We start from the raw sequence: 487,703 nt of genomic DNA on the forward strand, positions 1-487,703 counted from the left end.
CTATGCATAAATAATAAACAGAGAGTAGCAGCAGCGTATGTGAAGAGTGTGAAGGAATGTGAATGTATGTGTGTGTGTGGCATCAATATGCATGTGTGTGTCCGTGTGTGTGTGTGTGTTGAAGTGTCAGTGTACTATGTGTGAGTGTGTGGTTATCGTCCAGTGAGTGTACATCGAGCCTGTGCATGAGAGTCAGTACAAAAAATACAAATAAATAAGACAAAAATAAGTTGGTCAATGCAAATAGTCCGGGTAGCCATTTGAAATGTTCAGCAGTCTTATGGCTTGGAGGTAGAAGTTTTTAAGGAGTCTTTTGGTCCCAGATTTGGCGCTCTGGTACCCATTGCCGTGCGGTAGCAGAGAGAACAGTCTATGACTTGGGTGGCTGGAGTCTTTGAAAATGTTTTGGGCCTTCCATTGACACCGCCTGGTATAGAGGTCCTGGTTGGCATGAAGCTTGGCCCCAGTGATGTACTGGGCCGTACGCACTACCCTCTGTAGTGCCTTGTAGTCGGATGCAGAGCAGTTGCCATACCAAATGGTGATGCAACAAGTCAGGATGCTCTCGATGGTGCAGCTGTATAACATTTTGAGGATCTGAGGTCCCATGCCAAATCTTTTCAGCCTCCTGAGGGGGAATAGGTGTTGTCATGCCCTCTTCACGACTGTGTTGGTGTGTTTGGACCATTTTAAGTCCTTACTGATTTGGACACCGAGGAATTTAAAGCTCTCGACCAGCTCCACTACAGCCCGTCGATGTGAATGGGGGCGTGCTCAGCCCTCCTTTTCCTGTAGTCCACGATCAGCTCCTTTGTCTTGCTCATGGTGTGGAAGACATTGTTGTCCTGGTACCACACTGCCAGTTCTCTGACCTCTTCCCTATAGACTATCTCATTGTCATCGGTGATCAGGCCTACTACCGTTGTGTCATCGGCAAACGTAATAATGGTGTTGGAGTTGTGTGAGGCCACGCAGTCTTAGGTGAAAAGGGAGTACAGAGGGACCCTAAGCACACACCCCTGTAGGGCCCCGGTGTTGAGGGTCAGGGTGGCGGATTTGATGTTGCCTACCCTCACCACCTGGGGTCGGCCCGTCAGGAAGTCCAGGATCTAGTTGCAGAGGGAGGTGTTCAGTCCCAGGGTCCTAAGCTTGGTGACGAGCTTGGAGGCGACAATGGTGTTGAACGCTGAGCTGTAGTCAATGAACAGCATTCTCAGATACAGTGAGGGAAAAAAGTATTTGATCCCCTGCTGATTTTGTACGTTTGCCCACTGACAAAGACATGATCAGTCTATAATTTTAATGGTAGGTTTATTTGAACAGTGAGAGACAGAATAACAACAAGAAAATCCAGAAAAATGCATGTCAAAAATGTTATAAATTTATTTGCATTTTAATGAGGGAAATAAGTATTTGTCCCTCTCTCAATCAGAAAGATTTATGGCTCCCAGGTGTCTTTTATACAGGTAACGAACTGAGATTAGAAGGGAGTGCTCCTACTCTTAAAGGGAGTGCTCCTAATCTCAGTTTGTTACCTGTATAAAAGACACCTGTCCACAGAAGCAATCAATCAATCAGATTCCAAACTCTCCACCATGGCCAAGACCAAAGAGCTCTCCAAGGATGTCAGGGACAAGATTGTAGACCTACACAAGATTGTAGACCATCGCCAAGCAGCTTGGTGAGAAGGTGACAACAGTTGGTGTGATTATTCGCAAATGAAAGAAACACAAAATAACTGTCAATCTCCCTCGGCCTGGGGCTCCATGCAAGATCTCACCTCGTGGAGTTGCAATGATCATGAGAACGGTGAGGAATCAGCTCAGAACTACACGGGAGGATCTTGTCAATGATCTCAAGGCAGCTGGGACCATAGTCACCAAGAAAACAATTGGTAACACACTATGCCGTGAAGGACTGAAATCCTGCAGCGCCCGCAAGGTCCCCCTGCTCAAGAAAGCACATATACTGTCACAAGCTGATGTGGATGCGGTGTTGGAGTCAGGCGCAGGACACAGAAGCTTAGTCGAAACGACTTTAATTGTCACAAAGACAATAACAAAAATAACGGGCCTCAAACACAGGAGGCGAGCGATTACGCAAACAGTGCGTAAAAACACTAACTACTAAAGCACAATAAAGATACACCAACGGACGGGCGGACAACAACACACAACTGCAAACAAAACCAAAGGAAACTTATAGGTGACATAATCAATACATAAGACGAAACAGGTGCACCAACAAGACAAAACCAAACAAACATAGAGAACATCTAGCGGTAGCAGCTAGTACTCCGGGGACGACGAACGCCGAAGCCTGCCCGAACAAGGAGGAGGAGCAGTCTCGGCGGAATTCGTGACAGTACCCCCCCTTGATGCGCGGCTCCAGCCGTGCGCCGACCCCGGCCTCGGGGACGGCCAGGAGGATGTGGAGCAGGGCGCGTAGGATGACTACGGTGGAACTCAGTCAGGAGGGATGGATCTAAAATGTCCCTCCTAGGCACCCAGCACCGTTCCTCCGGACCGTACCCCTCCCACTCCACGAGATATTGTAGACCCCCCATCCGACGTGTCGAATCCACGATGGACCGGACTGAGTACGCCGGAGCCCCCTCGATGTCCAGTGGGGGCGGAGTGGTCTCTCTTATCTCACTGTCCTGGAGTGGACCAGCTACCACCGGCCTGAGGAGAGACACATGGAACGAGGGGTTAATGTGATAGTCATTAGGCAGTTGCAACTTGTAACACACCTCGTTCAATCTCCTCAGGACTTTAAATGGCCCCACAAACCGCCGGCCAAGCTTCCGGCAGGGCAGGCGAAGGGGCAGGTTTCGAGTCGAGAGCCAGACTCGATCTCCAGGTCGAGGTGGGTGGACCCTCACTGCGGTGGAGATCGGCGCTCGCCTTCTGCCTGCGGATGGCCCGCTGCAGATGTACGTGTGCAGCGTTCCACATCTCCTCCGAGCGCCGAAACCACTCATCCACCGCAGGAGCCTCGATCTGGCTCTGATGCCATGGTGCCAGAACCAGCTGATACCCTAACACACACTGGAAAGGGGTCAGGTTAGTAGAGGAGTGGCGAAGAGAGTTCTGAGCCATCTCTGCCCAGGGGATATACCCCGACCACTCCTCCTGCCGGCCCTGGCAATATGATCTCAGAAACCTACCCACATCCTGGTTCACTCTCTCCACCTGCCCATTACTCTCAGGGTGGAAACCCGAGGTAAGGCTAACCGAGACCCCCAAGCGTTCCATGAACGCCCTCCAGACTCTAGAGGTGAATTGGGGACCCCGATCAGACACTATATCCTCGGGAACCCCATAGTGCCGGAAGACGTGGGTGAACAAAGCCTCAGTGGTCTGTAGGGCAGTAGGGAGACCCGGCATTGGGATGAGACGACAGGCCTTAGAGAACCGATCCACAACGACCAGAATAGTGGTATTCCCCTGAGAGGGGGGAAGGTCCGTGACAAAGTCCACCGAGAGGTGAGACCACGGCCGTTGTGGAACGGGCAGGGGTTGTAACTTCCCCCTGGGCAGGTGTCTAGGCACCTTACACTGAGCGCACACCGAGCAGGAGGAGACATAAACCCTCACGTCCCTAGCCAATGTTGGCCACCAGTACTTAACACTAAGGCAGTGCACTGTCCGGCCAATACATGGATGTCCAGAGGAGGGTGACGTATGAGCCCAATAAATGAGACGATCACGGACCTCGAGCGGCACGTACGTCCGACCCACTGGACACTCTGGGGGAGTAGGGTCGGTGCGTAACGCCCGCTCAATTTCCGCATCGACCTCCCATACCACCGGTGCCACCAGACAAGACTCTGGCAGTATGGGAGTGGGCTCAACGGACCTCTCCTCTGTGTCATACCGCCGGGACAGGGCGTCTGCCTTACCGTTCTGGAACCCTGGGATGTAAGTGATCTTAAAAACGAACCGGGTCAGAAACATGTTCCACCTAGCCTGACGAGGGTTCAATCTCCTAGCTGCCCGGATGTACTCCAGGTTACGATGGTCAGTCAGAAGGAGAAAAGGGTGTTGAGCCCCCTCAAGCCAATGCCTCCACACCTTTAGGGCTTGAACCACGGCTAACAGCTCCCTGTCCCCTACGTCATAATTACGTTCCGCCGGGCTGAGCTTTTTAGAATAAAAAGCGCAGGGACGGAGCTTAGGAGGCGTGCCGGAGCGTTGCGACAGTACTGCCCCAATACCGGCCTCTGACGCGTCCACCTCTACCTGGAACGCTAAAACGGGGTCCGGGTGCGCCAGCACTGGAGCCGAAGTGAACAGGTCCTTCAGTTTACTAAACGCCCTGTCCGCTTCAGCCGAACACTGCAAACGCACTGGGCCCCCCTTCAGCAGGGAAGTAATGGGAGCTGCTACCTGTCCAAAACCCCGGATAAACCTCTGGTAGTAATTGGCAAAACCCAAAAACTGCTGCACCTCTTTAACAGTGGTTGGGGTTTGCCAGTTACGCACGGCTGACACACGGTCAATCTCCATCTTCACCCCTGACGCGGACAACCGATGACCCAAGAAGGAGATGGACTCCTGGAAAAACAGACATTTCTCTGCCTTGACATACAAGTCATGCTCCAACAGCCTACACAACACTCGGCGCACCAGGGCTACATGCTCGGCTCGTGTAGAAGAGTACACTAGGATGTCGTCAATGTACACTACCACACCCTGCCCATGTAGATCCCGGAAGATCTCGTCCACAAATGATTGGAAGACTGAATGAGCATTCCTTAACCCGTATGGCATGACAAGATACTCATAATGACCTGAGGTGGTACTAAATGCCGTCTTCCATTCATCTCCCTCCCTAATGTGCACCAAGTTATAGGCGCTCCTGAGATCCAGTTTTGTGAAGAAACGCGCTCCGTGCAATGATTCAGTCATACTCGCAATCAGAGGAAGAGGGTAACTGTATTTAACAGTGATCTGATTGAGACTACGGTAATCAATACACGGGCGCAACCCTCCATCCTTCTTCTTCACAAAAAAGAAACTTGAGGACGCAGGGGAAGTGGAGGACCGTATGTATCCTTGTCTCAGGGACTCAGCAATGTATGTCTCCATAGCCGCCGTCTCCTCTTGAGACAGAGGATACACATGGCTCCGCGGGAGTGCCGCACCTGTCTGGAGGTTTATCGCACAATCTCCCTGTCTATAAGGTGGCAATCGCGTTGCCCTCGTCTTGCTGAACACAAGTGCCAAATCCTCATACTCAGGGGGAATGTGCATTGGGGGCACTTGGTTCGGACTCTCCACCGTGGTCGCCCCAACGGAAACACCTAAACATCGCCCAACACACTGGTCAGAAATTCCTTGAGAGCCCTCTGTTGCCACGAAATGGTGGGGTCATGGGTGATTAACCAAGGAAGGCCCAGCACCACGGGATACGCAGGAGAGTCAATCAGGTACAACTGAATGATCTCCTCATGACCCCCCTGCGTCTTCATCTTTAGTGGCGCTGTGACCTCCCTAATCAACCCAGATCCCAACGGGCGGCTATCTAGGGCATTGACAGGGAAGGGTGCATCAACGGGCAGGAGGGGAATCCCTAACTTAGTACAACATTTCCGATCAATAAAATTCCCAGCTGCGCCTGAATCGACTAGCGCCTTATGCTGGGAATGAGATGCAACCTGAGGAAATACCACAGGTATACACAAGTGAACAACAGAGAGCTCTGGGTGAGTGGGGCGCCTACTCACCTGAAATGACTCCCCAGTGCGCGACCTGTTGCCCCGATTCCCTGGAGACCCTCCCCAGCACCTAGCCGCAGTGTGTCCTCCACGGCCACAGTTGGTGAAGGGGACGGCCCCCCTCGGGTTCTCTTTCCTTCTCTCTCTAGCGCCAGCACCCCCGAGCTCCATAGGGCTCGGCTCGGAGGTGCTGGGGGATGGAATGGACGGCCCCAACTCGGGACATCCGCGGGTGGCAAGCAAGGTATCCAGACGGATGGACATGTCCACCAGCTGGTCGAAGGACAGATTGGTGTCCCTGCAGGCCAGCTCTCGACGAACGTCCTCACGCAGGCTACACCGATAGTGGTCGATGAGGGCCCTCTCATTCCACCCCGCATCCGCCGCTAGAGTCCGGAAATCCAGGGCGAACTCCTGTGCGCTCCTCTTCCCCTGTCGGAGGTGGAACAGACGCTCCCCCGCCGCTTTACCCTCAGGAGGGTGATCGAATACAGCCCTGAAGCGGCGGGAGAACTCCGCGTAGCTGATGGTGGCGGCGTCTATTCCCCTCCATTCGGCGTTGGCCCACTCCAACGCCTTGCCGGAGAGACAGGAGATGAGGGCGGAAACGCTCTCGTATCCCGAGGGCGCCGGGTGTATGGTGTCCATGTAGAGTTCTACCTGAAGGAGGAACCCCTGACACACGGCTGCGGTGCCATCATACGCCCTTGGGAGCGAGAGCCGAATCCCACTGGATTCCGGAGCTGGTCTGGTGGGGCTGGCCGATGGTGGTGGTAATGTAGGAGGAGGTGTGGGCACGCCTCCCCTTTCCCATCGGCGCAGGGTGTTCATCACCTCCTGCATGGCGGAGCCGAGTTGCTGGATCCTGGCGTCCTGGCAGCTGATCCGATCCTCCAGCGACTCGATCGCCGCCGCTGCTCCTGCTGACTCCATAGTATGGTGTGTTGTTCTGTCACAAGCTGATGTGGATGCGGTGTTGGAGTCAGGCGCGGGACACAGAAGCTTAGTCGAAACGACTTTAATTGTCACAAAGACAATAACAAAAATAACGGGCCTCAAACACAGGAGGCGAGCGATTACGCAAACAGTGCGTAAAAACACTAACTACTAAAGCACAATAAAGATACACCAACGGACGGGCGGACAACAACACACAACTGCAAACAAAACCAAAGGAAACCTATAGGTGACATAATCAATACATAAGACGAAACAGGTGCACCAACAAGACAAAACCAAACAAACATAGAGAACATCAAGCGGAAGCAGCTAGTACTCCGGGGATGACGAACGCCGAAGCCTGCCCGAACAAGGAGGAGGAGCAGTCTCGGCGGAATTCGTGACATATACAGGCCCGTCTGAAGTTTGCCAATGTACATCTGAATGATTCAGAGGAGAACTGGGTGAAAGTGTTGTGGTCAGATGAGACCAAAATCGAGCTCTTTGGCATCAACTCAACTGACTGTGTTTGGAGGAGGAGGAATGCTGCCTATGACCCCAAGAACACCATCCCCACCGTCAAACATGGAAGTAGAAACATTATACTTTAGGGGTGTTTTTCTGCTAAGGGGACAGGACAACTTCATCACATCAAAGGGATGATGGACAGGGCCACGTACTGTCAAATCTTGGGTGAGAACCTCCTTCCCTCAGCCAGGGCATTGTAAATGGGTCGTGGATGGGTATTCCAGCATGACAATGACCCAAAACACACGGCCAAGGCAACAAAGGAGTGGCCCAAGAAGAAGCACATTAAGGTCCTGGAGTGGCCTAGCCAGTCTCCAGACCTTAATCCTATAGAAAATCTGTGGAGGGAGCTGAAGGTTCGAGTTGCCAAACGTCGGGCTCGAAACCTTAATGACTTGGAGAAGATCTGCAAAGAGGAGTGGGACAAAATCCCTCCTGAGATGTGTGCAAACCTGGTGGCCAACTACAAGAAACGTCTGACCTCTGTGATTGCCAACAAGGCAATGTTGTTATTCTGTCTCTCACTGTTCAAATAAACCTACCATTAAAATTATAGACTGATCATGTCTTTGTCAGTGGGCAAACGTACAAAATCAGCAGGGGATCAAATACTTTTTTCCCTCACTGTAGGTATTTCTCTTATCTGAGAGCAGTGTGGAGTGCAATTGAGATTGCGTCGTCTATGGATCTGTTGGGGCGATATGCAAATTGGAGTGGGTCTAGGGTGTCTGGGATGATGGAGTTGATGTGAGCCATAACCAGCCTTTCAAAGCACTTCATGATTACAGATGTGAGTGCTACAGGGCGGTAGTCATTCTGGCATGTAGCCTTAGAGTTATTGGGAACAGGAATGATGGTAGTCATCTTAAAACGTGGGGATTACAGACTGGGACAAGGAGAGGTTGAAAATTACAGTGAATATGCCTGCCAGCTGTTCTGCGCATGCTGTGAGAACACGCCCTGGAATATCGTCTGGTCCTGCGGCATTGCGAGTGTTGACCTGATTAAAGACCTTACTCATGTGGGACTCAGAGAGCGAGATCACTCAGTCCTCTGGGTCGGAGGGGGGCCCTAACGCACAGCACGGTGTTGTTATTGAGTTCGTCTGGTAGAGAGGCATCGTTCGGTAAATCATTGCTGGGTCTTCCTTTGTAATCCGTAATGGACTGTAACCCCTGCCACGTGCGGCGGGCATCGGAGCCTGTGTAATATGATTCCACATCATTTTGCTCGTTTGATGACTCTGCGGAGGTCGTAGCGGGATTTCTTGTACTTGTTCCTGTCCTCAGCTGTAGCCTCAGGGTTGTCTGCGATAGCCCGGTGTGCGGCAGCCCTGTCCTTTAGCTTAGCGCCAACATCTCTGTTAATCCAGGGCTTTCTATTGGGGAAGCAGCCAACCTTTATTGTGAGGACAACATCGCAGATGCATTTCCTGATGAAGCCGGTGACGGAGGTGGTTAACTCATCGATGTTATCGCTGGAGTCTCGGAACATATTCCAATCAACACTAGCAAAGCAGTCCTGTAGCATAATCTCTGATTCTGATGACCATTTCTCAGCAGAGTTAGTCACGGATACTTCCTGTTTGAGCTTCTACTTATAAACAGGAAGCAGGAATAGGGAGTCATGATCTGATTTGCCGAATGGGGGATAAGGAGGGCCTTGTATGCTTGCTTGTGGGTAGAGTAACAGTGGTCTAGGACTTTATTGCCCCTAGTAGCGAAGGAGACGTGTTAATGGAAGTTGGGCATCACGTGTCAACAAGAAAAGCAGCCTCCGGGTGCAAGTTTTCCTGCTTGTTTATAGCCTCCTACAGTTTGCTAAATGCCAGCTTGTTATTTTTCTTGTCCTGAGATGGAATGTATACAACAGTCACAATAATAGTTGAAAACTCCCTCAGGAGGTAGATGGGTCGGCATTTGATCATCAGGTATTCCAAGACAGGTGAACAATGGGTCAAGACTTCCACTGTGCTCGAGTCAGCACACCATTTGTTGTTGATGAAGAGGCAAATCCCTCCCACTCTCAATTTCCCTGACTCCACTGTCCTGTCCACTCGGTGAATGGAGAATCCATCGAGTTGGATAGCCATGGGGGATATCTTGTCAGAAAGCCATGTTTCAGAAAAGCAGAGAATACTGCAGTTACGAGAGTCCCATTGGTAGCAAATCGGGGATCGGAGGTCATTCATCTTATTATCAAGTGATTCTATTGGCCAAGATTGTTCACTCGTTGTGGCCAATAGATGAAGGGAAGAGGTGGCCGGTTTTCCCTTCGCCTTAATCTCGCAAGGACTCCCCCTCTCTTGCCTCTGTAACACCAGTGTTTCCTCTTGAAGACCTTGACGATTGGGTTGGAATTGCAGAAAGAGCCCAGGGCAGATGAGTCGAAGTTGAAGTTGAAGCCAGAATTGAGGTAAGTAACTGCTAATCTGATGTTCAACATTTCTTGTCGGTTATAAGAAATGATAGCGGATACATTTCGTGAAAATAAAGTACAAATAAACACCAATAGAATCACAAAACAGCAAAGTTGGGTCAGAGCTCACAAAACAGCAGCCATACCGTACGAGCCATCTTTTCAACAGTCAACATCAGTGGAGGCTGGTGGGAGGAGCTATAGGAGGACGGGCTCATTGTAATGCCTAGAATGGAATAAATGGAACGGTATCAAACACATCAAACATATGAAAACCACATGACTCCGTTCCACCTACTCCATTCCAGCCATTACAATGATCCTGTCCTCCTATAGCTCCTCCCACCAGCCTCCACTAGTCAACAACAGAGCCCCAGAAATAGGCTGACCGCCGTCTAGTGGCGAATGTAAGAACTGCCAAAAATGCACAGTCAAAGAGGATAATAATTATTCTTTCAAGGAAAAGTTAATCTTTTCAGAAATAGAGGCATACTAAGACAAAATAAACGTGACACAGTGTGCAAATGATAACACATTAGTGCAGGAAATTATGAAATGTATTAAAATGGTGGAAGTGAATGCTGGAATTAAACAATGAACTATGCAAATTAGAAAAAGCTGTGTGCATTAAGGAAATAGGCACTTGGCTCAAATAGAATCCTATCTCTAATAAGAGATTGTTGTGTTCAGTGATTTAAGCAAAAAAAATGCCCGGACTATTAATTGAAGTTTTACAGTAGACAACTTCTGAAAAACTGGGCGGTGTGCATTATGACTGCAATAAAGACTGCCTGGAACGGCACTTACTAGGCAAGATGCATTGTTGGAGATGTAGTAGACTACTCATGAGCTAACTATAGAAACTATAGCTATAGTCACAATACATATGCTTTGGATTGATTACTCTCAGACACACTGTATCTGTTTCACCCTTCACCTTTCTCTATGATTAAAAACACCAACTGACATCACAGCTTCCAAACACCACTTGCTCTCTCACTTGCTGCTGTCCACTCCGTATTTCCCCTTGTGATGTTACACTGGAAGACAGATATAAAGCAGACAGGCAGGCAGGCAGAGCAAGCAGCATGTACTGAACCACTGTTTACATGCACTTACTTCAGAGAGGATGAACAGCTAGTTTACAAAATACTCTACCCACATCTGAGTCCTGAGTGACACACATTCTCCTCCCTTGCCCCTAATGTCAGACACCTGTGAACAACAATGAGAAATTAAGCTTTTATTAAGTAACCTATTCATTTACATTTAACCTTTTACTGCAGTGGGCTAAATCAGTGTTTCTTGATAGTCTTAAACAAATCTACTTTGAAACAAAAGTATACACCTCACACACATGGTTATGGGCTTAATAAGACACCTGTACCATGTCAGATATAGAGTTGAATCAAGTCAAATCCAATTGTATTTGTTACATGCGCCGAATACAACAGGTGTAGACCTTACAGTGAAATGTTTACTTACAAACCCTTAACCAACGATGCAGTTTTAAGAAAGAATACCCCCCAAAAATTCACAAAAAAATACAATATAAAATAATACAAAATAAAAGTTACAAATAATTAAAGAGCAGCAGTAAAAATAACAATAGCGAGGCTATATACAGGGGGTACCGGTACCGATTCAATGTGCGGGGGCACCGGTTAGTTGAGGTAATTGGGGTAATATGTACATGTAGGTAGAGTTATTAAAGTGACTATGCATATATAATAAACAGAGTGTAGCAGCAGCGTAAAAGAGGGGGGGGGGCAATGCAAATAGTCTGGGTAGCCATTTGATTAGATGTTCAGGAGTCTTATGGCTTGTGGGTAGAAGCTGTTTAGAAGCCTCTTGGACCTAGACTTGGCGCTCCGGTACCGCTTGCCGTACGGTAGCAGAGAGAACAATCTATAACTAGGGTGGCTGGAGTCTTTGACAATTTTTAGGGCCTTCCTCTGACACCGCCTGGTATAGAGGTCCTGGATGGCAGGAAGCTTGGCCCCAGTGATGTACTGGGCCGTACGCACTACCCTCTGTAGTGCCTTGCAGTCGGAGGCCGAGCAGTTGCCATACCAGGCGGTGATGCAACCAGTCAGGATGCTCTCGATGGTGCAGCTGTAGAACCTTTTGAGGATCTGAGGACCCATGCCAAATCTTTTCAGTCTCCTTAGAGGGAATAGGTTTTGTCGTGCCCTCTTCACGACTGTCTTGGTGTGCTTGGACCATGTTAGTTTGTTGGTGATGTGGACACCAAGGAACTTGAAGCTCTCATCCTGCTCCACTACAGCCCCGTCGATGAGAATGGGGGCGTGCTCGGTCCTCTTCTTTTTCCTGTAGTCCACAATCATCTCCTTTGTCTTGAACACGTTGAGGGAGAGGTTGTTGTCCTGGCACCACACGGCCAGGTCTCTGACCTCCTCCCTATAGGCTGTCTCGTCGTTGTCGGTGATCAGGCCTACCACTGTTGTGTCATCGGCAAACTTAATGATGGTGTTGGAGTCGTGCTTGGCCATGCAGTCATGAGTGAACAGGGAGTACAGGAGGGGACTGAGCACACACCCCTGAGGGGCCCCCGTGTTGAGGATCAGCGTGGCGGATGTGGTGTTACCTACACTTACCACCTGGGGGCGGCCCGTCAGGAAGTCAAGGATCCAGTTGCAGAGGGAGGTGTTTAGTCCTAGGGTCCTTAGCTTAATGATGAGCTTAGGGGGCACTATGGTGTTGAACGCTGAGCTGTAGTCAATGAATAGCATTCTCACATAGGTGTTCCTTTTGTCCAGGTGTGAAAGGGCAGTGTGGAGCGCAATAGAGATTGCATCATCTGTGGATCTGCTGGGGCGATATGCAAATTGGAGTGGGTCTAGGGTTTCTGGGATAATGGTGTTGATGTGAGCCATGACCAGCCTTTCAAAGCACTAATTTAGCTCATCTGGTAGGCTCATGTAACTGGGCAGCTCGCGGCTACGCTTCCCTTTGTAGTCTGTAATAGTTTGCAAGCCCTGCCACATCCGACGAGCGTCGGAGCTGGTGTAGTACGATTCGATCTTAGTCCTGTATTGACGCTTTGCCTGTTTGATGGCTCGTCGGAGGGCATAGCGGGATTTCTTATAAGCTCCTTGAAAGCGGCAGCTCTACCCTTTAGCTCAGTGCGGATGTTGCCTGTAATCCATGGCTTCTGGTTGGGGTATGTACGTACGGTCACTGTGGGGACGATGTCATCGATGCACTTATTGATGAAGCCAGTGACTGATGTGGTGATGTGCGCGGCAGGTAGCTTAGTGGTTAAGAGCGTTGTGCCAGTAACCGAAAGATCTCTGGTTCTAATCCCCGAGCCGACTAGGTGAAAAATCTGTCGATGTGCTCTTGAGCAAGGCACTTAACCCTAATTGCTCCTGTAAGTCGCTCTGGATAAGAGCGTCTGCTAAATATGTAAAATGTGTACTCCTCAATGCCATCAGAAGAATCCTGGAACATATTCCAGTCTGTGCTAGCAAAACAGTCCTGTAGTTTTTCATCTGACCACTTTTTTATTTACAGAGTCACTGGTGCTTCCTACTTTAGTTTTTGCTTGTAAGCAGGAATCAGGAGGATAGAATTGTGGTGAGATTTTCCAAATGGAGGGCGAGGGAGAACTTTGTACGCGTCTCTGTGTGTGGAGTAAAGGTGGTCAATAGTTTTTTCCCCTCTGGTTGCACATTTAACATGCTGGTAGAAATTAGGTAAAACGGATTTACGTTTCCCTGCATTAAAGTCCCCGGCCACTAGGTGCGCTGCCTCTGGATGACCGTTTTCCTATTAGCTTATGGCCGTATACAGTTCATTGAGTGCGGTCTTAGTGCCAGCATCGGTTTGTGGTGGTAAATAGACAGCTACGAAGAATATAGATGAAAACTCTCTTGGTAGATAGTGTGGTCCACAGCTTATCATGAGATACTCTACCTCGGGCTAGCAAAACCTCGAGACCTCCTTAGATATCGTGCACCAGCTGTTGTTTACAAATATACATAGACCGTCAACCATTGTCTTACCAGAGGCTGCTGTTCTATCCTGCCGATACAGTGTATAACCCGTCACTGTTCAGCCACGACTCGATGAAAGATAAGATATTACAGTTTTTAATGTCCCGTTGGTAGGATATTCGTGCCCGTAGTTCGTCCATTTTATTATCAAGCAATTGTACATTTGCCAATAGTATCGATGGCAAAGGCAGATTAGCCACTTGTCGCCGGCTTCTTACCAAGCACCCCGATCTCCTTCCGCGATATCTCCTTTTCTTTCTACTGCGAATGACGGGGATGAGGGCCCTGTCGGGTGTCTGGAGCAAATTCCTCTCGTCCGACTCATAAAATAAATATTATTAGTCCAGTTCAAGGTGAGTAATCGCTGTTCTGATGTCCAGAAGCTCTTTTCGGTCATAAGAGACAGTAGCAGCAACATTATGTACAAAAGAAGTTACAAACAATGCGAAAAAACACACAAAATAGCACGGTTGGTTAAGAGTCTATAAAATGGCAGCCATCCCCTCCGGCGCCATCGCAATAATCTATTACATTTTGAGTTTGCATCCCAATATTACACTACAAAACCGTTTGACATAGAAACACAGGATTTTCGGCGCTTAAAAGAAAAGGTGTATTAATTATGAAATTATGAAAAATATTAATAACATTTCATCCATGAGGCCACTAGAGGGCGCTTTTGGACATTCAACTGCAGGAAAGGCCTACGTCATTTAGCAGAAGTTCTTATCCAGAGTGACTTACACAGTGGTGGAAAAAGTACCCAATTCTCATACTTGAGTAACAGTAAAGATATCTTAACAGAAAATGACTCAATAAAAGTCACGCAGTATAATACTACTTCAGTAAAAGTCTAAAAGTATTTGGTTTTAAATATACTTTAGTATCAAAAGAATAAATACACAATGAGTAATGATAACTTGGCTATATACAATGGGTACCAGTACCGAGTGAATGTGCAGGGATGCAAGGTAATTGAGGTAGATATGTACATATAGGTAGGGATAAAGTGACTAGGCAACAGGATAGATAATAAACAGTACAGCAGTGTACAGTGGGGAATAAAAGTATTTAGTCAGCCACCAATTGTGCAAGTTCATCATAGGTACACGTCAACTATGACAGACAAAATGAGAAAAAAAAATCCAGAAAATCACATTGTAGGATTTTTTATGAATTTATTTGCAAATTATGGTGGAAAATAAGTATTTGGTCAATAACAAAAGTTTCTCAATAATTTGTTATATACCCTTTGTTGGCAATGACACAGGTCAAACGTTTTCTGTAAGTCTTCACAAGGTTTTCACATACTGTTGCTGGTATTTTGGCCCATTCCTCCATGCAGATCTCCTCTAGAGCAGTGATGTTTTGGGGCTGTCGCTGGGCAACACAGACTTTCAACTCCCTCCAAAGATTTTCTATGGGGTTGAGATCTGGAGACTGGCTAGGCCACTCCAGGACCTTGAAATGCTTCTTACGAAGCCACTCCTTCGTTGCCCGGGCGGTGTGTTTGGGATCATTGTCATGCTGAAAGACCCAGCCACGTTTCATCTTCAATGCCCTTGCTGATGGAAGGAGGTTTTCACTCAAAATCTCACGATACATGGCCCCATTCATTCTTTCCTTTACACGGATCAGTCGTCCTGGTCCCTTTGCAGAAAAACAGCCCCAAAGCATGATGTTTCCACCCCCATGATTCACAGTAGGTATGGTGTTCTTTGGATGCAACTCAGCATTCTTTGTCCTCCAAACACGACGAGTTGAGTTTTTACCAAAGAGTTCTATTTTGGTTTCATCTGACCATATGACATTCTCCCAATCCTCTTCTGGATCATCCAAATGCACTCTAGCAAACTTCAGACGGGCCTGGACATGTACTGGCTTAAGCAGGGGGACACGTCTGGCACTGCAGGATTTGAGTCCCTGGCGGCGTAGTGTGTTACTGATGTGATCATTTTGACCCCACGGGGTGAGATCTTGCGTGGAGCCCCAGATCGAGGGAGATTATCAGTGGTCTTATATGTCTTCCATTTCCTAATAATTGCTCCCACAGTTGATTTCTTCAAACCAAGCTGCTTACCTATTGCAGATTCAGTCTTCCCAGCCTGGTGCAGGTCTACAATTTTGTTTCTGGTGTCCTTTGACAGCTCTTTGGTCTTGGCCATAGTGGAGTTTGGAGTGTGACTGTTTGAGGTTGTGGACAGGTGTCTTTTATACTGATAACAAGTTAAAACAGGTGCCATTAATACAGGTAACGAGTGGAGGACAGAGGAGCCTCTTAAAGAAGAAGTTACAGGTCTGTGAGAACCAGAAATCTTGCTTGTTTGTAGGTGACCAAATACTTATTTTCCACCATAATTTGCAAATAAATTCATTAAAAATCCTACAATGTGATTTTCTGGATTTTTTTTCTCAATTTGTCTGTCATAGTTGACGTGTACCTATGATGAAAATTACAGGCCTCTCTCATCTTTTTAAGTGGGAGAACTTGCACAATTGGTGGCTGACTAAAAACTTTTTTTCCCCACTGTATGTGATGAGTCAAAACAGTTAGTGCAAAAAGGGTCAATGCAGATAGTTAACCAATAGCTACCCGGACTATTTAACTAACTATTTTGCAGTCTTATGGCTTGAGGGTAGAAGCTGTTCGGGATCCTGTTGGTTCCAGACTTGATGCATCGGCTCCGCTTGCCGTGTGGTAGCAGAGAGAACAGTCTATGACTTGGGTGGCTGGAGACAATTTTTAGGGCCTTCCTCTGACACCGCCTGGTATAGAGGTCCTGGATGGCAGGGAGCTCGGCCCCAGTGTGTGTACTGGGCCGTACATACTACCCTCTGTAGCAGTTGCCATATCAAGCGTTGATGCAGAAAGTCAAGATGCTCTCAATGGTACAGGGTTAAGGTTTAGGGTTAAGTGCCTTGCTCAAGGGCACATCGATGATCGCAATAACCCTGGCTTAACTATCACCAAATACAAAGATGTTCATTAAATGCACAGCACATGTTCATTAAATGTTCTCTATGTAGGTGATTTAGCAGTATACAGGTTGGGGGAGATAGAACGATTGAGAAAGAACTATGGTGGGAACCAGAGTAGTTGGCAGAGTGCAGAGAATAGCCAGGTTTTTGTTTCATTTGTGTGTTGAGATGAAGCTCTGACTGACATGCTGTGATCTGCCCTCCCTTTGTTTCCCATGGGAAAGCTCCCCGCTCCCAAACAGCTAGAAAAAAAGTTCCTTCATGACGCGGGCAGGAGAGGAGGAGCAGCCAAATCCTGGAGGACGGGTGGGCACACAGCCAGTTCCCTGAGTCCTGGAGAAGAGCCTTAATTCTGGGAAAACTTTAATGCTCTGTAAGGGAGGCAGATGCAGACAGAATTCAAAGACATTGGATTTCATCCACTCTCGAAGTCCAATAAAACTTATCTAGATGAATAAAGGATACATAAAAAGAGACACACTTAATTTTACAGTAATAGTATTAGCCCAGAGGGTTCTGGCCTCAGGCAACTTGCTGTGTCTAATGAAATTCTAATCACATTCACACCGATTGGCTCTGTAGAACAGCACTGACATAGTCCTCCTCAGAGCCCTCGAGGTCCAGTTGCCTAGATTTCAGGTGATTAGAGAGAAACTGGTCCATCATGGCACTCGCGCCTACTACACTCTTTGGATTAGTGGAGAGTGTTGGCATGACCTACGTGGTTAGAATTTGTAACTGGTGACTGCATAATTTTATTTGGAGCAGGTCTATAGAAATACAATCAAACAAAGTTGATCAAAACGTGTTGTTGTTTCATTATATTTAAATATCTCATCATGCAAAGAAGTATGAAAACATGATTTGTATTGCCATAGACAGTCTCTCCTGTCTCTTCCTGTCCTGTTTTGGAGACCCTGCTCCCCATATTTGGGGACGATTGTTGTAACATATTTTCGTATTACTGTTATTTTGTCCTCTTGTTCCAACTTTTTTTGTGAGAATGTACTGCCATCTACTGGTACAATAAGGTCAGTGAGTGACAGAAGAGCGAAAGAGAGAGAGAGAGCGAGCGAGAGAGAGAGCAAGAGCGAGTTCCATTTCCCTTCCGGTCAATTCAATGTATGAATTCTAAAGTGGCCTTTATTTTCTATGTTAAAAAATACATTTTTTTAGGAGGTCTGTTAAAAGATTGATGTAGTTGGCAATGAAGACACTCAACAAGGACAGGAAGTGACTCTGTTAGGAGATTGAGACACAGGAACTGGACACAATTGGAGGAAGGGAAAGAATGTTGGTAACATTAATTCATCCCCTGATATTTACAGTACTTTATAATGTATCCACATACTGGTAACGTCATTGTATCAATATTTATTCATGCATTTCTGCATATCCCCTCTGTTCTTATTATATTAATGTGTATCAATCCTCAAATGTCAAGCAACGTTTAAGAAACAAGATCTTTATCACATTAGTACACAGATAAAATGGTTGTATAAATGTGATAAATTGCAAGGGAAACAGCTATTGCACAAACAGCTGATCTGGCAACGAACCAATGCAAATTGACGTGCTATTTAAGTTGCACATTCTCCTGCCTGCTAAAAAACTTGTACTAGTCACAGTTCCAACATATTCTCCCTGTTCTCAGGGTATGGGTCACCCAGTACAGATCTTATGTAAAGGCCCGATTTGTGTCTTTGTTCACAGACACGTCACTATGAGAACAACGTTATATTTCACAGGCGACAAGGAGAGGGCCTCCTGTGCAGCCAGATTCTCTTCATCGGTCATTCCAAAACATAGTGTAAAAGTAGGGGTGTGCATCTGAAATGGCATCCTATTCCTTATATAGCGCACTACTTTTGGCCAGAGCCCATGAGGGATAGGTGCCATTTCGGACACAACCTGAGTCTATTTTAGGCTGCTGAGTTCCTCCACCGGCTGACCAAAGATCACCTGACAAAGTGAGGTTAGAAACACACCTCTGACCCACAGAGGCAGCTGTCCGGTCAGATATCAGGGGCTAGCTAGGCCAGTTACCTCTTCAGCCATATACTCTCAATAACACTTACCACTGATGCACAATAGTACTAAATCAACAGTAATCACTCAGAAAGTACTAAGTAGCACTCAGCAGCCTAAAGTCCATTGAGTGAGACTGAGAACAATAAAATCAACACACTACAGATGGCAAAATAAAGAAAAAGAGAGAAAGACTGAGAGACCAGGTTCCAAATGAAGTGATAGAGAAAAGGTGTTGTAGCAAGTTGTTTCTACCCGCCCACTCTCCCTACTCCCCTTCCTCTCTCTCCCATTCCCTCTCTGACTGTGACCTTTTCCCCCTCTTTCCCGCTTTTTTCCATGAGGCGTCAATGTTATTATGTTTCAGGAGGCGTGGCCGTTGAGCATGTGACTTGCACTGCCCAACACATAACTTACAATAGTTTTTCAAGGCTGCGGGAAAAAAGCCCTCTCCACTATGCCCTCAAATACACACAAGCACCAGTGGCGACCCGTCATTCAGGGCACACATTTTTAGCTAAAAATAATAATATATATAATATACATATATATCTTTTTTGGGATTGCCTGTTTTGCATGTTATTTTGGCATTAATACGTGTCACATATCAGTTCGCAAACAATGTACAAATATATCATTGAGTTAATAAAGCCACATGCAAACATGGTCTCTTTTTTGCTTTCTTGAGTAAGGAAGCTCCAAAATGCAGGTGTTTCAGCCTAGCTCAGTGGTTTCTGTGGTGGTGGGGCAGCCAGCGGAAAATACGGAGTGTAGGTGTTGGTAATGTTCTCTAGTTGCGCTGTGATTAGCTCAGTGTTCTGTCACTCGTGGGGACAGTTTGTCACCGCCAAGTCTAAGGGTAGAGCTCGAAAATTCAAGCCCCTTGGGTGCTGCCATAGAGTTACATTAGAAGTGCCCATCCAAGAAGGCTCAAGGTCATTGGCCACAGATAAAATGACATCAAATCACGTTATATCTACAGTAGCTTTGATTGGACTGATCATGTCAACATCATACTTTCAAAATCTTAGCTATGAATCAAGTCGTCAATCTACTGGCAAATCCTTTTTAATCCTTGTCATATGAAGAGAAATAATGAAGAGATATAGATAAAACATATCGGTGCTCATCCGCCATTGAACATAAACATTACACAACATGTTGGAAATCGCAAATTCAACAATGAGTGGTTTGGAAGGAATCAGTGGCTAACAACAAGCATTGCAAAGCAATCACTAGTCTGCTATTCAGTGGAGTGGCTGTGTGGTCCCAAATCTGGGATTAAGAGTCTCTTTTCCAAGTTTAAAATGATAAACATTCAACATTGGCTATGCTGTCAATCCAGCATGATTTCTGTCGCGCTCAAAACAACTGTTAACTCGGAACTGCGAAAACTTGACTTCAGTGAGTTCAAGACAACTTGAGAACTCGGGGAAAAAACGAGCTCCGACTGGGAAAATACGTTTTGAACGGTCATCCAACTTGGAATTGTAAATCCGGAACTTGAAGATCAATGACGTCATCATGATTCAACCTTGTTTTTTTCAGTTCCCAGTTGTCTTGAAAGCACCATAAATCCAGAGAATGACAGACTTTGTTGACAAAGTTTGTCCACGAGGGACCGCCACGCCACCTTCCTGTTCAACTGAGCACAGCACAACAAGGTTAGTCCAAAAATGTAATGTATGCTGCTGCATAAATGATGTAATATGCCAGGGAGATATGTATACTGTCGCTAAAAAAGTAATACTAAGTGTATGTTGTGTAGTAAGCTGTTAGTAGCCCATGTGCCTCACCCTAATAATATGGTCTATTTACCCCTCTTAATTTCGCCTACTGTTCTGACTTGGTGGTGTACATGTAGCCTATAACCTGTTTTAGAGAAATGTAATCATTGAATATTGTAAGAGCTTTCATTGTCTGCTTATATGCCCCCTTTATTTATCCTATGGTTCTGACTTGGTATACAGGGAGAACACTGTAAGAACGGCCCATGTTCTGAATTCTGTCGCTGTACATTTCAAAAGTGGTAAACAAATAGTTATATTGACTACGTCCGTCCTAGCTTGCTCATTAATGTCTTAATCGAAATTACGGATTGCCTCTTATCCGCTTGTCGTCCCCTTATGCCATAGTTTGTACATCTCAATTGTCATTAGAAACCACATTTGTTTAAGCAAGTCAGCCATATCAGCTATGTTTTTTTTTTAAAGGCAGTAAATGAGGCTGAATGAACTGTTTTGCTGCCAGACAAGGTTCCGCTGATAGCCAGGTGTAGCAGTGGTAAGGTGTTGGGACTGCTGTTGGGACTCTGCTGTTGGGACAGCTTTATGTAGGTCCTAACAGTTTGTGGGCACCGTTTGTCACCGTAATAGTGCAATTAATGTATTGTTTAGTGTTGTGTTGTGTAGTGGCTTTGCTGGCATGCATCCCACATTTCTTTGCCCCACCAAGATTTACATGCTAAAATCGCCACTGACAAGCACACTTAATCCTGTCCGTCAAGGACAGGAAATAATAACGGCTTTATGGAAGAGTTCCTGTCCCAAATAAATAATCCCGACCCATTTGGAAATAAAACTAGATTAGATTTAGATCTCCACAGTAGCCTTTTCTGTTTGTAAAATGTTCCATATTTTATGGATTAGAAAAAACAAGGACGTTCCTCCTTTACCCTTCTAAGATTGATCTACTCATGAGAGAGAATTTGTCAACATTTGTAATGTCATCATGACCTAATGGCATGAAAATACAGATGTTGAGTCACCTGTTAACAATTCAAATCCTTTAGATTGCAGGGCCTCTGACAAGAAACACTGTCTTTTTTTACTTGGTGAATCACAAGACACTTCAAAACACTTTAGGTGGGTCACGGTGCAAAAATGTGTGAGAAGTGAATCACTGAATGAGAACAAGGGTCATGTATGTATAGTTACAGCACAGTGCAACAAAGAAGAACTTGGAAGATTTACAGTCAGCTTTACAGTCAGATAGTCGGCACATCTGTTTTGATGGCTAGTGTGGGTCGGGGGACCTGCTCTTACCCTACATTGTAATCATAGGCTACCTACTACCTCAATCTCTCATCTCTGATCTCCATCTCTGTAAAGCCAACAGCCTCCTGCTATGCTCATGTCCTAATCAGTCCGGGCCCTTAATGTTTAACCTGAGTATTAAGGGTTCAAGTCAATGATAAACCAGCAAGTTCATGATTGCAGCTTTTTTTTTTTTACACCACACCAGACAACACCATGTATGCTGGCTGCTGGTATATTTCCACATGATGAGGGGGGGGGGGATTTCTAGACAGCTATAATGTATTTTTCTAGTACTGTGCTGTTATTTAGGACAGTTTTCCCATGTGAAATTTTAGCTGTATGTGTAGCATATGTGTACGATGATTGAGAATTGCCCATGACATGTTTTAAAGAGATTGAACAGGATCTTACGCACTTACAAATTCGTAACATAATTCTTGGGGTATTTTTGCACCTTTTTTTTTTTTTGCAGGACGTAACATATCCTACGAAATGGATGACGTTGTACACAATTTTCAGGGCTTGTGAGTGCTACTTTTCAAACTACTGGATGAAATTATACAAAACCTTTGTAGCATCACTTTAAGTATATGATCTACTATGTTTTATATTAGCTTGTATGACATTACTGCCTTCAGGCAGCTGACTGATCCAGACGTTATTTATGTCTTATTTATGAATGGTTCCTAAGAAATTAATAATTATCCAAAATGTCAGGTTAGTGCTTAAATCAGGTAGCTAAGTGTGCTTGTGTCAGTAACACACACTCCAACATGTTTCTAATACAATGTATTGTAAAGATAAATAAATTAAATTAATAATTCATGAACGTGTCAATGCAGTTTGGATCAACTAGAATTAGTCATGTGGCTTTGGGTTCAACACATTTTACAAACAATTCTACACCAAGTTTCAAAGTTCATCATAATATTATGCCACATTTATGATGGATCTGCAGTCACACTTAATCTATATAACATGTTTCTACCTGTGTTAAGAACGCTATCTAGGACTGATGATTGTGGTCTGTTTTAAACTGGATCTTCAGTACTGTGTGTCATGTGTCAGTGTGGCATGGATCTGGTGTAAAATAAACTGGGCTTCAGTACTTCACAACTGATATTGGTCTGTTGTTAACCAAACTGGAGCTTCAGGAGTGTGCTGGTCATTTGTGTGTCACAGCTGACATTGTTGACAAAGCAGGACATCTGGAGATCTACAGTAACTCCTCCCTCCCTCCTTCTCCCAGACTACTAGAATCTTCTGGAGGTCCTGGAGTCCCGTGGAGGCAGTTACCACAGCTGAGAAAGCTTAGACAGGGGGTTTGTGGTCTTACAGCTCTAAGGGATTGGGTCACTATCCCCATGACTGGGGTGTGCTACTGACATCACAAACAACCTCAAACTCCCCATGCAACAATCAATGTCATATTTCAAGAAAACTTAATTGGCACACTGTTTTGGGCTGTCTTCTCTAGATCGTACCACCCCATGCCAGTTTTCCTTTTATATGCCTATTGCTCCTGATTCTAAAGCCTTGTTCACATTGGAAGGTTGAAGTGACTCAAGTCCAAATTTTTTGCATATCCGATTCGATTTTTGCATATCATGCAGTCTGAACAGCCAAAAAGCTAATGGAATAGGATATTTCAAACCACCTTCGTAGGTGGTTTGAAGTCAGACACAAATCTGATTCCTGGCCATGCGACTTGTGTCTGAACGATGAAATCAGATTAAAATTTGCCCTCAAGTGGTTTTTAGACTGCTATTTGGCATGTCTTGTTGCTTGCGAGCTACTCTGTTGACAGTTTGACAAGAATAGGAAGTAGCTAACTACCAGCTTGTTAATTGTTACAAACAAATTAGTGAATGTTCTAGAAAGCTAAACAGCTACCTACCTAGCTAGTTGACTGCTGAAGAAAATAAAAAAAACTTAAATGTGAGAAGAAAAAAAACTTAAATTACTTACTTTTTTTTGTTTTTTAAAGCCTTTATTCAAACTATAAATGCACAAACAATACATACATGAAACAGACCATAAAAAAGATTAAAGACTGCATTAATTTAAATTAGATATATTCAACATTTAAATTATGTATACTGCATTGATTGGAGCTTCTCTTTTACATTGCAATGGTTGGAGGATACCAAAACCCTTTCAATCACTTTGGGAAGACACTTGTCGAATACTGTCAGAACCAGTTTTGGGGAAGCTATTCTGTAATGATAGTTTACCAAGCTAGCAATTTCTTAACACTGTTAAGTTAAGCTACACTAAAGGGTGACCCCTTGTTTACTTAACTGAAGTAACTTTGAAAACTACATTGTGAAAAATTAGACTATAAATTGCAAGAAATTATCACTTTGGGGTCATATGTTAACAGAATGTGTAATTTAGCCTATTAAACACAAAAACAATGTTTCAATTGAGAATTAGGCAGGTCTGATCCCGAAAAAGAAAGGACATGATTGCCTACTTCACCCATATAGGTTTAGTAGATAGCTACACCACTACATGGCAAAAAAAAATATTAACTAAAGAAAACACTACCTAGATTTGAATTAAGTTACCACCAAACTAATGCAAAATGTAGTTAAATTACTAGTTGAACTACATGTAGTTTACTATTCCCCAACACTGGTGAGAACCCAGCACTTGGATGCATTCACCTGCTCTAGATCTAATCAGGAAATGCTTTACTAAACCCACCAACCAACCCGGTTACTGAAGACAACAGCCTTACGGCTTTACTAACAGGATAAATAAAATAAAATAAAATTCACAGATGCACAAGAGTTTCAAGTTTTAGCCATGAGAGACAAAAGTCACTGACTGACAAGAACAGGCCATAGACCGAGAGAGAAAGAGAGACCTTTGGCATCAGCATTGACTTTAGACAGAAAACGTATTGCCAAGATTGATTAACAGCAGGCCTGTATCCATTACCAAGGTCAACAGACAAAATACAAAAAGTAGACCATTAATACTATTCCATTTGGCCCTTCAACATTCTGCTGACTTGAAAATAATTCCTTTGTTTCCCCAATTAAATATTTACTATCAAATGTCTGCATATAATAGTAAGCCTTCAAAGGCTTGCCAGTCATGTATTATGTCACAATCAATGAAGATCCCATGCTACAAATGGCAACTGTGAAGATTACTTATTTTCAGAAGATTTTGTATAGCTCTCCCCTATAGGTTATTTCTTACACTTAGAAACACCACTTTAGAGTTGAGCAGCACAACACAGGAGAGAAAAGTGGTGTGTGCTGAACATGGGTTTCAGACCGTCATTAATACGGATGGCAACCGCCTTTTAGGCATACGGATGGCAACCGCCTTTTAGGCATACGGATGACAACCGCCTTTTAGGCTTTTTCTGTGTTTTCAAATAAGTCCTAGGGCACACTATAATTCACACTTTCACCGTCTCACCACTTCTGAAGGAGCACAGACTACACCCTAGCCTCCTGTAGCTCAGTTGGTAGAGCATGCCGCTTGCAACGCCAGGGTTGTGGGTTCGATTTCCACGGGGGGCCAGTATGAAAAGTCGCTCTGGATAAGAGCGTCTGCTAAATGACTAAAATGTAAAATGTACAATAAGAGATTGTGTCATTCATTCATATATAGGTCTTCACATTAAACGAGAGAAAACAATGTACAGAGAAAAAAAATAATCAAAATGAAACAGCAGTAAAAAACATACTATGCCCCCTGATATGTTCATATACTGGTATATTAATAGGTATTTATAATATATTGTGTATATACACACACACACACACACACACACACACTAATAGTCTATACAGATTTTCTTTACAGGTAAAAAATATGCATATTATGAGAACCAAAACAGGTCAGGCCATGGGTCGCTATAGTTTGAGAGTGAGATGAGACAGTGGAGGCTACAGGCCGTCTATGCCCTCCTGGGCATGAGTGATGCAGGAAGTGTGGAAAGAAAAGCGCGTTGAAGAGCTGGGGCAGCGAGTGAGTGAGGGTTAAGATCTGGGGAGATCTTGGGTAGCAGAAAACATGGAGAGGGCACTACACTACCCTCCATCCCTGGGGGAGGGTTCCAGCAGGCCTTCTGCAGCAGGAGGTCCAATCTTATCAGCACAGTCATTCACTTACAACAGTGGTGTTAAACACCAGATCCAGCCCGCGAGCGCATTCAGTCTGACCCGCAGGTGGTTTTACTATTTTTTAAATAAAAAAGCTATAAAAAAATAAATAAATAAAAACTTAAAGGGAAAACAATCTCAATTGATATTGAAATGACCAAAACAAATCGAAACTGTGTAGAAAGGATAATGGAGCTACATTTATAGTCACCTCACTCTGTCCAGCTTTCTAACAGGCAATCGAAATGAAAGCTAGACAGTCAGGGAGCATCGAAAATTACAAAAGCGATGGAAAGAGGACAATTTGACAGGAAATATAATAATTGTAAGTGCAGCCATCCGGACCTCGGCGAAGACCGAATGTGGCCCGCGTGGCAACATGAGTTTGACTCCCCTGGCTCGCGTGCGCACACAGATCTACCTGTACATACAGTACACACACTGTACATACATATACACGTGGCCATACACACCTCTCAACCCTTCATGTCCCTCTCTGAACCACTGAATATAAAGCGCAGCGTTGGGACGAACCCTCCTTCATCCTCTCACTCAGTCCTTAGTAGGGTTGCAAAATTCCAGGAACTTTCAAAACATTTCCTGGTTTCACAAAAATCCTGGTAGGAGGATTCTGGATTTCCTACTTATTCCCTCCTGATTCCGGGAATCGTCCAACCTGGATTTCCGGAAAAACTGGGAATTTATTCAAAGTTCCTGGAATTTTGCAAGCTTAGTCCTTACAGTAAAGTCTGGAGTTGCATGGTTTCTCCGTAGTGTGGCGAAACAACCACTTCCAAGATAGATAGCACATCAACATTTCACCACCACTAGGCCAATTATCTACAGCGAACAAGTCTCTATTGCAGGAAGAATGTAGAACTATCCAGAGGTGACTGATTTGGTAAGGCCATCTTATGCAGAGACAGGCCACTGAAATAACTTAACCATTCAACAACGCTCCCTGAGGGGGACCGTGGAGTGCACTCACATGTAAGTAAACCTAAAAAAATAAACACATAGAGAAAGAAGTTGCCTTGCCACAGAATAGCATGGGGGTCTTCGCCTGTAAATCAACTTTTTTTATCTTCTGTTCTTTTTTTAAATCTTATTTTTCCTGTGTTTTTTTTTATTAGAAAGGTAATATTGAAAATATATGAAAATGTATGCACTCACTAACTGTAAGTCGCTCTGGATAAGAGTGTCTGCTAAATGACTAAAAATAAAAATATTCATTGATTTCCAGCGAGCGATGTGTTGGGTGGTGAGGGTGAAGGTGGAGGGCTAGAGATCTTGGTAAGACAGGTAGGAGCGTATGCGCGGCGGGATGGGCAGCGTCTGCACCTGCTGGGTGGGCATGACCCGTCGTAGTGCCATGCGACACAGGTGCTGCAGGCTGGCAATGCTCTTTGGGCACGCCCAGAAATGCACGCTGCCATCTCGAGACCTGAGCGAGAGAGAGAGAAAGGGGGCGAGAGAGAGAGAGTTATTTCCATGTCGATCTATCCCTCACAATAGCACTGAAAGGTAGGTACTAGGTAGCCATGGTCTGTCTAACAGAACAGGTTGAAGCATCGTTGTAAGATAACCCAGAGCCTGGGTGTAACCATCAACATACAGGGCCACCGCGCTTCCTATAGCATGCAAATAAAAAGCTGGAAAACCAGTTTTTGGCAGTACATAAAGTCTTGATTGATCACCTGCCACATGCCTATAGACTAGGGTGTGTGAGACTCAAACAGGATTAATCCCCCCCGAGTATCTAAATGGACTGGGGTATGGTTGTGTGTAGAGAGGTGTAGATGTGTGTATGGCAGGGAGGTGTAGGTAGGTGTGTAGGACTGTGTGTGTGTGTGCGCCTCACCCAGCTGCGAGGACACTCCCGTCAGTAGAGAAGGCACAGCAGAGGCCATTAGAGAGGGGAGCGATGGCCTGGGGAGACTTCTCATCAATGGTCCAGAAACGCACCATTCTGGGGAGAGAGGGAGGGACAGAATGAGTTAGTGGGTGTGTAGGAGTGAGAGAAGGAGAAAATAAAGAGGGAGAGGGAGACCGCAAGAGGGGCGCTGGTCAGACACAGCTGACACAGATCACATGGGAGCTGCACTAGGGCCAAAACAGGCTGGCTGAAATAGAGCATAAACACATGACAACCACATGAACACCGAACTGTAGGATTCCTTCATATTGTTCCGCTTCAACAGTGGTCTTGTATTTTCTAAGTGAAAAACGTTCGGTCAATTCTAAATCAAAGAAGCCTACTTTAGAAGAATTTACACATTTCCCCAAAAATAATATTTATTTTCCCTATTCAATCAAATGTAACTGTACAAAATCAAATGTTTTATCCTCATCCTATCTGAAAATCTAATCTTGAAAGATGTGGCAGATTTTTTGTTGTTGTTGTGTCCGCCATTTTGTGAAGCTCGTTCCTCCTCTCTGCCTTCTCACTGGTAAACACTTAGCAGCCTAACCAACGAAGGGAAGGGTGGGGCTAAGGAGAGAAGGAAGCAAGTCGGCGGTTGATTAATGGCTGTCATGTGAGGGTCATGTGACCAATTCCCAAAGGGGGCCCTGCCTGGCTGCAACAGCTCTGCTCTCACTCAGACCCCATTAAGACTCGTGACTCCCTCTCTCTCTCTCTCTCTGCTTCACAGCGCTCTGCTACTGCAGCAAACACTAACACTTTTTCATCAGCAGAGAGTGAGGGCACGCAGTTTACCGTGTGGGTGACAGCGCAAATGGGTGTGGTGAAGCAGCTATGGCCAACACAAATATTACAAATCTACACCAGCACATGCACTACACCTGAGGTAGAAGAGAACACCTTAGCGAGAGGAACAAGTGGGCATTAGCTAGAAGAACCTCAAACATTTATAAAGCTGAGCTTTTCCTTATTGGGCCCTTCTGATGCACCAGACACAGGTCTCAAGCTTTGTTCCTTACCTGTCGTCAGTGATGCTGGCGATGTGACGGCCATCGTGACAGAACGCTACGGAACGTACCCAGCGATCGTTGGCCCCTCCTGCAAAGATGGGCGAGGGGGGAGGGAAGAGGTGCCTGAAGGAGCGAAAAACACAGAGATAAGAAACCTTGAACAAGGTCTTAACAACATCATTGTGTGATTGCTTTGCACTAGTTCCTGGTGTGTGTGTGTGTGTGTGTCTGACTTACGCTAGCTCCATTAGCACAGTGCCCATGTGCGGGTCCCAGATGATGACGCGGGTGTCGTAGGAGGCGGTGGCGAGCAAGGCTCCATCGGGAGAGAACTCACAGGACACCACGTCGTTATGGTGACCCTCTAGCTTCCGGATCAGGGAATATTTATCCATATCCCAAAGGAACACCTAGAGAAGGAAGAGGTCCATGTTATAGCCCACAGAATAACGCTATGCAGGGACAAGCATTTTAAACTACTTAAAACACTTAACTTAAAAACGACTAACATAAAATGCAAAAACAGATGGAATGTAAATTACAAGTAGTTAAATTAAGCAACAAAAATAAAGCAAGAAATGAACAGAAAAATCATTGTATGCTCAGTGTCATTTTATGGCTTATGTGTTGAACTACAGACCAAACAATGCACAAAATAAAGCACATGCTACTCAAGCAGCAATGCTATGTTATGTAACAAAATGCATGTCACTGCATATCTGGTTTTTTAACATAGCTGCTAAAATTGTGCTCCATAAAATTGTCATTTCTATGACGTAGGCTAGCATTAAAACATATCAATATCTAATTACAATGTTTTCTCAATACTAACATTTTTAAGTCTACAGAAAAAGGAGAAAATAAAACAAGTAGTAACTTAAGGTAACATAATGTTACTCCACTGGTTTCCCCTTTCAGAGTTCTAGTTCACTGTGATTACAATAGGCTCGCACCTCCGGCGGAAGCCTACGAAGAGACATACTGCAAGAGAAAAAAACATTTGATGGCCAAAAGGTTGACGCCTTTGGACACACATATTTGCACACGGTTTTCAACAGTCAGCCATATGGGCTTGAACGTTCCTTTGCTCCAGTGCAATGTAATGCATTCTCAAGAGAAACATCCCTTGTCGTTTGTTAAAAGTTTAAATTGAGCAGAACAGAGCAAATCTAAATTAAACTCAAATTCTAGAGAGGCTTTAACAGTGATGTGGAATTTCGTTGTAACTTTTAGAACCAAAACAAGATTGTATAGGCCTATTCCAAATGTAACAAGGAGTTCTGCAAACATTGCACTTGAGCAAGTGCAACATTTCAGCTAAAGTAGATAAATGCCATTCCAAAATCAATGTCAATGGTTTCTGGGGGCTACTTCAGTTCATAATGTTCTCCTACTCCCTCCTCTACTCCCTCCTCTAGCGTTAGTGTGAAATGAAAGGAACCCAAGGTGAGGTTACTGCCTGCATTTTAGGCGAGCTACACAGCTCTACAGTTTATAAGACAGGCAACTGCCAGTGAATGTATGAGGAAAATCTGCTCCAAAATGGCAGACAGTTACCTCCTTTGTTTTCTGTGGCGTATTTAAATGAGGCTCAGTTCTCTATAACATTTCTGTTCATGCAATTCAGAGTTCAGTTTGAATGTTTTGGCAGTTTTGTTTTCCGTACTATGACGAGTATGTGTTCTGGTTTTCAGTCATAATGTATGAGAGACTGTTCTTCCTCTCCCACTATGGTCACAGAAAATAATTAACTGTTGTGTTTGTTTTCTGTCAAAGTGGGATATTTCCTTGGGGGAGTTGAATGAGGAAATAGGGAATTCACTAACTTACATCATGTTTTTTCAACTCCAACATTGTCCATGTTAATTTGGGACAAAGGCGGACATTTATGGGGAGGAAGACAGTCTGCGGAGCCACAAAGAGTCCTTTCAATTCTCATTTACGCCAACAATGACCTGGCCCCTGCACACTAACTCCATTACAAAAGGGGCTGAGCGGGGTGGCCACAACAGAGATGGGCGTGCTGACTGGCCCTTAAACTTGGGACCCGGGAGAGAAGTCAGGAGGATGAGGGAGAACTGCGGCTATCAAACTACAGTAACTGATGCTAACAGCCTCATTATGGAGAGACAAATAATCAATGTCATTCATACAAGTTAGAGACTGTGGGTGGGCGAGACTGACATTGAACTGACAAAAAAACTACAAACCTAACAAAATGTCAGTTAAGGTGTGCTATAATAGGCAGGGTTTCTAATTAAGTACAGTTGGGAGTGGGGGGGGGTAAGGGGAGAGGGGTAAGGGACCGTGTGGTTGGGAAGGGTTTACTTTCCTGCCATTTAAAATTACTGTTTTATAACGGATATAAAAGGAACTACGACAGCGGAGGTAGACAAACATGGAGACAGCAGCACCTACGTACGGGAGACCTTGCGGTCAGGTAGGTGCAAGGCTGCCCTGCCCCCTGGGCAGGGGCACAGTGCGTCCCAGCCCGGCAGTAGTAGTGGCACTGGTGCCACCAGCCAGCGGTCTGCACCGGCTGCTTTATGTCAGCGCGGCGCTCCCTCCCTTCAAAAACACTCACACACCTGCCACCTGTGACAGGGAAAGCAAGACACTTATGGACACACACAGCCTAACAACAATCTAGCTGCACCCTGCACAAGGAGGATGGAACTGGCTACAGTAACTAACTACTAGCATGTTTATAAGGTTCTTGCAAAGTGTGTATCTTTGACTCAAGTCATTGGGGTCCGATCCCTCACTGGCTGGGCAGCCATCTTGGGGACTACGCCACTTAGCTAACCATCTAATTTTCTCCTTGCATACCATTTACTAAATGCCAGGCAGAGTGTATCAAAAGGGGAATCCAAAAATCTTTAGAACATTTCTTTGAATGATTTGGGTCTGCATTGAGGTTCAAATGGCATCAAATAAAGCATAGCAATCTGCATCCCACATACTAAAGCATCAAATGAACAGTTTAGATTGTGAGTTGGATTGTAGATAGAGGATAAATACTGGAACTATTACAAAAGTGTGTGATAATTTGTTTAATACCAAAGTTGTATTTCAAACAATGCCAAACCGAACTACAGGCAGGGTTGTTGAACTAGTCATGACACCAAGCATAACGGTCAAGATTCAGTTGAGGGGATGGGGGAAGGTGGGAGTGTTTCATTGGTAGGTCATTGAGCATAACTAGGCACAAGCAATAGCACACAGAGTAGCAGTTCATCTCAAAAGGGAGCGAAGGGGGAACAGGTGTACGTACCGCTTTACCGGCTCCGACAGAGCAGAGGACTGAGGAGTCTGGTGAGAATGCGCTGCAATAGACCCAGTGCTGATGACCCCGCAACACTTTCACCATGTTACCTACAACACAGCATCACAGCTTGTTATGACATGTACATGTGACAGAAAAATTATTATTGTGATGAAGTAACAGTATAACGAATGTCTGCTGATTATGTTTCCAAGCTTTACAGGATTTTCTGCAGGATTTCAATTGGGATAATTGGGCTATTTTAATTAATGGGCTTAGATGGTAAAATTGAGGTTTTTCCAATTAGGCTCTGGAGACTAGCTTTGTGGTGTTTCATGTTTAAAGTTACAAAAACTATACAAAATCCTACTGCTTGTGTATGTTGCTTAAGTCATTTGAAAACACTGAATCACAGATAAAACAGATGTGTTAGTGGTGATCTGACCTTGATCAATCACTGGATACAGGACTGTTTTGGTCAAAAGAGGAGAAACTAGGTCAGTGCCCTAGGCAATACCCCCCCCAGGCTTTTATTCAGGAGACCTCGTTGGACCTGGGCCCAATTTTAACATTATTCTCTGCTCATGTGAGCTTAGAATACATGCAGGGGGTGATGGGCCTTTCAACGTGGAACCGCAGCAGTAGCAAATTCCACATTCCACTGGAACTTATCACATGCTACCTTCTTCTTCAGCTTCATGTGTGTGGATGTGTATTAGCCCAACACACAAAAATGACATCTGCATGGATCATAATCATCTTGACCTCAACAGATCAGTGTGGCTTGCTGGCACAGCTGAACAAATCTCTAACAAAAACATTAACTATGTGAAACTGTGAAAAACGGTTTCAGTTCCAAGATAATAACATGGAGTCAAGCTAAATCAAAAGGTGTTCCTCAGGGCTCAGTGTTCTTACCGTCATCTTTCAGGTCCCAGACCCTCAGGGTTTTGTCTCTGGATGCCGAGACCAGCATGAGGCTGCCGTCAGGGGCGAAAGTCAGGTCTCGCACTATATCTGTATGGTCCATGAGATTCAGCAACAGCTTTCCTGTAAAGGCAAACAACCCCAGAGTTAATAATAAAACTAATGAGGTACACAGCAGACAAGTTACTGTAGGTCAACTCCACCACCTCTGTTTACACAGCCTTGGGGAATTTGTCATGACTTGTGGATTAAAATGCCACACAGCTGCATTTTTTTTATTCCCTCTGTGGTAAAGGGTGTAGAATAGTGTGGGTTCCACACCCATGCGAAAAGTAACGAGAGCGCTGTCAGTTTGTACAGAGGCACAGAAAAAGAGTTGAGAGTGAGATGGAGCAGAGAAAAAAACAGAAGAATTTAAGAGGGGAAAAGAAAGAGGGTTGTCACTGTAATTAGCCCACCCAACTACCTCATCCCCATATTGTTATTTATTTTGCTCATTTGCACCCCAGTATCTCTATTTGCACATCAATCACTCCAGTGTTAATACTAAATTATAATTGTAATTATTTTGCACTATGGCCTATTTATTGCCTTACCTCCATAACTTACTACATTTGCACACACTGTATATATATTTTCTATTGTGTTATTGACTGTACGTTTTGTTTACCCCATATGTAACTGTGTGGTTGTTGTTTTTACCGCCCTGCTTTGCTTTATCTTGGCCAGGTCGCAGTTGTAAATGAGAACTTGTTCTCAACTAGCTTACCCGGTTAAATAAAGGTTAAATAAAATGAATTCTCCATCTAACAGAATGACGTCTGTAGCCATGAAGTGCTTTGAAAGGCTGGTCATGGCTCACATCAACAGCATTATCCCAGAAACCCTAGACCCACTCCAATTTGCATACCGCCCCAACAGATCCACAGATGATGCAATCTCTATTGCACTCCACACTGCCCTTTCCCACCTGGACAAGAGGAACACCTACGTGAGAATGCTATTCATTGACTACAGCTCAGCATTCAACACCATAGTGCCCTCTAAGCTCATCACTAAGCTAAGGATCCTGGGACTAAACACCTCCCTCTGCAACTGGATCCTGGACTTCCTGACGGGCCGCCCCCAGGTGGTAAGGGTAGGTAACAACACATCTGCCACACTGATCCTCAACACGGGGGCCCCTCAGGGGTGCGTGCTCAGTCCCCTCCTGTACTCCCTGTTCACCCATGACTGCATGGCCAGGCACGACTCCAACACCATCATTAAGTTTGCTGACGACACAACAGTGGTAAGCCTGATCACCGACAACGATGAGACAGCCTATAGGGAGGAGGTCAGAGATCTGGCCGTGTGGTGCCAGGACAACAACCTCTCCCTCAACGTGACCAAGACAAAGGAGATGATTGTGGACTACAGGAAAAAAAAGAGGACTGAGCACGCCCCCATTCTCATCGACGGGGCTGTAGTGGAACAGGTTGAGAGCTTCAAGTTCCTTGGTGTCCACATCACCAACGAACTATCATGGTCCAAACACACCAAGACAGTCGTGAAGAGGGCACGACAAAGCCTATTCCCCCTCAGGAGACTGAAAAGATTTGGCATGGGTCCTCAGATCCTCAAAAAATTCTACAGCTGCACCATCGAGAGCATCCTGACTGGTTGCATCACCGCCTGGTATGGCAACTGCTTGGCCTCCGACCGCAAGGCACTACAGAGGGTAGTGCGTACGGCCCAGTACATCACTGGGGCAAAGCTTCCTGCCATCCAGGACCTCTATACCAGGCGGTGTCAGAGGAAGGCCCTCAAAATTGTCAAAGACTCCAGCCACCCTAGTCATAGACTGTTCTCTCTGCTACCGCACGGCAAGTGGTACCGGAGTGCCAAGTCTAGGTCCAAAAGACTTCTCAACAGCTTCTACCCCCAAGCCATAAGACTCTTGAACAGCTAATCATGGCTACCCGGACTATTTGCACTGCCCCCCCCACCCCATCCTTTTTACGCTGCTGCTACTCTGTTAATTATTTATGCATAGTCACTTTAACTCTACCCACATGTACATATTACCTCAACTACCTCAACTAGCCGGTGCCCCCGCACATTGACTCTGCAACGGTACCCCCCTGTATATATAGCCTCCCTACTGTCACTTTATTTTACTTCTGCTCTTTTTTTTCCTCAACACTTTTTTTTTGTTGTTGTTTTATTTTTACTTTTTTTGTTAAAAATAAATGCACTGTTGGTTAAGGGCTGTAAGTAAGCATTTCACTGTAATGTCTGCACCTGTTGTATTCGGCGCATGTGACCAATAACATTTGATTTGATTTGATTTGAACAACTAGTCCCACTGACTGTGCTCTTTGTTGTTTATCTGATGAGTTGAAGCCCTGGACAGCTCTATTTCAAAGGCTGGGCCTGGTGTTGACAGTCAGAGTGACACAGAATACCCTCTGGGTAGACTGACATACAATAAGTGCAATCAGAGTAATCCAGACTTAATCCCTGCAATTTGTTGCTTCCTGATACTCAGTCTAAACACTGGTTCCATTGAGGGAAGGATGGGACTCAATTACAATAGCCATTCTCAAATAGTCGGCCAACAGTCGGCCAACTCCAAATTGGGGTATAATAATCTATTATAATAGTTAACACAATAACACCCTAATTGTGCCTGAAGCCAAATCCTACCAAAAGTCATGCCACCGGCCATATTCAGCCATGAAATAAAGAAATCAAAGCCACAGTAATCCGTTTTTTTGTAGCTTAACTATTGGTTTTGGTGAAATTCTCTATAAACCATTTGACTTTGAGGAATTAAGTATCACAAAGCAAAAACAGGTTTTTAGAAATGTTTGCTAATTTATAAAAAATAAAAAACAGAAATACCTTATTTACATAAGTATTCGGACCCTTTTCTATGAGACTTGGATTTGAGCTCAGGTGCATCCTGATTCCATTGATCATCCTTGAGATGTTTCTACAACTTGATTGGAGTCCACCTGTGGTCAATGCAATTGATTGGACATGATTTGGAAAGGCACACACCTGTCTATATAAGGTCCCACAGTTGACAGTGCATGTCAGAGCAAAAACCAAGCCATGAGGGTTGAAGGAATTGTCCGTAGCGCTCCGAGACAAGATTGGGTCGAGGCACAGATCTGGGGAAGGGTACCAAAAAATGTCTGCAGCATTGAAGGTCCCCAAGAACACAGTGGCCTCCATCATTTTAAAATGGAAGAAGTTTGGAACCACCAAGACTCTTCCTAGAACTGGCCGCCTGGCCAAACTGAGCAATCGGGGGAGAAGGGCCTTGGTCAGGGAGGTGACCAAGAACCTGATGGTCACTGACAGAGCTTCAGAGTTCCTCTGTGGAGATGGGAGAACCATCCAGAAGGACAACCATCTCTGCAGAACTCCACCAATCAGGCCTTTATGGTAGAGTGGCCAGACGGAAGCCACTCCTGAGTAAAAGGCACATGACAGCCTGTAGTCCCCTGTAGCTCAGTTGGTAGAGCATGGCGTTTGCAACGCCAGGGTTGTGGGTTCGTTTCCCACGGGGGGCCAGTATGAAAATGTATGCACTCACTAACTGTAAGTCGCTCTGGATAAGAGCGTCTGCTAAATGACTAAAATGTAAATGAAACCAAGATTGAACTATTTGTCCTGAATGCCAAGTGTCACATCTGGAGGAAACCTGGCACCATCTCTACGGTGAAGCATCATGGTGGCAGCATCATGCTGTGGGGATGTTTTTCAGTGGCAGGGACTGGGAGACTAGTCAGGATCGAGGGAAAGATGAACGGAGCAAAGTACAGAGAGATCATTAATGCCTGCTCCAGAGCGCTCAGGACCTCAGACTTGGGTGAAGGTTCACCTTCGGACGACGACCCTAAGCACATAGCAAAGACAACGCAGGAGTGGCTTCGGGACAAGTCTCTGAATGTCCTTGAGTGTCCCAGCCAGAGCCCGGACTTGAACATCTCTGGAGAGACCTGAAAATCGCTGCGCAGCAACACCCCATCCAACCTGACAGAGCTTGAGAGGATCTGCAGAGAAGAATGGGAGAAACTCCCCAAATACAGGTGTGCCAAGCTTGTAGAGTCATTCCCAAGAAGATTCAAGCCTGTAATCGCTGCCAAAGGTGCTTCAACAAAGCACTGAGTAAAAGGTCTGAATACTTACGTAAATGTACAAACCTGTTTTTGCTTTGTCATTATGGGTATTGTTTAGATTGATGAGGGGGAAAAAAACTATTTAATTCATTTTAGAATAAGGCTGTAACGTAAACAAAATGTGGAAAAAGTTAAGTGGTCTGAATACTTTCCGAATGCACTGTATGTATGCATGCATTCTATTTGTCCTTTGTACATACGTAGGCATTTACGTATACAGTGTTCCTGGTAGATACATTTTCAAGGGCAGGTTTAAAGGGCCCTGTATGGAGGTGTGTTAGAGAAAGAGAGCGGGAGAGAGAACCAATGAGTCTAGGAGAGCGGGGGTCCTGGCGGGGTTGTAACGTCAGCACTGTGTTGGCAGCAGGGAGAGAGGGGCCGTGGGCAAACATCATCAATCAGGAGTGTCAGTAAAAAACCTGGGCGCAGGAGAGGAGGCGCAAGCAGACAGCCAGCAGGGCTAAAATCAACTTCAACACGTTATATAACCGACTGACTGTGGCTTCAACACACAGACCATAAAACAGGATGCCAGCTAGAGGTGGGTGGGTAGATGAGATGGGCAGAATGGGATGGCGACCTTGTTTCACTTCTGGAACAGAACAATGAGCATTCTCTTGGCTCTTCTACTAGAAAAACTAATTATATAACCCTGTGTGCATCAGGAAGGCGTATGTAACCCTACTGGGATAAATCTCTCTTTAATGACTGGCTGCTAAAAAGATTACCAAAAAATCCTGCATCTGGGCAACAGTTGATGTCACAGCAATCAGGCATATGATCCAGAGCCAGTGTTTCCCCTATATTCATTTAAATCGTTGCTGCCACTACAAAATGTATGTAGAACAAGATCATCTTTGAGAACTAAGAATCATCCAAATAAAAATATATCTCATGGCATGGGGCCCCCATTGACTTTGTTATAATGTTTGAGTCACTCAGATAGCATAAGAACACGGCATAAACCATGGCAAAATGTGTAGAGTTGCAGGAAAGAAGCTTTAAAACTGCAATTTACTCTCTCTGCACCATGTGACACATTGTGTATAATTGCAGGAAATTCCCTTTAAAAACAGCAACAACAACAAAATCTGCGGCCAAGAGGAGGGCCTCTAAATACTAAGCCCAATTTTGATCCAGAAAAAACCCTGGAGTGCCAAGTTACAACGTAAATGTGATATGTGCCTGACCCCCCCCCCCCCAAACGCTAACATTGCCACCGCTGCTGAAAAAAATCCTAGGGGAAACACAGCACAGCCAGTGATGTTATAAAACCCTCCATTCCATTTAGAACACGACTGGCGAGCTACCACCATTTGAGCTCTAGGCAAGAGATATCATGTCCTCTCCCCTACACATAGGTGTAAACAGCCCCACCCAATTTCTACCGTGCTGCTTTCAACTATAAGATATGTGAGAGTGAGCAAAGGTAGAAGGGTGAGGTGGATTTTCTGGAATGAAAACACAGCCCAGGATTTGTGTGGAGAAAGTTGATCCTAGAAACCTCCCTGAGGCTTCAACTTACTCCCTACTGATTCAATAACTTGTATTGGTACATGGAACTAGGAATAACACACTGTGAAAACAAAGGAGTCCAGCTGGTCGTGATGTTCATGTTTAATCTGGTTCTCACCAGTATAGACGTCCCAGATCTTGATGCGTCCATTGTTGAGGCCGGTGGCAAGCAGCAGCTGGTCCTGACCGAACTTGAAACGGTGCCACTCTATGTTGACGCAGCGACTCTGCTTCTCTGGCACAGACGAGCCGAAGGCCAGGCCCCACACGATGTCACCGCAGTCGATGGTGTGCTCCTTGGGCTCGCCCACTGGCACCACTGTTCCCCCCTTGCTGTTCTGCAGTGACAAACGCAGAGGGCCCGCTTCGTTGGAGCCTTCCCCACCGCTGGAGAGTGGGATAGAAAGAGAGGAAGGAGAGGGGTAATGTGGAAAGATGCGGAGCGAGATGGAGAGAGGGCAGAGAAAGAGAGGAAGGAGAGGGGTAATGTGGAAAGATGCGGAGCGAGATGGAGAGAGGGCAGAGAAAGAGAGGAAGGAGAGGGGTAATGTGGAAAGATGCGGAGCGAGATGGAGAGAGGGCAGAGAAAGAGAGGAAGGAGAGGGGTAATGTGGAAAGATGCGGAGCGAGATGGAGAGAGGGCAGAGAAAGAGAGGAAGGAGAGGGGTAATGTGGAAAGATGCGGAGCGAGATGGAGAGAGGGCAGAGAAAGAGAGGAAGGAGAGGGGTAATGTGGAAAGATGCGGAGCGAGATGGAGAGAGGGCAGAGAAAGAGAGGAAGGAGAGGGGTAATGTGGAAAGATGCGGAGCGAGATGGAGAGAGGGCAGAGAAAGAAAGGAAGGAGAGGGGTAATGTGGAAAGATGCGGAGCGAGATGGAGAGAGGGCAGAGAAAGAGAGGAAGGAGAGGGGTAATGTGGAAAGATGCGGAGCGAGATGGAGAGAGGGCAGAGAAAGAGAGGAAGGAGAGGGGTAATGTGGAAAGATGCGGAGCGAGATGGAGAGAGGGCAGAGAAAGAGAGGAAGGAGAGGGGTAATGTGGAAAGATGCGGAGCGAGATGGAGAGAGGGCAGAGAAAGAAAGGAAGGAGAGGGGTAATGTGGAAAGATGCGGAGCGAGATGGAGAGAGGGCAGAGAAAGAGAGGAAGGAGAGGGGTAATGTGGAAAGATGCGGAGCGAGATGGAGAGAGGGCAGAGAAAGAAAGGAAGGAGAGGGGTAATGTGGAAAGATGCGGAGCGAGATGGAGAGAGGGCAGAGAAAGAGAGGAAGGAGAGGGGTAATGTGGAAAGATGCGGAGCGAGATGGAGAGAGGGCAGAGAAAGAGAGGAAGGAGAGGGGTAATGTGGAAAGATGCGGAGCGAGATGGAGAGAGGGCAGAGAAAGAGAGGAAGGAGAGGGGTAATGTGGAAAGATGCGGAGCGAGATGGAGAGAGGGCAGAGAAAGAGAGGAAGGAGAGGGGTAATGTGGAAAGATGCGGAGCGAGATGGAGAGAGGGCAGAGAAAGAAAAGGAACAGAAAGAGAGGACAGGGAAATGAGGGTGACGGAGGGAAAGGAGAGGGAGAAAGGAGTGTTACATGTAGTGCAATGATCACATGACTTTAATGCAATCCAATTAGATGAGTGACATTTCAAATGCCCGCTTCTTGTGTGTGTGTGCTACATATTTGAATAATTTATTTGTTTTAAAAAGAGCTGCCTCAGAATACAGCTGCAGGTGAAATATTCTGTGTTCTGAACGAGTAGGCCTACATAACGGGATATGGATTACGACGGGACCGTTATATCAAGTTCTGTACCAACAGGACTGCTGCTCAAGTTTGGCGTGAATGAAAGGGATGCGGGACACTCGTTTTAATGAGATGTGCCTTTCCACATTCTGGTTATTCAGCAGCGTAGAATACCCCCAACTCAGCGAGATGGCAGTGAAGACCCCCAACTCAGCGAGATGGCAGTGAAGACCCCCAACTCAGCGAGATGGCAGTGAAGACCCCCAACTCAGCGAGATGGCAGTGAAGACCCCCAACTCAGCGAGATGGCAGGGAAGACCCCCAACTCAGCGAGATGGCAGTGAAGACCCCCAACTCAGCGAGATGGCAGGGAAGACCCCCAACTAAGCGAGATGGCAGGGAAGACCCCCAACTCAGCGAGATGGCAGTGAAGACCCCCAACTCAGCGAGATGGCAGTGAAGACTTCATTCGTCTTGTCCTCTCTAGCTCCAACCAAATCTAAATATTGCAGCAGACTGGCTGTTAAAAGAACCTTGAGAAACCGCAAGATGTTTGACATGTTGGTGTCCAAGAGACAGGCACATCTTGTACTAATCTATTTATTTTTTTACATTGTATATACTGATAGAATTAAAGATTGTTATTTGTTTATAAAGATACAGTTGCTACATTGTTTTTATTGACAGCACAGGTAATGTGATTGTGTATAATGACCAAATCATATTTGTCATTTATAGACAGACAGCCCCTGCCTGAAGGCAGCCCCTGAAGGCAGCCCAGACAGAGAGACACTGCCCATGAGTACAACACAAACAGACAAACAAACCATGAAGGAAGCCAAGTAAATACATAATTCATTAATTTAGTGTAAAGTAAAAATAAATAAAATGTTTTTATAAAGAAAAGGCAATTATGAATTTTCTATTTTTTTAGCGGTCTCCAGAGGAAGAAGGCCATGCCTTGCTGGTCCCTGGCACAAAAACTTTTGAGAAAGGCCATCTTAGAGGAGCACGTCCGGCTTCCCATATGAATATCTCTGTCTATATCTGTCTATTTAACCTTTAAAATATAGAAGTTGTTTGCCTTATATTTTGCAGCTAGCACATCTCCACACCTTGACCGGTTTTCAATTTCTAGCAATATCTCTCCACTGGACAGGACTTGTCTCAACCATTCTGGCCTAGTTAACCACAACAACATCCAATAGGCAAGACAAAACAGTGTACTACAACATGTCTACTATACAAAAAGCTATTTTTGCTCAGACAAGTTGAAAAGGTTCTGGAGGCGTCACAAGGCTTTATTGTGTGGAAAAATAGCCAGCTCTGTAGAAAGGCAACTGATAATACACGCCACGTGTCATTGGCTGCTTGCTCCACAGCACACTGCGCTCTGTTTCCTCCTCACAGGGAAGGATAGCACAAGTAATGAACTACAACTACTAGAATATTCTAGAACGAGACCAAGAACTCAACTAGGACTGTAAACAACAATTTGCGGACACTTTTGATAATGGTGTTTTCCACTAATGGAACATTCGCGCATATAGCATACTACCATGTACGTAATTGAAGCGCTTATAATGTTAAGAAATAGCCTAATAGTTTCAACATTTTAAGCTAAACGTTCAGATCGGTTGCATAAATAAGTTTTTTTGATGCTAGTTGTATTAATTTGGGATCTATCGCATCCCACAACTGTCCCAGACTACGTTCTGAATATTTATTTCTCGCACAGAATAGAATAGGTTTACTTTTGTACTACAGGGGATAGTAGATTCACATAGGCTAGTGCTTTTGCTGTTCGTTAGGCCTACTCATCTTGTTGGCTGACGAAAAGTAAATGTGGACAAGTTCTTCAATATGCACCTCGGAATTGGTTAAGGACGCGCGCAGTTGCGTCCCCGATGTGTCGGTCTTAATTTGTAGCCTGTAAGAAAGACCCAATCACGTGACGGAGAGCCATGTGAGTGAGAGGGCTTCCGATTGCGCAGCACACTCAGACAGAAGGGAACAACGCAGCACTCCGGGGCGCAAAAGGCATGCATTTTTTTAGGGTGCATAACGGCCATAAAGGGGATGCTGCCGCGAAATTCGAGGCATTATCAAGTGCTTGTCAAATTGTGAATGAGAGACTATTGGAGTGTGTGCAGCCTGCGCAAAAAAACAAAGCAGAGCTCATGCCTTTCAAGCAACTTTTTTCAAATCATCATTAGAATCTCATCATGCAGCCTTACAATGTATTAAAAATCAAAACATATAGCCCAACGTTTGTAGAACAAGTAGTTAGATTAATAACTCTAAATTAAGCAAATAGGAGTACCTATTTATTTGTTAACTGCTCAACACTCCCTCAAATCGTTTGGATAAAATATTTATATTTTATTCAGCCTTGTTCAATTGTATTCTTCATACTATAAAATAATGCCACAGAATTATAAGCAAATCTTGTCTGCTAAATGAACTAGTGTAGCCCACAGCCATTTGGCATAGCCACATCAGGAACTAACATAAGGACAACTCAGAGTATGCTATTATTTTCTTCTGAAATAGACAACATTTTCTTCATATCATGCTTCTTTAGACCTGTCTAAAATAAATAATGGCTGAAGAAATTTCGTGACCACCACAGCCCTAGTCTCAACCCCCCACAAAAACAACCTGTCAGAGAACCAATCAAAGCTCAGCAAGAATTAAGCACAAATACTGCATTTACAACAGCCTCCTGTCCAGACCAGTATTGATTTGATATGTCGTTTTTACAGAAGAGTTTACAGCCTGACACGTAGAAGTTGACTTCATGGCAGTAAACCTAACATTATTTTACAACATAAGGATACAGTAATAAAACCCTAAGCTGTTATGTGTTGCTTTCTCTTGCCAAAGACAAGACCGTTGTTGTAAAAGTTTGACTGCACCTTACAGCAGCTTTTCTAACGTGCCAAAATTATAGGCCAAAATAACACAAGGCCCTTTACTATATTTCCACTCCTGAATAACAAGAAGCAGTGTTTTCTTTCCTCTAACTTGGTTTAGCAAGAACTCCTTATTAATGAAAGTCCACTCTACGTTATCAACCATCAGCTGTTGCTTTAAAAATAGAAGAATCTAGTACAGAACACCATCAAGATATTCAAGCAAAACAAAAGTGCATATTGTAAGAAACATTAGGGGACAGGAATTAAGCAACAGTAACTAAAAATATCTAATTCTGAAGAGAAATATCAATAAAGGATCAGTCTGTTGAGGGGCATGAACATGAAAACTAAATGTATGCGATTATTTGGGCTACAATGGGAGTTTTTCCCCCAACCCCGTTTTACCCTGCAGTGGCCTTCGTAAGTTTGCAGTACAACCTGTTCTAGTAAAAGCGTGGAGGAGCGCTCTAAGGTCCTTAAAACACCAGACAATGAAACAGGCACGGCAGCTGCCAAATGAATACCCAGTGGGCACCAGCAACACACCAGCACACGCCACAATCACTGTCTCTCTTGCTCCCCTGCGCTCTACTGCCGTCTCTGCCAAATAGGACTCCACACCAGTCAGTGCATTCGTTGCACAGACAAATGAGTTAGGCTATTCAGAAACTTGAAACGCCATAGTTGAATTTCAAAACTCAAAAGGAATAGTTGCTTCTATAGGCCTCCCTCAAAATGTAAACAGACCTTTGAAGTAGGGCCTAACCTGTTATTTTCTGATCACAATTGTACTAACTAAGAATGTGGTTAGGCCTAGTACAGGTACTTACAAATTCTTCAGGCATTTTGACCAGGGAACGAGCCTCACAATGCGATGCCCTTGAGACCAAGCGAAGTAGGAACCATCAGGTGCAAAGGCTACAGTCCAGGTCTCTCGCCCGGACTTCTGGTCGAAGGGAGCAACAGGCACTAAGAGTTCACCGATGAACTTAGCCTTACCTGGGAACAGAAACAAGAGACCAGTCAGGGATCGATAGCACAAATACCACAATGACATGGTGCTTGTGAGCAACATCTGAATGACAGTGTAGAAAAGATGCTTCGGGGCTAACTGACCTTAGCCTGGTGGAACTAGCCTGATCGCTGCGTTCATCATTCTATTTCACCAGCCTGGTCGCTGCATTCATCAATCTATTTTCACTTCCCAGTGAAATAGAAAGGGGAACACAGATCAGGCTGATTCCACCAGGCTATACTGACCTCCTGCTGTAGCTGGATATGAATGTTCAATGTCAGAATTGATGCTAAAATTATTTTTACTGAGAGCTTCTTAGAGTCAATTCTGTTTTGTTATTTGACATGTCATTAGAAATGTAAACGAATGAAAATGAAGTTAGCTATAATACACAACATATTATTAGCCCAACTAACTTATTTGAACTGGGTACCATAAACATATGGTTGGCCAAGTAAATGACCCGACGAAGATCAATAAAGCGGTGAATTGGGAGCTTTAACAGTGTGCGGGCCTTCTTGTTCTATACTAGTATTCTTTATTAGCCCAGCACCAATGTTTTTAAGGATGTGCGTATGACCAAACTTTTCTATGGCCAAGTAAATGAGACATCATACAGTCCCAGCCAAAACATTGTAGAATAATAGTGAAGACTTCAAGACTATGAAATAACAAATATGGAATCATGTACAAACCAAAAAAATACATTTTATATTTGGGATTCTTCAAAGTAGCCACCCTTTGATGACAGCTTTGCACACTCTTGGCATTCTCTCAAGCAGCTTCATGAGGTAGTCACCTGGAATGCATTTCAATTAACAGGTGTGCCTTCTTAAAAGTTAATTTGTGGAATTTCTTTCCTTCTTAATGCGTCTGAGCCAATCAGTTGTGTTGTGACAAGGTAGGGGTGGTATACAGAAGATAGCCCTATTTGGTAAAAGACCAAGTCCATATTATGGCAAGAACAGCTCAAATAAGCAAAGAGAAATGACAGTCCATCATTACTTGAAGACATGCAGGTCAGTAAATCCTGAACATTTCAAGAACTTTGAAAGTTTCTTCAAGTGCAGTCGCAAAAACCATCAAGCGCTATGATGAAACTGGCTCTCATGAGGCCTGCCACAGGAAAGGAAGACCCAGAGTTACCTCTGCTGCAGAGGATAAGTTCATTAGAATTACCAGCCTCAGATTGCAGCCCAAATAAATGCTTCACAGAGTTCAAGTAACAGACATCTCAACATCAACTGTTCTGAGGAGACTGCATGAATCAGGCCTTCATGGTCGAATTACTGCAAAGAAACCACTACTAAAGGACACCAATAAGAAGAGACTAGCTTAGGCCAAGAAACACGAACAATGGACATTAGACCGGTGGAAATATGTCCTTTGGTCTGATGAGTCCAAATTTGAGATTTTTGGTTCCAGCTGCAGTGTCTTTGTGAGACGCAGAGTAGGTGAACGGATGATCTCTGCATGTGTGGTTCCCACCGTGAAGCATGGAGGAGGAGGTGTTATGGCGTGGGGGTGCTTTGCTGGTGACACTGTCTGATTTATTTAGAATTCAAGGCACAGTTAACCAGCATGGCTACCACAGCATTCTGCAGCGAACGCCATCCCATCTGGTTTGGGCTTAGTGGAACTATCATTTGTTTTTCAACAGGACAATGACCCAACACATCTCCAGGCTGTGTAAGGGCTATTTTACCAAGAAGGAGAGTGATGGAGTGCTGCATCAGATGACCTGGCCTCCACAATCCCCCAACCTCAACCCAATTGAGATGGTTTGGGATGAGTCGGAGGCAGAGTGAAGGAAAAGCAGCCAACAAGTGCTCAGCATATGTCGGAACTCCTTCAAGACTGTCGGAAAAGCATTCCAGGTGAAGCTGGTTGAGATAATGCCAAGAGCCTGCAAAGCTGTCATCAAGGCAAAGGGTGGCTACTTTTGAAGAATCTAAAATATAACATATATTTTTATTTGTTTAACACTTTTTGGGTTACTACATGATTCCATGTGTTATTTCATAGTTTTGATGTCTTCACTATTATTCTACAATGTAGAAAATAGTAAAAATAAAGAAAAACCTTGAATGCCTAGGTGCATCCAAACTTTTGACTGGTACTGTATATCACTTTCATTTATTATGCAGTGTTGCAACAAAACACCAATTTTATTTTATATTATTAGCCCAACTTATTTTAACTGGGTACCATAAACATTCGGTTGGCCAAGTAAACGAGACTTGATATATCACTTTAAACTATTGCAACAAAACACCAATTTTATACAACAGCTTTGAGATATATCAGCGCGCATCCCCGACTAGTGAGGAATGAGTCATACTGCAGAAACGTAGTTACCGCCGCCACCACCAGAGAGAAGGACATGGAAAACATTGTGCGGACTGCTCGCGCTGTGTGTGGGCACAGAGTTTCTACCATATCGTCTTTGGTGTGTGGGGCCACTGGGTATAAACGGCGGGGGCAGGGTTAATGTGACAGGCGGTTACTGTAGTGTGTGAGTCTCTAGTCTAGTTAATATGATATACTATGGAAGAAACGACTTAACCTACAATAGAAAATAAATTAAGTAAGACTATCTATGGCGTCACCGACAGATGAAAGGTGCAACATAGTACCTAGCTAGCTAGGTTAATACATTTTAGCTAGCGAGCTGTATATTCACACGTTTGCAACCCCTCCTCCCAAAACACAAAAGCGCAAGATAGTGAAAAGGATCTCAACTTACCTATTTCATTTTCGTTTACAGAATCTGGGAAGCTTGCCATCTAAATAGAAACCTGATCCTTAGAGAAAAGCCTATTGGTTTAATAACAAAAGTTATTGGGAAAATAAACAAAAAAGTAGCTAGCTATATAATTAGCCAACGAGAAAGCTGGATTCTATTCCGACGTCTGGAATGTTGTGCTGCGCACGTAGCCTGCTGCTAATATTAATATCGCGTGAGCCCAAATAAAGCTATTATTTTTGGAATTATCTTCTTTACAATCCGTGTGCAGTCTAGGTATTGTTCAATTCAGCTGGATGGCTAAAATCTGCGTTCATTGAAATCCACGAAATTACTGTGTTACAGCACACCGTTGAATACAGACGACTACTTTCAAATACAATGGCTGAAGAGTAGACTGGATAGCATCTTTTCATTCCCTGGGGGAGGTCTCTCTGAGTGGGAGGGTTTTTCGTCATACGTCATCATAGCTACCAAGGTGATGAAATGGCACCTCCCCTTCATTTGTAAGCGTTGTCATGTTTTCCAGTCTCATTTATCACCATTGATATACAGGTAAAAGTCAGTAAATTAGAATATTTTGAAAAACTTGATTTATTTCAGTAATTGCATTCAAAAGGTGTAACTTGTACATTATATTTATTCATTGCACACAGACTGATGCATTCAAATGTTTATTTCATTTAATTTTGATGATTTGAAGTGGCAACAAATGAAAATCCAAAATTCCGTGTGTCACAAAATTAGAATATTGTGTAAGGGTTACATTTTGAAGACACCTGGTGCCACAAACTAATCAGCTGATTAACTCAAAACACCTGCAAAGGGCTTTAAATGGCCTCTCAGTCCAGTTCTGAAGCCTACACAAACATGGGGAAGACTTCAGATTTGACAGCTGTCCAAAAAGGCGACCATCGACACATTGCACAAGGAGGGAAAGACACAAAAGGTTATTGCAGAAGAGGCTGGCTGTTCTCAGAGCTCTGTGTCCAAACACATTAATAGAGAGGCAAAGGGAAGGAAAAACTGTGGTCAGAAAAAGTGTACAAGCGATAGGGATCACCGCGCCTAGTCAAGATTGTGAAAAAAACCCATTCAAAAATGTGGGGGAGATTCACAAGGAGTGGACAGCTGCTGGAGTCAGGGCTTCAAGATCCACCACCAAGAGACGCTTGAAAGACATGGGTTTCAACTGCCGCATACCTCGTGTCAAGCCACTGTTGACCAAGAAACAGCGCAGCGTCTCACCTGGGCTAAGGAAAAAAAGAGCTGGACTGCTGCTGAGTGGTCTAAAGTCATGTTTTCTGACGAAAGCAAATTTTGCATTTCCTTTGGAAATCGAGGTCCCAGAGTCTGGAGGAAGACAGGAGAGGCACAGGATCCACGTTGCCTGAAGTCTAGTGTAAAGTTTCCACCATCAGTGATGGTTTGGGGTGCCATGTCATCTGCTGGTGTCGGTCCACTCTGTTTCCTGAGATCCAGGGTCAACGCAGCCGTCTACCAGCAAGTTTTAGAGCACTTCATGCTTCCTGCTGCTGACCTGCTCTATGGAGATGGAGATTTCAGGTTCCAACAGGACTTGGCGCCTGCACACAGCGCAAAATCTACCCGTGCCTGGTTTACGGACCATGGTATTTCTGTTCTAAATTGGCCAGCCAACTCCCCTGACCTTAGCCCCATAGAAAATCTGTGGGGTATTGTGAAAAAGGAAGATGCAGAATGCCAGACCCAACAACGCAGAAGAGTTGAAGGCCACTATCAGAGCAACCTGGGCTCTCATAACACCTGAGCAGTGCCAGAAACTCATCGACTCCATGCCACGCCGCATTAATGCAGTAATTGAGGCAAAAGGAGCTCCAACCAAGTATTGAGTATTGTACATGCTCATATTTTTCATTTTCATACTTTTCAGTTGGCCAACATTTCTAAAAAATCCCTTTTTTGTATTAGCCTTAAGTAATATTCTAATTTTGTGACACACGGAATTTTGGATTTTCATTTGTTGCCACTTCAAATCATCAAAATTAAATGAAATAAACATTTGAATGCATCAGTCTGTGTGCAATGAATAAATATAATGTACAAGTTACACCTTTTGAATGCAATTACTGAAATAAATCAAGTTTTTCAAAATATTCTAATTTACTGACTTTTACCTGTATGTCTCTCTTACTGTGCACGTTCTATTGCAACGGCAAATGGTATATATCACAAATATGTTATATTTCAAACCAGAACTCATTTTCTGTTGAAGCTAAAAGCTGTGGGGAGGGGACAACAAAGTTACATTTCAGATAAAATGGTATTTGTCACATGCGCCAAATACAACAGGTGTAGACCAAACCGTGAAATGCTTACTTACAAGCCCTTAACCAACAATGCAGTATAAGAAATAGAGTTAAGAAAATATTTATAAAATAAACTAAAGTAAAAAAAATACAATAAAAAGTAACACAATAAAATTATAATAACGAGGTTAATGCAAGGGGTACCAGTACCGAGTCAATGTGCGGGGTACAGGTTAGTCGAGGTAATTTGTATATGTAGGTTGGGTTAAAGTGACTATGCATAGATAATAAAAAACGAGTAGCAGCAATATAAAAACAAAGGGGGAGGGGGGTCAATGTTTATAGTCCGGGTGGCCATTTTATTAATTGTTCAGCAGTCTTATGGCTTGAGGGTAGAAGCTGTTAAGGAGCCTTTTGGACCTCAACTTTGCACTCCAGTACCGCTTGCCGTGCGGTATCAGAGAGAACAGTCTATGACTTGGGTGACTGGAGTCTTTGACAATTTTTTGGGCCTTCCTCTGACACCGCCTAGTATATAGGTCCTGGATGGCAGGAAGCTTGGCCCCAGTGATGACCCTCTGTAGCGCCTTACAGTCGGATGCCGAGCAGTTGCAATACCTGGCGGTGATGCAACCGGTCAGGATGCTCTCGATGGTGCAGCTGTATAACTTTTTGAGGATCTGGGGACCCATGCCAAGTCTTTTCAGTCTCCTGAGGGCGAAAAGGCATTGTCGTGCCCTCTTCAAGACTTCCTTGGTGTATTTTGACCATGATAGTTTGTTGGTGATGTGGACACCAAACAACTTGAAACTCTCAACCCGCTCCACTATAGCCCGTCGATGTGAATGGGGGTGTTTCGGTCCTCCTTTTCCTGTAGTCCACAATCATCTCATTTATCTTGCTCACGTTGAGGGAGAGGTTGTTGTCCAGGCACCACACTGCCAGGTCTCTGACTTTCTCCCTATAGGCTGTATCATCGTTGTCAGTGATCAGGCCTACCACCGTTGTGTTGTCAGCAAACTTAATGATGGTGTTGGGAGTTGTGCTTGGCCACGTAGTCGTGGGTGAACAGGGAGTACAGGAGAGGACTAAGCACGCACCCCTGAGGGGCCCCCGTGTTGAGGATCAGCGTGGCAGATGTGTTGTTGCCTACCTTTACCACCCGGGGGCGGCCCGTCAGGAAGTCCAGGATCCAGTTGCAGAGGGAGGTGTTTAGTCCCAGGGTCCTTAGCTTAGTGATGAGCTTTGTGGGTACTATGGTGTTGAATGCTGAGCTGGAGTCAATGAACAGCATTCTCACATAGGTGTTCCTTTTGTCCAGGTGGGAAAGAGCAGTGTGGAGTGCGATTGAGATTGCGTAATCTGTGGATCTGATGGGGCGATATGCAAATTGAAGTGGGTCTAGGGTTTCCGGGATGATGGTGTTGATGTGAGCCATGACCAGCCTTTCAAAGCACTTCATGGCTACCGACATGAGTGATACAGGGCGGTAGTCATTTAGGCAGGTTACCTTTGCTTTCTTGGGCACAGGGACTATGGTGGTCTGCTTGAAACATGTAGGTATTACACTCAGTCAGGGAGAGGTTGAAAATGTCAATGAAGACACTGGCCAGTTGGTCAGCGCATGCTCGGAGTACCCGTCCTGGTAATCCATCTGGCCCCGCGGCCTTGTGAATGTTGACCTGTTTAAAAGGTCTTGAACACATTGGCTACGGAGAGCGTGATCACACAGTCGTCCGGAACAGCTGGTGCTCTCATGCATGCTTCAGTGTTGATTGCCTCGAAGCGAGCATGAAAGGCATTTAGCCCGTCTGGTAGGCTTGCGTCACTGGGCAGCTCGCAGCTGGGTTTCCCTTTGTAGTCCGTAATAGTTTGCAAGCCCTGAGTGTCAGAGCCGGTGTAGTACGATTCAATCTTAGTCCTGTATTGACGCTTTGCCTGTTTGATGGTTCGTCTGAGGGCATAGCGGGATTTCTTATAAGCGTCCGGATTAGTGTCCCGCTCCTTGAAAGTGGCAGCACTAGCCTTTAGCTTGGTGCGTATGTTGCCTGTAATCCATGGCTTCTGGTTGGGATATGTATGTACGGTCACTGTGGGGACGAAGTCATCGATGCACTTATTGATGAAGCCGGTGACTGAGGTGGTATACTCCTCAATGCCGTTGGATGAATCCCGGAACATATTCCAGTCTGTGCTAGCAAAACAGTCCTGTAGCATAGCATCCGAGTTATCTGACCACTTCCGTACTGAGCGAGTCACTGGTACAACCTGCTTTAGTTTTTGCAGGAATCAGGAGGATAGAATTATGGTCAGATTTGCAAAATGGAGGGCGATGGAGATATTTGTATGCGTGTCTGTGTGTGGAGTAAAGGTGATCTAGAGTTTTTTTTCCTCTGGTTGCACATGTGACATGCTGGTAGAAATGAGGTAAAACGGATTTAAGTTTGCCTGCATTAAAGTCCCCAGCCACTAGGAGCGGCACTTCTGGATTAGCATTTTCTTGTTTGCTTATGGCCTTATACAGCTCGTTGAGTGCAGTCTTAGCACCAGCATTTGTTTGTGGTGGTAAATAGACAGCTACGAAAAATATAGATGACAACTCTCTTGGTAGATAGTGTGGTCTACAGCTTATCATGAGGTACTCTACCTCAGGCGAGCAATACCTTGAGACTTTAATATTAGACAACGCGCACCAGCAGATATTGACAAATAGACACACACCACCACCCCTCGTCTTACCGGACGTAGCTTTTCTGTCCTGCCGATGCACAGAAAACCCAGCCAACTGTACAGTGGCTTACGAAAGTATTCACCCCCCTTGGCATTTTTCCTATTTTGTTGCCTTACAACCTGGAATTAAAATTGATATTTTGGGGGTTTGTATCATTTGATTTACACAACATGCCTACCACTTTGAAGACGCAAAATATTTTTTATTGTGAAACAAACAAGAAATAAGGCAAACAAACTTGAGCGTGCATAACTATTCACCCCCCCAAAGTCAATACTTTGTAGAGCCACCTTTTGCAGCAATTACAGCTGTAAGTCTCTTGGGGTATGTCTCTATAAGCTTGGCACATCTAGCCACTGGGATTTTTGCCCATTCTTCAAGGTGAAACTGCTCCAGCTCCTTCAAGTTGGATGGGTTCCACAGATTCTCAATTGGATTGAGGTCTGGGCTTTGACAAGGCCAGTCCAAGACATTTCAATGTTTCCCCTTAAACCACTTGAGTGTTGCTTTAGCAGTATGCTTAGGGTCATTGTCCTGCTGGAAGGTGAACCTCCGTCCCAGTCTCAAATCTCTGGAAGACTGAAACAGGATTCCGTCAAGAATTTCCCTGTATTTAGCGGCATCCATCATTCCTTAAATTCTGACCAGTTTCCCAGTCCATGCCGATGAAAAACATCCCCACAGCATGATGCTGCCACCACCATGCTTCACTGTGGGGATGGTGATCTCGGGGTGATGAGAGGTGTTGGGTTTGCGCCAGACATAGCGTTTTCCTTGATGGCCAAAAAGCTCAATTTTAGTCTCATCTGACCAGAGTACCTTCTTCCATATGTTTGGGGAGTCTCCCACATGCCTTTTGGTGAACACCAAACGTGTTTGCTTATTTTTTTCTTTAAGCAATGGCTTTTTTCTGGCCACTCTTCCGTAAAGCCCAGCTCTGTGGAGTGTACGGCTTAAAGTGGCCCTATGGACAGATACTCAAATTTCCGCTGTGGAACTTTGCAGCTCCTTCAGGGTTATCTTTGGTCTCTTTGTTGCCTTTCTGATTAAAGCCCTCCTTGCCTGGTCCGTGAGTTTTGGTGGGCGGCCCTCTCTTGGCAGGTTTGTTGTGGTGCCATATTCTTTCAATTTTTTATAATGGATTTAATGGTGCTCCGTGGGATGTTCAAAGTTTCAGAAATGTTTTTCATAACCCAACCCTGATCTGTACTTCTTCACAACTTTGTCCCTGACCTGTTTGGAGAGCTCCTTGGTCTTCATGGTGCCGCTTGCTTGGTGGTGCCCCTTGCTTAGTGGGGTTGCAGACTCTGGGGCCTTTCAGAACAGGTGTATATATACTAAGATCATGTGACAGATCATGTGACACAGGTGGACTTTATTTAACTAATTATGTGACTTCTGAAGGTAACTGGTTTCACCAGATCTTATTTGGGGCTTCATAGCAAAGGGGGTGAATACATATGCATGCACCACTTTTATTTATTTATTTTTATTTTATTTATTTTAATTTTTTGAATTTCTTGAAACAAGTTATTATTTTCATTCCACTTCACCAATTTGGATTATTTTGTGTATGTCCATTACATGAAATCCAAATAAAAATCTAATTAAATTACAGGTTGTAATGCAACAAAATAGGGAAAACGCCAAGGGGGATGAATACTTTTGCAAGGCACTGTAAATTATCCATGTCGTCGTTCAGCCACGACTTGGAGCAACATAAGATATTACAGTTTTTAATGTCCCGTTGGTAGGATAGTCTCGAACGGAGCTCATCCAGTTTATTCTCGAGTGATTGCACGTTGGCCAGTAGAACGGATGGTAGAGGCGGGTTACCCCCTCGCCGACAAATTCTCAAAAGGCACCCCGATCCCCGCCCCCTGTACCTTCGTTTATTTCTTCATGCGAATGATGGGGACTTGGGCCTGGTCTCGGAGAAACAGTATATCCTTCGCGTCGGACTCATTAAATAAAAAATCTTTGTCCACATTTTCATAATTTACATTGGGGGATGGGGCACATCATGACATGACACACATTTGTCAATGGTCACATGATGTGACCTTTAACATTCATAAAACAAGAATGTCACTATACCAAAGATTGTTTATACTGAACCTATATTCCTTTCTGAATATAACAAGAAAGGAGTGTGCAACCGGTGCACTATAGTATGATCGTGGACTACAGGAAAAGGAGGGCCGAACACACCCCCATTCACATCGATGGGGCTGTAGTGGAGCGGGTCGAGAGCTTCACGTTCCTTGGTGTCCACATCACCAACAAACTATCATGGTCCAAACACACCAAGACAGTCGTGAAAAGGGCACGACAATGCCTATTCCCCCTCAGGAGACTGAAAAGATTTGGCTTGGGTCCCCAGATCCTCAAAAAGTTCTACAGCTGCACCATCGAGAGCATCCTGACTGGTTGCATCCCCGCCTGGTATGGCAACTGCTCAGCATTCGACCGCAAGGCACTACAGAGAGTAGTGCGTACGGCCCAGTACATCACTGGGGCCAAGCTTCCTGCCATCCAGGACTTCTATACTAGGCGGTGTCAGAGGAAGGCCCAAAAAATTGTCAAACTCCAGCCACCCAAGTCATAGACTGTTTTCTCTGCTACCGCACAGCAAGCGGTACCGGAGAACCAAGTCTAGGTCCAAAAGGCTCCTTAACAGCTTCTACCCCCAAGCCATAAGAATGCTGAACAATTATTCAAATTGCTACCCGGACAATTTGCATTGACCACCCACACCCTTTTATTTTTTACACTGCTGCTATTCGCTGTTTATTATCTATGCATAGTCACTTTACCCCTACCTACATGTACATGTTACCTCAATTCCCTTTACTAACATGTACCCCCGCATATTGGCTTGGTACCGGTACCCCCTGTATACAGTGCATTCAGAAAGTATTCAGACCCCTTCCCTTTTCCCACATTTTGTTACGTTACAGCCTTATTCTAAAATTGATTAAATTAATGTTTTTCCTCATCAATCTACACACAATACCCCATAATGACAAAGCGAAAACTGGTTTTTATAATTTTTTGCAAATGTATTAAAAATAAAAAACAGAAATACATTATTTACATAAGTATTCAGACCCTTTGCTCTGAAACTCGAAACTGAGCTCAGGTGCATCCTGTTTCCATTGATCATCCTTAAGATGTTTCTACAACGATTGGAGTCCACTTGTGGTCAATTCAATTGATTGGACATGATTTGGAAAGGCACACATCTGTCTATAAAAGGTCCCACAGTTGACAGTGCATGTCAGAGCAAAAACCAAGCCATGAGGTCAAATAAATTGTCCGTAGAGCTCCGAGACAGGATTGTGTCGCAGCACAGATCTGGGGAAGGGTACCAAAAAATGTCTGCAGCATTGAAGGTCCCCAAGAACATAGTGGCCTCCATCATTCTTAAATGGAAGAAGTTTGTAACCACCAAGACTCTTCCTAGAGCTGTCCGCCCGGCCAAACTGAGCAATCAGGGGAGAGGGGCCTTGGTCAGGGAGGTGACCAAGAACCCGATGGTCACTCTGACAGAGCTCCAGAGTTCCTCTGTGGAGATGGGAGAACCTTCCAGAAGGACAACCATCTCTGCAGCACTCCACAATCAGGCCTTTATGGTAGAGTGGCCAGACGGAAGCCACCCCTCAGTAAAAGGCACATGACAACCCGCTTGGAATTTGCCAATAGGCACCTAAAGGACTCTCAGACCATGAGAAGCTCCCCATCCAACCTGACACAGAGTTTGAGAGGATCTGCAGAGAATAATGGGAGAAACTCCCCAAATACAGGTGTGCCAAGCTTGTGGCATCATACCCAAGAGGCTGTAATCGCTGCCAAAGGTGCTTGAACAACGTTCTAAGTAAAGGGTCTGAATACTTATGTAAATGTAATATTTCCGGTTTTTATTTTTAATACATTTGCATTCAAATAAAAAATAAACGGTTTTTGCTTTGTCATTATTGGGTATTGTGTGTAGATTGATGAGGGGAAAAAACAATTTAATCCATTTTAGAATCAGGCTGTAACGTATCTATTCCCAAAATGTTTTGTCTTCGCTAGAAACATTTCACTTCAAATCTAAAAAATCAAGTCTTTCTCTCTCTTCAAAGAGATAGGCCTCATCAGGAGCCTGATGTTGAGCGATAACATTTATTTTCAAGAGTCAGTTGTGACAATCCTGTCTAAGGGATTGATAGAAACAACTTTAATGAGCAGAATGTTAATAAATCTTTACAAATGTAACACAATCACAGCAGACAGGGTACAACACAATTTGATTATTTCAATAGCTATAAGAAACTTTCTTAATGTGTAAGGAAAATCTGATCTGGAAATCAATCTTGAGTACAACAATCACTTAAAGAACCTTAAACATATTTTGTGGGGAGAAACTGGCTTCTGACCTTGTCCTTACAAAATATGACACAAACACATTTTGAATCATACAAATTCTGAAGTTCTTTAAATGTATTTCAGTTTTGATCTTGAGCAATGCTTTTCGTATGTTTGACCTACATTGACTGGTAGGATTGGCTACAGTCCAGTCCTGAAACAGATCTACAAAAATGCCTGGAGGTTAGGGGCTATAGGGGTTGTTTATGGACAGGCCACACAGATCTCACTAAGATCCATACAAAATAGACTGAAAACCATCATGCCTGTGGTGGTAGTTCTTCAAAGTAACTATGGCATACATTCTTATGATAGGGTTATGAACCATAGAAGATTGCAGGCTCATGAGTGCATTGTAAACAAGCATGTTGTCTGCTATTACTGGCCTCATCTCTATTCATCTACATTCATCATGAAGCATATCACCCTGTCTGGCACACATACAGCACAATAAAAGAATCTGTACTAAGAAACATCTCAACAACAAAAAATCATTGACCAAGCATTTGTGGTGCAGTGTGTCTATTGGTCAGAAAAGGTTAAGTGAGAAATTACTTTGAGTATGCTCTTTTCCGTACAACATCTAGGCTTATATGCAGATTTTTGGTCTATCGCACAGACAGGTCCAATATGCATTTGAAATTATGTCTGGCCACCAACATGATATTTGAAGCTTCTGATGGAATAAACTACCGGCCTAGATGTACCATTTCCTATTCTTAACTGTGCTTTTATCAAGTCGGACAAATTGGAAATGGAAGAACAGTAGAAAGAAGATGGGAGCTTCCCTGAGAGGATAACGTATCTACAAGTTTCTATGAGCAGTCATTATTATTATTATTATTATCAAACATCAAGCCATTTTGAAATCATGTCACAAATCCATGCAGACAAATGTTGCCCTTGACAGTGCAATAACAAAACTGCACTCATGTTCAGATGTCAGTCAAAAGCCTGGAACTGAAGATAAAAAACAGAACATTTTCCCTTCTCTCTTTTCTGAAAAGAACAAAACTGATATCATGCAATGCTGGAATAGACAGACATAAACCTGCTGACTGGTCAGTGGGTGAACTGTCACAGGCTTTTGTAAACAAACGTAACCTGCGTCTTGTCAATGATGCTCCCTCAGCTACTGCAGATATGAGTTAGAATGTCTTCTATTGAAATAAATGAAAGCCCTCCAATATCATTGAGTGACATTTGAAACAGTCTGGAACAGTAAGATATATATATTTTTTAATAAAAGCCCAATTGAAATACCTATACGGATATGAATCACAGGAGGTTGCTGGCACCTTATTTGGGGAGGACGGGCTCGTGGTAATGGCTGGAGTGGAATCAGTTTAATGATATCCAACACATGGTTTCTATGTGTTTGATGCCATTCCATTCACGCCATTCCAGCCATTATTATGAGCTGTCCTCCCCTCAGCATCCTCCACTGATGTGAATAGCATGACAGTAACAATGAAGGTGAATGGATAGTCTGATGGCAGTTTGAGTAAGCTGGATAATGGCGCCCCCTTTCTGTCGCTCAATAACAGTATAAATGAGTGGGTGACATAATGGCAATGTGGAAAATCTTTCTCATTATGGCAAGGGAAATTAACTCATTTTATTGACAAAATTTTTAGAGAGTTTGTGAAGACCTGTATGAGAAAAATGCTGTGAGCAAAACTAACAAACAAGAAAATGACAACACACACAGAAATTGGCTAAGGGGCAAAATTCAGCCTCCCTTCACACAATCAATACTTGAACTTTCTCCGTATGTACAACAAACATACCTTTCTCCTCATGTACAACACATGACCTATCACCAATGAGGTCTTCTGTCAACATCCCTGACCGAGAAGAAGGGGTTCAAACGTGTCTCATTCCTACATCAAGGAAAAACTGTAAATGGCTGATTTGATTCGAACCATCTTAAACTTCAATAGTAAAAACATACGTTTCAATCATGGAACCATCTTAATTTGAGAGGTAGTAAATCAACCATTTACATGTAAATAAATTTTTTGAAGGAAGAGTAGATTACTTGGTGTTCCAATTCCCCAAAGTGTGCACTTGGCTTTGTCACTCTTACGAATCAATTTTAAAACATTGGAATCTTACAAGAATGGTGGAGGGAGTTGCCACCATACAGTGGGGAAAAAAAGTATTTAGTCAGCCACCAATTGTGCAAGTTCTCCCACTTAAAAAGATGAGAGAGGCCTGTAATTTTCATCATGGGTACACGTCAACTATGACAGACAAAATGAGGGAAAAAAATCCAGAAAATCACATTGTAGGATTTTTAATGAATTTATATGCAAATTATGGTGGAAAATAAGTATTTGGTCAATAACAAAAGTTTCTCAATACTTTGTTATATACCCTTTGTTGGCAATGACACAGGTCAAACGTTTTCTGTAAGTCTTCACAAGGTTTTCACACACTGTTGCTGGTATTTTGGCCCATTCCTCCATGCAGATCTCCTCTAGAGCAGTGATGTTTTGGGGCTGTCGCTGGGCAACACGGACTTTCAACTCCCTCCAAAGATTTTCTATGGGGTTGAGATCTGGAGACTGGCTAGGCCACTCCAGGACCTTGAAATGCTTCTTACGAAGCCACTCCTTCGTTGCCCGGGCGGTGTGTTTGGGATCATTGTCATGCTGAAAGACCCAGCCACGTTTCATCTTCAATGCCCTTGCTGATGGAAGGAGGTTTTCACTCAAAATCTCACGATACATGGCCCCATTCATTCTTTCCTTTACACGGATCAGTCGTCCTGGTCCCTTTGCAGAAAAACAGCCCCAAAGCATGATGTTTCCACCCCCATGCTTCACAGTAGGTATGGTGTTCTTTGGATGCAACTCAGCATTCTTTGTCCTCCAAACACGATGAGTTGAGTTTTTACCAAAAAGTTCTATTTTGGTTTCATCTGACCATATGACATTCTCCCAATCCTCTTCTGGATCATCCAAATGCACTCTAGCAAACTTCAGATGGGCCTGGACATGTACTGGCTTAAGCAGGGGGACACGTCTGGCACTGCAGGATTTGAGTCCCTGGCGGCGTAGTGTGTTACTGATGGTAGGCTTTGTTACTTTGGTCCCAGCTCTCTGCAGGTCATTCACTAGGTCCCCCGTGTGGTTCTGGGATTTTTTCTCACCGTTCTTGTGATCATTTTGACCCCACAGGGTGAGATCTTGTGTGGAGCCCCAGATCGAGGGAGATTATCAGTGGTCTTGTATGTCTTCCATTTCCTAATAATTGCTCCCACAGTTGATTTCTTCAAACCAAGCTGCTTACCTATTGCAGATTCAGTCTTCCCAACCTGGTGCAGGTCTACAATTTTGTTTCCGGTGTCCTTTGACAGCTCTTTGGTCTTGGCCATAGTGGAGTTTGGAGTGTGACTGTTTGAGGTTGTGGACAGGTGTCTTTTATACTGATAACAAGTTCAAACAGGTGCCATTAATACAGGTAACGAGTGGAGGACAGAGGAGCCTCTTAAAGAAGAAGTTACAGGTCTGTGAGAGCCAGAAATCTTGCTTGTTTGTAGGTGACCAAATACTTATTTTCCACCATAATTTGCAAATAAATTCATTAAAAATCCTACAATGTGATTTTCTGGAAAATTTTTTCTCAATTTGTCTGTCATAGTTGACGTGTACCTATGATGAAAATTACAGGCCTCTCTCATCTTTTTAAGTGGGAGATCTTGCACAATTGGTGGCTGACTAAATACTTTTTCCCCCCACTGTATTTCCTACACCAGTCTCTTCCTTTTTAACGATCGTGAGCAAAAAGCACACTTTGGGGAGAAGGCTTCAGAATCAGACTGCAACCGGTAATAATTTCCAATAGTTGGGAAAGTGACGGATCAACGTGAAACCTTGCGAATCAGCTAGTGGCTCAAAGGGTTGATTTTAAATCTAGCTCCTGTCTGTTGAAGCTCATATCACAGCTCTTTTCTACCGATACATCCAACAGCAAGATCAATGCCAGTCCTCACCTCACAGAGGCATCATCCATATCATGTTCTGCTCTGCTCTCTCCGTACCCAACACTTCCCATTACAAGCGGTTCATTTCCCATTACACCACATAACAAAACACTTTTATCAACAATGTGCACAGATCACTGGCATATTTGTTTATGAAATATTTATACTAGTTATATTGTGTACTCATTAATAACACTGGAATTCAGCAATATGCGCCCCTCCTTACTCTCAATGAGATAGGGTTAGTATATAAATGCTCTATTGAAAAAGACATGAGAATCGTGAGATATGGCAGTCATTTAGCTTGAGTGATATATCAGTTCACATGAAATCTTAAGTTTGTCAGAGTTCCTGAAATGGGATTAAAGGTAACGCTTGGCATTTAGTTACACATACACAACAATATGGGATGAAATATGACCCGCTAGAAACAATTGACAATTTTGGCAGGTTTGAATGCCTCTTTGATATAGGGGGGTGCAGCAGAAGGGTTTGTTGACGTTTGAGCATGGCAACTTGAATAACAACCCCTTGACTGACACACACAGGTCTCTGATGATATTATCTCCTGTCAAATTGCTCTGAGGCAACTCCAGATTTACAAGCGGGAGTCGACTGTAATATTAGAGTCTCTGTTCACAAGTTGTTTCTGAGTCCTGAACTTTCAGGAAAAATGGGATTGAACTTGGATTGAGCTGTGATTCTAGTTGAGGTGTTGTACACTGCTCAAAAAAATAAAGGGAACACTTAAACAACACAATGTAACTCCAAGTCAATCACACTTCTGTGAAATCAAACTGTCCACTTAGGAAGCAACACTGATTGACAATAAATGTCACATGCTGTTGTTCAAATGGAATAGACAACAGGTGGAAATTACAGGCAATTAGCAAGACACCCCCAATAAAGGACTGGTTTTGCAGGTGGTGACCACAGACCACTTCTCAGTTCCTGTGCTTCCTGGCTGATGTTGTGGTCACTTTTGAATGCTGGCGGTGCTTTCACTCTAGTGGTAGCATGAGACGGAGTCTACAACCCACACAAGTGGCTCAGGTAGTGCAGCTCATCCAGGATGGCACATCAATGCGAGCTGTGGCAAGAAGGTTTGCTGTGTCTGTCAGCGTAGTGTCCAGAGCATGGAGGCGCTACCAGGAGACAGGCCAGGACATCAGGAGACGTGGAGGAGGCCGTAAGAGGGCAACAACCCAGCAGCAGGACTGCTACCTCCGCCTTTGTGCAAGGAGGAGCAGGAGGAGCACTACCAGAGCCCTGCAAAATGACCTCCAGCAGGCCACAAATGTGCATGTGTCTGCTCAAACGGTCAGAAACAGACTCCATGAGGGTGGTATGAGGGCCCGACGTCCACAGGTGGGGGTTGTGCTTACAGCCCAACACCGTGCAGGACGTTTGGCATTTGCCAGAGAACACCAAGATTGGCAAATTCGCCACTGGCGTCCTGTGCTCTTCACAGATGAAAGCAGGTTCACACTGAGCACGTGACATACGTGACAGAATCTGGAGACGCCGTGGAGAACGTTCTGCTGACTGCAACATCCTCCAGCATGACCGGTTTGGCGGTGGGTCAGTCATGGTGTGGGGTGGCATTTCTTTGGGGGGCCGCACAGCCCTCCATGTGCTCGCCAGAGGTAGCCTGACTGTCATTAGGTACCGAGATGAGATCCTCAGACCCCTTGTGAGACCATATGCTGGTGCGGTTGGCCCTGGGTTCCTCCTAATGCAAGACAATGCTAGACCTCATGTGGCTGGAGTGTGTCAGCAGTTCCTGCAAGAGGAAGGCATTGATGCTATGGACTGGCCCGCCCGTTCCCCAGACCTGAATCCAATTGAGCACATCTGGGACATCATGTCTCGCTCCATCCACCAACGCCACGTTGCACCACAGACTGTCCAGGAGTTGGCGGATGCTTTAGTCCAGGTCTGGGAGGAGATCCCTCAGGAGACCATCTGCCACCTCATCAGGAGCATGCCCAGGCGTTGTAGGGAGGTCATACAGGCATGTGGAGGCCACACACACTACTGAGCCTCATTTTGACTTGTTTTAAGGACATTACATCAAAGTTGGATCAGCCTGTAGTGTGGTTTTCCACTTTAATTTTGAGGGTGACTCCAAATCCAGACCTCCATGGGTTGATAAATTTGATTTCCATTGATAATTTTTGTGTGATTTTGTTGTCAGCACATTCAACTATGTAAAGAAAAAAAGTATTTAATAAGATTATTTCATTCATTCAGATCTAGGATGTGTTATTTTAGTGTTCCCTTTATTTTTTTGAGCAGTGTATAAAAACTTGCCACATCATCACTGGTTACTGTCTGTTTAAAACTGTGACCAAATGGGCATAGCAACACATGGGTACTGGGAGTGGACATTTCAGAGGTGCTTGTGCACACTTTGGCTCTGGAGTGACCTACCCCAGCCATATAAAAGAGATTAAACTGGTAACACTAGATGAGTCCATATGTTAAGATCATCACCACCAAGGCTGCCATGCATTCTGCAATGGGGATTAAAGGGAGCTGATACAAAAAAATTAACTGTCAAAAGACTAATGCATATTCCCTTTACATATGAAATCATATATTAATGAAGAGTTATGATACACTTATGTCATCCAATGTGGTTATGAACAGTCAGAGTTAAGGAGAGGTGGTAGCAGTCTGCTTCCTCTCCTCATGGGCGAGGGGGTGGTCCCAGGTCACTTCTGGGCCTGGGATTGGCTGGTCTGTGTTAGGGGAGGGAGGAACCAAAGTATTGCGTGGTCACCAGCCATGGGTCATTCTGCTGTCACCATGGAAACCCTGATGTGGTGCAGCCTTGGAGGATCTGAAATGGAGGAGGTGACATGTTTGTCAGATTACAGCCAGCAGGCCCATCTATAAACAAAGGATTTAAGTCAACACCCCCCCTAATAATGTTTGATTTGAGCAGTTATAGTAGTTACACAGAGTAAAGTGATACAATTCACAACAGGGAAGAACACAGGTTTTCACCATGACAACGGCTCCTTGAGTGGCACATCGTCTTCCTGAGTGTCTGATCTTCTGGGCTGGCCATCTTCTGGGCTTCCCTCCACATCCTCCAGGAGGTTGGCTGTGGAGTTAGCTGTGCCCAGTCTTAGAGGGGATATGGTCAAGGGAAACACCTAAAGGCCTGCATATTGATACATATACATCTGTTTTATACAGTATGTGGTACTTGAACATTGAGTTCTATAAAAAGCCATCACTACAAAAACGGAACCCATCCAATGTTTCCGATTTGAAATTAGAATCGACTGGCAATGAAGGATACGACTGGTGCTTCAGGAGCGTTCTTTTTTTAAACTTTCTTCTCCTAGTCTTGTCAGAGAATGATCTGGCAATTTCAAACAGCTTCTTTCTTGTTGCTAGGTGGGAGAGAAGACAACAGTATCATCACAAAATAAATTACCGGAACAAAGGATTGTAAAAAGGGTTTGCATAAGTGTGCTGTCCTCGTGATTGAGTTAGTTAACTGGCCGTTGACAAAGAGACACAGGGGATGGTAATAATGTGTATTGAGTGGCCTGCCGGTAGAGGATGCCTTACATTTGCCCATGTGTTTGAGTTTGTCTCTGAACATGGCGTCATCTGACACAGCAGTACACGCCTCCATCGACCCTGATGCACAGTGCTCTCCTGGAAACAAAGAAAGGAGTTGTAAAAGACTAACATAAGTATATTATTCACACACAACCACACAAGAAAACACTAACGCAGCAACACACATGCACATATATTAATGAAACAACAATCTACTTCAACCATTTCTGATTTTACAGCTTTGCTCAAACGGTCAGAAACATTTTTATTTACTATGGAACAAAGATAAATTATATAAATATACAGTGCCTTCTGAAAGTATTCAGACCCCTTGACTTCTTCCACATTTTGTTAGGTTACAGCCTTATTCTAAAATTGATTAAATTGTTTTTTCCCCCTCAATCTACACACAATACCCCATAATGACAAAGCAAAAACAGGTTATACATTTTTGCTCATTTATAAAATGCTTTGTTGAAGCACCTTTGGCAGCGTTTACAGCCTCGAGTCTTCTTGGGTATGACGCTACAAGCTTGGCACACCTGTATTTCGGGAGTTTCTCCCATTCTTCTCTGCAGATCCACTCAAGCTCTGTCAGGTTGGATGGGGAGTGTTGCTGCACAGAGATTTTCAGGTATCTCCAGAGATGTTAGATCGGGTTCAAGTCCGGGCTCTGGCTGGGCCACTCAACGACATTCAGAGACTTGTCCCAAAACAACTCCTGCGTTGTCTTGGCTGTGTGCTTAGGGTTGTTGTCCTGTTGGAAAGTTAAACTTTGCCCCAGTCTGAGGTCCTGAGCGCTCTGGAGCAGGTTTTCATTAAGGATCTCTCTGTACTTTGTTCCGTTCATCTTTGCCTCGATCCTGACTAGTCTCCCAGCCCTGCCGCTGAAAAACATCCCCACAGCATGATGCTGCCACCACCATGCTTCACCGTAGGGATGGTGACAGGTTTCCTCCAGACATGATGCTTGGCATTCAGGCCAAAGAGTTCAATCTTGGCTTCATCAGACCAGATAATCTTGTTTCTCATGGTCTGAGAGTCTTTAGGTGACTTTTGGCAAACTCCAAGCGTGCCGTCATATGCCTTTTACTGAGGAGTGGCTTCCGACTGGCCACTCTACTATAAAGGCCTGATTGGTGGAGTGCTGCAGAGATGGTTGTCCTTCTGGAAGGTTCTCCCATCTCCACAGAGAAACTCTGGAGCTCTGTCAGAGTGACCATCGGGTTCTTGGTCACCTCCCTGACCAAGGACCTTCTCCCCCGATTGCTCAGTTTGGCCGGGCGGCCAGCTCTAGGAAGAGTCTTGGTGGTTCCAAACTTCTTTCATTTAAGAATGATGGAGGCCAGTGTTCTTGGGGACTTTCAATAATGCAGAAATGTTTTGGTACCCTTCCCCAGATCTGTGCCTCGACACAATCCTGTCTCGGAGCTCTACGGACAATTCCTTTGACCTCATGGCTTGGTGTTTGCTCTGACATGCACTGTCAACTGTGCGACCTTATATAGACAGGTGTGTGCCTTTCCAAATCATGTCCAATCATTTGAATTTTCCTCAGGTGGACTCCAATGAAGTAGAAACATCTCAAGGATGATCAATGGAAACAGGATGCACCTGAGCTCAATTTCGAGTCTCATAGCAAAGGATCTGAATACTTATGTAAATAAGGTATCTGTTTTTTATTTTTAATACATTTGCAAACATTTCTAAAAACCTGTTTTCGCTTTGTCATTATGGGGTATTGTGTGTAGATTGATGAGGATTTATTTATTTATTTAATCAATTTTAGAATAAGGCTGTAACTTAAAATGTGGAAAGAGTCAAGGGGTCTGAATACTTTCCAAATGCAGTGTATATATTTAAAAAAATATATATATGGGGGATTGGAAATGGTGCAGACAATTACATTGATGGAAGCTACAATCTATCTGCAATATTAAAGGTGATCTACCCCCCCAAAAAAAACAATATATATATGCACACTTTACCAGTCAAACGTTTGGACACACCTACTCATGCAAGGGTTTTTCTTTATTTGTACTATTATTTACATTGTAGATTAATAGTGAAGACATCAAAACGATGAAATAACACATATGGAATCATGTAGCAACCAAAAGTGTTGAACAAATAAAAATATATTTTATATTTGAGATTCTTCAAATAGCCACCCTTTGCCTTTATGACAGCTTTGTACACTCTTGGCATTCTCTCAACCAGCTTCAATGAGGTAGTCACCTGGAATGCATTTCAATTAACAGGTGTGCCTTCTTAAAAGTTAATTTGTGGAATTTCTTTCCTTTTTTAATGCGTTTGAGCCAATCAGTTGTGTTGTGACAAGGTAGGGGTGGGTATACAGAAGATAGCCCTATTTGGTAAAAGACCAAGTCCATATTATGGCAAGAACAGCTCAAATATGCAAAGAGAAAACAGTCCATCATTACTTTAAGACACGAAGGTTAGTCAATATGGAACATTTCAAGAACTTTGAATGTTTCTTCTAGTGCAGTCGCAAAAACCATCAAGCACTATGAGGAAACTGGCTCTCATGAGGACCACCACAGGAATGAAAGACCCAGAGTTACCTCTGCTGCCAAGGATAAGTTCATTAGAGTTACCAGCCTCAGAAATTGCAGCCCAAATAAATGCTTCACAGAGTTCAAGTAACAGACACATCTCAACATCAACTGTTCAGAGTGTGAATCAGGCCTTCATGGTCGAATTGCTGCAAAGAAACCACTACTAAAGGACACCAATAAGAAGAAGAGACCTGCTTGGGCCAAGAAACACGAGCAATGGACATTAGACCAGTGGAAATTTGTCCTTTGGTCTGGAGTCCAAATTGGAGATTTTTACTTCCAACCACCGTGTCTTTGTGAGACGCAGTGTGGGTGAACGGATGATCTCCGCATGTGTAGTTCCCACCGTAAAGCATGGAGGAGGAGGGGTTATGGTGTGGGGGTGCTTTGCTGGTGACACTGTCTATGATTTATTTAGAATTCAAGGCACACTTAACCAGCATGGCTACCACAGCATTCTGCAGCGATACGCCATCCCATCTGGCTTGGGCTTAATGGGACTATCATTTGTTTTTCAACAGGACAATGACCCAACACACCTCCAGGCTGTGTAAGGGCTATTTTACCAAGAAGGAGAGTGATGGAGTCCTGCATCAGATGACCTAGCCTCCACAACCCCCCTGACCTCAACCCAATTGAGATGGTTTGGGATGAGTCGGACCGCAGAGTGAAGGAAAAGCAGCCAACAAGTGCTCAGCATATGTGGGAACTCCTTCAAGAATGTTGGAAAAGCATTCCAGGTAAAGCTGGTTGAGAGAATGCCAAGAGTGTGCAAAGCTGTCATCAAAGAAAAAGGTGGCTATTTGAAGAATCTCAAATATAAAATATATTTTGATTTGTTTAACACTTTTTGGGTTACTTACATGATTCCATTTGTGTTATTTCATAGTTTTGATGTCTTCACTATTATTCTATAATGTAAAAAATTGTAAAAATAAAGAAAAACCCTTGAGTGAGTATGTGTGTCCAAACTTTTGACTGGTAGTGTATATATACAGTGGGGAGAACAAGTATTTGATACACTGCCGATTTTGCAGGTTTTCCTACTTACAAAGCATGTAGAGGTCTGTAATTTTTATCATAGGTACACTTCAACTGTGAGAGATGGAATCTAAAACAAAAATCCATAAAATCACATTGTATGATTTTTAAGTAATTAATTTGCATTTTATTGCATGACATAAGTATTTGATACATCAGAAAAGCAGAACTTAATATTTGGTACAGAAACCTTTGTTTGCAATTACAGAGATCATACGTTTCCTGTAGGTCTTGACCAGGTTTACACACACTGCAGCAGGGATTTTGGCCCACTCTTCCATACAGACCTTCTCCAGATCCTTCAGGTTTCGGGCTGTCGCTGGGCAATACGGACTTTCAGCTCCCTCCAAAGATTTTCTATTGGGTTCAGGTCTGGAGACTGGCTAGGCCACTCCAGGACCTTGAGATGCTTCTTACGGAGCCACTCCTTAGTTGCCCTGGCTGTGTGTTTCGGGTCGTTGTCATGCTGGAAGACCCAACCACGACCCATCTTCAATGCTCTTACTGAGGGAAGGAGGTTGTTGGCCAAGATCTCACGATACATGGCCCCATCCATCCTCCCCTCAATACGGTGCAGTCGTCCTGTCCCCTTTGCAGAAAAGCATCCCCAAAGAATGATGTTTCCACCTCCATGCTTCACGGTTGGGATGGTGTTCTTGGGGTTGTACTCATCCTCCTTCTTCCTCCAAACACGGCGAGTGGAGTTTAGAACAAAAATCTCTATTTTTGTCTCATCAGACCACATGACCTTCTCCCAAATACTTGTTCTCCCCACTGTATATATATATGTTTTTTTTTTTAAGGATAAATTATATAAAGAATGATAGTAAAAAGCTCTGGAGTACCTTAAATGAAATTCTAGGCAAAAAAGCAAACTCCGCTCCATCCTTAATTGAATCAGATGGCTTGTTCATATCAAAACCCTTTGATATTGCCAACCACTTTAAGAACTTTTTTGTTGACAAGATTTGCAAATTTAAGCATAACTAGGGCTGTAACGGTGATGTGACACTCTGGCTCCATGGACTTTGATTTGAGCCAGGGTTGTTCATTTTCTTTGTTTGGGTGCATTTCTATGTTGGATCTAGTTGTTCATTTCTATGTTTGGTTTTGTTGTTGATTAGTCATATGACTCCCAATCGGAGGTAACGAGTGTCAGCTGTCGGCTCGTTATCTCTGATTGGGAGCCATATTTAAACTGTGTGGTTTCACCTGGGTTTTGTGGGGTTTTGTTCCTGTACAGTATTTGTAACTGTGGACTTCACTAGTCGTCTTGGTTTATTGTTTTTGTCGTTCGTGTACTTTTCTCTATTAAAGTCATGTTCGTTCAACGCGCTGCGTTTTGGTCTCCTTCGCTCATTGACGACCGTGACAGAAAAACCCACCATAAAAGGACCAAGCGGCGTGTCAAGCGGCAACAGGATCCACCTACACAGGATTTATATCCACCCATAAAGGATTCATGGACATGGGAGGAGATTCTGGATGGTAAGGGGCCTTGGGCACAACCGGGAGAATATCGCCGTCCTCGTGAAGAGCTGGAGGCAGCTAAAGCCGAGAGGCGGCGATATGAGGAGGCAGCACGGAGGCAAGACTGGAAGCCTGTGGGTACTACCCAAGAATTTCTTGGGGGGGGGCTAAGAGGGAGTGTGGCGAAGTCAGGTAGGAGACCTGCGCCTACTCCCTGGACTGACCGTGGAGAGCGAGAGTACGGGCAGACACCGTGTTACGCAGTTGAGCGCATGGTGTCTCCTGTACGCAGGCATAGCCCGGTTCGGTACAGTCCAGCTCCACGTATCGGCCGGGCTAGATTGAGTGTTGAGCCGGATGTCATGAAGCCGGTCCCACGCAGCTGGTCACCAGTGCGTCTCCTCGGGCCGGCGTACATGGCACCAGCCTTGCGCATGGTGTTCCCGGTTCGCCCACATAGGCCGGTGCGGGTTATTACACCTCCCCGTACTGGTCGGGCGACGGGGAGCATCAACCCAGGGAAGGTTGGGCAGGCTCAGTGCTCAAGGGAGCCAGTACGCCTGCACGGTCCGGTATTTCCGGTACCACCTCCTCGCTCCAGCCCTTTACCACCAGTGCATACACCACGCACCAAGCCTCCTGTGTGTCCCCAGAGTCCTGTGCGTCCTGTTGTTGCTCTCCGCACTAGCCCTGAGATGCGTGTCCTCAGCCCGGTACCTCCAGTTCCGGCACCACGCATCAGGCCTACGGTGCGTCCCCAGGGTCCAGCATGCCCTGTTGCTTCTCCCCGCACTAGCCCTGGGATGCGTGTCCTCAGCCCGGTACCTCCTGTTCCGGCACCACGCACCAGGCCTACGATGCGCCTCAGACGGCCAGAGTCTGCCGTCTGCCCAACGGGGCCTGAACTGTCCGTCTGCCCAACGCCGTCTGAACTGCCCGTCTGCCCAACGCCGTCTGAACTGTCCGTCTGCCAAGCGCCGCAGGAACTGCCCGTCTGTACTGAGCCTGTAAAGCCGCCCGTCTGCCATGAGCCTTCAGAGCCGTCCGCCAGACCGGAGCCGCTAGAGCTCTCCGCCAGACAGGAGCAGCCAGAGCCTTCCGCCAGACAGGATCAGCCAGAGCCTTCCGCCAGACAGGATCAGCCAGAGCCTTCCGCCAGACAGGATCAGCCAGAGCCTTCCGCCAGACAGGATCAGCCAGAGCCTTCCGCCAGACAGGATCAGCCAGAGCCTTCCGCCAGACAGGATCAGCCAGAGCCTTCCGCCAGACAGGATCAGCCAGAGCCTTCTGCCAGACAGGATCAGCCAGAGCCTTCTGCCAGACAGGATCAGCCAGAGCCTTCCGCCAGCCAGGATCAGCCAGAGCCTTCCGCCAGCCAGGATCCGCCAGAGCCGTCCAGCCAGGATCCGCCAGAGCCAGTTAGTCAGGTACTGTCCCTTAGTCCGGTGCTGCCCCTTAGTCCGGTGCTGCCCCTTAGTCCGGTGCCGCCCCTTAGTCCGGTGCCGCCCCTTAATCCAGTGGGGTTTAGTTGGGGGGTGGTCATGTGGAGGGGGCTACGGAAGCGGATAGTGACTAAGGTGGGGTGGGGACCACGACCTGGGCCAGAGCCGCCACCATGGACGGACGCCCACCCAGACCCTCCCCTAGACTGTATGCTGGTGCGCCCGGAGTTCGCACCTTTAGGGGGGGGGTACTGTGACACTCTGGCTCCATGGACTTTGATTTGAGCCAGGGTTGTTCATTTTCTTTGTTTGGGTGCATTTCTATGTTGGATCTAGTTGTTCATTTCTATGTTTGGTTTTGTTGTTGATTAGTCATATGACTCCCAATCGGAGGTAACGAGTGTCAGCTGTCGGCTCGTTATCTCTGATTGGGAGCCATATTTAAACTGTGTGGTTTCACCTGGGTTTTGTGGGTTTTTGTTCCTGTACAGTATTTGTAACTGTGGACTTCACTAGTCGTCTTGGTTTATTGTTTTTGTCGTTCGTGTACTTTTCTCTATTAAAGTCATGTTCGTTCAACGCGCTGCGTTTTGGTCTCCTTCGCTCATTGACGACCGTGACAGGTGACCGTATTACCGCCACACCGGCGGTCACAAGTCATGACGTCAGTCAAATTCCACGTGACTGCTTAGTTACGGTAATTAGGCTTCTTCAAGCTCTGATGCTGCTGATGGTCATTAGTAGTCTACCAAACTTGCTAACTGCCTAGTACTCAGCCCTCTAATGTCCCTATAAATCACTCTGACATCAATGCAAATGTAATTGAAAATCTAATCAAACACTTCATGAGTGCCCATGAGCTCATACATTTTACATTTAAGTCATTTAGCAGACGCTCTTATCCAGAGCGACTTACAGTTAGCGCATACATTATTTTATCGAACCCACAACCCTGGCGTTGCAAACGCCATGCTCTACCAACTGAGCTACATCCCCTGCCGGCCATTCCCTCCCCTACCCTGGACGACGCTGGGCCAATTGTGCGCCGCACCATGGGTCTCCCGGTCGCGGCCGGCTACGACAGAGCCTGGATTCGAACCAGGATCTCTAGTGGCACAGCTAGCACTGCGATGCAGTGCCTTAGACCACTGCAACATTTCTATAGGCTATGCAATTGCGTGAGAAAACAGAGTGATGGCCTCTATTAAAAAGAGGAGGATCCCATCAGCTTTCTATAGGCTAGGCCTACTATATTTATTTATCAACTTTTCTAATATTAAGCACATCGCTTCGCTTTACAACAGGAGTATAGCCTACCTGGCTGGCATGAAAATTAACCACGGGACATGTATTTGTTTTCGCATGCACCACGGGACATGTATCAGGTGGATGATCATCGTCCATTCTAAATCAAAATATATATATACATATATTATTTAGTATCTGTAAAGACTACATAAAAAATTAAGAATAGTCTGATGGGTGACAATATTAGCCTATCACTTGTGAATTATGTATTATCACTTGTGAAATGATGCCCAGCTTGTGCATTAAGGCAAGAAACAGCCCATGTCTTTTTTGTGTGACTTTTCTAAATCATAGTCGCACACCTCATGTAGCCTAGCCCATAGGCCTATATGGTTTCATAAGGTTTGTATCACAACTAAAGCGGCCAAATAACTTCTTAAAATTAAGTACATTAAACCGCTTTATAACCGGTGTAGAGCCTAAATGGCATACATAGGCTGCGTGTGAGTTTCATGTTTGGGGAAGCTTTTTAATAAAGCATTACATGCATAATTGCATTTGCCGGTGACATTCGAGAACAGTGTTCTCCCGCTAATTGATTGCATTTTGGAACATTCGCACTTATAGCCTACTGCAGGCAGTGTGTGCATTTCTGCGCTTATAATGTGAAGAAATAGCCTAATAGTTTATCAACATTTTAAGCTAAACGTTCTGATCTGTTGCATCAGCCTCATTGCTTTTAAAAGTTTTTTTTTGATGCGAGTGGTTGTATTAATTTGGGATCTATCGCATCCCACAACTGTCCCAGTTTGTTTGGAATATTTATTTATTGCACAGAAGGACAAGTTGACCAATAGAATAGGTCAACTTTTGTACTATGGGGGATAGTAGATTGACACGCTAGTGGTTTTGCTGTTCGTTCCTCATCTTGTTGGCTGACGAAAAGTAAGCTAAATGTAGACAGTTCTAACATCTTCAAGATGCGCCTCGGAATTCGATAAGAGGGATGCGCGCAGTTGCGCCCCGATGTGTCTGTCACTTGTAGCCTACTTCTTAACTGAACTGCCTGTGAGAAGGACCCGATCACGTGACGGGCATTGGCAAATAAGAATTGAGATATCGGAGAGAGCCATGTGAGTGAGAGGTGCTTTGGAGCACGGCAGCTGGGAGAAGGGAATTATAATTATTATATTCAGCCCAAGGGCACAACGGCCACACAAGGGGGATGCCGCTGGGAAATACAAGGCTTGGTGAGAATATTATCAAGAGCTTGTCAAACTGTGAATGAGAGACTGATGAAGTGTGTGCAGCCTGCACAACAAACAAATCAGAGCTCATGCCTTTCATGCAACTTTTTTCAAATCATCAGTACCATCATGCAGCCTTAGAATGTATTAAAAATCTAAACATATAGCCCAACGCTTGTATCACAACTAAAGTTGCATAAATAACTCTAAATTAAGCATATAGGAAGGACCAGTTTCTTTGTTAACCGCTCAACACAGAATAGCCGCACTTTGAAATCGTTTGGAGAAAATATCCTCTTTTTCATTCAGCTTTGTTCAATTGAATTCTTCATACTAGAAAATAATGCCACATAATTCTTATCTGCTAAATTAACTGGTGTAGCCCACAGCCATTTGGCATAGCCAGATAAGGGCCTAACATAAGGACAACTCAGAGTATGCTATTCTGTTCTTCTGAAATAGGCTACATTTTCTTCATATCATGTTTCTTTAGACCTGTCTAAAATAAATACATGTGTTTATGTTAATTAATGGTCAATTACCGTGAGACTGGCAGTTATTTGCTTGACAATCACCGGCTGACAAAATGTCATGACCGCCACAGCCCTAGGCATGACATACAAACAACAAACGCTGAACCCTAATATTCATAACGGACCAAATAATGAAAGACAATCGCTGTAGTTTTGAGTTCCGCAAAATTGGTGTGAAAGAGTTTGGCACATCTTCAATTTAAGCCTAGAAGACGGTGTGTGCAGTCAGGCCTGAAGGGAGGCAAAGGTCATTGAGAATTGCTATTTTTGGGCAGCACAAACTAAAAGCATAGTCTTTGGGCCAAATCACCCACTCAACCCTAAACCTCATCTAGAGTTATTACTGAATAATGTGGCGATTGAGCAAGTTGAGGAGACTAAACTGCTCGGTGTAACCCTAGATAGCAAGTTGTCATGGTCAAAACATATAGACTCAATGGTTTCTAAAATGGGAAGAGGTCTGTCCATGATAAGGTGTTGCTCTGCTTTCATCTAAATCAACCTGGACTACTGCCCAGTTGTGTGGTCATGTGCGACAAAGAAGGATATAGGAAAATTGCAGTTGGTCCAGAACAGAGCAGTACGTATTGCATTTAGATGTACATGGAGGGCGAACTGGTTCAAAGTTGAGGAGAGATTGACTGCATCACTATTGGTCTTTGTGCGAGGTGTTAATGGGTTAAAGGTAACAAACTGTCTGTTCAAGCAGTTGGCACACAGTTCGGACACTCATCGGTACCACACAAAACATGCAGCAAGAGATCTCTTCACAGTCCCCAGGTCCCAGAACAGAGGCTGGTAAATGCACAGTATTAAATAGAGCCATGACTACATGGAACCCTCTGCCACCCCAGGTAATGCAAGTTAGCAATAAAAAATAAAAAATAAAAACAGATAAAAGAAAACCTTACGGGACGACGGGTCTGTGAAGAGACAGACATTTGTATTATCAAATCAAAATGTATTTGTCACATGCGCTGAATACAACAGGTGTAGACCTTACCGTGAAATGCTTACTTACAAGCCCTTAACCAACAATGCAGTTTTAAGAAAAATAAGAGTTAAGAAAATATTTACTAAATAAACAAAGTAAAAAATAAATAAAATAACAAAATTATGTAGTGTTATGTCCTGTATATTATGTATTTTATTTGTTGCGTTTTTTTTTCCTGGCAGCGGCTAATTGGGGATCTTAATAAAATACTAAATTAATCAGTCCAGAGAAAGCTACTTATGGTGTCAACAACTACTTGGAGAAGCTTTCACCATACCCAGTGGTAGCAAGCGATAAAGATCGGTGGCTAGATATTGGATGTGATAAAGTGATGTTATCAAAACAAACCCCAAGTCATTGATATTAGTGTTTGAAGAAGAATGAACACACACATACAGTACCAGTCAAAAGTTTGGACACACCTACTCATTCCAGGGTTTTTCTTTATTTTTACTATTTTCTACATTGTAGAATAATAGTGAAGACATCAAAACTATGAAATAACACATATGTAGTAACAAAAAAAGTGTTAAACAAATAAAAATATATTTTATATTTGAGATTCTTCAAAGTAGCCACCCTTTGCCTTGATGACAGCTTTGCACACTCTTGGCATTCTCTCAACCAGCTTCATGAGGAATGCTTTTCCAACAGTCTTGAAGGAGTTCCCACATATGCTGAGCACTTGTTGGCTGCTTTTCCTTCACTCTGCGGTCCAACTCATCCCAAACCATCTCAATTGGGTTGAGGTCGGGGGATTGTGGAGGCCAGGTCATCTGATGCTGCACCCCATCACTATCCTTCTTGGTCATATAGCCCTTACAAGCCTGGAAGTGTGTTGGGTCATTGTCCTGTTGAGAAACAAATGATAGCCCCACTAGGCACAAAACAGATTTTTTAAATATAATTTTTTATTTAACCTTTATTTAACTAGGCAAGTCAGTTAAGAACAAATCTTATTTACAATGATGGCCTACACCGGCCAAACTCGGACGACGCTGGACCAATTGTGCGCTGCCCTTTGGGACACCCAATCACGGCCGGTTGTGATACAGCCTGGAATCGAACCAGGGGGTCTGTAGTGACGCCTCAAGCACTGAGATGCAGTGCCTTAGACTGCTGCGCCACTCGGGATGGCGTATCTCTGCAGAATGCTGTGGTAGCCATGCTGGTTAAGTGTGCCTTGAATTCTAAATAAATCACAGACAGTGTCACCAGCAAAGCACCCCCACACCATCACACCACCTACTCCATGCTCCACGGTGGGAACTACACATGCAGAGATCATCTGTTCACCCACACAGCGTCTCACAAAGACACAGCGGTTGGAACCAAAAATCTCAAATTTGGACTCCAGACCAAAGGACACATTTCCACCGGTCTAATGTCCATTGTTCGTGTTTCTTGGCCCAAGCAAGTCTCTTCTTATTATTGGTGTCCTTTAGTAGTGGCTTCTTTTCAGAAATTCGACCATGAATTCCTGATTCACGCAGTCTCCTCTGAACAGTTGATGTTGAGATTATTTGGGCTGCAATTTCTGAGGCTGGTAACTCAAATGAACTTATCCTCTACAGCAGAGGTAACTCTGGGTCTTCCTTTCCTGTGGCGGTCCTCACGAGAGCCAGTTTCATCATAGCGCTTGATGGTTTTTGCGACTGCACCTGAAGAAACTTTCCAAGGTCTTGAAATTTTCCGGATTGACTGACCTTCATGTCTTAAAGTAATGATGGGGACTGTCGTTTCTCTTTGCTTATTTGAGCTGTTCTTGCCATAATATGGACTTGGTCTTTTACCAAATAGGGCTATCTTCTGTATACCACCCTACCTTGTCACAACACAACTGATTGGCTCAAATGCATTAAGAAGGAAAGAAATTCCACAAATTTCAAATGTATTAATTGAAATGCATTCCAGGTGACTACCTCATGAAGCTGGTTGAGAGAATGCCAAGAGTGTTCAAAGCTGTCATCAAAGCAAAGGCTGGCTTCTTTGAAGAATCTCAAATATATTTTGATTTGTTTAATGCTTTTTTGGTTACTACATGATTCCATATGTGTTATTTCATAGTTTTGATGTCTTCACTTTTATTCTACAATGTAAAAAATAGTTAAAATAAAGAAAAACCCTTGAATGAGTAGGTGTGTCCAAACTTTTGACTGGTAGGGTATATGCAAACACACGCACATCCACACACACCATTACTGGTGAAGCTTATGAATGACATCTACCTGCTGTGGAATTCTCCATGTAAGCGGATGAATGATTGGACTTGGATTTCTTTGATTCATACTTCAAGCGATCTAAAACAGAGAGAGCTGGATGTTATGACGCAATATGGGACACATAGCAGCATCTAATGTACACTATTATTAAGAAACCTTTATGAAAGTGGGACATGGTTCCCAAATTTCAACTAGGATAAAACATCATGAGATAGACAAGGGACTTTGCAACTAGCATAACATTTTAGTCATTTAGCAGACGCTCTTATCCAGAGCGACTTACAGGAGCAATTAGGGTTAAGTGCCTTGCTCAAGGGCATATCGACAGATTTTTCACCTAGTCGGCTCGGGGATTAGAACCAGCGACCTTTCAGTTACTGGCACAACGCTCTTAACCACTAAGCTACATGCCGCCCAAGAGCATTTTCAACAGTAGCGGACTTGCTCCGTAGAAAGCATAAACTTGACTACTGTACTAGCCTACTGTGTCCCGAACATGTATTCAGTGTGTTAAAAGTATATCATGCAGGTGACCATGTATGCCTATCTGTGCATGACACACACCTCTCTCCAGGGCGACGAGGAACTCGCGGTTGCGCTGCAGCTCCCTCATGAACTCCTCGTTCTGGAGGAACAGAGCGATGCGTTCATCATCCAGGTACTGTTTCAGTTTACGCTCCTGCTCCGTGCCTGCCCCCGCCACGCCCCCGGCACCGCCTGGCCCTCCAGGGGCCCCTAGGGCTCCACCAGCCGCTGGCCTGGAGACACCTCCCTGGGCTGTCCGCTGGGCGATGGAGGAAGGCTGGGACAGACTGCTCTGTGAGCCCTAGAGGAGGAGAGATGGAGAAAGAGAGGTTGAATTTAGTTGCTATTGATTTCTGTAAGCAGGATGTCACCCTGCTGTTAATGATGATGTCATACTGCTAATGTATTTTTTTGTGTGTGTGTGGTTTTCTTCACATCCACTGTGTACCTGTATATTGTCCAGTTGCTGTGGCAGGATCCGCAGGAAATCATCTGGCAGGTTGCCAAGCAACGGCGGATTCCAGTTCCTGTAGCTGCGGACCTGCCGGTGACCTGGAGGTGGCTGGGCCTCGAACCTAGGTCAGACAAGGGTCAAAGGTTAGGATCAGACTAGATAGAGATTCATATGCCATGTCATACTAGAATAAAACTAAATGTACACATCACACATTGTGTATTGATGCTGTGAAAAGTAAGCAATGCATGAAAACACAAATAATAATGTCTGTTTGTCTTTACAATAAAATCCCCTTTGAGCAGCAGTCACCACATTTAACACACCACTTTGTACAGTCCAAGAAGTAAATTACTGTGAATCTCTCAGCTGGTGGTGTGAAGCAGAACAAATGTGGACATTGTCATGAATCATAAATCATTGACACGGAGGCTTGATGCAAATTCATTTACATGGAGGATTGTTATTAACTGGTCCAGTGATACACAAGCACCAATTACACAAACATGCACGCACGCACACACACCAGCTGGAGACAGAATTGCACAGTTCTTAAAATGGCCACCAGGTGGAGCCTTGACTAACTATAACAGCATGTGGTCGGCTGTGATTTCCACAGGCCCCTGAGCATGTAAATTCCAGGGTCCCATAGGACCACTTCCTCTGTTCCTCTGGGCTTTAAAGAGTACAGGCTAGGGGATTGCATGTGAACAAAAGCTCCTGTTGGGATTTTTAAAACATGAATCCTTCCTTCCTCCCTTTCATAAAGTAATCAGTGTGCATGTTCGAGATGCCCATATTCTATACAGGATTAAAGTATTACCATAGACAGACGACTGATAGGTTAAACTCTTCTCTGGGCATTGTGTAGATCTGTTGAACTGTATAGTATAGGACAGAGGAGGCTGGTGGGAGGACATATAGGAGGAAGGGGTCATGGTAATGTCTGGAACGGAATAAATTGAATGGTAAAACAACGTGTTTGACTCCATTCCAGACATTACAATGAGCCTGTCCTCCTATAGCTCTTACCACTAGCCTCCTGTGACAGTATGACAATTTACCTGGGTGGAGGAGTGGGTGGGTCCTCTGGGTACTTTCTGTCGTAGATGTGCATGTCATAAGTGGGCGGTGAGTAGACGGGGGGAGGTTCCTCGTCGGAACTGTACGGTTCTAATGTCCGCTCAAGAATCTGGCCCAGGGAATGGAGGAGACCAAGAGAGAGTATGGCCCTGATCAATAACATTAATACACATTTACCCAATGAAATCAGTCATGTCAGTAAGATTAATAATTTCAGTTAAGAGAGAAGCTGGTTGGGTTACTGTCTGATAAGGTAACTGGAGCACACAAAACAGCACTACTTTTAGGCATTACTGCTGCCTTTACTATATACAATTGAAGTCGGAAGTTTACATACACTTAGGTTGGAGTCATTAAAACTTGTTTTTCAACCACTCCACAAATGTCTTGTTTACAAACTATAGTTTTGGCAAGTCGGTTAGGACATCTACTTTGTGCATGACACAAGTCATTTTTCCAAAAATTGTTTACAGACAGATTATTTCACTTATAATTCACTGTATCACAATTCCAGTGGGTCAGAAGTTTACATACACTAAGTTGACAGTGCCTTTAAACAGCTTGGAAAATTCCAGAAAATGATGTCATGGCTTTAGAAGCTTCTGATAGGCTAATTGACATCATTTGAGTCAATTGGAGGTGTACCTGTGGATGTATTTCAAGGCCTACCTTCAAACTCAGTGCCTCTTTGCTTGACATCATGGGAAAATCAAAAGAAATCAGCCAAAACCTCAGAAAATTTTTTGTAGACCTCCACAAGTCTGGTTCATCCTTGGGAGCAATTTCCAAACGCCTGAAGGTACCACGTTCATCTGTACAAACAATAGTACGCAAGTATAAACACCATGGGACCACGCAGCCGTCATACCGTTCAGGAAGGAGACCCGTTCTGTCTCCTAGAGATGAACGTACTTTGGTGCGAAAAGTGCAAATCAATCCCAGAACAACAGCAAAGGACCTTGTGAAGATGCTGGAGGAAACAGGTACAACAGTATCTATATCCACAGTAAAACGAGTCCTATATCGACATAACCTGAAAGGCCGCTCAGCAAGGAAGAAGCCACTGCTCCAAAACCACCATAAAAAAGCTAGACTACGGTTTACAACTGCACATGGGGACAAAGATAGTACTTTTTGGAGAAATGTCCTCTGGCCTGATGAAACAAAAATAGAACTGTTTGGCCATAATGACCATCGTTATGTTTGGAGGAAAAAGGGGAAGGCTTGCAAGCCGAAGAACACCATCCCAACCGTGAAGCACGGGGGTGGCAGCATCATGCTGTGGGGGTGCTTTGCTGCAGGAGGGACTGGTGCACTTCACAAAATAGATGGCATCATGAAGAAGGAAAATTATGTGGATATATTGAAGCAACATCTCAAGACGTCAGTCAGGAAGTTAAAGCTTGGTCGCAAATGGGTCTTCCAAATGGACAATGACCCCAAGAATACTTCCAAAGTTGTGGAAAAATGCTACCAAATACTAATTGAGTGTATGTAACGCTTCTGACCCACTGGGAATGTGATGAAAGAAATAAAAGCTGAAATAAATCACTCTCTACTATTATGCTGACATTTCACATTCTTCAAATAAAGTGTTGATCCTGACTGACCTAAGACAGGGAATTTTTACTAGGATTAAATGTCAGGAATTGCGAAAAACTGAGTTTAAATGTATTTGGCTAAGGTGTATGTAAACTTCCGACTTCAACTACATATTCTAGAGGGACAACATGGGTTGCAGTTACTTTCTTCTTTTTTGTGTGTGGTAGTGGTACACAATGCATTATTGATTAATACCTAGACTACAACAAGAACAGGAGGGGAGAGAGTGAGGCAGTAGGCCCCGTGTAGCTCAGGTGGTAGAGCATGGCGCTTGCAACGCCAGGGTTGTGGGTTCGTTTCCCACGGGGGGCCAGTATGAAAACATGTATGCACTCACTAACTGTAAGTCGCTCTGGATAAGAGCATCTGCTAAATGACGTAAATGTAAATGTAGGCCAGCAGAGGATGTGACGCGGGGGTCCCCAATTACAATCAGCCATGGGCCGATTTTTCCTTGAGTGGAGGGTCGGGGGGCCGGAACATAGTTCTAAATAATTTGTACACTGCAAACTGATTCCCAAACCGATATAGTATTTGACAAAAACAGAATCATTTCAAACCTTGAATACATTGGGATACGATCACATATGGCTCTCTATTTATGCGTGGGAATACTTGGGAACATATTTCGTAAATAAAATTAACTTTGAACTAAGCTTGGGCGATATACCGTATATACCGGGGTGTGTAGACATACAATCGGTGCATGCCATGCCACTGCTTATAACTAACTATTACTATCTTAGATGTGTCAAATAAATGATATCCAGATCAGGGCTTCAGCTATGCATTTGGTTTGCTAACTTGTTAGCTAAGTGGCAAGATCAAGCTTCTTGGTTACAGCAGAGACAATCAATCCCCTCCTGGATCGAGATCCATGTTGCCCGAATTTATTTTCTTTAAGAAATAGCGCCTTGTGTGCACTTCCGGTAATACCGTATACCTCGGTATGGTACAGAAAGGGTATGACAGTATGAAAATCTAGGTACCGCCCAACCCTACTTTGAGCAGATTTCCTGGTGATTTTACAGTATTTTATGTCCAACATGATGGCGCTGCAGTGGATAGCAGCAGTCTTACATGCTCCTGACCAATTCTGCAATTTTGTGTGTTTTTTACGATGATCCTAACTTTTGTATATAATGTCTTCACCATCATTTCCTATGAAGGAAGCAGCTTCTGGACGTCAGAACAACGATCACTAACCTCGATTTGGACAAACATTTCTACGTTCTGCTTACTCCGGACCAGACCCTAATTCCCAGGACTCGAAAGAGGAAGCTGCGGCGAAAGAGAGGTAGGCGAAGAAGTTGACGTGACTAAGTCGGCGCGCCAATAGACCGCCATTGCCCTCTGTTCTATTGGCGAACGTGAAATCACAGGAAAACAAACTGGATGAGCTCCATTCGAGACTATCCTATCAACCTGAAAAACTGTAATACCCTATGTTTCTCAGCGTCGTGGCTGAACGAGGACATGGATATACAGTGGGGAAAAAAAGTATTTAGTCAGCCACCAATTGTGCAAGTTCTCCCACTTAAAAAGATGAGAGAGGCCTGTAATTTTCATCATAGGTACATGTCAACTATGACAGACAAATTGAGGGAAAAAAAACCAGAAAATCACATTGTAGAATTTTTAATGAATTTATTTGCAAATGATGGTGGAAAATAAGTATTTGGTCACCTACAAACAAGCAAGATTTCTGGCTCTCACAGACCTGTAACTTCTTCTTTAAGAGGCTCCTCTGTCCTCCACTCGTTACCTGTATTAATGGCACCTGTTTGAACTTGTTATCAGTATAAAAGACACCTGTCCACAACCTCAAACAGTCACACTCCAAACTCCACTATGGCCAAGACCAAAGAGCTGTCAAAGGACAACAGAAACAAAATTGTAGACCTGCACCAGGCTGGGAAGACTGAATCTGCAATAGGTAAGCAGCTTGGTTTGAAGAAATCAACTGTGGGAGCAATTATTAGGAAATGGAAGACATACAAGACCACTGATAATCTCCCTCGATCTGGGGCTCCACGCAAGATCTCACCCCGTGGGGTCAAAATGATCACAAGAACGGTGAGCAAAAATCCCAGAACCACACGGGGACCTAGTGAAGGACCTGCAGAGAGCTGGGACCAAAGTAACAAAGCCTACCATCAGTAACACACTACGCCGCCAGGGACTCAAATCCTGCAGTGCCAGACGTGTCCCCCTGCTTAAGCCAGTACATGTCCAGGCCCGTCTGAAGTTTGCTAGAGTGCATTTGGATGATCCAGAAGAGGATTGGGAGAATGTCATATGGTCAGATGAAACCAAAATATAACTTTTTGGTAAAAATTCAACTCATCGTGTTTGGAGGACAAAGAATGCTGAGTTGCATCCAAAGAACACCATACCTACTGTGAAGCATGGGGGTGGAAACATCATGCTTTGGGGCTGTTTTTCTGCAAAGGGACCAGGACGACTGATCCGTGTAAAGGAAAGAATGAATGGGGCCATGTATCGTGAGATTTTGAGTTAAAACCTCCTTCCATCAGCAAGGGCATTGAAGATGAAACGTGGCTGGGTCTTTCAGCATGACAATGATCCCAAACACACCGCACGGGCAATGAAGGAGTGGCTTCGTAAGAAGCATTTCAAGGTCCTGGAGTGGCCTAGCCAGTCTCCAGATCTCAACCCCATAGAAAATCTTTGGAGGGAGTTGAAAGTCCGTGTTGCCCAGCGACAGCCCCAAAACATCATTGCTCTAGAGGAGATCTGCATGGAGAAATGGGCCAACATACCAGCAACAGTGTGTGAAAACCTTGTGAAGACTTACAGAAAACGTTTGACCTGTGTCATTGCCAAAAAAGGGTATATAACTAAGTATTGAGAAACTTTTGTTACTGACCAAATACTTATTTTCCACCATAATTTGCAATGAAATTCATAAAAAATCCTACAATGTGATTTTCTGGATTTTTTTTCCTCATTTTGTCTGTCATCGTTGACGTGTACCTATGATGAAAATGACAGGCCTCTCTCATCTTTTTAAGTGGGAGAACTTGCACAATTGGTGGCTGACTAAATAGTTTTTTTCCCCACTGTACATCTCGCTGGTTTTTCTATGTATCATCAAGACCAGACTGCAAACTTGGGTAAGACGAAGGGAGGATGGGGGTGTCTCTTCATTGACAACAGCTGGTGCGCGATCTCTAATGTTAAGGAAGTCTTGAGGTTTGCTTGCCTGAGTTAGAATACCTCATGATACGCTGCAGACCATACTATTTACCAAGAGAGCTCTCATCTATATTTTTTGTAGCTGTCTATTTACCACCACAAACCGAAACCGCACTCAACGAGCTGTATAGGGCCATAAGCAAACAAGAAAATGCACATTCAGAGGCGGCGTTTCTCATGGCCGGTGATTTTAATGCAGGGAAACTGAAATCTGTTTAACCAACTTTTTACCAGCATGTCACCTGTGCAACTAGAGGTGACAAAACTCTAGATCATCTTTATTGCACAAACAGAAACGCATACAAGCCCCTCCCTTGCCTTCCCTTTGGCAAATCAGACCATAACTCTATCCTTCTGCTTCCTGCTTACAAGCAAAAACTCAAACAGCAAGTACCAGTACCACTATGGAAGTGGTCTGATGAAGCGGATGTTATGCTCCAGGACTGTTTCGCTAGCACAGATTAGATGTGTTCCGTGATTCATCCGATAACATTGAGGAGTTTATCACATCAGTCACCGGCTTCATTAATAACAGCATCGACGACGTCGTCCCCACAGTGACCGTACGTACATACCCCAACTACAACCCATGGATTACAGTCAAAATCTGCACTGAGTAAAGGCTAGAGCTGCTGCTTTCAAGGAGCGGGACACTAATCCAGACACTTATAAGAAATCCCACTACGACCTACGACAAGCTATTAAACAGGCAAAGCGTCAATACAGGACTAAGATTGAATCTTACTATGCTGGCTCTGATGCTCGACGGATGTGGCAGGGCTTGCAAACTATCACAGATTATAATGGGAAACCCAGCCGCGAGCTGCCCAGCGACGCAAGCCTAACAGACAAGGTAAATGCCTTCTATGCTCACTTTGAGGCAAGCAACATTGATAAGCGCACCATGCATAAGAGCACCAGCTGTTCCAGACGACTGTGTGATCTCCCTCTCCATAGCCGATGTGAGTAAGACCTTTAAACAGGTTAACATTCGCAAGGCCGCGGGGCCAGACGGAATATCAGGAGGCGTACTCAGAGCATGAGCTGACCAGCTGGCGGTCTTCACTTGGCGTCTCAAGATGGACAAACTATTGCCGCTTTTTTCTACTTTTTCAAGCGAAGGTCTTTTAAGGGAGTATGCGAGCACACTCGTTCGGTTCGTCTAGCCGAACCAAAGCATGTAGAAGCCTTGACCCTGCACTGACTGACCTCTGGTGGGATGCTGTCATCGGAGTCAGAGCTGTCATCCGATCCGTCTCCGTCGATGCTCATCTGGAGGAGCTGGTCGATGGTGGCGTCCACCGCCCCGTTGTTGGAGCGCAGGACGCACTCGATGACCTCGTAATCCATGGTGGGGAACATGATCTTGAAGTCCTCCATTGCCTGGTTGAACTCCAGGCGCCGCACCTGTCGGTTAGGCCGGCTGTTGTTGAGCTCTCCTGGGGTAGAACCACCGCCACCTCCCCCTCCTCCTTCACCTCCCCTGGAGCCTCCATTACTGCTGCTTCGCCTGAACAGGCTGGTCATCTTGCTGCCCTGACTGGTGCTATCACCTAGGGGTCAGGAGGGCACCTTGACACTCACCTACCTTTCTTTCTTTCTTTCTTTCTCGCCCTCTATCACTCTGCTCCCGTCTGACTGTGTTTCTCCTGACTCACAGTCTCATCATACCACCACATGGATGGCAGTCCTCTGAATGGAGCAGGAGAGTCCAATGCTCTTTCTTTTTCTCAGCTTGTTATTCAGCTGCATCCAACACGGCTGGCTGTAGCGAGGGGGGTCCTTGGTTTGTGTCCACTCCTCCGTCCCGTCACCAGTTTCAGGTCCGTGGAGTGCCAAGTTGGGGGACCTGAATCTCTGGTCCAAAACAGTCAGCACCTGAGAGGGAGATAAGGAGGGGGGGGGTTAGCAAAAACTACCATATTTCTGTAATTCGCACAGTTAACTGCTCCTTTAACAAGCACCTAGGCTCTACACAGAAGCAAACACCTAGGCTCAATTCAACTACTGGCTAAAAGGCTACAGCCCCAGAGCCATTGAAATATAATTGGGAAAACTGACATGGTTCCACAAGATTTGACATGGCCTTGTCCGAGAGGGTGTCTCAGGGTGAAAGATGGACAGCGTCCCCACTCCGCCTTTCTTTATTATTTGTTGTTAGTTGTTATTGGTCCCATCCTTCAACTCTATTCAACACCTCCCATCTATCTCTTAACACCATCCATATAGGATTTCTATTTGCCATATATTTTTCAACCGTACTGTGATGTTTTACAAAAGTTCTGAACCTTTCTATTCTCATTGCTTCTACAGATTGTGAATTAAAAATAAACATTTTTGCTAAAAGTATTATTATATTATTGATTGATTGACTATGACTTTTCAGATCACCCAGTAATGCTATCTGCAAGGTTAGCTCCAGGTAAATATTGCAATCCTTTAGCCATTCCTGGACCTGTGTCCAAAAACAAGCTACAAATGGACAGAACCAAAACAAATGATCTAATGATTCTGTCTCTTCACAGTAAAATCTGCAGAGATGGGAAGATTGTATCCCCCATATAAATAACATTCTATTGGTAGCAAGAATTTTATATAATAATTTAAATTGAAAGATTCTAATTTTTGAATCCGGTATATAGTATATATACTTTTTTAATAAAAGCGGGCCGTATGTTTGACACCCCTGGGCTAGGCGTAATGTCAAACTCAGAACTTGAGTAGGCCTAGTTCCATGCAAGTTCATATGGGAGCTCACACCTAGGCTACACGTTAACATGGGCTCCCCATACCCTAACATCTGGTTGTCGCCTGGAGTTGAATTTGATACATATTTACATTGCTAGTTATCAAAGTTTATGCTACGTAGAGTAAACACCAGAATATGAAACAAGATCCTTTACCTTCAGGTTACCTCTCCACAGCTGAAACAGAAAGCAGAGTTGCAGTGAGGGTTTAGTTCACAGAATCCCTGACTAGGACTATAGCCAGGAGTCGTCTCTGAGTCCAAGGGCCTGGATTTTCCTCATCCTGGTTTCCATTACAAGAAAGAGGCCATGGAGGGAGAGAAAAAAACAGAATTCAAAAAATGTAAGGGTCCTCAGAGGAACTGGAGCGTACTTTCGATGCCCTAGCTAATAGCTATCACTACTCTCCCCCTCGATGCCCTAGCTAATAGCTATCACTACTCTCCCCCTCGATGCCCTAGCTAATAGCTATCACTACTCTCCCCCTCGATGCCCTAGCTAATAGCTATCACTACTCTCCCCCTCGATGCCCTAGCTAATAGCTATCACTACTCTCCCCCTCGATGCCCTAGCTAATAGCTATCACTACTCTCCCCCTCGATGCCCTAGCTAATAGCTATCACTACTCTCCCCCTCGATGCCCTAGCTAATAGCTATCACTACTCTCCCCCTCGATGCCCTAGCTAATAGCTATCACTACTCTCCCCCTCGCACTCCCTCCCTCTGCTTTGTCCCTGTAGTGCTGGGAAGAGAAATCCCTGGCTGCGATGGGGGAACAATGCATCCAGTGCCAGCCCAACCCACATGGCAGTGCCAGGCCCCGTCCAGCAGCACAGACAGTCTGCCACTTAGCCCTCCTCTATGCACTTTGCCTGCCACCCCCCCCACACACACATATGTTTTGCCCTCTTCTCTTTTACATGAAGACTGGCTCTGACATAAACAGGGCCATCTCGCCTTGTGTGTGTGTGTGAGACTGAGACAACGGGTCTTCTCACAGTTGTGGAAACTTTGCGGTAATGTGGATTATCTCTAGGATGGCACCAATCTCAAAAGGCATTGTTCAAGAGGCCTATAGAAATCAGGGCTGCACATAACTATGTTCACTCCTAGTGTTCTGTGCTTCCTCTCCGCAGCAGACAGTCTGAGGGAAGGCAGGTCATTTCCATGTAAAAGGACCCAATGAGCACCAACATGTGAAGTTCATAGGAGCCAGCGGTTGGAAACAGTTCAGGGAAAAGAACAGAAAACCGGAACATAACTAAACGATTTGATGAAAAGAAACAGAACTGGAAACAAAAGTGATCTATACTGTTACGGAACAAAACCGTTATTTTTAAAAGCAAGGCAACCGGTTAATAACGTTATTTTACGTTCTGGGCCATCGGGTTCTTGGTCACCTCCCTGACCAAGGCCCTTCTCCCCTGATTGCTCAGTTTGGCCGGGCGGCCAGCTCTAGGAAGAGTCTTGGTGGTTCCAAACTTCTTCCATTTAAGAATGATGGAGGCCACTGTGTTCTTGGGGACCTTCAATGCTGCAGACATTTTTTGGTACCCTTCCCCAGATCTGTGCCTCGACACAATCCTGTCTCGGAGCTCTACGGACAATTCCTTCAACCTCAAGGCTTGGTTTTTGCTCTGACATGCACTGTCAATTGTGGGACCTTATATAGACAGATGTGTGTCTTTCCAAATCATGTCCAATGAATAGAATTTACCACAGGTGGACTTCAATCAAGTTGTAGAAACATCAATGATGATCAATGGAAACAGGATGCACCTGAGCTCAATTTCGAGTCTCTTAGCAAAATGTCTGAATACTTATTAAATAAAGAATTTCTGTTTTTTATTTTTAATACATTTGCAAAAATTTCTACAAACCTTTTTCGCTTTGACATTATGAGGTACTGTGTATAGATTGATGAGGATTTTAAGGCTGTAACGTAACAAAATATGGAAAAAAAATCAAGGGGTCTGAATACTTTCTGAATGCACTGTATACTTTTTTCAACAATTTTCTATACTAAAAATTAAGAATAAGCAAAGGCTTTGATTTCTGGTCAGGAAATGGGTCTTAGAAAACATCTACCAGAAAAAGTCTTAAAAGGAACCAGAATACATCAAAACACAATAATGTTGAAGTTAAGACCCCTGCCAACTATAATCAACACATATTTCGTTTTGGAGAAATATTTACCTTCTGTAAGTTTAAGAAATATTGCCTTGTGCCTTGTAATTCTGTTACCAAAAACCAACATATCTTTAAGATATTTTCTAACTTCTCTCCCTCATGAGAATGGAGGATAATGAAAGGTCACAGAAGTAACAAGTAAAGGTAGACCTATCAATTAGTGTTTTTACTGATATCAATTTTGTTTATGAATTATTAAGTGATTAAAATAAAAAAATATCAGTTACCATATCGGCAACAGAATTTCCCCAAAATTGGTAACGGAATTTCTGCTATTTAATTGGCTACAATGGGAAATCATAGTAGTCACAAACCACACAAAAAAAAGTACTACAAAATGTTTGGTTGGCATGCATTTTAAGTGAAAGATCTGAGTCTTAGCGCAATTCCGTTAGCGTGGAATTGCCCGGTAGGCAAGTGTGTGTGAGAGAGAGTGAGTGAGCGAGAGAAAAGCGTGACCAGGGCGCAGTGGCAGCCATGGGAAATCACTTTCATGCTCCAGCTCTGGAACCAGGAGAGCGAGACAGACTCTACGGGTGCATCTAAACCGTCTTAAGTAGGCTGCTCATCCTATTGATTACACATCTGCTCAGATTAAGGAGAGGAGATGAGGAGAGGAAGTCATTTACACTATTGAGATACACCCCATCCTGGGCCTCTGAGGACATTGGCAGTGACTGTCTGAGCCGTGAGCCGGGGCCCAATGTTTATGGACAGCCTCTCTATACAGACCAGGAGATAACCTCTGCTAGGCCTTCATGTTGATTTGTGGAGCAATAAACTCTCTATACACTGCTGTGGGCTTCTTTGAACTTCATTTCATTTGGCCTGTAAAACACCTTTCCACAGTACCTCGCTCAGGGCATACAGCCAGTACACACTGCACCACACTCTCTCACTATGGACCGTCACAGCATAAACCTTGATCCACTGAACTGAGCCCAACTCTCGCAAGTGTGTGGGACTGTTAGGTGTGAATATGTATGTGCCAGAAACAAGCAACCGAGGAGTAGCGAGAAAAAAAGGGGGGCACTTTCACATCTAGGAGTGACATGCAAAATCTCTTCATACCTTCTAATTACTGAGATTATTTGCCCAATTAATTGGAATCCAAATGAATTGGAAAGTGTTTTACTTTGATCTACTTCATGCATCAACTCTTTTGACCTGTCGATGGGAGATGTCTGTCAAGAATTCAAGTGGGTTTCTACCATGTTACCCTCTGTGTAGCATGTGTGCTCTGGTCTTGTCTGTTGAGGTCACATTCGACCATACAGAGTTGACTTCCTGCTTCGTGCTCCTGAAAGAGCGGGTCACCGTCCGGCAGCTTGCAAACACTGGGTTCCCCAGGCAAGGACATCACTGCCCAGCCAGGAAACAGGATGTCAGACAATATGATAAAGCGCTTTATGATAGAACATGCCTTCACATCATCATGCCAGCAAACATCATTGTTCTTCCTTATGACTACTAAGCGCTAGAATACAATCGGGGATGACTACAGAGGATCAATCCCCCTCACTTTCCAATAAAGAATGCTGATTTAGCTGATAATATTATAAGTTCTGCATCTGATCCATCTCTGGACTATGAAAATACATGCAGAAAAACTGTTTCTGTCAGCATTACGGGACCAAAAACTTGTAAACACTTCCCTATCGGATAAACATATTATAGCTTCCTTCTTTCGGGCTCAACAACCCTGTTTTTGTACCAGCAGCACAAGATTATGAAAACCTGCATCTTTTTTTGGCAGAAAGTTGATTATGTATATAAAGGCCTGAAGCGTGCACGTCTCAGCACTGAACCCAGCCATGGACTCCCTCAAACACAGACCTCTTCACATCAACAAGACCATATTCATCTGCACCCAGGAACCTGCTATATTTAGCATGGAATCCATTGCTCTTTGTCCTCCTGGGTCTGTATGTGTGGTTGTGGCTGTCTCCCGACACACAGTGCACAAAACGAATCTGTCACGATCGTTGAGAGACGGGTCAGAACAAGGTTCGCATACCACGCAGCACATGTTTATTTACTCAATAAACATACAACAAAACAATAAACAACGTAACGTGAAGTCCTCCGGCTATACACATACAAGCCAACACGGAACAAGATCCCACAACTAAGGTAGGCAAACAGGCTACTTAAGTATGATCCCCAATCAGAGACAACGAGCGACAGCTGTCTCTGATTGGGAATCACACCCGGCCAAACATAGAAATACAATACCTAGAACATAAACATAGAATTTCTAGCATAGATTCTCACGCCCTGACCAAACCAACTAAAGACAACCGGCCTCTCAAGGCCAGGGCGTGACAGAATCAGCAGCGCTGTCCTGGTCAACAGACCTGGGCTTACCTTCCATCCATTACACTCACTGTGATAGAGCTGGTAAGAAGAAAAAAGACATTACCCTATGATAGAATACTAGGAAGTCACCATCTGATGGACTACACTCTTCTAAAGTAATTATGTGGAGCAACAGACTCTGAATGACTAAATGCAGCCAGTCATTCACTTTGATGCTGGAGCCCTTTAAGCTGGCCTACATTAACACAGCCAAGCAGAAAATGGAGAGGAGGGGATGATCATGAATTAATCTGGCTTCAATATGTAGGAACACGATGACAACAGAAAAAGAGATAAAAAATGACAAAATGCATCTCCTCTCTAAGTAGTGAGGGAAAATAGTATTTGAGCCCCTGCTGATTTTGTACGTTTGCCCAATGACAAAGAAATGATCAGTCTATACATTTTATGGTAGGTTTATTTGAACAGTGAGAGACAGAATAACAACAAAAAAATGCAGAAAACGCATGTCAAAAATGTTATAAATTGATTTGCATTTTAATGAGGGAAATAAGTATTTGTCCCCCTCTCAATCAGAAAGATTTATGGCTCCCAGGTGTCTTTTATACAGGTAACGAGCTGAGATTAGGAGCACTCTCAGCTCGTTACCTGTATAAAAGACACCTGTCCACAGAAGCAATCAATCAATCAGATTCCAAACTCTCCACCATGGCCAAGACCAAAGAGCTCTCCAAGGATGTCAGGGACAAGATTGTAGACCTACACAAGACTGGAATGGGCTACAAGACCATTGCCAAGCAGCTTGGTGAGAAGGTGACAACAGTTGGTGCGATTATTCGCAAATGGAAGAAACACAAAAGAACTGTCAATCTCCCTCGGCCTGGGGCTCCATGCAAGATCTCACCTTGTGGAGTTGCAATGATCATGAGAACGGTGAGGAATCAGCCCAGAACTACACGGGAGGATCTTGTCAATGATCTCAATGCAGCTGGGACCATAGTCACCAAGAAAACAATTGGTAACACACTACGCCGTGAAAGACTGAAATCCTGCAGCGCCCGCAAGGTCCCCCTGCTCAAGAAAGCACATATACAGGGCCGTCTGAAGTTTGCCAATGAACATCTGAATGATTCAGAGGAGAACTGGGTGAAAGTGTTGTGGTCAGATGAGACTAAACTCGAGCTATTTGGCATCAACTCAACTCACCGTGTTTGGAGGAGGAGGAATGCTGCCTATGACACCAAGAACACCATCCCCACCGTCAAACATGGAGGTGGAAACATTATGCTTTGGGGGTGTTTTTCTGCTAAGGGGACAGGACAACTTCACCGCATTTAAAGGGACGATGGACGGGGCCATGTACCGTCAAATCTTGGGTGAGAACCTCCTTCCCTCAGCCAGGGCATTGAAAATGGGTCGTGGATGGGTATTCAGCATGACAATGACCCAAAACACACGGCCAAGGCAACAAAGGAGTGGCTCAAGAAGAAGCACATTAAGGTCCTGGAGTGGCCTAGCCAGTCTCCAGACCTTAATCCCATAGAAAATCTGTGGAGGGAGCTGAAGGTTCGAGTTGCCAAACGTCAGCCTCGAAACCTTAATGACTTGGAGAAGATCTGCAAAGAGGAGTGGAACAAAATCCCTCCTGAGATGTGTGCAAACCTGGTGGCCAACTACAAGAAACGTCTGACCTCTATGATTGCCAACAAGGGTTTTGCCACCATGTACTAAATCATGTTTTGCAGAGGGGTCAAATACTTATTTCCCTCATTAAAATGCAAATAAATTTATAACATTTTGGACATGTGTTTTTCTTGATTTTTTTGTTGTTATTCTGTCTCTCACTGTTCAAATAAACCTACCATTAAAATTATAGACTGATCATGTCTTTGTCAGTGGGCAAACGTACAAAATCAGCAGGGAATCAAATACTTTTTTCCCCTCAATGTATGTAGTGGAGAACAGATCTCATTACTCAAGGGTTACAGTGTTTTCAGATGGTAGGCTCCAGCTCCCAACACGATTACGAGTCCCAGGCTCGTCTGTCCCCATGACAAACAGGCCCCAGCATTCCATCTGGGGCCATCATACTGTACGTGGGACATTCTAATCTCCTGCTGCAAGATTATTTAGGGTCAGAGAACTCCACTTACACTACCAGTCAAAAGTTTGGACACACCTACTCATTCAAAGGTTTTTCCTAAAAATTTACTATTTTCTACATTGTAGAATAATAGTGAAGACATCAAAACTATGAAATAACATATATGGAATTATGTAGTAACCAAAAAAGTATTAATCAAATCAAAATATATTTTATATTTGAGATTCTTCAAATAGCCACCTTTTGCCTTGATGACAGCTTTGCACACTCTTGGCATTCTCTCAACCAGCTTCATGAGGTAGTCACCTGGAATGCATTTCAACTAACAGGTGTGCCTTGTTAAAAGTTAATTCGTGGAATTTCTTTCCTTCTTAATGCGTTTGAGACAATCAGTTGTGTTGTGACAGTGGGGAAAAAAAGTATTTAGTCAGTCACCAATTGTGCAAGTTCTCCCACTTAAAAAGATGAGAGGCCTGTAATTTTCATCATAGGTACACGTCAACTATGACAGACAAATTGAGATTTTTTTTTTCCAGAAAATCACATTGTAGGATTTTTTATGAATTTATTTGCAAATTATGGTGGAAAATAAGTATTTGGTCACCTACAAACAAGCAAGATTTCTGGCTCTCACAGACCTGTAACTTCTTATTTAAGAGGCTCCTCTGTCCTCCACTCGTTACCTGTATTAATGGCACCTGTTTGAACTTGTTATCAGTATAAAAGACACCTGTCCACAACCTCAAACAGTCACACTCCAAACTCCACTATGGCCAAGACCAAAGAGCTGTCAAAGGACACCAGAAACAAAATTGTAGACCTGCACCAGGCTGGGAAGACTGAATCTGCAATAGGTAAGCAGCTTGGTTTGAAGAAATCAACTGTGGGAGCAATTATTAGGAAATGGAAGACATACAAGACCACTGATAATCTCCCTCGATCTGGGGCTCCACGCAAGATCTCACCCCGTGGGGTCAAAATTATCACAAAAACGGTGAGCAAAAATCCCAGAACCACACGGGGGGACCTAGTGAATGACCTGCAGAGAGCTGGGACCAAAGTAACAAAGCCTACCATCAGTAACACACTACGCCACCAGGGACTCAAATCCTGCAGTGCCAGACGTGTCCCCCTGCTTAAGCCAGTACATGTCCAGGCCCGTCTGAAGTTTGCTAGAGTGCATTTGGATGATCCAGAAGAGGATTGGGAGAATGTCATATGGTCAGATGAAACCAAAATATAACTTTTTGGTAAAAATTCAACTCATCGTGTTTGGAGGACAAAGAATGCTGAGTTGCATCCAAAGAACACCATACCTACTGTGAAGCATGGGGGTGGAAACATCATGCTTTGGGGCTGTTTTTTCTGCAAAGGGACCAGGACGACTGATCCGTGTAAAGGAAAGAATGAATGGGGCCATGTATTGTGAGATTTTGAGTGAAAACCTCCTTCCATCAGCAAGGGCATTGAAGATGAAACGTGGCTGGGTCTTTCAGCATGACAATGATCCCAAACACACCGCCCGGGCAACGAAGGAGTGGCTTCATAAGAAGCATTTCAAGGTCCTGGAGTGGCCTAGCCAGTCTCCAGATCTCAACCCCATAGAAAATCTTTGGAGGGAGTTGAAAGTCCGTGTTGCCCAGCGACAGCCCCAAAACATCACTGCTCTAGAGGAGATCTGCATGGAGGAATGGGCCAAAATACCAGCAACAGTGTGTGAAAACCTTGTGAAGACTTACAGAAAACGTTTGACCTGTGTCATTGCCAACAAAGAGTATATAACAAAGTATTGTTATTTTCCACCATAATTTGCAAATAAATTCATAAAAAATCCTACAATGTGATTTTCTGGATTTTCTTTCCTCATTTTGTCTGTCATAGTTGACGTGTACCTATGATGAAAATTACAGGCCTCTCTCATCTTTTTAAGTGGGAGAACATGCACAATTGGTGGCTGACTAAATACTTTTTTTCCCCACTGTACAGAAGATAGCCCTATTTGGTAAAAGACCAAGTCCATAGTATGGCAAGAACAGCTCAAATATGCAAAGACGACAGTCCATCATTACTTTAAGACATGAAGGTCAGTCAATATGGAAACTTTCAAGACATTTTCAAGTTTCTTCAAGTGCAGTCGCAAAAACCATCAAGCGCTATGATGAAACTGGCTCTCATGAGGACCGCCACAGGAATGGAAGACCCAGATTTACCTCTGCTGCAGAGGATAAGTTCATTAGAGTTACCAGCCTCAGAAATTGCAGGCCAAATAAATGCTTCAGAGTTCAAGTCACAGACACATCTCAACATCAACTGTTCAGAGGGGACTGTGTGAATCAGGCCATCATGGTTGAATTGCTGCAAGGAAACCACTACTAAAGGTCACCAATAAGAAGAAGAGACCTGCTTGGGCCAAGAAACACGAGCAATGGACATTAGATCGGTGGAAATGTGTCCTTTGGTCTGGAGTCCAAATTGGAGATTTTTGGTTCCAACCACTGTGTCTTTGTGAGACGCGGTGTGGGTGAACGGATGATCTCCGCATGTGTAGTTCCCACCGTGAAGCATGGAGTAGGTGGTGTTATGGTGTGGGGGTGCTTTGCTGGTGACACTGTCTGTGATTTATTTAGAATTCAAGGCACACTTAACCAGCATGGCTACCACAACATTCTGCAGCGATACGCCATCCCATCTGGTTTGGGCTTAGTGGGACTATCATTTGTTTTTCAACAGGACAATGACCCAACACACCTCCAGGCTGTGTAAGGGCTATTTTACCAAGAAGGAGTGCTGCATCAGATGACCTGGCCTCCACAATCCCCCGAACTCAACCCAATTGAGATGGTTTGGGATGAGTTGGACCGCAGAGTGAAGGAAAAGCAGCCAACAAGTGCTCAGCATATGTGGGAACTCCTTCAAGACGGTTAGAAAAGCATTCCTCATGGAGCTGGTTGAGAGAATGCCAAGAGACAGCTAAGCTGTCATCAAGGCAAAGGGTGGCTACTTTGAAGAATCTCAAATATAAAATATATTTTTATTTGTTTAACACTTTTTTTGTTACTACATATGTGTTATTTCATAGTTTTGATGTCTTCACTATTATTCTACAATGTAGAAAATAGTAAAAATAAAGAAAAACCCTGGAATGAGTAGGTGTGTCCAAACTTTTGACTGGTACTGTATGTGTGTGTTCATTCTTCTTCAACACTCATATCAATGACTTGGGGTTTGTTTTGATAACATCACTTTATCACATCCAATATCTAGCCACCGATCTTTATCGCTTGCTACCACTGGGTATGGTGAAAGCTTCTCCAAGTAGTTGTTGACACCATAAATAGTATTTCAAGACTGTTGGAAAAGCATTCCAGGTGAAGCTGGTTGAGAGAATGCCAAGAGTGTGCAAAGTTGTCATCAAGGCAAAGGGTGGCTATTTGAAGAATTTGTTTAACACTTTTTTGGTTACTACATGATTCCATATGTGTTATTTCATAGTTTTGATGTCTTCACTATTATTCTACAATGTAGAAAATAGTACAAATAAAGAAAAACCCTTGAATGAGTATGTGTGTCCAAACTTTTGACTGGTACTGTATATGTCTCCAATTACTGGTGAAAATATAATTTCAGCTATGATAAATTCACACTCTATAAGTGGCATAAGTGGTAGTAGAACACAAGAATGACATTAGATCTATTTTTGGATTAGGCCTCATAGCAAATCTCGGATCATCTCTGTAGACAAACTGTAGTCCCTTACCATTTCTGTGGGTGATTTAGTAAAACTGCCCATGTCAATACTCTATAGGCTTACATTTTCACAGACACGTGACTGAAAGGCCATTGAGTCTTGGCTAGGCTAACTATAGTATCTTCCCTCCATCGGTGCTGTGCCATTCATTCTCCCAACAGGACCAGCTAGTTCACAGTCCTGCCCTGTGCCTTTCACGTGTTCAACAGCCATTTGGAAAGAGTGGCGCCCAACTTTCTTCAGAGGGGCAGGCAGACTGAGGCAGAGATTGCAGTCCCCCTCCCCCACTCTCAAGGCCCAAAAATAACAACAACAACAACAACAAACTCACCCTGGTTACCTCTCAGGATTCAACGGCTGTTATAACAGCCATCTGCATGAAAGAGCCAGATAGATCCCGTACATCCACCTGGGCTACAGCTAGGGTGGGGGGGCACAACTAGTATTGCTTTAGAGCCCTAATAACACAAAAAAAGGTAGATTGGTTCTACTACTGCTCAAAAGTACCAAAATATACCTGAAATGTAAACAACCATCGCTTTATATAATAACACAAGAAAGATATGCGCCCCACTACTACATGTGTATACAAAATGCAGCCGTAACTGCAGTAGGCCTACACATCATTTACGCCTACCAACATGAACAGGATGAGCACCACTAGCTTATCAAAAGATTCTTACAGGCTTCATAGCTTAAACTTCAATCATTAGAACTACAGGCTACATTTGTCGAATTTGTCGACACTTCTCTAGGTGCGCAATATTTTCAGAAAAGCAAATTAAATCAATCTGAGTGCATATTCTATAGCCATACCTGATGTGAAATTTCCTACATGGCAGTAGTAAATGCCCATTCCGAAAGCAACACACAAAATAGCAAGAGAGCAGGGAGGGGACGAAAATGTAGGCTGTCTCGTTTTCATAGTATTGACATAACTTTTACAGTAGCCTATCACACAATGACTGTGTAATGCACATTAATAATGAGTGAAAGTCTGCCTACTTGTTTTAGTAGGAAACAAACGGTATTGGTCCTACATACAAAAATGGAGGCCTATCTGAAATGCAGCCATGTACACAACAACTGTCATTTTGCCACAAGAAAACACGCGATGTTGAAGAGAAACCCTACGAAGACTGGTAGCCCAAGATGTGCTCATTAAAACAGCACACACCGTAACCATCGATTCAGGACCATGGACAGAAGGCTACCACCAGTCTGTGCGATGAAAGGATAACGTTAAATGCACTGTCAATTTTAGCATCACCTCAGAGCACAACCAATAGGCTACATTGGTCATTGTCCCTATACCCGTCAAATAAAGCAAAACTCTATATATATTAATAGCAATTAGACCCGCAAAAGCAAGCAATGACCGTTAAAATCTAATAGATCCATTGAAGTAAAAAGCAAAAAGGCCTCAACTATACATTACATAAAATAAAATCCAAAACAACCAGTAGATTTACATGAGGGAAAACCAATGAATTACTAATTTTGGCATGGAGGCCACGGCCATAAAGGTTGTAGCTTTAAGCGATAAGGCACGAGGGGGTGTGGTATATGGCCAACATACCAAGGCTAAGGGCTGTTCTTAGGCACGACGCAACGCGTTACTGGTTTCCAACATAATTAGCAGTAAAAAGCAGTACAAATAAAATGTTTTGTCATACCCGTGATATACCACGGCTGTCAGCCAATCAGCATTCAGGGCTCGAACCACCCAGTTTATAATACCATTTAGACGAGTTGCAGCCTCCTCCATGCGGTGTTGAACCTCATGAGAAGTTTAATTCCATTCTCTTTCCAGGCGAAAATGTACTTGTCAGGTCCCTCTCAAATGCCAGCTGGACAAGCTGGGCTTTTCGTTGATGTAACATGCTGCATCTGTGTTCACTGCTATACGTTCTTCAGAGTGGAGAAAGACTTTTCGCACGTTGCTGTAGATGTCCCAAATGTTAATCCAAATCCATGTTTCAGTGCCAACAGCACAGACGGCATTGCTGACAAAGGCCCGCCGTATCTTTGAAGAACACTGAGTAAGGTCCATTTGTTGTTGCTAGCTGTGGTTGCGATTTCACTTTGCAAGAAACAATAAACTCTGCTTCCCCTGGTTCAGTTTTGGTTAGAGCCAACAGGTGGTCAGATGCTAGTGGCTGGGGTAACGGAGCTTGTTGTGATGTTACCCTCGTGCTGTTGGTGCTAGGCCCTGGCTCTTCTCCATCTTGTTGGTCAAGAGGCAGCGTGGGGGATGGGCGGTTATTACATTTGCTGCTAGGCTCCTCAACCTTGGTGATCAGGCCAGCATGCTGCTCGGTGAGCTCGGCATCGCACTCGACATGGTGGTCCTCCGTTGCTCTTGGCAGTGCCCAGCCATTTTCATCCATGCGGATTAACCAGCTATAATTATTCAGCTTGCCGCTAACAAAACTTAACGAAGCTAGTAGCTAGCCTATTATTAGCTGTATCTGTCTGAAAAAGTTAACAACTTTTTTCCCCTCTGAGAAAAAAACCCTTAATTTTTAAACTACTAAATATTACATTATTACCCACCCCCCCCCAGATCATGAGCGCACACCCAGCATAGGCTCTGTCCCCGTCTGCACTACTGTCAGGCCCAACAACGCTACATTGGCAAAACTGGGCATTGTAATTCCTATACCATTTGTTATGTTCATGGGGAAACAAAACAAAACTGTGGGGGGGGGGCACAAATTCTATCTGGGGAGTCTATGCCCGGCTTTGCCACCCCGTAGAGCCGGCTCTGGCTAGGGCTGTGATAGTCATGGAATTTTGGATGATGGTTATTGTTTAGCCAAATGACCGCGGTCACCGTAAAAAAAACACATTTTCTCCTCTCCTCCGCTCCTGACTGCATGTGCTGCTGCAGGGAGGGGGGTGTTGCCTAAGCTACCAGACTTGCTTGTTTCAGAAAGGAGCAACAAAGCTCCATCACTTTGTAGAGTCCATGTAACAGCAGAAACAAACTCATCCGCACGAATGCCTGGCGGTTCTGTCTTCAGTCAGCTGTTCGTTCCACTATTATTATTATTTTTTTAAATACGTTATGAGGGTTGTTTTAGTTTCATGTAGGTCTTCATCCATAACCGTCGGTTAGGCTACACGGTTATACGGTAATTGCGCCAGCCCTAGCTACAGCCATGTCACAGGGCAAAAGCTGCACACAGGCACACATACATAGCTCTTTTGAGAATGATAAAACGTACACACGGCATGCACACATTCGTTTTCTCTTTACTGTGTCTAATGTATAGCAAGCATTCTCAGATTGTGCACATGATGTGAATTAAAAAAGGGATCATATCCTGCCTGCATGTTGGCCAAGCAGGACAGCCAGATGTTGCAGCTCTTAAAAACACAATTTTGAAAAGCAGGCTTTGAATCCAGTGCTTGTGCCAGTAGCGTCATCACCGACTCACTCACTAGAACCTCTTTTAAAGAAGCAGAAAATCAATAGTACACAATAAATGTACTAATATGAGTGAAGTCCGATTCAAATAGTTCATTGATCGTTCAAAACGTCTGTTGATATTAAAGAAGCATGAGGACCACAGGGAAAACATCCAAGTAAAACAATATGGTGGCCCTCATTATCAAATCCATCCAAGTCTACGTTTAATTTGTGTATTAACTTAGCCCCACACAATGAACTCTTGCACTGCTACCAGGTTTTCACAGTGGCGCCAGGCCCAGGGGCCCCCAGACTTCCAATAGGGGTGATTCCATGGCACAGGGGGTGGACTCTACGCCCCTCTGCAAACAAGACCTCTTCCCATCTCATCTTGTTTTCATAGCTGACAAAGGAGCCCAAACGCAACCAGAAAGGGTCTATTTCAACAGAGCCTGACCCAGACATGATCCCTATCCCCATTAGAACAACAGAGCACCGTGTAGCATTACAATAGGAGCATCCAGCCATGGCCTGACTGTACTGAAGATTAATCCATAAACATAACATTTATTCAGTCATGTGGCTTTGATGTACAAGTTACAGGCCTTTCAGGGTAATCATATTTTCACTGTGATCTTTTATGCCCACCAGCCCTGCATGCATCTACTTAACTGGCTATTAAGTTTGTAGCATTATTCTTTTTCAATAATTATTTTACATGGCATAGTAGTCTAAATCAAATCTCATCCATCCATTAGAAGGGTAAAAAGCTACAACAAGTCATTGCATGTGATCAATAAAAAAACATTGTAACGGCCTAACCTTCTCCCAAATTCTGTGTGTCATATTTATCTATTGTGAAACCTAAACCTATTTTGGAAACAATTGGCCTTGGTGAGACTTTGGTGCCACAGATAGAGGGCCTCAATCACTGTGAAGAAATGGGAAACAGGTCAAATAACAGGAAGTTGTCAGATGAGATAACCCTTCCACAACAGAAGCAGAAGAGAGACGCCTTTAGCGAGGAGGGGGCGAGATGCTGTGAGTCGAGAGAAAGGTAATTGCTTAACACTCTGGGACTATCACCAGAGGTCTTGATATGGAATCAAATTACATTTTATTGGTCGCGTACACATATTTTGCAGATGTTATCGCAGGTGCAGCGAAATCCTTATGTTTCTAGCTCCAACGGTGCAGTAATACCTAACAATACATGCAAATTGAAAAAAATGAAATTAAGAAATATCAGAGCGAGCAATGTCAGAGAGCAGAATATAAATATATGCCACAAACAGTCAGTCAATACATTAGAGACATTCACAAGACACTTCTAGACACAGTCTGTTGGCCTAAGTATCAGACAGAAAGGCTCACAATATACACTACCAGTCAAAGGTTTGGACACACCTACTCATTCAAGGGTTTTTCTTTATTTTTACTATTTTCTACATTGTAGAATAATAGTGAAGACATCAAAACTATGAAATAACACATATGGAATCATGTAGTAACCAAAGAAGTGTTAAACAAATATATATTTTATATTTGAGATTCTTCAAAGTAGCCACCCTTTGCCTTGATGACAGCTTTGCACGCTCTTGGCATTCTCTCAACCAGCTTCATGAGGTAGACACCTAGAATGCATTTCAATTAACAGGTGTGCCTTCTTAAAAGTTAATTTGTGGAATTTCTTTCCTTTTTAATGCGTTTGAGCCAATCAGTTGTGTTGTGACAAGGTAGATAGCCCTATTTCGTAAAAAACCAAGTCCATATTATGGCAAGAACAGCTCAAATATGCAAAGAGAAACGACAGTGCAGTCACAAAAACCATCAAGCGCTATGATGAAACTGGCTCTCATGAGGCCCGCCACAGGAAAGGAAGACCCAGAGTTACCTCTGCTGCAGAGGATAAATTCATTAGAGTTACCAGCCTCAGAAATTGCAGCCCAAATAAATGCTTCAAAGAGTTCAAATAACAGACACACCTCAACATCAACTGTTCAGAGGAGACTGCGTGAATCAGGCCTTCATTGTCGAATTGCTGCAAGGAAACCACTACTAAAGGACACCAATAATAAGAAGAGACTTGCTTGGGCCAAGAAACACAAGCAATGGACATTAGACAGGTGGAAATCTGTCCTTTGGTCTGAGGAGTCCAAATTTGAGATTGTTGGTTCCAGCTGCCGTGTCTTTGTGAGACGCAGAGTAGGTGAACAGATGATCTCCGCATGTGTGGTTTCCACTGTAAAGCATGGAGGAGGAGGTGTTATGGTGTGGGGGTGCTTTGCTGGTGACACTGTCTGTGATTTATTTAGAATTCAAGGCACACTTAACCAGCCTGGCTACCACAGCATTCTGCAGCGATACGCCATCCTATCTGGTTTGCGCTTAGTGGGACTATCATTTGTTTTTCAACTGGACAATGACCCAACACACCTCCAGGCTGTGTAAGAGCTATTTGACCAATAAGGAAAGTGATGGGGTGCACAATCCCCCAACCTCAACCCAATTGAGATGGTTTGGGATGAGTCGGAGGCAGAGTGAAGGAAAAGCAGCCAACAAGTGCTCATCATATGTGGGAACTCCTTCAAGACCATTGGAAAAGCATTCCAGGTGAAGCTGGTTGAGAGAATGCCAAGAGTGTGCAAAGCTGTCATCAAGGCAAAGGGTTGCTCCTTTGAAGAATCTCAAATATAAAATATGTTTTGATTTGTTTAACACTTTTTTGGTTTCTACATGATTCCATGTGTTACTTCATAGTTTTGATGTCTTCACTATTATTCTACAATGTAGAACATAGTACAAAATTAAGAAAAACCCTTGAATGAGTAGGTGTGTCCAAACTTTTGACTGGTACTGTAGATCATTTAACATGATTCTAAAGAAGGTCGTTTTGTCATTATTCAGAGGACCTAAAAAGAGGTTTCCGGAATAAAAAAGGAAATGTTACATTCAACAACGCTGCATAATTTGCACATTGCTCATGCAGCCCCAGCCAACCACAACATCTTGGCGGCGGGATGACAGAAGTGATAGGGAAGAGGAGCCAAGACCAAATGATAGCGAGGTGGTGTGTAATAAATCACACAGTCTGACATGTCTGGCTCCAACTGCCTCCTCCACACCAGAAGCACAGAGGCTTTTAGCAACCAAAGTCAGCAGTGGGACCTGAGAAATATGGAGTTTTAATGTACAAGGAGAAACCAGAACAGCAATTGCCTTTGGTCACACATTCATTTTCAATGAAGTGCAGTTCCTGTGGAGTTGAACCCCTATCATTTACATTTACGTCATTTAGCAGACGCTCTTATCCAGAGCCACTTACAGACAGTTAGTGAGTGCATACATTTTTCATACTGGCCCCAGTTCTCTTTTCCTAGTCTTGTCTGTGGAATACACTGCTTCTCCACAACTTACATGCCACATACACACGTTACATTAACATTTCTTGTTATAGGCCCAATAATAACGTTCTAATATTTCTTAATTTTTACGTGTATTGTTTTGTATTGTCAGGTACACTGAGTGTATAAAACATTAGGAACACCTGCTCTTTCCATGACAGACCGACCAGGTGAATCCAGGTGAAAGCCATGATCCCGCATTGATGTCACTTCAATCAGTGTAGATGAAGGGGAGGAGACAGGTTAAATAAGTATGTTTAAGTCGAGACAATTGAGACATAGATTGTGTATGTGTGCCATTTAGAGGGTGAATGAGCAAGACAAATTATTTAAGTGCCATTGAACGGGGTATGGTAGTAGGTGCCAGGCACATCGATTTGAGTGTGCCAAGAACTGCAACGCTGCTGGGTTTTTCATGCTCAACAGTTTCCCCGTGTGTATCAAGAATGGGCCACCACCCAAAGGACATCCAGCCAACTTGATACAACTGTTGGAAGCAATGGAGTCAACATGGGCCAGCATCCCTGTGAAACGCTTTCGACACCTTGTTGAGTCCATGCCCCGACGAATTGAGGCTGTTCTGAGGGCAAATGGGGGTGCAACTCAATATTAGGAAGGTGTTCCTAAGGTTTTGTACATTCAGTGTTTACTGCACTGTTGGAGCTAGAAACATTAAGCATTTTGCTGCACCTGCGATAACATCTGCAAAATATGTGTACGCGACCAATAATTTATTTGAACAGCAGCGTAGGATTGAGGATTTGTTCCAACTTCCAGGTCATCGAGGTAAAAATCAAAACGTAAGAAAATAAGGAAGAAACACTGCCTGCCCCCTGAACCAATCACAGTAATCACTTGTGACCCATAAGCATGATGGGAGTGGGACAAAGCAGAGACAACAGAGCACTGAACCAAAGCCTAGTGACTACTGTCACAGTGACAACACATAATCCTTCTGTTCAATTACCTGGTTCTGGGGAAGGAGGAGGAAGAGTGTGTGTGAATGAGGGAGGAGAGCGAGAGAGAGGGAGAGATAGAATGTGAGTGAGTGCGTGACTGAGTGTGTGTGTGTGACTGAGTGAGTGGAGGGCACATCGATGTCAGTGAAAACGTTACTGGAAATTTCAACCCCCCATCTCCCATTTGTCTTCCTCCTCTTCCTGGAAGCCTTAAATGTGTGTGTCTGCTGCATCTGTCAGAACACACGCTATAAAACTAATAATGACAATAATGGTTATAGCAGGCCCTTTCTGGGCCATCTGTCACGCAGGGGAATAGGGAGTTTTGACCTCCTACTACCCCAGGGAGAGAGTTGAACGACTCACTGAGATGATTTATAGAGCTAATTTCACACAACACAACCCAGGGAAGAGTTCGCTTGAGATGCCCTTCAGTGAAATGGCAAATAAATGACGTGTTTATTTTTTACTGGCAAAGCAGAAAGCACCTTTATATTAAGTTGTTTTAAACACAGAAGAGAGTGATAGAACAAAACTTTCTACAGTCAGAACGTTGTACGTTAATACCATGGTTACTAAGACTAACTGAAAGATTTCCTGATAAAACAGAGAGATTAAATCAATGTAGGGCTACAGCAAGTAGTGAAAACAGCCCATAGACAGACCATACTAGTCAGTGGGGCCCCGCCCAACTCGTTCAACCCCTTTATCCACACAGAACTCTGGGATAGAGGAGAATGTTCCCATGTGGCATCACATGACCACTGATTACCATGGGGTGACAGAAGAGGAAGGGGACAACAGGGGTGAGATGGACGTTTTTTTCCCCAGATGGACCTCACTCTGGCACGTCTGCCTGCCTTTCCCAGCATCCCCTGGGAGGGCCAAACAGAGGGTCAGGACTCAGGAGCCATATGCAAACTGGGGACCCTGTGATGGGGGAAGGGAGTGGCAGCACCTAGCTGGGGCAAGCAGCCATAAAGGAGAAGATGGGGGTCAGGTTCTCTTAACATGCCTCCTCCTCCATCAGTCTTTATCTCTGATCTGTGGGTGGCTAGGCAACGCATTATCATCCCATTGATGGACAGACCATTGGCATTGTGGGAAGAGACAGAGATCCTGAGGTCATGGGGGATTCATTGCAGATAGAAATAAAAACGTACAGACCTAACACAAACCACTCAACTTCATTAGTATGCAATAACATTGCAATTACTAAAGTACTATGTAACAATGTAATAACAGTGTTACTACACAGCAGGGTTTCCGTTAGTAAAATGTGGCACCGAACAACATGACCAAGAAGATTTTTATTTACCATCCATTTGATAAATCTACCGGAGCCATATGCATTGGGTGCATAACCAATTAGGGCGTCCACCCACAGTGCTCAGAATGACAAATCACATTTAGATTATGGTAATGCATCTTAACAGAATATATCATTAATGTAACGAAGCAGCCAATAAAACGTCACTTTCAAACATTTGCCAAAACGCAATTCACGGGAAAACACCAATCTAAACAGCGCACCAAAGAAAACACCATTCTAAACAGCGCAACTGATAGCGTTTCCATAGGTGACCGATAAATTCTCTGTTAGAAACGTAGAAAGAGGGGGAATCTAAAGATGCAACAACTGGGATGGGTTGCTAATATGACTAGGGTTGTACCTTTGGCTTCTGGAAAACCAATAGAACAGGAGAGAAATTACATGGCGGTGGGTCCAATAGGGAAGTAAATGAAAAAACATTTGATAAATTAATTATAATTACTCCGGTCTATACAGAAATAAATAAAATACTTCAGCAGAAAGCATAGCTTATTTTAACAAATTGATGTGGAATGTTTCCAATCACAAGCTCGTAGGCCTATGCTGGGAAGCCCACAATTTGGGCAGCGCGCGTGGCAATAGGCCTAGCTGATTATTGAGTTGCAGCTGTCAGTGAAAAGCATCTAAAATACATGTGACAATAATGTGTCTCGAGTATAATTTAACAAAAATTTAGACAAGAAGAAGGGGTGTGCTGCAAAAGAAGTAGGTGAGTCTCTCTCCAGAATGGCTCAGCTGCTGTCTCAAATCAAATGTTATTTGTCTCATGTGCCGAATACAACAGGTGAAGACCTTACAGTGAAACGCATACTTACAAGCCCTTAACCAACAATGCAGTTTTAAGAAAGAATACCTAAAATGTTACCAACAATGCAAATAGTCTGGGTTGCCAATTGATTAGATGTTCAGCAGTCTTATGGCTTGGGGTTAGAAGCTGTTTAGAAGCCTCTTGGACCTAGACTTGACGCTCCGGTACCGCTTGCTGTGCGGTAGCAGAGAGAACAGTCTATGACTAGGGTGGCTGGAGTCTTTGATAATTTTTAGGGCCTTCCTCTGACACCGCCTGGTATAGAGGTCCTGGATGGCAGGAAGCTTGGCCCCAGTGATGTATTGGGCCGTACGTACTACCTTCTGTATCGCCATGCGGTCGGAGGCCGAGCAGTTGCCATACCTGGCAGTGGTGCAACCAGTCAGGATGCTCTCGATGGTGTAGCTGTAGAACCTTTTGAGGATCTGAGGACACATGCCAAATCTTTTCAGTCTCCTGAGGGGGAATAGGTTTTGTCGTGCCCTCTTCATGACTGTCTTGGTGTGCTTGGACCATGTTAGTTTGTTGGTGATGTGGTCACTGGTGCTTCTTGCTTTAGTTTTTGCTTATAAGCAGGAATCAGGAGGATAGGATTATGGTCAGATTTTCCAAATGGAGGGCGAGGGAGATCTTTGTACGCGTCTCTGTGTGTGGAGTAAAGGTGGTCTAGAGTTTTTTTCCCTCTGGTTGCACATGTAACATGCTGGTAGAAATTTGGTAAAATGGATTTAAGTATCCCTGCATTAAAGTCCCTGGCCACTAGGAGCGCCGCCTCTGGATGAGCGTTTTCTTCTATAAAGACAACTATAGTGTCTTTATAGAAGAATTGCCTCCACGTTTAGATGGTAGGATTTTGCCTATAGGCTACTTTGAAGCAAGGTAAGACATGCCTCATCATATAAAATAAAACATTCAGGTTTCAAATAATTAATTAATTGCCCTTTGATGATTTTTTAAATAAATTCCCCATTACATGTCATCAGTAGTAACTGTACCGTTAATCTTCGTAATTTGGTTACATACATTTCTGTTAATGCATGTATTAACTACAGTTATTTACCATTTTCATTCTCAGAGTGGAAATGTTGTTTGCAGAGTTCACAACCTGCTACACTTGTGAGAAAAAAAGTGTTGGTTTATTTCATAAACATAATTTATGAGATTTGTCAATTTTTTCTTTGTCTTTTGTTTGGAGTGCCCTATGTGAACATGTCTCTGGTTTCTCTGTCCTGATGATGTTGATGGAGCGATTTATCAGGAGGTGCTGCAGCACCCTCAGCACCCCTACGTCCCGCGGCTATGGTAGGAAAGTGTTTTTTTAACATCATTATGAATGATAATACAGTTAAAGTCGGAAGTTTACATACACCTTAGCCAAATACATTTCAACTCAGTTTTTCACAATTCCTGACATTTAATCCTAGTAATAATTCCCTGTCTTAGGTCAGTTAGGATCACCACTTTATTTTAAGAATGTGAAATGTCAGAATAATAGTAGAGAGAATGATTTATTTCATCACATTCCCAGTGGGTCAGAAGTTTACATACACTCAATTAGTATTTGGTAGCATTGCCTTTAAATTGTTTAACTTGGGTCAAATGTTTTTGGGTAGCCTTCCACAAGCTTCCCACAATAAGTTGGGTGAATTTTGGCCCATTCCTCCTGACAGAGCTGGTGTAACTGAGTCAGGTTTGTAGGCCTCCTTGCTCGCACACACTTTTTCTATAGGATTGAGGTCAGGGCTTTGTGATGGCCACTCCAATACCTTGACTTTGTTGTCGTTAAGCCATTTTGCCACAACTTTGGAAGTATGCTTGGGGTCATTGTCCATTTGGAAGACCCATTTGCGACCAAGATTGAACTTCCTGACTGATGTCTTGAGATGTTGCTTCAATATATCCACATAATTTTCCATCCTCTTGATGCCATCTATTTTGTGAAGTGCACCAGTACCTCCTGCAGCAAAGCACCCCCACAGCATGATGCTGCCACCCCCGTGCTTCACAGTGGGATGGTGTTCTTTGGCTTGCAAGCAACCCCCTTTTTCCTCCAAACATAATGATGGTCATTATGGCCAAACAGTTCTATTTTTGTTTCATCAGACCAGAGGACATTTCTCCAAAAAACACGATCTTTGTCCCCATGTGCAGTTGCAAACCGTAGTCCGGCTTTTTTATGGCGGTTTTGGAGCAGTGGCTTCTTCCTTGCTGAGTGGCCTTTCAGGTTATGTCGATATAGGACTCGTTTTACTGTGGATTTAGATACTTTTGTACTTGTTTCCTCCAGCATCTTCACAAGGTCCTTTGTTGTTGTTCTGGGATTGATTTGCACTTTTCGCACCAAAGTACGTTCATCTCTAGGAGACAGAACGCATCTCTTTCCTGAGCGTTATGACGGCTGCGTGGTCCCATGGTGTTTATACTTGCGTACTATTGTTTGTACAGATGAACGTGGTACCTTCAGGCGTTTGGAAATTGCTCCCAAGGATGAACCAGACTTGGAGGTCTACCATTTTTTTTCTGAGGTCTTGGCTGATTTCTTTTGATTTTCCCATGATGTCAAGCAGAGAGGCACTGAGTTTGAAGGTAGGCCTTGAAATAAATCCACAGGTACACCTCCAATTGACTCAAATTATGTCAATTAGCCTATCAGAAGCTTCTAAAGCCATGACATCATTTTCTGGAATTTTCCAAGCTGTTTAAAGGCACTGTTAACTTAGTGTATGTAAACTTCTGACCCACTGGAATTGTGATACAGTGAATTAAAAGTGAAATAATCTGTCTGTAAACAATTGTTGGAAAAATTACTTGTGTCATGCACAAAGTAGATGTCCTAACCGACTTGCCAAAACTATAGTTTGTTTGTTAACAAGACATTTGTGGAGTGGTTGAAAAACAAGCATTAATGACTCCAACCTAAGTGTATGTAAACTTCCGACTTCAACTGTATATTAAAACTATAAAGGGAAAGGTAGATGCCTAGTCAGTTGAAATGTGTCTTCCGCATTTAACCCAACCCCTCTGAATCAGAGAGGCGCGGGGGGGTTAGTTCCTCAGAGTAAGCTATTTGAAAAATATTTCCAACAATCTCCCCCTCGATAATCACCAATCTGCTGAATTGGCCTATAGGCTATGTGTTCCATGGGCTTATTTCTTTAGCCGCCAATGGATCACGGTGTATCAATGTGTCCATATGGCAGAGGCTGGTGATCTCACATTAGTTGAATTTTAACTTTTACATTTTTATAATTTTAATTCAGATTTTTATGATTAACCACTTGACAACAATTTTGAGAAACAAAAATGTTCTTATTTAAATAAAACTGTTCCATGAAAATGCGCATATGAAATTCATAACTGGCATGCAGAATGGTAGAAATGGTTGGATAAATTGTAATATTCCCCAACTATAGTGTCTTTATAGAAGAATTGCCTCCACGTTTAGATGGTAGGATTTTGCCTATAGGCTACTTTGAAGCAAGGTAAGACATGCCTCATCATATAAAATAAAACATTCAGGTTTCAAATAATTAAATATGTTTTGTCACGATCGTCATGGAGAGACCAAGGCGCAGCGTTGAATGCGAACATTATATATTTATTGAATGATGATCACACGATCAAAACAACAAAAACGAAACGAGACGTCCCTGGTTACATAAATCAACCAACACGGAACAAGAAACCACAAACACAACGTGAAAGACAGACAGTTAAATATGGCTCCCAATCAGAGACAACCAGCTGACACTCGTTGCCTCTGATTGGGAGTCACTCAGACCAACATAGAAAATCAAACATAGAATTACACACCCTGGCTCAACATAACATTGTCCCCAGAGCCAGGGCGTGACAGTACCCCCCCCTAAAGGCGCGGACTCCGACCACGCCAACTAAATCCCACAGGGGAGGGACCGGGTGGGCACTCCGCCTAGGCGGCGGATCCGGCTCCGGACATGACCCAGGCACGGGTTGTGCTGGACTGACGACGCGCACCCCTGGCTTGGTGCGTGGAGGAGGAGCGGGCCTTACCAGGCTGACGACGCACACCGTAGGCTTGGTGCGTGGAGCAGGGACAGGCCGGACTGGGCTGACGAAGCACACCACTGACTTGGTGCGGGGAGCAGGAACGGGCCGGACCGGGCTGACGACGCGCACCACTGACTTGGTGCGGGGAGCAGGAATGGGCCGGACCGGGCTGACGACGCGCACCACTGACTTGGTGCGGGGAGCAGGAATGGGCCGGACCGGGCTGACGACGCGCACCTCTGACTTGGTGCGGGGAGCAGGAACGGGCCGCGCCGGGCTGACGAAACGCACCACTGACTTGGTGGGAGTGGCAGGAACAGGCCGGACCGTACTGGGAACACACACCACTGGCCCTACTTGGGGATCAGGAACAGGCCGGACCGGACTGGCAACACACGCCAGTACCTCTCGCCGTGCCTCTACAACCTCCTTCCCCCTGGTGACCAGTGACTCCCGTAACCTGGCGGCCTCCTCTGCCAACCCGCTGGACCGCTCTATCGCGGCCTCCTGCTGCCCCGACGTCGTGAGCCCCCCCCTAAAAATGTTCTGGGGGTCTCTCCTCCCCGTGGGCCTCCATCGTTCTCGCCCAACTCTCGCTCCTCTGTCTCCAACTCTCGCCATTCAGCTCCTCAATGGGCTTGACCCAGTCGAAGCTCCTCCTCAACTGGTCCCAAGTCCACCCTCTCTGCTCCTCACTAGGCTTGACCCAGTCGAGGCTGCCACGGAGATCTGCCAGCGATGGCTCCTGGACACGCTGCTTGGTCTGGTTTAGGTGGTTTCTTCTGTCACGATCGTCATGGAGAGACCAAGGCGCAGCGTTGAATGCGAACATTATATATTTATTGAATGATGATCACACGATCAAAACAACAAAAATGAAACGAGACGTCCCTGGTTACATAAATCAACCAACACGGAACAAGAAACCACAAACACAACGTGAAAGACAGACAGTTAAATATGGCTCCCAATCAGAGACAACCAGCTGACACTCGTTGCCTCTGATTGGGAGTCACTCAGACCAACATAGAAAATCAAACATAGAATTACACACCCTGGCTCAACATAACATTGTCCCCAGAGCCAGGGCGTGACATGTTTTCAAGATGCATACTGCAATCCAGCTCACATTGTAAAGTGGTGGGTGACGCGCTGATAGCCTGTTGCGTGCAATAGAATGGTGAATGGGAGGCGCTCTTCAATTACCAGTTGAGAAAAAAAAATAGTAGCTATTTTTAATTGTGCAACAAAACTGTTTTTAACATGCGATTGCATTTAGAATTGTTGTTCAATGAATGGGCATATAAAAGCATGTTTTACTCCAGCAGCAACCAGCTGAGAAGTTGCAGGAGAAATCCCGCTCAGAATAGGCTCTGTATGCTGTGTGCGTGTGATAGTTGTTGGATAAATAAGATACATGATGACTACCGAAAATACACAGGCCAATTTAATTCCACTCAATTATGCAAATTAACCTTTGACTGTTAAGCATGACGGTCAAATGTTTATAAACCGACTGGTATTTCCATTAATGAATAAAAAGCATAATTTTGCGATGGATTTTTTTCTCCTGCTCATTTTGGCCGGCAACAGTTATATTTAACGGGGGGGGGGCAAAAGCCTGCAATTGCCGGCTAACAGAAACGCTGCTACACAGGCAACACTAAGTAAAGTAGACCTATTACTGAACATAGGCTAATTTGAAATTGTGGATCCATCCACCAACCACACGATTGGCTTCACAGTATTGCTAACTTGCACTTTTTCAAAAGATGTGGGAAAATTATAACCAAAACAAGCAGTTACTTTAGCACGCTCTGGGTCATCATTAGAGGAGGAGAGAGAGAGAGGCCAACCGCAGTGCAAACCTTCAGAATACCATCCCTGTGATCTCTCAAGCCATAGGCAGCGGTCCAAAACATTTCTAATGAATGATAAGCGCTTCTGACATTCATCTGGAAACATGGTGGTGAGTTCTGTTCAGCCTCACCGGGCAATTCATGGGCTGTCTTCTGAAGCGGTTTTATGGAAAGGAGTCAACCAAAGACGAGGAGCCCAAGGTGTGAACAAACTCTTGACCCGGAATATTTTGAAACCTAGAAATCCTTGGCAAGGTAAAGAATTTCTAGACCACGTAAATAGGAATATTTATGGATTCGAACATCAGTTCAGACTACAGAGTGGCATCAAAGCAGCCAAGTTGTTTTGGACACAACATCAGAGCAGTCTGTGTTACATGAGAATGTTATCATCCTTGACACAGACATGCTTGAACATCTTATGAATACCATCAATAATGTTGCACTGTTTAGAAGTAGCTGGCACAGTGTAAGAATGACAGACAGAACACATTTTGGACACATTCATGATAAATAGGACCTATTCTTCCATAATAATAGCCTAACTTGCCATTTTATTGTGAAAGCTTTGTTGGCACATGTTTACTTTCATAATATTCTGTGTGAGATTATGTAAGGCCCTGCATCTTATTGATGGTAAATAAATGTTTACAATGTGGCTTTATTAATGGTGAACCATCACATCATTGCTCTGGCAGCTATCTTGGTTTGTGTTGCTGACAAAAATCAGGCACATGCTGCTAGAATGCTTTATGAACAAATTCCTGTCAACTACAGGTAACTGCCAAAATAAAGGAAACATCAACATAAAGTGTCTTGATAGGGCGTTGGACCACCACTTGCCACCAGAACAGCTTCAATGCGCGTTGGCATAGATTCTTCAAGTGTCTGGAACTCTATTGGAGGGATGCGACGCCATTCTTCCACAAGAAATTCCATAATTTGGTATGTTGTTGATGGTGGTGGAAAACGCACTCAGATGAAGCTCCAGAATCTCCAATAATTGTTCAATTGGGTTAAGATCTGGTGACAGACACACACACTAAACCCCCTATGCTCATTTGAGACCCCTCTTTCAAAGTCACTGAGATCTACACCCACAAGAACATCTGCTAAATACCTGTATGTGACCAATACAATTTAATCTCTTCTTCTAGCCATGGTAGACAAAATAATGGGCAACTGGGCATTTATATACATGACCCTAAGCATGATGGGATGCTAATTGCTTAATTAACTCAGGAACCACACCTGTGTTGAGGCACTTGCTTTCATTATACTTTGTATCCCTCATTTACTCAAGTGTTTCCTTTATTTTGGCAGTTACCTTTATATGATGTTTGTTTAGGATTTGAGTTTACGATATTAAAACATTCTCTGACATTTACTGCTCGTGAAGACAGCAGGCGTTAACTTGCATTCACTGATTTAGCTAGCTAACTGACGTTAGTTAGCTTTGTGAAGTGGATTGCGTTAAGGGAATTAGCTAGCTAGCGGAAAAATACTATAGTTGATCTAAAGTGTGAAGCGAATGCGATAGCATTTAAGGCAAACAAGCACCTCTGTTCACTAGTTACCTAACTAACCGTAACGTTAGCTACTCGGGACATAACAACATATTTTTATAACTAACGTTAACCCTTGGCCAAGTTCTATTTTTTACAACTGTGCCATGGTGCAATCCTGGGACGCTGCTGTTCAGAAGGGCCTCGCTGACTCACAATTCCAACATTCCACCATAGAAAACATGGACAATCCATCAAGGTTCACCTTACCCAGTGTCCTTTAGCTATTCATAATCTTAGTAAATTGTGAACACCTAAAACGTTACTTCGTTGTCTGTTTTAAAACAGTTAGCTAGTTGTTTTTTTTATGGACATTAGCTGGCGTTACCTAGTGTGGTTATTCCTGATAGCATAACTTGCTAGCTAGCTGGAAAACAACAATCAAATGTAGTCAATGTTACTTACTCATTGAAAAGCAGACAAATGGTTTCCGAAGGGGAGCTACGACCGTGATTTCTTCTGTGAATGTTTTTTTTTAGTGACAAACAGATTGTGGATGATTGTTCAGTGACCGTGTTTTGATAGTCCGAATTATTGCAACGGAGGGCTCTCCACAAAACTGTCCCTGTGTTGGCTGATAGTAAACCAGAGCAATGGAAAAAATGTCTGTCGGTCGGAGACACAGAGCCTGCATCATGTTGTCCCAGAAACGAAGAACAACACAGCTTCCTAGCGGAGAAATACAGTAGTGAGCACACGAGAGAGAGAGTAGCTTATTTCTGTTATAGAGGCGCACGAGCAGAATGTACAATTGCAGGCCAGTCAAGTTCTTCCAAATCAATCTCGACAAACCATTCCTGTATGGACCTCGATCTGTACACTGGGGCATTGTCATGCTGAAACAGGAAAGGGCCTTCCCCAAACTGTTGCCACAAAGTTGGAAGCACAGAATAGTCTAGAATGTCATCGTATGCTCATGCTATTGCATTAAGATTTCCCTTCACTGGAACTAAGGCGCCTAGCCCGAACCATGAAAAACAACCCCAGACCATTATTCATCCTCCACCAAACTTTACAGTTGGCACTATGCATTCGGGCAGGTAGCGTTCTCCTGGCATCTGCCAAACCCAGATTCGTCCGTCGGACTGCCAGATGGTGAAGCGTGATTCATCACTCCAGAGAATGTGTTTTCACTGCTTTACACCACCCCAGCCAACACTTGGCATTGTGCATGGTGATTTTAGGCTTGTGTGCGGCTGCTCAACAATGGAAACCCATTTCATGAAGCTCCCGAAAAACAGTTATTGTGCTGAAGTTGGCTCCAGAGGCAGTTTGGAACTCAGTAGTGAGTGTTGCAACCGAGGACAGACGATTTTTATGCGCTACGCGCTTCAGCACTCGGTACGTTTCCACTTCACAATAACAGCACTTACAGCTGACCGGGGCAGCTCTAGCAGGGCAGAAATTTGAAGAACTGACTTGTTGGAAAGGTGGCATCCTATGACAGTACCACGTTGAAAGTAACTGAGCTCTTCAGTAAGGCCATTCTACTGCCAATGTTTGTCTATGGAGATTGCATGGGTGTGTGCTCGATGTTATACGGGTGTGGCTGAAATAGCCAAATCCACTAATTTGAAGGGGAGTCCACATACTTTTGTATATATAGTGTATTTATGAACTATAGCCATTTAATTATATCGTGCAAATATACCGTGCGTTATAGGGAAAGAAAGTGCGCGCTAGAATGCCCTTCAAGCCAATCAGAAACGAGTATTCAATAATGCCATAGTATAATTAAGCAATAAGGCCCGAGGGGGTGTGGTATATGGCCAATATACCACGGCTAAGGGCTGTTCATATGTACAACGCAATGCGGAGTGCCTGGACACAGCCCTTAGCCGTGGTATTTTGGCCATATATCACAAACCCCCGAGGTGCCTTATTGCTATTATAAACTGGTTACCAATTAAATTAGAGCAGTAAAAATAAATGTTTTGTCATACTCGTGTTATACGGTCTGATATACCATGGCTGTCAGCCAATCAGCATTTAGGGCTTGAACCACCCAGTTTATAATAAAGCAATAAGGCCTGAGGGGGGTGTGGTATATGGCCAATATACCGCGGCTAAGGGCTGTTCTTAGGCACGACGCAACACATTGTGCCTGGATACAGCCTTTGGCGATATACCACAAACCCACAAGGTGCCTTATTGCTACTAAAATAATTGAATCAAATCACATTTTATTTGTCACATGCGCCGAATACAACAGGTGTAGACCTTACCGTGAAATGCTTACTTACAAGCCCTTAACCAACAATGCAGTTCAAGAAATAGAGTTAAGAAAATATTTACTAAATAAACGAAAATCAAATCAAAAAGTAACACAAGAAAATGACATAACAATAACGAGGCTATATACAGGGGGTACCGGTACCGAGTCAATATGCGGGAGTACAGGTTAGTCGAGGTAATTTGTAAAGTGGCCTGGATACCACTACCCCGGCCACCAGCTCTGCACCCTCCGCTGCAACTTGTCCATGCCCCCCCCCCGCTTCTCCTTCACACAAATTCAGACAGCTGAAAGAGCTGCAAAATCTGGACCCTTACAAATCATCTGGGCTAGACAATCTGGACCCTTTCTTTCTAAAACTAGCCGCCGAAATTGTCGCAACCCCTATTACTAGCCTGTTCAACCTCTCTTTCGTAACGTCTGAGATCCCCAGAGATTGGAAAGCTGCCGCGGTCATCCCCCTCTTCAAAGGGGGTGACACTCTAGATCCAAACTGTTACAGACCTATATCCATCCTGCCCTGCCTTTCGAAAGTTTTTGAAAGCCAAGTTAACAAACAGATCACCGACCATTTAGAATCCCACCGTACCTTCTCCGCTATGCAATCCGGTTTCGAGCTGGTCATGGGTGCACCTCAGCCACGCTCAAGGTCCTAAACGATATTATAACCGCGATCGATAATAGACAGTACTGTGCAGCCGTCTTCATCGACCTGGCCAAGGCTTTCGACTCTGTCAACCACCGCATTCTTATTGGCAGACTAAATAGCCTTGGTTTCTCAAATGACTGCCTCGCCTGGTTCACCAACTACTTCTCAGATAGAGTTCAATGTGTCAAATCGGAGGGCCTGTTGTCTGGACCTATGGCAGTCTCTATGGGGGTGCCACAGGGTTCAATTCTTGGGCCGACTCTTTTCTCCGTGTATATCAATGATGTCGCTCTTGCTGCTGGTGACTCTCAGATCCACCTCTACGCAGACGACACCATTTTGTATACATCTGGCCCTTCATTGGACACTGTGTTAACAAACCTCCAAACGAGCTTCAATGCCATACAACACTCCTTCAGTAGCCTCCAACTGCTCTTAAACACTAGTAAAACTAAATGCATGCTCTTCAGTCGAACGCTGCTGGCACCCGCCCACCCGACTAGAATCACTACTCTCGACGGGTCTGACCTAGAGTATGTGGACAACTACAAATACCTAGGTGTCTGGTTAGACTGTAAACTCTCCTTCCAGACTCACATTAAGAATCTCCAATCCAAAGTTAAATCTAGAATCGGCTTCCTATTTCGCAACAAAGCCTCCTTCACTCATGCTGCCAAACATGCCCTCGTAAAACTGACTATCCTACCGATCCTTGACTTTGGCGATGTCATTTACAAAATAGCCTCCAACACTCTACTCAGCAAATTGGATGTAGTCTATCACAGTGCCATCCGTTTTGTCACCAAAGCCCCATATACTACCCACCACTGTGACCTGTACGCTCTTGTTGGCTGGTCCTCACTACATATTCGTCGCCAAACCCACTGGCTCCAGGCCATCTATAAATCACTGCTAGGCAAATCCCTGCCTTATCTTAGCTCATTGGTCACCATAGCAACACCCACCCGTAGTATGCGCTCCAGCAGGTATATCTCACTGGTCATCCCCAAAGCCAACACCTCCTTTGGCCGCCATTCCTTCCAGTTCTCTGCTGCCAATGACTGGAACGAATTGCAAAAATCTCTGAAGCTGGAGACTCTTATCTCCCTCACTAACTTTAAGCATCAGTTGTCAGAGCACCTTACCGATCACTGCACCTGTACACAGCCCATCTGAAATTAGCCCACCCAACTACCTCATCCCCATATTGTTATTTATTTTGCTCATTTGCACCCCAGTATCTCTATTTGCACATCATCTCTTGCACATCTATCATTCCAGTGTTAATACTAATTGTAATTATTTTGCACTATGGCCTATTTATTGCCTTACCTCCATAACTTGCTACATTTGAACACACTGTATATATATTTTCTGTTGTATTTTTGACTTTATGTTTTGTTTTACCTCATATGTAACTCTGTGTTGTTGTTTTAATCGCACTGCTTTGCTTTATCTTGGCCAGGTCGCAGTTGTAAATGAGAACTTGTTCTCAACTGGCTTACCTGGTTAAATAAAGGTGAAATAAATAAATACATAAAAGATAATAAACAGCGAGTAGCAGCAGTGTAAAAACAAAGGGGGGGGGTCAATGTAAATAGTCTGGGTGGCCATTTGATTAATTGTTCAGCAGTCTTATGGCTTGAGGGTAGAAGCTGTTAAGGAGCCTTTTGGACCTAGACTTGGCGCTCTGGTACCGCTTGCTGTGCGGTAGCAGAGAGAACAGTCTATGATTTGGGTGACTTGAGTCAATTTTTTGGGCCTTCCTCTGACACTGCCTAGTATATAGGTCCTGGATGTCAGGAAGCTTGGCCCCAGTGATGTACTGGGCCGTACGCACTACCCTCTGTTGCGCCTTACGGTCAGATCCCAAGCAGGTGTGATGCAACTGGTCAGGATGCTCTCGATGGTGCAGCTTTAGAACTTTTTGAGGATCTGGGGAGCCATGCCAAATATTTTCAGTCTCCTGAGGGGGAAAGGGTGTTGTTGTGCCCTCTTCACAACTGTCTTGGTGTGTTTGGACCATGATAGTTTGTTGGTGAACACCAAGGAACTTGAAACTCTCGACCCGCTCCACTTCAGCCCTGTCGATGTTAATGGGGGCCTGTTCGGCCCTCCTTTTCCTATAGTCCACGATCAGCTCCTATGTCTTGCTCACATTAAGGGAGAGGTTGTTTTCCTGGCACCACACTGCCAGGTCACTGACCTCCTCCTTATAGGCTGTCTCATTGTTGTCGGTGATCACTGTTGTGTCGTCAGCAAACTTAATGGTGTTGGAGTCGTGCTTGGCCACGCAGTCGTGGGTGAACAGGGAGTACAGGAGGGGACTGAGCACGCACCCCTGAGGGGCCCCCGTGTTGAGGATCAGCGTGGCAGATGTGGTGTTGCGGCTCGTCAGGAAGTCCAGGATCCAGTTGCAGAGGGAGGTGTTTAGTCCCAGGGTCCTTAGCTTACTATAAACTGGTTACCAATGTAATTAGAGCAGTTGCGTCGTGCATAAGAACAGTACTTAGCCGTGGTATATTGGCCATATACCACACCTCGTCAGGCCTTATTTATTGCTTAAATCACTATCAATATCCAAGTTCAACCAATATGTAATCATGATACACAATACAGAATGAGGAAAATATTTGGGGAAACTGTCAAGTGTAAATGTGTTTCTGAATGAGAAGTGACAAATGTGATGTGTTTCTTGGGACTTGAATGGATCCATTATGCTGCCACATGCCAGAGCCACAACACAAGCTGCAGAAGGACAGACACACAGCAGCTGCCAGGCTGCCACATGCCCAGGAGCAGAAGCCAAGGCATGGCACAGTTGACAGATGATGTATGTGTGGTGGTGCTGGTGGGAGAGTGAAGTGAGACTGCAAATGTACACTCACCGGACAGTTGATTAGGTACACCCATCTAGTACCGGGTCGGACCCCCCTTTGCCTCCAGAATAGCCTGAATTCTTCGGGGCATGGATTCTACAAGTCGGAAACGTTCCACTGGAATGTTGGTCCATGCTGACGTGATGTCATCATGCAGTTGCTGCAGATTGGACGACGGTACACCATTGACACCAGGCAGGATGGGTCCATGGCAATGTTTTTCGACTCAATTGTCCAATGTTGGTGATCGCGTGCCCACTGGAGCCACTTCTTGTTTTTAGCTGATACGAGTGGAACCCGGTGTGGTCCTCTGTTTCAATAGCCCATCCGTGACAAGGATCAATGAGTTGTGCATTCCAAGATGCTGTTCTGCACACCACTGTTGTACAGTGCCGTTATTTGTCTGTTAGCTTGCACAATTCTTGCCATTCTCCTTCCACCTCTCATTAACAAGCTGTTTTTTTGCACCCTTTTCGGTAAACCCTAGACACTGTCGAGCGTGAAAAGCCCAGGAGGGTGGCCATTTCTGAGATACTGGATCTGGTGTGCCTGGCACTGACGATCATACCATGCTGTCGCTTAGTTCACTCGTTTTGACTATTCTAACGTTCAACCGAACAGTAACTGAATACCTCAATGCCTGTCTGCCTGCTTTATATAGCAAGGCACCCATGACCATGAACTCACTATCGGAGTGAGCGATTTTCGTGAACGGGGTGAGTGTGTAAAGTCCCCACTCCTTCCTCTTCAGTCATGTTTATCTTTGCTTTCTAAATTACTTGGATCCACACTGACACGAACCTCATCCCCAGGCTAATGTGCACCGAACCAGATTACACTGACACTAATAGTAGTCTGGACCACAAAAAGACGTGACAAAAAAACTAGAATAGAATATTGTGTACAGTTCACACAAACAAAAACAGGCTGAGACCCCATCCAAGTTTCCAAGTTTAATTGATAAAAATAAAATGAGTGAAAAGAAAAGAAACACCCACACAATGTCGTCACCACACATACAGAGCATGGTTTGGCACAATACACCCCAAATCCTCTCAATATGCAAACAGAGGCACTTATCATTACACCATACTCCAATAGCACGCCAACTGTGAGCCAGGCAGTGTAGACACCTGAGGGGTAGGGGGGAGGAGGAACAAGAGAAATAAGAGTTATTAGAGAGAAAGAAAGAGAGACCTTTTAGGAAGTGTTGGGTGAGCCAAATGTAAATTCTGTCCTCCCTACACAGACTCCGCATGGACAGTCCACAATCATGTTTTATAGTTCTTTTATTTAGACAACCCAAATAAAAGGCACATAAAAACATTACGCATATGTTTACAATTATTCTTGACAGACATTTAAAAAAAAAAAGTTGGAATGTTTTACCTTTCTGCTAATTAGAAAGCCTAGTCTTCGTATATACAAAATTACCATTGTTAATGTTCTAATACAAAAAGATTTATAAAAAGGTTATCTAGTTTTTTTTCCTTGCATGTGTCTATCATAACTAACATGTCCTCTGAACTAAATGCTTTTGTACAAAGATATACATTCATCAGCCTTCACAGGGCTCCAAGATCTTCCAATTCATAAATAAAATTGAGAAAGATCAGACCAACTTCTCTCTTCCAAAAATCTAAGTTAAGCCCAAAACTATCATTGCATTTTTAAAAATGTAGTGTCATTGCAAAAAAATTAAAGCATTTGGTTAAAAAGAAACTGATGGTGCATAAGAGTAACGGGCCTTTAAAAAATTACAGACCATGTTTTGAAATATGTTGATAACAGTTTAGAATGTTGCTTACAAAACACTTAATTCAATGTAGAGCATACAAAAAAATTATAATAATCACAACATTTCAATTTGGTTGAGGGGGCTGTCTAGCTCTTAGCCATCTGAAGAGTTAAGGCTTCCTTCACAAAACAAGTCCATCACCATAGACATTATGCCATCTGTGAGAGCACAGGCAGCGCCATTGAAGCCATCCATTCTGAAATAGTCAATTATTTTACTAACAACCTGCTGCTGCTGCTACTGCTACTACTACGAGGTGGTAAACAAACGTAAAGGGTGCATACTGCCACCTAGAGTGTGTTGTTTGAACATGTATAAACATTTACATTTACGTCATTTAGCAGACGCTCTTATCCAGAGCGACTTACAAAAGCCAAGGTAGGCAATTTACTGCCACCTGCAGTTATGGAACGTTTGCTCATGAGTATAATAATTCATTGGCTGATCCCCCCTGATGACCTGGATGGGATCATGTGATCCTGCCTTAACCTATAGGAATTCCCACCCAGTCGACTACTTAAAAAAGTCCTCAATGGCGCTGCCTATACTAAAACGGGCTTTTGGCCACTAGTGTTGTCTAAGTCTATGTCCATCACGCATCACATCTTGAAGAGGAAGCAGAGGTGTGGAATAGTCTTGTTGTAAAGCAGTTCAGGCACACTAGTTACGGCCACTGCGGAAGGACAAATGACAAACATACACATACTTCAACAAAAAAAATGTAGTGTTTTCTTTCAGAAAAAAAAGTCAAGTCACTAGCCTTCTAATTACTTTTATTTTGACTCAACCCAAACTTGTACGAGCTCAAACGTCCACATGCAACATCGATGCAAGATCGATGGAAAGGGAATCCAATGCCAACAAGACCACAACGCCATTCCATTTCAGATTCAAGCAATTCTCTTGGGGCACTGTGTTGGCATGCATGCAATACTATCAAAGGCCTCAAACACCTTGCCGTTCCCAAGACAGAGACACAGGGAAGGCGAGGCCACTGACGAGGGCAGAAGTCTCTGAAGAACGTCCACCAGTTTGACGTTTGAACGAACCGCCTGTTCCCACCAAACCCATACAGCCTGATTTTGGGGTAATGGCTCACATCTGTGCCGTGTCGGCTACACATGCTTCAAAGAGTTCCTGCGAACGTAGGCCCAGGCAGAGCCAGTAGGCACTGGGCTGGGGAAGGAAGCAGCCCTGTGACCCATAACCGTTGACCATTCAAGAACACATGTAGTGGACGCAGCCTCTCGTCTCTGCTTCCATTCTCGTTCAGGGCACCTTGGGCCCCAGATGGCAGTTTTGGTTCTACAGTAATATAATAAAAAGGACCTCAGAAGACAGAAAAACCTCAAACTAACCTGGGAAGTAAACTACGCAAAAGTAGTCCAATGGACGGCCATATTGACAATGATAAAGTAATTGCAGACCTGTGTTGAAGGACATTACTTTTTTGGGGACAGGCAAAGACAAAATAATAGCGTTCTAATATTTACAACGAGGGTACAAGGTCAACAAAGGTTGCGTGTTGACCTTAAATTGAGACTTTTACTCTCATCAAAAACGATGCTACTCTCAGTAAGGTTCCTGAGTAGAAGTTCATACTTATAAGATCCTAAACTTGAAATAAAAAATAAATAAAAGAGGGGGATAAAATGGCCCTACCAAAACCAAAACCTCTCCCAACATAACTATTTTCACAAAAAATGTTAGGTGAACTTTGTGACCTCCTTTTCAGCATAGTGTCTACTCTGCCACTAGGTGGCTCTGGTAGCCTCTACATTAAACAAGGCTCTCAGCCAACACTAATCATTTTGATTCTTGATAATACTGCTGTTTTCAGGACATTAACCCGGGGATATGCTTTCAGTGCGAGACATTTCCTCCTTGTGTTCCTGTAACATTACCACTGTAATGTCCTCCGGCTACTTTATGAAGTCATCTAAAACACACCTGACAACTATTCATTAAAAAAACTAACTAAAACCATGTATAGGTTTACAGTATCCAGCAGTGAGAAGTGACCGTTTTCCAGAGATGGCGTCAGGACCTGGGAAAGCTCACCTTATGTAGTCAAAGGCATTGGCCTAAGATACAACTGTGGTGCCTTTGAAACATTTTTCCCCCAGAAAAATCACCATTCTGCAAAATGGTAGCCTTCGTCCCTTCTGCTGTACTTAACTCCTTACAATGCATACAACTATTAAATACTGATTAGCAGGCTATAATAATAATAATAACAAAAAAAAGAAAACTAATATAAAAACCATCTGCTCTGTAAGAGAGCATTTAAAAACATGAATACCAGCAATACATTTCTGTTACAGTTTCATTCCAATGCCAAATATGCAGGTATGTTCTGACGCAAGCCATAACTCATTGTTTGTTTACGTCAGGCATCCACTTGGTGCATCATCACAAAGCTCCATTCCTCCTTCCGAGACTTCCCATGACTTCCAGGACTGTCCTCCTACCGGCGGTTAAAAGGAAATAAAATGCACCCGCATCTACAGGGGCTGACCAGTCCACCTCTCATCATGCTGCAGCCAGACGGACAGACAGACGGGTACAGCGTCCAGCTAGCCCCCCACACTACACCTCTGCTACAACATCATCTATAGTACTCCTGATAAGGAGGAAGGTCTGCTAAAGTAAGGGAGGAGGAGGAGGTTTGGGGGTAGAAGAGAGGTGGGAGGGGTTGATAAAGAGATGCTAACCAGGGGCCAGGGAAGGGGTTACTACCAGGGAGGGGAGGAAGGCAGGACCTGGGAGAGAAAAGGCATGCTATCCATGGGCCGCATGGCGATGTTGAGCGGCCCGGTTATATTCATGGGCATCCCAGAGGTGATGGCCACAGGGTGGGCTATATTCATGGGCCCGGTGATGGTCACTGGGTGATGCAGGTTGATCGGAGAGGTGATGTTGACTGTGCTGGTGGTGATGTTCATCTGGGCGGCGATGGTTACCGGGTTGCTGGCGTTGCCACGGTTCATTGCTGAGGTGATGGCGGCAGAGTTGGTGACGGGCGTCACCGAGCCAGAGTTGTGCACGTTGTTAGAGTCTGAGGAAAGACGAGAGGGAGGGAAGGAAAGACGAGAGGGAGGGAAGGAAAGACGAGAGGGAGGGAAGGAGCCAAAGAAAGACAGAATGAGCTGGATGATCGCTCCTAACAAGCCATTTAGGATAGCCCCAAACTCCACAGGGTTAGAGGGGTCGAGGTTTGAGTCACTGCAACAGTCAACCCACACACACATTAAAATGATTAGACATGATAAAACAAAATGGTAGGATTCTTATGAACCTACCTTGAAAACGAGAGATGTCCATAAGGACTTGGAACGAGTTATTTAAGATCTCTCCTACCGTCAACTCACCTGAGGGGGCAATTCAAAAAGCAGGATCAATGTGCTAGCCAGCTAACTTTCAGCTAAAATTCAGAAACACTTTATTTCATACTATAGTCAACTTTAAATGGTATGGTATAATTCACTCAATACTTTCAACAACCCATATTCCACTTAAACCTTCTGAGTTGTAATTTAAGGTTTATCAAAGTTATTTGGCTAGCTAACTTATTGATCCTGCTTAATGAAATAAAACCCTGATACCTGAATAACCATAACACACACAAGCATCTGCAACGACTTGGTTGGAAAACCACTAGAACTACACAAGCTAGGCTAGAAGACAGATCTGTAGTGGAAAATGGGCCACTTCAATGCATAAGTAAGTATTTAGCTACAAATTTGGAGGGGTTGGGATCGGGATGGGTTTTGGCTTTAGTTACTAGATTACCTTTTCGTAGGCCTGAGTGGTGGTTCCACTGCCAGTCACTTTGCCCTATTCAGAGATACAGACAGATAGGGGTTACATTGATTGACAGGACTGATTGGGACAGGTCATCATTTGGTCCTGCGTGCCAGCAGAGCATATGGGGACAAAGGTCATTGGGTTAGATACACGAAGGGCCAATCATATGGCCTTCTACCAAGTAGTAAAATGTTTATAGCACGTTGTAGCTGGTGGGGAGAAAAAAATTGATTTGTTGTATAATGTATGCGTACCCAATTACCCATTTTATTGTAAAATGAATAGGGTCTGCTGAACAATAGATTTTGCCCTTGCTATTTTAGAGTGATCAATCCTATGACAAATGCATCAGTGATCTTATTTCTTTCAAACTGGACTTTAAACACCCATAAGTGGAGGTTTGACAAACCAACGAGAGAGCAGACATCATAAACCTCAATTTCAACAGCTGACAGACAAACAAGATACCCAGAGTCTGAAAACAGACCCATCAACACTTAATGAGAGGATATTAAATTATTTATTTGGTCGAGTCGCATATCGCATTTGAATGACTTGCATTGCTGCACTAGTTTGCTATGTGCGTCAAATGAATTGAACTTGCAAAGCCCTTCAAATTTAGACCATCTCCTAAAAGATTTCTTGCTACAGGATATCGATTTCTGTCAGCAGATACTTGTCATCTCCACCACACATGTAAACAACTGGCCAACCAGACCGGGCCGGCCTGTGGGTGGGCCCCAGCAAACAGACATTATCAGGATATTACGCCATGAATGAGTGGCAACGACACAGTCCTTGTCAGTTGTGGACTGTTGTGGAGTACATTTGAATCTGTAAGTCAATTTGTTGTGGTGCTGCAATGAAGGAGATGAATGTCCATGAAAATGGCCAACATAAAATAGGCCTATTCCTAAACATTCTTTATCCTGACCCAAATACATCCAGACATGGGTCACTCTCCACTCCATTTCATGATTTCGTGACTCTAGAGAAAGGTCCAAAATCTGACGACAACTTCTAAAACCTGTGGTGTATTCATTACGGAAACCGTTTAACGTTTAAGAATCAAACAGATCAAAACGAGAGTTTCTATTGGACAAATTCAGTTAGGTCCCTCCACATTTCATTCAATTTGCTTCCATTTAAGAAACGTTTAGCAACAGAATCGTTGGAATGAATACACCCCTGACAACGTGCTTTGTGCCTGCCTTTTGTGTATAGTTCACCACAGAACAATAATATGCCATTTAGCAGACGCTTTATCCAAAGCGACTTACAGTGATGCGTGCATACATTTTTGTGTATGGGTGGTCCCGGGGATCGAACCCACTACTCTGGCGTTACAAGCGCCGTGCTCTACCAGCTGAGCTACAGAGGACCAGCTGAGCTACGAAGGAGTGTTGAGTGGACTCCTCCCACTCAACACTCCTTCGTTTAAGAAGAGGGGAATAGCCTCTTTCAGGACTGCCAAGCGTGAAAATCAACATGCACCTCTAGCCGCACAAGAGTAAGATGTTACTTCGCACCAAGTCACTGTGGTTATGATACAATATCCTTCACTAGTTACTAATAATTTCGCTCAAAGAAACACATCACCGTTTACTGAGAACTTGATGTCTGAAAGGGAGACCTGCACTCTCCAATATTGGAAATAACAGGGGGAGGAGCTAATGTCTCTAACAATGCATGGGGTGCTTTCAGCATAAAGACAGGGACGGAATAAGTACCTAAAGTATTTTTAAGAAAACAAATACGATTTAATACCTAGGTCTGGAGGACCCCAGGCTAGGTGTGGCTGAGGGGAGAGAGGGAGGGAGTGGAGGAGGAGAAGAGAGTGGTGGAGGCTGCCTTGCGTACCTTTATTACAGGGGTTGTTGAAGCTGGCTTGGCCGTGGGTCTTCAGGTGGCTGGTAATGTAGGCGGCGCTCAGCATCTTGCCACAGATGTTGCAGGTCACCTTGCCCTCGTGTCGGATCATGTGGGACCGCAGGCGGTCTTTGGTGGCGAAAGCAGAGGTGCAGGCCTGGGGAGGTATACAGGGACAATGAGGGGGATATTAGACTATACAATCTCACTCACTCTCTCTCGGTCTGTCTGTCTAAACTGCAGACATGTCTGCATCTTGAAGATTCAGGAGAGATTATATTTTACAATTGGGAGATAGGATAATTTTATTACGCTTAATCCAACAAACCAGGAGTGAATGTGCGGGATAGGAGCATGAACATAAACAGGGAGGGTGGAGTCCCGGAGGGAACATAAACAGGGAGGGTGGAGTCCCGGAGGAGGATGCCTGGCTTCTTACCGTTACTTGGCATTTGAAGGGTCTCTCTGAGGAATGAACATGCTTCACGTGACAGCTTAGATGGTCAGGCCTGCAGGGGGAGAGAGGACACAGAAGAACACAGGCATTTTAAAACCTGGTATAGTAGCTACAACACAGGTAGAGTTTCATCATTCACTCCATACAGTGACAGTAGCTGGGGCTGCACACACTACTACACCGTTGACACTTGATTCAATTAACAAAATGGGCCAACAAAAGGTCGCAGGCAAATGACAAATGCTCTGTGAACCCACTGTCTTCAATTATGCAAATTGTATCAAAGGCTTTTACTGTGGATGTTTTATTTATTAAATGAATGAATGTTAGTCTCATGGCGGGCCATATTTGACCCATGGGACACAAGCTATTAGAGCATCAATCCACTACTACACCCCTCCCAAATGCATTCTTTCCACCAAATAAATGATCTATGTTCTTGCAACAAGACCAGAGAGTTATTCAGTTGAGCCACACCCAAAAATTATCAGAGGGATGGAATTTAGACATATTTCAAAATCTAGCTAGAAGTCTATTTTACAACATGACAGAAAATCATATCTGTTCTACAGTATACCCTGGAGAAGACAATTATCTGACAACCACAGCCGTTCGTCTGTTGCTCAGTTGTCCTCGTCTGCCCTTACTAAGCCATACTAGTGAAAATGTAGCTACTGGACAAACGCAGCCAGAGTGTGGCTTGAACATGTCTCTAAGGAGGCGGTTTCACACTAGCAGGGTTTTTGTGATGGCGAGCAGGAGTCCAACCCCATCTCCTCAGGAAGCTGAAAAGCTCATCTCTCCTCCCACTCAACACTCCTTCGTTTAAGAAGAGGGGAATAGCCTCTTTCAGGACTGCCAAGCGTGAAAATCAACATGCACCTCTAGCCGCACAAGAGTAAGATGTTACTTCGCACCAAGTCACTGTGGTTATGATACAATATCCTTCACTAGTTACTAATAATTTCGCTCACAGAAACACATCACCGTTTACTGAGAACTTGATGTCTGAAAGGGAGACCTGCACTCTCCAATATTGGAAATAACAGGGGGAGGAGCTAAATCAATGATTAGAAATCAGACCAGTCAGTGAGTCAGAACACTACCATTGGCCTTGGGAGCTGCAGGAGTGACACTGGAGACCCAGGACCATCTCTTCTGGTGCTGTCTGGCCCCTGCAGCCATCTCCCTGTCCCGTGCTGACATCCCTGAGAGGGGGGACACGAGGGACTACTATGTGACGCACGCAAAGCTCCAGATACTGTTTATATACATGGTGGGGCACTGCTTGCATGTCATGAGCCAGTACTAGGGTCTGAATGGAAACTGCGTGGGGCATCGGTAATCATGGCCAAGCTTCATAATGCTACGCACAAACAAGAGGTGGTCCAGAACAACAATTAAGGACACTGTCTCATAGGGATACCATATAAATAGGCCTTCCGGTGTGTGATTTTAGGCATTCAAATTATACTCCACCTTTGGTTCTTTGCTTGGGGAATTTCATTCAAAGTGGAAATTGTACATAATACACCTTTTGGCTATGTGCATTAAAGCATCATAGTGAGAACACACTAGTATGCAAAGCAACGTTCCTAAATTCCTATCGATTGAGACTGATTAACCAGTCCAATTCAATTACATTCCAACACGTGGGGATTTCCCAAATTACAATTAATCACACCATTAAATTATTAGGCTACTGACCACTGAATATCAATTTCAAGTGGAATGTTTTTACCCAACAAAGCCCGCCATCATCCATATCATATTCATCTAGGTCTGCATGTGACAGTCTTCAGTAGGTGCAGCCCAACAAAACAACCTGCCCCCTTCTAGCCTTTATGGCTTTTTTAACTGTAATTTAGGCTTCTTCTTCTACAACATAAAGTCGTATCCTGTACATAAATGTATCCGATTGTGAATAAAGACGACTTTTGAAAAGGTGTAATATTGCCCTCCTCTTGCTTTTCCCCCACAATCAGGAAATATATTTGGGGCCCATTGAAATGGAAGCAGTGGAAAAATGGATGACCTTCACACAGTGGTGGTAACGGTAAGAAATGTGTGAAATTCCAACGAACCTTACACAGAATGCATTATTGACAATTACAGCTCAACATCATGTACTATGAACAATAACATTATGGACCAAAAATGTTTTGTAGTAAGTTGAATTGCGTCACGCACCTGGAGAAGCCCTTCCCACAGACAGAGCAGATGTAAGGTTTGTGAACGCCCCCGTCGTGCGAGCGCACGTGGTAGGTCATGCGGTCCTTCCTCTTAAAGCGCTGCTGGCAGATGGGGCACTCGAAGGGCTTCTCGTCTGAGTGGGACAGCTTGTGACGGTTCAGGTGGTAGACGTCACGGAAGGCCTTGCCACACATCTCACAGCCATGGTTCTTCTTCACAGGCTTGGCAGGCTTCTTGGGCTGGCTCTGCTGCTGCTGCTGATGCTGTTGATGCTGGTGCTGCTGGGAAACCATGGTGGGAGACATGATGCTGGAGCCTGTGGAGGCAGAGGTTGTGGCCGTGGTGAGGATGCCAGCGATGGTGGAAATGTAAGAGGGCTGGCCGCCACTGTTCTCGCGCTGCGGCACCGTGGAGATCATGGGCACCATGGTGGGCGCCGTCTGTGGCTTCTTGGGACGAGACACCATCTTGACGCCCGTATGGCAGGACTCGTGCCGTCTGAGATGGTAACTGTCCCGGAAGGCCTTGTTGCAGTATCCGCAGATGAAAGGCGTTTTGGACTTGGGCTCTTTCTTCACCACAGCAACGGGACCACCGCCGCCTCCTCCTCCTCCTCCTCCTCCTCCCGTCCCACTGGCCACATTGTCCTTGAGGAGCTCAGCGACGCTGACCGGGGGCTTCTGGTCCAGGAGGATGGGCATCACAGGCTTCTGGTCCACAGGTTCTGGTCCTCCTGACTGGAGGAGAGGCAGCAAGCTGTTCTGGGCCACCTGGTGCTGGTGATGCAGGGCTTCATTGGCCTGCTGGAAGGACAACAAAGACAGCCATGCAGAAGCACATCAGTACACAGTCTACAGTCAGTCAGTTACACCCTGAAAGCTACTACCGCTGCATGTAACAGAGAGAGAAAGTGAGAGAGACATTTTCCTGACTGCTCAAGAGAGGTGAAACTGACTGCCTTGTCAGCAGAACTACTGCTGTTTCCTAAATGTGCTTACAAGTGTAATCTAGTGCTGGGGATGACAGTAAAACAGAACTTCCCATTTTTCAAAGGAGTGAGCAGAGTATGACAATTTGATTAACTTTTCTTATTTGAAGAGTCCATTTGGTTGTAAGCTTCCATTTTACAGATGCGGTTGATGTATTTCATGAACTAAGCTATACTACTCAAACGCTTTTCTGGTGACATCTAAGGGTAGCCTTGTGGGTGACGTTGAGGCTTGAGGTTCAAAAAGAGGTTGCTCAATTTCTGCCATTATTCTATGTCTTCCCCTGTGCCATTCAGGTAGCCAAATTACTACTACTACTACTACTACTACTACTACCCCGGCCCTGTCTGCATGAATACTGCGTTCTAAGAAGAAGGTCAGGCTTTAACAGAGGGACAGCCATTAAGTTATCAGAAATAGAAAGGGAGTCATTTCCAGCCAGGGCATCTGAGCCCCTCAGAAAAAACAAGAGTGCAGCCCTGATGAATGTGGTGTGAGAGGAGGGTTAGGAGACGAGTAGAGGGTTAGGAGACAGCTGTTCAAGGTGCCATATAACTAATAAGACACAGGAGAGGCAGGAGAGGATTTCAACTCTGAGATTTGAGCTCAGTGGGTGATGTAAAGTCAGTTATGTCGTAACAGAATATGACATGAACAATATACAGTACACCAACGTACACCTTACCAACTGCATACATACAATGAATCGGCAGGTTCGTTTCACTTTGTAGATTTACGTCTCTTGACCTTTTCACCAAACTCTTGAGTTTCTTGAACTATGATGATGACTAAATCTGGTATTGTACACCCAAAGTATTTAACTCGAGATCTGCTCAAACGAGTCCTTCAGAGATTGACACACAAGTCTACATACACAAGTAGCAGGCTACACACACACACACAGAGAGAGAGAGATCCCTGCCACTCAATAATCTAAATATGTTGCATGTAAGGTGATCTCCTGTGGGGATTTAGATTCTCCCCCCTCTCTCCTCTACTGGCACAGCATCTAACACGGGACAACCTGTATGTTAGCTAACTATACCTAATAAAAAGCTGGAGCTGGAGCACGCCCAGAGAAAATTATTTAGTGTAGAGGTGCTGACTAACGGCGAATAAACTAAGCTATAAAAATAAATAAAGAGTCGCACCCTCTGTATATATAAACTCCCAGTCATTTATTGGGTAAAACACCACCCTCTGTATATATAAACTCCCAGTCATTTATTGGGTAAAACACCACACTCTGTATGTATAAACTCCCAGTCATTTATTGGGTAAAACACCACACTCTGTATGTATAAACTCCCAGTCATTTATTGGGTAAAACACCACCCTCTGTATATATAAACTCCCAGTCATTTATTGGGTAAAACACCACACTCTGTATATATAAACTCCCAGTCATTTATTGGGTAAAACACCACCCTCTGTATATATAAACTCCCAGTCATTTATTGGGTAAAACACCACCCTCTGTATATATAAACTCCCAGTCATTTATTGGGTAAAACACCACCCTCTGTATATATAAACTCCCAGTCATTTATTGGGTAAAACACCACCCTCTGTATATATAAACTCCCAGTCATTTATTGGGTAAAACACCACCCTCTGTATATATAAACTCCCAGTCATTTATTGGGTAAAACACCACCCTCTATATATATATATATAAACTCCCAGTCATTTATTGGGTAAAACACCACCCTCTGTATATATAAACTCCCAGTCATTTATTGGGTAAAACACCACCCTCTGTATATATAAACTCCCAGTCATTTATTGGGTAAAACACCACCCTCTGTATATATAAACTCCCAGTCATTTATTGGGTAAAACACCACCCTCTATATATATAAACTCCCAGTCATTTATTGGGTAAAACACCACCCTCTGTATATATAAACTCCCAGTCATTTATTGGGTAAAACACCACCCTCTATATATATAAACTCCCAGTCATTTATTGGGTAAAACACCACCCTCTGTATATATAAACTCCCAGTCATTTATTGGGTAAAACACCACCCTCTGTATATATAAACTCCCAGTCATTTATTGGGTAAAACACCACCCTCTGTATATATAAACTCCCAGTCATTTATTGGGTAAAACACCACCCTCTGTATATATAAACTCCCAGTCATTTATTGGGTAAAACACCACCCTCTGTATATATAAACTCCCAGTCATTTATTGGGTAAAACACCACACTCTGTATATATAAACTCCCAGTCATTTATTGGGTAAAACACCACCCTCTGTATATATAAACTCCCAGTCATTTATTGGGTAAAACACCACCCTCTGTATATATAAACTCCCAGTCATTTATTGGGTAAAACACCACCCTCTGTATATATAAACTCCCAGTCATTTATTGGGTAAAACACCACCCTCTGTATATATAAACTCCCAGTCATTTATTGGGTAAAACAACACCCTCTGTATATATAAACTCCCAGTCATTTATTGGGTAAAACACCACCCTCTGTATATATAAACTCCCAGTCATTTATTGGGTAAAACACCACCCTCTATATATATATATATAAACTCCCAGTCATTTATTGGGTAAAACACCACCCTCTGTATATATAAACTCCCAGTCATTTATTGGGTAAAACACCACCCTCTATATATATAAACTCCCAGTCATTTATTGGGTAAAACACCACCCTCTATATATATAAACTCCCAGTCATTTATTGGGTAAACACCACCCTCTGTATATATAAACTCCCAGTCATTTATTGGGTAAACACCACCCTCTGTATATATAAACTCCCAGTCATTTATTGGGTAAACACCACCCTCTGTATATATAAACTCCCAGTCATTTATTGGGTAAAACACCACCCTCTGTATATATAAACTCCCAGTCATTTATTGGGTAAAACACCACCCTCTGTATATATAAACTCCCAGTCATTTATTGGGTAAAACACCACCCTCTGTATATATAAACTCCCAGTCATTTATTGGGTAAAACACCACCCTCTGTATATATAAACTCCCAGTCATTTATTGGGTAAAACACCACCCTCTGTATATATAAACTCCCAGTCATTTATTGGGTAAAACACCACCCTCTGTATATATAAACTCCCAGTCATTTATTGGGTAAAACACCACCCTCTGTATATATAAACTCCCAGTCATTTATTGGGTAAAACACCACCCTCTGTATATATAAACTCCCAGTCATTTATTGGGTAAAACACCACCCTCTGTATATATAAACTCCCAGTCATTTATTGGGTAAAACACCACCCTCTGTATATATAAACTCCCAGTCATTTATTGGGTAAAACACCACCCTCTGTATATATAAACTCCCAGTCATTTATTGGGTAAAACACCACCCTCTGTATATATAAACTCCCAGTCATTTATTGGGTAAAACACCACCCTCTGTATATATAAACTCCCAGTCATTTATTGGGTAAAACACCACACTCTGTATATATAAACTCCCAGTCATTTATTGGGTAAAACACCACCCTCTGTATATATAAACTCCCAGTCATTTATTGGGTAAAACACCACCCTCTGTATATATAAACTCCCAGTCATTTATTGGGTAAAACACCACCCTCTGTATATATAAACTCCCAGTCATTTATTGGGTAAAACACCACCCTCTGTATATATAAACTCCCAGTCATTTATTGGGTAAAACACCACCCTCTGTATATATAAACTCCCAGTCATTTATTGGGTAAAACACCACACTCTGTATATATAAACTCCCAGTCATTTATTGGGTAAAACACCAACGTGTCGGCATCACTGTGGGTCACCCTGAAGAAGGCTCAGTGATCCCGAAACGTTGGTGTTTTACCCAATACATTTTAGAACACCTACTCATTCAAGGGTGTTTCTTTATTTTTACTATTTTCTACATTGTAGAATAATAGTGAAGACATCAAAACTATGAAATAACACATTTGGAATCATGTAGCTGTTCTTGCCATAATATGGACTTGGTATTTTCCCAAATAGGGCTACCTTCTGTATACCCCCCCCTACCTTGTCACAACACAACTGATTGGCACAAAAGTATTAAGGAAATATATATTCCACAAATTAACTTTTAAGAAGGCACACCTGTTAATTGAAATGCATTCTAGGTGACTACCTCATGAAGCTGGTTGAGAGAATGCCAAGAGTGTGCAAAGCTGTCATCAAGGCAGAGGGTGGCTATTTGAAGAATCTCAAATATATTTTGATTTGTTTAACACTTTTTTGGTTACTACATGATTCCATGTGTGTTATTTCATAGTTTTGATGTCTTCACTATTATTCTACAATGTAGAAAATAGTCAAAATAAAGAAAAACCCTTGAATGAGTAGGTGTTCTAAAACTTTTGACCGGTAGTGTATATACACACACACACACACACACAGTGTGCAACTCTTTATTTATTTTTAAAGCTAACTATACCTACCCAAATCTCAACACAGGATCATCCACATAACTGGATGCCTTAAGACAGGTGCTCAGGGAAATTTTAGCACTTACGTGTGGTGGCAGAACTACAACTGAATATGATGCAAGATGGAGGAGCATGACTTGGCACCACAAGGAACCTTTGCCACCATTTGTTACTCACAAAACGACATTATATTGACAAAAATGGTGAACTAGGGAAACAAATATTGTCCAGAATGGTTGCTTTGACCAATTGGACAAGTTCAGGTAGTTTCTCATCTACTTCAACATTTCCTCCCATGTCGCGCCTCCTGAACACGGTATCCATCTGCAATGACGAGCAACTAGCCCCTTTACTATTCAGAGCCGTTTTGAATGGCGGTAACAGAACCTACCAATGCTAATTGTTTGAAATGAAACTTTTGTCGTGTCTCAGGGTGTGTTGTAATATGCTGCTTACACATCTGCTATAAATATCCCTTTTGGAGCAATTTCACACCACTTTCATGTGGTGCTGTGGGCGCAGGCTGGTTGAGGCATCATACTCTCAAACTACTTACACCCCCCAAATCACATTCATCACACTGGCTTATATAACCTACTACAGCAATGAACCATCCGTAATTAAAACATTACAACATTTAAATATTTCCTTTAACAAACACTAAATTAGGAAATGTTTCAATAATGACCTACTAATAATCATACACTACCCAAAATGTTGCTGATTGTCTATTGTTTTGCAGTGGTTGAAAAACATGTAGCAGTGTAACGAAAACTGACAAGGTAACAAAAAAATTACCCAACACTGGTAGCTAATAGAGCAGTGTAAAGAGGACAGCTGCAGGCATTGTCCAATTGGTCATGGCAGCTCCCAAAGAATGGGTGGGGGGGCGGGGGGTTTATGAATATTTTTGGTTGGTGCGTGAATAGAGTTTCACATTGTAACCAGCAACCTTCCAACGGGCCGACCAAAGACACCACGATTGAGACGACCTTGTTATTTTCCGTAATCACCATAGGGCAGAGTTAAAGAGCTGACCCCTGGGCTTTCAGGTTCAGCCAAGCATCCCAATACGGTCAGCCAGGCAAGCAAGGGATGGGGTCTGGGCTGGGGGAGTCGGAAAAAAATCCAAAATTGTGTTCCTTTTTCTTTATGCCCTTTTGTGGAGCCGTAGAGGACACAAATCCAAGCAGTGATGCACTTACGGCCCTCAGGGGGGCCTTTGTGACACCAGTCCTGCCTGATTTGGGGATTCTGTTCAGCTGGCGGACGCTGCAGACTGTTTAGTGAGTTACCACAGGCAGCCGTGCTTTGGGGAATGGGAGAAAAACAGGGTGCAGTCACAGGGTGTTGTGTCCCCTTTTTGTCCTCTGTCCACACTGTAGTTGGATCCAGACTGGAATTCTTACCACCATTAGCATTTCTTCTAGCTGTGTGTGTGTGTGTGTGTGTGTGTGTGTGAGACAGCGAGGCTCTCAGACTCAGACACACAGACACACAGGGAGCTGAAGCCCGCTGTGCCTTCACGCTGCTCTGATGATTTTGATACAAATCCACTCTGAAGGCTGAGGTCATTCCAAGATAAATTGTGTTGAAATGGAGTTGGGGGCGTGGAAAATAACAAAAAAATTGCAACAAATAAAAGCAGCCTGTTCTGTTGTTAATTCAGTCAGATGTGGTGGTGGGGTTTTAAAATGATGGAGGAGAATCTCATTCACCACAATACTAATCTGTTTAGATATCAGACAACAAGGACCCAAGAAGGCATCCTGCCATTTGCTCAGACAAGAAGTGCCCAATTTATTTTACGATCCCAGAAACAACAGTAATAGTTAAAATATATTGGTATTGCTTGTGTTCTGACAAAACTTGATAAAACACACTCAATGTCTGGCACCAACCTGCATGAGGGAAGCAACAGGATCTGAGTGTTAACCCTGAAACCAGGACTAGATCTTGACTACACTTCATGTGCAGAAAACCTGTGATTGTTTTTTTACAGGGACATTTTACTATGGAGGACATGAACTTACTCTGATCCCTGTGTAGTAGTCCCTACGTGGATTCCCTGGAACCATGGGACCTACAGAAGACTAATACAAAAGAAAAGGAAAATACTGGGCTTGTTAATAATATGTTAACATTAACAGTAAAACAAAACCCATTACGTATTGTCTTAGGGGAATCCTAAAATGTAAGTTTGTCCTAAATCGGGAGAAAAGAAATGAGTCATTTTCATCTGATTCAGGAGGATTACGAGAATACTATTATTGAGAGCTGCATAGCTTGACAACCTCCCCCCCCAGCATAACCTCCGACCTTACAGAACAGTAACAAGTGACGCCGACTCATTAGACGCTTCATCAAATCCAGCGAATCAAACGGAGCCTCCAAATAACAACTACTTAGTTTCCATTTTCCTCCACTGCTCCATCACACCAGCTTCAGGTATTTGTACCTTGTTAGCCACAAAATAAAACCATTATCAAGGGTCCCTGGCTCACGCCAATTAACTGGCAACAGCTGCACCTCTCCAGCGCTGAGGGAAAGGAACTATATAGGCCTACCACTATGGCTGCAATATGATCAGGTGGAGTAGGGAAGGGAAAAAACTAGTGGCAACTTGGTTTGAGGACATACATTTTCAACACTGGTGTTCACATTTGACCTGGGATTGGGACACTACGTAGTAGACCGTTTGAGATGATGTTGTGAAGAATAAGGGTCTTCAAAGATCCAATTAATCTAATAATTTAACTGACACTGCATTTTGTAATGTATCTTAGGTGGCCAGATAGATAGGACAGTAAAAGTTACATACATGCCCCCTGGGAGAAATAGCCTGTTCCCCTTAAGCTAATGAGCCACATTCCAGGAAAAGAAATTATGACTGATGTGGTTTCCCATATTCAGACAGACATAGAGGATGTTTCAAATGTCTAGGCTTACATATTCTGGATTCTCAAATGCAATTCCCTTCAGGTGTGATGGAAAGAGAGCTCTTTTCAAGATCTAGCCGACACACGTGACTGCTGGTGGATGAATTCCCAGTGGTTACATAATGTCTACAATCTATGAATGTAGTGTACCTGGCAAGTTGACTGCTTTCGTGTTTTCTATCTCCATCAAAGTCTCTCCTTGTTTTGTTTTTTGACTGGTGCCCTATGTACATAGTCATTGAACACCGGTCACTTTAATAAATGTTTATATGCTGTTTAACCCACTTCATATGTATATACTGTATTCTAGTCAAGGCTCATCCTATAAAACTACAGCTGTACACATATGTTCTACTCATACTGTCCATTATGTCTATACACACACCATCATATACATATATTATATTCCGCACTCTGCCATTACTCATCGTGATATTTCTTAATTTTGTGGGATTTGTGTATATTGTTTTTTTAATTGTTAGCACCTTTGGAGCTAGAAACACAAGCATTTTGCTGCACCTGCGATAACATCTGCAAAATATGTGTACAAGACCAATCAAATTTTATTAGATGTTTAACGTCTTGTTACAAGCACACATCAGTAAATACTACAACTTCTCTGCATGGACATAGTGCAACAAGAGGATCGGTTTTTACATGGACAACTTTTCACCTTCTACTAACAGAAAGAGTAGAAAATGCATTTTTGCTACACATTTTAAGGTGCAAGTTGTGTATTGCTCAGAATGCTGTAACCTTGTCCAGGAATTCTGATTATGTATAGATTGGATATAGGTACTTAATAAAAAACGACGTTCTTTGGATTTCAATGAGCCAAATACAATAGCCATTGATGACTATCCCTATAACTGGTTTGCAACTTAAATCGCACCAAAGGCAGACAACTAAGGACGTGAATATCCTCTGCAAACTGCATAATAGATATCTCAGACATAGGGCAGAGGGGTTACAAATGATCAGTAGTGCAAGAATTAGCTAGCAGCAGATTACTGCATAGTTTAAATTCTTTCTCCAACCCGCGGTTACATATTTTGGGATGAGGAAAAGGGGGGGAAAGTTTAGAATCGGAAGTGCGGGGTATTCCCTCCTCGTGCCCAGCATGTAAACGAGTGCGATTTGCTAAAAGTAGAACATAATTCAAATCGCATCAAAACTTGTAACCAAAATCACTGACCGCGAAAATGAAAGCAGTTTTCATGCCACATTTCCTCGCTGGCTAGCATGGCTCGCCGCTGGAGGTGGGGATTGTTCTCCTTCTTTGAGGCTAGCTACAGCTAGCTAGTTAGCATTCTAACTAACCAACGCGCGGGCATGATCACTTTGCTAGCTTGCTTGCTTTTTCTATTTAGCTAAGTGGGGTCCAATTCAATTTATCCGGTATTTATAATAAACATGCATTGGCGGATTTGGACTAAAATCTACAAAAACTGGGGGGGAGACCGAACAGATTCCCCCCACCCCCTCGAGCGTCATCCGTATACCTCACAGCTGGAAGTCTGGGATTGATGTAGTGAGCTAGCGAGCTAACGTTCGCTCGTTTATCGGATTGCTCATAGGCTAGCCAATATTAGCTAACGCTACCATTGTTTTGCTTGACTAGCTCTACTAGAAATCCACGTTTAAAATCACCAGGGGCAACGATGCATTATACATGTAGTAACATTTAGATGTAGTTAATCAAATTTACTACTCAGATGTGACACTTACCTGGAATAAAAATGTACTCCAGCTCGGTTCCATTGCAACACTTAAAATCTGCAGGAAACCTAGACGGAATCTGCAACAAAGCAGCTAAACATGGCAGCTGCTACAACTTCCTGTAACCCTCCGGGCTGAACCATTTCTAGTCGACGTTTATGGGGCGTTAGATATTTTTCACAAATTAACATATTGTAAATTGACTTGTATTAAAATATTGTTGCTATAAAACGTGTTTCTAATACCAATGTACTGGAAAACGATTGAATGGTATATAATGTGGCGCGTCAATCAACAATAAAATATGTTCGACATGGAACGTGTTCCCCCATTTGTCGCGCTTAACTAGTCCATTAGAGCGCCTTCCAGAGATGGAATAAAAGTAAATCATTTTCAATATGCCATCGTCGAAGATGGTAACTGGTTGTGTCTTTATATATCATTACATTGTGTTACAAAACAAACACTAGGGAAAAAGCAACATGTTATTTCTATACAGTTTAGCTACTATTTGTCAACCCCTTCAAATCTAATTTCAAGAAATCCTTTCAAGATTTGCTGGGATTGCAAAATATTGCAACATATGCATAACATTAATTTATTTAACAGATATGTTTTCTAAAAATGTGCTCAGCACCTACCTTCTTCGTCAATTATCTGATAACCACCATGGCCTTGCTCTATGAAATGATGATGAATTACTTACATAGACTTATATAATAATCACTTACCACAGCAGTCACTTCTAAATATATCAGTGAAACAATTAAACGTAGATTTTTTTTTCTTCCAGATTGCATTTGGTTACTGCCATATCAGGTTGCTATGTTGCTCTCAGGAAAAAAGGGAATTGGGAAGATTCCATACCAAAACAGGAATGTCGTAAAATTTAAGAGTAAATGTATCACTTCCTACTGTATATAAGATTAAAAATCAATGCACACACTCAATAGTTCACAGAAAACCCAGACACATTTCCAAACACAGTGATTGACACCCATTCAAATCAATGATTTGGTCATGCAGCCCAGGGCTTGGGCATCCAATTCAAATATTGCAAGTCAGACGCAATCAAATCTGATGCAGCACTCCATCACTCTACTTCTTGGTAAAATAGCCCTTACACAGCCTGGAGGTGTGTTGGGTCATTGTCCTGTTGAAGAACAAATGTAAATCCCACTAAGCCCAAACCAGATGGGATGGCGTATCGCTGCAGAATGCTGTGGTAGCCATGCTGGTTAAGTGTGCCTTGAATTCTAAATAAATCAAAGACAGTATCACCAGCAAAGCACCCCCACACCATCACACCTCCTCCTCCAGGCTATATGGTGGGAACTACACATGCAGAGATAATCCATTCACCCACACCGCGTCTCACAAAAACACGGCGGTTGGACCCAAAAAATCTCAAATTTGGACTCCAGACCAAAGGACACATTTCTCCTTTCTAATGTCTCCCGAGTGGCGCAGTGGTCTAAGGCACTGCATCGCAGTGCTAGCTGTGCCACTAGAGATCCTGGTTCGAATCCAGGCTCTGTCGTAGCCGGCCGTGACCGGGAGACCCATGGGGCGGCGCACAATTGGCCCAGCGTCGTCCAGGGTAGGGGAGGGAATGGCCGGCAGGGATGTAGCTCAGTTGGTAGAGCATGGCGTTTGCAACGCCAGGGTTGTGGGTTCGATTCCCAAGGGGGGCCAGTATGAAAAAATAAACTGTAAGTCGCTCTGGATAAGAGCGTCTGCTAAATGACTAAAAATGTAAAATGTAAATGTAATGTCCATTGTTTGTGTTTCTTGGCCCAAGCAGGTCTCTTCTTATTATTGGTGTCCTTTAGTAGTGGTTTCTTTGCAGCAATTCGACCATGAAGGCCTGATTCACACAGTCCCCTCTGAACAGTTGATGTTGAGATGTGTCTGTGACTATAACTCTGTGAAGCATTTATTTGGGCTGCAATTGCTGAGGCTGGAAACTCTAATGAACTTATCCTCTGCAGCAGAGGTAACTCTGGGTCTTCCATTCCTGTCGTGGTCCTCATGAGAGCCAGTTTCATCATAGCAATTGTTGGCTTTTGCGACTGCACTTGAAGAAACTTTCAAAGTTCTTGAAATGTTCCGTATTGACTGACCTTCATGTCTTAAAGTAATGATGGACTGTTGTTTCTCTTTGCTTATTTGAGCTGTTCTTGCCATAATATGGACTTGGTCTTTTACCAAATAGGGCTATCTTTTACCAAATAGGGCTATCTCAAATACCCCACACACACACACACCTTGTCACAACACTGATTGGCTCAACGCATTAAGAAGGAAAGAAATTCCACAAATTAACTTTTAAGAAGGCGCACCTGTTATTAATTGAAATGCATTCCAGGTGACTACCTCGTGAAGCTGGTTGAGAGAATGTCAAGAGTGTGCAAAGCTGTCATCAAGGCAAAGGGTGGCTATTTGAAGATTCTCAAATTTAAAATATACTTTGATTTGTTTAACACTTTTTTGGTTACTACATGATTTCATATGTGTTATTTCATAGTTTTGATGTCTTCACTATTATTCTACAATGTAGAAAATAGTCAAAATAAAGAAAAACCCTTGAATGAGTAGGTGTGTCCAAACTTTTGACTGGTAGTGTTATTCTACTAGGCTTGCTCAAACCTGCTGCATATATGGTCCACTGGCAAGACACGCCTGTGACTTTAGAATGACGCATGCTTTTTTCTTTCTCCTTAGCTTCCCGTTAAAACGGGACATCAGAACAACCACACCAGAGTCAGCACAGAGCACAACAAGGAATGTCTCATCAACATCTCTAAGTACAAGTTCTCCCTCGTCATCAGTGGCCTCACGAACATACTAAAAAATGTGAACATCATGGTAAGTGGAGTTTTTAACGTAGCTGTTTATTTGACTTTAGCATGAGTAATGGGGATCACTACATTACACGTCATCAACCCTACCTCCTGGAAGGCATGTGTATTGTGTAAACACTCCAAGTCAACTCAAGTGTAGGATGCACACAATGGGCTGGAAGTGGTGTTTGCTGAATCACTGTGTCCTCTGTGTCTATAACCTCTCCTCTCTCAAGCGTATATTTGGGGAATCAGCTGAGAAGAACCTCTACCTCTCCCAGCTGATTATCCTGGACACACTGGAGAAGTGCCTGGTTTTGACTGGCACTGTATATATCCACACTATGTGGTTGGACTAATACTGTGAAAATTATGATAATGCCCTTTTAGTGTAAGAGCTGTTTGAAAAGACCGCCTGAAATGTCAGCCTGTTTTGTTGGGATGGAGTTTTGGCCTGCCTGGTGACATCACCCGGAGGTTCATTAGTTAATAGACCAATAAAAAAGATAGTTCCAAACCTCTCTGCCAACAACAGCTAATTTTCCGTTTTCCCCTCCCCACTCAGACCACTCCCAGACAGTCCAAGCAACATTTTTGCTTGAGAAATTGCTTTTTGTTAAGAAGCTATTTTAGTTTCTTATTGGCCGTTTGAATTGAAAACAATCACAGTAAGGTACTTATTTGTTAACCAGAAAAGGTTTGATATTAAGATAAAAACGTCTGCATTGGCCCTTTAAAGAAATCCATCACCTACAGTATACTGCACATACTTAAACTGATCTGCTATGTGGTACATTATCCTAACATTACACTAGGCACATGTGCTGTCTACTCAATAGTGCAACACTTTATATTGTGTGACATTTGCTTATTAATTATTTCTGAAGCATCTACAGTATATAGGTTCTATAAAGGGTTTATTAATTATCAATGGTCCACACCTCTAGGCATGACAATGCTTAGTTAGCAATTTTTGTCTGTCACAGATTGGTGTTTTTCAGAAAGCCAGATGCTTCATAAATATTCATATTTAGATCAACTCGATCAGCAATTCAGTTATTGATCATATTTGGCCCACTGGCACTGGCTGCCCTGTAGTGTTTACATACAGTGCATTCAGAAAGTATTCAGACCCCTTGACTTTTGCCACATTTTGTTACGTTACAGCCTTATTCTAAAATTGATTAAATTGGGTTTTTCCCTCATCAATCTACACACAATAACCCATAATGACAAAGCTAAATCAGATTTTTATTAATTTTTGCACATTTATAAATATACAAAACTGAAATATCACATTTACATAAGTATTCAGACCTTTTACTCATTACTTTGTTGAAGCATCTTTGGCAGCGATTACAGCCTCAAGTCTTCTTGGGAATGACGCTACAAGCTTGGTACACCTGTATTTGGGGAGTTTCTCCCATTCTTCCCCGCAGACCCTCTCAAGCTCTGTCAGGTTGGATGGGGAGCGTCGCTGCACAGCTATTTTCAGGTCTCTCCAGAGATGTTAGATCGGGTTCAAGTCCAGGCTCTGGCTGGGCCACTCAAGAACATTCAGAGACTCCTGTGTTGTCTTGCTTCGGGTCGTTATCCTGTTGGAAGGTGCACCTTCCTACAATTGTCTGAGGTACTGAGCGCTCTGGAGCAGGTTTTCATCAAGGATCTCTCTGTACTTTGCTCCGTTCATCTTTCCCTCGATCCTGACTAGTCTCCCAATCCCTACCGCTGAAAAACATCCCTACAGAATGATGCTGCCACCACCATGCTTCACCGTAGGGATGGTGCCAGGTTTCCTCCAGACGTGACGCTTGGCATTCAGGCCAAATAGTTCAATCTTGGTTTCATCAGACCAGAGAATCTTGTTTTTCATGGTCTGAGAGTCTTTAGGTGCCTTCTGGCAAACTCCAAGCGGGCTGTCATGTGCCTTTTACTGAGGAGTGGCTTCCATCTGGCCACTCTACCATAAAGGCCTGATTGGTGGAGTGCTGCAGATATGGTTGTCCTTCTGTAAGGTTCTCCCATCTCCACAGAGGAACTCTAGAGCTCTGTCAGAGTGACCATTGGGTTCTTGGTCACCTCCCTGACCAAGGCCCTTCTCCCCCGATTGCTCAGTTTGGCTGGGCGGCCAGCTCTAGGAAGAGTCTTGGTGGTTCCAAACTTCTTCCATTTAAGAATGATGGAGGCCATTGTGTTCTTGGGGACATTCAATGCTGCAGAAATGTTTTGCTACCCTTCCCCAGATCTCTGCCTTGACACAATCCTGTCTCAGAGCACTATGGACAATTCCTTCGACCTCAAGGCTTGGTTTTTGCTCTGACATGCACTGTCAATGGTGGGACCTTATATAGACAGTTGTGTGCCTTTCCAAATCATGTCCAATCAATTGAATTTACAACAGGTGGACTCCAATCAAGTTGTAGAAACATCTCAAGGATGATCAATGGAAACAGGATGCACCTGAGCTCAGTTTCGAGACTCATAGCAAAGGGTCTGAATACTTACACTACCAGTCAAAAGTGTGGACACACCTACTCATTCAAGGGTTTTTCTTTATTTTTACTATTTTTTACATTGTAGAATAATAGTGAAGACATCAAAACTATGAAATAACACATATGGAATCATGTAGTAACCAAAAAAGTGTTAAACAATACAGAAGATAGCCCTATTTGGTAAAATACCAATTCCATATTATGGCAAGAACAGCTCAAATAAGCAAAGAGAAACAACAGTCCATCATTACTTTAAGACATGAAGATCAGTCAATACGGACATTTTCAATAACTTTGAAAGTTTCTTCAAGTGCAGTCGCAAAAACCATCAAGCGCTATGATGAAACTGGCTCTCACGAGGACCGCCACAGGAATGGAAGACCCAGAGTTACCTCTGCTGCAGAGGATAAGTTTCTTTAGAGTTACCAGCCTCAGAAATTGCAGCCCAAATAAATGCTTCACAGAGTTCAAGTCACAGACACATCTCAACATCAACTGTTCAGAGGGGACTGTGTGAATCAGGCCTTCATGGTCGAATTGCTGCAAAGAAACCACTACTAAAGGACACCAATAATAAGAAGAGACCTGCTTGGGCCAAGAAACACAAACAATGGACATTAGACCGGTGGAAATTTGTCCTTTGGTCTGGAGTCCAAATTTGAGATTTTTGGTTCCAACCGCCGTGTCTTTGTGAGATGCGGTGTGGCTGAACGGATGATCTCCGCATGTGTATTTCCCACCGTAAAGCATGGAGGAGGAGGTGTTATGGTGTGGGGGTGCTTTGCTGGTGACAGTGGCTGTGATTTACTTAGAATTCAAGGCACACTTAACCAGCATGGCTACCACAGCATTCTGCAGCGATACGCCATCCCATCTGGTTTGGGCTTAGTGGAACTATAATTTGTTTTTCAAAAGGACAATGAACCAACACCTCCAGGCTGTGTAAGGGCTATTTTACCAAGAAGGAGAGTGATGGCGTGCTGCAACAGATGACCTGGCCTCCACAATCCCCCAACCTCAACCAAATTGAGATGGTTTGGGATGAGTCGGACTGCAGATGAAGGAAAAGCAGCCAACAAGTGCTCAGCATATGTGGGAACTCCTTCAAGACGGTTGGAAAAGCATTCCAGGTGAAGCTGGTTGAGAGAATTCCAAGAGTGTGCAAAGCTGTCATCAAGGCTATTTGAAGAATCTCAAATATATTTTTTGGTTGCAACATGATTCCATATGTGTTATTTTATAGTTTTGATGTCTTCACTATTATTCTGCAATGTAGAAAATAATAAAATATGGAATGAGTAGGTGTGTCCAAACTTTTGACTGTTACTGTATGTAAATAAGGTATGAATGGTTTTTATTTGTTATACATTTGCAAAAATGTCTAAAAACCTGTTTTCATTATGTCATTATGGGGTATTGTGTGTAGATTAATGAGGGAAAAAAATTATTTAATCAATTTTAGAATAAGGCTGTAACGTAACAAAATGTGGAAAAAGTCAAGGGGTCTGAATACTTTCCAAATGCACTGTATGACACACACACGGACCAGACCTAATCCAGCCTTTCAGCCCAACCACACAAAGTAACAATTGAATTCCTGCCCTCGTAAACTGCAAGGGAATGGTCCTGATGTCCTCTGTTCCAGAGCCACAGTGGATGGACCACATCATGATGAAGCAGAGACACGGATGCTGCAGAGGATACTGAGGCTTGGTCTTTATATTGGATCCCATGATGGACATTCAAGTGGATGGATAGACTCTTAAAATACTTATTTTAATGGATACAACCTGTTCTGTGTGTTTCGTCTGTGGACTTGGATTGGATCCATATGTCATTGATGCAAGCTGCTTATAGTGTCTTCAGTATACCATTTGAAAGGATACCACAGTCCTGTTTGGTACAGACAGTTCCTGGAAGACAATTCTAGTGAACATTATGTATTGTGAGATTTGTATCTCTGTGTTAGGTCAGGCCTATAAGTGGATGGGGCAAAGCACTAAGGCTAGAGGCCTACAGAAAGAGAAATGCTGCAGTCATAACTGGTGAATATAAGCCTAAAACTGCTGGATGATTCCTCTAATTTGTCATCACTTGTTATCACATGTCATTCAAAGATTGATTGAGCATAGTCTGGAAAAGTGAGAAATATTCAATCTTCCATTTCTCTAAATTGTATTTTTGAAATAGACGAAGAGCAGAACCTTTGCATAAACTGGCGTTGTTTTCCTTTTCCAGTTTGTTCCCTGCAGTTATTGTTTGACTATTCCCGGCTGTTCAGAAAAGGTGCCTCCTATTGTATTTTAAAATCTTTGTTAAACTGTACATTGGCTGCCTTTGTATCCCCACAGTACAATGACAGTTTCAGATAGAGTGGCTGAATATGTCTGGTCAGCCTTTTTTTCCATACCAGGCTCAACACCTGTTCATATCGTCCATTAAACAGCACTCATATTAATTATAGTCAATGTGGACTGCATGGCAAAGCATTTTTTTACAGATTTGCATTGGAAAGAGGCTAACTATCCAGGGGTGAGTGGATCTTTAACTATTTTGTTATGATTGTTCTTCTCTGTTTGTGTTTTCAATTGTTAGGATAAAGGGAAAGGCTGAAAAGTATTTTCTGCTGTTATAATTTCCTTGGCATTGTATTCCCCCTCACTGATATGGGCATACTGTAGCATTATTGTGTGTCAACAGCTGTTTGAGAAGTTATGAGATAATGAGTGACATTAAAAAATATATATTTATTCAACAGAATGAAAAGGTTTTTGGTATTGTGAGTTGCAATACAACCGTTATAGACCAGATAAGAAGCCATTTGATTTCACTGTTTGCAAAACACTAGAAAATGTTCCTTTACATATAATTAACATGGGTGTCTTAATCATTCCTACTCTACTGTTTTAGGTAGCAGTGCACTGAGAGGTTCTGATTCACACCCTTGTACCTTCTCAACTCCCCCCCCACCACCCCAGGTTAAACCATGGGAGACTGGTCCATTCTCGGACGCTTCCTGTCCGAGGTGCAGAACCACTCCACAGTGATCGGCAAGATCTGGCTGACCATGCTGCTGATCTTCCGCATCCTGCTGGTGACCCTGGTGGGAGACGCGGTCTACAGCGACGAGCAGTCCAAGTTCACCTGCAACACCCTGCAGCCAGGCTGCAACAACGTCTGCTATGACACCTTCGCCCCCGTCTCACACCTGCGTTTCTGGGTCTTCCAGATCGTCTTGGTCTCCACGCCGTCCATCTTCTACATCATATACATCCTGCACAAGATCGCCAAGGACGAGAAGCTGGAGATCCAGAGGGGGCAGGTGATGGCTGAGCGGACCTCCAAGAAGGTCTTTGGGCAGCTGGGGAGGGAAGGGCTGGAGAACATGGAGACTGGTATGCCCACCTATTGCCCTGGGTACAGGGAGGATTGGGGTGGTCAGGAAGGGGAGGGGGTGGAGCAGAGCCTGCTAGAGGAGGACTATGGGGAGGTGGGGGAGGACCCCACTCAGCTCTCCAGCCAGGTGCTGCTCATCTACATCCTGCACGTGCTGCTGCGCTCTGTCATGGAGATCACCTTCCTGGTGGGGCAGTACTACCTGTTTGGCTTCGAGGTGCCCCAACTGTATCGCTGTGAGGCATACCCCTGTCCCACCCGCACAGACTGCTTCGTGTCACGTGCCACCGAGAAGACTATCTTTCTCAACTTCATGTTCAGCATTAGCCTGGGCTGCTTTGTGCTCAACATCGCAGAGCTGCACTACCTGGGCTGGGTCTACATCTTCCGCGTACTGTGCTCCGCTTGCTCCACCTGCTTCCGGCCCGAGAGGGACCCTGTGGGGCTGTACGACCACCACAACCCTCTGCTGCTGCAGCTCAAACACTCTCTGAGGGGCAGGCTGGTCCTGCAGACTCCCACGCCCATGGCCCAGGAGAAGGCTGGGGGCCACCTGCTCACTCATGCCCCAGCCATCTCCTTTGAGACCAACTCTACTGTGGAGTGCACCTCTAAGAGGACTCCGGAAGAGAGGCATCAGGTTAAGGTTAAACTGGCCAACATGGCCAAGATGGGACGGACTAAGAAGTCTTGGCTGTGAAATGCCCATTCTGTGTGATTATCGAATTGAGCATTTTCCACTTTTGAAACAACAATGGGAAAGAGTTTATAGGTTGCTCAGACTGGGCACTGGGATAATGAGAGTGTGATTCAGAAAGAAAGATTCAGCTTTATCATCCATACCATAGTCTAAATGACATAAAGAACATTCAAACTGTTCCTGAGTTTCAAAAGACAGAGAAAAGTAAAACGTTTTGCTGTAAAATTGTATACATTAAATGTACAGTCATTATCTTCAGTCTGTTCCCACCTGTTCACACATAAGGCCTACTGTCCACAATCTCGGGGTTCTTCAATACAAATACACACCTGTTTCATACAACATGACAAGTTTTCACATTCTAACAATGTTTGTAGGATATTTTCAATAACTCCTTGTAATTGTTGAAACCATACATAGCTGGCAGAGTAGGTTTGACCTGTGTGCAGACGTGGTCATTTATGTTGTCTAAAGGGAATTTGTCTCTTATAACATTATTATTTTTCAGAATAATCTGATTGACTGGTAGGTAGTCACTAACTATTTGTAGCATGTGTGCCTCTTTTTATTGATATGTTCATGGTGTGTATGTGTATAGATCTTTAGTAATAAATGTTGAAATTTTCCAAGGGTTTTTAACTGAAATGTTTATAGTTGGTGTCTCAATCTCAGACCTTTGCTCTCATATTTGTCCATTGTATTTAAAAAACGGCAGAATCAAACAGTATTGGAACAGTGACTTGTATTTCTCATTCAGAAGTGTAAGAATTTTAGAAGAATGTAATTTCATCCATCAAATGTTGCACTGTTTGATTAGACAGGGTATGGAAAACCTGCATTTGAATGAGTTTAGTTGTGAGTTTGAAATTTGAACACCAGAGGTCACTATAATACTATAAGTTATCAAACAGGGTTGTGCTGAAAATCAAATGAACCACAGACAAATACATTATTTGTAATTAAGAGTAAGATAAAAAAAAGACTTGTATAACTTACTTTCTTGATAAAATACATTCTAAAATGTAAATATCTGTTTTTCTGAGTATGTAGTGCACATATCTGTTAAAGGTCCAATGCAGTCTATTTTTTATCAATATCAAATCATTTCTGGGTAAAAATGAAGAACCTTACTGTACCAGATTTCCATTAAAATGGAAAAAAACAATAGCAAAAAATATTTCTCAAGCAACAATTTTCTAGGGCTGTCTGGCAGTGGTCTGAGCGTGGATGGGAAAGCCTGGGTTTTCTGCACGTTAACACAAGATGCTTATTACCTGAAATTCATCAGTTGAAAGTGGGACTTCATAGCTCCAATCCAGATGTGTTGGTCATTACTGAGACTTTTTCGGCAAGATAGATCTTCCAAAGGTGGTGGAGTGGCAATCTTTACCAAGGAACACCTTCAGTGCTCGGTTGTCTCAACCAAGTCCGTCCCCAAACAATTTGATATAATGGTTTTAAGCATTAAACTTTCAAATAGCTCTTTGTTGACTGTTGCTGGGTGTTATCGTCCACCATCAGCACTGGCCTGTACCCTACCTGCCCTAAGCTCTCTCCTGGCCCCTTACACTAAGTCTGAATTTGTCCTGCTAGGTGACCTAAACTGGGACATGCTTACACCACCTGACCAAGTCCTAAAGCAATGGGACTCCCTAAAACTTTCTCAGATTATTACCAATCCCACAAGTTATGACTTCAAACACCCAGAAAAGGCTACTCTACTTGATGTTATCCTCACAAATAATCCTGATAGGTATCAGTCTGGTTTTTTCTGTAATGACCTTAGTGATCACTTGCTTAGTGGTGCCCCTTGCTTAGTGGTGTTGCAGACTCTGGGACCTTTCAGAACAGGTGTATATATACTGAGATCATGTGACAGATCATGTGACACTTAGATTGCACACAGGTAGACTTTATTTAACTAATTATGTGACTTCTGAAGGTAATTGGTTGCACCAGATCTTATTTAGGGGCTTCATAGCAAAGGGGGTGAATACATCTACACACAGTACTTTTCTTTCTTTATTTTATAGATTCTTTTGAAACAAGTTATTTTTTTAATTTCACTTCACCAATTTGGACTATTTTGTGTATGTCCATTACATGAAATCCAAATAAAAATCAATTTAAATTACATGTTGTAATGCAACAAAATAGAAAAAACGCCAAGGGGGATGAATACTTTTGCAAGGCACTGTACATATCCTTTTTTAAAATATATTTCCATTTATTGCTTTCCAACCCCACCACCCCTTCCCTACTTGGAGTAAACTAGTGAACAACAATGCTTAGGCATCTCCTTCCAGCTTATACATACTATATACATTTTATGGACACAGTCAATTTTACAATAATTATATTTTGTTTGTTTTTACTCCTGAACTTCCTCTACCCTCAACCTCTCCGGTCATTTTCATGATGTCCATCCGGTTTGCTTCTATATGCCATATCTTTCTAGCTGTGCTCTTTCACAAAAGCTCTCAACCTATAACCTATATACTTATTATGGACACAGTATGCTTACATTATTAGTTATCTTGTTATTATTAGTTATTGTTAGTTGTTATTAGTCCCATCCTTCAACTCCATTCAACACCACCCATCGATCTCTTAACACCATCCATATTGGATTTCTATTTGCCATATATTTTTCAACTGTGATGTTTTACAAAAGTTCTGAACCTTTCAATTCTCATTGTTTCTACAGATTGTAAATTGAAAATAAACATTTCTGCTAAAAGTATTATTATATTATTGATCGATTGACTATGACTTTTCAGATCACCCAGTAATGCTATCTGCAGGGTTAGCTCCAGGTAAATATTGCAATCCTTTAGCCATTCCTGGACCTGTGTCCAAAAACAAGCTACAAATGGACAGTACCAAAACAAATGATCTAATGATTCTGTCTCTTCGCAGCAAAATCTGCAGAGCTGGGAAGATTGTATCCCCCATATAAATAACATTGTATTGTTAGCAACAATTTTATATAATTTAATTGCATCCAGAAGTTCCTCCTCTGTAATTTCACCTTCACATGAGTCTTTCTGTATGGCTGTTAATTTTACATTATCAATAGAAAAAAAATCTCTACAATTACCTTCAGTTAGAGGAGATGGAGGCGACTGAAACGAAAACATATGCTTAAAGTACTTTGTTTCCTCCTTCAAAATATAATTTGGTGAATCATGGGTGACTCCTTCATTTGTAACCAGTTTCAGTAAATTCTTTTTGGTAGCATTCCTATGTTGAAGATTAAAAAAGAATTTGGTGCATTTTCCCCCATATTCCATCCAGTTTGCTTTATTTTTATAATATATTACACTTGATCTTTCTTGAATAAGTTTCTCCATTTCTTTTTGTTTTTCCTCTAATTTATTCTCAGCCTCTATGTTACAGTTTTTATTGCTATCTATCTGTTCTGTTAGACCTTCTATTTCCTTTGTTAGTATGGACTCTTTTGACCTAAATTGCTTTTGTTTTCGAGATGAGTACTGAATTACATGGCCTCTAAAGGCACATTTAAAGGTGTCCCATACAATAAGGGGATTTGCTGTACCTATGTTATGTTGGAAAAAATCAGTTATAAATTCCTCTGTCCTAGTTAAAAACAAGTTATCATCCAATAGGCTTTGATTAAATGTCCAATATCCTCGCCCACGTGGAAATTCAGTAAGAGTAATGTATATGCCAATTATATGATGGACCGACCGCATTCTGTCGCCTATCAACACATTTTAAACTTTTGGTGCCAACGATAATGACATAAGAAAGAAGTCAAGACGACTAGCTTGATTGAGTCTCCGGCATGTATATCTCACTAGATCAGGATATTTAAGCCTCCATATATCTACTAGTTCTAATGTATCCATGACATTCACAATTTCCTTAAGAGCATGAGGGTGATTGTTTGTAGTGTGATTTCCTTTACGGTCCATTGAGCTATTTAAAACGGTATTATAATCTCCCACCATAATAATAGAGTCTTGAATTGCTTGCAGGGTTGATAATTTATTATATATATTGTCAAAGAAGTGTGGATCATCATTATTTGGTCCGTAAAGGTTAATGAGCCATATCTGTTTATGGTCCAATAACATATTTAAAATAATCCATCTACCTTGCGTGTCTGTTTGGACAATTTGCACATTCGGATCGAAATTACTGTTAATTAATATCATCACCCCTTTTGAGTTTCTTTGCCCATGGGAGAAGTATATTTCGCCCCCCATTCCTTTTTCCACGCAACTTCATCTAGAATTGTTGAATGAGTTTCCTGTAAACAATAGATATTATATTCCTTCTCTTTGAGCCATGTAAATATTGTTCTTCTTTTGTTATTATCTTCATTACAATTATAACTGGCTATACTTATTTCACCATATACCATAATGAGATACAAGTTTCAAATCTATTCATCATTATATATGTTTGTAAATTTACCAATAAAAAATACCATAGTGATTGAGTGTCCATATAGCTGTACCATGATATTTGAATTGCTACTAAGTAACCCTCCAATTGTTCTCCACGAATTCCCCCGCTAAAGCCCCTCTCCATCCCAAGTTGGGCCGTCATCCCAGTGATCCGCATACCACCCCCGTCCCTCTGGATCCCTAGGGCCCCGAGAAGCCAGGACCCATCCATCGAAAACAGCACACAGTGCCACCCACAAAACAGAAGCAGGTCAACCGCCAAAAGCATTTCCAATGCTCTCACCTCAATATATATATATAGCTATTTAAAAATATATATCTATTCAAATATCTTGCATATCCTATTTTTCATCTTTATCAATTAATATGCGTAATAATGTTGGCAGTTCATGCGTAGGATTTTAACCTATAACCCGGACTGCCATTTTATTACATTACATTTTTGACAAGCAATTATTATTTTAGCAAACAATTATTGTGGTTCATCCTATATTCTCCCTAACATCCTTACCCCCTTGCAACAGATGTGGGATAAACACACACACACATACTCTAACACACTCAACCCCTTTCCTCCACAATCAACCATAAAATCAGATGCTCAACGGTTGTTACATCCCAGAGCCCAACCCAAGAAAGGACCTGATTTACGAATGCATATACAAATGCATATACAGTTACAGCTGTTTGAGAAAGCATGCAAGATTGAGCATAAATTGACAACAATGTGAGATTTGATTAATCTATTTAATCTATGTCAAGTCCTAGGTGATGGAGATCAGATCCACCCTCTTCACCTGAGACACAAACACTCTGGTCCCCCGTTGTAACCATTTTTTCCCCAAGCATCTCCGTGCAGTCAGACCTTTGATTATTTTGTGCCACCTGGGCCACAATGATAAGCCCCCTCTCTGATTGTCCGAGTGTGACCCCCTCCCCATGGGTTACTTCAGCCAGTGTTGCCAGCACTGCCACTGCCTGGGTGGGGGTACCCCACCGGATCCCCACCGGCTAGGTACAAGGTCGTCAAGGTTCTCATTAGCAGCTTTGAGAATTTCCTTGTATATTATGCTCTCCCATCAGGGGGCTCTGGCTTTGTAGGACCAACCCTGCCAGGTAGGTTCAGAATCTTGTCTGTACCCAAACAATTTGATTTGCTGGTTTTAAGCATTCAACTTTCAAATAGATCTTTGTTGACTGTTGCTGGGTGTTATCGTCCACCATCAACACTGGCCTGTACCCTACCTACCCTAAACTCTCTCCTGGCCCCTTACACTAAGTCTGAATTTGTCCTGCTAGGTGACCTAAACTGGGACATGCTTAAACCACCTGACCAAGTCCTAAAGCAATGGGACTCCCTAAATCTTTCTCAGATTATTACCAATCCCACAAGTTATGACTCCAAACACCCAGAAAAGGCTACTCTACTTGATGTTATCCTCACAAATAATCCTGATAGGTATCAGTCTGGTGTTTTCTGTAATGACCTTAGTGATCACTGTTTGACAGCCTGTGTTCGTAATGGCTGCTCAGTGAAATGACCTGTCCTGATTTGTCATAGACGCTTGCTAAAAAGCTGTAATGAGCAAGTCTTCCTTCATGACCTGGCCTCTGTAAATTGGTATAGAATCAGCTTGATCCCCTCTGTCGAAGATGCTTGGACCTTCTTTTTTTATATTTTCAGTGGTATTGTTAACAAACACACCCCCATAAAGAAAATGAGAATTAAAAACAGGTTCAGCCCCTGGTTCGACCGTGATCTGGCAGAGTTACTCCAACTCAAGAATTCCATTTGGCGAAAGGCTCGGCACACTCAGGCTGGCTGGCTCTCGTTCAGGCAAATGAGAAATAAGTGCACTCAGGCAATCTGGAAGGCTAAAGCTAGTTACTTTAATGAGCAGTTCTCTCTCAATGGGTCTAACTCCATTAAGTTCTGGAAAATGGTTAAAGACCTGGAGAATAAACCCTCCTCCTCACAGCTGCCCATGTCCCTTAATGTTGATGATGTGGTTGTTACTGACAAGGAGCACATGGCTGAGCTCTTTAATCACCACTTCATTAAGTCAGGATTCCTATTTGACTCAGCCATGCCTCATTGTCCGGCCATCATTTCCTAATCTCCCACCCCTTCTAATGCGACTAGTCCCGATGCTCCTCCCTCTTTTCCCCCTGCCCCGCTACAAAGTTTTTCCCTGTAGGCAGTCACTGAATCTGAGGTGCTAAAGGAGTTCCTTAAACTTGACCCCAAAAAACCATCTGGGTCAGATGGTTTAGATCCTTTCTTCTTTAAGGTTGCAGCCCCTGTCATCGCCAAGCCTATCTTTGACCTTTTTAACCTGTCTCTCCTCTCTGCGGAGGTTCCCATTGCTTGGAAGGCAGCCACGGTGCATCCTTTATTTAAAGGGGGAGATCAAGCTGATCCTAACTGTTATAGGCCAATTTCTATTTTGCCCTGTTTATCAAAAGTGTTGGAAAAACTGACTGGCTTTCTTGATGTCTATAGTATTCTCTCTGGTATGCAATCTGGTTTCCGCTCAGGTTATGGATGTGTCACTGCAACCTTAAAGGTACTAAATGATGTCACCATTGCCCTTCATTCTAAGCAATGTTGTGCTGCTATTTTTATTGACTTGGCTTTTGATACGGTAGACTATTCCATTCTTGTGGGCCGGCTAAGGAGTATTGGTGTCTCTGAGGGGTCTTTGGCCTGGTTTGCTAACTACCTCTCTCAAAGAGTGCAGTGTATAAAGTCAGAACTTCTGCTGTCTCAGCCACTGCCTTTCACCAAGGGAGTACCCCAAGGCTCGATCATAGGCCCCACGCTCTTCTCAATTTACATCAACAACATAGCTCAGGCATTAGGAAGCTCTCTCATCCATTTATATGCAAATGATACAGTCTTATACTCAGCTGGCCCCTCCCCGGATTTTTTGTTAAACCCTCTACAACAAAGCTTTCTTAGCGTCCAACAAGCTTTCTCTGCCCTTAACCTTGTTCTGAACACTTCCAAAACAAAGGTAATGTGGTTTGGTAAGAAGAATGCCCCTCTCCCCACCTGTGTGATTACTACCTCTGAGGGTTTAGAGCTTGAGGTAGTCACCTCATACAAGTACTTGGGAATAGACAGTACACTGTCCTTTGCTCAGCACATATCAAAGCTGCAGGCTAAGGTTAAATCTAGACTTTGTTTCCTCTATCGTAATCGCTCCTCTTTCACCCCAGCTGCCAAATGAACCCTGATTCAGATGACCATCCTACCCATGCTAGATTATGGAGAGGTCATTTATTGATCGGCAGGTAAGGGTGCTCTTGAGCGGCTAGATGCTCTTTACCATTTGGCCATCAGATTTGCTACCAATGCTCCTTATAGGACACATCACTGCACTCTATACTCCTCTGTAAACTGGTCATCTCTGTATACCCGTCGCAAGACTCACTGAGAAGGTATCCGTCCTCGTTTCCTGCCTTTATGGGAGAGCCCTGGAGTGGGCCAACGTGGTGTGGAACGAGGGAGGTGCCGCGTTGGAGGACTACGGGGAGTTTCCTCGCCTCTTTCGGGCTGTTTTCGATCACCTGCCTGAGGGTTGAGAGGCGGGCGAACGACTGGTCCATCTGAGGCAGGGGACGAGGACCGCACAGGACTACGCGCTGGAGTTCCGGACGCTGGCAGTGGAGTCTGGGTGGAACGAGCGGGCCCTGATCGACCATTTCCGGTGCCACCTAAGGGAGGACGTCCAACGGGAGCTAGCCTGCTGTGATGCCATGCTATCGTTCTCCCAACTGGTGGACATGGCCATCCGGCTGGACAATCTGCTAGCAGCCAGAGGATGTCCTGGTAGGAGTCTGCCCGTTCCCACTCCGGACGACTCTGACCCCGAGCAGATGGAGCTGGGGGGAGCCGCCGGTCGAGAGAGTGCAGGAGGACAGCGACAGTGCCACTCTGGTGTCATGAAGGGACAATCCAACTTACGTCGCAGTCAACGTTCCTTTGGGTCTGGAGGCGGTAGGCAGGGTACTCACGCATCACCCCAGGTAATGAACACCCAAACTTGTTCAGAGCCCTTTGCGCCGCACTGTACCTTATCCATCTCCTTTCCCGATCACCTGGTAGTTTCCCAGTGTAAGGCGCTAGTCGATTCAGGCGCAGCTGGGAACTTTATGGACAGGGCATTTGCACGCCGTCAAGGCATTTCATTGGTTCCCCTATCCATTCCACTCCCCATCAGAGCACTTGATAGTCGACCATTAGGGTCCGGATTGGTTAAGGAGGTTACTGTACCAGTCACCATGATTACACAGGAGACGCATGTTGAGCAGATCACTTTTTTTATTATTGAGTCTCCTGCTTACCATGTAGTCTTAGGTATTCCGTGGTTAGCCCTTCACAACCCCAATTTTTCATGTCCGCAGAGGGTTCTTACGGGGTGGTCGCGTGAGTGTCCAGGTAGGTGTCTAGGTGTTTCCGTTGGTGCGACCACGTGGAAAGTCCAGAGGGTAACCCCACCATGCGCATTCCCCCCGAATACCATGATCTGGCGCTCGCGTTTTCCAAGACGAAAGCGACTAAATTACCACCTCATCAGGAGGGGGATTGCGCAATAAACCTTTGGGTAGATGCTGTACCTCCCAGGAGTCATGTGTATCCCCTGTCGCAGGCTGAAACTGAGGCTATGGAAACATACGTCACCGAGTCCCTGCGCCAGGGGTATATACGTCCCTCCACTTCACCTGCTTCCTCGAGTTTCTTCTTTGTGAAGAAGAAAGATGGTGGTTTACGCCCGTGCATTGATTATCGACCACTGAATAAGGTGAGTCAATGCATGGGGCCCATTTTTTCACCAAATTAGACCTCAGGAGAGCCTACAACCTGGTGCTTATTTGGGAAGGGGATGAGTGGAAAACAGCATTCAGCACAACATCGGGGCATTATGAATACCTGGTGATGCCCTACAGTTTGATGAATGCTCCATCTGTTTTCCAGTCCTTTGTGAACGAGGTGTTTCGGGACATGCTTGGTCGCGGTGTGGTGGTCTACATCGATGACATCCAGGTGTATTCCGCTATGCGCGCCGAGCATGTGTCCCTGGTTCGCAAGGTACTGGTCCGACTGCTGGAAAATGATCTTTATGCCAAGGCAGAGAAGTGTGAGTTTTTCCAGCAGTCAATCTCCTTCCTCGGATACCGCATTACTACCACAGGTGTGGAGATGGAGGGAGATCGCATTTCAGCTGTGCGTAATTGGCCGACTCCAACCACGGTGAAGGAGGTGCAGCGCTTCCTTGGCTTTGCCAACTACTATCAGAGGTTTATTCGGGCCTTTGGCAAGGTCGCAGCTCCCATTGCCTCCTTGTTGAAGGGTGGGCCGTCCCGGCTCCGCTGGTCTGCTGAGGCTGATTTGGCCTTCAGTAGATTGCGGGGTCTGGCCCCGGTACTGGCTCACCCCGATCCATCACTACCGTTCGTAGTGGAGGTGGATGCGTCCGAGGTAGGGATAGGCGCTGTCTTATCCCAACGCTCGGGCACGCCACCCAAGCTCCGCCCCTGTGCATTATTTTCGAAGAAGCTCAGCTCGGCGGAGCAGAACTACGGCGTTGGTGATCGGGAGCTGCTGGCTGTTGTCCGAGCTTTGACAGTGTGGAGGCATTGGCTCGAAGGGGCAAAACACCCTTTCCTCATCTGGACAGACCACCATAAACTGGAGTACATTCGGGCACCGAGGAGGCTGAATCCTCGCCAGGCCAGGTGGGCCCTCTTCTTCACCCGGTTTGATTTCACACTCTCATACATTTCGGGTACGAAGAACGTGAAGGCAGACGCACTGTCTCGGCTGTATGACACAGAGGAGAGGCCCAGAGACAACACCCCCATACTCCCGGCCTCATGCATTGTGGCGCCGGTAGTATGGGCAATGGACGCGGATATAGCGCAGGCATTACGCACAGATCCATCTCCACCGCAGTGTCCAGCTGGGCTGCAGTACGTGCCTGCGATTATCCGTGATCGTCTGATCTACTGGGCACACACGTCACCCTCCTCTGGTCATCCAGGTATCGGTCGTACAATGCGCTGCCTGACCGAGAAGTACTGGTGGCCTAACTTGGCTAAGGACGTGAGGGTGTATGTTTCCTCCTGCTCAGTGTGCGCCCAGAGTAAGGCACCTAGGCACCTCCCAGCGGGTAAGCTACAACCTTTACCACTTCCACAATGACCATGGTCTCACCTTAGTATTGATTTTCTTACTGATCTTTCCCTCTCCCAAGGTAACACCACTATCCTGGTCATTGTGGATCGCTTTTCGAAGTCCTGCCGCCTCCTTCCTTTGCCCGGTCTCCCCACGGCCCTACAAACTACGGAGGCTCTGTTTACTCACGTCTTCCGGCACTACGGGGTACCAGAGGATATAGTGTCTGACCGAGGTCCCCAGTTCACGTCTAGAGTCTGGAAGGCGTTCATGGAACGTCTGGGGGTCTCCGTCAGCCTGACCTCTGGATTTCACCCCGAGAGTAATGGGCAGGTGGAAAGGGTGAATCAAGATGTGGGTAGGTTCCTGCGAACCTACTGTCAGGACCGGCCGGGGGAGTGGTCGGTGTTCCTGCCATGGGCAGAATACACTCAGAACTCTCTCCGCCACTCCTCCACTAACCTAACACCCTTCCAATGTGTTTTGGGTTACCAACCGGCCCTGGCACCGTGGCACCAGAGCCAGACCGAGGCTCCTGCGGTGGATGACTGGTTTCGGCGCGCGGAGGAGACTTGGGACGCTGCTCTCGTTTGCCTCCAGCACGCCGTGCGTCGTCAGAAGGCGAACGCTGACCGCCACCGCAGGGAGGCCCTGGCTTTCGTACCGGGGGATCGGGTCTGGCTCTCGACCCGGAATCTACCCCTCCGCCTGCCCTGCAGGCCGTTTAAAGTCCTGAGGAGGATAAACGAGGTTACATACAGGTTGTGACTCCCCCCTGATTACCGTATTAACCCCTTGTTTCATGTGTCTCTCCTCAGGCCTGTGGTAGCTGGTCCGCTCCAGGAGTCTGAGGTGCGGGAGGTTCCTCCACCTCCTCTGGATATCGAGGGGGTCCCGGCGTACTCAGTCCGTTCCATACTGGATTCGAGGCGTCGGGTGGGGGGCCTTCAGTATCTCGTGTAGTGGGAGGGGTACGGTCCGGAGGAACGGTGCTGGGTCCCAAGGAGGGACATCCTTGATCCCTCCCTGTTGAGGGATTTCCACCGTCGCCATCCGACTCGCCCTGCTCCGCGTCCTCCTGGCCATCCCCGAGGCCAGGGTCGGCGCACTGCTGGAGCCGCGCGTCAAGGGGGGTACTGTCACGACTTCCACCGAGGCTGCCTCCCCTTCTTGTTCGGGCAGGTTTCGGCGTTTGTCGTCACAGGCTTACTAGCTACTGCCGATCCCATTCTCATCACTCCACTTGTCATGTCTTGTCTTGTCAATCACACACACCCTAATTAGTATGTGCATAAGTGTTCCCTCTGTTCCCCTTGTCTTTGTGAGTGACTGTTTCATTGTGAGAGCGAGTAGCTCGGTTGAGCTACTCTTCCATTTGTTATTGCCAAGGTGGAATATTTTCCTTGTGATCGTTTCGTTTTGACGTATGGTGCGTTTTATTTATGTAAACGGAATAAACTCTGTACTTCAGTGTTTTACCTCCTGCGCCTGACTCCTTCATTCACACCTCATCACAGTTGTCTGTGCCCAATAATGTTTGTACCATGTTTTGTGCTGCTACCATGTTGTGCTGCTGCCATGTTGTGTTAATACCATGTTGTTGTCATGTTGTGTTGCTACCATGCTGTGTTGTAATGTGTTGCTGCCATGCTGTTGTTGTCTTAGGTCTCTCTTTATGTAGTGTTGTGGTGTCTCTCTTGTTGTGATGTGTGTTTTGTCCTATTTTAATTTTTTTATCACGGCCCCGTCCCTGCAGGAGGCCTTTTGCCTTTTGGTAGGCCATCATTGTAAATAAGAATTTGTTCTTAATCTACTTGCCTAGTTAAATACAAATATATATTTTTTTAATGGAAAACTAGCTGTTATTGGCAGAGGTTTGGAGCTCTCTTAGAAGGTCCTGTGTAGATATGGGAAACACTCTTTTCACAGCACTTCAATATCTAAGTGACTTTTTTGTAGCAGGTTAGGAGAACTTACGCAGCAGGTCAGGGTAATTAACATTACAAGTTAGGAGACTGAGGTTAAGGTTAGGAAAAGGGTTGGGTTAGCAAAAATTGTCTCCTAACCTGCTACAAAAATCACTTTGTATTGAAGTGCTGTGAAAAGAATGTGTCCCGTGTAGATATAGGTCTTGTTCCCCTGCTCAGACCTTGCATGCATCAACCAATGGTTGTGTGCCAAGTCATCCACTGTGTCATCCACTGACAGATTGCTAAAACATATGATGTGGTTAGCTGACATGCAAAATACCTATCCAGGTGTTGTCAGATCTGGCATGTGTCAGCAACGCCTGGGCAGAGGAATGTGCTCTGCATTTTCAACCAGAACTATCAGGAAGTAGCTAACCCTGATATTTATTTTTGTACACTTTTACAGTGTTAGTTTCATCAGCTGTTGTACAATATGATGTAACATAATGTTGACTGCACTGGGCCATTAAAGGTAGGGAAACAAGTTGTCAGCATTCAAACTAGCTGCAGTCAGATTCAGCACCATGGACAGTGAAGATCGAAATACATATTTTTACATACACAAGAAAATCTGCAGGATAAAAAGCAATAAAATCAAACATTAAAATAAGTAAGTAGGCTATATTAAAGGACACTAAACATAAGGACAGACTAACCATGGAGAACACTAAACATGATGGCAGACTAACCAGGGAAGTGAACTAAACAGAGGTTAAAGTTAAGACAACAGAGGATCTGGGTAAGCCTGTGTGAGGAAGTGTATCTTTAGTGTGGACTTGAATAGTAGACAAGTAGGCTTAGGCTATTTTTATACTGTAAAAAAATGCATAATTTTGTAATTTTCTATTTGTTTGAATGTTTTCCCAGATTCATAGTGTTATGCAGCCCAGGCCTATCTAGCCTACTGCATAAATTGTCTTTGTTAGCTCACAGCTTCACATGATGACGTTGGCAACAGAAACACTTAAAATCAGTGGATTATAGTTGAAAGTAATCTAAACTAATTTCATGTCAAAAGGATGTGCAGGTGATCGAAATCGATGAAGAAGACAAGGTAATTCTAGTGAGTTAATTAAATGACACGGTGTAGCCTGTCAGCATTGTAGGCTACTGCCTCCACCCAGAGGCCTGGGCTTAAGTGGCACTGGCACAGGTCAATACAGGCACTTGCCTCTGCACTGAAGGAGCCAAGGGACGAGTCCTGGTTGCAGCTCTCACTTTCTCCCGCTACAGTATGGCCTACAATAACCTATTTGGTGGGGTTTGGCAGCCAATAATAGGATTTCATTGAAAAGTTGGTTTTGATTGTGACTAAATCAAAGAATAGAATGATATTGAAATGAATATTATTAACAAATATTTCCTAGAAGATGTTGACTAAAGTCTGAGCTTTTGGGTTAGACCTAAGGCTACTTGGCTTATTAAAGTCCTACATGTTGTACCTAAATAAACCCACAAGAGAGACAATTTAGCAAAGACAGGACCACATGTTTCTGTGTTTTGACCAATGATTGGTTTTGACCAGCCGAGAGTGATGAAATTATTGGCAGTGCCCAGCGTCATTGTTTGATTGAAGGAGTAGGGGAATCGAAAATGTTTGACGGGGAAATTTCTCTCAATATTATTCCTACTGAGTGCACTCCTCCCCCCAAAACGTTGTGATGTCATTAAGGTCTAGCATTCCATGATGTAGCATGTAGCCCTAAATTACAGTCCCTGCCTGCAATATTGTCCTCACTCTTGACTTGAACTCAACTTGAATGTAACCGACACAGACAAGGACATGCTTTTCGAGATATAAAATAGCTTGAATGGATGAAGAAATGGTAGGCTAAATGCTAAATGAATTGGGGGAAAGTAAAAAATTAAAAAGTAATCTAAGCTGATAGTATTTCTTGCAAAAAGCTATAACATATTGCAAAACAAATTTACCGTTCTCTATAAATCAAATCACCAGTTTAGCTCTGATATGGCTGTAGCTCTATTTATGATGTCATCTGCAAGGATCTGCTCTGACATTGACCTATTATTACCTATTGGAATGTCTGTCCTTCAGGTAGTACAGAGGGAGGATGATGATCCTCAGAGGGAAGGAAAGGAGGTTGTTGAGGAAGAACTGGTGGCCCCGCCCAAGAAGGGATGGAAGGTAAGATGGCAGGAGTGACAGAGCACATAGGCGTACTGGGCTGCTCTCTGCACCTGATAGCAGGCCAACCATAGAGATCTACAGTATCTATCTCTACGATAATAACACACCCTTTTCAAAACGTGTTTTAAGGGCTGTCTCAGAGTAGGAGTGCTGATCTAGGATCAGTTTTGCATTTGAGATGATAATGAATAAGATTATTTGGGCAAGGTTGAGCCCACTTCTTATCTGATGCACTTCATGTATACAGGCCCTGGTGTAACATGTCTGCCATCATTTGAGATCTGGAATCTGTTCTGTTCTATCCTAGGCAAAAAGGAAGAGTAGTGGCAAGAAGTCAGGGAAGCAGGGCACCGACAACGATGCAGGTCAGAGATTTAGCTCTGTAGTATTACATCGGTTCTATATTCTGTCTGTGATGTGCAGGTTGTGTTATCAATTTTCAATGAAACTGTAGTCTACTGTAATCAGTAAGAAAGGTTACATAGATAGCTTTATTCAAATAGGCCTATTATAAAAGCCCAAAACAATTAAATCAGAGTATTAAAAGATAAAACGTTTGATTTCTCTTTAATTTCCTTCTACTTCCTCTACGGCTATCACATCTTTAGTCTCCAGGAATAAACACCTGGACAGAGGATCTGTAGTTGACCTCCTGGAGATGAAAGCTGTTAAACCTGCATTCGGCCCAGGCAACAATGATGAGATGGAACACTCCTACCCAATCCTCATCTCATTCCTGATGAGTAAATTTTTCTGTAACCTCACATGTTCAACATTTATGAACTCTTATGCTGTGTGAACTAAACACTAACTAAAACACTTTTTTTATCTTCTAGGCAGTGGCAAGTGATCTACAAAGGACAAAAAAAACTGTAAATTTCTCCATCTGCTTTTGACCTTTGATGTGTCATTAATCTGTTGAATTCAGAGAGAGGGATTAGCCATCAAGTTATATTCTGTTATTCATGTTCATTGCTCTCTCAGACTTCATCCAACTTTGAATTCAGTCACAGACAAGAATAACGATGTTGATAAAATGTATTCTGTTCGATCTAGAATACTTTACATCACAGTTCCATTGACAAGCCTGTTTTTGTTCTGTGATTGTGTAAGACAATTGTAACCTTCATCACACAGACCACCCTGCAGATCCTGCTGCAGGCCCTAGCCCGCGTACTGGGGTTGACAGGCTTTGATGAGGACGACACTGACTCACCCAAGAGGGGTGGCAGTGCAAGATCCTTCGCTGCCTTTGATCAGAAAACACTGGAGCTCATCCAGGAAGTTCAATATCTGGCGAAGAAGATGTATAAGGGCGACACAGGGACTCAATGTCTCAGGTCCTGAGCACCATATTCCAAGAGGTATGTTCCCCTCAAGGTTTTCATGTTTACTTGTATGGATTTCACCAAGCTCATCTATCCCAGTTTGTTAGCCAATGCATTTTACGCTATCTAATGTATTACAGAATATAATGTATCAACCTTTGAGCAGATTTGAATTAATGAGCATGAAAAGGGATCAAAAGGACATGTAAATATGTAGATATTTAGAATACTAAAATTACAGTGCTTGATCGATTTGCCAAGTTCAGACAGGAAATATCATGCTTTGCTTGTTCGTTTTAAAGTTCCCAGACCTCAGTGAAAGTCCACCTGGGAATGCCAGAGGACAGTATTATCAGAAGTGTCCACAAGTAACTTTCTGAAAATGAGATTTGTCTTCCTGCCCACCTAAGCTGACCGTTGGTCTTATCAAGGAGGTGAACGAACAGCTTAACTCAGCCCTCTCTGTGACCATCAGCAGAACCATTTCAGGGCGGTCCTCCCTTATTGCTTCTGGTGCCCAGGCCGCTGAATGATGGTCAACATGGTCCAGAGGTTTTTTAATTATCACGCCACTCCAGAGGACCAGAGCTCCACCTCTGAATTAAATGTTGAGTCGTGCATTCCACCTGCAACGAAAGACGTGATGACTGTTATCGCAGACATGGTGGATAAATTGGAAAAAGAAGATCCGGAATCGGCTAAGGTGCTTCGAGAAGTGGCTGTGAAAGTTAAAATGTTGGCATCTGGCAGTGACCTTGCAGTGGAGCACCTGGATGCTGAAGACTCTTCTGTTCCAGAGGAGCTGAACATAATATTGTCACGTCTACTCCCGCTCCTCCCCTCAGGTGTTCGATGTCGCCAGTTTACTAACCACCGGTCCTGGTAACCATCATTACGCACACCTGGCATCAATCATTACGCGCACCTGGCATCAATCATTACGCGCACCTGCGCTTCATCATGAGGCACACCTGGACTCCATTACCTCACTCATTACCTCCCCTTTATATGGCACTCCCTTATGTTCTTTCCCCAGGCAGTATTGTTTCTGTGTTTCATGTCAGACGCTACTCCTATGTTGTATCGTTCCATGTTATTTGTTATATTAAACTTACCACCTGCACCTGCTTCTCGACTCCCAGCGTCTACGTTACAGAATACTGCCTCACAAAATGGAAGCAGCAGGCAATCAGAACATCTCCCAGATGGTTGACCTGCAGGGATACCTACTTCGTCAACACCACGACCAGCTGGCACAACTGGGGACGGCTATGGAAGAGGTTCTTCGCAGTGTTCAATGTCTCGAACATACCCGAGAAGCGTTGCCTTCAACTAGCGGAGGATACTCTACCACCAGTCGACCCAGCAAGCCAGCACACCAGCCCATTCAGCAACCAACCCAGGTCAGCGATGCCCGTTTGTCCCTCAAGGATAAATAAGACGGCACCCCATCTAAATGCCATGGCTTCCTACTACAGTGCTCCCTCTACTTTGCGCACCAGATGGGAGCCCCCACCACCGAGAGGTCCAGGGTTGCCACGGTTATTTATCTGCTGACTGGGCGGGCGTTGGAATGGGCCACAGCCGTCTGGGAGAGAGGATTTGTATGAGGGGTTCATGGCTCTGTTCAGAGGTATCTTCGATCATCCACCGGAGGGCAGATAGCGGGGTGAGTGCCTACTTCAACTATGGCAGGAGGACCAGACTGCTGCCGAGTACGCGCTCACCTTCCGGATAGTAGCAGCATCCAGCGGATGGAATGAGGCGGCGCTTCGTACGCTATTCAGAAGAGGACTGCGCGAGGAGGTCCAGATGGAACTGGCCTGTCGAGGCGACAACCTCTCCTTGGACGCACTCATCGCGATGGCCATCCGTCTGGATAACCTACTTCAGGAGTGTCAGCACTCTCATCACTTCTCTCCCTCCCTCAGTGAACACTTTGGATCAGAGCCTGAACCCATGGAGGTACGGGTCACACGCCTCCCCGCGGCAGAGCGACGCTTTCCCGTCCCATGTGGTTCCACGTCGGTTGAGAGTCCTGTGGTTGCCCTTCAGCCTAACATCCCGGAGGTATACCAGGACCTGCGGGAGGTATTTTCCAAAACCCGCGCCACCTGTCTCCCTCCTCATCACCCCTGGGACTGTGCCATCGACCTGCTTGCAGGCTCTGCGCCCCCCGCGCAGACACATCTACCCTTTGTCGGTGGCTGAAACCAAGGCCATGGAGGAGTACATCCAGGAGGTGCTCCAACAAGGTTTCATCCGCACGTCCACTTCTCCTGCGTCTGCAGGCTTCTTCTTCGTGGCCAAAAAGGATGGAGGGTTACGCCTGTGTACTGATTACAGAGGACTCCAAGTACCATCAGCCATCAAACAGCTCCGCAGGGCCCCGTTCTTTACCAAATTGGACCTGCAGAGTGCATACAATCTCATCCGCATCCGGGAGGGGGATGAATGGAAGAAAGCTTTTAGCACGATGTCTGGTCACTACGAGTACTCGGTGATGCCATTTGGCTTAGCCAATGCTCTGTCAGTGTTCCAGGCATTCATCAACAAGGTGTTCTGGGACATGCTCGGACGCCAGGTGGTCGTGTATATCGACGACATCCTGGTCTACTCGGCTACCTTGGAGGATCACATCGCTCACGTCCGAGTAGTCCTGGAATGCCTCCTGGCTAACCAACTGTTTGTCAAAGCTGAGAAGTCCCAGTTTCATTAGGAGGCTGTCTTCTTCCTAGGCTACCAAATCAGCCCGCAATGAGTGAAGATGGACGTCAAGAAGGTCATGGCCAGTCCCAACCATCATAAAGGGGTTACAACGGTTTTGGGGGTTTGCCAACTTATACTGCCGTTTCATCAGGAACTTTAGCTCCATCGCCGCTCTTCTCACCTCTCTTCTCAAGGGTGGTCCCCATAGGTTGGTGTGGTCCAGCAGCTGATGAGGCCTTCCGCCTACTGAAGGGACGTTTCACCTCCGCCTCATTGCTCAAACACCCAGATCCCACAATACCCTTTCTGGTGGAGGTGGACGCTTCAGAGGTGGGCGTGGGGGCAGTTCTGTCTCAACGACAAGGTAATCCACAAAAATTGTATCCGTGTGCGTATAACTCTAAGAAACTGTCCCCTGCAGAGACGAATTTGACTTCACGCTGACCTATCACCCAGGTTCAAAGAACACCAAAGCCAATGCCCTGTCCCGTCTCTACGATTCGGGAGAGGGTCCTGTCCAGAGTGCACCCATTATCCCTTCCTCTCGAGTTGTAGCCCCTGTGGTCTGGAGAGTAGATGTGGACATTCGCCAGGCTCTGGAGAGGGAGCCCGCACCCACTACCTGTCCTTCTGAACACATCTACGTCCCTGGTGTCCCTAGTCTCATCTATCCATTGACTTTGTCACTGATCTCCCTCCTCTGACGGTTTCACCACCATTTTGGTGGTTGTGGATAGATTTTCCAAATCATGTCATTTCATCCCTCTCTCTGGTCTCCCTATTGCTCTCCAGGTTGTTGAGGCACTATTACGGCAGGTCTTCCATATTATGGCCTTCCGGAGGACATAGTCTCCGACCGTGGCCCCCAATTCACATCACGGGTATGGAGAGCCTTTATGGTGAAGCTCGGGGTCACATTCAGCCTCACTTCCGGGTATAGGCCTCAGTCTAACGGGCAGGTGGAGAGGATGAACCAGGAGCTGGGGAGGTTCCTGAGGAGTCACTGCCAGGACCGGCAGGGAGAGTGGGCCCGATTCCTTCCATGGGTGGAGTACGCCCAGAATTCGTTACGTCACTCCTCCACCGGGCTGACTCCCTTCCAGTGTGTTCTGTGTTTCAGCTGGCCCTGGCTCCGTGGACACCGGGCCAGACCGAAGCTCCTGCAGTGGATGAGTGGTTCAGGCGCACAGAAGTGTGGAGCGAGACTCACGTGAGACTCCAGCGCGTCGTCCACCGTCAGAAGGAGCAGGCAGACCGCCACCGCAGTGAGACTCCCGTGTTCCATCCTGGGGATCGTGTCTGGCTCTCTACCAGGAACCTCCCACTCCGCCTGTCCTGCAAGAAGCTGAGCCCCCGGTTTGTGGTGCCGTTCAAGGTTCTCCGGAGTGTCAACAAGGTGAAGTATAGGTTACAGCTTCCCAGTGACTACCGTATCTCACCTTCTTTTCATGTCTCCCTTCTCAGGCTGGTGCTTCCTGGTCCCCTGGCTGATGCTGTCCACCACGACACTCCTCCGCCTCCCCTGGACATTGAGGTCCCACCTATGCCGTAAGATCCCTACTGGACTCCCGACGATATGGGGGTCGGCTCCAGTACCTGGTGGACTAGGAGTACGGCCCAGAGGAGCGGTGTTGGGTTCAGGTGGAGGACATTCTGGATCCCAACATCACCCGGGATTTCCATCTTCGCCGCCCGGACCAGCCCGCTCCACGTCCTCGGGGCTGTCCCTCTGGCCGGCATCATCCTGAAGCTGGAGCCGCTTGTCGGGGGGGGGTACTGTCATGTCTACTCCCGCTCCTCCCCTCCGGCGTTCGATGTCGCCGGTTTACTAACTACCGGTCCTGGTAACCATCATTACGCGCACCTGGCATCATCATGAGGCACACCTGGACTCCATTACCTTACTCATTACCTCCCCTTTATCTGGCACTCCCTTAGGTTCTTTCCCCAGGCAGTATTGTTTCTGTGTTTCATGTCAAGACGCTACTCCTATGTTGTATGTCAAGACGCTACTCCTATGTTGTATCGTTCTATGTTCTTTGTTATATTAAACTTACCACCTGCTTCTCGACTCCCAGCATCTACGTTACAAATATGAACATCTTGCAAAGCAATGACTCAAAATCTTGGCACTCTACTGAGTGCCAAGTTAAAGACCAAAGCCTCAAAGGCTGTGAGTGAAATTATTGTGAGAAGGTTTAGGAGCGGTATCTCTGGTATGGTTCAACCTTCTCATTAGTTTAGTACCACTCCAAGCTTGATGAATGCATCTGGCCCATCTGACAGGATGCTTGATTTTGCAGCCACTGGGCTCATACAGACCAAAGAACATTCTGAGGCATCAAAAATAATTGATAACTTTGTTGAAGATGTCAAGGACATTGTGCAGCATGCTGAATTAGATCAGCCAACACTGTACGACAAAGCGGAAACCATTCCATGCAGCTCGTAGACTCTGCGACAGGCTTCAGGCAAAGCTGAAGACATTGTTCCTCAGAATGGGTGGAGCTCCAGTCCAAGGGGAAGAACTTATGGAGAAAGCTGACTCCAGTGTTCTCAACTGGCTTACCTGGTTAAATAAAGGTGAAATAAATAAATAAAGTGCTGTGCTTCTGGAGCACACTGACTCCAGTGATCTGCCTGTTTCAATCCTGAGCTTGCCTTCACCATGTAGGAGTGAATCACCTATTTCAGAACGCAGTTTATCTTCTTTATCTGATGGACGTGATTAAACTGGCTCTGTAGAAGAGAAAACACCAGAGCAACCTGAAACCAGTAAGAGCAAGTTATTTCCCTCATTAAAATGCAAATCAATTCATAACATTTTTGACATGCGTTTTTCTGGATTTTTGTTTTGTTATTCTGTCTCTCACTGTTCAAATAAACCTACCATTAAAATTATAGACTGATCATTTATTTGTCAGTGGGCAAACGTACAAAATCAGCAGGGGATCAAATACTTTTTTCCCTCACTGTAGGTCACAGGTGGCAGATTTGAAAAACACATAATCTGTTGCTAAGAGTTGCTCTTACAACTCCCTTGAAGTCTGTGACTTTTTGGATGCTATCATGTCTTATCTAGAAGACATGCCTGTGTCCGGTTCCTCAGTGTTGGAGGGATTAAGAGATACTCCAGCCTCAGTCATTCAGAAACGCTCCAGTGAAGAGTTCCAGATTAACGCTACCAACAAAGTGCGAAAAATACTGATTAAATCAGTCAGTAGCTTTCCCAGCAAAGTCAGTTCCAGCCAGAAAGATTCTCAGATGTTGCCAGCAACATTAACAATTTTCTCGAGGCATACCGATTCAACTGCTTTTGAAATCGTTGGATCAATTACAAACGACATGAAGAGCCTTTTCCCACGCACAGAGTCTTCTACTACTGTATGGCAGGCAGACTCTATGCTTCAACAGACTGATGAGAAAACCTCAGAGTACACTGAGGCCACACCCGAAGGCTCCCAGTCTGGTGTGGAAGTATCTGAGAAGAAGATCTGGACAACTGCAAAGACTATTTACCACAATGTGGAATTATTTCACATGGCAAAAGCAAGCCAAAACAACAAAGGCTCAAGCCAAAAAGACCTTCAGACATATTCTGGTTTCAATTCAGAAAGAGCTGTCAAAACCTGACCAAACGGTGACTGCAGGAGAGCTTTCACAAATAGAGAATGTGGTTGGAATGATATTGGAGGACGTTGAGAAGGTGAGCAGTGAATGTGGTGAGGAACTGGTCTATCAAACACCAGAGCGGTCTTCTTCCTCGTTGTCGTCCTCATCTGCCAGATCACTCCCATCCCTTCTGAATTACCAGAGAATACTACTCAGCCCATTTTGAGATGCTCAGTCATCGACATGGGCAAATCTACTAAGCCAAAAACACCGGTGTGTGATGCCAGGGAAAGCATGTCTGCAATAGTGGATACCATCATAAAGGAGGTATATTCAGAGGAAGAAGGGAAGGTTGCATCCCAACCTGATCAAAAAGCTGTAATAACAAGACTAGAGGAGCTCATATCTCAGGGTAGGATTGGTGCTCTCTCCCGTGATCTTACTCACCAAGTCCACCGCATCATTTCTGAGAGCAACTTGACCCCTTTGGTTCTGACAGTGGCGGCTGGAAAGAGTGCATCCGATACAGTCTTACGAGCTGAGTCTTTGAAGCGCCTCCTGCTTCCTGCTCTTGTGCCCTCTTTAGTGTCAATTAGTTGGGCTCTGGGAGTCAGTGTGACGGCTAGTGTATCTGAAGATAGGATTTCATGCTCTTTGTCTACATCAGCATTTACATTTTTACATTTTAGTCATTTAGCAGACGCTCTTATCAGAGCGATTTACAGTTAGTGAGTGCATACATTCTGTCTGTTTACCAAAGTAATGGTAAGCCAGGTCATGGACTCTGTGGTTTCTGATGCACAAAGCAGAGGGTCATCTCCAACCAGAACTGTAACTGATATAGGCAGTTTACTGAGTGGTAAGTCCTCCTCTCTGCCATCTTTCACCGCCATCAGCATGGCAACAAGTGAGACCTCCAATGCTGCACGAGGCTTTGAGGCCAACATAGATGCTGAAGAAAGGGATACCACCAGTTGTTCCAGTGTAGCTCAGAGCATTGTTTGTGATCAGATGTCAACCAGCCCAGATGTTGTCAAAGATGTCTCGCTTTCAGCCCCATCCTCTGATAACTTAGGCGGTGATGATGACTTCACCGGCCTCATCAGCATGTTAGTGGTGGGACTTCTGTCAAAAATCCAAACCCAAACTGATCTGTACCCATTTGACATCACACGCACGTCACAAAACCTGATTCCAAAAGTTATAGCTGCCTTCTGTGCATGGTCAGGATGCTCTGAGAACCAAGCTTATCCGAGAACTTGAGGATTCATAAAGTATACAGCACCGTCTACAAACATCTGTTGAAGGAGTTTGGCTCAGAGAAGATCCTCCAACTGGCCGTGTCAACTCAGGACTCTACATTCAATAAGATTCTTGTGAAGTCATTGAGCAAGGAGCTTCTCCACAGTTGTAACTAGGCATCAAGGGCAGCCTCAAGAACATATTTTGAAGCCACCTGGCCTGAGGTTCTTCCCATGGATGAGGATGTGAAGGCTACCAGAGGGAAGCTGTCTTTCCTACAAAGGCTTACCAGGCTGAAATTAGACTTAAAGGTACACCAAACTTATTTAAATTTACAATTGTGTCAATGTGAGTAAACAATGCTATTTCGAGAAAATGTAAAACCATCCATTAATTCTAAAACCATTTATAAATATTGTTGTGCTGGTGTGTAAGATGTGATTGTTATTACCATGAGGTTGTTCCGCTGTGACTGTTGTTTTGACATGTCTTCCTTAGCCATTTAAGATGGGATTTAGGATTCCAAGAAGAATTCCCGCCACTCTGAATACAAAGACCAGACTACTGCTGAAGATAGCATGTGTAAGTCCATGTTTGAAATATTGGTGTAATAAATATTAAACCCTATATACATTATATATTATCGATAGTGACCTCTTATGTAAAATGAGTTCTAGTTTCCAAACCTCAAGATCATGGTTCTCATTTATTTGTGGACGTTATGTTGAGTTGAAACTGAGAATACAATATAACATAATTTCTAAATTAAAGTGCATGTCAACTCTCTCTCTTCTGTAGTGCCCAGAATAGTGGCACATGCTACCCAGTCTGGACTCCCAGAGGATCTTCCCTCCACCTCTCAACAGGAGAAGCCTCGCAAACGTCCCTTCTAATCAGGATGTTTTCCGCAATCTCCATAGGCCTATCCAAGCCATTCAAACGGTCTTCAAAGCAGGCTTAATACAGCGATTTCCCCTAATACAGTAATATTTTAATTTAATTGATGGCCTTTGTCTTCATTTGTGTTCCCCCATTAACACATTTGATTAGGAAATACATGGTAGTCTATTATGCAGTGATAGTCACGTTGTATGCTAAACAGAGTAATGTTGTCCTGAATACTGTATAGAACATGCCTATACACACACACACACACACACACACACATTCACACACACTGACCCTGGCATTAGTGTGATTAATGGAACAGTACTTCAGATATGTCCCACAACCAACATTCAACCATATATCAATGATTCAGTGTAAAATAAATGTACTGTAAAATAAACCATACTTAATTTACAACTAATAAAATAATGTGACAAGCGAATCAACTGGTTTAATTTCTCAAACAGAAACACTCAAATTTCTATTTTCTGTGGATAGCCTACATTTACATTTTCTGTATGCTAGTGTGACCTTTGACCTGTAGATGGTAGTAAAGGTATACTTTTGCTGCAGATCCACTTCTACAGCGCAAACCTTTCTGGACAAATAGCCTACACATTTGCCCCTAGCGTGTGTGTGGCAAAAATAAAGAATATTGCAGCACGCTCTGTAGCACTGCACAGCTATAGTTTTATCAAATGCCAAATGTACCTGCAGCATGCTACTGGCTACAGAGGCTTATCTGAGTGACTTGTGTTGTGAGAAGAGAACCTGAATTCAAACAAGAACTCCTGGATGTCATTTTATAATATTGTTAGATATTTTTAGTAACATATGGTAGCATACATGTTTCACATGGTAGCAAGTCAAGCTAGCTAGTTATATGTTACATTATATTGCCAATGTTTGTGTGAATCCTCTTTTCTCCTGCCTTCCCCATCAACAAGCGACGCACGCGCATCTTTGCTCAGCAATCTCCTGTCCCCATCGGTTTCACTGGGAAGACTTCCGGTGGTGTGTCATGGCGGCATGGTAAAGCTTGCTCAAAGGGAAAAATAACCAACCCGTACTGTCTTCTTCAGACAGTGGTTTTGGGACTTATTTCGGGTTTAACATCGCCACGAACGTCCACATTCGTATTGGAATTGCAAGCAGTCATTCGCGGTTTCCATCCGCTCGGACATGGCGGCACATAAACCAGTGGAATGGGTTCAGGCCGTGATAAATAGATTCGACGAGCAGGTAATATCGTGTATATGAGTTGGAAGTGGGAGTAGTTAGCTAGCTAATCTTTTGTAGATGGCTTGTGTTGGTAGCTAATTTATTTATGCAGTTGCCTGCTTTCTAGTAGTGTACAGTGGGTAGGTAGCTAGCTAACTATAGACAAAGTAACTACTACGTTAGGACACATTTTTATATCTGTGGTTTGGATGATATGTAACAAACGTGCAAGTTTCCTTTTAGTTAACTAGTAAGCTACCCATTTAACTAACTAGCTAAGATAGCTAACTAGTCAACTAAACATGTATTTTCATGTTGCGTAGATTTTGGGTGTTGGTATAGCTCGGACTGTTAGGAGAGGTTGCACACAACGGCTAATTCCGCCAGACAATTGGGGAAAATATGTCTCTACCAGCTAGCAACTCATATAACTACCTAACTAACTGTAAACAAATGAGAGGTGTGACTCCAACATGCACTGATTGAAATGAAAGGTCTGAAATTCAGTACTCTAGCAGTGGCACCTTGTTACTAGTTAAACAATTTTTTTATTAGCTTTGAGTCAGCTGAACGGACATATGCATCCCTCCCTGTTATGTCACATGCAGTGAAAAAAACGAAGAACACACACACACTCGTTGCATGCTGTCAGCCAACAGTCATGTTACTGTCTGTCTGAGGAATGTGGGTTTGCAACCTGGCCATGTTTCTGCTCTGAGTTAAAGCCTCAATACTAAGATAAAAAAGCAACATGGATCTGAACAAATTGACAGACATCCGTTTTTGTTCAATACTTACTATTATAATTACTACCTCCTTAAAATAAGATATTAGTAGTTTGAGTTTCTGTCTCAAACACAGATTTGAGCGTGCTTGTGGTCACCACAGCAGAAGTCTACAAGGCTCGCCCAACAACCACAGCTTGTGGGTGACATTGGCAAGGCAATTAACTGTGCTTGTTTTAAGGAGATACTGCTAGATTCTGGCAATTAAAGGAAAATTCCACCCCAAAACTATCTTTTGGTATTTGTTTCATTGGTCCAGTGTTGACGTAGTCCCAAAATGTTTTGCTTGTCAGCAATCAAGTTTTCAAGATACACTATATATACATTTTACATTTTAATCATTTAGTAGACGCTCTTATCCAGAGCGACTTAGTTAGTGAGTGCATACATTTTTCATACACAAAAGTATGTGGACACCCTTTCAAATTAGTGGATTCGGCTATTTCAGCCACACCCGTTGCGGACAGGTGTATACAATCAAGCACACAGCCATGCAATCTCCATAGACAAACATTGGCAGGAGAATGGCCTTACTGAAGAGCTCAGTGACTTTCAACGTGGCGCCGTCATAGGATGCCACCTTTCCCACAAGTCAGTTCTTCAAATTTCTGTCCTGCTAGAGCTGCCCGGTCAACTGTAAGTGCTGTTATTGTGAAGTGGAAACGTCTAGGAGCAACAACGGCTCAACCGCGAAGTGGTAGGCCACACGAGAACGGGACCGGCGAGTGCTGAAGTGTGTAGTGCCTAAAAATCGTCTGTCCTCGATTGCAACACTCACTACCTAGTTCCAAACTGCCTCTGGAAGCAACGTCAGCACAATAACTGTTCGTCAGGAGCTTAATGAAATGGGTTTCCATGGCCGAGTAGCCATGTACAATGCCAAGCGTTGGCTGGAGTGGTGTAAAGCTCGCCGCCATTGGACTCTGGAGCCGTGGAAACGTGTTCTCTGGAGTGATGAATCACACTTCACCATCTGGCAGTCCGACGGATGAATCTGGGTTTGGCAAATGCCAGGAGAACGCTACCTGCCCCAATGCATAGTGCCAACTGTAAAGTTAGGTGGAGGAGGAATAATGGTCTGGGGCTGTTTTTCATGGTTCGGGATAGGCCCCTTAGTTCCAGTGAAAGGAAATCTTAACGCTACAGCATACAATGACATTCTAGATGATTCTGTGCTTCCAACTTTGTGGCAACAGTTTGGGGAAGGCCCTTTCCTGTTTCAGCATGACAATGCCCCCGTGCACAAGGCGAGGTCCATACAGAAATGCCTTGTCGAGATCTGTGTGGAAGAACTTGACTGGCCTGCACAGAGCCCTAAACTCAACCCCATCAAACACCTTTGGGATGAATTGGAACGCCAACTGCGAGCCAGGCCTAACCGTCCAACATCAGTGCCCGACCTCACTAATGCTCTTGTGGCTGAATGGAAGCAAGTCCCCGCAACAATGTTCCAACATCTAGTGGAAAGCCTTCCCTTAAGAGTGGAGGCTGTTATAGTATGATTTTGAAATGAGATATTTTTGGTCATGTAGTGTATATAACTTTCAAAATACAGCATATGCTAATGTGGGGTACTGCTACAGTATCCCTTTAAGGGTGCCAAAGATTCCTCTAATGAACTTAAGATTGTGTGTAAATAATTGGGTCAGGTAGTCTAGCCAGTCCATCAATAGTTTTTGCACTGTCTGTTGCCCCTAACTGTTTCTCATCAGGAGTCATTATCAGTCAACATTATCATATTGTAAGATTAAGGTTGTAAAATACTCCAGCTGACTTGTTGGACAGTTTATGTTGTTGCTTGAGAGCTGGTATGTCTGTAGAGCAGCTCAGGGTCTCAATTTCATCCATTAGAAACTGAGCTTTGTCTGTTTTGGTCATCAAAGACCACCGCCAAAGGGACTGAAACAGATGGTTCTGTTGGGATGGTTCTTGTAACCATGCTGCAGTGCAAGCAATGCTGCCAGAAACTCTTCAGCTTCTTTAGATTCCTTTGGGTGAAAGCTGTTTTACAAATAAACTTGAAAAGGGTTAGGCCTAGTTTAGGCCTACCAGAGTTTGCACTATGCAGGGGTTTGGATTTAGCCATCGCACGCTGTGCAAGTGCCCTCCTTTTCTTTGCCCTTTGAAAGGAAATATCAGCACTTTGTGTGCAGTTTGTGTGGGTTCTGGCCCTCTGGTTTCAGAGGCTACAGAGGGACTCTGTAGCACAGAGTGGTGATTGTACCCAGGCTTAGCGGCTCTGTTAGGCTTATTACAGTTTGATGAAAGTATAATAAAGGTATTAAATCCACCTTGTGTTGTTAAGACTATTTAGAAGCCTCTAAGTCAGGCATACTCAAGTACTATTTGAGAAGGTCCGGTCACACAAATGTCCAAGGTGTCAAAGGTCCGGATGGATAATATAATCGATCTGTGTAATAACAAACCCCCAACTCGCAACCCATGCGACCCCAAACTGTTCACACCCCTCTTGTTGGCGGAGAGAAAATGTTGCAGTTTTAAAGCTAATTTCCCGCAATTCTACAGATTTTGCATGGGGCAGAGATTTTGTTGCTGTTTCCCGGGTGGCGCAGTGGTCTAAGGCACTGCATCGCAGTGCTAGCTTTGCCACTAGAGCTGTGCCACTAGAGATCCTGGTTCGAATCCAGGCTCTGTCGTAGCTGGTCGCGACCGGGAGACCCATGGGGCGGCGCACAATTGGCCCAGCGTCGTCCAGGGTAGGGGAGGGAATGGCCGGCAGGGATGTAGCTCAGTTGGTAGAGCATGGCGTTTGCAATGCCAGGGTTGTGGGTTCGATTCCCACGGGGGCCAGTATGAAAAAATTAAAATAATGTATGCACTCACTAACTGTAAGTCGCTCTGGATAAGAGCGTCTGCTAAAATGACTGTTTTAAAGCTAATTTCCTGCAATTCTATGCATTCTATGTCTTATGTGTGTTTGTATGATACCAGGGGTCAAAGCCCAACCGAGTAAAAATAATAATAAAATAAAACCATTTGGGACCTGCGGTCCGTATTGACCCCGTTCTGGGTCCGTATCCGGTCCGCCAGTTGAGTATAGGGGCTCTATGTCATAGGATTGTATGTGTTGGCTTTATGAGGGGGGAGTTCATGGTCAGAATCTGATTTTCTTTGTGAACCTTGCTTATTTTGCCCGAAAACCTACCCAGTGTCCAGAAACAATGAAAGTGTTGTGAACATTGAACAATAAGTCTAAATCACAGTCGTATGCAACTTCAGATTCCTAAATTGTCTTGGTTGTAATGCATGTCAAAAAGCTACCCCAGAGAGGAAGACAGAGGTTGGTGGATGCCAATGTGATGTAGTAGATTAATGAGAAAGAAGAACCTCAACCTAGTAGTATTGGTCGTCACATCATCAGCCCAGAATCGCCATATTTCCTTTCACGAACTCGGATACCTCCTGCACCTTGACCTGTTGCTTCGGCCTGTTGTTTCCAAAGTTTTACTTTGTTTTATTTGTATTTTGTTCACAAGTGTTTGTGTCAACACCTGCTACCAACTAGCCAGCTATTTAGCTAGATAGGTTGCAATGGAGCGTGCTTCGCCTGGAATAGCTAACGAACGTTTCAAGCGCTTTAGAAGCTGTGTTTATTACGCTCTTGTCTGAGACAATATTGACAATCCCGAGTTCCAATACAGCAATTGTTTGCTAGCGGTGGATTACAGGAATGAGGTGGCTATGCTTAGCAAGCAAATCTCAATTCTGCGCAAACTTATGGGGAAAACGCAAATTGGAACTTTACCGTTCTCAGCTCCTATGGCTGGACGCCGCTCGGGCCCGATGAACGTTTCCCCGCCTTGTCATCTGTCCCTATCCGAATAGCCTGTGCTAAATGGAACTTGCCTGCCAAGGAAGTCGTCTCATCTGTCTCTCCTCCCCCATCCTGTAGTGAAGTAGATGGAGAACAGCAAGAAGATTGTTCCAATCAGCGCTGGTCCCATGTCACAAGTCGTGGAAACCGAAGGCAGCGGCATGCTGCTAAGCTGACGGGAGTGACTGTGAGATGTTCGGAGCAGATTAACATAAGGAATAGCTTCGCTGCACTGGTGCCTCCTCTCTCTGGATCTGACTGGGCACTGCCTGCTGTGGGATGTCTGGACTTATCGCTGGGAGCAGCGGGCGTATACGCTCCTGCTTCTCGTGGGCCCGTGAAAGGTTCAACGAATTATGTGAGGGGTATGAATCGGCAGATTTCTCCATTCCCTTCTCCGGACATTTTATTGGGCAGTTCAATGGTGAGAAATGTCTCAGTCCCTGGAGCAAAAACGTTGTGCCATCCAGGAGCACAAGTACAGGACATCAATAGGCTGCTCCCAAACATTTAAAACCAGCATCAGACAATTGTGTCTATCATAGTTCATGTGGGATTCAATGACATTATGAAGGGCAGTTCAGAACAGCTGAAGCTGGATTTTAAAGAACTGATTGGGTCACTGCCTGACACCAACAAACGTCCCATAATATCTGGCCCTCTGCCCTCCCTAAATATTGCCATTGAACGTTTCAGCACACTTTTAGCCCTGCATAAGTGGCTACGAGACTTGCAGCTCTCTGGGTGTAACATTTATTGACAATTTTGATACCTTCTGGAAGCAAAGCTCGTTTTATAAGGAGGATGGGATCCACCCAAATCATTTGGCTTCCTGGATCCTTTCACAGCATTATAAGGCAGCATTGAGACAATTACTTATCAATGACCCCAGCTCAGTTAATCCCTACCATTGTGTCGCTGAGTTGTCATAATACTTCAGCCAATATACATTATCCCAGGGGCCTTGGAAGACACGGTGTAAGTAACCTAATTTATGTCCCTCTTACTGCCCTGAATGCCTCTGCTGATCCCACAGCTATTGTATGCAGTAATCATGTGTCTATGATCCAGAGTTATACTGTTAGCACTGAGGCGGTGTGCCCTAGTAGGAAGTCCACTGTGTGCAGCTCACCCTGCACTAATATAGATAACTACTTTTGCTAAGCTTCCCAGTAAAGCAATGAAAACAATGAAGCATCCCAGAAAAGTGCTAAAAATAGCCCACGTTAACATATGTAGCTTAAGAAACAAGGTTCATGAAATCAATAATTTGCTAATAACAGATGACATTCATATTCTGACAATCTCTGAAACTCACTTAGATAATGCCTTTGATGATACAATGATAGTAACACTGTCAACAAGGCAGGTCCTGCAGGCCCTAGTGTTGTTGCACCTGGACTACTGTTCAGTCGTGTGGTAAGGTGCCACATTGTAATTGGCTCAGAACAGGGCAGCGCGGCTGGCCCTTAAGTGTACATGGAGAGCTGACATTAATGATATGCATGTCAATCTCTCACGGCTCAAAGTGGAGGAGAGATTGACTTCATCACTACTTTTTTTTAAAAGAGGTATTGACAAGCTGATTGCGCCGATCTGTCTGTTTAAACCAGGGGCGCAACTTTCACTGAGGACGTGGGCCACATTCTGAAATTGCAGTTTTGCCCCCCCCCAGTTTTATCATTGGAATGTGATACAAAACGAGGCAACGGTGTGCTTCAGGACCATGCGGACGCCTCTGAGCGGTCGGGTAGGCTGTTTGGAGTGTTTATCTGACCCCCAAAAAAAATCTTACAAAGTTATGCCCCCCCCACTTCTAAAACCAAAGTTGCACCTCTGGTTTAACCTACTAGCACACAGCTCGGACACCCATGCATACCCCACAAGACATGCCACCAGAGGTCTCTTCACAATCCCCAAGTCCAGAACAGATTATGGGAGGTGCACAGTACTACATAGTCGTAGCTGTACTCCCTGTAGCCAGAACCCTAGAGCAGCTGAGTTGTCGAAAGAGGAGATGCCTCCAGTGAACAACACTGTTCGAATACTGATGTTAAGTTATACATTATGTTAAGTTACTGTATATTCATGTGACAAAATATTTTATGTAAGTCATGGTTAGTAGAACGCTCTAAACACAGTTATAGGCTTGATTGATTTTCCGTTTAATAAGAGAACGTTTCGATCCCTTCTTATTTAGTGTCACTGTCTGTTTATCTTGATAAGAATTGGTCAGACAGACATACAGTATCTCAACATTGTCTCATCATATGGTCTTTATATGGTGTCCCTTCCATGAATGAATTGATGGTATTCTAATAGAAAGGCCCTTGTATTCACAAGAAAATCATTGAGTCAAATGTTTTTATTATGTTACATAAAAAATTATACATAATTCATCTTTAATGCGAATGGTCTAAACTTCCCATAGAGGGACAAAAACAGTTATTTTCCTGAAAAATAGGCCCCACTTTAATTACATTTTTTTTCTTAGCACAGTCCTCTCATCCAATGTTCCTCTCCTTCCCCCTGTTTACCCCGATCATGTAATCTGCACACAGTGCATTGGTGTGTATGTATACAATGTCAATCAGCTCTGCCAAAGTCCAAAGGGAAGAGATGGCTCCATGACCTTTTAGGAATTCCAATCCCAGCCTGTGAAACAAAGTGCTTACTGTCTGTGGTCCCAGACGGACAGTCCCTGAGCTGAACTGGATGTGAAAGATATGAAGCAGGGATGGGCCAGTGTGGACTGTGTGCACTCCCGTTCAGACGCTTGACTACTTTCTTACCCTCTGTCTTGGGACTTACATTCCCAGGCCCAGGTTTCTCCCTGAGGGGTCCCAGTGGTAGAGAGGATCCCGATAATAAGCAGTCATAGGCCTCTTCCTTACCATGGATGCAGGTCTGAACGTAAGTGTTTCCTCAACCATGATTAGGCCTACAACAGTGTAGTCTCACGTTACCATACTCCCAAGCCTTGTTTGTCTCTTGGCTGTTGAGGAAGTCTGGAAGTGGAAATGGAGGCTAACAACATCCTGGCTCTGTTGCCCCACGCCTACACAGGAACCTGAAGGAGAGTCAGAGCCACATCAGGGAGGAGTGCATCATGCAGAACAGCTCACTTCTCATTTCTGCTGCTGCTTACGGCTCATTAACACTCCAGGCCTGATGTGCTCTGCATAAGCACTAGCCAGCCACACCCCTAGGCAAGCTTACAGGGCCTCCTCCTGCCCACGAGGTCTGGCCCAGCTGTGTGTGTGATGTCTGTGTGAATGTAATGTCTGTGTTCACACAGATGTAGCCTGCAGGTGTACAGCTGTGGGCGTACGCTAGAGTTGTGGCAGGGCGAGGTTCTTCTTAGCACAGGGCTTCATTGTTCTGTGACTGCAGGACGTCTGCTCCTTGCCCTTCGTCAGGTGTCGTAGGTGTCCTCATAGCGCGAGAGGTGTGGCATGGCACTTCTTGTGTGAAAATGTTTAATGTAGATATGTCTAGTGTGGATATGTCTTGTGTGGATATGTGGATGTGTGTAGTGTAGATATGTGTAGACAAAGGATAAGAACGTGAAACCATGGCTTCATGTACAGTACCAGTCAAAAGTTTGGACACACCTACTCATTCCAGGGTTTTTCTTTATTTTTACTATTTTCTACATTGTAGAATAATAGTGAAGACATCAAAACTGAAATAGCACATGGAATCATGTAGTAACCAAAAAAGTGTTAAACAAATCAAAATACATTTTTTCAAAAAGCCACCCTTTGCCTTGATGACAGCTGGGCACACTCTTGGCATTCTCTCAACCAGCTTCATGAGGTAGTCGCCTGGAATGCATTTCAATTAACAGATGTGCCTTCTTAAAAGTTAATTTGTGTAATTTATTACCGTCTTAATGTGTTTGAGCCAATCAGTTGTGTTGTGACAAGGTAGGGGGGTATACAGAAGATAGCCCTATTTGGTAAAAGACCAAGTCCATATTATGGCAAGAACAGCTCAAATAAGCAAAGAGAAATGACAGTCCATCATTACTTTAAGACATGAAGGTCAGTCAATCTGGAAAATGTCAAGAACTTTGAAAGTTTCTTCAAGTGCAGTCGCAAAAGCCAACAATTGCTATGATGAAACTGGCTCTCATGAGGACCACGACAGGAATGGAAGACCCAGAGTTACCTCTGCTGCAGAGGATAAGTTCATTAGAGTTACCAGCCAGTTCATTAGAGTTACCAGCCCAAATAAATGCTTCACGGAGTTCAAGTAACAGACACATCTCAACATCAACTGTTCAGAGGAGACTGTGTGAATCAGGCCTTCATGGTCGAATTGCTGCAAAGAAACCACTACAAAAGGACACCAATAAGAAGAAGAGACTTGCTTGGGCCAAGATAAACGAGCAATGGACATTAGACCGGTGGAAATGTGTCCTTTGGACTGGAGTCCAAATTTGAGATTTTTGGTTCCAACTGCCGTGTCTTTGTGAGACGCGGTGTGGGTGAATGGATGATCTCCGCATGTGTATTTCCCACCGTAAAGCATGGAGGAGGAGGTGTTATGGTGTCGGGGTGCTTTGCTAGTGACACTGTCTGTGATTTACTTAGAATTCAAGGCACACTTAACCAGCATGGCTACCACAGCATTCTACAGCGATACGCCATCCCATCTGGTTTGGGCTTAGTGGGACTATCATTTGTTTTTCAGCAGGACAATGACCCAACACACCTCCCGTCTGTGTAATTGCTATTTTACCAAGAAGGAGAGTGATGGAGTGCTGCATCAGATGACCTGGCTTTCACAATCCCCCGACCTCAACCCAATTGAGATGGTATGGGATGAGTCGGACCGCAGAGTGAAGGAAAAGCATCCAACAAGTGCTCAGCATATGTGGGAACTCCTTCAAGACAGTTGGAAAAGCATTCCAGGTGAAGCTGGTTGAGAGAATGCAAAGAGTGTGCAAAGCTGTCATCAAGGCAAAGGGTGGCTATTTGAAGATTATCAAATATAAAATATACTTTGATTTGTTTAACACTTTTTAGTTTACTACATGATTCCATATGTGTTATTTCATAGTTTTGATGTATTCACTATTATTCTACAATGTAAAAAAGTGTAAAAGTAAAGAAAAACCCTTGAATGAGTAGGTGTGTCCAAACATTTGACTGGTAGTGTTATTCTACTAGGCTTGCTCAAACCTGCTGCATATATGGTCCACTGTCTAACACGTTCACCCGTGGCAAGACACGCCTGTGACTTTAGAATGACACATGCTTTTTTCTTTCTCCTTAGCTTCCCGTTAAAACGGGACATCAGAACAACCACACCAGAGTCAGCACAGAGCACAACAAGGAATGTCTTATCAACATCTCTAAGTACAAGTTCTCCCTCGTCATCAGTGGCCTCACGAACATACTAAAAAATGTGAACAACATGGTAAGTGGAGTTTTTAACATAGCTGTTTATTTGACTATAGCATGAGTAATGGGGATCACTACATTACACGTCATCAACCCTACCTCCTGGAAGGCATGTGTATTGTGTAAACACTCCAAGTCAACTCAAGTGTAGGATGCACACAATGGGCTGGAAGTGGTGTTTGCTGAATCACTGTGTCCTCTGTGTCTATAACCTCTCCTCTCTCAAGCGTATATTTGGGGAATCAGCTGAGAAGAACCTCTACCTCTCCCAGCTGATTATCCTGGACACACTGGAGAAGTGCCTGGTGTCGGTGAGGAAACCCCCATACACTCTGCATCCACTGTATCCCTCCTTACATCACCTTTAGTTGGTCTGCTAACTTAGCCCCATACAGTTGTTTGTGTGTGCTTGTGTTTAGTATTTCTCCATTTTAGTTTTTAGTCCTCCCAACTCAAACAGGTTTCTGTTGATTAATTGAATATTACCAGTCCAGAGCACTGGCTCAAAATATTGGTCTTATTGCACCAATATTCTAAAATGCTATGGGTCTTCCAACACAACGCCAGCATTACATTGGTTGGATGTATCCTGGATGCCCCTGTTCTGTCTCTGCTTTTTCCAGACAGACCTCTGGTAATACACTTAAACCCCTTCCTTCAGTCGTTCTTTCTCTTCACCTCTGAAATAGGTGCCTCTGCTCTGTTCTGCGACGGTGCAGCAGAAGATTATATTTGCAGGTGTTTCCTCGACTTTTGTTAGTGCTTTCACAGCCTCCAATGGGATAGCCGGGAGTTTCCTGTATAGGTTTTTCATTAGTGCATGTTGTCAGATGGAAGCCAGCTGCTCCCCTCATGGACGCTATGGAACACTCGTTTGAATTTTTGAGATCTTATGTTTTACACATTTTTAAGTGTACTAATAGCCTCATTTTGTATTAGACTATTTCCTACATACAGTGAGGGGAAAAAAGTATTTGATCCCCTGCTGATTTTGTACGTTTGCCCACTGACAAAAGAAATGATCAGTCTATAATTTTAATGGTAGGTTTATTTGAACAGTGAGAGACAGAATAACAACAAATAAATCCAGGAAAACGCATGTTATAAATTGATTTGCATTTTAATGAGGGAAATAAATATTTGACCCCTCTGCAAAACATGACAGTACTTGGTGGCAAAACCCTTGTTGGCAATCACAGAGGTCAGACGTTTCTTGTAGTTGGCCACCAGGTTTGCACACATCTCAGGAGGGATTATGTCCCACTCCTCTTTGCAGATCTTCTCCAAGTCATTAAGGTTTCGAGGCTGACATTTGGCAACTCGAACCTTCAGCTCCCTCCACAGATTTTCTATGGGATTAAGGTCTGGAGACTGGCTAGGTGTCACGATCGTCTAAAGGAGCGGACCAATGCGCAGCGTTGCGAGTGAACATGATGACTTTATTAAATTAAAGCAACCACGAAAAACAACAACTGACAATACGTGAAGTCCTCTGTGACACCGACAGAACATAGAACACTGGAACAAAAACCCACAAACAAACAGTGAAACACAACAGTATATATATGGCTCCCAATCAGAGATAACGAGCCGACAGCTGACACTCGTTACCTCCGATTGGGAGTCATTGACCAATCACCACTAAATACAAACAAAATGAAACTCACCCAACCCCAACACCACCAAATGAGATACACCCTGGCTCTAACACACAGTCCTGGAGCCAGAGTGTGACACTAGGCCACTCCAGGACCTTAATTTGCTTCTTCTTGAGCCACTCCTTTGTTGCCTTGGCCGTGTGTTTTGGGTCATTGTCATGCTGGAATACCCATCCACGACCCATTCCTGGCTGAGGGAAGGAGGTTCTCACCCAAGATTTGACAGCCCCGTCCATCGTCCATTTGATGCGGTGAAGTTGTCCTGTCCCCTTAGCAGAAAAACACTCCCAAAGCATAATGTTTCCACCTCCATGTTTGACGGTGGGGATGGTGTTCTTGGGGTCATAGGCAGCATTCCTCCTCCTCCAAACACGGCGAGTTGAGTTGATGCCAAAGAGCTCGATTTTGGTCTCATCTGACCACAACACTTTCACCCAGTTCCCCTCTGAATCATTCAGATGTTCATTGGCAAACTTCAGACGGGCATGTACAGTGGGGAGAACAAGTATTTGATACACTGCAGATTTTGCAGTTTTTCCTACTTACAAAGCATGTAGAGGTCTGTAATTTTTATCATAGGTACACTTCAACTGTGAGAGACGGAATCTAAAACAAAAATCCAGAAAATCACATTGTATGATTTTTAAGTAATTTAATTTGCATTTTATTGCATGACATAAGTATTTGATACATCAGAAAAGCAGAACTTAATATTTGGTACAGAAACCTTTGTTTGCAATTACAGAGATCATACGTTTCCTGTAGGTCTTGACCAGGTTTGCACACACTGCAGCAGGGATTTTGGCCCACTCCTCCATACATACTTTCTCCAGATCCTTCAGGTTTCGGGGCTGTCGCTGGGCAATACGGACTTCCAGCTCCCTCCAAAGATGTTCTATTGGGTTCAGGTCTGGAGACTGGCTAGGCCACTCCATGACCTTGAGATGCTTCTTACGGAGCCACTCCTTAGTTGCCCTGGCTGTGTGTTTCTGGTCATTGTCATGCTGGGAGACCCAGCCACGACCCATCTTCAATGCTCTTACTGAGGGAAGGAGGTTGTTGGCCAAGATCTCGCGATACATGGCCCCATCCATCCTCCCCTCAATACGGTGCAGTCGTCCTGTCCCCTTTGCAGAAAAGCATCCCCAAAGAATGATGTTTCCACCTCCATGCTTCACGGTTGGGATGGTGTTCTTGGGGTTGTACTCATCCTTCTTCTTCCTCCAAACACGGCGAGTGGAGTTTAGACCAAAAAGCTCTATTTTTGTCTCATCAGACCACATGACCTTCTCCCATTCCTCCTCTGGATCATCCAGATGGTCATTGGCAAACTTCAGACGGGCCTGGACATGCGCTGGCTTGAGCAGGGGGATCTTGCGTGCGCTGCAGGATTTTAATCCATGACGGCGTAGTGTGTTACTAATGGTTTTCTTTGAGACTGTGGTCCCAGCTCTCTTCAGGTCATTGACCAGGTCCTGCCGTGTAGTTCTGGGCTGATCCCTCACCTTCCTCATGATCATTGATGCCCCACGAGGTGAGATCTTGCATGGAGCCCCAGACCGAGGGTGATTGACCGTCATCTTGAACTTCTTCCATTTTCTAATAATTGCGCCAACAGTTGTTGCCTTCTCACCAAGCTGCTTGCCTATTGTCCTGTAGCCCATCCCAGCCTTGTGCAGGTCTACAATTGTATCCCTGATGTCCTTACACAGCTCTCTGGTCTTGGCCATTGTGGAGAGGTTGGAGTCTGTTTGATTGAGTGTGTGGACAGGTGTCTTTTATACAGGTAATGAGTTGGGAACATTTACATTTACATTTACGTCATTTAGCAGACGCTCTTATCCAGAGCGACTTACAAATAGGTGCATTCGCCTTATAGCCAGTGGGATAACCACTTTCCAATGTTTTTTAAATATTATTTTTATTTTTTGGTGGGGTGGGTTGGAGTAAAGGGGGGGGGGGGTAGGTAGAAGGATTACTTTATCCTATCCCAGGTTTTCCTTAAAGAGGTGGGGTTTCAAATGTCTCCGGAAGGTGGTGAGTGACTCCGCTGTCCTGGCGTCGTGAGGGAGATTATTCCACCATTGGGGTGCCAGAGCAGCGAACAGTTTTGACTGGGCTGAGCGGGAACTATGCTTCCGCAGAGGTAGGGGAGCTAGCAGGCCAGAGGTGGATGAACGCAGTGCCCTCGTTTGGGTGTAGGGACTGATCAGAGCCTGAAGGTACGGAGGTGCCGTTCCCCTCACAGCTCCGTAGGCAAGCACCATGGTCTTGTAGCAGATGCGAGCTTCAACTGGAAGCCAGTGGAGTGTGCGGAGGAGCGGGGTGACGTGAGAGAACTTGGGAAGGTTGAACACCAGACGGGCTGCGGCATTCTGGATGAGTTGTAGGGGTTTAATGGCACAGGCAGGGAGCCCAGCCAACAGCGAGTTGCAGTAATCCAGACGGGAGATGACAAGTGCCTGGATTAGGACCTGTGCCGCTTCCTGTGTAAGGCAGGGTCGTACTCTCCGAATGTTGTAGAGCATGAACCTACAGGATCGGGTCACCGCCTTGATGTTAGCGGAGAACGACAGGGTGTTGTCCAGGGTCACGCCAAGGCTCTTCGCACTCTGGGAGGAGGACACAACGGAGTTGTCAACCGTGATGGCGAGATCATGGAACGGGCAGTCCTTCCCCGGGAGGAAGAGCAGCTCCGTCTTGCCGAGGTTCAGCTTGAGGTGGTGATCCGTCATCCATACTGATATGTCTGCCAGACATGCAGAGATGCGATTCGCCACCTGGTTATCAGAAGGGGGAAAGGAGAAGATTAGTTGTGTGTCGTCAGCGTAGCAATGATAGGAGAGGCCATGTGAGGATATGACAGAGCCAAGTGACTTGGTGTATAGCGAGAATAGGAGAGGGCCTAGAACTGAGCCCTGGGGGACACCAGTGGTGAGAGCACGTGGTGCGGAGACAGCTTCTCGCCACGCCACTTGGTAGGAGCGACCGGTCAGGTAGGACGCAATCCAAGAGTGTGCCGCGCCGGAGATGACCAGCTCGGAGAGGGTGGAGAGGAGGATCTGATGGTTCACAGTATCAAAGGCAGCAGACAGGTCTAGAAGGACAAGAGCAGAGGAGAGAGAGTTAGCTTTAGCAGTGCTGAGAGCCTCTGTGACACAGAGAAGAGCAGTCTCAGTTGAATGACCAGTCTTGAAACCTGACTGGTTTGGATCAAGAAGGTCATTCTGAGAGAGATAGCAAGAGAGTTGGCTAAAGACGGCACGCTCGTTAGTTTTGGAGAGAAAAGAAAGAAGGGATACTGGTCTGTAGTTGTTGACATCAGAGGGATCGAGTGTTGGTTTTTTGAGAAGGGATTGCAACTCTCGCTCTCTTGAAGACTGAAGGGACATAGCCAGCGGTCAAGGATGAGTTGATCAGCGAGGCGAGGTAAGGGAGAAGGTCACCGAAGATGGTCTGGAGAAGAGAGGAGGGGATAGGGTCAAGCGGGCAGGTTGTTGGGCGGCCTGCCGTCACAAGTCGCAAGATTTTATCTGGAGAGAGAGGGGAGAAAGAAGTCAAAGCATAGGGTAGGGCAGTGTGAGCAGGACCAGCAGTGTCATTTGACTTAACAAACGAGGATCGGATGTCGTCAACCTTCTTTTCAAAATGGTTGACGAAGTCATCCATAGAGAGGGAGGGGGGGGATTCAGCAGGGAGGAGAATGTAGCAAAGAGCTTCCTAGGGTTAGAGGCGGATGCTTGGAATTTAGAGTGGTAGAAAGTGGCCTTAGCAGCAGAAACAGATGAAGAAAATGTAGAGAGGAGGGAGTGAAAAGATGCCAGGTCCGCAGGGAGTCTAGTTTTCTTCCATTTCCGCTCAGCTGCCCGGAGCTCTGTTCTGTGAGCTCGCAATGAGTCATCAAGCCACGGAGCTGGAGGGGAGGACCGAGCCGGCCGGGAGGATAGGGGACATAGAGAGTCAAAGGATGCAGAAAGGGAGGAGAGGAGGGTTGAGGAGGCAGAATCAGGAGATTGGAGGGAGAAGGATTGAGCAGAGGGAAGAGATGATAGGATGGAAGAGGAGAGAGTAGCGGGAGAGAGAGAGAGAGCGAGAGCGAAGGTTGCGACGGCGCATTACCGTCTGTGTAGGGGCAGAGTGAGTAGTGTTGGAGGAGAGGGAGAGAGAAAAGGATACAAAGTAGTGGTCGGAGACTTGGAGGGGAGTTGCAGTGAGATTAGTAGAAGAACAGGAGGGCTTCTTAAAGAAAAACTAACAGGTCTGTGAGAGCCGGAATTCTTACTGGTTGGTAGGTGATCAAATACTTATGTCATGCAATAAAATGCAAATTAAATACTTAAAAATCATACAATGTGATTTTCTGGATTTTTGTTTTCGATTCCGTCTCTCACAGTTGAAGTGTACCTATGATATAAATTACAGACCTCTACATGCTTTGTAAGTAGGAAAACCTGCAAAATCGGCAGTGTATCAAATACTTGTTCTCCCCACTGTATATATGCTTTCTTGAGCAGGGGGACCTTGCGGGCGCTGCAGGATTTCAGTCCTTCACGGCGTAGTTTGTTACCAATTGTTTTCTTGGTGACTATGGTCCCAGCTACCTTGAGATCATTGACAAGATCCTCCCGTGTAGTTCTGGGCTGATTCCTCACCATTCTCATGATCATTGCAACTCTACGAGGTAAGATCTTGCATGGAGCCCCAGGCCGAGGGAGATTGACAGTTCTTTTGTGTTTCTTCCATTTGCGAATAATCGCACCAACTGTCGTCACCTTCTCACCAAGCTGCTTGGCGATGGTCTTGTAGCCCATTCCAGCCTTGTGTAGGTCTACAATCTTGTCCTTGACATCCTTGGATAGCTCTTTGGTCTTGGCCATGGTGGAGAGTTTGGAATCTGATTGATTGATTGCTTCTGTGGATGGGTGTCTTTTATACAGGTAACAAGCTGAGATTAGGAGCACTCCCTTTAAGAGTGTGCTCCTAATCTCAGCTCGTTACCTGTATAAAAGACACCTGGGAGCCAGAAATCTTTCTGATTGAGAGGGGGTCAAATACTTATTTCCCTCATTAACATGCAAATCAATTTATAACATTTTTGACATAAATATATATATATATATATTTTAACCTTTTTTTATTTTTGTTGTTGTTATTCTGTCTCTCACTGTTCAAATAAACCTACCATTAAAATTATAGACTGATCATTTATTTGTCAGTGGGCAAACGTACAAAATCAGCAAGGGATCAAATACTTTTTTTCCATCACTGTAAGGGTGAGCTACAGGTTTTAAAAGCAGTTGTATGCAGTCTGTCCCAGTATGAGGCTGCCAGTTTGACCCAAGTAGTTTTGGAAATTAGCCAATGGGAGCACTGGTGAATCCCAGGGTGGGACATGCTGTGGTTGTGCCACTGAGCGAGGCACTTAACCCACATACATGTATTGCATATCCAGCTGTATAAATCCAAAATAAGTGAGACGTTGCCTTTGATAACCTTAAAATCACTCCTCGTTTTCTCAGAGAACCTAAAGAAGCCAGCCTGCACACACACTCTTTCCTCTTATCGTCTTCCTTCTCTTTTTCTCTCTATTCCTCTTCCCCCTGTCCCCCCAGCAATCGAAGGACTGCCTGCGTCTGGACGAGACCATGCTGGTGAAGCAGCTGCTGCCAGAGATCTGTCACTTCATCCACACGTACCGCGATGGCCACCAGCACGCTGCAGAGCTCCGTGCCTCCGCCTCAGGGGTCCTCTTCTCCCTCAGCTGCAACAACTTCAACGCCGTCTTCAGCCGCATCTCCACCAGGTAATGCTGATCCTGAGGAGCTACAGAGTGTGTTGGCTAATTCATTGTCAGTATCACTGTGTTAATGAGCAGTTGATCAGGTGTGTTAGTACAGGGCTGGATCAAAAGCCTGCCAACCCTGTTGTTCTTCCAAAACCAAGGTTGATGGCAACTTACCTACGTTATCTTTTGTAGAAAAATGCATTTGTGTCTTTAAAAAGTTCCACCGGTCCTGATTTTCCCAGAAGTGTAGTATTACAAATATTACAAAGTATTTAAACCCTCAGAAGTAATGATGAGGAGACTGTTCGGGCCCCCTTTCCTGCTCATGCCATGTGAGAAGTTAATTTGTTTGCATACCTCAGCACTTCAGTTTAGCAGCCAGTCATGGACAAAGTAACTGTGACTGAACTGTTAGCCCAGTCATGAAGGAAATCCCTCCCTCCCCACCCAGGATGTTCAGGATGGTGCAGCGTTACAGAACGTTCAGATAGAACGATAAAACGGGGAATCCTGTTCGCTCTATTTGGTTAATTGTCCCCCACGATGAAACTTTGGATCTGTCTCCGTCCGTTAGTACGTTCGTCACGCGCGATAACTCAGACAGCGCTGGCCCGATTTTGACGAAACTACGATGAATGATGCGTCTAGCCACAGAAGATAGCCCTATTTGGTAAAAGACCAAGTCCATATTAGGGCAAGAACAGCTCAAATAAGCAAAGAGAAACGACAGTCCACCATTACTTTAAGACATGAAGGTCAGTCAATCTGGAAAATGTCAAGAACTTTGAAAGTTTCTTCAAGTGCAGTCGCAAAAACCATCAAGCGCTATGGTGAAACTGGCTCTCATGAGGACCGCCACAGGAGTGGAAGACCCAGACTTACCTCTGCTGCAGAGGATAAGTTCATTAGAATTACCAGCCTCAGAAATTGCAGCCCTAATAAATGCTTCACAGAGTTCAAGTAACAGACACATCTCAACATCAACTGTTCAGAGGGGACTGTGTGAATCAGGACATCAATAATAAGAAGAGACTTGCTTGGGCCAAGAAACACGAGCAATGGACATTAGACCGGTGGAAATTTGTCCTTTGGTCTGGAGTCCAAATTTGAGATTTTTGGTTCCAACCGCCGTGTCTTTGTGAGACGCGGTGTTGGTGAACGGATTATCTCTGCATGTGTATTTCCCACCGTAAAGCATGGAGGAGGAGGTGTTATGGTGTGGGGGTGCTTTGTTGGTGACACTGTCTGTGATTTATTTAGAATTCAAGGCACACTTAACCAGCATGGCTACCACAGCATTCTGCAGCGATACGCCATCCCATCTGGTTTGGGCTTAGTGGGACTATATATTGTTTTTCAACAGGACAATGACCCAACACACCTCCAGGCTGTGTAAGGGCTATTGTACCAAGAAGGAGAGTGATAGAGTGCTGCATCAGATGACCTGGCCTCAACAATCCCCCGACCTCAACCCAATTGAGATGGTTTGGGATGAGTCGGACCGCAGAGAGAAGGAAAAGCAGCCAACAAGTGCTCAGCATATGTGGGAACTCCTTCAAGACAGTTGGAAAAGCATTCCAGGTGAAGCTGGTTGAGAGAATACACAAAAAAAATGTATGCACGCATGACTGTAAGTCGCTTTGGATAAAAGCGTCTGCTAAGTGGCATATTATTATTATTATTATCGAATGCCAAGAATGTGCAAAGCTGTCATCAAGGCAAAGGGTGGCTATTTGAAGAATATAAAATATAAAATATATTTTGACTGGTTTAACACTTTTCTGGTTACTACATGATTCCATATGTGTTATTTCATAGTTTTGATGTCTTCACTATTATTCTACAATGTAGAAAATAGTAAAGATAAAGGAAAACCCTTGAATGAGTAGGTGTTCAAAAACGTTTGACCGGTAGTGTATGTGTTTTTCTGCTAATTAGACTTTTTGTCCCCCAACAAACTTTGAACAAGCATATCTCCTGCCCCGTTTGAGCTACTGTCATGTCATTTTTTTTTACATACATGCGTTTCCTCATGAGGAACAAGTTGCCCATAACGACCTATATAATTTCGGTACTTACAAATAACATTTTCTTCATCTTTTAAATTGGCGCTGGCTGCATCCATATGCCGCACATCGTGCCATTGTAAATCGTGGACTGTGGATCTGTCACAGTCCGTACGTACATTCGTACAGCCGTACGTTTGTCACACGCGACATCTCAGACAGCACTGGCCTGATTTCGAAGAAACTTGGGTGAATGAGGCATCTTGCCATAGAGATCCGGCATTTACAAAATTATACTGATTGTCCTAAGGGGGGGTGCTATAGTAATCAACTGAAATTCCAAACTTTGAACAAGCATATCTCCTGTCCCCTTTCAGCTATTGTCATGTAATTTGGTTCATATATGCAGCCCCTCATGAGCAACAAGTTTCCCATAACAACCTATATAATTTCAGTACTTTCAAATGAAATGTCTTTCCAGACAACATACAGTGCATTTGGAAAGTATTCATGCCCCTTGACTTTTCCACATTTTGTTATGTTACAGCCTTATTCTAAAATGGGTTAAAAAAGAAATAATCTCATCAATCTACACACAATACCCCATAATGACAAAGCGAAAACAGTTTATTTTTTATTTTTTTGTTATAAAAAATTAAAACAGAAATACATTATTTACATAAGGAGTCAGACCCTTTGCTATGAGACTCGAAATTGAGCTTAGGTGCATCCTGTTTCCATTGATCATCCTTGAGATGTTTCTACAACTTGATTGGAATCCACCTGTGGTAAATTCAATTGATTGGACATGATTTGGAAAGGCACACACCTGTCTGTATAAGGTCCCACAGTTGACAGTGCATGTCAGAGCAAAAACCAAGCAATGAGGTCGAAGGCATTGTCCGTAGAGCTCTGAGACAGGATTGTGTCGTGGCACAGATCTGGGGAAGGGTACAAAAAACATTCTGCAGCATTGAAGGTCCCCAAGAACACAGTGGCCTCCATCATTCTTAAATAGAAGAAGTTTGGAACCACCAAGACTCTTCCTAGAGCTGGCCAAAATTGAGCAATCGGGGAAGAATGGCCTTGGCCAGGGAGGTGACTCTGACAGATCTCCAGAGTTTTTCTGTGGAGATGGGAGAACCTTCCAGAAGGACAACCGTCTCTGCAGCACTCCACCAATCAGGCCTTTATGGTAGAGTGGCCAAACGGAAGCCACTCAATAAAAGGCACATGACAGCCCGTTTGGAGTTTGCCAAAAGGCACCTAAAGGACTCAGACCATGAGAAACAAGATTATCTGGTCTGATGAAACCAAGATTGAACTCTTTGGCCTGAATGCCAAGCGTCATGTCTGGAGGAAACCTGGCACCGTCTGTACGGTTAAGCATGGTGGTGGCAGCATCATTCTGTGGGGATGTTTTTCAGCGGCAGGGACTGGGAGACTAGTCAGGATCGAGGGAAAGATGAACGGAGCAAAGTACAGTACAGAGATATCCTTGATCCTTGCGCTCAGGACCTCAGACTGGTGTGAAGGTTCACCTTCCAACAGGACAACGACCCTAAGCACACAGCCAAGACAACGCAGGGGTGGCTTCGGGACAAGTCTCTGAATGTCCTTGAGTGGCCCAGCCAGAGCCCGGACTTTAACCCAATCTAACATCTCTGAAGAGACCTGAAAATAGCTGTGCAGTGATGCTCCCCATCCAACCTGACAGAGCTTGAGAGGATCTGTGGAGAAGAATGGGAGAAACTCCCCAAATACAGGTGTGCCAAGCTTGTAGCTTCATACCCAAGAAGACTCGAGACTGTAGTCGCTGCCAAAGGTGCTTCAACAAAGTACTGAGTAAAGGGTCTGAAGATTTATGAAAATGTGATATATTTGCTAACATTTCTAAAAACATGTTTTTGCTTTGTCATTATGGGGTATTGTGTGTGTAGGTTGATGAGGAGGAAAAAACTATTTAATCCATTTTAGAATAAGGCTGGAAATGTAAGTGGTCTGAATACTTTCCGAATGTGCTGTACGTTGGAATAATTGTCACTAATTGAGACAAGGAGGATCTCCACATCATTCGTCGGGGACAACATGTTCACTGTAGACTTGTTTCTATCTGCAACATTCTGTAAGTTTCACATCATTGATACACTCATGTCAGTTTCCTGTCTTGAAGGACGACGGGATGATGTCAAAAAGGCTACCTCTTATCCCTCTCTTCCACCCCTGCTTCTTTCCCTCCTTTCTACTGAGAAACTGTGGTAGAATAAAATCTCTGGATATCATGTGTTTGACTGGACGAACTTGTTCCCTGGCAGTGTCTAAGAGAGTCCTTATCCATTGTGTTCTCCCCCAGGTTGCAGGAGCTGACAGTCTGCTCAGAAGACACTGTGGATGTCCATGATATAGAGCTCATGCAGTACATCAACGTGGACTGCTCCAAACTTAAAAGACTGCTTCAAGGTAAGCTACTCACTCAATTCCCTGTATGTCATACTACATGGATTTTTGAACTCCTGGATTCTGTGTATTTTGATGTTTATTTGCTAATACTCTATTACTTTTCACTACATCCTCTCAGAAACTGTATTAAAATTCAAAGCCCTGAAGAAACCTGCCCAACTTGCTGTCATTAATAGTTTGGAAAAGGTTTGTGCTCCAATATATTTATATTCAGTGCTGCTGTTTTGTGTTTATGAAGTTGGTGTATGATTATATTTTTCATGGTTTTCACTACTGCAACCTCTTGGCTGTTGGTGAAATGTTTCAAATAACATGTTCCACTTTGAGAACATCACTATGCAGGTTTCCATTGACCCAGGTTTATTCGACAACAGAAATGTCACAAAAAAACATTGCAAAATGTGTAATGGAAACAGCACATTTTCTAAAGATCTACAAATGATGATGGAAACAATGATGGAAACAATGTTTTTCAAATAAATGATGATTGCCGAATCATTTTAAAGGTATGCGGGGCACGTGATGCCAGACAAGTAACTATAAAGCTCCACTACACATTTAATTGCTAAATCAATTTCTTTACTATAAAAATGTTTCTTTGCAGGACAAGGATTATCCTTACTTTCAAGAAGGCCTGAATTGCTTCGACTTGCTTTTCTGGTTGGCTGAATGCAAGTTGCACTATCCAATTATTTCAGATCTACAGGAGTGCAAGTTTCACCATGGCACGGACCGTTGCAATACGTTGCCACATGATAATTATTACAATAATGCATATATTAGTCAATTCTGGCTTTTGCGGGCTACCTGACACATGAAACAGATAGGTGGGAGGCTATACAGGCTGTCGCCAGTTTATTCATGTGCAATTTGCCTAAATGGATCATGGAAACACTTCAACCACTTCATGGGGGGTGTGACGTCATTACGTCCAACTGTTTTTATCGACACAAGACAGTTCAATGGAAATGCACCGTAGCAGGCAGTTGATCTATTTTCTATGCAAACGTTCTAAATTTCGTCAAAAAATCACTGGACAAGTTCATGGAAACATAGCTACTGTCAATTCAATCCCGTTCTGGAGAGGACAGTGTTAAATGTCTTTGTTCCTCCGTAGGCCTTCTGGAACTGGGTGGAGAACTACCCTGATGAGTTTACCATGCTCTACCAGAGACCACAGACAGACATGGCAGGTCAGTATTCTCAATAGCCTTGTGTTAGACTGAAACAGAATGCAGATACTGTGTGAAATGTGAAATCTCAAAATGGACTCAAAGGGACTGTAGGGAACAGATAAGGACACTCAAGAAGTTAGGTGAGTTTAGGGCTATCTCACTCGTCTGTGTCTGTGTCTGTATGTCTTTCTGTCTGTCTGTGCATGCCATTTAGATGCTGCGGAGAGGCTGTTTGACCTGGTGGACAGCTTTGCTGAGAGTGCCAAGAGGAAGGCAGCGGTGTGGCCTCTACAGATCATCCTCCTCATCCTCTGTCCCGAGATCACACACATCATCTCCAGAGAGGTGGTGGAGGAGAGCAAGGCCAACAAGGTGAGATGAGAGAACACATACACACGCTGGGATGAAATAGGTAGTGTGACTGATAGTTACTTTCTCTCTCTTGCTACAGAAGCTATTCCTGGAGAGCTTGAGGAAGGCCCTAGCAGTCCAGGGGAGTAGCAAGCCACTAACAGAGAGTGCAGCTATCGCCTGTGTCAAACTGTGCAAGGCCTCCACCTACATCAACTGGGAGGACCACTCAGGCATCTTCCTCCTGGTGCAGTCCATCGTGGTGGACCTCAAGGTCAGAAAAACCAACCACTCTGTCGCCATCTGGGGGCTAGGGAATGCTACAGCAGTGGTTTCTGGGTTTTATGTTCGTCATTTCTGTCGTGGAGTAAAATTGACAATGTCCTTTCTTTATAGAACATTTCTATCTACAACGACCTGAACGGTAAACCCTGATTGATATGCCTACGGCTACCCCTTAGACCTTTGAAGTGCAACTTTTGTGCTAGTGCTACCGCTATGGAGCTATAACAATTTTGCTAATACCTATCCAATCCTCTCAGACCTAAACAAAGCCCCTTGCGGTAGGGTTAATTGTGAAATTGGTTGATTTGGAATATTGCAGACGGTGACATGCAGCCTCCTCCTCCTATCTATCCCATCAGGCCCTGCTCTTCAACCCCAACAAGCTCTTCTCTCGCGGGGCAGGCAGCCAGAACGCAGACGTGGACCTCATGATCGACTGCTTCGTCTCCTGTTTCCGTATCAACCCTCACAACAACCACCACTTTAAGGTCAGTCAGTCTGCTCAGCTCAGTGCATCAGTAGAGAAATGTGCAGAGCATGTCTGAATGATGCTTTACCTCCGTGTCAAAGCGGCCATTTTGACGAAACATTGTGTCTTTATTAATCTCCTCAGGTCTGTTTGGCCTCCTCCTCCCCCTCTACCTTTCACTTTGTCCTGGTCAACTCCCTGCACAGGATCATCACCAATGTAAGTGTGTACTGTCTCCTCTACTACTTACTACCAAGTTCAGTCTAAGTGCAATTGATAGGACAGTGTTGATCTCATTGGCCTTTCCCACAGCAGTACAATATTAATGATCTTCTCTTCTCTTCTATCCTCTTCCTCCTCCTCTCCTTTAGTCTGATCTGGACTGGTGGCCTAAGATTGATGCAGTGTACTGCTACTCTGGAGAGCTGCGACTAATGTTCTCAGACACTCTGAGCCGAGTGATGCAAGGCCTTCACACACACGCCCCGCTACGCATGACGCCGGTGAGAAAGGGACCAGACGAGCACATTCACGCTCACTGTCACACCAATCGTTTGAAACCCACATACCTTTTGTTTTCCTGTATAAGCCAACCTCTTAGGAAAATGATGTCTTAGTGACTCCTGACGTTACAACTTCTCTCTCTGACAGAGTCTGTCATTTAAAGAGAAGATGACCACCAGCCTTAAGTTCAAAGAGAAAACCACAGATCTGGACACACGCAGCTACAAGTGCCTCCTCCTCGCCCTGGTCAAACTCATCCACGCCGACCCCAAACTCATGCTGCACGTAAGTCTGACACCAACCACCACATACATACTGAGACAATGTCCCTAGGCTCTGTTTGACTAGTTACACACCCTCCACGCCCAATGTGCTGCTCTGGATCTCCTGAGCCTGCTTCCCCAGGTTCTACAACACACACACAATGTTACACTTGTGTGTATGTTTGTGTTTCCTCTCTGCCCCTGCATTCACCCATACATGCATGTTTAACATTGTGTGTGTGTGTTGTAGAACCCGGGGAAGCAGGCTCAGGAGATCCAGAGCAGCACAGCAGAGCTGATCGCAGGCCTGGTGCAGCTGGTGCCCTTGGTCAACACAGCCCAGCTCTCCCAGGAGGCCATGGAGGTCAGTTTACACTCCTTCTCTCTTTCTCTCTCTGACACTCACTCCATCCACTCTGCTTCTTTATTCTTTCCCATTCTGTCCATTTCAACTCTACTACCTAGCATTGAATTGTCTACTTCAAGTAAGGCACATTTCTCTCTGTCTCTGTCTCTCCCTGCCCAGGCGTTGCTGGTGCTGCACCTGCCTGAGACCATTGAGCTGTGGAACCCTGAGGCCCCCATTGAAACCTTCTGGGACATCAGGTACAAGGACATGGTTTAGTTCTGGGTGCTTTTCAGTCCAGAGATATTCCATGTAGACAGACACACTGGTCATGGATTCAGTAGTAGTCACAGTCTTTAGGGGCATGGATTCAGTAGTAGTCGCAGTCTTTAGGGACATGGATTCAGTAGTAGTCACAGTCTTTAGGGGCATGGATTCAGTAGTAGTCACTGTCTTTAGGGGCATGGATTCAGTAGTAGTCACAGTCTTTAGGGGCATGGATTCAGTAGTAGTCACTGTCTTTAGGGGCATGGATTCAGTAGTAGTCACTGTCTTTAGGGGCATGGATTCAGTAGTAGTCACAGTCTTTAGGGGCATGGATTCAGTAGTAGTCACTGTCTTTAGGGGCATGGATTCAGTAGTAGTCACAGTCTTTAGGGGCATGGATTCAGTAGCAGTCACAGTCTTTAGGGGCATGGATTCAGTAGTAGTCACTGTCTTTAGGGGCATGTGTTGAGATTCCATTGGGCTCTAACACCGGCCTATCCCATTGCAGCTCCCAGGTTCTCTTCCTGATCTGTAAGAAGCTGATTGGTCACCAGATGGTGAACAGTACAGAGGTGTTGAAGTGGCTGAGGGAGATCCTTATCTGCAGGAACAAGTTCCTCCTCAAGAACAAGGTGAGGTCAGGGACTCTAACCTCACATGAGATTAACCATTGAGGGCTAAAAAGCACTTTCAATGGAGAATCTCCATTAAACATTATTTTTAGTCTAGGACTAGGCTTAGGTCTGGAAAACCGTCCAGAGTGTTTTGCAGTTTCATGTATAAAAGTCAAATGCATGTGTTCGACATGTCTGAATGTGTTTTGGACATGTCTAACTCCTCTCTGCTCCTCCAGGAGGGTGTCACCCAGGGCAGTGGTATCCCCATCTGCAGACAGGCCCAGACCAAACTGGAGGTGTGTCTATACATGTTCCTGTGGAGCCCTGACGCCGAGGCCGTGCTGGTGGCCATGTCCTGCTTCAGACACCTGTGTGAGGAGGCTGACATCCGCTCTTCCGCTGACGAGGTGCCTGTCCAGACCATCCTGCCCAACTACGCCACCTTCACAGAGTTCGCCTCTGTCAGCAACATGATGGCCACCGGTCAGTAAAAACACGGTGTTTTGTAGACCACTTTAACGTGGTCTGAGAGTCACTATATAGGCCAAAGGTTTCAGAAAATGACTCCCACTACGTGTTCCACTATGTGTTTGGTAGGACGCTCCACCCTGCAGAAGAGAGTGATGGCCTTGTTGAGAAGGATAGAGCACCCCACTACAGGAAACACTGAGGTGTGAAAGAATAGAGAAACATTAAATACAGTTTATCCTTGCTTACATCCCTCTAGTATTTCTGACTTATCCCTTGGTGTTTCCATGTCTCACCCCAGGCATGGGAGGACACGCATGCAAAATGGGAGCAGGACACCAAACAGATTCTAAACTTCCCCAAAAACAAGGTGGAGGATGGTCAGGTAAGAGCACTTCAATTTTAGGATTTAGTAGTGTTTCACCGTTAACAAAAAAAACACAGGGAAACACTGCTCCAAACTCTCTCTCTCTGTCTTCCCCTGCAGGAGTGGATCAACATGACAGGCTTCCTGTGTGCTCTGGGCGGGGTGTGTCTGTCTCAGCGCAGCAAGCCCTGCGGCCCTGCCACCTACAGCCCCCCCATGGGCCCCATGAGTGAACGCAAGTACTCCATGGTCTCTGTGGGCTCCTGTGAGGTCTCCAACGCTGCAGCTGGAGCCTCAGCCACCTGCTCCTCCTCCTCTGAGACCCCCCTGGGCAGGTTCCTGGACCGCCTGCTGGCCCTGCTGGTGTGTGGTCATGAGAGGGTGGGTCTGCACGTCCGCACCAACGTCAAGGAGCTGCTGGGCCTGGAGCTCAGCCCGGTCCTCTACCACATGCTCTTCAACAAGCTCAGGAACAGCATTGGACGCTTCTTCGACACACAGGGGCCGGTGAGTGGATGGGCTGGGGAGGAGGATGGGGCACGTTAACCAATGAGTTTAATTGTATTAGCATAGAAAATCATTCTGGGAAGTTTTACAAAGGGATGGTGACTTTTGCTGATTGCAGCACCCTGCCTGAACTAATGTCAAATTTGATTAGTTCATTATAAAACATTGATCCGTTGACATTAGCAGGAATGTAGTTAAGACTGATTTCATTGATTTGTCTCTGTACTATTGCAGGTCCCCATCAATGACACTAACACCCAGTTTGTGGAGCAGACCATCGCCATCATGAAGAACCTACTGGACAACCATGCTGAGGGCAGCTCAGAGCACCTGGGACAGGCCAGCATAGAGACCATGATGCTCAACCTGGTCAGGTGAGAGACACACTCACTCACTCACTCACTCTCTCGGCTTATGAAATGCCTAATCAGTTGTCCATCTTCAGGACCTTATTCAGTCTTATTTCACCCCCCAGGTACGTGCGTATCCTAGGCAACACGTTGCATGCCATCCAGATGAAGACCAAGCTGTGCCAGCTGGTGGAGGTGATGATGGAGAGACGAGACGACCTGTCCTTCTGCCAGGAGATGAAGTTCAGGTGAGACAGAGACAGCACCCCCTCTTGGACAGACCTAAACACTAGCCAAACTAGCTAAACGCTACTTAAATTGTTAGTCAGCAGTTCAAACCAAAAAGTGTCTCCCCGCCCCTGTTTTGGTAAAAAGCTGAGGGATGGGGCTGGAGAAATATAACCGCTCTCATATTCATTGACAGAGCTATGGACTGACCATCCCTGATATAAAAATTATAGTTTTAGCCATGTTATGAGGCCGTATAGTGTTTGTTTACATTTACTTTGTTTACAAACATTGGAGTAAAACAAGCTTCTATTTTGGGTTCTGATGGGGTACAACAGTTGAACTAAGCTCATGAGGCATTTATAAGTTATATTCTTCAAGAATCAATGTGTACATATCATTCATAAGGTCAAAAATGGCTGTAGCAAATGCTGATTGCACCTTTAAACGCTACCGATATGAACCCCTTTTTGGGGGGGGGTTTACGATCTTTGTTAATTCAACCCCTCACCACGTCTCTTCCAGGAACAAGATGGTGGAGTACCTGACAGACTGGGTGATGGGCACCTCCAACCAGGCTGCTGATGACGATATCAAGTGTCTGACCAGAGACCTGGACCAGGCCAGTATGGAGGCGGTGGTGTCTCTGTTAGCTGGCCTGCCTCTACAGCCAGAGGAGGGAGACGGGGTGGAACTGATGGAGGCCAAGTCACAGCTCTTCCTCAAGTAACTACAACATGGTTTCCTCATTTAGCTGACACTCTTATCCAGAGCGACTTAGTTAGCTGTTGCTGCTCTTCGACTTTCTGTTTACTGTGCATGCTGTAACATTTCCACACACAGAAAACCAATATCTGTGTTTTCTGTATAGTAGTAAAGGAATACATTAACTTAAATGTGCACATAATTTGAATCCAAACTGCCTGTTAAGTGTTCTGAACCCTGCTTTACCCCCTGTACCCAGGTACTTTACCCTGTTCATGAACCTGCTGAATGACTGCAGTGAGGTGGAGGATGATGGCCAACCGGTGGTTGGGAGGAAGAGGGGCATGTCTCGACGCTTGGCCTCCCTCAGACACTGTACTGTCCTGGCCATGTCCAACCTCCTCAACGCCAACGTGGACAGCGGACTCATGCACTCTATCGGTGATCTACTGTAGCAGTAGTGATTCTCAACCTTTTATAGTGCCAGGAAGGCTATAACATTAGTCCTTCCATCTGCTAAGGACCATAGCTTCCAAAATGAACAATCAAACCTCAGTTAAAATGTCCCTTTATCCTCTGCCACCCTTCATCTTTCTCTTGCGCCCTTTCCCTCTGTCTCTCTCGCTCTCTCCTCCCCCCTCCATCCATCCTTCTCCAGGTCTGGGCTACCATAAGGACCTGCAGACGCGGGCCACCTTCATGGAGGTTCTGACTAAGATCCTTCAGCAGGGGACAGAGTTTGACACGCTGGCAGAGACAGTGCTGGCTGACCGCTTCGAGAGGCTGGTGGAGCTGGTCACCATGATGGGAGACCAGGGAGAGCTGCCCATCGCCATGGCACTGGCCAATGTGGTGCCAGGATCCCAATGGGTATGTACGAAACACAGCCCTAGGTCATTTTTGGCTAGTCTTGGGGTGACCAACCTTCACATTGAAAAGCACTACAATAACACACCTGTTTCTGCTAATCAAGGTGCTGATTTATTAGTATAATCAGACATGTTACTGCATGGCTGTAGCTCCCCAGGAAAAGGGTTGGCCACCACAGTGCTAGTATGAGAATGTGAGGCAGTAGTTATAGAAAGTGGTTGAAACATGTTTGTGTATTTTAGTTTTTGTGTGTGTTTGTCCTTCAGGATGAGCTGGCCCGTGTGTTGGTGACGCTGTTCGACTCTCGCCACCTGCTGTATCAGCTGCTGTGGAACATGTTCTCCAAAGAGGTGGAGCTGGCTGACTCCATGCAGACTCTGTTCAGAGGCAACAGCCTGGCCAGTAAAATCATGACCTTCTGTTTCAAGGTAAAACCACATTTCTCTTCCATACAGACAATTTTAAATGGTAGAACCTGAAGCACTCACACCAAGCCTGAAAATGTAAATGCATTTTAACGTTGAAATTCTTTGTGTCAGGTGTACGGGGCGGCGTACCTACAGAAGCTACTGCAGCCTCTACTTAAAGGGGTCGTCACCACCCCAGAGTGGCACAACATCAGCTTTGAGGTGGACCCAACCAGGTAGGAACAGTCACCGGAAGCATTCCACCAGTCAGTTTGACTGTGGTAGCCTGGTGTGGTGGTAAGGGATAGCGCATCGATTTGAGCAATTATGCTGGGTAACCTTATTAAATGGAAGTTACCAAAGCAATTCTGACTTTTTATTTCAATCATGAATGACAGTTGTTGGACTCTCTCTATCCTCTCTCACTTCCCCCCCTCCGTCTCCTCTCTTTTTGTCCCCTACCTCCCTTCCTGCCACCCTTTCTGTAGACTAGAACAGTCGGAGAACCTTGAGGAGAACCAGCGGAACCTTCTCCAGATCACAGACCGGTTCTTCCTGGCCATTATCAACTCCTCCAGCGAGTTCCCTCCACAGCTACGCAGTGTGTGTCACTGTCTCTACCAGGTAGGGTCATATTCCACCCCTGGCCTCACGCAGCTCTCTGGGTGGGTGGTGTGTGCTGCTGTCACCTACACCCTCTCAAGCCACTGGCTTCCTTCTTCCACACTGTGCCAATAATGGCACTAGGCCACAGCTCTCACTCTCTCTAATACACACACACTGGCACAACCTTCTTACTTTCCTCAGACTTTCCACTAACATTGCCGCTATACGTACTCTGCCCTCTCTTACATGCTCGCTCTTCATGTACTGTGACAAAACAGATAGAGGGCTGTCCCTTCAACGGTGGTAGTTTGAAAAGGGGGAACATATGTAGCTGAATTAACTGGCTACAGCAACATCAAGACACCACAAAGCAGCTAGTGTGTCCCTACTCGCAGTCACCCAACCTCTTACACACAGCCACACCTCCGTCTCTATTAAACCTAACTTTTCCATGAAAGAACACCTCTGTATTGGCACACACACACCCCTAGCCTATTTCCTGCTGTTTCCATCTGCATGTCTGATGAGCCGACACCGCTGCCCTGCTGCTCTCTGCTTCCACCAACACTGACTTTCTCCCTACACTGACTTAAAGCAACACATCAGCTGTTTCGATATCTCAATGAGATGAACGCAGGGCGCTTTGGAACCACTAATGTTATTTTGTGGGACACAACACCAAAATCTCACAGAACGTGAAGCTTATACATATCGATCTCCCTTCGCTCGATACACTCCCATACTACTACCATTGTGCTAAAATCTGCCTGTAAAAATCATGCACCTGCACACACACACACACACACACGCTATGCTGTTCAGTAGTAGGGCTGTGCCGGCGGATGCTCTTGTGTAGCTTCTGTGTGTGTGTGTGGCCGGTGCTGTGACCTGTTTGTGCTCATCTCTGTTCTGTAGGCTACTTGCCACTCTCTACTGACTAAAGCCACAGTTAAAGACAGAAAGGAAAACAAAAAAGCAGTAAGTTCAGCGAACTTTTTCCTCAGCCACTTTATTTTAAAAAGCAAAAATGACTTTTTGTTGCATTTTTTAAAATATGATTTATTTGTATGGTTCAAGTCTGTGTACAGCCTTCTCTTAAAATCATTGTACTAATACAGGCGCCAACTTAGTTGCTTCCATTTTCTATTAACAACTCCAAGAAACCAGTGCGTTCCGTTACACCAGGGATGTCAACCTTGTTCCACGGAGGGCCTAGGGTCTGCAGGTTTTAGTTTTTTCCTTTCAATTAAGACCTAGACAACCAGGTGAGGGGAGTTCTTTACTAATTAGTGATCTTAATTCGTCGATCAATTACAAGGGAGGATCGAAAACCCGCAAACACTCGGCCCTCAGTGGAATGATTTTGACACGTGCGTTAGTCGTTCTTTCTTTCTGTGCTCCAGACAGATGGGATTGGAATGGGTGGAACAGTGTTTGTCGGAATGTTTCTAGAGGCTGAATTTGGCTGCAGTGGACATTAACAGATCCCCAGGGTGACAGTTTTCTATGGTGCACTTCTTTCTGTGTTGCTGCAGTGCATATGGAATGTAGGCAGTAGTAAAGTATTTGTACCAACAATATTATAATATGTTGTAGAACTATAAAGGTTTTTAAGTGGCTTTGCAGAGACATAGTTAGCTTGCTGGGAAATGTTGGTTGCCGGGGTCTCTTGTCTCTCTCTCTCCCCTCCCTCATCGCCCCTCCTGTCGCTTTCTGTAGTATACAGAGTAACAGACTGCAGAATGCCATTTTGCTTATTGATTGCAGTGGTATTATTGTCCATTGTATTTGGGCCATATATAGGGCATATTTGAAATTGGTTTATTGCACTTGCACCAATGATTTGAATCTATAGGCCTAGGTGAAGTGAGGATTGTCAGATGTTTTTTTAGGCTGGTGAAATTCAACGTAATTTGTCACCCCTTATTTTTTTCTGTCATTGTGCTTTAAAGTGGAACTGACAGCATTTTAACTACTTTGCAGATATGAAACAGAAAGATAATCATATCAGTCAAAAATATCTAAATCGCAGTTTATGCTACAAAACCAACTTTAGAAAAGGTTTTAAAAATAGTTAATTTTTTACTCAAAATTCCATGACGTACAGTAAGGCATAGTTGGCAGAATAGATGGATGCAATTCAATGCATGATTCATATATACACTGAACAAAAATATAATACACCATGTAAAGTGTTGGTCCCATGTTTCATGAGCTGAAATAAAATATCCTAGAAATGTTCCATACGCACAAAAAGCTTCTTTCTCTCAGATTTTGTGCACACATTTGTTTACATTCCTGTTAGTGAGCATTTTATCCATTGTCAAGATAATCTATCCACCTGACAGGTGTGGCATATCAAGAAGCTGATTAAATAGCATGATCATTACACAGATGCACCTTGTGCTAGGGACAATAGAAGGTCACTCTAAAATGTGCAGATTTGTCACACAACACAATGCCACATATGTCTCAAGTTTTGAGGGAGTGTGCAATTAGCATGCTGACTGCAGGAATGTCCACCAGAGCTGTTATAATTAAATGTTCATTTCTCTACCATAAACTGCCTCCAAGGTCGTTTTAGAGAATTTGGCACAGTGTAACTAAGGCTGGGAATGTCAATGCAACCAAACTAGCAAGGGCAATGACAGGGCTAAAAGGCTAGCGTACATGTGTCAAACTCAATAGGACACACAAGCGAGTATAAATGAGTCAACAGCCTACTTTATGAAATTACAGCCTGATGCGCTCGCATTGGTGAATTCAACTTCAGTTGCGCTGCTTTCGTCTGTCCGGTTTACAGCGTGCAGCGGAGGGAAAGTGTACAGACACATGCCACAGTCCTAGCTAGGCTACTAAAATGTTCCAGTCTGGCTTCGGTTTTTAATAAATAACCAAAAAACAAAACCTGCAACAAAACACCAGGCAAAAGAGAAACATGTAGGCCTATTACAGCAACATTTGAGTAGTAGCCTAGGCGGCTGGCTACTCAACTACAATACATTTTGAGTGCACCATACAGCATTGCTGAATTCAACCGCAGCGGTGATCAGTCCAGTGCAAGAAAAAATGTTTAAACATTACAACGACCAATAGCTACGTTTTTGTTATTTGGAGTTATTAAATAATTTTTGATTAGGGTCACAGCATATTATGCACATCTGCAAGCACAGCAGCAAAGGCTGGACAAATATGATGTATCTCTTTTGTTTTAATATGTTAATTCCATATACAGCATCCTATGTATATAAGTGGACATTATAAAGGGACATATTTTTTCTAAGAAAACAATGACAGTTGCACGTTTTTTTGTAAAAACAAATGGCTATGTCTGGCCTGCGATTATTATTTTTCCGATATGGCCTTTGCGCTGATTGAGTTTAACCCCCCTGGGCTAGCGTACCTATTTATATAGCTAGCTATTTACTTAGCAAGCTAAAAACGCTGAGCATAACGTTAGCTAGCTAGGTAGCTAGCTAGCTGCTGGGAGGATGTCATGTCATTGGAAGAGTGGGTGAGTGACCGACTTTCCACTCATATCATTTTTCGATGGCTACAGCTAGAGATGCAGGTGTCAATAAATGTGAATCGCTTTGCTAGCTTTGGCATCGATCAAATGGGCGGGCAGGCAAGTTCCCATTGAGTTGTCAAAACGTAGGTTGGGACAAAAATGCTTTGGCAGGCAAGCTGCAGAAGGACGAGCAGGCTACTATTCCCCATCGTTTATCAGTGCAATTTTGACGGCCAACTAGCTGAAAGTTTGTTCACTCGTCAGATTTGAGCTCATCTCACTCTGGCTACCATTAGCTGTTGATCTTGTTGTTGATGTGCATAGGCACTGAGGGAGAGAGGGCCTACCTTTTTCATGGTTGTTTGATCAATAGGACTAAGTTCCCAAATGTAAGAGGATCCCGTGGTATTTACATATTTGTAGAAATCCATTCAGGTGTATTTTGTGGCTTTTGGCGAATGCACTCTAATAATCTCAAGTCGTGCTGTTGCTACTGCCTGTAAACACAGTCCAGTTCAAAGTTAGTGATTGCAGGCCCATGTGGCAAATGGCTTATTTGCATATACATTTACGTTTACGTCATTTAGCAGACGCTCTTATCCAGAGCGACTTACAGTTAGTGCATACATTATTATTTTCATACTGGCCCCCCGTGGGAATCGAACCCACAACCCTGGCGTTGCAAACGCCATGCTCTATCAACTGAGCTACCTCCCTGCCTGCCATTCCCTCCCCTACCCTGGACGACGCTGGGCCAATTGTGCGCCGCCACATTGGTCTCCCGGTTGCGGCCGGCTACAGCAGAGCCTGGATTCGAACCAGGATCTCTAGTGGCACAGCTAGCACTGCGATGCAGTGCCTTAGACCACTGCGCCTACTGTAGCTCTAATTGGCTATGGCGCACCGGTCTGCCTAGACACCAGTCTTGGACAAGACGGAAATATATTTGTTTTTATTTACTGCAGTGCCTATTAATTGTCCAACAGCAGGGATGCTTTCCCACTCTATATTGCTATAGAATTTTCACAAACGCCTTACTATACGTCATTCCCAAACATTCTATGAATTTATGAAAATGTGAAAATTACCATACTTAAGTGCTTGCTTGTCAGAAAATGTAAAACATAATAATAATTATCATATTCTTCCTGGGGGTGTAAATGAACAGATTTTAATAATAATTTATGTTGCTAAAATGCTGTCAGTTCCACAAAAAACAAGCTCTTGTCCTCTCCTGCTGGCATTTAGTTTGTTTCTTTTTCAAAGGCTTAATTTTCCTCTAAGCTTTAATTTAAAATGTCTTCTCTTAGCTACGGAAGTCCAGAAAGGAGGACGTGAATAAAAATAATTCCCTTGTTATGTCGATCACAACTTATTTATCTCATGATCACTACATAACAAAAGTGGTTTTGTTGAGATTACGAGATAATCAAAAATACCATGCATTGTCCATGAATTTGTTCAGATGCACAATAAGCACGTCATCAAGGAGCCCTGTGGCTGTGTTGATCACAAATGCCTTGTGGGGCATTTAAGCCCTGAACGATGCCTGACAGGCAGCACTGTCTCCCAGGCTGTGCGCCACCCCCAAGGCCTTAAATGCTCCACGATGGCTTAGCTCCTGCACAAGCTCTTAGCTCAAGGTAAGGGACATTTTAGCTTGCTAACATTCTAATTTATAAACTGATAATGATCTCCAAACACAAATTAAAGCATGATGTTAACATAATATGTATTATCCCTTAGTGTAGCAATCAATAAAAACGTATGTGCTGATCCACCGTGGGCTCTGCTGCCTCAGCCACACAGTCAATCTATCATCAATACGTCCACTCCTTTTTAACAACTTTTATGTCGTGATCATGAGAAAATTATCTTGTGATCTCGACAAAACAACTTTTATGTAGTGATCAGTAGATAAATAAGTTGTGATCTCGACATAATGAGGGATTTTTATTTTATTCATACAGTGCATTCGGAAAGTATTCAGACCCCTTGACTTTTTCCACATTTTGTTATGTTACAGCCTTATTCTAAAATGGATTAAATTACAAATGTTCCTTATTCATCTACACACAATACCCCGGAATGACAAAGCAAAAACAGGTTTTTAGAAATCTTTGCAAAATGTATTAAAAATAAAAAACGAATATACATTTTACATAAGTATTCAGATACTCAGTACTTTGTTGAAGCACCTTTGGCAGCGATTACAGCCTTGAGTCTTCTTGGGTATGACGCTACAAGCTTGGCACACCTGTATTTGGGGAGTTTCTCCCATTCTTCTCTGCAGATCCTCTCAAGCTCTGTCAGGTTGGATGGGGAGCGTCGCTGCACAGCTATTTTCAGGTCTCTCCAGAGATGTTAGATCGCGTTCATGTCCGGGCTCTGCTTGGGCCACTCAAGGACATTGAGACTTGTCCTGAAGCCACTCCTGCGTTGTCTTTGCTGTGTGCTTAGGGTCGTTGTCCTGTTGGAAGGTAAACCTTCGCCCAAGTCTGAGGTCCTGAGCGCTCTGGAGCAGGTTTTCATCAAGGATCTCTCTGTACTTTGCTCCGTTCATCTTTCCCTCGATCCTGACTAGGCTCGCAGTCCCTGCCGCTGAAAAACATCCCCACAGCATGATGCTGCCACCACCGTGCTTCACCATAGGGATGGTGCCAGGTTTCCTCCAGACGTGACGCTTGGCATTCAGGCCAAAGAGTTCAATCTTGGTTTCTTCAGACCAGAGAATCTTGTTTCTCATGGTCTGAGAGTCCTTTAGGTGCTTTTTGGCAAATTCCAAGCGGGCTGTCATGTGCCTTTTACTGAGGAGTGGCTTCCGTCTGGCCACTCTACCATAAAGGCCTGATTGGTGGAGTGCTGCGGAGATGGTTGTCCTTCTTTAAGGTTCTCCCATCTCCACAGAGAAACTCTGGAGATCTGTCAGAGTGACCATCGGGTTCTTGGTCACCTCCCTGACCAAGGTCCTTCTCCCCCGATTGCTCAGTTTGGCTGTGTGGCCAGCTCTAGGAAGAGTCTTGGTGGTTCCAAAGTTCTTCCATTTAAGAATGATGGAGGCCACTGTGTTCTTGGGGACCTTCAATGCTGCAGAAATGTTTTTGGTACCCTTCCCCAGATCTGTGCCTTAACGCAATCCTGTCTCGGAGCTCTACGTACAATTCCTTCGACCTCATAGCTTGATTTTTGCTCTGACAGGCACTGTCAACTGTGGGACCTAATATAGACAGGTGTGTGCCTTTCCAAATCATGTCCAATCAATAGATTTTACCACAGGTGGACTCCAGTCAAGTTGTAGACACATCTCAAGGATGATCAATGGAAACAGGATGCACCTGAACTCAATTTCGAGTCTCATAGCAAAGGGTCTGAATACCTATGTAAATAAGGTTATATATATATATATATATATGGCCTGATTTATAAAGGCATCCTGGATGAGAAGCCCCCACCCAGGATAGAGAGAGGCCTGAAGCTGATGTCCAAGGTAAGGTTAAATATATATATATATATATATATATATATATGTATATATATGTATGTGTGAGGGAGGGAAAAAAGTATTTGATTCCCTGCTGATTTTGTGCGTTTGCCCACTGACAAAGACATGATCAGTCTATAATTTTAATGGTAGGTTTATTTGAACAGTGAGAGACAGAATAACAACAACAAAATTCCAGAAAAACGCATGTCAAAAATGTTATAAATTGATTTGCATTTTAATGAGGGAAATAAGTATTTGACTCCTCTGCAAAACATGACTTAGTACATGGTGGCAAAACCCTTGTTGGCAATCACAGAGGTCAGACATTTCTTGTAGTTGGCCACCAGGTTTGCACACATCTCAGGAGGGATTCTGTCCCACTCCTCTTTGCAGATCTTCTCCAAGTCATTAAGGTTTCGAGGCTGACGTTTGGCAACTCGAACCTTCAGCTCCCTCCACAGATTGTCTATGGGATTAAGGTCTGGAGACTGGCTAGGCCACTCCAGGACCTTAATGTGCTTCTTCTTGAGCCACTCCCTTTGTTGCCTTGGCCGTGTGTTTTGGGTCATTGTCATGCTGGAATACCCATCCCCGACCCATTTTCAATGCCCTGGCTGAGAGAAGGAGGTTCTCACCCAAGATTTGACGGTACATGGCCCCGTCCATCGTCCCTTTGATGCGGTGAAGTTGTCCTGTCCCCTTAGCAGAAAAATACCCCCAAAGCATAATGTTTCCACCTCCATGTTTGACGGTGGGGATGTTCTTGGGGTCATAGGTAGCATTCCTCCTCCAAACACGGCGAGTTGAGTTGATGCCAAAGAGCTCGATTTTGGTCTCATCTGACCACAACACTTTCACCCAGTTCTCCTCTGAATCATTCAGATGTTCATTGGCAAACTTCAGACGGGCCTGTATATGTGCTTTCTTGAGCAGGGGGACCTTGCGGGCGCTGCAGGATTTCGGTCCTTCACGGCGTAGTGTGTTACCAATTGTTTTCTTGGTGACTATGGTCCCAGCTGCCTTGAGATCATTGACAAGATCCTCCCGTGTAGTTCTGAGCTGATTGCTCACCGTTCTCATGATCATTGCAACTCCACAAGGTGAGTTCTTGCATGGAGCCCCAGGCCGAGGGAGATTGACAGCTCTTTTGTGTTTCTCCCATTTGCGAATAATCGCACCAGCTGTTATCACCTTCTCACCAAGCTGCTTGGCGATGGTCTTGTAGCCCATTCCAGCCTTGTGTAGGTCTACAATCTTGTCCCTGACATCCTTGGAGAGCTCTTTGGTCTTGGCCATGGTGGAGAGTTTGGAATGTGATTGATTGCTTCTGTGGACAGGTGTCTTTTATACAGGTAAAAAGATGAGATTAGGAGCACTCCCTTTAAGAGTGTGCTCCTAATCTCAGCTCGTTACCTGTATAAAAGACACCTGGGAGCCAGAAATCTTTCTGATTGAGAGGGGGTTAAATACTTATTTCCCTCATTAAAAAATGCAAATCAATTTATAACATTTTTAACATAAATATATATATATTTTTTAACCTTACCTTGGACATCAGCTTCAGGCCTCTCTCTATCCTGGGTGGGGGCTTCTCATCCAGGATGCCTGCCTCTAAGGGCGACACGATGGCATATATATATGTGTGTGTGTATGTATATATATATATATATATATATATATATATATATATATATATATATATATATATATATATATATATATATACATTTGCACAGATTTCTAAAAACCTGTTTTTGCTTTGTCATTCTGGGGTATTTGTAGATTAATAAGGAAAAATTGTAATTTAATCCATTTTAGAATAAGGCTTTAACAAAATGCGGAAGAAGTCTGACTACTTTCCGAATGTACTATATGTCCTCTCTGGACTTCTGTACTTAGCTCTTTCCATCTTCCTCTGTCTCCCTCCCTCTTTCTTGCACTCTTACTCTCTAACTCTTTCTTTCTCTCTCTTGCTTTTTTCTTTCTCTCTCGCTCGTTCTCTGGCTGGCTTTGAGAAGGGTGGTGTGAGATCTTCTCTGTCATGTCGTACAAGCATCTAACTTTCTAACTTCCTTTTCTTCTTTTGTGTTTTCTCTCCACTCTGTTCCCACCCCTCCTTCTCTCCTCCCTCCCCATTGTTCTCCACCGCCCTCCTCTTCCTCCAGGTGGTGAGCCAGCGTTTCCCCCAGAACAGTATAGGGGCGGTGGGCAGTGCCATGTTCCTGCGCTTCATCAACCCTGCCATCGTGTCGCCCTACGAGGCAGGCATCCTGGATGAGAAGCCCCCACCCAGGATAGAGAGAGGCCTGAAGCTGATGTCCAAGGTATGGGTTGGGTCTAAGGCACTGCATCGCAGTGCTAACTGTGCCACTAGATCCTGGTTCGAATCCAGGCTCTGTCGCAGCCGGCCGTGACCGGGAGACTCATGGGCGGCGCACAATTGGCCCAGCGTCGTCCAGGTTAGGGGAGGGAATGGCCGGCAGGGATGTAGCTCAGTTGATAGAGCATGGCGTTTGCAACGCCAGGGTTGTGGGTTCGATTCCCACGGGGGGCCAGTATAAAAATAATAATATATGTATTCACTAACTGTAAGTCGCTCTGGATAAGAGCGTCTGCTAAATGACTAAAATGTAAATGTAAAATGTGCTTCCATCTTCCTAAAATAAGCACCTAATGACAGTAGTGGCTTTGACCGAAAGAATTTATTTATTTTTATTTATGACCTTTTATTTTAATTAAGTTGCTCTCTGTTTTGTGTTTTTCTCTCTGTCCTCAGATCCTCCAGAGCATTGCCAACCACGTGTTGTTTACCAAAGAGGAGCACATGAGGCCTTTTAACGACTTTGTGAAAAGCAACTTTGATGCAGCCAGGCGGTAAGCTAGGTTAAAGATGACAAAGTTTAAGACAACCGGATACTAATACAACTCTTTGTCACAATGGGACCAGCTATGGTAGTTAGCAACGGTGCTGGTAGTTAGCAACAGCGCTGGTCCCAGATTTCTAACGACATCTTAACCTGTATATTTTCCAACCTAGGTGGTAAGAATTTTAATTTTAATACCAAAAAAGCGGATAAAAGCACACACTGCTCTATTAGTATCCTGAAAAGCAGGAACTGATCGGAGTCCCGACTTTCTGTTATGAAGCTGAGAATTACGTACCTGGTCTCATTTTCTAAAATGTTACAGATATTTGTAATCGATTTCCAGTTCTGACCATTCACTCTGTGATCCCTCTGTATTGTCCTATAGGTTCTTCTTGGACATAGCGTCTGACTCTCCTCCCAGTGACTCAGTCAACCACAGCCTGTCCTTCATCAGTGATGGCAATGTTCTGGCCCTCCACAGGCTGCTTTGGAACAACCAGGAGAGGATTGGACAGTACCTCTCCAGCAACAGGTCAGTAACACACACGCATACGATGTGTCACCAGTCATCATGTTATTATGTGCACTACCAGTATAGCCCTCTGAGTCTGACAGCGGTCTCTCTCTCCCCTCTCTCTTCCCATTCCATAGGGACCACAAGGCAGTGGGCAGGCGGCCATTTGACAAGATGGCCACCCTCCTGGCCTATCTAGGGCCCCCCGAGCACAAACCTGTGGCCGACACCCACTGGTCCAGCCTCAACCTCACCAGCTCCAAGTTTGAAGAGTTTATGACCAGGTAACTGTTCTCCTAGTGTAGAGTTAGTGTGTAAAATGTTCTAAGACATTAAGGATGCCAGCAGTTAGTGAGTGGAGTTGATTCAGAAGCATTCTGGTGTCCGTTTGTCCCTGATTTCTAGGCACCAGGTCCATGAGAAAGATGAGTTCAAAGCCCTGAAGACCCTCAACATCTTCTACCAGGCTGGCACCTCCAAGAATGGCAACCCTCTCTTCTACTACATTGCTCGCAGGTAAGACCTGGCCAAGGAGTGTATGTTGCTGTCTACATATATTATTAGTATTATAAACCAGCTTGAAAAACATATTAACTTTATCAACACTTAATGTCAGGGAAGCTTCCTCTGGAAGTTGACAGTCGTCTATATTGGGCCATCCGTTGGTAGGGAGCGGGTTGTGTCCCTTAAATTTTGAGCAGTGCTGACGGCCAAGCTGTAAAGAGAAGTTGGGGTCATGGGGAGGACCCAGGTAGGTCCATTCACTCAACTACAGAATGCTTTATGGGGCTACATATCATAGCCTCTTAGTTCCAGCTCAGCTGAAGAGGAGGGCTACCCTGTGCCTCCTTCCCAGGCTGCTGCACACTGTTCTGGGGGAGTCAGGACGGCTGGGCGAACCAGATTTAGAGTTACCCTATACCTCTGTCTTTAAGGTGTGTGGTAGGAAGGGAGTATAGTGGAGGGAATTCTTAAAATAGTGGACAGAGGGTCAGTTTCTGACCGAACAGTCAATGAGGTGTGACAATTTCAATACCCAGAGGAGAATAGTTTGGTTTCATTTCGTTATGATAACTTTCAACTATTTTAAAGACCTTATAAAGAGCAAAGGTGTTTGTGTGCATGCACGTAAGGGGCTTAAGTACTTGCAAGCCCTCCTAAATAACACCCAAACCAAGCTGATGCCAAGGTGTAAAGATTAGTTATCTCAGACACTGACTCATCCAAACCACACGTACAGTAAATGCATTCTGAATGTTTTCCTTTTCGGTCTTTATATCATAGAAACCATAAAACGCAGCAGCATCTGTCAACATAACGGACAAGCAGTATAGACTACATGGAGTAGAGCATTCATGTTTCCACATCGATAGAGTATTATTAGTCATGTATGTGTATACATTTGCCTAGATATTATTTGTATGCGAGTTTGAAAGATCTAGCCATACAGCACAACTACACTCTGTAGATGGTTGGCAAATTGTTGAAAGGTGAGAGAGAATACACATTATATATTTTTTTTAGGCAGTAACAGTCGAACATTGTTCTTTAAAACAAAACTTTCTGGGTCAAACGTACGTAGGGTTAGCACTCTCCAAAATCCATCAAGACTTGGCTCTAGTCTCTTTAGAAGGCTTTGAAGGCAGTCACCGTGACTAAAAGGTTCAAGGCGACTACAGAATACAGGATCTGTGTGTGGAGTCCGTGGCCTCTGCTCCGCGTGCTTTTTGTGTTGGGCTTCTTTGTGGCGGAGCGCGGGTGCCCCGTTGTGCTTGTGCGTGTGACGAGGCCGTGCGAGGGGGTGGAGGTGAACACGAACAGTGTCTGGTCCCCCGAGCCATTGGCCACCCCCCTGTCTCCATGCATCCCAGGTTCCAATAACGCAGACTTAGCCAGGTACCCAGAAGTGGCGACTGCAGCCCTAGCCGGTGGGAGGCCTCCACGGCCCAGCTCTCTGGCATCAGCCCCCAGCGGAGGCTCTGTGTAGGATGCAAAGTGCCACTCCTCTCCTGGAGTTGCCAGATGGGCTTGCCCACAGGTTGGCCTAGTGTAGCAGGGGCAGCCCAATACGGCAGCGCGGGTATGTTCGGCCCAGAGCAAGAGCCGTGTGATGTTGTCCTCCTCCTCACAAGCCCAAGGGTTATCCCCAAGAGTCAACAACTCGAGCCCCTCCAACCGGTCAAACACCCCCTCCGGCACCCAGGAGAAGCGATTAGCTTGCAGGTAGAACCTCCTCAGCCTGGGCAGCCGGTCCAACGACCCCAGGAGGATCTGAACCAGGTAGTTGTGGGACAAATCCACAATCTCCAGATTATGAGGCATGTTGGTGGGCACGGTCCAGAACCGGTTGTGACTCAGGTTGAGGGTGTGTAGGCTGGGCAGGGTGTTGTTGATGAAGACCACCCTCTCCAGCTCGTTGGCTGACAGGTCCAGGACCCGCAGGTTCCAGTGGTAGGCCGTGTCGTTCTTGTCTAGGGCTCGGAGCTGGTTGCCGGCGGCCCGGATGTCCCACAGGGCCCTGGGCAGGCCGGAGGGGATGCGACCCAGGAGGTTATAGGACAGGTCCAGGGTACGCAGGTGGGCGTAGTGGCTGAGCTGGCCCTCCAGACCACGAAGGCTGTCGGGAGAGAGGGGGGAGGTCAGATGTTAGTTTTGATTCTATTTGACACAACACTAAAGACGAGAAAATACAGAAAACATCCTGCGGAAGGGGATAAATAAAAGATCCCTGTGGAATTGTTAGTTTAAATCAAACCACATACTGACCAAACATGAATTGCTAGAGTTTCATCAATTGAATGTAATTATTAGGATCCCCTCCCTGCTGATTCTGTCTGGCTATTAGTCATGTTGCTGCTCAATCTCAGAACCCAGACGTTCAGAGCTAGGATCCAACCTAACGAGGATGAGAAGGAAGAGGATGATGAAGAGGAAGAAGTTGTCTTCCTACCTGTTGTGTGAGAGGTTAAGGAAGCGGATGTTGTGCTGCAGGCCTGGGGGCAGCTGTGAGAGGTGCCGTGAAGAGCAGTCCACAACACGGTGGCCCCGGCTACAGGAGCACACAGAGGGGCAGATGGACAGGACCAGCCCCCCCAGCACCCCTGACAGGAGCAGCAAGAGGAGGCAGGCCAGCGGGGCGCGGGGGAGCATGGTGAGGGCTCTGAGAGAGGGAGAGCGATGACACAGTGAGAGGAGACACTGGACTGTACCCAAGGACATAGAATCTGCAACACTTCTTTGCTCCCACGATTTATATAGACTCACAAATGGAAGGGCACAGTTTTGATCCTGTATGGATCTTCGTCAAAACCATCACTCATTCACACACATCTGTAGAATAATAATAATACTGGCAGTTAAATTCGCTACCGACCCCATTAGCATTTAAATATTGATTAGCAATAGCTCACTTAAATCCAATCCTTGCTAGCTTTTCCAAGCGCCAATTACCAGGAGCTTTAAGGGATACTTCGGGATTTTGGCAGTGAGGCCCTTTATCTACTTCCCTAGAGTCTAGGGCTTACCCCATTTTGTCGACTGGTCAATTGTTTGGTCAATAGGCTGTTGGTCGACCAAGATCTTTTTTGTCGAGCAGTGGCAAATATACTTAAAAAGAATATGTCACACGAGACAATTGTCTGATTCACGCCTGTCTCAGTGGACTAATCCATTGCGGAGGCACACCAGTATCACCAGTAGTACATTTACCGTTAATTCCCATAATTTCTCATCTACAATGTTTGTTTGGATACGGTAATTTCTGTTAATGCATTCAATATATTACTATTACAGTCTTCGCGTTGTTATTGTAGGAGTGGACATGTTGTTTGCAGAGCGCCCAACCTGGGCTACAAGTTTGGGTTTATTTCATTCCATTTACGAGTTGTCAATGTTTGGAGTGGTCCTGTCAATGTTGAGTAAGGACACGCACCTGATTATGCATAGAAGTAGGCCTAGGCTACCTGGCCTGCGCGCAAATGTAGGCTAAATGTGCCCATTTGGGGGATCTGATACTATTTCTGATTGTCATCACTGTGTAGCTTTTCAAAGTAATTTTTTCTTCACATCAAACAGTGAGTAAACGTAGTCTATTTTTACATCCATTGAGAATGACAATAGTTCCTCAATGTAGCCTATTTGAAAAATCTTACCACCTTTCGATAACCACTCAGCATGAAAGGGGAAAAAGATGTCATGCTCTGGTCCGGTGGAAACGTCATAAAATAGGCCTGCCTGATTACTTCTTATCCCTTGCGCAAATAGCACAGGCCGGACCAAGTTAATAGTTGATACAATGTTTCAAGTTCCTTGCAGACAGGCCCATGCATAGCCAATGTGATTGCAGGCTGCAATGTTTTTATTTGTTGGCTTTATGTAGGTTATTTTTACATATTGGCAATGGCAATAGAAGTTACTTTTAGATTTGTATCATTTTCATTTAGAAAGTATTTTGATTAACCATATGACATTGATTTTGAAATATGAAGACTTTATTATAAATTAAATGAAACTGTTCCACGTAAATGTGCATATGAAAATCATAACTGGCACGCAGATCAGTAGAAATGGTAAGATAACTTAGCACTTCAAATGGAAAAGGGTGTCGACCGCTGGTGTAGCCTGGCAACTTCAGGAGCATAACGGCAGAATCTGTGAAGGCCAGCAGCAGGAGGAGGTGGTTCAGGATCAGGTTTTTGTCTTCTGGTTATGCTATATTGATCTCTGGTTCCATCTTTAGTAATTTGTGTCTTAATTTTAAATTGCAGTGCTTAGAGCATCAGACTAGCTCAGTAGCCTACATATACAGTGGGGAGAACAAGTATTTGATACACTGCCGATTTTGCAGGTTTTCCTACTTCAAAGCATGTAGAGGTCTGTAATTTTTATCATAGGTACACTTCAACTGTGAGAGACGGAATCTAAAACAAAAATCCAGAAAATCACATTGTATGATTTTTAAGTAATTAATTTGCATTTTATTGCATGACATAAGTATTTGATCTCCTACCAACCAGTAAGAATTCCGGCTCTCACAGACCTGTTAGTTTTTCTTTAAGAAGCCCTCCTGTTCTCCACTCATTACCTGTATTAACTGCACCTGTTTGAACTCATTACCTGTATAAAAGACACCTGTCCACACACTCAATCAAACAGACTCCATCCTCTCCACAATGGCCAAGACCAGAGAGCTGTGTCAGGGATAAAATTGTAGACCTGCACAAGGCTGGGATGGGCTACAGGACAATAGGCAAGCAGCTTGGTGAAAAGGCAACAACTGTTGGCGCAATTATTCGAAAATGGAAGAAGTTCAAGATGACGGTCAATCACCCTCGGTCTGGGGCTCCGTGCAAGATCTCACCTTGTGGGGCATCAATGATCATGAGGAAGGTGAGGGATCAGCCCAGAACTACACGGCAGGACCTGGTCAATGACCTGAAGAGAGCTGGGACCACAGTCTCAAAGAAAACCATTAGTAACACACTACACCGTCATGGATTAAAATCCTGCAGCGCACGCAAGGTCCCCCTGCTCAAGCCAGCGCATGTCCAGGCCCGTCTGAAGTTTGCCAATGACCATCTGGATGATCCAGAGGAGGAATGGGAGAAGGTCATGTGGTCTGATGAGACAAAAATAGAGCTTTTTGGTCTAAACTCCACTCGCCTTGTTTGGAGGAAGAAGGATGAGTACAACCCCAAGAACACCATCCCAACATGAAGCATAGAGGTGGAAACATCATTCTTTGGGGATGCTTTTCTGCAAAGGGGACAGGACGACTGCACCGTATTGAGGGGAGGATGGATGGGGCCATGTATCGCGAGATCTTGGCCAACAACCTCCTTCCCTCAGTAAGAGCATTGAAGATGGGTCGTGGCTGGGTCTTCCAGCATGACAACGACCCAAAACACACAGCCAGGGCAACTAAGGAGTGGCTCCGTAAGAAGCATCTCAAGCTCCGTAAGAAGCATCTCAAGGTCCTGCAGTGGCCTAGCCAGTTTCCAGACCTGAACCCAATAGAAAATCTTTGGAGGGAGCTGAAAGTCCGTATTGACCAGCGACAGCCCCGAAACCTGAAGGATCTGGAGAAGGTCTGTATGGAGGAGTGGGCCAAAATCCCTGCTGCAGTGTGTGCAAACCTGGTCAAGACCTACAGGAAACGTATGATCTCTGTAATTGCAAACAAAGGTTTCTGTACCAAATATAAAGTTCTGCTTTTCTGATCTATCAAATACTTATGTCATGCAATAAAATGCAAATGAATTACTTAAAAATCATACAATGTGATTTTCTGGATTTTTTATTTGATTTTTTTAGATTCAGTCTCACAGTTGAAGTGTAACTATGATAAAAATTACAGACCTCTACATGCTTTGTAAGTAGGAAAATCGGCAGTGTATCAAATACTTGTTCTCTCCAGTGTAGTTGATTTTATTAAAACATAGGGTGTGTCTATATATGGAAAAATACAAGTTTAAAAGTTATGACCAATTGATTGGTCTACAGAACAGACAACTCTCGGTTGACCAATACATTTTTTTGTCGGGGACAGCCTTACTAAAGTCAGATGAACAAGTGGATACCATTTTTATATCTCTGTGTCCAGTATGAAGGAAGTTAGAGGTAGTTTCGACAGCCAATGCTATCTAGCAATAGCGCAATGACAGGATGTCTATGGGTATCTGCTGGCATGCTAGTATTCCAACATAGATTGCTAGACAACGGCAGTTGGTGGAGTATTAGCTACAGTATCACCCTTATTCATAACCTGCCTAGTTTCCCCCCAATGGAATCTCTGTAGAATTGATTTAAGACCTTGTCTGGAGCTGCTGCTGTTTTGCGATAGCCTTTGATGCATAGCAACAGCCTCCCAGATGGGAGAGAGGCAGTATTCAACACAAGGACACCGCAGTAAAACACTCCACACTGTGGTTCTGCTGCCCACAGAACAATCTGTCAGAACAGGTGCCATCCAGCCTGTTAGAAAGTCATGACTGGGAACCAGCTGGGTGGATTGGGCCTTACTAAACCCAGAGCCCTCTCCTCTCTCATATCACTCTCCTCTCAATAGTTTCCATTCACGTCATTGACACCCATCTGACATTTGTAAGAGTATAACATTGTAACGCCAGGCTATATGCTAACTGTCCTGGTTGAGTGTCAGACTGATAGACCTAATAGCTTTGATGCAGTTTACAAGGGCCGGCAAGCTTGAAGCCTTGCCAGCGGGTAGGAGCTCGGAAATACTGCAGTGAGAGCCGGCTGAATTCATTTAGGGTGGCACACACGCACTCTCTTTATCCCGTGCGCGCACACACACACACAAACGGTTGTGTTGTGTCCTGTCCTCTCTGCACCCTGTCTTCTGGCACAAATGACTGGGTATCTGGGGACAGCGTGTGTGTGTGTGGGGGGGGGGGGTATTAAGAAGAGCTTGCCAAACACATCAGTGTCGCAGGTTAATAGCGTTACATAGTAAGCTGAAAGCTCTAGAAACTTCTTCAGGTCATGGCATACTGCAAGTTAGTCTGAGGTTGCATTTAACCTGTATAACAACAGTTGCAATAGTAGCATACCAAATATCAAATACGTTTGAAATTACATCAGAATTACAGAAATATGTTGCTTTGACTATAGAAATATTGCCCAAAAAATTAATGTTAGAATATTGGAGGCCGTGTGTACATCTTTTACATTTACATTTACATTTTAGTTCTTCCATGTGTCCGTTAATTGTGTTAAGTTGTGTAACACAATTGTGTCAATCGGTGTATAAGTGCTTTCAAAACAACATCAAGTCATTTCCTCAAAGGAGCCGATCGGAATTTGCTCCATAAATAAGCTGCAATATCTAATGGAGATGGAGTAGGTCTCTAATGAGAAGCAATAGACTGACATCGACAAATCACCCCGCTGCAGTCCACTGAGCTAATGTGGTACAGAATCAGATACATCACTGCTCTGTGAAGCACTGTGTGTGTCCAGTCATGTGCGCATGTCTTAGCATGTACACCTGTCTCTCCTACCGTTTTCTCTCCATGCCATTAGTCACTCACCTGATCCTCTGTCGCTTCAGTCTGTCATCTCTAGTCGCTCTTTTCTTCCCCTCTCCTTCCCTCGGCCAGCCCTCTCACTCGCTCCCCCCTCCCCAGAGTGGAGAGAGTGATGGTCAAATATGGGGGGTGTTAGTTGTCATTATTGTTGCATCTTTTCTATTTTCTCTCTTTTGGGGTCTTTTTCCTTTCGTTCACTGTCTTCCTCACTCGCACTCTCGCTTTCTTTTTTCTCCCTTGCTTTTCTTCCTTCTCTGGTTAAGGTGGACCTCGCTTCCCTACTCCCTATCTCCCCCCTCTCTCTCACTCTCTCACTCTCTCTAGTGCTGTGTTTGCGCTGGCCAGTGGTGGGCAGGCTCTCTCGTTCTGTCTCAAAACCCTCTTCTGGGTTTTGGCGTCCTCCTGGCATGCCAGAGCAGGGTGCCCTCGATAGCGCCAGTCAGCCTCCACCGCTCCTCAGCAGGCTCCTGATGCAGCACTGTGCTCAAGGAAAGAGCAGTCTGAAAGGGAGAGAGAGGAGGAGGAGCAAGGGGGGAGGGAGAGAGGATTGCAGCACAGTGCTGGCCCTCTCTGCTGCTGATAAGGTGGGGGTGGGGGGGGGGGTGGCTGTGGTGACTTCCCCTCGCTCTCTTTTTCATACACATAACAGTGCATTCGGAAAGTATTCAGACCTCTTGACCTTTTCCACATTTTGTTACGTTACAGCCTTATTCTAAAATGGATTGAATTGTTTCCCCCCCCCTCATCAATCTACACACGATACCCTTTTAATGACAAAGCAAAAACAGGTTTTTATAAACCCCCCCCCAAAAAAAAACAAAAAAAACAACAACAACACGGAAATATTACATTTACATTAAGATTCAGACCCTTTACTCAGTACTTTGTTGAAGCACCTTTGGCGGCGATTACAGCCTTGAGTCTTTTTGGGAATGACGCTACAAGCTTGGCACACCTGTATTTGGGGAGTTTCTCCCATTCTTCTCTGCAGATCCTCTCAAGCTCTGTCAGGGTGGATGGGGAGTGTTGCTGCATAGCTATTTTCAGGTCTCTCCAGAGATGTTCGATTGGGTTCAAGTCCGGGCTCTGGCTGGGCCACTCAAGGACATTCAGAGACTTGTCCCGAAACCACTCCTGCGTTGTCTTGGCTGTGTGCTTAGAGTCGTTGTCCTGTTGGAAGGTAAACCTTCGCCCAGTCTGAGGTCCTGAGCGCTCTGGAGCAGGTTTTCATCAAGGATCTCTCTGTACTTTGCTCCGTTCATCTTTTCCTCGATCCTGACTAGTCTCCCAGTCTCTGCCGCTGAAAAACATCCCCACAGCATGATGCTGCCACCCCCATGCTTCACCGTAGGGATGGTGCCAGGTTTCCTCCAGACGTGACGCTTGGCATTCAGGCCAAAGAGTTCAATCTTGGTTTCATCAGACCAGAGAATCTTGTTTCTTATGGTCTGAGAGTCCTTTAGGTGCCTTTGGCAAACTCCAAGCGGGCTGTCATGTGCCTTTTACTGAGGAGTGGCTTCCGTCTGGCCACTCTACCATAAAGGCCTGATTGGTGGAGTGCTGCAGAGATGGTTGTCCTTCTGGAAGGTTCTCCCATCTCCACAGAAAAACTCTGGAGATCTGTCAGTCACCTCCCTGGCCAAGGCCATTCTTCCCTGATTGCTCAATTTTGGCCAGCTCTAGGAAGAGTCTTGGTGGTTCCAAACTTCTTCTATTTAAGAATGATGGAGGCCACTGTGTTCTTGGGGACCTTCAATGCTGCAGAAATGTTTTTTGTACCCTTCCCCAGATCTGTGCCTTAACACAATCCTGTCTCGGAGCTCTACGAACAATTCCTTTGACCTCATAGCTTGGTTTTTGCTGTGACATGCACTGTCAACTGTGGGACCTTATATAGACAGGTGTGTGCCTTTCCAAATCATGTCTAATCAATTTAATCTATCACAAGTGGAGTCCAATCAAGTTGTAGAAACATCTCAAGGATGATCAATGGAAACAGGATGCACCTGAGCTCAATTTCGAGTCTCATTTTAAAGGGTCTGAATACTTACGTAAATAAGGTATTTCTGTTTTTCTATTTTAATACATTTGCTAAACAATTCTAAAAACCTGTTTTCGCTTTGTCATTATGGGGTATTGTGTGGAGATTGATGAGGGAAAAACTAATTTAATCAATTTTAGAATAAGGCTGTAACGTAACAAAATGTGGAAAAAGTCAAGGGATCTGAATACTTTCCGAATGCGCTGTACTTAAACAAACATGCTAACTCATTCTAACGTGGGCTGTTCACTGAACGTTAGCGCCTCTCGTGTTCCACTTTCACATGTCCTCGTAGTTATGTTCCGTTTCCCCTTCCCTCCCATTACACACACACACACACAGTTCCCCTGAAATCCCTGTAGTACTGTACTGATACAACAGGCCTGCGGCTGCTGCTATCTGGCAGGGTGACATTGTTCTGGCTGAATGCGTATGGATGCATAACACACACTGTCCCCTGACAGCAGAGCTACAGCGCATTCAGAAAGTATTCAGACTCCTTGACTTTCTCCACATTTTGTTACGTTACATCTTATTCTAAAATGGATTAAATTGTATTTTTTCCTCATCAATCTACACACAATACCCCATAATAACAAAGCAAAAAAACGTTTTTAGAAATGTTTGCACATTTATATAAAAAGACCCTTTACTCAGTACTTTGTTGAAGCACCTTTGGCAGCGATTACAGCCTCGAGTCTTCTTGGTGTGTCGCTACAAGCTTGGCTCATCTGTATTTGGGGAGTTTCTCACTTCTCTGCAGATTCTCTCAAGCTCTGTCAGGTTGGATGGGGAGCGTCGCTGAACGGCTATATTCAGGTTTCTCCAGAGACTCTTCGATCGGGTTCAAGTCCGGGCTCTGGCTGGGCCACTCAAGGACATTCAGAGACTTGTCCCGAAGCAACTCCTGCATTGTCTTGGCTGTGTGCTTAGGGTCATTGTCCTATTTTAGAATAAGGTTGTTACATAACAAAAAGTGAAAGGGTCTGAATACTTTCAGAATGCACTGTATCTCACATCACATGTGGCACCTGCAACAGCTGGCTGCCTCCACCACCCTCAGCAGAAAATTAGCACTGTTTTGGTATTAACGGTACTGTTTTTGTCTCAACGTCCTCCATTTCGGCTGCCTGCAGGAGGCACCCTGGCAGTCTGTAATAAGAACAGCTTGTTTTTGCGAATGTGCTGAGCCATGAATAGGTGTTCTGTGACTAGTGGCTCTGTTTTACAGCCAATGTTGCTGCGGCCATATTAATAAAATCCTAGTTTTTATTGGGTCTGTATTGCTGTCATTCGATTACTTGAGATTTTGAGTGAGGTGATGGGCGGGTGCCACTGGAGATTTAGATTGTAATTATGTTTTTAAAACAGCACCTCATGTATTAACTTATGTGCCCACATGCCTATACCCTGTTTGGTTCTGGAGGACCTCTCGCTCTCTCTCGCCCTCTCTCTCAAAAGGAGTCATTCCTTCATAGTTTGGCAGATTGTGTCTGGCCAATGAAACAGTCCTCTCTGTCGCAGGTTTGGGCCTTCTCTCATGGAAATACACACACTAAGCATAACATCATGCTTATTGTTCAAGGCATTCCAAACTTAGCATCACAGAACTGCTCTGTTCTGCAACTAGCCGTAAGCAAGCAGTGAATTTTTCATTCTGCACTTCTGCCCTGCTACTGCTGACAACATCATTCAGCGACTAGCCAGCATGAATTGCTGGCAGCAGTCACCATTCACAATTCTCCAGAAAAAATTTCAGCAAATGAAACCCAGTAAGAAAGACCCTCCATAGTGCAGTGCTTGGTGCTAGCATGGCAACACCAGACCACGCAAAGTGTGAAACTCTGATGTGTTAGTTCCGGGTGTTCAACCAGTAAGCTGTGAGAGTCTGTGATGCCAAACTAATGTGTGCTATTCACCTCAGATCATTAGATGGGATCACTGAAAATGACTGTAATATCTGATTGCTATAATTCTGTCATGTTGAAAGCTTTGTTAACAAGTTGAAGGATCATTAGATCATTTGTTTTGGTTCTGTCCATTTGTAGCTTGTTTTTGGACACAGGTCCAGGAATGGCTAAAGGATTGCAATATTTACCTGGAACTAACCTTGCAGATAGCATTACTGGGTGATCTGAAAAGTCATAGTCAATCAATCAATAATATAATAATACTTTTAGCAAAAATGTTTATTTTTAATTCACAATCTGTAGAAGCAATGAGAATAGAAAGGTTCAGAACTTTTGTAAAACATCACAGTACGGTTGAAATATATATGGCAAATAGAAATCCTATATGGATGGTGTTAAGTGATAGATGGGAGGTATTGAATAGAGTTGAAGGATGGGACTAATAACAAATAACAACAAATAATAACAAAGATAGCTAGTGATGTAAGCATACTGTGTCCATGGTAAGTATATAGGTTGTATGTTGGGAGCTTTTGGGAAAGAGCACAGTTAGAAAGATATGGCATTTAGAAGCAAACCGGATGGACATCATGAAAATGATCGGAGAGGTTGAGAGTAGAAGAAGTTCAGGAGCAAAAAAATAAATAAATAAATATATATATATATATAGATATAGAGTTGTTGTAGAATTAACTCTGTCCATAAGGTGTAGATAGTAAGTATGGACCGGAAGTAGAGGCCTGGGCGTTGTTGTTCGCTAATTTACTCCAAGTAGGGAAAGGATGGTGGGGTTGAAAAGTAATAAAGGGGAATATATATATAAAAAATTTAAAAAAACATGGGGGATTGGAAGTGATGCAGACAATTACATTGATAGAAGATGCAATCTATCTGCAATATTAAGCTGATCCATCCCCCCCAGAGAAAAAAAAAAAAAAAAAAAACAAGTTGAAGGATCAAGATAATTTCATACACAAACCACAAGTGTTTTGTACGAGGGAAAAGGTGTTTTCACAAAAGGTTTCCCACCTTGCAACCTACTTGAGTGTGAAAACCAACTGTAGTCACAGCACATGCAATTGTTTTAGAGTGATAAGGACAGAGAAAAGTAATATTTATAGTCATATTAAAAGTCATACTTTTACAATAGATTGTCAAGATAGTAGAAAGAATAGACCTTTGTTGAGACGAACAAGGCATGGATTCTGTTTGTGTTGCAAACTGAACAGACCGATGGTGGGGAAGGTTCACCCCCGACAGGACTGATATGACAGACTGAGTTGGTGGTTTGAAATCTACTTCAGACCTGGAACTGCAGATGTGAAAAGAGTAAGAGTGAAACAGGACTGAAAATAGTCTCAAGTTTAGCTACTTCTCATGCTGTTTCCTCTCTCTCTTCCTCTTCCTCTCTCACTTTTCTTGCATATCTGCCGCAGTATCAGCACAGGGATTTCTGCAATCATTCTTCAATAGAAACATTTCCCCTTTTAGTACTCAGCTGGAGAATGTGTCTGGAAGAAGCTGTGAATTAGAGTAGTAGGAGGGTGGTGAGAGGGAAGGGAAGGCGGACATGGTTTTGGATTTATGATAGCTGTATCTTTCAGGCGACGCTCTTTATTGGGAGGGATAAAGCAGGTGCCGTGGCTGGCATCTGGGCGGCAGGGGCGGGTGGAGTGGGGGACAGTGGCTTGTGGTGTAGGCGGATGATGCTTTCTCCTCAATCACCACCCAGCAGAATTAATTATAGCCTGGCGTTAACCAATGAGCCTGTAGTCTGCCTAACTGTATGAGGCTAATGTAGTACACAAATTCACACCAGTATTTACCATCAGTGGATTTATTGCATAAATACATGATTGATGAACAATGAGCATTTCACAACTCTCATTTGTTGACAGTTAAGAATGTGTAGATGGAAATGATTGTGTGTGGGTGTGGTTGTTGCTTTCCATCTCCCATCTTATTGTTTTGTGGTTTCTGTTCAGATGAGGGATTGAGGCACTATTTGTGGGTCTGACATTTCCCTCTTTCTGTGTCTGTGGCCTGTCCACTCGCTCTACTGTTAGTGTACTGCTGCACAGCTCTGAAATACACTGGGAGCGACTGCAACACTGCAGTAACTCACTCACTAACGGTGTCGGGACAGCCCCACTGAGAGACTAACTCCTTGCTCACTCTTTCTCTCATTTTCACATTCATGCCATCCCTTTCTATCTATCGTTCCTCAGTTTAATTATGTAATTCACCCTCTCGTTTCATTTCTTTTTTAGAACTTCCTCTCTCACCATTTTGCCCATTGAATGTTTCAGCCTGGGTAGATTTTTGCAGTGACTGGACTTATGCTCTAAGAATGTTCACTTGCCACATGCAGGCAGGCTATAGGCCTAGTTGAAAATCCATTTCATGGAATGTTTAATCAGATAAGAGGTATAGATAGAGGAAGCGAAACGCTTATAAGCATCAGTTAGAGATACGTTTTTTGGTGTGAGTGGTTTCCTTTGTTGGGTGGAGGGGGAGGAGAGTGGGTTTCCTGTGTGTTGCTATCTGTCACTGCTTGGAGACGGGTAAAGGTAGTCTGTGCTCTCTGGTGGAGGGGGGCTGGCCTGGTCTGAGGGGGGACGCAGGTAAACATCCAACAGTGGTGGAGGAACAGCTTCTGGGATATCTGGTGGCATACGAGAGGGAGAGGAAGAGCAATTGGGAGCATTGTCTGGCCCCAGATCAACAACCTTGCAAGGAGGCTGATGGTCATGGGTGGGTGCTGTGGCAGTGGTCTCTGAAGACGTCGGTGGAGGAGGAGATGAGGAGTTGTCCGGAAGTTGCACCTCTTCAGTCTGGGTCTTTTCTTTGTTCACCGCAGCAGTCCCGTTGCTCGGTTTAACATCATCTGAAACCGTCTCTCTTCCGAATGTACTTCCTGCCGGAATCTCACCCATCAGGAATTCCTTGTCAGTTTCCTGGAGCAGAGACAACCTCATGGAGAGCCGCTGAGACAGGAAGCCAGAGGAGGAGATCCGATTGGAGCCCCTCAGGTGGACGTCACTGCTATCATCATTACCCAGTTCAGACTGGACTCCACCGTCCAGTAACGGAGAGGGGCCGGCCCAGGTTGTATTCTGCAGCTGCATCCTCTGCTGTATGCGCTTCCTCACGAAGATGACCCCGAAACCTACCAGCATCAGAACCAGCGTCCCACCAATCAGCACAGCCACCACTGTGCCATGGTTCCCCGTCTTTTTGCTCTCATCTTTGTTTGCAGTTTTTGTCAGAGGAGGCATTGGTTTCTTTTTTGCCGTGGTGGTGGCAGCGGCGACTTGTTTTTCAGTGAGGACAATTGGTGTGGATTGGCCCGTGGTGCTAGTAACGGCAATACTAGCAGTAACAGAGGCTGCAGTGGTGGCAAGGGTCTTGGCAGGCTGGGTCGACGTCAATGGAGTTGAGACGTGGGTTGAAGATTTGGTCATGGCTGTAGAGGGAGGTAGGGTAGTGGGTGAAGTGGCAACACTAGGCAGCTCAGATGGGCCTGTTGGACCTCTTTCAGTGGGGTGTGAAGGGGTTGATCTCCTGCTTGTGACTGGGGCCTGGGAGGGGGTGCTGGGCGGTTGAGCCTCCCCACCTGTGTTCAAAGTAAATTCCGCTCTAGTCGGTGTCACTCCAAATCCAACACCAGTTGGCGTGGGTCGGTACCTCTCTGTGGAGTCGTTGGACTGCGACGTCGGAAGATTGGATGAAGTAGGCTCTGTTGGTTGATTTGGTGTCGGTGAGGTTGTTTGAGTGGACAACACAGAAGGTCTAGGTGATGCTGTTGAACTTACTTCATCCTTGCTGGAGGGTGTAACTCGCCTTAACAGAGGTTGATTCCACATAGTGGGTGAAGTTTCCTCGGTTCCATCTGCTGTGATCTTCACCGTGGAGTTGTTTTTATATCTGGTTGTTTGGCGGTCCTGAGGTGACTGGGAGTTCCTCTTTGTGCTCGTACTCAAAGGCTGGATTGAAGGCCGATCCGAGCTGAGAATGTATCTGGTCGACACCTGTTCTGAAGTCTGTGGTTCACTCTTCACTGTGAGCTTCAACTCAACTGAAGGTGCTACGGTGCTATGGTGTCCTTCATCCAGTGCATTGTTGAGGTGCTCTTGTGCCATTTCTAAGGGTGAAACTTTATTGTCTGAAGTTGCATTAACCTCACTGCTCCTGAAGTTGGTAGAGTGGTGGTTAGGCTGAAGTGTCACTGTGCCATTCAGTCCCAGTGGCAGCATCCACAGAAATGACACAATAACAATACTCTTTCCCTCCATTGCTGTTTCCTGTTATCCTCTGAATGCTGCTGTGTCCTGATGACTGACTGATGAAAAGAATAAAAGCAACTGTGTCATTACAGTATCAATAACACGCTGTATCATGAGGAAACAAGCAACATTTCAGCATAAAGGGCTACGTGGTGAAATGTGATCGCCACTTTTGTCATTTCCTTCCTCAAACTACAATTCAAAGTAGGCTTAGAAGATGAAGGGTAAATGTGATCTTATTAATACGATAGATCAGAATGTTTTCTGGGGAATCTAACAATATTTTCTGGTTTTGTCCCATTTCTTTCTAAGAATTAAGGCCATTAAATGTTTCACATTAGGATGTTTTTGTCCAATCAGTATTGATTAGCTTACATTAGTGATAGTGTTTGTATAATGTGCATTTTATCTCCTGCTTACCAGTAAAACTCCCACCTCCCACAAACAACTCTTTTGAAAGTATGTATTTCAACGGTTTTTGTTCTAAACTGCTTGCACATTCTCTGGCATATCATACATGTCCTCATTAGAGCCACAGATCCCGCAATAACCCATTTATATTTACATCACCCACCCTAAAGTCTGTTGTACTCACCAGAGCCTACACAGGATTTAACCCTAGAATCCTGGCTTTCCTTAACCTTCGACAAGTTCACAAAAAGCAGAATTCTTGTATGAGTTGGTGTGTCTCAGTCACGATAGTTTGGTGTACATGAAGCCCAGCAAGCAGCCGCTGTAGAGGGCTGCGATGACCCAGCCTGGTAGAATATAGAACCTTCTCTTGCCTCACTTGACAGGAAGTGAGAGCTGTGAAACTGAAGTCTGATGACAAATTACACCCTGTTTTTTTTTTTTTTAACAGAGCAAAGTCCACAGTGATGGAAGAAGAGTGGTTTGTGATTTAAACACCAGATGTTTCAATGCAAAGATGTACACATTTAATTTTAATATGCACTCTGAGATAGTTTAGTTTTTGTCATATAGTTTGTTACAGACGGTACTGAATGTTGTATTCTGGGAAGGTTCTGTTGAATAAATAGCTGCCTATCACTCCTGCGGAGGTGGTGTGAAAGTAGTTGGCTACCTTGCTGCTGAAGCATGTTACATGGGAAGCGTTTCAGTTGTCGCTACCACTCATTCAGTTCAATTATACAGTCATGTATTTGTTTGGTGTATTTGTGCTTTTGGTTTAAAACTCTCAATAGAAATAAGATGCACAGTAAAAAGTAAAACACAGCATGGTTTATTTTGAGTTGAATTGTTGAACATGTCTTTCTTTGCTCTCCTTTCTTTCACACGTCAACAATATCAAGCCTACATTTCTCTTATCAGGTACAGTACCAGTCAAAAGTTTGGACACACCTACTCATTCCAGGGTTTTTCTTAATTTTTACTATTTTCTACATTGTAGAATAATAGTGAAGACATCAAAACTATGAATTAACACATGGAATCATGTAGTAACCAAAAAAGTGTTAAGCAAATCAAAATATATTTTATATTTGAGTTTCTTCAAATAGCCACCCTTTGCCTTGATGACAGCTTTGCACACTCTTGGCATTCTGTCAACCAGCTTCACCTGGAATGCTTTTCCAACAGTCTTGAAGGCTGCTTTTCCTTCTCTCTGCGGTCCGACTCATCCCAAACCATCTCAATTGGGTTGAGGTCGGGGGATTGTGGAGGCCAGGTCATCTGATGCAGCACTCCATCACTCTCCTTCTTGGTACAATAGCCCTTACACAGCCTGCAGGTGTGTTGGGTCATTGTCCTGTTGAAAAACAAACCAGATGGGATGGCTTATCGCTGCAGAATGCTGTGGTAGCCATGCTGGTTAAGTGTGCCTTGAATTCTAAATAAATCAGTGTCACCAGCAAAGCACCCCCACACCATAACACCTCCTCCTCCATGCTTTACGGTGGGAACTACACATGCGGAGATCATCCGTTCACCCACATCGCGTCTCACAAAGACACAGCTGTTGGAACCAAAAATCTCCAATTTGGACTCCAGACCAAAGGACACATTTCCACCGGTCTAATGTCCATTGCTCGTGTTTCTTGGCCCAAGCAGGTCTCTTCTTATTATTGGTGTCCTTTAGTAGTGGTTTCTTTGCAGCAATTCGACCACGAAGGCCTGATTCACACAGTCACATCTGAACAGTTGATGTTGAGATGTGTCTGTTACTTGAACTCTGTGAAGCATTTATTTGGGCTACAATTTCTGAGGCTAGTAACTCTAATGAACTTATCCTCTGCAACAGAGGTAACTCTGGGTCTTCCATTCCTGTGGCATGAGAGCCAGTTTCATCATAGTGCTTGATGGTTCTTGCGACTCTACTTGAAGAAACTTTCAATGTTATTGAAATATTCTGTATTGACTGACCTTCATGTCTTAAACTAATGATGGACTGTCGTTTCTCTTTGCTTATTTGAGCTGTTCTTGACATAATATGGACTTGGTCTTTTACCAAATAGGGCAATCTTCTGTATACCCCCCCCTACAACTGATTGGCTCAAACGCATTAAGAAGGAAAGACGTGAATGTGCCTCAGGGCCAAAATTGAACAGCAGGGAGTCATCTTTGTATTTGTAATAATTATGGATCCCTTTAGCTACTCTTCGTGGGGTCCAGCAAAATTAAAGCAGTTTATACAATTTTAAAAACATTACAGTACATTCACAGATTTCACAAAACACTTTGTTCCCTCAGGCCACTACTCCACCACTACCACATATCTACAGTACAATATCCATGTGTATAGTACGTATGTTATTGTGTGTGTGTTTGTATGCATGTGTCTGTGCCTATGTTTGTGTTGCTTCACAGTCCCCGCTGTTCCATAAGGTGTATGAATGAGGGAGCTATATAATGTTTAGTATGAAGTCACCCATGTGTCTTCACAAGAAATCTCCCATCACTTGCTTTACTTTTTCTGTTACCCTCTGCTTTACAGCAGAAAGAGACTGCTATGGGACGTGGCATCAGCAGCACAATCTTGTGTAGAGGACTGAGGGTGTTCTAAATACTGTATATATATATATATATATATATATATATATATGTATATATATGTATGTGTATGTATGTATGTATGTATGACCTTCTTTTTTTTCCACTTTGTTTGTGGTGTGTTCACTTAGATCAGTGATGGCTGCTAACTTCGCTCTTATCTTAAATAGTTCACTTCTGTGTTGGATCAGCATTCTCGTCGCATCTCCTGTTAGTACCTTTTATGTAGGGAAGCTAATGATCCATCATGTATGACATTCCTGGGAGTGTGTAAACTTGTATATTTTATTACCATAGCATTTTTGTATGTCCTCTATAGTTATGTACTTAAAAATAAATTTACCAATTCGGCCACTTGGAGGCCACTTGGGTACATTTGGGCAAACTCGTGAGGGACACCCCCTCATTCTTGAAGGGATCAGTCTGAAACTTTGCACATCAACTGTTGCCCTCTTGTAGACAACATCTAAACCTCCAGCTTCCTATCTGAATTTATGGCTTTTCTTTTTCATGTCAAAGATAATGCAACAAAAATAAAAATAGAAATTGTATGTTTTTTTTTTATTTTGATCTTTTACCAGATCTATTGTGTTATGTTCTCCTACATAAATTTCACATCTCCACAAGTGTTTCCTTTCAAATAGTATCAAGAATATGAATATCCTTGCTTCAGGTCCTGAGCTACAGGCAGTTAGATTTGGGTTTGTCATTTCAGGCGGAAATTGAAAAGAAGGGTCTGGTCCTTAAGAGGTTAACACTATTATTGCACACAGAGTGATGAGTCCATGCAACTTATTACGTGACTTGTTAAGCAAATGTTTACTCCTGAACATATTTAGGCTTGCCATAACAAATGGGTTGAATACTTATTGACTCAAGACATTTCAGATTTTCATTTTTAATTAATTTGTAACAATTAAAAATGTAACAAACATATTTCCACTTTGACATAATGGGGTATTGTTTGTAGGCCAATGACAAAATAGCTCAATATATTCGATTCTAAATTCAGGCTGTAACACAACAAAATGTGGAAAAGGTGCAACTCAATATTAGGAAGGTGTTCTTAATGTGTTGTAATGTGTCAAAATAAAGCATCTTCAGTCAACCTAATCGAGGGCACAGATTTTTATTAATATTTTAATTAAACAATTGTTTAGTTTTTTAACTGCCCTAGGGGCTATGTTCTTGATAGAAATCAAAATATGACATCCACTTCTGTAATTGACTATATTAATAGAACTTATTAAACTAGTGCCAAGATATTTGTTTTTACATTAATGGAATAATTTCACTTATCGTTGTACTCATGCAACCCCCTGTATTTATTGCAGTCAGTGCTTGACTTGGGCAGGAGCTCACTGGAGCTGAGTACCGGCACTTTAAAAGGTTCTACTGCTTGAGCTCCTGTTCCTCTTATAGAATATTAGATCAAAAGTATTGTGGAGCTCCTGCACCTAAATATAAACAGTACCGGCACCAAAAATGAGTACCGGCACCTATTTCAGTCAAAGTCAAGCACTGATTGCAGTCCACCGTTTTTCTGAAGCTGTTGTCTAAACACCATTGTGTTCTTACTCCATCGATTCGAAACAAGAATGCCATTCATTCACACATGATTACAAAACAGCCATTTATTTGGGTTTGGGCATTTAAACAGAAATTGTATTTTTACAGAAAAGAGAAAAGAAGTTAGACTTAGAGAGGAGTGGAAACAAAAGAGTTAGGAGTTCTGTGACTGCTCGACTGACACGTGAAGGTTGAGGAGGAGACTTATTAATGTAGCAAGGAGGCTTGCCAGACCCAATGCCATCTCTGTGCCCAGCCAAGGATGGCAACAAGATATTCAAAGTCTACCCTTGGTATAGTATTTGTGCATGGAATCACTTCAGATGAATAAGAAAAAAACATCAAACAAGACATAGACGTACAAGACCAACGTTCTACAGGAACAGGACCGGATCGTTCAGGTAGACGACAGTTAGACAGGACACCATATAATAACCATTTTGATATTAAATGTCTTGGGGAGAAGTGACCACATTCAATTATAAATGGGAGAACATTTTTGAGTGCTTGTTTGCTGAGAAGGAATATTTTAGCCAACAGTGTTAATAGAGACAGGGCTTCCATTCTATTACATATTGTAGTTGTGAGTGTACAACCAGTCCAAAACCAGATATCTCAATTTGACGCATGTCTTATGTTCGACAAAATATACTTTCTACATATGCTCAATATCTTTTCTTACACTTAGTTAATCAAATATTCTCAGTACTACTACTGCCATTATGTGATGTTGGCATAGTGTACTGTTAATATGATTGAATGTGGCGGCACGTAGCCTAGCGATTAAGAGCGTTGGGCCAGTAACCGAAAGGTCACTGGTTCTAATCCCAGAGCCGACTGTGAAAAATCTGGCCATGTGCCCTTGAGAAAGGCACTTTAACCTAATTGCTCCTGTAAGTCGCTCTGGATAAGAGCGTCTGCTAAATGACTAAAATGTAAATGATCCACCCATACAAAGATCCTGAACCTTTGCAGTAAGGGTAAATAACTTGGGCAGTTGGCAGTAGTGTGCTGTTCGTAGCACATTATTTCAAATTAATGTCTTGAATGCATTCAGTTGTACAACTGACTAGGTATTCCCCTTTCCCTTCCCGATAGCCTATCACCAATTCAAAAGTTCTCCATAGAAATCAAAATGACATCAGATTAATGCAGTTTACAAAGCAAATATGTAAAAGCTCCTAAAATTGATTACATATAGCTGGAGTACTTAGAAAAAATAACAAATATTCTTGGTCTTGACTTGTTGAGGCACAAGACTGGAGCTGATCTAGCATGTTGATATCTGTGGCTGAGTGAAGTTCAGCTCCAAGCCAGTCATGGCTCTCTGAGGCTAGAGGGAGTGCATGCAATGCTCTCCTCAAACCACTAGGGGCATGTTCTCTAGATCCTGGGGGACTTCCAGACACGAATCCCTGGAGCTGGAACACTGCATCTGCGTGGCCATTTCTCCAGTTGTTCCCAAATCCCCCGTTTGGCTCCTTACCCCTTCTCTTTCCTGCTCCTCCCTTTCATCCCACTCTTCTTCCCCCTGCTCTTCATCCTCCTCTCCATCCACCTGCACCTCCTCCAACATGACGCTGGCATCGCAGGGCCCCACTATACCCCCCTCGGTGTGCGCCGTGTCGCAGTAGCCTGTGCCACTCACCACGTACATGTTACTGCGGGCGGGGTGAGGGGCACGGGCCTGGCGCCTAAGACGGCACACCTGGCAGGCCAGGACCACAGTAGAGACCAGCAGACACAGGACCAGGACCCCGGCGCAGGCCACTACTATGAGGCCCATCTGGCGCTCAATGAGGCAGCCCGGGGTGGCCTCCGTGGGGGAGCTGGAGGTGTCTGGGGAGGGGTAATGGAGGGTTGTGCCGTTTTCCTCTGGGGTAGTGGAGTTTAGGTCAGGTGGATCTATGGCCACAGTGGTCTGAGGCTGAGTACTGCTGGTGTGTGAAGCTTGTCCAATCAGAAGGAAGAAGAGAAGATGGAGAGAGATTCTGGAGCCTTCCATGTTTCAGGTTCTCTGAAATGGTACTAGAGGAAGAGAATAGATTTTATTGTTCATGCCAGCAAACAGTCTCTGTATTGTGACTTTTTGTTAATGTTTGAATATACACTATCAGTCAAAAGTTTGGACACACCTACTCATTCTTAAAAAAAAAAAAATTTACATTGTAGAATATTAGTGAAGACATCAAAACTGTGAAATAACACATATGGAATCCTGTAGTAACCAAATAAGTGTTAAACAAATCGAAATATATTTTATATTTGAGATTCTTCAAATAGCCACCCTTTGCCTTGATGACAGCTTTGCACACTCTTGGCATTCTCTCAACCAGCTTCATGAGGTAGTCACCTGGAATGCATTTCAATTAACAGGTGTGCCTTCTTAAAAAGTTAATTTGTGGAATTTCTTTCCTTAATGCGTTTAAGCCAATCAGTTGTGTTGTGACAAGGTAGGGGTGGTATACAGAAGATATTTGTTAAAAAACCAAGTCCATATTATGGCAAAAACGACAGTCCATCATTACTTTAAGACATGAAGGTCAGTCAATACGGAACATGTCAAGACCTTTTGAAAGTTTCTTCAAGTGCAGTCGCAAAAGCCAACAATTGCTATGATGAAACTGGCTCTCATGAGGACCGCCACAGGAATGGAAGACCCAGAGTTACCTCTGCTGCAGAGGATAAGTTCATCAACTGTTCAGAGGGGACTGTGTGAATCAGGCCTTCATGGTCGTATTGCTGCAAATAAATCACTACTAAAGGACACCAATAAGAAGAAGAGACCTGCTTGGGCCAAGAAACACGAGCAATGGACATTAGACCGGTGGAAATGTGTCCTTTGGTCTGGAATCCAAATTTGAGATTTTTGGTTCCAACTGCCGTGTCTTTGTGAGACGCGGTGTGGGTGAACGGATGATCTCTGCATGTGTATTTCCCACTGTAAAGCATGGAGGAGGAGGTGTTATGGTGTGGGGGTGCTTATCTGGTGACACTGTCTGTGATTTATTTAGAATTCAAGGCACACTTAACCAGCATGGCAACCACAGCATTCTGCAGCGATACGCCATCCCATCTGGTTTGGGCTTAGTGGGGCTATCATTTGTTTTTCAACAGGACAATGACCCAACACACCTGCAGGCTGTGTAAGGGCTATTGTACCAAGAAGGAGAGTGATGGAGTGCTGCATCAGATGACCTGGCCTCCACAATCCCCCGACCTCAACCCAATTGAGATGGTTTGGGATGAGTCGGACGGCAGAGTGAAGGAAAAGCAGCCAACAAGTGCTCAGCATATGTGGGAACTCCTTCAAGACTGTTTGAAAAGCATTCCAGGTGAAGCTGGTTGAGAGAATGCCAAGAGTGTGCAAAGCTGTCATCAAGGCAAAGGGTGGCTATTTGAAGAATTTCAAATATAAAATATATTTTGATTTGTTTAACACTTTTGGTTACTACATGATTCCATATGTTTTATTTCATAGTTTTGATGTCTTCACTATTATTCTACAATGTAAACATTAAGAAAAACCCTTGAATGAGTAGGTGTCCAAACTTTCGACTGGTACTGTAGTTATAGAAATTGTGTGAGTTACATATGCTAGGGGTCTGTGGAGTTATTGCAGGGTGTTTTGTAAAGTTATTTATTTGTGGACACCCCCCCTCCCAATGTTTTTATGAATATCCCTACCAACAACAACAACAAAAAACATTTTGAATGACATACCTACAGTAGATAATAGGAGAATATATTATTTCTAATGATGACAACTTTATTTCTCAACTCATAATATTGAGAAAATTACACTCCTTGGAGCTTATTACACTGTCTGACATAGGCTTTGAAAAAGTACCGGTCACGGCAAGTGCTGCTGGTAAGCTTTCTTGTCTTCAACATTTTTGCCAACACATGGCTAACCTTTTGTTTAACCAGATAAACAGTTGCTATGTTAGTTTACACTTCCTCTTCCAATGTGAGGTGGTTACAATAATGGAAAACTACAGTGAGGGAATAAAGTATTTGATCTCCTGCTGATTTTGTACGTTTGCCCACTGACAAAGACATGATCAGTCTATAATTTTAATGGTAGGTTTATTTGAACAGTGAGAGACAGAATAACAACAACAAAGTTTAGAAAAACGCATGTCAAAAATTTTATAAATTGATTTGCATTTTAATGAGAGAAATAAGTATTTAATAACAAGTTAGTTCTATGCAGTACCTTACAGGAACGTATTACGTACAATAAATGTCAGAATAAGGTAGACGTCTTTGTAAAAATGTGTCCAAATCTTCGTTTTCATTGCAATGTCCACTTAAAATAAACAGAATCTTACCACAGAAACACATATTATTTGGCCATTACTTTTTTTGTACAATTTATGTTGGAGATTGTGTGGGCATCACTTACCTGGGCAAGGGCACAGCCGTAGAGTGTGTGTGTGTGTGTGGCAAGGTGAACTGGACTAGGAATATGTCCGTATAAGGAACGGGCGCGGCGTGTGTATGTCTGAGTCAGAGGAGGCACCTGCTGCGACCCAAGCCTCTTGAAATGCACACACCCCCCTCTGAGTCTTTTTCTGACTTGGTTATTTCTGGGCTCCTTGAGTCTCTACTGCTGTAGCACACCGATGTCTGTCACATACTGCAAGAGAAAAGAGACAGAAGGGTGTATGTAAATTAGTATAGGCCTACAATTCAGTCGAAGACTGCCAGCTACCAGTAAATGATACTAATAATACTGCTAGCGATGAACTATTTCCAGGCCTGAGAAGCTGAATTATTTTTTTATTTTTTAATTTAACTGTTATTTTGACAGGGTCATGCTGAGACCAAGGTCTCTATTTCAGCCCTGTAACAAAAAAGAAATGGTGTACAGTACTACAATAAAGAGCATTCACAACAAGTTCATGCACAAATGAAGTGCTTTCAGAATGGGATGAATTTCTGTTTTTATCTGTATGAATCCACCTTGAGACTGTTCTATCTAAACCAGAGACCAGAAAATACCAGTGTTTTTGGATTTATTTAACCGGTAAAGTTATTAATTTTTAGAGGTAGACCTGGCTGGCTGAGAAGTGCACCTTCTACCTACTCCTCTTCCATCAGACCTATCCTCAAGTTCTCCTTCCCTTCTCTTTCCGCAGGTTTAAGACAGGCCAGATCAACGGAGACCTTCTAATCTACCATGTGCTGCTGACCCTGAAGCCTTACTACGCCAAGCCCTACGAGATCGTAGTGGACCTGACCCACGTGGGGCCCAGCAACCGCTTCAAGACAGACTTCTTGTCCAAGTGGTTTGTGGTGTTCCCGGGCTTCGCCTACGAGAACGTGGTGGCGGTCTACGTGTACAACTGCAACACGTGGGTGAGGGAGTACACCAAGTACCACGAGAGGTTGCTGACAGGCCTGAAGGGCAGCAAGCGGGTGCAGTTCATCGACTCGCCGGCGCGGTTGGCGGAGCACGTAGAGGCAGAGCAGCAGAAGCTCCCGGCGGCCACGCTAGCCCTGGAGGAGGACCTCAAGGTGTTCCACAACGCCCTCAAAGTGGCCCACAAGGACACCAAGGTCTCCATCAAGGTCAGTAGCACACTGGTCCGTGGGTAACCCTAGCGTTAACCCTAACTTTCAAACAGCCTACAAGGAAAACTGGGTATGGAGAACAAGGAAGTGTGGAGGGCAGGCGGGAACAGCGAGAATTGTTTACTCAAAGGTCCAATGCAGCTGTTTTTTTCTCTCAATATCAAATAATTTCTGGGTAACAATTAAGTACCTTACTGTGATTGTTTTAAATTAAAATGGTCAAAAAGAGAGAGAAGATATGCTTCTTAGCAAAGGGCAGGTTCTCAAGCAATAATTTTGATAGGACTGTCTGGGAGTGGTCTGAGTGGGGAGGAGAAAACTGAAAATTAGCTGTTGTTGGCAGAGAGGTTTGGAACTATCTTTCTTATTGGTCTATTAACTCATTTACAGCATGGTGATGTCACCTTGGAAGGTCAAAACTCCAGAGCACCAAAACAGGCTGAAATTTCTGGCAATCTTTTCAAACAGCTCTTACACTAAAAGGGCTTCATTGTCATTTTCCCCATTTTACAATATTTTTCCAACCTCATAGTATAGAAATATACAGTATATAAAACAGGAAAATCACGTTTTTGACTTCTCTGGGCCTTAATCAATTTGAATAGATTTGTTTGTTGCCAAACGGGAAAGTGGAAGGTTGAATTTATTGGTTATCGAGTCCAGCTTTGTGTAGCAGCATGAGACTGCTGGTCTGTGTTGTCATTGTTGTCATGTACACACTTGTCTCTCAACAACAACCCTCCCTATTATCCCAGGTGGGCTCCACGGCCGTCCAGGTGACGTCAGCAGAGCGTACCCGTGTCCTGGGTCAGTCGGTGTTCCTCAACGATGTGTACTATGCCTCTGAGATCGAGGAGATCTGCCTGGTGGACGAGAGCCAGTTCACCCTGACCATGGCCAACCAGGGCACGCCCCTCACCTTCATGCACCAGGAGTGTGACGCCATCGTCCAGTCCATCATCCACATCAGGACGCGCTGGGAGCTGTCGCAGCCAGACTCCATCCCCCAGCACACCAAGATCAGGCCCAAAGACGTGCCGGGCACCCTGCTGAACCTCGCCCTGCTCAACCTGGGCAGCTCCGACCCCAGCCTCAGGTCAGACACTCAACATAGCTAGCTTCTAGTGGATTCTGGGAAATGTAGGGGGGAGAGGTCTTGGTGTAGCGTGTTCTCTGAAATATGAGCAGTAGCTAAATAAATATACAACAATTTATTTACAGCAACTTCTTCAACCAACTTCCTGATTTGAAATGGAATATAGTAGCTAACCGTGTCCCTTCCACAGGTCTGCTGCCTACAACCTGCTGTGTGCCTTAACCTGCACCTTCAACCTGAAGATCGAGGGCCAGCTGCTGGAGACCTCAGGCCTCTGTATCCCTGCCAATAACACCCTCTTCATAGTCTCTATCAGCAAGACGCTGGCCGCCAATGAACCACACCTCACCCTGGAGTTCCTGGAGGAGTGCATCTCCGGCTTCAGCAAGTCTAGTGAGTCTACAGCACGAACGCACACAAACACACATACGCACAAATGTGTTGACTGAAATTCATTCCAAAAGATGGCTTCTCACTCTCTCTTTTCTAACTCACACCCACTCGCCCACTCTTTGTTTTACAGACCCACACCGACACACTAACTTTCTCTCAATACACAAACGCAGACACCAACTCATACACACAGACACGCACAACGATCCACGTCAACATGTCCTGACCAGTTGATGTGAAAGCCATTCGTTTTGGGGGGACTGTGTTTGATTGCCATATCCATCAGTTTGCATTGAGCCATGGCTCTGGAGCCCTTAGCTCTCAGTGCGGGTGTCATGTCATTCATCCACACGCCAACCTCTGCTCCTCCACACAGCAGCAACAACAGAGGAGCTGGTGTTATCTAACCTCTGATTCTGTGTGTGTGTTTAGGTATTGAGCTGAAGCACCTGTGTCTAGAATACATGACCCCCTGGCTGCTCAACCTGGTGAGGTTCTGTAAGCACAATGACGATGCCAAGCGCCAGCGCGTCAGCGCCATCTTGGATAAGCTCATCACCATGACCATCAACGAGAAGCAGATGTACCCCTCTATACAGGCAAAGATCTGGGGCAGCCTCGGCCAGGTGAGTCACCGCGCACACACACACACACTCGCTCTCACACATTCACATATGCATACACACTAGTTGTTTGACTTTTACATTTACATTTTAGTCAAACACTCATCTTAGAGGGCACATGTTTACTTAATGTACTGTTAAATGTCTCCAAGCCCAATACAAACTGCCCATGTTGGCTTTCTCAGAGATTTAGGCATACAGAGATGGGAGGCAGTCATGTGGAAGTTAGGGACATATTGCATTTTTATAGGCACAAGGAATGGTTTATGACTCCAACATGCCGAATCATAGCCTGTGTTTTTCAATATAAACTTTTTTGAGTTTTTTTTTTATTGAGGCTATCGAAATGACAATACTCTGGGGTTTGAAGTGTTCTTCCTAAATAGCATTAGCTATCTATGTTGTTAAAGTTCCATGGCTTGTCTCAGATGACTGCACTATAGACATGTGAATATAGCTTTTTCCATAGATAATAAACGACACATTCTAAACTCATGGTAGAATTTCTGTCATATTTTTCATACCCAACCCATTCCTTTTATATCCATTCGGGGTGGTGAACAAGTGCACTCTTTGGGGAGAAGGGCAGTTCCGTGTTTCTGACCTTGTGACCTGTCAATTCTACACAATGTATTTATTTCTGAACAGTCCCTAACATTTAGCCCCACTGAATGCAACCCAGGTTGTATGTGACCTGGTGTTCTTGTGACCTCTGCCCTCAGATAACGGACCTGCTGGACGTGGTGTTGGACAGCTTCATCAAGACCAGCGCTACAGGAGGCCTGGGCTCCATCAAGGCTGAGGTCATGGCTGACACGGCTGTGGCTCTGGCCTCAGGGAACGTCAAACTGGTCTCCAGCAAGGTGGGTATCTACACTTTGAGCTAGTTTATGCAGGCTAACACATGCTAACTGGGCCAACAGTTTTCAATGGCAAAATTGCTAACAGTTTCCTGTCAGTTTCCTGTCAGTCTAGATGCACTGGGAACACTCCTCTTTGTCTCTGTCTCATGCTAATACTCCTCTGTGTCAAGCCCTGTGTCCCAACATGGATGACGTCACTGTCCTTGTCCTCAATGAACCCTCTGGTCGGAGACCGTTTTCCTCTCAGAAACTCCACGATGTCACTAACTCAAAGTATACTTGAGTACAACACTGTTAGAATCTTAATCACGGCCTAACAATCGCAAGAGGGATTTTATAAATCATAATTTTGGATTAAGCAAATAAATATTTTGGTATTATCAATATTATGATGCAGACAGTTTTACTATGATACGAAGATAGACTCATCGAAATACTTTGTCCCAGACAAAATATATTAAATGCTGTTTTTAATCTAAAAAGTCCTCCATACAAAGAACATTTGCATTTAAATAGATTAATACTTACCAATTTAGTTTAGTTACGACTTCTATCCACATCATCCAAACTGACCGACTCATCAACTCTGTCATCTGTGAGCTGTTTATCCCAATTGTCCCTCTTACTGAGATAGAAACACACACACACAAACTCTCACAGCCCAGGCAGACAATAGTAAGCCAGGCCCTCGCTCCTATTATGGAAGACACTGTAAAGCATGGCAGTGAATGGTCGTCATTGTGAAGATGTTTTGCTAAGGAACAGCAGTGCTCTTTTAGTTGAAGTGTCGCAGCAGCCATCTTAGTCATTTACATCTATTTAAGTGACTAATCAATGACTTTAAGCTTCACATTTGATTCATAATTTGCAGTGTGTTCTGATATAGTAATCTTAATGTACACTTAATCCATAAGAGGGTGGACATTGTTTGGTTGGCATGTGCCAGCCCAGCCACTACTGATGTCATGACAGGCCAGCTATTTGGGACAAAGGGGACTTTGTCTGGTCCCCTTGGCCTATTTGTCACCCGAGTTTTGAGCCAATGGTGTTTTATTTACAAATATAATCACTGCCATCTTCTCTCTGCCTCCTATTACGCCAACATCCAAAAATACATCTGAAGTTCTTTTAGGGATACTGCTCGCTTTTAAAATAAAATACAAACAAAAGATGCTGCTCTTGGCAGATATTAATTCTGTTGATGTTAAAGTCATCATTAAGTACAAAATTGTCTGTAAGCACAAACTATATGATGTCATATCACTGACTCTACCTTATAATACCTCATAATGATTGGTTATCTCCACATACCCTCTGACCAGGTGATTGGCCGGATGTGTAAGATCATCGACAAGACGTGCCTGTCTCCCACGCCCACCCTGGAGCAGCACCTGATGTGGGATGACATCGCCATCCTGGCCCGCTACATGCTGATGCTGTCCTTCAACAACTCTCTGGACGTAGCGGCTCACCTGCCGTACCTGTTCCACGTGGTCACTCTGCTGGTGGCCACTGGCCCCCTGTCCCTACGGGCCTCCACACACGGCCTGGTCATCAACATAATCCACTCTCTCTGCACCTGCTCGCAGCTCAACTTCAGAGGTGAGGAAGCACACCTCATCTTCCCTGCAGACTCTATACCATCTGTAGTTAAACGGCATACCCTTCCCTGGTCATTAATGTGTATGGATGCCACTAGGCTCCCTTGCAAGTAAGATATCATTGAGAGACCTAATGTAAACACTGCATGCAGTGAACCATGAAACTGCTTCAATAGAGGTAGATGTCTGTTATTTCTGTTCGTTTAGACCTGTTTGCTGTAGATATCACCGTTCAGGGTTTCTCTTTCAGAAGAGCAACAAGTCATCTTTTCCTCTTGTCATGATCTCTTACAGAGGAGACCAAGCAGGTCCTGAGGCTGAGCCTGACAGAGTTCTCCCTGCCTAAGTTCTACCTGCTGTTCGGCATCAGTAAGGTCAAGTCTGCTGCGGTCATCGCCTTCCGCTCCAGCTACCGCGACCGCTCCTTCTCTCCCGGCTCCTACGAGAGGGAGACCTTCGCCCTCTCCTCCCTGGAGACCGTCACTGAGGCCCTGCTGGAGATCATGGAGGTGAGGGAGACACACGCGCACACACACACACACACATTACTTTATATATTATACCATATACCGTCCAGACTACAAGCAAAATCCCAATGTCTGACTGAATATGTCCTCTCCTGTAGGCATGCATGAGGGACATCCCAGCGTGCAAATGGCTGGACCAGTGGACCGAGCTGGCTCAGAAGTATGTTAGATTTCCTTTGAGACACATTCACTTTGACCACTATCAATGAAGTGCATTCGGAAAGTATTCAGACCCCTTCACTTTTTCTGCATTTTGTTACGTTACAGCCTTATTCTAAAATGGATTTTAAAAAAGTATTAATCTACACACAATACCCCATAATGACAAAGCAAAGACAGGTTTTTAGAAATGTGTGCAAATGTATAAAAAATAAAAATATCACATTTACGTACGTAATCAGACCCTTTACTCAGTACTTTGTTGAAGCACATTTGGCAGCGATTACAGCCTCATCTTCTTGGGTATGACGCTATAAGCTTGGCACACCTGTATTTGGGGAGTTTCTCCCATTCTTCTCTGCAGATCCTCTCAAGATCTGTCAGGCTGGATGGGGAGCGTTGCTGCACAGCTATTTTCAGGTCTCTCCAGAGATGTTTGATCGGGTTCAAGTCCGGGCTCTGGCCAATAGGGATGGTATTGGCCAGGTGATGAGCGGTGCCTGGTTTCCTCCAGATGTGACGCTTGTCATTCAGGCCACAGAGTTCAATCTTGGTTTCATCAGACCAGAGAATCTTGTTTCTCATGGTCTGAGAGTCCTTTAGGTGCCTTTTGGCAAACTCCAAGCGGGCTGTCATGTGCCTTTTACTGACAAGTGACTTCCGTCTGGCCACTCTACCATAAAGGCCTGATTGGTGGAGTTCTGCAGAGATGGTTGTCCTTCTGGAAGGTTCTCCCATCTCCACAGAGGAACTCTGGAGCTTTGTCAGTGACCATCGGGTTCTTGGTCACCTCCCTGACCAAGGCCCTTTTCCCCCGTTTGCTCAGTTTGGCTGGGTGGCCAGCTCTAGGAAGAGTCTTGGTGGTTCCAAACTTATTAAATTTAAGAATGATGGAGGCTACTGTGGGGACCTTCAATTCTGCAGAATATTTTTGGTACCCTTCCCCAGATCTGTGCCTCGACACAATTCTGTCTCGGAGCTCTACGGACAATTCCTTTGACATGGCATGGTTTTTTCTCTGACATTCAATGTCAACTGTGGGACCTTATATAGACAGGTGTGTGCCTTTCTAAATCATGTCCAATCAATGGAATTTACCACAGGTGGACTCAAATCAAGTTTTAGAAACATCTCAAGGATGATCAATGGAAACAGGATGCACCTGAGCTCACTTTCGAGTCTCATAGCAAAGGGTCTAAATACTTATGTAAGTAATGTATTTCTGTTTTTTATTTTTAATACATTTGCAAACATTTCTAAAAAACTGTTTTCGCTTTGTCATTATGGGGTATTGTGTGTAGGGGCGGCAGGTAGCTTAGTGGTTAAGAGCGTTGTGCCAGTAACCGAAAGGTCGCTGGTTCTAATCCCCGAGCCGACTAGGTGAAAAATCTGTCGATGTGCCCTTGAGCAAGGCACTTAACCCTACTTGCTCCTGTAAGTCGCTCTGGATAAGAGCGTCTGCTAAATGACTAAAATGTAAATGTAGATTGATGAGGATTTTTTTGGGTTGAATCCGTTTTAGAATAAGCCTGTAACGTAACAATGTGGAAAAAGTGAAGGGGTCTGAATACTTTCTGAATGCACTGTATACACACGCTACTGTGCACATCTCCAATGCCACTTATGTCCTCCACCAGGTTTGCGTTCCAGTACAACCCGTCCCTGCAGCCCAGAGCCCTGGTGGTGTTTGGCTGCATCAGTAAGAGGGTGACCCACGGCCAGATCAAACAGATCATCAGGATTCTTAGCAAGGCCAGCCCCCTGCTCAGCATTGACCGGGTGGGTCGACATGCACACACACACACACACACAAACACACACACACACACACACACACACACACACACACACACACACACACACACACACACACACACACATAGAAACGCACACAGGCTGTTGGAGCGCTGAGTTTGAATGAGCAACTCAATCTTCCAGAATTAACACACACACAAACATTGAGGGGTGGTGTTGAGTGTATTTTACCTTTCCTTAGCTCAGTCTGCCAATTGTTGTCTGTCTCAGTCTGTCCAGGCTGGGCTGCCTGTGGGCTCTATCTGCATTATGCAGAGAGCTAAGTGTTTGTGAGTGCACCAACTCACTAATCCAATGGAGTCTAATCCTCTAGCTAACATTATGAATACTATGATGCACTCTCTCCCTCTTCATCTCTCCCCCGCTACACACTATCTCTCTCCCGCTACACACTATCTCTCTCCCTCTTTATCTCTCCCCCGCTACACACTATCTCTCTCCCGCTACACACTATCTCTCTCCCTCTTCATCTCTCCCCCGCTACACACTATCTCTCTCCCTCTTCATCTCTCCCCCGCTACACACAATCTCTCTCTCCCTCTTCATCTCTGCCCCGCTACACACTATCTCTCTCCCTCTTCATCTCTGCCCCGCTACACACTATCTCTCTCCCTCTTCATCTCTCCCCCGCTACACACTATCTCTCTCCCTCTTCATCTCTCCCCCGCTACACACTATCTCTCTCCCTCTTCATCTCTGCCCCGCTACACACGATCTCTCTCCCTCTTCATCTCTCCCCTGCTACACACTATCTCTCTCCCTCTTCATCTCTCCCCCGCTACACACTATCTCTCTCCCTCTTCATCTCTCCCCCACTACACACTATCTCTCTCCCTCTTCATCTCTCCCCCGCTACACACTATCTCTCTCCCTCTCGCTTTATTTCCTCTCTCTTTTTCTCTTTCGTTTGTTCTTTCTTTCTTTTCTTTCTTTCCTGTATCTCTCTCACCCCACCCCCTCTCTCTTTCACTCCAGTGTTCATGCTCTACTAATGCCTCCTCTCCTCCTCTCCTTCTTCTCTGCCTCCACAGGGGCTGGAGTGCTGCTTAAAGGGACCTGATAACTACAACAGCCAGGTGCTGATTGAGGCCACAGTCATCGCTCTGACTAAGCTGCAGCCCCTTCTCAACAAGGTACACAAACTGCAAACACAGAACACATGCAATACATAATGTGATCGTCTGCAGTCCACTGCTTGTCAAATTAAAGTTTATTGGTTATGTACACAGATTTGCAGATGTTATCACAGGTGCAGCAAAATGCTTGTGTTCTACTTAAGCAATAAGGCCCGAGGGGGTGTGGTATATGGACAATATACCACTGCTAAGGGCTGTTCATAAGCACGACGCAACGCGGAGTGCCTGGATACAGCCCTTAGCAGTGGTATATTGGCCATATACCACAAACCCCCAAGGTGCCTTATTGCTATTATAAACTGGTTACCAATGTAATTGGAGTACTGTTTAGTCATACCTGTGGTATACGGTCTGATATACTATGGCTGTCAGCCAATCAGCATTCAGGGCTCGAACCACCCTGTTTATAATATTCGATAAAGAAGCCAGCTGTAAGTTGTTGGTTCGTGATTTTTAATAACAATTTGGAATCATAGAGAAAGGCTAGATTTGTTCTTTGTTGTCTTAATGTGCTTGATGCTGTTCCCGTATATAATGTGTGTAACCTCATGGTTATACCCTGTGCTCCTCCAGGACTCCCCCATGCACACGGCAGTGTTCTGGGTGGCTGTAGCTGTGCTGCAGCTGGATGAAGTCAACCTGTACTCTGCTGGGACGGCCCTGCTAGAGCAGAACCTACACACTCTGGACAGCCTGCGAGTCTTCAACGACAAGGTAACAGACAGAAAGACACACACAGACACTCACTTTCAGTTCAATTACAAAAATGAATGAAACATTCACATATTGACACTATTTATATGCTGAATATGTGTAAAGTAGCCGCTAAATGACCATATTTATTTGTTTCTACATTTCTCCTCCATCTCCTCCCTCTCCTCCCCCCCATCCTCCTATCAAGAGTCCAGAGGAGGTGTTTATGGAGATCAGGCGTCCTCTGGAGTGGCATTGTAAACAGATGGACCACTTTGTGGGCCTCAACTTCAGCTCCAACTTCAACTTCGCACTGGTGGGACACCTGCTCAAAGGTATGGGAGAGAGCACAGGGCACTTGACTGCATCTCGGCCCTAGCAACTCCCCTTCCTGTGACAGTACTGCATATCATATAAACTGTGGCTTCTCTGTCAATATCGCTTAAGTAAACATTCAGAAAATGTTTGGGTCTAATCTACCTAGATAAAGGATATACGAAAGACATTGGCCTGACTTGCCGAGCCACTGATGAAAATCTGTCTTCCCCACTCAGTCGGAGACTCAAACAGGCTCTATTGACAATGTGTCCTTGTCCTGCAGTGACAAAGAGCTTGGCAGCAGTTGTTGGTGTTTCCACTTGTCTCTGTAGTCTGTACTTGTCACTAGCTGCATTTAATGTTGTGTAGTCTGTAGGCCTTAATGTGTTCTAATGTTAACTGTGTTGAATGAATGTGGCCATGCTAAAATCTACCAAGCTATCAGTGGAGTGGTGTATGGCTATGACTAACGTGAGACTCTGTTTCCCTTCTCCTTTGTGCGTGTGTGTGTGCGTGCGTGTGTGTATGTGTCTATGTGAAGGCTACAGACACCCGTCCCCCACCACGGTGGCTCGGACGGTGCGTATCCTCCACACGCTGCTGGCCCTGGTGGGAAAACACCTCAACTGTGATAAGTTTGAGGTCAACACCCAAAGCGTGGCCTACCTGGCAGGTCAGTTCCAGTCACAGTCCCACACACTGACTCCATTCACCCACACTTTGTGTTGACTCACCAGACCTCCATTTTTTGTCAACTCACTGGATCTGCAATGTGCTTTTTGGATAGCGAGCAGTGCGTTGCTTTAGAAACATGATTTGTAAAACAGATCTGATGGTCTGTCTTGTAGTGCCCCCCATTGTTGGAAAATTCCTTGGTGCCGCTAGGGCAGTTTAGGACTCTGGTGTTAAATTAATTAATTGAGGATTGCAGTTGTTTCCATTGATGTAATGGTTTATTTGTTGAAAGTGTAGTATTGTAATTGTACCTTGTAGTTTATTTGTATTTTTTTTGTTTTATTTGGAATGTTCATTTTAAAATGTTTGTACTCAGGGCACCATTGTGAATGAGACGCTGGTGTCAATTGGGCCACCCTGAATACATAAAAGTACAAATAAAATAAATAACAAAAAACATGTCGAATAAGGAATTGTCGCCTCTATTCATTAATGTTTCTGCAATGATGGGAACATTTCACCCTGCTCTGGTGTGTGTCTGTGTGCAGCCCTGCTCACCGTGTCAGAGGAGGTGCGTAGTCGCTGCAGTCTAAAACACAGGAAGTCTCTGCTGCTGTCTGAGATGGCCATGGAGAACGTTCCCATGGATACCTACTCTCTGCACCACACTGACCCCAGCTGCAGGTGAGGCGCACTCTACATCATACATTTTGAACCGGAATAGGTTTCAACTTTAGCTAAAGACAAAGCCCATTTTCCTTTATCCAAAGTTGCATCAGTCATTTTCTGTAATACCTGTTGTTGGTAAATATCTTTACCATCAAGCTTGAAGAGTTATTTCCTTACCTGTGGCCCCCATCTCCTCCCTTCAGGACACTGAGAGAGTGCCAGCTGTGGGCATCCCCAAAGGTGTCAGAGCGCTATCTGAATGCCTACTACCCCACGGTGGGGCAGATCAGCCCCCGTACACGCAAGTCCATGAGCCTGGACATGGGCCAGGCCTCCCATGCCAACACCAAGAAGCTGCTGGGTAACTATAACATTGCTGCTAAACTACACTGCTAATGTTGTCTAAGTGTTCCGCTTAGCATTGTTTTTATACTGCTGCGCCAGGCAGCATTGACTACAGTGTCAGTTGCGTCTCATGTCCGGCAAGAAATACACAGCTGATGTAAGAGTGCTGTAAGATGGACATCTCATGTCACCACCTTATCCCCTAGACCCTCTCCTCACCCTCTTCAATCATTAGCTCTACACTGTCTGTCTGTGGTGTATTTCTCCAGGCACCAGGAAGAGTTTTGATCACCTGATATCTGACTCCAAAGCACCAAAGAGACCAGAGATGGAATCTGGCGTCACCACCCCGCCTAAGGTGAGGTGCGTGGTGGAGAACGACTATGAGATAGACAGCCAAAGAATGGGCCACTCCCACCTCCGCAAGGTGTCTGTGACAGAGTCCAACGTTCTATTGGACGAGGAGGTGCTGACCGACCCCAAAGTCCAGGCCCTGCTGCTCACTGTCCTGGTGAGAGGATGAACACACACACAAACTCACACCTGGCAAAATAGGATAAACTTATAAAGCGGGTCATAATATAATCAAAACATATGTAACATACGCACTGGACATACAGTACATGTAGCACATACTTGGTGGACCACTAGTTACTGCTAGGGTCCAAGTAGTCATCATGAATGGAATGCACATCGGGAGGCAGCAACAAACAGTGCATTCGGAAAATACCCCTTGGCTTTTTCCACATTTTGTTATGTTACAGCCTTATTCTAAAATGGATTAAATAGTTTTTTCCCCCCTCATCAATCAACAAAATGTGGAAAAGGTCAAGGGGTCTGAATACTTTCCGAATGCACTGTAGCATACAGCTTTCTACTGTATATAACTGGTTCAGTCTGTAAATGTATGCTCTCTGTTTATGTGTCCAAGGCCACCCAGGTCAAGTACACCACAGACGACTTTGACCAGAGGATCCTGTACGAGTATCTAGCTGAAGCTAGCGTCGTCTTCCCAAAGGTCTTTCCCGTCGTGTAAGTAAACATGCCCGAAAATACCAAATACATAGCCTAAGGGCCTGCTTTTCCATAAGCAAATCTAGAGACTGGAGAAAACCTGGGGAAATTATTTGAGTGCTTGAAAGCTGTTTTGGCCCAAGATGGTTGTTTTTTGGGGGGGAGGGAAGACCAATAGGTTTTTTGGAGGGAGGGAAGTCCCAATGATCTTCTGAGGAGAAGAGGCCTGTCCTGCTCCAAATGGATCATGGGAGTTCTAGTGTGGTTTACCTGGCTATATAGATGTACTTTCAATGTGGGCGGCTGTTTGTAGTTATAGTTGAAGTAGCTGTATACAAGCAAAAATGTCACGGGTTCAAAATATAGATTAACTTGAGAACTATCTCGTATGAGGGCTAGTTATTCACCAGTGTGTTTGAGTCCTGTCATGATATATGTTGACAGGGCCACTGGGAAAGTGTGTTGCGTCTGTAATGATTATGGAGCCTACCTACCAAGCTGATGTTTATCTTTGTGTGTCCTCCTCTCCTCAGCCACAACCTTCTGGACTCTAAGATCAACACGCTGCTGTCTATGTGCCAGGATACCAACCTGCTGAACCCAGTGCATGGCATTGTTCAAAGTGTGGTCTACCATGAAGAGTCTCCTCCACAATACCAACCCTCCTATCTACAGAGTATGTACAGTAATCTACAGGCCTGCTCTACCCATCTCTCTCCTCTCTCTCTGTCTCTCAGTTCCCATCTCCTCTACCTCATCTCCCATCATCCATCTCTCTCTGCCCTCTACCTTTCTCTCTCCCTTTCTCTCTCTCTCTCTCTCTCTCTGTCTGTCTCTGTCCCCATCTCCTTCGCTACCTCTCTCATTCTTCATCTCTCTCTGTCTCTCTCTGTCTCGCTCTGTCTGTCTCAGTCCCTATCTCCTCCTCTACATCTCATCTCCCATCCTTCATCTCTCTCTGCCCCCTCCCTTTCTCTCTCGCCCTCTCCCCTGAATGTTATGGAGTGTTTTCTTCTTTAGCAGTATAACTTTGCCAATGATACCTTTCTCCCTCCATTACTTTCTATCTCTCTCTCTCTCTCTCTCTCTCTCTCTCTCTCTCTCTCTCTCTCTCGCTCTCGCTCTCGCTCTCGCTCTCTCTCTCTCGCTCTCGCTCTCGCTCTCTCTCTCTCACACACACACATAGGCTTCGGCTTCAACGGACTTTGGAGGTTTGCCGGACCCTTCTCAAAGGTATGATTCATTGCCCTCATATTTTCCTTTCATTCTCCCCAAGGCAGTGCGGCCGTGCTGGAAGAAATCAGCCCCGGTAAGCAATTACAGCCTTGCCAGGGAGCCGGCCGATTGCCCCAAGATTTATTGGACATCCTTCTCTTTCTCTCTCTCTCTCTCTCTCTCTTTCTCTCTCTCTCTCTCAGAAAATGATGTCATGGCTTTAGAAGCTTCTGATAGGCTAATTTACATAATTTGAGTCAATTGGAGGTGTACCTGTGGATGTATTTCAAGGCCTACCTTCAAACTCAGTGCCTCTTTGCTTGACATCATGGGAAAATCAACAGAAATCAGCCAAGACCTCAGAAAAAAAATGGTAGACCTCCACAAATCTGGTTCATCCTTGGGAGCAATTTCCAAACGCCTGAAGGTACCACGTTCATCTGTACAAACAATAGTACGCAAGTATAAACACCATGGGACCACGCAGCCGTCATACCGCTCAGGAAGGAGACGCGTTCTGTCTCCTAGAGATGAACATACTTTGGTGCGAAAAGTGCAAATCAATCCCAGAACAACAGCAAAGGACCTTGTGAAGATGCTGGAGGAAACCGGTACAAAAGTATCTATATCCACAGTAAAACGAGTCCTAAATCGACATAACCTGAAAGGCCGCTCAGCAAGGAAGAAGCCACTGCTCCAAAACCGCCATAAAAAAGCCAGACTACAGTTTGCAACTGCACATGGGGACAAAGATCGTACTTTTTGGAGAAATGTCCTCTGGTCTGATTAAACAAAAATAGAACTGTTTGGCCATAATGACCATCGTTATGTTTGGAGGACAAAGGGGGTCGCTGTTTTTTAAATTATATGAGAAAAAACTATTCAATTTTATTTGGAACGGCAAGCCAGACAAAATTAAAAGGGCATATTTATATAATGAATATGAATTCGGAGGACAGAAATTATTAAATATTAAAGCATTAGACCTATCACTAAAAGCTTCAGTCATACAAAAGTTATACTTAAATCCGAACTGGTTCTCAAGCAAATTAGTAAGATTGTCTCACCCAATGTTCAAGAAATGCCCTTTTCCCTTTATTCAGATTATAACAGCTCATTTGCAGTTATTTGAAAAGGAAATCATCTCCCAAATATCACTATTTCTAAAACAAGCCATAGAAAGTTGGTTGCAATTTCAATTTAATCCTCCAGAAACGACAGAACAAATAATGCAACAAATATTGTGGTTGAATTCAAATATACTAATTGACAAAAAACATTTATTTTTTGACAGAATGTTTAAAAAATGTATAATCTTCGTAAATGATATCATCGGTAGGACTGGTGGAGTTATGTCGCACATGCAGCTAACAAAAACATATGGAAATGTCTGCTCTACCCAAAATTACAACCAAATAATTGCAGCCTTACCGCAAAAGTGGAAGAGGAAAGTGGAAGGGGGAGAAAGTAAGGAACTTGTCTGTCGGCCTTGCATTAAAGAACATAATTTGGTTAAGGGGAAACTGTGATAAATAAAAAAGTATATCAGTTTCACTTAAGGACCAAAGGATTGACAGCCGTCCCATATAGATTGCAAAATAGTTGGGAAGAGGTCTTTGACGTACCGATCCCATGGCATAGTGTTTATGAACTGACACGCAAAACGACACCGGATTCAAAAATTAGAATCTTTCAATTTCAATTATTATATAAAATTCTTGCTACCAATAGAATGTTATTTATATGGGGGATACAATCTTCCCAGCTCTGCAGAGACAGAATCATTAGATCATTTGTTTTGGTTCTGTCCATTTGTAGCTTGTTTTTGGACACAGGTCCAGGAATGGCTAAAGGATTGCAATATTTACCTGGAGCTAACCTTGCAGATAGCATTACTGGGTGATCTGAAAAGTCATAGTCAATCGATCAATAATATAATAATACTTTTAGCAAAAATGTTTATTTTTAATTCACAATCTGTAGAAGCAATGAGAATAGAAAGGTTCAGAACTTTTGTAAAACATCACAGTACGGTTGAAATATATATGGCAAATAGAAATCCTATATGGATGGTGTTAAGAGATACAGTGGGGGAAAAAAGTATTTAGTCAGCCACCAATTGTGCAAGTTCCCCCACTTAAAAAGATGAGAGAGGCCTGTAATTTTCATCATAGGTACACGTCAACTATGACAGACAAATTGAGGGAAAAAAATCCAGAAAATCACATTGTAGGATTTTTTATGAATTTATTTGCAAATTATGGTGGAAAATAAGTATTTGGTCACCTACAAACAAGCAAGATTTCTGGCTCTCACAGACCTGTAACTTCTTCTTTAAGAGGCTCCTCTGTCCTCCACTCGTTACCTGTATTAATGGCACCTGTTTGAACTTGTTATCAGTATAAAAGACACCTGTCCACAACCTCAAACAGTCACACTCCAAACTCCACTATGGCCAAGACCAAAGAGCTGTCAAAGGACACCAGAAACAAAATTGTAGACCTGCACCAGGCTGGGAAGACTGAATCTGCAATAGGTAAGCAGCTTGGTTTGAAGAAATCAACTGTGGGAGCAATTATTAGGAAATGGAAGACATACAAGACCACTGATAATCTCCCTCGATCTGGGGCTCCACGCAAGATCTCACCCCGTGGGGTCAAAATGATCACAAGAACGGTGAGCAAAAATCCCAGAACCACACGGGGGGACCTAGTGAATGACCTGCAGAGAGCTGGGAACAAAGTAACAAAGCCTACCATCAGTAACACACTACGCCGCCAGGGACTCAAATCCTGCAGTGCCAGACGTGTCCCCCTGCTTAAGCCAGTACATGTCCAGGCCCGTCTGAAGTTTGCTAGAGTGCATTTGGATGATCCAGAAGAGGATTGGGAGAATGTCATATGGTCAGATGAAACCAAAATAGAACTTTTTGGTAAAAACTCAACTCGTCGTGTTTGGAGGACAAAGAATGCTGAGTTGCATCCAAAGAACACCATACCTACTGTGAAGCATGGGGGTTGGAAACATCATGCTTTGGGGCTGTTTTTCTGCAAAGGGACCAGGACGACTGATCCGTGTAAAGGAAAGAATGAATGGGGCCATGTATCGTGAGATTTTGAGTGAAAACCTCCTTCCATCAGCAAGGGCATTGAAGATGAAACGTGGCTGGGTCTTTCAGCATGACAATGATCCCAAACACACCGCCCGGGCAACGAAGGAGTGGCTTCGTAAGAAGCATTTCAAGGTCCTGGAGTGGCCTAGCCAGTCTCCAGATCTCAACCCCATAGAAAATCTTTGGAGGGAGTTGAAAGTCCGTGTTGCCCAGCGACAGCCCCAAAACATCACTGCTCTAGAGGAGATCTGCATGGAGGAATGGGCCAAAATACCAGCAACAGTGTGTGAAAACCTTGTGAAGACTTACAGAAAACGTTTGACCTGTGTCATTGCCAACAAAGGGTATATAACAAAGTATTGAGAAACTTTAGTTATTGACCAAATACTTATTTTCCACCATAATTTGCAAATAAATTCATTAAAAATCCTACAATGTGATTTTCTGGATTTTTTTTCCTCATTTTGTCTGTCATAGTTGACGTGTACCTATGATGAAAATTACAGGCCTCTCTCATCTTTTTAAGTGGGAGAACTTGCACAATTGGTGGCTGACTAAATACTTTTTTTCCCCACTGTAGATGGGAGGTATTGAATAGAGTTGAAGGATGGGGCTAATAACAAATAACAACAAATAATAACAAAGATAGCTAATAATGTAAGCATACTGTGTCCATAATAAGTATATATGTTGTATGTTGGGAGCTTTTGGGAAAGAGCACAGTTAGAAAGATATGGCAAACTGGATGGACATCATGAAAATGATCGGAGAGGTTGAGAGTAGAAGAAGTTCAGGAGCAAAAAAAAAATTTTTATATACAGTGGGGGGAAAAAAGTATGGTATGGTAGGCTTTGTTACTTTGGTCCCAGCTCTCTGCAGGTCATTCACTAGGTCCCCCCGTGTGGTTCTGGGATTTTTGCTCACCGTTCTTGTGATCATTTTGACACCACGGGGAGAGATCTTGCGTGGAGCCCCAGATCGAGGGAGATTATCAGTGGTCTTGTATGTCTTCCATTTCCTAATAATTGCTCCCACAGTTGATTTCTTCAAACCAAGCTGCTTACCTATTGCAGATTCAGTCTTCCCAGCCTGGTGCAGGTCTACAATTTTGTTTCTGGTGTCCTTTGACAGCTCTTTGGTCTTGGCCATAGTGGAGTTTGGAGTGTGACTGTTTGAGGTTGTGGACAGGTGTCTTTTATACTGATAACAAGTTCAAACAGGTGCCATTAATACAGGTAACGAGTGGAGGACAGAGGAGCCTCTTAAAGAATAAGTTACAGGTCTGTGAGAGCCAGAAATCTTGCTTGTTTGTAGGTGACCAAATACTTATTTTCCAACATAATTTGCAAATAATTCATAAAAAATCCTACAATGTGATATTCTGGAGAAAAAAATTCTCAATGTGTCTGTCATAGTTGACGTGTACCTATGATGAAAATTACAGGCCTCTCTCATCTTTTTAAGTGGGAGAACTTGCACAATTGGTGGCTGACTAAATACTTTTTTCCCCATTGTGTGTGTGTATGTATATATATATATAGATAGATAGATAGATAGATAGATAGATAGATAGATAGATATATATATATATATATATATATATATATATATATATATATATATATATATATATATATATATATATATATATATATATATATATATATATATACAGTGAGGGAAAAAAGTATTTGATCCCCTGCTGATTTTGTACATTTGCCCACTGACAAAGACATGATCAGTCTATAGTTTTAATGGTAGGTTTATTTGAACAGTGAGAGACAGAATAACAACTAAATAAATCCAGAAGAACGCATGTCAAAAATGTTATAAATTGATTTGCATTTTAATGAGGGAAATAAGTATTTGACCCCTCTACAAAACATGACTTAGTACTTGGTGGCAAAACCCTTGTTGGCAATCACAGAGGTCAGACGTTTCTTGTAGTTGGCCACCAGGTTTGCACACATCTCAGGAGGGATTATGTCCCACTCCTCTTTGCAGATCTTCTCCAAGTCATTCAGTTTTCGAGGCTGACGTTTGGCAACTCGAACCTTCAGCTCCCTCCACAGATTTTCTATGGGATTAAGGTCTGGAGACTGGCTAGGCCACTCCAGGACCTTAGTGTGCTTCTTCTTGAGCCACTCCTTTGTTGCCTTGGCCGTGTGTTTTGGGTCATTGTCATGCTGGAATACCCATCCACGACCCATTTTCATTGCCCTGGCTGAGGGAAGGAGGTTCTCAACCAAGATTTGACGGTACGTGGCCCCGTCCATCGTCCCTTTGATGCGGTGAAGCATAATGTTTCCAAAGCATAATGTTTCCACCTCCATGTTTGACGGTGTGGATGGTGTTCTTGGGGTCATAGGCAGCATTCCTCCTCCTCCAAACACGGCGAGTTGAGTTGATGCCAAAGAGCTCGATTTTGGTCTCATCTGACCACAACACTTTCACCCAGTTCTCCTCTGAATCATTCAGATGTTCATTGGCAAACTTCTGACGGGCCTGTATATGTGCTTTCTTGATCAGGGGGACCTTGCAGCTGCTGCAGGATTTCAGTCCTTCACGGCGTAGTGTGTTACCAATTGTTTTCTTGGTGACTATGGTCCCAGCTGCCTTGAGATCATTGACAAGATCCTCCCGTGTAGTTCTGGGCTGATTCCTCACCGTTCTCATGATCATTGCAACTCCACCAGGTGAGATCTTGCATGGAGCCCCAGGCCGAGGGAGATTGACAGTTATTTTGTGTTTCTTCCATTTGCTAATAATCCCACCAACTGTTGTCACCTTCTCACCAAGCTGCTTGGCGATGGTCTTGTAGCCCATTCCAGCCTTGTGTAGGTCTACAATCTTGTCCCAGACATCCTTGGAGAGCTCTTTGGTCTTGGCCATGGTGGAGAGTTTGGAATCTGATTGATTGATTGCTTCTGTGGACAGGTGTCTTTTATACAGGTAAAAAGCTGAGATTAGGAGCACTCCCTTTAAGAGTGTGCTCCTAATCTCAGCTCGTTACCTGTATAAAAGACACCTGGGAGCCAGAAATCTTTCTGATTGAGAGGGGGTCAAATACTTATTTCCCTCATTAAAATGCAAATCTATTTATAACGTTTTTGACATGCGTTTTTCTGGATTTTTTTGTTGTTATTCTGTCTCTCACTGTTCAAATAAACCTACCATTAAAATTATAGACTGATAATTTATTTGTCAGTGGGCAAACGTACAAAATCAGCAGGGGAGTGCTGTGTATATACAGTGGGGAGATCAAGTATTTGATACACTGCCGATTTTGCAGGTTTTCCTACATACACAGCATGTAGAGGTCTGTAATTGTTATCATAGGTACACTTCAACTGTGAGAGACGGAATCTAAAACAAAAATCCAGAAAATCACATTGTGTGATTTTTAAGTAATTAATTTGCATTTTATTGCATGACATAAGTATTTGATACATCAGAAAAGCAGAACTTAATATTTGGTACAGAAACCTTTGTTTGCAATTACAGAGATCATACGTTTCCTGTAGGTCTTGACCAGGTTTGCACACACTGCAACAGGGATTTTGGCCCACTCCTCCATACAGACCTTCTCCAGATCCTTCAGGTTTCGGCGCTGTCGCTGGGCAATATGGACTTTCAGCTCCCTCCAAAGATTTTCTATTGGGTTCAGGTCTGGAGACTGGCTAGGCCACTCCAGGACCTTGAGATGCTTTTTACGGAGCCACTCCTTAGTTGCCCTGGCTGTGTGTTTCGGGTCGTTGTCATGCTGGAAGACCCAGCCACGACCCATCTTCAATGCTCTTACTGAGGGAAGGAGGTTGTTGGCCAAGATCTTGTGATACATGGCCCCATCCATCCTCCCCTCAATACGGTGCAGTCGTCCTGTCCCCTTTGCAGAAAAGCATCCCCAAAGAATGATGTTTCCACCTCCATGCTTCACGGATGGGATGGTGTTCTTGGGGTTGTACTCATCCTTCTTCTTCCTCCAAACACGGCGAGTGGAGTTTAAACCAAAAAGCTCTATTTTTGTCTCATCAGACCACATGACCTTCTCCCATTCCTCCTCTGGATCATCCAGATGGTCATTGGCAAACTTCAGACGGGCCTGGACATGCGCTGGCTTGAGCAGGGGGACCTTGCGTGCGCTGCAGGATTTTAATCCATGACGGCGTAGTGTGTTACTAAGGGTTTTCTTTGAGACTGTGGTCCCAGCTCTCTTCAGGTCATTGACCAGGTCCTGCCGTGTAGTTCTGGGCTGATCCCTCACCTTCCTCATGATCATTGATGCCCCACGAGGTGAGATCTTGCATGGAGCCCCAGACCGAGGGTGATTGACCGTCATCTTGAACTTCTTCCATTTTCTAATAATTGCGCCAACAGTTTTTGCCTTCTCACCAAGCTGCTTGCCTATTGTCCTGTAGCCCATCCCAGCCTTGTGCAGGTCTACAATTTTTTCCTGATGTCCTTACACAGCTCTCTGGTCTTGGCCATTGTGGAGATGTTGGAGTCTGTTTGATTGAGTGTGTGGACAGGTGTCTTTTATACAGGTAATGAGTTCAAACAGGTGCAGTTAATACAGGTAATGAGTGGAGAACAGGAGGGCTTCTTAAAGAAAAACTAACAGGTCTTTGAGAGCCGGAATTCTTACTGGTTGGTAGGTGATCAAATACTTATGTCATGCAATAAAATGCAAATTAATTACTTAAAAATCATACAATGTGATTTTCTGGATTTTTGTTTTAGATTCCGTCTCTCACAGTTGAAGTGTACCTATGATAAAAATTACAGACCTCTACATGCTTTGTAAGTAGGAAAACCTGCAAAATCGGCAGTGTATCAAATACTTGTTCTCCCCACTGTATATATATATATATATATATATATATATATATATATTGTGATGTCACGAGAGGCTGTGTCCTGGAGGGACGTTACATCCCCCTGAGGTGGCTGCAAACCCAGACAGCTATGGCTCCATCTGCTGGTATGGTCGGGAACTCCACCCCTCTATGGCCAATCTTCCCACGCAGCTGAAACAAATGAGGAGCTGATGAGCTGAAGGTTTGGGAAGGGAAGAGACACACTGAGGGAGTGTGTGGGGGGTGAAGAGACAGTCTCCAAGCTGGGCTCTCTGGAGGACAAGAGTGCTGCACGTCCACTTCCATGAGGAATATAAGGATTTGGAGATACTTACCTTTGGGAAATACTCACCTTTGGATATATGCACCTGTGGAAATACGTGTGGGACATTTGGAAGGACGTTTTGCTGGGTTGGCCACTAGCTGCAACGTGGAATACAGTAAGACTGGGGAAAAGTTATTTGAGCGAGGGAGAGTTATGATTTTGGATGTGGAAGAGACATCCCTGAACTGTTAACCCTTAAAGAGCCACCAGAGAACAGAATTGTGTTATACTTTCGTTAGTTTCCCAAGACCTTTAATAAAATCCTTGTTTTGGTTGAACCTGGTCTCCTTGCACTACTTGAGCAATCCCGCTGAAAGCTGTGTAGCCTCTCGTGACATCACAATATATATATAATAGAATTATTGTAAAATTAACTGTGTCCATGAGGTGTAGATAGTAAGTATAGACCGGAAGTAGAGGCCTGGGCATTGTTGTTCACTAATTTACTCCAAGTAGGGAAAGGATGGCGGGGTTGAAAAGTAATAAAGGGGAGTATATATATAAAAAACATGGGGGATTGGAAGTGATGCAGACAATACATTGATAGAAGATACAATCTATCTGCAATATTAAGCTGATCCACCCCCCCCCAAAAAAATGTAATACAAAATAAAAAAGGGGGTCGCTGTTACGAGAATTTCTATCCCAATGTTTCAAAAATGAACTTATTACTCAGTCTGTATCCCAGAGGTTGTAAATCTCTAATAATCAGACCAAGCATCCCAGCATACAATCATCAGGCATTATTCATGAGAACGTTCTAAAACAAAATGGTCGTACAATATTTTTATATCCACACGTCAGAGGAAAAATCCCACCCCTCTTTAGGCGGGCTGTAGTTTTCCACTGGAAAACTGCTCTCCTGACCATCAGGTCACACACACACACACACACACAATATCCTGCAAGCCTTTCACTCCCCTTTCCTTGTGTGTTTTGGGATTAGTCATACATTATTAGTTTAGATGAGGGTGTGACATTGTAGTCATATCTCACTCACACATTCCTTTATCAGTCGCTTGCAAGCCGAAGAACACCATCTCATACGTGAAGCACGGGTGTGGCAGCATCATGCTGTGGGGGTGCTTTGCTGCAGGAGGGACTGGTGCACTTCACAAAATAGATGGCATCATGAGGAAGGACAATTATGTGGATATATTGAAGCAACATCTCAAAACATCAGTCAGGAAGTTAAAGCTTGGTTGGAAATGGGTCTTCCAAATAGACAACGACCCCAAGCATACTTCCAAAGTTGTGGCAAAATGGCTTAAGAACAACAAAGTCAAGGTATTGGAGTGGCCATCGCAAAGCCCTGACCTCAATCCTATAGAACATTTGTGGGCAGAACTGAAAAAGTGTGTGTGAGCTAGGAGGCCTACAAACCTGACTCAGTTACACCAGCTCTGTCAGGAGGAATGGGCCAAAATTCACCCAACTTATTGTGGGAAGCTTGTGGAAGGCTACCCAAAAACGTTTGACCCAAGTTAAACAATTTAAAGGCAATGCTACCAAATACTAATTGAGTGTATGTAAACTTCTGACCCACTGGGAATGTGATGAAATAAATACAAGCTGAAATAAATCATTCTCTCTTCTGACGTTTCACATTCTTAAAATCAAGTGGTGATCCTAACTGACCTAAGACAGGGAATTTTTACTAGGATTAAATATCAGGATTGATGAAAAACTGAGTTTAAATGTATTTGGCTAAGGTGTATGTAAACTTCTGACTTCAACTGTATATATGAATACATGTTGATTGTAAATCACTTTGGATCAAAACGTCTGCTAAATGACTGTGTATTATATCTAATGTGTATTATATAAAATGCAGAACTGTTCGGTCACTGCCTATTTTTACTCCTCAGAGGGCATAATACTATGGCTGGGAATTGCCAGGGACTTCACGATACGATATTATCACGATACTTAGGTGCCGATATGATATGTATTGTGATTTTCACTATTCTATATGTATTGTGATTCTCACTATTCTATATGTATTGTGATTCAATACTGTGATTTTATTGCGATTCGATGTTCCTAACATACAGTATTGCTCACCATATGTCTGCTGCAGAAATATCCCGATATGTAGCTGTATCGATCCCCCCCTTCCCCATCACTACAGGATACGTGTCCCTTTGAAGCTTGTAGGTGCTCTTAGACTCTCTGTTTTCACTGTGTACCCATTATCCCTCGCTTCAACAAACAAAAGGTGCCATTTGCCATCTGTTTGTTTGGGGGAATGTCAGTCAGGAAACAATGTATTAAAGCCTTGCCAAAGGCTGAGGATCAATGTCTCCTGTGATTTAGCTCAAGGAGATATTAGACTGTTAGACTGTGATATTTGTTGGCCCATGTTCCCCTCACACTCTCTCTCTTTCTTGTTTTTATTTTGTTCTCTATTCCACCGCCCTATACCCACCCCCCTATACCCACCCCCCTATACCCACCCCCCTATACCCACCCCCCTATACCCACCGCCCTATACCCACCGCCCCTATACCCACCGCCCTATACCCACCCCCTATACCCACCCCCCTATACCCACCCCCCTATACCCACCCCCCTATACCCACCGCCCTATACCCACCGCCCTATACCCACCGCCCTATACCCACCCCCCTATACCCACCGCCCTATACCCACCCCCCTATACCCACCCCCTATACCCACCCCCCTATACCCACCGCCCCTATACCCACCCCCTATACCCACCCCCTATACCCACCCCCTATACCCACCGCCCTATACCCACCCCCCTATAACCACCCCCCTATACCCACCGCCCTATACCCACCGCCCTATACCCACCGCCGTATACCCACCCCCCTATACCCACCCCCCTATACCCACCCCCTTATACCCACCCCCTATACCCACCCCCTATACCCACCCCCTATACCCACCCCCTATACCCACCGCCCTATACCCACCGCCCTATACCCACCCCCTATACCCACCCCCCTATATCCACCCCCCTATACCCACCCCCCTATACCCACCCCCCTATACCCACCGCCCTATACCCACCGCCCTATACCCACCGCCCTACCTGACATCTCCTTTTCTGCCTCTTTCTCCCTTTCTACATCTATTCCCTCCTCCTCCTCTCTCCATCCCATGTCTAACCATCAGCAAACTCAGATCCCAGACTACGCTGAGCTGATTGTGAAGTTCCTGGAGGCCTTGATTGACCGCTACCTGCCTGGTACAGAGGAGGAGAGGAGCGAGGAGCAGCTCCGTACCCCCACCTCCCCCTACCCCCCTGTCACCCAGAGCCAGCTCAGCATCACCGCTAACCTCAACCTCTCCAACTCCATGACCTCCCTGGCCACCTCGCAGCACTCCCCAGGTTAGCATAGTATACACGCGTGGACACAATCTTTATTGATCCACCCTGGGAGTAGCACATGGTCAACTGCAGACCAGTGCCCCTAGAGCACACACAGACACACACACCCCATTTATACATACAGGCCGACACACAAATACACCACTAACATCCTACTTATGATACAGGTTGAGTCCTACTGATGTAAGGTGTTGTGTTAAGTATCTAGAGGCAAGCGAAGTGTCTGTGGGTGCTGTTGCTGTGGGTTATTTCTAGGTCTACCGCTTGCATTCTCTGTGTCGAATCTGTCACTTGTGCTGATACCTCTTCTCACAATATGATGCTGCTGCTGTGCACTAAAGATATCACATGTTGCAAGATGTCAGAAAAGCACTGCAAGATTTTAACTATTGCCAAAAACAACTAAATGACTTGGACAAATGCTGAAATATAGTGTTTGAAATATGCAGGGGGAGGAAAGGCAGGGGTACCTAGTTAACACCATCAAACATCTCAGACATTTTGTTTCTATGTTGCATGTGTCTACTGTCTGTCGTGCTTTCTTTCTTGCTCTCAGCAATGAACTCTAATCCCCTCGCTCTCTTTCTGGGTCTGGTCTGTGTGTAACATCCCCATCATGCTCTACTCGATGTGGTGTGGTGGTGTAGTCTATAGACGGTCCCCAACTCTGTCCCATCCCAAGCCGTCGGACGAGACGACGCCAACGAAAACATCTGGTACAAATCACAACCATAGAGCCTCCCTGGGCCGCTAACGCTAGCCCCAGCCCGAGCCTATAGTTTGCATACTGTGGTAACTCTCATCACTTGACCATTTCTGTCTGCTGTTCTCACTATGCTAGCTGCTAGCTTTTAGAATCACCTAGCTAATACCAGTGTTTTTGTTATTACTTCTAGAATAAATTGATTGTATTATTAGTGCTATGTATCAGTACTATATTGCTGAAGTAGATGTAATATATTGTTAGCCTTTCCACAGAAAAATATACATTTCATTCTTAGTAGCCTTTCATACAGTTATTCATGCCATTAAAACACCACCAGGTATTGTCTTTGCGTTACACTCTGTTTCTGGTTTCTTTTCAACTGTCTGTATCTGAAAACCATTTAATCTGAAAACCACCTCATTGAAGTGTCTTAATTCCTTCATGTCAATGCTAAAGATCCATCTTGCCGTCTGTTGTTAATTTTTTCATTCAGTGTATTTGACTCATTATCTTCCTGTTTTTGTTCTGTTACCCTTGTTTTAATGTGTTTCTCAACTTTCTCCTCAGTTGCTGTGGTCATTCATTCTTGTTTCTCTCCCTCTGTCTCTTTCTTTCTCTCTCTCTGTAAAGCCTCTCTGCCTTTCTCTAAGTCAGCTGTTTTTGCGCCACACCTCCTCCTCCCAGGTACTCTTCCTCTTTGACCTTGTGACCCCAAAGGTCAAGCAACCTCATCCCCCTCAGTAAAAAACACCAAAATAACTAATCCAATGTGAAAAGTGAGTGTGAGAAACCCACTAACTGTATCCAGTGCCAGAATAGCAACTTAAAATCTGCCACCCACTGCCACACAAAGAGTAATCAGTTAGTAATATTGTTGTTTGTGCTGGTGTAGTTGTAAGAAACTAATAAGGGGCTGGGGGCAGAATCCCTATTCAATAATAAAAGGCTGTTTTAGAGGGTAACTTGTGCTCTCTGTCTGACAATGTAGTGGAGCCTGGAGATGTTGAGTTCATTCAGGGTGAGAATATGCCTTAAGTTTTATACCAAAGCTATGGCAAAGCGCCATCTGCTGTTCAACAGTGGTATTGAATCTGAGTCACTGAGAATGACTCTCTCCCCTCCCTTCTCGTCTTCCCTCTCTATTCTCTTCTTCCCTCTGTCCAGGCGTGGATAAGGAGAATGTGCAGCTCTCCCCCAGCGCGGCGCTCTCCACCAGTGGACGGATCCGCCATGGCTCTGCTAGTCAGGTGCAGAAACAGCGCAGCGCGGGCAGCTTCAAAAGGCCTAGCATCAAGAAGATAGTATGAGACAAAGAGATAGAAAGAGATGGAGAGAACAATAGCTATCCAAAGGCCCCTCCTTGCCCACCGTGCCACACACCTTGCTGCACTCCTCTTTTTACCCTTCATTTTGTTCTGTGATGGATGGTCAAGTCAACCTGAGGATCAGGGTTGTATTGGAGAAGTAGCTGCGTTTGTCTCTGTGTTCCTTTGGTTGTCAGGCATCTGGAGTATTGCAACATGAGAGATGACTTCGGATGGATGAAGTTGTTATTTCCATTCAGAAATGTGGTCCAGGATTTTTTAAATGTATTTTTGGCCATTAAAAGGACTGAAACTGTCAAGGTGACTGAAATAAGATGAACGAAATAAGCCATTCAGTAATCATCTTGATTTTGTTTTGCTCTTTGTCTGTTGAATTCTCAAAGAATCCAGATATCAGTTACATATATAACGTATTCAGTGTAAGAACTGGACAACATGATGTTTGGTGACTGCTGCATAGGTGACATAGGAAGATGACTGGGCGAATCAATGTGGTCCACCCGGCATAGATGTTGGACCATTATGACATCGTGCCCAGGAGGGAAAGAACGGAGGGATTTTGAACCTGTATAATGAAGGACAGGCTCTTGCCTCAGCTTCAACCCCACAGTCTACTCCAAACCAACCCTACTACCGCCTTCACACCGCATCCTCACAGCAAGGCTGCAACAGCCAGTCGCCACTTCCATCTATGCCGGGTGAACCAAATGGCCAAACAACAGATGGATAGTCATGTTGTTAGCAAAACCTTCAAACCACAGTCTTAAAACCTGGATTTGGATGCACATTGTCATTTTGATTCTTCCCAGTTGTGTACATATTTATGTATATAGATGTATAGAAAGGATATATAACTATTCCTAATAATAATAATAATAATTGGGTTGTTGTTTTATCCATGGTGTGCCTTCGTCAGGGTTTTCCGATGTGTATAATTGTGTCAAATAAAGTGAAGCCTTGCTTGGGAAAATAACAGTTACTAATTATATAGAGACTTATGTTCACTCTACGTGAATGCTCTTTAGAGCTGCATTGTTAACTGTATGTCATGATCGTCAAGTATACAATCACCAATAATACCCTGCTGCCTGAAAGTATTTAACCTGTACAGATAGACAGTCTTTACTAAATATTGAAGCTATTCTTTTTTAAACATTTGCCATGCATGAATATGAATTTCAAGACACTAGATAGAACTGCGCAAACTTGTAAATATTGAAAGCCTTTATTTTATTGATTTTTATAATTGTTTCTCTATATTGCATTTGGATTGGTTTACAGTTCCAACCGTGACTAGGAAAATTAAGTAATATGCCCCAAAAATGCCAAAACCCATCAGTAATAGCAACTACGTGGATACTTAAATTGACATGATATAGATCCAAATATTGCTATTGATCACACCTGTCTAAGATGATGTGTGATACTGAATTGATCATATTGAAGTTCTGGTTTAATAAGATGTCAATACATTCTCCTGATTTCCTGTTCACACACAGAGGTGTCTCTTTCTCTAGTTGAATGAAGTCTACCTATGAATGACGTCCTATGTCCAAATGAAAGGTGAGGGAAATGAGGGCGGCCATGACTTTGTTGTATGAAGGAGTCATTCACTCCCTTCCCCTTGCTCTTGATCCTAACCTTTCCATTTGTGCATATCAGTAAGGTTAGAAGCTATATGCTGGAAGCCCCACCATTACACTGTTATACCATCAAGATTCCTGACCCTTGGGATCTGCAGACATGGAAGGGTTGGGGAGGGGGAGGGAACGGCTGTTACTTAACAGTCATTGGGACATGACCTCAATCCCAGACGCCCTTGCAGCAGATCCAGGGGCACTGCACCAAAGACTAGCTTGCACTATGGGAAAGGTTAATGATGATATCCATTCATTCAAAACATGTTTTTAGAAATGATGCTTTTAATGATTACTTTTGTGTGTGTGTGAGAGAGAGAATGTTGTTTTCCTTGGAGGATCTTTAGTATTTGGTTTTCCACTCCACTACATGTTGTGTTTAAATGTCATTGTGACAAATTAATGTCCCAACATGGCACTCTGCAGCTTCCACAGCATCATCCTCTCACAGGAAAGGGCCCAATCCTAATTTGAGATTAGTGCACGCAAATCTCCCATAAATATCAATGCAAGGTGCTTTAGACGAAAGTGCCAGTTGGCTTTCTTCTAGGTTGTTTTACCTCTAATACCTGAGTCCCTGTATACCACTCCAGAAAGGCACTTAACCCTAATTGCTTCTGTAAGTCGCTCTGGATAAGAGCGTCTGCTAAATGACTAAAATGTAAATGTATACCTGAGTCCCTGTGTACCACTGCAGAAAAGATTGGACACAGTTAAATGTATGTGTGCATCGTTCTAATTTAAGTTATTGATCCATACATTTGGCAAAATTTGTTTCCAGCCTTTTCTGTGGAATAGCATTAGTTGTACTTGTGTTGGTATTTTTTGATATATCAAATTTCCCCTGAATATATTTATGAAGGAAGCAAGTGTAGTTTACTATCATGGAAACCGTTTCAATTGAATAAAGGAGTGAATGAGGAAAGGAAAGGAAGAGACAGGTCTTCAAGTGTTATTGACTATATTTGTAAAGGGAAAACTGAAATATATATCAGAACTTAACAAGGGTACCAAACGCTATTTACACAATTAGATATCAAGGAAACCAAATATATATATATATATATATAGATAGATACATACATACATACATACAGTGGGGGGGAAAGTATTTAGTCAGCCACCAATTGTGCAAGTTCTCCCACTTAAAAAGATGAGAGGCCTGTAATTTTCATCATAGGTACACGTCAACTATGACAGACAAAATGAGGAAAAAAAACCAGATAATCACATTGTAGGATTTTTTATGAATTTATTTGCAAATTATGGTGGAAAATAAGTATTTGGTCATTAACTAAAGTTTCTCAATACTTTGTTATATACCCTTTGTTGGCAATGACACAGGTCAAACGTTTTCTGTAAGTCTTCACAAGGTTTTCACACACTGTTGCTGGTATTTTGGCCCATTCCTCCATGCAGATCTCCTCTAGAGCAGTGATGTTTTGGGGCTGTCGCTGGGCAACACAGACTTTCAACTCCCTCCAAAGATTTTCTATGGGGTTGAGATCTGGAGACTGGCTAGGCCACTCCAGGACCTTGAAATTCTTCTTACGAAGCCACTCCTTCGTTGCCCGGGCGGTGTGTTTGGGATCATTGTCATGCTGAAAGACCCAGCCACGTTTCATCTTCAATGCCCTTGCTGATGGAAGGAGGTTTTCACTCAAAATCTCACGATACATGGCCCCATTCATTCTTTCCTTTACACGGATCAGTCGTCCTGGTCCCTTTGCAGAAAAACAGCCCCAAAGCATGATGTTTCCAACCCCCATGCTTTTGGATGCAACTCAGCATTCTTTGTCCTCCAAACACGACGAGTTGAGTTTTTACCAAAAAGTTCTATTTTGGTTTCATCTGACCATATGACATTCTCCCAATCCTCTTCTGGATCATCCAAATGCACTCTAGCAAAGTTCAGACGGGCCTGGACATGTACTGGCTTAAGCAGGGGGACACGTCTGGCACTGCAGGATTTGAGTCCCTGGCGGCGTAGTGTGTTACTGATGGTAGGCTTTGTTACTTTGGTGTCCCAGCTCTCTGCAGGGCATTCACTAGGTCCCCCCGTGTGGTTCTGGGATTTTTGCTCACCGTTCTTGTGATCATTTTGACCCCACGGGGTGAGATCTTGCATGGAGCCCCAGATCGAGGGAGATTATCAGTGGTCTTGTATGTCTTCCATTTCCTAATAATTGCTCCCACAGTTGATTTCTTCAAACCAAGCTGCTTACCTATTGCAGATTCAGTCTTCCCAGCCTGGTGCAGGTCTACAATTTTGTTTCTGGTGTCCTTTGACAGCTCTTTGGTCTTGGCCATAGTGGAGTTTGGAGTGTGACTGTTTGAGGTTGTGGACAGGTGTCTTTTATACTGATAACAAGTTCAAACAGGTGCCATTAATACAGGTAACGAGTGGAGGACAGAGGAGCCTCTTAAAGAAGAAGTTACAGGTCTGTGAGAGCCAGAAATCTTGCTTGTTTGTAGGTGACCAAATACTTATTTTCCACCATAATTTGCAAATAAATTCATTAAAAATCCTACAATGTGATTTTCTGGATTTTTCTTTTCTCAATTTGTCTGTCATAGTTGAGGTGTACCTATGATGAAAATTACAGGCCTCTCTCATCTTTTTAAGTGGGAGAACTTGCACAATTGGTGGCTGACTAAATACTTTTTTCCCCACTGTATATAAAATATTGTTTTTGAATCCCTGTGACCACTAAGATTAGACAACTGTCAGGGCAAATAGCTTGGGTGAGTTCAACAGAGTAACCGTCAGAAGAACATGTCAGTTTTCCGTAGTCGCCTCCAGGATCTAGATTGGGCCCTTGGTGTCCATCGGGATGACAAGGACATATATTGCGAGTAACCATAGACTCTTAAATGAGTGGTTGACATGCACTATTCTGATTCACAGTCAAGGGTTTTGTGAAGTTGAATATCCTCAAATGTGGCATGTTTTATTTGATGTGCAAATATTTTGTCACTGGAGTGTTGGTCCAATTTTATTTTTTTACGCTGTATGTTCACCTATTTTGCGTACAATTTGAAAAAGGTATATTTACTACACTAAATACATGTGATGATAATATTGTTTTTCTTTTTTGTAAAGCAGTAAGTTGCTGTATAATGTGTATAACATATACATTTAATTATTACAGTGTTAATAATAAAAGTTTTCCGCTCCACTTAAAAGCCACGATTTGTTAACGCCATCTGAAGTTATTGGTAGTAGTTCTTTTTTTTTTTTTTTTTTTTAACATTTTATTTAACAGTAAGATGTAAAACACAAAAAACAGAACAGCCAGAGGGATTACACAAAGAAATGAGAGAGAAAACATATATTTAAAAAATAACACAAATCCACATATCAAATCAAATATAGACATGTCACGAATACAGTTTTTTGACATTTTCTTTTGTATACGTTTTAATAGTGTTAAATAGTTTTCCAAATCTGATTTGTAAAAAAATAAAAAAAGGGCCTTTTTCTTCATACATTTTGATTTGTGTATGAAATATTTTCCTAATAAAATAGAGATTTATGATATACTGACGTTCAATTGTGGAATCAGTGTAGTAAAATAATGTCAAACTTAGATATTTCAATGGTTGTATGCATTTTGTTGCCAAGATATAGTTGTACATCAGTCCATAACACCTCACTATGTAAACAATTACAAAATAAGTGTTCAATAGATTCAGTTTCTAGTTAACAAAAACTGCATTCACTAGTAACATCAGGTATATATTTAGAAATCAGGTTATTACACGGGTAGAATCTATGGATAATCTTAAAGGAGATCTCCTTTACTTTATTGGTCACCATACATTTGTGTGGAGTGAGCCAAGCACGGCGCCAGTTTACATCAAACGATGAAGCCCAATAAAATATAGCAGAAGGAATATAATTCCTGTAGAAAATATCCCTTAAAAAACGATTACTGAATTTCTTATCTAGTAAAGCTATGCCATTCACTTGGATATCGCTTACAATAGATGTTCCAAAATATGCATTATTCTGAAGTAAATATTTTATCCCACAAGGTATAGCTTTTATAACAGGGTCATATTCCTTGCTTGAAACCTCAAAGTTGTATATTTCCATAAATTCTCTCCGTGTAAATAGATTCCCACTAATACTAACTAATTGGCTGACAAGGACAATGTTTTTCGAGAACCAGTTACAGTAAAATAACATATTGTTTATATGTAATATCGACCCATTATTCCATATAAAACATGAGGTGAAAAGTGGTTTATACAGCAAAGCCCAGCACATTAAAGCCTGCTTGTGAAAAGCCGCCAATTTCACAGGAAGTTTACCCACAATATAGCGAAATTGTAGTAAAAAATTAAGCCCTCCGAGTTTCTGAAAAACAAAATGAGGTATAATATTCCAGAAACTGAGGATTTTTAAAGTACCTTTTAACCCAGTTGACTTTTGATATGTGATTAAAGAGAGTGACGTCTAAGACATTTAGACAGCCATCACAAACCCTGTTGGTGATAACATCTCTTTTTATCTTATGTGGCTTGTTTTTCCATACGAAGTTGTACGGTAGCCTATCTAAGGTACAGCAAGTGGATTTGGGGGCCGATTTTGGGGATGTCAATAGATGAAAAAATATAGCCCCTCAGCTTTGGATAAAAGCACCCTCCCTTGAAGACGTAAATCCCTCCCTAACAATGAGGAAAATTTATTTTTGATAGATTCAGTTACAGGATTCAAATTATGATCATTCACAGCCTTAAGATTTTGGGTGGTCTTTACACCGAGGTAGGTTACAGTATATTTTTCAGAGATGTTACAGTCTGCTGGATTGACAGCCCTTTTCAGAACAAACATCTCACATTTGGAAAGATTTAATACCAAACCTGAGATTTTGGAGAACTGCTTCACAATATCCAATGCTAATCTAGTTTGTGACATATTTTTCAAAAAAAGTGAGGTGTCATCCGCTAGTTGGGATATCTGAAGTGTTCATGAGGAAAATTTACAACGCAGAGGACATCCTAGCCCTATGGGAGAATCTCAATTGCTCATTCCTCGCGTCCCCTCTCCTCCTCAAAACCCATTGGAGGAAAAGGTCAGAGGGGAGGGACTTCTGGTTTTCTCAGCCAATGGGTTTTGAGAAGGAGGCGAGGAGAGAGGACGCAAGGAGGTGCAATTGAGATTCTCCCACAGGTTGGTGGCGCCCTAGTTGGGGAGGACGGGCTCTTGGTACTGGCTGTAGCAGAATATGTGGAATGGTCTCAAATACATCAAACAGATGGTTTCCATTTGTTTGATGCCATTCCATTGACTCCATTCCAGACATTTATGAGCCATCCTCCACTGGACTTCTCCCTATGTGTCCAATGAGACAATGTACAGCGAGGACGTCAGTTTCATATGAAATTACATTATTTAGTTAAAGGACTACTCAGAGATAATTGTGTCCTTAGTTACAATAAAACTTTACTGCATTTGCCTCACTCCGCGACACTACCTTCTCCATTCTGCACCATTATCGCGAGGTTTGATCAGCTGTTAGGTCTGTTTTTAGAGTCTAGCGCTTGGACGGTCAACACGTGGGGAGGATAGAGAAAGAGTCACGGTGTAGAGGAGCACGTTGAGATTGAGTCGGGCCCGGAATACGTAACATTATATCACGATAATTTAATTCACCGTGGCGGCGCGGAGGACGTTTAAATACTGTAAGTATAATCCAAAGGTGCTAGTGTTAAATTGACAGCCAGGGGCCCACAGAAGATGTCAGTTTGATATGTAGCCTGGCTAGCTACATCATTCTAACAATCTCGAGTTGTTTCGCAGGTTGGCTACAATGTTGCGCTACAAAGTGTTCCATTCCAAGAAATGGAACAGTCGTTGTTTCACTAAATTGGTTACAAATGTTCCGCCACTTTAGTAATGTGCAGCGGCTGCAGCCCATGTCATTGAGTGCATGTTTCACGCAGACATAGAACTATGTAGTTTATTCGGCGTCCTAAAATGACAATTGACTCTAAATGTACATTATTTATGTTAATTGTGTGGTCTGTAGTCACCATTTTGTGTCCATGAGTTTGCTTGGACGGATCAAGCGAATTGCTAACAAACAAGGTGGCTATCCATCATGTCCAGCTATCAAGCTAACGTGAAGGTTTCGAGGCCCACGCTGCAGAGTTAGCCTAGCATTGCCAGGTTATCCTACATGGCGACCACTATCATAATGCAAGATATATGCGACGTTTGGTCACGAACTACTGTCTCGACTCTCTGCCAGGACACAATTTAAATGATCTTGCCGCTACATTGTAGCGGAACCGTTTGTCGCATGCCTAGCATCAACACTGAATGGAGTGTCAGTCATAGTTCAGACTCAACGAAGATGGCTAACCGTATTCTAATGGTGGCTTAAATGAATTAGGCACATAAATGCACTGTTTCGCCAACATCTCGAATATATAGTGTTTGGTTAAGCATGAATGTAAGAATGTTGTGCTTTGAACTCGTGGTTCATGGGTCTTTCACGGTTTCATCAGTGTTTATTGTTACAATAGTGTTGGGCTAACTTGATAACGTTACATTGTAAATCATCATGCGCTGCGGCCTACCATGCTTTTATTACACTCAGTGTAGGTCATAACTAGCAAGTTACCTAGCCCAGACAATCTTTCCCTTATTCAGCTATTGCAATGGGAGCTTCGAAACTTTGCCAGTTAGCCTACATTTAACCGCGTCATTTGTCAGTCTCAGCTTTGGAACGACAATTATTAGCTATAACCTATAGGTTATCAAGTAGCGGTACATAGGCTATTTCTGAAGCCCAAGAGCAACGTCGAGGCAAATGTAGCCTGCTCAATCAACCATCAAATATTCCCTGAAACTTGAATTCAGAGGCCCGGTTTAATAAAACATTGTCGGTGTGCAATGAAACTGTAATTTTAATATTCTCCATCACATTAAAATTATTATTATAGGGCCTATAATAAGCTATTATTGGTTCCGCATTTGTGTGAACTGCTATGGGAATGATTATCCTCGTAGGATAGCCTACAATTGAGGACTAGAAATCTCTCGACTGGGGGGAGAAGCATTATTATCCTAGGTATGCTTTGCAAGGTTGCCTCGTATTCCAAATGCAGCATCGCTGTGTAATAAGCTGCTCGTGCTCAGTGCATTGTATGGTTTGTAACGTGTAAAGCAAATACCGAGTGACCCTTCCCTTATCTACCTCCAAGGTCGTACATATCGCAGCTTGATTCTTTCTAGTCTACAGTCAGTAGGCCTACTCACCCATGCATAGGCAGGCTGTGGAGTGGTTTATGGCGGGGTGTGCACAGAGAGATAGACTAACCAAATCCTTTTATTAGGCACTGGAGTAACTTTGTGTAGTTTGCGTTGTGTATTCTAACCTTGTCAAAGGTGAATGTCAGGAAAAACTCATGACATACTGGATTTTCGTTTTTTTCTAGCATTTTAGCTACTTTTGAACTCTTCCTGTTGAAGAAGAATATCCCAAGTACAAATACAGTACACACACTTAATGGCACCCCAAAATATGTTTTGAGCAAAATTGTGTTTGTTAGACAACTGCAAACTTCAAGAGTTGGCCATTCAAGGAGTTGGTCTCATGGTTGCACTCTGATGTCATCTGCCTCCCCCTTGCTTGAGGGAAAAATAGAGGATCAATAGACAACAAAAGAGTAAAGAACTACCTATTACGAAGTGGCTTTGGCCTGGAGTGCATCTTTAACAAACAAGGCTAGCAAGGTGTCATGGACCTTCACATAGGGTCTGTCACTTGAAACGCTTGTGAAACTAGTCTGCATAACTAGAGGAATCAATGGTGAACCAGCCTTGAGTCCAGCATATAAAGTGATACTAGTTCCAGCACGTTGTTTAATCCGACATGCCCTGTCTGGTTTTATAGTATGGTGTGTGTATTCTACTAAAGCCTTACTCAGCAAGATGCCTAAACTGGTTAGACGTGGCCCTGATCAGTTTGCTTTTTCATTCATATTAGGTGTCTTCTACCATGTTGGTGGTTAGTATTGGAGAAAGAATGTCGTAATGTTTATTGATCAGTCAATTTGAAGTTAAATGGTGCTGACATCATCCTTAATAGCCTATCAGTGAATCTCATAAATCCAGACATCGAGAAGTTTGTTTTGACACTGCTGGAACAGGAAACTGGTGTGGGACTAGCCTCAAATGCACAACTGCTAGGGCAAGGTTTCCTCTGCTCTGCATTATCAATCTGATCGTTGCTCAAGTTATAGACTCCGTTGGTGCTGTGATCATGAACAGTGTTGCAACATGCAATCTAATCAGTTAAATATCATTCTTAAGCACAATATTCTCAAAATACATCTTAAAACCATATAACGCACTGTTCTTAAATTTGTATGGCATTAGACCTTATCCATTGTCTTCCATCCAACAACATTTTATTAGAAAATCCTATACATATCAATTTGAAACCTCTTCTGCTTTTCTACCCACTTTTTAATGAGAGAACCGATGTGTTATGCAGGCCACGTATGGCGGTGACGTGTTTGTATTTGTCTACCCTGGGGGCGGATGTTGCGGTTAACCGGTTATAAAGGGATGCTTAAGAAGCCACAACTGGGCCAGATGGGGCCATAGTGGAGGTGGTGGCTGCTCTGGGACATGGAGGGGGTGGTCCTGCCAGTCTTTCCCTGTGTGACTAATGCGATCTGATTGACCTCTATCTAATCCCTGCCCTTCAACCATGTAGTCCCAGTGACTCCTGCTCCCTCCACATCACTGCCCTACTATATTCCGCCCGCAGGAATCCCACCATTGGAATTCCGGAAAGCCCCTCACGTCCAAACATGATGGAGCAAATCGTTATTTGTGGCTGTCTTTGTTGCCGGTCTGCTAGTTTACATTTTGTATGGTATCAAATAGACTGTTTTTAGAATGCATACAAGGTTTTTAGTTGGCCAAAGAAGGCATGCTACAATACATTTTGGATATCAACAGAGTATACCAAACAATAGGAACACCTTCCTAATATTGAGTTGCACCCCTCCACACCCTTTTGCCCTCAGAACAGCCTCAATTTGTCGGGGCATAGACTCTACAAGGTGTCAAGTGTTCCACATGGATGCTGGCTCATGTTCACTCCAATGCTTCCCACAGTTGTCAAATTGGCTGGATGTTCTTTGGGTGGTGGACCATTCTTGATTCACAAGGGAAACTGTTGAGCGTGAAAAACCCAGAAGCGTTGCACTTCTTTTAGGGCTGTCCCCGACAAAAAAAAATCTTGGTCGACCGAGAGTTGTCCTGTTCTTTCGACCAATCTATTGTTCAAAATGTTTAAACGTGTAGACACACCCTATGCATTTGAATAAAATCAACTACATATGCACTGAGCTTGTCTGATGCTTTAAACACACTATTTGATTAATTAAGACACACAAATGACTCAAGAGCCCGATGGTCAGTGTTAAACATTTTTAAATAAAAAAATAAAGACTGCGGGTGCCTGTGTATCTGCCGTGTTGTCACTCTCCTCCCTACTGCAGCCAAAAGGCACCACAGCACAACAAGTGTTTATTGCGCTGTCCGTGCTGAAGCTGCAATATCATTTCAGCCATTCATTTTCTTGTTTCTGACTGAAAAGTTCTGTTACCGAAATCCCTAATTTGTTTACGAAAACATTCCCTCAACCCTTGCTCTCTTTACGTGAAACATGTAAGCATCGCATTCATGTGACCAATAGGGCCTGACCTATAGCCTATCATAGTCACGTCAATAAATTGGTTATAACAAACTCCAAACACAGTAATGTTGAAAGCAAAATGGATGTGGAGGACGTGAAAAAGAAACTCGAAACGGGTGAACGTTTACTGGTTGTTCAGGAGGGAAAGGGGAAGTCAGATCTGTGGGAGACATTTGACTTAGTTGTGGAGATCAAGAAAAAGGAGAGTATAGGAGCAAGCGTTGCGTGAGTATTGTGTGCCAAACAGTTGCTGTTAGATTACAATATTGTTATGATTATTATTTCTGACCATTTGGAACCGTGTAAACAACACTAAATAAATAAGTGTACCAGAGTCTGTTCTAATGGAAATTATAAACTGGGTGGTTTGAGCCCTGAATTTTGATTGGCTGACAGCCGTGGTATATCAGACCATATACCACGGGTATGACAACATTTATTTTTACTGCTCTAATTACGTTGGTAACCAGTTTATAATAGCAATAAGGCAACTCGGGGGTTTATGGTATATGGCCAATATACCACGGCTAAGTGCTGTATCCAGGCACTCCGCGTTGCGTCGTGCATAAGAACAGCCCTTAGCCGTGGTATATTGGCCATATACCACACCCTCACGGACCTTATTGCTTAAAAATAATATATATAACGCCTATATTACAGCAGACTAAAAACAGTTGCATGCATTTGTGAATTGCAGTTTATTTATTGTTTAGGCTAAATATTCAAAGCTCACTTTGTTGTTTTATTTTAAAACTAAAATGCTTGATTGCATTTCAAAGCTTTAATGTCTCATATGCTGTGTGAACGAATGAACGATTGATTGATACAGTAGCCTATATATTGAAATATGGGCCTAAGTAAGTTAAGGTATTAATGCTTAACAGGATGCACTCTTAGGTCTACAGCTCGATGGTGGTTATACAAGGCTACTATACAAAGCCTACTAATGATAACAACATAACTTATTATTATAATGATGATCATAATAATAATTGTAATAACAATAAGAAGTTGATCAAGAAAAAGGAGGGTATAGGAGCGAGAGCTGCGTGCATATTATGTGACAAACAGGTGCTGTTAGATTACAAGATACATTTTCTGCCTGTTTGGAACCGAGTAAACAACCCTAAATAAATTATAAGTAATGCCAGTCTGTTCTAACATTTTTTTATTTTTATATAGCCTTTTATTACAGCATAGCAAAGATTTAAAAAAACAGCCGAATCTGTGAAATTGCTTTATCCGACATTTTGCCGTTGAATGATGCTTGGTGCTCACAGAATCAGTAGGTTATTAAACAAACACTCAAACAGACAACAAAAGCAGGATCTGTCTTATTTCTGTAGCTACAGTTGAAGTCGGAGGTTTACGTACACTTAGGTTGGAGTTATTAAAACTCGTTTTTCAACCACTCCACAAATTTCTTGTTAAACTATAGTTTTGGCAAGTCGGTTAGGACATCTACTTTGTGCATGACACAAGTAATTTTTCCAACAATTGTTTACAGACAGATTATTTCACTTATAATTCACTGTATCACAATTCCAGTGGGTCAGAAGTTTACATACATTAAGTTGACTGTGCCTTTAAACAGCTTGAACATTTTCAGAAAATGATGTCATGGCTTTAGAAGCTTCTGATAGGCTAATTGACATAATTTGAGTCAATTGGAGGTGTACCTGTGGATGTATTTCAAGGCCTACCTTCAAACTCAGTGCCTCTTTGCTTGACATCATAGGAAAATCCAAAGAAATCAGCCAAGACCTCAGAAAAAAATTGTAGCCCTTCACAAGTCTGGTTCATCCTTGCGAGCAATTTCCAAACGCCTGAAGGTACCACGTTCATCTGTACAAACAATAGTACGCAAGTATAAACACCATGGGACCACGCAGCCGTCTAACCGCTCAGGAAGGTGACGCATTCTGTCTCCTAGAGATTAACGTACTTTGGTGCGGAAAGTGCAAATCAATCCCAGAACAACAGCAAAGGACCTTGTGAAGATGCTGGAGGAAACAGGTACAAAAGTATCTATATCCACAGTAAAACTAGTCCTATATCGACATAACCTGAAAGGGCGCTCAGCAAGGAAGAAGCCACTGCTCCAAAACCGCCATAAAAAAGCCAGACTACGGTTTGCAACTGCACATGGGGACAAAGATCGTACTTTTTGGAGAAATGTCCTCTGGTCTGATGAAACAAAAATAGAACTGTTTGGCCATAATGACCTTCGTTATGTTTGGAGGAAAAAGGTGGTGGCTTGCAAGCCGAAGAACTCCATCCCAACCGTGAAGCACGGGGTTGGCAGCATCATGCTGTGGGGGTGCTTTGCTGCAAGAGGGACTGGTGCATGCCACAAAATAGATGGCATCATGAGGAAGGGATATTATAATAATAATAATAATATGTGGATATATTGAAGCAACATCTCAAGACATCAGTCAGGAAGTTAAAGCTTGGTCGGAAATGGGTCTTCCAAATGGACAATGACCCCAAACATACTTCCAGAGTTGTGTCAAAATGGTTTAGGACAACAAAGTCAAGGTATTGGAGTGGCCATCACAAAGCCCTGACCTCAATCCTATAGAAAATGTGTGGGCAGAACTGAAAAGGCGTGTGCGAGCAAGGAGGCCTACAAACCTGACTCAGTTAAACCAGCTCTGTCAGGAGGAATGGGCCAAAATTCACCCAACTTATTGTGGAAGCTTGTGGAAGGCTACCCGAAACGTTTCACCCAAGTTAACCATTTAAAGGCAATGCTACCAAATACTAATTGAGTGTATGTAAACCTCTGACCCACTGGGAATGTGATGAAAGAAATAAAAGCTGAAATAGATCGTTCTCTCTACTATTATTCTGACATTTCACATTCTTAAAATGAAGTGGTGATCCTAACTGACCTAAGACAGGGAATTTGTACTAGTTTAAATGTATTTGGCTAAGGTGTACAGTGGGGGGAAAAAAGTATTTAGTCAGCCACCAATTGTGCAAGTTCTCCCACTTAAAAAAATGAGAGGCCTGTAATTTTCATCATAGGTACACGTCAACTATGACAGACAAAATGAGGAAAAAAAATCCAGAAAATCACATTGTAGGATTTTTAATGAATTTATTTGCAAATTATGGTGGAAAATAAGTATTTGGTCACCTACAAACAAGCAACATTTCTGGCTCTCACAGACCTGTAACTTCTTCTTTAAGAGGCTCCTCTGTCCTCCACTCGTTACCTGTATTAATGGCACCTGTTTGAACTTATCAGTATAAAAGACACCTGTCCACAACCTCAAACAGTCACACTCCAAACTCCACTATGGCCAAGACCAAAGAGCTGTCAAAGGACACCAGAAACAAAATTGTAGACCTGCACCAGGCTGGGAAGACTGAATCTGCAATAGGTAAGCAGCTTGGTTTGAAGAAATAAAATCAACTGTGGGAGCAATTATTAGGAAATGGAAGACATACAAGACCACTGATAATCTCCCTCGATCTGGGGCTCCACGCAAGATCTCACCCCGTGGGGTCAAAATGATCACAAGAACGGTGAGTAAAAATCCCAGAACCACACGGGGGGACCTAGTGAATGACCTGCAGAGAGCTGGGACCAAAGTAACAAAGCCTACCATCAGTAACACACTACGCCGCCAGGGACTCAAATCCTGCAGTGCCAGACGTGTCCCCCTGCTTAAGCCAGTATGTCCAGGCCCGTCTGAAGTTTGCTAGAGTGCATTTGGATGATCCAGAAGAGGATTGGGAGAATGTCAGATGAAACCAAAATAGAACTTTTTGGTAAAAACTCAACTCGTCGTGTTTGGAGGACAAAGAATGCTGAGTTGCATCCAAAGAACACCATACCTACTGTGAAGCATGGGGGTGGAAACATCATGCTTTGGGGCTGTTTTTCTGCAAAGGGACCAGGACGACTGATCCGTGTAAAGGAAAGAATGAATGGGGCCATGTATCATGAGATTTTGAGTGAAAACCTCCTTCCATCAGCAAGGGCATTGAAGATGAAACGTGGCTGGATCTTTCAGCATGACAATGATCCCAAACACACCGCCCGGGCAACGAAGGAGTGGCTTCGTAAGAAGCATTTCAAGGTCCTGGAGTGGCCTAGCCAGTCTCCAGATCTCAACCCCATAGAAAATCTTTGGAGGGAGTTGATAGTCTATCGCCCAGCGACAGCCCCAAAACATCACTGCTCTAGAGGAGATCTGCATGGAGGAATGGGCCAAAATACCAGCAACAGTGTGTGAAAACCTTGTGAAGACTTACAGAAAACGTTTGACCTGTGTCATTGCCAACAAAGGGTATATAACAAAGTATTGAGAAACTTTTGTTATTGACCAAATACTTATTTTCCACCATAATTTGCAAATAAATTCATTAAAAATCCTACAATGTGATTTTCTTGATTTTTTTCCCTCATTTTGTCTGTCATAGTTGACGTGTACCTATGATGAAAATTACAGGCCTCATCTTTTTAAGTGGGAGAACTTGCACAATTGGTGGCTGACTAAATACTTTTTTCCCCCACTGTATGTACATTTCCGACTTCAACTGTATATATGGAGGATTTTTAAAGCAAAGCACATTTAACAGTTAGGCTATTGATTATAGACCTAATTAAATTGGGGTTTCTGCTTTTCTTAGACAATTAGGCTAAGGCAAGGGCAATTTCCTTGTCGCTGCTGCCTCTGCCGCATTGTTCTCAATCCCAATATGCTGCTATTATGCACAAAGCAACATGGGGAAAGGCACCAATTCTACAGCGCACTGAAGATTATGTTTCAGAACCACGCACCTACTACCATACCCCGTTCAAAGGCACTTAAATATTTTGTCTTGCCATTCACCATCTGAATGGCACACATACACAATCCATGTCTCAAGGCTTAAAAATCCCTCTATAACCTGTCTCCTCCCCTTCATCTACACTGATTTGAAGTGGATTTAACAAGTGACCTCAATAATAGATCATAGCTTTCACCTGGATTCACCTGGTCAGTCTGTCATGGAAAGAGCAGGTGTTCTAAATGTTTTGTATACTCAGTGTATGGTAATGATATAAACTACACAATCTATATATTTTGCCTATGGAGACTATTGAAATGGACAGCAAGGGATGTATCATTTTGATAGAGAAACTACTGGGTCATGACGAAAAGGGAGAACAGGTTTCACTAGTTAGTATTTTGACCAATCAGATCAGCTCTGAAAAATATCTGATGTGATTTGTTGGAAAATGATTTTTTTAAAATGGGCTCCCTGTGTAAACGCAGCATTGGTGAACTTGTCAAAGAAACCCTCATTTTTTTTCTAACCTCTCTGCCCTAACTGAAAACGACCCTGATCTTGGTTTCTCTGGAGGCATTTGAAGCCTACTTGTTTTTCCCTGCACATCAACCCCTTTACCTCCTCTCCTAATCACATGTCATTAATCTCAGAGCCTCTTATAGGTTCCTTGAACAGGTGAAATAAGTGATGGACACATACAAATAGCTGTGGAAGGCCCTCCATTTTCTAACAGTTGACTAACCAAATCGCTAATTGCAATGGGGCAAGTTTCTGATGGAATTGACAGTCAGTCTGCACTGTACAGGTAGACAGCCAGGGGCCATGGTATTCCTCTCTGAATGTGACCTATGTGTGAGGAGGCTCTAATCACATTCAGAGAGGAATATCATGGCCCCTGGCTGTCTACCTGTACAGTGCAGACTGACTCTGTCAGTTCCAGCTTTACAGTGTGTTCTGTGCCTTCCAGGCCATATTTCAAAATCCAGGTTCATGGTGACCCAGACCTGACTCCTGTGTATGTGCCTGCTGTGTGTGTGTATTTGTGCTTGCTAAGGGGCAGTGGAAGCCCAGCTGTCACACACCCTAGTAGGCTGGGTGAAAGAAGGGGGTGAGGGGTGGGGGCAGGCGAGGGAGTCACCTCTGTGATGCATTCCTTCCTTCTACAGGCTGGGCCTGCTCTGGGTCTGTTAAGGAAAGGCATGCACAGACTTCCTTTTTTACATGGAGTGCTTCGACCAATCAGCAGTGGAGGAGCTGGGCATGCCCAGTAGGTACAGGGAGGCTAAACATTATCCCTGATGGTGGCACAGCTTCTCCTCCTTCTAGGAACTAGATATTTGTGTTGCAGCTTGTTTTGGTTCAGAAGTAGAAACAAATACTACTTTGAAGCCACAGGAATGGGAATTTCTGTCTTTTGAAGTTATCTCAACGAGGTAATCGGTCACATCACAGTTTTCTATGTCCGGTATCAGGTTTTTACAGGCATATTAGTGCATGTTCATTCAGGTCCACAGTCAAAACGAGTATGTTAGGTTCAGGCCGCTGCGTCTTTCTTCACCAGGAGCTGTTGACAAAAGTGCTCTGTCTTCAGTGCCGTATGCATCCCAAAGCATTGTGCAGCTCAACAATTGAAGTTGTGTGGCATGAGATCGAGATGGCTTGTGGTAAATTTGCAGGAATTAATTCATTACTTTACTATAAGTCATTTGTTAGTCAAGGCCTTTTCACAGGAGTAATGCCTTATCAGGTTTCATTTCTGTAGTTTATTTGAAGCTCTGCTTGCACCTGTTAACTGCTATGCTAGTTTTTAGAGCATTTATTTCCTTGAAGTCTTTTGGGCAAGGCCACCATAGGATAGTTTCCTTATGATCATCACATTTTGTTCTCCCAGTGCCATGCTTATTGTCAGAGATGTGTGAACAGGGCTGATGCTTATTGTCAGAGCTGTGTGAACAGGGCTGATGCATTTGGATTCTATTTGCCTCTCAGACACCCTTCTAGTTGCTGTGGGTGTGATTACACATGCACACACTACAGCACTATATAATACCTGCTATAGTCTTTACACTATCATAATACCCAGAGGTATTATGCAACTCGCAGGCCTATTTTATAGGGTAAGTGTCAAATGAGACACTTAGGCTATTCAAAATGTTAGCCAGTTTGTCTTAACTTAATATCCTATTTAACACTAGTCCTGAACTCCAAATGAGTGAAACTGAAAGACTCCAATAAGCTAACCTCAGCCTCTCTCTCTCTCTCTCTTTCCCCCCACATACAGGTGTAGCTGCTAGGGTCCTGAGGAGATGCCACTGAGGTTCCGGTCTATTGTCCCGTACACGCTGCCTGGAGTGCTGGCGCTTATAGGCTGGTGGTGGTACATCTCACGCAAGAAAGAGCGAATCGCCAACCACGACAGCGAGGAGGGGGCAGCGGCCATGGGGCTGCTGGTGTCCCCGGCCCCCAGTGATGGCAGCAACGGCCTGGTAGAGAAAGGGACAGTGTCCCTCTGCGCCACAGCCACTACCCCCACAACCAGCAGCAGCTGCAGAGAGAGAACAGCCAGCAGCAGAGTCCGACCACCCAAGGCCAAAGGGCAACGGTCAACAGAACAGGAGGTAGTAGCACAGATTCACATCCCAGCCACTAAGGCCCAGGCAGTAGAGGTACAGAGTACATCCTGTTCACCAACAGAGAGGCTAGATGCCTCCCACCACCCAGACAGAGCCAACGCAGTCGCAGACCCTGGTGTAGATAGGTGCCAACAGACACCCAGGAGCAGTTCTTCTCCCACAGCCTCACCCTTACCAACACAGACCAGGAAGGAGAGCTCGGCTCCCCAGGGAGAACACGGGGCCACTGGACAGAGCCCGCCAGCCGGCAATGCCTTTGTTACAAAGCCAGTGAAATCAACGGTTACCGAGCAGGTCACGGCTCCAGTGAAGGAGGCCATCGCCACAACATCAGAAGCACTTGTACTCTCCCGGACGTCCCACGCCACAACTAGTTCCTCCACAGCAGCAGACCTGACGAATGCAGAGAGGCCCGAGCCAGAGGGAGAGGTAGCAGCAGTGACCTTCACCCAGAACCTGCAAGTGGAGCTGGTGGCTAAAGATGCCCTCCCGGTCCCCTCCAGCAGTACCAAAGATGAGCTGCTCTCCTCGCATGCCGTCCCAGCTGAGACGCCGGCCCAGGCCCTGAAAGTAGTCACACATGAGCCCCTCTTCCCAGAGACCCCCACATCATCGCAGGGCTCCTACCATGCTGTTGTGACTAGTACTCCGGCCTTCCCGGCCCAAGACCCCCAGCAGGAGAACTGGGCCCCCAGCAGCAGTGAGGAGCTGGAGTACCTGGCAGCAGGTCTGATCACTGAGGTCATCTGGGCAGCCACCCAGGAGGTCCTCAGTGTTACCTCCTGTCCAGAGACCTGGCTCGGCCAATCCACCGCCGAGCCCTGCTGCAGAAGCACCCCGCTGGCCAATGGGAGGCCATGCTCTGAGCAAAAGCCACTCATAAGGAACATGGAGGAAGGGCCCTCCCCAATAAGCCACTCCGAGACGGAGTGGAGAGCGCAGCAGAAAGAAGGGATGCCTAACGGTTGCCCGCCCGCCACGGCATGGGAGCCAATGGGGACAGAGAAGGCACTGAATAACCCCTGGTCAACAGCAGCGTCCTTGCAGGAGGGGAGGCAAGAGGCCAGCGGCGGACCTAGAAACCTGGACAAACTGAAGGGAGACGAGGGGGTGATGGTGGCAGAGGACTCAGCCTGCAGTACGTGTCACTCTGAGGATGGGGTCAGCAGTGAGGACCAGCAGAGCAGGGAGAGCCGAGAGGATCTGATCCAGGTGTCAGGGATGTCTGAGGGAGAGGGTGGGCTGCGCCAGGCCTCAGAAGAGGTAGTGGCAGAGGTGATGGCAGCCCTACCAGGCCACGTGCTGGGGGCTGTTGGCGAAGTGAAGAGGCTCAATGGCATGGGTCTGAGGAACGGTTCTCACGGGATGAGTGAGACTGAGACCGATCAGTCTGGAGGTAGGACTACAGACCACACCACACCCTGTAGTGGAGTCGGGCTCATAGCACACCCCAGCACTGATCTACACATGGCTCCCCTAAGTTACTCAAATTCCCAAACCGCGTGTGATTTGAGGCTCAGAACACACACACTCATGGACACTTTTCTGTCGTAAGGTCTTTTATTTTTCCTCATAATTTGAAGTTTCTCCAGACATGGGGGCAAACTGAGTGCAGAACAAGAGCGCCTTCTGTGTCATCACAGAGAGCCCTTTGTTAAACATTAGATTTACATCTAGCAACATTAAAAAGCTGAGTGAAATGTTTGATTGCATGGACTAAGTGTTAATCATTTGGAAAGTCACCAGCTTTGGTCTTAGATCTGGCAAAATAACACTATTCAGAAGTAGGCACGTGTGTGTGAATTGGGGGTAGGGTATTGAACTGTCTCTGCTTCTGTGCTGTAGCTTTCCAATTTCAGGTAAAGAGATCGCCAAATAGGAGCTGTAAGAGTAAATGACTGAAGTGGGCCAAACAAGTTGCCCATCTAAGAAATGTTTGCAGAATCATATTGTGACTATTAGCTAGTCTGCCACCAGCAAAGAAAAGCGTTCAGTTGAGGTGATAATATTCTCAGCTAAATGTTCTTTGCTGGTGGCTAGTTACCCATCATAGTGTAGGATGAAGTTAGTCCTTTGATGCTCTTCTACTAGATACCACCCCGAGGCTATAGGGACTGTAGCTGTGTTTGTACCAGATACCACCCCGAGGCTATAGGGACTGTAGCTGTGTTTGTACCAGATACCACCCCGAGGCTATAGGGACTGTAGCTGTGTTTGTACCAGATACCACCCCGAGGCTATAGGGACTGTAGCTGTGTTTGTACTAGATACCACCCCGAGGCTATAGGGACTGTAGCTGTGTTTGTACCAGATACCACCCCGAGGCTATAGGGACTGTAGCTGTGTTTGTACCAGATACCACCCCGAGGCTATAGGGACTGTAGCTTTGTTTGTACCAGATACCACCCGAGGCTATAGGGACTGTAGCTGTGTTTGTACCAGATACCACCCCGAGGCTATAGGGACTGTAGCTGTGTTTGTACCAGATACCACCCGAGGCTATAGGGACTGTAGCTGTGTTTGGGGAGCCATACCTTTTGCTTAGGGGGCAAGTTGTGATGTCACAATAGGAAGAACCACACCTAAAACCTGCTGGGTGTTCCTAACAAGGTTAGCGGTCACAGTCACACAGAAGGTGAAAACTCATAACAGTCCAGTGAGGGTGTCATTGTGTTTTTGGTCTGTTAGAGCAGCACTGTGATCAGATATGCCTGGTAAGAGCCATGGTTGTGTGTGCACGTGTGGGTGGACTTTGGATTAATGTCAGTTAGTGGCCTCATGCCCTGTGTGTGATTTGTTTGAGTAACAGCTCAATTACTTATGTGTGTGAACTGGGTGATCTGGTGAATGTGTGTTCAACTTTGAGTTGTGTGTGTGTGTGTGTGTGTGTGTGTGTGTGGAAATGTGCACAGGTGTATCTGTTTATTTTGTTTTATTTAACATGTATTTATCCAGGCGTGTTGTGTGTGTGTGTGTGTGTGTAGGGTATATGTTTGTTAGACACCTGTCCTGTTTGGATGTGTAATTGTGAGTTGGTAAAAGACCTGTCTGACTCAGGTCTGTGTGTGTGTGTCCAGGCTCGGATGTGAACAGCATGGACTCGGTGGACAGTGGCTGCACCATGGGGGCTAGGGACAGTAGTGGCAGCCCTGCCATGGCTCTGGGCTCTGAACTCATCGTTTGGGAGATTGAGGTGCCAAAGGTGAGCCTGCTCCATCCCAACACACACACCACAGGGACTTGACTTATTGACTAGTGTTCTTATCACATTCATTCTAACCCAATATCTCCTTGTAATGTGTTCTTCCGTCTCTGTTCTCTCCCTCTCTCAGCATCTGGTGGGTCGGTTAATTGGGAAACAGGGGCGATATGTGAGCTTCCTGAAGCAAAGCTCTGGTGCAAAGATCTACATCTCCACCCTGCCTTACACTCAAGAGTTCCAGATCTGCCACATAGAGGGTGAGTGGGGTAGTCCTCTACAGTCAGAAGGAGCAGATGAGTCACTTGGTTGTAGATAGGATTCCGGATAGTATCATTCAGCTGTTCTAATTTGTGTGTGTGTCACTACTAGGTTCCCAGCATCAGGTGGACAAAGCCTTGTCCCTGATCGGGAAGAAGTTTAAGGATTTGGACCTGACCAACCTGTATGCCCCCCCACCTCTGCCGCTCGCGCTGCCCTCGCTTCCCTCGCTGCCCATGACCTCCTGGGTAAGGATGGTACCTAGAGAGCCTGGAGGGTTGTGCAGGGATCCTTTCTCTTTCTGTCTCTCTCTTTCTGTCTCTCTCCGTCTCTCAAATCTGTTCAAACATGCTTTATTTGCATGACAGTTAAGGTGCTGCTAATTGATATAAAGACTTGTCAAAGAAAGTGCTTTAACTTAAAGAATGAAATGTTGCCCTTACGGCTTCTAATTTGAAAGTTGTTAACTTAACTCTGTTTCCTCTCTCAGCTCCTGCTCCCCAGCGGTGTGACCGTGGAGGTGATCGTAGTGAACATTGTGTCGGCAGGTCACCTCTTCGTCCAGCAGCACACACACCCTACGTACCACGCCCTACGCAGCCTGGACCAGCAGATGTTCCTGTGCTACTCCCAGCCAGGGACACCCACCCTGCCCTCGCCTGCTGAGGGTAAGAGACCCCCAAGGAGGGACGTGTGTGTCTGGATGTTTTTGAACCAGGTGTGTGTGTGATCCAGACTCGATGCTCTCTGTCTCAGTGGGGGTGATCTGTGCGGCGCCGGCGGTAGAGGGAGCCTGGTGGAGAGCCCAAGTCATCTCCTTCTACAAAGAGACCAACGAGGTTGAGATCCGATATGTGGACTATGGTGGCTATGACCGAGTGAAGATCGACACACTACGGCAAATAAGGTTGGCCCCCCTCAGACACATGGCTGGAGGCTGATAAAAGTATGGATAGTTGATGCACGTTTTCAGGGTTGCGGGCACTTTTTTTCTCTCCAATTCATGTCTATTCAGAGAACGTTGTCAGAACTGGACTTCAGAAGAACTGGCATCTTTCCATACTTTTTCAAATCTGTTTTCATTACATTTTCCTTAATTTCTTTCCTAAATTGACTTGAGTTTAGATAAATAGGTATTCATTCAACCCTTTTTGTTTGGAAATTGTGCCCTCCTCTGGTCAAAGTTGTGTATCATATTTAGAGGGAACAGAATGTTATGTAAAGCAGGGATGGTAGGTCTTTCTACACGCTGACTGACTGCTCTTATGTAAAATCCTTATTTTCAGGTCGGACTTCGTAACATTACCGTTCCAAGGTGCAGAAGTATTACTGGATAACATCGCCCCCCTTCTAGGTAATATCATTTTATTTAGCTATTTGACATGGTATCACTTTACAATTGCGATAGATGTCTTACTCACGCTCAAGGACGATCTCCAAAATCAAGAAACCAATCCAATTGAATGTCAAACTGTTACAAAGTCATCCTTCCTGTGGAAGGTCGTCAAATCTGCTGTTGTCAATTGCGTTAACACATCTATAAATACATCCATCCACAGGAGAGAACAGCTTTTCAACCGAGGCCAACTCTGCACTGGAGGAGATGACGAGAGGGGTAGCACTGCTTGCACAGGTAAACAAAAATACAGCATCCAGCTCCAGGCAGCTAGCTGGAAGACACTGAACTGCACTGCACTGTACTGTACTCTACTGCACTGTACTGTACTCTACTGCACTGTACTGTACTCTACTGCACTAATGCACTGTACTGTTGCACTGTAATGTACTGTACTATACTGCACTGTACTGTACTCTACGGTAATGCACTGTACTGTACGCTCCACAGAAGGTAGTTGGTTGTTAACCTGGCTGCTGTTTCCTCTCTTCCAGGTCACAAACTACGACAACAACACTGGTCTCCCATTGGTCCAGATGTGGAACATGGTTGGAGAAGAGGTACATTCACATTGATCATGGGATTTGGCATGAAAATGTTTGCCTTTTGGAAGTTTAGACAAAAGGTGTAATTGTAAACATTTCCACTTTATTTTACCAGGTAAGACCGATTTTGAGGTTAAAAACCTATTTTGCGAGGGCGACCTGGCAAGAAGGCAAAACAGGGAAATAGCAGCGTGTACAGAAAATATTACAGAAAAATACAAAATACACAGAAAAGACAGTGTTACAGATACAATTGAAGATTATAAACAACTGAAGCAATCACAAACTGTGTTGTTGATCAGAGTCTTAAAAACAGGCAAGGACACCAACTCCCCTAACTTTAATATATTTTGAAGCATGTTCCAGGATGAAGGGGCATTATGGGAAAAATATTGTTTCCCCATCTCAGTTCTAGCCATAGGAACAGACAAGGACAGCAGCGATTGTGAACGAATACTGTATTGAGTGACTGATCTGGTCCGTAAGGAACAGAAATACAAAGGGAGTTGTCCAATCAATGCTTTGTACACAAAAGTGTACCAGTGCTTTAGCCTCCTGGTGGAGAGAGAGGTCCATTGCACCGTAGCATACAAATCACAGTGATGGGTGAGTGATCTAGCATTTGTAATAAATCTTAAAGCACCATGATGCACTGTGTCCAGAGTTTTTAAGGTACTTGCTGAGGCCTGAATATAGACAATATCCAGCACAACATAATCCAGCACTGATTAAAAAAACAAGATCCTTTCTGACTAACATTGAAAAGCAAGATTTGTTCCTAAAATAGAAACCCGACTTTAGCTTCTTGGTCAAGTTATCAATGTGCTGTTTAAAATTCAGCTTTTCATCTAACCAAATCCCAAGATACTTATAGGAGGTGACCCTATCAATTTGCTGGCCTTATAGTTAAAATCTGCAAGTGACTAATCTGTTTACTTTCAGGGAAGAGAACCATAACATCAAAAGCCAACTGTAAGTCCAGAAAAGCCTTCTCAATATTAGATGTGCTAGAATAAATAATTGTGTGATCAGCGTACAGATGGAGATTTGCAGAGTCAACGGTCTTCCCTATATCGTTTATATACAGTGTAAAAAGGATCGGACCTAAAATTGCGCTGTGGGGAACTCCTTTTGTAAGCCTTCGAAACTCAGATTTCATACCCTCCTGTGCTACACAGTGTTCTGTCAGAAAGGTAGTTTTGGAACCAATCCAATGCATCAACACTTAAACCAACCTTTTTTAGTCTATACAACAGCAGGGCATGGTCAACAGTGCCGAAGGCCTTCGATAAGTCAATAAAAAGTGAAATGCAGTGATTTTTCTTATCCTGAGCATCTAGAATATCACAACCTTACTTACTGCAGTAATTGTACTATGCTTGGCTCTAAAACCTGACTGGAATTTAGATCAAACTGAGTTATTATAAAGACAGTCTTTCTACTGTGAGTTCACCAGGTTTTCCAAGACTTTTGCCAGTGCAGACAGTTTAGCTATGGGAAGATAGTTATCCAACTGGGAAGGATCTCCACCCTTATGTGTAGGCGTGATATAGGCTGCTTTCCAGACTTTTGGAATGGTATTACTCGGCAATTAAATATTGAATATACAGTGGGGGAAAAAAGTATTTAGTCAGCCACCAATTGTGCAAGTTCTCCCACTTAAAAAGATGAGAGAGGCCTGTAATTTTCATCATAGGTACACGTCAACTATGACAGACAAATTGAGAGAGAAAAAATCCAGAAAATCACATTGTAGGATTTTTTATGAATTTATTTGCAAATTATGGTGGAAAATAAGTATTTGGTCACCTACAAACAAGCAAGATTTCTGGCGCTCACAGACCTGTAACTTCTTCTTTAAGAGGCTCCTCTGTCCTCCACTCGTTACCTGTATTAATGGCACCTGTTTGAACTTGTTATCAGTATAAAAGACACCTGTCCACAACCTCAAACAGTCACACTCCAAACTCCACTATGGCCAAGACCAAAGAGCTGTCAAAGGACACAAGAAACAAAATTGTAGACCTGCTCCAGGCTGGGAAGACTGAATCTGCAATAGGTAAGCAGCTTGGTTTGAAGAAATCAACTGTGGGAGCAATTATTAGGAAATGGAAGACATACAAGACCACTGATAATCTCCCTCGATCTGGGGCTCCACGCAAGATCTCACCCGTGGGGTCAAAATGATCACAAGAACGGTGAGCAAAAATCCCAGAACCACACGGGGGGACCTAGTGAATGACCTGCAGAGAGCTGGGACCAAAGTAACAAAGCCTACCATCAGTAACACACTACGCCGCCAGGGACTCAAATCCTGCAGTGCCAGACGTGTCCCCCTGCTTAAGCCAGTACATGTCCAGGCCCGTCTGAAGTTTGCTAGAGTGCATTTGGATGATCCAGAAGAGGATTGGGAGAATGTCATATGGTCAGATGAAACCAAAATATAACTTTTTGGTAAAAACTCAACTCGTCGTGTTTGGAGGACAAAGAATGCTGAGTTGCATCCAAAGAACACCATACCTACTGTGAAGCATGGGGGTGGAAACATCATGCTTTGGGGCTGTTTTTCTGCAAAGGGACCAGGACGACTGATCCGTGTAAAGGAAAGAATGAATGGGGCCATGTATCGTGAGATTTTGAGGGAAAACCTCCTTCCATCAGCAAGGGCATTGAAGATGAAACGTGGCTGGGTCTTTCAGCATGACAATGATCCCAAACACACCGCCCGGGCAACGAAGGAGTGGCTTCGTAAGAAGCATTTCAAGGTCCTGGAGTGGCCTAGCCAGTCTCCAGATCTCAACCCCATAGAAAATCTTTGGAGGGGAGTTGAAAGTCCGTGTTGCCCAGCGACAGCCCCAAAACATCACTGCTCTAGAGGAGATCTGCATGGAGGAATGGGCCAAAATACCAGCAACAGTGTGTGAAAACCTTGTGAAGACTTACAGAAAACGTTTGACCTGTGTCATTGCCAACAAAGGGTATATAACAAAGTATTGAGAAACGTTTGATATTGACCAAATACTTATTTTCCACCATAATTTGCAAATAAATTCATTAAAAATCCTACAATGTGATTTTCTGGAGAGAAAAAAATCTCTGTCTGTCATAGTTGACGTGTACCTATGATGAAAATTACAGGCCTCTCTCATCTTTTTAAGTCGGAGAACTTGCACAATTGATGGCTGACTAAATACTTTTTTCCCCCACTGTATGAGTGAGAGGGGCAGCAATGATCTCAGCACCAATTTTTAGAAAATAAGGGTTCACTTCATCCGGGCCAGCCACTTTCTTAATATCAATAGATTTGAGTGCCTTCACAACTTCTGAAAGCTCAATCTCTATGAAATTAAATCGATTAACCATAGGACGGCATGCGGCAGTTTCATTCACAGCCTCATTCGAGATGTTAGGAAGGAGTTCATATACTTCTCTATTTAACAACCCTAGACATTTCAGATAAACATTCCGATGGCTGGCTAACTACACTCTCGTTATCAATTGTTATTTTACACTAATCTGATGAATCCATCTTCTATCTTTCTCTCTGTTTCCATCCAGCTGGTATCAGTGAACCGCACACTGGCAGAGCGAGCGTTGGGTACCTGGGTGGACAGCTTTTGAACCTTGCTGCCCCTCCACCCCTCAACCCTTTCTCAGCTCCACCACACCCCTCCTAGATCCCTTCTCACCTAATCTTTGGAGTCTGTCCCCACCAGCCCTCCAGAAACACCCCATAACACTTCAATGGAAGAACACAACCACTGGATTTGGGAATAATTTGTTTTTATTTTGTTTTTGTTTGTTGGTTGCTTTTTTTACACCACATTTAAAAAAGAAATTAAGAATGGTTGTATGCAGAAAAAAGATAATGAAGTACTGCTTCAGAATAAGCCAACTCCCCTCCTCTCCTCCCCCACACACCAAAATAACTTCAAGAAGGAAAATAAAGTACTTGTACATTTTAAAAAGAGATCTATATTGTAACTAAATAAAGGTCGTTCCGAATGTTCGTCCTACCTGACGTTTCACTCCACAACTTTACCTGTGGATTCTCATCATGCTGTGGATGTATAACTCCACTCAATAGAAAACAGTGTCAATGGAGAACTAACCTCACTGTCAGCTGTAACTACATATATACACTTGTATGGTGACATCAAAGGAATTGGGCTGTGAAGACTGGGCTAAGTGTGGGGTTTCTAGATTATTGTACGTAGTGCAGTAGCCAGTCCCTATTTCATGTGCTGGCAGGCTTTCGGTCTCATCATGACAGCCGTGGACATACAGGCCTGGGGGTCTAAGGATGGCGTCTGGATTCATGGTTGTGACTGACGCCCTCGTCTGTGGAGACCAAAAAAATTAGATCTCAGCTTTGTTGCAGCTCACCACAACCACAGTCAAGGAAACGGACGGGATGGGGGTGATTCCTGTCTCCGACCCCCTGACCTGGGTGACTGACTGGGAGAAGGTGCAGAACCGGGGTCCCAGGAGTCGTGTGAAGGCCTGCTGATCTGCCCTGGCCTCTCCAGTCCGTACAACACTGTGGCCTTATGGAGAAACCAAACGGGCTTCCTTTTCTGGGATCTCCAACTGACCTGCAAGCAGACCAACCTGACCCCTCCTCTCTCCCCATGCAATCGCTAGTTGCCTTCAGCGTCTATCCATTGTTCTGCCTGGCATCTCAGCTGGCGCACCCACCACTACCACCACCACTACATTTCAGATCCACTACTGTTGTCTGGCACTGGAGCTGCAGAGTCTGGGACATGACATGGGGCTGGCTGTCTGGGACATGCAACGGAAGGGTAGGGGCGCACTAGCTCCACTCTTTTCCCTCCCCTCCCCCCTCTCGACTGACTCCAGGGGGGCCTCGTGCAGCTGTCTAAGGACTTTGAGAGAGGACACCACCGTGCGGTTAGCATTGGTGTGTGGAAACACTACAGCCACGGACAGGCCTCTGATACCTGACCTGGAACTCTTACAGAACGGCTTTGAGTTAACGTAACTTAGCCCTGCTCAGTCGGGATAGGCCCAGTGCTTATATTAAAATCAGTCTATCTTCTAATATGCATGTTAACCTGCCCAGGTCTGCGTCCCTCTTATAGTCTTCACCCTGTAACATTATTACACTTTACATTTGTGTTGCAGTTGAATGGATCCAAAAAGAAGTATTGCGGACTACTCACTTACTCTGGTACCCGGGGGTGGAATGTGTTTTTAGCCCCTGTGCACTGTGGGAAAGGAGGGCCTTGACGGTCCCGGTCCTCTTCACTCGGCAGCATATGAAAGTGCAGTACAGAGAAAGTGAGCCATGAGAATCAGTCTCTCACACTGCAGCTTTTCTCAAAGCTTCATACTGTAGCTCTGCTTTGGTCTTGTTGGGTTTTGCATAGGAATTAATTGCTTTGTCATTTATTGAACAGAATACACTTTTTAAATGTTTACCTGATCATGTTTCCTGATGGGTGGTGGTGTTGTTGTCCCGTCCCCACACACTTGAATTGGATTGATCTGGTAATAAGGCAGCTTCCGTCCCTCTGCTTGGTCTTGTTGTGGTGTTGAAGTTAAGAACCAGGATAGATTATGGATCTTACCTAACGGTTTCGCTTGACTATTCCTGCATTACTATTAAAACTGACAGCATTGGCATGTAAACCACATGACAAAGGACTTACCTCCTATACATATTGATCACATAGGTTAACTGCACTTTATCAACCTTGCTACTAGAGAAGTATACATTTCACACATTTTGTGGGATTGATTGAACCATGTCTCAGTAATGGTTAGTTTGAGGTTGATTCACATGCTGCTAGTTCAGAGGCAGCTGTTGCAAGGTGTTTAAATGTCAGTTATTAGTCAGTCCAATATTGGTACTGTATCTCCCCTACCCGATAACTGTTCATGTTTCTGGAACCATAGGAAATGTTTGGGGGGGGTTCTGTCTGCAATAAAGCCCATTTGTGGGGGAAAACCTCATTCTGATTGGCTGGGCCTGGCTCCCTAGTGGGTGGGCCTATGCACTGCGCCCCAGTCATGTGAAATCCATAAATTAGGGCCTATTGAATTTATTTCAATTTACTGATTTCCTTCTATGAACTGTAACTCAGTAAAATATTTGAAATTGTTGCATGTTGGGTTTATGTTTTTGTTCAGTATAACTTACAAATTCAAGGGACTTACATGTCATGGCTAGCTGGGTTTAGAGTCCAAAGCTGGCGTGGAGCAGGAGCCATATTGTTTGAGCTTTTCAGCCCCTTCATGTTTCAAAGAGCCATTTCAACCAATGTCCTCTCCTCTTTGATTCCAGCTTCATTATGTCACAATCAGTATAGATTAATTACTCCATTGATCCAAATGACACCCATCTGTCCTGTCACCCAAACTCCTATCATGCTTGATCAAACCAGAATTATTTCTTGACTTGTGCAGGTCTGTGTAAATAAGATATTTCACTGTACTTTTGTATAACACTGGAAACAAAAGGAACATGTTTTTTTGTTTGTTTTGTTTTTGGTTCACCCCTTCCAAAACCGCTCATTGTTCTGTCGGTAGGACTGGTTTGAAGTGTTTGCTTAGCTAGATAATTAATCATTTGATTATTTAAATGAGTGTAAGCAATCCTGCCCAGAGCATTTAACATGTACAGGTCAGTTTTTGCGAGGCTCATCAAAGGTTTGGTTCTTGGTTGTACAGATCTATTAAAAAATAAAGTTATAAAAAATGCTACTCTTCGGTTCTGAAAATGTGTGGTTGTCTCTACATTACGCCCTCTAGGTGGAGGTGAACGTCTATTGTACATGTTCATTATGTCCAAGCAGTGTCGATTCAATACTCTTACATGCACAGGATCACATATAGCACTTTATGAAAACTGCTGTAAAAAGGGCTTTATAAAATTTGATTGAAATTTCATAGCAAACCGTTAAAGGGCAACTCCACCACTTTTCAACCTCATTTCATTGTCTCCAGCACAATACCATTGTTTACATATGTGAAAACGTTGCATTTGTACATTTTATAGAAAAAAATATGAAGTTCAAAGGTTCTATCGGATGACAAAAGTTTAACATTTTAAAAACAGTGATTTTCAAACACAATGAGATTCGTGATGACATGGGGAGCAAGAAAAAACTCTCCCTCTGGCTAGAAACTTGTTGCATGTTTTGAAAATCACTTTTTAAAAAAACTTTTCATCCTACCCTGTGATGTCACAGCAAATCATTTTTTAATGACCTTATCTTTTTAACAACAGATCATAGAAACACGCCATTTCACATACTGTATGTAGACACTGGTATGGTGCTGGATATAATGAATATGAGGTTGAAAAGTGGCGGAATTGACCTTTTAATGATAATACCATGTTGTATTTGAATGTTTTTTGCGGTTTGCAAAAACGCTCTATTTACATTTATTCCTTTTGGAGGTTGCATTGGATAATACTCTTATTGCAGGACAAAGTTCATACTAGCTTGGTTTTACTCATATGTTGACTTTTTGCTCATTCAATTTGTGTTTTTAGGGGTTTAACAGCGAAGCTAGAGGCAGGTAGCCTACTGGTTAAGAACTTTGGGCCAGTTACCAAAAGGTTGCTGGTTCAAATCCCTGAACCGACTATATGAAAAATCTGTCTGTGCCCTTGAGCATGGCACTTAACCTTAATTGCTCATGTAACAGTGGCACTGTTATAAGCAGTCTCACTTAAAACCTCATATCCGCCACCCCGTTTGACCTTGAAACTTTGTATGTGGGCGTCTTTCCTTATGCTGAACAAATTTGGCTGAAGGACCCATAAGGTCCATCAGGACAGATTTTCCTCCATCTTGGAAATTTGGGAAAACCTTTGAAAAAGGTATTCTCATTAACCATATGTCCATACTGTATGTAGGCCCATGGTACGTCTTAACTTATTTTGAGAAAAGCTAAGGGATTGGTTAAGAGATGGGTGAGGTATTGAAGAATCAGATTTTACGTGTCCATTTTTAAATCCTAAAAAAAAGGAAACTATTAACTCATTCTTTGCAGATGTAATGCTAATGCGCAAAATCATCTTCTCCTCGTGAACCATACGTCAAATAAAATAAAATGGGCCTCCCGAGTGGCGCAGTGGTCTAAGGCACTGCAGTGCTTGAGGCATCACTACAGGTCCAGGTTTGATACCGGGCTGTGTCGCAGCCGACCGGGAGACCCATGAGGCGACGCACAATTGGCCCAGCGTCGTCCGGGTTTGGCCGGCCGGTATGTCCTTGTCCTATCGCGCTCTAGTGACTCCTTTGGCGGGCTGACACGGTCGCCAGTTGTACGGTGTTTCCTCTGACACATTGGTGTGGTTGGCTTCTGGGTTAAGCGAGCAGTGTGTCAAGATGCAGGGTCGTGTTTCGGAGGACGCATGGCTCTCGACCTTCGCCTCTCTCGAGTCCATACGGGAGTTGCAGCAATGGGACAAGACCGTAACTACCAATTTGGATATTGAGAAAAAGGGATAAAAACATATTTAAAAGAATGTTATTTCTCACATGCTTCGTAAACAACAGGTGTAGACTAACAGTGAAATGCTTACTTACGGGCCATTCCCAACAATGCAGAGAGAAAATAAGATAAATAAATACACAATGAGTTACGATAACTTGGCTATATACAAGGGGTACCAGTACCAAGTCGATGTGCAGGGGTATGAAGTAATTGAGGTAGATGTGTGTGTGTATATATAGGTAGGGATAAAGTGACTAGGCAACAGGATAGATAAACAGTAGCAGCAGCGTATGTGATGAGTCAAAAGAGTTAGTGCAAAAAGGGTCAATGCAGATAGTCCGGGTAGCTATTGGTTAACTATTTAACTAACTATTTTGCAGTCTTATGGCTTGGGGGTAGAAGCTGTTCAGAGTCCTGTTGGTTCCAGACTTGGTGCATCGGTACCAAGTGTCTGGGATGATTGTGTTGATGTGAGCTATGACCAGCCTTTTAAAGTATTTAATGGCTACAGATGTGAGTGCCACGAGGCGATAGTCAATTAGACAGGTTACTTTGGCACTCTTGGGCACGGGGACTATGGTGGTCTGTTTGATACATGTAGGTATTACAGACTGGGTCAGGGAGAGGTTGAAAATGTCAATGAGGACCCTTGCTAGCTGGTCAGCGCATGCTCTGAGTACGCGTCCTGGTAATCCGTCTGGCCCCGCGGCCTTGTGAATGCTAACCTGTTTATAGGTCTTACACACATCGGCTACGGAGAACGAGATCACACAGTCGTCCAGAACAGCTGGTGCTCTCATGCGTGGTTCAGTGTTGCTTGCCTTGAAGCGAGCATAGAAGGAATTTAGCTCATCTGATAGGCTCGCATCACTCCAGATTTTGTATTTATTTGCCTCTATGATTTTATATTAAGACTCATGATTGCACATAAAGGAAGATAGTTCCTACATGATAGTGCTTGCATTGTTATCCAACTGATCTTGTGTTCTTTCTGTCATCCTGTGAACCCCGTTCATTGCTGCTCGCAGCTATATTTGTAAGTGATATTTCACATGAATTATTTACATACAGTAAGGTCTTTAATTTAGGATAAACAGGATATATCTGACATGATTGTCCATGGGTAGGCTATTTTGGACAAAAATGTTTTTATTGCTCACAATAGATCACATTCCAAAATTCAAGGTTTTGCATGAATTATTGTTAAGAGTTAGTTTTAATGAGCCGATAGAAAAACTATAATATTCCATCACTACCTCAGTGTGAGAAACCCACTAATAATAATCATTAATTTGAGGTTATTTCCATATCCATACAGAGTATACTCACATCGATTTAACACTAGCCTTTCACAGGCAATAGATCATGCCTTTTGAAGATGTGCAGTGCTATGCTGTTTAATGGAGCTGCCAGCCAGGTAGTATCTATCTCACAGAGGTCAGTACACTCTGAACAAGCTCCTTTCTGCCTCTCTATGAGGTAGCAATGTGAAAGCAAGGGGCCTCTGGGTAAAGATTCATGAATTACAAAAAGTGTTCTTCCCTTTGACTCTGGCTGCTAGAGAGGAGCAGTGAGATGGTGCACTGCTGACTGGTTAAGTACAGTACTCCAACCAGGCAGAATAAGTGATTCTCCCTCTGCACAGGGCCAGAGTTGTGCAGAATTAAAGAGCAGCTGGGTGACTGACACATAAAATAATTCAACTCTGGTTACAAGCAGAATGAGGAGAGAAGAGGGAGTTGGACAGAATGGGTCAGTAGACATCACTAGTTGTTGGTGGTGGCTCTTTCTTGGAATTCTGTAATAATGTTGTTGTCAAGGTGTTGTAGTGACTAATACATTTATTTTGGGCCCAGTATCTGTCATCCTATCACCTCATATGTGATATCTGTCTCAGACAAAGGCCTAGAGCGAAACCTGGTAGATTAGGGTGTAGAAACACAAATACCTTCTTTATTCTGCTTCTGGCGTTGCGAGTGCTGTCAATTGATAGCAGCATCTTGATAGCAGGATCTTCCATTGACAACAGAGGCCTCGGGTGAGACACGTAAAATGGCCACAAGATGGTGTCAGAAGATCACCCGTAGATAATGTTCTCCTGACAGCCCAGATATTGCTATGCAAAGAACTGTTGCTGTCTAGGAACATGATGAGCTTCCAGATCCATTGAAGTCCCAGTTTGGTATTTTGGATCCACACAGACAGCACATATACTGTGTGGTCGATGTAACAGCATATATATTCAACAACAAAAAATATTTCAGAGCACACCGGCTGGATGCAATTTAATATTAAAAGCTAATTCATGTTGACCATAAAACAAAGCCAAAGTTTTGCCTACTGTACCTCTTAAACCCATTTGTTATTTAACCTTAACTCCTGAATTAATGCCACTTAGGCATCTTTACCATGGGTTAAGGCCAGGGTGCTTTGTGCCAGGCTACGCAGGGTGGCAGTTCTCATTGAGATGCAGCTGCAGTCTGTCCGTAAGTTGGACCGGTCACTGTGAAAGGTCTACTGGGACTGACAAGTCACCCATGAAGACAGCTTAGCAACAGAGTAGCAAAGCCTAGAGGAGATGTCAGTCAACAGGATGGAACAAGTGGCACTTTGTCCATCTAGATTCTATAGTAGGCTGACACAAAAAAAATAATTGATACACAATAACTGAGTGAATAAATGTATATTAAGATAATAACAAACATCAGGTAACCATAATGAGCATATGTATTTTGCGTGTTTTTGTAGTTCAAGTATGAGTGGGTGCTCAGCACCATTTGATCTACTAATGTGTCTTGGAGAGAGTTACAAAGTAGTGTGGATAGCCTACCTGCTCCTGCAGGAGTCTCTCTCTCTACCAGCTGGTGAGAGAAGCTGTGTCTTTGATGCTCAGACCCACAGCTTTTTGATGAAAGTTCATTAGAATGAAAGCTCACAGCTTTTGTTTTAAGGCTTCCTTTATGTGCCTGGTAAAAAAAAAAAAAACAGGATGCATTTTTATTGAACTGAATGTGCCAGTGTGTGTTTGTCATTGCACTAAAGCCATTGGCAGCAATAGGCATCCGACAACGCTGACACATCACACTGTAACCAAAACATAATGCGACCAGTCGACAAAGGCACGTAATGTGATACTGCTCTGTGCATGGAGAGCTTTTTAATTAAATGTGTTTTAATTAGTAACAAATAAAAACAGATAGGGGTTTTGTCCACTTGTGGACATCTTTCAACATCTAATGAGGACGCATAAAAACAAAACAGGATTTTTGCCATGCAATCAGCTCACGTGAAATGATCAGTCTCACATTTAAACAGGATGGAAGGAAAAGACACATGGGGAATTCTGTTCTAACATGTCTTGTTTGTCTTGGTGTTAATTGAGCAGAAAAAGCATAAACCGCTGCAGCACACTAATCTGGTATATTTCAGCCATGTCAGTTTGGCCAGTAATATGCCTGTGGTGAAAATGCCATCTCTAAAAGTGTTTTATTTCTTTGGTTAGCAGGCTTCTCAATCTCATTGGAATATCTGTCTGTCACACTAGCATGACAATCCCAAACCATTGCATTTATCAGGAGTTGACTTCTGAAGGGTATGATATACTATAGATCTGGGGCAGGACAACAGAGTGACAGACAATAGCATGCTATGCTGCTCCATCTCCCACATAGAAGGAACTCCCTGGTCATCTCAAACGTTGTATTGCTTACCTAGTATCATGTAGCCTTGTTAGGACTAGGCAACATGTTACTCATTACCTGTAACTACTAAATTACTAATTAGCAAGTAATGATCATATGTTGAACCAGTCAAATATTATTATTTGTCACTTATCAGCAGGTACTATATAATGTTTATTAGTAACATTGTGGTTACCACACAGTAATCAGAATAGCGACTTTGTTTACTTTCCTTTCCAGCTCATTGTCTTTAGAGAAGTGTTTGGTGCTAATATCACACTGTATACATGGTGATTTAAATGATAGCAGTTGAATATGTAGTCTACAGTCGGTTTGAACAGATTCAGAGGCCACTGCAAAATGTGTAGGGAAATTAAGTGACTCATCCAAGGCCCCAGTTGGTTAATGAAGTCACAGTTTGTCATTTCCTATTATCTTTGGTTTTGATAATGCTACAGTCTCCTCTCCTCTCCTCCACTCATCTTCCCAAGAAGAGAAAGTCTTGGGGGATCCTCTTATCTCCGTTACTTGGTGTGATCTGGGAGAATTGCCTCTTTACAATACATTCTAATAGCAGCTCCAATTTGTCAGAAATCCCTGGGGCTCCAGGAAGCTCCCACTAACTCCAGTCTGTCAGGTCTGTTGCTTTATTTCATTCTGTTCCATTCGTGTCAAAGCCTAACCACCAGTGAACCTGTCCTCTCTGTATCTGAGGTAATCAATGCACACATCTGTGTGTATAGCTCTTCAGATCCTGTTGACTCACTGATTGAGGAGCTGGCTATTATTTGCTCACCACAGCTGTGTACAGCTCCAGATTAGGTTCCTAGATGGCAGGTTGTACATTGTAAGCTTTAAACCAAATAGTTTTAAATTAATTTAATAACATTACACTTGGAGGATAAGAAAAGTGTTGTTTATACCGCAGATGATTGATATCAAGATAAACGCTGTGTTTTATGATAAATATAAGTAATATATGGCATAATGTTGTGGAAGTGACCATAGACTCATACTATAATAAACTGAGCATGTGTGAACAAGATATCAAATCACAGGTTGTTGATGGCTGGAGACATTTCTATACAGTGATAAACATACAGTAGAGTTATACTGTCTGGACTTTCTCTTTTTTAATGACCTGATTAGATCTAACAACAATGTCCCTAACCCTGATTGGCCAGTCAGAGAGTCCACTCACCTGGTTTCCCTGGCAGCCAAGTCTGAATCAGTCCATGATTACAGGGGGAAAATTAAAAAAGTGCTGTGGAGTCTGGACCCTGAGGCCTGGACGCCTGGGCTCTGTCTCCATTGTGTCGTATCCTCATGTCCTCTGGTCCTGTCCTCTTCCCACCTCTGTCCCTCATGTGGTTCTGGAAGTATTCTTAGGAGGGTTATTATGTTGCATAAACATCAGCTGGAGGTGAGGAGAAAACATCATTTGAGGAGAGGAAATCATTTTTTTACCCACAGGTAGCCATATAATTGTGTGAAGGTTTATCAAATAGGTATTTGGGCAGCACTTTATTTTATGATGCTTGTTTAATACTTGGATGATGCCCTAGCACCCTAAATAACGTATGATAGTCATTAGGTATTGTGCTTGTTACTGCTAATGATATAATTATAAAATATTGTGTAGTTTGAATTACAGCAAGCAAAGCTTAATTTAAAATGTTATTATAAACTTAATGAAAGTTAAATAGGCAAGCAGAGGTGATGTTTTTTTTTGTAGTGAAATTTGAAGATAATTTTTACAATGAGCACTGTCTGCTCCATTATGATTATGAAGCCATGAACCTAGAATTTAGCATGTAGCTTTAATACTGAAACCAACCTTGTCTGTCTGTGAGAAGCCTCAGATGCAGATGCAAACATGAAATTCCAACAGGCGCAACCGAGTAAGAAGTCATTAGATTGTAAAGATGAAATGTCCAAGCTCCTCAGCAAATATTGAGTTTTTCTGTCTTGCCAACTGGAATCTATCAACAACAATTAATTAATCCCTTAATGTCAATAATCTGCAATGAATACAAAATCACATTACATTGTCATCTAAATGATTGAGTGAGGTGAACTATGACTTTGGTAGCAGCATAGGCATTTTGTTGTGCTCTTACATTGAATTTATGAGTGAAAATAAACCAACTGCTAGGGGAGGTAGAAGGCCCAGCGGTGCCTCTCTCTGTGTAGTTAGCCAACAGTAAGACAGCTCCTAAGTGCTAGCTAGCCAGTGAGGTGAAACCGCAAGCCTCCACATGCCAATCAATCAGTCAGATTTAAGTCAGCTTTGCTTGATGTGTGCAGCCTTTACTTTATGTGGTTTGAAAGTTCTACTTAAGGGGAAAAACACCCCCCTCTCTCTCTGCTTCTCTCTTTCTTTCTCTCTTTCTTTCTTTCTTTCTCTCTCATCCCCCCTTTCTCTTTTCCTCCATCTCTCTCAGAGAGGAAATAAACAGCAACCACTGTAGCATGACTTACAATCCAGTGAGCACCCAGCCTTAATAGAGCTCCCACTTTCACAATCCTGGTTCCAGTGGTTCCATGATTATACATTCTCCATCTTTGTTTTAGACATGCCATTTTTTATTTCTGTAATAGGTCAATGTCACAATATAATAGTCCATATTTTACTTGTTGAGATGTTAGCTAACATGACCTAGATGGATAGGTAGAGTGCATAACCAGCCCGATTATATTTATTACACTTATCAAAACTTTGTTTAGATATTTATTACATAAAACACTTTTATCACATATCCCCTCTGTCAACATAAAGCAGTAGACTACTAGTGAACATGTGTGGTAGCATGGCAGCTGGTAAATAAAGTGAGATTTGTCAAGCTGCCCATCCAGCTGCAGAGAACTGATCTGGTGGACTGAGTGGCCATCTGAAATATATTCCAGTATCATGACAATCTTGGAAATAGCCTATACCAGGCAAGGACACATACATTATTATTATGTATTATTACAGTCTGTGTAAATGGATAGAACATGTTGTTTGCATGTTCTATAGTTATCCACCAACCAACTTCACAGTTATGGTGATATAGTAGAGTAAAAGTTACCCTAAAATGGGGGGGGGCAGACATAGCAGTCAATCATCAACTTTGATGCAGGGATATGCATTTTATTTATTTTATTTAATGCACGCGCGCACACACACACACATACATACGCACACAGTAATACAGGATTTGCTACAATAACACAATAGTTGTTAAATAATAAAATATTACAGTAATGTTACACGCACGCACACACACACAACAAATCTGCACAAATGGTTAGCTACATCTATATATGGGCGGGGAATAATTAATGACGTCAATTGAATTGATTCGGTGACGAGCCTTACCCCGCCCCATGTGGGTCAAGGGAGGGGGAGGGAGCCACAGGCTGAGCTGATCCCACGTGTGACGCTTGCATTCCCGGCTCAGTAATATTGTCTTTAGCGTGCTTCGGTGTAGCGTTGTGCCGGTGTGTCTTCGTTAGTTACTGGCTATAGTTGGGTTAGCTATGGAGGGAGACGGGAGCCAAGCCACATCTGGAGGAAGCCCTAATGATTCGCAACACGACCCGGGGTAAGACTGCGAACAGCACTGACACTTTTATCGTTAAAGCTACATTGTATCAATATTGCACGGCTTATCAAAGCACTGACATTGATGTTGCCTTCCGGGTACAGTCAACTACACCTTTGTTTGATTATATTAGCAAACGGGCCTGCCCCCTTTTTCTATAGCAATAGCTCGCTGGGCTTGATAACTACAGCTCTCTTGCTGCTGCTCTGCATACGTTATGGTCGCTTTTTGTCGCTATAGCAAGTAGTTAGCTAGAGCTAGCCAAGTAGTTAGCTACACGTCAAAATGGCCGATCTGACATCTGGACTCACTTCTGCTATGTTTTCCCCTTACAGTAAAATGTTTATCGGTGGTCTCAGCTGGCAAACTTCACCAGGTAAGAAATTAATTTGCTGACTACAGTGTGGCATTGTCGGGTTGTGTTCTGTAGTAGCCGAGGCTGCCGGTGCTGGTTGCAACGTCTGATGTGTGCAGTGGTGTGTGCGTGTACCTCAGTGCGCGCAAGGTTATGTTTATTTCCAATCATTTGAAGTCCTTTATTCGACCCCTATGTGCATACCAGTAGCTAGAGGCATTTATAGCTCATACATAGTGTATTCTATATTTGACAGAAGAATGAAAACGACCAGTAACCTCCCTTTGTTTTTCTTTTGCAGACAGCCTTAGAGACTATTTTACTAAATTCGGGGAAATCAGAGAATGTATGGTGATGAGAGATCCAACGACAAAACGCTCCAGGTAATTAGCTTATATATTTCCCCCTGTTTGCATTTATCTTAATTGTCAACGGACGTGGTTTTGCAGTGTCCTTATGTTAACGCAAAATCAGTTAGCAAGCAAGCAGCCATTTATTTTTGTCGCACGTTGCGCTTTTACAAGCGACTGAATCAGCGCTTTGCAAAGGTAACGCATTTTGACATGGACCGCCACGAAACATAGAATACTAGTGGATCTTTGAATATTCCTGAAAATATGGGAAATAATTAGACGACACTATTCATTCACCTGATAACTTGTGCAGCATTAAAAGGAAATTGTATTTACATTTAATAAATAATTAAATCTGATATGAAAGGTAAACTATTTTTATATCAAGTAGCCTATGGATACACCAACATAGCCAACGTGGGTAAATATGTTACAATGTAACTGTTTGACCACTCTCCTGCCCCCACTGACTGACTCACTGTTTACAATGTCTCTTGTTTATCTCCACAGGGGCTTCGGGTTCGTTACTTACGTAGATGCTGCCAGTGTAGATAACGTCTTAGCTCAGCCACATCACGAATTAGACTCAAAAACGGTATGTCTCCTTTCTTCTGTCACTTTTTAAGTGTTTGTGGTTTTGTGACCCACCTGCCTGGCAGGCATGATTAACTACGTCGTATTGAGTTGTATCTTTTACAGAGTTGTGCTATGTTATTTGAATTAGTCACTCTCACAGCCACATGCACTTGAAGCCAATAATTAGCCTAGCTAATTATGCGTTCTGAGCGTGCCCCCCCTTCAAATGACAAGACCTTCTGCTAACCCTTTCTTTACATTTACATTTTAGTCATTTAGCAGACACTCTTATCCAGAGCGACTTACAGTTAGTGAGTGTATACATTTTTCATACTGGTCCCCCTGTGGGAATCGAACCCACAACCCTGGCGTTGCAAGCGCCATGCTCTACCAACTGAGTATTGAGTGCCATGTTACATAAAGTAATTTGAGCACCAATGGCAACTACAAAGCTTTCTGTAAGGAACATCTGAGTGTTTTGAGATGGGAAACATGTGTATTGTTAAATCTGCATATTATATAAAGTGATTGTCATTCTGTATTTGTTTTCTGTGAAAATTAATTCCCAGCTGTCATTTATAGGTTTTAGTAGGCTATATATACACATTGTTGAACATATTTGGCTTTGTTTTTCATGCACCATATTCAAGCACCATCAGGCATTAATGACTTTTCTGTTTACAAAATGCAGTTTATTTATAAATAAATGTTGTTTTTAAAAAGCACCCCATCTTGAGTTAAGCTTTCATTTTTCATCCTCAAGTCCCAATTGACTGCATCATTGGCCCCAGTATCCACCCATTTACCCCTGTCTTCATCTCAGTTGTCGGCATATTATCCACTCACTCTCTGTCTTCAAGTCTGCTAAAGTGCACACATTCCCTCAACCTGACCCATTTTAAATAACAAACCCAAGACTAACTGTTATCCCCAGAGAATGGCATTGTTGCAATATATAGATTTTTCTGAATGTATGGATGGATCAAATGATGCTGGTGGAAGGAGCTATAGGAGGACTGACTCTTTGTCATGGCTGGAATGGAATAAATAGAACGGTATCAAACATATGGCAACCACATGTTCGACTCTGTTCCATTTATTCCATTCAAGCAATTACAATGAGCCCGTCCTATAGCTCCTCCCACCAGACTCCTCTGATATAGGATATATTAAAACTGACACTTGAATTAAGTCTCATGTTTCTCTGAGGGTGAGAGTTGGTCAGAGTAATGCCTTGACTGCATAAAAGGGTATTGTGATTTGCCCTCTTTGCGTTTTAGTGTTTGATTTTCCATATGGGTCAGTTAGCTTATTTTTGATGATTCTCGTGCTCCTCTGTTGGCTAATATAAATTTGATTGGAATGACCCTGTGGCATTCTTATGTAGCATGCAAATACATGGTAGTTACATAGGCAGGTACATTGTAATGTGTTTGACCTGTTTGCTGTAATGAGAATACACTGACGTTTTTAAATGCATTACCGGTACATTTGCAAACAAGCTTCAATGTGTTTTTGTTTAAAAAAATAGCTTCTATACTTTTCATATCCCTTATCTCAATTGTGAGTTCATAAAACATCTTTGAAATTGTGCACAAACATTACAGCAGTTGTAGGTTAAGTAATAATGTGTAGCTACACTGTAATTGCCTATGTAACTACCATGTAAAGATGTATTGTAATGTGGGACCAAAATAATGATTAATTGAAAGGTCAGTATAGTCACCACGTACTCATGTTCTGTATGTGGTTGTTGCAGTGTATGCTCTAACTCGGCTGTGTGAGCGAGTGCTCAAAGGGCTCGTTCTTCAGGAGCGGTGGAATGAATACAGACAGCCTATATTGTCCCCAAGGACTCATACTAACTGCTCTGACATTGCCAGAAGGTCTAGGCTTATGAAACAGATAGCTGAAGATGTGAAAGGAAATGGCAAATTATAATCTGCCTGTAACTTCACACACATCACTTCTGAAAAATTACACTATTTTAAATGCTCTTTGTTAATGTATGTTCAATGTGTTTTGTAGCCTAATTAATTGTTAATAGTACAGGGGTTATTATGACTGCAGATTTGAATGTAATGTTGAGATGTATTAGTACACCTCTAGAACCTATTGATAAGGGGCAAATGTTAGTCTATTGATAAGGGGCAAATGTTAGTCTTGCTGAAAAGGGAAATCGGTACTTGAGAGGACATGCAGTTTCAGCCCAGCAAAGGAAGCAGACACACACACTCTCCCTAACTCTCGATGTGTACCTAAAAGTGTGCTTTGATGCCATCTCTCCCCTCTCCTTCCTGGACCTGCGTCTACGTAGGCTTATTAGAAAACAGCTAATGACATTATCCATGCATTAAAGGACCCAGAGTTCAGTCTTTAGAGTTGAATGTAATAGAGGTAACATTGAGCTGCTGACTCACCCCTCTGTGCCTTGGGAGGTGTTCTACATTAAAGTGCTGAAGTGCAGTGTGATATGGAGGGGAGTCACATCTCACCTTAAAGGTCCAATGCAGCCATTTCTATCTCAATATCAAATTGTTTCTGGGTAACAATTAAGTACCTTACTGTGATTATTTTTAATAAATAAAAAAATGGTCAAGAAACAGCTTTTTAGCAAAGCGCAATCTCTCAAGCAATAATTTTGCTAGGAATGTCTGGGAGTGGTCTAATTTGGGAGGGGAAAACTGAACATTTCCTGTTATTGGCAGAGAGGTTTGGAACGCTCTTTCTTATTGGTCTATTAACTAATTTACTGCCTGCTGATGCCAAAACTCCTTTCGACCAAAGCAGGCTAAAATTCCAGGCGATCTTTTCAAACAGCTCTTACGCTAAAAGGGCATCGGCATTATCATTTTCCCAGTATTATTCCAACCTCATAGTGTGGAAGTGTATATAAACCACACTGGGCCTTTAACACTGCAAGGTGAGGCTGGGCTGGGAAATTCAAGTCCAGACAGCAACAGACATGGTTTGGTTTGTCTGCATGGGGAATTCAATGCTGCTGTGTGTGTGTTGTCCTTTCATCAGGATACAGTCAGTATTCCTTCTGACATTCAGTGTACATGATTCCCTATTAGAATAGCCTGTGATTGCAAAATGCCCTTAAACCCTAATTAATTGTGCAATATGGTAACTTGTTTACTAGTTTTAGTACAGAGTTACTTCACAGGTATACATGCAGTGTTAGCATTATTTCAATTGGAGATACCTGTTGTTTTACATTGTGGCACATGTATTTCCCTCGATTGCATACGCCAAGGCTGAGGCATGTACTGCATATACTTGACATGTTTTATATAATCCTTGACAACATGGAAATGAAGGCTTGGGGTTGAATAATACTCAGTGTCTGTTGACAATAGGATTTCTGCTGATGTCATTTGTGAAAACAATCTCTTGTAGATTTAAACACTTTTCTGGCTAAAACACTTCCCACTCCGCTAATGCATTGTCTGCTGAATTCAGACAGTCACTTCCTGTCTATTTTTGTCCGTCACACGCTGACAGCTCTCTGTTACATTTCCCCTCTGTTATTTTTTGATTTTTTTAACCAATTGACAAGCTCTCAACTTACTTTATGCACAATATTCCACTAATGGTCTTTTCCCCGTTTAGCTATGTGGCCTTAAAGATGAAAATGTGAAAGGAGAAATTCTTTGTTCACAGGAAGAGTGAATGTTGGGGATGTATTCAACCTTACTGTGACAAATGGCAAATGTGTCTTGAATGTCCTGGCTGTTTTTAATGCACTGACTGTCCCATTTAACAGGATGTGTTCTTGTGCATGATTTCACTTTTAGAAGTGTGTGTCAGAGGGGAAAATTAATGTCCAAATTAATGTTTCTGAGTTGATTTGCACAAGTTGTTCTTGAGGAAGTCCTGTGGTTGGTTCTAACACCTGACTTGATATCTCACACATTTAGTTCGAGCTACATTTTGTATTTTTGACGAGGTACAAATCCGCAGTTCCCAACACAGAGAAAATCCTGTAATAAATAGTGAAAACATAAATTACTGTTTTGCAGTAAACTGATGCAACAATGAATAATACAATGCCTTCTTTTGTTTTCAGGCCTCATTTTATTCAATCCAAACCCAAATGTGCCAATTCACATTGGCTGCCATAATAAACCCTTGGATGGAATCAGGAAATAATAACTAGCTGTTCTCCATAAAAGCATGCAGCGAAGCAGCCTTGTATGACCCATGTATTTGAAATCCATAATATGAGCTAAAAGAGTCGATGACTCAGGACAGTGTAATTGGATTTGAAATTAAAAGGTTAAAATGTTTTCCAGGAGGGAAACATTAAGTGGCTTTGAATAGCATTAAATAAAACGCTCTCATTCAATACATTTTGAATGGACTTTTGATTTAGACTTAATTATTGCACAATTATAGCATTATATGTGGTCTATATGTATATGCCATTAATAAAAATGTGTAATTGTATGGTGCTTTTTTGCTCATACATTTTTCACAGCGTGCTTAAATAGCAACCTGGGCATTAATGCTAGTTATGCATGTTCTTGGTCAATATACGTTGACTAAACCATGATGTGTGAAGGGCTATTGAGTTATTAGTCAGCTATGCTTCAATGGAGTAATGCAGGATTGTGTGAATGACGGACCTGGACTTTTTGACGAGGCAAAGGGAAATTTAAATTGTGCTTTTGATTAAGTCAGCCAGCTTTAGTATGACTGTTGATTAATCTGTGTGGGGAAGATGTGAAAAATAGTGTACTAGTGTAGGAGGCTTGAGCCCTAAGGTTCCCCAGTACAGCTGGTTCTCTTCTCTCCCTGGTAGTTAATTGGTTGATTTAATGTCATTGATTGGCTAAAGGAGTCAACTCACCTGGTGTCCCAGGTCTGAATCAGTCCTTGATCAGAGGGGAAGGATGGAAACCAGCAGTCCTGAAGGGGACTTGGGGACCTCAAGGCCTGATTTGAATACCCCTTGTGTAGTGTCTCTGTACTTTCAGTTGTGACGATAATCCTAATATTGTCTGAGTCGTGCATGCCGGTATGTGGGATAGTCTTGTGATCCATGAGGAATGCTTTAGACCCACACATCCAAATCGCTGTCATTAGTTGTGTTTAAGTGATTGACAACTTTGATGATTATTGATATCTAATCCTCTCTCTTTTCCCTTTTTTAATATTTACCAGATCGATCCTAAAGTTGCCTTTCCTAGACGTGCTCAACCCAAGGTAAGACAACATGCAAAAAATGTTTGAACCTCTCATGGAGAGGACTTTTAGTTTTTGGTTGGTTGGTTTCTGTAAGACTGGGTGCATTGTTGACCTGCAGAGAACAGAGTACTCTGGAGCTCTTGTGAGGGTCTGGTCATGAAACGGCAGCTAGGGCTGCTGATTTTAGTTTTGTTATGCAAGTGTCACTGTCAGGCAGGCTGGTCTGGAGCTTACTACAGGTAGATAACTGGCTGTCTGATTTCTCCCATAGGTGCACCACCACCGTACTTGTTTACATCAGCATGTTGTCTAGATTCCATGATGGCGTAGCAGTGTGGTCGTGTTCTCTTGTGTGTCCATGTAAATAGCCTGTTTTTTGTATTTTTTTGTATTTTTAGGTATATATTTCCCTATCACACTTTTCATCCTTCTACTAAATATACTTTCCTGCAACCCGCCTCACTCAATGTGGAACGGATTCTATTATTTACTCACCTTTATCTAGAATCTCCAGTTGAAACTAGCCAGCCAGCTAACTAGCTACTTGCTATTAGCCACCGTTAGCGGTTTTCACCCAGAACATCGGATTTTCTGCCGGAATAACTGAATCACTGGACCTTAACACCGGATCGCAACTAGCTAGCCGCAACCGAATGGATGTTGCTGTAGGCTAATCACCACTGCCCCCGAAGCAAGCATCAGTTAGCCTTGAGCTAGCCTCGAGCAGGCCCATATCCCGGCTATCTACCTCTCTGTCTACTTGACGGGAGTAGCCAGCTAACTAGCTACTTGCTATTAGCCACCGTTAGCGGTTTTTCACCATTGTCCATGGCCTGCACTACCTACCAGCCAGCTCTAGCCTGGACTATTATCGGCCAGTCTGCACTGTCTGCACAGCGCGTTATCGACCCAGAACCTATCGGATTTTCTGCCGGAATCACTGAATCACTGGACCTTTAACACTGTATAATCGCAACTAGCTAGCTGCAACCAAATTAACGTTGTTGTTGGCTAATCAGCCTTGAGCTAGCCTTGAGTCAGGCACATCTCCCGGCTATCTACCTCTCTGTCAACCGGACGGGACCTCCTAGAGTCGACACGGAGCCCTGCCGATCCATCACGACTGGTCTGCCGACGTAATCGTCTGTGGTTTCAACAGGCTTCCCGTTGCAACGACCACGAAGATCCATCTGCTAGCCCCGGCCCGCTAGCACACGCAAACGACAGCCGTGCTTCCTGATCGCTGTGCTGTAGTACCAATTCGAACTGCTCTCGGACTCACAAATTGCTGTTCACTGGACCTTATGATCACTCAGCTGCACAGCTGATGCCTGCTGGACTGTTCCTTTACACGGTACCCTGTCCTATTTATCTGTTTAGCCTCAGCCCAAACTTTATCGCCATTACCAGTTGTTGTCTTAGCTCTCTCTAATAACACCTGTGATTGCTTTATGCCTCTCTCCCATGTCAATATGCCTTGCCTATTGCTGTTCCAGTTAGTTCTTATTATACAATTTCACTGTAGAACCCCAAGTCCCTCTCAAACTGCCTCAAATAGTTCCTTTGTTCCACCCCCCATACACGCCGAGACCAGCTCAATCGGTGCCTCCAGTGATGCGATCTCTTTCATTGTTACCCAAAGCTTAGGTTTACCTCCACTGTACTCATATCCTTCCATATCCTTGTCTGTACATAATGCCCTGAATCTATTCTACAACGCCCCGAAATCTGCCCTCTTTATTCTCTGTACCCAACGCACTAGAAGACCAGTTCTTAAAGCCTTTAGCCGTATCCTTATTCTAGTCCTCCTCTGTTCCTCTGGTGATGTAGAGGCTAACCCAGGCCCTGCAGCCCCCAGTATCACTCCTACTACCCAGGCGCTATCATTTGTTGACTTCTGTAACCGTAAAAGCCTTGGTTTTCTGCATGTTAACATCATAAGCCTCCTTCCTAAGTTTGAGTTATTCACTGCGTTAGCACACTCCGCCAACCCTGATGTTCTAGCAGTGTCTGAATCCTGGCTTAGGAAGGCCACCAAAGATTCTGAAATTTCCATCCCCAACTACAACATTTTCCGTCTCGATAGAACTGCCAAAGGGGGTGGAGTTGCAATCTACTGTAGAGAGAGCCTGCAGAGCTCTATCATACTATCCAGGTCTGTGCCCAAACAGTTTGAGCTTCTACTTCTAAAAATCCACCTTTCCAGAAATAAGTCTCTCACTGTTGCCGCTTGCTACAGACCCCCCTCAGCCCCCAGCTGTGCCCTGGACACCATATGTGAATTGATTGCCCCCATTTATCCTCAGAGTTCGTACTGCTTGGTGACCTAAATTGGGATATGCTTAACACCCCGGCCATCCTACAATCCAAACTAGATGCCCTCAATCTCACACAAATTATCAACGAACCTACCAGGTACAACCCTTAATCCGTAAACATGGGCACCCTCATAGATATCATCCTGACTAATTTACCCTCTAAATACACCTCCGCTGTCTTCAACCAGGATCTCAGCGATCACTGCCTTATTGCCTGCATCCGTAATGGGTCCACGGTCAAACGACCACCCCTCATCACTGTCAAACGCTCCCTAAAACACTTTAGCGAGCAGGCCTTCCTAATTGACCTGGCCCAGGTATCCTGGATGGATATCGATCTCATTCCGTCAGTAGAGGATGCCTGGTTGTTCTTTAAAAGTAATTTCCTCTCAATCTTAAATAAACATGCCCCATTCAAAAAATACAGAACTAAGAACAGATATAGCCCCTGGTTCTCCTCAGACTTGACTGCCCTTGACCAGCACAAAAACATCCTGTGGCGTACTGCATTAGCATCGAATAGCCCCCGCGATATGCTACTTTTCAGGGAAGTTATACATATACACAAGCAGTTAGGAAAGCAAAGGCTAGCTTTTTCAAACAGAAATTTGCATCCTGTAGCACTAACTCCAAAAAGTTTTGGGACACTGTAAAGTCCATGGAGCATAAGAGCACCTCCTCCCAGCTGCCCACTGCACTGAGGCTAGGAAACACTATCACCACTGATAAATCTACAATAATCGAGGATTTCAACAAGCATTTTGCTACGGCTGGCCATGCTTTCCACCTGGTTACCACTACCCACTCCACCAGCTCTGCACCCTCCGCTGCAACTTGCCCATGCCCCCCCCCGCTTCTGCTTCACACAAATTCAGACAGCTGATGTTCTGAAAGAGCTGCAAAATCTGGACCCCTACAAATCATCTGGGCTAGACAATCTGGACCCTTTCTTTCTAAAACTAGCCGCCGAAATTGTCGCAACTCCTATTACTAGCCTGTTCAACCTCTCTTTCGTAACGTCTGAGATCCCCAGAGATTGGAAAGCTGCCGCGGTCATCCCCCTCTTCAAAGGGGGTGACACTCTAGATCCAAACTGTTACAGACCTATATCCATCCTGCCCTGCCTTTCGAAAGTTTTTTTAAGCCAAGTTAACAAACAGATCACCGACCATTTCGAATCCCACCGTACCTTTTCCGCTATGCAATCCGGTTTCCGAGCTTGTCATGGGTGCACCTCAGCCACACTCAAGGTCCTAAACGATATTATAACCGCGATCGATAATAGACAGTACTGTGCAGCCGTCTTCATCGACCTGGCCAAGGCTTTCGACTCTGTCAACCACCGCATTCTTATTGGCAGACTAAATAGCCTTGGTTTCTCAAATGACTGCCTCGCCTGGTTCACCAACTACTTCTCAGATAGAGTTCAATGTGTAAAATCGGAGGGCCTGTTGTCTGGACCTATGGCAGTCTCTATGGGGGTGCCACAGGGTTCAATTCTTGGGCCGACTCTTTTCTCTGTGTATATCAATGATGTCTCTCTTGCTGCTGGTGACTCTCAGATCCACCTCTACGCAGACGACACCATTTTGTATACATCTGGCCCTTCATTGGACACTGTGTTAACAAACCTCCAAACGAGCTTCAATGCCATACAACACTCCTTCAGTAGCCTCCAACTGCTCTTAAACACTAGTAAAACTAAATGCATGCTCTTCAATCGAACGCTGCTGGCACCCGCCCACCCTACTAGAATCACTACTCTCGACGTTCTGACCTAGAGTATGTGGACAACTACAAATACCTAGGTGTCTGGTTAGACTGTAAACTCTCCTTCCAGACTCACATTAAGCCTCTCCAATCCAAAGTAAAATCTAGAATCGGCTTCCTATTTCGCAACAAAGCCTCCTTCACTCATGCTGCCAAACATGCCCTCGTAAAACTAACTATCCTACCGATCCTTGACTTCGGCGATGTCATTTACAAAATAGCTACTCAGCAAATTGGATGTAGTCTATCACAGTGCCATCCGTTTTGTCACCAAAGCCCCATACACTACCCACCACTGTGACCTGTACGCTCTTGTTGGCTGGTCCTCACTACATATTAGTCGCCAAACCCACTGGCTCCAGGCCATCTATAAATCACTGCTAGGCAAATCCCCGCCTTATCTTAGCTCATTGGTCACCATAGCAACACCCACCTGTAGTATGCGCTCCAGCAGGTATATCTCACTGGTCATCCCCAAAGCCAACACCTCCTTTGGCCGCCATTCCTTCCAGTTCTCTGCTGCCAATGACTGGAACGAATTGCAAAAATCTCTGAAGCTGGAGACTCTTATCTCCCTCACTAACTTTAAGCATCAGTTGTCAGAGCACCTTACCGATCACTGCACCTGTACACAGCCCATCTGAAATTAGCCCACCCAACTACCTCATCCCCATATTGTTATTTATTTTGCTCATTTGCACCCCAGTGTCTCTATTTGCACATCATCTCTTGCACAGCTATCATTCCAGTGTTAATACTAATTGTAATTATTTTGCACTATGGCCTATTTATTGCCTTACCTCCATAACTTGCTACATTTGAACACACTGTGTATATATTTTCTGTTGTATTTTTGACTTTATGTTTTGTTTTACCCCATATGTAACTCTGTGTTGTTGTTTTTATTGCACTGCTTTGCTTTGTCTTGGCCAGGTCGCAGTTGTAAATGAGAACTTGTTCTCAACTGGCTTACCTGGTTAAATAAAGGTTAAATAAAAAATAAAGAAAGAAAGAAACCGTAGTGAGGTAGAATTTCCCTAGTTGACTGCTCTGAAGGCTTCGCTGCATTTGATCGAATGAGAGAGTATCACATTGTAGTTGTTCACACAATGTTTTTTCCCTAAAGACGCTGAGATTGATTGGGGTATTTTCTTTTTTTAGTGACATTAAGAGAGGCATTGTTACTCGGTTACCTAGATCAGGTTTCAAACTGAGGATTGACGGAGGGAAAGCTTTCCAAGCCAAAGCACATGTTCCATTAAGGCTGGGTATGACTACAGTATGTAATTGAGAAACAGCTAGGGTATGTGCTTGTTTCTTGATACAGTCTCTCTTCTCCCCTTGTTTCCAGCGGCAGGTAGCCTAGCAGTTAGAGCGTTGGGCCAGTAACCGAAAGGTTGCTAGTTCGAATACCCGAGCCGACAAGGTGAAAAATCTGGTTGTGCCCTTGAGCAAGGCACTTAACCCTAATTTGCTCCAGGGGTGGCAAACTACTATGGCTGACCCTGGAAAACAACACATTTCACTGCACCTATCCTGTGTATGTGACAATACATGTTTTTCTTCTTCTTCACCTGTTCATGTCAAGTCTAATGGTGTCCAGTAATAGTGATGATACTGACAGAAGTCCAGTCTGACTGTACAGTACTTAGTTCCAGTGTAGACTGTGTTGATATGCAAGCATATGTTACTGTATTCGACAGATTTGTACGGTGCTTTGATATTTTCTGCTCTGTGGGCTGTTTTATGCAAAAAAGCACCCTTGATATTAATTATGCAATCATTTCTGAATAAACATGAATTTGACTCAAGGACATTTTTAACAAAAAATGAAAGATGCATGCACTGCACAGGCCTATGTAGGCTATAAGGTGTTTGTTTCTAAAGAGCAATGACACTGTAAAGGAATTTGAAGGTGAAATCACACCTTGAGTTGTCTTTTGACCCTTAAGGGCAGGCTCATTAGCAGAGAAACAGGCTGTATTTGTTTTAACCCTGAGTAGAGAGAGAATGTGGCTGTCAAAGAACGAAGAGCTATAGGATTAAAGGGCAGTTAAATCAGCATTGCAGGGGGTTTTTGTGCATGCAAAATTGATGAAAGAAAGGTCTTATGTACAGTAATGTTCAAACCCTCAGGTTATCGTCGTCGTTTAGAGCAAAACTTGTTTTGTTTTCTGTTGGTCAGTAACTCTGGCTCAGGGTTTTTATTGCCCATGTTGGATTTCCCAGTCAGCGTTTACCTCAGATCATGCTGTCGGCTGCATGCTCATTCTGTCCAGGTTTTAAGTGTGTACAGTGTGTGTTTTTACAATGTGTGTGTGTGTGTGTACATTGTCGTGACGTGACATACTTTAATGTATGACTGTTATTTATCGAATCACCTAACTATGTTTAATTGTCACTATTAAATTAATCGTGTAACAATTAACTCATTAGGAATTTGGGGCACCACGGAATAAGTTGTTTAACGAGTTACCATCTCCCAAATTAAATTCTTAGAAGATGTATATGTTATATATCGATAACAGTCACTTATCAAAGAATTACCTCTTATCAGTCACATCCTGAACGTCGCATATCATTGAACCTACAAGAACCCTAACCTTATTGATGAATCAGCAATACACAAATTGGCTTAATTATTTATTTACTAACTCAATAATAACACAATACAAACACACACAGGTTATTGATTACTAACGTAATACAATGAAAACAGGTCCCTAGTGGATTGGAACAACAATAGCATGAATGCTTGGGTAGAAGGACGGTCAGAGTGGAAGGGAGAGACAGAGATTCAAACTATTGTGGTTACTTTGGAAACTACGCTACATGGAAATACAAATGCTTAAACCCCCACTAAACGCTCATTCGGATTAGAAATGCAACATGTATTTACGTGTAGCTGACCTCGATAGTTGAGTTGATGATGTAGGACTCTGGTTTGCCCACCAGAGATCCCTATGTCCTTGGTAGAGTTTCTGGTCGTAGTTAGAATGGATACTTCAGATGTACCCGCTGTTGTCTGAGAGGGATTGCCTCTCCTCTCGTGTCTTTAGTGGAAGTTCTCTAGACGACTATACAGGTGAAGTCGGAAGTTTACATACACTTAGGTTGGAGTTATTAAAACTAGTTTTCAACCACTCCACAAATGTCTTGTTAACAAACTATAGTTTTGGTAAGTCGGTTAGGACATCTACTTTGTGCATGACACAAGTAATTTTTCCAACAATTGTTTACAGACAGATATAAAAAATAAAAAAAACTATTTGCCCATAATGACCATCATTATGTTTGGAGGAAAAAGGGGGAAGCTTGCAAGCCGAAGAACACCATCCCAACCGTGACACACGGGGGTGGCAGCATCATGCTGTGGGGGTGCTTTGCTGCAGGAGGGACTGGTGCACTTCACAAAATAGATGGCATCATGAGGAAGGACAATTATGTGGATATATTGAAGCAACATCTCAAAACATCAGTCAGGAAGTTAAAGCTTGGTCGCAAATGGGTCTTCCAAATAGACAACGACCCCAAGCATACTTCCAAAGTTGTGGCAAAATGGCTTAAGAACAACAAAGTCAAGGTATTGGAGTGGCCATCGCAAAGCCCTGACCTCAAGCCTATAGAACATTTGTGGGCAGAACTGAAAAAGCGTGTGTGAGCTAGGAGGCCTACAAACCTGACTCAGTTACACCAGGTCTGTCAGGAGGAATGGGCCAAAATTCACCCAACTTATTGTGGGAAGCTTGTGGAAGGCTACCCAAAAACGTTTGACCCAAGTTAAACAATTTAAAGGCAATGCTACCAAATACTAATTGAGTGTATGTAAACTTCTGACCCACTGGGAATGTGATGAAAGAAATAAAAGCTGAAATAAATCATTCTCTCTACTGTTATTCTGACATTTCACGTTCTTAAAATAAAGTGGTGATCCTAACTGACCTAAGACAGGGAATTTTTACTACGATTAAATGTCAGGAATTGTGAAATACTGAGTTTAATTGTATTTGGCTAAAGTGTATGTAAACTTCCGACTTCAACTGTACATGCCAGCTGCAGACTGAAATGATAAGGTCTAGTGAATTGTCTTCTTCTTCACCTTGTGTAGAGGTTGACAGTTTCAGAGTTTCTCCATTTCAAACGTGTGGACTAATGTCTCACGTTTTATGGTCAAACCATTTTGTAACGTGTGGGGGGGGGGGGCCTTCCTGCGGGTGGGCCTTCCTGCGGGTGGGCCTTCTTTTGGAGGAGTTTTCCTGGTGCGTACATCTATATGTCTCAGCGGTGGCACCATAGGTCCCAGAGTGGGCTATAAATACACAATGTTCCTGCTTCGTTTACGCTGGCCAGAGGGACGGGCGCATAGTAGCACTAGACAATGCAGCTGCTGTTGTTAGTAGCCTACAGTTGAACAGACTGAAAAATTGTCTCATTTCCATGCGATGCAGCATGTCAGATCTCTAGTGTTTTAGCTTTATAGGCTACATTTATGGAAGAGTTTTGCTTGTCTGTCGTGAGTGATGTGTTATCACTCTTGCTAAATAAATACCGGAGGAAAGTGGAGAGCGCGCCTTGAGTTTTGTGCGTTGTGCCCTGCGATTTCCGTGAATCTGATTAGTCTAGACACACAAAGAGCCTGCCGGCAGCACTCTGATGTGAAGGATGGATAAATTGGTCTAAAAACAGCACTTTGTCCCTCTTAACGATTTGCGTCAATATATTTTATTAAACTTAATCAAGTGGTGTGGCACTGCCCCACACTTGATTTGAAAAGTGCTGTGGCTAATGCTGCCTCGCCACACGTTTTCCGGCGGCCCTGATACATTGATATTATAATTAGGGATCTGACAAATTGACAGTTTTTCTTCATGTTTAAACTGCCATTTTCTGGGGGGGGTTTCCTGTTCAAACAATAAATAAATAAAAACTTCCACGTGAATTCACAATGCTGCTGCCAGCAACGGTTTGGGTCTCACGGTGCGTCCCTTTCAGATGGTTAAGCATTGCACCTGTACTTCCATTACTGTACCTCAATCCCACCTCGCTAAGTTTGCATTTCCTTCTCATTTTTCCTCCAGGAATTTACTCCTAAGATTCAGTATGTTTGGAACGAAGGATGGATTGACAACATTGTAGTTACTCCACAATACTAACCTAAATGACAGAATAGAAAGAAGGAAGCCTGTACAGAATAACAAATATTCCAAAACATGCATCCTGTTTGCAATAAGGCACTAAAGTAATACTGAAAGAAATGTGGCAAAGAAATGAACTTTTTGTTAGATTCATTCATTGTTTGATTATGAAATAGCGCGGCAGGAGAAACCGAGCATGCATTTAATTGAAAGAGTGGCATAATAGGCCAAGTCATATTAATATCAAATGGAGAGAAAATATAACGTTTGTGCTTCTATAACAATAAGACACTGGAGTGTCCGCTATAAAAATGGACTTCAGCTATTGGCCCAGATCGTTAGAGAAAAACCCCTAACATATTTTCTGATCTGATATTTTGTGCAGCTTTGGTGAGACAAAACTGTCTACATTGTTCTCCTGCTTTGTGTAAATATAGCATATGTTTATTGAAATAGGCTATAGGAATATAGGCAATTTACTCAGCATGTCAACCATGCACTGCCCTGCTGTGCACTGCCTGATCCAATTCTGATCAGAGTAAATGTTTGATGTTGTGATTATAATGTAATGTTTTTTACTTGTCCATTCGGGCAACTGAATGGACTCCAACCTAAGTGTATGTAAACTTCCGACTTCAACTGTGTGTGTATGTGTGTATATATCTCTATCTCAGCAAAAAAACAAATGCCCTCTCACTGTCAACTGCGTTTATTTTCAGCAAACTTTACATGTGTAAATATTTTTATGAACATAACAATATTCAACAGCTGAGACATAAACTGAACAAGTTCCACAGACATGTGACTAACAGAAATTGAATAATGTGTCCTTGAACAAAGGGGGGGTCAAAATCAAAATTAACAGTCAGTATCTGGTGTGGCCACCAGCTGCATTAAGTACTGCTGTGCATCTCCTCCTAAAGGACTGCACCAGATTTGCCAGTTCTTGCTGTGAGATGTTACCCCACTCTTCCACCAAGGCACCTGCAAGTTCCCAGACATTTCTGGGGGTAATGGCCCTAGCCCTCACCCTCCGATCCAACAGGTCCCAGACGTGCTCAATTCGCTGGCAATGGCAGAACACTGACATTCCTGTCTTGCAGGAAATCAAGCACAGAACGAGCAGTATGGCTGGTGGCATTGTCATGCTGGATGGTCATGTCAGGATGAGCCTGCAGGAAGGGTACCACATGAGGGAGGAGGATGTCTTCCATGTAACGCACAGCGTTGAGATTGCCTGCAATGACAACAAGCTCAGTCCGATGATGCTGTGACACACCGCCCCAGCCTCCAAATCGCTCCCGCTCCAGAGTACAGGCCTCGGTGTAACGCTCATTCCTTCGACGATAAACGCGAATCCGACCATCACCCCATGTGAGACAAAACCGCGACTCGTCAGTGAAGAGCACCTTTTGCCAGTCCTGTCTGGTCCAGCGACGGTGGGTTTGTGCCCATAGGCGACGTTGTTGCTGGTGATGTCTGGTGAGGACCTGCCTTACAACAGGCCTACAAGCCCTCAGTCCAGCCTCTCTTGGCCTATTGCGGACAGTCTGAGCACTGATGGAGGTATTGTGCGTTCCTGGTGTAAATCGGGTAGTTGTTGTTGCCATCCTGTACCTGTCCTGCAGGTGTGATGTTCGGATGTACCGATTCTGTGCAGGTGTTGGTACACGTGGTCTGCCACTGCGAGGACGATCAGCTGTCTGTCCTGTCTCCCTGTAGCGCTGTCTTAGGCGTCTCACTGTATGGACATTGCAATTTATTGCCCTGGCCACATCTGTAGTCCTCATGCCTCCTTGCAGCATGCATAAGGCACGTTCACGCAGATGAACCCTGGGCATCTTTCTTCTGGTGTTTTTCAGAGTCAGTAGAAAGGCCTCTAGTGTCCTAAGTTTTCATAACTGTGACCTTAATTGCCTACCGTCTCTAAGCTGTTAGTGTCTTAATGACCGTTCCACAGGTGCATGTTCATTAATTGTTTATGGTGTATTGAACAAGCATGGAAAACAGTGTTTAAACCCTTTACAATGAAGATCTGTGAAGTGATTTGGATTTTTATGAATTATCTTTGATATACACTGCTCAAAAAAATAAAGGGAACACTAAAATAACACATCCTAGATCTGAATGAATGAAATAATCTTATTAAATACTTTTTTCTTTACATAGTTGAATGTGCTGACAACAAAATCACACAAATGATCAATGGAAATCAAATGTATCAACCCATGGAGGTCTGGATTTGGAGTCACCCTCAAAATTAAAGTGGAAAACCACACTACAGGCTGATCCAACTTTGATGTAATGTCCTTAAAACAAGTCAAAATGAGGCTCAGTAGTGTGTGTGGCCTCCACATGCCTGTATGACCTCCCTACAACGCCTGAGCATGCTCCTGATGAGGTGGTGGATGGTCTCCTGAGGGAATTCCTCCCAGACCTGGACTAAAGCATCCGCCAACTCCTGGACAGTCTGTGGTGCAACGTGGCGTTGGTGGATGGAGCGAGACATGATGTCCCAGATGTGCTCAATTGGATTCAGGTCTGGGGAACGGGCGGGCCAGTCCATAGCATCAATGCCTTGCTCTTGCAGGAACTGCTGACACACTCCAGCCACATGAGGTCTAGCATTGTCTTGCATTAGGAGGAACCCAGGGCCAACCGCACCAGCATATGGTCTCACAAGGGGTCTGAGGATCTCATCTCGGTACCTAATGGCAGTCAGGCTACCTCTGGCGAGCACATGGAGGGCTGTGCGGCCCCCCCCAAAGAAATGCCACCCCACACCATGACTGACCCACCGCCAAACCGGTCATGCTGGAGGATGTTGCAGGCAGCAGAACGTTCTCCACGGCGTCTCCAGATTCTGTCACGTATGTCACGTGCTCAGTGTGAACCTGCTTTCATCTGTGAAGAGCACAGGGCGCCAGTGGCGAATTTGCCAATCTTGGTGTTCTCTGGCAAATGCCAAACGTCCTGCACGGTGTTGGGCTGTAAGCACAATCCCCACCTGTGGACGTCGGGCCCTCATACCACCCTCATGGAGTCTGTTTCTGACCGTTTCAGCAGACACATGCACATTTGTGGCCTGCTGAAGGTCATTTTGCAGGGCTCTGGCAGTGCTCCTCCTGCTCCTCCTTGCACAAAGGCGGAGGTAGCAGTCCTGTTGCTGGGTTGTTGCCCTCCTACGGCCTTCTCCACGTCTCCTGATGTACTGGCCTGTCTCCTGGTAGCGCCTCCATGCTCTGGACACTACGCTGACAGACACAGCAAACCTTCTTGCCACAGCTCGCATTGATGTGCCATCCTGAATGAGCTGCACAACCTGAGCCACTTGTGTGGGTTGTAGACTCCGTCTCATGCTACCACTAGAGTGAAAGCACCGCCAGCATTCAAAAGTGACCAAAACATCAGCCAGGAAGATTAGGAACTGAGAAGTGGTCTGTGGTCACCACCTGCAAAACCAGTCCTTTATTGGGGGTGTCTTGATAATTGCCTATAATTTCCACCTGTTGTCTATTCCATTTGCACAACAGCATGTACAATTTATTGTCAATCAGTGTTGCTTCCTAAGTGGACAGTTTGATTTCACAGAAGTGTGATTGACTTGGAGTTACATTGTGTTGTTTAAGTGTTCCCTTTATTTTTTTGAGCAATGTATATACACACACTACTGTTCAAAAGTTTGGGGTCACTTAGAATTGTCCTTGTTTTCGAAATAAAAGCATTTTTTTTGTCCATTAAAATAACATCAAATCGATCAGAAATACAGTGTAGACATTGTTCATGTTATAAATGGCTATTGTAGCTGGAAACGGCTGATTTTTAATGGAATATCTACATAGGCGTACAGAGGCCCATTATCAGCAACCATCAGTCCTGTGTTCCAATGGCACGTTGTGTTTTTTTTTTTGGGGGGGGGGGTAGATCAGCTTAATATTGCAGATAGATTGTAACTTCCATCAATGTAATTGTCTGCATCACTTCCAATCCCCCATGTTTTTTATATATATACTCCCCTTTATTACTTTTCAACCCCGCCATCCTTTCCCTACTTGGGGTAAATTAGTGAACAACAATGTCCAGGCCTCTACTTCCAGCCAATACTTACTATCTACACCTTATGGACACAGTCAATTTTACAATAATTCAATTTATTTGTTTTTGCTCCTGAACTACTTCTACTCTCAACCTCTCCGATCATTTTCATGATGTCCATCCGGTTTGCTTCTATATGCCATATCTTTCTAACTGTGCTCTTTCCCAAAAGCTCCCAACATACAACCTATATACTTGTTATGGACACAGTATGCTTACATTATTAGTTATCTTGTTATTATTATTTGTTATTTGTTATTGGTCCCATCCTTCAACTCCATTCAACACCTCCCATCTATCTCTTAACACCATCCATATAGGATTTCTATTTGCCATATATATTTCAACCGTACTGTGATGTTTTACAAAAGTTCTGAACCTTTCTATTCTCATTGCTTCTACAGATTGTGAATTAAAATAAACATTTTTGCTAAAAGTATTATTATATTATTGATCGATTGACTATGACTTTTCAGATCACCCAGTAATGCTATCTGCAAGGTTAGCTCCAGGTAAATATTGCAATCCTTTAGCCATTCCTGGACCTGTGTCCAAAAACAAGCTACAAATGGACAGAATCAAAACAAATGATCTAATGATTCTGTCTCTTCACAGCAAAATCTGCAGAGCTGGGAAGATTGTATCCCCCATATAAATAACATTCTATTGGTAGCAAGAATTTTATATAATAATTGAAATTGAAAGATTCTAATTTTTGAATCCGGTGTCGTTTTGCGTGTCAGTTTATAAACACTATGCCATGGGATTGGTACGTCAAAGATCTCTTCCCAACTATTTTGCAATCTATATGGGACGGCTGTCAATCCTTTGGTCCTTAAGTGAAACTGATATACTTTTTTATTTATCACAGTTTTCCTTAACCAAATTATGTTCTTTAATGCAAGGCCGACAAGACAAGTTCCTTACTTTCTCCCCCTTCCACTTTCCTCTTCCACTTTTGCGGTAAGGCTGCAATTATTTGGTTGTAATTTTGGGTAGAGCAGACATTTCCATATGTTTTTGTTAGCTGCATGTGCGACATAACTCCACCAGTCCTACCGATGATATCATTTACAAAGATTCCTTTTTTAAACATTCTGTCAAAAAATAAAGGTTTTTTTGTCAATTAGTATATTTGAATTTAACCACAATATTTGTTGCATTATTTGTTCTGTCGTTTCTGGAGGATTAAATTTTTTTTTGAAACTTTCTATGGCTTGTTTTAGAAATAGTGATATTTGGGAGATTATTTCCTTTTCAAATAACTGAAAATGAGTGGTTGTAATCTGAATAAAGGAAAAAAGGCCATTCTTGAACATTGGGTGAGACAATCTTACTAATCTGCTAGAGAACCAGTTCGGATTGAAGTATAACTTTTTTATGACTGAAGCTTTTAGTGATAGGTCTAATGCTTTAATATTTAATAATTTCTGTCCTCCGAATTCATATTCATTATATAAATAGGCCCCTTTATTTTTGTCTGGCTTGCCGTTCCAAATAAAATTGAATATTTTTTTCTCATATAATTTAAAAAACTGTTCGCTAGGCGTAGGCAAGACCATAAGCAAATAGGTAAACTGGGATAATACTAAATAGCTAATCAGGGTATTTACCTTTCCATGGTAGCAAGATCTTATCTATTTTTGCTAACTTTCTATTAAAATGTATTGAAGTGAGATCATTTATTTCCTTTGGGATATGTATTCCGAGTACAGTGGGGGAAAAAAGTATTTAGTCAGCCACCAATTGTGCAAGTTCTCCCACTTAAAAAGATGGGAGAGGCCTGTAATTTTCATCATAGGTACACGTCAACTATGACAGACAAATTGAGAAAAATAAATCCAGAAAATCACATTGTAGGATTTTTAATGAATTTATTTGCAAATTATGGTGGAAAATAAGTATTTGGTCAATAACAAAAGTTTCTCAATACTTTGTTATATACCCTTTGTTGGCAATGATACAGGTCAAACGTTTTCTGTAAGTCTTCACAAGGTTTTCACACACTGTTGCTGGTATTTTGGCCCATTCCTCCATGCAGATCTCCTCTAGAGCAGTGATGTTTTGGGGCTGTCGCTGGGCAACACGGACTTTCAACTCCCTCCAAAGATTTTCTATGGGGTTGAGATCTGGAGACTGGCTAGGCCACTCCAGGACCTTGAAATGCTTCTTACGAAGCCACTCCTTCATTGCCCGGGCGGTGTGTTTGGGATCATTGTCATGCTGAAAGACCCAGCCACGTTTCCTCTTCAATGCCCTTGCTGATGGAAGGCCGATGGAAGGCCCTCAAAATCTCACGATACATGGCCCCATTCATTCTTTCCTTTACACGGATCAGTCGTCCTGGTCCCTTTGCAGAAAAACAGCCCCAAAGCATGATGTTTCCACCCCCATGCTTCACAGTAGGTATGGTGTTCTTTGGATGCAACTCAGCATTCTTTGTCCTCCAAACACGACGAGTTGAGTTTTTACCGGCGTAGTGTGTTACTGATGGTAGGCTTTGTTACTTTGGTCCCAGCTCTCTGCAGGTCATTCACTAGGTCCCCCCATGTGGTTCTGGGATTTTTGCTCACCGTTCTTGTGATCATTTTGACCCCACAGGGTGAGATCTTGCGTGGAGCCCCAGATCGAGGGAGATTATCAGTGGTCTTGTATGTCTTCCATTTCCTAATAATTGCTCCCACAGTTGATTTCTTCAAACCAAGCTGCTTACCTATTGCAGATTCAGTCTTCCCAGCCTGGTGCAGGTCTACAATTTTGTTTCTGGTGTCCTTTGACAGCTCTTTGGTCTTGGCCATAGTGGAGTTTGGAGTGTGACTGTTTGAGGTTGTGGACAGGTGTCTTTCATACTGATAACAAGTTCAAACAGGTGCCATTAATACAGGTAACGAGTGGAGGACAGAGGAGCCTCTTAAAGAAGAAGTTACAGGTCTGTGAGAGCCAGAAATCTTGCTTGTTTGTAGGTGACCAAATACTTATTTTCCACCATAATTAGCAAATAAATTCATAAAAAATCCTACAATGTGATTTTCTGGATTTTTTTTCTCTCCATTTGTCTGTCATAGTTGACGTGTACCTATGATGAAAATTACAGGCCTCTCTCATCTTTTTAAGTGGGAGAACTTGCACAATTGGTGGCTCACTAAATACTTTTTTTCCCCACTGATCCACATCACCATCAGAAAAGCAATTTTTTTTGTCCATTTAAAATAACATTAAATTTATCAGAAATACAGTGTAGACATTGTTAATGTTGTAAATGGCTATTGTAGCTGGAAACGGCTGATTTTCTTATGGAATATCTACATAGGCGTACAGAGGCCCATTATCAGCAACCATCAGTCCTGTGTTCCAATGGCACGTTGTGTTTGCTAATCCAAGTTTATCATTTTAAAAGGCTAATTGATCATTAGAAAACCCTTTTGCAATTATGTTAGCACAGCTGAAAACTGTTGTGCTGATTAAAGATGCAATAAAACTGATGATCTCGTACAACGCTGTGTACTACTCCCTTCACAGAACAGTGCAAAATGTCTCTAACCAGAATAGAAAGAGGAGTGGGAGGCCCTGGTGCACAACTGAGCCAGAGAACAAATACATTAGTGTCTAGTTTGAGAAACAGACGCCTCACAGGTCCTCAACTGGCAGCTTCATTAAATAGTACCTGCAAAACACCAGTCTCAACGTCAACAGTGAAGAGGCGACTCTGGGATGCTGACCTTCTAGGTATAGTTGCAAAGAAAAAGCCATATCTTAGACTGGCCAATAAAAATAAAACATAAATGGGCAAATCATGATTCATGATTGTAAATGCCTGTTCTTGTTCTCTCCCCAGTCATCTAAGGACATTTTCTCTCTGCCACTTTCAGAGGCTGACATCCGTTGGTTTTGAGAACCTGTAGACGTCTCTATAATCTCTGTTCATATTGTGTAGTTTGAAAAGAATACAAATAATGCGCTGGTCCTGTGACAATTTGGCCAATAAATGGCCGTTATTTATGAAAAGAAAGTAAACTATTAATAGTTTTCCAACACACGGTGGGCTCGTGAGAGACCATTCTCTGGGAGAGAGGGGAAGAAATAAAAAAAAGGTTGAGCACACTTTGCACAGCATAATGGGCTCCTTGTGTTCCCCCCACTAACACGCACCCTGCCTGAGTGGAGAGGCTTTGGCATTTACTGCCATGAGAACTGTCAAAACAATACCTCAGTGGGTGCTGCTCTCTCTGCACAGCATCCCACATCCAACCCAGGCCTCTACAACAACCCCCCACATCCAACCCAGGCCTCTACAACAACCCCCCACATCCAACCCAGGCCTCTACAACAACCCCCCACATCCAACCCAGGCCTCTACAACAACCCCCCACATCCAACCCAGGCCTCTACAACAACCCCCCACATCCAACCCAGGCCTCTACAACAACCCCATGTCTGACTACTGGAAGTGTGTGTGTAGTGTGGAGGGGGAAGTAAGGGGAGGCGGTTTGTGGTAGGTCGGAATTGAGTTCACAGTTTTACTTTTACATGTAATTATTCTCTTCTGGTGCCCTGGTGTGAGAGCGTTGTGTACTGAGAAGTAGCTAAGCCGTTAGCTCTGGTCGTGGGGGTGTGGAGCAGGTGGTGGGTGGAGGGGGAGTGTGTTGCAGAGTGTGAAAACGCCTAGCCAAGTTTTTAATGAAGTCCAAAGGTGAGGATGTGTGAAGTGCTGAACTCTCCCTCCTCACAGTGGACGCTTGGCCCTCACCAGGAGAGGGGCGCCGGTCCAAGGGCCCAGTTCTCACTCTCCTGTGTGGCCTAGCACTCCGACACCAATTAAGAACCCAGCAAACCGCTGCTTAGTCCCATTCAATCTGCTCTCCCTTGCTTTCTCTGTGTGTGCCTCTCTCTGTTTTTTTCTGTTCACAAACCTGGCAAAGCAGTTCCGCTCCTTTTTTCTCTGTTTTCTGATATTTGCAGCAGGTCTCCACTTTTCTGCTGTTGGAGTAATAGAATTGGACAAGGCGGCTTTGGTTAAACCTGACACTACTCTTTGATTCTTTGAGGGTCTTGATGTATACATTGCATAGACCTATAGATGGTTGATGCTCTGAGATGAAAGGTTGGCTGATACAAATAAATGAGCCTGCGGTCTACCTTTGACATCACAATAAGGAGTTGTTTTGGGTGGAGAAAGCTGCTATCTACAATGTACAAGGAAAACCAACTGTATTAGAGATTTATTTCCTTGTTTTGAAATGGTGTCATCATCAGCAATCAGTAATTCTGACTAGGCCCTGTACTACAGTGGGGAGAACAAGTATTTGATACACTGCCGATTTTGGGTGACTGTTTGAGGTTGTGGACAGCTTCCTCATGATCATTGATGCCCCACGAGGTGAGATCTTGCATGGAGCCCCAGACCGAGGGTGATTGACCGTCATCTTGAACTTCTTCCATTTTCTAATAATTGCGCCAAAAGTTGTTGCCTTCTCACCAAGCTGCTTGCCTATTGTCCTGTAGCCCATCCCAGCCTTGTGCAGGTCTACAATTTTATCCCTGATGTCCTTACACAGCTCTCTGGTCTTGGCCATTGTGGAAAGGTTGGAGTCTGTTTGATTGAGTGTGTGGACAGGTGTCTTTTATACAGGTAACAAGTTCAAACAGGTGCAGTTTATACAGGTAATGAGTGGATAACAGGAGGGCTTCTTAAAGAAAAACTAACAGGTCTGTGAGAGCCGGAATTCTTACTGGTTGGTAGGTGATCAAATACTTATGTCATGCAATAAAATGCAAATTAATTACTTAAAAATCATACAATGTGATTTTCTGGATTTTTGTTTTAGATTCCGTCTCTCACAGTTGAAGTGTACCTATGATAAAAATTACAGACCTCTACATGCTTTGTAAGTAGGAAAACCTGCAAAATCGGCAGTGTATCAAATACTTGTTCTCCCCACTGTATATGGGCAATTCCACGGTAAGAGGGTGAGGCTGAGACTCCGAGTTTTCACTCTAAAATATATTTCAAACAAAAAACGTTTATTTAAAAGTTAAACAAACCATACAACTCTATGCACAAGGACTACTTTGAATGATTTCCACTGAAGATTTTATGAAAACACATTTACTTAAAGAACAGTGCAGATGCAAAGTTCGGTAACAGAATGACGGCACAAAACAGAAATATAAAGAAATATATAAGAAATACAAACATTGCATCTTCAAGTAAATGTGTTTTTGTAAATTGTTCTATGGAAATTGTTAAAAGTAGTCCTTGTGAACATAAATGTGACCAACCGGCTCAAATCGGTCTTATGTAGCAACATTTGAAATTGTGTTTTTTACATTGGATAAAAGTAGAGACTCAGAGCTACAAAATGGTATATCATACACTAAGTTGAGGAACAATGGGAAAGTAAACTTGTAAACTCACTTTTGAGAAAATGGCCTTCAAATCGATTGGTACTACTACTGGAGAGCCCTGCTTTGTCTACACCCATTCAGCATCGTTCACGCCCTCTTAAGCCTTAGCCCCACCCATCTCTTTAAGGGTTGATCCGAGCGTTCTGTTCTAACAACAGAAGTCAAGCACCCAAACTTGCTAGCTACTTCCAGACACGAATGACTGAACAGCTCACTGAACATTACTCGCCCTAGCAGAGCTGGTTAGGCTGTTATGTTATCCAGAGCGTTGGTGACTGCAACTGTGCTGTCAGGTTGTCCGTTCGTCAATTCAAAACGTGTCGCTCTCTGAGCATTCAGAGCGCACACCGGACGCTCTGGCCGATGAGTAGGGTTGATCCGAATGTTCTGACCTCACATCGGCAGTCAAGCACCCAAGCTAACTGGCTAACATTGGCTAGCTACTTCCAGGCACATAATGAGAGAACACCCCACTATGACCATTTTACTCGCCCTAGCATAGCTGGTTAGGTTGTTTTCATGTTATACAGAGCGTTGGTGACTAACTGTGCTGCTGGCAAGAATTTAATTACACTTTTTTGCTGACTTTTACTGACACCGGCCATATTCAATGGATGTTGAGCGTTGTAAATTCATCAGTTATTCTGCGCTGTGGCACACTCAGACGAGAGTGCTCTGAAATCGGAGTAGATGGCCAGACTGAATTTACGAACGCACCCAAAATGGTTACTTGCATAGTGGAGTCTTTAGTTAAGACATGTAGCTAGCTAGCTAAACAATGAACCATAATCACAACTCATGACGTTAATACCCTGCATGAATCTGCAGGTAGCGAACCAACCAGGTTCAATGTTAGCTAGCTAACATTAGGCTATAGCTAGCTAAGCAAATGGCTCTGAGATACGAATAATAAGGTAATACACGTAATGTTTGCTAGCGAGCCAGCCAGCTAACTTTAGCTAGCTAGGTAAACGATGAACCATAACATTAGGCGATAGCTAGCCAAGCGCTTTATGTCAAAATTTGAAATGTGTAATATCTGAAAATGTAGCTAGCTAGACTATTTTACCCGTATACATCATTCATGGATGGACGCGTCTCCTGTCGGATGCCATGGTTGCCCTTAGTTTGAAGATGTTATCCGGAGACAGGTGTTTTCTCCATCTCCTTAGCCATCATACTCAAATTCCACTGATTTCAAAACTCAGTCCTCCAGAAAGTGAAGAGCAACACTTATACAGTTTTAATACACTATACATTTTTAAAAAAGATGTGTTAGACAGGATTACCCTTAGACATACTGACCAGCTCAAATAGATATAAGCGTACTAAATGGCAGACCAATCCAAACTCCTCTCTCGGCATGTCCAGCCCACTCATTATCTCAGCCAATTATGGCTAGCGGGAAGGTTGCTGTCTATTTCTTTGGCTAAACCAACTAGCTCGTAATTTTAACAATTGTATTCGTATTTACAGATGGCATACACGTTTGTTATTAAGGCACATGAAAGTTCACATTTACTTCTCATAAAGTTGATCAGGCTGTTTATTGTGGCCTGTGGAATGTTGTCCCACTCCTCTTCAATGGCTGTGCGAAGTTGCTGGATATTGGCGAGAACTGGAACACGCTGTCGTACACGTCAATCCAGAACATTCCAAACATGCTCAATTGGTGACATGTCTGGTGAGTATGCAGGCCATGGAAGACTGGGACATTTTCAGCTTCCAGGAATTGTGTTCAGATTCTTGCGAAATAGTGGCCGTGAATAATCATGCTGAGAAATGGAGGTGATGGCAGCAGATGAATGGCATGACAATGGGCCTCAGGATCTCGTCACGGTATCTTTGTGCATTCAAATTGCCATCGATAAAATACAATTGTGTTCGTTGGCCGTAGCTTAGGCCTGCCCATACCGTAACCCCACCGCCACCATCGGTCACTCTGTTCACAACGTTGACATCAGCAAACCGCTTGCCCACACAACACCATACACGCTATTTGCCCAGTACAGTTAAACCTGGATTAATCTGTGAAGAGCACACTTCTCCAGCATGCCAGTGGCCATTAAAGGGGAGCATTTTCCCACTGAAGACGTTTACAACGCCGAACTGCAGCTAGGTCAAGACCATGGTGAGGACGACGAGCTCGCAAATGAGCTTCCCTGAGATGGTATTTGACCGTTTGTGCAGAAATTCTTTGGTTGTGCAAACTCAGTTTCATCAGCTGTCCGGGTGGCTGGTCTCAGACGATCCCGCAGGTGAAGAAGCCGGATGTGGAGGTCCTGTGCTGGCGTGGTTACACGTGGTCTGTGGTTGCGAGGCCGGTTGGACGAACTGCCAAATTCTCTAAAACGACGATGGAGGCGGCTTATGTTAGAGAAATTAACATTTAAATAAACTGGCAACAGCTCTGGTGGACATTCCTGCAGTCAGCATGCGAATTGTACACTCCCTCAAAACTTGAGACATCTGTGGCATTGTGTTGTGTGACACAACTGCATATTTTAGAGTGACCTTTTATTGTCCCCAGCACAAGGTGCACCTGTGTAATGATCATGCTCTTTAATCAGCTTCTTGATATGCCTCACCTGTCAGGTGGATTGATTATCTTAACAAATTTGTGCACAAAACTTGAGAGAAATAAGCTTTTTGTCGATATGGAAAATTTCTGGTATCTTTTATTTCAGCTCATGAAACATGGGACCAACACTTTTACATGTTGTGTTTATATTTTTGTTCAGTATAGTTTAACTTTGCAATCAACTTTGCAATCATTTGTTTTTGTACATCACTCTCTTACAGTGGAATTTGCCTATATGTTTTTCTGAAACGAAATACTCTTGGACTGAAGCTCTTAAATTGAACCACAGTGTCTCTCACTCCGGGTCTTAAATGACATGAATGGCCACAGTTGGCCAAGCCCTGCCTCCCTCTGCTCTCAGCTCACTGCCTAGGCATGCGTCACAGAGGCCTGCTGTATGTATCCCTACCCTGCTGCTGCTGCCATGGCGGCTGGAGGGGGTTCGATGGGGAGTCAGTCAGTGTGTTCGTGTGGAACAGAACAGGCAGGCAGCAAGACGGGAGAGGGTCAGGACCCGGGAGTGGAGGCCACTGGGGTTGGCCTTCCCCAAACTGATCCTGAGTGACATTAATGAGGAGCGCGCCAGAAGAGGGAGAACCATGCCGGGTAAAACAAAAGTCCCTGGTTCTCAACAGTCAACATGGCTGCTTCCAAAGCCCTGCAGTGTACATCTACTAGACATGCGCTAGTCTCTGGATGCAGCAGGCAGGAAGGACTCCTTCCCTTTCACTCTACCCCTGACCTCCCTCCTTCAGCTTAAAAACAGAGCAACGTAAACATGTATCTCATAACAAGTCTATTTAGTATGCACTGATAGTCCTGTACCAGTCACCTTTTGATTTGCTCCCCTTAATCCATTATTTTAACTGCACTCATCCCATCCCTCCTTTTACCCACTCCTCCCACCCTGGCACAAACCCTGCCGTATAGCATCACTTTATCTGTGTTTCCTCACAATACAATATATATACAAAAGTATGTGGACCCCCTTCAAATTAGTCGATTTGGCTATTTCATTCACACCTGTTTGCTGACAGGTGTATAAAAGTTCCAAACTGCCTGTGGAAGCAACGTCAGTACGAGAACTGTTCGTCGGGAGCTTCATGAAATGGGTTTCCATGGCCGAGCAACCGAACACAAGCCTATGATCACGATGCGCAATGCCAAGCGTTGGCTGGAGTGGTGTAAAGCTCGCCGCCATTGGAGTCTGGAGCAGTGGAAACGCGTTCTCTGGAGTGATGAATCTCACTTCACCATCTGGCAGTCCAATGGACAAATCTGGGTTTGGCGGATGCCAGGAGAACGCTACCTGCCCGAGTGCATAGTGCCAACTGTAAAGTTTGGTGGATGATGAATAATGGTCAGGGGCTGTTTTTCATGGTTTGGGCTAGGCCCCTTAGTTCCAGTGAAGGGAAATCTTAATGCTACAGCATACAATTACATTTTAGACGATTCTGTGCTTCCAACTTTGTGGCAACAGTTTGGGGAAGGCCCTTTCCTGTTTTAGGATGACAATGCCCCTGTGCACAAAGTGAGGTCCATACAGAAATGGTTTGTCGAGATCGGAATGGAAGAACTTGACTGGCCTGCACAGAGCCCTGACCTCAACCCCATCGAACACCTTTGGGATGAATTGGAATACTGACTGCGAGCCAGACCTAATCACCCATCATCAGTGCCTGACTTCACTAATGCTATTGTGGCTGAATGGAAGCAAGTCCCCACAGCAATGTTCCAACATCTAGTGGAAAGCCTTCCCAGAAGAGTGGAGGCTGTTATAGCAGCAATGTGGTGACCAACTCCATATTAATGCCCATGATTTTGGAATGAGATGTTCAACGAGCAGGTGTCCACATACCTTTGGTCATGTAGTGAATATCGCTGGAAAATTGGTGCAATTCTTTACTCCAAACTTGACTCCACACGGTGCAGTGCTGTCAGACAGATTTCAAACCCCCTGTCGACTGTGAGACAGGTTATTAAACATTGACAAACTGGGTTTTGAGCAACCTCTCCTCTCCCACAGTGAATGTCTGCCAGAGAGAGAGAGAGAGCGATGCTGTGATGTAGGAGCGGGGAGAGAATGATACCGTGTAGGAGCTAGGAGACGGCATGCCAGTCCGCTCCCTTCTCTTTGATACTGGTGCTGTTCTGTCATATGGCATAGGCTATGCAGTATAGCGCTGGTAGTGTGTGTGTGTGTGTGTGTGTGTGTGTGTGTGTGTGTGTGCACTGTATACTGTGAGTGTGAAAGAGAGGTGAGCGGACTAGAGTTTGGAATTTTCTACTAGGATTTTTTTAACAGTCAATGAACAGCGATCCACTTTTTTTTTTTGTAAGGGTTTTTATTTATACAGCTTATAAAGCATGTTGCCATTTATTTTTTGTATATTACTGTATGACACTGGAGCAAGGCAAGCTTGAACCGCCTCTGAATTGTAATTCTCCATTGTAAATTGGGACATGGAATTAGTCTGCCTGTAGCCAGCTATTATGACTGTGAGCTTAGACATCGTTAATGGCGCTTCATGCTAGCAATCGGACACTAGCCAGTCAGTTGTCAGTAACGAGGGAGTCACTGCGTCCTGTTCCTCTCTGTCTGTCTCTGTCAGTGGCACTGGATCTTTTGCGGAAGGCACGACTAATCAATCCTGTTTGTGTATGCCACAGAGAGCGAGAGAGAGAGCAGCCCAAATAACAAGGGCTGACTGACCTGCCGTGCCAGCGTCCTTGCCTGGCGATTGTCCTTCAGCCGGCTGCTGAGCTGTGCTGTGCTGTGTTGGACCCTCACCAACACCACAACACTTATCTGACTGGGTGACTGTGTCTCTGGCTACTTAATCTCTCTCTGTCTCTCTCTCTCTCCCTGCCTCTCTCTCTCTCTCTCTCCCTGCCTCTCTCTCTCCCCTCTCGTTTGCTCCAGCTTTTCCTACAGCATGATAAATCTGATGCTAAATTTAGAGGCCGTTTTTATTGAGCAGTGAGGGATTACTGGCACAGAGACAGAGCGGGCAAGAGAGGGGGAGAGAGGAGACGGGAAAAGGGAGAGGGAGACAGTTGGAGGGAAAGAGCGGCAGGCTTTCTATCTCCAATTGGCCTATCAGGAGGAGCTTAAGTTCTGTTTTAAAGCGCCCTCTGTGACTTTGTTTGTATGTTGTACTGTCACATCAGTACTCCTGTCTAATAGCTACATGGCACACAGAACAGGGTCCTGGCCTCTGCCAGATGTTGATGCGTAAGAATTTATAGCCCGCTTCCCAGTCTCTCCCCTCCACCCATCTTATACACGTCTTCACACAGTATTGTTGTTATTATTATATATATATATATTTTTGGTGCTTTGTACCCCTTTTTCTCCCCAATTTTGTGATATCCAATTGGTAGTTACAGTCTTGTCCCATCGCTGCAACTCCCGTGCGTCCTCCGAAACACTACCCTGCCAAGCCGCACTGCTTCTTGACACACTACTCGCTTAACCCAGAAGCCAGCCGCACCAATGTGTCGGAGGAAACACCGTACAACTGGCGACCGAAGTCAGCGTGCATGCACCGGCCCGCCACAAGGAGTCGCTAGAGCGCAATGGGACAAGGACATCCCAGCCGGCCAAAACCTGCCCTAACCCGGACGATGCTGGGCCAATTGTGTGCCGCCTCATGGGTCTCCCGGTCGCGGCCGGCTGCGACACAGCCTGGGATCGAACCTGGGTCTGTAGTGACGCCTCTAGACCGCTGCGCCACTTGGGAGGCTCATGTGGTCCTCTGTAGCTCAGCTGGTAGAGGGTTCGATCCCCGGGACCACCCATACACACAAATGTATGCTTTGTATGATTTGCTTTGACTTTCCTCTGGACAACACATACTGTTCAGTATAATTAGTTACCTCTTAAGATGAATAGAGTAATAACTACTTACAAGCTGCAACAGCGTTTAAGGTGCCTTTAAGAGAGGCAGTGAGGGTTTTAAGAAGGCAAAAAGCCACCGTCGGTCAAAGGACCTGATTGGCTTATTTTGTTGTTGATTGACAGCCTGAGTTGGTGTTTTCTTCATCCTTGTCAACAGCAGACAGACAAGCCCACCCTCCTCACAGAGGTGGCATTCTCACAGTGTGTTGATACAATCCCGCTCCACTTGTTATCACGGTTGTTTTAGTCAAATAGCTTTATTTGACTATTGTGTGTTTCTTAGGCCTGTCATAGTTTTTTTTCCCTTCCTCATTTGAAAGCCTGTGAGGCCTTGGGAGCCTGTTTGCGTTGATCCGACTAAACCACTATAATCAGCCTCGCTGAGAGCAGGCAGAGAGTGGGAGGGAGGGAGAGAGAGTGAGAGGGAGGGAGAGAGGGAGAGAGCACTTAGACTGCAAACCACTCCTCTCCCCAACGCTTCTCTCCATCAAAGACAAAAAAAAGCAATTAAAGTCATAAGCCACATGAGGGGAAAATGACGGCAGGCACAATAGGCTTTACCCAGAGAGCGGAGCGCCCGTAGGAGTAAATGTCAACTCCCGCGGTGAGCCCAGGTTATGTTCTGGGTTGCTATGGCACTGTCTCTCTGGAGCCAGGCTACAGCCAGTTCTCCTCTCCTCTAGTCTAGTCACTTCTCTGTTCGGGGTGAAAAGTGTGTGTTTGCATTGGCTTTGCAGTTCTGTACCACACGTATGATGTCTATTGACTGTGTGTTAATGTAGGGCATGGTAACACTACTGTACAGTGTAGTGTAGGGGCTGCAGTGTCAGTTATTGATTTGGACTTGAACATTGCACCATGGATCCTCTCTATGCTCCATCAGTGACCTGACCACCTCCAGGCAGTCCCCACAGCTGTGTCCTCTCTCCCCCTCTCAACCCTCCCCACTTCTCCCCCTTCTCCATCCTATGGCATTGGTACCCCAGCCTCTCTCAGCATGGTAGTGTGGAGCGGTGGACTTGGGGAGGGAGAGAGATGCACGCTCTCTGGAGTGTATTGTTTCCACAGCTGCCACATCAGGGGTCAGTCCTGTCATGTGCTTCACCACACTGACTTTGGGGACCAGCGGCTATTGATGTGCCCTCAAACAGGGACACGGCCCAGCATGGCCACTCTCTCACTGCTCTGGACTAAAGTGCATTAACAACATTTACCATCACTGCAATGCTATTAGATACTGTTCAACAAGCCAAGGCAAAGAGGTACTGTTTGCTGTATGTGTAACTAAGCTACAGGGAATCACTGGGTGTATGGTTTGAGTCCTTTTGAAATCCTTCAATTTGGGACACTTGTTTTGCAATAGAGAAAACAAACAAAACCGAAGTATTACAGTTGCATAATATGATGACGTAACAAGTGTAAATGGCTGGACAAAAGCTGAGTATAAACCTAGACTAGAGAACGTATTCTACCAGACAGAGATTTCAGTCAACCTTCTTTCCTGTTCTTTGTTTTGGATTCCGTTGTCCTCACACTACTACGTGACCTCCCCTCAACACCTCACTTCCACAAATCCCTGTGCTCCTCTTTCTGGTGTGAACGCAGCACTCAATCTCACAGCTGTGCTTTCTTCAAACATGCTTTACCTTTATACATGCATTCTACATGCATAGGGGAACAGGTGGAGAAGTCAGCACTTTGCTCAGAGGACAAGAGAAGAGCGTAGGTGGAGGGAGAGAAGAGCGTAGGTGGAGGGAGAGAAGAGCGTAGGTGGAGGGGGAGAAGAGCGTAGGTGGAGGGGGAGAAGAGCGTAGGTGGAGGGAGAGAAGAGCGTAGGTGGAGAAGAGCGTAGGTGGAGGGGGAGAAGAGCGTAGGTGGAGGGGGAGAAGAGCGTAGGTGGAGGGGGAGAAGCCCCAATAAGCAGAGAAAACTATTCCGTATTTTATTTGATCAGAATACAGACTACGCAGCCATTGGTGAATGAAAACCCAGGGGAAATTTTGGGCTGGGTATTGCCAGGGACCTCACGATACAATATTATCACGATACTTAGATGCCGATACGATATGAATTGTGATTCTCACGATTCTATATGTATTGTGATTCGATCCTGTGATTTTATTGTGATTCGATCTTCCCAAACATATTGCTCACCATATGTCTGCTGCAGAGGGACAAGAGAGCAGTGGTGACTCGTCATTCAGGGCAGGTGCAGAGCCCCACCTGTTTTGAGACCCAAAACTTTAGCTAAAAATTAACATATATTTTTTTGGGGGGCTTGCCTGTTTTGCATGTTATTTTGGCATTAATACGGGTCACATATCAGTTTGCAAACAATAAAATAAAATAAAAAAAGAGCATTGAGTTAATAAAGCCGCATACAAACATGGTCTCTTTTTTGCTTTCTTGAGTAAGGGAGCTCCAAAAGGTGTTTCAGCCTAGCTCAGTGGTTTCTGTGGTGGTGGGGTAGCCAGTGGAAAATACGGAGCGTAGGTGTTGGTAATGTTCTCTAGTTGCGCCGTGATTAGCTCAGTGTTTTGTCACTCATGGGGACAGTACGTCACCGCCAAGTCTAAGGGTAGAGCTCGAAAATTCAAGCCCCTTGGGTGCTGCTATAGAGTTACATTAGAAGTGCCCATCCAAGAAGGCTCAAGGTCATTGGCCACAGATAAAATTACGTCAAATCACGTTATATCTACAGTAGCTTTGATTGGACTGATCATGTCAACATCATAATTTCAAAATCTTAGCTAGCAGACATCATCATGAATCAAGTCAACAGTCTACTGGCAAATCCTTTTTAATCCTTGTCATATGAAGAGAAATAATAAAGAGAAATTATAGATAAAACGTATCGGTGCTCATCGGCCATTGGACATAAACATTACACAAGTTGGATATCGCAAATTCAACAATGAGTGGTTTGGAAGGAATCAGTGGCTAACTGCAAGCATTGCAAAGCAATCACTAGCCTGCTATTCAGTGGAGTGGCTGTGTTGTCCCAAGTCTGGGATTAAGGGTATCTTTTCAAGTTTAAAATGATAAACATTCAACATTGGCCATGCTGTCAATAAAGCAACATTTGTGCTGCACTCAAAACAACTGTTAACTCGGAACTGCGAAAACTTGACTTCAGTGAGTTCAAGACAACTTGGGAACTCGGGAAAACACGAGCTCCGACTGGGAAAATACGTTTTGAATGGTCATCTAACTCGGAATTGTAAATCCGGAACTCGGGCCTCTTTCTAGAGCTACGACCTGAAGATCAATGACGACATCATGATACTACCTTGTTTTTTTCCGAGTTCCCAGTTGTCTTGAAAGCACCATGAACTTTGATGACAAAATTTGCCCACGAAGGACCGCCGCGCCACCTTCCTGTTCAAGTGAGCACAGCACAACAAGGTGAGTCCAAAAATGTATTGTATGCTGCTGCATAAATGATGTAATATGCCAGGGAGATAGTATGACTTTCTTAGCTACAGTATACATAAGTGTATGTTGTGTAGTAAGCTGTTAGTAGCCCATGTGCCTCACCCTAATAATTTGGTCTATTTTCCCCTCTTAATTTCACCTACTGTTCTGACTTGGTGGTGCACATGTAGCCTATAACCTGTTTTAGAGAAATGTAATCATCGAATATTGTAAGAGCTTTCATTGTCTGCTTATCTGCCCCCTTTATTTATCCTACGGTTCTGACTTGGTGTACAGGGAGAACACTGTAAGAACGGCCCATGTTCTGAATTCTGTCGCTGTCATTTCAAAAGTGCGGCTGAATTAACTGTTTCGCTGCCAGACAAGGCTCCGCTGATAGCCAGGTGTAGCAGTGGTAAGATGTTGGGACAGCTTTATGTAGGCCCTAACAGTTTGTGGGCACCGTTTGTCACCGTTATAGTGCAATTAATGTATTGTCTAGTGTAGTGGCTTTGCTGGCATGCATCCACATGTTTTTTTTTTGCCCCACCAAGATTTACATGCTAAAATCGCCACTGCAGGAGAGAGCCATGAGAATACAAGTTTTGATCAGTCATGGAAATAAAAGTGCTGAAAACAAATGTGCTCCCTATTTAAAAAGAAGATGGAGAACAAGCTATGAAGGAAAACTACTGGAGTTTTGGTGCAGGTACAACAACCTAGTGCAAAAATAATATTGCGATATTGTCAAAATGATACAATATATCATCAACAATAATATCCCGGTATGTAACTATCAATTTCTTTCCCTCGTCAATAGTGACAATCCACCACAGATGGAAATGTTGCTACTTTACAGGTGGTTTGGGAACAGTATAGTGTGCAGCCCTTTTTGCTTCTTCAAAGATTTATTCCCAACTATTTAATGCATGATTTTGTGTTTATCCACAGCCTTAAGAAGCATCTGTCCTTACGGCTGTTCTCTCACCAACATGGCAGAGAGGAATAGCTCAGAGAGCGGAGACAGTCAATGATAGGTGATTTATAGATGTCTATAGTACAACACACTGGCTCTGTCTGCTGCTCACACAATTACACACTGGTTTTAATATGGCCACGTCTATCAAAGCAGCCAGCTAATGGAACAGAAATGAAACAAAGTCATTAACATTGAAAGAGCACAGCTTTTATAAATGATCTGTCTGTTCGGTCAGTCCAGACTGCAGTTCTGTATGGCTTGCGGAGTGTGGGGGAAAAGACAAGGGGAGAGGAGAAAGGCTAGTGCGGAGTGATAAACTGTATAAAGATGGTGCTTCAAATGTCTTTTCTCTCCATGCAGTTTTTGCAGTGTGTTAGAAACGCCAGATTGAATGGTTGTGCGTTAAAGGATTGTGATTGTTGACAAATGGTCCTCTACAGTGATTAGCCTATTTGATTTATTTTTCAAATTCATTGCAGGTTGTACTAAGGTCTTCATTCAGTGCATAACTTACAATGCGATTCAAGACTGATTTTACTTTCCTTATTGAGTAAAAGGCATTCATGATAGGTTGATGTAGGGAAGTTTTCAAGGTGTGTGTGTGTTTCTGTGTCTTTCTGTGTTTGTGTGTGTTGGTGGAGCTGGTGGAGCTGATGCCTTTAAGGAGCAGTCCAGGTGTTGAGGCAGATGAGTCGGTGAAGAGGTCTTGGTGGCTCTGTGAACGGGGACTACATCAGTGGTCTGAGGGCTCTCTCTTGTTCTCTAGTGGCTCTGTGAACGGGGACTACATCAGTGGTCTGAGGGCTCTCTCTTGTTCTCTAGTGGCTCTGTGAACGGGGACTACATCAGTGGTCTGAGGGCTCTCTCTTGTTCTCTAGTGGCTCTGTGAACGGGGACTACATCAGTGGTCTGAGGGCTCTCTCTTGTTCTCTAGTGGCTCTGTGAACGGGGACTACATCAGTGGTCTGAGGGCTCTCTCTTGTTCTCTAGTGGCTCTGTGAACGGGGACTACATCAGTGGTCTGAGGGCTCTCTCTAGCTCTCTGTCTCTCTCTGATCAGTGCTGGGCTTTATCTTTATCTCCCACATCATCTGTAGCTTAAACAAACATTGGTGCTCTTACAGAGCTTTTAAACAAACACTGACTGGAGCCTGGCAGGAGTGGGGAAGGAAACCCTATTTGATACTAACAGGGTAAGAAAGGCTATCTTAAAATAAAAAACTGTACCATAGAGGCTCAGAATAAGTTAGAGGAAAAACAAAAATAAATGGAGGAACTTATTCAAAAAAGATAGTGTTGCCTTCCGAGTGGCGCGGTGGTCTAAGGCACTACATCGCAGTGCTAGAGGCGTCACTACAGACCCGGGTTAGATCCCAGGCTGTGTTGCGACTGGGAGACCCATGAGGCGGCGCGCAATTGGCCCAGCGTCGTCCGGGTTAGGGGAGGGTTTGGCCGGCTGGGATGTCCTTGTCCCATCGCGCTCTAGCGACTCCTTGTGGCGGCCGGCCGCATGCACGCTGACTTCGGTTGCCTGCTGTACGGTGTTTCCTCTGACACATTGGTGCGGCTGGCTTCCGGCTTAAGCGAGCAGTGTGTCAAGAAGCAGTGCGGCTTGGCAGGGTCGTGTTTCTTCACTAACTGAAGCTAATTGTATGGATTTTTTTTCCTATTAAAAATGTAAAATTAACAGCTGTAAAGAAAGACTAATGTGAAGGCTAAATTACAAACATATATTTGCTCTACCCAAAATTACAACCAACTAATTGCAGCATTACAGCAAAAATGGAAGAGGAAAGTGGAAGGGGGGAAAAGTAAGGAACTTGTCTGTCAGCCCTGCATTATAAGACCAAAATTGGTTAAAGAAAATTGTGATAAATAAAAAAATATACCAGTTTCATTTAAGGACCAAAAAATTGACAGCTGTGCCATATAGATTGGAAAACAGTTGAAGAGATTTTTGATGTACCGATTCCGTGGCACATGGTTTATGAACTGATACGCAAAATGACGCCGGATTCAAAACTTCGAATTTTTCAATTTAAAATATTATACAAAATTCTTGCAACCAATAGAATGTTATATATATGGGGGATACAACCTTCCCAGCTCTGCAGATTTTGCTGCGAAGAGACAAACATTAGATAATTTGTTTTGGTGCTGTCCATATGTAGCTTGTTTTTGGTCAGCCAGGAATAAATTGAAGAATTGTAACTCCAATTAGTGAAGGGGTGGTAGGGTTAGCGGAAATAATAAAGGAACATACAGTGATGGAAAAAAGTATTTGATCCCCTGCTGATTTTGTAAGTTTGCCCACTGACAAAGAAATGATCAGTCTATAATTTTAATGGTAGGTTTATTTGAACAGTGAGAGACAGAATAACAACAACAAAAATCCAGAAAAACGCATGTCAAAAATGTTATGAATTGATTTGCATTTTAATGAGGGAAATAAGTATTTGACCCCTCTGCAAAACATGACTTAGTACTTGGTGGCAAAACCCTTGTTGGCAATCACAGAGGTCAGACGTTTCTTGTAGTTGGCCACCAGGTTTGCACACATCTCAGGAGGGATTTTGTTCCACTCCTCTTTGCAGATCTTCTCCAAGTCATTAAGGTTTCGAGGCTGACGTTTGGCAATGTTCCACAGATTTTCTATGGGATTAAGGTCTGGAGACTGGCTAGGCCACTCCAGGACCTTAATGTGCTTCTTCTTGAGCCACTCCTTTGATGCCTTGGCCGTGTGTTTTGGGTCATTGTCATGCTGGAATACACATCCACAACCCATTTTCAATGCCCTGGCTGAGGGAAGGAGGTTCGCACCCAAGATTTGACGGTACATGACCCCATCCATTGTCCCTTTGATGCGGTGAAGTTGTCCTGTCCCCTTAGCAGAAAAACACCCCCAAAGCATAATGTTTCCACCTCCATGTTTGACGGTGGGGATGGTGTTCTTGGGGTCATAGGCCGCATTCCTCCTCCTCCAAACACGGCGAGTTGAGTTGATGCCAAAGAGCTCCATTTTGGTCTCATCTGACCACAACACTTTCACCCAGTTCTCCTCTGAATCATTCAGATGTTCATTGGCAAACTTCAGACGGCCCTGTATATGTGCTTTCTTGAGCAGGGGGACCTTGCAGGCGCTGCAGGATTTCAGTCCTTCACGGCGTAGTGTGTTACCAATTGTTTTCTTGACGACAATGGTCCCAGCTGCCTTGAGATCATTGACAAGATCCTCCCATGTAGTTCTGGGCTGATTCCTCACCGTTCTCATGATCATTGCAACTCCACGAGGTGAGATCTTGCATGGAGCCCCAGGCCGAGGGAGATTGACAGTTCTTTTGTGTTTCTTCCATTTGCGAATAATCGCACCAACTATTGTTATCTTCTCACCAAGCTGCTTGGCGATGGTCTTGTAGCCCATTCCAGCCATGTGTAGGTCTACAATCTTGTCCCTGACATCCTTGGAGAGCTATTTGGTCTTGGCCATGGTGGAGAGTTTGGAATCTGATTGATTGATTGCTTCTGTGGACAGGTGTCTTTTATACAGGTAACAAACTGAGATTAGGAGCACTCCCTTTAAGAGTGTGCTCCTAATCTCAGCTCGTTACCTGTATAAAAGACACCTGGGAGCCAGAAATCTTTCTGATTGAGAGGGGGTCAAATACTTATTTCCCTCATTAAAATGCAAATAAATGTATAACATTTTTGACATGCGTTTTTCTGGATTTTTTTGTTGTTATTCTGTCTCTCACTGTTCAAATAAACCTACCATTCAAATTATAGACTGGGCAAACGTACAAAATCAGCAGGGGATCAAATACTTTTTTCCCTCACTGTATATTTTAAAAAGATATGTGTGTATATATGTATAGTACCTGTCAAAAGTTTGGACACATTCAAGGGCTTTTCTTTTCTTTTTACTGTTTTCTACATTTGTAGAATAATAGTGAAGATATCAAAACTATGAAATAGCACATATGGAATCATGTAACCAAAAAAGTGTTAAACAAATCAAATATATGTTTTTTTTTAGATTCTTCTAAGTAGCCACCCTTTGCCTTGATGACAGCTTTGCACACTCTTGGCATTCTCTCAACCAGCTTCACGAGGAATGCTTTTCCAACAGTCTTGAAGGAGTTCCCACATATGCTGAGCACTTGTTGGCTGCTTTTCCTTCACTCTGCGGTCCAACTCATCCCAAACCATCTCAATTGGGTTGAGGTCGGGTGATTGTGGAGGCAAGGTCATCTGATGCAGCACTCCATCACTCTGCTTGGTCAAATAGCCCTTACACGTCCTGGAGGTGTGTTTTGGGTCATTGTCCTGTTGAAAAACAAATTATAGTCCCACTAAGCGCAAACCAGATGGCATGGCGTGTCGCTGCAGAATACTGTGGTAGCCATGCTGGTTAAGTGTGCCTTGAATTCTAAATATACAGTGGGGAGAACAAGTATTTGATACACTGCCGATTTTGCAGGTTTTCCTACTTACAAAGCATGTAGAGGTCTGTAATTTTTATCATAGGTACACTTCAACTGTGAGAGACGGAATCTAAAACAAAAATCCAGAAAATCACATTGTATGATTTTTAAGTAATTAATTTGCATTTTATTGCATGACATAAGTATTTGATACATCAGAAAAGCAGAACTTAATATTTGGTACAGAAACCTTTGTTTGCAATTACAGAGATCATACGTTTCCTGTAGGTCTTGACCAGGTTTGCACACACTGCAGCAGGGATTTTGGCCCACTCCTCCATACAGACCTTCTCCAGATCCTTCAGGTTTCGGGGCTGTCGCTGGGTAATACGGACTTTCAGCTCCCTCCAAAGATTTTCTATTGGGTTCAGGTCTGGAGACTGGCTAGGCCACTCCAGGACCTTGAGATGCTTCTTACGGAGCCACTCCTTAGTTGCCCTGGCTGTGTGTTTCGGGTCGTTGTCCTGCTGGAAGACCCAGCCACGACCCATCTTCAATGCTCTTACTGAGGGAAGGAGGTTGTTGGCCAAGATCTTGCGATACATGGCCCCATCCATCCTCCCCTCAATATGGTGCAGTCGTCCTGTCCCCTTTGCAGAAAAGCATCCCCAAAGAATGATGTTTCCACCTCTATGCTTCACAGTTGGGATGGTGTTCTTGGGGTTGTACTCATCCTTCTTCTTCCTCCAAACACGGCGAGTGGAGTTTAGACCAAAAAGCTATATTTTTGTCTCATCAGACCACATGACCTTCTCCCATTCCTCCTCTGGATCATCCAGATGGTCATTGGCAAACTTCAGACGGGCCTGGACATGCGCTGGCTTGAGCAGGGGGACCTTGCGTACGCTGCAGGATTTAATCCATGACAGCGTAGTGTGTTACTAATGGTTTTCTTTGAGACTGTGGTCCCAGCTCTCTTCAGGTCATTGACTAGGTCCTGCCGTGTAGTTCTGGGCTGATCCCTCACCTTCCTCATGATCATTGATGCCCCACGAGGTGAGATCTTGCATGGAGCCCCAGACTGAGGGTGATTGACCCTCATCTTTAACTTCTTCCATTTTCTAATAATTGCGCCAAAAGTTGTTGCCTTCTCACCAAGCTGCTTGCCTATTGTCCTGTAGCCCATCCCAGCCTTGTGCAGGTCTACAATTTTATCCCTGATGTCCTTACACAGCTCTCTGGTCTTGGCCATTGTGGAGAGGTTGGAATCTGTTTGATTGAGTGTGTGGACAGGTGTCTTTTATACAGGTAACGAGTTCAAACAGGTGCAGTTAATACAGGTAATGAGTGGAGAACAGGAGGGCTTCTTAAAGAAAAACGAACAGGTCTGTGAGAGCCGGAATTCTTACTGGTTGGTAGGTGATCAAATACTTATGTCATGCAATAACATGCAAATCAATTACTTAAAAATCATACAATGTGATTTTCTGGATTTTTGTTTTCGATTCCGTCTCTCACAGTTGAAGTGTACCTATGATAAAAATGACAGACCTCTACATGCTTTGTAAGTAGGAAAACCTGCAAAATCGGCAGTGTATTAAATACTTCTCCCCACTGTATCACCGACAGTTTAACTAGCAAAGCACCATCACACCTCCTCCTCCATCCTTCACGGTGGGAACCACACATGCGGAGATCATCCGTTCACATACTCTGCGTCTCACAAAGACACGGCGGTTGGAACAAAAATCTCAAATTTGGACTCATCAATCCAAAGGACAGATTTCCACTGGTCTAATGTCCATTGCTCGTGTTTCTTGGCCCAAGCAAGTCTCTTCTTCTTATTGGTGTCCTTTAGTAGTGGTTTCTTTGCAGCAATTCGACCATGAAGGCCTGATTCATGCAGTCTCCTCTGAACAGTTGATGTTGAGATGTGTCTGTAGGCTGGTAACTCTAATGAACGTATCATCTGCAGCAGAGGTAACTCTGGGTCTTCCATTCTTGTGGCGGTCCTCATGAGTGCCAGTTTCATCATAGCGCTAGATGGTTTTTGCGACTGCAAGTTCTTGAAATGTTCTGTATTGATTGATCTTCACGTCTTAAAGTAATGATGGACTGTCGTTTCTCTTTGCTTATTTGAGCTGTTCTTGCCATAATATGGACTTGGTCTTTTACCAAATAGGGCTATCTTCTGTATACCCCCCTACCTTGTCACAACACAACTGATTAGCTCGAACACATTAAGAAGAAAAGGAATTTCACAAATTAACCTTTAAGAATACACACCTGTTAATTGAAATGCATTCCTGGTGACTACCTCATGAAGCTGGTTGAGAGAATGCCAAGAGTGTGCAAATGCTGTCATCAAGGCAAAGGTTGGCTATTTGAAGAATCTCAAATCTAAAATATATTTTGATTTGTTTAACACTTTTTTGGTTACTACATGATTCCATATTTGTTATTTAATAGTTTTGATGTCTTCACTATTATTATACAATGTAAACCCTTGAATGAGTAAGTGTGTCCAAACTTTTGACTGGTAGTGTATATATTTACAAAAAAAATATATGGGGGATTGGAAATGATGCAGACAATTACATTGATGGAAGCTGCAAGCTATCTGAAATATTAAAGCTGCTCCTCATCGAGGAGAAGCTCTTAAAGCTCATTTAGCTTTCCAGGGGTTTTGATGGTGCCTGACCCCTGACTGGTGTGTATTTTGTGTCTGCCATGGTCCGTCTCCAGAATTGTGTGTGCTGTATTTAGCCCTCACCTGGCTGGAGGATGTTGGTGATGGAGGCATCTCTCTTTCTTTTGGCTAAATCCACATCAGCCCATTGACCCTTTCCACGAAAAACAGTAACCAAAATGAATGCTTTCGCTTAAGCACTTGTTCACGCTTTTCTCGCTCTCGCTCGGTCAATGACCTTCCCCCCTCTCTCGCTCGGTCAATGACCTTCCCCCCTCTCTCGCTCGGTCAATGACCTTCCCCCCTCTCTCCTGATAATTTCAACTTTTGCTCCCTCCCTCCTCTCTCTTTCTCCAGACTCTGATTGATAGGTCTGTTAAAGTGCTGTTCTCTGTGGTGTGAGATAATGTTCCCCCCCTTATCTGTGGTGTGAGAGTGTGTTCCCCCCCTTCTCTGTGGTGTGAGAGAATATTTCCCCCCTCTGTGGTATGAGAGAATGTTTCCCCCCTCCTCCGTGCCCTAGCACCCACCTGAGCAGCCTCTGTAAGGGAGAGCAGACTCTTCCCACTTCCAGACCCATTATACAGGTCCCCTGTAGCTCAGTTGGTAGAGCATGGCGCTTGCAACGCCAGGGTTGTGGGTTTGTTTCCCACGGGGGGCCAGTATGAAAATGTATGCACTCACTAACTGTAAGTCGCTCTGGATAAGAGCGTCTGCTAAATGACTAAAATGTAAATGTAATTATTTTCCTTCACCTAATAGAGGATACTTAAACCTCTCTGTTGTGTGTTTGCCCTCCTCCTACATGCAGGAGTCAGAAGTCCCTCTTTTTCTCAGGATGGGCAACAACTGTGTTTAACCTTTGCACCTAACCTGTTGTGCAGTCAGCATGTTGTGGCTCAGTTCAGGAAATGCAATCTAAACAAGATGCTTACTGCGCAGAAAGACAAACTAATGTTTTCTGGAGACTGAGTTTGTGGCATAATATAAATGAATGAGTTGTGTTTTAGTTGTGTTCTCAACTATTTTCCTCGCTCAGGATCTGCAGCATAATGTTCTCTGTCTTAACTGGAAAGTAAATAGTGTCGAAAAATGAGAAATTGTGTGCTGTCATTGGTTGCTAGTCTATTAGCATTAAACACCAATGCATTTCACTTGTTTCTGTCAGCTCCTATTGCTCTGGCTCATAACAAATAGATGGGATTCTACATTTTCCCCCTTTGTCATGATACCTTCAACAGAGTTGTGTATTAAGATTTACCAGCTATGTTTACCTGGGATTTTCTGCTTCTCCACTTGCCTATTACTGTCTCAGGGGTTTATTGAAAAACAAGGCGCACATTTAACATAGTGCAGGGGCCATTGGACAGCTGGAACAGTGTAGGTGACAGCTCATGATTCATTCAATAATAGTCTGCATTTATTTAATTATTCTTTTGTCAGAGCGTTATACCTTGAGTTAGAGGATTGACCGATTTGAGTATGCATCTCCTGGTGGAGCTAGTCGATCATCTGTCTGCGGCTGATGCAATGTTTAACACCCACCAATCAATGGTTTTTTCTATTCTTCTCAGTCAAATTGCAGCAGAGATTCTTTTGTTCCCATTATTTCTCTGTCTCACACTAATGCATTTCCATTTTAGATTGACGTTCCTCATCAATGGTTTCTCTCCCAACATGGCTCCCATCAGGTTGTACTGTATTGAGCGTGATGGAGATTGTAACAAGTCTGCCATTATTCAGTAAAATATCTGACGTTGAGCCTTTTGTGTTGGCACATTTGCTCAGCCTATTTGAAAATAAATAAATGTTTCTGTTCGACAAGGATGACATTAAATGTGCTAGCAGCAGTGTGTTCTAACCAGTCCTTCTGTCTCTGTGTGTGTTTGTTTAAAGGGATGAACCACCACTGCTGTCATTGTTAAAGTTGCAATATGTAACTTTTTGGGCGCCCCTTCCAAATTCACATAGAAATGTGTGTTATAGATCTGTCATTCTCATTGAAAGCAAGTCTAACAAGAAGTAGATAAGTTCTATGTGAGTTATTTCTATGCTTCCCGTTCTTAAGTTTCGTTTTTGTGTCTTTTACTTTCGGTTTTGTCCACCAGCTTCAAACGGCAGAAAATACAATATTTTTGGTTATTGAAATATATATTCACAGTGATTTAGATGGCACAATGGTTCTCTAGACTATACTTGCTTGTTTTGTCACAAACTGAAATTAGGGGAACTATTAGAATTTTAGCAACCAGGAAATGGCGGAGTGATTTCTGCATATTCCACCTTTAAGTTCAAATCTGTCTCAGGCCATTTCATCCTGGGTATTCACTCAGACTCATGTTGAATTCCAGTGGCATTTTATCAAAATTGTGCAATAAAGTTTGTCATGCATTAAAAATAAAGTGAGAGAAGGAAGTTGAGGGAAGGTGTTTGTTATCCTTGTGGGTGAGTGCTGAACCCTTACGGATAGTGAGATACCTGTTGTTTCTATACCGTTTCCTCTCCTCTGCCCACTGTGGGTGATGTCCTCTACAGCTTTCCTCCCTGGGCAGTCTTTAGAAACACCAACCAAGGGATGTTTGAGGTAATTGGTGTGTACCACAGTCGTGTGTGTGTGTACAAGGATCCCTGAGCTAACACTTGACATTCTAATCCTGCTGTGTTTCGCTTGGCTCAGTGTCTCAGCACTGATATGAAAGCAAAGATGGCATCTCAGGGTATGCATTTGTCTCAGCAGGGTGCAAACATCGGACGACTCCGGTTGTTTGCTTTTCTTCAGGTGGCCATTTACATCCTGATTTACATGTTTTCCCAGCATGCTCTCTGTGTAGCGATGGGGGGAAAAAAACAGGGAGTGTTTTCTGAGCAGGCAAATTTCAAAGTGAAGTGGTCTGACAAATACCCAGTTAGTATGCAGTGTTACACTTTTGTAGAGCAGTGGGTCGGATTTGAACCTATGCTTGCAGAGGTACACAGTACATGTGATCCAGAGACTCAGCAACCCAGCTGTTGCAGGAGACCAGGAGGAGCGTAACACTTTCCATCCACAGGTGCAGGCAGCCAGGCCCGTCCTCTCTTCTCCTCAGCTCAGACAGATAGCATGCTGCTCCAGCAGTTTGTTTTGCTGTTGTTTTAGTAAAGCAACACTATGTTTCCCTCTGTGTCAGCTGTCATATCTCTCAGTATCAAAGTGAGAGGGGCCTCCTTGAAGTTCACTTCACTAAGATAGAGCAGCTCCCTCCCTCCCTCCCAGGCTGGAGCTAGACAGAACCTCCATGTTCAACAGATTTATACACCCTCTTCCCCTCCTTCTGTTTTATTTACCCATCTTTTAGAGTTGTTACTTTGGGGATAATGGGGATGTTCAAAGGGGGGACAGACGGGAACAGGACGAGGTCCAGCTTCTTCCTCTCTCCACTCCAATCTACTCAATGAAATCTAATGGAGCTTTGGGCTGCAAAGGCTCTGAGCCGCAGACTGACAGACTGACAGACTGACTCCTGAGTCTCCAGCCACTCAATCAGGCCACACCACCAAGATTAAAGCTAGCCTGCATCGGCCAGGCCTGCTCTGTGCTCTGCCCCAGCCCCCGACCCGGACCCAGGCCAGCTGCTGCTCTCTGGGTTTTATCAGAAGGACTGGCAGGGAGGAGGAGGAGGCAGGAGAGGGAACCAGCAGCACCTGGTTGTGTAAAAGGTCCCACACCTGAAAACAGATGTCCCTCTCTGAATCCTTTAGATTCAGCTCCTTTGATAACACGCCACTCAGCATGGGGAATATCCTGCGGAGAAGGGGATTCAAAGTCTAATGAAATGGTCAGGAAGGAACAAATTGCCTAGGCTATTGGACACTTAACAATTATTGTCATGCGATTGTATTTGTGTAACAAAGTAAAAAATGCAGCATGATGAGGATGATAGTAATATAGCTATGATATAATTATAATAAGTGTATTTTATCTTTATTCTATTTTGAGAATATTTATGAACAATGTATTTCCCTTTTTTTATTAGCTTAATTAGCAACGACTACCTTTTTATATCTACATGTTCCTTCCAATGTAATCCCAAAGCCCATTGTGAAAATGATCAGAGCTTACGCAATTGATGATGTTCTTCCCAGATAAATCTTATCATCAGTAACTAGCTCTATTTTAATGCCTATTGAAGTAAAGGAGCAGCGGCTAAGCAGACAGTCCTGAGACCTGAGTCCTGGTCCATCAGTCAGTCAGATAGCTGGACCTATGTGTGAGTCATTTGCAGACCTTAAACACAGTGTATCTATCCAGTCAATGAACCCTCTGGATTCCTTACCCAAAGTGCACCGAGCAACAAGCTGCACTAATTATACTGAACAAAAATATAAATGCAAAATGCAACAATTTCAATGATTTTACTGAGTTACAGTTTATAGAGTGGTCTTCTGTATTTCAATTGGTAAGAGCATGGCGCTTGTAACGCCAGGGTAGTGGGTTCGATCCCCGGGACCACCCATACGTAAAAATGTATGCACACATGACTGTAAGTCGCTTTGGATAAAAGCGTCTGCTAAATGGCATATTATATTATTATGTAAGGAAATCAGTCAATTGAAATAAATTCATTAGGCCCTAATCTATGGATTTCAAATGAGTGGGCAGGGGCGCAGCCATGGGTGGGTCTGGTAGGGCATAGGCCCACCCACTTGGGAGCCAGGCCCACCCACTGGGGAGCCAGGCCCAGCCAATCAGAATGAGTTTTTCCCCACAAAAGGGCTTTATTACAGACAGAAATATTCCTCAGCACTGCCTCAGACGATCCCACAGGTGAAGAAGCCGGATGTGGAGGTCCTGGGCTGGCGTGGTTACACGTGGTCTGCAGTTGTGAGGTCGGTTGGACGTACTGCCAAATTGAGTCAGGATAGGCTCCTTGGATGCTTTCTCCTTCTCGCTCCCTCGCCCAGACAAACTGCTCATGTTTCTTAAGGTGTACCTCTGTAATTGAAACAAGAAGCTTTTTGCTTTGAATGTTTCTCCTGTAAAGGCAAGATAGTGGTGCTGTTGTGTTGTTCCTTAACCCCCCTCATTTTAGTGTCAGTGCTGGATGCCAGCCATCTCAGGACGTGAAATGTGATTACCCACACTCCTCAGAGTTTTAAGTAGTCTTTACAAACACCCAGCGCACACACAACCGTTATGCATATTGATATTGTGTATTTACATTTAGAGTTGTGTGTGTTGGTTTTACTTTGAGCGTCAGCCAGATATGATTGTGTGTGTGGTTGTGTAAGTGGCTCATCGTGACTGACATTGACTTACCTCCCTGCAGTGAAAGAGTTGCATGGATGGTTTCTTCTCTGGTTCTTACCGTATTATTGTTTGGGTCTAATGCTGTAGATTTCCAGCTCTGCAGTGTTTCCAATGATAATGACTGCAGGAAGCCACAACAGGGTTATTTTGGGCCTAGTGTTTGCTCCTCTGAGCTGCATGGGGTGTGTCTTCTCTTCACTAGAGAATGCATTTTCTTCTTGCGTGTGTTTATCAGAAGAATGGTCTGTAAAGTTGGAGATACTCTGAATTTCAATTATTTTTGGAACGCAAAGGAATTGCAATCAGCCTGCATTTGATTAAACTATTTGAAAAATGTTATATTGTATGTCTATGTTTGGTGTAAATTATCGAAGGTTTTGCCATTTAATAAAATAAATTTTACTCTGTGCCATTCTCTGCAGTCATTTTTGGAAAAGCAAACAAAATGTGTTTCTGCAAAGTGGAAGTAGTGAAGTGTCTCCTATAGAGAAACATCTGTCAGGATGGTGGATATAGACCTCTCCGGAAGTAGGAAACGGCTCAGAGAAGAATAATTAAATATTTTAAAAGCCATTGAAGTAATCACAAAGCCGGGCTCTGATTGCCAATCTCTGCTAAGTGTTGTTCAACCCCTGTCCCTCAGACAAGAGAGGACATACAGCCAGAAGCAGGAGCTGAGAATAGGCTTCCTTTCCTTGGGCCTGATGTCACTGTTTCCTCCGCTCTCACCGCTTGCAGCCTTTAAATATGAATGGCCTGCTATTCCGGGACTCGAAAGTGCAAAGAGAATAGAAATAATTGTGTGGGCAGGGCAATGTTTTTAAATTGCCCAGTTAGTTATTATTTTTAGGAAACAGCCTGGTTTTATTAATTCACTCCAGGTGTGTGTGTGGGAGGGTTGACTGGTGAGCAATGTTATTGGGTTTGATTGGTGCACGTCTGCGTTCACTGACACAGTGTGTGTGTGTGCCGTAGTCACCAGAGAGCAGCTCCAAAGGGCAACTCTCCCGGCTAAATTCTCCATTGAGACCCATTGGAGATTATGGCTGTGATCTCTCTCTTAAGATCTCGCTGCAAAATCATCTCCAGTAACAGGCCCATGAATTATGCACACTCCTCAAACCCTGACTAATATCTCTCTCTCTCGCTCTCTCGCTCTCTCTCTCTGTTCTCTCTTAAGACCCTTTAAAATGTGTCCTGAGCAGGGCTGTACGTGGTGTGGTGGTGTAGTTAAATGAAGTGTATCAGGTGTTTCCACTGGTTCCCAGGTCGACCTCTGACCTTCTCATCATATTTTCTTTTGAGGCTAATAAAGGGCGGAGAGAGACAATCTTTTTTTAAAAGCCTGTCACTCTGCCAGCCTGCCACCTTGAGATGATTGAACTGTATTCAGCGGACCTCAGAAAAGACTGCATGTACTGTAATATACATCTCCCTCTTATGTCCAGTCACGCTTCACGCTGGCTAGTGTGATATGTCCACAGTCCACACTATATTGCTAATAGTCCTTCTGCCCCTGTTTTCAACTGGGTCCAGCTCTTCTCTCTGTCGCTCTCGCTCTCTCGCTGCTGCCGCCTCCGTCACCTTTCCCCAGGCACTGTGTCCTGCTCTGTGACTTTGGCACCGTATGGAAAAAGTTTTAAATAATTTGTTGGTGTTTGCCTGTATGTTCCAGCCCTGTGGAGTAATGATATACTAAAACCTCTAATACGTTAATGATTCAGCCACTGCTTAGGGGCACAAAGGAACCGTACTGCGTCTTATTCACATCACATTCATAGTGTTTGGCCTGATGTCTATTTATTATATACACCTTGCTGATAGATCTCCCTCAATGATGACACGTTCCTCTGGTTGGTTTACAGCCATGTGTCCCCTGGTTTGTTTACAGCCATGTGTCCTCTGGTTGGTTTACAGCCATGTGTCCCCTGGTTGGTTTACAGCCATGTGTCCTCTGGTTGGTTTACAGCCATGTGTCCTCTGGTTGGTTTACAGCCATGTGTCCTCTGGTTGGTTTACAGCCATGTGTCCTCTGGTTGGTTTACAGTCTTGTGTCCTCTGGTTGGTTTACAGCCATGTGTCCTCTGGTTGGTTTACAGCCATGTGTCCTCTGGTTGGTTTACAGCCATGTGTCCCCTGGTTGGTTTACAGCCATGTGTCCTCTGGATCTACTCTAGCTCTGTGGAACCTCATCTGACTTTTTTGGTGAGAGAGAGATTCTTATTTGCTGTATGTCATGCCTTCTCCTGTCTTATTAGAACCTGTCACTGTAACATAAGGCTTTTCTTCTAATCAGCGTGTGATTTCCTGATTCTACACCCTATTAAAATATTGTGTTTCCGTACCACACACCATCCATATAACACGTAACAATAAGCTGTTCGGTCAACACGCCTTCTGTATCCACATGCCCATCACGCATAACCTCACAACGTACATTTGATATTTTACAGTTGAAGTCGGAAGTTTACATACACTTAGGTTGAAGTCATTAAAACTTGTTTTTCAACCACTCCACAAACTTGTTAACAAACTATAGTTTTGGCAAGTTGGTTAGGACATCTACGTTGTGCATGACACAAGTCATTTTTTTCAACAGTTGTTTACAGACAGATTATTTCACTTATAATTCACTATATCACAATTCCAGTGGGTCAGAAGTTTACATACACTAAGTTGACAGTGCCTTTAAACAGCTTGGAAAATTCCAGAAAATGATGTCATGGCTTTAGAAGCTTCTGATAGGCTAATTTACATCATTTGAGTCAATTGGAGGTATACCTGTGGATGTATTTCAAGGCCTACCATCAAACTCAGTGCCTCTTTGCTTGACATCATGGGAAAATCAAAAGAAATCAGCCAAGACCTCAGAAAAAAAATTGTAGACCTCCACAAGTCTGGTTCATCCTTGGGAGAAATTTCCAAACGCCTGAAGGTACCACGTTCATCTGTACAAACAATGGTACGCAAGTATAAACACCATGGGACCACGCAGCCGTCATACCGCTCAGGAAGGAGACGTGTTCTGTCTCCTAGAGATGAACGTACTTTGGTGCGAAAAGTGCAAATCAATCCCAGAAAAACAGCAAAGGACCTTGTGAAGATGCTGAAGGAAACAGGTACAAAAGTATCTATATCCACAGTAAAATGAGTCCTATATCGACATAACCTGAAAGGCTGCTCAGCAAGGAAGAAGCCACTGCTCCAAAACCACCATAAAAAAGCCAGACAATGGTTTGCAACTGCACATGGGGACAAAGATTGTACTTTTTTGAGAAACAAACATAGAACTGTTTGGCCATAATGACCATAGTTATGTTTGGAGGAAAAAGGGGGTGGCTTGCAAGCCGAAGAACACCATCCCAACCGTGATGCACGGGGGTGGCAGCGTCATGCTGTGGGGGTGCTTTGCTGCAGGAGGGACTGGTGCACTTCACAAAATAGATGGCATCATGAAGAAGGAAAATTATGTGGATATATTGAAGCAACATCTCAAGACATCAGTCAGGAAGTTAAAGCTTGGTCGCAAATGGGTCTTCCAAATGGACAATGACCCCAAGCATACTTCCAAAGTTGTGGCAAAATGGCTTTAGGACAACAAAGTCAAGGTATTGGAGTGGCCATCAATAAGCACTGACCTCAATCCTATAGAACAGTTGTGGGCAGAACTGAAAAGGCGTGTGCGAGCAAGGAGGCCTACAAACCTGACTCAGTTACACCAGCTCTGTCAGGAGGAATGGGCCAAATTCACCCAACTTATTGTGGGAAGCTTGTGGAAGGCTACCCAAAAACGTTTGACCCAAGTTAAACAATTTAAAGGCAATGCTACCAAATACTAATTGAGTGTATCTAAACTTGTGACCCACTGGGAATAAAAGCTGAAATAAATCATTCTCTCTACTATTATTCTGACATTTGACATTCTTAAAATAAAGTGGTGATACTAACTAGGATTAAATGTCAGGAATTGTGAAAAACTGAGTTTAAATGTATTTGGCTAAGGTGCATGTAAACTTCCGACTTCAACTCTACATATTAGTTAGCAGATCTGTTATCCAGAGTGATGTGCAGTCTGTGTGTACAGCTTGTGTTGAACAATTACTTTAAATGAGAATACTATAGTGCTGACCAGTGGTAGGATCAAGGCCTGTGTAGTCTTGTTTCTGCTTGGTGGCTGTGATAAGTGGGAGCCATCGCTACATGCTGTGGTTATCAGTGGTTCTTCTCTCTAGTCTGAGCAGCAGCTACAGACTGTGGATGGACAGGACCGTTGTGCAGCTCAGAACAACCTGGTCATGGCTGACAGAGCCACAGCACCAGGCCAGCTCCAGCTAGCCTTCAGCAGAATTGGGGATTTGTCCATATAAGGAGACAGACAGTCAGCTGCTCTGAGGGGCTACATGTGCTCTGCCTCTGCTGCAGGTATGTGTGTGTGTCCAAGCACCGTGTCTGACAATGAGATTGCTTACACACCATATACACACTTACCTGTTCTCATTGTCTCAGCATAGCTGCTTGAAGAGGCTTTATAAAGGCATGTCATCATGAGTAATCAGTGTTGATCGCTGTGATGTTTGCTGAACAGGTACTCAATAGTTTGGATATTGGCTACGTACTGTAGCGGGTATTCAGCTCTAATAGCTGTTCTTATGTGTTAGTTCAATGCAGCAGTACCTTGGGTAGTACTGAGTCCTTTAGCTCCAGTACAGTTGTGTTGCGGCTGCCTGGAACAGGTTATTTTGAGGCAATGTCAGGCTTTGGAAAGCACTTAATCCTGGGAGGTAAGCCAACAACCTCACTCTTACCCTTACCTTAGCTTGCTCTGCTGGAGCAGAACAGGAGAGGACATGGACACACTTTCACTTCGGCCTCTAATACGGTGTTGGGGCATACCATGTGTCTCGTATGAAGACAAACAGTTACAGTGCGCCTCGGCTCGAAACCCAAACACCGTCTTCAGGGAGCCCTAATGATGCATTTAGCCGCGAGGCTAACGCTGCCCAGTCATGCCCTTCAAGGCCTTTAGTGCTCTCGCTCTTTCGTGCTCTTTTGCGCTCTCTCGCTCACTCTCTCTCTCGCTCTCTTTGTGCATTCACACAGATTATTTTACAACTGCATTGTCTTCAGTTTTGCTGAGTGGGGCAAAAAACGCCTAAGCGATGTGCTGCTGCCTGCATCCCAGGTGAAACTGTACCATTAGTGCCACCATTCACCAAGGAGAAGACGCAGAGCAGACAATGTCCTCTGCAACCCCTCTACAGCTCTCCATTAGGGTTTTAATGAGGGAACAGCTTATTATAGCCAAGTCCTTTCTTATTTTATCTGATCTATTTAGACATGGCTGACGACTAGCCTGAGCAACATTTTGTTGCTTTGTTTTTGTATAATTTTAACACGTCGTGTTTTAGGTTTCTGAGGTTGAACAGTCAATTGTCTCTCTCCACCTCTGACACTGAACCAAAGCATGGAGGGGAGTGGAAAGGACACTAGTCTGTCAGGTCTTGGGATGAGGGATTGTAAAACAGGGCATCATAATAATTAGAGTTTGACAGTCAAGTGTAGAAGGAGATCAAATGAGGAAAAATAAGAGCAGCTTCCCAGGGGGTTATTGTGGGAAGACTGTCTGCTGTCCTAAATACATATATTCACTAATATTTCACTCATGACTCCAATAGCAAACCTGATGGGTATCCTCTCACTCTGTTCAGTGTGCCGGTATAATAAGAAAGAGTACATCCACACTCCAAGATGGGGCTAGTATCGCCAGCCAGGCACCTTAGTGGCGCTGACAATTTGTAGTGTTTCAGGCAAAAGAATACTGTACGATACAATTTGCCATAACACGTTCTCCATAGACAACAAGAAGTGTAAGTGGTAGAAACAAGCACTGAGACAGAAAAATCAATGGGCAGGGTTGAGGGCAGCGGGGCTTGAAGAGAGCTAACTCTCTCACACACTCACTGCCTCAAGGAGTCTGTCAAACAGAGAGAGTTCTGAGAATCTCGCCTTGGGAGCTTTTCATATAGATCATTATTGTTTGCATGCTTATGGTTGTTAGGTGGTTGATCCTGTGTTATAGCTCGTTCACTCTCCTCCACACACTCAAGGTCTCTTTTATTACAGTTTCATTTAGCCTTTTTACAACCATGAGGTCCCTTGAGATGAAAATATCTTTCAAAGGAGACCTGGGTAATAAGGCAGCTCTAACAGTCCATGTACATCATTCCAGTCATCCATGCAGTCAGGAGAGAATAACAGACTAAGGGGGACATGGCAGGCGGCACAGACTCACTCTGTGAAGGCTAATTGATGCAGAGGTAGAATAGCCCTTTGGACCGGTGTGGACTGAATGTTCCCTGTCCAGCCATCCACCGCTTCTCAATGGAGATCTATCTGTGCTTTCTCTCTAGGCCTCCTACTTGATATGGGGGGACGGACATTACAGGACCGAGTTTGGGAAACACTGTTTTAGAAAGTGCTGGTAGATTATGGATTCATTTTACTAGCTAAATTAAAGGGGGGAACGTAAACAGTAAGTCATTCACTGAATATGAATCGCTAAAGCTTGTCCTGACTATGAATAATTTACTTGACAATCCCTTCGCTGTGTGGTGCAATCCCTTTTGGTGTCATTCAAGAACCGTCTGAATGCACACAAGTGGGCGTGTGAAACTACACACACATGACACACACACACACACGACACACAAACACAGGTGATGGTTTAGCTGGGTTTTGATCGACAGGTTGTCTGGTCATTCTCCTCCTCCTTCCATCACTGTCACAGACGATGACGAAGCTCCTCTTCTGGTGTCTCACTGGTAGAATGTTGAACCTTTTGAAAGGCGGATTCCACAGCAATGCTCTTTTTGTAATCCAAAGAGATCACGTCGGCTTTGAATGCCGGTTCTGTCCGATTTTTCCCTGTCATCCCTGGAGAGAGCGTACGAGATCCATGACTGATTAACTCATCTTTAAAGGGGCAATCAGCAGTTGAAACAAAAACAAAGTACACTCCGCCCCTGTTTCGGTAAAAAGCTTAGGGATGGGGCTGAAGAAATGTAACCACTCTCAAATTTGTTAACTGCGCTATGCAAGGACTGACCATCCATGATATCAAAAATATAGTTCTAACCATGTTTTTGAGGCTGTGGAATGTTGTCCCACTCCTCCTCAATGGCTGTGTGAAGTTGCCGTGCATTATCATGCTGAAACATGAGGTGATGGCGGCGGATGAATGGCACGACAATGGGCCTCAGGATCTCGTCACGGTATCTCTGTGCATTCAAATTGCCATCAATAAAATGCAATTGTGTTCGTTGTCTGTAGCTTATGCCTGCCCCTACCATAACCCCACCACCACCATGGGGCACTCTGTTCACAACGTTGACATCAGCAAACAACTCGCCCACACAACACCATACACATGGTCTGCGGTTGTGAGGCAGGTTGGACATACTGCAAAATTCTCTAAAACAATGTTGGAGGCGGCTTATGGTAGAGAAATTAACATTAAATTATCTGGCAACAGCTCTGATGGACATTCCTGCAGTCAACATGCCAATTGCGCGCTCCCTCAAAACTGGAGACATCTGTGGCATTGTGTTGTGTGACAAAACTGCACATTTTAGAGTAGCTTTTTATTGTCCCCAGCAGAAGGTGCACCTGTGTAATGATCATGCTGTTTAATCAGTTTCTTGATATGCTACACCTGTCAGGTGGATGGATTGTCTTGGCAAAGGAGAAATGCTCACTAACAGGGATGTAAACAAATTTGTGTACAAAATATGAGAGAAATTGGCTTTTTTCAGGGATCTTTTTATTTCAGCTCATGAAACATGGGACCAACACTTTACATGTTGCATTTATATTTTTGTTCAGTGTATAAGTTATATACTTCAAGAATCAATGGGTACATATCATTCATTTATTCGTTGAAAAGTGGATGCAGTAAAACTGCAGCCCTCCAAGACTTTTGGATAGAATTTAATCTCTTCTTAAAAAAAAAAAATCACATGTTCTGTTGTGCCAGCTAGCTTATTTTTTGCTATTCTAAAGCCTAGTTCTACTTTAGTTGTGTCAACATGAAAACCTCCACAGCCAGGAGTGGACAACCAGTCCATATGAATGCAGAAAGAGATCTATTAAACCAATTAACTGTGGACCATTTGTTGTAACTAGTTTTATATCGGCCTGCTCTCTCTCTCTGTCCCCTCTCTGACCTTCGTGTCACCATGGTAATTAGTATGCTCAGACAAAGGTGTGCCCCGTGGTACCCGACTCCACCGCCCTTCGCCCTTCATTAGCAAGGTCACTTCCTGGAGTGTACGTCCGTGGCATGGAACCTTGAGTCAGGCCTGCCCGACAGCTTCTGCCACAAACACACACACACACACACACACACACACACACACACACACACACACACACACACACACACAACTTATGAAGTGTTATAACATGTCAGATGGCCAGAGGGAGCTTCAGGTCTGCATATCTGAGAGGGGCGATGCCCTCCTATTGGTTTTCCCTACAGCTCTGTTCTGCTCTGTTCTGTTCTGTTTTTCTGCTTTGCTCTGTTCTGCTCTGCTCAGCCAGGGACCAGGTAAATGTCCAAGGGCATAATATACAGTGGGGAAAAAAGTATTTAGTCAGCCACCAATTGTGCAAGTTCTCCCACTTAAAAAGATGAGAGAGGCCTGTAATTTTCATCATAGTTACACGTCAACTATGACAGACAAAATGAGAATTTTTTTTCCAGAAAATCTAATTGTAGGATTTTTAATGAATTTATTTGCAAATTATGGTGGAAAATAAGTATTTGGTCAATAACAAAAGTTTCTCAATACTTTGTTATATACCCTTTGTTGGCAATGACACAGGTCAAATGTTTTCTGTAAGTCTTCACAAGGTTTTCACACACTGTTGCTGGTATTTTGGCCCATTCCTCCATGCAGATCTCCTCTAGAGCAGTGTTGTTTTGTGGCTGTCGCTGGGCAACACAGACATTCAACTCCCTCCAAAGATTTTCTATGGGGTTGAGATCTGGAGACTGGCTAGGCCACTCCAGGACCTTGAAATGCTTCTTACGAAGCCACTCCTTCGTTGCCTGGGCGGTGTGTTTGGGATCATTGTCATGCTGAAAGACCCAGCCACGTTCCATATTCAATGCCCTTGCTGAAGGAAGGAGGTTTTCACTCAAAATCTCACAATACATGGCCCCATTCATTCTTTCCTTTACACGGATCAGTCGTCCTGGTCCCTTTGCAGAAAAACAGCCCCAAAGCATGATGTTTCCACCCCCATGCTTCACAGTAGGTATGGTGTTCTTTGGATGCAACTCAGCATTCTTTGTCCTCCAAACACGACAAGTTGAGTTTTTACCAAAAAGTTATATATTGGTTTCATCTGACCATATGACATTCTCCCAATCCTCTTCTGGATCATCCAAATGCACTCTAGCAAACTTCAGACGGGCCTGGACATGTACTGGCTTAAGCAGGGGGACACGTCTGGCACTGCAGGATTTGAGTCCCTGGCGGTGTAGTGTGTTACTGATGGTAGGCTTTGTTACTTTGGTCCCAGCTCTCTGCAGGTCATTCACTAGGTCCCCCTGTGTGGTTCTGGGATTTTTGCTCATTTTGACCCCACGGGGTGAGATCTTGCGTGGAGCCCCAGATCGAGGGAGATTATCAGTGGTCTTGTATGTCTTCCATTTCCTAATAATTGCTCCCACAGTTGATTTCTTCAAACCAAGCTGCTTACCTATTGCAGATTCAGTCTTCCCAGCCTGGTGCAGGTCTACAATTTTGTTTCTGGTGTCCTTTGACAGCTCTTTGGTCTTGGCCATAGTGGAGTTTGGAGTGTGACTGTTTGAGGTTGTGGACAGGTGTCTTTTATACTGATAACAAGTTCAAACAGGTGCCATTAATACAGGTAACGAGTGGAGGACAGAGGAGCCTCTTAAAGAAGAAGTTACAGGTCTGTGAGAGCCAGAAATCTTTCTTGTTTGTAGGTGACCAAATACTTATTTTCCACCATAATTTGCAAATAAATTCATTAAAAATCCTACAATGTGATTTTGTGGATTTTTTTTTCTCAATTTGTCTGTCATAGTTGACGTGTACCTATGATGAAAATTACAGGCCTCTCTCCTCTTTTTAAGTGGGAGAACTTGCACAATTGGTGGCTGACTAAATAATTTTTTTCCCCACTGTACGTGCAATGGGGGCAGCTTTAGAAAATGTCAGTGCTCTTGCCTTTCTACCCCAGTGTCAGCAGGCAAGGGTTGGAAGGAAAGCAGGGTGGGATGGAGTGAAGTAAACCAAGTAGGCCTAGTTGTTGTACACAGGCACTATACAGGCACCTCACTTTTCATTTAGTTTATGGTTAGACTCTGCAGCTGAATATGGAACAGACAGAGCAACACTTAGTCACACTGGTCCAAGGAAGAAACAGAAAGGCAATGACACCATGTTAAATGGGATTATTGTTAGTGGGTAGCTTTTGGCAGTCAATTATTATTGATTATTATTGTAGCAAGCGCTCTTCTGAAAAAGTATTATCATTTTCTTTCCCCTTAATAGGGCTTGATGAACGTGGTAAGTAGAGAATTGTCCCAAACGGTACTCTTCTTGTCACTGTGGAACCGATGCGGCACAGCACTGAGCTGTGTGAGTAATCTGCCGTGTCCTCATTTGATCTGATTTGCAAGCTAGAGAGAATTAAGTAATTGGCATTTATGCAAAACAAAAGAGAATCTGATCTCGAAAAAATAGTATTTTTTTTTCAAGTACTGTATAGCCAAATCTGTACACTGTCTACTCTAGGGTTATATATGCCTGCCTGCCTGTCTTAGTCTACGATATGCATGAGAATGTGAATTTAAATACATTTGTGCATTTAAGTGTGTGTGTACAATATAGTTTGTGCTTTGGCTCTAGATACAGAGAGCAGCAAGATCTGAATCATTTCGCCTGTCACAGAGCAGCTCAAGTTCATATGCAGGAGGAAGATATACATACAGTGCCTTCAGAAAGTATTCACACCCTTGACTTTTTCAATGTTTTGTTGTGTTACAGCTTGAATTTAAATTTGATTAAATTGAGATTTTGTGTCACTGGCCTACACACAATACCCCATAATGTCAAAGTAGAATTATGTTTATTTTTATTTTAACAAATTAATTAAAAATGAAAAGCTGAGCTGTCTTGAGTGAATAAGTATTCAACCCCTTTGTTATGGCAAGCCTAAATAAGTTCAGGAGTAAACGTTTGCTTAACAAGTCACGTAATAAGTTGCATGGACTCACTCTGTGTGCAATAATAGTGTTTAACGTGATTTTTGAATGACTACTCCATCTCTGTACCCAACACATACAATTATCTGTAAGGTTCCTCAGTCGAGCAGTTAATTTCAAACACAGGTTTCAACCACAAAGACCAGGGAGCTTTTTCCAATGCCTCACAAAGAAGGGCACCTATTGGTAGATGGGTAAAAAAAATAGCAGACATTGAATATCCCTTTGAGCATGGTGAAGTTATTAATTACACTTTGGATGGTGTATCAATACACCCAGTCACTACAAAGATACAGGCGTCCTTCCTAACTCAGTTGCCAGAGAGGACGGAAACCGCTCAGGGATTTCACCATGAGGTCAATGATGACTTTAAAACAGTTACAGAGTTTAATGACTGTTATAGGAGAAAACTGAGGATGGATCAACAACATTGTAGTTACTCTACAATACTAACCTAAATGACAGAGTGAAAAGAAGGAAGCCTGTACAGAATACAAATATTCCAAAACATGCATCATGCACTTAAAACTGCAAAACATGTGGCAAAGAAATGAACTTTATGTCCTGGAAAACAAAGTGTTATGTTTGGGGCAAACACAACACATCACTGAGTACCACTCTTCATATTTTCAAGCATGGTGGTGGCTGCATCATGTTATGCTCATCATGGTATGCTTGTCATCTGCAAGGACTAGGGAGTTTTTTAAAATTAAAATAAACTGGATAGAGCTAAGCACAGGCAAAATCCTAGAGTAAAACCTGGTTCAGTCTGCTTTCCAACAGACACTGGGAGACAAATTCACCTTTCAGAAGGACAATAACCTGAAACACAAGGTCAAATATACACTGTAGTTGCTTTCCAAGACGACATCGAATGTTCCTGAGTGGCCTAGTTACGGTTTTATCTTAAATCTGCTTGTAAATCTATGGCAAGATTTGAAAATGGCTGTCTAGCAATGATCAACAACCAACTTCACAGAGCTTAAAGAATTTTGAAAAGAATAATGTGCAAATATTGTACAATCCAGGTGTGGAAAGCTCTTAGAGACTTACCCAGAAAGACTCACGGCTGTAATCGTAGCCAAAGGTGATTTTAACATGTATTGACTTAGGGGTGTGAATAGTTATGCAAATGAGATATTTAATAAAAAAATAAATTTGCAAAAATGTCTAAAAATATGTTTTGATTTTGTCGTTATGGGTTATTGTGTGTAGGCCAATGACGCAAAAACTCATTGCACGGAGGGCCGAGTGTCTGCAGGTTTTTGTTTTTTCCTTTCAATTAAAAATTAGACAAACAGGTGAGGGGAGTTCCTTACTAATTAGTGACCTTAGTTCATCAATCAAGTATACGGGAGGAGGGAAAACCTGCAGACACAAAATATTTTAACCGTGTTCGTGCCACTCGGAACATATTCTCTCCATGTCATTATACAGCACAGTAATCCAAGACTGAGAGGGGGCTTTGGCCCTAGTTAATGGGAGCTATTAGCCATTTTGGTTAGAGAGACAGAGCGAGAGAGTCAGAGAGAGAGGTACACTTGGACTGGCTTTGAACAAGCCTTATCATACTAAAGCAGGGCCCTGTCCTCTGTATACAGTGTAAACCAATCGGACCACGTGTTTATGACGGCTTCCATTAATAACAGCAGGCAGGCTGTTTGAGTTCAAATATTTTTCCAAGTCAGATGTATTTTTCAGCTGATATCGCCCTGAGACAGATGTTAAATTACTGCCACAGAGAAGCATTTCAACTGATGTCTTTGTGTGGGTACTGTAGAGTGGAGGAGCAGTGTAGGACCCATGCCACAGAACATGTTTCTCAAGGTGAAATGAAATATTTATCAGCTCTTCATTTACGTTGAGAAATACATCAAAGCCACAAAAAATGTTTGTGATGATATTAGCATGGGTTTGTTCTCTTTTTATTGTTGGTCATGGGTTGTTTTTGATCCGTTTTGTATTTGATGTAGGGCTTCATTTGATTTCATCAGATTATCAGAAAGTGAATTTCCTAAACTAGCTTGCTGATGGTCAACATTTTAATAGGAAAGCCTCTTTCTAATCAACATAATCATTCCAGTGCTTGCAATCAAAAGTCAATCAGAAGGCTAACATTAAGCCTCTTGCATGTTATATTTAGAGGTGAAAGAAAACAAATGTGCCCCAATGGTAAACCGCTCTAGCTGCTCCACCTAACCTGAATGACTGTATGTGTACTGAGTGCTGGAGCACAGAGAGCGTGTTTGTTTTTGTATATCCAAGTGGGCCCTTTACATGGAGTGATCTCCTCTCCTCCACTACACTCCATGTGTGTTACACAGCCGAGGCGGCGCCTGCCTGCCAATGCTGTGTGTCACACAGACCTGGCTCTATGAAGGTGTGTGTGTGTAGTGTTGTAGAGACCCCGGCCCAGGTTAACAAGGATCTCAGAGCCAGGCAGGAAGTGTTCTGGACAGGCGTGCCGTGAAAACATACCCAGCTCTGTGGTCAGTTAGCGAGGCTCCGGTTGGTGTTTAGAGAGAACACACTGGCTACCCAGACCAGGCCACAACCACATGGCTGCACAGGCCAGAGGGGGAGAGAGAGAGGGAGAGGTAGAGAGAGAGGGAGAGAAAAGAGATAACAGAGAGAGGAGAGCAGATAGAGAAGGAGGGAGCCACACATGGATGGATGGATGGATGGAGGTATTCAGCAGTTCAGAGACCTTGTTGCCACGCTTCATTCTGCTAATAAATCTCACCTGTTTGGCCCATGTGTGTGCATACTGTTAAGCTTTTATCCATGCTTGACATGGAACTGCAAAATGTTGACACTTCTGTGAAGAATCCTCTTTTTACTTCACATTATGTAGTAGTCTTGAGGCCTGATTGTCTCTTTTGACAGAAAGGCATTTCCACAGAGAAGTAGACTGCTCACTCAAGGTTTCAGTCAGCACTTCACCACTGAGAAACAGTGTCCTTGGTCTCCCAGCTAGTGCACAGATAGATGGTTGTGGGGAAAGAAACATTTTGGAAAAAGTCTGTAGAATGCAGGGATGACAGAGAGGAGAAGAATTGAGCCCTCAGAGGAAACAACATGTCAGAGACAGTGACCTATCCTCTATCCTGCCGACCTATAGGAGTGCTGGGAAAGGACAGCTTGTGTATAGAGCTAACAGCTGGTTGGTTGACTTAGGCAAGTGGTGTCGGTGGTGAGTTGTTTGCCGGATTGACGTCACGGCTGCATCAGCTTTCCTCATTTCTCACTACTCCCCCGGAGGCTTAGCAGCTGTGTGGGTTCTCTGTGATCTGGAGCCGCTGAGGCCTGCAGCCTGCAGCTTTCTCCACATGGACAGCCTCTCTAAGGTCTGGAGCCGCTATAGACTGCAGCCATTTCCACATGGACAGCCTCTCTAAGGTCTGGAGCCGCTATAGACTGCAGCCATTTCCACAGGGACAGCCTCTCTAAGGTCTGGAGCCGCTATAGACTGCAGCCATTTCCACATGGACAGCCTCTCTAAGGTCTGGAGCCGCTATAGACTGCAGCCATTTCCACATGGACAGCCTCTCTAAGGTCTGGAGCCGCTATAGACTGCAGCCTGCAGCCATTTCCACAGGGACAGCCTCTCTAAGGTCTGGAGCCGCTATAGACTGCAGCCTGCAGCTTTCTCCACAGGGACAGCCTCTCTAAGGTCTGGAGCCGCTATAGACTGCAGCCTGCAGCTTTCTCCACATGGACAGCCTCTCTAAGGTCTGGAGCCGCTATAGACTGCAGCCATTTCCACATGGACAGCCTCTCTAAGGTCTGGAGCCGCTATAGACTGCAGCCTGCAGCTTTCTCCACAGGGACAGCCTCTCTAAGGTCTGGAGCCGCTATAGACTGCAGCCTGCAGCTTTCTCCACATGGACAGCCTCTCTAAGGTCTGGAGCCGCTATAGACTGCAGCCATTTCCACATGGACAGCCTCTCTAAGGTCTGGAGCCGCTATAGACTGCAGCCTGCAGCTTTCTCCACATGGACAGCCTCTCTAAGGTCTGGAGCCGCTATAGACTGCAGCCTGCCGCCATTTCCACAGGGACAGCCTCTCACCACACCGAGCGGCACAATCACTAGCTAATCCCTGTTTTTCACCCCACTCTGCTCTGCTTGTGCAGCGACGCGCCCAATCCAAACTGACAGAGCTTGATAGGATCTGCATAGCAGAATGGGAGAAACTCCCCAAATACAGGTGTGCCAAGCTTGTAGCGTCATACCCAAGAAGACTCGAGGCTGTAATCGCTGCCAAAGGTGCTTCAACAAAGTACTGAGTAAAGGGTCTGAATACTTTTGTAAATGTGATATTTCAGTTTTTTATATTTAATACATTTGCTAAAATTTCTAAGAAACAGTTTTTGCTTTGTCATTATGGGGTATTGTTTGTAGATTGATGAGGAACAAAAGCAATTTAATCCATTTTAGAATAAGGCTGTAACATAACAAAATGTGGAAAAAGTCAAGGGGTCTGAATACTTGTCGATTGCACTGTATAGCGTGTAAACTTAAAGTGAAGTCAAGCTAAAACATGGCTGCCATCGACAGGGATTATTTTCTGGTGATGGTAAATCATCTCTATCCCAATTGTCACCTGTCCTTTCTGATGAATGGGCAGATTAATCCCCCTTCTGCCCCTAGGGCCTACAGAGGGTCAGGAGGAGAACGATTCTTATACCATCTCTCTCTAACTCTCTCTCTCTCTGTCCCGCTCCATCTAGCTCTCTCTTTCTATCTATCTATCTCTCTCTATCTATTTCTTTCTATCTATCGCTCTCTCTTGCGCTCTCTCGTTCTCGCTCTCTGGGCCATCTCTGGCTGGTGGCCTACCTTCTCACCCTTCTCTCACCCCACAGGATCCAAGCTTATCCCTCCCCAATTTCATCTATAGCCTTAAATCCTCCTGATCGGCTCATTCCCTGGCAGCCACCACCACTACGTTGTGTGTGTGTGTGTGTGTGTGTGTGTGTGTCCCCGAACCTGTTGGTTCACTCCAACAGGTAATCCAGTTGATGTTTTCCACACACTCTATGGGCTCTTTTCACTCGAGCGCACAACTGTTTCTGTATTTTTCCTGGCCACCTTACTGAGCCCTGTACAGTTCAGGATTTAAGCATTGTGTGTCTGTCTCTACTCGGTTTGTTTTCCATTGTTGTCAAAGGTAAAGCCAAGGCCTGGTAGGTCAGAAGTAACAGTCAGTAGGCCCCACTATTTGCCAGATTGGTATGGCTGATATGGTGAGAAAGCTTTTTTTTTGTTAAAGTTAGTTTGAAAAGATATCAAGCAGATGCAGAGATTTTGCCAAGCAGTTTTCTTGAGCCTCCCTCCATCAGAGAGTAATGGAAGAGGCTATTGTATTATATTATGCTGTGTGATTTTGTTGTCTGCAGTCTGTACTAGGTCCTGAATGTAGGGTTTGGATATGTTCTGGGGGTGTTGAACAGCACCCCTCCAGGCCTCTCTCCCCTGGCCCTCCTCCCTGTGGCCCTGCTTCAGGCTCCAGGCCTCTCTCCCCTGGCCCTCCTCCCTGTGGCCCTGCTTCAGGCTCCAGGCCTCTCTCCCCTGGCCCTCCTCCCTGTGGCCCTGCTTCAGGCTCCAGGCCTCTCTCCCCCTCCTCCCTCCTCCCTGTGGCCCTGCTTCAGGCTCCAGGCCTCTCTCCCCTGGCCCTCCTCCCTGTGGCCCTGCTTCAGGCTCCAGGCCTCTCTCCCCTGGCCCTCCTCCCTGTGGCCCTGCTTCAGGCTCCAGGCCTCTCTCCCCTGGCCCTCCTCCCTGTGGCCCTGCTTCAGGCTCCAGGCCTCTCTCCCCTGGCCCTCCTCCCTGTGGCCCTGCTTCAGGCTCCAGGCCTCTCTCCCCTGGCCCTCCTCCCTGTTGCCCTGCTTCAGGCTCCAGGCCTCTCTCCCCTGGCCCTCCTCCCTGTGGCCCTGCTTCAGGCTCCAGGCCTCTCTCCCCCTGGCCCTCCTCCCTGTGGCCCTGCTTCAGGCTCCAGGCCTCTCTCCCCTGGCCCTCCTCCCTGTGGCCCTGCTTCAGGCTCCAGGCCTCTCTCCCCTGGCCCTCCTCCCTGTGGCCCTGCTTCAGGCTCCAGGCCTCTCTCCCCTGGCCCTCCTCCCTGTGGCCCTGCTTCAGGCTCCAGGCCTCTCTCCCCTGGCCCTCCTCCCTGTGGCCCTGCTTCAGGCTCCAGGCCTCTCTCCCCTGGCCCTCCTCCCTGTGGCCCTGCTTCAGGCTCCAGGCCTCTCTCCCCTGGCCCTCCTCCCTGTGGCCCTGCTTCAGGCTCCAGGCCCCTCTCCCCTGGCCCTCCTCCCTGTGGCCCTGCTTCAGGCTCCAGTCCCCTCTCCCCTGTTCTCCGCTGACCAGCTGGGTCCAAATTACAAAGAGCCTACCACACTGCCACTTTATGTGCAATTCCACTTTCTATTGAGAAACAAGATTGTTTTTCCCCTCACAAATTGTATTTTGTTTTGTGCTCCTTCCTGCAACCCCTACATGGCCCCCCTCAGAACACAGCAGAGCCCTGTTGTGTTGACAGACGTCACCTTTTTTGGGCCGATGACTGGAATGTATTCTCCTGTTTTTATATTTCTCTTTTTCATGCTCTGTTCAGTTGTTCTCTGACCTGGATTGAACTTAGTAATCAGTTCTTTCCTTCCTCTGGAACAGAAGATTGAAGTCTTGGGGATGATACCCAATCTCAGAAGATCAACATTATGATGATCTTCAAACACTGAGAGGAGGCTGTTGATGCTCAGAGGAGCAGACAGGTCACAGTGCATCAGGGATGGTCAATCTATGGGGAATGACATTTTGTGATGTTTCTAAAGTCTATAGGCCTACTGCGTTCATGTCAATGACTATGAGATGGACAACATCCAGACAGATGATGATTTGTTTGAGCTTGGTGCTGTCTGGGGTGGGAGAAGGTACGGTTTAATCATCTAGGAAGTTACTCATACCGTTCGATTTTGATGGATCTACACAATACAGTACAGTGCTGCTACAGTTCTTTGAAGAAAGACAAAAACTGTATTTTTCATTGTTCATCATGAAATACTTCTCTAGGCTAGGGAATGGTTCTGTTATATAGTTTTGGGTTATTCTTCCCCATAGACGTAAAGATCAGTGATCAGAGGGGAGTGTTATTCCAGGTGTCGTTTCCCGCTCTATGGCTTTAGACATTCAGTGTATGAATCGTCTGCTGCACTGAAGAAAGTCATCTCCTTCCAAACAACCGGGAACATTGATAGATCTCTCACTGTTAGTGAGGACATTCAAGTCCACGTATCTCTTTTTATTATATTCCTAAATGGCAACTGGGGAAATTTTACTTCAGTATCGGCAAGGTCTATTATAATGGAAAAGGAGAGAAAACAGGCACTTTAAACATGTATATGGCTTCAAGCATAATAGTGTAAGTAATTTGTTAAGTGCTTATAAATCCCTTGCTAAAGTTTCCAAGATTTCTGCCTAAAGCAATCACCTAATTAGCATATACATTTTTCAGAATGGCTTTGAGGAGCGCTCCTCAATTTTTCCCAATTTCATTTTTTTCACTCCCTTAATGTGAAAATATTTTCTCCCGTTCTACAGTTCATTTATCAAAGCTGAAGCTTCATTTGAATTCAGTGTGAGTTCTTTCCTGTGTGAGTCTGGGAGGAGGTGGTGTATCTGTGCTCGGCATCACTGGGGCCCTATAATAAGCTATAAGCTGTTTCTATCAATCTTCATAACTGTAAAATAATCTATTGACTATGGGTAGGAGTGTAAAGCACATGTTCTCATTAAGATAAAACAAAGGAGTGGGTTTTGCCTCCGTTTGTCAAGGTAGAATATTGCTGCCTGTTCTACCAAGGCGATATTAAAAAAGCATGCTGTAAAATAAAGAAACAGCCACGACAGCTTCATATCATTCTCCTGAACAGTGCTTATTTGTTGCCAGGGTGTAATGGTTATGTAAGGACCTCGGTTCTAACCCGAAGATGAAATCAACATGGTCTTTGATGTAAGGTGATTGCAGAGCTGCATGCTATTGCTTTGAAGCCTTATAGGTTCCACTATATTTACGTCAAGGAGGCTGCATGCTGCATGCTTATGTCAAAGCAGGGCTTTAACTCCTGTTACATGAATTATCCTCTGGTGGAACGGAAGCTTCTGTTCTGCAGCGTAAAGCAGGTCTCATTTCCACATCGTCTCCACATTGAGAAAGGTTGGTTAGGTTATGTGTTTAGTCTGGAATCTGGCCAATGAATGGTTGGATTGAGTACTAGGCTACTACACTCGGATCCTTGGAAGTTGACCCTGCTTTGACCTTCTGGATTACTCTCAAAGGAGTGATGATTTTTGTTACTCCATTCCCCTTTTTAAAGGGACAGGGTTAAATGGCACATAGTATTTCTGTATGTAGTTATGTGGAGAACTGAAGCCAGACATAATACTGTACTGTATGACTGATGCTGCATTTTCATATTATTGATGCTGTTCCTGAGTTGTTTACATTATAGAAATAGCAGGAAAGGATAAAACCATGGGTAGAACAGAATGTACCCTCTGAGCAGCAAACACACATGGCCGGGAAAAAAACAGAGAACAATTGTCAGAAAATGGAACAGAAATACAAAAAATCTAATGGGATGAATGTGTAGCAGTGTGTGGCCTCCGTCAACCAGATCAGTGTGTCTTGATGACACTCCTCTCTCTCTCTCTCTCTCTCTCTCTCTCTCTCTGTCTCTCTGTGTCTGGTCTGGTCTGGTCTGGTCTGGTCTGGTCTGGTCTGGTCTGGTCTGGTCTGGTCTGGTCTGGTCTGGTCTGGTCTCCATCCAGGCAAATGTAACTAATCAGCTAAGCGGGAGCTCTCAGTCAAACAGGACTATGGCTGTCAGTCAGGGTTAGTAGCTGCCAAGCACATTTGAATATGTGCATTACAATTCCACTTCGCAAATATGGACAAATTGGAGCTCTGCGGCTAAATTTAGGGAGCGTGAATAGAATGTGGCAAGCGTGCTGTCGCACTGTCACTCAAAATGCCGGTGACATGCCTGGCATAAGCTAAAGGAGGGAGGTGGGGGCTTTTTAACTCGCAGCCACTGTCTTTCAGAAAACGTCATTCTCTGATACTTGTTGGGGGGGGGGGGACCTTGGTAATCAGTGCTGGATGTGTGATTTGAGATGATGGAGGGAGGGAGGGAGGAGGGGAGTTCATTATCTCACTCAAATCAGGCAGGGTCCAGCCATAAAGAGGCAAAGCTGATGAAGAAAATCAGCTGAGTCTTGTATAGGGGCGTCTCATCAAATCAGCTGGGTCTCGAATAGGGGCGTCTTGTCCAATCAAATCAGCTGAGTCTCGTATAGGGACGTCTCGTTTTCCTCTTACATAGTCTGAACAACAGTAGTAGTCAGATTCAATCACAGCCTTCGTCATTAACCACAATCAAAGTGGAGAGGCTGGCACTTAATCACAAGTAAATAAGTAAACACAAACTAACGCATGTCATTACATAGACCACTCTACTGGTCCCTTGGGGAGGTTTTAGAGATGGGACCGCTAGAGTTGATACACAACAGGTGTTCCCCTCCACACTCCTCCCTCCTCCCTCCTCACTCCTCCCTCTTCTCTCCTCCCTCTTCTCTCCTCCCTCCACACTCCTCCCTCATCTCTCCTTCCTCCTCTTTCCTTCCTCCTCACTCCTCCCTCCTCCCTCCTCCCTCCTCCCTCCTACCTCCTCTCTCCTCTTTCCTGACTAGTATTAACACTGTATACCTGCATCTCTTGCATATATCACACTATAATATTTAGTCAGTTCATATTGGGACAGCATCAGCTTTTCCACTCTCCATGACTGTTTTCCTTTAGTTGTCCTGCTCTGTGCCTGGATAAAGATCTGTGTTTGAGGGTGTTTTTTTCACTACAGCACATCATCTAATGAAAGATCTTAATTAGATCTCCTCTGTGCCCAGAGAAATATAGATGCAATAATCAGTCTTCACTCCTAACTATCACTTTTGGTTCCATGTCATGAGGCTGTAGGACACGGTCTGCCTTCGTCATCCATCCTCCTGTTAGTCAACTTTGAAATCCTCACATCCTCTGAAGGAAGTCCTGAGTTGCAGAGTTAAAGAACTATTCTCCTGCTCTAGGAAAGAGTCGCTGATCGCAGTCCTCCTGTGATAAGAGCAGAGAGAGACGCTGCTTGCTTCTCCTGTTGAGGCGTGTGATTACACAACGAGGAGAGGGGACTGACTCCATCCATTACCTCCACCTCTCCATCACATCACGGCCCCCTGAGTGATTCTGTTAGCTCCTCTCTCTCTCCGACACCTCACTGCTTTATGACGCCGTTCATCTTCTGACGTCCACGACCATCCACACACCACATGTTGTTTTCCTCTACCTTCCACCTTCTTTCCCTCAATCCATCCAATTCAAACAAACTTCTACGAAATAGAGGTAGGAAAATGTCTGGCTGCTTTACAGCATCAGCTGTGGAGCGTTATCTGAGCTAGATATCGTTAGACGGTGCGTCTGTATATTTCTATTTTCTGTCTAAAGTAAATGCCCTGGTCCTGGCACTAGATGCCCTCTGTCAGTGGTGTAGAGGGTCTAATGAATGTTGAAAAGGCTTGAAGAGGCCAAGTCGTTCTACACCATCCCCTCACTGTGGAGGAGGTGCAAAACTACTGCAGCAGGTCTTCACTGCAGCTGCTGCTTCATACTTTCTCTTCTCAGAGTTGCACTGAAAGCCTTTTCTAACCATCAGCCTGTATGTTAATGTGTAGAAGGAGGGAGTCAGTCATATGCCAGGTGAGAGGAGGAGCGAAAGAGGCGGTCAGCAGTTTTACCAGGTGCCTCAGGAGCATTCTTAAAAAGACATCAAAACATACATTTTCAGTAAAACATATATATATATATTTTTTGCATTTTATTGCCTGTGTTAATGTAAATGTCAGTAACATTTTATTATTGTCCTTGATTGGTCCTCTATCTGCTCTCTACGGTTGACTTGATGCTTGCTTGCCAAACTGGCTGGTTTTAAAAGTGCCTCTTCATCATAAGCTGTAAAAGAGGACAGAAAACGTTAGGTAGAGTGGATGAAGCTAGACTAAACCCTCTGTTGATGACAGGCAACCTTTTCTTCAGGGTCTCCATTATCTGTGAAACAGCCCACCTGTTTCCCTCCGATTGTCATTGGTGTTTTATCAACACTTCACAGCCCAAGCAGGCAGAACAAGTCTGCCCACTCCAGACGTGTCCAGGTGTGTGTGAAGGAGAATCTTTCAGCGGCAGGCTGACAGCTGACATTCTCCAAAAGGGGTAGGCAGGAAGACAGGAGGCATTTGGAATCACAAGAATGGAGAAGAATTATCAATCTGGGTCCATGAAAGACGACAGGGCCTAAACAGCAGCATCAGCAGCTGGAGACTGACTGAGAATTCCCCAAGTCAGCGACTGGCTCCCTGCACAGATAGAAAAACACATTGCATTCTCTCCTCCATCACCATCAGGCCGTGCCGTGCCGTTCACTGGTGTGTCATTCACATTTCTCCACTCGGCGCTCTCCAGAGACTGCTTTTTCATATTCATGGCTTCGGCCTGGGAATTTATGTACTTGAGATTGCAAAGATGCCTAAATCTCTGCTTGGACCGACATTATTTTATCCCCTTAACCAGGGGTAGGCAACTAGATTCAGCCACGGGCCGATTTTTGTCTGAGCGTATGGTCAGGGGGCCGGAACATAATTATAATAATTTGTGCAATGCAAATTGACCACAACTAAGCCCAAAAAGAGATTGTACCTCGATTATATTGATACACGATCACATGCCTTTTATTTAATCATGGGAATAATGGGAACAGATTTCCTAAATTAAACTAATTTTTAGCTGAAGTCCTGGTGATTTTAGTATTTTCTGATCAATAAACTAAAATCCAGCAACCGACACCTGTCCTAAGCTCTCTAGCTCTGAACACTAACTACAGTGTCTGTGTGGAGAGGAGAGGAGAGGGGAGGGGAGGGGAAGACCAGCCCATGCATTGTTTTGTGTTCATTTCTTTGTAACACGTACTGAACCTCTCCCCTCCTCTCCTCACGGCACGACTCTCCCTCGTCTTCCTTTCCACCACTGCTTCACAGATGGAGCTTTTCAAATTTACACAAATAATGAGACACTGTTTGGTTTTGTAACTAACTGCACCCGCCTGGATCCCTCCAATCCCCCTGTGATAAGAGCAGAGAGAGACGCTGCTTGCTTCTCCTGTTGAGGCGTGTGATTACACAACGAGGAGAGGGGACTGACTCCATCCATTACCTCCACCTCTCCATCACATCACGGCCCCCTGAGTGATTCTGTTAGCTCCTCTCTCTCTCCGACACCTCACTGCTTTATGACGCCGTTCATCTTCTGACGTCCACGACCATCCACACACCACATGTTGTTTTCCTCTACCTTCCACCTTCTTTCCCTCAATCCATCCAATTCAAACAAACTTCTACGAAATAGAGGTAGGAAAATGTCTGGCTGCTTTACAGCATCAGCTGTGGAGCGTTATCTGAGCTAGATATCGTTAGACGGTGCGTCTGTATATTTCTGTGAGGGATATTGAAGCTGAGGGTGGACAGTGATGTCTAAAGTAAATGCCCTGGTCCTGGCACTAGATGCCCTCTGTCAGTGGTGTAGAGGGTCTAATGAATGTTGAAAAGGCTTGAAGAGGCCAAGTCGTTCTACACCATCCCCTCACTGTGGAGGAGGTGCAAAACTACTGCAGCAGGTCTTCACTGCAGCTGCTGCTTCATACTTTCTCTTCTCAGAGTTGCACTGAAAGCCTTTTCTAACCATCAGCCTGTATGCTAATGTCTAGAAGGAGGGAGTCAGTCATATGCCAGGTGAGAGGAGGAGGGAAAGAGACAGAGAAAGGAAGAGAGAGTATACAGTAAGACGGATAGAGGAAGGGAGGAGGAGGAGTGAAGATGGAAGGCATGTTGTCTGGTGTCAGAGAAGGACAAAGGGAAAGAGACAGGAGGAGGAGAGGGGTGGAGGGAGGAGGAGGAGAGGGATGGAGGGAGGCGGAGGAGAGAGGGAAGATGGAAGGCATGTTGTCTGGTGTCACAGTGGAGAGAAATGGACAGAGTAATTGTGTTGTTCCAGGGCCTGAGAGATCCCTTCAGCCATGGCCCGCACGCACGCTCACACTCACACTCACACACACACACACACACACACACACACACACACACACACACACACACACAGACAGACACAGACACACACACACACAGAGGCCCGCATGCCTGTCAGGAGGCATGAAGACAGCAGAAGCTGAAAAAACCCAACTCTCAGCAGACAAGTTGAGGCAGACTGCTAGCGCCAAGCCCAGCCTGAAAATGACTGGGGAGAAAGACATACAGGCAGATTATCTATCAAGGGAAGCAGATGAAACTGCAGGGAGGGAAAGATGTCAGGTGGACGGAGAGAAGAGAAGGAAGGTAGGTAGAGAGAGATGGAGACTGAAGTGGTGCTGGCTTGTTGCTCATAAAGATGGCGGGTGATAAATGTGAGCAATGTTGATGGTTTCCCTGGCTACACTTGGCCATCCATTGTGTCGGGCTGTGTTGCTAGTGCTAATGGGTAGTCCAACCATGGGTGGTGGCGGACAAGGGGAAAGATGTGCTCTCTCCTCTGACCCACTGGGTGTTAACCTTGACTCCTTTCTCCTCTCTTCTTTCTCCCATCTCCTCTCTCCTGTCTTCTCTCTCCTCTTCTCTTCTCTCTCCTCCTCTTCTCTCTCCTCTCCTCTTCTCTCCTATCTTCTCTCTCCTATATTCTCTCTCCTCTCCTCTTGTGTGTGAAAGTAAAAGTTTCAAAGCTCCGTGTGTGGCCTTGGGAAGGACGCCCCCTGGCCACGTCCCCACACACCGCAACAAGACTTGCAGCTAACGTGCTACACTACTCAACACTCTGTTCAGACTCAGCAAACGATGAATCTGGGCTCTTGAGATTTGTCCTCTAAAATGCTTTCATATGTTGCTGATCTCTTTTCTCTCTTCTTTCTCTCCTTCCAGATGGTCACAAGAACAAAGAAAGTATTCGTAGGAGGATTATCAGCGAACACAGTAGTTGAAGATGTGAAGCAGTATTTTGAACAGTTTGGCAAGGTAAGGCTTATTTGGAAATGATTTCCTCTTCTTGTCCTGGGTCGTTCAGGGGCTGGGTCATATCAAGATTATGGACTCTAGCGGATGATGATGTTCTGTGGCACTCTAATTGGCAGTCAACAGCCTCATCAAGTCTTTAATAGAGAGCTGTGGTTTGGAGGTCTACGGTCTCATTCCCTGGGATGTGGCTGGTTGTTTAGATGAGTCTCCCCAATATAGGAATATCCTGCTGCTTGTACCATAATACCTGTTTTGTCAGTTGTCAGCCATGTTGGGGGATTGATTCCATTGTCACTTCTGAAGTGTCTGTTTTAGCTTCTCCTTAGCATTGTTTGAATATTCTCCTTCTTTTCCAGAGATATTGGGGACAGAGCCAGGTTTTGATTGAGTGGCCTGGTTTTCCTGGCCTGCTAAGGCCTTGTTGAAATATTTAGAAAATTCATCCTTTCTTCCTCCCTTCGTTGAAGTAATCACTGATCCGACATGACTGGATTGGTGAGAGCTCAAATACTGGAGCTCTTGCTTTCACCTTTCCAATCGTGTTAGATCAGTGATTACTTTATAGGCCCAGTGCAGTCAAAAATGTGATTTTCCAGCATTTCATATATATTTCCACACTGAGGTTGAAATAATACTGTGAAATTGTTAAAATTATGATAATGTACTTTCAGTGTAAGAGCTGTTTGAAAAGACTGCCTTAAATTTCATCCTGTTTTGATGGGATGGAGTTTTGGCCTGCCTGGTGACATCACCATGCGGTAAATGAGTTAATAGACCAATAAGAAAGAGAGTTCCAAACCTCTCTGCCAATAATGGCTTGTTTTCAGTTTTCCCCTCACCACTCAGACCACTACCAAACAGTCCTAGCAAAATTCTTGCTTGATAAATGGCTCTGCTAAGAAGCTATTTTTGTTTATTTTTGATTATTTTAATTTAAAACAATCACAGTAATGATTTGATATTGAGATAGAAACAGCTGCATTGGACCTTTAAGGAACGGGCCACATGGCTCCTGTCCTGGAAGCCTCTCGATCTCAGGCTCTCCTGGGTTAGAGGAGGCCCAATCAGACTGACTGACAGAGGGGCTGGATCCTGTCCCCATACCCCCCCTTCCCCAGGTCACCAGACTGAACTCACGGCCGCAGGACCCCGTCTGTCTGCCCGCACTATTGCCCCCTCTGTGTGTGTGTGTGTGTGTGTGTGTGTGTGCTTGTCAGTGAGGAGTCCATCTGAGTGAATAAACCAGTTAATTAGCCAATGTCCTCTCAGAGAAATGAGAGCAGACCTGTACCAAGCACAGCAGCTGTGTTTTGAAGGGAAGAAGTAAGTGAAGGGATGAGAGAGAGGTATGGAGGGGAAAGAGGGAGGGAGGAGGGGGGATGGAAGTGAGATGTCTGAAATGTAAACTCTGGGAATCCATTTGCAGCCTGCTCTTGATGACTCCCATGTCAGCACTACTGATACCTGTGTGTGTGTGTGTGTGTGTTTATCAATGTCTGAGTGTGTGTGTGTGTATGTGTGTGTCAGTATGTGTTTCCCATTTGTGTTTTGTTTGGTGTGGAGCCATAATTAGCCAATTAGCAGAGTGTGCTGCTGGCTGTGTGTGTGCGTCATGGGTGTAGGAAGCAGGTGGCGTGGGGCACCAGGGTCATAGGATCTGTCTCCTCACAGACTGTGCTGTCCCAGACCTAGCAGGCTGATGTGTGTGTACGACTATGGCAGAGTGCTCTCCAGAAGAGAGGCCTTTCCGCCCTGTTCCATGCGTCAGCCCCAAAGTGCATCTTAAGCAGAGCTGTGACGGCCCAGGAGCCCTAGGCTACAGAAAGCTACATGTACTGTACTGAATGAGTCTGTTTAAATGGACCAGGGACACTGCCACCTCTGTTTACATACAGTCATCTACCCTTCAGTGATACACTATGTATTGTCTTAATTGAGACCATAGTGACTGTCTTTTGGGATATTATTTGCGTATGGTACTAATTAATCTCCTTCCTCTTTCCTCCAAGAGTAGTGCTTTATCAGCTAGCTAGCTATACCCAGTGTTATAAACCCAATGCAGTTTTCACAAAGTCTTGACAAAGTGAACAATTCTCTCAGGAGTTTTACAGTTGGGGCTAAACAACATGGGGACGGCGCAACTTAGATGATTCATTATCATGATTATGCAATGGGGCACTCTTAACCTCTTCCTGGCGTAATCTTCAAAATTAGCAGAAAAGTGGGAGCCCAGTCACCCCACCCCCCTCCTCCTCCCTCCTGCATTGTTAACACCCAGAGCAGGCTAATTAGCAAGGCTTGCTACTGCTTAGTCATACATACGTTTGTTATAATCGGCTTGGAGTTTGTCTCAAAACAAAGTGCACTTATCTGGCTGAGCTGCAACAACTCCTGCTTGGGTTGTTGACCCTGCTCTGACCTAACCTTTCACCTGTCATCAGTGATACTGTACCTGGACTTTACATTGAGGCAAACCCAGTGTTTAGTTTAATTTGGCCTGTCATAAACAACAGCCATATTACTATTATTTGTGGTTATATTGTTTTATCTTAATGTACTGTTCTAATGTGTGAAAACCTGACTTTATAGAAATTGAAAAAGACTATTCAAAGCAAATCTAAAATAACATAAATCCATTTAGAATTCAGTCTCAGACTTTTACCTCCGCCCCAAAAAACATTCTCTGCACAGTACAGCAGAGCCACAAAAGCTAAGCAGTGAGCTAAAAGGTGAAATTGTTTAATATGGTTGAATCCTCAACTCAAGCTTTTAGCTTCTTCTCCCAATTCCCTGCTGGAGAAGGAAGGAGGGAAACAAATGAGGGGTTATTGAGGGATGAAAGAGGGAAGTAGACTCCTCATCTCCAGTCCACAGGATTCGTTTTGTCATGATGCCCACCTCTCAGAGTCACCCAGAGCCTGCCTGTGTGTGTGTGTGTGTGTGTGTGTGTGTGTGTCTGTGTGTGTGTGTGTGTGTACTCCTAATAAGCTCTCAGAATACTCTTCATTGCCCCAGTGCCAATGAGTGAAACTGAATCTCCTTGTGAAGATTGAAAACACAATTGATTCAATGTTGGCCAAAGCTGTCCCCAGACTCACTGTCGTACCCCTTTGTGTAATTACTGTGAAGTTGGAGCTTTAGAGATTGGCTCCTTGTTCTTCTTCTACAGATGAATAGAAGGCAGAGGGCACAGACCAAAGTCAACATTCTAAGACCCCTCATACTGCCCAGGAAAGATTTGAAATGAATATATTCAGAAAAATATATTTGAATAGGGCATTTTCCTTTTTTGTCATAATAGTAATTGATTCTTTCAACTAAGGTGATTGGTGGAGTTGTGTTGATTCTGTCTCTTGGGGGTGAGAATGGCTTTGCTTCATCTACCTCACAGCCCCACAGTGTATCAGCTTCCCTCCTTACCCTTACCTGTCTTACCTCACAACCTTTAATGATGGCCCCATAGTGGAGGCCTGTCAGCTTTTGTACTTAACCTAACCTGTTCACCACCTCCTCCACTGGGCCACATGCCAGCCCGATAGCAGCTTGCTGTTTAGTCCAGGGCCTTGTGATTCTCCTACAGAACCAGGCTGTGAATACCATTGTGGCTTTGCCTCTAATACAAGGTTAACATGTCTTATTTGACTGGTTCACAGCACCAGGGAACTGCTGCGCTGTTAGCTCTTCTAACAGTTTACTGTGTAAATGATCTGTAAAGCAGGTTTTGTTTGGTACCCAACTGACTCCTCCTCCGCTCTGTTCCACCGTGCGGTTGCTGGGCTGGGCTGCTTGTGGTTTTAATTCTGGTGAAATCACCGGCGGTTATGGCTTGAGCCTCTAGCATAGAATGAATGAAGAGAGAGCGAGCGCTAACTGAACCTGCCAGTTCGGAGGAGAGAGAGAAAGAACAAGACAAATGGTTTAATATTCTCTCAAACCTTTGTTTGCTCTGCGTATTGGCAGTGTTTCCTGTAGTCAAGGGGGAGGATTTTAAACGGCCACTTGGGAATAGGAAGTTACACTGCTGCATCTTGGCGACGTTTTCCATTCTAATTTCATGTCCTTTTTCTTTTTCTTGCCTGCGAGTGTGGTTCAGCCTATAGAGATGGTCGGTCTTTCGGTACTAGCTTCTCGGAGGCTATGTGCCATTCAGAGGGTTGGCACTCCACCTCAATTGCATCCCAGCTCTTAGGGGCAATGTCCTCTTCAATGTCAAACCCTAAGAGTCTATCTATGGGTAGTGCATATGTGGCTCTGGTTGAAGGTAGTGCATTATAAAGGGAATTGGGTGTAATTTGAGACGCACTCAACCTGTTCCATGATTTTCATCAGGTCATTCGCCTTTCAATTAAATGGCCCCTCACAGTCCACATTAATTCCCCAAACTCATTCTAGCCCACTAATGGCCATCCTAACTAATGGCTTTTCTCCTGAAAGTCCCTGAGCTCTGAGATGATTTAGTGGGTGAGGGGGCTGGACTGCAGGTCTTATGGATGTCATCAGGATTGGGTCCCTCATGGTTTGTTATCAGCAATTATGAAATTTACCAAATGGTGAAATTCACCACCTATCCAAAGTAAAGTAATGCCAATGAACAAAATTCATCACTCTTGTTATTTGATGTCGATATAATAAATGTTTTTGGCTTTGGTTTTACAACCCATAGATCCCCTGGTCAGTGGGTTTCAAGGTCCCTCAGTCCTCACTATATGGTTTGGTGTCCATGTAACGCTTTAGACCAGTAAATCCTTCTAGAGCATTTCCCCTAGGGTAGGACGGGATTGCCTCAGAAGTAAATCATTGGGTCATTTGTATAAAACACCTGTCAGTTCTACTCAAAGACCCAAGCTGTTTAAAGAAGATTGAATGGATTGCTGGCACCCGCTCACTTGGCTAAATCTCATATACAGTGAGGGAAGAAAGTATTTGATCCCCTGCTGATTTTGTACGTTTGCCCACTGACAAAGACATGATCAGTCTATAATTTTAATGGTAGGTTTATTTGAACAGTGAGAGACAGAATAACAACAAAAAAATCCAGAAAAACGCATGTCAAAAATTTTATAAATTGATTTGCATTTTAATGAGGGAAATAAGTATTTGACCCCTCTGCAAAACATGACTTAGTACTTGGTTGCAAAACCCTTGTTGGCAATCACAGAGGTCAGATGTTTCATGTAGTTGGCCACCAGGTTTGCACACATCTCAGGAGGGATTTTGTCCCACTCCTCTTTGCAGATCTTCTCCAAGTCATTAAGGTTTCGAGCCTGACGTTTGGCAACTCGAACCTTCAGCGCCCTCCACATATTTTCTATGGGATTAAGGTCTGGAGATTGGCCACTCCAGGACCTTAATGTGCTTCTTCTTGAGCCACTCCTTTGTTGCCTTGGCCGTGTGTTTTGGGTCATTGTCATGCTGGAATACCCATCCACGACCCATTTTCAATGCCCTGGCTGAAGGAAGGAGGTTCTCACCCAAGATTTGACGGTACATGGCCCCGTCCATCGTCCCTTTGATGCGGTGAAGTTGTCCTGTCCCCTTAGCAGAAAAACACCCCCAAAGCATAATGTTTCCACCTCCATGTTTGACGGTGTGGATGGTGTTCTTGGGGTCATAGCCAGCATTCCTCCTCCTCCAAACACGGCGAGTTGATGCCAAAGAGCTCGATTTTGGTCTCATCTGACCACAACACTTTCACCCAGTTCTCCTCTGAATCATTCAGATGTTCATTGGCAAACTTCAGACGGGCCTGTATATGTGCTTTCTTGAGCAGGGGGACCTTGCGGGCACAGCAGGATTTCAGTCCTTCATGGCGTAGTGTGTTACCAATTGCTTTCTTGGTGACTATGGTCCCAGCTGCCTTGAGATCATTGACAAGATCCTCCCGTGTAGTTCTGGGCTGATTCCTCACTGTTCTCATGATCATTGCAACTCCACGAGGTGAGATCTTGCATGGAGCCCCAGGCCGAGGGAGATTGACAGGTCTTTTGTGTTTCTTCCATTTGCGAATAATTGCACCAACTGTTGTCACCTTCTCACCAAGCTGCTTGGCGATGGTCTTGTAGCCCATTCCAGCCTTGTGTAGGTCTACAATCTTGTCCCTGACATCCTTGGAGAGCTCTTTGGTATTGGCCATGGTGGAGAGTTTGGAATCTGATTGATTGATTGATTGCTTCTGTGGACAGGTGTCTTTTATACAGGTAACAAACTGAGATTAGGAGCACTCCCTTTAAGAGTGTGCTCCTAATCTCAGCTCGTTACCTGTATAAAAGACACCTGGGAGCCAGAAATCTTTCTGATTGAGAGGGGGTCAAATACTTATTTCCCTCATTAAAATGCAAATCAATTTATAACATTTTTGACATGCGTTTTTCTGGATTTTGTTGTTGTTATTCTGTATCTCACTGTTCAAATAAACCTACCATTATAAATTATAGACTGATCATTTCTTTGTCAGTGGGCAAACATACAAAATCAGCAGGGGATCAAATACTTTTTTCCCTCACTGTAGATAGCAGGCGACAATCTTTTGTGATTGGTGGAGAATGTGGAGTGAATAAGGAGGTGTAGGGATGTAGAAGGAAGGAGGATGGCTGTTTGAAGCACACAAGGTAAAGCATTCTCTGCTCTGAGATTGCTCACATTTTGAAGATTTTGTCAAAGGGATCTGGCAGAGCTTTGGATGAGATCAACTTATCCGGCTTCCGCAGTGAGTCTCCTCCTGTCAGATAGCATTGGCTTGTCTCGTCTGTCTCGCAGCGCCCTGAAGGAGAGAACAGATTACGATCGGCTCAGGAATGAAGTGGGCCAATTAAATCAGACCGAGGAGCTATTAGGATTTAAAGAAACAGGGTTCTTCCTCAGAATGGAACGCTGCCATGGCATTTCCTCCTATCCACCAGTGCCATACGAAGCCCTGCCGAGACGGCCCCGGACTCGTAATAACTTTCCACTCGGGGGCCTATACCTGTGATCTTCAACCAGGTGAAGGAGGCATCCAAGACATCCAGCGTGAAATAAGCCTTCCCTGCCAATGCTGCTCTGAACACCTGCAACGCCTGGCTCTTTCTCTTTCTCTGCTGCTGGGAGCCGGCAGTAAGGAACGGCAGGTGGCTGATTCTCTAGCGAAACTGCAGAGAACCATTCAGTAAACACTGGCTTGAGTGACGGGCTCCCTCTCAGGCTCCACTCGACCTCAAAAGTTGAGGCGAAACGCGATTATGGTGTCGTATTTCAAGCTATGGTGAGCAGTGACCTTAAGAGTTTAGCATTCTGTTTCTGTCCTATTGTTGTGTATTTTACAGTTAGGATAGGACTAAGACTGTACAGAGATACCTGTGGTCGCCTCGAGTGGAGGAGCTAAGTTAAAATCAACATTTGAGTTCTCAGCGTGAAAACAGACAAGACAAAGGGGAAAGGAAAATCATCACACTAGGTTGCTTCTTAAGCCTTACAACCCCACCTCCCCTCAACACACACACACAATCTGATTGTACAACCACAACAGCATGGATAGTGCACACTGGCAGCCTGTGACAGCTCATTTAGAAAAAAGAAAAACCACCGTCTCCCATTGGGATAACTGCCTCCCACACAAAACACTTTGAGAACACACCGCAAATGGCACCCCTCCCCCCCTCCCTCCCTCCCTCCCTCCCTCCCTCCCTCCCTCCCTCCCTCCCTCCCTCCCTCCGTCCTTGCAAGGTAGGACTTGTTTTTGTCTGTAGCTTGATGCAAAGGCTTAATGAAGCCTCAAAGGTATTGAACATCATATACAATTACTGTGCTTACACAGCGGAGAAGGAGTGTATAACGCACACAGACACAGCCGGTGCAGCGCGGTGCGATGCTTCTCCAGAGTCCCAGCATTGGAACAGCTCCAGCACAGTCACGACTGACGCGTCAGATTAAAAGACAAGACGAATGTTAGGAGGAGCAGTTCACCATGAAACACTCACTGTCAAGACCTTCTCTTTAGCCTGGTCTAATTAATGTTAACAACAACAGTGATGGTCTGTTTTAATAGACATAAATATAAATATAAATATATATATATATATACACTACCGTTCAAAAGTTTGGGGTCACTTAGAAATGTCCTTGTTTTCAAAAGAAAAGCAATTTTTTTGTCCATTTAAAATAACATTAAATTGATCAGAAATACAGTGTAGACATTGTTAATGTTGTAAATGGCTATTGTAGCTGGAAACGGCTGATTTTCTTATGGAATATCTACATAGCGTACAGAGGCCCATTATCAGCAACCATCAGTCCTGTGTTCCAATGGCACGTTGTGTTTGCTAATCCAAGTTTATCATTTTAAAAGGCTAATTGATCGTTAGAAAACCCTTTTGCAATTATGTTAGCACAGCTGAAAACTGTTGTGCTGATTAAAGAAGCAATACAACTGGCCTTCTTGAGACTATTTGAGTATCTGGAGCATCAGCAATTGTGGGTTCTATTAAAGGCTCAAAATGGCCAGAAACAAATAACTTTCTTCTGAAACTCGTCAGTGTATTCTTGTTCTGAGAAATGAAGGCTATTCCATGCGAGAAATTGCCAAGAAACTGATGATCTCGTACAACGCTGTGTACTACTCCCTTCACAGAACAGCGTAAACTGGCTCTAACCAGAATAGAAAGAGGAGTGGGAGGCCCCGGTGCACAACTGAGCAAGAGGACAAATACATTAGTGTCTAGTTTGAGAAACAGACGCCTCACAGGTCCTCAGCTGGCAGCTTCATTAAATAGTACCCGCAAAACACCAGTCTCAACGTCAACAGTGAAGAGGTGACTCCGGGATGCTGACCTTCTAGGCAGAGTTGCAAAGAAAAAGCCATATCTCAGACTGGCCAATAAAAATAAAAGATGGGCAAAAGAACACAGACACTGGACAGAGGAAGATAGGAAAAAAGTGTTATGGACAGACTAATGGAAGTTTGAGGTGTTCGGATCACAAAGAAGAACATTTGTGAGACGCAGACCAAATGAAAAGATGCTGGAGGAGTGCTTGATGCCATCTGTCAGCATGGTGGAGGCAATGTGATGGTCTGGGGGTGCTTTGGTGATGGTAGTGGGAGATTTGTACAGGGTAAAAGGGATCTTGAAGAAGGAAGGCTATCACTCCATTTTGCAACGCCATGCCATACCCTGTGGATGGCACTTGATTGGAGCCAATTTCCTCCTACAACAGGACAATGACCCAAAGCACAGCTCCAAACTATGCAGTAACTATTTAGGGAAGAAGCAGTCAGCTGGCATTCTGTCTATAATGGAGTGGCCAGCACAGTCACCGGATCTCAACCCTATTGAGCTGTTGTGGGAGCAGCTTGACCGTATGGTACGTAAGAAGTGCCCATCAAGCCAATCCAACTTGTGGGAGGTGCTTCAGGAAGCATGGGGTTTAATCTCTTCAGATTACCTCAACAAATTGACAACTAGAATGCCAAAGGTCTGCAAGGCTGTAATTGCTGCAAATGGAGGATTCTTTGACGAAAGCAAAGTTTGAAGGACACAATTATTATTTCAATTAAAAATAATAATTATTATTTCTAACCTTGTGAATGACTGCATTTCCTATTCATTTCCTAAGTGTATGTTTTCATGGAAAACAAGAAAATGTCTAAGTGACCCCAAACTTTTGAACGGTACTGTGTGTTTATGTGTGTGTATATACACATATATATATATATATATATATATATATATATACATACATACAGTGAGGGGAAAACGGCGTAGTGTGTTACCAATTGTTTTCTTGGTGACTATGGTCCCAGCTGCCTTGAGATCATTGACAAGATCCTCCTGTGTAGTTCTGGGCTGATTCCTCACCGTTCTCATGATCATTGCAACTCCATGAGGTGAGATCTTGCATGGAGCCCCAGTCCGAGGGAGATCGACAGTTCTTTTGTGTTTCTTCCATTTGTGAATAATCGCACCAACTGTTGTCACCTTCTCACCAAGCTGCTTGGCGATGGTTGTGTGTTGCCCTGGCTGTGTGTTTCGGGTCGTTGTCATGCTGGAAGACCCAGCCATGACCCATCTTCAATGCTCTTACTGAGGGAAGGAGGTTGTTGGCCAAGATCTCGCGATACATAGCCCCATCCATCCTCCCCTCAATACGGTGCAGTCGTCCTGTCCCCTTTGCAGAAAAGCATCCACCAAGAATGATGTTTCCACCACCATTCTTCACGGTTGGGATGGTGTTCTTGGGGTTGTACTCATTCTTCTTCTTCCTCCAAACACGGCGAGTGGAGTTTAGACCAAAAAGCTCTATTTTTGTCTCATCAGACCACATGACCTTCTCCCATTCCTCCTCTGGATCATCCAGATGGTCATTGGCAAACTTCAGACGGGCCTGGACATGCGCACGCACGCTGCAGGATTTTAATCCATGACGGCGTAGTGTGTTACTAATGGTTTTCTTTGAGACTGTGGTCCCAGCTCTCTTCAGGTCATTGACCAGGTCCTGCCGTGTAGTTCTGGGCTGATCCCTCACCTTCCTCATGATCATTGATGCCCCACGAGGTGAGATCTTGCATGGAGCCCCAGACCGAGGTTGATTGACCGTCATCTTGAACTTCTTCCATTTTCTAATAATTGCGCCAACAGTTGTTGCCTTCTCACCAAGCTGCTTGCCTCTTGTCCTGTAGCCCATCCCAGCCTTTTGCAGGTCTACAATTTTATCCCTGAAGTCCTTACACAGCTCTCTGATCTTGACCATTGTGGAGAGGTTGGAGTCTGTTTGATTGAGTGTGTGGACAGGTGTCTTGTATACAGGTAACGAGTTCAAACAGGTGCAGTTAATACAGGTAATGAGTGGAGAACAGGAGGGCTTCTTAAAGAAAAACTAACAGGTCTGTGAGAGCCGGAATTCTTACTGGTTGGTAGGTGATCAAATACTTATGTCACGCAATAAAATGCAAATGAATTACTTAAAAATCATACAATATGATTTTCTGGATTTTTGTTTTAGATTCCGTCTCTCACAGTTGAAGTGTACCTATGATAAAAATTACAGACCTCTACATGCTTTGTAAGTAGGAAAACCTGCAAAATCGGCAGTGTATCAAATAATTGTTCTCCCCACTGTGTGTATATATATATATATATATATATATATATATATATATATATATATATATATATATATCTCATACATACATACATACATACATACATACATACATACATACATACATACATACATACATACATACATACATACATACATACATACATACATACATACATACAGTTGAAGTCGGAAGTTTACATACACTTAGGTTGGAGTCATTAAAACTCGTTTTACAACCACTCCACAGATTTCTTGTTAACAAACTATAGTTTTGGCAAGTCGGTTAGGATATCTACTTTGTGCATGACACAAGTAGTTTTTCCAACAATTGTTTACAGACAGATTATTTCACTTATAATTCACTGTATCACAATTCCAGTGGGTCAGAAGTTTACATACACTAAGTTGACTGTGCCTTTAAACAGCTTGGAAAATTCCAGAAAATTATGTCATGGCTTTAGAAGCTTCTGATAGACTAATTGACATCATTTGAGTCAATTGGAGGGGTACCTGTGGATGTATTTCAAGGCCTGCCTTCAAACTCAGTGCCTCTTTGCTTGACATCATGGGATAATTAAAAGAAATCAGCCAAGACCTCAGATTTTTTTTTTTTGACCTCAACATATCTGGTTCATCCGTGGGAGCATTTTCCAAACGCCTGAAGGTACCACATTCATCTTTACAAACAATAGTACGCAGCCGTCATACCGCTCAGGAAGGAGACGCGTTCTGTCTCCTAGAGATGAACGTTCTTTGGTGCGAAAAGTGCAAATCAATCCCAGAACAACAGCAAAGGACCTTGTGAAGATGCTGGAGGAAACAGGTACAAAAGTATCTATATCCACAGTAAAACAAGTCCTATATCGACATAACCTGAAAGGCCGCTCAGCAAGGAAGAAGCCACTGCTCCAAAACCACCAAAAAAAAGACAGACTACGGTTTGCAACTGCACATGGGGACAAAGATCTTACTTTTTTGAGAAATGTCCTCTGGTCTGATGAAACAAAAATAGAACTGTTTGCCCATAATGACCATCGTTATGTTTGGAGGACAAAGGGGGTGGCTTGCAAGCCGAAGAACACCATCCCAACCGTGAAGCACGGGGGTGGCAGCATCATGCTGTGGGGGTGCTTTGCTGCAGGAGGGACTGGTGCACTTCACAAAATAGATGGCTTCATGAGGAAGGAAAATTATATGGATATATTGAAGCAACGTCTCAAGACATCAGTCAGGAAGTTAAATCTTAGTCCATTTTGAAAACCCATTTGAGACCATGACCCAAGCATACTTCCAAAGTTGTGCCAAGATGGCTTAAGGACCTCAATCCTATAGAAATTTGTGGGCAGAACTGAAAAAGCGTGTGGGAGCAAGGAGGCCTACAAACCTTTATTTATTTATTTTATTTCACCTTTATTAAGCCAGTTGAGAACAAGTTCTCATTTACAACTGCGACCTGGCTCAATTACACCAGCTCTGTCAGGAGGAATGGGACAAAATTCACTCAATTTATTGTGGGAAGCTTGTGGAAGGCTACCCGAAACATTTGATCCAAGTTAAACAATTTAAAGGCAATGCTACCAAATACTAATTGAGTGTATGTAAACTTCTGACCCACTGGGAATGTGATGAAAGAAATAAAAGCTGAAATAAAATATTCTCTCTACTATTATTCTGACATTTCACATTCTTAAAATATAGTGATGATCCTAACTGACCTAAGACAGGGAATTTTTACTAGGATTAAATGTGAGGAATTGTGAAAAACTGAGTTTAAATGTATTTGGCTAAGGTTTATGTAAACTTCCGACTTCAACTGTATATGTATATATATATATATATATATATATATATATAGGGTTTGGAGGAATGGGTGTGTAGTGATGACGGAATGATGCATCGTAGCTAGCTAATCAGTAAAGGCTAGTCCAAAGTGTTAAAGATGCGTTATTAAAGGTTTTGTGACATTTCAGCCAGTAGTTTTGAAAGTAGCACTCACGAGCCAAAACGGGTCCCCGAATATTGTGCGCAGTTGTGTACAACGTCATCCATTTCGTAAGATATGTTACGTCCTGCAAAAAACATAATAATACATACATTTAAATGGTCCTGCAATTCGTATGATATGTTCCGAATTCCAATTTGTACAATATGTTATGATATAATTGTGTAAGTACTCACAATACCGTTCAATCTCTTTAAGGGCATGAACTAGAATGTGAGAACTGGTCCATTGCTGCCCCCTCACTAAATCTCATCTCATCTTTGCTTTCCATTCTTGATATACCCAGAGACTGTCATTGATAAATAGTTTTTAAGTCAGTATAATTGAGATACTAGTGATAGACATACTGTAGATCTACACAGGCTGCTAGATGTACAACGGGAAGCCCGTACTGTCTTTTGGCTGCTGCTCCTATACGTGCTGTATGTAAATGTATTTTGGTGAGCTCTCCTCTTAGTGCGTGTTCTCCCCATAGGAGTCAAGTGCATGAGGAAAGGGGTGAAGGACTAGCAGGCTGGTGCACTAATTAACTGAAATGCCAACGCAATACCCGGGTTTTAATTAACTTTCAAAACCAGAGCCCACTCCAAGGGGTGCCACTGCCAGGCAAAACGGTGATGACACAGTGCCGGTCGTCAGAGCGGAGCTTTAAGGTCCAGCATACACAATGGGGAACGAACGTTCAGGCTCCTACTCCTGCTGCTCTGAGGAGAATCTTCCTGGGGTAGAGTATAGAAGAGAAGCAAGGTGGACTACGACAACCCTTGGCCATCTCAGTGTTGTGTCTGGGTCTGGGAACACAGGACTAACACGACCAGGGGGTGCTCTTACCGCGACTGGCCACAATGCCACATCACTGTCACACACACAGCCAATCCACATCAGCCTCTCTGATAAACAAGGCCATAGGCTGTAGTTAATGCACTTTCACAGGTTAACGATAAAATGCCAGGAAATTTAAAGCATTGTATTTTTTGCCGAGTTATTTCTTATGCTATACTAATTAATGCAACAACGACATTGTTGTATTGACATCACATGACATCACACACAAAATGTATACTTTTTTAACAAATGGATATTAGCTACTGCAGTGCAAATTATTTTTGTATGTGCAAATACTACCGCCTTAAAATTGACATTTGTACAAAGGCAAGGTAAAGCAAAAATGTAATTAGCTGCCTCTATCCCCTCCTGCTATGTAATGAAAGGAGTGTGATAGAAAATGATGAGCCAAGGAGCAGGCTTCTCCACCTCAGTACTGGCTCTGCTCCCAGATACACCCCATTTATATGGAATATGAAGAAAGATTCACTGTCTATTAACACGACCAGAAGATTCTCTTTACACTCTTTAAAAAGGAACCGGTGGGCCATTCTTCATCCTCTTATGTAAGGGGTTGAAATATCACCTACTGTAGTTTTCTCTCTCATTGTTTTATTTTTCTCTTTGCTTGTTTTTTCTCATTGTGTGAAAATGCTTTTCACATCTTCTGCCACTTGTAATTAACAATACAAACCGATACTGATGCTAAACCGCCTCAGTGTCACCCTGATTTGTCATGCTGCTGCCTTTTTAATCCAGAAACATAAAAGACAGATTGCAAGTTTAAAAGACAGGATTCTCGAGTTGATCAACCTGTCTCTCTGGCGTTCCCCGGGAAAAAAAACCTCAATGAAAGAGTGAATAATTAAACGGGAGGATGAAAAAGGAGAAGAAGAAAACAGGCCTGACAAGCTTTTTAATTTCCCCCAACAGCAGGTGGTTGTCATCCATCTGAGAGTAGTTACAGACAGCTGGCGAGACTCCACTCCAGAGAGAGAGAGAGAGAGAGAGAGAGAGAGATAATGTCTGTTAGTGTGTGTATGTGTTGGGAGGACAGGTTGGCAGGGGAGCTGGTGGTCTCTGCACAGTGTCACCCTCTCACCCCCCCCAATGATCACACATTGCTGCTCTGCCCTCTGTGGTTGGCACTGCCCACAGGTGTTTGACCTTTGACCCCCAGCCTGATAGCTAGCGCTCAGAAGCCCCTGGCTCAGTGGAGTACCTCTGCCTGCCTGACAGTTATAAAAGATGCCTGGTCAGAACAGAATAAAGATCATTCATGCTTTTGTAATCCTTTATAATCCCCTGTAGTCTCTGCCTTATGGCAAAGCGTGTTGTCTTAACTCGGATACAGCGACTGAGGGACTGGCGTAAAGTCTGAGAGACACCACCTGTTACAATGGGAAAAGTGTGACTAGATATAAAGGCAGGTTAACTGAAAACATTATGCAGTAAGACTACATATATTGAGACTAAATAAATAAAGTTAAATTGCCCCTGCATCTCCTCCTGTCCAGACCTTTCATGTCTGTTTAGGCCAATGACTGTCTTCCTCTATGTCCACCCTATGGAACGACAGAGCTCTGTAGACTAACCAGCACCAGTCCATCTTTCTGTGTACATGTGTCTTTGGGGGAAAACAACATTGACACTAAAAGTGTCCGAAAGGCGGCTAAATCACACGCAGCAGGATGTGGCTGAGAACAAAGTGAAAGGTCCTTTCAGTCCCCTCAACCCCCGACCTCTCCCATCCTCCCCCAATCTCTCCTCTCAGCCCCTGACCTCTCCCAACCTCTCCCTACCTCTCCCCTCACCCCTCAACCTCTCCACTCACGCTCCAACCTCTCCCAACCTCCCCTGACCTCCCCTGACCTATCCTATCGTTTGATGAGTTGCTTCTATTTAGTAAGTGTCCACCTCAGCCTAGGAGACAGGGGGAACCCTTAAGAAGACGCACACAGGCAGGGGGAGCCTTTTAAAAGACACACATAGTAATGGGATGAAGATAGAGGGCTGGAACGATGGGTTCATCACTTATTCGAACAACTTCTTTCTCTTCTTGCAACTTTGTCCGCTTACACCATTTGTAGTATATGTACAGTACCAGTCAAAAGTTTGGACACACCTACTCATTCAAGGGTTTTCCTTTATTTTTTACTATTTTCTACATTGTAGAATAATAGTGAAGACATCAAAACTATGAAATAACACATATGGAATCATGTAGTAACCCAAAAAGTGTTAAACAAATCAAAATATATTTTAGATTCTTCAAAGTAGGCTCCCTTTGCCTTGATGACAGCTTTGCACACTCTTGGCATTCTGTCAACCAGCTTCTTGAAGGAGTTCCCACATATGCTGAGCACTTGTTGGCTGCTTTTCCTTCACTCTGCGGTCCAACTCATCCCAAATCATCTCAATTGGGTTGCAGTCGGGTGGTTGTGGAGGCCAGGTCATCTGATGCAGCACTCCATCACTCTCCTTCTTGGTCAAATAGCCCTTACACAGCCTGGAGATGTGTTTTGGGTCATTGTCTTGTTGAAAAACAAATGATAGACCCACTAAGCGCAAACCAGATGGGATGGCGTATCGCTGTAGAATGCTGTTGTAGCCATGCTGGTTAAGTGTGCCTTGAATTCTAAATAAATCACAGACAGTGTCACCAGCAAAGCACCCCCACACCATAACACCACCTCCTCCATCCTTCACGGTGGGAACTACACATGCAGAGATCATCCGTTCACCTACTCCGCGTCTCACAAAGACACGGCGGTTGGAACCAGAAATCTCAAATCTGGACTCATCAGACCAAAGGACAGATTTCCACCAGTCTAATGTCCATTGCTCATGTTTCTTGGCCCAATTAATTATGTTCTTCTTATTGGTGTCCTTTAGTAGTGGTTTCTTTGCAGCAATTCGACCATGAAGGCCTGATTCACGCTGTCTCCTCTGAAAAGTTGATGTTGAGATGTGTCTGTTACTTGAACTCTGTGAAGCATTTATTTGGGCTGCAATCTAATGAACTTATCCTCTGCAGCAGAGGTAACTGGTTCTTTCTTTCCTGTGGCAGGCCTCATGAGAGCCAGTTACATCATAGCACTTGATGGTTTTTGCGACTGCACTTGAAGAAACTTTCAAAGTTCTTTACATTTTCCGGATTGACTGACCTTCATGTCTTAAAGTAATGATGGACTGTCGTTTCTCTTTGCTTATTTGAGCTGTTCTTGACATAATATGGACTTGGTCTTTTACCAAATAGGGCTATCTTCTGTATACCCCCCCTACCTTGTCACAACACAACTGATTGGCAAGAATGCATTCCAGGTGACTACCTCATGAAGCTGGTTGAGAGAATGCCAAGAGTGTGCAAAGCTGTCAAGGCAAAGGGTGACTACTTTGAAGAATCTAAAATCTATTTACTACATGATTCCATATGTGTTATTTCATAGTTTTAATGTCTTCACTATTATTCTACAACGTAGAAAATAGTAAAAATAAAGAAAAACCCTTGAATGAGTAGGTGTCTAAACTTTTCACTGGTACTGAATATATATTTTTCAAGCAGCCCACCTTGTAAGCTGTCATTGCAACATCCCTCTCTTTTGACTTCGCCATTTGTAAGCCCTCCTCTTCTCAACCCCTACGACTTGATCATCCAGACAAATAAAAACAGTATGATATGATTCGAGTTTGTCTGTGTGACTAGAACTTATCACCACCTCCACGTCCTTCATTATAATTTGAATCGATGCTACTAAAAGGCCTCATGCATTTAGCTGTGTAACCACTGCACAGCTCATTTTGTTTTACAAGTTCCCTGATAATTACGTGCCGCCGGTAATCATCTTATTGACTGAGCCCCCACTGTTTTCCGTGTGTGTGTGTAAGTAACCTTTGTGTACATAACATCTGTGTGTGTGTGTGTGTGTGTGTGTGCATGCCTCTGTTCTACACGGTGTTATGCTCCAAGGCCAGCGTGGAGCAAATTGTTTCTCTAATTTGCCAAGCGCTTTGAAACTCCTCGTCCTCCTGCTGTTGGGAAATGGCCCTTTACTTAATAAGGGCCAATTAGGCTAAAATAGCTTTGCTACTTCCCCTGATGTGGCTGCCAAGGCTTCATGTTACAGTTCATCCAGTCCACATTGACATCTTTTCTCCCATTCATAAACTGGTGTTTTAGGGCCATTTGTAAGCTTAAATAAACTCATTTTCCCCCCTCAAAGTTCAAGTTACCCATGCAGATCTCAAGTTGGGACTCAACCCTTACTAAACAGATTTCACTTTGGTTGTGTAGCACCCAGAGATTGTATTTTGTGGTGTGCAATGTGCGTCATCCTGTTTAACAGTGTGTATGAGGAGGTAAATTATTGGCTAGTGATGTGACTTTGGCCTGTGTTGTGTGTGAGCTCTGTTAAACGACGCTGAGAGAGAGAGCAGAGCCTGGTGCTCAGATCAGGCTGGTTACTAGAAACACACATCAATTTTGGACTTTTGAAAAGATCCTGAGGATATGTGCTGTCCTCGGTGCTCAACAAAATAAAAAACTATGGCACAGCACTGGGCTCAAACCCACGACACAGAGCCAGAGTACATTGCTTTGACCACTGCGCCACGGCAGTTCACAAATGTCTAGAAGGCAGGGAGTGTACTTGATGATTCTAAGTGGAAACAGCACTTTTTGTATTTGTATTATTTAGTTTTATGCTATCCCCAAACCATAGCCCTAACCTTAAGCACTCGGAATTAAAACTTAACCCTGTGAGTTGTTTCTGTTTTAACCCTGTAACCACGCAGAATTAATGGGTCAAAAATCGAAGTGAAACTATGAGATCAAGTTGGCTCAGTTGCCAGTGTGTGAGTCAGTCTGGATCTGTGTATGTGCTGCCATGTCCACCCGGGTCCCAGGAGCGACACACTCCATTTACTGTGGCATTGGAGCGGCTGTGCCAGAGCCCCCTGTTCTGATCTGCCTGAGGCGCCAGAGACACGCCAGAGACACATGCGTGCACACACACACACACACACACACACACACACACACACACACACACACACACACACACACACACACACACACTCACTGATGGCACACCACTGGACCTGTGTTTATGTCCAGCTGGGGCTACTAACTCACAAGGACACACACACTCACATGAATGGCTGTTCTGTTCATGAGCCATGGGAAATCCCTTTGCACAGACTTATCTTTTGATTTCTGTGGCTTGTTTCAAATGTTGTGAACTTATTGGTCTTGAATGTTTGTAAAAGTCATTTTGAGTGTTGATGCTCATCGTTTGAGACCAAGTTCAACTGTAGCTTGCTGAAGTGTGGGCTTGCCTGGTTTAGATGTATCAAACAAAATAAGAATGTATCACAATATGGAATGTTAATAGGTACAAAATAATGTCAAGGACAAAAAAAACCTAAGCAATGCTCTGCTTGCTGCAAATGGAGATGATGGTGTTTAAATTTTTCTGCAGAGCTGAGCTGATCAGCGCACCAAGCCTGAATGTGACCTTTCAAAAAAGACACACAATGCATATACATGCACAGCCTCGCATAGATCTCATTTCAAGCCTCTTTTATATTATAATTTATTAACAATTTATGGGCACCCAGGGAGGAATTTGGATACTGTGTGTTTGTCGAGGCAGAGGCTCTCTCCCAGACACAGTGAGCATTTGAGGCATTAAACACAATGACCTGTGTTACAGTGTGTCTGTTTGGAGAGTGTGTGTGTTTCCCTGAGAGAGTTAGGGATGTGTTTCCGCCTCTGTGTCCACAGCTGTCTCTGAGAGGGGAAGACTTTGGCAGACACTGTGTGTGTGTGTGTGTGTGTGTGTGTGTGTGTGTGTATGTATGTATGTGTGTGTGTTGCAGTGCTTTCTTCCTCCCAATCACACCTGATTCCCTTTGACAAAATACCCTAATGGCTCAATATTTAGTGTAAGCTCAAAGCAAGCGAAGACTAAATCCTGACTCCCCATCTGTCGCAGCTGTTCTCTCCCCCAGTTTCTGACATATTCACTCACAAGTGTTTTAATTTGGTGTCAGCATTTGGAGAGCTCTGAAACAAATTATTCCAAATGATGACAGAAAAGCTCCAGAGAGCCTTGGCTGCTCCCCTGTGGGGAAACGATGGCCATGTTAACCTCTGGAGAGTTGGCCTGGCAGTGTGTGTGAGTCAGGGATAGGTACAGGTAGGTAGGGACAGCAAGAGAAGGAGAGAAAAGCGGCTGAGATGGAGCATCACTGTCTCAAGAGTTCATCTCACCTTGCAGTGTGAGCCAGCCGATGCATTTGAATTGGAAAGGAGAAGAGAGGAGACTCAGATGGTCTTTGTGTTGGAAGGCTGAGGACTGAATCAGAGAGCTATTTCTAAGGCTTCGTGTTATACCTCCTCACTGACCTTCAGTCTCACCACTTTCCTCTCCTCCATTGTTGAAGTGATACTCTCTTTTTTTCCAACAAGCTCAGAGTGAGTGTGGTTGCTCTCCCAGGAGTTAATAACCATTCACACTATCAGAATGCTTCATTACGCACCTTGACCCCACTGGCATTTCACTGCTGCCTGGATATTAAGCCCGCATGGTGCTGCAGAAGTGCCTCTGAAAAACCTCCTGGGAGACCTGAGAGGAAGGGAGAGTGGGAAAGAAAGGAAGAGGAAGATTGGAAGAGAATGAGGGGGAGAGGTTTTATTTGGGAGAGGAGGGAATTGTTTCACTTCACACCCACAAACCTCCCACGGATAGTGGGGTGCAACACTTTGTAATTACTGTGGCTGAGGCTCTGAGTTTTCCATTATCTCAGACATCCTTTCCTCCATTTTCCCTTCATTTGGTGTTTAGGTATATGCTGTAAGTGAAGTACTATAGCACTCCAAGGCTGTAGGGTCCTGCTATTAATGTAGAGGCCTTCATTGATGTGAATTAAATGACATGTTTTTCCAGTCATAGACTTTTGTTTGTGCGCATGTGTGTAATAACTACCCTCCATAAAACAAACAAGCTTTAGATTTTCATTTTTATGATCCTCTCTTGTACGGACAGTGATCATTTCACTGACACAGGGATTGGACATCTGCGCCTGTATTTTCTCTTTCTCCTTATCTTTCTCCTCTCTCTGTCTTTCTCTCTCGGTTTCATTTATTGAGAATCATACAGTGTAGGCCTGCTGCCAGGCTCTGCTTCTCGAGAACAGTAAACACTTTGCATCGTCGCCGCTTGCACCTCTATTACTACGTTAGAGCAAATGAATTAGCACTGAAGTGGATATCAAATGATATATTTTATTTCCCTCCGCCTGTGTTCTGGCATGAGGCACACACACAGGCTTTATAAAGGGCCGTGGGGGAGGAGAGTGGAGCATTGTGAAGCCAGTATGGATGCCCCGGCTGCTGGGTTAGTCATGGCTAGCGCAGGCAACTGGCTGTGTGGTTTTGAGCCAGACTGGCTAGAGTAGAAACTGACCTCCTCCACTGAGCTAAACTGGCCGAGCTACTCGCTCTCACAATGAAACAATCACTTACAAAGACAAGGGGAACAGAGGGAACACTTATACACATACTAATTAGGGGAATGAGCACCAGGTGTGTGTGATTGACAAGACAAGACATGACAAGTGGAGTGATGAGAATGGGATCGGCAGTAGCTAGTAAGCCGGTGACGACGAACGCCGAAACCTGCCCGAACAAGGAGGCGAGGCAGCCTCTGCGGAAGTCGTGACAGTACCCCCCACCCTTGACGCGCAGCTCCAGCAGTGCGCCGACCCTGGCCTCGGGGACGGCCAGGAGGACGCGGAGCAGGGCAAATCGGAATTGCGACGGTGGAAATCCCTCAACAGGGAGGGATCAAGGATGTCACTCCTTGGGACCCAGCACCGTTCCTCCGGACCATACCCCTCCCACTCCACGAGATACTGAAGGCCCCCCACCCGACACCTCGAATCCAGTATGGAACGGACCGAGTACGCCGGTGCCCCCTCGATATCCAGAGGAGGTGGAGGAACCTCCCGCACCTCAGACTCCTGGAGCGGACCAGCTACCACCGGCCTGAGGAGAGACACATGAAACGAGGGGTTAATATGGTAATCAGGGGGGAGAAACAACCTGTATGTAACCTTGTTTATCCTCCTCAGGACTTTAAACGGCCCCACAAACCGCGGGCTCAGCTTCCGGCAGGGCAGGCGGAGGGGTAGATTCCCGGGTCGAGAGAAACAGAAAACAGGGGCCGCTCGGCGCGCGTAGAGGAATAAACCAGGATGTCATCGATGTAGACCACCACACCGCGACCAAGCATGTCCTGAAACACCTCGTTCACAAAGGACTGGAAAACAGATGGAGCATTCATCAAACCGTAGGGCGTCACCAGGTATTCATAATGCCCTGAGGTTGTGCTGAATGCTGTTTTCCACTTATCCCCTTCCCGAATACGCACCAGGTTGTAGGCACTCCTGAGGTCTAATTTGGTGAAAAAACGGGCCCCATGCATTGACTCAATCACTGAAGGAATGAGGGGAAGAGGATAACTAAATCGTACCGTCACCTTATTCAGTGGTCGATAATCAATGCACGGGCGGAAACCGCCAACTTTCTTCTTCACAAAGAAGAAACTCGAGGAAGCAGGTGAAGTGGAGGGACGTATATATCCCTGGCGCAGGGACTCCGTCTCAGCCTGCGACAGGGGATACACATGACTCCTGGGAGGTACAGCGTCTACCCGAAGGTTTATCGCACAATCCCCCTCCCGATGAGGTGGTAATTTAGTCGCTTGCGTCTTGGAAAACGCGAGCGCCAGATCATGGTATTCGGGGGGAATGTGCACAGTGGGGTTACCATCGCACCAACGGAAACACCTAGACACCTACCTGGACACTCACGCGACCACCCCGTAAGAACCCTCTGTGGCATGAAAAATTGGGGTTGTGAAGGGCTAACCACGGAATACCTAAGACTACAGGGTAAGCAGGAGACTCAATAATCAAAAAAGTGATCTGCTCAACATGCGTCTCCTGTGTAATCATGGTGACTGGTACAGTAACCTCCTTAACCAACCCGGACCCTAATGGTCGACTATCAAGTGGTCTGATGGGGAGTGGAATGGATAGGGGAACCAATGAAATGCCTTGACGGCGTGCAAATGCCCTGTCCATAAAGTTCCCAGCTGCGCCTGAATCGACTAGCGCTTTACACTGGGAAACTACCAGGTGATCGGGAAAGGAGATAGGTAAGGTACAGGCTAGCTCCCGTCGGATGTCTTCCCTTAGGTGTCACCGGAAATGGTCGATCAGGGCCCGCTCGTTCCACCTGGATCCCGCTGCCAGCGTCTGGAACACCACCTGTGCGGTCCTTGTCCCCTGCCTCAGATGAACCAGTCATTCGCCCGCCTCTTGACCCTCAGGCGGGTGATCGAAAACGGCCCGAAAGAGGCGAGCAAACTCCCCGTAGTCCTCCAACGCAGCACCTCCCTCGTTCCACATCGCGTTGGCCCACTCCAGGGCTCTCCCACAAAACGAGGACGGATACCTTCTCCCGCTCCAGTGGCGCCGGCCTGATGCTGGGGAAATACAACTCTCTAGTTGGCAAGGGGAACAGAGGGAACACTTATACACATACTAATTAGGGGAATGAGTACCAGGTGTGTGTGATTGACAAGACAAGACAAGTGGAGTGATGAGAATGGGATCGGCAGTAGCTAGTAAGCCGGTGACGACGAACGCCGAAACCTGCCCGAACAAGGAGGGGAGGCAGCCTCGGCGGAAGTCGTGACACTGATAATGGTCCTCTGACTGAATCCAAGCCCCACCACTCTCTCACCGCTCTCACACCCCGTTGTCTCACCGCTCTCTCACCCTTCTCTCACCGTTCTCTCACACAGTTTCAAAATGTGTGAATCAAATTGTTCACGGTTTCACAGGTACAGCTTATGAGTAGAAACTGGAGCTAAATTGGAAGTTGAACATTGTGTGAAGTGCTACTCTGTGAAGAGGGGGTTGATCCAGCACCAATTAATCCACTCCGTAGCCACTGAATCCTAAACGGTACTTGTGGCAACAGTGCAGAGATTAACTTAACTGCTCCATTTCGCTCAGCTATGTCCTCTCTCCACAGTACAGAGACCTCAACCTGGCTGATCCATGTTTGTGCTGCTGCAGGGGGAACTTTGGCTAGATTCCAAACTGAAAACGTGCCATCCTCCCTTTACTCTGCCCTTGTTGACTTGCCTCTCCGGGAAATTTCACTTAGCCTATGAGAGTGTTGGGTCCAGCTATCACTGTATTGCTTAGAGCAGGGGTAGGCAACTAGATTCAGCCGCAGGCCAATTTTTGTATGCTGCAAATTGACCACAACTAAGCCCAAAAAGAGATTGTATTTGAAAATAAGTCATTTCATACCTTGATTACATTGAGACACGATCACGTCTCTTTTTTTTTTATTCGTGGGAATACTTGGGAACAGATTTCCACAATTAAACTAAACAGATTTTTTTTTTTTTACTAAAGACTTTGGGGGGGCAAAGAAATTCACGACCCCTGGCAGAGTGTACTATCCATCCACTAACCTCAGATACACCAGGATGAGCCCTTAAGGGCAGGGGTTAAGGACATAAGTTGTTCTGAACGGAATCCAGGCCCTGACTCACTAAGTTGACCTGTTCTCATTAGTATGTCCTGTCATAATGACCAAACAACAGCCAATCAGAGAGAGGAAGTGTTTGTCATAATGATATCCTGCCACTTAGTTTGACCTCTGACCTCTGCATCTCCTCCAGGCTCTTGTATGGCGGTGGCTGCATCTGCTAACACTCTGCCCAGCCCTAAAATATACTCCTTGCTAAAGTAGAGCTGGAGGCTAGAGGCAATTTAGAATGTTGGAAGAGCTGTTGACGTGGCAGGAAATGTTGAGGTGATTGGTCAGAAAATGCCTCTGGTGTAACCAACCACAAGGACCATCTCTCAGAAGAAGACAACCAATGAGGAGAAAGTTGGTTGTGGAAGCGTCTCTTCCACTCACCTCTCTGGCTTGTGGAGTTCTTTTTGACCTTCATCGACAAATGGCTAACACTGAGAGAGAAGGAGTGAGGGCAAATGTAAAAGCAGTGCCAAGAATCCATTAGTGCTCCACAATGAACAGAGGAGACAGAGATTCTGTTCATTTCACCGGGTCTTAATTCAATCAGTCATCTGCTGTCTGTGACTTCGGTTTGTGTTCATGGAAACTCAATTAAAGTCGTCGTGAATGATTCGATTGTTACATATCTGCTTGTGTTTACTTTGGGAATTATTGTAAACACGCCGGCATGTTTGCCAGCAACATAACTCTCGTTCTGACTGCTCATAAAACACTTTAGCACTCATGTGGGGAAGAGAGAGGAGAGATATGTGACTCGTGACTCTTTCACTGATTCTAGAGCTGTCAAAAGCTGTTTTCTTCCACTCTGATAGCAGTAATAGTTTGAGCTCTTTCACTGACTCCAGAACTGTCACATAATGTTTTGCTGCTCTGATTGTAGTAAGACTATTTAAGTCTTTAACTCTTTATGCTCTTTAACTGATCCTAGACCAGTCTGACAGCGCTCTGCTGCCCCGGAGGCTAACTTAGACACTCACAAATCTGGAGACGCAGAAAAAATATGTTTTTAACCTCTCTTTCCCTCCTCTCTTCTCTCCTTACCCTCCTTCCCTCTCTGAAGGAGAAGACCAGTTATTTACTGAGGCTGGCTCTGCTCTGGCTGGCTGGGCCCAAAATAGAGGCACAGTAATCACAATTACACAGCCAGGATGGAAGGTTGAAGTGTCATTTAGAAAGATAATCAAAAAGTCATCGCTCTCTCCTTTCTCCTCTCTACCCTTCTCTCTCTCTCTCTGCTCTGTTTTCCTCCCACTTGGCAATGTTTCAAGACGTCTTCTTTTCAGAGGCAATACAGCGGCCGGGCTAAAGACAGAGAAAAAGGTTGACCTTTGTGAGGTGAAAGATGTCAAGTCATTTTAGGGTAAGAACAAGTTGAATGTAACTTTCAGAATATAATTTCTCAGTAATTCCCCGCTGCAACGAATCCCTCACACAACCTCCCACAAGACGTTCAGTCGGAGCTGGAGCCGCATGCAGCTGTAATATTTAAAAGTGCCTTCATTAAAACACTAACCGCCATTTAATTCCTCAGGATATCAAATGTTATTTTCTTATTAATGCTCTCTTGTTAGGTTTACTTAGAAAACTAATCAGGCTAAATTAGTAAAGTAAAGAGCCCCAGTCTGCAGACACATTGCTATGAGTCTCAGAGAGAGGATCTCCTCTCCAAGCTGCCTGTGATGGATGCACTTTGATTCACTTCCTGCACTGGGGAGACAGGAAGGGGCGGGAAGATGCCACTGATTGGCAGCTTGCGCTGCTCTGCAGTTTTTTCCCCGGGTGAAGCATGTCATCGGGACTGAAGTGGACGAGCGGAGTGGGAGAGCCTGCATCAGTCACGGCCAGGCTCCAGATGTACCCAGCCTCCTGGGCACAACTCCTGGGCTTACATGTGATCCGTGACGGAAAATGGCTCTTGACACGAGGGTACATCCTGTCCTAGGTGTTTTAAAAGAATTCGGAGGAGAAAACAAGTCTATTTTTGTTGAGGTCTTTCTTAAAAGCAAGGTTGTACAGAGATACTTAAGGATTGTAACTCTCTCTTGCCAGAAAGCCTTGTCATTCTTTTTAGCAGAGAACCAATAACGGCATGGAAAGCTGAAAAGGAATCGACTCAAGGGAAACTAAATGTAATCACAGATGCTGAAATTCTGATCGACTGACGCAATTTAATTTATATTGCCTCTTACTCAAGGTTCACATCAATTTACAGAGTGTTAATTCAGTTAAAACCTGATTAATAAAGATGTGTAAAACAATCCAACTGCACATAAAGATAGCACTGGGAAGCAGGCTAAACGGGTTTGGGAGGAGCAGCTTTACAAGGAGCCAAGCAATTTGTGTGTGTGTATGTGTTTGGGGGTGTGCGTGGGTGCGTGCGTCCGTGTGTGCGTGCGTGCATCCTATAAGGTCATGTGGTCCCTCCATCTGCAGTGAATTCTGATCACATTCACTTTAAACCCTGCCTGATTGACATTCACACTGTGTGAATAAATGGCTGCATTTAAGGATCTTGATAAGCGACATGAATTAGCATTGATTGAACGCTTGATTTACTTAAGACGCAGCTTGCTGGCAGGGAAGGAGCCAAGTTGCAGTAGAAAATAGCACTGAAGGAAGACAGATTCCCTGAATATCTTAGCTGGCTTAACAGCCTGATAATGATGACTGGAATACATAAACCTGAACAGATTGTGTTGCTAATGTTATGTTGGTGCCTGAGGCCATTGGTTTGGTCAATGATAACATTGCAACGTTGCCCCTTGAGTAGGATTGACTTGCAAATCTCTCCTCCGTGGACAACTGTATCCTTCAATACTTATATTTTAATAATCTCATAATGTGTAAAGCCTACCTAGCAGCACATCACCTTTTAACAATAACATCTCTATTTCCTAAATCAGCCATTGTCTATTTCATATGTTGTATGTTTACATGTTTGAGTATTAGTAGTAGACCTTGAATTAATGGAAGTTGTATAGTCATTATTCAGAGCTGCCTCTGTTTGCCTGGTAAAAGGCAGCCCCTTCACTGTCTCGAGGTACGTCTTAGCTATCAATTAATCTATAAAATATTAAACAGAGGTTTCAAAGCTTGAAAATAGTTTATACTCACTCTGTACTTTATTTGTCTAGTTAATACAGGTGAATGTGGAGAGACTTGTTTTGGACCATCACCAGACATTGTGCACCATTTACCGACAGGACTTGTTGACTCAGTTAGGGCAGCGGAAGGGATCTCTCTCTCCTTCCCGTTCTCCCTCCCCTCTCTCTCTCTCTCTCCCTCCCTCCCATTCTCCCTCCCCTCTCTCTCTCTCTCTCCCTCCCTCCCATTCTCCCTCCCCTCTCTCTCTCCTTCCCTTTCTCCCTCCCCTCTCTCTCTTTCTCTCTCCCTCCCTCCCCCCTCTCTCTCTTTCTCTCCTTCCCATTCTCCCTCCCCCTCTCTCTCTCTCTCTCTCTCCTTCCCTTTCTCCCTCCCCTTCCCTTTCTCCCTCCCCTCTCTCTCTTTCTCTCTCTCCTTCCCTTTCTCCCTCCCCTCTCTCTTTCTCTCTCTCTCTCCCTCCCTCCCTTTCTCCCTCCCCCCTCTCTCTCTCTCTCCCTTTCTCCCTCCCCTCTCTCTCTTTCTCTCTCTCTCTGCCTTTTTATGAGCTTGTAATAAAGAAAAGCACAGCTGCATTTGCTTTGCTTTTCATTTAGTCCAGCAACTGTTTTATTTAAGCTCTGTGAGTACAGACAGAGCTGCTCCTGGAAAATAGTTCACTGGAGCGCTTCTATCAAATCCATCTGTAAATGAGAACTCTGGTGGCAGGCGGGTGGGTTAGTGCTGGCGCTGGTCTCTACCGGTGGATGTGGTCAAGCTGTGGCATATTTGTCTTTCACTTTGTGGTCTGGCAGGGCACCTAAACAGCTGGCTCCTGTTGAACCTGACCACTATCAATCACTGAGAGTCTTGTCTTCACTCATTGGATGAGCGATATGATGCTCTCAGTTAACTCTAGTTTCATTACTTCGCATTAGTCTCTTTTTCCTTCATGCCAACTCTTTACAGGTTGGAGAGTTTAGGAGTTAGAGAAACCGTCAGGCTATCAACAGTAGACAGTAGAGTTTTTCCTCTCTCCAAGATGTTGTAAAATGGTAATTTGCTTTTGTGACACAGAATAAGAAACAGTAGAATAAAACAGAAGACAATGTGGAATCTAAAATAAGGTGAAAGAGAATTCTAGATGGTTTGACAGACTGCCTTTGGACCTTTTGTTGTCAAATGTTTGTTGCATTATATAATCATAACATTACCTTCATCAGACCAACAGACCCAGGCACGCACTCACACACACCCCTACACACACACACACACACAGTAACAGAACAGGACATTTGCCATTCATCAGGTTCATCCGATAGCTCCTCATCTGGCACCCCCTCCCCAAGTCCACAAAAGCCCCTGCAGCCCTCGCTGACTCCCAGCCAAGACCCCAGTCAGTCACTTTTATATTTAGATTGGCCTGCCTATGTTGTAAATACCAGCATTAGTGTTTACAAGCTCTTTCCATGCTCTTTTCATGGTCTCTGGTGGGCACCCCTCTGTTCAGAAGCCCTGCCTGGTGTTGTCATTCTCTCTGTGACTGGTGACTGGCAGGGCGGGCATGGTGGGGGGTGGAATGGGGGTTGACAGAAGGGGTAGACTTGGGGCTCTTCCAGCATTGTCTTTCTGCCTGAGTGGGACCACCAACGGAGCAGCAGAGTCGATGCCCGCTGGCATTCTGGGTCCCGGAAGTGAGACATCCACCCCCCTTCCTGCCATCCAACCCCACCCCATCCAACCTCACCCCACCCCACCCCGGCCCTTCTAATCATGACACCATCTGCTCCCTCCCGAAGAAGGTTACCCAGTGCCACCACAGCCCAGTGCTGATGTGACTCTCCCTGCTCCAGTCACTCACCACTCAGTCATTCACATTCTCTCTCATTTTCTCTCTCTCTCTCTCTCTCTCTCTCTCTCTCTCTCACTTTCTGTCACTCTGCCAGCCAGACAGGCAGCTGGATGTGCAGACACCGCCAAAGGGCAACACTTAGTGGCCCTCAGGCCCCCCCCTCCGCTGCTGTCTGCCATCTGTGTCCGTCTCAGTGGGCAAGGTAGTGGGACGACAGGGGCCTGGAGGGGCCAACAAGACACAGAGCGAGGAAGAGATACGGAGAGAGGGAGAGGAATATGGAGAAAGGGCTAGGAAGGGTGGAAAGAAAGAGGGAGGGGAGGTATAGAGGGAGAGAAAGAGATATATAGATACATAGAGACAGAAAGAAACAGAGTGCGTGCCATATTTGGGCTGCAGCCACAGGTCACATTGTGTCATTAATCCTAATGATTAACTTCTAAACAACGTCTTATATACAGTATGTAGGCTGGTGTTGTTAAAAGGTCAGGGATAAACTAGGGAGGCCCTAGCCAAGCACGTTTATCTGGGCCAGGTCAGGCCACGGTGGTTTGTTGTCTTTGCTTGATGACAGACGAACAAAGGACTGCCAGAGGTGCAGAAAAGTGGGAGAGAAAATCAACTACAGTACTTTATGCTCATGATGATGAAGTTGTTCCCTATGTTCTGATGTACACATTCATGTCATGCTCCTCAGTGACACAGATGACACCAATCCCCATAAAGTTCAGATAGGGACCTCTACTGTCTCTCCATTCATGTGAGTGCCTGTATTGAATAGCTTTAAGATAGCCAAGCACTGGAGGACAGAAGAGAGGCTGACTTGAGTTCTACGTGCCCAACTCGTATCCCTCTATAACGCGTAGCTATAACTCATATAGCTCCTTCAGGCTATTTATAGCCCTGCCTGAAAATTTATGAATTCAAAACATGTTTGCCCTGAACTACATTATTTCATATCAATTTGGTATGATTTTGTATAAAACAATCATGTAAATATCAACCTTCCTGTCATTAAATACGCAACTTGAAATCCCTCTCGCATTTTCAGATTATGATGGATGGATAAAAGGAGCGAGAAAAAATCCCTCCCATATTTTTCACCCCTTGGAGCTAGTCCAATAGGCGATATGCACAGGCGAGCATGACGTATTTACGGTTAAATCTCAGGATGGATGTAAACTTCCGGTTATCGTAGAATGCTGTGCTACCGTATGCTAGCATTGAATGCTTGTCGTCAAAAACATCCGAAACGGTTAATTTTCGTCGTCGTTGTTGTTGTTTATCTTAATGTTTATGTTAATGTTTTTACTTGTAATACTTCGTCTTGACTTATAACACGATGACGTGTAAACGTACGAAAGTGTCCTTTCAAAAACGGGATGACAGCTCTTCCAGCCATCACTGCTGTGTGCCGCAATGTACAGTGTCTGCCAGATGCAGTTCTTCTGTTAGTTTTTTTACTTTTCCCAAAGACAGTGAATTACATAAACGGTGGGTGATTAACATTCGACGAGTCAACTTTCTTACAACAAACACACGAGTCTGCAGCCGACACTTTCTAAGTGAAGATGTGATAGAGCCTCCGACTCCAGCTGGGCGCAGACGTCTGAAGAAGGGAGCTGTTCCAGTGCTGTTTCAATGGAACAATTTCAGTCTTCCAGACCCACGGCCCGGAGTTTGGGAAAGGACCGAGCGTCCCAACACAGAAACCATGAATGATCCGTCTGTGGAATTCGACTGTCCTCCTGACCATGACTACTGCAACAGTACTGAACCTGCTGCGCTGGATATGTCCCTTGACCACAATGAAGAACTTAGTGTAGAGATAGCAAGGCTCCGAAATCAAATTGAGGAGATAACTATCAGCAGCAAGTTCTGCTTGGAGCGGTTTGCTGGATCTGATGATGACATAAGGTTTTTCACAAGGTAAATTAAAAATGTCCAATGTGTTTTTAATATATAGGCCTATAGCAGGAATAGGAGCAAAACTTGTTCTTTCTACTTTTTACTGGTGTAAGCAACTTATCTACTGTCTCGTGTCACTTTCGTGCTTTCTGCATCACTTTCCTACTGTCTTGCACCACTTGGCTATACTGTCTCCCACCACTTACCTATTGTCTTGTGCCATTTACCTACCTTCAGACAGTATTGGCAGAGCAGTAGGTGAGTGGTGCAACATTGTAGCCTAGTACCAATAACAACAGTAGAGTGAAGGTTTTGCTCATAATTCCTCTTGAAAGTAGAAACATCAAGTACAAAAGCAAGGAAGTTGGGCCATATGTTTATAAAGAAAGAAGTAAAGATGACAGGACAGTTTTGAGTAGAACATCAGCAGTTTGAAGAATAGCTGAGTGGAATATGTTACTGTCATTGCAGTCATCAAGTCAGGAAAAAGTAGTAATCTCATTATTGTTTACATTTCAAACCAAACTCCAATTTGTTTACAACAGACCCAACAACAAAGCATGGCAATTCCCACTCAGCTACCCTGGTCTGTATTAGGCTACCACTGTTCAGCTATCGTGAAAACCACTAAAGTTCTAAAGGGTTATCTTAGCAATGGCAATCAAAGCTGTGGTAACCCCACCTCTTTAAGGAATACCTGGGATAGGATAAAGTAATCATTCTACACCCCTTACCCCACCCCCAAAAAAAAAAAAAAAAAAAAACATATTGTAAAGTGGTTATCCCACTGGCTATAAGGTGAATGTACCAATTTGTAAGTCGCTCTGGATAAGAGCGTCTGGTAAATGACGTAAATGTAAATGTAATGTAACATTAAACGAGTAAAACATGTGTTGAACGGAACCTTGAACAAGTTCAACAGAACTTTGAACGTGTCACTTAATCTAGTCCTACTCTCAGCTGGTGTGGTGGCTTTAGTTTCTTAATTGAGCGGTAGCAGTGGGCTCTCACAGAGATCTCATTTGTAGCCCTGTTTTTACCTGATACTTTCATAAAAGTACAAACACATGAAGTGAGAGGTATATACACATGATTCAACTTTATTTAAAGCATGATTAACCTGAAGCAGGACGGAGTCATGACTTAAAACGCCAAAGCAAGGCTTCTAGCTCAGGCTAGCTAGCGTTAGCATATTACCTTCAAAGTTGCAAAGAAAATAAGAAACGTAAAATTTGAAGCCTTTTCCAGTTTGCTACGTGGTGTCGTACTGGATGTCCGGACGACCCTCCGTATATCATTAACAGATACTTTAGGCAACTCCAGCAAACACCTTGTAAACTTCATCTCTGCCATCATAACAGTCTACTGTCACTGTCTGTTTTTTTCCGGTAACCGGAAATGACCAAGCATCCTTACGCCAATGCGGAAGTGATGCGTGCATAGAGCCCATACATTTGATTTTGTGGTCATGTTTTTTTAACGCAGTGTTTCAGCTCTAATTCCCCTCCCCTTTATCCAGCGGTAGTAGAGTTTAATGCCCAGCAGTGTACAAGCTAAATCAGGTTTGCTCAAAGCCGCCTCGTCCTCCCTCCTCCTCCTCCCATGTCAGCTCAGGGTTGGAGGGGAACATTTCTCCCTGTAATGATGGCCCTGGGCCACAGGTATTTCAACACGCACACACAAACACAGGTTCTCAAAGCTGCCAGTCAGTGATGCTTCGCTGTGAGGTCTGTATCTCTCACTCGCTCGCTCACTCTCACTCGCACACACACACACACACGCGCAAGTTATTTCACTCTGGGGAAGGTCAAGTGCGGTCCTTTTCAAGGCTAGCGACTTTCCTTGTCTCTTTAGAAAACACTTGACCTTTCAGGTTTTTTTTACTATTTCAGTGTTCCCCTGCTTCCATTTCAAATTGAGTTTGGGCTCAAGCTTCATAGAGATTATTTTTCAATTATATTTCAAGCACAGCACACTTGAAAAAATATTAAATAATTTTGAGGGAAACACTCTTTGGGATATTTCTTTTCCTTAGAGACAGATGTTTGAACTTTTCACATTTTGCGTATTCTAAATGGAACTCATAGTAGGCCTAATGCCTGTCATGTGTCATAAAATCATCTGTAATTTTGGAGACACTGGAGAGAAAAGAGGAGTTATTAGTGAATGAAGGTTAATCTAACCCAGCCTTGTGTTTTGTCTTTGATCCTGGTCCTTTTGCCTTTAAGCACAGCTCACACTGTGGGGCTGTTGGATGGGCTGTTGGACAGAGAGAAACTGGAGCGGCCCGTTCCTCCTCTCCTTTCATGTTCTCCTAAGCCCCCTTCCTCGACAGTCACGAGCAGAGGTGCTGGAGGGGTAACCATAGTGACAAGCCGTAATTGGCTTGAGGGATAGCACATACACCGACACAGCTGCCAGAAATGGTGAAGTATTTACTTTAAACGACTCAGTCATCTCACACCTAAAAAGGAATGGAAGAATCAAACCCTCAATCACTCACTGAGCCCCCCTTGATGAAGAGACCAAGCATAAAAAGGATTCTGAGCCATCAAATATGGAAAAGAAAAAAATAAGTTATCCAGCTCCGATCACTTTCTATCAATGGACACCTCTTTTCTGTGGGCAGCTGGATCCATTAGAGGGCACTTGTGAGGATGACAGGCAAATGCAGCACTCAGGCAGGCAGAGCGGAGTTCCTAGAGAGAGAGAGAAATAGAGAGAGAAACAGAAAGAGATAGAAGGAGAGGGAGAGAATGATAGAGGGAAACAAAAAGAGCGAGAGACCAGTAGCAGAAATCAATCATGCCCGCTCTCTCTTATCAGTCTCTCAGCTCAGTCTCTCAGGGAATGTGCTCTGTGGCAGTGATAGTAGGGGCACTGACCCACATTATTCCACTAGCGTTTTAATGGCTTACCTAGTAGTGGATAGTACAGCCAGCATTAGGACAGCCAGTACAGGAGACTCACTCCCCCATATAACTTTTGGCTCACAACAAGCTGGCTTTAATGGCTGGCTGTTAAATGCACCTTGGGTTTTCATTGCAAACTGTTGCTTACTGCATTGGCACAGTGAACCTTAATGACATGCCGAAAGGCTTCATTTCTTTTTAAAAAGCTCTAGTGCTGAACGGGGAGTAGGGAGCATCTGGAAAAAGCAGGCCCTTTTGCGTCCTCTGTGTACCTAACCACAGTGTGTGTTGTGTGTGTGCCCATGGAGAGATCAATCTGTGCCGTTGCCAATACACGTGCTTACTCTGAGGAGAGCCGGCATGGCTATAGAGGAGAGTAGAAGAGCTGAGGTGGGGGGGATATGCACAGCTGCTACTGACAGGGGCGCTCACCAATACTCTGAAACTATCTAATACACTCACACAAGATGGCCGCCAGGGATACCATGCGGTTGCTGAGCATAGAGATCCAAAACCTCTCTCGCTCTCTCAATCTCTGTCTCTCTGTCTCTCTCGGTCTCTGGCTCTCTCTGTCTCCTCTGTCTCTCTCGGTCTCTGTCTCCTCTGTCTCTCTCACTCTCTCTGTCTCTGTCTCCTCTGTCTCTCTCACTCTCTCAGTCTCTGTCTCTCTCTGTCTCTCTCTCTGTCTCCTCTGTCGCTCTCGCTCTCTTGGTCTCTGTCTCCTCTGTCTCTCTCACTCTCTCTCCTCTGTCTCTCTGTCTCTCTCTGTCTCTCTCTCTGTCTCCTCTGTCGCTCTCGGTCTCTGTCTCTCTCTCTCTCCTGTCTCCTCTGTCTCTCTCTCTGTTCCTCTGTCTCTCTCGCTCTCTCTGTCTCTGTCTCGTCTCTCTCTGTCTCTCTCGCTCTCTCAGTCTCTGTCTCTCTGTCTCCTCTGTCTCCTCTGTCTCTGTCTCTCTCGGTCTCTGTCTCCTCTGTCTTTCTCTGTCTCCTCTGTCTCTCTCTCTCTGTCTCTCTCTCTCGCTCTCTCGATCTCTGTCTCTCTGTCTCTCTCTCTTTCTCCTCTGTCGCTCTCGCTCTCTTGGTCTCTGTCTCCTCTGTCTCTCTCACTCTCTCTGTCTCTCTCACTCTCTCGGTCTCTGTCTCTCTCTCTCTCTCCTCTGTCTCTCTGTCTCTCTCTCTGTCTCCTCTGTCGCTCTCGCTCTCTCGGTCTCTGTCTCTCTCGGTCTCTGTCTCTCTCTCTCCTCTGTCTCCTCTGTCTCCTCTGTCTCTCTCGGTCTCTGTCTCCTCTGTCTTTCTCTGTCTCCTCTGTCTCTCTCTCTCTGTCTCTCTCGCTCTCTCGCTCTCTCGCTCTCTCGCTCTCTCGCTCTCTCGCTCTCTCGCTCTCTGTCTCTCTCGCTCTCTGTCTCTCTCGGTCTCTGGCTCTCTCTGTCTCCTCTGTCTCTCTCACTCTCTCGGTCTCTGTCTCCTCTGTCTCACTCACTCTCTCGGTCTCTGTCTCTCGCTCTCTCCTCTGTCTCTGTCTCTCTCTGTCTCTCTCTCTGTCTCCTCTGTCTCTCTCGGTCTCTCGGTCTCTGTCTCCTCTGTCTCTCTCACTCTCTCTGTCTCTGTCTCTCTCTCTCTCCTCTGTCTCTCTGTCTCTCTCTGTCTCTCTCTGTCTCTCTGTCTCCTCTGTCGCTCTCACTCTCTCGGTCTCTGTCTCTCTCGGTCTCTGTCTCTCTCTCTCTCACTCCTCTGTTCCTCTGTCTCTCTCGCTCTCTCTGTCTCGTCTGTCTCTGTCTCTGTCTCCCTGTCTCCTCTCTCTGTCTCCTCTGTCTTTCTCTGTCTCCTCTGTCTCTCTCTCTCTGTCTCTGTCTCTCTCTCTCTGTCTCTCTCGCTCTCTCAGTCTCTGTCTCTCTGTCTCTTTGTCTCTCTGTCTCTTTGTCTCTCTGTCCCTCTGTCTCCTCTGTTTCCTCTGTCTCTCTCTCTCTGTCTCTATCGGTCTCTGTCTCTCTCGCTCTCTCTGTCTTTGTCTTTCTCGCTCTGTCTCTGTCTCTCTCGCTCTCTCAGTCTGTCTCTCTCGCTCTCTGTCTGTCTCTCTCTCTCTGTCTCTCTCTCTGTCTCTCTCGCTCTCTGTCTGTCTCTCTGTCTCTCTCGCTCTCTGTCTCTCTGTCTCTCTATCTCCTCTGTTTCCTCTGTCTCTGTCTCTCTCGGTCTCTGTCTCTCTCTCTCTCCTCTGTTCCTCTGTCTCTCTCGCTCTCTCTGTCTCGTCTGTCTCTGTCTCTCTCTCTGTCTCTCTCGCTCTCTATCTCTGTCTCTCTATCTCCTCTGTCTCCTCTGTCTCTGTCTCCTCTGTCTTTCTCTGTCTCCTCTGTCTCTCTCTCTCTGTCTCTCTCTCTCTGTCTCTCTCTCTGTCTCTCTCGCTCTCTCAGTCTCTGTCTCTCTGTCTCTCTGTCTCTTTGTCTCTCTGTCTCTTTGTCTCTCTGTCCCTCTGTCTCCTCTGTTTCCTCTGTCTCTGTCTCTCTCGCTCTCTCAGTCTGTCTCTCTCTCTCTCTCTCTCGCTCTCTTAGTCTGTCTCTCTCGGTCTCTGTCTCTCTGTCTCTCTGTCCCTCTGTCTCCTCTGTCTCCTCTGTTTCCTCTCTCTCTCTCTGTCTCTCTCTCTCTGTCTCTCTCTCTGTCTCTCTCTCTGTCTCTCTCGCTCTCTCAGTCTCTGTCTCTGTCTCCTCTGTCTCTGTCTCTCTCGGTCTCTGTCTCTCTCGCTCTCTCTGTCTCTCTCGCTCTCTCTGTCTTTGTCTCTCTCGCTCTGTCTCTCTCTGTCTCTGTCTCTCTGTCTCCTCTGTCTCTCTCGCTCTCTCGGTCTCTGTCTCTCTCTCTGTCTCCTCTGTCTCTCTCGCTCTCTCGGTCTCTGTCTCTCTTGGTCTCTGTCTCTCTCTCTCTCCTCTGTCTCTCTCACTCTCTCTGTCTCCCTCTCTGTCTCTTCTGTCGCTCTCGCTCTCTCGGTCTCTGTCTCTGTCTCCTCTGTCTCTCTCGGTCTCTGTCTCTCTTGGTCTCTGTCTCTCTGTCTCCTCTGTCTCTGTCTCTCTCTCTGTCTCCTCTGTCTCTCTCGCTCTCTCTGTCTCTCTCTCTGTCTCCTCTGTCTCTCTCGCTCTCTCAGTCTCTGTCTCTCTTGGTCTCTGTCTCTCTCTCTCTCCTCTGTCTCTCTCACTCTCTCTGTCTCCCTCTCTGTCTCTTCTGTCGCTCTCGCTCTCTCGGTCTCTGTCTCTTCTGTCGCTCTCGCTCTCTCGGTCTCTGTCTCTGTCTCCTCTGTCTCTCTCGGTCTCTGTCTCTCTTGGTCTCTGTCTCTCTGTCTCCTCTGTCTCTGTCTCTCTCTCTGTCTCCTCTGTCTCTCTCGCTCTCTCTGTCTCTCTCTCTGTCTCCTCTGTCTCTCTCGCTCTCTCTGTCTCTGTCTCTCTCTGTCTCCTCTGTCTCTCTTGCTCTCTCAGTCTCTGTCTCCTCTGTCTCTCTGTCTCCTCAGTCTCTCTCTGTCTCCTCAGTCTCCTCAGTCTCTCTCTGTCTCCTCAGTCTCTCTCGGTCTCTGTCTCTCTCGCTCTCTCTGTCTTTGTCTCTCTCACTCTCTCTCTCTGTCTCTCTCTCTCTGTCTCCTCTGTCTCTCTCGGTCTCTCAGTCTCTGTCTCTCTCTCTGTCTCCTCTGTCTCTCTCGGTCTCTCAGTCTCTGTCTCTCTCTCTGTCTCCTGTCTCTCGCTCTCTCAGTCTCTGTCTCGCTCTGTCTCCTCTGTCTCTCTCGCTCTCTCTGTCTCTGTCTCTCTCTCTGTCTCCTCTGTCGCTCTCTCTGTCTCTCTCTCTGACTCCTCTGTCTCTCTCGGTCTCAGTCTCTCTCTCTGTCTCCTCTGTTTCACTCGCTCTCTCTGTCTCTGTCGCTCTCTGTCTCTCTCTCTGCCAGAGCGTTATTCATCGTTGCTACCATATTTAATTCAATTGGGGAACACATGCATAAATAGGCCAGTGAAATGGTTGCAAAATTATAAGAGGAAATCTGTGCCTGACATTTCCTATTTCCTGAGCCTGGCAGAGTTTGAAAGCTGGCGAAGAGCGGTCTTTGAAAGCCCAGCTGCCTGCAGGAACAAAGCAGCCAGGGAGGCTGGTGGTTTGTAGTTCGCCTCAGGTTGTGTCAGAGAGGCCAGCTTCCAAAACACGGATTACTTGTTCTCTGTTTTTCATTGTTCGTCCCCCCAGCCTCATCTCAGATGTGGCCTGTATGGCTGTTCCCACCCCAGGGGTGCAGAACTGTCCTCTTTTTTGGGGACATTCCCTCCAGGATGACACAGTTCCAGGATAGACCCCAGAACTTGGGAACAGGAAATCCAATGACTGTTTTTTTTTTGTGTGTGGGGCTGCCCCTCTGGACTGCCCCTTTGAATTGCCCCTCTCTTTACTTGGCTAGATCAGTGAGGATGGTCCAAGGACGCTGGCTATAGGAGGAGTCATATCCATCTCTCCCATCCCTTTGTCTCTCCATCTCTCATCTCCATCTCTCCCATCCTTTGTCTCTCCATCTCTCATCTCCATCTCTCCCATTCTTTGTCTCTCCATCTCTCATCTCTTGCTCTCTCTCTGTTGCAGTTGTTGGATATTTTTTATGGTAAGGAGTTGAGTAGATTTCTTTTTTTGACTGTAAGAGATGGAGCTGATTTGGCATGCGTACGGTGGGATGCGGGTGAGTGAGAAGCTGGCTGGCTGATGTACAGTGTCATTAATAGACAGTGCAGGGAGAGAGTGACTGGAGAGGGGGAACTGACAGACAAGTGATGAGCGACATGGAGGACTCTCCAGGCTGGGGAGCGTGTGTGTCAGATCGAGAGAGAGAGAAGGATTGTACACCCGCAGGTAACACACACAAAGTAATTATTTTCATTACACACAAGTATGTGAGCGTTCTGCAGCCTGTGAGGAAAAGTACTAAACACAAATAAAACAGAATATAGAGCTTAAGCGGCGGTGACAGATTACATTGTTTATGCTCACCGTTGCTGAGTTAGACGCAATTCAATCAGTTGGGGCAATACTTATTTTTTTATTGCAATTATGCAAAATAATGACAGCCCTCCAAGCGCCCCTGCTATGAAATTGTGCCGTTCCATTTTCATTTGTTATTTTTTTTATGCCTTTTCAGCTTTGTGTCTCTGTGCAGAAACTGGCTTGCGTGTTAGAGACACACACCACCTCGACTGTCTGAGAGGTGAATTAGACTACATGTCTAGACACACGCTGGTGAAAAATGACTTCAATGTAATTTCCTTAATATGAGGTGATAAGCAACAATAAGGTATTGCTTTTAATTACATCAGGCAGTCATCAGTGAGCTATAATTAAACTTCTGCAAACACAAATGATTACAGGTCTGGGTTAAAATTGTGAAATATAATTGCCAATTTATGCTAATTCGATTGAACTTGATAAATGTTCCCAAAATGCACTGCCTTTCCCTGCATAGCACTGGCATTGACCAGAATGCACCTTGAAGACAGGACGTCCTATTGCGCCGCCTACTCTCCTGCAGAGGATCCCAGTATCTTACCTGAAGATCGTCATCATTGATAGTATCAGACAGTGAATCCGCTGTGGGCGGGCCATGATTTCTACCAGTATGTCAATCAGGGACAGGGGGATTTCCGATTGGTCCCTAATGTCCTGACAGGACCTAAGGTCTCAGCCAGTTGTGCTCTGATGAGAGAACACACACACACCATCCCGTGGCCCTGCCTGGGGGAGATAAACGAGCTGCTGTGTGTGACTGCAGGATTTCTCACTCTGCGATAGGGCGGCCATTTGTCTGAGGTGGGCGGGCTGGGGGAGGAGGGGTGCAGAAGGGGACAGCTATAATTCTTCTTTATTTTCTCCTGGTCTTGATTTGTTACAGTATTGCTGTGAGCCATTGTCGCCTTTAAATATTTAGAAATGATAAAAAGCTGTCAGAATTGAATGATGAATATTTCATGGTGCGCCAGCTGGAGTGTTTAGCAGTGATCAGGAAAGGGGCCGGTGTCTCCGGGCGAAGGGCGTTAGTCACAGCGGGACCCCTGATGCGGGACACATTTTCCTCTCTTGCCCTTCATTAATTTAGCCAGGCGACCCACAGAGCCTGTTAGTACCACTGTATCACCTCTGGTCCTGATCTCCAGAGCCCCTAACTAACACCGCTGTCTGTCTCAAGTCAGAGTCAGGGTTCTTCTCCCTGTGTGGGCCTTTCTCTAATAACATTGCACCCTCCTTTCCCATTCCCTCTGACTGAAATATTTAGTAGGTTGTTGGATATCATTCTGTTGTATTCTGTTTTGTCTCTTGCTGCCTGTCAGTGGTTGGAGTGGGATGAAAAACGTTGGTCGTACTCATTTAAATTAAACAGTACCAGGGTTCATATTTTACAGCCAGTATCTATAAGAGCAGCAAATATTCAAGCAGTAGAATACTTGAGGTGTCGGTACGCCGTACGGATGTGAGCACTACACTGGCCCAGCTCAAACACTGCTGTCTAAGTAATGTTATCAACTGCTTTGAGTATTGGCGGACAGTATATGCCACTCTGTGTGGTAATCATGCTTTGTACTATTCAAACATTGTTCACAATGGTTGTCCCACTAAGCTAATAAAATCTCCTTTACGAGACACCATATTTCTTCTAGGTGTCAAACATTTTCAGAACGATGTCTTGTTAAATGCTAATCAAACAGAGCAGTGTCCCCCGGTGGATGGAACCCAGGTAGGGAGAACTGGAGGAGCGGGTCTGGACAGAGATCAGGGAAGGGGGAGCAGAGAGAAGGGTATCACTTGTTTGAGATTTGCTTGTGTGTGTGTGTGCATGTGTGTGTGACGTGTGTGTTTCTGTCTCTTTTTTCCAGTCGGTCTGTTCAGTGGAAGCGGATGCGGCTGTAGTGAAATAGCAGATCAAAGTATGTTCAGTACATGTCATAGTACATCATTTACACTTCTATGAGATCCAACATGGCCGAGGACACCCAACCCCATGCATTCATTAATACATTAAATTCATCAAAGACAAAATGTTGTACCCCAAATGGATTTTGTCATACTTTTGAAGCAATATTAACCCCCCTTCCTGCATGCCTCCACCAGTTTATTCTATTTAAACATCAGCCGTCGGTTATTGCAAATGTCTTTTCAAATGACAGGGGTGTGTGTGTGTATGTGTGTCCATTTTAATCCATTAGAAGATCAAATAATAGAAGTTCCATTATTTATGGTCTGTTTAACATTTCTCATGAAAGAGACAATTTGTTGAGTGGAGCATTTCTGTGGTGGAAGTGCCTGATGCCCTTGAAGGTGATGAACAGAATGTTCTTCTAGTGAAACAGGGCGGTTCAGATTAAGTGTTTTTGGCTGAAGTTACTAACATTTCCATTGCTCTCTTTGGGTTTAGGAGTCAGACAGCAGTCTAAGAAACAGTGTTGGACTGTAGCTCTCACTAGTCCTGGAACTCTACAGATTTAACCTAGCCATGAGAAGGGGAGGTTTTCACCCTTGTCAGCCCTGGAGGACTTGGCTTGCATAATAACATCAAGGACCCTCTGTACCGTACCATTATACATGACGCAATCTCTATTGCACTCCACACTGCCCTTTCCCTCCTGGACAAAAGGAACATCTATGTGAAAATGCTGTTCATTGACTACAGCTCAGTGTTCAACACCGTTGTGCCCTCCAAGTTCATCACTAAGTCAAGGACCCTGGGATTAAACACTTCCCTCTACAACTGGATCCTGGACTTCCTGACGGGCCGCCCCCCAGGTGGTGAGGGTAGGCAACAACACATCCGCCACGATGACCCTCAACACGGGGGCCCCTCAGGGGTGCGTGTGTAGTCCCCTCCTGTACTCCTTGTTCACCCACGACTGCGTGGCCGCACACACCTCCAACACCATCATTAAGTTTGCTGACGACACAACGGTGGTAGGCCTGATCACTGACAATGATGAGACAGCCTACAGGGAGGACGTCAGAGACCTGGCAGTGTGGTGCCAGGACAACAACCTCTCCCTCAACGTCAGCAAGTCAAAGGAGCTGATCATGGACTATAGGAAACGGAGGGCCGAGCACACCCCCATCCACATCGACAGGGCTGTTGTGGAAAAGGTCGACAGCTTCAAGTTCCTCTGTGTTCACATTACTAAGGAACTATCATGGTCCACACACATCAACACATTAATGAAAAGGGCACGACAACGCTTCTTCCCCCTCAGGAGGCTGAAAAGATTTGGTAAGGGCTTTCAGATCCTCAAGAAGTTATACAGCTGCACCATTGATAGCATCATGACTGGTTGGTATAGCAACTGCTTGGCATCCGACCGCAAGGCGCTACAGAGGGTAGTGCGTACGGCCCAGTACATCACTGGAGCCAAGCTCCCTGCCATCTACACTGGAGTTGCTTACCAAGAAGACAGGGAATGTTCCTCAGTGGCCGATTTACAGTTTTGACTTAAATCTACTTGAAAATCTATGGCAAGACCTGAAAATGGTTGTCTAGCAATGATCAACAACCAATTTGACAGAACTTGAAGAATTCTGAAAATAATAATGGCCAAATGTTGCAGAAAGACTCGCAGCTGTAATCGCTGCCAAAGGTGCTACTACAAAGTCTTGACTCGGGTGTGAATACTTATGTAAATGAGAGATTTCTGTATTTCTAAAGGCACTGTATGCTACTGTTACTGTTTATTATCTATCCTGTTGCCTAGTCACTTTATCCCTACCTATATTTACATACAGTGAGGTAAAAAAGTAAGTAAGCATTTCACTGTTAGTCTACAGCTGTTGTTTACCAAGCATGTGACAAATACAATTTGATTTGATAATGTGATCAGCTGCTCCCACCTACAGTAGCTGTCAGTGTGGCAGCAGAACTCCCATGATGCATCAGTCTACTGGGAGTTCCTTAGGAAGGACCAACATAGTAGCAGGGGGACTCAGTACAGGGTGACACAGAAAAGCTGGTGGACCAAGGTAGCAGGGGACTCAGTACAGGGTGACACAGTAAAGCTGGTGGACCAAGGTAGCAGGGGACTCAGTACAGGGTGACACAGTAAAGCTGGTGGACCAAGGTAGCAGGGGACTCAGTACAGGGTGACACAGTAAAGCTGGTGGACCAAGGTAGCAGGGGACTCAGTACAGGGTGACACAGTAAAGCTGGTGGACCAAGGTAGCAGGGGACTCAGTACAGGGGTGACACAGTAAAGCTGGTGGACCAAGGTAGCAGGGGACTCAGTACAGGGTGACACAGTAAAGCTGGTGGACCAAGGTAGCAGGGGACTCAGTACAGGGTGACACAGTAAAGCTGGTGGACCAAGGTAGCAGGGGACTCAGTACAGGGTGACACAGTAAAGCTGGTGGACCAAGGTAGCAGGGGACTCAGTACAGTACAGTGCTAATAGAATTAAAGGCAAATTAGCCTGTTGCCTTCGAGTCTCGAAAACCTACATTTACTCCATTACTGGCAGCATGAACAGAGTAGGATGCAAAATATACAGCAGCATTTGCCCTAGAAACATTTCCCCCAATTCCCCTGGCTGTCACTTTTACTGTATTCCAAGTCTGGTCTGGGGATTTTCACTGTGGATTCACAGTCCACTTTTAGTAACGGCTATGATGCTCTTTCACATTATTTTCCAATACTACTTTTACAACCTTGTTGTTAGGTTACAGTTGTGGGGCGGTCTGGAATCCCCTAAGTGTGGTTTCACTGTAATGATAAGTCTGGAGAAAGTGTTTCCATTGACTTGTGTTTCTAATGGATGACTGGGGGGTTTTATAGATGGATTTACAGTTTTGCGCCAAGAAATGTAATGTGAACTAGCTAGCCCTCCTGTGTTGTAACTAACAGCATGGTGAAAATACTTTAAGCTTGATATTGGAAGCAGAGCCACCTCAGGGTATACTGTTATTCATTTGCTGGGGAGACTAGCCGCACACTGAGAACATGGATGATAGACCTGTAATATTATAGTACTGTAGGTCTACTCAATGTCTTGTTTTGACCATCGCTAATTACACACCAGCATCATTTGGCCTTCACCTTGAGTTTGTAATGAATGAAGCTCAGTGGGAACATGCAGCAAAGTTCTGCGTTGATGTAGAAAAGACTTATTTTTACCCTCACTGAGTTATTTTGGTCTGTAAGGATCCGATTAAAGAGGACTGTTTTAAACTCTGTGTGGCAGGTCTTCTGTCTGATGTTACTAATCCCACCAATCAAGAGGAAAAATGGTGACAGAGAGACAGACAGAGAGACAGACAGAGAGACAGACAGAGAGACAGACAGAGAGACAGACAGAGAGACAGACAGAGAGACAGACAGACGGAGAGACAGACAGACGGAGAGACAGACAGACGGAGAGACAGACAGACGGAGAGACAGACAGACGGAGAGACAGACAGACGGAGAGACAGACAGACGGAGAGACAGACAGACGGAGAGAGAGACAGACAGACGGAGAGAGAGACAGACAGACGGAGAGACGGAGAGAGAGACAGACAGACGGAGAGACGGAGAGAGAGACAGACAGACGGAGAGACGGAGAGAGAGACAGACAGACGGAGAGACGGAGAGAGAGACAGACAGAGAGACAGAGAGACGGACAGAGAGACAGACAGAGAGACAGAGAGACAGACAGAGAGACAGACAGAGAGACATTGAGACCAGCGAGACAAGGAGACAAGAGAAAGACGAGCCAGAGAGAGACGGACATTAGGCAGACAAGACAGACAGACAGAAAAAAGAGACAGAGAGAGAAACAAAAAGACTGACAGAGACAGGCATAGAGAAGGACAGAGAGCAAAAGAGAGAGACAGACAGGTACAGAGAGAAATAAATCTAGTCATCTGCAGTGTTCCTAACCACCTCTGGTCAATCTGTTCTGTAGCTAGTGGGTGTTTTAGACTGGTTGGACTTGTGATTGATACTGATGGATATTGGAGTTTTTCACAGCCCTAAACTTCACGCTTTGCTGCATGGTCCTGGTTAATACAACATGATTTACATTTTTGGGGCTGAGCAGCCCTGTCATTTTTTGACAAGTGCTGTTTAATTCCTGATAGCCTCTTCTATTGTCTTATTTGTTTAATGAGGTAAGGCTTTTGACTGGGCCCTTGTGAGTTCTTGTTGAACTGAAAACTGGAATAAAACGAAAAACAGTTGTTATAGGAAGGATAGCTGGAGTTGTAAAACACTCTACTACACCCCAGAGGAGAGGAGAGGAGCCAGACCAGGCAGCCCTGCTGAAGGTCAAGGGCGTTGCTGTAGCAATTCACTCACCACTCACTCTCAGGCTGTTATTTCTAGCCCTGTGTAATTCTGAGATACCTGTGTCAGAGTGCTTGACAGTGATTAGATTAAATGTAACTTATTGTTTATTTCAATTTTTTATTTACAGTACCTAGTCAATTATGTCCCATGCTTTAATAATAATGTCATGAATCTCTTAACAGGGGTTTCTATTTCTAAATAAACATTCAAGCCTCAGCTTGTCGTCTTACCAAAACACTTCAGAGAGATAGCGTGAATGTGTTTTTTATTCACACTCTGTCAAGCAATGATACAATTGAGGCTTGTTTTTCCATGTATTCCTCATTTTAATCATCACTACTTCTGAGTTCTAACACACAGTAACCTCCACAAAGAAGTTTTAATGACTAAACTAGTGAAAGTAGCTAATCTGCGATTTTGAATGCGTTAGTTATGGCAAATTGACCACAATGCAGCAGGCTGAGAGCTATGCTGCTTTTTAATTGATTGATGAACACCATTATAACTATGATGATTTTATGAGAGGCAATGTGTGTTTTTAAATCTGTGCATATTAAAGTAGAAGTGCCTGCATCTGTTCATCTGTTCTGGCTCTTTTCTGATATCTTCTGGGTAAAATCCTAGATCAGTTATCGATCAAGGGTGTCACATTTAATGTGTTTATTAGTGTGTGTGCTTGATTTGTCTCATCTTTTGGTTTCTTTCCACCGATGGGAAATGAGCATGCCTCATCATATTGCCAGTACAATAAGTCAGCTATCTTAGCACCTGCTATAGGTGTTCTGTTCATGATTTAGATTACATTTGTCTGAAAGACTGCAGAAACCATAAGCAAACCCCTTATTCTCTCTCTCTCTCTGATTGCTTGTCTTCTTTACAAGTCGAGACATGGAGCATTTCCCAGTAGTTGTTTTTACTCTCCATTGAAACATACTGTAATTAAATGATCAACAGATGATTGGGAGAATGCTCCATCGCCTGCCAACTGATATCAGACTGGACTGCCAAAAGCCTTCTCTCAAAGCCCAGAGCTGCGGGAGGGCTTCCGCTCAGTGCTAGCTATGGACTGGCTGCTCTTTTCAGCAACACTCCACAGCCATGTTCTGATGCTGTATGCGACACATCAGCTACATTTGGAAGCTGCCCAGTGCTTCAGACCTGGGGGGACATTTCTATAATTCAAATATATATATATACAGTGGGGAGAACAAGTATTTGATACACTGCCGATTTTGCAGGTTTTCCTACTTACAAAGCATGTAGAGGTCTGTATTTTTTATCATAGGTACACTTCAACTGTGAGAGACGGAATCTAAAACAAAAATCCAGAAAATCACATTGTATGATTTTTAAGTAATTAATTTGCATTTTATTGCATGACATAAGTATTTGATCACCTACAAACCAGTAAGAATTCCGGCTCTCACAGACCTGTTAGTTTTTCTTTAAGAAGCACTCCTGTTCTCCACTCATTACCTGTATTAACTGCACCTGTTTCAACTCGTTACCTGTATAAAAGACACCTGTCCACACACTCAATCAAACAGACTCCAACCTCTCCACAATGGCCAAGACCAGAGAGCTGTGTAAGGACATCAGGGATAAAATTGTAGACCTGCACAAGGCTGGGATGGGCTACAGGACAATAGGCAAGCAGCTTGGTGAGAAGGCAACAACTGTTGGCGCAATTATTAGAAAATGGAAGAAGTTCAAGATGACGGTCAATCATCCTCGTTCTGGGGCTCCATGCAAGATCTCATCTCGTGGGGCATCAATGATCATGAGGAAGGTGAGGGATCAGCCCAGAACTACACAGTAGGACCTGGTCAATGACCTGAAGAGAGCTGGGACCACAGTCTCAAAGAAAACCATTAGTAACACACTACGCCGTCATGGATTAAAATCCTGCAGCGCACGCAAGGTCCCCCTGCTCAAGCCAGCGCTTGTCCAGGCCCGTCTGAAGTTTGCCAATGACCATCTGGATGATCCAGAGGAGGAATGGGAGAAGGTCATGTGGTCTGATGAGACAAAACTAGAGCTTTTTGGTCTAAATTCCACTCGCCGTGTTTGGAGGAAGAAGAAGGATGAGTACAACTCCAAGAATACCATCCCAACCGTGAAGCATGGAGGTGGAAACATCATTCTTTGGGGATGCTTTTCTGCAAAGGGGACAGGATGACTGCACCGTATTGAGGTGAGGATGGATGGGGCCATGTATCGCAAGATCTTGGCCAACAACCTCCTTCCCTCAGTAAGAGCATTGAAGATGGGTCGTGGCTGGGTCTTCCAGCATGACAACGACCCAAAACACACAGCCAGGGCAACTAAGGAGTGGCTCCGTAAGAAGCATCTCAAGGTCCTGGAGTGGCCTAGCCAGTCTCCAGACCTGAACCCAATTGAAAATCTTTGGAGGGAGCTGAAAGTCCGTATTGCCCAGCGACAGCCCCGAAACCTGAAGGATCTGGAGAAGGTCTGTATGGAGGAGTGGGCCAAAATCCCTGCTGCAGTGTGTGCAAACCTGGTCAAGACCTACAGGAAACATATGATCTCTGTAATTGCAAACAAAGGTTTCTGTACCAAATATTAAGTTCTGCTTTTCTGATGTATCAAATACTTATGTCATGCAATAAAATGCAAATTAATTACTTAAAAATCATACAATGTGATTTTCTGGATTTTTGTTTTAGATTCCGTCTCTCACAGTTGAAGTGTACCTATGATAAAAATTACAGACCTCTACATGCTTTGTAAGTAGGAAAACCTGCAAAATCGGCAGTGTATCAAATACTTGTTCTCCCCACTGTATATATAAAAAAATGTTGGTGCCCCAAATGAAGAAAATATGGCCACTGTTTCTATTGGCGGTGTCCTGTTTAGTGTAAATCCTCTAGATTTTGATAGCCCTACATCCCTGCCCGTGTGACTGTGAGGGTAAAATATTTCAGGACAGCAGATTGGGAGATTGCCAAGGCTACTCTTCTCCCACGATAGCCATCTCTACTAGGAGTGCTGGATGAAGGAGTCCCCTCTCAAACACAATGGTAAATGGCTCCTGATGCCATGGGGCCATTAAACAAAGGCCTGCCTTAGCTGGGCTCTGAGGGAGAGAGTGTTTAACCACCCCTGTTCAGCCATACACAGCTCTGAGTAATACAAGAGCCTTTTGGATGGCATATGCCTAAACTGTTGGACTGGGTTTGGGTTATCTGGATGTGGTCAAACTCCTATGGGAGATATGGAGTTACATCCTAGTTTGTGCACACAGAACCCAAACATGGGGCCTGGCTCCACCCTGTAGTGTACTGCATGTTCCGCTCATTCCAATTCTACTACTTTTCAACTTCTTCTGTCAGCTTTGTGTGTGTGTGTGTGTGTGTCTGTGGCCTTGTTATCCAACTGGCCCTGCCTGATAATTGCCATGGCGATTCACACCAGCTGAGCCATCAGTCACATGTAGAATAGAGGACGCTGCTGCGATCAATGCAAACGGCCAACTGACATTTCACAGTTAGTGTCCAGCCTATTAATAGGCCTGTTAATTAATGCTTCTAATACTTCACTATGGAAATGTTGGATCAGCCAGAGCTTGTGTCTTCATCTGACTGTTGTCATGCTGACATGGTGTTAATCTGTACTGTGAACAATGTTTTATCACTAAGCGCTGATTTGTGGGAGATTTATTTTATTTAACTAGGCAAGTCAGTTAAGAACAAATTGTTGTTTACAATGACGGCCTACACCGGCCAAACCCGGACGACGCTTAGCAAATTGTGCGCCGCCCTATGAGACTCCCAATCACGGCCGGTTGTGATACAGCCTGGAATCGAACCAGGGGGTCTGTAGTGACGCCTGAAGCACTGAGATGCAGTGCCTTAGATCGCTCCACCACTCAGGAGCTGAAATACTGTTAAATTGTCTTATTGTCTTGATCCTAGTTACTGTATTTACTTCTCTGGTTATACTGTACTACTACAACAACAACAACAGATGTGCTCATCAAACAGTGTTTCCTAAATGTCTCATTGATGGACATTACATGAGAAATGTTAATTAACACCAAGCTCACTAATTAGAATCGCTAAATCAAGCCATTTGTAAATACAAGCCAATGTAAGCATTTACTAAATACATTTTCATACACACATTTGACACATTGAAATTCTGTCTTTACACTGCAAATAAAACAGTCTGTTTTGTAATCTCAACCCTAATTGTGCTCCATGTATCTCTCACCTCACTGTCAAGTGGTCCAGTATAGCCTTAAGTATGGAACGTCAAGTGCACACTAGAGTGTAAAATAGAGACAGAAGTGCACTTTACCTACTGTCTACCCTGGGAGCGAGTGAGTGTGGTGCACCTTCCTGTTTTCCCGTCCTCCCTTCCCGTCCTCCCTTCCCGTCTTCCCTCAACTGTGAAAATGAGCTGAGCTGTTGCTGGACTCATACTTGTGATTTTCTCTGGTGTCAAACAGAGGATGGGCTCCCAGACATTAGTTAAACATATATGCTTCTCGCCAGGAAGTGTGTGTGTGTGTGTGTGTGTGTGAGTGAGTGAGTGAGAGAGAGAGGCAAAACACCACTATCCTGTCATCATCTCTTCTATATTCCTGACTCAATTACATGCTCACAGTGGCATAGCGCTTTTATGAGTCTGTCTGCTAAAATACACTATTTCTACAAGATTGTATTGTGTCACTTGAATTACATTTGCTATCACCAGGCTTTTGTACACTATAAAAGAAAAACAAGCACTGTATTGCAAGAAGAAGCAGAGATGCACTATCACTTTTTGACACCCCAACCTGCTATTCTTAAGCATTGTTCTCCGTGGAAAAAGGGAGACAGCAATTTGCATTCATTAAGGCTTTTCTGACACACAGTGGGTTCGGTTAACCATTCTTCCTCCCCAGTAATAGAAACACAAATTGAGGCTGGAAGCCCGGTGGATGGAGGATGATGGGAAATGTATTAATTCATCTCTTGTCATTTGTGGGGATAATTTGAATGTTGTCATGGTAATGTGGCGCTGGAAGGCTACGGGTCAGTTTCCAAACAGAGACCTTGCTCTAGGACGGCCCATCCTTGTGAAGGCCTGATAAGGCGCTGTGTGTAGCCTTCAGCGCAATGATGAATTACCTGCTTATCGGGCTCAGCCCAGAGAGACGCACAGCGCAGCATAGGACGAAGGCACGAGACTGAGAGACACAGAGAGAGAAGGAGGTAGAGAGATGGAGAGAGAGAGATGGAGAGACAGGATGTGATTGTGCTATAGAGACAGGAAGAATGAGCAGGAGGGAGAGGCGTTGCTGCTGACAGTGAGAATACAGTGATTCATTGTAGCCATTCTTCAGCGCATATGTCCAGTGTGAAACCACAGGTGAACACACACACAGCGGTAGCTGCACATCACATGTGGCAATGTGATGGGATTCAAAAGTACATGTAGATGTTAGGCACGATAATTTCAATTCATTCCATTTACCTACCATGATGACGTTTTGACTTTGTGGCATCCTCTTTCATGGCTTTGATTTAATGGAAGCATGTATTTATGGCAGATATTAAATGGTATTGTAATGGCAAATGTTTTGTGATGGATGAACCAGTGGAAACAAAGCTTTTAAGATGTTCTTGGTGTTGTCTGGTGATGGAGTAAGATGTCTTCTCCCTCATCTTGTCTGTCTTCTTCATAATCCCTGTCACTCTCAGGATCTCAATCTCTTTCACTCTCTATCCCTCTTTCACTAGTATTTTCCTATTCATTTTCCTATTCATCTCTTTCTCCCATTTCCTCTTCATTGCCCATATGCTATTAGTGATGTGAAATAGAAGCTTGGAGAGAGCAGCTGAGGTACAAGCATCTCCTGTTCAGTTCCCATCTAAGCCTGTCTGACCCACCACTGACCTTCCCCTGTCACTGTCAACGCTCCCCCTTTGTCATCTCTCTCTGTCATCTCTCTCTGTCATCTCTCTCTCATCTCTCTCTCTTTCTTCATGTTGCTCTGGCCATACGTTTACCTCAACCACGGTCCCTTTTCTTCCCTCATTTGCTCTACCTCTCCTGTTGACCTCTCTCTCTTTCTCTCTCTCGCTCTGTCTCTCTCTCTCTCTCTCTTTCTCTCTCTCTCGCTCTCTCTCTCTCTCTCTCTCTCTCTCTCTCTCTCGAAAATATCACAAACACACACATTTCCTGGCGAGAAGCATATATGTTCAGGGTTGTGTGTGTGCTGTGACCTGAGCTGACAGCTCTCTCAGTTCTCCCATGTTCCTGCTCTGTGTGGGTTAAGATCTGCCATCTTCCCCATGTCTCCTCTACCATCATTAACAGGTCCTTTGTCTGTGAGCTCCTCTCCTCCCCCGGATGGAGCGTGCAATGTACCACTGGAGAAACAGGTCTCATACTTACCTTGTCTCCCTCTTTCCAAAGCTGCCATCATCTCTCTCTTGGGCGTACAAGGGCATTTACAATGAGGGGGAAAAAGTATTTGAGCCCCTGCTGATTTTGTACGTTTGCCCACTGACAAAGAAATGATCAGTCTATAATTTTAATGGTAGGTTTATTTGAACAGTGAGAGACAGAATAACAACAACAAAATCCAGAAAAACGCATGTCAAAAATGTTATAAATTGATTTGCATTTTAATGAGCGAAATAAGTATTTGACCCCCTCTCAATCAGAAAGATTTCTGGCTCCCAGGTGTCTTTTATACAGGTAACGAGCTGAGATTAGGAGCACACTCTTAAATGGAGTGCTCCTAATCTCAGTTTGTTACCTGTATAAAAGACACCTGTCCACAGAAGCAATCAATCAATCAGATTCCAAACTCTCCACCATGGCCAAGACCAAATAGCTCTCCAAGGATGTCAGGGAAAAGATTGTAGACCTACACAAGGCTGGAATGGGCTACAAGACCATCGCCAAGCAGCTTGGTGAGAAGGTGACAACAGTTGGTGTGATTATTCGCAAATGGAAGAAACACAAAAGAACTGTCAATCTCCCTCGGCCTGGGGCTCCATGCAAGATCTCACCTCGTGGAGTTGCAATGATCATGAGAACGGTGAGGAATCAGTCCAGAACTACACGGGAGGATCTTGTCAATGATCTCAAGGCAGTTGGAACCATAGTCACCAAGAAAACAATTGGTAACACACTACGCCATGAAGGACTGAAATCCTGCAGCGCCCGCAAGGTCCCCCTGCTCAAGAAAGCACATATACAGTGGGGAAAAAAAGTATTTAGTCAGCCACCAATTGTGCAAGTTCTCCCACTTAAAAAGATGAGAGAGGCCAGTGGTCTTGTATGTCTTCCATTTCCTAATAATTGCTCCCACAGTTGATTTCTTCAAACCAAGCTGCTTACCTATTGCAGATTCAGTCTTCCCAGCCTGGTGCAGGTCTACAATTTTGTTTCTGGTGTCCTTTGACAGCTCTTTGGTCTTGGCCATAGTGGAGTTTGGAGTTTGATTGTTTGAGGTTGTGGACAGGTGTCTTTTATACTGATAACAAGTTCAAACAGGTGCCATTACTACAGGTAACGGGTGGAGAACAGAGGAGCCTCTTGAAGAAGAAGTTACAGGTCTGTGAGAGCCAAAAATATTGCTTGTTTGTAGGTGACCAAATACTTATTTTCCACCATAATTTGAAAATAAATTCATTAAAAATCCTACAATGTGATTTTCTGGGAAAAAAAATCTCAATTTGTCTGTCATAGTTGACGTGTACCTATGATGAAAATTACAGGCCTCTTTCATCTTTTTAAGTGGGAGAACTTGCACAATTGGTGGCTGATTAAATACTTTTTTTCCCCACTGTACATGTCCGTCTGAAGTTTGCCAATGAACATCTGAATGATTCAGAAGAGAACTGGGTGAAAGTGTTGTGGTCAGATGAGACCAAAATTGAGCTCTTTGTCATCATCTCAACTCGCCGTGTTTGGAGGAGGAGGAATGCTGCCTATGACCCCAAGAACACCATCCCCACCGTCAAACATGGAGGTGGAAACATTATGCTTTGGGGGTGTTTTTCTGCTAAGGGGACAGGACAACTTCACCGCATCAAAGGGACGATGGACGGGGCCATGTACCGTCAAATCTTGGGTGAGAACCTCCTTCCCTCAGCCAGGGAATTGAAAATGGGTTGTGGATGGGTATTCCAGAATGACAATGACCCAAAACACATGGCCAAGGCAACAAAGGAGTGGCTCAAGAAGAAGCACATTAAGGTCCTGGAGTGGCCTAGCCAGTCTCCAGACCTTAATCCCATAGAAAATCTGTGGAGGGAGCTGAAGGTTCGAGTTGCCAAACGTCAGCCTCGAAACCTTAATGACTTGGAGAAGATCTGCAAAGAGGAGTGGGACAAAATCCCTCCTGAGATGTGTGCAAACCTGGTGGCCAACTACAAGAAAAGTCTGACCTCTGTGATTGCCAACAAGGGTTTTGCCACCAAGTACTAAGTCATGTTTTGCAGAGTGGTCAAATACTTATTTCCCTCATTAAAATGCAAATCGATTTATAACATTTTGACATGCGTTTTTCTGGATTTTTTTGTTGTTATTCTGTCTCTCACTGTTCAAATAAACCTACCATTAAAATTATAGACTGATCATGTCTTTGTCAGTGGGCAAACGTACAAAATCAGAAGGGGATCAAATACTTTTCCCCCTCACTGTACAAACTCTGCTCTCCCTGCCAGGTAGAATTAAATATTAGCTCACTGTCTCTCTTGGTTACAACAACAGAGTTTACCCCCTTCTCCCTCTCCTCCTGACGGCCATTTTAAATGACCTGATAATGAGGACTAAATGAGCAGGCTCTCGGGCATGGCTGTCGTCCACTGTGGAAACAGAGCTGGTCTTGTCATTCTCCACTGACAGGATGAGAGAGAGGCCTTGTCTTTATGAGAAGCTGCTTAAATGGCCGCCAACACTAACCGGAAGGCTGTCGGCTCACAACCCCCAAGTGGCGTGTGTGTGTGTGTGTGTGTGTATTTGTATGCCCCTGAGCAAAGTACTTAAAACTGAATAGCTTAAATAAATGCCCACAGTAGCTGTGTAAATAGAAGCAGTGCTCGATCCAAAGCCTTGAGAGCCAAGAGCCGCTAAGAAAAGTTATATTGTCATAGCTTTATCCTGTTACTCTACTCTGCAGTACCACTCCATAGAAGAGGGTACCACTTTTGTATTGTTGTGTAGCTTCTCTGGCACCTGGTGTGAGGCTCGGACCTTCTGCTGAAGGTAAGGTGACTGACAGTTGGCTGGAGATGCTAAAGACTCCCCTGGAGGCTTGTCCTCACTGTGTCTCTGTGGAGATCCTCCAGGCTGGGCTGATCGATATCAGGTCAGGTGTCGGTCTTACTGTAGTCTCTGGAGATCCTCCAGGCTGGGCTGAACGATATCAGGTCAGGTGTCGGTCTTACTGTAGTCTCTGTGGAGATCCTCCAGGCTGGGCTGAACGATATCAGGTCAGGTGTCGGTCTTACTGTAGTCTCTGTGGAGATCCTCCAGGCTGGGCTGAACGATATCAGGTCAGGTGTCGGTCTTACTGTAGTCTCTGTGGAGATCCTCCAGGCTGGGCTGAACGATATCAGGTCAGGTGTCGGTCTTACTGTAGTCTCTGTGGAGATCCTCCAGGCTGGGCTGAATGATATCAGGTCAGGTGTCGGTCTTACTGTAGTCTCTGTGGAGATCCTCCAGGCTGGGCTGAACGATATCAGGTCAGGTGTCGGTCTTACTGTAGTCTCTGTGGAGATCCTCCAGGCTGGGCTGAACGATATCAGGTCAGGTGTCGGTCTTACTGTAGTCTCTGTGGAGATCCTCCAGGCTGGGCTGAACGATATCAGGTCAGGTGTCGGTCTTACTGTAGTCTCTGTGGGGCTCCATCTGTGGTCCTCACCCACTGTCCCAGCTTCATCCATGTTCATGACACATTAAAGAGGACCAAAATGGAGGTCTGCTTTAATCTCTTCATACTTGGTCCAAAGTGCATTTCAAACTGACTCAAAGTATTCTGACATTTGGAGTGTGTCTCAAACTATAAACCGTCATCCAAATTCAATATGACAGGAATCTCTCAGATAGCTGCAAGGGACCTTCCCAGTGGAAGGATATAGGCCTATCCTCTAATACATTTCTCCTCACAACATGAGATACCTAGATCTCCCTTGGATAAGAGATTATTTATCTCAGTAGGACTTTCTGGTTTAAATAAAGGTTAACTGAACAACAGTGGTATTGTGTGCAGCAGGGTAAGCAATGTTGAATACAGATACAGGCTTTCAGCCAGGTCTCAGACATCCAGTTTTCTTTTATCTTTTCATTTCATATTTACAGCCATTGGTTAATAACACTGCAGCTGCCATGTGGTTCACAGTGGGAGTCTTGGAGATGCAGCTGTTTCTGAGGGTGGGGGAATCAGTGCTGACAATGCCTGTAGAGAGCCATGGCTAGCTTATTCTGGCACCCAGCAATATTGTATATTTCTTCCAGAGAGATGGGTACCCAGACAATCTCCAAAATAACATTTATGGATCTCAACACCTCGGCTGGTGAGGAGGGAAGGTAGAGAGAGCGAGTCAACCAGACCACCCATGAAATTGAGCATTTCTATAATTGAATGGGATAAAACAACTCTAGAGCGGAGGAGAAGAAAAGGAAAGTAAATGTGGCTCATCTTTCTCCTGTCAACAAGTCCGACTTAATCCCCTTCCACTGTCTTTGTTTTAATCACTCCTCCTGTGTTCCAGCGCTGTTTGGAGTACCGTATGCACCTCTCATCCCACAGCCCCCAGCTCCCCTGTTCCTCTCCTCCTCACACCGCCCCATTTCTACCTTTTGTATTCACGCATCAAATCAAATCATATTTTGTTCTGCCTTATAACACCATAGAAAGTGGCAGCATCAGTCAAGTATATTATCTGTAGCCTGTTACTGTATGTCGCAGGCCCACAACTATTCCCTGAGCGTTGGTGAAGACTGCCAGGACAAAACTCACTGTCATGTTAATCCAAGCTTTAATAAATAGAGGGGATATGGAGACCGTATCCAAACGGAGACCGTACCCAGCCCTGTAACGTCTGCATACAATAAAAGGACAAGTTATTATCAGAAACACCACAGATGACAGCGTCTCACAATTGAGAAATTGATAGATTGACTAGCTTTTGATTCCTATTGTGGTGAATGTCATATTGTTGAATCTGGCGTTAAACTAGTTTAAAGTGTAATCTAAATAAAGGTCTACAGGGGGTTAGGCTTGGCACTGGCTGTAATTGAAAATAATAGCCTTTGATATCAGGCTTCTTTCCCCTAATATATTTAATCTTTATCTACATCATGCATCTGAAGCTTTAATAATAGGATATACATCAAACCTGCCATGGTATAGGAGATTGAGACTCTGTTTATTAAATTCCAGGTATTTTGCTCTAGACTCGCTATCCACCTCTCAGAGAAATAATACTCATCACATCTCCCCTCCTGGTCCATGACATATTTTATATTTTCTAAAAAGGCTGAAATGTTTACACCAAGATATCAGGTGACTTTCTCCCCATTGTGCATACATAGGGGAACAATAGTGATCTGAGGATGCTCCTGAGTTTGGTCGCTTAGTTTGGCTGACAACAGAGAGAGAGCGAGCGGAGCAGGAGGGGAGTCCTCCCTCAGCTGTAAAGACGCAAGAAAATCGTATTGCTTTTTTCATTACATAGAAAATTACATTGCTCTCTCCCAAAACAACTTGCATTGTCCTGCTCTGGGTCGGCTACCTCCGTGGTTAGTCATCGATCTAAGTCTAAGAGAGAAAGACAGGGGAGAGAAAGTGTGTGTGTGTGGAGACTGAAATTCAGTGGTTGGCTTGCATATCTGCTGAACCTTGCCATGGCATGACAAATCCTACCAGAACCTTCTGTTCTCATTTCATTAGAAAATAACCAACCTTTCACAGTGAATTCCTGCATGGGAACATTGTGGGGCTCAGCCTGTTGCACATCACATGCCTAATGAAAAGTGACAGATTTATATTTATTTTAGAATCAAAGGAATTATAGGCCTGCCAGTATTCCAGTCATCCTATTTACATACCAATTAACAGTCTTAATGGCTGCATTTTCTTCTGATTAATTATATTACCATATATATGAGTGATTAAAGAGGGGAATGAAGGATGGCATTAATGCTTCGAGAGTAGAGTAGATAAATGCTTTGATGGAGACAGAAATCCACTGTTTCAATGGGGAAGGAATTCCCTGTAAATACTCTACATATTCCCTGTATCATTACGCTTTAGGAATACATAGAAGTATATCCTCTACCTCCCCTGTTGTTATTGCAGTTGTTTAAAAACATCACACCCTTGTCTGGCTCTCTGTATCTTTCTGATGGCACATTTTCATACAGGATTTACCCCAGTGTTTTACCCAAAAGGCTCAGGCTTTTCTGTTTCCATCTACGCGTGCCAGCACCCGTGTCTCACTGGGCCATGCCTCGGGTGGACCTTCTCACAAAGCAACTGTCTTGATGATGTAGAGGTTGTTGATTCTGCTCTTCACAAGTTCTTAGAGCCTCTATACACTTACTAGACTTTTCACAAAAATACCGTCTGATACACATATTACTCAAATGTAAACTTGCGTATTCGCTATGTCTCGACCGCTACCTCAGCGCGCGACAGTTGCCCGACAGTTGCCCGACAGTTGCCCCCCTCAATGCAGGGCAGTGTAAACACAATTGTTTTTCCTGGGGCCCAGAGTTTTTCCTGATCTGGTAGTAGGCTAACCTAACCAACTCCGGACCCTAGTTGTAGCGTATGACATAGTAATAAATCAGCTGTAAAAAAAACAAAAAAGATAATTATTCTAATCAGGTCATATGGTTAAAAAGAAACTCCTGGGAAAAACTCCTGGCCCTAGGGAGGATGAAAACATTAAAACCCTTTACACAGCCAAAGAGACAACAACTGCGATTGGACAAAAACTAACAGGGTTGAGCTCGCTGTATGCAGGGTTTCACCATGTAGGCCTTCACATCTATAATTAAAAAGATACTCAGACAGCATGTCATCACTAATTGTGGTGATTGATCAATTCCAGTCAATCATTTGGGATTAAAAAGGCCTAGGTAGCCTAGACACCCGAAGTGTGAATATAAACCAAATAGGATCACATTAAGATTTTCTCAGAACACAAATAAATGGGCCTATTTTAGGCTATAAATATATGTCTGGGGCTATAAAAACATGACGTTATGTTTCCCGTGGCCAGGCCCAGATGGGATCAGAGCGCATAGGCTTCTCCAGGCTTCCTGCAGCTGGGGTTGTTATCAACAGGCTACAGCGGATCAGGCTGAAGCACAGACTCATTGTGCATGTTGACAAATCATGAGGCATTTTATTTTTGGGGTGCCGGGTATGTGCTTCCATATGAAACAGCTGGTCACGGTGAATTCACTTATACCTACGTTTTCAGTCGCAATTTGCTTTTACCACATGTAATGATTTTCATGATATTTATAAAAATGAAGCCTGGTATGTTGTATGGTAGGCCTACTGTACTTTTATATTGGTATGAGAGGGTTCATTTTTGATAGGCTAACGTTACTTGATGAAGACATGCTGTTAAAGCAACTCTGTGCTTTTGTCTTGAAGTAAAATGTAATGAGTGTAGCCTACAGACAATAAAATAATCCCTTTAATTGTCTGCACATACATGCTTGTGAATTGTTGCATTATTCAAGAGTGTGATATGGTTTGGTTGCATTATTCAAAAGTGTAAGATGTTTCAGAAGAAATGGTTCTGTCATTGTTGAATAGTTTGTACTTACTGGCTAGTGGCTACTGTGATATTTACAGTCAATATGAGCTGCGGACCAAGAATATTGCGTTGCCAGCCACAAGGAAAGGTAAGGCAATGATGTAATGTGAATTGAAAAGTAGAATTCTCTTTCGCTACCCCACTCCTCAGACTCTCCTTCATATCTCGTAGTGGGAAAAAGGCCTTAGTGTCACACTCCTAATGGAAACACAATTACACTAGTTTACATTAACATAAAACACTGGCGACACACTGGTGTGGTGGTCTTCTTGGAAATAAGACATGAGGGACATCTCCTACACGCAGGGGGCTGGTTGCAGGCCTTATATATTCTGTTGGAGGAGGGATAGAGAGAGACAGAGAGAGTGAGACGGAGAGAACGGGCTGGAGAAAGACTGAAAAAGAGAGAGACAGACAGGGGAGTGGAAGAAAGAGAGGGAGAGGAGAGTCCACTCAGTCCAGGGTGCTCTAGTAAAGCACCATGGAAGGGCACGTCTCATCTAGACTGGGATGGGAGTGTTAAAGCCCTATAAATGAAAGGGTTTTTTGAACGGGGCTGGGCCTCTTCTCTCCCACAGCTCACGTCTACACAAACACTGAGAATTAATCACCAGTTGTGGTCAATGTGACACAATCTCCTCCGCTTCGCCTGAATAAATCGCCCCAGGCCCGGCGACAGTATCACATCACCACAACAGCCAGCCAGGCAGGCAAAGCCCTGATTCTTGTCATCGCCAGCCCAGAGTAACAAGCACGACACACCTCATTCCTGATATTTCTGCGTTGTGTGTTTTTATTGGCCGTGGTGTTGTCGTGGTGACCTTCTGGGATAAGTGTTGTGTGGTGTGAATTGTGTGGCAACCATCAATGTAAATTTAGTAGCAGTACCTTGAGGAGGTTCAGGGCTGATAGAATATGCATGGGTCGGTTTAATCGCTGTCTTCCCTGTCTCCCCATACCTCCAGCACGCCACATGACCACCTCATGAATATGTAGCTAGGCAGACAGACAAGTAGGCAGACAGACGGACAGAAACCAGGAGTTGTCTTTGTCTGTGAGTCTCTCCGTCATATGTTCTGATAAAGAGATAATCTGCTGCTGCTTTGTACTGTCTGTGGTTTAGGATGAACAGTGGACTGTTTTATCACTTATCATATCACATTTTAACTTTGTATTTTATTAAATACTATGTAATTGTATTTGATTGATGTCCTTAAGGTCTGAGCTCAGAAACCACCGCAAATAATATGACCCCTGCTTCATGTAACATTAAGTGACTACTTTGGTTGGTGTCTCATTGTTAGTCAAAAGGATTAATGGCTCTCTCGTACCAGACAGTTTACGGCACCTGTTATTCCCAGGTGGTCTCCCATCCCAGTACTAACCAGGCCTGACCCTGAACAGACATGTTCAGGTTGGTATGGCCACAAGCTTATTTTTTTACCCCGTTCTTCTCCCTGAATTAGGTCCTTTGGCTCATCTCTGCAACTCCTCAATGGGCTCGGGAGAGGCGACGGTCGAGTCATGCGTCCTCCGAAACATGACCCGCCTGGCCACCTACTTCTTATCACAGCTCGCTTGACCCGGATGTCAGCCGCACCAATGTGTCGGAGGAAACACCGCTCGACTGACGACCGGAGTCAGCTTGCAGGTGCCCGGCCCTGTCGCAAATAGTCGCTAGAGCAAGATGAGCCAAGGAAAGCCCCACCCGCCAAACCCTCCCCTACCCCGGACGGCGCTGGGCCAATTGTGCGCTGTCCTATGGGGCTCCCTGTCACTCGATCGAACCCCAGGCTGTACGTTCATCCCCATTGTCCATGTATTCAAGCTTAACCACTTCTCTCACCATTTAAGTCGTCTGCTCTACTATTAATACCTGCTCATTGTCTTGGCTCTCAGCACTGTGCACCACACACAGCAGTAAGCTCCACTGTTTTCCATTTAACCCTGAATCAGTCTGGTACATACTGCTCATCCTTCCTCCCAGCTAGGCCCTCAGAGGAGATGTATCCCGTCCTTTTTACTGTGTTGTTTTGATGCGGCCGACATTAATTGCATTGTTTTCCACAGAGAGTGGTGCAGCCCAGAGCTCCTTGTTTAATCACCAGTGATAAAAGTGAATGAAGCGTGAGGCGGGCTAGGAGACGTACTGGCTGGCTGCTACAGAGGAAGGGGACCAATCTCCCTCTGTCACATCACAGTCCAGATTGGAGTGCAAGGAAACTAGCTACTCATATATGGGCATTCCTGCATTTTACAGTCGCCAGCCTCAGACAGAATCCCATGTAGCCTCTATCCTTGAGATTAGAAGTGCTTCTTCCTCCTAATGCAGTATATAGGATTTCAAACACACTAGAAAGTGAGGTAGTTAAACGATGAAGGTCTGCTTACAGGCGATGGGTTTGAGCCCTGACACTGGCTGTCATTTCCAATTCTCCTATGCTAATATGTTCCCCCCTCTAACCAGCATGGCTTGTAAAGCAGGCCTGGCTGCCTCAGAATATCCATATCCCCCTCTCTCTCAGCCCCTGGAGCTGCATGCAATTGTGGATGGTTTGATTAGATGAATGTGAGTGTACATAATGTGTGTGTTATACGTCTATCCTGGTCGTGTTTGCTTAGTGGTGTGGCAGCATGGTCCGGTCCGTGCAACACTCCATCCTTGAGATGCAGGCGGATGCCCCCTGTCATTAATTGAGTGATCGATCAACGAGGGTGTTATGAATCTCCTCACTCCTCTCTCTCTCCTTCACCCTCCCTCTCTTTCCCTCTCCCCCTCTCTCTCCCTATCGATGCCTCTGCACTGCAACTTTGCGACCCATTATATTTACATTTTAGTCATTTAGCAGACGCTCTTATCCAGAGCGACTTACAGGAGCAATTATAGTGCCTTGCTGTATTCATGAAAAATAAAACACATATATCTTAATTAGATAATTATTCAACCCCCTGAGTCAATAAATGTTAGAATCACTTTTGGCAGCGATTACAGCTGTGTGTCTTTCTGGGTAAGTCTCTAAGAGCTTTCCACACCTGGATTGTGCAACATTTGCACATTATTATTTTCAGAATTCTTCATGCTCTGTGAAATTGGTTGTTGATCATTGCTAGACAACCATTTTCAGGTCTTGCCATAGACGTTCAAGCAGATTTAAATCAAAACGTGAACTCGGCCACTCATTCACTGTGTTCTTGGTAAGCGACTCCAGTGTAGATTTGGCCTTGTGTTTTAGGTTGTTGTCCTGCTGAAAGGTGAATTCACCTCCCAGTGTCTGGTGGAAATCAGGCTGAACCAGGTTTTCCTCTAGAATTTTGCCTGTGCTTAGCTCCATTCCGTTTATTTTTTATCCTGAAAAACACCCTAGTCCTTAACGGTTACAAGCATACCCATAACATGATGCAGCCACCACTATGCTTGAAAATATGGAGAGGGGGACTCAGTAATGTGTTGTACTGGATTTGTCCCAAATGTAACACTTTCTATTCAGGACAAAAAGTTAATATTTTTATTCTGTACAGGCAGTGGTGGAAAAAGTACCCAATTGTCATACTTAAAAATATATATATATTTGTGCTTTTTCTCCCCATTTTCGTGATATCCAATTGTTAGTTAGTCTTGTCCCTACGGTCTCGGGAGAGGCGAAGGTCAAGAGCCATGCGTCCTCTAAAACTCGACCCTGCCAAGCTGCACTGCTTCTTGACACTGCTTGCTTAACCCGGAAGCCAGCCGCACCAATGCGATGCAGTGCCTTAGACCGCTGAGCCACTAGGGAGGCAACCCATGATTGTGTCTGGTGTGATAGGGAAGAGTTACTTTTTGTTGTCACTGCTTTCCTCAGTAAGGAAGTGAAATTTTGCGTCTCACTGAATGACAGGCAGTAGACATCTTTCTCTCTGTTGGTCTGTCTGACTGTCCCAGGGGTCCTGGTGAATTTAACCAAGTGTTGGATTGCATCCCTTCCATTTCCCCCTGGTTAGAAACACAATCTACCTGTGTCTGTCTGCCAGGCAGCGCCTCCCGCCTCCCCAAGCTTGTATTCCCTCCAGTCCTCCGGTAATACATTTTGCAGTTCCAATTATATTTCCAGCGTAAGTAAAACATGCTGTCAACGAACTTCCCACGACCACCTGAAAGAGAAATTGGCAGCAGGGAACAGAGTCAGCAACAAATGCCGCTGGCTTTAATTGAGAGACTGCCAGGACCTGCCAAGCAATTGTTTGCTGTATAACTTATAGGTTTGTGTGTGTGTTTGTATGTATGTGTGTGTGTGTGTGCAGGTCTACACAATTTCGACCAGAATATTGATTACAGTCCATGGTGGTTGAGGGTTCATGCGTCTTCATCTAAAGCCACCTTAGTATCAAGACTCATTGTTAAAGCTGCTTTATATTAGAAGCATAACATAGAGGCATCTCAAGCTGGTTGGTCAAACGTTGTGGCCCTTTCACTTTTGGGGGTGGCCAACTAGTCAACTGAAGTCCTCAAGTCTGTGTGTGTGTGCGTGCCCTCATCAGATGGAGATCTGTGCTTCATAAAAAGCTGTAAGAGATACTGGGTTACATCTCCAGAGTGGGGGAATTACTGCCCCCTGCAAATAAGGAACATACATCTCCACCCCCTCACTGCTCTACCCCCCTACCTCCACCCCCTCACTGCTCTACCCCCCTACCTCCACCCCCTCACTGCTCTACCCCCTACCTCCACCTCCTCACTGCTCTACCCCCTACCTCCACCTCCTCACTGCTTTACACCCCTACCTCCACCCCCTCACTGCTCTACCCCCCTACCTCCACCCCCTCACTGCTCTACCCCCTACCTCCACCCCCTCACTGCTCTACCCCCCTACCTCCACCCCCTCACTGCTCTACCCCCCTACCTCCACCCCCTCACTGCTCTACCCCCCTACCTCCACCCCCTCACTGCTCTACCCCCTACCTCCACCCCCTCACTGCTCTACCCCCTACCTCCACCCCCTCACTGCTTTACACCCCTACCTCCACCCCTCACTGCTCTACCCCCCTACCTCCACCCCCCTCACTGCTCTACCCCCTACCTCCACTCCCTCACTGCTCTACCCCCTACCTCCACCCCCTCACTGCTTTACACCCCTACCTCCACCCCTCACTGCTCTACCCCCTACCTCCACCCCCTCACTGCTTTACACCCCCTACCTCCACCCCTCACTGCTCTACCCCCCTACCTCCACCCCCTCACTGCTTTACACCCCCTACCTCCACCCCTCACTGCTCTACCCCCCTACCTCCACCCCCTCACTGCTTTACACCCCTACCTCCACCCCTCACTGCTCTACCCCCCTACCTCCACCCCCTCACTGCTCTACCCCCTACCTCCACCCCCTCACTGCTCTACCCCCTACCTCCACCCCCTCACTGCTCTACCCCCTACCTCCACCCCCTCACTGCTCTACTCCCTACCTCCACTCCCTGACTGCTCTACCCCCTACCTACACCCCCTCACTGCTCTACCCCCTACCTCCACTCCCTCACTGCTCTACCCCCTACCTCCACCCCCTCACTGCTCTACCCCCTACCTCCACCCCCTCACTGCTCTACCCCCCTACCTCCACCCCTCACTGCTCTACCCCCTACCTCCACCCCTCACTGCTCTACCCCCTACCTCCACCCCCTCACTGCTCTACTCCCTACCTCCACTCCCTGACTGCTCTACCCCCTACCTCCACCCCCTCACTGCTCTACCCCCTACCTCCACCCCCTCACTGCTCTACCCCCTACCTCCACCCCCTCACTGCTCTACCCCCTACCTCCACCCCCTCACTGCTCTACCCCCTACCTCCTTCCCCTCACTGCTCTACCCCCTACCTCCACCCCCCTCACTGCTCTACCCCCCTACCTCCACCCCTCACTGCTCTACCCCCTACCTCCACCCCTCACTGCTCTACCCCCTACCTCCACCCCCTCACTGCTCTACCCCCCTACTTCCACCCCCTCACTGCTCTACCCCTACCTCCACCCCTCACTGCTCTACCCCCCACCTCCACCCCTCACTGCTCTACCCCCTACCTCCACCCCCTCACTGCTCTACCCCCTACCTCCACCCCCTCACTGCTCTACCCCCCTACCTCCACCCCTCACTGCTCTACCCCCCTACCTCCACCCCCTCACTGCTCTACCCCCCTACCTCCACCCCCTCACTGCTCTACCTCCCTACCTCCACCCCCTCACTGCTCTACCCCCTACCTCCACCCCCTCACTGCTCTACCCCCTACCTCCACCCCCTCACTGCTCTACCCCCTACCTCTACCCCCTCACTGCTCTACCCCCTACCTCCACCCCCTCACTGCTCTACCCCCTACCTCCAGCCCCTCACTGCTCTACCCCCTACCTCCACCCCCCTCACTGCTCTACCCCCTACCTCCACCCCCTCACTGCTCTACCCCCTACCTCCACTCCCTCACTGCTCTACCCCCTACCTCCACCCCCTCACTGCTCTACCCCCCTACCTCCACCCCCTCACTGCTCTACCCCCTACCTCCACCCCTCACTGCTCTACCCCCTACCTCCACTCCCTCACTGCTCTACCCCCTACCTCCACTCCCTCACTGCTCTACCCCCTACCTCCACCCCCTCACTGCTGTACCCCACTACCTCCACCCCCTCACTGCTCTACCCCCCTACCTCCACCCCCTCACTGCTCTACCCCCCTACCTCCACTCCCTCACTGCTCTACCCCCCTACCTCCACCCCCTCACTGCTCTACCCCCCTACCTCCACCCCCTCACTGCTCTACCCCCTACCTCCACCCCCTCACTGCTCTACCCCCTACCTCCACCCCTCACTGCTCTACCCCCCTACCTCCACCCCCTCACTGCTCTACCCCCTACCTACACCCCCTCACTGCTCTACCCCCTACCTCCACCTCCTCACTGCTCTACCCCCCTACCTCCACCCCCTCACTGCTCTACCCCCCTACCTCCACCCCCTCACTGCTCTACCCCCCTACCTACACCCCCTAACTGCTCTACCCCCTACCTCCACCTCCTCACTGCTCTACCCCCTACCTCCACCCCCTCACTGCTCTACCCCCCTACCTCCACCCCCTCACTGCTCTACCCCCTACCTCCACCCCTCACTGCTCTACCCCCTACCTCCACTCCCCTCACTGCTCTACCCCCTACCTCCACCCACTCACTGCTCTACCGCCCCTACCTCCACCTCCTCACTGCTCTACCCCCTACCTCCACTCCCCTCACTGCTCTACCCCCTACCTCCACCCCCTCACTGCTCTACCCCCTACCTCCACCCATTCACTGCTCTACCCCCCTACCTCCACCCCCTCACTGCTCTACCCCCTACCTCCACCCCCTCACTGCTCTACCCCCTACCTCCACCCCCTCACTGCTCTACCCCCTACCTCCACCCCCTCACTGCTCTACCCCCTACCTCCACCTCCTCACTGCTCTACCCCCTACCTCCACCTCCTCACTGCTCTACCCCCTACCTCCACCCCCTCACTGCTCTACCCCCTACCTCCACCCCCTCACTGCTCTACCCCCTACCTCCACTCCCTCACTGCTCTACCCCCCTACCTCCACCCTCACTGCTCGACCCCCTACCTCCACCCCCTCACTGCTCTACCCCCTACCTCCACCCCCCTCACTGCTCTACTCCCTACCTCCACCCCATCACTGCTCTACCCCCTACCTCCACCCCCCATCACTGCTGTACCCCCCTACCTCCACCTCCTCACTGCTCTAACCCCCTACCTCCACCCATTCAGTGCTCTACCGCCCTACCTCCACCCCCTCACTGTCCCCTCCAGTCTTTAGCTTCAGCCTCTCCACCCCCTCACTAGTCCCCTCACTGTCCCCTCTCAATCACTCACTGTCCCCCTCCAGTCTGTAGCTTCACTACATTTCAAAGCAGTTTAACAGCATTAGCGGAAGGCGCAGCTCTCTGTGTGCCGTCATAAAGCAGGCATTATGATGACATTAGTCATTGTGCCTGCCCTACGTCTCTGTATTAAGCCCTCTCTTCAGACCGCTGGACGGACAGTAAAAGCCGCGGTGGCTGCACCAATTAGCTGTAATGGCATTTAATGTCAGAGTAGCCCGACCAGCTCAGGTTTAACAGTCTGACATGGGGGCTTTTAACTGGAGGCAGAGGCCATACTGAGAAGAGCAATTTAGCTTTTGCCCTGTGTGTGTGTGTGTGTGAGTGTGAGAGAGCTGGCTAATTAATTATTCGGCACATCTGAATGCATTAGGATATGTCCGTCACTATGCTACTGCCGCTTTGCATCGATCTGAACCTTGCACCATCTGTGGGGACAGTCCTCTGGCCTCATAACTCTCTCTCTCACAGCGCACACACTGCACAGGGCAGAAGCGCCAGGGCTAACAAGTAAAAGGTCCATTTCTGATTGAATGGATTCAGGGCGACACACTCTGACACGCATTTCCTCAGCACCTAGCAGGGGTAGACAGAGGTGAAGGGAAACAAAAGGAGAGCCACCCCAGCTGCAGTGTAGCAGTAATACTCCCTCCCATTGTGTTACATGGTAACAGGTGACACAGAGCCTCAGCCACCAGTGTAGAGAAGCAGGGGCTAGGGTGTGTGTGTGTGCTGGCAACTGTGGCCTTTATCCAGTCAGACAGTTACATATGAGGCAGCCTCTGGTGCTATCCCCTCCCATCATCTGCCGGCTGGGACAGCTGGCTACTACACACACACGACACATTAATTCACTGGACAGCAAATCTCCTCTGCCAGCCACAGCCAGCTCATGGCCAGCTTAACCCTGTTACCTAGCAACAGTGACTGGGGAACACTGCCCAGGCGGACTCCCCCCCCCACCCACATATCCTGCTGTGTCCAGCGATTTCTCTCCCTCTCTTAACTGTCCCGCACACACCACCAGCACCACACCACCACACCACACCACCACACCACCAGCACCACACCACCACACCACCAGCACCACACCACCACACCACCACACCACCAGCACCACACCACCACACCACCAGCACCATACCACCACCACCACACCACCACCACCACACCACCAGCACCATACCACCACACCACCAGCACCACACCACCAGCACCATACCACCACCACCACACCACCACCACCACACCACCACCACCACACCACCAGCACCACACCACCAGCACCACACCACCAGCACCACACCACCACCACCACACCACCAGCACCACACCACCACCAGCACCACACCACCACCACCACCACACCACCAGCACCACACCACCAGCACCACACCACCACCAGCACCACACCACCACCACCACACCACACCACCAGCACCACACCACCAGCACCACACCACCACACCACCACCACCACCACACCACCAGCACCACACCACCACACCACACCACCAGCACCACACCACCAGCACCACACCACCACCACCACCACCACAACACCACACCACCACCAGGTAGGGTCTCAGGTACACCTGAGAGGGAGAGTGTGTGTTTTTTTAAGGCATATTTTGGGATGTGTGTGTGGTTTTATGAGGCATGTGTGCCGGGACGTGTGTGAAACGTGCTGGAATGTGTGTGTGTGACACAGAGAGATAGAAAGAGTCGCTGTGTGTGTCCATGTATCTCCGAAATCATGATTCTGTTGCTGTGCTTGAGTTGCCAATGTCACTCGTGTCCTTGCAAACACACACACTGAGCCTCTCTCAGGGTTTCCGCGTGTTCTTGACCTTGTGACGCCACAGCCCAGTCATTACTCACTCAACACATCTAGGGACATATGTCACACGGCCACCAGCACCATAGTTCTCTCTCTCTCTCTCTCTCTCTCTCTCTCTCTCTCTCTCTCTCTCTCTCTCTCTCTCTCTCTCTCTGTGTCTCTGTCTTTCTTTTTCTCACACTCCTTCCCTCTCACTCTCTGTCTCCATCTTTGTAGATCTCTTTCAGTTTGTTTTTATTGAGACTAATCTTTCCTCTTTTTTTGTGTCTTGCAGGTAGAGGATGCCATGCTTATGTTTGACAAAACGACTAACAGACACAGAGGTAAGTCAGTCTACATACTACCTCCCTCATGTTGTGCTTTTCCTGCTATCTGTTGGTGTGTGAACCATGGATGTTAGAATGTGAAAGAATAGTTTCATTATCCATGCATTGGATTCATGGTCAATGGCCACTAACTATAGGTTTTAGCCCGTAGTGATGTGTGTGTGTGTATGTATGTATATATATATACACTACCGTTCAAAAGTTTGGGGTCACTTAGAAATGTCCTTGTTTTCGAAAGAAAAGCAATTTTTTGGTCCATTAAAATAACATCAAATTGATCAGAAATATAGTGTAGACACTGTTAATGTTGTAAATGGCTATTGTCACTTGAACCGGCTGATTTCTTTATGGAATATCTACATAGGCGTACAGAGGCCCATTATCAGCAACCATCAGTCCTGTGTTCCAATGGCACGTGGTGTTTGCTAATCCAAGTTTATCATTTTAAAAGGCTAATTGATCATTAAAAAACCCTTTTACAATAATGTTAGCACAGCTGAAAACTGTTGTGCTGATTAAATAAGCAAAAAACTGGCCTTCTTGAGACTAGTTGAGTATCTGGAGCATCAGCAATTGTGGGTTCGATTACAGGCTCAAAAGGGCCAGAAACAAATAACTTTCTTCTGAAACTCGTACAACGCTGTGTACTACTCCCTTCACAGAACAGCGCAAACTGGCTCTAACCAGAATAGAAAGAGGAGTGGGAGGCCCCGGTGCACAACTGAGCAAGAGGACAAATACATTAGTGTCTAGTTTGAGAAACAGGCGCCTCACAGGTCCTCAACTGGCAGCTTCATTAAATAGTACCCGCAAAACACCAGTCTTAACGTCAACAGTGAAGAGGCGACTCCGGGATGCTGACCTTCTAGGCAGAGTTGCAAAGAAAAAGCCATATCACAGACTGCCCATCTTAATCTTTTATTTTTATTGGCCAGTCTGAGATATGGCTTTTGCTGATGCTCCAGATACTCAACTAGTCTCAAGAAGGCCAGTTTTATTGCTTCTTTAATCAGCACAACAGTTTTCTGCTGTAATAACATTATTGTAAAAGGGTTTTCTAATGATCAATTAGCCTTTTAAAATGATAAACTTGGATTAGCAAACACAACGTGCCATTGGAACACAGGACTGATGTTTGCTGATAATGGGCCTCTGTACCCCTATGTAGATATTCCATAAAAAATCAGCCGTTTCCAGCTACAATAGCCATTTACAACATTAACAATGTCTATACTGTATTTCTGATCAATTTTATGTTATTTTAATGTGACCCCAAACTTTTGAACGGTAGTATACACACACACACACACACACACACACACACACACACACACACAGGTCAAAAATAAAGGAAACACTTGAGTAAATGAGGGATACAAAGTATAATGAAAGCAGGTGCAATTAACATCCCATCATGCTAAGGGTCATGTATAAAAATGCCCAGTTGCCCATTATTTTGGCTACCATGGCTAGAAGAAGAGATCTCAGTGACTTTGAAAGAGGAGTCTCAAAGAGTGTGTGTGTGTCTGTCACCAGATCTCAACCTAATTGAACAAGGCGCGTTCTCAGAGCATACGCAGAACAGCTTGCAGGCATATTCACGGTAATTTTCAACCTCTCCCTGTCCCAGTCTCTAATCCCCACATGATTTAAGATGACCACCATCTCATGCCACAATGACTACCTCCCTGAGGCACTCATCTGTAATCATGAAGAGCTTTGAGAGGCTGATAATGGCACACATCAACTCCATCATCCCAGACACCCTATACCCAACAGCTCCATAGACAACGCAATCTCAATTGCACTTCACACGGCCCTCACCCACCTAGATAAGAGTTCAACATCATTGTCCCCTCCAAGCTCGGCACCAAGCTTAGGACCCTGGGACTGAACATCTCCTGGATCCTGGAGTTCCTGACGGGCCGAACCCAGGTGGTGAGGGTAGGCAACATCACCTCCGCCACGCTGACCCTCAACACGGGGGCCCCACAGGAGTGTGTGCTTAGTCACCTCCTGTACTCCCTGTTTACCCACGACTGTGTGGCCACGCACGACTCCAACACCATCATCAACTTTGCTGACGACACAACGGTGGTAGTCCTGATCACCAGCGATGATGAGACAGTCTACAGGGAGGAGGTCAGTGACCTGGCAGTGTGGTGCCGGAAAAAACAACCTCACCCTCAACGCCAGTAAGACCAAGGAGCTGATCGTGGACAAAAGGAAACGGGGGGTCGAGCACGCCCCCATCCATCGACAGGGCTGCAGTGGAGCTGGTCGAGAGCTTCAAGTTCCTCGTTGTCGAAATCACTAAGGACTTGAAATGGTCCACGTGCACGGTTGAAAAGGTTTGGCATGGGCCCTCAGATCCTCAAAAAGTTATACAGTTGTACCATTGAGAGCATCTTGACTGGCTGCATCACTACTTGGTATTGCAACAGCACCGCCCTCGATCGCATGGCGCTACAGAGGGTGGTGCGGACAGCCCAATACATCACTGGGGCCGAGCTCCCTGCCATCCAGGACCTCTACCAGGTGGTGTGGAAGGCTCGGAAAATCGCTAGACTCCAGCCGCACAAGCCATAGACTGTTCTCTCTGCTTTCGCATGGCAAGCGGTACCGGTGCATCGAGTCAGACACCAACAGGCTCCTGGACAGCTTCTATCCCCAAGCCATAAGAATGCTAAATAGATAACTATAAATAGCTAACAAAATGGCTACACAGACTTATCTGAGTTGACCCTTGTATTGTATTTAAATGTTTGCCCTGTCTCTTTGCACACTCACAGGGCCCTACACACTCATGCACACTGATACTCCAACACTCATACAAACACTCACTTCATCATTTGCTTACACACACATAATAGGACATACATACACTACCGTTCAAATGTTTGGGGTCACTTAGAAATGTCCTTGTTTTCCATGAAAACATACATGAAATGAGTTTGAGTAGGAAATATAGCAAAATGAATAGTCATTGACAAGGTTAGAAATAATGATTTTTAATTGAAATAATAATTGTGTCCTTCAAACTTTGCTTTCGTCAACGAATCCTCCATTTGCAGCAATTACAGCCTTGCAGACCTTTGGCATTCTAGTTGTCAATTTGTTGAGGTAATCTGAAGAGATTTCACCCCATGCTTCCTGAAGCACCTCCCACAAGTTGGATTGGCTTGATGGGCACTTCTTACGTAACATACGGTCAAGCTGCTCCCACAACAGCTCAATAGGGTTGAGATCCGGTGACTGTGCTGGCCACTCCATTATAGACAGAATGCCAGCTGACTGCTTCTTCCTTAAATAGTTATTGCATAGTTTGGAGCTGTGCTTTGGGTCATTGTCCTGTTGTAGGAGGAAATTGGCTACAATCAAGCGCCGTCCACAGGGTATTGGCATGGCGTTGCAAAATGGAGTGATAGCCTTCCTTCTTCAAGATCCCTTTTACCTTGTACAAATCTCCCACTTTACCACCACTTTACCACCACCAAAGCACCCCCAGACCATCACATTGCCTCCACCATGCTTGACAGATGGCATCAAGCACTCCTCCAGCATCTTTTCATTTGGTCTGCGTCTCACAAATGTTTTTCTTTGTGATCCGAACACCTCAAACTTCCATTCGTCTGTCCATAACACTTTTTTCCAATCTTCCACTGTCCAGTGTCTGTGTTCTTTTGCCCATCTTCATCTTTTCTTTTTATTGGCCAGTCTGAGAAATGGCTTTTTCTTTGCAACTCTGCCTAGGTCGTCAGCATCCCGGAGTCGCCTCTTCACTGTTGACGTTAAGACTGGTGTTTTGCGGGTACTATTTAATGAAGCTGCGAGTTGAGGACCTGTGAGGCGTCTGTTTCTCAAACTAGTCACTCTAATGTATTTGTCCTCTTGCTCAGTTGTGCACCGGGGCCTCCCACTCCTCTTTCTATTCTGGTTAGAGACAGTTCGCGCTGTTCTGTGAAGGGAGTAGTACACAGCGTTGTACGAGATCTTCAGTTTCTTGGCAATTTCTCGCATGGAATAGCCTTCATTTCTCAGAACAAGAATAGACTGACGAATTTCAGAAGAAAGTTATTTGTTTCTGGCCATTTAGAGCCTGTAATCGAACCCACAATTGCTGATGCTCCAGATACTCAACTAGTCTCAAGAAGGCCAGTTTTATTGCTTCTTTAATCAGCACTTCAGCTGTGCTAACATTATTGCAAAAGGGTTTTCTAATGATCAATTATCCTTTTAAAATGATAAACTTGGATTAGCAAACACAACGTGCCATTGGAACACAGGACTGATGGTTGCTGATAATGGGCCTCTGTACGCCTATGTAGATATTCCATTAAAAATCAGCCGTTTCCAGCTATAATAGCCATTTACGACATGAACTATGTCTACACTGTATTTCTGATCAATTTGATGTTATTTTAATGGCCAAAAGAATTGCTTTTCTTTCGAAAACAAGGACATTTCTAAGTGACCCCAAACTTTTGAACGGTAGTATACATTTATACTGACTCTATACACACACATATACACACACACACACACACACACACACACACACACACACATACAATCATATACGCTGCTGCTACTCTGTTTATCATATATGCCTAGTCACCTTACACCTATACATATCTACCTCTATCACTCCAGTATCCCTGCACATTGTAAATATGGTATTGGAACTGACTGACCCTGTATATAGTATGCTTACTTATTTCTTGTGTTTTTCTTATTTTAATGTGTTTTTTTTCTACCTTATGTTCTTTTTTGTATTACATTGTTATTGATTACTGCATTGTTGAGTTTAAAGCTTGCAAGAAAGGCATTTCACTGTACTTGTGTACTTGACATTAAAACTTGAAACACTTACGGTAGATTTTGGAGTGGCGCCTGAGACAGTGTTTTCCACCACCGTCAACAAAACACAAAATTATGGAATGTATCGTGAAAAGATTGTGTCGTATCCCTCCAATAGAATTCCAGACACTTGTAAAATCTATGCCAAGGCGCATTGAAAAATTTCTGGTGGTTCGTGGTGGCCCAACGCCCTATTAAGACACTTTATGTTGATGTTTTCTTTATTATGGCAGTGGCTTCAGAAAGTGTTCACACCGTTTGACTTACCACATTTTGTTGTGTTACAGCCTGAATTTAAAATGTGTTAAATTTATATTTTTTTTGTCACACAATACCCCATAATGTAAAAGTGGAATTATGTTTTTTTTTATGTTTACAAATGAATACAAAATGAAAAGCTGAAATGTCTTGAGTCAATAAGTATTCAACCCCTTTGTTATGGCAAGCCTAAATAAGTTCAGGAGACAACATTTTCTTAACAAGTCACATAATAATTTGCATGGACCCACTCACTTACTGTGTGCAATAATAGAGTGTAACATGATTGATTTTTGAACGACTGCCTCATCTCTGTACCCCACACATACAATTATCTGTAAGGTCTCTCAGTTGAGCAGTGAATTTCAAACACAGATTCAACCACAAAGACCAGGGAGGTTTTCCAATGCCTCACAAAGAAGGGCACCTATTGGTAGATGGCAAAAAAAACATTGAATATCCCTTTGAGCATGGTGAAGTTATTAAGTACACTTCCTAACTAATTTGCCGGAGAGGAAGGAAACCGCTCAGGGATTTCACCATGAGGCTAATGTTGTCTTTAAAACAGTTAGAGTTTAATGGCTGTGATAGGTGAAAACTGAGGATGGATCAACGACATTGTAGTTACTCCACAATACTAACCTAATTGACAGAGGGAAAATACGGGAGCCTGTACAGAATAAAAATATTCCAAAAAATGCATCCTGTTTGCAGCAAGGCACTAAAGTAATACTGCAAATAATGTGGCAAAGCAAGTAACTTTTTTGTCCTGAATGCAAAGTATTATGTTTGGGGCAAATCAAATACAACACATTACTGAGTACCACTCTACATATTTTCAAGCATAATGGTGGCTGCATCATGTTATGGGTATGCTTGAAATCATAAAGGACTGGGGAGTTTTTCAGGATAAAAAAGAAACAGAATGCAGCTTAGCGCAGGCAAAATCCTAGAGGAAAACCTAGTTCAGTCTGCTTTCCTCCAGACACTCACCTTTCAGCAGGGCAATAACCTAACACACAAGGCCAAATCTACACTGGAGTTGCTTACCAAGAAGACAGTGAATGTTCCTGAGTGGCCAAGTTACAGTTTTGACTCAAATCTACTTTAAACTCTTTGGCAAGACCTGAAAATGGTTGTCTAGCAATGATCTACAACCAATTTGACAGAGTTTGAAGAATTTAGACAAGAATAATGGGCAAATGTTGCACAATGCAGATGTGCAACATCTTTCGGTATTTCACTTTTACTATATATATATATATATACATATACACATACATACATACATATACATACATACATACATACATACATACATACATACATACATACATACATACATACATACATACATACATACATACAGTGGGGAGAACAAGTATTTGATACACTGCCGATTTTGCAGGTTTTCCTACTTACAAAGCATGTAGAGGTCTGTAATTTTTATCATAGGTACACTTCAACTGTGAGAGACGGAATCTAAAACAAAAATCCAGAAAATCACATTATCATTTTTAATTAATTAATTTGCATTTTATTGCATGACATAAGTATTTGATCACCTACCAACCAGTAAGAATTCCGGCTCTCACAGACCTGTTCTCCACTCATTACCTGTATTAACTGCACCTGTTTGAACTCGTTACCTGTATAAAATACACCTGTCCACACACTCAATCAAACAGACTCCAACCTCTCCACAATGGGCAAGACCAGAGAGCTGTGTAAGGACGTCAGGGATAAAATTGTAGACCTGCACAAGGCTGGGATGGTCTACAGGACAATAGGCAAGCAGCTTGGTGAGAAGGCAACAACTGTTGGCGCAATTATTAGAAAATGGAAGAAGTTCAAGATGACGGTCAATCATCCTCGGTCTGGGGCTCCATGCAAGATCTCACCTCGTGGGGCATCAATGATCATGAGGAAGGTGAGGGATCAGCCCAGAACTACACGGCAGGACCTGGTCAATGACCTGAAGAGAGCTGGGACCACAGTCTCAAAGAAAACCATTAGTAACACACTACCCGTCATGGATTAAAATCCTGCAGTGTACGCAAGGTCCCCCTGCTCAAGCCAGCGCATGTCCAGGCCCGTCTGAAGTTTGCCAATGACCATCTGGATGATCCAGAGGAGGAATGGGAGAAGGTCATGTGGTCTGATGAGACAAAAATAGAGCTTTTTGGTCTAAACTCCACTCGCCGTGTTTGGAGGAAGAAGAAGGATGAGTACAACCCCAAGAACACCATCCCAACCATGAAGCATGAAGGTGGAAACATCATTCTTTGGGGATGCTTTTCTGCAAAGGGGACAGGACGACTGCACCGTATTGAGGGGAGGATGGATGGGGCCATGTATCGCGGGATCTTGGCCAACAACCTCCTTCCCTCAGTAAGAGCATTGAAGATGGGTCGTGGCTGGGTCTTCCAGCATGACAACGACCCGAAACACACAGCCAGGGCAACTAAGGAGTGGCTCCGTAAGAAGCATCTCAAGGTCCTGGAGTGGCCTAGCCAGTCTCCAGACCTGAACCCAATAGAAAATCTTTGGAGGGAGCTGAAAGTCCGTATTGCCCAGCGACAGCCCCGAAACCTGAAGGATCTGGAGAAGGTCTGTATGGAGGAGTGGGCCAAAATCCCTGCTGCAGTGTGTGCAAACCTGGTCAAGACCTACAGGAAACGTATGATCTCTGCAATTGCAAACAAAGGTTTCTGTACCAAATATTAAGTTCTGCTTTTCTGATGTATCAAATACTTATGTCATGCAATAAAATGCAAATACATTTCTTAAAAATCATACAATGTGATTTTCTTGATTTTTGTTTTAGATTCTGTCTCTCACAGTTGAAGTGTACCTATGATAAAAATTACAGACCTCTACATGCTTTGTAAGTAGGAAAACCTGCAAAATCGGCAGTGTATCAAATACTTGTTCTCCCCACTGTACATACAGTACCAGTCAAAAGTTTGGACACACCTACTCATTCAAGGGTTTTTCTTTATTTTTACTATTTCTTACATTGTAGAATAATAGTGAAGACATCAAAACTATTAAATAACACATATGGAATCATGTAGTAACCAAAAAAGTGTTAAACAAATCAAAATATATTTTATATTTGAGATTCTTCAAATAGCCACCCTTTGCCTTGATGACAACTTTGCACACTCTTGGCATTCTCTCAACCAGCTTCATGAGGTAGTCACCTGGAATGCATTTCAATTAACAAGTGTGCCTTCTTAAAAGTTAATTTGTGGAATTTCTTTCCTTAATGCGTTTGAGCCAATCAGTTGTGTTGTGACAAGTAACAGTCACATCTCAACATCAACTGTTCAGAGGGGACTGTGTGAATCAGGCCTTCATGGTCGAATTGCTGCGAAGAAACCACTTCCAAAGGACATCAATAAGAAGATGAGACCTGCTTGGACCAAGAAACACGAGCAATGGACATTAGACCAGTGGAAATGTGTAATTTGGTCTGGAGTCCAAATTTGATATTTTTGGTTCCAACCGCCGTGTCTTTGTGAGACGCGGTGTGGGTGAAAGGATGATCTCCGCATGTGTAGTTCCCACCGTAAAGCATGGAGGAGGAGGTGTTATGTTGTGGGGGTGCTTTGCTGGTGACACTGTCTGTGATTTATTTAGAATTCAAGGGACACTTAACCAGCATGGCTACCACAGCATTGTGCAGCGATACGCCATTCCGTCTGGTTTGGGCTTAGTGGGTCTGGCCAGGCGTTTTAGTGGCTGACTAGGAGGAAAGGGTTACAGAACAGAGAGGGTCTGTGTGGTCTGATAACACTGCTGTCAGTGAGCCTAGCCGGAGACGTGCTTGCATTTATCTCCCCCTCTTATCTCTAGTCCTTATCTGGCTTTAGAGGGGAGACTTCTCTCTAAAGCAGAGGACTTTCCAAAGACAGAGTGCTGGCTCCACACTAAAACCTGCTGGCCTGTTTTTCCTTCTTTTTTTCATTACACAAAAGAGCTCACCACACACACACACACACACAGGCACATATCGCAATATACTTAAAAAAAAAAAGATATTATAGTGATTTGTAGAAAGTTAATAAAAATAATGTATATATATACTTTTTACTGTAGTAGCGTTAGGTAACGCTAGTCGGCTATACCTGCGCCAAAACTCGGGTATTTTAAATCCTATAGGTTTTTCTTCGTCTTTAAAAAAAATAATGAGCCATAATATGCTGGAGACAGTCAAGTTCACATCTGTACACAGGAGTGCGTCACCACTCCATATCAGAGTTTATGGCCTTAATAGCAGCAGCCTGATAACATCACCATGTCCCAAAGTAGTGTGCTGTGTGTTTCTACTGTGTTGACTGTTTCTACTGCTTAGCATCAGGGGGTTTGGTCTGTACTGTGGCGGTACGGTTCATATATAGGCTACAAAGTTACACGAGTCGGACAGCTCTACAATAGTTTTTCTTCAAATTTCCTTTATTTGAGTCATTACAATAAATGGTTTTAAAACAAAATTTTCAAAGGTGTTATCATTTGAATAAATGCTGCTGTTTAGAACACAGTGTTTTGAATGCCATGCAGAGTCTGACCTTTGCAGCTCATACATACATTAGCTCCATGCATACTTCATGAGCTTCTAGAACTCATATTCCCAGGTCCTCTGCTCCACTCAGGATTCAGTGGGCCCTCTCCTCTGTAGTTCTGGTTGTTAAGGGTGAAACAGCTAGGAACACTTCCACAGGGCACGCTTGGTGGCCATAGCTACGAGCTAGTGGAACAGGGGCACTGGGGGTGTTTCAAGGAACCTGACTCTCTCTACAGACTGATATTGGAGGTTGGAGAGCAGGAGGGAGGGACAGATAGAGAGGGGGCAGGTAGAGAGAGAGACGAGTGGTGGGGTCAGGCTCAGGTTAAAAGTGTTTTACCTGGTGCTAGTATTGTTTAACATGGAGGAAAAGGGCAAACCATTTCCATGATGGAGAGAGAATAAAATACCCTTTCTTTCCCTGCACTTTCAAAGTGAGACACATTGATGTTTCACAATTGCCGTCGCTGCTGTGGTTTTGCAGCAGATGCGTTTCACTCCAATCCATTCTGCATGGAACGTGTATGATTGTCCTTTTGTGTCTGTTCTGATGGTCCTCTCCGCTCATCCCCCATCCATTACCCTAGCTGTTAAACAGGGTCCAGGAGGTTACATTTAGAAAAGCCTGCAAGTAATTGTCCAGTTCCCCTCAGTGAATTGGCTGGCACACAAACCACCATTGTATTGGTGAAGCAAAGAGCCATAAAAAAAATTCTGCATCTGAGGATAGCGTTCGAATGGATGTGTCACATCAAGGTAAACACTGTACAATGGCTATTCAGAGAGGCAGGAGAGCTCCCCTATTCACACTCATATCGCTGCTATTCAGAGACTGTCAGCTGGGTGAGTCGTCATTGTCTCTGCCTCGAAACGGCCATTCTCACTCTATCTAGGATTATTAAGTAGGGTGTTTTGTAAAACAGTGTTGCTAGCTGGAATATACTGGGCATCACAGCTGTGTGACGTGTGTGAAAGATCCGTTGCAGCCTTTTCCTCCACTCTTGACACTCATGTGAGGGTATTCAACAGTGTCCTTCAGCGTGTGGCGAGGTGACTGATGAAATGACTGCTAAAAGACGTCCTCACGAAAGCTGAGTCACACACCCTCTCCCTGGAGGACACACACAAGGACAGTCAGGGTTGAAATGGAACTGTCGGGGTGCTTCTAAGTAGTCTGAAGATGCTTCCTGTCCTCGTCCTGACATGTGCGTCTGTGTCTGTCTGTATGTCTGGTTGATCTTCTTTTCTAAATATTTTAACATCAGCTACTGATGAAACCCAATGAAACAGTTCCTGCTGTGAATGGATGTCTTAAGACATAAACAAAATGCCAACCACATCCAACAGAAAACCAACATGACGGTGAAAGATGTCTGATAAAGATTAAACAATGCGTGGAACAGTGTAATATTTGATATTTTCAACATGTTAAACATTTAAGGTAATTGGTTTTGTTCTTGAAACACAATTATTTCTATTGTAGCACTGTCAACATAGCAGCTACTAACAATCACCATCAATAACAAACACAATGGCACTGTTGCATTTGATCAATAGAAATCAAGTGCACTTCAACTTCACATATTTCTCTTTGGTGATTGGACATGTCCCTTGAAGCAGAATCAAAGTAGAGCAGAGAGAATGTGAGTGACAGTGGTAGGGGAGAGTTTATGATGTGAGTGACAGTGCTAGGGGAGTGTATATAATGTGAGTGACAGTGGTAGGGGAGTGTATGTAATGTGAGTGACAGTGCTAGAGGAGTGTATGTAATGTGAGTGACAGTGGTAGGGGAGAGTGTATGATGTGAGTGACAGTGGCAGGGGAGTGTATATAATGTGAGTGACAGTGGTAGGGGAGTGTATATAATGTGAGTGACAGTGGTAGGGGAGTGTATGTAATGTGAGTGACAGTGGTAGGGGAGAGTGTATGATGTGAGTGACAGTGGTAGGGGAGTGTATATGTGAGTGACAGTGGTAGGGGAGAGTGTAGGATGTGAGTGACAGTGCTAGGGGAGTGTATATAATGTGAGTGACAGTGGTAGGGGAGAGTGTATATCATGTGAGTGACAGTGCTAGGGGAGTGTATATAATGTGAGTGACAGTGGTAGGGGGGAGTGTATGTAATGTGAGTGACAGTGGTAGGGGAGTGTATGTAATGTGAGTGACAGTGGTAGGGGAGTGTATGTAATGTGAGTGACAGTGGTAGGGGAGAGTGTATGTAATGTGAGTGACGGTGCTAGGGGAGTGTATATAATGTGAGTGACAGTGGTAGGGGAGTGTATGTAATGTGAGTGACTGTGGTAGGGGAGAGTATGTAATGTGAGTGACAGTGGTAGGGGAGAGTATGTAATGTGAGTGACAGTGGTAGGGGAGTGTATGTAATGTGAGTGACAGTGGTAGGGGAGAGTGTATGTAATGTGAGTGACAGTGGTAGGGGAGTGTATGTAATGTGAGTGACAGTGGTAGGGGAGTGTATGTAATGTGAGTGACAGTGGTAGGGGAGTGTATGTAATGTGAGTGACAGTGGTAGGGGAGAGTGTATGTAATGTGAGTGACAGTGGTAGGGGAGTGTATGTAATGTGAGTGACAGTGGTAGGGGAGTGTATGTAATGTGAGTGACAGTGATAGGGGAGTGTATGTAATGTGAGTGACAGTGGTAGGGGAGTGTATGTAATGTGAGTGACAGTGGTAGGGGAGTGTATGTAATGTGAGTGACAGTGGTAGGGGAGTGTATGTAATGTGAGTGACAGTGGTAGGGGAGTGTATGTAATGTGAGTGACAGTGGTAGGGGAGAGTGTATGTAATGTGAGTGACAGTGGTAGGGGAGAGTGTATGTGTGGGCCTGTAATCTGTTTATCTGGACTGGTAGCTCAGGGACGACATGATGCAGGCCCCATATCAGCAGTAGGGACTGAATCTGATGTCACAGCACTCTGGTGACCACCACTGGGAAAGGTGTGTGAGAGCCTAGTTTGTGAGAATATTATTGCCATTTTCCCCCCGTGAAAATCCAATGTGTCCTATGTAGTCTACAAGACCACAAAATATAATCCGCCAAAACAATATGCATCATGAGAATGGTGGTGATTAGGGAAAGTGCTGTTTGAAACTACAGGTCCCCTTATCTTAAACACAGGACTTGTATTTGCTTTGGGATTACTGGAAACCCACACAGAACAACAGTGGGAACATGGCTTGGATGAGCTGATTGCTGTAACGCAGCGTCTCCTTCCTGTTCTCTGTCAGCTGGAGGGTGATTGGAGCTCACTTTGGGAGGCGGACTCTGGGACATTGTGGACTCGTGTTCCCCTGCCCTGACTCAGGGTGGAGCCTTCAGAAGCTCCCCCACTCTCCACCTCCAGCAATTACAGATTAGCTTCTCTGCCATTCCATCAGTAACACAAAAGCTCTTCAGTTGCAAAGAACAGGTTATAACTGGGTGTTGTGGTTGGTGCAGAAACGTTCTGCTACTAAACTAAAACTAAGAGACAATTTGTCTTTGGTTGTTGTTGTATTCAGCCAGGCTTTGCCACAGGACTTTGTATCCAGGGGCTTTTGTGACACGTTAAAGTCACAAAGATCCCTGAGCAAATTAAATTAGATATACCTTAACCTTTCCTGGCACCATTTCAAGGGGTTACGCCAGCCCTCTCTATTAGTTAGCTGTTAATAGCCTCTTTTGGTGCCATTTAGATTGTATTTCAGCCCAATGTTAGCGTTTAGCATGAAGTGTCATTGAAATATCATGGCTAATCATATGCGTGTCCCTCGTCCGTGCTTAATTGGAGGTCTAATCATAGTGACATTGACAGTAATGAGTTCAGTCACTCTAGATGACTGAGATCCCAGCTGAAGGTGGTTGTGTGTGTGTGCCATTGTCCTTCAGGCTGGGCAGCTAGTTTCCCAGTGTAACTAACACTCCCCCGCACCCAGGGCCACGACACAGCCTTTCCCATCCTGAACCCTGCTCATCCTCCAGTTTTCTACTCGCAGTGTGGAAGGAACATAATCCCGCAAGTGCCGGACCTAGCTACAACTAGTCTTATTTTTGGTTGGTACAACAGGTGTAAGTTCTGATCCCAAAGTCGGACGTAGCTACGCCCGACCTAGCATTTAAGACCATATTTTTTAACCCCAACTGGTGCAACCGGCCCTAGGGGTGTTTACTGTGTAAGGGAGGATTGTTTAGTTTACCCCAAACAATCATAATGGGCTTTGACCTTCATCTAGTGTTCCATGCAGGTTACTGAACCAGTCACTGGCTGAAGCAGTAGTCTCAATACTGAGGAGCTGGACTCACTAACCAGCCAGGAAGTATTTCTGGAGCTTGATTTATGACATCTGAGTGGAGGAGAAGAGAGTGAGGGTGAAACATGGGGATGAATCATTCCCCATGTTTAGAGTTGAAGAACAAGGCTTTGTTAAACTGAACTGGAGGGAGTCTCTCAGCTCTGTGGAATAGTCCGTTATAATGATGGGACATTCCATTTTTATATGGCATTTCTCTTTTTTCCTACTGTGTGATCTTTTCATTTGATATTTTCTTCTGACCATTCTCTTTTGACCACTACTGTTTTTTCCTGCACTGAGATTGACAATAGATTTAGATTAGTACATCTGAGTTGGCTAAATCGGCAAAATGTGTCTGTGCCTGTGTGTGTTACATGTAATGTCAACTACCGTGGTTGTTGTTTGGCTGAGAGAAAACACTTGTCTAAAACCTACAGTGTCCTCATTGTGTCTCCATTATTCTCTTGGAAATGGGCAAACATTAGACTTGGAAATTATGCTTGATGGACACTTCACTACCTAACTAGTACCAGGAAAGGAAAGGCCTCAGAGCGACAGGCAGTCACACGGAGCGACAGGCAGCTTGATAAATATATAATGTTGTAATTATCATTAGCCGAGGTACTCAGCCGAGAGCCGGGAGATTTCAGAAACAAGTGTTTGTGATATGCCCTGGAAGAGGAATATTGTATTTTAGATGAGTTGAAAAAACAAATACCATTGACGACGTGGCTTTAGAGGATTCAGTCAGATTGAGTTTGTGTCTGTTGTTGTCTGGTTGTGTTCCCAGTGCAAGGCTGCTGCAGGCCCCATGCTGGCTGAGTACAGGCCCCATGCTGGCTGAGTACAGGCCCCATGCTGGCTGAGTACAGGCCCCATGCTGGCTGAGTACAGGCCCCATGCTGGCTGAGTACAGGCCCCATGCTGGCTGAGTACAGGCCCCATGCTGGCTGAGTACAGGCCCCATGCTGGCTGAGTACAGGCCCCATGCTGGCTGAGTACAGGCCCCATGCTGGCTGAGTACAGGCCCCATGCTGGCTGAGTACAGGCCCCATGCTGGCTGAGTACAGGCCCCATGCTGGCTGAGTACAGGCTACAGGCCTTTTCCTCTCTCTAGCTGCTGTTCTGTCTGTCTGTCTGCCCCAATAAATGAAGCCTGTTGGGTCGGCTCTGGGCTGAAATGCCACTTCGGATTCCCTATAGTGGCTGAACCTTCCAGGTCTTGTTATCCCATGACCAGCTCACGAGGAACCTCACTTCCTGTGGATATCCTCGGCCAATTGGCATGTCTAACCTTAGCTGCTGTGATTGGCTAAAGAGGGTGCGCTTCCCTCTGGTGATTGGACTGGCTTTGTGGTGGCTGTCACCCCCTAGTTGATTTGATTGGCAGCCCAGCGTGAGCCCAACTGATCGGCCCCAGAGCACCATCCAAGCCGTTGGGAGCAGCTGCCACCGAGGGCCCAGCCACTTGATGTGGAAATGGTTTTGATAAATAATATAACAGTGGTAATACCCAGCTGCTTTTGGGGCCACGTGACCTCAGCGCCACAGAGTCCGCCCCAATAATGACTTCACGGGGTACCATGATTGGAGTATGCATTATTAACCCCCCTTTACACACGTACACACACACACACACACACACACACACACACACACACACCCCTCAGAGGTACACCCCCCACTGGGCACCATCCCCACCACAGTTGGCCTCACATGGCCAATCCAAATATCATCTTCTTTTCTTCCTGTATTCCATGGCTCTGTGTGTTTCAGACCATACTCCTGTAGAACTAGCATTAGGCAGGTTGGTTGGCAAACCATGTATTCAGTCTGCCTCTGTAAGACCATGTATCCAGTCTGGCTCTGGCTCCTGAATGGCGCAGTGGTCTAAGGCACTGCATCGCAGTGCTAACTGTGCCACTAGAGATCCTGGTTCGAATCCAGGCTCTGTCGCAGCCGGCCGCGACCGGGAGACTCATGGGCGACGCACAATTGGCCCAGCGTTGTCCAGGGTAGGGGAGGGAATGGCCGGCAGGGATGTAGCTCAGTTGATAGAGCATGGCGTTTGCAACGCCAGGGTTGTGGGTTCGATTCCCACGGGGGGCCAGTATAAAAAAATAAATATGTATTCACTAACTGTAAGTCGCTCTGGATAAGAGCGTCTGCTAAATGACTAAAATGTAAAATGTTAAGGACTATGTATCCAGTCTGGCTCTGTAAGGACTATGTATCCAGTCTAGCTCTGTAAGGACCATGTATCCAGTCTGCCTCTGTAAGGACCATGTATCCAGTCTGGCTCTTTAAGGACTATGTATCCCGTCTGGCTCTTTAAGGACTGTGTATCCAGTCTAGCTCTGTAAGGACTATGTATCCAGTCTGGCTCTTCAAGGACTATGTATCCAGTCTAGCTCTGTAAGGACTATGTATCCAGTCTGGCTCTGTAAGGACTGTGTATCCAGTCTGGCTCTTTAAGGACCATGTATCCAGTCTAGCTCTGTAAGGACCATTTACCCAGTCTGGCTCTGTAAAGAACATTTATCCAGTATGGCTCTTTAAGGACTATGTATCCAGTCTAGCTCTGTAAGGACTATGTATCCAGTCTGGCTCTGTAAGAACCCGGTGTCCTGTCTGGCTCTGTATGGACCATATATCCAGTCTGGCTCTGTAAGGACCATGTATCCAGTCTGGCTTTTTAAGGACTATGTATCCAGTCTGGCTCTGTAAGGACTATGTATCCAGTCTGGCTCTGTAAGGACTATGTATACAGTCTGCCTCTGTAAGGACCATTTATCAAGTCTGCCTCTGTAAGGACCATGTATCCAGTCTGGCTCTGTAAGGACCATGTATCCAGTCTGGCTCTGTAAGGACCATGTATCCAGTCTGGCTCTTTAAGGACTATGTATCCAGTCTGGCTCTGTAAGGACTATGTATACAGTCTGGCTCTGTAAGGACTATGTATACAGTCTGGCTCTGTAAGGACCATTTATCAAGTCTGCCTCTGTAAGGACCATGTATCCAGTCTGCCTCTGTAAGGACCATGTATCCAGTCTGGCTCTGTAAGGACTATGTATCCAGTCTGGCTCTGTAAGGACTATGTATACAGTCTGGCTCTGTAAGGACCATTTATCGAGTCTGCCTCTGTAAGGACCATGTATCCAGTCTGGCTCTTTAAGAACTATGTATCCAGTCTAGCTCTGTAAGGACCAGGTGTCCCGTCTGGCTCTGTAAGGACCATGTATCCAGTCTGGCTCTGTAAGGACCATGTATCCAGTCTGGCTCTGTAAGGACCATGTATTCAGTCTGCCTCTGTAAGGACCATGTATCCAGTCTGGCTCTTTAAGGACTATGTATCCAGTCTGGCTCTGTAAGGACTATGTATCCAGTCTGGCTCTGTAAGGACCATTTATCCAGTCTGCCTCTGTAAGGACCGTGTATCCAGTCTGGCTCTGTAAGGACTATGTATCCAGTCTAGCTGTGGAGAGATGGCTCTGTTCACTGAGGACATTGGCCATTACTCTGTTGTAAGGTGCCTCTCTGAGAGATGGCTAATTGCTCATTGGCTAGTTTAATGGTCCAGCTGCGCAGTATAATATATAGTCCTCTCTCTCTCTCCCTTTCTATTACATTTAATTGTCTCTCTTTTTTCATTATATTAATCTCTCCAACACTAAAGGGTCCTTCTCTACTGAAGGGGTTCAATCCAACCTGGAACTATTCATGTTATCTATCTGGTGACTGATGATGCAATGGTCATCATGATGCCAATTGCATTAAATTCTTCTAGGTTTTCATCTCAACTGCTATATGTTACATGTACAGTGTCCTATACATTGCCCCTCCTTTTACCACAAACCTCCAATAGATCTGCCTTTCAGAAACCCCACCTCTCGAACCACATTTTGTTCTCTTCTCTTCACTCTCAATATAACTAAGAGCACACTTCTGAGGAAACAGGGCAACAACAGAGCGAAGCTTTGATTTTACACCAGAATATAAATGAAGATATAGACAGGGGATGGTTACCCTGATTCTCTTTGAAAGTCTTGAAGTGTTGGCTGTGTTTCACTTTGTGCCTGTGCTAGCATGGCTGTCAGTCAGTCAGAGGAGGCGCAGCGTAGAGTGGAACCCCTCAGACTGGAGAATATTACTGTGAGAGGGGAGGAGTGGAGAGGAGAGGAGAGGAGAGGAGAGGAGAGGAGAGGAGAGGAGAGCAGCAGAGGAGAAGCAGAGCAGAGCAGAGGAGGAGTGGAGTGGAGTGGAGTGGAGAGGAGAGCAGCAGAGGAGACCAGAGGAGAAGCAGAGCAGAGGAGGAGTGGAGTGGAGAGCAGAGAAGAGGAGTGGAGAGGAGAGGAGAGCAGCAGAGGAGAATCAGAGCGGAGGAGGAGTGGAGTGGAGTGGAGTGGAGAGGAGAGCAGCAGAGGAGACCAGAGGAGAAGCAGAGCAGAGGAGGAGTGGAGTGGAGAGCAGAGAAGAGCAGGGGAGAGGAGAGCAGCAGAGGAGAAGCAGAGCAGAGCAGAGCAGAGGAGGAGTGGAGTGGAGTGGAGCGGAGAGGAGTGGAGAGCAGAGAAGAGAAGAGAAGAGAAGAGCAGCAGAGGAGACCAGAGGAGAAGCAGAGCAGAGTAGAGGAGGAGTGGAGTGGAGAGCAGAGGGGTGGAGAGGAGTGGAGAGGAGTACTCAGCTTCCTCCCTTCAGGGGTAGAGTTTCAAAGCAGGGCCCACAGGCACATCACAACAACCTCTTCCACAACCTTGCTTACAGCCACTGCCTACCATTACTTTTAAGGAACTCCACTACACGCATGTAATTCGTTTTAAAGCGCTGTGTGAAATATGTTTTAATAGATGACACTTTCAATTTGGATGACAAACAACATATGCCTTTACACACCGTTTGATCGTTTTTGGGAATGCAGTTGCCACATTTGCCTCTTTAATTTATCAACCCCATGTCAGTCACTGGGTTATGTGCAACCTAATGTAGCAGGCATAGAAAGATGCCTGAGCAGAGTTCCCACTTCCGTTTTTCAGGGGAAACGGAAGTTACGTTGAAAACACTGTATCCCTCAACTGGATGTTAGTGTTTTCTGGTGACTCCACATAGGCTAGGTTATGTGTGACGGGTGTGTGTTCTTTCAGAATCCTTCCTGTGGTATTCTCCATCTCTGCCCCTATTATCTGGTCCTCAGTTAGTTGGGTCCTAGTCTCTCCCTGTACTGGTTGTTTATTCATTTCTCTCCCACACATCCCTCTGTCTCTGTACTCCCTCTCTCTATCCCTCCATCCTTTTATTTTTCTATTTACTAGGGGGCAGTACCACCAGAAGCTGTATGCCCAGCTCGCAGTAACTTCTGTTTTAATTACAATTGCAGTAATAATAGAGAGCAAATTGCTTGATGAGTGTAACTGTTACGGTTTACGCCTCTGTTTTCTCCTCTCATTATAAATGCTATACATTGTTTATTCAATCAGTGTTTGTTTTCCTTTTCAAATACACTGCTCAAAAAAATAAAGGGAACACTAAAATAACACATCCTAGATCTGAATGAATGAAATAATCTTATTAAATACTTTTTTCTTTACATAGTTGAATGTGCTGACAACAAAATCATACATTTGATTTCCATTGATAATTTTTGTATCAACCCATGGAGGTCTGGATTTGGAGTCACCCTCAAAATTAAAGTGGAAAACCACACTACAGGCTGATCCAACATGTCCTTAAAACAAGTCAAAATGAGGCTCAGTAGTGTGTGTGTCCTCCACGTGCCTGTATGACCTCCCTACAATGCCTGGGCATGCTCCTGATGAGGTGGCGGATGGTCTCCTGAGGGATCTACTCCCAGACCTGGACTAAAGCATCCACCAACTCCTGGACAGTCTGTGGTGCAACGTGGCGTTGGTGGATGGAGCGAGACATGATGTCCCAGATGTGCTCAATTGGATTCAGGTCTGGGGAACGGCCGGGCCAGTCCATAGCATCAATGCCTTCCTCTTGCAGGAACTGCTGACACACTCCAGCCACATGAGGTCTAGCATTGTCTTGCATTAGGAGGAACCCAGGACCAACCGCACCAGCATATGGTCTCACAAGGGGTCTGAGGATCTCATCTCGGTACCTAATGGCAGTCAGGCTACCTCTGGCGAGCATATGGAGGGCTGAGCGGCCCCCCAAAGAAATGCCACCCCACACCATGACTGACCCACCGCCAAACCGGTCATGCTGGAGGATGTTGCAGGCAGCAGAACGTTCTCCACGGCGTCTCCAGATTCTGTCACGTATGTCACGTGCTCAGTGTGAACCTGCTTTCATCTGTGAAGAGCACAGGGCGCCAGTGGCGAATTTGCCAATCTTGGTGTTCTCTGGCAATGCCAAACGTCCTGCACGGTGTTGGGCTGTAAGCGCAACCCCCACCTGTGGACGTCGGGCCCTCATACCACCCTCATGGAATCTGTTTCTGTCCGTTTGAGCAGACACATGCACATTTGTGGCCTGCTGGAGGTCATTTTGCAGGGCTCTGGCAGTGCTCCTCCTGCTCCTCCTTGCACAAAGGCGGAGGTAGCAGTCCTGCTGCTGGGTTGCTGCCCTCCTACGGCCTCCTCCACATCTCCTGATGTACTGGCCTGTCTCCTGGTAGCGCCTCCATGCTCTGGACACTACGCTGACAGACACAGCAAACCTTCTTGCCACAGCTCGCATTGATGTGCCATCCTGGATGAGCTGCACTACCTGAGCCACTTGAGTGGGTTGTAGACTCCGTCTCATGCTACCACTAGAGTGAAAGCACCGCCAGCATTCAAAAGTGACCAAAACATCAGCCAGGAAGCATAGGAACTGAGAAGTGGTCTGTGGTCACCACCTGCAAAAACCAGTCCTTTATTGGGGGTGTCTTGCTAATTGCCTATAATTTCCACCTGTTGTCTATTCCATTTGCACAACAGCATGTGACATTTATTGTCAATCAGTGTTGCTTCCTAAGTGGACAGTTTGATTTCACAGAAGTGTCATTGACTTGGAGTTACATTGTGTTGTTTAAGTGTTCCCTTTATTTTTTTGAGCAGTGTACAAGTGCAGCACATAAATGGAGAGCTGTGAATGGCTGTTTTTTCTTTCTGTTCCTTTCCCCCCAAATCACACTTTCCTTTCTTGATACTGTATGCATATAATAACACAAGGTCATTGTCTCAGCTCTGCTTCGACATGCTTTAGGCCCTCCAGATACGAAAGTCTTGTCAAGCACAACAACCTTGAAATAAGCACTCCTCTTAAACAAGGAGGAATAGACACCGATGTCGGTGGTGCCGACGGCCCAGGCGTGAGCACGCTCTCTCAGCCATGGATGCCAAGTATTGATACAGTTTCTCTCCTAATTACAGGTAGGCGGGCGGGCAGCGCGGACAGAGACAGTGCTTTATATATCTCCTCCCTGAGGTGAAGAGAAATCCCTCTGTCCTGTCCTGGCATACATCAGCCCTGCTATTCGCTCTGCTCCTTCCAACTCCTCCCTGCTCCTTTCTGCCTCTTCGGGAAGATTCATTAATAGGCTTGAAGTTCCTCTCCTTCCCCATCTTGTCTGTCTGTCTGACTGACTGTCTAATGGCTGTTGTTGGTCCAGTTGATGCTCGTCTTATTAAGTTGTCCAAAAAGAGAGACAGTCTGCTCTCTCTCTCTAGCTCTCTCTCGCTCTCTCTCTCTCTCTCCCTCATTGTTAGTGTTAAAGTTATTTCTTAGGGATACCCTGGGACCGGCGAGCGGTGACAGCATGCGTTTGCAAATACAATTGCGTCTCCCAAGCCACTGGCAATACTGAGGTAGAAATGCTGAAAATACCTCCCCTTATCAAGCTGCCACCACTTCTTGTGAAATAAAGTATTGAATCCTCTAAGTGAGAAGGCAGAGGCAGACCCAATAGGTTAAAATCAGCAGTAAGCAACATGAGCACATTGAATAATCGATTTGACACAGAGGTAGAATTGTTCTGCCTTTAAACGCCTTTGAGTGCAGGTGCACAAGGTTAATGAGAACTACTCTCCCAGGTGGCAGTTGGCTGGAGGGAAGCAGAATGGAGAGAGAGAGATGGAAACATTTTGACAAAAGGTAGAATAGGGTCAGAGAGGAAAAAACCCTAATTGGTTTGATATGAACTTGCCTGATTTGCACAATTTAATGTTTTTTAAATGAACAAGGCCCTAGTTAAGTGCACAAATTCTACGCAAGTCATTTTTCAATGCTTTTTTATATTCTCTTTAGTGCAATACGGTTTGACTGGACTGGACCTGGATTGTAATTCTTCTGCAGATAGCATCCAGTTTAAAGGTGCTTTCTCACAATGGGGAGATTGAAAGGGGAGAGCAACAGAGAACAGAGACTGAGGCACAGAGGCCTAGCTGGACTTTTTCTTCTTCTCTCCCCATCGTGCTCCTGACAGATAAGCTCAAGGGGGTAGAGGGGAAAATGGGCTTTTTCAACCTTCAGATTTAATTTCAGACCGCCTTTATCTCCAGAGAACTATGCCAATGTGAAAGCCTTATCGAAGGCCACTGGCCACAGCCCAGCCTGGTGTGGCCTGCCCTGCACTGATCAACACTGTGTGTGGACACTGGGCCAGCACGTGTGTGACCTACATACATACAGTGAGGGGGAAAAGTATTTGATCCCCTGCTGATTTTGTACGTTTGCCCACTGACAAATAAATTATCAGTCTATCATTTTAATGGTAGGTTTATTTGAACAGTGAGAGACAGAATAACAACAAAAAAATCCAGAAAAACGCATGTCAAAAATGTTATAAATTGATTTGCATTTTAATGAGGGAAATAAGTATTTAACCCCCTCTCAATCAGAACAGGGACAAGATTGTAGACCTACACAAGGCTGGAATGGGCTACAAGACCATCGCCAAGCAGCTTGGTGAGAAGGTGACAACAGTTGGTGCGATTATTCGCAAATGGAAGAAACACAAAAGAACTGTCAATCTCCCTCGGCCTGAGGCTCCATGCAAGATCTCACCTCGTGGAGTTGCAATGATCATGAGAACGGTGAGGAATCAGCCCAGAACTACACGGGAGGATCTTGTCAATGATCTCAAGGCAGCTGGGACCATAGTCACCAAGAAAACAATTGGTAACACACTACGCCGTGAAGGACTGAAATCCTGCAGCGCCCGCAAGGTCCCCCTGCTCAAGAAAGCACATATACATGCCCGTCTGAAGTTTGCCAGTTAACATCTGAATGATTCAGAGGAGAACTGGGTGAAAGTGTTGTGGTCAGATGAGACCAAAATGGAGCTCTTTGGCATCAACTCAACTCGCCGTGTTTGGAGGAGGAGGAATGCTGCCTATGACCCCAAGAACACCATCCCCACCGTCAAACATGGTGGTGGAAACATTATGCTTTGGGGGTGTTTTTCTGCTAAGGGGACAGGACAACTTCACTGCATCAAAGGGACGATGGACGGGGCCATGTACCATCAAATCAAACCAATGTAGTCTCCTGAGTGGCGCAGTGGTCTAAGGCACTGCATCGCAGTGCTAGCTGTGCCACTAGAGATCCTGGTTCGAATCCAGGCTCTGTCGCAGCCGGCCGCGACCGGGAGACTCATGGGCAGCGCACAATTGGCCTAGCGTTGTCCAGGGTAGGGGAGGGAGTGGCCGGCAGGTTGATAGAGCTCAGTTGATAGAGCATGGCGTTTGCAACGCCAGGGTTGTGGGTTCATTTCCCACGGGGGACCAGTATGAAAAAAAAATATATATATATATGTATTCACTAACTGTAAGTCGCTCTGAATAAGAGCGTCTGCTAAATGACTAAAATGTAAATGTAAATGTAAATCTTGGGTGAGAACCTCCTTCCCTCAGCCAGGGCATTGAAAATGGGTTGTGGATGGGTATTCCAGCATGACAATTACCCAAAACACACAGCCAAGGCAACAAAGGAGTGACTCAAGAAGAGGAAACATTAAGGTCCTGGAGTGGCCTAGCCAGTCTCGAAACCTTAATGACTTGGAGAAGATCTGCAAAGAGGAGTGGAACAAAATCCCTCCTGAGATGTGTGCAAACCTGGTGGCCAACTACAAGAAACGTCTGACCTCTGTGATTTCCAACAAGGGTTTTGCCACCAAGTACTAAGACATGTTTTGCAGAGGGGTCAAATACTTACAGTGGGGGAAAAAAGTATTTAGTCAGCCACCAATTGTGCAAGTTCTCCCACTTAAAAAGATGAGAGAGGCCTGTAATTTTCATCATAGGTACACGTCAACTATGACAGACAAATTGAGAAAAAAAATCCAGAAAATCACATTGTAGGATTTTTAATGAATTTATTTGCAAATTATGGTGGAAAATAAGTATTTGGTCACCTACAAACAAGCAAGATTTCTGGCTCTCACAGACCTGTAACTTCTTCTTTAAGAGGCTCCTCTGTCCTCCACTCGTTACCTGTATTAATGGCACCTGTTTGAACTTGTTATCAGTATAAAAGACACCTGTCCACAACCTCAAACAGTCACACTCCAAACTCCACTATGGCCAAGACCAAAGAGCTGTCAAAGGACACCAGAAACAAAATTGTAGACCTGCACCAGGCTGGGAAGACTGAATCTGCAATAGGTACGCAGCTTGGTTTGAAGAAATCAACTGTGGGAGCAATTATTAGGAAATGGAAGACATACATACTGATAATAGACACTGATAATCTCCCTCGATCTGGGGCTCCACGCAAGATCTCACCCCGTGGGGTCAAAATGATCACAAGAACGGTGAGCAAAAATCCCAGAACCACACGGGGGGACCTAGTGAATGACCTGCAGAGAGCTGGGACCAAAGTAACAAAGCCTACCATCAGTAACACACTACGCCGCCAGGGACTCAAATCCTGCAGTGCCAGACGTGTCCCCCTGCTTAAGCCAGTACATGTCCAGGCCCCTCTGAAGTTTGCTAGAGTGCATTTGGATGATCCAGAAGAGGATTTGGAGAATGTCATATGGTCAGATGAAACCAAAAGAGAACTTTTTGGTAAAAACTCAACTCGTCGTGTTTGGAGGACAAAGACTGCTGAGTTGCATCCAAAGAACACCATACCTACTGTGAAGCATGGGGGTGGAAACATCATGCTTTGGGGCTGTTTTTCTGCAAAGGGACCAGGACGACTGATCTGTGTAAAGGAAAGAATGAATGGGGCCATGTATCGTGAGATTTTGAGTGAAAACCTCCTTCCATCAGCAAGGGCATTGAAGATGAAACGTGGCTGGGTCTTTCAGCATGACAATGATCCCAAACACACCGCCCGGGCAACGAAGGAGTGGCTTCGTAAGAAGCATTTCAAGGTCCTGGAGTGGCCTAGCCAGTCTCCAGATCTCAACCCCATAGAAAATCTTTGGAGGGAGTTGAAAGTCTGTGTTGCCCAGCGACAGCCCCAAAACATCACTGCTCTAGAGGAGATCTGCATGGAGGAATGGGCCAAAATACCAGCAACAGTGTGTGAAAACCTTGTGAAGACTTACAGAAAACGTTTGACCTGTGTCATTGCCAACAAAGGGTATATAACAAAGTATTGAGAAACTTTTGTTATTGACCAAATACTTATTTTCCACCATCATTTGCAAATAAATTCATTAAAAATCCTACGATGTGATTTTCTGGATTTTTTTTCCTCATTTTGTCTGTCATAGTTGACGTGTACCTATGATGAAAATTACAGGCCTCTCTCATCTTTTTAAGTGGGAGAACTTGCACAATTGGTGGCTGACTAAATACTTTTTTCCCCCACTGTATTTCCCTCATTAAAATGCAAATCGATTTATAACATTTTGACATGCGTTTTTCTGGATTTTTTTGTTGTTATTCTGTCTCTCACTGTTCAAATAAACCTACCATTAAAATTATAGACTGATCATTTCTTTGTCAGTAGGCAAACGTACAAAATCAGCAGGGGATCAAATACTTTTTTCCATCACTGTATACAGTGTTAGCATATTTGTCTCTTTGTTTGTTTTGTTTGCACCCACCTGGCTATAAGCATGTGAGTAATGAGACATTCTGTTCATATGAAATAGTCTTCATAGTATTCGCCGTGCTTTCTCTCTGTGTCACTTTCAATGAGCCAGAGGATCAACCACACACTCTGGATAGACATTCAGAGGCTGCCCTCCTCTGTAATATCCAGGAGCCAGCTTGTAAACCACACCGCTCATATTCTCCTTTCTGAGTGAGATTAATGAACAGTCGCCTCATGTAAAATATGGTAAAATGAAATGTGTGAAAGGGGGGGGGGGTCTATTTTATTATTGTTTGAAGCCACAAAATATTCAGCTGCTACATTGAGAAATATGCTTTAGAGATAGGGAATTGTATTTGTCGTGATTACTGGATGTCATCATAATAAAATATGTTGATGTTTCTGTTTGAGGAGATATGCCTGTATGGAAAGATATTAAGGTGAAACACAAATCCTGCACAATAGTTATGAAATCCGTTGCATGGTCAATTTGCGATGGCAGGGGAATCGATAAATCAAAGTCTATGCAAATGTTCTTTTAGGGATGTGTTTTTCATGAATTTATACACCTCATTTTATGTTTTCTGAATCTAAATATAATGCTGAACATTATATATTTTCTTTACCTTGAAATACGTAAAGCCCCCCTCATACATGGACAAAACCCAACAGAATCTAGCTAGAATATATAAATACAAAATAAAGCACAGAATGAGGAAAGAACCCAGAAGGATGAGGAGTACTTTGGAACCTGCTGGCTTGAATCTTTTTGTTCTAAAAACCAGGGAACTAGGGGATGAGTGGAACACTCCCTGTCACTTCCTCACTAACAGAGGCTCAGGTTGAGTGATGACAACGCTCTCCGGTAGCCATGGAAACGGAGGCCATCTGATTGGTCGCTAGCGTAACTAGCGTAGTAGTTAATCAAGGGCTTTGTTAAGTGGATGAGGAGACAAAGGGCATCTTTGAGCTCAGGTCATCACAGGACACATCCACTGAGTCACCATCATAAAGGGGGAGCCAAATAAACAGCATGGACCATGTTTGTCTGTTAATGCGTGTCCTGTCTTTCACTTCATTCTACCAAATCTTCCTCTCTATTCCCCCTCTACTTCTCTAGGCTCATCTTAAAACAGCCTCTCAGCCTTTTCCCCAGGACCTGCTACAGTACCTGTTACTACTTTATATTTTGAAAACCCAGACGATCCCTCCTCACTTGGTTCCAGATCAGAGTGCCGGGGGTACTTCATAGCCCTGGAGGGACTGACAAGGAGGGAAATGAGAACTGAACAGATTTTTTTGGGTTTCGGTTAGATTCGAATACTGCTCCATACTTTGTAGCTCTGAAAGCCCTACAAATGTAGAGCTAGCTGTCAACCAACCATCGAAGCCCCTCGTATATATGGAGTAGCTATGTTACTTGATTTCATCCCCCTCCAATCTCCCAATCAGCTCTGTTCTAGTTGAGCTGTTCATTGATTGCTAAATGGGATGTGGCATCTGCAGGCAGCCATGTCACACAAACAGGGGTGTGATTGGAGGATCTGAGAGAGAGAGGCTGCTGCTTCTGACACATTTCAGCATTGGAGGGCCCACTCGAGAGGGTGCTGATAAGATTTTTTTTTTATGCGTGTTTTGTGACTGCAATATTTATTTTTATTTTTTACTGCTGTACACTACCAGTCAAAAGTTTGGACACACATACTCATTCAAGGGTTTTTCTTTATTTTTTACAATTTTTTTACATTGTAGAATAATAGTGAAGAAATCAAAACTATGAAATAACACATATGGAATCATGCAGTACCAAAAAAGTGTTAAACAAATCAAAATCAATTTTATATTTGAGGTTCTTCAAATAGCCACCCTTTGCCTTGATGAAAGCTTTGCACACTCTTGGCATTCTCTCAACCAGCTTCATGAGGTAGTCACCTGGAATGGTTTTCAATTAACGGGTGTGCCTTCTTAAAAGTTAATTTGTGGAATTGAGTTCCTTCTTAATGCCAATCAGTTGTGTTGTGACAAGGTAGGGGGGTATATGGAAGATAGCCCTATTTGGTAAAAGACCAAGTCCATATTATGGCAAGAACAGCTCAAATAATCAAATAGAAATGACAGTCCATCATTACTTTAAGACATGAAGTTGAGTCAATACTGAACATTTCAAGAACTTTAAAGTTTCATTAAGTGCAGTCGCAAAAACCATTAAGCACTATGATGAAACTGTCCGACACAGGAATGGAAGACCCAGAGTTACCTCTGCTGCAGAGGATAAGTTCATTAGAGTTACCAGCCTCAGAATTTGCAGCCCAAATAAATGATTCACAGAGTTCAAGTAACAGACACATCTCAACATCAACTGTTCAGGGGGGACTGTGTGAATCAGGCCTTCATGGTCGAATTGCTGCAAAGAAACCACTACTAAAGGACACCAATAATAAGAAGAGACCTTCTTGGGCCAAGAAACACAAACAATGGTTAGATTTTTGGTTCAAACTGCTGTGTCTTTGTGAGACGCGGTGTGAGTAATCGGATGATCTCTGCATGTGTAGTTCCCACCGTAAAACATGGAGGAGGAGGTGTTATGGTGTGGGGGTGCTTTGCTGGTGACACTGATTTATTTAGAATTCAAGGCACACTTAACCAGCATGGCTACCACAGCATTCTGCGGCGATACGCCATCCCATCTGGTTTGGGCTTAGTGGGACTTTCATTTGTTTTTCAACAGGGCAATGACCCAACACACCTCCAGGCTGTGTAAGGGCTATTTTACCAAGAAGGAGAGTGATGGAGTGCTGCATCAGATGACTTGGCCTCCACAATCCCCCGATCTCAACCCAATTGAGATGGTTTGGGATGAGTCGGACCGTAGAGTGAAGGAAAAGCAGCCAACAAGTGCTCAGCATATGTGGGAACTCCTTCAAGACTGTTGGAAAAGCATTCCAGATGAAGCTGGTTGAGAGAATGCCAAGTGTGCAAAGCTGTCATCAAGGCAAAGGGTGGCTATTTGAAGAATCTCAAATATGAAATATATTTTGATTTGTTTAATACTTTTTGGGTTACTGCATGATTCCATGTGTTATTTCATAGTTTTGATGTCTTCACTATTATTCTACAATGTAACAATTTTTAAAAATAAAGAAAAACCCTTGAATGAGTAGGTGTGTCCAAACTTTTGACTGGTACTGTATTTTAGAGAGTCAAATCCATAGGCTCTGTCATGGGAAATACTGTAGCTGAAGGAAAAAGTCCAGAATAACCTTTGATAAATATTATAAATGATTTGGATATGGAGTTTAGGCTATATTTATTTTCATTGTGATTTAACCGCTGCGGTCGACATCTGAATTTGTGGTTGAGAGAAATGAGGGTGGGAGGAAGATCATCAAAATTCAATTTCCTAACTCTAAAGTGTTATTAAAGGAAATAGTAGGGAGAATATGTACAAGGATCTGGTTAACCTCAGGCGGACGGCTCTGGGTGGATTTTTGACTTTGGCAGGCCGTGAGCCATAAGGAGATTTCTGACAAGGTATGAATCAAATTATAAAAATGACATCCAGTCAGGGACATTTCCGCCGTGCAGCTCGCGTTAGACGAGTGAGCGAAGATTGATGTGAAAATGGCTATATGTGTCTATTTATTCCTAAATGTCTTATTTAGTTGTCACTGAGAGGATGGAGACAAGGGCATGTTGGTTGGCCAGATGTGTCTGTATTGAACTCTTTAGCCAAGATTGTCTCAGCAAAGAACCATCCACATACAGTATGGATGACTGAGGCTGTCTGTTTGTAGTTGGGCTTGTTTTATGCTTTTGGAGAGGGAATATGTTTAGATTTGCCTTATGTGCCAGATACACACACACACACACACACACACACACACACACATGCACGTACGCGTTTGTTTGAAGTGATATGCGAGGGGCTAAGGTATTTTTGCAGCCTGCCCTCACATCTCCACTGTCTACAGTCTCCATCCCTATCTCCAACAAGGAATTTCTTGGCCAGCGAACCCAGATGAATTAGAGCTTGTCCGCTTATTATGTACACTAGACATTCTATTACCTCGCTATCTGGGATAGATTATTATGCCTGGGCTTTCAACTACATTACACCTTGTTAAAAGCACCTTTGTTGGGAGGATTACAAGGCCATGATTACAATGGAGGAGCAGGAAGATGACGGGGTTATTTATTAATGAAAGTGTCAGTTACCCAGGGTGCACTTCAGCCTCACCGCCAGGACACCTGTGGGAAAGAGCAAAGGTCTCTCTGCTCTCTCTCGCTCCCTTTCTCTCTCATCTCTATCTCTCTCTTTCACTCTCTCACACAATACATTTTTATTTGTAACACTCTCTCTCTCTTCCAATAGGCTCCTCTGTTTACACATAGTATAATTGTGTCTGTCTATCTGTATTCCAGCTAAATATGTCCACTCTGCCTCTCTCCAGCTATCATCTCCATTCAGGACCACTCTCCTATCAGTCCTCTCCTCTCAGTGTGCACTCTCCTATCTAAAACAAGTTTACCATGCTGTACATAGACAGGAGTCTATACATCATACATACACCCACACACACTTGAGATACACAACAGATACTCCCCCCAGTCATTCAGTCAGAAGCTAGTGACGATGTAGAGGACTATTTTCTCCCTTGTTTCTCCCTCCGGTGGCTCCATCACTCCCCGCGAATCGATGAGAGGCGCCCTATTTTTTGTCTGAGTGTCTAAACTCTGGAGCACCCTGCCAGGACATTTCATCTTGGACTGCTTTAGGTCTCAGTGGGTGTCAAGAGGGCCTGCTTCTTCTCACTGAGCCTGCTTCTTCTCACTGAGCCTGCTTCTTCTCACTGAGCCTGCTTCTTCTCACAGAGCCTGCTTCTTCTCTCTGAGCCTGCCTCTTCTCACAGAGCCTGCTTCTTCTCACTGAGCCTGCCTCTTCTCACAGAGCCTGCTTCTTCTCTCTGAGCCTGCCTCTTCTCTCTGAGCCTGCCTCTTCTCACAGAGCCTGCTTCTTCTCACTGAGCCTGCCTCTTCTCACTGAGCCTGCTTCTTCTCTCTGAGCCTGCCTCTTCTCACTGAGCCTGCTTCTCTCTGAGCCTGCCTCTTTTCACTGAGCCTGCCTCTTCTCACTGAGCCTGCCTCTTCTCTCTGAGCCTGCTTCTTCTCAATGAGCCTGCCTCTTCTCTCTGAGCCTGCCTCTTCTCTCTGAGCCTGCTTCTTCTCAATGAGCCTGCCTCTTCTCTCTGAGCCTGCCTCTTCTCTCTGAGCCTGCCTCTTCTCAATGAGCCTGCCTCTTCTCAATGAGCCTGCCTCTTCTCTCTGAGCCTGCCTCTTCTCTCTGAGCCTGCCTCTTCTCTCTGAGCCTGCCTCTTCTCAATGAGCCTGCCCTGGACCTGTCGTCTTCATATTCTCCAAGGAGGTTAAGTGAAAGTCACTTACAGAAGGGTGAAACTGAAACATCTCCGACCGCCGCTCCAGAACCCACCCCAGCCCACTGCATCGTTTTGGAGGCCCGGTCCATCACACAGGTTATTTATTTGGCAGGCGGGTGGGCAGGTATGCTGTCTGTCCCATGGTGCCGTGCGTCTGGGCTCTGACCTCTGATAAGCACCCCGCCAGCACCCGGATAACAGCTGGCCACTCTCCTCTTCTTCAGACGTCATTAGTCTGTGCTGTAGGCCGCTGGGCTCCGCCACTAAAACAGCCCCGGCCGGGCGGGAGCCGGGAATATCTCGGCTCCATCTCATTGCCTCTGTAATAACCCCCATCCCAACGGCAGGCAGGCAGAAATTGTTTTGGGAAAGAAGTTCTCGGGGCATCTCGGTCCCGGCCGCGTAGGTCTATCTGAATAACCTTTAGATGAATTAAAATGAAGAGAGACCCTCCCTTCCCTTCCCCTCCTCTCTCCTCCCTCCCCTCCTCTCCCTTCCCGTCCTCTCCCTTCCCCTCCTCTCTCCTCCCTCCCCTCCTCTCCCTTCCCCTCCTCTCTCCTCCCTCCCCTCCTTTCCCTTCCCCTCCTCTCTCCTCCCTCCCCTCCTCTCTCCTCCCTCCCTCCCCTCCTCTCCCTTCCCCTCCTCTCTCCTCACTCCCCTCCTCTCCCTTCCCTTCCCCTCCTCTCTCCTCCCTCCTCTCCTCCCTCCCCTCCTCCCCTCCCTGGAAGAATCTCTTCAAAGCTTGGCACTCGTGGTCAGGAAGCCTGCAATCGAATTGATCAGGTCCTGGCTCAAAGGGCAATTAAATAGGGATGAAACTCCTCAAGCTACGGGCAACACAAAACAATCCTCTCCGCTCATCTTCAGCATAGCAACTCATGCCAAAAACAGTCTCGTTTTTTATGCAGATGCCTTGAGTCATTCCGACAAGTAAAAAAATAAACACTCTCTAGGCCTAAAATTGCATCGTGTCCTTGTTCGTTAGTGCCCTTTCGGTGTTGTAGATACAGCCTTTCTTTGAGCATGGGTCACTACTTTGTCTGTCTGACCCTTCCTGAAAACTCTTAATGCTCTCATTTTCTCACACTCTCTCCATCTTTCACTCCCTCTCTCCTTGTGTAGTATAGAACTCCTGTGCTGTTCTGTTCAGTATCCCGCTTGGTACAGGATTAACTTTGCCTCCACAGATGTCGGCTTTGAGATTGAAATGAGCTCTCTGCAAGCAATAAAGAGTGAATTAAAAGGAGGGAAAAATAAACCTGAAGATGCCTGAAGAACAGAGTTCATCTGAATGAAAGAGAGAGAGAGTGGTAGAGAGAGTGAAGAGTACATGTACTGTTTGCCTCCTCTCTGTACTCTGTAGGATCTGATGGCTCGACCCGGTACAGTACATACAGTTAGAGAAAGTCCCTTTATGCCTGTCAAAGTAGAGACGTGATGTTAATACATAGTTAATACTATATTGATACTTCTATGAAATAAATGTTCAGAATGGGTAGTCATTGTTTTGTTGGTGTATATAACCTAAAGATGGAGCTTCCTTCTCTGGAAGTCTAAAGCTCTCTTTATAATCACCGATGTTCAGGATTGTCTTCAGCTCCCTGCATGTGTTCTGCAGTGGGACTCTCTCTCCCTCTGCCATACCTTTTAATTATGCAGATCTCATAAACCCGCATTACTCGCAGAAACACAAATTGCCGCCCTCTCCAAACGTTCCTGAAAGACAGCTTTTCCAGTCTTTTAGCGTCTGGCTAATTCCTGGTTTTGGCTGGGGCTTTCTGAGGCGGATGTGCCGATTAAGACAATGCTCTTAAATCTTGACCGAGATGAATACAGGCCCTTATGAGAGAAGAAATGAGACAAGCTCACAGAATAAACAAGACACACAAAGAAAGGGAGCTGAACAGCAGAGCAGCCACAGTCATGCTTTTTCTTTCTACATTTTTGGCTAATTCTTCTTGGCACTGCCCCAAACCCAGTGCTTAAAATACTTTGTGATGTGCTGCAATGGCTCCACAATGTACATTTTAACATTTTCATTATACAGCTAATTATGTTTTACTTAGTAACATTTCCAATGAGCCCAGGAACTGTGAAAAGTATGTGCAACATATTCAAATTACCCCCAGACACACACCCGCACACACACACACACACACACATACAGTGAGGGAAAAAAGTATTTGATCCCCTGCTGATTTTGTACGTTGCCCACTGACAAAGAAATTATCAGTCTATCATTTTAATGTTAGGTTTATTTGAACAGTGAGAGACAGAATAACAACAACAAAAATCCGGAAAAACGCATGTCAAAAATGTTATAAATGTCATGAGCCCTCTCACTCCACCGGGTTACCAC

At 44.5% G+C, this 487,703-nt stretch overlaps 10 protein-coding genes across 14 annotated transcripts; 4 read left to right on the forward strand and 6 right to left on the reverse strand.

Moving 5' to 3' along the window:
* Window positions 1–26,950: 26,950 nt before the first annotated feature.
* Window positions 26,951–47,435, reverse strand: LOC121567748 (WD repeat and SOCS box-containing protein 1). Its single transcript, XM_041877992.2, has 9 exons — window positions 47,020–47,435; window positions 44,089–44,257; window positions 38,730–38,998; window positions 32,916–33,047; window positions 32,007–32,107; window positions 28,970–29,142; window positions 28,742–28,855; window positions 27,660–27,767; window positions 26,951–27,242 (listed from the first exon to the last, which is right to left on the reverse strand). The coding sequence occupies exons 1-9, from the start codon at window positions 47,057–47,059 to the stop codon at window positions 27,080–27,082; spliced, it is 1,269 nt and encodes a 422-aa protein (XP_041733926.1). The 5' UTR covers window positions 47,060–47,435; the 3' UTR covers window positions 26,951–27,079.
* Window positions 47,436–62,682: 15,247 nt separating this feature from the next.
* Window positions 62,683–114,873, reverse strand: LOC121567747 (CUE domain-containing protein 1-like). The gene is made up of 11 exons (XM_041877991.2): window positions 114,566–114,873; window positions 86,584–86,710; window positions 84,890–85,558; window positions 78,841–78,968; window positions 77,771–77,897; window positions 77,362–77,623; window positions 76,804–76,875; window positions 64,028–64,117; window positions 63,753–63,846; window positions 63,452–63,574; window positions 62,683–63,284 (listed from the first exon to the last, which is right to left on the reverse strand). Coding segments are annotated over exons 3-11 (1,215 nt in total). The 5' UTR covers window positions 85,208–85,558; window positions 86,584–86,710; window positions 114,566–114,873; the 3' UTR covers window positions 62,683–63,283.
* Window positions 114,874–122,092: 7,219 nt separating this feature from the next.
* On the reverse strand, window positions 122,093–140,237 carry LOC121567746 (vascular endothelial zinc finger 1). 5 transcript variants are annotated; one of them, XM_041877985.1, is made up of 8 exons: window positions 140,144–140,237; window positions 137,510–137,569; window positions 130,043–130,848; window positions 127,835–127,904; window positions 127,387–127,552; window positions 125,512–125,556; window positions 125,022–125,090; window positions 122,093–124,777 (listed from the first exon to the last, which is right to left on the reverse strand). In XM_041877985.1, exons 1-8 carry the CDS (start codon window positions 140,174–140,176, stop codon window positions 124,455–124,457), a joined length of 1,572 nt encoding a protein of 523 aa, XP_041733919.1. In that variant the 5' UTR covers window positions 140,177–140,237; the 3' UTR covers window positions 122,093–124,454. The 5 variants fall into 5 exon arrangements, with proteins under 5 accessions (XP_041733919.1, XP_041733921.1, XP_041733922.1 ...); XM_041877987.1 differs by lacking the exon at window positions 137,510–137,569; XM_041877988.1 differs by lacking the exon at window positions 125,022–125,090.
* A 6,849-nt stretch (window positions 140,238–147,086) lies between these two features.
* LOC121568340 (gap junction delta-2 protein-like) lies at window positions 147,087–151,063 on the forward strand. Its single transcript, XM_041878895.2, has 2 exons — window positions 147,087–148,004; window positions 148,451–151,063. The coding sequence occupies exon 2, from the start codon at window positions 148,459–148,461 to the stop codon at window positions 149,566–149,568; it is 1,110 nt and encodes a 369-aa protein (XP_041734829.1). The 5' UTR covers window positions 147,087–148,004; window positions 148,451–148,458; the 3' UTR covers window positions 149,569–151,063.
* A 24,031-nt stretch (window positions 151,064–175,094) lies between these two features.
* LOC121567742 (neurofibromin-like) lies at window positions 175,095–272,425 on the forward strand. Its single transcript, XM_045218749.1, has 57 exons — window positions 175,095–175,325; window positions 185,208–185,351; window positions 185,563–185,646; window positions 192,606–192,796; window positions 197,138–197,244; window positions 197,363–197,430; window positions 198,362–198,437; window positions 198,634–198,791; window positions 198,871–199,044; window positions 199,415–199,543; window positions 199,669–199,743; window positions 199,896–200,027; window positions 200,176–200,313; window positions 200,542–200,655; window positions 200,818–200,897; window positions 201,413–201,536; window positions 201,758–202,004; window positions 202,119–202,192; window positions 202,291–202,374; window positions 202,477–202,863; window positions 203,098–203,237; window positions 203,339–203,461; window positions 203,967–204,167; window positions 204,406–204,587; window positions 204,805–205,016; window positions 205,283–205,444; window positions 205,556–205,659; window positions 205,912–206,047; window positions 206,945–207,007; window positions 215,190–215,348; window positions 215,801–215,898; window positions 216,277–216,423; window positions 216,543–216,689; window positions 216,811–216,921; window positions 242,413–242,845; window positions 243,604–243,944; window positions 244,135–244,337; window positions 244,770–244,963; window positions 245,683–245,823; window positions 247,146–247,425; window positions 247,719–247,933; window positions 248,050–248,111; window positions 249,748–249,889; window positions 250,957–251,058; window positions 251,635–251,775; window positions 251,963–252,089; window positions 252,614–252,745; window positions 253,296–253,431; window positions 253,620–253,777; window positions 254,031–254,272; window positions 254,693–254,793; window positions 255,309–255,451; window positions 255,962–256,008; window positions 267,425–267,641; window positions 268,978–269,031; window positions 269,336–269,365; window positions 269,512–272,425. The coding sequence occupies exons 1-57, from the start codon at window positions 175,266–175,268 to the stop codon at window positions 269,652–269,654; spliced, it is 8,415 nt and encodes a 2,804-aa protein (XP_045074684.1). The 5' UTR covers window positions 175,095–175,265; the 3' UTR covers window positions 269,655–272,425.
* LOC121567744 (oligodendrocyte-myelin glycoprotein) lies at window positions 217,672–224,917 on the reverse strand. Its single transcript, XM_041877983.1, has 3 exons — window positions 224,457–224,917; window positions 219,356–219,565; window positions 217,672–219,022 (listed from the first exon to the last, which is right to left on the reverse strand). Exons 2-3 carry the CDS (start codon window positions 219,553–219,555, stop codon window positions 218,032–218,034), a joined length of 1,191 nt encoding a protein of 396 aa, XP_041733917.1. The 5' UTR covers window positions 219,556–219,565; window positions 224,457–224,917; the 3' UTR covers window positions 217,672–218,031.
* Window positions 230,591–233,469, reverse strand: LOC121567743 (proteoglycan 4). Its single transcript, XM_041877982.2, has 2 exons — window positions 233,286–233,469; window positions 230,591–232,746 (listed from the first exon to the last, which is right to left on the reverse strand). Exon 2 carries the CDS (start codon window positions 232,697–232,699, stop codon window positions 230,945–230,947), a length of 1,755 nt encoding a protein of 584 aa, XP_041733916.1. The 5' UTR covers window positions 232,700–232,746; window positions 233,286–233,469; the 3' UTR covers window positions 230,591–230,944.
* On the reverse strand, window positions 238,137–246,451 carry LOC121567745. The gene is made up of 3 exons (XM_041877984.2): window positions 246,352–246,451; window positions 241,677–241,910; window positions 238,137–239,296 (listed from the first exon to the last, which is right to left on the reverse strand). Exon 3 carries the CDS (start codon window positions 239,271–239,273, stop codon window positions 238,629–238,631), a length of 645 nt encoding a protein of 214 aa, XP_041733918.1. The 5' UTR covers window positions 239,274–239,296; window positions 241,677–241,910; window positions 246,352–246,451; the 3' UTR covers window positions 238,137–238,628.
* A 4,275-nt stretch (window positions 272,426–276,700) lies between the features above and the next one.
* LOC121567741 (A-kinase anchor protein 1, mitochondrial) lies at window positions 276,701–298,906 on the forward strand. The gene is made up of 11 exons (XM_041877981.2): window positions 276,701–277,000; window positions 288,110–289,857; window positions 291,539–291,663; window positions 291,794–291,920; window positions 292,033–292,169; window positions 292,412–292,589; window positions 292,678–292,828; window positions 293,208–293,275; window positions 293,481–293,554; window positions 293,812–293,877; window positions 297,421–298,906. Exons 2-11 carry the CDS (start codon window positions 288,135–288,137, stop codon window positions 297,481–297,483), a joined length of 2,712 nt encoding a protein of 903 aa, XP_041733915.1. The 5' UTR covers window positions 276,701–277,000; window positions 288,110–288,134; the 3' UTR covers window positions 297,484–298,906.
* Window positions 298,907–309,418: 10,512 nt separating this feature from the next.
* On the forward strand, window positions 309,419–455,671 carry LOC121567740 (RNA-binding protein Musashi homolog 2-like). The gene is made up of 8 exons (XM_045218765.1): window positions 309,419–309,604; window positions 309,940–309,980; window positions 310,261–310,342; window positions 310,823–310,907; window positions 316,058–316,099; window positions 384,433–384,525; window positions 453,887–453,935; window positions 455,475–455,671. Exons 1-8 carry the CDS (start codon window positions 309,540–309,542, stop codon window positions 455,543–455,545), a joined length of 528 nt encoding a protein of 175 aa, XP_045074700.1. The 5' UTR covers window positions 309,419–309,539; the 3' UTR covers window positions 455,546–455,671.
* The last annotated feature ends 32,032 nt before the right edge of the window (window positions 455,672–487,703 follow it).

The sequence above is a fragment of the Coregonus clupeaformis genome, chromosome 6 (assembly GCF_020615455.1).
Source record: "Coregonus clupeaformis isolate EN_2021a chromosome 6, ASM2061545v1, whole genome shotgun sequence".
Taxonomy (NCBI): domain Eukaryota; kingdom Metazoa; phylum Chordata; class Actinopteri; order Salmoniformes; family Salmonidae; genus Coregonus; species Coregonus clupeaformis.

Excerpts from the sequence above, each read along its gene's own strand:
- LOC121567745 (XM_041877984.2), bottom strand. The coding sequence starts at position 239,273 with ATGGAAGGCTCCAGAATCTCTCTCCATCTTCTCTTCTTCCTTCTGATT.
- LOC121567748 (XM_041877992.2), bottom strand. The coding sequence starts at position 47,059 with ATGGCAAGCTTCCCAGATTCTGTAAACGAAAATGAAATAG. Across the intron at positions 29,143-32,006 it reads CTGTCGGAGCCGGTAAAGCG|GTGTTCCTTTGGGATATGGA; the intron begins GTACGTACACCT and ends TTCCTTCTCTAG. Across the intron at positions 27,243-27,659 it reads GGGAGTGTCCTCGCAGCTGG|GTCTCGAGATGGCAGCGTGC; the intron begins GTGAGGCGCACA and ends TCTCTCGCTCAG.
- LOC121567743 (XM_041877982.2), bottom strand. The coding sequence starts at position 232,699 with ATGGAGGGAAAGAGTATTGTTATTGTGTCATTTCTGTGGATGCTGCCA.
- LOC121567740 (XM_045218765.1), top strand. The coding sequence starts at position 309,540 with ATGGAGGGAGACGGGAGCCAAGCCACATCTGGAGGAAGCCCTAATGAT. Across the intron at positions 310,343-310,822 it reads CCAACGACAAAACGCTCCAG|GGGCTTCGGGTTCGTTACTT; the intron begins GTAATTAGCTTA and ends TTATCTCCACAG. Across the intron at positions 384,526-453,886 it reads ATTTTGAACAGTTTGGCAAG|GTAGAGGATGCCATGCTTAT; the intron begins GTAAGGCTTATT and ends TGTGTCTTGCAG.
- LOC121567744 (XM_041877983.1), bottom strand. The coding sequence starts at position 219,555 with ATGCTCCCCCGCGCCCCGCTGGCCTGCCTCCTCTTGCTGCTCCTGTCA. Across the intron at positions 219,023-219,355 it reads CTTAACCTCTCACACAACAG|CCTTCGTGGTCTGGAGGGCC; the intron begins GTAGGAAGACAA and ends CTCTCCCGACAG.
- LOC121567747 (XM_041877991.2), bottom strand. The coding sequence starts at position 85,207 with ATGACCAGCCTGTTCAGGCGAAGCAGCAGTAATGGAGGCTCCAGGGGA. Across the intron at positions 77,624-77,770 it reads AGCAACTGGACAATATACAG|GGCTCACAGAGCAGTCTGTC; the intron begins GTACACAGTGGA and ends CTCCTCCTCTAG. Across the intron at positions 76,876-77,361 it reads CCTCGTCGCCCTGGAGAGAG|ATCGCTTGAAGTATGAATCA; the intron begins GTGTGTGTCATG and ends TCTCTGTTTTAG.
- LOC121567742 (XM_045218749.1), top strand. The coding sequence starts at position 175,266 with ATGGCGGCACATAAACCAGTGGAATGGGTTCAGGCCGTGATAAATAGA. Across the intron at positions 200,656-200,817 it reads TCTCCCAGGAGGCCATGGAG|GCGTTGCTGGTGCTGCACCT; the intron begins GTCAGTTTACAC and ends CTCCCTGCCCAG. Across the intron at positions 216,424-216,542 it reads CAGTACCTCTCCAGCAACAG|GGACCACAAGGCAGTGGGCA; the intron begins GTCAGTAACACA and ends CCCATTCCATAG.
- LOC121568340 (XM_041878895.2), top strand. The coding sequence starts at position 148,459 with ATGGGAGACTGGTCCATTCTCGGACGCTTCCTGTCCGAGGTGCAGAAC.
- LOC121567741 (XM_041877981.2), top strand. The coding sequence starts at position 288,135 with ATGCCACTGAGGTTCCGGTCTATTGTCCCGTACACGCTGCCTGGAGTG. Across the intron at positions 291,664-291,793 it reads GGGAGATTGAGGTGCCAAAG|CATCTGGTGGGTCGGTTAAT; the intron begins GTGAGCCTGCTC and ends TCCCTCTCTCAG. Across the intron at positions 291,921-292,032 it reads CCAGATCTGCCACATAGAGG|GTTCCCAGCATCAGGTGGAC; the intron begins GTGAGTGGGGTA and ends TGTCACTACTAG.
- LOC121567746 (XM_041877985.1), bottom strand. The coding sequence starts at position 140,176 with ATGGAACCGAGCTGGAGTACATTTTTATTCCAG. Across the intron at positions 137,570-140,143 it reads GGAGTACATTTTTATTCCAG|TCTTCTGTAGGTCCCATGGT; the intron begins GTAAGTGTCACA and ends CTTTTGTATTAG. Across the intron at positions 130,849-137,509 it reads ACTACTACACAGGGATCAGA|CAGGCCAATGAAGCCCTGCA; the intron begins GTAAGTTCATGT and ends TTGTCCTTCCAG.